Below are 503,839 nucleotides of genomic sequence, written 5' to 3' on the forward strand. Positions count from 1 at the left end.
GTGTTGGTGTCAGTAAGGACATAAAGTCAATTCAGAATGAGGAATATTCCTCCTGCATGACATTGCCCTCACTCTGAATTGGCACACTTTGCTGTGAATGGCATTGTTGCATTAGCCAAATCCAAACTGTTTTTCTCCAGACTACACTCTTCTTCCAAGACTTGCAGCCTAAACACATTGTAGAATAGGGACTTGCCAGGCAGCACTGTGAAGATAATGCTGCACAGATAAATGTCCGATGCAGTTTGAAGTGCAGTTCCAAGCACCTGCCTTTCCTTCACAATTCCATCCTAGGAAAAGCAGCATATGTGCCTCTGTCTCCACAGGACTTATATTGCTCATTGTCGAAATGCAGCTACCTGTGGGAAGAAACACAGCAGCTGTTTGCTATTACACTGCACTGCAGTTTAGAGCAGGAAATGAAAAACACCCTCTCTGGAGCTCGCTCAAGTGGTTCTTGCAGCCCACCAGTGGCTGTTTAAAATGAAAGCTTAGTGTCTGAAGAATCTGAACTTGTGATGAAATTCTTGAAACCGTTTCAGAAACTGCATTCGAGTTCCCTCTCTAGAGAGGAGAAGGTGGCCGCAGCAGCAGCAGCAGCGGTGGCAGCCTGAATGATATTCTGAAGTGTGGAAAAGTTCAGAACCCTTCCATTCTCTGAGCCAAAATCCTAACTCTGAAGTCATCTCGGTGTTGACCACAGGATGTTGGTAGTCTGCCAAAGCAGACGTGTGTATGTGAGACAGAGTGTTCCTTTTACCCTGTTTCCTAAATCAATATTTTGTATTTTAATGGTTAATGTATATCACAGTGTCCTGCTATATTCACAGCTTCTCTGTTAGGAATATAGGAAGCTGCCTTATATTGAGACAAGCTATTGTTCCGTCTAGCTCAGTATTGTCAACAGAGACTGGCAGTGCTACTCCAGAGTTTCAGGCAGGGAATCTTTCCTAGCCCTACCTTGAGATGCTGGAGATTGAACCCAGGACCTTCTGCATGTAAAGCAGATGATCTACCATTGCACTCTCTCTTACATGCACACACCGTTCTGAATGCCAGGCTTGATCATATCTTGGCTTATGGCCTTTTCTGCTAAGACTGTCATCTGTTCTAAAATAATTAGTTTAGACATGAAGCACCTAGAAATTGTCAGACAGCATGATTTGGAGTCTAGTATCTGCTGGGAAAAACAGAAGGGAGTAGAAAAAGAGGAAGGTTAAGCAAGCGATGGATTGATTCCATAAAGGAAGCCACAGACCTGAACTTACAAGATCTGAACAGGGTGTTTCACAACAGATGCTCTTGGAGGTCGTTGATTCATAGGGTCGCCCTAAGTCATGATCGACTTGAAGGCACATAACAACAACAATCTTGCTCACAGACCCTTCCAGAGAAGGCTAGGCCCATCTTCAAATGATGCGATGTTTCTCAGGCCCTCACTGCTACTAGAATCTACAACATCTAATTGGATCCCACCTGTTCCCTTATGCTGCAGAAGCACACCTCTGAAAAGAGAACATCTCATTGGCACCAGTCCCTCACTAACTAGAGCTAGCTTAAGAATAATCACTTGTGCATACATCATTGGTGAAGGAAGATATCATTCTGATTTTTACAGCTGTAAAATATTGGACTCCAAGTCCTGATTTGTACTTCAAGCAATGAACTATCATTATCAGCTCTTCTTCATCATGAACGATGAAGCCTTGCATCTGATCAGAGGAGCAAAACTGCCGTACATTTCAGTGACTGATCAGAGAGCACATCATTGGTGTGCTCAACAGGACAAAAACCGAGGTCATGCATTCAATTTTAGGCAATTACCATCACTTTGACACTGACAGTGAAGGAAACTAGCATATAATAATCAAGCACACAGGCAAGTGATGATGTACTAAGATTTAATGGCACAATGACTTGAGGGCTGGGAAATGGGGAGGTGGCACAATTTGTCATTTGGGTTCATTAGCTCTCACCTGTTGTCACAGAGACAAAGAAAAAAGGTCTACACTATAGTCCTCTTTCCCTGCAAAAGCATGGAGCAAATGCCTGCCTTAATACAACCTATGGTGATGGGAGGGTATGGTAAATGAGCATATCTTCCTACAAGGGATGTAAAAATGTGTTCAGTCTGCCTTTTAAAGTGAACTGATCTAATTTGCCAGTCCTAGACTTTTATGGGCTACCTTTGTTAGGAAGGTTGGGATATAAATTTAATAATAAATAAATGACTTCTGGTCCATATTTATTCAACAATTAATTGGATTACACACTTCTCTGAATTTTGCAATGCAGGTCTGGTTCAAAAATGAGCACAAAATGTATATTTTAGGGGAAACGGTTTGAAAAGCACACACAGAACAACATATTGGTTGCAAGTTTGTTTTGGGGTCTAATTGAAGGTGCTTGTGCTAGTGTTTAAAACCCTAAATGACTCGGGCCCCAAATATCTGAAAGACTGTCTCCTTCCCTACAGACCCTCGTGGGTGTTGAGATCAGCAGAGGAGGCCCTCTTGGTAGTTCCACTGCCCTTAGAATGGCCTGGAAGAGATCATTCTCTCTGACAGCTGCTAGGTTGTGGAAATCCTTCCCCACAACTTCACTGTACAGTTTTTGGTGAATGCTGAAGATGCACCTCTTTTCCCTAGCTTTTGATACCTGATATGTACATTTTTAGGACCCACCCTATTTTTTGTGATGTTTTTTATTTTAAGTTGTTTTTAAGGACACATTTTAAGTTGTTGTAACCCTCCCTGGGAACTGAGGGTGAAGGATGGGTAACAAATTAAAATTATAATTTTTCAGGGGGAAAATACATACAAAATGTGTCTGATGTTTTAAATATAGTGCTGTGCTTACAAGCTGCATACTGCCTTGCAACTTTTACATGGAAGTGTGGTTTATAAATATTTATATAAAATAATTTGGGGCAAGTGCGTAAAATTTCAATGGGTTTTTTTTTAATCCAGAACACCAAAAGGGCTTTTGAGCATATGTGAAAATGACCCAGAACAGAGACAGAATGACCTGCATCCCTGCTAGGTACTCTCTCCAGTCAGTAGCCATGAAATGGTAACATCCTCACATTCTTTCAAATGGATGTAAGGGAAGCAGGAGAAATTCCACAAAGGAAGCCATTGTGCTCGTCATGGGGACAAAGAAAGGCTCTGCAGAGACTGAAGTCATTCAGAGCACATATGTAGAAACAGTCAGAAAAGTACAAGCTTGCCTGTACACTGACCTCAACTTGGTATCACAGATGGCACTGAAGGGGGGAGGAAGTTTATTTGGTCCTCAGCTATGGTGCAGAAGCTACTAGTCAGAATGGAATTAAGGAAGAAGTATGTTCCTACTAACAGCTGACGCCCAGTTTTACTGTTATGTGAGACATTCAATCAACGTTCACCACCTGCTACCCTCCAGATGTTCAGGATGGCATCATTCCTGACCATGGACCTAGTGGGAGTTGCAGTTGAAAACATCTGGAGGATACCAGGCTGGGAAAGCCTGCATTAGATTAACATTCAACATTTATTTCTATGCCCTGTTTTAGCCAGAAGGCCCTCAAAGCAATATATACAGAGTTAGGACACAGGAGCATAAGACACTGACTTCTTCTGAGTACAGATGGTCAGTGATGGTCCAGGGTTTCAGACAAGGGTTTCTCCCAGCCCTACCTGAACCAGGGGCCTTCTGCATACAAGCAGATGTTCTACCTCTGAGCTACATTAAAACAAATATTTGGTTAACATAAAACAATGAAATAGAAAGGTGTGGCTTTTCAAACACAAAACAACATTATTGTTGCCATTTACAAAATGGCAAAATAGTAAACAGCAAGACCTAATCTTGACCATGAGAGCCATTGTGGTGTAGTGGTTAAGGTGTTGGACTATGACCTGGGAAACCAGGGTTCGAATCCCCACGCAGCCATGAAGCTCACTGGGTGACCTTGGGCGAGTCACTGCCTCTCAGCCTCAGAGGAAGGCAATGGTAAAAATCTCTCTGAATACCGCTTACCATGAAAACCCTCTTCATAGGGTTGCCGTAAGGCAATACACAATCTTGACCAGAAAGAAGGATCTCTGCCCACCCCCTAAAAAAAGAGCTGTGCCTCTTGAGTAAATGAATGCCAGAGACTGGGTGCTTCTGTTGAGGATGCCTTGTCCTTGCAGCTGCTGTGGGATGCCTTGTGGCAACAGCCATTACTGAACAAATGCCAAGCATTTGCTGAATCAGCACGTAAGGATCTACTATAGGTGTAATAATCTTGATGATCTCAGTATTTAAAGCTATTTTCTAGCTGTGGATTAAAAGTTTGAAAACAAATGGCCAATTTGGGTTGCAGGCTCAGGTGCTGGCTGGCCTGAAATTAGAGATTATGTAGTGAGTGTAATCACATCACAGCATCATGCTACTAATCAGGTTTGGCTGTGTGAGAATGTCACTGATGCCAAACTAAGCCAATTCAGAGTGAGGACAATCCAATATAGGAAGCACCCCCTTTCCTCTGAACTGATTTTGTTTGCATTCAAGATAATCATCTAGCCAAATCTGTTTGGCTATGTGGGAGGAGGTTGGCAGTGTGATTTCAGAGTCTGGCACAGTTGCTGCCAATCACTCTAGACAATACTGAGCCAGACGAACCAATGGTCTGACTTGGTAAAAGGCAACTTCCTATGTTCCTTTGGTGAGTTCTGTAGAGTTTAGAATTAAGAGCAACGCTCACCCCAAATTTATTATAATAGAGAAATGTGACATGATAGCTGCAAGGAAATTTAGACAAATAAAAAATACGCAAGCTGATTAGAGTGATTGATGACTGGCACATTCTATTTTATTCAGATTTCTCCTTGCAAATCCTTGCTTGTTTCACAGCCAAGCGAAAAGGCTGCCAAGAATTTGTGACAGTTTCTCCCAGGCATCCTTGTTTTCAATATGGAAAAAGAGGACCCTCAAGGCTGGGGGTAGGAGACCTTGGTTTAACCTTATGAGCTGGAGGCAGGGCCTTGATGTCTCCTATCCTTGCTCCAGCTGCCTAATTCCACCTTCCCAATTTACTATTGTCTAAAGTGGGGGATTTTTGCTTGTCCATTGCCAACTTTTCCATCAAAGACTATCCCAAGCATGAATTCCTTCACAAGTCATCTGGCTACAGAAAGCAATTGTCATATTGACCTTGAAGATGATCCAAGGAAGATTTTGTTACTTTTTGAGTTATACAGAACAGCCCACAAAACCACTTAGGTCAAGTCTTATAAGTGAAAAATGATGCAGACTTTCAAGGTACACAGAACTCTTTATTTTAGACATGACCAAGATAACGCTTTCCTTCAGATGCTCTTTTACAGTGTTCACTAATAACACAAATATTTATCAGGGGTGGGGTTTTTTTGTATTGCTATACCGCTCTTTCTACAAAGAACTCAGATGACTACACCTGGGGTTATCCCATTTTATCCATGCTACAAACATGTATGGATACAGTATGTTGATAAGATGGTATGTTCACACATTCCATTCATCCAGTGTACAATCTATAGACCTGTGTTCATAATAGTTGAGCTACACAAAACAAGTGCACACTCTTTCACATAAATACTTGAACATATGGATTTAGCTCATACTTATGTTCAGTATAATGTGTGAACAAGCCTTCTAATTAGTTCTCAGATATGAACTGACCTGATCTGCACCACTGGGACTAGTAATTATTCACTGGTCTCACATTTCCCAAACGTTCTGATGAAATTCTCAGCTCAAATCATTAAAAAAGCAGTTAAAATGCATATTTCTGAAATGCATATTTTGAGGGAAAATACACTGAAAAATATGTATTTAAATGTGGGGTTTTGTCAGATTTTTTTTTTTAAATGGCAGTGTGGAAAAATGATGGAACAAACGTATTGGTAGATGCAAGTGAAAGTTGTTCAGACTAGAAACAGAATGATTTGTCCATCCCTAACACAAAGCCACTTGTGGCCCTCCAGATGTTTTGGACTCTTACTCCCATCAGCCCCAGCCAGCATGGCCAATGTTCAGGGACAATGGGCACTGTTGTCCAGACATCATCTGGAGGACTAAAGGTTCCCTATCCTTGCCCAGTGCAGCATTTAGCTGCAGTAATCATATATTCATCCCATTCATCTCTGCCTCTGTTTTGCTCCCAGTTCATCTCCGTGTTGTTTTTGAGAATGTAAGCCCCTTGGATCAGGGACCTTTGCACCCATTCTTCGTAAATGTACATGGATAATGACATTTATATGGATGGCACCATATAAATAAACAAGCGAGCAAACAACTACATAATATATTTGTGTCACAGTAAATATGTTAGCTGCTACGGCAGGACACTCTGGGGCCCAAGAATGAAGTGATTTGGGACACTGGAAGCCACCGTGCGCCTTTTCTGCAAGCAGTCAGTGTTACCAGAAAGAACAGGGAACTGTACATGAGACTTGAAGGGCGTGCGCGCAAGACATCAGCTCATCATTGGTCTCTTTCTGAGAATGCCATTTTGTTCACCTTCTGCCACGCTGGCTCAGTTTACTTGTAAAAATATTTCTTGTCTGCAACATCTGTGCTAAGAACTGGAGGGTCTTTATTAAGACTGTGAACTGTGAAGCTCCAATAACAAGAGAGCATGTCTGGCTCAGTGGCCCAGAACAAAGGTTACAATGGATGTAAAAAGGGAAGAGCTGGGAGAGGGAAAGGAAAGTTCTGAATTAACCTGGGAAGATGCTGTGCTCTGACAGAAGGAAGCGGCTACTGTCAGCCTTTGCGGCAGTCACAGGAGAACAAAGGCAGATTGGAGGCATTGCACAGGGAAGAGAAGAAGGTTTCTGCTGAAGTAAGAACCGGGATGGGGAGTTCTATTCATAGTGCAAAGGATGCCTACAAAAGGGAGTGACTTTGCATGGCGACCAGTGGAAGCTGGTGGCTCCAATGTCAATGGGACAGTGAATCTGCTCTGGGCTTTAGTCCAAAGTTCCAAGGAGCTGTCCAAGGTGCTGAAAGCCCAGAGCTAGCTGAAATTTATTGCACAACTATCTATTGTGCAACAAAGTTACCAGCAACCTGCTCTTGCGCAACAACATTCGCTGATGGAAAACATTTTGTCAGTGGAACAAGTATACCACTAAACGACTTTAACTTAGTGCTACATTGAATGCAACCCTAAATCTTTAACAGTTCTCTAGAAAATGCCACTACCTGATTACAAACAGGAGCTGGGTTGAATGGAGCATATTATGCCCATTTGTTTCTAGGCTGTGTTTAAAATGCTGGTTCTTTAAGCCCTGAATGGTCTGGCATCAGTATGTCTTAAGGACCACGTCCCGCCTGCATGCTTAGATCAACACTGGAGATCCTGATTCATGCCCACACTCCCCCCCCCAAACAACTGAAGTGGATATGAATGTAGCTTGCCCTGCAGCACTGAGGCTTTCCAAAATTCATTCTCCTATGGAGCCACCATTTCCATTATTCATGGAACTATTGAATGATGTAATTTTCTTTGCATTTGGTCATCCTAGACTCAGCAACAGCCATTTCTGGTATTTTCTCCAGCTCTACTTACTCACTACCTTGAATGCTTGGGTAAGTTAATTTAGGTAAGTTCATAAAAGAACCAGCTCCTGTTTATTTCTCTCCTATAATTTGGAACTCTGACCCACAGGTCACATTTTGTGGCATTGTTTGCCATCTTTTTCTCAGGTCCACTTTTAGGTGGTTTTGGAATCCTGAACTGTGTATCACATCTTGGGGCATTTTTCAGCATGCTTTTCTGAATTGCCCTTTTTTGGGGGGGGGGGTGGAACCCTGACCCACGAGTCACCTTTTGGAGCATTTTTCAGCAGCTTTTTCTGAGGTGTCCAGTTAGGGTGTTTTTGGAATCCTGACCCACAGGTCACATTTTGTGGCATTTTGTGGAACTTCTTTCTGAGGTGAATGCAGATCATGCTTTGGGGCCTATTTTGCCATCTTTTTCTGAGGTGCAATTTTTGGTGTTTTTGGAACCCTGACACACAGGTCATGTTTTGAGGCACTTATCAGCAACTTCTTCTGAGATGTGTGTGTGTGTGTGTGTGTGTGTGTGTCAGTCACACTTTGGGTCATGTTTTGTGCCATTTTTGGCCTCTTTGGGTGGCAAGATAGTTACATCTGTTTCGGGACTGGGTTAGCCGGGCCACTGTCATCCATGCACTGATATTCTCCAGGCTGGATTACTGCAATGCATTCTACATGGGTCTGCCCTTGAGGTTGGTCCAGAAGCTGAAGTTGCACCAAAAGGCAATGGCTCACTGGGAGGTTATATTACCAATATGTTACCCCACTGCTGAAATAATTGCACAGGCTGCTAATTAGCTACCAGAGTGGTTTAACAGTCAGCCCTTCTTCCCAGATAATTCTGGGTGACTGTAGCTCTATGAGGGGAATAGGGTGTCTCCAAACAACTCTCTGCAACCTTCACAAGCTGCACTTCCCAGGATTCTTTGGGGGAAGCCATGACTGTTTAAAGTAGAATAAAAATCTGATGTGGATGTTGCCTGAGATTCCACAAATGTGGTCCTGCATTCCACAAATGGTGGTTTGTCACAAAAGTCAAAAGAAGAGGCGGAAAAACCTGTCTCTTTTTTGCGACTTTCACTAATATTTTCATAGATCTCTGTTAACAGTAGCAGGCTTTACACAAAACTGTTACTAGCTGCAACAAAACTGTCTTATTAAGAGTTTCAGTGGCTCCTCGCCTGCAATATGATGCGTTACAAATACTGTCACTCTTCAGCACAATGCCTAGCACCTATATTAGGCTTTTAAAAAATACCGGTGTTTTAAAACAAAAACACCGTTTTCAAATACTGTGTGCAGATGACACGTTGGAAATGAGATTTGCCTCCTACCGTGGAGGACTTCAGAGGCTGGGGATTCTGTGAATTCTGGTAGGGACTTTATTTGAAAAGGAATGAAAGCTCTTGTGAAGAAAGAACGATCCTATTCCTAGGATAGGATGGAATGGAATGGGACAGAAAAGGATGTGAGCTGGGAGACAGGCAAAGGATCGTACACAGCTAAGCTGTAGTCTTGCAGCAGAATTTAAGAAGGCCAGGTGGTCATGGTTTTAGGTAGCAGTGATACTGAAGCCATCTGAATGAGGTGCATTGCAGAGCGTTCTCAATCTCTGCATTCTCCCCTGAATCATTAAAGAAAATACTGCCTTATTATTCTTCCCTTCCCTTCCCCATGGCAGAAACGAAATGGGATGTTTAGGTTGATTGGTCTCCCACAGGGACTGCAGCAGTCTGAGGTTATGAATCAACTATCATTTCTGTTCACCAACAAAGATAAATTTCTGCACAGTGTTATGGTAGCGTTAGCCGTTGGCAGAGGACGAGTGCCTGGCTATTTGCTCTGTTTCCCTGTTTCTAACAGTGCAACGCTATGCTAGTATGCTCAGAAATAAGTCCAAGTAGATTCAGTGGAACTTATTTCCTAGCAGCCAGTGAGTTTAGGATTGCAGTCTTAATTGTACTTGCATCTCTAGCTCCATACATATAAATGAAGTGGTTAAATGAAGTGGTGGTCATAGAGCAGACACATTGAAATAAGTGAACCTGTTAGCCATGTATTTTAACTTCACTGGGTCTGCTCTGAGTAGGACTAGCATTGAATACCACCCAAAGAAAACATTTATTATAAAAATGTACGGTCCTGCAGTACTTAAATTTTTAAAACAAACAAAAAAAGTGAACACTGGCAACCAAGAGGCCTTCTGTATCTTTAAAAGTTGTGCAGAGGGAAGGGAGAACTCCACTTTGTGGTTTTTCCCATTACAGAGTTGCAAGAACACCTGCACTTGGCTGACTTTCTCTTCTCCTAAAGATACAGGATCAGTGTCAGGCCATGAACCTGGCAACCCTAGTTGGCAGTGTAGGTTTCTTAGATGTTAAGAGCACTATGTATTTTACAGGGCTGAAACCTTAGCAGGTTTTGCTTCCCAACACAAAAGCAAAGAGGCTGAAGAGATTTTCATCATGTAGTTGGCTGAAAGCCACTGGAACAGGGAAGTTTATCCTTCAGAGTGGTCCTTTTTCTTTATGTGAAAGGGATTATGCCTCTTGTAATTTGGTGCTCTTTTAAAGTGGCCATGGCACTATAAATAATGCTTTAAGAGAGAGGAACGATTTAGGTGCCGAACACAAGGGCAATTTCAGAGAGCTTGGAAAGCACCTGAATTTTCGCAGAATTGCTTAACCCTGACCCTTTTTCGTGTGTCATGGCTACTAAAGTAGATGATTAATATTAGGAATATGATATCTTGGAAGAATGCCAGTGGAAGGAAAGGACTAAGTATTTGAATTAATTCTACCAGCCATCTCACTTTGGCACGTATTTCATTTGATTGCATATTAAGAAGATAGCTATGTCTGTTATTGGGCAAGAAAGGGACTTTATTTTAATAATAAAATTACATCCCATTTAGAAACGATGTCATTTGGAAAAATATGACACTTCCTGCACCTAAATATAATTTGAAAGTGGTTTTAATACTGTTGGTGAAACCTCTGCCTTGACATACATTATTTATACATAAAATGAAGAAGGCTATAGCTGAAATCCCATGCACACTTACCTGGGAGCAAATTTCATTCAACTCCATGGGAGTTACATTTGTTTATACATATATAGAATCAGACTGTTCTGTGAATATACGAAAAGCCACAGCTCCAAGACTTGCCCAAGGTCCCAAGTCTGATCAGGCATCAGATGCTTAAGAACTCAAAATAATTGGGCAAGATCAGACCAAATGTCTGGCTAGTCTAGCATTTTGCATCCCACAGCAGCCAATCAGATGCCTCTGAGAAGCCCACAAGCAGGGTTTGAAGGCAATAACCCTCTCCCACTGTTAACCTGCAACTAACTGGCATACTACTCCACATTGCCATCATTACTAATAGCCATTAATAGCCTTAACCTCCATGAAGGCCCTCCTCCGGGTCCCGACTCATAGGGAGGCCCGGAGGGTGCTGACAAGATCTAGGGCCTTCTCAGTGGTGGCCCCCGAATTATGGAATAGTCTCTCCGAGGAGGTGCGCTTGGCGCCGACACTACCATCTTTTCGGCGCCAAGTTAAGACCTTTCTCTTCTCTGAGGCATTTTAATGTAATTTAATTTAATTTTAAATTGTTGTAATCTGATTTTATATTGTACAGTTTTTATATACTTGTTCTATTAGATTGTGTAATTTTATTGTATTTTTGATGTTCACCGCCCAGAGAGCTATCGCTAGTCGGGCGGTATATAAATTTAATAAATAAATAAATAAATAATTTGTCTAATCCCCCTTTTAAAGCCCTCAATGCTGACAATGGCCCCTTCTTGTGCAGTGAATCAATTATGTGCAGTGAGAAATAATATTTTGTTTGCCCCAAGACTATTGCCAATCAGTTTTATTCCATGATGCAGCGTCCTAGGATTATGAGAAAAGAACTCTCTCTCAAACTTCTTAACACAATGCATATTTTCCCCAATATAAAATGATTGATGTGTGAGGGATTACTAAAGCATGAGAAAATGACAAGTTAATCGTACATTTATAATGGGCTACTCTGGATCTTTTTCATGATCAACACACATGATGTGGCGGTGCTTTGTTTTTTGCAACAATATGAATTGCCAGTAAAGGAACCTGCTAGAATCATGTTGACATAACAGGCCAAATCAACACAAGGGGTTTGTTACAAAGGGAGCAGTTGCTGTGACAGGTGACCAGATTCCTGTGGTCTCCCATTCCTGTCCGATGTGCTTTAAACTTGGGATTCCTTCATTGAGCAGGGGATTCTGCTGTTTGATATGACAGAGGTTGGCACATCCCATGATAGTTGGAGGACTTTAGAAGAGGACGCATACTAGGTATGTGACCACTGCCATAAGTTTTAAAAACTGTGATCCCTGCAAGTTCAAATTTCTAAGTCTCTCATTACTTTTTCCCTGAATAAAGGTTAAAGCATTCCAGAGTGTAAATACTCTTTAATGACGTAATTATAAAATTGGTATTACACAATGAGGCAATATGTTCTAAGAAGAAATATTGATGAAGCAACTCTGAAGACAGAGATTGCACTTGATTGAACTTCCACATCCCATACGTTCAGAGTTAGGTTCGTTGTGAAATGAGGGCACATTAGAGATGTGGTGGATGGCTTGTTGGTGCAAGTTACCATAAACTGGGCCTAATGAAGAGACTAAGCAACCAACATTTGAGTATTAGGGCAACTATGAGAGAACTAGAAAAGGTCCTCAAATGCAAAGACATATCACTGACACCAAAGTCAGGATCATTCAGACCATGGTATTCCCAATCTCTATGTATGGATGTGAAAGTTGGACAGTGAAAAAAGTGGATAAGAGAAAAATAAACTCATTTGAAATGTGGTGTTGGAGGAGAGCTTTGTGCATACCATGGACTGCGAAAAAGACAAATAATTGGATGTTAGCACAAATTGAACCAGAACTCTCACTAGACATTAAAATGATGAAACTGAGGTTATCATACTTTGGTCACATAATGAGAACACTAGAAAAGACAATAATGCTGGGAAAAACAGAAGGGAGTAGAAAAAGAGGAAGGCCAAACAAGACATGGGTTGATTCCATAAAGAAAGCCACAGAACTGAACTTCCGAGATCTGAACAGGGTGATTCATGACAGATGCTACTGGAGGTCGCTGATTCAATCGACTTGAAGGCACGTAACAACACCAATGTACTTGCAGTTCAATTTTGTACAACACTTGGGAAACTGGAGGGATATGGCTCCCCCATTGGTCAAATGGGACCACTCTTGCCCCACATGCTGTTGGATAAAGCACACAAATATTTTCCAGCTTGCTGCTGGGAGGGGATATCATGTAATCATTGGAGCCAATCATGTCAGGGCCTTTTTAAGGCCCAGCACGCCTGAAGTCAACTTCTTTCTTCTGACTGAACAGCCCATCCACTCTCCCTTGTAGCATTATGGGATTAGCTGGCTGCCTTTCTGAGGCCCGATTAGGATATTTTGGGGGTCCAGTGACTGACCTACTCCATACTGCTGTTGATTTGGACTGGGAGAGTATCGTTTGGCTAATTTGCTCTAGTATCAAAATCTAGGGACAGGTAGGGGGGACAAGCAGGTAAGTTACCATAGCCCTGGTGAGCATTTACAGATGAGAGGCACTTGAGAAACCATCCTCACATTGCTGCCTGCCTTGGGAATTATGTGTTGACAAGTGTTCTTGAGCCCTTGAACCATAATTCTGCTGAACACTGATCAGTGGGGTCTGCTCACCTTCATGATGAATTGGCACTGATAGGCAAGCATCAGATGCAATACTGTTGCAGGGGCTTCAGCTACATTCTGTGTGTAGATGGTTACGTATTATTATCCGGAGCTCAGAACTTTGTACGTAGATTCCACATTCAACCTCTGGCATTTCCAGCTGAAATACCTTAGGATGCAGTGGAGGCTGGTCCATTAGAGCAAATGGGTCACTGGCCCACTAACCACAGTCTGCTGTCAGGCAACTCCCACCTGCCTCCCTTCTTTCTTTCAACCAGACCAGGGGGTGGCACTACCAGCCAGCTTCCTTCTCCTCAGTCTGCGTTGCCCCTTGTAGAATTCAGCAGGGAGCAAGATGGAGTTACAATTAGAATTAGTTGCCTCTGCCTGCCATTGGCTCGAGCTGCACCTATACTTAGTCTCCCTGTCTTTCGTTCTGCCAGTCCCAATGGTCACTAGCCTCCACTGTTAGGATGGTCTCCGCCTGCTCTGACAATATAAAGCAGCTTTGTTTACCAGTTAGTGGGGATTCAACACTTTTTAGAACACCTGTGCATTTTATATTGTGATTCTAGGTATGGTATTTCTGAAGATGTGTTGCATACTGAATTGTTTTTTTCCTTCAGCTAAGTGGACCTGATTTTGCTGATGAGCAGCTGCTTCCGCTTCTCTTCCCTTTCACCCATCCCTGTCCTTTCTTCGTTCTGCCTAGCCACTGGGATCTCAGAGGAGCCCCTATGATGAGGGGCCAGAGACAACAATTCAGTCATTATTTTGTCCTTTAGCATGAGACTGAGAGAGGAAAAGAGACAGTGGCAAGTGAGCTCAGTATCATATTTGACTTCCAAAGCATTGCTGGGCCACCATTGCTATCTGACAGTTGGTCCCAATGTTACTAAATCTCAGGTTTGACTTGGAATGTTAATCATATAATCATCTCCAGCCCCATACCTCTCAAAGCTCCTCCACAAAGCTGAAAGGCTGTCAGTTCAACTGCCTAGTTACTTGCATGTCAGTAACAAGAGACTTGATGTCCTTCAGTATCCATCAACTGTTTCCACAGGCTCTTGTCTCTCCTGGTAGTGGTTTTGTGTTTTGGCTTGAGGTATTACTAAGATGGAAGAGGCAATAAATTACCCTTATTACCTTAATCATCACAAGATTGCTGAATAAGCTTCACTCCATCATACAGAAATCACATCCCAGCAGCTGCTACAGCTCTTTAAGATTAGCTGCTGTTTCCAAGCAGCAAGGATATGAGTCAATCAATATAAAAGGCATTACGATTGCACAGAGTATCATGTGCAACAGACTCTTGCATATAGTTTGGGCTCTGATTGTATCTCTGGAGAGTTTACACATCTGATGTGAATTAATACAGTAATAGGATCCTTGGAGGCATTTTCATTGCAAATTGCAAATGCAAATCAGTGTGATAGGACAGATTTTTCTTGTACTTCCTCCTGAAATACATTTCTCGTACAATTTTCTCACTCCTTATTTTGTTACAGGTCTTGGAATTGTGCTCAAATGAATAGCGCTGTGGAAATGAAAACAGTTGTGCTGAGTGCCTAACAACAGAAATTGGCCAATATGGTGCCCAAGGGATCAAATGCAATAGGAATTTTTACTAGTAAAAGCAGCTCATCCAAAGAAACATCATCTTGGCCAGTCTCTTCAATATATGGAAACAAACTTGCAATTACAGAGGCTGCAGTTTTCAACCTGACTGGCAGCTTTTACATGTTATATTAACAATTCATTTTTGGTGCATTATGCTCACCACAGGATACCTCTGTTAGTTAGCAATTAAACTTGTTATTAGTGGTAGCAGCACAGCTCGGTTGACCATGGCCCACTTTCACCTTAAATATATTGCTTTGTTCAGTAATATGGCAGAAAGTCTTGCAAAGGACTCCTTCCTGGGACAATAATATTTTTTGCAAAAAAGGTAGTACCAGCCATTGAAGTCTCAGATATTCATTTCAAATGATTCTCATTTGAAATATCTTTTTCATATTTGCTGCTATCATCAGAGAATATCAATAAGGAGCACCATTTTACCACCAGAAAGATCCTTTGAATATTTTAATGCCTTGTGTACAAATTATATGAAACAATACATTTATTCTGATGGGGAGTGGATAGACTGAATTGATCTCCGTGATGCAACAGGGCCAGGTGAATTGCCAAACTTTGCAACCCATAATGTTTTTATCCTTGCTTGGAAATATCCCATTCTTCCTAAGGGCTCTTGTCTAATCCAGCAAGGCAGTTCTTCATTCCTTCAAGAACATGTGTGAGGCATCATCAAGCTTTGCCCTAATATAGTGATATGCACTGGATCCATGACCTGTTTTCAGAAATGCAATCTCAGTGACTAACAATGCTGTCTTCTACTTGGGTTTTATCAACAGTGAATGCTGAGATATTAACATCATGAGGCAGTTCAGTGCTGAAGAACATTATTTGGGACTTTTTCATCCTTGGCAGTACCATCTCTAATGACAACTCTTGGATCAAGAGACATCAAAGAAACATAAAAGGAAAGCCAGGCTTTTGAAATACTTTGCCACTCCATCAATGTGTACTCCATCAATATACTATCCAACTGTCAACAGAATTGATCATCACTTTTACATGGGTGTGATGGGCAGATGACGGCAGGCACATCAAGCAACTTGAAAGATTTCACATGTACTATCTTGTAGATCTCCTGGATAGTGTCAGATTCTGCAGCTGTTGAGAATGAAAACAGATCTTCAAGGCATTGATCATTAAAGACCAATTTTAATGTGTGTTTGTGTGTGTTTGAAATGACCTGCACAATGTAAGACTTCCTGGCTACTGTTTCCTCACAGGGCTTCTCCTTCTAGGTGGCTGTCCCCATTTGTTACTTGTTTGGCCACCAAGCCTGTTTGGGGCTGTCAAAGTAATTTGACTACTATTACAGTCTATACATGTATTATAGCACCAGAAGTATACTATGTACTGCACAAAACTCAGAAGCGACTGTACCTATCCAGAGGGCTTGTAGTGGACCTTGACATTATCCTTGTCCCTGCAAATGAATGATTGGATAGAGAGATTTGCTCTACCTTTGGAAGAAGAAACCAATTGCTGTCTCAATGCTGGACAAGTAAGCAAGGAAGTTCAGGGCTGATTGAGATCTAGAGAACAGCAACTTGTTCTGGACCAAGAGGTCTGGTAAGCAGAGTCTTGCCAGAGTTGTAATGGCTTGTATTAACAATCTTATTTCCCAGACAATTTCTGGTTCCCAGATGAAGAATTAACCATCAGACACCTTTCCCAGCCAGACAGCATGGTACCTTTTGTTGTTATTGTTAAAACCTTAATTCTGGAAAATTCTAGAATTTGTGGGAATGGTGACTTTCTTAAAGTGGCAGATCTCAAAGCTGCTAGATGGGCACGTCTGAGTCTCTGATTGGGCCTGTAAAAATAATTGTTTAGGGGAGTGAAGGGGGGGACTCTGGGAGCTAGCTATGAGAACTTGCTATGTGGCTGCTGCACAACTGGGATCAAATTTCTGCTCTTCAGTGTTATTTATAACCTTTATCTTCCAAGCCCTCCCCTCTCAATCTGGACTCAGACTTGTGTGGGTACTGACAAAAAATCTTTCCCATTGGGTTGTCAGGGTAGTTTTCATTCATTAATTCAAGTGCCATAAATTGTCTGAAAATATGAACAAGTGCCTCTCCATACTAATCACAAATGCCTCATTGCAATTCAATATATTTGAAATAAAACACAGACTAGTTTTAATGTGCTCAATGACTGCATTATATTGTTACATTTTAAACTTGTACCACCAGGCTTGACAGTTTAAAAAGAATATAATCTGATTATTTTTTAAAAAAATTAGCCATTACAGAAGGCATTCCCCCTGCCCATTTCAAACAAATAAATTTGATACTTCAGAGTAAAAAGCAAAAACCCACCCCACCCTCCATAAAAACCCAAAGAACTTCATAGCACAGAGGTACTTCAAAGTGATGTTTCTTCCAGAGGTATTAAACAGCTACACAAAAAAGTTCAAAGCAAAAACAGTTTAAAAACAACAAAAGGGTCACTTGATGACCAAATTCTGAAATCACACACACACACAAAGTTTTAATTTGCAAGTAGGGAATGTTGGTATCATACAGAAAAAAATTAAAACATTTTGGTGCATAACAATTGCAATGTACTTTTGATATCTAACATATTTAATGCTATCATACAACTCAGAATTATGTTGCTAACCTGCATTGAAATAAGGGGGATCCAAGACAATTTTGCATTCAATTGCAACTTATATATCTGATAGGTGGCTGGAGCTGGAATTAAGACAATCAGGTCAGAGAGAATTGTATTTTATGGTATCTTTGAAAAAGCAGTAGTGGAAATTTTCTTTCCTTATATAGAGTGTTTATTTAGACCTGGAGAACATCAGGTATCTCAGAAGACTATCAATGCTTTCAGACATCCATGCAATGTTTAAGCAGCCCTCTTCAAAATGAGACAAGAAAGGGAGGAGAGTTACATGGAGCTCCCCAGCACATTTTGCCTTTGCCTTCTACAGTGGTGGATAACCCACTATGCTTTCTTGCTTGAAAGTGAGGTTAAGTCCACAACTTCTGGGAACAACAGGAAACAGACCTGGGGAACATCTTGTAAATGCTTCTGATAGTACACTCTTATAGCGTCATACGCCACACCCGCACCACACATTAAAGCACTATTACACTGCTTTAACAATCATGGCTTTCCCCAAAGAATCCTGGGAATTTAGTTTGTGAATGGTGCTGAAAGTTGTTAGGAGATCCCTATTCCCCTCACAGAGCTACAGTTCTCAGAATTGTTTAACAACCAATCCCTGTTCCCGGGAAACTCTGGGAACTGAAGCTGTATCAGGGGAATAGGGGTCTTCTAACTACTTTCAGCCCACTTGACAAGCTAAAGATCCCAGGATTCTTGGAGGGAAGCCATTATTGTTAGAGTGGTATAATAGTGCTTTAAAAGTATGGTGCGGAAGTGGCCATAGTCTTTATGGGCACATTTGAAAGCAGTAGAACACACAGCAGTAGTGTGATTAACACCTGTCTGTATAAACAACTGATGCATATATACTATATAAAGTACACATTTCCAAGACCACATGTCTCAGCACACTTCCGTACAATCACTGAGGCATTCATGCCATGAAGTGCTATTATAAATGGTAGTAGTAGTTAGTGTATGTACAGAAAAATCTGGAATAAGATAGTGATTTTCTCTATATGCTGCTACGTGTCTAGGTACCAGCGCTACAAGGGAAAGGAGGATAAGAGTGGGAGATACAGTTGTAAAGTTTTGTTTTTACTTTTACAAGTGCCAGTAGTATGTTATAAGAGTGACTATTTCATGCTATATATTTATTTGAATCTATATACTTTTTCTTTTTTTAAAGAAAGTAAGGACAGTTTCTTTTGTTAAATAGCTAATTCTTGACAAGTGTTGACATACTATACATTTCAGCTACACAAAGGTGCTTGGATCAAACTACAAATTAGGCAGGTTCTTGCTTAAGGCATGGAAATCAGTGTCGTGGGTACCTTTTCTCTCTCTCTAATGAATGCCACAAAGGGATAGCATTTCTGCTGTTATTGATTTCAACTCGCCAGAATTATGTGGATATTAATATAACATTTTATTTAAAGTACAAGTTTGTAAAAAAAATCCCTCACTGCACCCATTAGAACTTTTACATGCATACTATTACATGATCACCAAATCCCCCCCCCTATTTTTTAACTAGGAGAACTGAAACAAGGCCTTTAGAGTTAGGGAAACAAACCTATTGAGTTCTAACAGCCAAGCTGTAACAGCTATGGCTATGAATACATGCAAATGGGTTGATTGGTATGTTTTTTTCACTAATCTGCAAGACCATGCTAACACTTTTAACAGCACTTTATTAGGGCAAAGGTATTAATATGGTCTGCCACAGGTTTAATCTGAACATGTTCACATGAGCCTAGAAGACTATGGGCCTTCCTGCATGTCTCACCCTAAAGTTAGTTATGGTTTTACCCTTCTGCCCTATCTGTTCCTTCTCATAGCATCAAGCATGGAATAGAAGAGAGGCAAGAGCTGCCCAATGCGAGAATGGTGGGATAATTGACTCGAGAATGAGCTTTACCTTAACAGAAGGTAAGCTAACTGGTCCATTAGGGCAAATGGGGCAGTGCCCCACCAACCTCAGTCTGCTGTCAGCCAGCCCCCACCTAAACAATTTCCTACTTGCAACATGTTCAGGAGGTTGCACTACCTGTAGGTTTTCTTCTTCTTAGTCTCAGTGTTGCCCTTGTAGAACTTTGCAGGAAAGATGGGGACAAAACTAGAATTAATTTGACTCTGCCTGCCAGTGGCTCTACCTCCACCTGTTGCTTTTTTGCCTTCTACGCCAGTCCCAATGCGCTCCAGCCATAACTGCTTAATAGTGTGTTATTACCTGCAATTACCTTATTTGTTCTTCAAAAGGGCACCTACACATTTCTACTAAAGCTCAGATTCTTGGGAACCAATGATCAAACTCAAATCAAATTTAAGCACCTGATACATTGGAGAGTCATGATTGAATCTCCTATCTCTTAAAAACAGCCATGGATGAGAACCCAAAATGGATCAGGACCACAGTCCCTGAGCTGCTCTTTATCCCATTAGGACAAACGTGTGTACCCATACGTTAACTAATGGACAAATCACAGAATGCCAATATCTAGTCTAGTGTGGCCTATGTTTTCACAGAGCTAGATTTTGTGGTGGGAGGAGGAAGGAATCTGTATCTACACTGCGTTCTGAGGTAGTACATACACATATATGCACATGTAAAGGCTAAACATTTAATTATGTAACATTTATGCATATTTGTCATAAGTTGGTAAATAGTGGTCAGTAGAACAAGAAAGCGTCACTCACCATGGCTTACATTAAAAAACAAAAACTAAACACACACACACACACAGGTTTGAGAACATGCAGTTTAATGTGTCTTTTTTAGAAATTCTTCATAGTGGTTTTATTTTCAAATAAGTAGCTTTGCCTAAAAGGGCTTTTATTTTTGGCAAGGGTTTGTTCCAACCTGGTACACTGATTAAAGGATGTAAATATTTAAGATGACACTCCTCAGTATGGAAAAGACAGTTCAATGATGACAGGAGGAACTGTACATCCTTTTGCTTTTTGAGAAATGTAAACAGCAAAGCACTCAGAACACCGGGTTGGATCCAGAGTTGTGATCAGCAGAGTTCCACTTGTGCTGGGCTAAGGTTGCAAAACAGCAGTGTTAGCAGATTCCTTGCTTCCTCTGCATCTTCCTTTGAAGCTGCTTCCGAGGATTGGAGGACCCACCAGAATAGCATGGGAGGTGTCGCATGGGGCTGCAGAGGGAATCGCCAAAAACTGTTGCCCGCTCCCTTCCCAGTGAGAATCCTCTGCTGGATCCTGGTTCCATCCGCAAACTGAAGATGCCTTTCCATTCACAGAAGGGCAAATTAGGAACCAATCCAATTCATTTAGTTTTTAAATTGTATGTATTAATAGATGCTAATATTCAGCTACATTTGAACTACATTTCCTGTTAAAATATATGAGCGCTAAATTTCTAAGTTGTATTTCAGTGGTTGCAAAAAAGCTCCAGTGATTTACTTTCCATGAATAACATGAGGCCTATCCACCAAGCCCCAACTCCCTGTGCTTACAAGGGGGGGGGGTTGGTAGAAGGCTTCCTATGAATATATATTTGGATATATATTTCTTCAGTAATTTCTCCCCTTAATATTAGAAAATAAGGCAAATGCTTTTCAGAAAAAGGTGCTATGACCTCCAGACTATGCTTTTAATAGGTCACCAGGTAAACATGTAACAAGAGTGGGAATCATGCCAATCCCAAAAGCAAGTTTTTTTGTTTTTAAATCTGCATTTTCAAACAGAAGAAAAAGCTATCAAAAGACTCAGTGACCAAACATAAAATTCAGAAAATATTATTTTGACCTTTTCAATACAACGATCCTGTATTTACAACATACCCATTTTTTTTAAAAAAAGATACATGTCCATTAAATTACATAAAATGTTCCAAATGTGGAAAAAAATGATTGGGCTGGTAAAACCGAAGCATCAGAACATATTTTTGAACTTGCTCTTTGTCAGAATTTGGTTCTTTAAAATCTCCAGTTGCCAATTACTAGGCTGCTCAAAAGCATAATGTCGAAAATGAAAACTGCTACAGTCATAATAATGAATGTTGCTGTAAAAAAAATTACTGTAATATGCTAAGAAAGTTAAATTCCCGGATGCTCTAATAATCACTTAAAATTGTGGCTTTTAAATTCTAGCAAATTACTTATGACATCTCTCAGTTTCAATACATTGTTGCAAAATACTATACATTAGAAAATATACACTTTGCCCATCCAAATGGCTTACCATTTCAGCTTTATGTATTAATCACATTTTGACTAATTATGTGAGGCAGAAAATGTAGAGTAGACTGGTAATTTAAAAAGCTACTTTTCACCTTATGCCTACTAATAAATTTTTAGAGTGGAAGGTAACAGCAAAATGTTTGTTCTTCTAGTAAAACCATCTGTTTGTTAGAAAGATCTCTAGCAGGGATAGGGAACCTGTGGCTCTCCAGATGTTGTTGGGACTTCCATCAGTCCCAGCCAGCATGGGCAATGGTCAGGGATTATGGGAGTTGCAGTCCAGCAACCTCTGGAGGACCACAGATTCTCCATCCTTGATCTGTAGTAATATGTCAAGCATATAGCTTGGTGGATTGGCATCATATTCCTATACTAAACAAATGAAACAAGTCTTAAACCTTGCTCTTTGAAATCAATGTGGTTTTTTCCCAACTTTTCTACAAGGCCTTTTCTTTACATGAATTCAAACTTGTAAATAGCCAAGACTCAGAAATATGGGCCTTAAATAGCTGCAGGATGTAGACTCTGAACTCAAATGCTGCTGCTGCCTATCTAATCAGGTTGGTTCTATTCTTTTGGACCCACAGGTAGTGCACAGAAAATAGAACACAGCATGAACAGAAAGGGATTGATAATTCCATTATAATACAAGCTACTCTCTGGTTAAATACAATAATTTGTAGATAACTCCTTTTTAAAAAAAGCAGTATACACCACTGCTTACTGAAAACACAGTAGGAATACTGTGGCTGGGACATTTTAAATAGAATAAATGCAGAAGATTACATCCCTTCTATATATAACACTGAATTTAGACAACCTCACAAATAAAAAAGACATTGAATTAGAAAGAATGTATCATTGCAAGAATGTCAGATGAGGAAGATCTAGTCTGAGATCCTTGTTTGGCTTCAAAGTTCACTGGGCAATTCTGAGCAAGGCACCCTTTCTGTTGACCCTACCACATGGGGCTGTCCCATTGAGTACTGTCCTTCACCCCTTGGAGTAAGAATGGGATACAATGTAATTAATAATACTCTCTCTCTCAGGCTGGGAAAATGTGGGTTGCCTGTGATATGATTTCATTGAGAGACACAGAAATACTATTAATTGAAAATGACAATGAAAACAACTTTTCTTAAAAAAGGCTGCCATGAGGATTATGACCCTTGCTGCATATCATAGTCCAGGCTGACTTTCTTCCTGACATGCCTCCCTCCTATAGAATCTTTTGGTGCAGAGCATTCAACAGTCTCCACCAGCTACTTAGTGCCTCACTAACATGGCTCCTATAAACTCACTGGTGGGATGAATTTTTGTAAGGTATTTTGCACATCAAAGTGTCTCTCTCGAACTGCTGGCAGTAAAGAAAGGGTGTTTGATCCCAAGAAGCACCCAAGTGCATTAGTAAATATGTAGCATACTCAGCTGAAGGCTTTTGGGCTAATAAGTAAGTGATATGGGTCAAAATGCCCCAAAGGAGATTGTGTCTCCCTCTTCCCCCTCCTACTATTTTAGCTCACTGACTGGGTCATCTCATCTCGACCATGGACTTTTATGTATTTTGAGAATCTAATTCTAATTTTCTTCATATTCGTAGATTATGTCTCTGAAAACTTAAACAAAGGCAAAGGAATTTTAGAACCATCAAAATAGATAAGAAATTTTCCTGAAAATATCTGTATACAGTTTATATAATGCATAATTAGAAAATACATCTTTAAATATAGTTAAAAACAAGTTCTGCAAATGATATTGTTTAACTTTGGTACAATCCTATGTTCTCATTCTTTAAAACTTTTTTTAACTAGTGATAAGCTATATATCTTTCTAACACTGAGGCTGTAGATTTGTGATAAAGTTTAACTGCAACCAAAATAGCTGAATCCATCATGCTTAAAACTTGAGAGATAAGATTCTAAAGAAATTGATGGGGGCTATACAGTGCTTTCTCAGGCTTACAAAAAAGGGTCTCTTATGATGTATGCCACATCAACTGATATATGAATTCATTAATATGCAAATTTAACTTTTTCCTTTCATGTCAAAATAACAACTACAAATGGTCTCCTCTCCTTTTTCATTGACCTGATCTTTTGATGCTGCTCATTTTAAAAGCAAATGTATATATTATCCATCTTCATTCATAGACACCATTCCCCCCACTTGGGCACAATCTACTGTGCACCCTCCCTGAAATTAATGGGAACTGCATAAAAACACAGTAGACTCTGGCTCTAGTTGCCAGCTTAACACCTCCAAGTAATACTAAAGAAGAAGAGACAGAACCTTATGTTTTAGCACGGCTTACAGTTCTTGAGAATTGCATTAGTAATAAGTTGATTATTTTTCTTTTTGCACAATAGCTTTTGTAAAAATATGTATTTATTCTTCTGGTTGTTATTCTCTGGAATTCATTTAAAGTTCATTTCTCTTCAATGTTGTTCTTCCCACATTTAGCTCTTTTTCACCACATCTCCATTTAAAGTAAATAAAACACTTTTCCAGTTCTTTGGCATTGGGAGGGGTTCATACTGCTGTGATACTTCCATTGTGGCGGGAACGTGACCTTTCCAAATTTACTCGTCTGTTGTCTGGAATACAAAGGGAGAAGGAAACAACGGTATAAGATTTTAAAACATGGATATTGCAGTGTCAAGAGGTTTTCAAGCAGTCCTGAACATAATTTCAAAGGAATATATAAATAAATTACTAGGTGGATAGATCAGAGAAATTTCAGAGAACAGCTGCCAGGCGGAGTTCAAGAGTTCTGCAATCAGCAATAAATTACTTTCGTGATCGGAGACTCTGGGGTGATAAAAGCACTGGAAGAATTCTACAGCACTCTTCCATTGGAAATAGCAGGTAACAACCAAAAATTCTGGGGAAAGTGTTACTATATAAAGACGCCTGTGCCCAGTTGCTGTGAGAAGGAGAAACTAACGTCATTCTTTCACTGTGTGGGAAATTCACCAGCATCATTCATACAGTGGAAACGGATGAGGTACAGACTCTCTCTCTCTCTCTCTCCAATATGGCAAAGAGATAAAATCTTCAATTTAGTATAAGTAAACCAACTACTTCCTACACATTCCCTGGAATGTGTTGCTGGATGAGAAACTTCAGGAAAGACTATTACTGCATAACAATTATTGCAATGAATAATCATGGTGTAGGAAGAAGCTCAACGCCTTCAAAACACAATTTTAAGTCAGGCAGGCTATGGCTGAAAATATATAAACAAATATCCTGTTTCCTCAAATGTGTTTAGCAACTTCCCTGACCAATAAAATGCAAGTGGCAGGGATAAAATTCTTGCTTGAGAGAGACATGGAAATGATTAACTTAAATCACATGGTAAACACGAGCTCTCTGGAGAGTAATAAAAGAGACACATTGAGAGAAAAGTTAAATACTTCTTGGTGCAATAGGTGGATAAAAACTAACAGACTGATAGTTTTCTCATTTACTTCTGTTTAAGCAACAAGAAAAAAATAATGTGAGGATTCATGGATAATTTCCTCCCAGCCAATGTCTCTCTTTCTCCCCCTTTAGGAAGTTTGTTTTTAATAATTCTCTATCCAATCACACACACCAAAATGCACAAGCTTCCAATCCTAGGCGAAATGTCTTTCATGAAGCACACAAGCTTGGACAGAAGAGTTCACTAATTTCTACTGTATCAGAGTCCAATTTGCATAACATGTTTTGATTGATCTCTTACAAAGACTGTGGAAATCAGACACTGCAAACCCTTTGCAATAATCTGGTCATGTAAATTCTGGTGCCAGTCCTAAAAGTGCAGCATTTCCACCATGCAGGAATGAAATAATCTCACATCAAATAACAGGCCCTAAAACAGTGAACTGATTGTTGCGTAGAGAAGGTCTAGAAAAGGGACGAGTAACCCTGGACTATACAATCTCAGTTAAAAGAGTGAAAATTTCAGGAGTTTACATAATGTCTGGTACAAATAGCTAGAAGCATCCTCTTTGGGATTCTGTCGTTCACAGAATGCAAAACCAGACTACCGAATTTTTAATTAACACCTAGAATCCTGCGGTGTTGTTAAAATGATTATTTGGTGTTGCATTTAGAATGTTTGTTGTTGGAGCAAAGGGAGAACGACCAAGGAGAGATTCTTAGCTATGATCCTGTAATTTCTAATCAGAAGAGCTATTTCAGCTCTCAAAGGGGTGAACAATGCTGCCCTGGGCTCCTGCTGGGAGGAAGGGTGGGATATAAATCAAATTATAAATAAATAAATAAAATAAACAAAAACTTTTGCAGGATTTGGAGTGAGATCTTTTTTAGAAATGAAACTAACAGAACAATACATACATTAACATCAAACAAAGCTTTCATCTTCAAAATAAGGAAGTATGACAGGTTGAGAAAGTGAATAGTATCTATTGCTTGGGTTGCTAATTCTTCTGCCATATATACTTATACAACAGTAAAGGGAAAAAAACTGATTTTCCAGAGGGAGATCTTATTTATTTTATTTATACTGCTATACTGCCCTTCATATAAAACTCAGGATGGGTAGCAATAATATTATAATAATGAACAATGTAATGGAAATGGACTGCCTTCAAGTTGATTCCGACTTATGGCGACCCTATGAATATGGTTTTCACAGTAAGCGCTATTCAGAGGTATATAATACAATAAACGAAATAAACATCTAATAAAACCAACAGTGAGAAGAAATAATCAGCATATGGCCCAATCATACTCATTACAGTGACTAACTATTAATAAATGCCCAGGTAAACATGCGGATTTTAGCGTGTCACCAAAATGTCAATGAAGTTGGTGCCAGGCACACCCTTTGAGAGAAGGTATTCTAAAGTCAGGGTGTCACTATGGACAAGTGGTATTCTTTCAGATACCCAAGCCCCAAGTTGTTTAGGGCTTTGTAGGTCAACACAAGTACCTTTAATTTCAGCAACTAATATTGCTCTTTCAGGATCAATGTTATGGGATAACAACAACAACAAAATTATTTTTGTTATGTGCCTCTTGCCTGGCAAGTTGGATTCCATAGATTTAAAAATACAAAGCATACATAAAACCGTACAGAGATTTAAAAATAAAAAACCATACAAAAAACCATACATAAACAAATCCATATAATTCATAAAATCCTTAAAAACATCAGTACAATGGCATAAAAGGTAGAAATTTAACCAAGTGCTTGCATAAAAAGATGGGTCTTCAGCGGCTGTCTAAAAACAGAGAGGATCTTACCTCACAGGGAAGGGCATTCCATTGTCTAAGGGCCACAACAGAGAAGGCTCTGTTGTATTTGCCAATTGGGCTTCACATATAGTAGGCACTCATGACAGTCCTTCTTCCCTGGCTCTTGTAAGATGGACATGACTGAGGGGAAGGCGGGCAGATACATATCTAGGTCTCAAACCTTTAATGTTTTGACCTTTCAAGGTCAAAACCAGCACCTTGAATTGTATTCGGAAGCAAACTGGGAGCCAATGTAGCTCTTTTAGCACAGGTGTATCTGTTAGCACAGGGATCCCCAAGAGCTCTTCTGTCAGTATCTTGGCAGTTGCATTTTGCACCCATTATAATGTATAGATCATTTTCTAAAGCAGCCCTACAAAAAGCACATTTCAATAATCCAAACAAGATGTTATCAGAGCATGGGTTACTGTGGCTAGGAAGCTTAGAGAGAAAACTGTTAAGAAGCCAAAAACCCCTGAATGTTTTGCTTTAAAATAGGGCTGTGAAACCTTTGGTCCTGTAGATATTTCTGAAGTAAAACTCCCATCAGCCCCATCAAGCATGGGCAATGGCCAGGGATTATGGAATTGTAATTCAGCAACATCTGGAGGACCAAAGGTTTTCCACATCTGGTTTAAATCCTTCGGGATCTTATACAGTGTTCAGTGTGAATGAACTTAGTAAGCTTGAGTTCAAGTGTTCAGTTCAATTTGAAACCTTAACACAGTGGGAAATTATCAAATTGTAGTTTGACTCTTATTGTAATGAACAAGCTGGCATGGTAAGAGGAACTGATTACTCAATAACCTGGGACATATGAAACTGATTCAACCATTTATTCTTAGAGACAGGAACCTGCCCACTCTATGAATGTTTCCCCAATACTTCTTTCAATGAAAATTAATAGTATAAGAACATCCTGAACTGTGCATAAACAGCAATATTTAAATATTCATGATGCAATGAGACAAATTAAATGCCTCCTGTACTTTGACTGGTAAGTTTCTGAATTAATTCTCTTCTGTTTAAGTATGTATAAGCCCTAGCCAAGAATCAGCTTGTTTTTAAATGATTTAGCACAGGGTTTTCCCCAGCCATCGGTGTGCTACAGAAGAAAAGTCCCTCCCCTTTTCGCCCACAGAATACTCTACTCCTGATAAACATGGATCTTTCCATCAGGACACATAGCTAGGCTATACGTGGCCAATCACAGCTCCACTGAGCTGCTGCTCTGCTACAATATCCAATAAATATTTTAGGGGAAAAAGGATAGCCCCCAAATGGTAGGAGGCTAGAGAGAAAGAGGATATTATGTGTGGAACAAATATGCAGTCCCATATGTAGCTTCTTTCCACCTTCGAACAACGTTTTGGAGGGTGCTAGACAGGCAAATGTCTCCAGGGCACTGAAATACTCTTGAAATTTCCGCTGATTTATGTTGTCTTGAGGCTAGAGACCCTTGGAGTACAGCAAACACTCGCTGTCAGTGCAACTGAGTGCAAGTTGCTTCGAACAGACTTATCTGGCATATCCAAGGTTTTTCTGTTGCAGGCAGTATTTGTCTAAAGTGGCTAAGCAGGGAATTTGAAGCAGAAACCAAGGAGGTATACACACAAATAGTGACATTTGCTATTCCTACAAACAATAGTCCCGTAGAAGAAATGGTTTAACAGCAGCAATTAAGAGTCAAGAAGATATTCTCTTAAAACTATGAAATTATAAATAGATACTTCTATAATAAATGTATGTGAAATGCAGGAAAAAGGATGTGTGAAGAACTGGACATTAATTACTCAATTCTGAAACAGAAATATAATTAAAGAATACTTTGAAAGCAACACATCCACGCAACTAACACAAAATTTAAACAACTATATCAGAGTGGTAATTAAGATCTTATGACAAAACCTACTCATATGCTAAGCAACAAATCTATGGAACAACCCGCTGGTGATCCTAAAGCTGTAAGCTTTAAATGGCTTACTCTTGAGTGCCTGCCGTCACACTAAAGTAGCAGCTGAAGTTGCATTATGGGCTGAGAAATGAAACTAAAACTTTGAGAACATCTTGCCTCAGGATGACAGCCCAATAAAAGTGCTTCTCTTTGCAGAGAAGCAAACAAGGTGAGTGCTTGCATGGGGGAAGATATTCTAACAATGAAGCCTACTGTGATAATATAAAAGAACCTAAATGCCTACAGAACTTCCTAAGTTCTGCCTGTTTCATGGCAGATAGAGGTGGTGGCTCCAGCTTTTCAAGGCACTTGGGCAAGAGGCCCCCAGTGGACTTCATCCTTCTCTTCGCAGCTACCATTCACTCCCCCTTTCATTGTCACCCAGTCTCCACACTCATCCCTCTCTTGCTTGCGCTCTGCCTCTGGGTCACTGACATAAGGAAGGTGTGTGGGTGACTGTTGCAAGGAGGGGGACCAGCAGGGCCAGAAGGTTCTGATGGTCAGCAGGGGGGCCCCAGCTGAAGCCTAAGCCTCAGCAGATGCTTGATGATGCTAATCCCTGAAGCCAGCACTGAGACTGTGTTGGGTTACTAGTATAAACATTTACATGCACAACCACAAGTTCTCACTGAAGGTTCTTTGCAAAGAGGCGGAGGCAACAGAAGCTCTCAGGACCTTCCACATACATACCCTATGTTTATTGTTTTTTAAAAATTCTATCCCATCTATCTCTTCCGAGAGACTCAAGGTGGCTAACAAACACTAATATACACAAAATACTACCAAACATAATCCTTAAAACCATCCAATGTACACTCAAATTAATAAATTAACAACACCTTTAACTAATAATTCTGCCTTTGTTTACCTACATGCCAAGGCTTTGCGTGAATAGGGAGCCCCGCAGTGACATTTCTTGTCTAACTAATGTTTGACTGGTGGTGTCACCTAGATGTGAAACATTTCTTCAAAGATAACGTATCCCATTATTTTAAAATGTATTAATACAGTGCATGTTTGATGAGAGTATGTTTTAGAAACAGCTTCTTTGAAAAAAGAAAACTTTCAGGCAAATATACAGACAGATGTGGTGACTGTGTGAGCCACTTCTGCAATTCTGCATGAGTTTAAAAACATTTCTTTCCCCTATAAAATTGAAGCGTTTTTTAAGTCAGAAAAAGAAAAGAATGAAACACAGCAAACAAAATGCAGTCGTTTATTTTAATTGCAAAACCCACTTAGAGCTGATTTCGATATTCTAATAAAGTGTGCCAAGATACAAATGCAATGAATATATTACATCCAATATGTAAATAAAATGTCCTGTCTTCTCAAGCTTTGTCAGGGATATCTGCTGTTCTTGTAACAGCTAAAAGGCATCAATACCCCTGGGTGTTTTTAGCTTAATTTTATATCAAAGTTTTGGTTATATGTGTATTTGATATGTTGTATTCATCTGATTTTGTACGCCGCCTAGAGTGGCCACTCATGCGGCCAGATAGGCGGCCTAGAAATAAAATTTTATTATTATTATTATTATTATCTCAACTGATGCATGTGAGGGAAGATTTGCTGAGTCCCTAACTGCTTCTCTATGAAAGATACCACTCCTAGCATTGTCATTCTTGGGTGCATTATGTGGCTGGAACTTTTCAATCTACAGAGCTCGGGTTGACTTCAAATTCCCACCTAGCAGTGATTTTAAAACAATCTTCGCTCTGTGTTTTGCTTTCGTGACTTCTATAATGCTTCCATATTTCATTCTACAGCCTTAAAAATTAAGGGAATTTCTTGAGAGTCCTAATCACATTTGTATTTCCTGTGTCTGCATATCAAATGCATAGTTGCATTGGCCAAAGCTTGCAATCTGATTTTAAAACAGCTTAAAAAACTTTCTATATTGCATTAACATCATTTGGAAATGATGCACTGGAGATGAAAAGGTATTCTTAGCATCAACTTGTGAAAATACCCTTAAGAGCAATTTTAGGCAGCTTGGGAGAAATAAAAGCATCCAGGAGAAGAGGGAAGTGTAATGGGCCAGCCCAGATATTGGCTTAAAATATGCACAGAATGTGTTGAAATCATTTACATTTGCTTATATTGCTTAGCTTATAACTTTGTAATGCATAAATTGCAGAGACGAAAAATGTTCTTCTTTGAAAAATGGGCTTCTGGATGGCCTCCTTTCTAAACAAAGCAATGTTTTACTATGAAGCAGAGTACAAAGTGATAAGGAAGTCTAGGCAGTCAGCCAACACTCCGGCTCTATCAACAAGGAAGTTTCTTATATGGTGAAGTTAAGCAAACTAGTTGAGGATAGAAGTCCCACCAGTAGCATCTGGTTAATGACCTGATGAAGAGCATGAAGAAGTTGCATGAAGAGGCGCAATGAGGAGGCATAATAAACAGGCAGCAGCAGATAAGGCCATGGGAACAAGCACTTTCCCTTGATGAGAAAGTGTGTAAAAGGCCAGGTTTTATAGCACTCATGACCCTCCACTCTGCTGGAGTGGAAGTTGAAGAGACCAAGAGAACCATCCATCTTCTCCATCTATTACATCTGGTGGGTGACATATCATGACATGTATTTCCATGTACTTTGTAACTAAGATAATAATGCTGGGAAAAACAGAAGGGAGTAGAAAAAGAGGAAGGCCAAACAAGAGATGGATTGATTCCATCAAGGAAGCCACAGACCTGAACTTACAAGATCTGAACAGGGTGGTTCATGACAGATGCTATTGGAGGTTACTGATTCATAGGGTCGCCATAAGTCGTGGTTGACTTGAAGGCACATAACAACAACAAACCTATTTTAACTAAGATGTGCCTTCAAAGTCTTATATTTTCATGTTAAATGGATATCCAGCAACTTCTTTCTTGCTGATTAGTATTCCAGTTTTTCTGTTTCTGCAATGATGGCTAAGGCCACCTAGAATGCATTTTATTAGTTGCAGTGTGCAAGATATGAATATCTAACACATATTATAAAGATTATTCTGCTGTCTGAAGTTTGACTCCCAAACAGAAAATTTCTGGTACCTCCCAAGACTCAAGCAATCTTGAGTGGGGTCTCCTCTATCCTTCGCCTGCGTTTCATGACTCCTGTTGATAACCTGTGAGCTTAGGTGAACTAACGTTTGACATACAAGGACTCTGTGTATACACGAAAGGAGAAAGCAAAAACTCTTGACCCTATTCATGAGAAGGGGGGCGGCCTTGTCAGCATTGGAAGGAATGGGGAATTTGCTACTGTGAGAGAGGAACAAGTTGGCAGCAATTCCCTTCACATCAAGTTACCTAGGCCAATTTTTACACAGCACACAAGGACAAGAACCAACTGTCTTTTCTTGACAAACAAGATCTGAGGGCTTATCCAAACGGAGTGGGATAATCCACAGTTTCCATATTCGGTTTGTCATCTGATAGTCCTCACTTTGCCTTTTAGTTCACTCTTTCCCAATTAAAAAAAACACTTTTTTGCACCCACACCCGCAGTGGTAAGACCCCTACATTCTTTTCGCTTTTTCCAAGCTCCACCTCTAAAACCTTGGTCAGCAAAAAAATTACGTATGCTCCTCTCCCCCTTTGCAACGAAGCACAATATGGCTGTAAAGGAGTTCTTGCCTCAGAAGGAAAGGCTGCTGGTTGGTTTCACGCCTGCCTTGTTTGTATTTGCGATATTATGTTTAAATGAATGTATGCTTTTCTGCCTTTACTGATACTTAAGGAAATACACACGCTGGCAATTGCACTTATTTCTCCAAAAAAGCAAGAAACGTGTCACCCCCCCTCCTTCTCCCTTTCCTTTCCACGAGAATGAAATTGACAAAGCTTTCCGGAGCAGGCTCGAAACCGACCAGCAGCCTTTTTCTTGTTTGTATTTGCGATATTACACTTAAACGAATGTATGCTTTTCTGCCTTTATTGATATTTAAGGAGATACACACGCTGGCAATTGCACTTATTTCTCCAAAAAAGCAAGAAACGTGTCACCCCCCCTCCTCCCTTTCCTTCCCATGGAGAATGAAATTGACAAAGCTTTCCGGAGCAGGCGTGAAACCAACCAGCAGCCGTTTTCTTGTTTGTATTTGCGATATTACACTTAAACAAATGTATGCTTTTCTGATTTGAAGCAAAAACCCCAGCAAGTAGAATGAAATTGACAAAGCTTTCCAGAGGCAGGCTGAAACCGACCACCCCCACTTTCTTGCTTGCTGTGCATTGCAGATCTCACCCAGAGCGGCCGCCCAGTTTGCAGGCTGGCAAAAAAAAAAAATGCATCTGCGCAGTAGTTGCAGACACCCCCCAACACCCCACCATTGCAATGATTGGTTCAATTTTCCCGGGCTTATTCTCGCACATGCACAAAAGTGCAGATACATGATTGGCTGGAATGAGGAGAAGGGGCATGGGGAAATGCCCAAGAACCGCCCATCAGCTGTAAAGTCCGTAGTATTGCATCCTAACTCCTGAAGGTACAGCGGATGATTCCCAATTTTAAACAGCAAATTGCATTTTTGCCAGCATTGCAAGGAGCGGATTTAACCCGCGAAAATACGTAACAGCGCGAGACGTCATTTGGACGACCGAAAAATAATGAACACACATAGCGGGCGTGTCACACATTTTGCAGTTGTCTGGATGAGCCCTGAGAGTGCTGTAAGTTCAGACACAGAAAAATGCCAAACTGGATGAAGACAAAAATTTTCTTAGAAACGAAAGAAACAGTCCAAATGAACATTCTTCTGCATGAATGGGAGCTGCAAAACTGCATGACGTTTCCTTGCATGGGTACCATTCATTTCAATGGAGCTCAAACAGGAGAATTTCCAGATGGGATCATGTTCCAAATGGTTTATTGTGACATGAGCTTTTGCGAACAATGGTCAATGATTTCATGGAGTTGATTGGAGTAGCAGACCAAAAAGCTGGTGAATATTCACATGGGTTAAGTTCCGCTGCAGGATTAACTGAGACAGTGTTCTTCAACCTTGGGTCCCCAGATGTTGTTGGACTACAACTCTCATCAACCCCAGCCAGCTTACCCAATAGACAAGGATGATGGGAGCTGGAGTCCAACAACATCTCTCCCCGTTCCCTGTCCTACATCTACACAATGGAATTTCTAAGAAAACTGTCTGCATCACTTTCCAGAGTTAGAAGCAAAGGACATTTCTCAAGGAGCAGCTACTGAACAGACAAAAAGGGGGGGAAAGCCTTGCCATCAAGAATATAGCTGTTGGGACCCACTTTGCTTACCTCTGATCTAGAAGGGAGAACAGAAGATTCTACAGATATATAATCTTTATTTTTATATATGGAACACCATCCCCCTACATGGGGGGGTAATGTGAGCTGAACGTAATAGCAAAAGTGGCTTATGGTCTCATATTTTCTAAAAGCATTCATAGAATTAAATGTCCAGGGAGCATTGCTTTAATTTTATTTTCTCCAGAACTCTGGCAGAGAAATCATTTCAAATGCTGTCATGACAGAATATCTAAACTTAAAGTTAAACTGGCAGAGTTAATGTGAATATCTAAAAAAAGAAACTGGTGCCTCTTTAATAATTAAAAAAAGCTGTTGCTGAAGCTTCATCTTATTGGAATAATGTTTGTTGAAATAGCAAAGAAGATGGGGAGAAAACACCCATGTAAAGGGATTCATGTGGTCTGTACCTTTGGGAGACAATGAAAGCATTTGCATCAAATATTTATTTATTCCTTCATTTAAAACTTTGCTCACTGGAAAAGCCTAATGAGATACACATCTAGTTTTTATGACAGACCCAGGGGACAATATTCATACAATTCCAGGGAAATTTAGTACAATATAAGCAATACAAAACCTAAACATGGCAGATAAGAGAGAATAGAGACAAGTGCATTTCATTTTCTGCTTAAAGGCTTTATTAAGGGATTAAAACAGCTTAAAACCCAGAGAAGTAAATGCAAAAATGCAACAGCATAAGGCAGCGTAAGGTGCAGTGGCACCTCTTGACTTTTGAACAGAAGTGAAAAAAAATATTCAAATAGAAGCAATGCCTGCTGATTTTGGTGTGCATATTTCTACTGATTTGGCTGCCAGGCTTAAGCTACTTCTACACTGTGTTCTTGTTCCTGAAGAACTACTAGCTTGGTGACATTTGCAGTAAGATGAGCTAGTGCCATGGAGCAGCCATGGAGTCAGCCTTCCTTGTTAGGTGGGGCAGACACATTTCTAGGTTGGGCATGAGGGAGGCACATAGCGTCAGCCAATCCCCCCCCACTGGTGAAGAGGATGTGAGGGCCAGGCCAGAGAAAGGCACTGACCTTCCCCATCACTCCTCCTCCATCCAGAGAGTGTGTTAATTTACATGAATGAAGTTTAATCTGCTAAATTGTCTCACCCTTTTTTGAGAGATCCCCAGGAATACCAGACTCAAAAACCTGACTTAGCCTATGGCTACAGTCCCTTTCACCTGTAGCCTGTCCCTGTGTTCTGATTCTTCATGAACGGAACTACTTTGGTAAAAACAATGAGCTCCTGAGCTTGGCTTTGATGATTTTATTATTTATTTTATTTTATTCAGTTTCTATACCGCCCACAGCCAACGGCTCTCTGGGTGGTGAACAACATGAATATAAAATACAATATGATAAAACCACGTAATAACTACCGCACACATAACAGAAATACCCAAAAACTAAAACATATTACACAATTAATTTAGTATACCAGAGTGTTATAAATATACTAAAATATATTAAAATGTATTAAAATGCCTGTGAAAAGAGGTAAGTTTTAACCTGGCGCCGAAAAGAAAGCAATGTTGGCACCAGGCGTACCTCATCAGGGAGACTATTCCATAGTTCGGGGGCCACCACTGAGAAGGCCCTAGATCTTGTCGTCATCCTCCGAGCCTCTCTATGAGTCGGTACCCGGAGGAGAGCCTTCGATGATGCATTAGATATCTCAGTTTTACATTCCATCTGAAAAATAAACTTGTCCACAATAAAATTTAGGGAAGGGCAGAGGGTTTGTTTGTTAACTCCTCCTTGAGAGTCCCACCTTCTAGTCTTGTTCCTGGCTTTTAGATTTTCCTTCCAGTTGGGCCAATCAAGGGGAAAACCTTTTAACTGGCTGCCATATAAAGAACAAACTAAGCAATTGGAAATGAATTGTGGAAAGCAATTGGAATTTTTTACTTGTTGCTGGGTTGATTTTTCTATCCAGAAACCCTGAAAAAGGCCACATATTGCGAAAATCAGAAATTGGGCCTGAATTACAGCCTAGGTGTCCAGCCAGCCAGCTGTAGTGTACACAACGACATTCCAATTCTTTTAGGGCTGTTTTCATCCTTTGCCATCAAGGATCAAGAAAAAGAAGAAAAACTAGCCACTATGATTGTGATTATAGTGAGTGCTTGAAAAGAGAAAAGGGTAGCCATTTTTTCAGATCACTTTGTTAGCTCTTTATTTCACCCTTTAGCAATAAGCACCCAATCCTGCTCTACTCATTATAACAACTGCAGAGTAAACCAACTCTTACTTCTTACTGCAGGCAAACAAAAATGCTTCTTTTTGGTAAGGAGCACAACTAAAAATGAAAAACAGAGCAAAGGAAAGTCCAAGGGATGGAATCTAACTCTAGCCCATAATACAAAGTACTAATATTTAACTCTTCAGGGGTCACATTACTATACAGGCTGGGTTTTTTCCTTCAGGATCACTTAAGTGGTCATGATTGTGATCATGAAAAATCTACCCTCCGTTAGGGAAAGTCATGGGTGAGCAGAATTTTGGGGGCTCTTCTAGATGAGCTTTTGTTGTGCACTCTCCTTGCCTTATTCTCTGAATTTTTCAGAGTCCTATTTTTAAATTGCTCTATTCTTAAAAAAAACCTGTCATGCTTTAAATGGAGGTTGTCATTGTTATGTCACAAATTAAAAAGACAATCTTCCCCCAAACTGCTAGGGGTGCTATGCCCCCATGTGCCCCCCCATGGTTACAGGCATGCCATGGAGGTTCACGACATACAAAGCCCCGCTCCCGCAGGCATTAGAGAGACCGACATAATGGGAGTCCGGATGCTATGAATCTTCAGAAGAGTAAAGTGTCTCTTGGGAAAACTTGGTAAATTAATTTGCTCAAGCCAAGCATTTGATAGATAGTTGGGGTTTAAAGCATTTTTTTCATCATGCATTAGTCTGGCTTGGGACCCATGGAATTGTCTTCCCCATGTTGTGCTGCTTTGGCTTACTTTCTTGGCTGTATCTGGAGGCATTTACTTAGTAGACAATTGTGCACACCCAATCTCTGCTTGTGACAGTCAGTTATCTGTTCTCTAAAAACTAGCATGGAGGAGAAAGAGCAAGAATGGCAGGAATAAATGGAAAAATATTGAACCAAATGTCCGTTCTTAATCTATGATGCAATAACATTCCAATTCATTATAAGAAAAGGACAGTTTCATATTTCACTGGTAAGCTCTTTACTGTTGCATAGCGGCTGGCCAATGGAGATAATTCAGAATTATTTTAAACAATGGTTTACCTAGCACTTTTAATGTGCAGTGCATTTTACAATATTTCCTTTAGCTTTCTTGCTTATCTATGTGGGATGATGAATAAAGGAAATGATGTCATGTACTCAGCCTTGTGAGATCAGCTACTTTTATTTCCATTGGTCAACGAAGTTACCCTTCTTCCAAGGCAACCTATCTAGTCTGGCTAAGCAGGAATTTTAATGCTAGTTTATCCTTCATCTTGTACAATATTGTGATATTAGCTCTTAGTCTCCTATTAACTATTAATTCTAAAACCTTCTCTGTCTCAGACAACCATTGGCAAGCAAATATAATACCCAGTGTCATTTTAGATAAAACAATGCATTATTAGAAAGAATAAAAAATGACTGTGTAAAGAAAAGATTAGTTTTTCCACACTCAAAACACTGGGTTTTTTTTGCAACTGATGATTTCTTCTGTAAATTGTAAGCTGCTGCTGACAGGTAAAGTGGTTTGCATCAGAGGTAGCTCACGACAGCAGAATACATGTTGAGACTTGAAATGACAATAATATTCAGGAAACATAGTAAAAGAGCACAGATTATTAGAAAGCATCCAGTTTGATCCATAGGAAATTGTTCAATTTTTGTGGAAAATTTAGCAGCAGGGTATCATGCCCTGGGCCCAGGGTACACCCATGAATGGTATAGATAAGATTTCAAGGCTGACCATGGTTAGTTATAAAAGGGATATTAAATAGTGAAAATTGGCTGAGTAAGTCTAGTGATGGTTCAGAAGAAGATAAGGCAGGAAGCAGGAACTTGAATAGTCTTGTGATACAAAAAGGGTTAGCCTTAGGGAGGATAGTGATCAGTTATCCTTCTCAACTGCTGACACTTCAAGGAGTGGAACAGACTGACTGTAAGGGTGGTGGAATATTAAGAAAGGTTGCTTAGGAGTTTTGTCAATTCTTCTTCAGGAGAGATTTTAAAGAAAATATTAGAGAGCAGCCAAATTATCTCTTAAAATCACTTGTAGCCCTTAAATTACAGATAAGCAAGTAGGATTTGGTGTGTGCATTACAACTGAGGGTTGGCCAAAGAAGCACCACCAGCAAGATTCACAGAAATGGACCAGAGCAGGTTAGAGCTTTTGGGTCAAGTCTGCTTCTTTGGTCTGATCCAAGACTGGGGAACCCGTGGCCCTCCAGCTGTTGTTGAACTCCAACTCCCATCAGCCTTATCCAGCTTGCCCAATGGCCAGGGATGATGGGAGCTGGATTGCAGCAACATCTAAAGGGTCACACTTGCCCTAGCTCATGGTCTGAATGAAGCGACAGAGCTTCCTCCTGCTTCCCGCCACCTTTTTCTTACTCTGCCTTATCCCTCCCTTGTTCTGTGCCTCATTCTGAAGTTGTTCTGACAACAAATCCAGTACTAAACATATGACTGAATATTTTTTTCCTGACAGAAATGCTTTATACAGAGCTCCTGCTTCTAGCCAAGGATTTGCCTGTTTAGGTCATAACTTGACGAGATCATGATTTTGTGTGTGCACCATCATGTACAAGCATTTGCTATCACACAAGTGCTGCATCTGAAGAGAAATCAGCCTAACCTGGCAAACTGTGGGTGGAATTATTTATCAACTGCCTTCAGTTTAGTTGGAGATAAGATCATGTTGCTACCTGGAAATGCTGGTGATGTTCATTCCAAGAGGATCAGGTTTGGGGTTTGTTTGTCCCATATAGCAAATATGGATTTCAAAACCCCCAGAGACGGGCTTCACAACTGTGTAGCAAGTTGTTGATAGCTACTGAGATTACTATGGATCCAAGACAGTTAAATGATTCATTACAATAAAGTATGTATTCCATCACTGCTTTCCCTTTACTGTTTCACAATTCAATGTTGCAAAAGGTGAAAGTCTGAAAAGAAAATTGCTGCTACATCTGTTTTTTCATCAAGTTTCCTTTCTCTTTTTCAAAACTCCTCCTTTCATTTTAGGTTTAAAAGCATTGGGTGTGTATGTGTGTGCGGGGAGGTTGACAGACAGACTGTGAAAAAGGCGGCAGCTTGCTTTGAGCTCTTGGTTGAGTCTTTAGACCATGGGTAAATCGAGATCAGAAAGTATTCCAAGACAAGTAATCCATACTCCATTCCTTAGGAGTAGCAACCACTTTTTTCATTATCTCTTCTGAACTTGCAGATCAATACAACAGACCCCAGAATTGTATCTTGCTGATTTATTAAATTTCTAACAGTCTGTGAGACTGAAAAGAGATTTTTGAATGCATTCACCTTGTGGCATCAAAAACAGGCATTCTTTCTTTTGCCTAATTAGACTTTTAAACCCCAACTATTTTTAAAAAGTACAACAGTTTGAACAAGGCTTCCTAAAAATGCACAGCAAAATAAATCTGAATGTGACCTTTTAGAACTGACTTAAGGTGACATTTATTGGGATTAGTTTCCTTTGTAACTAGAACTCAGAAAAAGATCAAGTGACACAGTCTCCCAGCATTCAGTTTGGGTGATAATCTATGGGGTGCTGCATTCTGTAAGGTCAAGCGTAGGGAAGTTTTACTTGTGGTTTGCTGAAGCAGGCTCAAAAGTTACATGCAAGAGTTTTAAAATATGGTTAGATGCAAAAGGTTTTACTCTGTCCTGCTAGTGAGTTTTAGCTTTTGTAACCTAATTCAGGAATGTTGCAACTTCCATCAGCCCCAGCAAGCATGGCCAAGGACCAGGGATGATAACATCTGAAGGGCAAAAGATTCCCCACACCTGCATTGGTTTAGTTAGTTAAAAAATTTTCATCCCACCTTTCTACACTGGAGTGTAGTTAAGGCACATCACAATAAAAACAACTACAAATAATAAAATACTAAATCATAAATTACAATCCAACAATAAAACCAGCAGTTAAAACATCCAAGAGGCTGCATTAGGTGAACACACACTGGAATAAACAGCAGGCAAAAACAATAATATAAATAATAAAAACAATAATAATAATATTACAAAAAGCAGGCAGTGAGGGGGTCAAGCATACCTCCATAGGAAACCCGCTCCATGATCTGGACACCACAGCAGACATGAGTGCCCTCTCTCTCTCATGCCCACTCTGTGTAGCTCAGATGGTAAAGGAACATGAAGGGTATATATGTGCGCATATTTGTCTCAGCAATGGAACATAGTTCCCAGGGAAGCTCGTAGGGAAGCAGGTGTTCCATATACTCCTATCCCTAGGCCATTCAGCCCTTTTTGAGCCTAGAAAGAACTAAACCTGGAAAGAAACTAGTAAACACTGAAGTTGAAGAGAACCCAATCTTTCTGGATTTTCTTCAAGGGCAGCGCCACAGACAGCGCATTACAGCAACTCAACCAGAGGTAAAAGACTGAAAAAAAGTTATACAATTCACCAACCTTACAGAATGCTAAACACTCTTGAGTCAACATGCTTAGGTGCCTACACTTATAAGATTCTGACACATTGCAGTAGGTGTTCAAGGGTCCATTCATGCACTGAAGAAAGACTATTAGATGGCATGCTAACCCAAGGATGAGCAGCTCAGCATTGTTGGATCTATTTTGTTGTTTTTACTAGCATCCCAAGATCTACCAATCAGAGCCAAGTGCAAAATATATACTCAGAAGGTAAAAAGGATTCTAGGGTTATGTCTTGCAGTCTGGCAGGAGTCCCAGGACATCTATCTTTGGGAAAATAAGCATTAGTCTGTCTAACTATATCTTGATGGGCATCAAGGAAATACTAGGATTCTACTCTTAACTTACATAGCAGAAATCCCCAGTTGTTGTGCTAGATTGCTTGGTAAAATTCTTATGAAATGTTCAGAATATAAAAAGGAACACTCTTCTGCCATTGAAATCAAAAGCAATAAGGAGGATTCTACCTTCAAGTTCTCACTGTACACCTAATTCCATACATCTTTATGCACTGTGATTCAGCATCCTCCCACTGTCCTTTCAGCTCCAACATGCAAAGAAAAAAAACCCTAAGCTCCTTACTCACAATGCTAAATCCAGAAAGAGTGAGGATTTGCAAGCTCTAATGCCTGAACCAATGCATGCTTACTTTGAAGTAAGTCCTATTGTGTTTTATGGGAACTATGGAAGTGAACATACGCTGTTGGCTTACCTTTAGATTATTCTATACTTTAAAGTAGGAAAGAAAAGTGACATAATATACATCACAATCAATTTTATTTACAAGATTTTCCCTTTAAAAGTCAAGATCCTATCCAGATTTATTATTATTATTATTATTATTATTATTATTATTGAGATTTTTGGTGATCTATTTAATACTCCAAATGTAACTTTGCTTACCTCAGAAACACCACTATCTGGGACAAATGCTTTTGAAATGACTGAACGCTCTTCCATTTCCATTTCCATTTCAGTAGCCTATGATAAGCCTTATTTTGAAACACTACCACATGCCTGCCTCAAGGGTTACAAGACAAATCAATCTCCTTCCTCCAAGGGTAATTGGCCTTTAAAATCACACAGGAAAATAGGCCTCTTTGCAACACAAGCAGAGCCATATACAGCCATTTTCTTTCTTGTTTTGATTTTCAACTCCCAGATGAGAATGTAACAAAGGAGATGGGACAGAAAGGACGATGAAAAAGCTGCTGCATCAAACACACATTTTGGAATAAGGAGTGTAGCGAGAATAACTTGAAGTTAGAATTCAATCACGTCATCTTTATTACATTTCATTTCAACAGTACAATAACATTTCATTTTATATGCTGGTTATTACAAAAGAATTTCACTGAACATAATAGGACAATGATACAGCTATGTCGAAACTTGCAGAATTTAAGAACAACCAGCTATAATCAGGGGATGTGGTCCCCTCCACCCCACTTTGTAATAAGAGAGGCTCAGAGGTTGATTGACACCTAATATCCAAAGCAGAAAATATCATGTGGTCTAAAGGTTATTCCCACCTATTTCCATGGTTGGGAGGCTGTATTTTGCCAAGATTAGGGATGGGTAAAATGTGGATGGTGTTGGACTCCCAACTCCCATCATCCTTGACCATTGGTCATGTTGGCTGGGGTTGATGGGACTTGAAGTCCAAAACATCTGGAGGGAAAGCCTATGCAAGCATAAGCATCTCATTTTTTAAATGTTCAATATATAGTATGTTCCTAGTTTTCTTTGAGGGAGAGGATGAAGAGTTTAAATACGTTGCTCCTTGTAGCTGAACATCTGGATAACCCACAGTTGTGTGTTACCTCCTGCTTTCTAATCTAATGTAATGCATGAAAATGTTTTCCTAATGTTTGCATATCTATGAATGAAGATTGAATATTCCATTAAAATACAACAAACTTCCACAAGTAAAAGTTGGGAAAAAACCCATACAAAGCTGTTTTGAAAAACAAAACAGGATCATATCCCTTTGGTGCACAGTATTAAAACTGTTCCACTAAACCTTTAATGTGCATTTGCTCTATGGGACTGTGTATACAGGTGTAGAGCAATTATTAGATTTGATATCTGAATGAATTCAGGTTCCCATTACAGCTTCAATGCTTCAATGCTCCCATTATTTCCTGCTAGTACTCCCAGACCTGATCAACTTAATTATACAGACTAGTGAAATATTTAGGACATGAATTTCTGATTTGTTTAAAACCAAATGGGACAACTGAAAGTGTTCTGAAAGGGGTGGGAATGGAAGGACCCAACAGAAAAGAAAAACAATGGCTTCTGTAATGTATCACAGAGACAGGTCATGTCTATGATAACATTGTTATGGTTTCTGTATTATGTGCATTGAAATCCCTTTTCTGTTTAGACAGAAATATGCTCCCTGTCAAGTCTCACTAAGATTGTTCAACCAGAGTGGTAGTCCAGTGTGATTCCAATTTGGTGATAAGAGAGTTCAAAGTACACCTCCCCCCTTCCTCCCCAGCATGACTACCACACAATGCTGTTGAACAGCAAACATACATTGGATGGAGACCAAGGTCTCTAGACTCACCATTCTAGTGGCCTCTGTAGACAATTAGAAATGGTGCTAATATCTATGGTAGCATTGGTTTTAATCTGATACCAAACATGCAAGATAAAAGCACAGAAAGGGTTGGAGGGAGGAAATCTGCTTTTGAAGCATCACCTCCAATTTCTCAGGCACCAAACACACACACTATCTTCAAAAAGGGCAAAAAGGAGGAACCTGGGAACTACCGACCAGGCAGCCTGACATCAATTCCTGGGAAAATTCTGGAGCAGAAGATACAGCAGTTAATCTGTAAACACCTTGAAAATAATGCAGTGATGACTAGAAGCCAACACGGATTTATCAAGAACAAATCCTGCCAGACTAATCTTGCCACAATTTTTGATTGAGTATCCTCCCTGTTAGATTGTGGGAATGCTGTAGACATAATATATCTTGACTTAAGCAAAACTTTTCACACAATGTCTCCTGATATTCTGATTCGCAAACTAGCTAGATGTTGGATGGAACAATCATTAAGTGGATCCATAGCTGACTACAGAAGAGTGCTTATCAATAGTTCCTTTTTAAACATGGGGAAGGTAACAAGTGGCATACCACAGGGCTCAGTCCTGGGCCCAGTGCTCTTCAACATTTTTATTAATGACTTGGATGAGCAGGTGTAGGGAATGCTTATCAAATTTGCAGATGATACAAAATTGGGAGGAATAGCTAATACCCTGGAGAACAGAAACAAAATTCAAAGTGATCTTGATAGGCTGGAGCACTGGATTGAAAACAACAGAATGAAATTTAACAGGGATAAATGCAAAATTCTACACCTGGGAAAAAGAAACCAAATGCACAGTTATACAGTACTTGGCTCAGCAATACTATATGCAAGAAGGATCTTGGAATTGCTGTTGATCACAAGCTGAATATGAGCCAAGAGTGTGATATAACTGCAAAAAAGGCAAATGCTAGCTTAGGCTACATTAATAGAAGTATAGTGTTTAAATCATGTGAAGTGCCCCTCTATTAGACCTCATCTTGAGTATTGCGTCCACCACACTTTAAAAAGGATGAAGACAAACTGGAACGAGTTCAGAGGAGGGCAACAAGAATGATCAGGGATCTGGAAGCAAAGTCCTAGTAGGAGAGGCTGGGCATGTTTAGCCTTGGGAAGAGAAATGATAGCAAACATCAGGAAAAACTTCCTAACTGTTAGAGCAGTACGACAATGGAACCAATTACCCCAGGAGGTGGTGGGCTCTCCAACACTGGAGGCGTTCAAGAGGCAGCTGGACAGCCACATGTTGGGTATGCTTTAAGTTGGATTCCTGCATTAAGCAGGAGGTTGAATTCAATGGTTTTATACGCCCTTCCAACTCTACTATTCTGTGATTCTATTACACACACACACACTTTACTGGAGCAGCCTGGATGGAAACACTTTTGGCAGAATTCGATGCATTGCTCACGGCAATTATCCCTAAAAGTTTTCCACTTCTTAACATGTCAAATATTTTAAAGAGTGCAAAAAGCATTCATAGCTTAAACAAATCTCACATGTTGTCAATTAAAAATACATATAAAAATGTGAAGTACAAGGATTACGCCTTGCCCAGTTGTCATGTAAAGCAATACACCTTTTAGTACCCATGCTATGAAAAAATGACAGCACAGTCTACAAGTGTAGCAGAATGAGGTGATAGAATAGACTGTACTACTGCAGACAGAGGTGGGGACACCACTATTAAATTTTCCCCATGTAATAAACTCCCTACAAACACACAAACACACACACCAGCACAGCAGGAATAAAGGTTATCTCCCAGCCCTGTGCCAACTGTGCTGATTTTCTATTTGCAGGAGAGCATTTAAAGATGGTAACATCCATCTGTGTTGAAGTTCTATCACCTCATTTCTCTATCACCTCATTCTGCTGTTTGTGTCGTTCAGGCCTATTATTTATCAATGGAAAGGAAACATGTAAGTCAACAATTAGTTTATGACAAAGCTGTTGACACATACTTTTATTTTTTTAAAAGCACCTTTTGATATTTATCTTATATTAGAAGCATTTCTAATCCACTTAATACTTAAAAATCTCTAAGCGGTATACAAAAATATAACATAAAAACAATAAAAGAGTATAATAAAAACAGAGATACAACATAAAAACTAGTAAAACAGTATTATCAAAGCAGATAAAAGCTTATATTGCCCTACTAACCTCCAGATTTTATCTGTAGTATCTGCAGTTCCTAACTGTTATTATTTTTAGTTTGCATTAGCCATAAAAAAGAGTTTTACTTCAAAGCAACAAGAGTGGATAGAGAGACAGGAATGTATTTTAAATCTTAAGTGAACAAGCTGCCATCATGTTAGCATCATCTCATCCGGACACATTTGTTCCTAAAAGAAGACGTCTGACATCAGAGTGGCCCCTTTCCCTCTTCTCTCTTTTCTCTAATGATATGTAACGGCTGCTGAGCCTGCAATAAATGTATTTATGTCCAGTTAGATTGCCATCTTTTTATAGCCCAATCTGATATACTCTCTCTCTGTTTTAAAAGTTAGTCACAGGAGACCAGCACCAGCTCGTGCTTGAAGGCATTTCCTGACATCAGCTTTCACGTCGCACTTCAGCTGAAAGTACTGGATTTGACAAAACACAGAAAGCCATGAGAGAAGGCTCTTCACCTCCTATCCAAAAGTGCCTGACAGGAGTCAATACTGATTCCTTCACAGGGCCTGCAATAATAATAAAAAGCTGCTAGATGAAAGTCCAAGGGAAAGCTTTCTAGCTATTCTTTACAATATTTTATTACAGGTGGGTGAAGAAATGCGTTTGCCTCAGCAGGACGGCTCTTCTTCCCACCCACCCCACTCCCGGTTCAAACTCAATCACTTTCAGCAGCTGGCAGTTTAAATACCAGGAGTTAGTCGCCCATGAACAGCAATGAATTCAAAGTTCAAGGTGGTGGTAGTAGGGGAGAGGATAGCTCTTTTCTAGTAAGAGCAGTTTTTTAAAAAAAATATATCTATAATGGGAGCCGGATTGCACTCTTCTGAGTTTTTCTACCACCATTTCACAGAAACTGACTACCGTGCTTTTCTTTCCACTTGACAATTACTGGCAGTCCTTGTCAAAAGCAAATAACTCCCCCCAGCAATATCCTTGCGATAGCATCCCTTTTGTAATTTTAATGCCCCCCGGGGGGGGGATAGTGGTAACTCTGCAATAGCCTGTAGGTTTACATATGAAATGAAATATTTTAAATAATACAACAAAGAGGGCCTATCCACAATTATTATTTTTAGAATAAAATATCAACATTTTTTATTCATGCCTAGGCTAACATTTGCAATTCAGCAGTTTGCAATATTTAAATGGAATTGAATATGCTATGAGAAAACTGAAGACTGCATTTTTCTTATGTGAGTGGCTGCTGCGAGGAACAATCAGTAGTGCCTGCCCATTGCCTTCATCATCTAACATTAAAGAGGAGATCCTGTCTGAGACTCGCTAGATAGTCTTATCGCTTACCTGTGGCTCCCCCTATGTCTATGTACTGGGCAAGGATAAATATTGTACGCATCTTCAGCTATCAATTATTTGTGACAAAAGCCTGTGCAAGCTCCAAAATGAGAAGCTGTTCCTTGTTTTAAAGGACTGGACAAAGAGTAATTTGGAAGATGAAACAAACATTTCAAGTCATGATAGGAATGAACACAGCCACTGCATGTTGCTAGCTGTCTCTTTTGGTGGAACATGGATTACTCTTATTAGCTCAGTGCCAATTCAGAATAGCCTTTCTGCACGTGCACAAAGGCCACCATCATCACCACTAAGTTTCATAAGTGGCCTTAAGTGCTGGGAAATGGTACATGCCACATTTCTTGACATCTATGCTGCTACCTCAAATGGACTGAGGGAGAGAGTGAAGCTGAAACATGCAATAGCAAACAATGATAAGGCACCACTTCCTAGCCCTAAAAATCATCTAATAATCATCTAGTCATTTTAGTATGGGTTCTATGGGGATAATTTAATAACATAAGAAGAGCCAGCTGAATCAGGACAATGGCCCAACCAGTCCAGCATCCTGTTCACACAGCAGCCAACCAGAGCTTCGTAAGAAGTCGCAAGTGCAAGAGCATTCTTCCCTCCTGTGGCTTCCAAAAACTGGTATTTGGAAGCATGCTGCCTCTAATGATTGAGGCACAGCATAGCCATCATGGCTAGTAACCACTGATAGTCTTATCCTCCATGAATTTGTCTACGCCTCTTTTAAAGCCATCCAAGTTGGTGGCTATCACTGCCTCTTGGGTACTCCCAAAAGTCAAATACGGCCTCCACGGTTTGACCACTCTGATTTAGAAAGTTATCTGAAAGAACCTGCTGCAGGTTTTCCTAGGAAGCTAAGCAGTATCAGGCCTACATAGAAGATTGGCATACATAGGATTTCCGGGACTCAGAACTGCTTGGATGAATAGCAGGATAAACATATAATGAATGAGTTAGTTCCATTTTAGCTACAATTTAATTTTCTTTGTAACATAATGAAATCTTCTATTTCTTTTATTGTATCTTATTGTGGGATGTTTTAAGATTGTTGTTACCCACCAGGGTTTATATGAAGGGTGGGATATAAATATGAATAAATACATAGTGAAAGACAACAAGCAGTAGCCCTTGACGTTGGCTGAAATCACTGGCTTAGAATCTTCTTTATGTCATCCGATTTGAGAAAGATAATAGCAACATAGAAATAATTGCAATATGACACCCAAACAGATCAGTGATTACTAGTCTTAAAACCATTCTTAATTTTCTTGCCAGTGCATACAAAAATAGATTAGTTCCAAATGACTCACTGTAAGCTTCTGGATGAATTATATGCATTGCAGTAATTTTCTCTACACCTATTTTCATAGGAGTGCAACAGCTTCTGATGAGTAACACTTGAATGCATCCTATTTCCATTATACTTTGTAATAGGTTTCTGTGGGGTCAGCAGCACATGTTCTCAGAACTTTCATTGTTTATATATATTGACAAACAACACACATACACAGAGTACTGTTCTACCAAAAGGTATGGGGTGAATTTATGGGTCCCACAAACAAATTCCTAAAAGAAAGTAATGAGACTTCAATTTTGGTAAGAAATCGGTGCTTGCTATTTCCAGCAAGCGTCACTGAAGGTGTCTTTATTGCCATCATCACAATTCAATCTATGGTTAAATGAAAACAAGCACACATCACCTCCTCTTCCTATATTTGAATATGGGGATGATTGGTACTACAAGAAAAGGCCTCCACCCTTACCACTGTACCCTGGGGCTTTCCATATTAAAGCATCAAAAAACTGTTAAGCGCTCCTCCAAGTGCCTAGGCAAGAGACATAAAGCTGAGTGGAAGCTTCAAATCCCTTGATGCCAGAACTTCCAGGTTTCTGACACTCTTACAAAATGTATTGCCACTAATGGAAGGAGCTCTAGAGCAGTCAGTGCCAGGGTTAACTTTGCTGCTGTCTTTGTCAGTGTCAGATTCTTTTGGTTGTTGCATTTTGATATTCCATGAAGTCCTTTACAACATTCCCTTTTCTACCTACACAGTTCTGAATTTCAGTTTCATTTGATATCCAATATAATTTTAGTCAAAACATAGATGAGTGTGTTAAATTAGACCTCTCTTTCACACACCCGTAATATATTTATTCTACTTTTGACTCTGAATGAACTGTTAATGTCAACAGGTACAGAGAGCACGCATTCAGATATAAAGTGCACTAACAGAGTTTAAGTACTTTCTAAGTAAGTTCTTAATGTTTATCTCTTCACTGAAATGTCACGACTGGCCCCTCTGCTGCTAAATTACTTGCTCCCCATGCAGCTGGCCATAATTTCTGAGTTTCTTGTATCTAGAGATTCTTCTGTCACTTTTTCATATATTACAAATTTAGCATAACCAAACAATAAAGCATTTTCCAGACTAGATCATTTTAGGCTCCAAATGGAACTTGCACATGTGAATACTCCTCTACATTGGGAGCTCCCTGCATATAGAAAGCTAGCTCAGTCAGGAAGAAGGCTTCAGACTAGCCTTCTCTCCAATATACTGTCCTCCTAGGTGCAAAAGAGGGATGCCTTTTAGTGAGGAACACTTTAAACTGCAACTCCCACCTGAGGTGGTACAGTCCATAGAAATCTCTTGATTCTCTTCATTGTACACAACAGGCGCTGAACAGCCTAGTGAATGGTTAAGTCTTTCTATATGATTCATACTCTCAGAACTGAATTAAATGTCACTTTAGTAGTGTGAGTAGCAGTCATCTGGTTTTTTTAAACAAACAAACAAACAAATACCAGGTGTGTGGGAAGATTTTTGTTGGGATCACAGAGGTTTAGTCCTTCTCTACCTGGCCACAACACCGATGACAGAGCTTTTCTTCCCTGCAATGCTGTAAAATACTTCCAATGACATCATTTGTCACTCAAGCATAGGTTTGAAATTAATGTTGCAGTCTCGTATCAGCATTTGTTACCCTCCAGTGGCATTGCATATGGCCCAGCCATGTACTAACCAGCTGAAGGAGGAAAGTAGCAGAACCATGCATAGCTGCCACCAGGACCTTTAAAAACAAATCACATCTTCTGTGTGAGAAAATCACAAGTGAGAATGAGGAAATTTGGGGGAAGATCCAGGGAAAGACACAGGAGAGCTTGATGATGAGGCATGGGCATTTTTGGAAGCAGGACACTTGGTATCCAGGACCTTAGTACAAAGATAAATATGGGTGGCAGGACAAGTTCTGGGGAGTAAGGAAAAGAGATTGAGAGGATTGATGTGAGGAGCCAACACCCTCTCAATGGGCAGAACAGCCACAACGGAGCATCTGCTTGGGAATTGCCGTGGGCAGCCCAGAGATGCAGACTGCAGTACTATGACCAATGCCTGGGTTAACTCTTAATTCTTCCTTTTTTCAATTATATTCGTTGGAAACATTGATATATTTTGCTACTTCTTGCTTTAATGTCTGCTTGTTTCTTTTAAAATAAAGTAGCTTCCTTTCCCTCTTTGGCACATTTCAATTATTTTTGTGGTTGTTTATCATGATCCCCCCTAAACAAATCATTTAGCAGCATTCACATTTTCTCCCTTAGCTTTTAATAAGAAAAAAAATACAAAAGATATTTAATTGTATAGTTTGTTGATAGCCTACCTTTTGGCAGAATAATGAGTAGCAATTTTAAATTATCTTAAATAGAGTTTGGTTGAAACTTTCAGTAATAATGTTGGTTCCTTTTGCATTTCTTTTCCCATTGAAATTCAAGTGTCTGTTTTATCAAAATGCTGTATCGAAATTCAGTAATAATAAAAAAAGGATATTTGAAAAATACTGTAATATGCAATCTGATATACAACTCTCATGTAAAGGACATGAACTAAATCTCAGGTATTTTCTCAAATACATGTCACTGAGATTTTTTTTAACTATGACACTGATTGCAAATAATAGTTGCAGGACTTAGGAAGGGGAGAAAAGTATATGTTAATATTTTTAAAATATGCAGTAAATATGTCTCTCTAAAGACATCTATATATGCATGTGTTATCTAAAGATGTGAAGGCCTGGGAAAATAACAGCAACAACATTTTCCCAGGTTTTCTTTTGTTTTGAGAAGACTTTTCTTTCTTTCAAAAAATTGAAAATGTTTGGATTATGTTTTCTTGAGAACTATGAATGTTTAAGACAGGGTGTTCATAAATTCTGCGAGTCACTGGAGTGCTTGTTTTTCTTTTTTCTTTTGCAAGGCTGATGTAAATAATGGTGTTTCATGTCTACTTTTTCAAGGCAGTCCCATTATTGCTTATTTGCGATCAGATGGGAGGCAAACCTGTTGTTTTTCTTAAAAAATACAATAAAGTAAAATAAAATAAATATTTAAGAGAAGAACCACCATGGACATAGCCAGATGCTTCTTTAATTCTTTTGCAAGGTTTTTTTTCATCTTTAATGTTATTCTCAGGCTTCGTGCCATGAACAGACTTGGTGCAGATAATTACTTTCATTTGGAAGTTTGTGTGTGTGTGTGGTATGCAGATAGAGAAGTGGGTAGGGTGACATGGCTATTTATATTTGTCAGTAAAGCAGAAGACATTTGTTTTAGAAGAGCCAGTGAGAGAAAGCTCATAAAGACTATTTTAATATCCGCATTACTGAGTTATGAGAGGACTATAGGAATGGCACGGAGTATTGCTAAAAGAAAGATAGCTAATTATTTCTTTCCTTCTTCTCTCCCTCCTCCTCTCCTACCCTCTTCCTCCTTTATGTAAGGCTGCAATCCAATACATGTCTACTCAGAAGTCAGCTCCATTGGGTTCAACTAGAACTTACTTCCAGGTAAGTGTGGACTAGACTGTAGCCTTAGCTGTCTAGATTACTCACATTCACAATTTTAAAAAACCCCAAGTTTAACAATAAAACAATACCCACCCTGAATACACACAAACAGGGAGAGAGAAATAGCAATAAATATGAATATCATAATTCCTCAAAAGCCTGGGAGAAGAGGTACGTCTTAACCTGGGACTTAAAGGGTGGTAATATCAGTGCCTGGTGGGGCTCATTGGGGAGAGTGTTCCATAGATTGGGGAGGGGCACAACCAAAAAGGACCTCTCCCTTGTCACCACCCTCTGAACCTTATTCAGAACTTGACCTGGAGAACAGCCTCAGATGAACGAAGCGTATGTTCAAGTCAGACAGGCAATCCATGATATTAGATATTGGGGAACAATGCTTTGTAGGTTAAAACCAGCACTTTGAATTAATTAAAATCTCCCTCCAGTCTGTTTCCCTAATGAAAATAGTCACCTTCACAAAGCTGCTATTTGCCTTGTTAAGCTGAACTTATAGGTACTAAAAACCAATAACATGCTGAAAAATGGAAATGGACTGCCTTCAAGTCGATTCTGACTCATGGCGACCCTATGAATAGTGTTTTCATGGTAAGCGGTATTCAGAGGTGGTTTACCATTGCCTCCCTCTGAGGCTGAGAGGCAGTGACTGGCCCAAGGTCACCCAGTGAGCTTCATGGCTGTGTGGGGATTCAAACCCTGGTCTCCCAGGTCGTAGTCTGGCTCTAATAGCATGCTATTCATTCAGAAATTTTGATTTGATTCTAATGTAGTGATAATTATACCTTGATTCATCTGATGAAAGGACTGTTGCTCACAAAATCTTACCCCACAATTCACTGGTCTTTATTGTGTCAGAAGACTCTATTGTTCTTACTCATACCATATGGTGCTAGTACTCATATCTTGATAAAAATACTGTGGGTGCCAGCACAAAATGGTTGACATCAGCAGCAAAAAACAAGGTCACAGTACTCCGTACTGGTGAATACCATAAAAAAAAAACCAACTGCTCATTATTATTATATTATTATTTGATTGGATTTGTTTCTATGCAATAAACAACTCCAACAACAAAGAAAGCAAATAAACAAATAAACAAACAAAGCAGAAAAACAGATTGGAGACTAGAGAACCAGTCCTCCTCCTTTCAGCAATACTGTCCTGTCCTGTCCTGATTTGAATTGGCAGAGGTGGCAGGTGTGATAGCTACTTTTTACAAATGTAAAAATACACTTACTACACATTTCAGAGTTCTGCAATTTTGTCTACTGTGGCTCTTGGAGAGCCACTTCCAATGTTACAAAGTGGCTTGCTCTCATGGTAACAATTCCTACATATAACTGCCTTGTTTGTGCCACCACCTCCCTTTTCCCTTTAGCTCTTGGTCAGGGAGCAGAGCAGAGCTTTGAGCCAGACATTTGCTTGGGCGAGTGACCAGCTAGTTCCCTCTCTACTTTGTTGGCCGGGGTGGATTGGTTTCCTTGTACTTCCCCTTAGCTGTAAGAAGGCAGCCTAATATCAAGCAGCGCAGCAGGTGGGAAGAACACAATCCCTTGGGTTCATTAAAAAAAACCCAAAACCCTTCATCCACACCCCAAACCCAAATCAAAAGATGTATTTTTATATATAATAATAATATTCAAGAAGCAAAGGAAAAGCAGAATGGTACTTTAACAAAATAAACAAATATTAAGGACCTTGCTATGGAAGATTGTTGCAGAGAGTCCTGATACTCATGCCAGTAGGGGTCACCCAATTATTATTTTATTGGTATTTTTAATGTTTATTATATGTAGACCACTTAGAGGTTTTGAAGATTAACAGAGCAATCCAAATGCCAGGGAGCAAGTTGGCCAGGAAGCGCCATCTCCCACGAACAGGCCTCCCAGGGAGTAAGTGCTTCCTGTAGGCTTCCATGGTAATGTTTTTACTGCACTGGCCTTTGAGCTCCAAATGCGAGGAAGGTCTCGCACAAGTCCCCCCTGCAGCACTGCCCCCACCATACCCCTGGAATGCCCCATTTTTGTGGCTTCCACCAGGCTGGCCATCGCAGGCAGACCCCCGGCAACAGACAGTGCAGCCAGGGGGCTGCGACATCTAATTCCCCCCAGCCTGATGGAAAGGTAACTTAGATTGCACCCTGAATCGTACATAAATCCTGTTAAGTAAATAAAACACATTTATTGGATATCTTGGATAGTTAAAGGTGGTGACAAAGAAATATAGGGGCCATATTCCATTGTTATCCTGTTTATCCCGTTGGCCTTGAGTGAATCTACCTATTGCATTCAATGGACTGAATTGTTTGTAGCCAAGAAGGTGATCTTGACACTTTTGCAATCCAGGAGACGAGCCTGGAATGGTGTTCAACATAAAAGGAGATTGCAGGGCTGTTTCAAGTACACTGGACATATATATATATATATATATATATAAAATTGGCAGAATGTAAGCGATGGGAGGTTGTTGTTCTTAAAGCCTGTACCCTGGCTGGGAGGGCCTGTAACACATTTGGTTCCTCCACTTTTATTGCAATGTGTACACAAGTGGTTGTTTAAAGATACTTCCCACTTTTTTGCCACACAATAATATATTTGGTGGTTTGTGATCATATAACAAAGATTTGTTGCCCCAATATTGGCCCCACAAAATAAGAAATAAATTTTAGTGTTTCTTATAATTATTTATTTGACTTATGTTCAGAAGAAATCTGTAAGCGGTTTACATATTTCACCCCAGCCCCCCTGAAATAGTACAAATTCCATCTTCAATACTAAACAGTAGTACTGTTGCTACTACTAATACTAATAATTAGACCTAATCAGGTGAAAGAGCACTTAATGCTTTGAATATTAGAAAATTCTTGCTTTGAGAGGCAGAATGGAATTTTTTCCGTTAGTCAGAGCTATATTGCTTTGTAAAGAAATGCAGCTGAATGTATCTGTGTATGGCACAATTCTGTCCTTTATTATTTCAAGTATTTATATACCATTTTTCATTAGAAAAGTTTTCAAAGTGGTTTACAAAGCACTTACACTGTTGTCAACATGTCATATTCTAAAAAAATTACTTGCATTGATTGCAGGAGCTTTCAATCATTTAGAGTAGGCAGCAAAGAACAACACAAAAGGAAGAGCACAGCATGTCAGGAGGCTATATGCTATTGTAATGATCTAAGGTGTAAACTTTGTACGATTAAAAAAAATCAACACATTAAGTGTGTAGCTGCTGAGGACTGAAAAGACAAGCACAAGGTAAATGGCAGGAGATACATTCATCGCAAGAAGTATAACTCTAAAGATAGACTGTATAGCAAGATGCTTGCATATGAAGTGTAGATCTTTTAGATAAAGATATGAGCGTTATATAAAGAGTGATTCAAATGGTGACTATGTAGGAGCGATTTTAAAGAGTCTTAATGGGAAGATGTTAATGCAAATATATTCTTAATCAGGCCAGAATTGTGCTTGATTGGTTTGTTGCTACTCAGAATTGTAGTGCATCTTTTAGCATCTAATTTCAATCTACACTTGCAAGGAACCCTAGCCATTAGGAACTCCCTTTAAGTAAGGCAAAATAAAGTAATCAGACAATGATTTGTCCACAATATTTGCAATGCTAATTCTAGGGCAAGATGCAGTAAACTTCAGACAAGGGAAACACAATAATAAACACTGCCAAAAGAAAGAGTTGTGATTGGCTTAGTATTGAAGAACAAAAACCTCACTTACATTTTGTTAGAATTAATTAACTGTTGTTCGACCCTATCCAGAACTTCATTAAGCAACAAAAAGTGACAGAAGAATAATTGCAGGGCCTTTGCATTTCACCACATATACCATATTGTGAATTAACTTTGAAATGGAGGTGGCAAGACAAATCAAATGTGGTATGAACCAAATGAAGTGTAACTTGACTTGAGAAAATTGTCCTCAGATACCATTGGGAGAATACTGGGAGAATATACTATATTTAGTGAATCATCCAATGAACATACAGGCTGATGAAAACATTAACTGGTATAAAGGCTGGTTCATACCAATCAACCTTTTGTTCTTCAAGGGATAAGTTGTACTAGAAGGAATTCTTGGAATTACCAGCAGAAATGGAAGTTGCCTGTTTGAGAAACTCTGTGTTGAAGTTCCATGACAAAATAGTTTTGTCTGCTCAAGTAATGCTTTGAACCCTTGTAAACACAACATTATTATTAGTCACAATGCAGTGGCAAATATCAGCTGAGGAGGAGTGGTCCCTTGGAAGTGGCAACATCTTATTTAACACAAAGCTCATACAACAGATGAGCTTTCAATGCCTCGACCGTTTTTGGCCTGATAAATGCTTACTCCAGAATGAGAGATTAAGCACAATTTTCTCCAGTTTTTTTCTAAAGAAAGCAATTAAGATGAACTTTATATCAGAATAATTATGTAAACCTAGAGTAAAAACAGCTCTCTGTAGTACATGGCTTGAGATCAACTGCATTTAAAGCTCCCCCCCCCGGAATTCATTAGTGTAATTGAAATGTTGCTGACTCAGGTATCAGGATGATTCATTATTATGGCGAAAGGTGAATTTGAACATGCAGCTTGACAGTTGGCCATGTAGACTTATCAGAGGAACGTTAGAAGTGGGAAAAAATACTGTAGTTTTACACTGTAAAACAGGTACCAATGAATGCATTAAGAACATGGTGGATGGGGAAGGGGTCTTAATTTTCTTATTCAACAAATGCATCATTTGTTGCATCAGGTATCATATACAATAGAAAACACAGAACTAGTCTTATGAGTTTTGAATGAAGGCCAGGGTTTGTGGAAGAAATTATGCTGCTGGAGGCAGAAGCTGCCTGCACACTGATCTCCTCCTCCTCCTTACTGATCCTTGTTCTCTTGTAGCATACTGTAACATTTGAGCATACTGAGGCTGTCCAGGAATTCATGCCTGATAATACTTCACTCTGGCTATGAATCCTAGGGAACACAGAATACTTCCAAAGCAAATATTGGGAGTGGGGTGGCCCTACAGAGTGTCTGCCCCACTGCTGCATTACCAGAGTAGAAGGCAATCCTACTTAAAGTTTAATGTCGGTAAACTACTACTTTTGTTACTGTTAAACTTGCCACAGAAAACTGGCAGCACACAAGCATTATCTGGGACTACCTCTCCTGCTATGCCTTGCTCTGAGGAAGAATTAAGGTCTCTTTGTGACTAATGGGCAGGCTGGCTCTGATGAAGGCAAATTATTTTACATCCTAGATGTAATTTAAGCCTTCTAAATAATCCATATTATACAATCATACCAAGATTATATTGTCTCTTATTGGGATCAATTATGCCCTGAGCTGTTGGAAGAAGTTATATATTAGTTATAGTTAGTTATATATTAGTTTTATAACACATTACATGAAGAAAATCACTCATGGAATGACATTTATTTAAAATAGTGTAGGCAACTGAAGAAACACAAGTGCAGTGATAACATATGTGGACATAAGAGATTAAGATGGATATACTGTATATGATGAGACTGGCCACCTTCACTGAACCAGTATAAGTAAACACAAATGTAAATGTCATGGTGGTGGTGGGAAACTAGATATTGTTAAATAATTGTCCCAGGCTATGGTCTGAAGGCACATGAGGCTCAGGTCTGGTCAGTGCTTGGATGGGAGACCACCTGGGAACCATATGTAAGCTGCCTTGGGTTTCTAGCATGGAAAGAAAGGTGGGGTATAAATGAAATAAATAAATAAATAAATAAGAATACCTCAGGTTCCCAGCTTTTCCACAATATGCCACTAGTTGACAACAAAATATCAACTTATTTATACAATCTGAAGAGAAACCAGAGTATATAATATCAACTTATTATGAAAAATATAAAACATTTGATGGGTAAGATGTTACAAAAGGTATCAACAAATTCAAATAAGACAAAAAATATTTCAACAAATATAGGATAAATTCAGTATTACAAAGAAATAATATAGACTTAGGCCTTATCCACACCATGAATTTGAAGCACATTTAACACACATGGCTTCCACCAAAGAATTATGGGAGCTGTAGTTTACCCTCACAGAGCTAAAATTCCAGCACCCTTAAACTGCAGCTCCCATGGTTCTTGTGGGGAAGCCATGTGCTTTAAATGTACAAAATCAAAGTGAACAGACCCACTGCCCCCCCTCAAGCTAACCAGTGCTAATCTTGTTGCACTGAAGGGGTCACAGCAGTGTAGCTCAGTGGTTCTCAAATCTGTTGCATGATCAACCACTTGAAAATTACTGAGGGTCTTAGTGGATGACTTAATGATTTTTTTTAACTGATTGTAGCAATTGTAATGCACTGTGCTAGAAACTATGTGTTTTTTAATTATAATTTTACAAACATACTGTGGACCACATGAATAAAGCTCATGGGCCACTAATGGTCCATGCTCCACAGTTTGGGAACTCCTTGACTAGCTTATATACATTTCAGAGAGGATGAGTTCTTTTCATTAGGCTGGATAGTTCAAAGGAGGATGACAGCAGCAAAAGTGAAGTCCTGGAGTGGGCAATGATGGTAAATATTTCCCCCAGTCTCCCAGATGTTCTGGGTACTACTGCTAGTCTTACTGCCTTAGGAATACAAATATCAGATAGGAACATTTAGCCAGAAAAAAAAATCCTATGCCACCTTTAAACTGTTTCTTCTATAGCATAATTTGTCCTTGCTTGTGTCATAATCACTTCATTTCAACAGAACATAATTGCTAAAGTTTTAGAACACTTGTACATGCCTAAAAAAATGTCCCTGTCTTCACAGGAGTGTGCCACTTTTGTGTGAGGTTTGCTAGATATTTCACATATCATGGAAATTTACTGCTCTTGGGAGACATGCACCTTTCAAAAATGGCTAGTAATCTAGAAACACAGCATTTGCTCTTAGCTGGTATTATTTTTTCTTAAGCATGTTTTTTGGGACTTGGCTCAATAGCAGAAAAATGTTATTTTGTACTGTTGCCACGGTAGAAAGTGCTGCCAAAGCCAGAGAGCTTCCAAACTCCAATGTGATGGCACGGAAATTCCTTCTCTGATGGCACAGCTCATACTGAAGTAGCCATGGACACAAAACCCTATGGTTTTAGGTAATTTCAACACATGTAGAATATTTATAATCAATTGGAAAGAAGCCATAACACATTGTTAGCAATGAAGGAAAAATAAATTATGGGAGCATTTTTTTCCCCTGAGGGGCTGAAAACCATCCTTACTAAGCAGTACTATCATTCATTATTATTCATGGAATTTCATGTTGTGTGCTTAGAAAATGAGTGGAAATGGTCTGAAAACATGGTCACATGAGTAGAATCATCATCTATCAGCTCCTTATATTGACTTGAGGAAAATAGTAATCCTGAACTCTTCAGATGTGTTTCTCTCAACTTTCAGCTTTACTTTGTGATAGTTCATTGACAGCTGAAGATGGTAAATGGGGGGAAGACAAAAATGTTTATTATGGGGAAAATGAGAGAAATAGTTTATAATAAAGAAAAGTGTGATGAACTGCAACTGGTCAACAAGCTCTACTGAATGTGGAATAAGGGAAGCTCTACATTTCACTGACACATTTAGCGTTTCTGCTGGAAGATCTTCTGATGAGTGGAGCTTGTATTAGTCACCTAGAGTCCTGTGGACCAGAAAGGCAATCCTTTTCTGTCCTGTAAGATAAGTCATGTTGAAGCCAAACCAAATTTTAAATTATAAATTTTAAAGGCTGTCTTTTTAAATGTGCATGTTTTGTATCAGGAGATACAATTCAACGGGATTGTAGTTTGCCAAGCTTGTTACACATTTAGTAAGTTAGGTATGTTTTTTTAAAAAAAATAATGTATGCATTCACAGATGTTCTTTCTATTCATATATGTCCTTCCTTTAATGCTTTTAATGCTTCCAGTTAAACTTCCACATATAAACTCTGTCTTTTTTTTTTATAAACTGCCTTTACATTTCTACAGTATTATACCTTTTGTCTTTAATGTCTTCAAGGTGTTCAGTGTAATATGAATCAGCTGTGAATGGTGCAAGTGAGATATGAATGTTTAGCATAGAAAACAATACTCTGCTACCAGAAAAGAAGCAACAGAAAATGCTAGCTTCTTCACAAAGAATGGTATTCTGACACTGCAAAAACAAACAAAAAAGGTTTGGTATTCCAGCACTGCAATATATCTATATCTATATCTATATCTATATATATCTATATCTATATCTATATGCCTTCCCTGCTCAGATGGTGGATGTTAACCCTGTTCTGGATGGGGTTACACTCCCCCTGAAGGAACAGGTACGTAGTTTGGGGGTTCTTCTCGACTCTTCCCTGTCTCTCGAGGCCCAAGTGGCCTCGGTGGCACGGAATGCATTTTACCATCTTCGTCTGGTAGCCCAACTACGCCCCTATCTGGACAGGGACGACCTCGCCTCCGTTGTTCACGCTCTGGTAACTTCAAGATTGGATTACTGTAATGCGCTCTACGTAGGGCTGTCCCTGAAGACAATTCGGAAGCTTCAGCTGGTGCAGAACGCAGCTGCCAGACTACTGACGAGGACCAGTCGGTCTTCGCATATAACACCTGTCTTGGCGCGCCTGCACTGGCTTCCTATTTGCTTCCGGGCGAGATTCAAGGTGCTGGTTCTTACCTATAAAGCCTTACACGGCGTGGGACCTCAATACCTTGTGGAACGCCTCTCTCGATACGAACCTACCCGTTCACTTCGTTTAGAATCTAAGGCCCTCCTCCGGGTACCAACCCATCGGGAAGCCCGGAGGGTGGTTACTAGATCTAGGGCCTTTTCTGTGGTGGCCCCTGAGTTGTGGAACAGCCTCCCGGAAGAGGTACGCCTGGCGCCTACACTTTTATCTTTTAGGCGCCAGGTAAAGACCTTTTTATGCTCCCAGGCATTTTAATTTTCTTAACCATTTTAATCTTTTAATCCGTATTTTTAATTTTTGTCGTATTGTGTTTTTGTAGTGTTTTTTGTTGTTTGTTTGTATATGTTTTTATGATTTTTATTATGATATATTGTATTTTATCTTGTTTGTTCACCGCCCTGAGAGCTATTCTGCTAAGGGCGGTATATAAATTGAAATAATAAATAAATAAATAAATAAATAAATAAATCTATATCTATCTATATCTATATCTATCTATCTATCTATATATGCAAAAGACACACAACAAAGTCTGTGATGCCTCATTTCCTTGGAACTACGAGGAGCAACACTCATCCAGGGCCATATAAGTTGACCTCAGTTCATAAAAACACCCCAAGATCAGCATACAACCAATCCACTGGTGTTTCAGGACTAATGTCTCTCTGACCATGTGCTGACAGCCTGTGGTCAAAACAACAAAGAGCATGAAAGAATGATGCTTGAGCAACTGAACCTGATAACTGGGACAGAAAAAGAGTATTAAAGCCTGGGCAGGGGATAGCATCATTTTGATAAAACTGGGGCAAGAATTTTGCATCTACCTGGAGCAGTATGATGTGGCTGTTGTTGAAGCCCTACTCCTTCCTCCTCCTCAGCATTTTGAACTCCTAGACTAGCCATATTGCAGTCAGAGCCCCTATCCCTGATAACTGTACCACTTCAGAGCGATAGTTAATGTGTGTATTGGAGAGCTCTCTGATTTTCTAAATTGTATTCAATCAAAGTGGTATTCTTACCAGTATTTTGAGGTTGGGCTTTATGTATAACAAGGTAAGGTGAGGTGGGACACATGGGCAGCAGGAAGGGCCCCAAATGGGTACTTGGGGGTTGGGGTGGAGGTAAGGATTCCATAAACAGGATATATTCCACTTTCTGATAGGGCTTTAAAGGTATCACTGCATTTTACTGAGAAGGCTTTTCTCCCCAGTCAGAAGAATTCCAGTCAAAACTTTGCAGGATTTTATTCATGCAAAAATCACCCCAGCCCAGTCAGTCTATATTTCAAAGGAAAGTACTGGAAAAAATATTCAAGGAAAGGACAGGCCTCAAGATTACAGATGATTATTATGAAGATTTTCTAAAATTCCATGTAGGGCAAACAGTCAAAAATACACAAAGCAATAATTTTAGGGTTTTTCTTGATGCTGCTCTACAGCTAAAATGTTACTCCTGTCAGCCTCCTTGATAAAACAATAAACGTGCAGTTCACCATCTGTAAAGTTGGACCTAAAGAGGGTAACAAATTCAGCAAGCGTTTTCAAGTCTGGGCCATGAAAGGCTTGGTTATCGGATGCCAGAACTCATCCTCTGCACAGAACATCAGGAGGAATACTAACCAGTTGCACACTAGCAATGGGCAGGCAGCTCAGCCTATTGCACAGAAGTGCAACACCCCTTGACCTGAACTTTTGTTTGTATTCTGGTTTGCCTTAGTATCATATGACAGCAAGCACAGAAAAGAACAGAAAATATCTCAACTGATCACACATAGGTTAGAAAAGTATGGAGAGAGTAAAGCATTCTGGAAATATTTCCTGTTTCCATCACAAAACATGGTAAGTGAAATGTAACAAAACAAAATGAATAAAAATAAGTAGCTACTGAAAAAAGCTGTAGAACTCTAAAGACATATGTCTTTAGAGTCAATACTGTTAGATAAGTGAGTCCTCAGCAAAACAATGTGGGGATGGGGAGAGTTGTCTTAATATTGTTGCATGAATCTCAATCTTCAAGCAGCAAGAGACTTCCAGGGGCTGCACTTACGCAGGGTTTGGTTTCCTTAGAATGAAGGTCAATGGAGACTGTGGTGTCTTATAGGATATATGGTTTTATTTACACATATATACAACCTGAGCATAAGATGGAGAGGTTCTCAGCATTAATAGTCCAATAGATCTTGCTTCTCCATCAGGCTCATAGGGAGGCATCCCAAAACCATGGCACAGAGATTAGGCCTCTCTGTATATCTTCTTAGTTCCCAGCTTCTACCCAGACTAACTCTAACACACACACAAAACCTACTTCCTTTTTTGTGTTTGTGGGGGAGGAGAATCACTCTCCTGTAAGAGTTCCAATAGCAACAGGATCTCTCTGTGCACATCTCTTTGGATATGCAGACTGGCCACTCACAGACTGACTTGTCCAAACTATTAGCTTATGCAAAGGAAACTAGGCTGACCAGTGGAGTAGTTTTTTTCCACTGCAGATTCCAACTTCCAGATACATGATTATTGTTTGGAAGGAGACTCACAGACATCATCCCTCTCAACCCCCAATCCTATAACACTATTTAAGTACTAGCAGTCTTGTAACCAGCATTGCTCAGGAATTTCTAGAAACCAAAAAATAAGTGCAGTTTTGAAATCAGTAGTTATAATCAGTGCAGTTTTGAAAGGTTCAGTCTGCCATCTTGATTCAAAATTGTGCCCAACTGTATCCAAACATAGACAAAAGCCTGCTCTATGATTTCAGGAACCATCATGCAAAATTTGGTTGCAATATCTTAAGAGATGTCCAAAAGCATAGCAAATAGACAAGAGGCATTCCAAATATATAGTAGATACAAATGAACATCACTCATAAAAATCAGTATGTGCAGAACAAAATTTGCTTTGATTTTAGTACATCTGCAATGTACACACAGGATAAAAAAAGAAGTATCTTCATTTAAATATGAAGAGCTGGAAATGGGTTCAGTTTCAAGGCAGAAGAGAAATAAATGTTTGGAAAGAACAAAAATGCATGCAATGAATGTATTTTTCAATCTTGGTTATAATTAAACTGAAAATCCCATGTGCAATTTAACTCTGAGATGCTGTTCAAATATTTGAACTCCCTCCCTCCTTACTTTTAAATTCACTTGGAAGGCCAGATTATTAATTCCTCATGACAGAAAATCAAGATTTAATGAAGAGTTGATAGCCCTTAGGAATAACAAAGTAAGTGTAAATGATAGCTGAGACAAAATAAAGTGGTCTTAACATATATAGTTAAGAAACAACATTATACAGAATAATAAATGAGTAGTGAATGTTAGTTTAGGCATTCTCCCTTGGGAGAAGTTACTTTTTACAGTTTGAAAATGTTGATTAAATGCAATACAAAAACTGCATATTTCAATGTGAACAGTACAAAAAGGTTTATACAAATGGAAGATTTTATATTATCTGTTGAAATACCACCACCCTTTGGCAAAAGGGAAAATGAAAGTTTCAGCAATATTAAAATATGATCAACAATTTTAATTCACAGATTTATGCCCAGATTTGTACTAGTAAACAAGATCTTTAAACATGGCATATCAGTTAGTTGACTGTAGAACACTACAAACTATAATTATAGGTATGTTTTGCTGGTATTCTAAACACTTATATCAGGGCCAATCCAAATTTGGGAGTTCATTTTGATCATTTGATCTCCATCGAGCTGGAAATAAAATAGGAGCAAGAGGAAGAAGTGGCTCCTATTCCTTCCTCTTCTCCCCTTCTTATTGGTCACAGCAAAAAAACTAGAGATGGTATGGGAAATGGAGGTGCAAAAACCTATGCATTGATTCCCCCCCCTTCAGTCTTGTCTTTGTTAGCTGAAATATTTTACAAGAATCTGAATATAATCTACTTCTGTTTTAGCAGCTTGAACCATTACATAGTCTAGTTTAGTTGACCATCTAGTTCAGTTAACCAGAGAACAAGGAGATGTCTGTCTAAACAGATTAGTTCTGAGGCAGATAATACCTGTATCAGCAATACAAGGAGAGTATGGTAAGGTGTTGGATAAACTCTTGCTTACATTGTCTATTGGATCTTTGTAGCCCCACTTTCGGCCTGCATGAGTTCAGTTCAGGTTGTGTAGGCCACATGCACTCAAATTATCCCTGAAATTGTCCTCATGCACAAGGTATGCCTCAGAATTTCTCTATACATTGCAGACTGATCCTACTTCTGAGTAGCTGCAGTGTAGATAAATTGCTTTCCCATTTCCTGTTCTCTCACACACAATTTTTTTGCATCTAAATCCTTACACCAGTTTTATTTAATAAAATTATACAATTAAATATTTATGGCATTAGCTGACAATGCACTTCCTGAGAAACTGGATAGAATATAGAACAGCCAAAAAGAACCTTTATTCTTTGTAAATTACAAAATGTAGGGAAATTACCTTTCTAAAAGTATTAATCAAGAATCACAATTGTAAAAGTGAAATCCTAGGCTGTTTTGAAGTCTACTAGAATCTGATTACTGTGGGTTTTATTCTCAAATATGATGCCGGTATTGTGACAGAAAATCATGCTATTTATATAGAACACTTCTGCCTTTTCTATTTTCTAGAAGCTTGCTCTTAAAATTAAATTCTCTCGTATTTTGTATATACTGTTTTGGCTGCACTCCTACTAATAATAGCTTACGGATGTAGGACTTTGTTGCTTCTCCCAATATTTTACTAGATAAGCTTCTAAGACCTGTTTTAATACGGAAAGACATCTCAATTCAAGCAATTACAATATGAAGTAGAAAGTCAGATAGAAGGAGCAGAGAAAATTCAACGACCTGATGGACTACTTTTATAATAAAGCAGAAGAGTGTATGAAGTAGCAAGACTTGAAAAAGTAATGCTTTAAAATGTTTCAAGTCACCAAAAGCAGCCATTAAATATGTATTTTCAGTTAAATATGTATTTGTACATATTCACATATTCACTTTGAATACATAGAATTTCCATATTCAGTACATCTGGTGTTGATTTTGGTTAGGATTTCTAGTGTTGTAGCTCAGTGATTTCAAGGGTTACAGGTTGAATTGCTCACTGCCACTGAAAACTCAATATAGGTATGTAAATTAAAAATAAGTAAGAATTATGCTGTCTTCAGTACTGAAATTTTCTTTTAAAAAAAGCAGTCTGCCCCAAAGCCATCAAGTATCCCCACCAGCATCACATCACATCCAAAGAACCAATCCATACACCAGGTTCTACTGATGAATTCATACAGTCTAGGCCATAGTATGCCAAAACCAGCGAGCAGAATTAATAAAGCACATCACAGTATTGTTCTGTAGAGCAGATATTTGTCAGATGAGCAATACCAGATTGTTTTCCATAATCATGCCGTATTACAGATAAACTGGTTGATACATAATTTACTCATGAAGGGTCACCTACATTCTGGCATTTCAACTAGTCATGTATTCCTTCTATCTTTTCCTTGCCATGTGCGAACTATACAATTTTTATAACTTCTGCAAGAATGTTTTGCTTGAACGTGTGCTCCATGCAGCATAAGGCAATTATTTTATCTGGAGACCTCTCCCCAAGGATGCCTGAGATATTGGAATGCACATTCTCTTAGCAGTTGTCTACTGCCAATCTCTTTCACACAGGATATACTGTATTGTGAAATAATTCTCTTATCAGTTTCTGTTCAGGAAAAAAATACTACTGTGTTCTGAGTATGAACTAGTTTAGACAAGTTTTAATTCTGAATTCAGCTGCCTATTTAAAAGGTGATTCATTGGTTGTTGGCTTTGGGGGGGGCGGGGGGCTCTAGAAATATTGCTCTCCAGTAATGAGCAAGGTCACTGAAATACCACCACTGGCATACAATTTACAATTGTTTGTTTATGCAGAGAACTCTACTAGTTCAATAATCAAGGACTTCTCCGTTTCTATTGACACCATCACATTTATCCAACATTTCTAACCTGTTGTCTAGAACAGGGTTATATAAATGGCATGTGGACCCTAAGTATGCAAAGACATATAAAAGACACTTTGTCACCTGTTGGAATTCACTAAGGCAGACATACTCAAGAGAGTATGTGCACATACGCATGTTTGGATTAAAAGTGGGTCCCAGGTCTGAAAAGGGTGAAGACTACTGATATGAATATCAACATGACAAGTTCATTCCTAGAAAGGCTTACAATTCACATTAAGCTGACAAGATATGGGTGGGAGAGATAGGTCAGAGGTTAATTGGCAATGGGAACAGAATCAATGGGGAAGAGAAGAGTTGGCTGATAACTCAAGAAACAGGTATAGTGAGCATGTTCATTTTATTTATTGAACAAAATATACAGACTGCTTAATAAAAAAAATTCCTAACATAAAATAGCAACAGAAATACCAAAGAAAATAGCAAACTTTAAAAACAAGAAGACATAATAAAATGAAGCATGCTTAGAATTGCTTGTCACAAGCCCCAACAAAAAATAACTTCTGTATTAGGGAACAACACTGCATTAAGGAAATAGAAACAGTGTGTTATTGTTTATTAATAGCTGCAAAAAGTTAATGTTTTCTGTACAGCTGAAAAAGGAAAAGGCTATGGTTTGGAAATGTTAGCCACTCCATTTAAACCTCATTCTAGAGAACTGTAAATGGAAATTTCATTTCAATGGATGAATAATCTCTGTGGGTGAGAAAAAGAAATTCCTTACTGCCTCGCTACCTGGAGGAATAAATCTGTGCTAGAGCAGTTAATTTACACAAGGTTAAACATGTGTTAGTACTTGGAACTGACAAGAATTGCCAGATTTAAAATCCTATGGGCATTAACATTTCTTTTCTTTTCTACTGGTGTTTTTGCTTTTACTTTCCCACTAACATCTTGAAATCTCAAAATAGTAAATCTCACTGAGGTCAATGGGAACATAAAGGCTCCTAGATGACTTCAGGATTGCAAAATCAATCTATACTAATCTGCTTAAGTTATACCACACACACACTTGTCCAGATGCCTGGGCAGAATAGCCCCAACCCAGAAATAAACAAGTGCATTATTTATTAAGGTTTCAATGATTTAGCATTAAGTAGAAGGCTGTGGTTTGGAAATTGGAGCTGCACTTCCACCACAGCAGAAAATTAAGGTGCTGCCATTCTACTCATTAAAGCAGATATTCGAAGCATGCACATACTGTAGGGCAAGGTTTGTGTGTTATGTGCCTTCAAGTTGATTACGACTTATGGCGACCCTATGAATCAGCAACCTCCAATAGTATTTGTTATAAACCACCCTGCTCAGTAGGGCAAGGAATATCCCCTTTTCTTCTCTGTGCACAATTTTCAGAATAGAACAGAGCAAAGAGTTCCATGTACACCTGTTAATATGCACTGAAGCTGCTGGATCAATATAAACCCAGAAACCCTTTTTTCTGCTAATGGGGGAGGGAGTGGTATATAACCTCCATTTTGTCACTGAAATAACTAGAATATCATATCTTTATGATACGGGGTACATTTACACGTGCCATCTGTGGGAGCCTGGATGAACTCAGAGATTAAATTCATTGTGTGTCTTTATGCTCCTTTCTCAAAGTTGTTGTTCCTGGGGCCTGAGTAATCAGGATTACTGGTTGTTAGCATAAATGATTCCTTTTTCAAGATACACTAATCATGAAAGTTGACAAGAACCGATAATCACTTTTGCCCTACCTTCACATAATGCTTATATAAGCGGACACAAACTCAGATCTTCCAAGGGGCAAGCAGCATAGGTAAGCTAATATTTTTGAATTAAAGTTATTCAGATGAATGTAACTGGGAGTCTAAAGCAATATCTCCAGAAACCAAATTACCTAACTTAATATTAATTGTGGTCCCTGCCAAAATTGTAAAGAAACTTATTGGGCTACAGCTCAGTAAGATACACACTCTTGCAAATGTCCAATATCATAGCAAAATTGCACAAATGTCAAAACTCATTCATATTTAATAAAAATTAAAATCATGGAATCCATTACCCCTCTGACAGCTGTGACAAAGTCTTAGCCTTGGGTACCATTTATTTTCTACATTTATAAGCTATGCATGCATGCATATGTAAAACCACATTTCATATTCTGCCAAATATGATCTAACAGGGCAAAAACCTGATTTTATGTATATATCAATAGTCAGAGATGCTGAGCTGGCTTTTCTAGCCTCAGAATATAGCCAGCTGCATTTCATGTTTCCACTGGCAAATTATATTTGACATTTAATTTAAAAACTAAGTTACACTAATCTAAAGCTCTAGTACAACAACAGTGATAAAGCAGCAAAGCTGTTTGTGGGAGCAAAATGTGTGTGTGTTTTCTTTCATTCGAGATCATCTTAGGTACAAGTAATTGAAAATGCAATTTAGGATTCATTACTTTGGATGGTTAAGTACAACAATTCAATTCATTTATTTCGGTCCAAGACCAGCACATTTAAAATAGCAGAATTATATACATTTACAGAACAGCTACTGTTCCAAATGATAAAGAAATAAAATATAACAATTTCACCTCTAAAAATGTATTAGATACATAACAGCCAAAAAACAATGCAAATTATGGTATGCATTTGACGAAAAACCATACATGTACTCAATTTGCATCTTAGTCTTTATGTCTGCCTTCATATCCTATGTTTCCCAAAATGAAACATTTACCCACAAATTGTGTATTTTATACATGCAACTTCTACCAATACAAAATATATAAAAACTTAATTTTTATATTGTTTTAAGCAGTGCATTGGTTTGTTCTTTACAGTATATGTGCAATTTTTCTAAAGGTTTCCCTTTATACACAAGTGAAGAAAAAGTTCTAAATCACTATTAACAGTTGCTTAGTTCTGCTCTGATTTTCTTGCTTCACCTGCCACTTTGCAGAAATGTGGGAAAGGAAGATGATAGTTCTGATTAGATGATGATTAGAACAAGAGCAGAAAATCTTCCAAGCTTCCAAAGCTCTTTTTACTGCATAAGTAAATGCAGTAATAGTCATCTATTAGAATTGATAATAGTCAATTCTCCACTTAACAGCCAATTGACATGATATTATTTAACAAGTAAAATTAATATGAAAGTTGATTTCCTCCATTGTTTTTGGCATGCAGAACCAAATCTTGTGAATTTCTATGCTTGGTCAACTCCCTTTTCTATAACAAGACAGCATTAAAAACATTTTTTTTTAACAAAACAACTTTAAAAATGGTTTAAAACATTATTTAAAAAAACATATTAAACAATTCTGACACAGACGCAGACTGGGATAGGTCTCAACTTAAAAGGCTTGTTGAAAGTTTATAACCAATCTATAAGCTCTAAGAATTTCCTTTTGGGGTTAGCATCTGACAAAGCCAAGCACACATCAGGAAGTTTGGACTGTTTTGTGGGAGCAAGTACTTTGTTCAGAGTACTCCTACTACTGCTCATCCTCTATTGCTCCCACTGGGGATAAATTGCCTCCTTAACAGCCAATACCAGTGACTTCAAGGTAGTATGAATGTCTCAATGACCCAATTTGCTTGCTTTTCATATGACCTCCCAATTCCTTGAAGACCTGGATTTAGTTTTTTTTCTAGTCACAATTTAGGATTCATTCAAGTTTTTTTCTCTTAAACTGGGAAGGCTTGTCATGCTAAAAGACATAGCTATGTCAGCGTTTTGCTAGTCTAATTTGCTAACCAATGGACAATTACTTTACCTACTCAATAACTGAATACAACTGTGTGTTTCTACCCCTTCATGCTGCATAATTAAAAGAAATGTTGCTTGCTTTATAGACATCAGATTATGGATGAAAAACAGAGAACTATCTTAAAGGTACATGACTTTAGCAGAAAGTCAGTGGAATTGGGAAAGATTTTTTCATTTTCATTTTAGAAAAAGGAGAACAAACAGGATGTGAAATACACACCCTAAGGCAGTGGTTCCCAACCTTTATGAGCACGGGATATAAATTCATGACCCCCTACCCCCAGGGAGGCAGGCTGGCTGTCAGGAAGGAAGGGGGAAAGCAGCCTTGCTTCTTTTTGCTTCCAAAAAGTCCTCTCCTCTCATTCTAAGTAGAGGCAGTGCAAGGAGACGGGAATCAATGATAGTAATCCCCTCTTCTTCCTGGTAGCTCCACCCTCAGCCTCCTTTGGCATTTGCCATGTATTTTATAGGCAGATGCCTGCCCTTAGTGCGCCTGAAAGACACTCTGGTGCTTCAGCAAAAGGCCTCCCCTCTTGTTTGGAGCAAGGGGGAGGTGTCATCTGCAGCGCCAGTGGGAAGCATACAGTGTCGAGGGAGTGAAGACTTCTTTAAAAAATAATAATAAATAATTCATTTATTTACTGTTCACGGCCCCCTCTGGATTACTTCCCGGCCCCCAGGTTGGGAACCACTGCCCTAAGGCTACAAAAACACAGTTTCAATGGGGAAACAATGTAGAAGATGTTCAGTCAGAAAAAAAATATATTGCAGATTAATGTTCAGAGCATTGTATAATATCTCAAGCAGTGTATTTGCACATGCTTTAAAGTATTATTTTAACAGCATTTTGGCACCCATTTGGCACTTTTGCTTGCTTAACTATGCATAGTTACATCGCTTCTACAGAATGATCCACATAGCCTTTAAAACAAAGGGACCTGTAAACTTCAGACCTAATTTTAACAAAGCTGTATCTTGGAAACAATTTAAAAAGTTCATAGTTCTGAAATAGTTATGAAAAACACTCATTTGGTATGTGAAGCTATGAAAACACGACTTAGTGTAAAGCCCACAATACTTTACAAAGTAAACATAATTACTAAGATCAATAGTTTATATTCCAAGATTTACTCTCCACAAAAGGAAATAATATTTTGTTATATAAGTCAAACTTTGGATTACAAACAACAAAATGTCAAATGTTGGCATTTATGTGAAAATCCTGATACACAGGATAGGTTAAAATGAATGCTGGGAAGTCTAGGACAGATGTCAGCTCAGTACTAGAGCATCTGCTTTGCATGCAGGAGCCCCCTGGTTCCATCCCCGGCATCTCCAGGTATGGGTGGAAATGTCCCTAGCCAGAAATCCTGGAGAGCTGCTGCCAGTCAGTGTAGACCAATCGTCTTCAACCTTGTGCCCACAGATGTCATTGGACTAAAACTCCCATCATCCCTGATCATTGGCTAAGCTAGTTGGAGGTGGGGAAGAGGTCAAGAGATTTATGCTGGGGATGTTCAAACTGGAACGTCATAGAATCATAGAATAGTAGAGTTGGGAGGGGCCTATAAGGCCATCAAGTCCAACTCCCTGCTCAATGCAGGAATCCAAATCAAAGCATTCCTGACAGATGGCTGTCCACCTGCCTCTTGAAGGCCTCCAGTGCAGGAGAGCCCACCATCTCCCTAGGTCATTGGTTCCATTGTCGTACTGTTTTAACAGTTAGGAAGTTTTTCCTGATGTTCAGTTGAAATCTTACTTCCTGTAACTTAAGCCTATTATTCTGAGTCTTGTACTCTGGGATGATCAAGAAAAGATCCTGTCCTCCCTGTGTGTGACAACCTTTCAAGTACTTGAAGAATGCTATCGTATTTCCCTTAGTCTTCTCTACTCAAGACTAAACATGCCCAGTTATTTCAGTCTCTCCTCTCCTCATAGGGCTTTGTTTCCAGTCCCCTGATCATCTTTGTTGCCCTCCTCTAAACCCGTTCCAGTTTTTCTGCATCGTTCTTAAAGTGTGATGTACAGAACTGGATGCAGTACTCAAGATGAAGCCTAACTGTTGCTGAATAGAAGGCAAAATGGAAATTTATCTTACTGTGAATTTCTGTTTACTGGGGATGATGAATGACATTCCTGATAGGGATGACACCTCCTACTGATAGGATCAGGCAGGGTCCACTAAAGCCTTTTGCCTCCTCTCTGGGGGAAGGAGTCATCCTTCTCATCAGACTGACTGGAAGAGCAAACAACTCTTGAACCTTACACTGACATTCCAACTTCAACTCTGTTGATTACTACCTAACTTATCAGAAAGTGTGCAGAACAGAAAAAGAGAAACCAAGAGAGAACACAGAAGCACAGCAAACAAGGGCTTAACCACACCAAAGTAGGACAGCCACTCCCAAAACCCAGAGTGACTGGACAACCAGCCAGATGGGCGACTAATAAATCTAATAAATAAATGGAGCACACACATGAGGAAAGGACAGAAAAATGTCTAACCATATGTATGGCAGTGGCAGAAGCCATAAACCATATCCCTCAGGTTGCCAGCAGAGGACGGTGAGGTGGGTGGAATGTCATCCGTCATTCCCAGTAAACAGAAATTCACGGTAAAACAAATTTCTGTTTTTACCTGAGGATGATGAAGTTCAGAGTATCTGATTGGTTTTCTCATTGAGATTCTATCATTTCAAATGAAAAATCATTACCAAAATTATTTCTTTGTGCACAGGCCCAAATAGTTAAGACTCAAATCAAATGAAGCTTTGCTTGAACCAACTATTTTCCCCACAATCCTATTCAGCGCTGGTTTGAAAGTAAAAGAAGCTGCCTTTTCTCATTTTCCTGATTTTATGTATGTCCATGCATAGACAGACTGCTTAATGCCAAAATAGGCTTTAAAGCAGTTTACAAGTGTAAAAACCAATTACATAAGCATTAAAATATAAACATCAATAATTAAAATATACAATAAAACAATCCTATTTAAAAAGCATAGTAATTAAAACAGGAGACGCAAGTCAAAGGGACTAAGGGAATACCTACATAAGGATACAACAGAGCAGTCTCCAAGACCTCTGCCCTTCTCCTCACTGCCTTACAGCCTTCTGAAGGGCTTTCCTATCAAAGGCTACAGCTGATAACAAAAATACACCCAATACAGTGAAGGGGGAAGCCCAAATTGCTGCTCTAGAAATTTCCAGCACTCAAGATGAGGCTTATCCAAATACTCAAGATGAGGCCAAACCAGTGCTGAAAACAGGGGGACTAGTACTTCATGTAATTTGGAAACTATGCTTCTGTTAATGCAACCTAAATTGCATTTGCCTTTTTTGCAGCCACATCACATGGTTGGCTCATTTTCATCTTGTGATCTACAACAATTCCAAGATCCTTCTCACATGTAGTATTGCTAAGCCAAGTATACCCCATCTTATAACCTTGCATCTGGCTTCTTTTTCCTAGGTGTAGAACTCTGCACTTATCGCTGTTAAAATTTCATTCTGTTCTTTTCAACCCAACCCTTCAGCCTATCAAGATCACTTTGAATTTCATTTCTGTCCTCCAGGGTCAGAGGTATTAGGAAAGGATCAGAGGTATTAGGAAAGTAAAGAGCATAGATTTGTTCTGTTTTGGGGAAAAACTTCCACCCAGTCTCTTACAAAGACATTTTATGCAAATAGCACACCTGGTAGGTTTCCGCCGAGAATTGAAGACCTGGCTGTTTAGGCTGGCCTACGGGACTTTTGGGTAATCTAGTTTTATTCTGTAAAGATGAGGGTGGGTTTAGATTAAGTAGAGTTTGATGTTGTATTTGTATTTATTGGTATATTTTAATTTTCTGTACATCGCCTAGAGTGGCCGTTAAATTCGGCCAGATAGGCGGCTTAGAAATAAAATTTTATTATTATTATCATCATCATCATCATCATCATCATCATCATCATCATCATCATCATCATCATCATCATCATCATCATCATATGTTATTTAAAGGAAAATAGGGGGGAAATCCCCAGATCAAAGACAGAAGGATTTTTTGGATCCTTGATCTCAGTCCGTTAAAACAACAAGCAACAAGGCAAGAATTATTTTCTACAATATTGTTATGAGCATGGGGGGGGGGCTGGAATGGATGATTTCTGTGGGTCACCTTTCCAGCCTCTGATTTGGAATCCTATGCCTGGGAGGCTGGCTCTGCTAGCCAGATGAATCTCCTTTGTTAATTAAATAGAGTGGCTAGGTAGTTAATGGTCCTATTTAGTTGCCCTGGCAAGCAACTGGTGAAAGGGGCTAGGAAGATCCTTTTTGTCATTTTAAACTCTACTGGAGGAGAGTCTCCCCCCCCCACTCCTGGGCGGGGAGAAGTGTGTTTGGAACTGGAAGTGGGTGTACTGGAGAACTATGGCTGCAGGCATGCAGAGAGCCTGACTCCCTGCATTGTGGCGATAGGATGCCCCTGCACCTAGATGGAAAAGCTGGATATTAGACTGCTGATGCCTTGAACCCCTCCATCCTAAGCTCAGGTTGGAATGTGTGTACATAAATAAACCATATTTCATAAAGACACCGCAGTCTCCGCTGGCCTTCTTCCCAAAGGAAACCAAACCCTGGATGGGCGCAGGGACCCCCTGAAATCTCACCGCTCGGAGATTGGGGGAGGCGCGCAACACTGGTGTTAGAAGTGGGATTGAGTTTCCTAGAAGAAGCCTTGGGAGCAAGGTGTGCCTGAGTCAAGATGGAGGGGAGAACAGCATTTCTCCTGGAACAGATGAAATTGATGTTCCAGCTGGACCAGCAGCAAAGGCAGAAAGAACGCCAGGAGGACCAGCAGCAAAGGCAACAGGAGCGGCAGGAGCATTGGAAACGAATGGGAGAGATATATGAAAGCATCTTTGGAGAGAAAAAGGTGAGGAGGTGAGAGCCCTGCCTGATCAGCCACTACAAGGGGTTGAGGGTGACCCAGAAGTCCAGCTGCAGAGCACCCAGATGGAGGTGGCTAAAGAGATCCAGAAAGTGGATGGGCAGCTGGAGGGAGTGGGCTATAAGGAGATGCAGTCAGTAGTGGAGGAAGAAGAAGTTTTGATTGTCCAGGAGCCTGCCAGGGGGGAAAACAGCAGAGAGCTGGAAGTGAAGCCCCAAGATTTGAAGGACAGGCTGGAAAAAGAAGAGGAAGATGCCTTCGAAGAAAGTAAAATAGAGGCTGGAGAAGAGATGCTGCTGATAGATTTCTCTGCTCCCTGTGTGCCAGCTGTGGAAGAGAAAGTGCAGGAGGAAGAAAAAGCTTCAGACAAAGGTGTACTAGAGGCTGGAGAGGAGCTGCCAACGCCTGGAGAAATGGCTGTGAAAGAAAAGGTGCAGCAGGAGAAACCTGAGAAGGGAGTTCAAGTCCAAGAGAAGCTCCCAGCGCCTGGAGAGATGGGTGAGATAAAATCCCCAAGTGACTTTGTCCCTTGGGTGCCCCATAATGGTCTTGTGGGGTGGGATGCAGCTCCTATGATGGGTGCAGTCCTTGGGCGAATTCCAGCAGTGAGAGGCACCCAGTACCCAGTGAGTTTGGAGGGTAAGAGACACTGGGAGGGTTTCCTGCCTCTGTTTGGGCCCATGTTTCATACTGGAGATTGTGAGGGAGGACAGAGAAGATTTCTTTCTGCCAGCCTGGGTGGACTAGGCCAGCTAATCTTTAAGAAGATCCCCCCGGATAAAGACTTGTGGCAGAACTTTGATTTGGCGTTTGGGGCAGGAGACCAAGTGGACTGGCTTGAAGACTTTTCCCAGAGCAGAGAGTGGCAAGAACATGGCTACAGCCTGCCATGTGCTGGGGAGAAAACAAATCTGTTCCTGGAAAGGAGTCCCAACCCCCTGCAGGCAGCAGCAGGGATCAGCTTGGACTGGGAACACCATGAAGCCCCAAGACAAAGGGCCATGTTGGCAACCGCATGGCTTCGGGGTGGGGGTTGTGCTTATGGGACTGTGTAATGCTGTTGATTTGTGCCTTTCTGCATGCTGGTGGGGATATGAGCTGTTTAATGGGTTTTTTTTTTAGGAATCATGCTGATAGGTGTTTTTTTTTGTAATAAGATTTTAATGTTTAGGATTTGTTATTCTGTGACTTGGATTGTGGGTGTATGTACAACTGTTTGGGGGAGCAAGGAGTAAATGTACATGTGGTTGAGGGCATGCTTAAACATGTCAGGAACTCAGACAACTGCCAAGTTATGAGGACTGGGTAAGCTGTTGGATGCAGAACTGTGACAGGGAGCTCCAAGAAAGAACAGGAAGCCCAAAGAGAGAGTAATTAATTGAAAAAGGTGCTGTAAGGGAATGGACTGTTTTTGTACTTGTATAGAAATGAGACTGTAATATGACTATGCTTTTAATGATGTATATTGCAATGTCTTGCTAACCTGTATCTGTTATTTCTTGTAGGAAAAGTTGTTATTCTGTGGTTTGTTTGCAGGTCTGGGACAGACCTCTTTCAGAGAAGGGTGTAGTGTTATGAGCATGGGGGGGCTGGAATGGATGATTTCTGTGGGTCACCTTTCCAGCCTCTGATTTGGAATCCTATGCCTGGGAGGCTGGCTCTGCTAGCCAGATGAATCTCCTTTGTTAATCAAATAGAGTGGCTAGGTAGTTAATGGTCCTATTTAGTTGCCCCGGCAACTGGTGAAAGGGGCTAGGAAGATCCTTTTTGTCATTTTAAACTCTACTGTAGGAGAGTCTCCCCCCCACTCCTGGGCGGGGAGAAGTGTGTTTGGAACTGGAAGTGGGTGTACTGGAGAACTAGGGCTGCAGGCATGCAGAGAGGCTGGCTCCCTGCATCGTGGCGATAGGATGCCCCTGCACCTAGATGGAAAAGCTGGATATTAGACTGCTGATGCCTTGAACCCCTCCATCCTAAGCTCAGGTAGGAATGTGTGTACATAAATAAACCATATTTCATAAAGACACCGCAGTCTCCGCTGGCCTTCTTCCCAAAGGAAACCAAACCCTGGATGGGCGCAGGGACCCCCTGAAATCTCACCGCTCGGAGATTGGGGGAGGCGCGCAACAATATGTTTGAAATCAATCATAATCTTCCAATAAACTTTATGAAAACCCTGATCTTTCTTTTATTACCTTTTTTTTGATGGGGGAACATGACACTAAAAAAAAGGAAAAGAAACCGTGCATTCTAAACTTCACTGAACAAAGTTTTATTTATTTGCTACATTTATAGCCTAACTTTTCTCTAAGGAGCTCAAGGCACGACACATGGTTCTCCCCTCTCTATTTTACCTTCACAATAACCCTGTGAGGGATATTAGGTTGTGAAATAGGGACTAGCCCAATGTGCACTGAGGTTTGTCACCAAGGTTGCATTTGAACCCTGGCTTCCCCAGTCCTGGCTCCAACACTCTATCCACTATCCCGCACTGGCTCTATTTCCAATCCAATACATAGGAGCGAATGATTAGGCTACTACATTTTTTTTGTTCTGAGAAATGTCTGGCCAGTTTTCTAAGCTATTTATATTTAAAAGTGTACACTATAATTCTCATATTCCCCAGTGTGTATTTTTTAAAGCTCCTTGTATAAAGTTAGCATTGCAAGCACTCTGGAGTGAAATTACTAGGATCACTCATGCCTTTCAGTATGGATCATTCTGAAATAGATACAGTGAAAAAAGGGGTGTTCTCCCCCACTCTCTCTGAGTGTGGAGTAATTTATTTACACTGGAGTAAAAGCACCAATTTTATTTCAAAACGCTATTCATTTTCTGTTTTCAACAGCTGAAGATTTAACATAGTTTGATAAAACAGTTAAGCTCATAAAGTTTTAAAGGTTTATATCTACCAATATTTGATGGCTTGCTCACTTGGCAAACACAGCTTATTATACAAAATATATTTTTGTAGAGGTTTTCCCACATTGGTGACTTACAGCAAAGTGAAAGAAAAGCCTGGGCTATAGATATTGCAGCAGGGAACTTTGAGATGTTATCATTTAGAGAATATTGGGGATCATGATGGAGCCAACATGATTAGCTTTCCATCTCTGGAGATTTATGTTCAAATCTACCGGATGTTTCAAGAAAAAAGTCTAGCTATACGGTCACATAAATTTACTGCTAGGTGAACGACTACCTCATCATAACAAATACACTCCTTTGGATTGTGATGTTTATACTATGAAGTGCTGTGGACAGTTCTGAAATTTTCTATGGAACTTACTTACCCTGGACTAAGTGCTTTACCTTTCATGCGCTCCTCACTATAACACTGTGAGGTATGAAGTTGCAAATTAGTGATTTGCCCAAATGGACTTACTGAGTTCCCTGGTTGAAAGAGGACTTGAGCCAGGGTCCCTTCCATCCAATTTCAACACCCCTAACTGTCCCAGAATGTGTGGTGACAGATGCTCTTTCAAAATAAGGAAAATAATCAATGCAAAATAACATTGATCTTTCCTTTCCAAAAGACTATTGTAAAATTACCACTGTTTTGTTCTAATTTTGGTTTTAAATTACACCATTTATCAATACACTTTGGTCCAGTTTCTTTGAGAAAACATCCATATGCCAGGAATAACAACTGAAAAGATTTTCTTCCACAAGAACCCTAACTTCTTGGTGGAGACAAAGTATAGGATTTTTTTTTTTTTTAAAGTATGTGTGTATGCTTGGGGGGGGGATACTGTGGCAGCCGGATCTTATGACACTGTATTTCATAACATGCTGCTAGTGTGTAGTTACATTTTTCAATGATTTTAAATTAGGCCTAGAAACCTCATATCTGTCATAAACAAAATGCCTTGAATTTAGGGGAATTCTGTTTCATGTGCAGAATTCCAGAATACACACAGAAGGATGTATACTTTAGAATGAAGAGAGCAAGTACAATCTTAAGAAAATCAATGATACAATCCTATACTTATGGCCAGGGTTATGGTCTGAAGAAACATTATCCTGTTGAATTTGCTGTATTTTATTGGATTTTGTTTTTGAGTTAAACTTTATAAGTCCCCTTGGAGGCTTTATGGCTGAAAAGTGACTAATTTCAGCAGCAATATCTCTGCAACATTTTAAAATCAAAAGATCAAAAACCCAAATATATCTTTTGTCTACCTAAACGTGAGAATGAGCAATTCCCACCCACTCAAGAGGGTCACTCTTCCTCAAGCAACCACCTCATGCAGCAGATTCTTATAAAGGCCCCCCCAGGACAGAGCACCCCTGATGGTTCCAAATACAGTATGAGCCTGCATTGGATGGCAGACTCCCTGGGAATTCCTGTGCATGCCGCCTTGTGTTCTACTGAGCAAAGGTAGGATACAAATAAAACCTTATGTAGTTTTGCCTGTTTATTCCTTTGCCAATTCCAGAGATGCCTGCCTACTTCTGATACAAAAGTATTAAACTAAAAGAATACAGCTAAATTCAGGGATCTGGAAAATCATTACTTGGTCTTGCAATCTTGTGGTAACATGGTTACCATGGGTTTACATTGTGGTTTGTTGCCAGAAAAGAAACCACCGTTACGTCAGCCAGTCTGGGTTGAGAAATTAACCATAGCTTATCTTTGTGTGGACTAGGCCACTATTATAGCATTATTATAATATTATAGCATTATTATAATAGCATTATTATAATAACACAGAAATGTTTCAGAAACCAAACAACATCACAGAATTCCTAAGTCAAACATTGCGGCCTATTGCCGAAATAAAACACAAACACCATTCATTGGGTTAAATCATGGGCCACTTTATTAAACGGAATCAATTAGAATAATGAACCTGCAGAGGGGAAATCAAGTGCGGGAGCATTCTGATGATCCAGGCAAAGCCTGCTTGCAGCCATAGGGCGACCAAACCTTGCCTGAGCCCGGGGCTGCCCTGTGCCAGACCCCAGCTCAGGCCACACCCTGAAGATGTGTAGGGGGTCCAACCCGCATCACCGCCCCCCGGAGCCGTGAAACTCCGAGCGGATGAGGCACGTTGGCCCCAAAGGCGGCCCGTGTTCTGCCCCCCGGGCCGTATAGCCCTGAGCTGCAGGCCCCCGGACCGCCAATCGCCCCCAAAGGTGCCTAAAGGTGTCACCTAGCTGCCCTTTCCCTTTAAACCTTTTCCCGCACTTCTTTGCCACAAGTGACCGTTGACATATTGAAGCTAAAAACAGACCAATCAGCCTATTAACCCCAAAGGCACCCGTGCTAACCCTTGACCCGTCCCCCCAAACACAGTGTGGAGTAGGCAAAAGAAACCTGCCAGCAAAGCGAGGCAGGCAGGCCAAAAATTCCTAGTCGGCCCCGTAGCGACCAAATGAATCACACTGCAGCAGAGGGAGGGTCGGGCGGGCGCCGCCAAAATTCAAAGGAGGGCGGGAGGCTGGTGGAGTGGCCTTAAATGGCCTTCAGCCGCCCCGCCTCCTTTCTGCGTGTTGCGCCGGCGCGCCACGTACACACACACACACACACACTCCTGATGGCGGCCTGTGCTTTGGCAGCGGCCGCAAGCTCGCCCCTTTGCCTGGCAGTACCAGGCACGGAACGGGATTGCGGCCTATTGCCGAAATAAAACACAAACACCATTCATTGGGTTAAATCATGGGCCACTTTATTAAACGGAATCAATTAGAATAATGAACCTGCAGAGGGGAAATCAAGTGCGGGAGCATTCTGATGATCCAGGCAAAGCCTGCTTGCAGCCATAGGGCGACCAAACCTTGCCTGAGCCCGGGGCTGCCCTGTGCCAGACCCCAGCTCAAGCCACACCCTGAAGATGTATAGGGGGTCCAACCCGCATCACCGCCCCCGGAGCCATGAAACTCCGAGCGGATGAGGCACGTTGGCCCCAAAGGCGGCCCGTGTTCTGCCCCCCGGGCCGTATAGCCCTGAGCTGCAGGCCCCCGGACCGCCAATCGCCCCTAAAGGTGTCACCTAGCTGCCCTTTCCCTTTAAACCTTTTCCCGCACTTCTTTGCCACAAAAGGGGGACAAGCCTCTGCTTAGTCTCCCTTTACCCCACACCCGATAAGAATCTTATGCAGACCCCTCTGCAGGTCCATCAGGAGGATGGCATTGTTGCCTCCCGAACTGCATGTCAAGCATGTCTGCCACTGAGGGCCTTGCCCTCCATGTCTGACCACAGCAGATGACCCAAGGCTACCGAGGCCTCAACTGCATGTCCTCACATGCCTGCCACTGAGGGCCTTGCCCTCCATGTCTGACCACAGCAGACGACCCAAGGCTACCGAGGCCTCAACTGCATGTCCTCACATGCCTGCCACTGAGGGCCTTGCCCTCCCTGTCTCACCACAGCAGACGACCAGAGGCTATTGTGGCCTCAACTGCATGTCCTCACCTGTGTTGCCCTTCAGTAACCAAGGTAATTCCCACCCAGGGGAATGACCCCTCCATGTCTGACCACAGCAGACGACCAGAGGCTATCGTGGCCTCAATTGCATGTCCTCACATGCCTGCCACTGAGGGCCTTGCCCTCCATGTCTGACCACGGCAGACGACCAGAGGCTATCGTGGCCTCAACTGCATGTCCTCACATGCCTGCCCCTGAGGGCCTTGCCCTTGAGTAACCAAGGTCATTTCCATCCCGGGGAATGACCACCACTTGCGGGACCTTCCGCACTGAACCCTGCTGGAACAACATGGATAGGAGACCATCCCCAGCGCATACTCTGTCGACCCAGCCACCAAACTGTGGCCCACCATCAGAGGCCTGGCTGTGAACCAATGTGCGTTTGCAGCCCCACGGCCAGCCTAGAAGATCATGCCATGGCTGCAGAGTAGGCTGTGAAACTGCTCCATCCCCGTCCAGCAACCTGCCAAAACAGAAACAATCTTGAACAATTAGGTCCTGGACCTTCAGACTCACCCCAGGGGTGAATGTACTCCAGGTAGGCAATTCACCTGCCGGGTATGCAGCCCTAATTCCATAGGAGCATGTCCCCCCAAAACCCCCATGCGTCTGCTCCTAGGCTCTGTGACGCTAGGCCGAAACTTTATGAGGGAAGATCCCTCCCCCTGATTATCAGGCAATCGGGCCTGTAGCTACAGGCCAAAAACCAAAACCAAAACAAAAACACCATGACGCCCTCACGGGACAAGTGTCCAGTCCTGGGGCAGGATAAAATAATGGTGTGCCTCTTGCGCCCCTGGTCTGCCTGGAAACAAACCTTGGACAGCCGGATGGTGTGAGGGCCGCTGCCTGCAACAGCTGGTCACAGGGCACCTCCCTGACCAACAATCCCTGGCGGGTCAGGTGAACATGGACACTTTGTATAGCCCCTGCCGGCCTGTAACTCCCAGAAATCCTCTCCTGCTCTCTGATAGCTGGTGAGCATGCTGGGGCAAAGATAGGCATATGGCCATCTCTGACTCCCCTCCCCCATCTCCCAGTGTGTGGTATGGGACTAGCAGTTCTCACTCCCCCAGAGTCGGTCCCTCCTCTAACTGAAACACCATGGGCACACTGCAGGAAAAGGGGGGGCACACCATTATTTTATTTATTTATTTATTATATTATTTACGTTGGTACGTAAGGCAGCCAAAACAAAACAAAGACAAACCCTGAAGCTGTGGTAAGAAACCTGCACCCAAAGTCCACCCTACCCATGAACCGTAAATCATGAAAATAGTGCCCTACTACTTCAGAGCCCCCTCGTCTCCTGACTCTCCCTTCCAAGAAGGAGCTGAAGTGCTCCATACAAGAATACAGCAGCCCATAGGTAATGCTCTGCTGCATAGTCGACCAAAAAGGAAAAAACTCAAGAGCCGGCAATGCAGGCACATTATCTGCCACACTTGCCCATAACGCACCTCTGCCACAGGCGCGCACCACATTGAATGCAGTGTAGTGCATTGTGCATAGACTATCTGGTATGAAACCACTACTGACTTACCCCACTTGTAGGGATGATGGGAAGGGGCCAATAACCCTGCCCAAGTGTATGTACCTAAGGCTGATTTAAAATTGCCGGCCATAAGGGCAAGCCGGGGGCCACAGTATAGGATCCAGAAAGCCACCTAATAAAGAAAAACCGCATCATAAAATGAGTCTCCCCAGAAACCGGCCAGTCTGCCAGCTGGGAAGGGGCACTTTCCTTGAGCAGCCTCTGCTATACTTCTGGCGTGTTTAATTGCGGGTTCATATCCAGCAGTTGTTAGATGGAGTTGAGCAATGTCATCTTCTAATGTCTGCAGATCAACTGACTCTTAAAAGCACAGGACTAGTGGCCTGTAAAACAAGGGTGGCCACCTTATCTACAGTTTGTAAACTAGCTAAAGAGAAGATGCAAGCAAACGTGCAGCCTGTACATGATTACTGCAAAGAATTCCCTTATGTTTAGATAATTTACTCAGAGAAATATGACGTGGACCAATTCTATGCACATTTACTTATGAGAAAATCCCACCGAGTGTATTGTTACTTCTTCCCATGGAAGGGCGTCCATGATTGCGCCCATACAGCAGAATCCCAATTATGTTTACTCAGAATATCGCAGGGTTTTGAAGAACGTATTTGGGGAGGAGAAGCTTGACAGTGAAAAGAGGGGATGAGCTCCCGGTGCATTTGCGGAAGTGAGGTAGTTTTGGAGGTGAAGTTGCAGCACTAATTGGGATCCCTACTGGCTCCTGCAGCCTCCTTTCTGCCTGTGGCTGCCACCTGCCCTCCTCAAAAAGCCTCTGCTCTTTGTCATTACATTGCATAGCTCCAATCCAAATGGCCTCCAACTGATGGCCACATGTTTCTCCCTAAATGCTCTGGGATGAAACGTCACCCACAGCGTTCACTGCTTGCGGCTGCCATTTTAATGGTGCATGCCATAGAGGCCACCATTATATGATATCTCAGAATATTGCTACGTTATGACAGAGCATCTCCAAACTTTCCTGGTTTGCAAAGACAGTGTGGAAGTGGAATGGCCTTTTCAGTACATCCCTTAATAAAAGCATCCCCACAGATGGCTGTCCAGCTGCCAGATAGCCCAGCACCTCTCTAGGTACTTGGTAAATGAATAGAAACAGTTGGTTTAAACTAAAAATACACTTCAGTATCAAGAAGAGGAGTCTACTCCTATTTCACCTTCTGTAGTGGGCAAGGGACCCCCAATAGAAGTGTCTCCTGCATTGGCTATGTTCCACTCCTCCACAGCTGGGGGTGGGCATCTACCCTCCGCCCTGGGGGCCCTGCCCTCCCCTTTTGGCCCACTTTGCCCCTTTTGGGTGGCATCCTGAAATTGAGCGTGTAGCCAGGTCTATTCCCTTCTGCTAAAGCCCCCCCCGGCCTATGCCCTGTTGCAGAAGCCAGGGGAGTGCCTCATCCAGAAAGGAGAGGTGGTAAGCGTGAGGGAGCACTAGAGGGGCCCTGGCACCTTCACAGCCTGGCCGGACTGTGCCCTCTTCTCACCCTGCACCCCCCAGTCACCAACCAATTGGCTCCCCCGTACAGCCCCAGACAATCCAGGCCTCCTGGGCCACCAAGTGACCTAATGGGGGGGGTGACGGGGCTTATCTGGGTGTACCTAATGGGGGGTGTGACGGGGCTTATCTGGGTGCACCTAATGGGGGGTGTGACGGGGCTTATCTGGGTGCAGGATAATAAAGGTGGGAATGCTTCTTTATCAAAAACAATGCATTTAAACATAGAGGAGAGTGTCATATACAGCTGTGTTGCAATTGCACATTTGCTCTGTTGTGGTCTAGCTCCTACTTTTAAAAAGCATATTCCAAAATCTGTGCTCAGCTTCTGTTTGAGAGCAAAGGTTATGACAGCCAGGAAAATGTCTTGCACAGAGGAGGCAGATAACGTTACTGTTCTCCTTTATCATGAATGGGGGTGGGCGTCTACCCTCCACCCTGGGGGCCCTTCCCTTCCCTTTCGGCCCTCCTTGCCCTTTTTGGGTGGCATCCTGAGCTGGAGCTTAGCCAGGTCAATCCCTTTCAACTAAAGACCCCCCACGGCCTATGCTCCATTGCCAAAGCAAGAGGGAGGGAGTGCCTCCCCAGAAATAAGGAGTGGTCAAATTGGGGGTCCCTAAAGGGGGACCAGCACCCTCACAGCCCAGCCAGACAGTGCCCTCTCCTAACCCCACACACCCCGGCCACCTACAGATAGGTCCCCTTATCCAGCCCCAGCGATCCAGGCCGCCTGGGCCAACAAGTGCCTACTTGGGGGGGGTGATGGGGCTGGAACCCAATTCCTTTACTATGGGGTGAGTAAGGGGCAATAACCTTCCCACCCTCCCACAGGGATCCCCCTGTAGCTATCCTACAAAGAAAGCAGCCACAGGGCCGCATTGCCTGAGGAGCGCCGCTGCCGCTAGGCCTTGCCGCCGCTGTGGTCAGTCGCTCTGCTGATGCCTCCTGCCGCTGCTGGAGGGACTCCCATGGCCGAGGGCTCCCTGCTGCCAAACTGCTGAGCCAGGGGCCTCGCCGCCGTACCGCACTGCCCCGAGAATGAGCCCTAGGAAGCCACGTGCACTGGCGAGCGAGCCGCTGCCACCGCCACCAGGGCCTGGCCGCGTAGGCTTCGATGCCGCCGCCAAGCTCCGCTATGCCCAGCCTCGCTGCCGCTGCCTCCCTGTCTCCCGAGGGGGCGTGGGGGGAGGCGATTGCCGCCGAGCACCTGGCCTGGCCTCAGAAAAGCCTCCGGAGGCCCACGTGCGAAGGCAAAGGAGCCGCACCGCGCCGCTGAAGCTGAAGCTCTGTCGCCGCCAAAATTCAAAGGAGGGCGGGAGGCTGGTGGAGTGGCCTTAAATGGCCTTCAGCCGCCCCGCCTCCTTTCTGCGTGTTACGCCGGTGCGCCGGCGCACCGCGTACACACACACACACACTCCTGATGGCGGCCTGTGCTTCAGCAGCGGCCTCAAGCTTGCCCCTTTGCCTGGCAGTACCAGGCACGGAACGGGATTTTTAATAAAAGGCAGGGAATCAGAGTGTAACTTTTTTTCTACTTTATCTTCTTCAAACAGTGGTGAATTCAGGGAAGCCTACCTCAACAAACAATTTAATTTGGGAGGGAGGAGAGACTTTGGGCTGTTTCCCATATACATTGAATAACACGATTGTCTACAACTAATGACTTTAAGCTGAATGTGTGAACGTATTTCACCAAGAGTCAGTAAAGTAATGAACTTGCTTGTATGAAACAGTGGACAGAATGTCCTTTAATGACCTGCTTATTTACAAATATAAAACGTTTGGGTACATTATAGTTTATATATCTTGAATTACTGTCATAATCAGAAGGTAGAAAATTCCAGAGATATGAATCAAGGTTATTGAAATATTTTGTTGTATCAAAGCTCTTATCTAATAAGTAATGAGAAGCACTGTTCTCATTGAAGAAATAAATGAGATTAATACTTTTATGTGCAACAATATGAAGTTGCTTAGATGAGGTGGACTTGAGGGAAATGTTGAGTTCAGACTTGAATGATCCCATAGAGGAAGAGTTCCAGAATAGCTGGGAAGCCTCCAAGAAGCCCCAAGTGCCCCCATGGTCTGGATTCAATGCATTGATGGTGTAGTCAAGACAGCACTGTTGACTAACATTAAAGATTGTGAGGGAGGAGTAACCCTGTAGAAAGATGCACCTTGGGGAAGTGTACCTTATCTTTCTGGTAGCTAGCAACACTATCGGAAAGAGTCTATGTACTGAGTATCTTCTAATATGGGGGGAGGATATAAAAACTAAATAATCTTTCTTAGAAACTCTAACAGGGGTCCTTAAAATTCCTTTGTACCATTGGGTTGTTTTGTGTTCACAATAGGGATGGGGGAAACATTCAGTTTGGATTACATTTTAATGTGAACCTAAAGGGCATTTCCCAAAAAGAACATGTAAACTGAAACACAGCGTTCCCTCAAAATTCACATTTCTTTACATTTTGTGATGCATTCTCCAGTCAAAAATGTGTAGAAAAACATGTATACATTAAGGGAAAGTGTGCATTAAAATGTACACATTGACAGAATTAACACATAAAGAAATGCACTATATTACGGGGAATTGCTTGCAAAAATGTGGATCTTGGGAGAAATGTGCACTAAAAAGGCCGATGGATTTTTGTGAGGGCTACTGCAGAAATGCAGTAAACTTAAGAATGGGGTAATGAGAACCTGAGAGAAAAATCAAAGTTGACAGATTCTTCTATCACAATGCCTAATCTCTCCTTATTATCAGAATAAAAAGGGTAGGCTTAAACGTGGCAGTATTTACATCTGAACTAGTCCAGCATATTCATAGACTTGCATTAGCTTAGTTGAAGGCCTTCCATTTACTCCACCTCAATCTTTGCAGGACAATTCCAGCTACCTAAGACACCTAAGATTAAGAAACAGAGGAGAAAGACAAAGGAAGCCCAGCAGAGTAAGATCACATTTCTCCAGCCAGAAAATAAGTACCTTTCCTTTCTGAAGACAAACATGTTCTGATTAAAATTTGTGTTGTGACAGCCCACATCTTTTATCTGCTTTTGTTTCATTCTCTGAATGGATGACAGGACAAACGGTTGAGCTAGTCATTGTGGTTAAGAGGTCAGTACCTATTTTAATCTATTTTCCCCTCATCTGACACTTTAGCTTTCTAAGGTATTCATATCGGGGGGGGGGGGCTATGGATGAATACCACCCTCTGGTCACAAATAGACACAAGCTTCATTATCAAATATTGCTCCATGTAAATAAACTGAACAGGTGCTCACATAATCCTGTGCATATGTACCGCCTTTCAAATGCAACTATTGTTTTATATTTTTCCTCTTAACTTCTCAGCCATTAATTCTATTTTGAACAGCTTTTTAAAAAAAGTTAAAAGCCTTTCATAAAAGGGGAACCATTTTTGTCCTTTTATAAAGAATAGCAAAAAAAAGGTACTCCTGTGGACTGGGTCTGTTAAAAATCAGATTATTTCCACAGCATTCTTCCATTATTCACCTGCCAGTAAAATATGTACTCTCATTGTCTCTGTCTGAATGCCTGTTTTTAACTGACTGAGGATATATGGTCAGTTTTGTATCTTATTACTGAGTTCTTAAGGATTTCTCTCTTTCTCCCCCCCCCCAGCATGTTTTTCTGCTCTCAGAATTGGGCCACATGCCTCTAAGGAGAAAGTAGTGCATTGTTTCATTCCCACCTTTTCTTCTTTTTTGGCATCTCTGAGGCCTGCTATGCCCAGAAGTGCTTCCACTCAAGCTGGACCATCAAATCAATTATCACAGCAGTCTGCTTTCTAAATATGAATGGCAATGAATGACAACAAGCAAATCAAACTTTCAGCTTTGATTTGTCATTGGTAATGCATTTTTTTGTTCTTGTTTTTGTTTTATAGATGTTTCTCAGAGTGTGGTAATTTGGCCAAACTCTTTCCCCTGCTGTTTTGCAGCTGCACATTGTAGATGCTGAGATTAAAAAAAAAAAAGAAGTTTCACCTTTCCAGAGCCAAAGTCACAACAGAAAAGTGATAAGGAGAACCATTATAGCTATGCAGGCATGTCCTGCTGACCTCCTCTCTGGATTTGGCCGCTGAGAAAACACTTCAGTACAGCAACACTACTCACTGGATCTACTTAGCATTCTTTACTCCTACGGTATTTGAGAAATCAATTGTTTTCCACTAGATGTATTACAGAACAAGCTCTCAATTAAATGAATTATTTTCCCCTTAAAAACCACATTAACACCCAAGTTGCTTCAGGTTGTGAACAGTTCTTTGGATAAATTTGCCTCTTATGTGCAAAACATGAACTGTTTGGGCTGATTAACTGCTTATGAAAGCAGACTTTAATGTGGCTTTTATCTCCAAAAGTGGTTTAAAATGCTGCTACCAATTGTGTAAGTAAACTTTATTCCATCTTTGATGAGAAATGAGATTAACAACATTTTCTAAACAAAAGAGAAAAATACATCTTCATTAAATATCTTTATTATGCGTATTGGGTATTGCAATATTTATTTTAATTAAAGTGGTTAATCAGTTGCCCTGGAAAAAAAAGTTAATTAAAATCTTAATCCATCTGGAAAGCACAATTTTGGAGCCCAGTATTCTACATTACCTCCTCTTCTTCTCCTGTTAGGTGGGACACAAAAAGTCCTGGTTACAGTATTTGGAAAAATATGTTGGAAGGCTTCAGCTAGTCTCTGATTGCCAAGTATAAATTTGGATCATGACCGAGACACTAAATTTCTTGATAAATAAATGATTATGCCTTGGAACAGTTAGATATAAAAAGATAAAGTGAAGCTTGATTCGAAACCCAGACAACAGTCAATGTAAGCATTTCCAGACCATTTGAAAACAAAAACAATCAGAACATCCAACTGAGCATACTGAACTTCAGAAGAGATAAATAAAGTACATTTAAGAAGGTCAAGTCCTATCATGAAACCTGAAGTTAATTCCAAATGATTTAACATAAGATAGAGTTGAATAAAATGGATACCCCTGTTGAATAAAACAGATATGAAAGGCTACAAATAAGTCCCAGGGCAGTTTGGTGGAACAAAAGAGTAAATGAGATGATAAAAGGCAAGGAGACTATCTTTAAAAAGCGGACATTTGGCTCAAATTAAGAAAAAAAAGAACACCTCTGGCAAACTATATATAAAGCTACACAAAGGAAAGCTAGAGCAAAAAGAAATTTGAGGACCAAATTGTAGACACGGGGCACATTTAGAAAAAGCCTTTAGAAGTGCCTAAGAGCTTGCCATATTAGGATTTTTCAATTTTTTCCCCATTTGGACTGCATATCTGAATGTCTTATCACAAATTACTTTTATAGCTGCCTACCGTTTCAAATGAGGTTTGCCATGAGGTCAGGGGATCTGTGGTTCAAGGGACACAAACCTAAAGCCTCCTTAGGTGTACAGAACTAGTTGCATGGTTATTTATATTCAGGACAGCAATCCTTTTCCAGAAGTGAGGCAAGTGGTGACTGAGTACACAGGACCATTTCAGTAGCGGCACCCTGGTTTCAGAATTTTCTGTCACCACTTTTCTGTCTGACATAAGCTTTTGCTCCGAAAGCAGAATAAATTATTAATTTTAGGTGGGTATTTTAGTAATACTTATATGATAACTATATGAAGAGAAATGTCCCACTCATTCTATGTTTCTCCCTAGCTGACACAAGCACTTCAAGGGATATGCAAGGAATAGTGTTGCATGGGCAGAGTCTGGATGATTTGCAGAAATACCTTGAGGAAAACAAATTTCACAATCCAGCAACATAAATGGAAGCTGCGACCAATTCAGCAAGTCTGAGATACACATTCAGAAAGCTCTGGAGTTAATTCATTTCATCAAATTCTATTTCATGATCAGCACTGAAATACTGTATAGAATCCAGTGACCATGCAAGGAAAGGTTGTACTGCCTGTTCTACTGAAATAATTCTAGCTCTACAACTAATAATTTCTTTCTATGGCCATGACTCAGAATACAAATTCTCAAGGATCTTTTTATGGTCTTCCTGTACATGTGAGTTGTAATATTCCTGAGCCTTAAAGCAGAGGCTGCTGCATTACTGGCAAGCACAGTGAACACATACCTATACACTGCCAAATATTTAATGATGACAATGAAACATATTGTTTGTTATTTTTTAGCAGTACACTTTCTACAACAGTACTAGCCCTTCCTATAGTAGGCAGTGTCACTCATTGTTACACTGGCAAATACTTGTTTGGCCAAAACTACCTTGGCTTTCCAGCACATCATATTCAAGAATATTTGGTGCATATAGTTACTGGCTCAGTAATGGCTTCAAGTAGAGTGCATATTGGTGCTTGCCATGCAGAGTCCCTGTCTGCTGAAATCTGTGCTGCATACACAGTGCTGTGTAACACTCTGGTTAAGGGAACACACCCCTTCTTCCCTCCTCGTTCGTAGTTTCTGCTTCATTTCTTTGTTCAGCATAAACTATAATTTGTCATGATATCTGAACATCTGTTCTCTAAACAAGAACTGAAAACCCATTTTAAACCACAATCACAGAGGAGGGAGAAGTCCACTGGTTATCTGATACACTAAACTCTGGGCAGCTGTGATTCGTGCCACAGCACTTCCTTACTACTAGCCAACGCACTCTCTCCAGCGTAGCATCATGGGCTGATGCATCCAATGCAAACACTTATTTTCTGAGAAAGCATTTGAAAAAAATGGACCAAATGTTTATCAAGTCTTATTTAAAGGACAAAGCCATAACTCAGTTGCAGAACATAAATCTAAGTTGGTTTTAGTCTTAAACCAGAAGCATCTGTATTCTAGGTAATCTTTACTTTTAGGCTAATTTATTAAATGCACCTAATACAGAGAGATAAATAAATCTACCATTACACTGAAATTTCCTATTTATTTTCTGTATTTTATTTATACATTTAAAAAAAAAAATACCCAGGCTGACAAATTGATGATACTACTACTTTATGTTTACCTTGACTAGTTATTAATGCCGTTTCTTACTGAAAATACCCATGAAGCTTGGAAGAAGAACAAACCCTACTGTGTGCCTTATCTCCTTCCAAAGACAGGTATCCCTTCAGTGAAGCTACTTCTTCAGTCACCTCAGTGACTGAAGAGCTGAAATCTTGGGTTTCAATTCCTAACAATCAATCAGCTGGCACTAACTTTAAAATGGCTTTTTCTTAAACAAATGATTGATTTCAACTCACGCCTTCACAAGCACAGAACAACATCATACATTTCGAAGCCGCTTGTTCCTTTCCTCTGGAACAATGTAATATCCACAGAAGGCTTGGATTAAAACAAAATCAAAAGGAGCTGTACTCAGGTAAAAAACAAACAAAAGTTCTCTCTTACAAAAACAGTTTTTTAGATCGTCCTTCATGTTACATTCTCCTATAAAAACACAATATGCTACACAGCAAAACTTATTTGTCACAAAAGCAAAGCTACATTTACATATTCTTGAGTATTCTGCCAGAAGAAGCATAACTGCATTAATTAAATTGCAGCCCTGTGGCAGCCCTGCATGTGACTATAATGGGGAAATTTCCCCTAAACACTGCTGAAATAACTGCCCTCCCCACAATGGGTGTGCTTCCTCCCTGCCCCCAGAATTTGGTGCTACCCAAGGTCAATTATGCTTCTGCTATTGCTTCCTTGTGTCATCTGGATATAGTGATTTTGTTGACCTTTTTGCCTGCTGATGGGCCACTGAAAGCCACAAATAGGGATTTGGCCTTTCTGTATCCAGCTGTTCTATCCAGATAGAAACAGAATGATCTGGGAACATCTAATTCATGCCAATTCTGTTCCTAAGGATGAATCAGATTTGGGCAAGAGGCAATGCTACCTCCTGCAGCCTACGGAAAACAGTATTTACTTGTGGTGTGAAAGATGGATCTCGCCAGATAACCATTTTGTGAGAATTTAAAACACGTAACTGAAGGCTAGAGGAGTGAGCTTCCAAGCCTGAGACCCTTCTAACAGACACACTAGCTACCAAAAACATGGTTTTAAGGATAACCAAGATTGGGGAACATATGACTATAGGTTTGAATGTGACCCCACAAGGCCCATTAATTTTAGGGTGTTTTTAAATTGTTTTTAATGCCATATTTTAAAATTGTTATAACTTTTCCTGAGACCTTTGGGTGAAGGGCAAGTAATAAATGATGACGACAACGACGACGACAACAACTACAACAACAGACCAAATTGAAATTCCACATGGAAAATGTGTGTGTGATCAGACGGTTTAGCTGCACTACTTGAAGGAAATCATTGGGATGGATGCAGAAGGATATGGAACCTTTTCCTTTGCACCCCAGAATGCTGCTGGAGAAACCCTAGGTAATCTTAAATGTTTTCCCCTTTGTTGAACACCATCAAAGGGTTCCATGTGGTCCCATACAATCTGTTGGTCAAAGCTTTATGAGACAACAGTAGCCTGTGAAACCCCATTCCTGATTGGCCCATCTGGACCAGCAGGTCCTTTCATTTTCCAGGCTGTGGAACAGAAGAGGTCTGGTCTTGGATATAGGACTGATTCCTACTTGACCAAGTCTTTTGTATTCACAGTTTCCAGGGGTCACAGAGTTTGGCAACCACAACAGTCTTGGCCAATGTTTGTGTGTGTGCGCATATGTGTGTATAAAAGGATCACCTCTGCCCCCATTATTTGAATTTTCTTTAGAGTTTGAGACAGCAGTGGGATGGGGGGGATGTATAGCAAGCCCCTTGGCTGCATTTCCACCAATGTGTTTCTACCCTGTGCTGGAAATCTTGACAAGAACCTTGGGGCTTCGATCTTGACTATGTTGCAAACAGGTCCTTGACTGGCAGACCAAACTGCCATGTTATTTTCTGGAATGCTTGTGGATTGTGTTTCCACTCCAGTTCATTGACAATAATCCCGGTTTGGCAGCTCCTGTCCCCATAGTTATTCTGCCCTATGAAGACTGAACTGGTGGCTGATACCCTGGGAGCCACCACTCCCACTTCAAAACTCTGGCAAAGGGCTACTTCCACTCTGTTGTTTGTTGTTATTGTACCAGTATAAGAAGTTTTGTTATAGCAAGTGGTTCTTCAGAACTCTAGTTTGATAGCAACTCCTATTTTAATCTCCACAGCTTCTATTGCTGCTCCTGCTGCTCTTTGTGGTAACCAGGTCTCCAGCTACTCCAACAATATTTTTTATTGTAGTTGCTTCCAAAATGTTACTACACAGTTGCAGTAATAATTAACACTATGAGAATGTAGTAGGCTCTGTCAGAAACGTGAAATTCTCATGTAAGAAAGAGGGCCTGTAAGTCTCCACACTGACATGCACAAAGAGCAGCTCCAAGCTCCCTCTAGTCCCTTGGTCCTCAACATCATACAGTGGCAGACATCCATCTAACTCTTGGCAATAAGAAGGTAGAGTGATAGCTCCTGGTATGTACACTCCTATGGATAAACTGAGTCACAGGAACATGCTAATGTGAGACAGAATAGGTCACCATGGTCGGGGCTGGTAACATGTGTATATACATAAAACAAAATGGCAATGAACAGAGCATCTAGAAGGACAAGCAAGTAAACTAAAATCTAGTAATGATATACTGGGGAAAGTATGGTCAGCATTTTACTGCATGTGGAAGCAACTGTAGCAAGGGGCCTAGGGGGACACGGGGAAAAAGTTCTTGTCAACTAAGATTAAGGCCAAACATTTTCAAATTGTACCTGTATGCTTAAATAACCACTAAAACATTTATCTATTGACGTATGGGCTGAAAACGATATGCTTGTACAGATTTTTTGCTAGTGGGTTTGACCTACTCTGAGCAGCTCTCTCCCCCAACATATTTCTTCCTTTTGCAGGCTGTGATTTTGCCTTTTCTGATTTACCATTCATAGTGATGAAGATGGTGATAATGATGATAATGATGATGATCACCAAAATTTATTACCTGCCCTTCATTCAAAGCTCCCAGGGCAGGTTACAACAGTTTTACCACCATGACCACCCCTCTTGTAGTAGTAGTAATTAGCAACAACAACTACAACAACAACAATAGAAAACTAGTGTGATTGTAGCAAAAGAAAGACTCTAAGCTGGTTAAAATGGAACCCTCTTTCACCTATGTTAGTTGGTTGCAGCAAACCCAAAAAGTCTTATGGCACTTTAAAGACTAGCACATTTACTATGAGACAAACTTTCATGGGCTAGGTGAAATCCATGAAAGCTTATGACATAATACTTATGTTAGTGTCACAAAGTTTGTTGTTTTTGGTACTGAGGTATTACTTAATGGTTAAGGTTGCTAGGAGCAAGGGTGGAAGGAATTTGCACCCCAGATGTGAAGAAATGTATGATTCTACAACATGCTCCTGATTGCTTGAACATGGTTAAGCAACTGACAGTGCCTCATGAGCACTGGCTCTGTATTTCTATGTGGATATAATCTCGGTTCTGGTGAAACAAACCATGGTAGGAGGGAAAGCTTCTCCTCCCAGCTGCATGGGAAGCCGGGAATGAGACCAAAAGCCTGAGGCTTGTTGCACCCAATTCCATTGGCTTAAATTATGGTTCTCCAGAGGCTCCCATGGGGCATTCCTTCACTTTGAGATGGATAGGAAGGGCCCAAAAATTATTTCCAAGGAAAAGGGCCACCCTGGCATCCCAGACCGGTCCTGCTTAATGGATAGGGGGATCTAACTTTTTTTTTTAAAGGTAAGCATGTGTTTTCAGCTTCTTTCTCGTATATCCAAGACAGAAAAAATAATATTTTTTCTTCATAGCATCCTGTAGTGTGAGATCTGCAGAGTCCACAAAATCATGCACACAAAAGTTGTTCAATTAACCTCACTCTACTTGTCAGGCATTTCATGTTTCAAGCTACTCAAGCAAAATAAGGCTGTCCCAAGTGAATATGTCTTTATTTCCTATGATATACATGTCCCTGAGTATTAGGAAGCATTTTTATTCAACAGTCAATAAATATTCATTGTAACTGCACTCTGCTCTAACAGGAGGCTTAGATCATATATTCCATTATACATAAGTTTATTTTACTTCCAGGGCAGAGTATGAACATTTTGGAATGAACATTTTGGTCATTGCCGTATTCAAGATGCTTATTGTAATGGATGACACTTGAAAATAAAGCAGACTTATGCTTAACGAAACAGGCTGATTTAAATCACAGTATTTTCAAGTCATCCAAGGAGAAATGAAAGTATCTTCAGGATATTTGACAAATTAAAAAAAACTTGGCTGTGATTTATGTTTCTTATATGATAACCTGATTTCCTAAGAGACAAAAACAATGTGGCTGGTTTCATGGGAATCCTTGGAAGTAATAATTTTATTGCCTATAAAAGTTGACAGTAGTATAACACAGTCAAATGACTTACACTAAAAGCCTATTAAACACAAGCTTTGGAATCAAAATTCCACACTAATAATAGTTGATTTATGCTTGAATTACCAGTCATGCAATTCCAATTTACAGATAATCCACAATTCCTCCAAAATTAAACTACCTGAGAACAAAACAGCGGTGATGATAGAGAATTCAGGGTACACCACAATTTTGGTCAATTTCTCGCCTGCTCATCTATTTGCTTGAGTTGACTGACTGTGCTTACAGGCTGACCTAATGAACCTTTCAGCCCCCAATTCTTCATATATCCGCCCAATTAACCCAAGTTCTACTCTGTGCATTGTCTCTCAAGCCCCCAGTAATATGACTGCAATGTCTCAAAATCTACTGTAAACATTTGATGTCCAATCCCCTCCAGGGATGCTGTCGAATTAATTTTTGCCACTGCATTCTTTTGGAAGCATTTCAAATAACACATCTTTACTTAAATATGCAACAAGTTTTGCATATCTTGGCATTAATTATTTCAGTTTGTACATATTTCTAAAAATTCAGTTAAGGTGACAGGTGAAAAAGGTGGTTTATTATTTACTAAATGAATCTTATTACAAGCAGACAAGGCCAAATGCGCTGTTTTACATATCTAATGTGCAGTAGTTTCATTTTCTATGAAATCACTGTCTGTTGCTGCTATGTGCACTTAAATAATGCAAGATTTCAATTAAGATATAGAAGGTAGTCTTTATATATGATATAAAGCTGTCTTATGCTTAATTACACAATTTAATCCAATACTGTGACCTTAGCCAAAGGTCCTTGACATCACCTACAACTTGTTCCTTTTAACTGGAGATGCCAGAAACTGACCCATGTACTCTTACCATTAAATTATGGTCCTCCCCAATGATACAGTTTAAATAAAAATGTGCACATGTATGTTTGTACATGACAACAGAATACTGAGAGACGAAACAGAAGAATATAAATGAGATGGCTACCCTATCCTCTTAAGAACTCAAGGTGAGTACTCTTTATGTTTACCTCGTAAGCAAACAGCGTGCAGAGGCACGTTACCAAATTCTTCCAAGCTACACAGGAAGTGGATTGGACTGTGAAAGATCAACCCAAACTGTGTTTGCATTTTGACAAATTTGTAGGGCAGTTAGATATCTCAATATATTTTTATTGTGTAGACAGCTGGATCTTCTTATTCTTTCTTTCTAAATCCAATTCTTACTGTTTAGAATTTCAATTTCAGAAGGCTTTAATGATCTGTGTCATTTTCCTGGACCTTATCTTTCCTGAAATGTTTGCACAATATGAGTGGCAAATGTCACCATGTTAGGAGGCAAATTACAAATATATACTGACCACAACAATATACAACATTCTGTATTAATGTTGTGTTATTCAGCTTATTTTTCACAGTTCATACCATGCAAGCCCAGAAAAGATCAGCAAGGAAATATTATTCATGAAAGAATTTCCAATATGTTCCTATGGGAGAGCTAATAGTAGACTCTTAACACTGGCTTCATATTTCTCACAATAATTCCCAGTTCTCAATAATACTTTGAAAAGCACTGGCCCGATTTGCATGTAACATTAAACATCACTAAAAATATGCTATCACTTAAAACAAACAACAAGCATGTTGGTGCATGTTGCTCTAAAGTGCCCTTTTCGTTCCTTCCATCCTCATCCCTTTAGCCCAACTGGGAGGAAACAAACAATAAAAGTAGCTCAGTATTACATGCAATTTGTTTCTCTCCAAACAATAATTGGAAACCAATGTTTGTTCTTTGTTTACCTCTCATGTGAAAAACAAACCACAGCACTGGTTCACACATAACATTAAGCCAGCCCTGGGGTTTGTTTCCCTCTGGCTGGCTAAGGAATGAGCAGGTGAAGAGTTAAGAACATAGGAAGAGCCATCAGGCCAATGGCCCATCTAGCTAACTATCCTTTTCTCACAGTGACCAACCAGATGCCTATGGGAAGCACACAAGCAGAAACTGAGTATTAACAATCTCCCCACCTGCGATTCCCAGAAACTACATACTACCCCCAACAGTAGGCACTGTGTGCAATGGAATACAAGGAAGAACAACAAAGACTTGGAAACAACACCCTTCCTTATGAACCATAGCAGTCTTTCCCACCAGCTGGGGAGAAATATGAATAAGGGGACATGGCAGAAATTAAACTATGGAATTTGCTAACATAATCTGTGGTGATGGTCACCAATTTCGATGTTTTTGAAAGGGGATTAGACAAGTGTAACTATGTTTATTGATTACACTGGAACACAACATTAGCTTTGTTAACTGTCTGTACCATTAGACATGGGGGCATATAAAGCTTTAGCAAGAATTATACAGCCACCCTTCTGGCTGTATAGTAAAGCAGAACAGGGACAGTGTGGTCCACGTGGTCTATCAACACTCTGAATTTTAGAGAGAGGTGACCCGTATTCAAGTGTCAGTTCACTTACTGGATTATGTCTCTCACGTCACAGTCTCTCATCCTAACATACTTTGCATGGTGGTTGTGTGGATTATTATTATTATTATTATTATTGTATAAAAAACTCTTGTGTGCTGAAAAATGCTATAGAAAGCATTAATAAAATAAACTAAAAAGTATATTATGTTCTTGAAGACCTGAAGTTCAAAATAACTCTCTAAAGAGTATACAATATGTTGATGTCAATGGATTAACTTTTTGTAGGACAAAGATGTGATTTGTGGCTTCCTAGAATGTACTGAAATAATGAAGGTTAAAAGATAGTGACACGTACACATATTTTCAAAACAAGATGTTCAATGAGTACATTAGAGAATTTATTAGCTTTAGGGAGAAAGTAATACCACAGGCAATGAAGAAGCAACCCGATAAGCTTGTTAGATGGGTATAGGAGAACATTAATAGGATTATGAGTTTTGTTTAGCTTGTCCATAATTCAGAAATCTCCATAACTAAAAGTATCTTCACAAAAGTCTATGTTTAATATTGATACTGAATGACTAATTAGCTCTTTCTTCAAACATTGCACAACACATAGCTAATCCCTGCAATTAGCATACTTAGAACTAACTTATCCACAAATATTGAAAAAATATTGGGGGGAGTATAGGAACCTTAAAAATACTGAGACACTGAAAAAACAATGAAATGCCAAGATTGGTTCCTTGTTTCTTTAATAGAACACATGGCCTTAGAGCATTAGTGTCTTTATACATGTCCCTTTATTCAACCCGCAAGCACTTGAATGTTTCTGCTTCCCATGTTTCTGTTTAGAGGAACAACTTCTGGAAACAGGTGTCAAAAACCTTCCATTGATTTCTCTTCTTCAGTATCCCTTCCAGTTTTGCGGTTTTTTTCACTAAGGAGCTGGCTCTACATTTTAGTGTAAAATTATTATTATTATTATTATTGAATTTATTAATCGCCCATCTGGCTGGTTTACCAGCCACTCTGGGCAACGTACAGAATAAAAACAATACATCAAACATTAAAATTTAAAATATAACAGTAAAAGCCTAGGCCATGCCAAAAGCCTTCCTGAAGAGCCATGTCTTCAGGGTCCGGCAGAAGCTCATCAAAGAAGGGACATGACAGAGATCATTGGGGAGAGAATTCCAAAGGGTGGGGGCCACTATTGAAAACGCCCTCTCTCTGGTCCTCACCAGTCTGGCCATTCTAACCGATGGGACCGAGAGAAGGTCTTCTGAGGCTGATCTTGTTGAGCGGCATCCCTGACGATGCTGGAGGCGCTCCTTCAGATAGATTGGTCCAAAACCGTATAGAGTTTTAAAGGTCAGAGCCAACACCTTGAATTGGGTTCGGTAAGCAACCGGTAACCAGTGCAACTCCTTCAATACAGGAGTGATGTGATCTTGTTGGCGGCTACCTTTAATCAGACTAGCCGCCGCATTCTGTACCAGCTGCAACTTCCCGACCATTTTCAAGGGTAACCCCACGTAGAGCGCATTACAGTAGTCTAGGCGAGAGGTGACCAGGGCATGTACTACCGGTGGGAGCAGATGATTTGGAAGGTAGGGGCGCAGCCGCCGTATCAGATGGAGTTGATACAGCGCCGTCCGGCTCACAGCCGAGATTTGAGGCTCCATGGACAGCTGGGAGTCAAGAATGACCCCCAGGCTGTGGACCTGGTCTTTCAGGGGCAATCGTACCCCATTAAGCACAAGGTCCACATTCCCCAAACTTCCCTTGTCACCCACAAACAGTACCTCGGTCTTGTCCGGGTTCAGCTTCAGCCTATTCCTTCCCATCCAGCCACTCACCACCTCCAGACATTTGGACATGGTTTCAACAGCCAACCTTGGTGAGGATTTAAATGAGAGATAGAGCTGTGTGTCATCCGCATATTGATGACATTGCAGCCCAAATCTCCTGATGATTGCCCCCAGCGGCTTTATATAGATGTTAAACAGCATCGGGGAGAGGATGGAACCCTGTGGCACCCCACAAGTGAGAGGCCAAGGATCCGAAACCTCCTCCTCCAATGCTACTCTTTGGTACCTACCGGAGAGGAAGGAATGGAACCACTGCCATACAGTGCCCCCCATACCCAACCTCATCAGGCGGTGATATTTGATAAAATGTTTTATCAAATAATTTACTCAGCAGCAGGATTTACGACTGCATTTATTTTTTCTATGATACTATGATATGTAAGACCTAGTAACAATTTAGCATATAATCTTTCAGACTTTAGTCATACACAAATATTACAGTCCTTTTTATTTCTATAATATGCTCATTGGTTTGGTAAAAACCTGCACAAGACTTCTAATTTCTTCTGTGAGTCAGTTGAACTTGGAAGTTCTTTCCTACATCACAATTTATGCCAAGTTATCAAATTATCTACTGGTCCCAGTCCTATTCGTGTTCTTTCTCCTCCAGCTTCTTAGAAATTAAAATATTTGCTACTTAACATTCTTTTTTATCTGTATGATAGTTTTTATCTATAGCTAAAGACAATCCTTAGGATTCTATCCAACACATACTCTTGTACATGAAAGGTGTCTTCTGCTCACAGAAGATATATTTTATGTTCTGCATTTAAGCACAACATGATAAAAAAATGAAATACAAATATTATATTCTGTTTGTTCAGTATCTTGTGCACATGGTAGCATGATTAATACAGTAAATATTATAGTATCTCATGTACTCTTGCACAAACTCCTGTTCAATCATTTGCAAAACTAATCTTCAAGTTTATGAACAAGGTGGCTTAAAAACAAGACACTTAAAATAGGAACTAACCAGTATGTGTATGTTCACAGATATTTTTGGCCACAGCAACACAAAAGTTTGTTTCTTTCAAAAGAGCATCTGTCTTCAAAAGTTAAACAAAAATCCACAGCATCATTTGTTTTGACGCTATGCATTTCTACTTTGGTGAACACTAATCATTAAGACAAATCATACTGCCATGGACATGGCATTCATCTTTACTAGTTTCTGTACCTTAAGCTGAAATGTCAAATGCAGACCAGTTTTTCTGAATCAGTCTGCATGAAAATGTGAGAAAAATGCATTGTATTCTCTCTGAAACTAAAATTCTGTGTTTCAGTGTATCTATACATCAATTTACAAAGTAGATGCTCTCTATGGACACTGGATGGGAGGGGAAGGTAGGGCAAGGTGTCTCCAAAGGAAGATAACTTCCTATTCTTTTAGAAAAAAATGGGGAGGAGTTGGAAATGACCTAGCATGAGCCCCCTGTTCCAAGGCCCTCAAACACATACTCAAGCATTCTCTGCTTGTGAACTAATCATTGAGGGTTTTGGTGGGCCCCCAAGAAGAAGCAGTACCAGTGGTGCAATGTCTGTTGTATATATAGCCATCAGTTGTGTATCAAGTATGAAGGAACACAGACATCCCTTTGCTGCCAAAGAGATGGGGGGGATATAGGATTTGGAGTCAGACATCAAACAATGCTGTAACCCCTCAACTAAACTCCTGATAAATGAAATGACAGTTCTTCCTCCTGCAATTGTAAATATTGTAAAATACTGGTTCTCAAACATGGCAGAATTAGTTCTTGATAAGAATACACATAATCATTCAGATAGGTAGCAGTTGAAGGAGATGCCTTACCTATGTTTACTTTGAGATACCGAGGCCTACAGAAAGCCAGCCACATGATTTCATTGCTGCACACAGGATTTGGCTTTAGGCATGTATCACTGTAAATGCTTGAAATGCTATTGGCCATGGCACACAGCAAGTCTGCATGTCTCCATTTACACAGGGTGGGTCATCACATATGATAAACTACAGACATGTAACATGTTAGTTCCTATTGAAAACTGTGTTCCATATAGAAATTATATAAGCCATAAATTTAAACTTATGGCTCCGATCCTTCCCTGCAGGGGTGGTGGACAGATTAAGATGGTCTGTCCCCAGAGACTAATGGAATCCACTGGATTTCTGAATGCCCTGGGGGAGTTCCCAGTAGATAGGGAACAGTGAGGTGCGTCGGGCTCTTGACACGGTTGCCCCCAAGCACCCTCTCTGGCACTATGGAGCCCGGTTTGCGCCTTGGTACACCAAGCTAAGAGCAATGAAACAGGGTGGAAGATGGCTAGAGTGCAAGTGGTGAAAGACGTGCTATGAGGCTGACTGTGTGGCAGTGAAGGTGGCAAAGAAGGCCCACTTCTCTGCCTCCATTGCATCCTATTATTAGACTGGAATGGGTCAAGATAATCTGTTTCATCCAAGAGTACACTAGGGCCCCACTCATATGGCGGGTTACGTTCCAGACCCACCCTGAAAAGCGAAACCCGCCGAAAAGTGGAACTCCTTCAAAAAAATGGTGCCCGACACCTGAAAAATACCATAAAAGCGAAACAAGCGCCGTATGAGTGGGGCTTTACTCTAATTTGCTGCACCTACCCTGTGGAATTCCCTACCCTTAAATATTAGACAGGCGCCATCTCTGTTATCTTTTTGGCGCCTATTGGAGACCTTCCCCTTTCAAGAAGCCTTTTAAGTTGAGACCTTATCCCAGTCTGCATCTGAATTTCTTTTTAATATGTTTGTAAACCTTTTTTTAAAATGTTTTTAACCTTTTCCCTTTTTTTAGATATCTTCAAAGCTTTTTTAAAAATGTTTTTAAAGATGTTTTGTTTTAATATATTTTAAAGTCTGTTTTAAAGTGTTTGTAGTGCTTTTGTTTGCCGCCCTGGGCTCCTGCTGGGAGGAAGGGCAAGATATAAATGAATAAATAAATAATGTGAAAAATAGATCCTAATGTATATCTACATAGATACACAGACATATTAATCATACACACACAATCCCAACTCTTAGTGTAAAAGGACTGAAGAACAATGTCAAGAGGTAGCTCCAAGCACAATCCTCCTAATGGCACACACAGAAAAACTGACAATGGAAAAAGTTGTTCCCTTTAAAACTGGAAATTACTACTATTGCTGCTGCTACACATTAACTAAATGTTCTTGGAGTGTAGAGCAGAAAGCTTCAAGTCATCCAGGCAAAACAGTTTCTTACAGTAGGTCAGAAGGTAGATATTGTTAGGAATGTGCTTATTTACAGGAGCGGCTCACATGGAGGGGCAGAGCCACAGGAATAGCCTCCGGGCTGTAGTATCACCACTGCCCACTGGGAGGAGGACGCTTGGTGTTACATTGTTTATTTTGTATTCTGCAACTCTCAGCTTATGAAAAAGAACAACCTTCCCTTTCATTCAGTGTCACTGTTTCCCCCTCCCCCATGAAGCAAGATAATAGATCAATGAATGTCAAATATTTTTGATGATCTGCTGTTTCATAAATGAGGAGAAAACACAACAGAAATGCTTGCTGAAGAATACAAATGATCTCTACTAGTTTTTATTCAATGAAGCCTTGATTTAGAAATTAGAAATCTCTGATTGTGAACAGATCATCGAGGGTAACAGTGAATATCAGAATATTGTGATTGTCAATATTCACGCGAGAATGCTGCCAATCCCAGGTGAATTTTGTGAAGACTTGAAAATAGATATCTGTAGGTGGGGCCCGCAACAAAACATTGCAGTGCAAAGGGGCCAGAGACTATCTTGCTGGCTAGTTTGGAAATACCTGTTTCCACCAGGGCTTGAGTCCTGGAGCCTCACAGCTGGCGGGCACTCCCCCCGGAGGAAGAAGAGGCAATAGAAATGGCAGCAAGCCACACCAGGGAAGCAATAACCTTTTACCTCCTCCGTGGTCAACACAATTTCAGTTTTCTGACACTTTCATAGAGCAGGGAGGGTGGCTTACGGGTTTCCCTTGGTGAATTCTGACTTTTATACTGTGTTTATGTATATGGATATTGTTTATGTATTTTGCTTTGTAAATTAATTTGATATGTTTTATATTGTACCTTGCGTATTCTATTATAAACCACTTTGAGATCCTTTAGATCAGCCTTTCCTAACCAGTGTGCCTCCAGATGTTGTTGGACCACAACTCCCAGCAGCCTCAGCCAGCATTGCCAATGGTCAGGAAAAATGGGAGTTGTGGTCCAACAACATCTGGAGGCACACTGGTTGGGAAAGGCTGCTTTAGATAGTAAACGGTCTATACACGGAAATAATAATAAATAATAAAATGTGGGGTATTTTCAATTTAGCATGCTGACTATAGTATACAGCTACTCTCATGGCTGTATAATACTTATCACTACTTGGAAAAGAAATCCAGTTGTTTTAAAGTATTAATATCTGCAATACTATGCAGCCAAAGAAAGAACTTAGAACAAACGGTCTCACCTGAAAGGTGGTTTTCCAGGTATCATGCCTGCTAGGAAGCGCTAGAACCCACATGATGGCTTGGGGAAAAGACTTTCTTGTGATGACCAATGAACTCACAGGATTTTAGGATAAATAGTCTAGAATCTGTCTTTAAAGAAAACCACATGCATCATTCCCAGATAGCAACAAGATAGCTTGTTGTTATATGTTTCAAGAAAGCAAATGCAAACCTAAAACATTAATTTCATATTGGTGCTCCTCACAGAGCTGAGATAGATGCAGACAGCAATCTTTCAGCTTCTGAACACTATTTGTCAACAGTAATGAATGCTTACATCCAAACAATATGAAAATCACTACGAAAATAACATTAGCACTGCAATCAAGCTTCATTTACTAGAAATTCACTTCTAAAATGGTTTATATCTTAAAGGAAAAGATAAGTCTTTTAAAAATACCGTTTTTGGTTTAGTTATCTGGTACTTCAGTTTATAAGAGAAAGATCCTAGAAGAGTCATTTTGTGGGTTATGTGCGTTGGGAGGCGGGAAGAAAGTCAGGTTATAAACAAAACAATGGCTGCTTAAAGCTCCTGAAGCAACAACAGACTCATCTAAATCTATCTCTAATTATATAATTATGTATTTAAACAACAACAATGACATCGAGATGTCCTTCTTTATTCTTGTTTGGCAATCAAGGAGGTCACACATGAAATGCCACAAAAGCAATCCATAGTAACAATCGACAGATACAGTAAATCTCATTCAGTGAAGCCATGTAGGTCCAGGCAGGAATCAAAACCAACAGGTTTATAAAGCCCCCACTGGACTGGGAGGCTTCATTCAGATAAATGAGTCACAAGCGGTGAGGTTAGCTAATGAAAAAGGGTCGGATTTCATTTATGTGTCCAGATTCTTACACTGATCCAAGGATTTTTGAAGCAGTAAAAACAGCATGCAGTTTTGGCAACTCCACATTTGTGCCAACTCCATGTTTTATGGGAAGGCTTGGGCAAAATGCTCTTCCTCTGTTGGTCCATCAATTCACTGCTGCACCATTCACCTACCATTTTCCAGTGGATGAATATAAGAAGATCCCCACTGGATAAGAACAAAGACCCATTTAGTCCAGCATTCTGTTCCCACAACGGCTAAGCCCATATGCAGAACATGAGTGCAACAGCCCTCTCATACTCATGATCCTCTGCAACTGGCATTCAGATACTGAAGGTAGTACACAGCTATTATGACTAATAGCCATTAACAATCTCATTCTTCATGAATTTGTCTAACCACCTTTTAAAGCCATTCAAATTGCTGGCCATCACTATGTTTTGTGGTAACAAATTCAATCATAACACTGTGGTAGCAATAGCTATGTATTGTGTGAAGAAGTACTTCCTTTTGTCTGTCCTGAATCTTCCAAAATTCAGCTTCGCTGGGTTGCCCCAGGTTCTAATATTATTCGTAATTTGTTGGTAATTATTTTCTGTATTATATGATGTAATAATTTTATGATGCTTTAATGCTTTTAATGTACACCACTATAATTTTTTTAATGAGATGGCAATTTAGAAATACTCAAATAAATGATGGGAGAGGGAAAAGAACCTCTCTCTAGCCACTTTTTCCACACCATGCATAAATTTATTCTTCTCTAGCATGTCTCCCTTTACTTGCCTTTTTTTCTTAAAGAAAAAAAAAGTACTCTAAATGAAAAGCCTTTCCTCATAGGGGAGTTGCTTCAGTCCACTGGTCAGTTTGGTTGCCCTTTTCTGTACCTTTTCCAGCTCTACAATATCCTTTTTGAGGTGTGCACCACAGAATTGTATAATGACATGATACTGCCACTTTTATTTTCAATCCCTTTCCTAATGATCCCTAACATGGACTTTGCCTTTTCCTGCAGCTGCCATCGGGTCAACATTTTCATCAATCAAGCTATCCACCACGATGCCAAAAATCTCTTTTTTTTCTGGCCACTTACTGCCAATTCAGAGTCCATCAGTGTATATGTGAAGTTCGATTTTATTTATTTATTGCCCTTTTCTACTGACCCTGCTTGCAGTCAGAGTAAGGAACAGCAGCAGGACCAGGAGGATGCCTCCGCCTGAAGCATAGTCTTCTGAAGCAGTGTTTCCCAACCTGAAGGCTGTGCAAGTGGGTCACAGACTTGGTAAGTAAATTCAAAATAATGTTTGCTTTAATCCTTAACTGATATCATGAACACCTCTTACACCTTTGCTTTGTTGGCATATTATAATGCTGTGTCACCAAATATCAGAAAAGCTCGACTCTTGTATTTCAACACTTGGGATCTGCTTTCTGGTGCTGGCTGCAGATCTACTTGGATGCCTCAAGTAATGGTTACAAAATAGGCGAACTTGCAGTGAAATGCACGAAGCTGATGGCTGCTGAAGACCTAGGGTCCAAAATTCATATAACAATAAACTGATGGGTCACCATATTAAATAAATTTTGACTTATGGGTCAAAAAATTTGGGAACCACTGCTCTGAAGCTAATGATGTTGACTCTTGACAGCAGCCCTACTTGGTTATGATAAATTACAGGCCTCTGAACCAAACACAGCTGCATATGTTTTTGATTTTAAGGTACATCAGGATTTGCTCCTTTTTTTCTTTCTACGTTGCAGGACACAAAACTGGACTGCCATGTTTGATATCAAATCATCAAAGCGTTGCTAACAGTAAGAAAGATCTATTTAGTCTTGAATTTTCAACACACAATGAGAATGACTGAATGTATAGGAATGTTTAGTACTCTGAAGGATGTACTGTTTCTCACTTCTGTTGTCCCTCAGAATTGATCAACATATGGCATAACATAAAGGTTTCCCTGGTATCACAAAATCATCATGTTAACATTAGTATTTATGTTCCTAATAAAAGATGGTTGGCCTTGGGCTTTTTGCTAGAATTCCAACTTTGAAATTCCAAAATGATTTGTAGGTCATGGGGTATCTCTTAAGAGTGGGAAAAATGTGTAACACGAAAACTCATTTCACAATGTTCAAACAGCCCCTCATGATTAAAAAAAAATGCTTCTAGCTGATAAATGTCATACCAGCAACCAAATGCACACATGTATATCAAGTTTGATTAGACTAATAAACCTGTATTTTAAGAAATCTTTGCTATTATTGTTTTTATGTATCTTGGCTAAGTGGTAGTTTCATGCTCTCTGTGAACGATACATTGTTTGAAAGCTATTTTATGAATGAGAAGTACTGTATCGTATTTTCATTTTATATGAAACTCTCTGTACGGCAAACCAATAAAACACTGCATTTCAGGAGAGGGAAATTGACCTAAAAAGCTTTTCAGGATTAGATGCTGGGCATTGATTCTGAGCAGAAGCACAAAAAACCCATCAAGGAAAGCAAAAGTTGAGCCAAATCAATAAAAATAAGCATGCAAATAACTATCTGTCATGTCCAACACTGCAGTGAGACCTCTTAAATTTTGCTAGAGGACTCATTCCAGAAACAGAAGTTCTTGGAAGTTTCACAAACCAGGAGATGGAAGCAATATTTTTGCAAACTATTTATTGTGTTACTCATAAGCATGTTTCTCAAATAATATAGAGAAGAAAACTGACAGTATGGTTTTGTGATCCACCCAACTTGATTTCCCCAGCTATACTGGAAGTGGCATACAGCCATCACGATTAGGAGCCAACCCAAGGAAGTCATTTTGAATTAAAGATGGATGTTGATGAAAAGGCTGTAAGCTTATGGAAATTACAGCCGTCACTCAATTAAACCAACCGTGGTCAATTAATGGTATGAGATTTGTCAATTTATTTATTATTTATTTATTTAATTTAATTTATATACCGCCCTAAGCCCAAGGGCTTTCTGGGCAGTGTACATACAATAAAGCAATCAAAATATATAAATACAATAATACAATATAGCAATACATACATCAATAAAATAATGCAATTCTCAAAATTAAATAAATAACATTATTAAAAGAAAAGGAAAAAAACATTTAAATGAGTCATGATCAGATAACTTCATACAGCCAGGTTTTTTATACTAGATATGCTCTGCTCCGGAGGTAAGACAGTCTCAATTTGAAAGGACACAAATTGGCTCTTCAGCTTTTTCAGGACCTGATCTTCGTGACTCCCAAAAACGCCGTCCTCCATCCTAGCTTTTAAAAATGTTTTCTTTCTTCACAAATTTTCATTTTGTGTTCATCTACTGACTAACACAACAGTCCCTATCAGTAGTTGCTCTCACCACCTGTGAAGTCCCATGCCCTTGCCAATCATCTTGTCTGGAGGAAACAGTCTCCCTCGTGCTCTAATGGTCTTCAGTATCATTAACCAGGCATTGAAGTAAACAATTAATTTTACTGTATTTGCATAAGCACAAAACCAATAGTTCTGAAGAAAAATAACATGCTTTCTGGATCAGAGTACTCAAAAGTAAATTCTTTGGCTCTCAAGGAAATATTAAGAAATGTCTGCTCAGAAGTGTCCAGTGTGATTTTAATAGGTATTTGCATCTAGAAAGTGTATGTGTGGGGTAAAGCAAATTGCAGTTGAGGGGGATGCTCATTAACAAGATCAGATCAGGCCTGGAAAAGGAAAACCTTTTCCTCTCCTGCTGCATTCCTGAGGAAAACCCCTCATTTGACGTTGGCATTTGCTTGAGGAAATCCCCACCACTACCACTGGTGGCAAGCTGACTCCTCTAAGAGGTGAACTGAGAACCAACATTGGCACAGGCAAGTGAGAGAACTCTCAGATTCCATGTCTGAATCTAACAACCCATTACCTTGTGGGAGGGAGGGAAATGGCAGAGGCAGTTTGCAAAATGTGTGTGCAGGGGTGGAGATGGGAGAGGAAGAAGGAAATAGGAAAAATCTAATTTAAAATGGAGAACTAGAAGGTCCTTAATAAAAAAAAACAGGTTTGATTAAACATTGCAGCCTAATGGTGATGTCTAATTTCTGGATACAAAGAATAGTGTGTGAGAGCCAACTTGGCTGACCTTACATTTAGAGAGAAAGGATTTGGAAGGATTATAAACTGTGAATCTGCTATAGCTCATAATTAATCAATTCATGACACTATTCCAACAGTGATGATGTCCAAGGATAATGATGAATTCTACTAAAATTAAATAGACTGAATAAGCTGACTAAACAATCAAGAATAGCATGGAGACACCAACAGTGAGCTGAAAAGCAGGAAATTGGTATTATAAGCTTAGAGCAAAGAGAGCTTGTGTTTGCAGCAGAACCTCATTCTTAGTTGCAACCTGGAGAAAAAGAGTCAGAAAGTACAGAAGGATCTCAATGACAAGTTCAGAGAAGTAAGGCCATAACAAAACAGTGGGATTTAGAATGCTGATTGACATTGTTACAAGGGCTGACACACGGAAGTCATCTACACATATAATAAACATATATCTACAAAACTGTCCACACTACCATGCAAAAAGAGGAGTACAGGACAATCATGGATGACTGATACACATACTGTTTTGTCAATATATTTGATGTTAGATCCAATGGCTTGAAGCCACCAAAAGAACATCTGAACTAAGGAAAGAGTTGGAATTCTCTAGGAGGGAAAATATTTTAAAAATTTCTCCTTTAAACAGAAAAACAAGATGAATGCTAGAATATAACAAAACAACAAAAAACAAAAAACAAAGAGGACTTAACTGTAAATGTTAAAATAGTTTAAAAAACTGTCAACTAATTTCAAGTTTATACATATACATCAGATGAATATATGAATCAGACAGCATTGATCCCAAACTGGAACCCTAAGGCTGTCATCATCTGAACATGTGAAGCTGCCTTACATGGAATCAGACCATTTCTTCATCTAGCTACTAGTACTGTATGCCCTGACTGGCAGAGGACTGGGTGATAAATCTTGCTGAAGACGTTGATAGCACCTAACAGCTAAACCCATTTAAAATTTTACACTTGCTTGCAGCTGTTACAGAGTTGCTTGGCTTTATTCTTCTCTCTCTATTGCACTTTGCCTGATTACTTACCTACTATCATCACAAATTGTAGCATTTCACTTTTTTAAAAACCTCATATGTGAGGAAGAGGGTAACAGTCTTCATGTTGTCAATCCTCTTTATAATTTGGTAAATGTTCTGCAGCCTCCTGCTGTGTATTTTTAATGTACTCCTGAATTTCATTCAGTTCCTTCAGCAATTTCCTTCTCTTTCCTAGCTGGCTTTTCTGAATTTCTCTCTCTCTCTCTCTCTCTCTCTCTCTCTGTGTGTGTGTGTGTGCACGTGCATGTGTGCGCAGTGGAGTTAGGCAAGGAAGCATCTCTCAAGAATAAGAGGTTAGATTAATTTTCACATCTCCATAATTTTAAAATGCAAGTTTGAGACTACAATGTTTCTAAATGTGCAAAGGACACATTTCCATCAAGTATGGCTTCACAAACATCTGAACACCGCCATCCCTATGCCCCATTTATGCTAGTTTTGAAAACTGGGCATAAAAGATTCATTGGCTCCCAACATACAGACATCTCTATAAAGAGATAATATTTGATAAGCAAATATGCTATCTAATATACACAGACATTTGTACAAGCTGCCTCTGTAACCCATAGGAATCAAACAGAGCATTCCCACTTTGTTCAATGAGGCCTACTCTTGAGTAAGTGTGCAGTGTGGCAGTTAGGAAGACTGAAAATTTACTATAGAAGCCACCAGCTAGCTAGCTAGCTTCATTTCAGTAAAGACTCTGTTTTTGTTGTTTCTACACAAAGTAAAACTGTATCGTTTTCCCCTTCCAGATATTCATCATGTAAATGAAGTTCAAAGTACCTTAGGAATCCTATAGAATTCTGTCACTAGTCACAGTTTTCTTTGCAAAGCATAAATAAGAAAACAAACTACATTCAAAGTATGAGATTGGAAATAACTTTTTCTGGTTTAAGTATTTTGGGGAAATGGTTTCTAGCATATCAGTCCCAATGAAAAACCATTTTGGGGAACTGATAATACAAAATAAATATAGAGAGCAGCAGAACTAAAATTATTAATAAAAACAAGTACATTGGAAGATAAATTAGTTCACATAATCATTTCCTAACTTAAGGAGAGTTTGCCAAAAAAGCTTCCTTGTTTCTAATTAAAGTGCATTATGCTCTAGGGTACTTGATATTGACAATATAGCTGATAGCAGCTTACATAATAATTAGCATATGTACCATAATAAGTATTTAAAAGAAAACAATCCCTCTGTTCCATCACTATTTACAGCAATTGAACACAGAGATTTTCTTACTTTTAAGGTTAACAGGAACACAGTCTCTAAAGTCAATGGTTGTTGAAACATGTAAACAGATGAAGCAATGGTAGCGATTCAACTTATGGACATAGCTACATAAGTGAACTGTAAATCTGTTTGGAATTGTTTGGCATCATTACCAGACTTTTCTTTGTAGGCTCCCACAATATGTGTTTTTCTTGTTCATCCTGTGCATGAAGCTATGGGGAAGACCATCTGGGGAATTAGAATTTGATATTCTTAAGTATGATGAGCACATCCAACTTACTCTCCTTTTTCTGTCTAATTCAGAAGTGACCAGCTAGATGAAGATGAAATATCTGAAGATAAATCCTGACAACTGACATGTTAGCATGGCATGGATAAATTAAGCCAGGTTACTGCTATCCAGGTAGAGTCACAGGCTAGGGTGATCAAAAACTTCGTGCCATGGATGTGACTTACATTTCTAGTGGAGGTGATGGAACAAGGAGCACTCCCAAACTATCTACCCACTGGAGCATGACAAATATAATCTTTTAGAGGAAACATAACTTCTCAATAATTACAATGGAGTCAATAATTAGCACTGAAGGCCGGTGATTCTTTAAAGCAATGCCATTTTTAGATTGTTCTCCATTACCTCATAGGCAAAATAAATATATTGCTTACAACCAACTCACTGAGATATATCACTTATTTATTTATTAGATTTATATCCCGCCCTTTCTCCCAGCAGAAACCCTATTTAGTTATTGTACGTGTACTGCCTTCAAGTCGATTCCGACTTATGGCAACCCTATGAATAGGGTTTTCATGAGGCTGAGAGGCAGTGACTGGCCCAAGGTCACCCAGTGCGCTTCATGGCTGTGTGGGGATTTGAACCCTGGTCTCCCAGGTTGTAGTCCGGCACCTTAACCACTATGCCACACTGGCTCTCTTTAGTTATTACTTGTATTAGAACTATTACAAAATAAACTGCATGAGAAGTAAAGGTAATTTATTGAATACAGGGGTCTAGGTTGCCTTGGGAAGCTTATGGATTTCTCTGACTAAATCAATTACTAAATAACAAACATTTTTGAATGCGATTTTAAATTACATGCATCAAATGGGCTCTACCACGTGAAAGCATATGTCATAATAAACTTGTCAGTGGTAAATAACTGTTTTCTGTTAACTGATCAAGAAGCATGATTAATCCAAGTGTGTATTCATCATACTCTGCCTCTCTATAAATAAATAATTTAATATAATATTGATTGGTTTTCAGCAGACCACAGATTTAACTTTTTTAGACATTAAGAATAAAACTTATTTACAATAAGGTGATCAGAACATTAAATAGGAGAGGTTTAGTAATTATTCTGAAGTGCAACACAGCTATCAGAAATATGAATTTAGGGCAAGAACTTGGTTTCTTTTAGCCACAAAACTGGGGCAGAATCTATTATGGTTTTAAAAGCATCCCCACATAAGCCCCAGTTCAGAACCCGGCTGTAAGCACATCATGAAAAAGTCCTGTACACACCTGATTACAAGGCCAAGGATATCTCTGTGTGCAAAACACCAGAATTATCAATTGGAAAGGCTTTACTAGCTGGAAGATCTGCACAAGCACTTGAATGCCTGCAGATTTCTGAATTTAACTGCTAATCTGAAAATGATCTAGTGGCCCAATCCTATGAATGTTTACTCTGAAGACCTGATGAGTTCAACAGAACTTACTAAGTGTGTATACGATGATGATTGCAGTTTAAGGATATCAGAATTGACCAATGTCCTATTGTTTCCATTTTCATGAATGAAAGCGGAAAAAAGGTACATACAGTAGGGCCCCGCTTATACGGCAGGTTAGGGACCAGACCCCGCCATAAACCAAAAATCGGTGAAAAGCCGAACATCAATCAGCTGTAGTGCGGGGAGCTCCAGCTGACAGCGCTTGGCCCCTGAAGCTCCCCACGCAACAGCTGGTCGATGTTCTGCTTTTCCGTGCATCGCCCTCCACCTGCTGGCTCGCCCTCCTTATGGTGGGGGAGTAGTGCCAAGCAGATGGAAAAAGCAGCCACCAAACCAAATCCAGCTGGGGGGGAGTGGCAACAGACAACCACCCCCGCAGTAGTGAGCCACGGAGGGAGGAGCCACTGCCACGCACCCAGCGGGGGAAGATCAGAAGCAATGCAGCATAAAGCGGGTGGGAGACAGAGTCACTGCTGCGGGCTTCCAACTCACCGCTTCAACCAGCTAAGGATGGGGGGGGAACCACTGCTAAAGCAAAGGCGGCTGTAGCAGCCTCCTCCAACCCCAAAAACGAGGGGGGCATGCAGGGAAACAGCCTCCACTACTCCCAGAGGCAGCAGTAGCAGCCTCCGCTGTCCCCAAAAATGAGGAGGGCAGGCAGGGAAACAGCCTTCGCTACTCCCTCCCTCTGTTCCTTCCCCATGGTCAGTTTTACCTCTCCTAAGCATGATTACATAGGAGTAAATCCCATTGAACTCAATAAGCATGCAAATGACCAGACCTGGCTTTCCCCTCCTTCCCCTTCCTCTCCCTTCCTCCTCCCCTCCCCTCTTCCTCATGATTGCATGGGAGTAAATCCCACTGAACTCAATAAACATGCAAATGATCAAACCTGTCCTTCTACTCCCCTCACCCTCCTCCCTGCTTGCATCCCCCTCCTCCCCCCCATCCGCTGTGGTCAGTTTCACCTATCCTAAGCATGATTGCAGGGGAGTAAATCCCAATGAACTCAGTAAGCATGCAAATGATCAACCCATTCTCAGCAAGCTTGCATAGGATCCCATTTCTTACCTCCTGGATTAAAAAGCAGATAAATTCACCAATAGGCAAAAAACTTTGTCGTTTAAGAACGTACCTATAGCCCACTTTAAAAAGCAGGGAAATTGGGCAGCTATAGTGAAATTGGGAAATTGGGCAGCTATAGTGAATGCACCAGGGGAGTAGGAGACCTGACCTCCTTTCTGAGATATTGGACTGCCCTACAAATTTATCAAAATGTAAACACAATTTGGGTTGGTCTTTCACAGTCCAATCCACTTCCTGTGTAGCTTGGAAGTATTTGGTAACATGTGCCTCTGAGCATATGGTGAATGGTGGCAACACCTGAAATCTGCCCAAATAACAGAAACAAGGCATGTGGTGTGCTGATCTTGTTTTAGCAGGGAGGAAGCAACATTATTAAGACAGCTGACATAGTTTAGATGGTCACTTTAAATATGTCTGATTTACTTTGCAATTTCAGTGAAGTATAGGAAATCATTTTATTTTGCTTCTATTTCTGTGAATATGTGAAGTACAGCAACACTTTGCAAAATTTACACTAAAAATTTTACACCAAAAAAAGTCCAAAAGTAATTATGGAATAATGGCACTGACCATTCTGCAGAATAGTCTCCAGTGGACATCAGGAGTGTCTCAGTTTGCACAAGATAAAACAGTGCGAGGTGAAATATATTCTAGGTGTGCTCTATGTTTTTAATTGACCATACCCTTCTTGCCTTACATAAAGTGGTTTAAACATAGCTGCCTGAAAACATCCATCTTGGGCAGGCTAAGTTTGTTTTTTCCAACAGCTAGAGTCATTCCTTAAGGAGCAACATATTGTAATCAGTCTGATTGTACATCAAACTGCATTTTCAGATTCAACTGTTAATGCACCCAAAATAAAAATAGAACATAACCTCCAATTTGAAACACAAAAGGCTGTCTTCATCATCATATAACACTGACCAATAAAAAGGATTTGAAATTAATAAAAATAAATTTGACACAGGTTTCTAGGATGAATAATGAGAGAAATAAAATTTTCTAGATTAGATTCTCTGTAGAAACAATAGTAACAGGAATGAAACAAAATAAGAACACCAACAAACATACCAAAACATGATTCTCCATCTTGCATCTTGGAGATGGCAGGTATTGCCACCACTCACCATATGCTCAGAGGCACATGTTACCAAATTCTTCCAAGCTACAATTCTTCCAAGCTTCCAATCCAAGTGGATTGGACTCTGAAAGACCAACCCAAATTGTGTTTGCATTTTGACAAATTTGTAGGGCAGTCCAATATCTCAGAAGGGAGGTCAGGTCTCCTGCTCCCCTGGTGCATTCAGTATAGCCGCCCAATTTCCTTGCTTTTTAAAGTTTGATAGAAACACCTGTGGGCTTTAGGTGTGTTCTTAAACCACAAGGTTTTTTGCCTATTCGTGAATATGTAGCTCAAAGCTGTAACTTCTCTGCAGTAGGGAAGAAAAAAATGATTGCATATAACACTGCAGCTGCAATATTTCTGAACTAGGACACTCCTAAAAGGGCACTAGCTATTAAAGTTTCTAGAAATCTAATTCTATGGAAAAAGATTCAACAGCTTAGTGCAAAGGAAAATAAAAAAAAAGAATAGTTAGCAATGTAAAAAAAAAACCCCAGCTTAAACTAACATTAGAGGGAATGTATTTCAGAATTGGTCTTGTTTTATAATCTCATAGCCTGAGGCTAGGATAAGAGGTCATGGATAATTGGTGAAAGAGTGATGGATGCCGTTCAAAATGTGTCCTTTTAAAAAGTTTCAGCTATGACAGGACATTGTCAGAAATGTTTAAGCGAACAGGCATTCCACTATCATTGAATCATTAAATACTTGTCTTTGAAGGAAGGAAAGCTACATAAAATCCAGATTCTATATTTAAATTAGTAATTCATTCAACAATATTTACATTAGTAGAAGAGAGAGAAAATGTTACCACTTTAAAGATTTCAGTGCCAGTGTGATTAATTTAAAACAAATTTAGTGTAGATGTGCAGTGGCTGAAAGAGTAAATGTTTGGTTCACATGCAATTTATTGATTTACAACAGTCAAAGTATCAATGAATATTTACAGAATCATAGAATCACAGAATAGTAGAGTTGGAAGGGGCTTATGAGGCCACTGAGTCCAACCCCCTGCTCAATGCAGGAATCCAACTTAAAACATACCCGACAAGTGGCTGTCCAACTGCCTCTTGAATGCCTCCAATGTTGAAGAGCTCACCACTTCCCTAGCTAATTGGTTCCACTGTTGTACTGTTCTAACAGTTAGGAAGTGTTTCCTGATGTTTAGCTGAAATCTAGCTTCCTGTAACTTGAGCCCATTATTCCACGTCCTCCACTCTGGGATGATTGAGAAGCAATCCTGACCCTTGTGTGGACAACCTTTCAATACTTGAAGAGTGCTATCCTATCTCCCCTCAGTCTTCTCTTCTCAAGGCTAAACATGCCCAGTTATTTCCGTCTCTCCTCATAGGGTTTTATTTCCAGTCCCCTAATCATTCTCTTTTTGCTCCTCTAAATTCCAGTTTGTCTGCATCGTTCCTAAAGTGTGATGTCTAGAACTGGATGCAGTTTTTTAAGCTGCTTTGTTATGAAGATTAAAAGGTTCAGTTTTATTTTAGCCATATGCTGTGATTTTATAACATGTTAGTTCAACGTTAGTGAATAGATATGTGTCATTGTGAATCACTGGAACATTTTTAAATGTTTTTTTAAATGATTTATATTGCATGTGGTCTTTATTTTTTTAAAAAAATGTTATGCCTATGTTTATGACCAATGTGTTGTCTCCACACACTAATTTTTGTTTGTTTGAATGTTTTTAGCTCCTGAGGAATATATTCTGAAACACGTTGAGCAACATAATGAATCTATAACTAGTACCAGAGCTTGTCTCTCCTCTTTTTGACCTTCATTTGGTGTTTTTTTCCCTTTTTGTTCCTGCTCCTTAAGCTTTCTTGGAAACCACACTGGCTTCCTAAACTGTATTCTACCTTTTTTCCTTGTTGGAATTGTTCGCAATTGTGTCTTTAGAATTTCCTTTTTTAGAAACTCCCACCCATCTTGGGCTCCGTTCCTCATTAAAGTGGCTTGCCATAGGATCTTACTTATCATTGTTCTAAGTTTATTAAAATTGGCTTTCCTGAAGTCTACAGTCCGTGTATGGCTACTCTCAGCTTTTGCTTTCATTAAAATCAAGAAGAGTATAACATTTATTTTAATCCGGATGCTCTCGATGGAATTACCAAGCTCATCCTCCTATATTTCTGTGCAGGGATATATATTTTTAACATATACCATGACTCTGCTTCCCTTTCTTATTTCTTCTGTTCTTTTCAAACAAGTTACATCCTTCAATTGCTGTATTCCACTCATGAAGTCATCCTACCAAGTTGCAGTTATATCTATCAATTTGTATTTACCATCCCATATTAAGAGTTAGAGAGCCAGTGTGGTGTAATGGTTAAGGCAGCCTTTCCCAACCAGTGTGCCTCCAGATGTTGTTGGACCACAACTCCCATCAGCCTCAGCCAATGGCTGAGGCTGATGGAAGTTGTGGTCCAACAACATCTGGAGGCACACCGGTTGGGAAAGGCTGGGTTAACGTGTTGGACTGCGACCTGGGAGACCAGGGTTTGAATCCCCACACAGCTATGAAGCTCACTGGATGACCTTGGGCCAGTCACTCCCTCTCAGCCTCAGAGAAGACAATGGTAAACCACTTCTGAATACTGCTTACCATGAAAACCCTATTGATAGGATCACCATAAGTCGGAATCGACTTGAAGGCAGTCCATTTCCATTTCATTAAGGGTTAAAGTTCATCATGTTTGTTTGCTGTATTCTGAGCATTAGTACATAGACATCATAGACCATGTAATTTATGGTCTGGCTTCCTTCCAACATTTTTATGAAGACTGTCATTGGATCCCATTAGAGCTGTCCTTTCAGTTCTTGTTACTGTGCATAAGCCTTCATCAATAGTTACCCCCAAGTTTACGTCTCCCTTCCCCTTTTAGTTTAACGCCCTCCTCATGAAGTTCTCCATGCTGTGACCAAACACAGTCTTCCCAGTCCTTGTGAGTTGCAACCCATCACTTGCCAGCAGTCCATCTTCCAGGAGGTCTAGTCAGTGATCCCAGAATCCAAGTCTCTCGCGTTGGTGCCACCTTTGTAGCCAGTCATTCACCTGGAGTATTTTTCTTTCCCTTTCTACTCCTCTTCTAAGTACTGGAAGGGTGGGTGGAAAAAAAAACTATCTGGGCCCCAAAGCCCTTGAGTTTCCTTCACAGAGCTTCCAAATCTGATATGATTTCTTTGTATCTCTGCTTGGCAGTGTCATTTGTTCCCACATGGTTGAGGGGGAAAAAAAGAGACAGCACACCTGATGAGTCCATGGGCCTTCTTGGCATGCTTGAGTTTCAGTCCCACACCGTAGGGAGTCTCCCACTCCTCCTCTTCTCTTCTTCTTGTTGTAGGGCATGGATTCGTTGCCCCAGCATGCCTGAGCTTCAGCCTCCCGCTCACTGTCCCACAGGGGTCTCCTGTAATTCTTCCTCTGCAGACTGTCCTCCAGTCTCATCCTCAAGTACCTGAAAGAGGTCCCATAGTTCCACCAGTGATGAGTGTCTTCTACCTCTTCTGCTCCTAATTGTCACTTTTTCCACAGAATTTCCTCCACGTTGTTGTTCCTCTTCTCAACACTGTCCTCTTCTGCTTCAACTTGCTTTTGTTCTTCCACCTGTACTCCTCTTTGCTGCTGTTGTTCCAGCATTCTGTCTAAGAACTCTTCATTTTCTCTTATACCTTTGAGTGTAGTCACTTGCTACTCAGGCCTCACTTTTTCTTCCAACAGTGCATGTGTATGCCATGTTGCTCTCAGGGAAGAAAACAGACATTGCACACATCTTGGAGAACACCACCATTGGAGTGTCCCTTCCATCCATAGTCTCTATTACCTTACGTTTCTATCTTCTACTTGTATTGGAATGGCCTGTGCTTTGTCCTGTCCTCCTTGAAGGTTAACAGGAGAGTTCCACTGGTATATAATGCACACCACTGGACATTTTTGGTTAAAGACCTCTCCTGCCAAACTCTGCTGCCAAACTCCTAGGGTGCATTTTTCATTTTTACAGAATGCAAAGGCAGAAATTTTGTGCAACAATATTTAATTATATTTCATTCAATCAAAATATTTTTTCCAAGGAAAACATGCATCTTTACAGAAAAAATAATTTGATGGTTATACATTATTTAGTGACATATAAATGAACACCAGAAATACAGGTTTTGCATTAAATCTTTGTTGCCACAGGTTTGGTGCCAAGGGAGAACAGTAGGATTGAATATAGGCTACCATACTAATCTCATTCTCCTTGAGGATGATTACCTAAGTTTCCTGGGGTCAGCCAGGAAAGCTCTTATGCTTTCTCCTAGTTTTGTATAAGAAATGGTATGAACTCATAGGGGACAGGTGAGCAAGTGTTAGAGGGAGCTTGGTCTCCTGGATTGCATCTGATTTCACTGCATTTTATTAATTCTATATATATGCAATATGAGGAAGCTGTATGTCTTAACAACCTCTACTAGGAGACAAGACTGAGCTCTTGGGTAGGGCAGGCTACACAGCATCACATAAAATATGACATATAATAATAATAATAATAATAATAAAATTTTATTTTTAGGCCGCCTATCTGGCTGAATAAACAGCCACTATAGGTGGCGTACATAATTAAAATTTAAAATACACATATAAATACAATCATAACATATTCAATTTACCCACATCTGTACACTATAGAATTAAAATTAACTAGTGATTCTGTATGCCTGCTGAAACAGCCATGTTTTTAGTCCTTGGCGGAAGCCTACCAAGGAGGGGACATGGCGTAGGTCATATGGCAGAGAGTTCCAGAGGGTGGGGGCCACAACCGAGAATGCCCTCTCTCTGGTCCGCACCAGTCTAGCTGTTCTGGTGGGACCGAGAGAAGGTCTTGAGAGGCTGATCTCGTCAGGCGGCATACTTGGTGATGCTGGAGGTGCTCCTTTAGATACACTGGACCGAAACCGTGTAGGGTTTTAAAGGTTAACACCAACACCTTGAATTGGGCTCGGTAAACAACTGGTAGCCAGTGCAGATCTTCAAGCACTGGGGTGATGTGATCCCGCCGGCGGCTATTCTTAATCAATCGTGCCGCCGCATTCTGTACCAGCTGTAATTTCCGGACCGTCTTCAAGGGTAGCCCAACGTAGAGCACATTACAGTAGTCTAAGCGAGAGGAGACCAGGGCATGCACTACCCGCGGGAGCAGATGAACCGGAAGATAGGGTCGCAGCCTCTGTATCAGATGTAATTGATACCAAGCTGCCCGGCTCACTGCTGATACCTGAGCCTCCATGGACAGCTGGGAGTCAAGAATGACCCCGAGGCTGCGAACCTGGTCCTTCAGGGGCAAACTAACCCCATTCAGCACCAGGTCAATATCTCCTAATCTTCTCTTGTCTCCCACCAGCAGTACCTCGGTCTTGTCAGGGTTCAGTTTCAGCCTGTTACCTCCCATCCATTCACTTACGGACTCCAGGCACTTGGAAATAGTCTCCACAGCCAACTCTGGTGAGGACTTAAATGAGAGATAGAGCTGAGTGTCATCCGCATATTGGTGGCACTGCAGCCCAAATCTCCTGATGATAGCCCCCAGCGGCTTTACATAGATGTTAAATAGCATGGGAGAGAGGATAGAGCCCTGTGGCACACCACAATTAAGAGGCCAAGGGTCTGAAACCTCCTTCCCCAATGCTACTCGTTGGTGCCTATCAGAGAGATAGGATCGGAACCACTTTAGCACAGTGCCCCCAATTCCCATTCTCTCCAGGCGATCCAAAAGGATACCGTGGTCGACGGTATCAAAAGCCGCAGAGAGATCCAGGAGGACGAGGAATGAATATTCACCCCTATCCCACACCCTCCTCAAATCATCCACTAGAACGACCAAGGCTGTTTCAGTTCCATATCCAGTCCTGAAGCCCGATTGGAATGGATCTAAATAATCTGCTTCCTCCAAGTGTGTCTGTAGCTGTTTGGCCACCACATGTTCGATCACCTTGCCCAAAAATGGTAAATTGGAGACTGGGCGGAAGTTATTCAAATCTTGGGGATCCAAGGAGGGCTTTTTTAAGATGGGCTTTATTACCGCCTCCTTGAGGGCAGATGGCAGTGCCCCCTCTTCCAAGGAGGCATTTACCACCGCCTTGATCCCTTCGCTCAGTCTCTCTTTACAACTCACAATGAGCCATGTGGGGCAAGCATCAAACAAACAGGTGGTCGGTCTCACAGTAGAGAGCACCTTGTCCACTTCCTCAGAGGGAAGAGGCTGAAACCGATCCCACCGGACCGGATCGCAACTGACCGTCTCTGGCCTGCTTCCTGTATCCACGGCGTACGGAATCGAACTCTTCAGACGATTGATTTTATCGGCAAAATGTTTCGCAAATGCGTCACAGGAGGCTTTAGAGTGCTCCAAGGGTTCCTGCGCAACTGGACCGACCAGGCTTCGGACCACCTGGAACAACCTCCTGGGACAACATTCTGCAGATGCAATAGAGGCAGCAAAGAAACCCCTCTTTGCTGCCTTTGTTGCCACTTGGTAGGCCGCTATTGCTGCTCTAACCCATGTCCGATCGTCTTCTGAGCGAGATTTCCGCCACCGGCGTTCTAGTCGTCTCACCTCCTGCCTCAAACCCCGCAACCATGGTGTATACCATGGCGCGGTTTGAGCTCTATTCAGGGGGAGAGGACGTTTTGGGGCCACCCGGTCTATTGCCCCGGAGATCTCCCTGTTCCACTCTGTCACCAGGGTTTCGACCGGGCAGTCTTCAGTCAGCTCCAAATCTCCCAGCGCACTCAGGAATCCTATTGGTTCCATCAGGCGTCTGGGGCGGACCATCCTAATAGGTCCCTGTCCCCTGCGGAGGGTGTGCGGCAATAGGAGGTCCATTTTTACCAAATAGTGATCTGACCATGACACGAGGTCTGAAGAAATAATCCCCATTCTCAGAGCACTTCCCTCCCCTCCCGAGACAAATACAAGGTCGAGAGCATGATCGGCTACATGGGTGTGCCCAAAATGACTAAGGTGCAGTTCCCAGGAAGTCATGGTTTCCATGAAATCCCGAGGGGCTCCAATGAGAGCCGCCTCGGCATGCAGGTTGAAATCCCCCAAAACCAAAAGGTTGGGGGAAAGAACCCACACAGCCGAGACGACCTCCAGCACCTTGGTCAGGGAGTCAGCTGTGCAGCGGGGTGGGCGGTACACAAGGAGAATCCCTAAACTGCCCTTAGGGCCCAACCTCCAGTACATGCAGTCAACAAACTTGGTCTCGTGGAGAGGGGGTCTGGCAAAAATCAAGGACTTCCGATAAATAACTGCCACTCCCCCTCCCCGCCTACCAATCCTCGGCTGCTGCGGGTACTGGAAACCGGCTGGACACATGGCCTCAAGCACAGGAGCTGAGGCCTCATCCAGCCAGGTTTCTGTAATGCACATCAGGTCTGCGTTCTCATCCATGATCATGTCATGGATGAGAGATGTTTTCTGTACCACAGACCTGGCATTACACAGCAGCAGTCGAAGATTGGTTGGGGCTGCACCTCCCCCAGTTATCTTCTGGTGGTGAGCAGGCCCGGAACATGGAATGGATATTAAACATCTATTCCTCGTTCCCCGAAACTGGCCTGGCCTGCCCCTCACACCTATCCGGCATTTGCCGCCTAGCCTCTTAATGTTACTTCTTTATAGGTACCTGTACCACAGACACCTGCATTCTGACATAAGCCTTTAAAATGCACAAAGTAATAAGTGACATTTACAATACATTATTGTAGGATCAATACTATAACCTTCTACCTGACTTTACTCTACAGGGCTATCAGGAGGATTGGTGGAGACCATTTGTGAAAATACCAGATGACATAAACTGATTAGATAATAAAGAAACTAAAGAAAACATATTACCTTGTCTCAGCAAAGAGAATCCTCTTTTATACCTAGAAGCATTCTGTCTTACCTATGTATCTATCAGAAAACATTTTTGCTAATACTATTTCCATAAATGGAGGTACCCTGGATGCAATTTCATCTCCCAGCCACATATTACTCATGATAATCTTCTATAACAATAAAATGTCTTGACGGTTTACAATGTTGTAAGGTTGCATAAGGAGCCTGTTCATTTGTCCCCCTTGAGGATCACATTTAAAATTCCTTTCAGTTTCATATGAACATGAGTTGAAATAGGAAGGAAGCAGATGTAATGGTCTTCTCCACTCCTACATCATCCAATGAAGGCTAATACACCAGGATGAAACAAGGGCTCTTCTGGGATGGGGAAGTATTTCACTACTACTCTTAGAATTTTCTAGAATTACAATTCAATCTATTGTTTTCTTCACTTGGTAAATTATACCCCACTATCCCTATGTCACACACAGTGGCTGAATTCAGATGTAGGACTAAAACATGTTTTTCTTTGCAAAGAGTGTGTGTGTGTGTTTGTATAAGTAAGTAAATTCTATTTAGTCGTATGTGAACCCACAGTAATGAGCCATGGGCTCACCCACACCACTCTTTCCCATCCTCATACACCACATTTAGAAACATCTGATCCTGCTTTTCAGGAAACAAACCCACTCCTATATCTGTGCTTCCAGCCAGGCGAGTCTTTTAAACTAATTCCTTCTTTACCTTCAAATACTTTCTTCCTCTTTCCAAGAAGTTTGTGCAGTTTGTGAGTCTCCTGCCCCACCACCCGGCTTCAGTATGAAGATTGTATTTAAGACAGGAAATGTGAAAAACAACAACAACAAATGAGAGTGTGCTGTGCAGGCCTAGGGTACTTCTTGGCAGGACCGGTTTTGAAACAGTAGTCGTTTGACTTAAATGCAGGATATACATCTTTAAAAATAGATAGACTGCTGCAACAAGAAAACAAATAAACTAAAGCAAACAATAATAAAAAATTCACAACTCCCAGAGTCTAAGGATTTCAGCTGAGTTAATTTAATTATACTGATGGTATTCAATGATGTTCTACACACTGTGGAGTGTTGATTTATTTTTATTTAATGCTGCATCAAGCACTCTGGGAACCCCTTGTGCTTTCTTTTTTGTCCTCTACAAGGATCTGTAGATACAGATACAGTATTAAAAGTTGTGATTGCATATACATGTCCTGCTGAGTTTTCACACCTGAGTTGGAAAACACTTTCAATGAAACTCATAAAAACTTCCTCCAAACAGACTTCCATCCCTCCCTCCAAACACTAGATACATCCTATATCCACAACAACAACAACAACAACAACAACAACAATAAATGTCCTACCCTGAGTTCTTGGCATTCGTTTCCTGCGATCCCTGAATGCTGCCCCAGATTGCAGTGCCTCAAGTAGATTATCCATCACTCCTGTCTCGTTGCCCTCTGTGAACAGCAGAGGAAGTAAAATTAATCTCTTTGCAATTAAGGCTATAACAAAGGGAAAAATATGGAAAGCAAAAATAGGGTCACATTTACATAGAACTACTAAATTAAAGGCTTATATTTTATTGTAATGAAAGCTGTCAGTTTCACATTATACCATTGACTAGTTTGCTTATAAAGTTCTATTAAGCAAAATTGATGCCAGCCTCACTCGCTGTTCTTCTGACTTTAAGACCTTGTCTCGTGTATTATTGATGACATGCTCCATATGCAAATAAACAGGTGCTGATCAGCAACTGCTGTTACATTCCTAAGATCCTTATGAAAGATCCCTAAAGCAAGCCTGTTTTGCAGAATCAATGCATATGAAGCAATTTGATAGCACAGACTCATCAACACCAGGTTAACTTCCCATATGTTTTAATAAGTAACAAACATATCACTGCCATTCAATACAGACAAGAAGCTCTTCCATACGTGACCTTCTTCATTCACTTTAATAGTAGGGAAAAAAGTATTGCCACCTCGGTTGAAGTTTATGGGAAATTAGGGGTTTAATTTCTACCCATCTCAGGTACGAAGATCACACTTTACACATCTATTCTCTCTCCCCCAGCCCCATATTAATTATTTAGTCAGACACTATTAGACTAAAACTTGCTTATTCAGACAGAGAATTTGCAAGGAAAGAACCACTGAAAGAAAACATGACATAATAGAAATCCAGAGGCAGAAACTAATCCACCATTTAAAGCAGTGAGGACTTGGGTCTTAAAATCTCTTGCATCCCTAGTGCAGTAAGGGAAGCTGGTTAAAATGATTTAATTATTTGTATATTATTCATTTGCACGCTTAACGCTTAATATTTCAATTTGTTCTGTTAATAAGGGCTTGCAGCAGCATGTAATAATGCAATACAGGGCATAAATGGCTATACGTTAGTAGAAGACCAATGAACCATACTGTTTATTTGGTTCCTATCCACATTACAGGCTCAGCTGAAAAAGCTAACTGCATTCCCTGGAAATATGTAAGAAGAGGTTGAGATTATTATTTTGCCCATACCTGTGTATTGTCTGTAATCAAAACTACAATGTAATTTACATCATTTTTATACAACTTAGATTATTGCTATGTTCAACATTATTGCTACGAGAGTAATGCTATATAAAAGTATCATTATACATAAATTACCCAAACCTGCTTCACAGATTTTAATGTGCATTAAACATAAATACCTGCATGCAGAATTGTGGCCAATAGACACATATTTACATAAACTCTAGAATTCAATAAATGGTTAAACATAATACATAACTAGGTATTTCCTGTTGTCATGATACACTACAATGTTAACCTGTTTGAGCCAAAATAATGTAACATTCTTCATATCATAAAGTCCCATCTTGAAACTGACAGCTGACCTTCACCTTCAGAAAAGCACTTGGTATAGCTTTCATGGGGAAAATGAGCCATTTCAGAAAGCAGGCACAACTGTATGTCTGAATACTCCCTCTACCCTGAAACACAACACTAATTCCTCCCAGTACATAGAAAACTAAGGCCACAATCCAACTTGTATTTATATTGGACTGAGGGGAGTTGAAAGTGGTGGACCCCTGGCTGAGCCGGCAGGATCCAGGCTCTGCCGCACTCTGCTACAAGAAGCCCCTCATGTTAGCTGAGCTGTGATGGAGCTGGAACCCTACCAGCTCAGCTGGGGGTCTGCCGAGGTACCACAGCCTGGAGGAAGGGGTTCTGGGTCCCGATCCTGGCCAAAGTTACACCAAGACAAAGGTCGGTTTAAGAAAATAATTATAAAGGAAGTTAATGGTGAGAGCTTATTCGCCGGTAGGGGTTATTCATGAGAGCCGGCTTTTTCTTTTCCGCTCATGCATGCAGCTGCCAGCTGAGCTGACGTTCTGCCAGCCCAGCAGCTCCCAAATAGCAAATGGATGACATGGATCTTCCCACTGGCTCCTCCTCTGTCAGTACACCTTCCATTGGCTTCCCCTAAGTTGGACTGCTATGTAAGATATCACCGAGGAGGCTATGCTACAGCCCTCCTACTTGACATACTAGCTTTGTATGGAAAGGGAGTTTATGACATTAGAATGCTTACAAACAGGTGATCTCACATTTGTCTTTTCAAATTATAGTTCTAGGAGGACTCTAGCACATGATTTTTCTGAAGGTATAGAAATCACTTAGCTTCAAAACAGCAGAAAATGACCTTAGACTGGTGCTCAGAGATTCTTAACCAGATAATGATTATGGACTCTTTCTTGTAAACACTAATAAAAGCCTGACTCTGGATTAAAGAAATGTTTTTCGTTTTCTTGTTCATATTAAACTAAAGGTAACATAGGACAAGCTTGTTGTATTCCATGAAAAGAAAATGCAGGTATTTGGATAACTCCAAATTACGAAGCTCCGCTCGCCGCGCAGCTGACGAGCGGGGCATGATTGCAGGTGGGGGTGAAGACGCTGTCCCCATCTGTTAATGGGGCAACGTCGCACGTCGCGCCTGTGATGTCAGCGCGACATGCAGTGTAAGGGGCGGGGTCTATAGGACTATTTGAGTCCAGCCGCCCCTTCCACCTTCCTCTTCTGCTGCTCGACGGCTTCGGCGCGGTGTGGCTCCTTTGCCGGCGCACGTGTGCCTCCGGAGGCTTTCTGAGGCCAGGCTGACTGTGTGGCGGCGAGCCCCCCCCCAGCCTCATCGGGAGACAGGGAGGCAGCGGCGGCGAGGTGGCGCATAGCGAGGCTTGGTGGCTGGCACCAAGGCCTACGGGGCGAGGCTTCTGGCCTTGGGAGGCCCTGCGGCGGCAGCGGCAGTGCAGTCACTACGAGGCAGCAGCGCAGGATCGGAGCCAGCAGCGGGGAGGACCAGGCGAGACGGCCTTTGGCCGGCAATTTTTAAATTTAAATTTTAATTAACGCGGGGGTAGGTGGTGCATGACCCCAACCATCAACCCTTGCCGCGTGCAGGTCAATTAGGCTCCCCCCCTGGATAATTGGGTGCCGGGAGGGGGTATAGAATAAGCAGGCGGGCCCCTTCACAACGTTTTGAAATCACGTCATTTGTAAGCGGTGCCCCAATCTCCCTCTCTAGACAGGGTTGGGCCAGGGAGACCCAAATCAACTAGATATGCCACCCAAGAAAGGACAAAGGGGGGCCAAAAGGGAAAGGAAAGGCCCCCAAAGCGGGGGGGAGATGCCCACCCCCAGCGGCGGTGGGGGCAAGGAGCGGGGAGGGGCCACCATGGGCGGCCATTAGAGAGTGGCAGAGGCGCCATCCAGGGCGACAGAGTGGGTATAACAGGAGCCCTGCTGGATCAGGCCAGAGGCCTACCTAGTCCAGGGCTCTGTTCTCAAAATGGCCAACCAAATGCCCTGTATGGGAAGCTCGCAAGCAGGTCGTGAGCCATGGGCGTCCCCAACGGAGAGGCCAAGGGGGCACTTGTTCCTTCCTGAGTGAATAATGCTCCCAGCTTTCATTTAAAAAATAAAAATAAAAATAAAAATAGTACGTTTCTAGCATTTGTAGAACCTGAGACAAAACGTACAAGGGAAAACAAGTGAACAGGCAGAGGTTGATCTCTGGCAGCAGCATAGGGCCTAGTCCTCAGCATGTGCTGTCTGGGGTTATACTCTTTTCCCCTGCCTCCTTTCTCTCTAGATGCCCCTTTGTTCCAAGTTCTCTTTGCCATGCCAATTAGAGGGGGGGGCAGAAGCAAGATCAGTTGCCACCTCCTCCTCCTCATTTGCATTGTCTTCCGTGGCAGTTCAGTGCTCCTCATCCTTGCTGTTACACAGCCAGGCCTAGAGCAAGAGGGCAGGCGTGGCACTGGAGGCAGTGGCTACTGCTCCTTGCAACACTACTCACTTTCTGAGGCGCGAGAGCAGCAATTGCCCTGTGCCACCGGACTTCTGAGAAGGAGGTGTTGCTGTGCATGGCACAAAGTTGGGGGGAGGCATAGCAGACAACCACCCACCCACGCAATAGGGCTTGTAACTCCAAGGAGCTGCTGCTCCCAAGTAGTGTCTGTGAGTTTACCTGAGGCAGTGAGATCTTAGCAGCTGCCTTACAGTGCCAATCCCTGGGAAAAAGGGTTGATGCTAGCACCATAGAATCATAGAGTGGGAAGGGGCCTTATAGGCCATCGAGTCCAACCCCCTGCTCACAGCAGGAAATACACAGCTAGAGCATCTCCCGCAGATAGCTGTCCAGCCTCTGCTTGAAGACATCCAGCAAAGGGGATCCCGCCACCTCTCTAGGCAGTCGGTTCCATTGCCGAACTGCCTTTACTGTCATGAAGTTCCTTCTACTGTCCAATCTGAATCTACGCTCCTGCAACTTAAAACCATTAGACCTAGCCCTACCCTCTGGGGCAGCAGAGAACAAATCTGTACCCTCCTCTATGTGACAACCCTTCAGGTACTTAAAGAGTGCAATCATGTCACCCCTCAGCCTTCTCTTCATCCTCATTGCCCTCTTCTGAACCCGCTCTAACTTGTCTATATCTTTCTTAAAATGAGGCTCCCAGAACTGAACGCAGTGTCCCAGATGAGGCCTGACTAATGCAGAATATAGTGGGACTATTGCTTCCCTCGACCTGGAAGCTATAGCTCTGTTTGTGCAGCCCAAAATCGCGTTTGCCCTTTTTGCTGCAGCATCACACTGCTGGGTCATGTTCAACGGATATGTGCAACAGGGAGATAGGAGGCAAGAGGCCTTCAAAAGGGTAAGAAGGAGCCACCGGCTGCTTAGGGACAGGTGTCCCTTCCCCAGTTAGACTATGAACTAGGTTAGCAGGCTACCCGGTTTAAGGGGAGGTTTGTTATGTTATGGTTTGCCTTTTGTTTCCCAGTCTCATACCCCAACTCCTGGCTGGCCTTCATGGCCTCCAACTCACGGCTGGCCCTCATGGCCTACAATCTTCACCCCGTTTAGTCATGGCAATAACAGCTGTGGTCAGAATGTACAGAAGTACACTTGGTCACGCCAGTCTTATTCAAAGGGGCAGGCAGTGAGGGGTCCACACTAGTTAGTCTAGGATCAGTGAGCTGCACGCATGGAGTGCTTCAGAGCCTTCCGTGAGGGGGCAGTCAGGAGACAAATGGGCTCCTAAGCAGTGGGGCACTATCTGTCTGAGTGGATGTTCATAGGTATGGCAGCTTGTGGGAGGCATGTTAGCACCTGAGGTTTCAGCTTATAGTATGAAGGATCCTGCCCCGGTGTTCACATTTCTGTAACAAGATTGACTCTTGCCCAGGGCTGAAAGCTGCACAGGGGCAAGCTTGAACCGTCCCAGATGAGATCCTGGATTGGGACCATGAAGTGTTTCCTTTCGGCCCTCTTGATGTTAGGGGTCTTTTAATGGGGTTATTATGCTATGATGGGGCTTGAACACCCATACTACGAATTCAGGGTTATGGCTGCCTTATGCACCGACCTGGCCGTGTGGTTCCCTTTCCTGCGGTTGCAAGCCTGGATTCAGGAAGGGGTTTTAACTATGAATGTTACCTTTCATTAACTCTTTTCTGGGGTTGGAAGGCGACTTTTGGACAGAAGAGCTCATGGCCTGGGGTCGGGTCTCATAACTCTCTTATAATTAGGAACACTAGAATTCATGGCCCTTGCCTGTCCCGTTGTTCTGGGAGAAGTTTATGCAGGGAGTCAGAGAAGGCCATAAGCCTATCTATTGCCCTAGCATGATCACCAGCTATCAGAATGCAGAATAGGGCAGCAGGGGCAGTGTGAAGGGGGGCTAATCCTGTGAGCTGCGCGCTGGAATTCCCTTGGATTCAATGGGTTACATTGCCCCCAGCATGCTCGCCAGCTTCCAGAAACAGGTATTCAGGAATTCTGGGCCGGCAAGGGCTATATGCCAGAGTGGCCTTTCCGGTGACTCACCTGCTGATATTCCTGATAGATGGCACGGCATGAGAAGGGGCATGGCAGTGGGAACACTTAGAGGTAAGCTTTCTTAGCCAGGCTGGCGGTTTTTCCCTATCCCCATCGACCCTTCTCGCTGGACATTTTATGGGTGTAGTGGACCAGTGGGAAACGGTCTGTTCCTTCAGTGAAGACCCAAGCTATTCCAGGCAGTGGCTCATACACTGTTTTGAGGCTTCCAGGAGAAAAGAGGTGGCGGCTGGCTCTACGTGAGACCTCTCTCGACATGCCCTCCAGTTTTGATGTTTCCAGGGAGGGGGGGTTATGCTTGCTCAGCGTGGAAGGTCTAGAACGGACCAGAGGTGTACCTCTGCCGAAGGATATTTATTCACCCAGGCTAATCTGGACCCCCTAGCTATAGGCCATATATGCCTGTCTGGGTCAACAATACCAGTTTTGGCGTTAACAAAACAAGCATTGCAGGGGCTGGGGTATGACCCCTTCCAGTCTGGAACCTATGCAATTAAAATGGGAGCTGCTTCTATGGCAGCATGTTTTTGGTTTTCTCCCGGCACTGGTACAGGATGTGGGACTTTGGATCTCTGATGCATATAATGGCTATATTCCCCCCTTTTAGAGGGCAGGGGGATGCGGCAGCCTCACGAACGAGCATTGTAAGGGCTGGGGTACGACACCTTACAGTTGGAACCTATTCATCTCGAATTGGGGCTGCTTTTACGGCAGCAGGTTTTAGTTTCCCACAGGCACTGGTACAGGGCGTGGGACTTTGGTCCTCTGATGCGTACAAGGGCTATATTCCCCACTTTTAGAGGGCAAGGGAATGTAGCGGCCTCACAATCTTCATTGTTTTGACAGGTTGCTGGACAGGGATGGAGCAGATGCACATCATAATATGCGGCCACAGCATGGTCTTCCGGGCACCCTGGAGGGCAGCGAATTCGAGCATGGGCTCGCAGTTGGGCCTCAGTAGAGGGGCTGTTGTGCAGTGGCTGGACCGGCAAGGAATGCATGGGGAGTGGCTTCTACCCGCTCTGTTCCAGCAAGGTGTGGTGCAGATATTTCTGCAGGCAATGGTCATCCACCTCGGTGGTAATGACCGCGGCGTGAAGCAGGGCAAGGCCCTCAGCATACAGGCATGTAAGGACATGCAAGTGATAAGGCAGCATTGGCCTTTGGTGCGTCTGATGTGGTCAGACATGGCGCGGCATATGGGATCCAGCTGGAATTGATCATGCATGGAAGAAGGTCAACCGGCAAATTCGGTGGGCTCTTCTTGGGCAGGGGGGGTTGGCCATTCCGCATCCCCGCATTCAGCACTGGAAGGGTGAACTGTACAGGGCCGATGGCGTTCACCTGTCTCATGCAGGTAACGACTTATTTTGGGCGACCTGCAGGGGTGTCTGCGAGAGATGTTTCTCGGCAGTGGGGTAAAGGGGGACTAAATAGAGATTTGTCCCCCTTTTGTGGCAGGAAGGTGCGGGAAGGGAAATAGGTAAGGACAGCTAGGTGGCCCCCTTAGGCACCTTTGGAGGTGATTGGCAGTTCCAGAGGCCTGTCTCTCAGGGCTTTACGGCTCTAGGGCAGGATATGGGCTGCTTCTGGGGCCAACTTATCCTCATCTACCCAGGGGTTATACGGCCCTGGGTGGGGATGATGTGGGAAGGCCCCCCTACTCACCTGCAGGGTGTGGCTGGGGTAAAGGGTAAGCAGATGGGCTTGCCCTTGCCCCAGCAGGGGCTGGTCGCCCGAGAGCTGTATGGCAAGCTACTTGCTTATAGACAGTTCCCGCACCTAGGTTTCCCTCTGCAGGTCACTTTAAATTGGGTTTTGTTCTATAATGTAAATAAAGTGGCCCTTGTTCAACCCAAGCTGACGTCTCTGTGTTTTATTTCACCCCTCAACTGCAATTGAAGAGTTGCTCAATCACAGGTAGTAAAAAAAGATCTGTCCATGTGGACTCAAAAATGTTCTGGACTGGTAAAATGCTGGTAATAAAAATGAATTCTCTGCTAATAAATTCATTTTTATTTTTGGATATCCCACTACTGAGAACTTCTCTAGTCTTAAAATCATGGTAAAATTTTGGTTTGTACAGGAAGGTATCGTTCTTCTTTTAACAGATATTGTGAATCTTGTGAATTTTGGATGTTTTGTATATGATCAAATTGACTAATTTTGTTAGGGTCAGAGAAGAAAGACAGGGTGATGATAGTTATTTAAAAATTAAATATTTCATTATGTTTTGCATAACACAGAGGGCCCCTTCATTACAGTCCCCATTACAGTCTTCCCAGGGAGGCTCACCTCACTGTTTACCGAAGCCTTTTTTACATAACAGGTATTCTGGGCCATGGGGTTTTAAACCTGTTTTTAACTCGGGGAAATGTATTTATGCAGTTTTTTAAGAATGGTTTTATGTTACAGGGCAGCATACAAACAATATAAATATATAAATAAAGTAAGTCTAGGGACAGCTCTATGTATGACCATATGATGCTTTAGGTGGAAGTTTGGTTATGCACATTGTTTTCTCCCCTTCAATTTTCTCTTGGATGCAAAATATGTAAAGCAATATGAAGAGACATTATTTGGATTTTTTAAATAATTTTAAAAAACCCTTCTAGAGTGTTAACTGTGTGCACATAGATTACCATTTACCAAGTGGTAACTTACTATAGGGGTGCATGCAATCAGTTAGAAAGCTGACATTTTCATCATCCTGTCAAATGTTGACAATAATTTTAAGAGTATTTCTTCACCTCACCTGAAACCTACAGAAACCCAATATGGCACTGGGCAGGACAATACAGTTGACTACCTTACACACTCAGTTTGGTAAATCACCATTTGGTAAATGGCTGTTTGTATTTGTCCAGTGTCAAAACATTTCTGAAGGGCTATTACCGCCCTTTTACTAATGCTATGAGCTTCTGCTTCAGCACAATGACTTTACAACAGAGAGGCATAACATTCTGATAATCTGTCCTCAGAATCTGTTGCTGCAATTTATATTCTTTCCTCACAAATGCTAGGAATGAAATAATGTTGAATTACTCTGTTCTATCTTTAAAAAAAAACATGAAAATGTAATATTCATTTAAGTGTAATTTTCATACAAACAGCCAGTTCTCTGCAAAGTGATTTTCTATCTAATGCCTCAAATGTCTTTTGGTAAAATTTAGAAGCAAAAGAGGAAAAATGGACTAAGGGCTATTTGATAGAAGCATTTTGATAAACTAGTTGTGCCACCACAAAGAGTCACACTCTACTGCCTTGACACCTTGTTGCTAAATGTTATTCTCTTAAAGTGGCATTTCCTAGTCTACAGGTATGCAATTTAACCATTTCAAAGATATGCAACTTCGCACACAATCAGAGTTTATAGAAATTTGGGCACGAACAAAACAAGCTGTTAATAGTGGAGTTCAGGCATAGCACTCATGAGGCACACTAGGTTTCCAAACCTACATGGATAACTGTACAGATCTGACATTTAATCTGTCTCAGGGGTAGTACAAAGGGATTAAACCAGCTTTGCTTTTTATAACTATAATTTATTGAAACAGTCAGCCCTTAGCCCCTTACATTATACAGCAGGTGTTTCTGAAGTATGTGTAAGAGCTGGGAATCAAACATTTTCAGCATAATAATTTAATAATAATAATTTAATTTGTGGGTCGCCTATCTGGCCAATGGCCACTCTAGGCGACGTACAATTTAACAATACATTACATCATAATAAAATACATCATAAAATACAATATAACAATAAAACAATAAAACAGTTCCAGTACAGAGTAGTAGGCTATTCGTCATAAAAATTTAACCCTCCCCGTAAGTCCCAAAGGCCTGTCTGAAGAGCCAGGTCTTCAAAGCTTGGCGGAATACATTCAGGGAAGGGGCATGTCGAAGGTCATACGGGAGGGAGTTCCAGAGAGTGGGGGCCGCCACTGAAAATGCCCTCTCTCTTGTCCCCGCCAACCTAGCTGTTTTAGTTGGCAGGATTGAGAGAAGGTCCTGTGTGGCTGATCTTGTTGGGCGGCATGGTTGGTGGCGCTGGAGGCGCTCCATCAGATAAACTGGGCCGAGACCGTATAGGGATTTAAAGGTTAATACCAACACCTTGAATTGGGCCCGGAAAATAACTGGGAGCCAGTGTAGGTCGAACAACACTGGGGTGATGTGTTCCCGGCGGCGACAGTTTGTAAGTAGTCGAGCCGCAGCATTTTGTATAAGTTGTAATTTCCAGACCGTTTTCAAGGGTAACCCCACGTACAGCGCATTACAGTAATCCAACCGAGAGGTGACCAGGGCATGTACCACCAGTGGGAGCTGATGAGCAGGAAGGTAGGGCTGCAGTCTACGAATGAGGTGTAATTGATACCAAGCTGCCCGGCTCACTGCCGAAATCTGAGCCTCCATGGACAGCTTGGAATCAAGAACAACCCCAAGGCTGCGGACCTGGTCATTCAGGGGCAATTTCACCCTGTCGAACACCAGGTCAACATCTCCCAGCCTTCCCTTGTCTCCCACGAGTAGCACCTCAGTCTTATCAGGATTCAACTTCAGCCTGTTCCTTCCCATCCATCCACTCACGGATTCCAGGCACTTGGACATGGTCTCCACAGCAGACTCTGGTGAAGATTTAAACGAGAGATAGAGCTGAGTGTCATCCGCATATTGGTGACACTGCAGCCCAAATCTCCTGATGATTGTCCCCAGCGGCTTCATATAGATATTAAATAGCATGGGAGAGAGGACAGAGCCCTGTGGCACACCACAATTGAGAGGCCAAGGGTCTGAAACCTCCTCCCCCAATGCTACCTGTTGATGCCTGTCGGAAAGAAAGGAATGGAACCACCGTAGTACAGTGCCTCCTATTCCCGATTCCTCCAGGCGATGTAAAAGGATACTGTGGTCGACAGTATCAAAAGCCGCTGAGAGATCGAGGAGGACAAGAAAGGTGAATTCTCCCTTATCTAATGCCCTCCTCATATCATCAACTAGAGCGACCAATGCTGTTTCAGTTCCATGTCCAGTCCTGAAACCCGATTGGTATGGATCCAAATAATCCGTTTCATCCAAGTGTGTCGACAACTGATTAGCCACCACTCGCTCAATGATCTTGCCCAGGAATGGTAGGTTCGAAATTGGGCGAAAGTTATTCAAAACTTGGGGATCCAAGGAGGACTTCTTTAAGATGGGCTTTACAATTGCCTCCTTGAGTGCTAATGGCATTACACCCTCCTCCAAGGATGCATTGACCACCGCCTTAATCCCCTCGCCCAATTTCTCTTTGCAGCTCACAAGGAGCCACGATGGGCAAGGATCAGTTAGACAGGTGGTAGGCTTCACAGTCGAGAGCACCTTGTCCACATCCTCAGAAGGAAGAGGTCAAAACCTATCCAATTTGACCGGATTGCAACTGGCCAACTCTGTTTCATTTACTGTGTCCACGGCATACGGAATTGAGCTCCGTAAATGTTCGATTTTGTCAGCAAAGTGCTTTGCTAATTTGTCATAGGAGGCCTTAGACTGTTCCAAGGGTTCCTGAGCAACTGGACCGACCAGGCTTCGGACCACTTGGAACAACCTCCTGGGACAGCACTCTGCGGACGCAATAGAGGCAGCAAAGAACCTCTTCTTTTCTGCCTTTATTGCCACTTGGTAGGCAGTTACTGCTGCTCTAACCTGTGTCCGGACATCTTCGGAACGGGATTTCTGCCACCGGCGTTCTAGTCGTCTCACCTCCTGTCTCAGATTTCGCAACCGTGGAGTATACCAAGGTGCTAACTGAGTTCTGTTCAGGGGGAGAGGACGTTTCGGCGCCACGCGGTCCAGAGCCCTGGTGATCCCCTCATTCCACTCCATCACCAGGGTATCGACCGTGCGGCCTTCAGCAGGTTCCAATTCCCCAAGCGCAGTCAGGAATCCTTCTGGATCCATTAGGCGTCTGGGGCGGACCATTCTAATAGGTCCTTTTCCCCTACGGAGGGTGTGTGGTATCGAGAAGTCTATATTTACCAGATAGTGGTCTGACCATGACACAGGGGTGGAAGAAGCCACCCCCAACTTCAGAACACTTCCCTCCCCTCCCAGGACAAATATAAGGTCAAGAGCATGACCGGCTACATGGGTGGGCCCAATATTACTAAGGTGCAGTTCCCAGGAAGCATAGTTCAGAGATTGCTAAATTAACCTAGCTAAACGTCTCAGAAGGATCGAGGTTAAAGGCTGAAAGGAAACTGAGGATAACTATGTGAGTTAAGCGTATTTTCAACAATAATTCTAAACTGATCCTACACACTTAGGAAAACTTTTTCATGAATGGAAAAATTCAGCCCTTAGTTTTCAATTCTTAACGCAGTAGAGCTAAGAGATTGAGAACACTTTACCACTAATACTTTGAAATTCTTCTAATTTCCTTACCTGAAATTCAGAGAAAATATCAGCTTTTGCTGCTCAAGTACTACCACCTGGATTACCAACACTCACACCCCTGTTCCTTTTTCTATCGCCAGAAACATGTACTCCAGATTAGCAAAGATTCCATGAAATAATAGGTAAACAGTGTGGTACAGATGATGGTGGTGAAAGTGTTTTCAGGCCAGTTAGAAGGTTTTGAGGTGTACTCTGTATGTGTGAGGGTGAGAAACGCACCATATTTCATTTTTACTCCAAAATAATCCTGAGCAAATGTAGCCACTGACCTAGCCCTTACATTTCAGTTCTCAAGGCACTTTACTTATTTATTAGACTTATATCCCACCATTCCTCATAGTAGAAGCCCAGTGAGGCAAACAAAAGCACTAAAAACATTGTAAAATATTATAAAAAAAGACTTTAAAATAAATTACAACAAAACACCCTTAAAAACATTTTCCAGCAAAACACCTTTAAGAACATTTTTAAAAAAAGCTTTAAAAACATCTTTAAAAACAATTCCAACATAGACACAGACTGGGATAAGGTCTCTACTTAAAAGGCTTGTTGAAAGAGAAAAGTCTTCAGTAGGCGCCAAAAAGATAACAGAGATGACACCTGTCTAATATTTAAGGGGAGGGAATTCCAAGGGGTAGGTGCCACTACACTAAAAGTCTGCATCCTATGTTGTGCGGAACGGACCTCCTGATAAGATGGTATCTGCAGGAGGCCTTCACCTCACATTTCTGATAAATATCACCACAAAAGTTTCAGAAAAGCATCTGTGCTTAATGCAAAGACATTTTGATTCCCTTTACAATTAAGGCTGTAAGTATTATGATTGCTATTCAACAGAGTGATAAATGCAAAGGCTTCTTAATTCAGTAACTCAGTCAAAAAGCAGCAGTAACCACTACAGACAAACTATATAAAAATATTATTTTACAAGTTACCAACCTTTCACTGGAATTCAAAATTGTTAAGTCTCTGACTACCCAGAATGCTAAGTCTTTTCTGGCCTAGATGTATTCCAAGGCTCACTGACTTAAATAACCTCTTGTCAAAATGTCAGTGTTAGCAACAGACCCATTGTTCAACAGTGGGGACGTACATGACCTCTATAGGAAACTTTTAATAGGCTATCTTGTACTTAGGGAAAATGCGCCATCACACTTTTGCTACATGTAAGGTATACTAACAATATTTTCATAATTCAGAGAGGAGCAGTGTATACATTTGAATTCTATAATGTCAACAGCCAATGTAACATAGTGCAACATTTATAAACCAACAACTATAGCCTTTTAGTAATTGTAAAACATCTTCAGACAATGCCCATCTTTAATTCCAGTTTGCAACATGGGAGACATGGATAGGTCAATGCTTTCTTCAAATAAGCAATGGGCTATATATGTACTGATCCAGCGGACAAGAAACCCTCGCACACAATTATGTAATGCTACATTACAACTGTACCCAGAATCTGTTCAATATTTTAAAATATATATTCCTACATTTTGATTTTGTGTGCAAAAATGTGCCAAGTAAGCAATGTGACATTTTTGGATATAAAAATCAGACTCAACTAACCTATTCAGGAAATGATTTGTATTGTTTTTCTCCATGCATCAACAGTTATAAAATCCCAAACTGTCTTCTGCCCATTATAGATCTTTTGCTATACCTTACCTGTTTCTATTTCTTTCGCAAGATGATGATTACAGCAGATTGGCACTGAATAAAATGGCATCACTACCCAACAGCTGCTAGCCCAGGGCTGCATTTAATCTGACACCTGGTAAATACTTCTGAAAAATCCCCAAAATGACTTTAAATTACACTGAAAAATCAACACTTTTTAGAAAATGGTAATCTGTCCTATGTTTTGCTCATATACTCATCTTAACAACTTTACAAAGTTAGGAATAGACATGCCTGAGCAAGTATTGGGGTTTTACCTCCCTCCCCCTTTTTGTGTGCACGTCAGTATCAGAAGGGTTAAAGTGATTTGAAGCTTTTTGGATTTGTCATCTCTCCTATCATGCAGTCTCTGCATAGTCAAATACTCCACCCCTCCATACCTCAGAGAAAAAGCTTCATCTACAAGGTATCATCTTTAGGGCATTATGAAATCATTTGGTTACACACTATCTTTCCATAATTTTTGTGTACCATTTCTTGGTTAGAGTCTCAACATCATAGTTAAAATGGATGGCAGCTATTGGAAGCTATATTTAAGCCATCATAGTTTAAATAGATTGCAGCAATAGGTAGTCACACAGTAGCTACAGAATTATGTACTTCATGGCACTTGCAACCATTTGGGAAGAAGGTCATCTGCAGCCTACAGCTATGTACTACTAAAACCTTGTTAGCTGCTCAGAAATCAGGTACAATAGAGAGATGGTAACAAAGGGCTCAACTGTGTGTGGATGTAGGCAAGACGCTACCACCTGCCTATCATATTATAAACCAAGGAGAGTGGCTGAATAACTATAACCAGCATGGATTTTTCGCATTCTGAAATGTTAAATTGACAATATCCCTCATGCCATTCTGCTGTTTCCCATAAATTCATTTCAAAACAAAATCTTACTTAATTTATAATCCTGAACTCAGAAACACTTGCTTAACAACCTTCTCAGTTTTCAAAGCAATACACAAAAATCAAAAGTTCAAAGTATAAAACAAGACAAAAAAATCCAGATCCCTATTGGACTTTTTTCTGTCAGTGGTCTCATAATTTGTTGAAATTAATTCATGTTCACAGAGTACCAGTAATCCTATAACTAATCTTGCCCTATACTGTGACCTTCATCTTCTGCAGTTTAAAAGTAAAAAAAAAATATGCATGGCTGATTTTTAATCAATTTAAGAAATGTAACATTGGAGTCTATTATAGCACAGGCATGCTCAGTATGAACCAACTGTCAGTGTTCCAAAAAGCAGACTAACAGCTGTTTGGCCTGGCTAATCAGGGGACCACACCCACACAAGATATTTATTTCACTTTAACCAGTCACGGCTTCCCCCAAAAAATCCTGGGAAGTGTAGTTTGTGAAGGGTACTGAGAGCCGTTAGAGCTCCAGTGGTCAAAGTGCTTAAACAGATGGCCCCTCTTCCCAGAGAATGCTGGGGATTGTAGTTCTGTGAGGGGAATAGGGTATCTCCTAACAACTCTCTGCACCCTTCACAAACTACACTTCCCAGGATTCTTTGGGGGAAGCCATGGCTGTTTGACATGGAATAAATGTCTGGCATGGGTGTGGTCAACAATGTTGTGTCCATGCTATATTGTTCTATCCCATTAGTCTATCTTGAAAGACATAGATTATGAGCCAGTTAATGTGTAAGCATGCAGGTAATTGGAACCATAGCAATTCTGTAAAGAAGGAGTGATATTGTGTCACCATACATATAATTTGCAGCTCATCATACGATGAGGAATTATTTGGGATGCTTCACACATACATGTATGCTTATCATTTGATGAACATGTCTAATTGTGTATCTGGAGAGATAGCTAGTGTGGGGTAGTGGTTAGACTGCTGGACTAGGACCTGAGAAGCCACGGTTTGTTTGTTTATTAATTATTTGATTTATATCCCACCCTTCCTCTCAGCAGGAGCCCACTCAGCCATAAGCTTGCTGGGTGACCTTGGGACAGTCATAGTCCCTCTCTCAACCTAGCCTATGTCACAGAGTTGTTCTGAGGATAGGGGGTAAGAGCCATGTATGCCACCTTGAGGTCCTTGGAGAAAAGGTGGGATATAATGCAATAATAAATTAATAAATGTGAATAAAAATGTGACAACCAACACTATTTTTCTTTCGCCTGAGTTAATTTGTGCATTCAGCTACCAATCATCAAGGCAAGCTATGAAGTGCAGATATATTAAGTGAATCTAGCCATCTTAAAATCAGTCTATCATAAAAGGCTTAGGTAAATGATGAAGTCAAGGTTAAGTGCATGGTTAAACAAATGTTCATGTTGTGAATACTGTGTCTTCTAACTTCCAATGCTGAAGTAATTGTATGAATCATTTGTATGTATCTGATCTTCCCAGGAGGATCCCTCCGCCTGTGCAGCCTCTGAGACGGGCTCCCGTCTTGGATGAAACTTTTTCAGTTTTAAATCCAGTCAGAAGGGTCTTTTTTGACTGGGGATAATTTCTTCCGGATAAGGAAGAAACGTGAGATTTCCCACACAGCTTTGTTGTGATTGTTGGAGACTGGAATTCGTCAGAATTGTCTGTGAAAGAAAGTCTTCCAGCAGCTTGGACGGCAAACATTCTCCTGTCTACGCTTATTACTTTCTTATCTATACAGCTAAAGAGATTTGTCAAAGAACCAGCAATTAAGAAAACCTGGGTGAGTCAAAACTTTCCTTCTCTTTTACTCACGGAACTAAGGGGGAAGAAAATAAAAATAGCCTATCTTTTTTTTATTGCAAAAAGCTGACATGGAAAATAGCATTATAAAGATTACAACGGATGAGGGGTTTCTGATTGGAAGAGAAAAGAAAAATCTTTTTGATTTATAAGACTTTTGTGTAATATATGTCTGGAACTATTTTTTCTGATCTACTTTTTTTTTTGACGAATCTGCTCATTCTTTCTGCTACTAGTTATTTGGACGCTGTGAACTAAAGCTGTTTGTGCACTTCTGGGCATATAAGAGATAAGGGCTGTCTAGAGTGTGACGCCAGTTGGTTTGAAAGATTAACTCCTTTGTAACTGGATAAAGAAATAAACTGCTCTTTGCTTGGGACATTGAAAATTGAAGGAGTTTTGTTCCTTTGGCTTTAAGAATGACAATTAAGAAGATCATGGATGTACAAGAATGGACTTTATCTTTAGACATGTTTCAGAAAATAATGAATGGGATTAAGTCAATAAAACAAGAACTGAGAAATAATAGTCAAGCATGGAGAATTGAATTTGACGAAATGAGACAGGAGCTGAAAGAAATTCAGGATTCTATGAGAAAGGAGAATAAAGATAGATCTGGAAAACCAAAAAAGGATGAAAGAGAAATTAAAGGCAAGGTTCAAACTATGGAGATTCGGAATTGATGGCAAGAAAATATCTGTGATAAAGGAAATTCCTATCAGACTCTTATTATATGACTATGACAGCAAGATTATTGGGTGCGTAAAGATGGAACCAATATGGATAATGGAAGAAGTGCGATTTGAAATTACTGGACTTAGTAGACTTGATGAGTTGGATTAATTGACATGTTTATCTAGAAAAAAAATTGATGGACATGTATCTCAAGGATTGGAAACTTCTCTTTGACTTTTTGTGGAAGAATAAAATGATATGATGTTAATGAGATTTGAAACCAATTAAGATAACCGCGGGAGGAAGGTGATTTTATAATCTATTAAGAGACAGGCTTGTTATATATTATAGATTTATAGCTGAACTACAACAAATCGGAAGTCAATATTTTTATATATTTTTTTCTTTTTTTATTGTATTAGTTATTGATTTGTGTTTTTTCTTTTTGTATTGTTTTGGTTTTGAAAATTTGAATAAAAATTAATTGGAAAAAAAAAGAATCAGTTGTATGTATCTGTAAACTGAAGGCAACGCTGACTTACAAATTTAGCAGCAACTGGAGTCTCTTTGCACAGGACTGTTAAACCGGTATGAAAGCATTGTACTAATTGTGTGAAGTACAATGAAGCTATTAACAATAATGTAATTGTGAATATTAACAGATATGAGCTTATTAAGTGACTTATGATTCAGCTATTGAGATGCTAATGTGTTTCCAAAAGTAAAATACCTTGACATCTCAGATAGCCGACAGCTCCCTCCCCCCGCCCCCTGGTAATGAACTCCACTCCATTATCTTCATCTGTGTTAAGGGAATGTTAATATACCTTTCAAAACAATTAATTCAATACTAATTGTGACTGAGGCAGCTCATTCTTCCATTTATCCTTGCACTGCTAATTAACAGGTGATTTTAATTGGCATGGTAATCAGATATAATGAAGACAAAAACATTTTTGATTAAATAACATTTGCATCAAAATTGTTGCTATAGAATTTGCTTTTCTTAGAAGGCTCTGTGGTCTTTACTTTTTTTATCCCAGCCACGTGCATTATATATGCGTCTCAGACATTTGTCGCTATAGTACATATTCAGATCAAATGCATATTTAAATTATAGGATGGCTGTTATATTAATAGTGCTCAAAATTCTTGCCATAATTCAAAGTGGAAATAAAATAAAAAATAAAAAATTCTATAACCTGTAGATGGTCCATATCTAGATTGTCTCAAGACCACACACTTATTTCAGGTTTAGGACTATGATCCTGTCCCCCACACCCCAATGAATAATCTTGCTCTATTACGTACCAGGAGGATAACTTTATATAGTCCACCTACAAGCTTAGTGCAAAAAACAACACAAAACAAACAACAACAACAAAATGACCAAAAACAGTTTCTGCTGCTTGCAGTTGGTGCTTTCTTTAGTTAAATTAAGGTAGAAGGACTAGTCAGGATTTGTGTCTACTGGAAGACGAGTCTCAAATTGGCCACTTACAGGAAAACAACAACAAAAATCAGCCCTACACTTTTGGTATTATAGTGGCATATCAAAGTCTCCCTTTCACTGGAATGCTCAACAGAGAGCATAAAAAAAAGGCCCTCAGGACTGGGAAAGACAAAGTAAGCAAGAGGTGATGCTTTGCTGAAGGTAACATATGAACAAAAGCTAGGGCATAGTGTGAGCACATGAGCATGTGCTCACTTTTTAAGAAGTCTTGAGTCAAACAACACACTACTAATAACTTGGGCTATATTCAATCATGAATCTAGGATATTGCCTTGCTATAAAATAGAAAAGGATACTTCAATGTGCGGTGCTTTTATTTTAAGACTCATCTAATTGGTTCAAGTCTTGAGTAGTCTTGTTGTGTCAATTCACCCTAATTATAAGGCTTGTTCTAATATACAACTAATACACTTTAGCTTTTTACATAAGATTTGTTGGGAGAGAAATGCTGTTATTTTGCTAGGACTGATTCCTGTCAGATTTGCTCACTGGGTAGAAAAGACAAGTCACAGTCACACACTGAGCATTTTTATGTGTTTTATGATTGGGATGGATTAAGCTCTGCCTCACAACAGAACTGAAATGATCACAAAAGGGAGAACAGCAACCTGCAGGGTGAAGTAACCTCTCGTTCAATCTAATTCATATTTGTGTCATCTTCCTTCTCAGTTTCAGGAACCCAAAGGGATGGAGAATAAAGCTCACATTTCAACAGTCTTTTCAAACTCTGCAAAGCACAGATATTAAGGGCCTATTGATTCTTCCTCTCCCTTCCTCCTTGTGCCCTCTCATAGAATGCCTGTGTACACAATATAGTGCCATTTCAGCTAACCAGCAAGCTCAACGTATGGTTTTCTTTATCATATCCAATTGTCTGCACTGAGGCTCACAGCTGAACCAGATTTTGCAGCTCATGAAAAAGCACTGTTAAGAGAACATCCATTTATAATGGGGAGCCTCCAAGCTGCAGAAGATGTTAACTGCTGCAGACTCACTATTATAGAGATGTTCGCAGAATAAAAAATTAAAACACCGCACTGATTTTTAAAGCAAGTAAATCCATTTAAAAAAAATAGTACCAAAGGAAAACAAGTCAATAACTCAACACAAAGAGCCTTGGAAAAGATCTCAAGCAACAAATGGCAGAAGCAACATAAAAGATGCCTGGACATGCTACCTCTGTTTTTCCACCTTTAATATAACAATTAAGTATTTTTTTACTGCCGAGAGTGGTCTTTACTTGACCAAATAATGTCTTTAGCTACACCGCTATTGCACATGCCGTCTTACCTTTATTCATGTCAATCAGTTGCTGCTTCTTCTGCTTCCGCTCCAGTTTCTCACGTTCTGCTTTCTCCTTTGCCAGTATGGCTCTCTTAGTCTTCTCCTCCATCTCTCTCCTCTTGTTATTTTCCTTTAGTGCCTCCTGCATTAGGAATGTGAAACACAGGAGTCTCCCATTACTTATGCACAGCAAATTCAGGACACCTTGTTTGGGTACAGACCTGACTTGTATTTTAGCTTTAGGAGGGAAAAAAATTGTATCACCAGGTGAACAACAATTTTCTAAGAAACAATAAAAACAACAAACAAACAAACAAACAAACAAAAGCAAATCTTCTATGCCTTTCACTCTGATACATTTTTGACATGCAAACCTTTTGAGAACAGCAATTCCAGGTAGCGGAAAGGAAATTTCTATGTTACAAAATTATTCATGGATGACACCTTGAGCAAGTGAACAAGTCCCCTATGAAGTATAGATAAACTTCAAAGTGAAGTTATGAAATACACTGTGCCAACTCAGCCAATAGAAACCTGGTATTAATCTACTATGGCATGTCTACAAAAGAAACAAAACAACATGTAGGTGTTCATGAACACCTTGGAAAATGTACAACCTCTGAATCCTTACAGTGATTTTAACATTGTTGGAACTTGGAAATATCTTTCTAACGCAATTTTCTTTCTTGGGAAGCTCTTACATTTGATGAAGGTTTAAATCATGAGAAATGTTTCTTGCCTTTTCAAATGAGCTATTATCATCAATCCAAAATGTTCCTAACAACTTCACAACACAAACAGTAATTTTAAATCACAAGACAGCTAATAACCTTTATATATACCCCTCCCATATCCTTTGGAATCTAGCGGGCAATTCTGAGCAGCTGCCTTCTCAACTCTTTCAAAGATTTGTGCGAGTTTTTCTTCAAAACTATTATCTCTCGGCTCCTGGAATTAAGCATTTTTAAAGACACAAAAATGGAAATTAAGTAGTCCTATGGTCTGGATCATGCCAAATGGCCAATTTCCCCTCTTACACTGTAATTTCTGAACTTACTCCTGGAATCTCAGCAAACCACAGTTTGCTGTTACATTCAAAGAGGGACAAAAAAATGCTTAAAACATAGTTTGTCTCATTTGAACGTACCATATAACTGGCCAAATAATGTAAGTTAAGAAAGTGTGGCACAACAGGAAAGAAGGAAAAGGAAAGAGTGTGCATATGAAGCTGAGGTCTGACACTGCTCATGCACATAATATAGTATGTCTGAGCCACCTGCATGATTTATTTAGATCACACTAAGTCATGTTAAAGGGAGAGACAGGGCCAGCAGCAGAACATAACAGCTAGGATTCCGACAGGAAGCTATCTAATTCATTTAAACACTTTTTATTCCACCAAATCAGTCAACAAAAGTTATTACAACAGCAAACAATTCATTGAAACAAATATAAATACGTCACAACAATTAAAGCATAAAAACCAAACTGCAAATCAAAGCAACCATCTCAACTATGTAACAACTGAAACAGCCCAATGAAAAGAAAAGGGCTTGCTGCCTTACAGATGGGCCTCTCTATGTTGAGAGTTGCATAGGGAGGGTGCCATCCAGTGGAGGCCTCTCACTAAGGGCAGGTGGGGTACTGCCCACCCTAAAGCCCCAAATTTATAGCCCAGGCTCTTCTCTGTTCCTTTCATTCATTTTCAGTACATTACCTATAGACCAGTGTCCTTTCTCTGTTCCTTACATTCATATTCAACACAGTACCTCACATTTAGAGTCACTCTGGACTTGTCCATCTTTTGTTCTGGCCAATCACAGTCATTGCTATGGTCCTACTCCTATGTCCAGGGGTAATAATAATAATAAATTCTAGTAGAATTGGCTTAGGCAGAGCCAGGGGGCCCTCATGATTTTATTTCCCATAAAATAAGCTCTAACCAATCAGAAAGAGTCCTTCACAAATGCATTGGAAGTTCCATAGCATTAAGACAGGACTAATGAGGACCAATGTTCAGAGACATGCATTTCAATCTGAGCCAATCAGATGCATGTATTTGCAAACTGAGTTAATTCCCCCTCCTTTTGCAAGTACCATCTGAAAGCAGCAGCAACCACAATCTTTTTTCCTTTTCTGTGACTAACCAGCATACCAGTCTTTGAAATCAGCAACATATCACTATGAGTTCATTGTTCAAGGTTATATATAACTCTCTCTCTCTCTCTCTCTCACGCACACACACACACACACACATACACACACTTCATTCAGAGGAGTAGTAGTGAATGATCCCAAAAGCATGTTTAGCTGGCATCAGGTGGAAGCTTGTTTCTACATAGGTCAGACTGGGCTCTATTTGCTGTAGAGGGAAGAGACAGGAAAGGAGGGAAACAGCTCCTAAAAATGTTTGGCTGGCATTGTAATTGGTGCCCTGGGCTCCTACTGGGAGGAATTTATTGATTAAAAATAAAAATAATGGGGTGGGGAATCTGAATCTGGTTTCTTTATGGGCCAGATTGGATCTTTTTTGTACTCCTTGGATAGATGTCAAGACTCACCAATGATCTTACCAATGTTCTTACCAATATGATTTTTTGCATATAATAACTACTCACCTCAACAATGTGATTTCACTGCTGCTTTTTAAACAACCTTTCCTTGCCTTTCATGAATGCTTCATGTCTTTGCAAATGTCCATCTCCCCAAACAGCTGTAGGGTACTGTTATGTAGGAACAGTCACCCTGAATCAGAATGTTATTTTTAAAAAAAATTCAAGACAAGCTAGCCACGTCCACTCATTTATCAAAGGGGTTTTTGGTTGTCTAATCCACCACAGCTCAGAAAGTGTCTATGCTGGTGCTGTGCCTGATTTGTCTATAGCCAAGCTGACACACTACAGGAACAGAAAAACTAGAAAAATAGTCCACAACATGACACAGTCTATAAAATAGGAAGTAAGTCAATTAAACAAAATAAGCAATTTAACAACTCAGATAAAACAAAGCCTGCCAAACATATGATAAATCATTGGCATCACCTGCCTCTATATTCATCTATCAAAAGACAGACAACAGTAAATATAAATATTACAATACTTTGGGTCAATCTGTTATGAAAAATCAAGATTTTCTCTTTTCCTGCAGCATTAATTTTGACGGAATATGAATTAAGCCCTCCCTTGATGAAGTGGCTATGGGAACAAAGTAACGGGGTGAAGACTAATATTAGGATTCAGAATGTGCATATAAAACCAATAAAAATGCTAAGCTTTCACTTACAAAAATAAAACAAAAAAATAAAACACCAATTACTTCTTTATCTGCCTATTTCACCCAAATTATTTTTTCTCTCTAAGGGTAAAAGGCAATGAAGATAAATGCTTTTATTAATATGAATGTTTATTCTTTAACATAGCTGGGACCAAGTGCTTTCTCCAAAATGGGGTACATTTTCTACAACACAGCAGACTCTCTGACCGAGGTGCTTGAGGTGGTCTCGGGTGTACGAGTGCTCTCCCCCAACCTGCTGGTTCTGGGGGACTTCAACGTGCACGCCGAGACCGTCCTCACTGGAGACCCTCGGGATTTCATGGAAACCATGACTTCCTGGGAACTGCACCTTAGTAATATAGGGTCCACCCATGTAGCCGGTCATGCTCTTGACCTTGTGTTTGTCTCAGGAGGGGAGGGAAGTGCTCTGAGAATGGGGGCTGTTTCTTCTAACCCCGTGTCATGGTCAGATCACTACCTGGTAAATATGGACCTCTCAATGCCACACTCCCTCCGCAGGGAACAAGGACCTATTAAGATGGTCCGCCCCAGACGCCTGATGGATCCAAAAGGATTCCTGAATGCGCAGGGAGATTTGGAGCCGGCTGAAGGCCACCCGGTCGAAACCCTGGTGACAGAGTGGAATAGGGAGATCACTAGGGCAATAGACCGGGTGACTCCGAAACGTCCTCTCCCCCTGAATAGAGCTCAGATAGCACCCTGGTATACACCACGCCTCCGGGGTCTGAGACAGGAGGTGAGACGACTAGAGCGCCGGTGGCGGAACTCTTGCTCTGAAGATGATTGGACACTGGTTAGAGCAGCAATAGCCGCCTATCAGGTGGCAACAAAGGCAACAAAGAAGGAATTCTTTGCTGCCTCTATTGCGTCCGCAGAGTGCTGTCCCAGGAGGTTGTTCCAAGTGGTCCGGAATCTGGTCGGTCCAGTTGTTCAGGAACCCATGGAGCAGTCTAAAGCCTCCTGTGACACGTTTGCTAAACACTTTGCCGATAAAATCGAGCACCTGAAGAGCTTGATTCCGTACTCCATGGATACAGGAAGTGAGCCAGAGCCGGCCAGTTGCATTCCGGTCCGGTGGGATTGGTTTCAGTCTCTTCCCTCTGAGGAAGTGGACAAGGTGCTCTCTACTGTGAAGCCAACCACCTGTCTACTGGATCCTTGCCCCTCGTGGCTCATTATGAGCTGCAAAGAGAGACTGGGTGAAGGGATCAAGGCTATAGTAAATGCATCCTTGGAAGAGGGTGCACTACCATTAGCCCTCAAGGAGGCAGTTATAAAGCCCATCTTAAAAAAGTCCTCTTTGGATCCCCAAGAGTTAAATAACTTCCGCCCAGTCTCTAATTTACCATTTCTGGGCAAGGCGATTGAGCGAGTGGTGGCCAAACAGTTACAGACACACTTGGAGGAAACAGATTATCTGGATCCATTCCAATTGGGCTTCAAGACTGGACATGGAACTGAAACAGCCTTGGTCGTTCTGGTGGATGATATGAGGAGGGCGCTGGATAGGGGAGAATTCACCTTCCTCGTCCTCCTGGATCTCTCAGCGGCTTTTGATACCGTTGACCATGGTATCCTTTTAGAACGCCTGGAGGGATTAGGAATAGGGGGCACTGTTTTACGGTGGCTCCGTTCCTATCTCTCAGACAGGCATCAACGGGTGGCATTGGGGGAGGAGGTTTCAGACCCTTGGCCTCTCAATTGTGGAGTGCCACAGGGTTCTATCCTCTCCCCCATGTTATTCAACATCTATGTAAAGCCGCTGGGGGCCATCGTCAGGAGATTTGGGCTGCGGTGCCACCAATATGTGGATGACACCCAGCTCTATCTCTCGTTTAAGTCCTCACCAGAGTTGGCTGTGGATACCATCTCCAAGTGCCTGGAATCCGTAAGTGGATGGATGGGAAGGAATAGGCTGAAACTAAATCCCGACAAGACCGAGGTGTTGCTTGTGGGAGACAGAGGCAGGCTGGGGGATATAGACCTGGTGTTCAATGGGGTAAGATTGCCCCTAAAAGACCAGGTCCGCAGCCTTGGGGTCATTCTTGACTCCCAGCTGTCCATGGAGGCTCAGGTCTCAGCAGTGAGCCGGGCAGCTTGGTATCAATTACATCTGATTAGGAGGTTGCAACCCTACCTGCCTGCCCATCTGCTCCCGGGGGTAATACAGGCCCTGGTCTTCTCTCGCTTAGACTACTGTAATGCACTCTATGTGGGGTTACCCTTGAAAACGGTCCGGAAATTGCAACTGATACAGAATGCGGCGGCACGTTTGATTAAGAACAGCCGCCGCCGTGATCATATCACTCCGGTGTTGATAGATCTACACTGGCTACCAGTTGTTTACCGGGCCCAATTCAAGGTGTTGGTATTGACCTTTAAAGCCCTATACGGTTTTGGCCCAGTTTATCTGAAGGAGCGCCTCCGGCATCACCAATTATGCTGCCTGACGAGATCAGCCGCGCAAGACCTTCTCTCGGTCCCACCAGTTAGGACAGTGAGGCTGGTGCGGACCAGAGAGAGGGCATTTTCGACTGTGGCCCCCACCCTCTGGAATTCCCTTCCTTTCGATCTTCGCCATGCCCCTTCCCTGATAGGTTTCCGCCGGGCCTTCAAAACCTGGCTGTTCAGGCAGGCCTACGGGACCTCTGGGGTGGTTTAGTTTTAATACTGATATTATTAATTATTATTGATTCTTGTGGTTTTATTGTATTTATTGATGAAATTGTACGTCGCCTAGAGTGGCCGTTGATTCGGCCAGATAGGCTACTCAGAAATAAAATTTATTATTATTATTATTATTATTATTATTATTATTACCAATTGAAATTAAATGTATAGTGAATGCATTTATCGCAGAAAAAAGAAAAGAAAAAACAAACACCATGAATAAAATTATATTCTTCTATTATCTTTGGGAAATACAGCTAATATGAAAGCTTCATAACCAGAGACTACTGTTCAAAGTCCTTCACATGTTTTACACAGGTGTTTGTACTGAGATGTCTTGAATGGGCAAGGCATTTCTTTTATATAAATGGGAAAATTGAAATCACCCACACTGAAGTCTGAAATGGCAGCAACTTGCAGCCTGTGTCTGTCCCAAGTGACTTCTTCTATTGCAAAGTCTTCTGGTAGAATTTTAACTTTCTAGTCAGGTTGCTAGAAATAAAATGTATAAATACAGCATGGGAGGGTGGGATAACAATAATAATAAAAACAACAACTTTAGAGCAGATGCTAGGAACCCTTTTTTCATGCAAGAAAAACTAATAATAAATGAACAGAACGGCTAAGTAGGCAAGGTTGCTGAGGTTACAACACTGACTCATTTAGAAAACAATTATATGTAATTGGGTAGAGATGAAAAAAGATTAAGTGCACCAAAAAGAAGCTGGGGAAAGCATTTGATGTCCAAAAGAGGCAACTCTCTTAATGTGCTATTATAATATTCTCTGCTTGCTAAATCAAACAATTCTTTAAAAAGAATCCCTAATGATTAAAAAGAAAAGAAAGACAGTGACAGAGGCGGAAGTGACAACAAAAGTAAGCTTTTTTATGTTAAAAGCTATCTAAGATCTCATGTGAGTTTAGCTGAAGAAAGAAGTTTCTGTTCAATGAAAAATGGGTTAGTTCAGGTAAGTTATCTGCTACATGAACTATCTAGATCCGTTTCAATCCGGTTTCAGGCCCGGTTTTGGCACCGAAACAGCCTTGGTCGCCCTGTATGATGACCTGTGTCGGGAGAGGGACAGGGGGAGTGTGACTCTGTTGATTCTCCTTGATCTCTCAGCGGCGTTTGATACCATCGACCATGGTATCCTCTGAGGAGACTCGCGGAGTTGGGTGTCGGGGGCACTGCTTGGCAGTGGTTCCGCTCCTACTTCGCGGATCGTCACCAGAAGGTAGTGCTTGGGGAACATCACTCGACACCATGGACTCTCCACTGCGGAGTCCCTCAGGGGTCGGTTTTGTCCCCCATGCTTTTCAACATCTACATGCAGCCGCTGGGTGCAGTCATCAGGAGTTTTGGAGTGCGTTGCCATCAGTATGCTGATGACACGCAGCTCTATTTCTCCTTTTCATTTCTTCAGGTGAGTCTGTTGATGTGCTGAACCGTTGCCTGACCGCGATAATGGACTGGATGAGAGCTAATAAACTGAGACTCAATCCAGACAAGACCGAGACATTGTTGGTGAGTGCCTTCCCTGCTCAGATGGTGGATGTTAACCCTGTTCTGGATGGGGTTACACTCCCCCTGAAGGAACAGGTATGTAGTTTGGGGGTTCTTCTCTACTCTTCCCTGTCTCTCGAGGCCCAAGTGGTCTCGGTGGCACGGAATGAGTTTTACCATCTTCGTCTGGTAGCCCAACTACGCCCCTATCTGGGCAGGGACGACCTCGCCTCCGTTGTTCACGCTCTGGTAACTTCAAGATTGGATTACTGTAATGCGCTCTACGTAGGGCTGCCCTTGAAGACAATTCGGAAGCTTCAGCTGGTGCAGAACGCAGCTGCCAGACTACTGACGAGGACCAGTCGGTCTTCGCATATAACACCTGTCTTGGCGCGTCTGCACTGGCTTCCTATTTGCTTCCGGGCGAGATTCAAGGTGCTGGTTCTTACCTATAAAGCCTTATATGGCGTGGGACCTCAATACCTTGTGGAACGCCTCTCTCGATACGAACCTACCCGTTCACTTCGTTCAGAATCTAAGGCCCTCCTCCGGGTACCAACCCATCGGGAAGCCCGGAGGGTGGTTACTAGATCTAGGGCCTTTTCTGTGGTGGTCCCTGAGTTGTGGAACAGCCTCCCCGAAGAGGTACGCCTGGCGCCTACACTTCCATCTTTTCGGCGCCAGGTAAAGACCTTTTTATGCTCCCAGGCATTTTAATTTTCTTAACCATTTTAATCTTTTAATCCGTATTTTTAAATTTTTGTCGTATTGTGTTTTTGTAGTGTTTTTTTGTTGTTTGTTTGTATATGTTTTTATGATTTTTATTATGATATATTGTATTTTATCTTGTTTGTTCACCACCCTGAGAGCTATTCTGCTAAGGGCGGTATATAAATTGAAATAATAAATAAATAAATATGAAGAACCTGTAAAAGTAAACAGCAAGAAATAAAAAGCAATGCCCCTCCTTGTCTGTTCAGATTCACATAGATATACCTATCATATTCAGCAGAATTGGCTTTGCTGCTTAGCTTCCCTAAGAAAAAATAAATAAAGGGTTTGTCACATACTCTTGAGTTGAAAAAGAGATTTTTGCACACCAACAGTTGTGAAGAAAAATATCCAAAGTAAATTATTCAAAATAAGAAGAAAACAACTGTACAAATCTCTTTGGATATCAAAAACACAAGTCGGTTACAAGCAGAAGCCCACTGATCATGAAGTGTGGGTGTGGTCCCAAAGAAAAAAAAATGTTTCCTGTATTTCCTATCACTGCTCATTAGTGTAATCAAATCTTCATTAACAGAAAGTTAATGTTTAATGTATGCAAGGCCAAGGTTATAATTTCTAACCTGCTGTTCACCTAGTTCTGTTGGAGGATAAAAACCTTTTATTTCTCTCCTTATGCATCTGAATATCCTAATACTCCCTTGGAGTTAATGATAGATTCACATCATTTCTTTGATTATAAGAAAGACAAACTAAAAAAGAAAACACAGTCAGACTGGCATACAAAGCAGCAGGTGAGTGGCATGCTTCCCAGTTAGTGGGTAGGGGAGAGAGAGAGGGAGAGAGACTGCCTCTGCTTGCACTCAACTTTTTGGCTTGAATGGAAGCATCACATCTGACATGGAACTTCAGAGAAATGTCAAAAAGTATTATGATTCCTGGCACACTCAAGCTATTGCAATAAATTCACTAGGGAAATTCAGTAGGGAAATGAGACTGCCGCTACAGAAACAGTGATATGGCAGACCAACTCAGCAAAAAGTCTTCAATCTGTAATGAGCTGAATATAGACTTTAATATAATCTGGCAATACTGGATCCTCAACTTGCAGGTCCTCTTGGATCCAACACTGTCATTGTAGTCATAAGTAGCGTTAGTGGCAGGCAGTACCTTCTACCAGCTTGCAACTCTATCTGGACAGAGAGACTAGCTTCAGTTGTCCATGCTTTGGTAACTTCCTAGTTAGACTACAGAAATGCATTGGCTGTGGGATAGCCTTTGAGGACAGTTTGGAAACTACAACTAGTTCAGAATGTGGCAGCTGGATTGTTAACTAGAACAAGACAGCATGAACATACAACATTGGTACTGGAACCACTGCAACTGGCTGCCAATTTGTCTTCACTTCCAATTCAAAATGCTGTTTTTGACATTTACAGATTTATACAGCTTGGCACCACCATACCTAAAGGGCCACCTTTCCTCATATGTACCTGCCTGAGCCCTGAGAACATCTTAGGCCCTTTTCTGTGAGCTACCTCCAAGGGAGTTCCAGAGAGTGGCAATGAGAGAATGGCCCTTCTCTGTGATAGCCCCCAATTTATGGAATGCTCTCTACATGGAGATCAACCAGACATCAAGTTTGTTATGTTTTGGTGCCAGGAAAAAAAATTTTTTTTCTCCTGACATTTGGGCAGCATCAGTGATATGGCTGTACAGTTAAATCAGTTTTTTTAACAATGTGATTTTATTATTGTATTTTATTTTAATTGTAAATTACTTCTGGATTTTCTTTAGTGTAAATATAATATAAATTTAATATACCTAAATATAATTTAATATACCTAAATCTCTGACTTGCACAATGCTTCTGCAAGTTATACATCAGAATAATAGCCCAAATGATTGACTGAAAGACAGAATATTGAAGAAACTTGCCTTTAAATGTTATAATCTGAAAAGTGTGTTGAGATTATATCTAATGTTGTGTAACACAAAATTATATAATCAGTAAAATGTATGTAGCCTCCCCATAAGTGATAAGAGTGGTGAATTGGGTTGAGAACTTGGGCTCCTATAAAGTAATGACTTCACTTTCCATTAGATACAACATTTGATGAGGAAAAAATAAAATTTATGTTATTCGAAGCTCTTGAAGAAATGGAAACTTTCAGGTAGTTTAGTTATAAACTGCAGTTATTATTTATTTAAAAGAAAAATGAAATAGAGAAAAAAATATTTTCTGAGCAAGATAGCTCACACACAGGCATCATGCCAGGTCAATAGGTTGCAAAATGAAAGGATTAGAATTCCATGTTTTTAGTTTTCTTTATAAAACCTAGCCCAGAGACAAGTAAAGATCAAAAGTAAAGGCTATCATCCTCTGTGGTAACTTCATTGCAGATTCTAAAGACATAGTTGTAACTGCACTCGTGAATTATATAGAAAGACCTCCACGTTTCAAACCCTTTGCAAGGGACAAATTTTCTACAATGTTGTACACTGTTACATAAAGGTCTTACTAGCCATTGCTAGAATTATTTATAAAATCATATCCATTATACGAACTAAAACTACTGAGAAGAAAAAGCAGCAGCAGCAGCAGCAGCAGCAGCGCAATGCTGATGCAAGTTTATTAGTGGATGATCAAAGCATAAGTTCAGTATGCAGGATACCAACTCTTTTCATAAGAAATGTCTGCAGCACGTGCAATGACTATTTTATTTATTTATGCTTTTATTTACTGCTTTTATTTGTTTTTATATTGCCTTTAAAGGCAAAGGCCCCCTCAAGGCAGTTTACAAATAATCCCCCTCCCCCCAAAAAAGTTTAACAAACATGTAACAGAAGCAGCAGCATAAACATTCAATTTCATTATAAATCAACCATAAAAAACAATGAAAAATGCAGTTTATAAAATGTAGACCAGCATTATTATTTCAATTAAAAGTTGACTGAAACATTGAGGTTTTAAGGCCCATTTAAAAGTAGCTAGGGGAAGCACTAGGTGTACCCCCAAAGGAAGCACATTCTCTAAAGATAGGGCCATGAGCAGAAAAGGCTCCCCATCTCTTGTGCTGACCAATTTGGTGAATGTTTGTGGTGGACTCTTGAGAAGGGACCCTACAGCAGATCCTAGGGTTCAGGCAGGTTCATCTACATGCAGGCAGGTCTTCAAATAACTTGATCCCACGCTGCTCAGGGCTTTAAAGGTTATCACCAACACATTAATTGGACCTAGAAGCACATACTGGCAGCTAGGATAGCTGGTGGAGTGGCTGCACTCTGCACCACCTGAACTCATCACCGGTTGGGTGGATTATGCACCAGCTCAAGCTTCCAAACAGTCTTTAAATGCAGCCCCACAAAAAATATGTTGTAGGGTCTAGTTTGGAAAGAACTGATCTAAAACTAAATTTATTTCAGACAAGGAGAATTCTTATCCACCCATTTATTTCAGTGGAAACATGAACAGGGCACATGACAAGCGTCTCTGCTGCATTGGTCTTATACTGCTTCCAGTCATTCTGGAGATTTACCAAGTCTACAGATTTACCCTAACCCTACATGTCTTTCTGCCCCTTTCCTTTCCTTTCCTGAATACATTTAAAACAATGACAGCTATAGCATTTCATAAATAGGAGATGATGAGCTAAGTGGATCCCAGTTTAATATATTCCATTTAGTTTTGTTATATTTTCCAAACAACCTCCCTCCTTGTCTTGGTTTGCCATGCCCAATCTTTGCTTTGGGTGATGGGGATCCTTAGTTCTATAATGTGCACTTATTTAAGCCCCTTCATGCAAAGCCACAACTGCAGCCCACTGGTTTCTTGACGTCCAGGCAGTAACCTTAAAATCCCCCCAATACATCTCCCCTGCTTCCCCCTCCCAACAAAAATCCACTGCTTTTAATTGTGGTTAGGTATGAAATCCAATGCCACCTTCATTGCTTTAAGGGGGGGGAGCCCTGATTTCTTTGCTATGCTAATAGAGGACTCATGCTGTGCTTGAGCCCCACATAGCCCTCATAATTTATCTACTTTTGTTTGAAGAGATGGTTCTTGCCTTCTTTCTGAATCTTTTGTTGATAATTGTCATTGGACAAATTACAACTTGGACAAGCCTCACTAGCAAGGGATTTGGGGAACTTAAAAAATACATTGGATTGTGGGTTCTGGGTGACCTTGGGCCAGTCACTGCCTCTCAGGCTAACCTTCCTCACAGGGTTGTTGTGGGGATTAAATTAGGAGGGGGACAACCATGTATGGCACTTTCAGCTCCTTGGAGGAAAGGTGAGATATACATGCAATAATAAATAAATAAACAAACAAACAAACAAACGAATGAATGTTCAGATCTTGTAAGTTCAGGTCTGTGGCTTCCTTTATGGAATCAATCCATCTTTTGTTTGGCCTTCCTCTTTTTCTACTCCCTTCTGTTCTTCCCAGCATTATTATCTTTTCTAATGAATCAAAGTTCAACTTGAAAATGTCATAAGCATGAAATATTTTGGAGGGGGAAGAGAGGAAGTAGCTGCATGGAATCACAATGCAGGATAGTGTAGGCATAAACACAGACGCACAGGTTGATGGGTGAACATCTGTGCTATATTGCTTTGCCTTATATCTCTCTTTCAATGTTTGCTCAGTAAATGTACCCTTACTTATTAAAGGCTTTGTGTGGGAAGCTAAGAATGGTGATCCTCAGTTTCACAAAACCAATAAATATCCGGAGATACTTGCAACAAAGGTAAACAGACACATGCACTCCAGACAGATATTAGCACCATTTTCGAACCACTTGAGAATTAATTAGCATTTTGGAAAGACATGTTTTAGAAAGGGCCTCCCTCTGTGCCCCTTTGTCTATTTCAAAAACTATCCTCTTGCCCTTCCTAAAGTTGCCTAAACTCAATTTTGTCTAATCTTCCACTGGCATCTGATTTGCACCTACCACACTGTTTCCATCACATAGACCTGTGGTTTTCAGACTGTCCACAGTAGGAGTGGGGACCCCCTTATAGGCAAAGGTCCTCAGTCTTTTCTGGGGCCACATGCCACTGGTGGGTGGAACCAGATGCAAACGTGTATTGAGCAAACAGTATGATTCTTATATTTGCACAGTAGACTACTACAGTCCAGCCACACAAAAGTTTGGGGATTCTACACTTACTATATATATATGCAGACATCCTTTTCCACCCAAGCAAGCAAAAGGCATTATCATAGTTCAAAGACACATTTCAGCCAAGCAAAATTACTTGAGGGGGGCAAACCAAGGCTTGTAAGGGATGTGACTTCTGGAAGGGGATGTGGTCCGGGGAGAGTTCCAAGAGCTCTCTGAGAGAGCCTTGGGGGACTACATTTGGCCCCTGTGCTTGAGGTTCCCCACACCCGGCCTACAGAGAACATAGGACCAGAGGAAACTGCCTTATACATTTGGTACATTTAGCTCAGTATTATCTATGCTGACTGGCAGAAACAGACCATGATTTCAGACAGGGGCCTCTCACAGCCCTCCCTGGAGACACCTGAATCTTGGACCTTCTGTGCTATGGCCTTTCCCAAGAAGAGAAAGACTTCTTTAGCATTGACTTATCTGTGCCTGCCACAGAACTGGGCATTGTAGAGGATTTTGGAGCATGCTATATGATACTGAGATTTTATATGAACAGGCAGCCCAACATGTTGGCTGTAAGGCACACTGCTTTTTCATATGAGCAGGCAGCCAAAATGGTTAGTTTCACCATCATCCTGGATTTACCAGAGTGAACCCTACATCTCTCAGTACTGCCCCATGGCTTGTCATTATAAAGGAAGATCAAGCTGTCTTTCACAAAAGGTTGTCTGCCATTATTGGTTGCTTTATTGGATCCCTTATAGGATTCTAAGCAACCCCATGACTTCCAAGAACACAGTTTGAAGACCACAAAATAGACTTTCCTCCTCCTGTCTCCTTCCTATCTAAGGTCTGTCATCCCTCTTGGAGGAGCAATGTAAATTCCATATTGTAACATAATGCCTACCATAGTACCTCACTGATTATCCATAATACCTTTTATTGGGGGGGATCACAATTCAAAAGTTGGACACAAGCTTTGTGTGCAGAATGTTCTATGTTCAATCATTGGCATCTCCAGTTAAAAGGATCAGGTAGCAGGGCTGGAAAGGAACCTCTGCCTAGCACCATGGAGAGTCATTGCCAATCAGAATAAACAATATTGGTCTACACAGAAAATAGTCTGACCTGGTATAACACACCTTCCTGTGCTTCTGCTAGAGTGAATGGTGACATCTGTGTTCTTTCACTGGTACAGTCTTAAGTTTATAAATATTTTGAAGCTTCTCTGTCAGGTATAGGTGATCAAAGCAACCATTACATTAATTGTATTTTTACATGACATGGTTGGATTTTGGATACTCTGTTCATAGGGTTTTCATGGTAAGAGATATTCAGCTTTGACCATTCCGCCTTGTCTTGGTCTAGACTCCTGACAGCATTGCTCTCAGCTTCTTCAACACTTTCAAACCCCCTCATCACCTGATCTCTATGTATGGATGTGAAAGTTGCACAGTGAAAAAAGCGGATAAGAGAAAAATCACCTCATATGAAATGTGGTGTTGGAGGAGAGCTTTGTGCATACCATGGACTGTGAAAAAGACAAGAAATTGGGTGTTAGAACAAATTAAACCAGAACTACCATTGAAACTAAAATGATGAAACTGAAGTTATTACACTTTGGACACATAATGAGAAGACATGATTCACTAGAAAAGACAATAATGCTGGGGAAAGGGGGTAGAAAAGAGGAAGGCCAAACAAGAGATGGATTGATTCCATAAAGGACGCCACAGACCTGACTTTGTTTTTTGTTTGCTTTCCAATCTGCGGCTGCTGCTACGGTGTGCTTCTCCGTCACTGCCGCCGTTGCGGCTTTGCCCATAGAGACTGCTGCTGCTCTGTGCCTGGCCTGCTGTCGCCTTGTGGCCGCCGCGGCTTTGTTTCTCGCCGCAGCTCACGCTTCTGTGGGCCTTTACCATCATCTGACTGTTCAGGTGGGAAGAAGAGAGATCTTGCAGCTGGCATCTGCGTGCACAGTATGCGGGCCTAGGTTTTGGCATGTTGGCTGAATTTGAATGGTGTGGTTGTATAGTGAGTGTGTGTTGTGTGTGAGTATGTTTGTATATATGGTTGTTTGTATTTTTGTATTATAGTTTACAATGTGCCTGGGGAAGAGATCTTTCTATCAAGTGGGGAGACTAGAGGGGGCCCCAATTGCCGTAGTGACAGGCAGAGGGAGGTATGGTGTTATGAGGGGGACATGCCAGGTAAGGGGAACGCGGCCCAGACATGTAGTGGCTGTGCCTTGTTCCGGTCCCTCTCATATCCACAGGGTTGTTGGTTGTCCTCTCAGCCAACCCTCAGATCTCCAGTTGCTGCTTCTTAATGCCAGATCGGTACAAAATAAAACCTCCCACATCCATGATTTGATTATGGATGAGGCAGCCGATCTGGCATGCATAACCGAGACCTGGGTAAGCGAGCAGGGTGGAGTTAGTCTCTCCCAGCTCTGCCCACCGGGGTATTTGGTTCAGCATCATGGGAGATCTGAGGGTCGGGGAGGTGGGGTTGCTGTGGTCTATAAGAGTTCCATCTCACTCACCAAGAACCATGTCCATGCAGTTACGGGTCTGGAGTGTTTGCACCTTGTGTTGGGCCAGCGGGACAGACTGGGAATTCTTTTGGTGTACCGCCCACCTTGCTGCCCAATGGCTTCCCTAACTGAGCTGACGGAAGTGGTCTCGGAGGTATTGTTGAGATGCCCCAGACTATTAGTACTGGGTGATGTCAACATCCATGCCGAGGCTTCTTTGTCTGGGGCGGCTCAGGACTTCATGGACGCCATGACAACCATGGGGCTGCCTCAACGTGTTAGTGGCCCAACACATACATCGGGGCATACTCTCGATCTTGTTTTTACTACTGGACATGGGGATAGTAATCTGGATGTGGGGAGTCTTACATCTCTCCCTTTGTCATGGTCAGATCACTGCTTGCTGAAGTTTAGACTTTCAGTGGCCTTTTCCCTCTGCAAGGGTGGGGGACCTATTAAAATGGTCCGCCCCCGGAGACTAATGAATCCTGATGCTTTTCAAAGGGCTCTGGGGGATTTTCCGGCTGATAGGACTGGCGCTCCTGTCGAAGCCCTGGCTAATCTGTGGAATGCAGAGATGACCCGGGCAGTGGACACGATCGCTCCTGCGCGCCCTCTCCTTTGTAGAGCTCATACAGCTCCTTGGTATACTCCGGAGCTAAGAGCGATGAAGCAAGACAGGAGACGGCTTGAGCGGAGTTGGAGACGAACTCCTGACGAATGCAATTATGCGCTGGTTTGTGCTTCTACCAAGCGGTATGTAGGTGCAGTGAGGGCGGCGAAGAAACAACATTTCGCCGCCACTATTAAGTCATCTCTCTCCTGCCCAGCGGAGCTTTTTAGAGTTGTCCGAGGGCTACTCCACCCTGGCCCACAGGACATGGGAGATACATCGGTAGCCCACTGTAATGAGTTTGCTAAGCACTTCCAGCATAAGATCTTATGCATTCGTCGGGACCTAGATTCCCATTTTATGACAGTTAGTCCTAATGAGGTGTCTGGAACACAGTCTAGTCATGTTTTGTTGGATGAGTTTCAGTCGGTTCAGTTCGAGGACGTGGACAAGGTGCTTGGACAGGTACGTGCAACCACTTCGGTACTTGATCCTTGCCCCTCTTGGCTTATAAAAACTAGCAAGGATGGAACAGCTGGCTGGGCCAAGGAAGTGATAAATGCCTCTTTATGAGAGGGAGTGGTCCCTGGCTGTCTGAAAGAAGCGGCGGTGAGACCACTCCTGAAAAAACCTTCCTTGGACCCAGAGGACTTTAACAACTATAGACCAGTGGCAAATGTTCCATTCTTGGGCAAGGTCTTGGAACGAGTGGTTGCTGACCAGCTCCAGGCGCTATTGGATGAAACCGATTATCTAGATCCATTTCAGTCGGGTTTCAGACCTGGTTTTGGCACTGAGACGGCCTTGGTCGCCCTGTGTGATGACCTATATCAGGAGAGAGACAGAGCGAGTGTACCTCTGTTGATTCTCCTTGATCTCTCAGCGGCTTTTGATACCATCGACCATGGTATCCTTCTGGAGAGACTTGCGGAGTTGGGTGTTGGAGGCACTGCTTGGCAGTGGTTCCGCTCCTACTTGGCGGGCCGTCTCCAGAAGATAATACTTGGGGAACATTGCTCGACCCCGTGGGTTCTCCAATATGGGGTCCCGCAGGGTTCGGTCTTGTCTCCCATGCTCTTTAATATCTATATGAAGCCGTTGGGTGCAGTCATCCGGAGTTTTGAAGTGCGTTGTCATCAGTACGCTGATGACACGCAGCTCTACTTCTCCTTTTCATCTTCTTCAGGTGAGGTGGTCGATGTGCTGAACCGTTGTCTGGACGCGACAATGGACTGGATGAGAACTAACAAACTGAGACTCAATCCGGATAAGACTGAGATGCTGCTGGTGGATGGTTTCTCTGGTCAGATGGTGGATACATACCCTGTCCTGGACGGGGTTACACTCCCCCTAAAGGATCAGGTTCGTAGTTTGGGAGTCGTTTTAGACTCTTCCCTATCACTCGAGGCCCATGTAGCCTCGGTGGCACGGAATGCGTTTTACCAACTTTGGTTGGTAGTCCAGCTACGTCCCTATCTGAGTAAGGAGGACCTTACATCAGTGGTTCATGCTCTGGTAACCTCACGTTTGGACTACTGCAATGCGCTCTACGTAGGGCTACCTCTGAAGACGGTTCGGAAGCTACAGCTAGTGCAAAATACGGTGGCCAGACTGCTAACAAGAACTAAGCGGTCTGAGCATATAACACCTGTTCTGGCTCGCCTGCACTGGCTTCCAATATGCTACCGGGCCAGATTCAAAGTGTTGGTATTAACCTATAAAGCCTTATACGGCACGGGACCACGATACCTGCAGGAACGCCTCTCCCGTTATGAACCGGCTCGTACACTACGGTCTACTACGAAGGCCCTCCTCCGGGTCCCGACCCATAGGGAGGCCCGGAGGGTAGTAACAAGATCTAGGGCCTTCTCAGTGGTGGCCCCCGAATTGTGGAATAGTCTCCCCGAGGAAGTACGCCTGGCGCCGACACTATTATCTTTTTGGTGCCAGGTTAAAACCTTTCTCTTCTCTGAGGCATTTTAATCTAAGTTATTTATGTAAATGTTGTAATTGGTATTTTAGATGATGTACTTTTATATTTGTTATATTGATCTTGTAATTTTATTATTGTATATGTTTCTATGTTTGCCGCCCAGAGAGCTGTTTGCTAGTCGGGCGGGATATAAGCTGAATAAAATAAATAAATAAATAAATACAAGATCTGAACAGGGTGGTTCACAACAGATGCTGTTGGAGATCGCTGATTCATAGGGTCGCCATAAGTCGTAGTCGACTTGAAGGCACATAACAACAACATGGCATGGCAGACAGAAGATGAACTCATTCTCATTCAAGGCATATGAGATGGACAAGACTATGCAAAGAACAATGACATGAAACTTGCAGAAAGAGAATGAGGACAAAAGCAATTGGTTCCCCATAGAAGACAGAAGGCTTTAGGAATAAGAATGAGATCAGGCAGGAAATGCTAAAATAGAATGAAGAAGGATAGACAAATCTATATCCATTTATTAATTAAAGAAAATGTGCAACCCTTCTACAATTACACTCCTAAATGCGGATAAGCCATTGACTAATATTATGAGACCGTGAATTACAACACCAACAATCATAATCAATTGACTCTGAGTTAAAATGCATTAACAGTTTACCATTACATTCTTCTGTACTACAAAAAACCAAACTTCATCTTGCAAAGTAGCCCTAAAGCAAATCCTCCGTATGTTGATTGACTCACAATCAATGTCTGTTGTTGACATAAAACAGCAGCTTACGTTTTTGAACATCTTTCACAGAAGCCCATCTGTCTGCATTGTCAATTGATAAACCAGCTATTTCTGTTTGAATATTTATTTTGCATTTAACTTTAGGATGCACGATTTCTTTTTTTGCTTGTATATCATAGTTTAATGAAAGACAGAATGAAAATCCTTGTCTACAAAAGCAATGGTGCAATGGGCAACTATCCTAACAAACATGATAGAGAGGGATGGGTGGAAAGTAATAGTGAGTCAAGACAGGTGATAAAGGACTATCCAAACTGAAAGGCCTGCCAGAGTGAGACTTAGCATGACCATAGCTACAGGTTGAAGACAGGAACTGATATTTCCTTCAGTCCTTGCCTCGGCCACTGAATGTAGGTCTGCCAGGCCAAAAGGCAGGGATAGCCCATCGTTATTATCCTTCTCTCTCACATTTCCAAGGTTAAAAGCCTCATTCTACAGAGTAATGCAATTCAAAACTTGTACCCAACATTGTACTCCACCACCCTTTCTGTGTACAATTTATTCAGCATTTCAGTAAGACCAAGAGTACACTTCCTAAGGCCTTTATTTGATTTAATAAATATATATTTCCCACTCTCCAAAAATTGTTTGAGGCAGCTTATTTAAGTATGATCAAAGGGTCTGTGTGTTCTATATGTATAGTTGGCTTTTTGTGAATTGTTACCAGGGTTGGATTATAACCATGGTCCAGATTTATGTATAAACATACTTCTCAAATACTCACACCTAAACCCTATCCACCACAACTTTGGCTGCATTTTTAAAAAATGTGCTATGGTATAATGTGTGTGATGCTCATAACTTGTCAATAGGTAGAGATATGGAGCTGTTTGGAAAATCACAACAGTGCAACCTTCATTCAGTCTTTATGGCACTGATGTGGACATATCTACAGCTCTGTGGGCCTAAATGCATTCATTGTGCACAAACTAGCTAACATGGGAGAAGCCTGAAGACAGGTATCATGTAAAAAGGACCTTCAGGAAATGAGTAGTAATCTCGTGTTCCATTATTTCACAGGTGGAGGGTAGGGTTTGATTAAGCTCCCAGCATTTTTCTTAATGAATATTAACACAACATATGAATTCTTGGTATCAAAAATAACAAAAACAAAATGCTGGTCAGGAACCCCTCAGATGTATTTGATTATATGCAGCAATACATATTTCATCATTATTAGTGGAATGATGTCCATTAACAAGACAAAAGTCATGCAGTTCCTAAAACATTAAACCAGGCTGTGGTGAGGAAGTCTATATAGGAGGCATAATTATCCATTCAATGCTGATTTCAGATATGAGAAAATAATTCAAAGAGAACATTACAAAGCAGCAAGATGAAGAAACACAAGAAAACAAACAAGTCAGGTTCACAGAAGAAATGCCCTTTTCCAAAATAGCAAGTCTCTCTGTCCTGAAGGAAGGAAACCATTTTGATGAGAATCAATACCTGAAGAAGCTCACAAAGCTCACTGGGAAAGGTCAGAGCCTGTACTATCCACAGAACCTTCTTTATAACTTTCTTTCGTCTTGATGCTTACTGATAATGACTTATTTATAGAGAACATTTTGCTGGAAAATCACACGTGAATAGGAACTGCAAACCCCAAAGGGATTTTTCTTGTTTTCAAGTTGCTGATAATGCTTTGATCAGAAGAAAAGAAGTTAGTTTTCTCCTTCTAACATTGATTGTCTGGGATTTTTTTTCTTTTTTAAAAAAATCGTACAAAATGTCTCATACATCATAATAACATTAGAAACCTCAAACATGTCATTGGGAAACAAATCTTTAAAATACATTGTATTATTTGTCAGGGGGGGCATGGGTAGCAAGTTATTTTTAAATTCCCTTTGAAGGTTAATCTATCTATTTAGGCAACTCTTTGTATCAGCCTTGGAAGTTTATTTCATTAAAACTAATATTTAAACCAAGATACAGTTACAGAAACTATTAAATTTGTTTAATGCTAGCATTGTACATATTGATTTCACACATCTATAATGAAAAGTCTATTATTATTTATTTATAAAAGTATTCCTGTACAACCATATCATGAAATATCAGGGCAGTGTACAACAATTAAAAACAAAACAATTACAAACAAAACACATAATCATTAAAGTGACTGGCTAATTATTGTTAGTAAGAGTGTGTGTGACTGTGCGCCTGAGTGTAAAGAACGCAGAGACCAGGTAACATACCAAACTTTTGGTAAAGTAATTTTGGGTTATAGTTGGGCCAAGAGATAGCGAAGGTATCCTGATATGATGTAAGAGACTGATGCAAAGACCACTCATTAAAGGCTGAGCAGTAATTTGAAGCCAGCCAGCCAGTATTAACTTCACAATGTTAATCCCTGCGGTGAAAGAACGTCATGAATATCAATATCAGTAGTATTTGTTGTGTTCTAACCTTGTATTTGGTACATTGTGTGGCACTCAAGAGAAATACTATTTATTCGTTGAATTATAAATTAAGTAAATAATATATAAATCATCCACTGACTTCAAGGTGAAGTACTACAGTCTGCACATAAAAAGATACAAAGTCAGAATAATTATTTCAAATGTTCCTTGCAAGCTGGAAGATATGAGGCTGCATTCCAATGAAAAAAATACAATTTTTGGAGCCTCCCAACAGCATACAACTATACTTTTAATTAGAACACTAATCTTCTGATCCAAAGTCTGGTGGTAACAGTGCCACACCAGCAATCACTGGGAGAAGCAGGAAAGGGCATTAATCATTACCATATTGAAGTAGTTTTAACACATAACTAATCTACCACTTTTGCCATGAAATTCTGCCTCATACTGTTGGGACTTGTGGATCCAACAATATTTGAAGGTTACCCATCCCTGACCTAAAGCATCACTATAGCCAGAGTTTTGTCACAAATCTGTATATGGCTGGAAAGGGGGACTGCATTGTTCTTTCAGTCTGGCTCACCACAGCTGTCTGTGCAATCTAGCCCCTATGATGAGTGATTAAGAACAGAAGAACAAGTCACAGTTGTGGCTTGCATATGTAAAGGAAAGAGTGCCATGTGAGATGACTGATACCTATTTGTTCCTTTAGGACAATTCATTTGTCCCAGAATGAACTGACAAAGGCAGTTTTCTAATATGGTAATGGAGAAATCAGTTATAAATATATTGTGGCAAAGCAGTAAAGAAGCATTAACCCTAGACTACAGATCCTCCGTGGCACAGAGTGGTAAGCAGCGGTAACGCAGCCAAAAGCTCTGCTCACGGCCGGAGTTCGATTCCAACAGACGGAGGAAGTTGAATCTCCGGTAAAAGGGGTTGAGGTCCACTCAGCTTTCCATCCATCCGTGGTCGGTAAAAAGAGTACCCGGCATATGCTGGGGGGTAAAGAAAGGCCGGGGAAGGAACTGGCAATCCCACCTCATATATACGGTCTGTCTAGTAAATGTTGCAAGACGTCACCCTAAGAGTCGGAAACGACTCGCACTACAAGTGCGGGGACACCTTTACTTTACAGATACACACTACCTGAATACAAGCAACCAAACCTCTTTTTTAAACAAATGTGTTATGTACATGGATCATGTATTTTTGAGTACCTCTAACTTTTAATAACTTGATTTCAATTTATTTCTACATTTATGTATAAAAATAAAGGCACCAAAAGCAAAATAAACTTTGCTTTGTGGATGATGCTTGTTCACTGTGAATGTGTTAACAGTGATTTTCCATTACAACAGATTTGTAAAAAATACCTTAGAAAAATGTTTTATTTTTACCTATATTTTTAAACTGTTAAGAATTTACAATAAAATAATATTGCACATGGTGAAGTTACACTTTGAGAACTGTTTACACCTTTTGTGCACACAAACTGCAGATAGTTAATCAATAGATTAAGGCTTGCTGCTGGCAACATGGATCAACATGCTACAAAGTGCATGGCAAATGGTTGAGCATTATTGATAATTCTAGGCAATTTGAATACTCCCTGAAGGCAAACATCATATTCCGGGCCATATGTTTTTTCCAACCATCCCTCATGATGCAGTTAATTACAGCAACCCACAGGCAGCCACTGGGAAAGACATGAGCAAGAACCCAATTTAAGAAGACAGAAATTGAGAGAATGGTGGTGGGGAATCTCTGTCTCAAAGTTATTTCTATATTTATCTATTCATTTTATTTATTAGATTTATATCCCACCAGTCGTCCCAGTAGGAGCCCAGGGTGGCTATATACGTGTATGAGACAGCAATGAAAAACAAACAAACCACATGACAGATGTGGAAAAGTATCTAAAATGATAATTTTTTAAAAAAACAGCAGCAACCCACACACAATAGGTTGTATCCTAAGAATTGTAAGCAGAGTTCTACTTATGGAAAGGTGCTTTCTTGCTTCTCCCTTCCCACCACCTGGCAACACCTCTCCTGAAATAGCTACTCCTGAGGATGGGGGTAAATCTATTTCCACCCTGTGTCACTTTCACATCTTTTCATTCCTATGTTTGCTCTGTGTCATTTCAGCATTAATCTGCAAATATGTTTGAAATATTTTATGAGAATTTTTGAAATAAACATTTCTAAATGTATTTTCTCTCAAAATATGACTTCTATAATGCACTTTGATACTTTCTGATCTGAGAACTGGACTCAAGGGACAAATACCCCTCCCTGCAACAGAAGATATGGTAGAAAATATGACACCTTGTGAACTTGATAAACCTCTGTACACAAAAAACACTATATAAATTAACAAAAATCAGCATTTAAGGTCAAAAGAAAAGGATTTAAGCATTTAAGCTCAAAAGTTAGAATACCAGTAAGTAAGCTGAACTAGTAGTATTCATGACAACATTAAATCTAGTTTAGTGGCCTGTCTTCATTAATGGCCTATCTTAGATCCTATACAAAAGGTAAGAGAGAACATCCTAAAAAAGCAGCACAATGATTATAAAAAATAAGTATATTACAACAAAAACAAAAACAAGGTATGGGAGGTGGGGAGATACTAGTTCATCTATATTCACCAATAATAATAATAATATGTGTTTTTATCTAATGATTCAGTTGTCTGTTGACTGTAATAAAATTTGATATGATTTGATACTCACCAAGAACAGAGTTCGGAATGCACTTATATCACCAAAGAATTCCTCAGCGCTCACAGCTTTGGGATTGAAAGAGAAGTATTCCCCCAAATTCTCGTACAACTTGGTCATGTTATTGTGCATGTTAGATAACTTTTCATACTGCTCTCTAGCACTCTTAGCAAAGCTGTAGATTTAAAAGTTAAGGAAATTCAAATCAAATGAGTAGCAAAGCAATCTAAAAAGTCAGATTCGTTTAACACTTTAAATGGATTCCTCCTAACTAGTGCTTTTGTTAATTAATGACTTTATATAGAAACCATGCTTCACACATTCTCATATGCTTCAAGCAAATTTCCCCAAGCGACAGAGTCCTGAAGATAGGGATTGTTGTGTTTCACAACTGGCTGACACAATTTCACTTCCTACAGAACTGCTGGTTGTTGAAGCGTGGCATTCCTTGTCTTGTGTTCCTTGAGGCTGATCTTGACCAAAGTGTGAAAGAGTAGAACACTGTACCTGTGAAGCACAGAAAAACAGAACACTACTTACACCAATATATTTTTCCCATGAGATCAGCAGCAAGTCTCATTGGTTTATCATGACATTTGAAAAGGATTTTTATTTAGAACACAGGAAGAAAGCAACATACAAGCTGTGGCTAACACCACCACCACCTTGAATAGATTCTTCAGTTGCTATGCTATTATATGTATTACTATACTATTACTATAGTAGTGGATACACACTGCTACCTCTTTTGTCCCCTTTTGTCTTAGCTCTCACAAGATATTAAGGACAATGCATCTGGAGCAGAAAAGCCATCAAGGAAGTTCTGATGGTTCCAACATTACATTTATCTACTCACACTTTCATATCAGGTGTAGGGAAGCAGCAAGAATATAGCTGCAAGAAGTGTTGTTGTTTTTAATCATCCAAATGGTCAGATACAAATATCACATATATTTAAAAAAAGGAGCTGTTTTCCTCTAATTCTGCAATGTTGTAGCTCTGACTATTTTGGGACTGTTTCAAGTGCAGGTAGAAAGCCCTAACATTTAAGGCAAAGCAATGACATTTGTACTTAAAATGTTATAAAACAGGCCTAATCCTACTAGCAAAGGTAATTTAGCAGAATAAGCCATTTACAAAATCTAAGCAGTTGGGATGTTAGCAACAGCAATCATTGTTTAACACAGGACCTTCTTCAGTGCTGTTGGCTGAATATTACTGTGCCTTCCATGTAATGAACTAAAATTAAACAATTAACACATCATTGTTCCAAATGCCACTATTCTGTTAGCGAGTACACTGCACCTTTTTTATTAGGAACTGAAGAGGATTAGAAATCAACCCAAGATATACTTGACCTTCACAACAGTTTCAGTTACAAATTGCATAATTGTCATCTGAAGAGGGAGGAAGCAATCTCATATAGAAGTTAAACTTTTAGAACAATGTGAAGGCAAATAAAGGCTAACATTTTATTACAGAAATAATTAAGGAATATTGTTCCCATTCTTCTGCTTCAAATTAAACAAATGTTCCATTTATTTATTTATTTTTAAAAAGCTGAACAAAAAAGGAGCTTTATATTCCTTAATCCATAGCAGGGTGAATGACTGTGTTAAAGTGGTGGCTTTAACCTTAAAGAAGTTGCTATTCATAAGTGACACACAACTGGTACACTCACTAGTGGCACATTTCCCAAGGCATCTCTGTATTTCTGCTAGAGAACACAGCAAAGATTTAAGAGTCAGACAAGCTGATGCATCTTGGTATCTTTAAACATGATATTCAGATAAACTATATTATTGTTGTTGTTGATGATATAACAAAAATCATCAATTAAATTAATATCCCACCCTTCCTCCCAGAATGATCTCTCTCTCTCTCTCTCTCTCTCTCTCTCTCTCTCTCTCTCACACACACACACACACACACACACACACACACACACACACACACACACAGAGAGCTTGGAAAAGTTACTTTTTTGAACTACAACTCCCATCAGCCCAATCCAGTGGCCATGCTGGCTGGGGCTGATGGGAGTTGTAGTTCAAAAAAGTAACTTTTCCAAGCTCTGCACACACAGAGAGAGAGAAAGCGAATGCATGTATTTGTACTAAGTTTTATCTCAAACTTCGGACATGATTTACCAAAATTTTAGCTACTGCTGTAAACCTTTTTAAGAATAATTATCTGCTGTGAACTGAGTGATCAACTATACAGTATCCAGCATTACATTCCACGTAGCTTTTGTGTTAACTACTGTCTAATAAAAATGGAAATAGCTCTTAAAATTAGTGTATGAGGTATGGGACAAACATTTATTTTAGTGGTACTTTAACCTGAAGAATTATAGACAAATCATTTTTTAAAGAAGGGGAGTCACTTTTAAATTTAAAACTACAATTTAAAAAAAAAGAAGGGAGGTAAGATGAACAGCAAATTACTGGGATCCTAAGAACCATGTTCCAAGAGAGCAAGATTTCTCTTTCCTCAAAATAGCATCTCATTGTCCCCACTCCCATCATGATACACAGTAACATTCTTCTGAAACTCAGGAGAGCTTCCAATGCAGTATATGATGCAATGTTAGGGTATTGGATGTAGATGAGAGAGATCCGGATTAAAATCTCTGCTCACCCACAAAGCTTTCCTTGGGCTCGCACTACTTCTCTTAGCTTAACCTACCTCATAGGATGTTTGTTAGGATGAAGGAGGGAACCATACAAGCTACTGTCTCTCTAGAAGAAAAGTTGGAAAAATAATAAAAACCTACTTGTTCTCAGCTGTACACTATATAATGATGTTGTCTTTGCTGACTGCTAAGATGCAGGGAAGTGTGCCTGCTGCCTTAGTCTTTTACCTATGGGTGAACTGCAGACAGGGATTTCACTTGCTCAATCAATCAATCAATCTTTATTGATACAGTCATAGACCAAAAGACATTTATAAATAAAACTACATACATTTATAATAAAAGGTTACAAAGTTGCAGTCATGTTAAAACAGTAAAACAATAAAACAACAAGGAAAACAGTTACAGTTGGGTGGCGGAAGCTTCTGAAGGGACAGATGCCTTCCGAATTGATTGAGCCGCGAAAATATATTTAGCAACTGACAAGATAGTATCCTTATTAGCTGCTGACAAGAGATGTAAAAGTAAACAGTTAAGCGGTTTGTAGGGGTATTTATTTATGATGGGGGTTATGAATTTGGAGCGAATATCGTCATATAGGGCGCACTCAAAGATGACATGAAAGAGAGTTTCTACGGCGCTGACACCACAAAGGCATAATCGGTTTGCATACGGGATACGTTTAAATCTCCCTTCAAGTAAGGCAGAGATAAGACAGTTAAATCTAGCCTTTGTAAAGGCTAGACGATATTTGGGGATCGTAAGAGTTTCCAGATAAGGGGCACTGAGCATAGGCACAAAGCTCAGACCAAAGTGAATAGGAGAACAGGTCGAGGTGGCTGCAGTTATGGAGCGTTGGAAGTCCATATCGTTAATACGAGTCCGGATAGAATGTTTAACTGTCTCTGGAGCGAGGGACATCAGATGTTCAATTGAGAGGCCAATACTTGCAAGGTAATTTGTAAACGTACGGGCCCATTTCGAGGTAAAAGAGTCTTCCCAGAGTAAAGGGAGATAGCCAGTAGATTTCTCATAAGACATTTTAAACCAGAAATTTAGGGCGGCCAACCACGCTTGAGACTCAAGTGAGACTAGACCAGATTCTAACCTAAGGACCGCCGCAGGAACGCACCTGGGAACGCCAAAAATTTGTCTGAGAAACAAGGAGAGAACTGCCTCCGCAGAAGGGTTGAAGGCGCCAATCCATAAAGGTACCCCGTAGAGAGGTTGAGAAATAGTTTTGGATCTAAAAACCTTTAGGGCTGCCGGAATGTATTGTCCTCCTTTAATGAAGAAGAACCTTCGAATACCACTGGCTGAGTTGCGAGCAGTAGAAATAGCCCCACGGATATGGGGAGTCCAGGACAGAGAGGAATGAAAAAGTATACCAAGGTATTTGAAATGAGAAACCTGTTCTATTTTATGGGTATTAATTGTCCATGCGTGAGCAGGAGAGTGCTTGGCAAAAGCTAAGATCTTAGTTTTGGAAAAGTTTATAGATAGTTTGTTATCATGACAGAAACTCATAAAAGCTTTAGTTAGGCGTTTGAGTCCTACTTTAGAAACAGAAAGGAGAACAGCGTCATCTGCATACAATAACAAGGAACAATGCAGGTTTGCTAACTTAGGGGGGTGGAAGTCCGGGGATTGACAATAAAGGGACAGATCATTCATGAAAAAATTAAATAAAAGTGGGGCTAGTATGCAGCCTTGTCTAACTCCTTTTGTTGTAGTAATGGGGTTTGTGAGATGACCTTCACGACTACATCTAACACGAAAGGATGTGTGGTGGTGCAGACGGCTAATTAAGAAGAGGAGTCTCTTGTCGATCGTAGATTTTGCGAGTTTCGCCCATAGTATCTCCCTAGGGATGGAATCAAAAGCCGATTTCAAGTCGACAAAGGCAACAAACAGGCCGATACCCCAGCGGTTCTTGTATTTTTCAGCTAAGTGATTTAAAATCACACAGTGTTCTATCCCAGACCTACCTTTCCGGAAAGCTGCCTGCTCCCTCCCAAGGATATTATCCTCCTCCAACCAAGATGAGAGTCTCTCTTTTAAGTAGCAGGCATATAGTTTGCCAATAATGGAAAGGAGGCTAATTGGGCGGTAATTTGCTGGGTCCTCTTTGTTCCCTTTTTTAAATATAGGGATAACTATGGATTCAAGCCAAGACTCAGGGAAGCATCCAGAATTATTGATCAGAGTAAAGAAATTTGCTAGAAGAGGGGCCCACCAAGCTTGGTGCGCCTTCAACATTTCAGAAAGTATATTATCAGGTCCAGGAGCTTTGCCGGATTTCAAGCTAGCAATCAAATCAATAATTTCTTTTTGGGTTACAGGTGGCCAAGTGGGAAGATTTGTTAAATTATCAATAAAGGAAACAGCATTTACAGTCTCGTTGTTTGCAGAAAAATATTTCTCCCAGAGGTATGGGGAAATGTGATTGATTGATCACTTGCTCACTTTTCCATCTAAAGCTAAATACATACTAAAACAAAAACATACTGTACAGTTTAAGCAAATATTATATAAATATCACTAATGTTATTGATAAAATGTTCAATACATGTGCAAATGAGCAACTAAATCCATTTGCCTTTTCCTACTATTTCCCCCCCGACACTGACAGGAAAGTTTGGATAAAGCAGAGGCAATAGGCTGAGATTCATCTGCTACCTGTATCCTCTCCTACCCTTCAAGAGCCTATGCCCCTAGGAAACATAGACAAGAAAACCACATAAAGCATGGCTAGGTATTCAGTCATCAGTGTTTCCATGACATCATCAGATAATAAGCCAATTACACCTCTCTACTTACAGCTATTTACATCATTCAAGCCCCATAACAATGACATCATTCTAATTTTGCTAATCAAAAGGCTGACTTTCAAACTACAGGATATAATCACATCTGCTAAAAGAAGATATGAGTCCAGTGCAGCAGGGCATATAATGACACCTCATCCACCTGCCAGTTGTTTGATTACACCTGCCACACTCACTACATGATAAGCACCAGTCAATATATGGCGAAGTGGGGGAGAATGAATCAGAGACAAGCTTCTTGTGGCTGTTATGGGGGCTGTTGTTGCTGCCGTTTTTTATGGTACTATATATTTAATTGTGTTTTAATAATGATGTAAGCATAATAATAATAATAATAATAATAATAATAATAATAATAATAATAATAATAATAATAATAATAATAATAATAATAATGGAGAGCCCTGCATGGAGGATGGGGGAGGGAATGATTGCCGTGCATACCTAATATGGCTAACAAAGGTCACAAATGAAAACATGCACAAGGATGAGTTTCTGTTGTATGTGTGTAAACTGTAAACTATTGTAGATGGAAAAGTGGTACACACATTTTTTAAAAATGGAAAAAAATATCCTTGGGAGGTTGTGTCCTCCACTCACACTTCTAATTACAATATTGCCTTCCCTATATTATGGAATATTGGAAGTTTCAATTCTTTAGGATGTGATGGGGGGGAGAGTCTTGTAGAGAATGATTTTTGACCTCAGATACGTGTACCTATATAAAAAAGGGATTCTTCTCATTACCAAAGAGCTTTGATTGTTTCCTATTTGTATAAAGTTGAACTGGTTTAACTGAATTGGTATTCTTAATAAATACAGAAGTTAGGAAGTTGGTGCAAGTTATCGTGGTTCTTTCAGAGAACAGTTCACATAACTAATTTAAAGGGAACATGTGAAGGAATTTTGAACTTTTATCCTTCACACAATATACCTTCTGAAGTTATATGGAAGCTGCTGTTTTCTGAAGGTTTTTTTAGGGCACAGTACACACTGATCCCAAAACGAATTAAACAAGACTTTGGAGGAGCTGTAAGATAGCATGGTACTATTATTAAACAAAGGGCGTGTCACTTTGCAACATGTGTATCTGACTTTGTGTAAACCACAACTTGTAAATCTACAGAAGCTCTGCAAACTTCCAACAAGTTTGTTTTTGTAGCTGAAAGAAACAAGGAGGGAAAGAGAAAACTCAGTGAAAAGAGCAGCTGGACTCCATCCTTCCTTCTGCTTGGAGAAGGCAACACAATGCTTCTGTCAACTGTGTTTTGTTAATTTCCTTCATTTTCACTCCATATTTGACAGTAAACAACACCACACAACTGACTGTTTATTAACTATTGCATAAGGAAGGGGATGGAAGAGGTTTGCACCTTTATGCAGAACTGCTTTCCAATGAAAGAACCCAAAGTAATCACAGAGCACAAAGAACCATTTGCGACTTATAAATATAAAACAAACAATAAACTGCAGCAGCTGAGGAAAAGAACAGCATGAGTAAATGTTTCTCTTTAAGCAAATGTGGGTTGGTATTATAACAGCAACAAAATGAAATACAAACAAAAGATGACCATTGACACACACTACATTATGATGAAGTGACTTCGACTATCTTGCTCTCTCATTAACAAAAATAAGCAAATCTTCAGCAGGAAGGGGAGGCGGACACACATGAAACCCAAACAGTTCAGTATTCACTTATCTTGTGCCTTGCAGAAATTGCAACACACATATATGGCATGTTCAAATGCTTGACATGCTTCACAGAGACTATCTTACCCTTCTTATAATGATGTAATGATTTGGAACCCATTCATTCCAGATTCCAAAGCCTAATCATCACCACCACTTCTTACCAACAATTCATTTCAACAAATTGTTAATTCATGCAATTGTACATGCTGACTGGTCCCCAGCTGTGTACCCTTGGCACAGTTGTAATTTGAGGTGTTTGTCGCAAGCACAGATTACAATCTGGAATGCTGGCAGAGCACTTTGAAATAAATTGGCAAGCTTTGCCAAACTGTGATCCTAATAGCCCAATTGTTTATTATTGTTTACTTGGAAGAAAGCACTGCCTATCTGAAGTAAGTTTTTCCCAAGTAAGTGTTAAGCACATCATGCTGAAATGGGCCATGCTCGTACACTCACATGTAGAGCTGGACGGGCCACAGCAGCAATACAAAGAGTAGCAAATAAAATGATTGGATAAAATATTCTTGCATGAACTTTAGTCACTTTTTAAAATAGCCTTTGAGGAAATTAGCAATCATTCTTGGAAGAGTTTTGTGTCATCTCTGATGAAATGAATATATATATAATAGTTTTAGTCTGCACTCACATCTCACACAGTCCTGATTGAGATTGGGCCCCTCACAGCTGCTATTGGTGGTGAAATATAACATACAGTTCACTCTTATCTATGAATGTGACTTTCTGTCTCCAGGTGGGGGAGGGAAGAATTATTTGCCAAAGCTAGTCTAAAACCAGATATCTGAAACATTAACATAACAAAAGGGGGTACCATCATTTCATAATATATATTTTCCTTGATTGCCCTGATCTAATTTTTTTTTTAACATTCCTCAAAGAAGCTTCTAATTTTCAACTTCTGTTTTTGGCCCAAATCTATTGTGAGACCATCTATATTCAAAACAACGTGTGGAATTAATCCAGGATACAAATTAATTCAAAGGGAGGAAAAAACCACTTTGAGCTTGGAAATGATGTGGACAAAAGTGGCTGAAGTCTCTCCCTGAATTGCAACATGTATTTAAATGCTTTCTGATGCAGCACCCAAGATGCATGCCTGCTCAATGGGCATCTGCTAAAAGTGTACATGTACTGCATTCAAGTCAATTCTGACTTATCGTGATCCTATGAACAGGGTTTTCATGAGGCTGAGAGGCAGCGACTGGCACAAGGCCACCCAGTGAGCTTCATGGCTATGTGGGGATTCGAACCCTGGTCTCCCAGGTCATAGTCCAACACCTTAACTACTACACCACACAGGCATCTGAATATTAATGCACAGGCAACTCCAGAAAGTGGATTCATAGTAATAGTAAAGGAAGTGCATGACTCACCAGACAGCTTGATAAAGAGCCCCCCTGCTAACTTCTCTAATTTTAACAAAATTAAAGTTACTGAATAAAAGGCTGCTGTTGGGCAATTTAGGAGTGGCCATAATAGGGGGGAAATATCAGTATCATTGGCTTTTGACAAGCACACTGCATACCACCTTCCCAAATAAATAGAAAACCTTCCCTAATTATGTTAGAAACATATGTCAAAGCTTTAGCTGTACCTTCATTTATACAATGCAATCTTACTAAGTTGTCATAGACTTCAAAATATGTTAGCTATGGAAGACATCTGGCAAGATGAAAATGGGTCAGGACCACAAAGAGATATTAGAAGCTGCTTAAGAGTTCAAGACCACTAACCTTTGTGTCAGGAGAACTGGGGGAGACTTGGGGCAAGCTAATAAAGGCTTCAAAATAAGTCTGAACCAATTCTATTATTCTTTCAAGATACAAATATAATTCCTCTCCACCTACTCAGCCTATTAGTATCCCTTTGCCTAGCCAAAAAAATTGGCCTCTCAGCTAAGTTTCCATGAACAAGTGCCAGATTCTGCACTGTCCATGTGATTCTCCAAGAGATTTCCAGAGATCTTCCCTAGTTCCGTTTTCCGTCTATTCCCCAGTCTGCCTATTTTCCCAAACCTGCCTAAAACTCTTCCTAGATCTGCTACAATACACCTATTGAGATAATCTTCAGAAGCCCTCCTGATGCCCCAACACCTCTAGAAATATGCTTAGCTGGGACCAGGGAGAAGGCCTTTTTGGTGCCTGTGCCTAGGCTTTGTAACTCCCTTTGAATGGAAGCTCATCTTTCCTCCTCTTTAATGGACTCTCATATGTTGGTGAAGCTCTTCATGTTAAGGATGGTATTTGGGTTGCTAATGCTTTACTGGATGGATTTTAACCATCTCTGTATTCTGAATAGTTTTTATTGCTACCACGTTCTATTATTTTCTGCAGCTGTTTTAGGGTTAGGTTTTAAGGGAGATTTTAAACTGTTAATTTCTGTGAACTGTAAAATCTGACAGATGTTAAGCTGTTAATTTATGGTTTTATCTTGGCTGTCAGCCACTTTGACTTCTTCTGAACAAAGGAGATATTATATATATGATTGCTCTCCTCTGGCAAGTTCCCTTTCCTATGGCGAGCAAAACAAAACAACCCCCCCAAACATATCCCTACTTATACCACAATTTAAAAACAGGTTAGTGCTTAAAAGTATGTATATTGTTCAACTGGATGTGTAAAGTCGCACTAAAAGGGGGCTATTTCTATACACTCATATCAAGTTTTCCACCCATCATGCACAAAGAAGCAACAATGTCCTAATATCCATTTGGGAACCCGTTTCATAGTAAGAATTTTATTGGTACAATTGACTTTGCCCCCAGGCTAATAAAGCAAACTCTTTTTTTAACCTAATGTTAGACTTCAAGCCTACGAAGATTTGTATTATTAGATTACTTTCAAAGCAATTGACTTTAACTTTGGAAGCAACTATCCTCACATGTGCTTCAGTAGGCTGTGACACCTAAGTCTCCATGCCAAGCAAAGGGAATAACAAGGTAATTAACTAGTAAATTCATGGCAAACACTCTGATAGTAGAACTTGATGTCAAATTTAGTGCCATGCTAAACTGGATAGCTGCCAACTGGTCCAGTGAAGCCGGGGGGAGGGGCAGGGATGTTCATTTCCTTTCCAGTATGGAAGCATTATTGAACATAGGGAAGGGGGGGAAATTATTGCAATAAATGTCACGACTGATTAGAATAATTTGACCCACTCTGCTGCACAATAATTTGTTTATGAACAATGCCAGTTTTCAATACAACTAGAGATCTACTATCAAAGAAGAAACCAGTTTTTCTAAAGTTCAAGGACTTAAAGTACATGAAACATCACAGAAATAAATAAATAGGAGACCTGATGGTGATTCAGACATTGTCTCTGACACCCAAACATAGAAACTATTCCCACAACAAAGTTAACATATTGTGAGGATTATATGAAGGGACACTGAAAAGTTGTCAGATCATTAAGGTTTGATCTTTCCTAGCCTTGCTGGGAAGTCTGGTTCACACAATTAGTAGTAAATGCAAATGAGTACAGTCACAATTCAGTGAAGCAGAACCAGAAGGTCAGTTATTACCATGAACATTCCCTGTGCCCTGACAGAAATATGGTTTCTACAGTCTGGAGTGGGCAGCTAAAATGACTGTGGTGTTTTGGGTGTCTGGGTTTTAAAGGCTAACATTAGGAGTGCCCTAGCTATGAGTTAACCAGGGTCCGAGTCAGAAGCAACAATCAGTGTACATGCAAACATGCACAATGATAACTTTCTTTGTGCCAAAACAATGGCTGAATTATCCTTTAAAATAAAGATACTCTGGAATTTTGTAACTGTCATGCTATTACTATAAATGATAGACAGTTGCATTACCAATAATGTTTTTGAAGTGTAAAAACATTTCAGAGCAACATTTGAAACAAGGTTAGATTTTTTTTGGCATTCATCCGACTTTTTTTTTTAACCTGTTTACAATGGATAGTGCCGCATTATCAATATTCAAGTTATAGGTAAATCCACTTAGGCTGCATTCAGACATGGTGTTTACTGTTTTGAGTTTTACTGATTATAATGGTAGCGCTTCTATCCCAATTTCTAACATTATTTTCACACAGCTGTACCTGTTGCAGTATGGAACTGTGGCTTTTTGACCACTATACCACCATGTCACACTACATTTCATTCACACCAGGTGGCATGGTGTGACACAATGGATTTCATTGGACACGTCGCTACTCTCCCACTTTTTCCACACATACACACTTGTTTCCCCATGATTCACCTATGAAAACAGCAAAAAAGGACTTCTTGCCAGTATACCAAACCATATTTTGTCACTTTACTCCTGTGATTTTCTGAGTTAATGGGGCAGCAAACACTTTTTTTCCCCTGGAAGCAACTAATATGGCAATGAGCACTAAACTTCCACTATATTCTGCTAGATTTGTAGAAGTGGCTTTTACATCATGTGAATGATCAAAGTTACCAGTTAAGGAAAAGGCGGGGAAATGGAATAAAGTGCTATCTGAATCCAGCCTTAGTCTGGTGTATCTTACTACTTATTGCTTTCCATAGTGATGCGACTTAAAATGACATAGAGTAATTGCTTTTGTATGTGCCAAGTACAAATGCATGAAGCTTTGTGTTCAGACAAATTACTCAGCCATATGCCTAATTCACACATCACACGAAACCAAACTATGGTTTAGAGCAAACTTGTGTTTTAGAGGGGTCCAACAGTGATTTCACTGTGGGCGAGATTTATGAGTGTAGACTTCAGATGATGTGTTACAATACTGTTATTCATGTTCAGATCAGCTCTCACAAACACTTAAGAAAACCGGCTGTGGTGGATGACACCAATTATACTACTTTCCCTGTTAGAAAGCATTTATCTGAAATCTAATAATTCTGTACACGTGATCATGAAGATTTTACAAGAGCAGCAAGCTAAGCTTGGTGATACAGAAACAGCCAATTATTTCATGATCACATTGCATTGGTATAAATCAGTCATGAAGACAGATAATATTCCAGTTTTTCTGTATGAGAGCATAATCAAGAAACCTGAAGTTTGTTTGAAATGAAATGAACAACTCAGTCCCATCCTGCCAATGTACTAAGGTCCAGCCTCCATCTCCCATCCCCCCCAATTTATGGGAAGATGGACAGAGAGAGTTACAAAGTGGTATGTTAACCAATATCATGTGTCTTCACACTCCTTTGCTTATGCTAAGCACTCGAACAGCACAAAAACATTCTACATGGAAAACACAGCAGTGTTAACTTACCATTCTTAAACACATGATCTGCTGACATTTACGTGCGTAGTAAAGCAATTTGAATTGCTACTATTACTGCTGACCCAAAGCAGCACAGCAGATTCATAAACGGCAACAATCTGGGAGATAAAACCATTTTTTAAAAAACAAAAACTTGCCAGTTTGGAAAAAGTGTGTGTGTGCGTGCATGCACACACATACACACGTGTAGATGAATGATGTAGAGGAGGAAAAAATGAGCTGGTATATTTAGCAGGCAGAATGGTAGATCTTTCACTGTGGTAGATGAAGTATTATTCCAGATAAATCATGACAACATACAGTCTTTTATTTCTGCCAGAAATTTGCACTACCATCTGTATTACGGCACTCTTTTGATCAATTATTCTTGAATCCAAAAATCTTTGGTTTAAGACAGCAGTTAAGGTGTTTACAATGTCATTAATGCATCCAAAATCATGGAAATAGTTAAGACTTCTGCTTTAACCACTTCCGGGAAGGGTGACTTCGCTTGTGCCTGCTCTTGAGACGGGCTCCCGCCTCAGAAGAAGCTTATTCAGATATAAATCAGTCAGAACATTTTTTTTTTTTTTGACTGATGAAATTTCTCCCGGGCAGGGAGAAACATAGAGATCAACCTCAAAAGCCTGTTTTTGTTGGGAGGACTGGATTTCATTAATTTATGAGAAAAGGTCCAGCCAGCAATGCCGGACGGACTTCCGAACAAGCTCTATCTGATTAATGCGATACGTTTATCTTTTCTTCAAAGAGAAAACGGACTAACAGGCAAGCATTTTTTTTTTTTACTTGGTTTAAATTGTTGCAGCAAAAAGAGATTTGTCAAATGAATCAGCTTTAAAGAACTTCTGGGTGAGCTATAACTCTTCTCTGTTATTCACGAAATTAACAGCTTATCTCTGTTTCTATTGCAAAAAGCTGTCCTGGAAGTGCATTCTAAAGATATAAACAGAAGAGGGATTTCTATTCCGAGGAGAAAAAAATAAAAAATATGAACTTTGGAACATTATATTGTCTGGGACTATTCTCTTTTTGGTCTATTTTATTTTGACGAATCTGCTTCTTCACGACGCCACTAACTGTTTTGATGCTGGGAACTAAATTTGTTTTGTATTCTTGAACATAGAGAGATAAGGCAGGCTGCTCTGTTTATACTGTGATGTCATCAAGCTTGGAATATTAACCCAATTGTTGCTGAAATAAGAAGTGGTTCTTCTTTATTTTTGTTTTGTTTTTGTGGTTTTAAAAATGGCAATCAAGAAAGTGGCTGAGAATCTGGAAGTAATTATGTTTCAGAAAATAATGGATGAGATTGAGATAACGAAACAAACCCTGCGACAGGGCAGTAAGGAGCTGAAAATTGAACTGAGCAAAATGACGCAGGAGCTTAAAGAAATAGGGGATCCTGTGAGAGAGGAGAATGAGATCAGAGATGAGAAAAGAAAAAATAAAGGGAAGATACAAGCCCTGGAGACTGGAACAAATGTGGAATTGGAAAAAGATCTGGAGTTTATGGATATTAGAAATAAAATCTACTGTTTGGAATTTAACGTTATCTCTGAAGAAATTAATGAAGATATTAGAGATAAAGTTATCAATGGCTTGGATAATTTTCTGGACTGGAATGATGTGATGGAGCTTGATATAGAGAAAATCTATGGAATTAACTGCAGCCATGTGACAATGGAAAAACTCTCAAGAGATGAGCCAGTGCATTTTGTAAAAAAGAAGAACAGAGATATGACTTTACAACAATATTTCAGCAACTTATTCAGAATCGATGGCAAGAAAATATTTGGGATAGAGGAAATTCCCATCAGACTCTTATTATATGACTATGGCTATGACAGCAAGATTATTATGGAATACTGATAATGGAAGATTGGACACTGAAATTACTGGACTTAACAGGACTATTGAAGATGGAAGATGGAATTAATATGGATAATGGAATAATGGCTATTGAAATTATTGGACTTAACAGATTTGATGAGATGGATTAATTGATATGTTTATTTGGACTATGGTTATGACAATAAGATTATTATTATTATTAACGAGATGGATTAATCGACATGTTTATTTGGAGAAAATTGATAGATATATTTCTTAAAGAATTGAAATCTCTCTTTGACTTTTTGTGGAAAGAATAAAGTAATGTCTATGAGATTTGATGATTAATTAAGATAACTACTGGAGGAAAGTGATTTTATAATATAATTTAAGAGACAGGATTGTTATATATTGTAGACCTATAACTGATCTGCGACAAATGGGAAGTCAACATTTTATTTTTTTGTTTAATCATTTTTGTTTTGTTTTGTTTTTTGTCTTTGAATGTTTTATGATTTTGTTTTATTTGTTTTATGAAAATTTGAATAAAAATTATTGTAAAAAAAAAAAGACTTCTGCTTTAACCTTGGTGCTATACATTCTACAATCTCACATATTGTGTTCAATTATAATTTAATCTTCAAGCAGCAACATTTTTATTTACTTTCTCAGTGCCTATCACCTTCCTCTGCAGGTTGAATGTAGCACTTATATTTCCACTTCTGAACTGCACTATTTGAAGTAGAAGTCCAGATGCTCTCCTTGCAGATTTGTCTGATAGCTTAACAAAAATTAAACTGTACATCAGGAATAGGGAACCTCCACATGCTGTTGGCCTCCACCTGCCATAAGAACCAGCCACCATGACCAATAGTCAGGAATGATGGAAGTTGGGAGTCCCAACAACATTTGAAGGGTCACACATCCCTCATCCCTGATTTACAGCATCAAAATAATTATAGTAAAGCTTTAAGACTGTTGCAGGCCATTATGCTCACTGCCTAATCAAACTGTATAATTTACTAAGAGTACAAAGATGTACTCTAGCCACCATTCAGATAATTCCTTTAAATGTTCCCAAGGACCTGGGTGAACCCCAAAATAATTGTGGTGGTGGGTTCTACCTTGAAATGCAGCGATCACATCAGTTGACTGAAAAAATATTTTTTTGCAGCTTAATCCTCCAAAGAAGACTCTCACGCACAGAAGGGTCAATATGATGGTTGAACTCCAGTGGTACATATATCTGGTCAAAAAATGCAGATTGTATGTCATCAATTCCATGATAAATGGCAGATTGAAAGCAACGTCTGACATTACAAATACCCCATGCTATCTGCTGGCATACTGGGGAATGTGGAGGAAACTCTAGCAAAAATATGAGTCATATTAAAAGTGGTGAGGCCACAGAGTGCTCACACAATCACTTTCTCATGGTATTTTTTTACTTGGAGATTAAAGTTATATTGGAAATGGAATAATCAATCATATTATTATACAGAGAACAGTGCTTGGTCTCTTGGAAAACCTCCAAACATACTTCTTTTCAGTGTCCTTAGTATTCATCCCACTACTTCTGGAATAATATAAAATAAAAATCTCAGTTGGATAAACATGTTTATCATGGTGTCTTGCAGAAGCAGATTTCTGTGTAAGGCAGAAGAAAGGGTAATAAAAGACACCAGGGTGTATGGAAGGAAATCTGTGTAATCTGTCCATTATCCATGTTCTCTCTTTTCCTCTTCTCATATATGGTTGAACATGATTTTGAATATTACAATATGAGATGACAGAGTATTGGACAGATTATGCATACTTAATGACACCCAATGTAACAGAGGAAAAGACTGAAAAAAGAAGCCTGAAGAGTTTAAACACGTACAGTTAAACAGTGAATTACATCTCCAATATTTGAAGTTTCAAAGTAAGAACTGTATGAAACACTTTAATTTAAGAGGCTGGTGACCTTTTGGATATTACTACCAAGATATGAAAGAATAAAGATCAGTCCTGAAAATGTGGGTTTTATTTATTTTAGAAATAATTTTTCATCTCTGGAAGCTATTTGCTGATTCTGTTGTTTGATGAAGTATAATATGGTAATGCATAATAATTCAAAGAAAAAGAAAAATACAATTTAAGCACTTGTGTTTTGCAGAGTTTCTGCTATAAACGCTGTTGCCCAGTCTTGACAAGGAAACATTTTGTTTGATTCTTCCTTCAACGTTTTTAAAAAATAATAGCATATAAAACACATACACAAAGCACACACACACATCCTAGACTTATGAAAACATATTTATTTATGTATTTATTTATTGCATTTGTATACCGCCCCATAGCTGAAGCTCTCTGGGCGGTTTACAACAACATATTTCTAATGCTGCAGATAATAAACCTTTTGCAAAAAGCTGCAGACTAAAAATAACATTACAGTTTTTTGTTGAATTTATACAAGTTTGGGTTAAAATGTCATGTAGCATTCTGATCTGTAATCAAAACTTTGTGTCAGTCCTTAACAAAGATGACCAACAAGACACTCCATGCCCAGATGACCTACCTGATCTCCCCAGAGTCAATCAAGAACTTGGTGCCACACTCCTAAGAGACTTCACCTTACAGGAAGTAGAGGCAAGATTCTGCCAAGCCTAAAACACAGCCCCAGCTAAAGACAGAATCCGATACAGCCTGCTAAAATGACACAACCTGGGTTGCCTGGCCCTAGCCTATGATACAATCAGAGTAAGTTGGTTTGTGTGTCAGATTAAGGGCCAATTTACATGACCACTCTGTGCAGGTAGCTGCTGTTTTTTTCCTTCTGTCCCTGCATATTCTCATAAGTTAATAGGACATACAAATAATTCAGCGTAACTATCAACTGTAATTTTGAATGCCACGACTCAACTCACACTGGGAAGAACTTGCAGTTGCATTTAATGTTCACAGAGTCAAGGTTCAGATCACCCCATATATACCACAGTTGTCTGAACTGGTTATCAGCAACTAGCAGAACAAAATTTGTGTCAAAGAACACAGAAAAAGCACAGTATCAGTGTACCCCACCTTCCTCTGATGACTATTCTGTTAGTCATAGTGGATCTGAAAATAACCGTAACAGTAGTAATATTAAAAGTCTATTATGAGTTGAAACAAAAAAAAATACTTTCTCACAACTTTCATTGGGGGAAATAGTATCTAAAAGTAGTCATTCCTTTTTGTGGGAATTGCTTTATTTTATTTTAATTACAGAAAATGTTTTATTTGCACTTTTGGACTCAATAAAGCCATTAAATGAAAAAAAAATGATAATCTAAGAAGAAACTATGCCTACTCTTAGAAAAAAAATCAATTAAGAAGTGCACACTACTGTATAAAGATGTAAAATATCCCACTTAGAACAGGAATGATAAAATGAAAACATTTTATCATTAATTAATTTTACACCTTTTAACTTGCAAAGAAAAAACCCACTGTATCTGCAACAATGGTCATAACTGCTGAAATTAGTGAAAGGTCTCTAGTTCCTTCACAAATATTACTAGTTGCTAAGCCCCAAAACAATCTGACCTAACTCAAGGACAAAGATTAAGGGAACGTACAGTACTTTGGAGAATTGTAGGAAGACATTCTTCTCTTCCTCCTACTGTGGATACATTCAGAAAAGCATCAGGACGCATACCTACTTGGCTTCCTGGGTCAAACAAAGCAACCCTTTTTTTGTGTCCTGTTCTGAATAGCTAGAAAGAGCACAGACTCAGATGTTTGATAATTCTGGGGATACCATATTAAAATTATCATTAAAGCTGCAATGTTTAGTTAATTAATTAGATGAATCAATTAAACATTTTGAGTAACAAAAAGGTGCCCTGGTTAACTAAGTACATTTTTTAAAAAAACAACATTTAATATAGGTACTTATAAAATTTATTAATGACTAACACCATCTTAAAGATGCATTTACTCTGCCATATGACAGAAGGAGAAATGTCTTTTCTAAGATAACAAGTGCATGTGTCAACAGCAGACATCTTCTAAACAAGGGGAGGGGAAAATCCTTTTTAACACTATTGTTTTCCCCATGTGCAACTTTAAATCATTAACTGATTACTCAAAGTTTTATTTAATCACAGAAAAGCCCTTGTTATGCTTCTGAACTTTCCAACCTCCTCCTCCTCCCAGTCCAATTCATTCATAACAGTTTTAATTTACAATATATCTCATGTTTTAGCCTTGCAGTTTTCCTAAATGGTAGTGTCTTGCCCAAGGCCTCCTGTGAGCTTCATGGGCTGGCCATGGATCTGAACCTGAACTTCCCACAGTCAAATCTAACCACTACATTGTTGTTGTTTTTACAGTTTTTGCAAAAATCTTATTCTGTGACATATGGATAACTAAATTTTAAAAATGTGGAGGGAAGACAGTCTGGTGAAAAGATCCCAGAGGATTTGCTCCACCAGTCTGCCCTTTCTCTTCTGCCCCAAGCAGGTTACTTACTATATTTCTGCAATTACTTACTTTTCAAGCCTTACACACTGGTCCTTCTAACGTAAAAAAAAGATAACAAAACCATGTCTCCAATAAAAGAATGCAACAAACCTCTGACAGAACCTTATCCTGTAAGAGTCTAATAATTAATAGAAATATGCTAACTTTTAATGTTATAGATAAGTGAAACTGTTCTCTAGAACCCAGGGATTCTTTGGAAACTAATGTGTGTGTGTGTGTTCTTACTGAGGCTGTGTATGCACCAGACATTTAAAGCACATGACTCCCCCCCCAAAAAAAATTAAATCCTGGGAACTGTAGTTTGTTAAGGATACTGTAGCTCTGTGATGAGTAAACTACAGTTCCTAGGATTCAGGGGGGGATGTGCTTTAAATGTATGGGATGTACGCAGCGTCAGAGTCAGTAATGGGAGACAAGCTTCCCTGAAAGATAACTTGCCCACCACTATGAGTGTTCAATGCAATCTAGAGCTGCAGAGGAATGGTGCATGTGTGCTATGGATGTGGTCTTTAACAGGCTTGAGAAATGTTACATTATCTGAGAATGCTCTCTAGATTGCACTCTAACATGCAGCAGTCTTGTGGCAAAGGCTTCCATAAAAGTTGAAAGTTTTAAAAAAGCAATTACGTATCATTGGAAATAGATGCATTAGAATAGTTGCACTTCATTGCTCAGATTTCCCCACCATTTCCCCCAGGGAACATGCCATCAGGTGGGCTGCAGCACCACCTAGAATCCAAAGTCTGGAATACACAGGTGTCAAGATTTGAGTTGCTCCTTCCGGTCCTCACTCATTGATTCCTGCCTTCATCCGAGATGGTTCTTTACAGCCTTAGCTAATGATCTTGCTAATCTTATTTGGTAGTTCTTTGGTGTGAGACTTACTATATTGTGTTATTTGTGGTGTGACAGAGAGTTGTGCAGAGTGCATGGCAGTGAGTGTCTTCGTGGGAGTGTGTGTGTGATTTTTTCAGGAGGGGGTTCTCCCTATCTACAGTGGGGCTCCGTTTGGGGTTTCCCCTTCCTTCCTTCCCTTCTCTTCCACAGGATTTGTGGCTGCAGCCTTGACAGTTTATTGCCTCCCTTCTTTTCCGTGGGGCTCGGGCAATCACCTTTAGATCTCCCACCCTGTCACCTTCCCCTGCTAGAGCTTGTGGCTGCAGCTCTTGACACTTCCCCAGCCCCTTCAGTCTTCCTAATTTTCACCTGGAGCTTGTGGCTGTGGCTCCAAGGCCCCTGTTGAAGCAGCGGCAGCAGCTCCCTCCATCGACTGCTTCTTCGCCAGAGCTTGCAGCTGTGTTCCAGGGCCCTTGACAAGGAGGCAGCAGCTGTCTCTGTGGCTGCTGTTTTACTGGGAACTCACAGGTGCAGTTCAGGGAGCTCATGGGACCTTTGCCGAAGCAGCAGCGGATGCTTCTGCTGTTCCCTTTTTGCTTGCAGCTGTGGCTTCAGCCTCTGAAAAAGGCAGCAGTGGTTGCTCATGGCAGTAGCCTGCGGCTGAGGATTTCTGGAACTTGAGAGCTCTCCCGCCACTTCAATTATCCCGCTTTGCCTCTTCCTGCCATTTTTCGCCTTGGGCACCATTTTGGTCTCAACTTTTTTGCTTCATTCTTTTCTGTGCACCATTTTGTTTTCATTGTTTTTCTTGCTCTTTTTCTCTACACTAATTAATTTTTGCGGCTGGCTATCTGTGTTACTGTTCCACTGCTTTTATGTTCCTTGTTTCCCTTCCTTCTTTCTCGGACAGAAGGCAGGGAAAGTTAATTAGACATAAGGGTGGGGAAGAGACTGAGACACTAACAGCAGAATCTCATCTGCAGTACGAGCTGCACTGCTCCTCTGTAGTGTGTGCGCTTGGGCTCCTGTTTCACCGCACCCATCTTCCATTGTGTGTGTGTGTGTGTGTGTGATATTCTGGTTACCACACCTCTCTACCATGTGCAGGTAAACCACTGCAGGTCCGGCTGTAAGTGCAGATTCCCTGGCCCAGATTTCTGAGTCAGAATTGCAGAGCATATCTGACATCAGAAGGTCTCACCACAAGAATGTTACCAGTTTGGAATCCAAGGTGCCTTCGAAGTGTAAAGCCTCAAAACACCATTCTACGTCTGTTGCCAAATCTAGGCATTCCTCCACACAGCTGGCAGCCAGGCAGGCATGGTATGTGATCACACCATCCTCTCAGGAGGGTTCTTCTTCAGCTGTCATTGTCACTGAGGTGCACCCACATTCGGGAGCTGTTACTGGTACAGAGAGACTGGAGATGCTGTTTCATTCTCCATCAGTGTGCTTGGATGAGGACTTTGATGGTTTTCTAGCACCTGAGATTCCAGCTTGATAGCCATCCATGTCTCATCTGCAGGATCGCCAACCTCCCACTATTCCTTCTACATTGGCTTAGCCCACTCCTGATGCCAGCGCGCAGCCCCCACTACTACCATATCTTTGTCTGTTTCCCAGTTGGATTCATCATTGCCAGCACCTTTTCAACAGGAGTCTCGCAAGATTCCAATGCCTTGCAATATCACGGCACACTCTACTAGGCCTGTGGCCACCACTAACATTCATCTCATGGCCATTTTCAGGGCTGTGGTATGGTGTACCCTGGATTCCTTTATCAGGCACTATAGGATAGACTGTTATGCCTCTGCTGACACTTCCTTCAGGAGGTGCATTTTGCAACAAGTGTTATTTCATGCTTAGGCAGCTGGGCTGGTCCCTCCCTACTGGGACTGCTTTGGTGCATCCCATCTGATGGCATGCTACCTGGTGAAAATGGACCGTTGGTCTCACCTGAAAGGTGATTTTCCCAAGTATTATGCCATCAGAACCTTTCCTGTTGAGGGGCTGCCTATATGTTTCCATGGGTTTTCACTTTTCCTTGCATATCAGTGTTCATATGTATATTTAGTGTTAAGGCTCTTTCTTTCTGGTTGGACTTATAATGTTTCAAGTGAGTCAAGAACCTACTGTATGTTTGTCTGACTGTTGCTGCTCCTTTGTGTGTGCAGTTGCCTTCTTTTCCTGTTTTATCAGTTCTTCACACAACTGCTGTCCAGATGTCTTTGGCCTTATCTGGAATGAACTGGAGTGAGGATCGGAAGGAGCAGCTCAAGTCTCGACTCATGTGCATTCCTGCCTTTGGATACTAAGAGGCTCTACAGCCCACCTGATGGCATGATACCTGGGAAAACTATTTTTCAGGTGAAACCAACAATCAATTTTATTTACACATATGTGTATGTCTGTGTGCATGTATGTTGGAATATACATAATGGAGATCTTTCTACAACTCAGTCTTGATAAAACACTTGATAAAAGAACTTCGTATTGAACAGAAAAGCAAATTAGTAGTTGTGAAATAATTTAACCTGGATTTTTTCGCTTTAAATCTCTTCTCATTATAGGTATATATAAAGTCTCTTCTCTCTACAGAATGAAACAGACATTAAATAAAAAGGTAAAGGTGTCCCCACACTTATAGTGCGAGTCGTTTCCGACACTTAGGGTGACGTTTTGCGACGTTTACAAGGCAGACCGTATATATGGGGTGGGATTGCCAGTTCCTTCCCCTGGCCTCTCTTTACCCCCCAGCGTATGCCGGGTACTCATTTTACCGACCACGGATGGATGGAAGGCTGAGTGGACCTTGACCCCTTTTACCGGAGATTCAACTTCCTCCTTCCATTGGAATCGAACTCCGGCCGTGAGCAGAGCTCCGGCTGCGTTACCACCGCTTACCACTCTGCGCTACGGAGGATCATAGACATTAAATAAAAAAGTTTATTGGGGGGGTTAGCTATCTGCCCCGCTTTCACTGTTGCACCAAAACAGCAATAGTTAATTCCATCTGAATTCCCATACCTATTTGTTGAGCCTCTTAAATAGCTTTATAACTTCTCTTATTTAAATCCCTTTCATCACCCCCATTTGAAAAAGAGTAGTTCTGTAGTGAAATAACAACAACAACAAAAAGATACTAACCCTTGCTGATATATCACTTCCCCATGTGGTATATCAGCATATTATTTAAAATAATAATGCAAAACCTGTAAAGAATGGGGTATGATATTTCTGTAGAATTCTGCTAAAGCATACATAATACTTTTTACAGTATGAATTCATTTAAGCCATTTTATTACTTAAAAAAAGGACAAGTAGGGGAAGAAACAATTTAGTCCAATGAATGTGGGCAGACTTCCATGTAACTTTTTACAGCTCTTAGAAATCCAGTTTAATTTACTATACTATTAGTTCTTGTTAAAAATACTTTCAAGTAGAAGAAAGGACAAAATATAAAGTAAGAATACAATCATTTTTTGTTAATTTGGAAAATTCAAAATTCAAACCAAGATGCTTAAATAATTTCAGATGCCACTTCACACTTGTAAATTGGTATGTGATTTTTCATCATCTCCCATTTAAGTTTTCCTTCATTAACTTTATGTGTTTGGTAATATTTGCTCTGGTGTTTGCTCAGGCAATTTTTAGATTCAAAACTTCACATTTTATTATTTCCTGTCCATGTTTCAACTCTCCTTGGGCTTCCTGTTATTACTCTATCCACCCTACTGTTTACATTATCTACACATTTATTATCTGTAAATTTAATTAAAGTTCGCTCTAACTTTTCCTACAGATCTTATATAAAGGTCTTAAATAAAGTTGGTCCCAACCCCACTAAACACCTCGGGTAATAATATATTGCTATTCATTACCTTTCTTTCCCCCCCATGTCCCCCAATTTCCATCTGTAAGAAAATGCAGAAGAAAAATGAACTAAAGACCCCACTTATTTTGATCAACTACATTAACAAATGCCACATGGTGATCATAACAACATCGCAGTTTTTACTCACAGTTAGCTAGAAGGTCATAGTGGCTGCAGAAGAGGCCTGCACAAATTGAGACCATAAACCCAAATATGTAGTTGATAATCGACCTGTTTTTGCAGTCACAACAGGCAGACCAAAAAGAGGTTTCTTTGAGTTCCTGATGGGTTTTCATCTGCTGGAGAGGTGTATTTGGCTCAAGGGATCACAAGTTTCATTAGCCTGCAAGTTAGGACCAAAACACTTAAATAAATCATGCAAGTAAGAGGGCAAGAGAACTTAAATGACGATGTGAAAGGGAGGCAAGAAATATTGACCAACTGGGTCAGGTGATCACAACTTTTAGCATAAGGGAAGGGGGGACTCTGCCCACTCACGTATGGTATGACTTTTTATCTCTTTGGATGAAAGACAATTTAGAAATGTTAATAAGTATATAATGTAATCTATGCAAAAGGAAATTAAGTGAATGCTAAATCACATCATTTTAATATAGTCACATTCAAAACTACCAAAACAACTTCCAGTAACAGTGCATTACTAGAAATCTGAAATGGGTTCCCCAGTACGACGAACTTCTTCAGATTAGCTTATGTTATACTTAGGTTTAAGGTGACAGAAATCTGCTTTAATGTGCTTATGAAAATGATTGGGGGGATGAACAAGTGCTTCAAAGTCCTCATATTTGAACAATTATTTCAAATTAGTGCACTTTAAGATGCAACATCCTACTCAAGAAGAGTGAAAACTATTTTTTTCTCAGAATAGCTTTTCTGATAGTTAAATTATGGATGAAATTCTTCAAAGTACAAAATGAATGCTTATGGAAGAGAATGAAACTTAGAATTTATTAAAATAATGACAAAGGAAACATGGTGCTCCTTTTTCTACAGTTCCCTTCCTTCTTAATGAGAATACAGCAATACTTAAAGCAGGTGCACACACACATTAGGTCATCATAGAGATTTAGTGATCCACAAACAGTGTTTGCTTTAAAATATTTCTAGCACTAGATAAACAACTTAATAAAGACACAATTACTTCCATTTATTAATGCTGTGCAAGGTAGGCAGTAAATCAAATGGCAAAGATATACAGAGAAATGTACAGTACGTGTGTAGCATGGACCAAATTTCTCATTACCCTCCCGCCTTCTCAAATGACAAAGTTCTTCCCTTCTCTTCTCTGTAGGATGCAGTTTTTGTATGAAATACATCCTATTCTTAACATGACTTAAGGACTTAGTTATACATATGAAATGCCAGCAATGCAACTACACAGAGATTCAGCAGTAAGATGCTCTCAGAATTTCCTCTTTAGAAATGTGGTTCTGCACATTTATGTACTTCCACATGACAAATGCCAGAGAGAGCTAGACTTTGAAACAGAACAGATTCTGATTTTAAACCTACAACCATATTCTAACGCTATTTTAATATTTAGTTGCAAATAAGATTGACGTAAAAAAGCTGCCAAGAACTTATGATCTGGAATATTAATTACAACGGTGTTGTTAAGTCATTGGACACCACTGGCTAACAAGCTGCTGCTGCTGCTGCTGCTGCTGCTGCTGCTACTACTACTACTACTACTACTACTACTACTACTGCATTCCCTAGGATTTCCTTTCTTTGGAATTGGGATGTATATCTAACACTTCCAGTCTGTGGGCCATTGTTTTGCTTTCCATATTTGTTGACAATTTTTTGTCAAAATTTGGGTTCATGTAAACCAAGTTTAACAACAGTATATCTGTGCTCTGCTCTCATAACCCTGATTCCTGTATTATAATTCTCAACCAGAATTTTGGGGAAGAGCTATAGCCCAGTTGGAAAACATTTTCTTTGCATAAGGAAGGTCCCAGCTTCAATCCTGACCATTTTCAGGTAATGATAGGAAAAGCCCCCATCTGAAACCCTGGAGAGCCATTGTTAGTGTGTGTGGATAATAATGAGCTTGGTTGGATCAATGGTCTGGCTCAGTATAAAGAAGTGTCCTATGTTAACTTGATACCATTGATCTAGCTGTAGTTCAAACACCTCAGAACTATCACCATAAATAACACACATTGATCCAACTACTTATCTAATTAACTACCATACACTCCTGATCATTTCAAATTTGCATATCTGTCTGTAATCAATGTAAATAATGCAACTATATCCACTCTCTTAACCTTGATATATTTTGGGCCAAGATACCTGAAAGGAAGCTCAGATAAGAAATTCATTTCAACTTACTCATAGTTCTGCTTTTATAGAGACTACATGAGTGCTTTTAAAGAAGACAGTGCCATAGTTGCTACTGTGCTCAAAGTGCTTTGAGGTACCCTGTGCCAAGAAAACAATGTCTGAAGAATGAGATGCAGAATAAGGATAGGCTGGATCAAGTGGAGCACAGGCATAGATAACAACATAAGAGGAGCCTGCTGGATCAGGCCAATGGTCCATCTAGTCTAGCATCTGTTCTCACAGATGAGATGAGACTTATGCAAAATAATGAGATTCTACAATTTAGTGTGACTTTCTAAGTTCCCTTATTTAAAACAACCTGTGTTGGAGCATGGGGGAGGGATTAGGGCTTGACATTTATTAGACTAATCTCTGCTATAGGCAAACATAAAGCAGCTCACTAGACCAGACTATGGTGTTCATAATCCAAGCAAAATCCTAGAGCAGGTGTAAACAATATAGTGCTCTCTAAATGTTGCCGGACTAAACTCCCATTAATTTGGACGATTAGCCATGTTGGCTAGGGTGGATGGTAATTGGAGACCAAAAACATCTGGAGGGCCCCACATTGGCTACCCCTGCTCTAGAGGCAAGTGTGATCTTCATCAGGGACAGGAATGCTTCAGTATATCAGGGTCTACTTTCTTTAACTAGAACCCGGAGGCCCACCAACCACAGTCAAGGGAAAATAGTGCAAATTCTTAGAACTAAGTACAAAATTATTATTTTCTACAAAAACCTCCTTTACCTGGGAACTCTATTAGGTCTGTGACCTGATCAAAGAAATCTCAGTTAACTGCATGAGTTTTAATTGATTAAATTGATTTAATTGATTAAATCTATGTGTGTAGAAAAAAGTTCTGTAGAGGGGGAGAACTTTGTTTTTAGAGGATGCATGAGTCTTGCACCCAACATAATCATAGAAGAGGCATTTCAGTAGGAGATACGAGGACACCTATTTTAGACTAGTAGCAATTGCCTCTAGTTTTTATAAGTACTGTTAAAAATAAAAATAAAAATAAACTGTTGCACAACTAACTGGGTTGTTATTATTTTTAGTTGTTCAAAATGTTTTTAACAAATGCCATCAACTATGCATTATTGCAGAGTGTTTGTATGCAAATATGCACATATTATGTATACACAGATATACACTTTACTCTGAAAGAACTATAAGAAAAACTGCACCCAAAATTACAACACAGCCAGAAAAAGCTTTATAAAATTAAAGGTTTCGTAGTCATTTAATAAAATGTAGGACAAGTATGTACAGAATTCCTATGACTCACTAAAAGTGTAGTTGATAAAAAGGCACAGCTCAGATGTGGGAGGAAATATTCCCTACTGGATGATATACTTAATCAAAGCTGACAAATCTTGTGTCTCTTAATTTAACTACACAATTATACTGTTTCCAGTTGCACTAGGGGATGAAGGCAAAGAAACAAGGGGCAATAAGCTCTTCAAGAATCTAATGTCAGATACAATCTCTACACAATAGCGTTAAATCCTACCAAAATGGATATTTAATTTCACTGTAGTGAAACTGTGAAGGATGCAGCTATACTTGATTTTGCCATAACGCTCGCACTGAAATTTATTCAGAAAACCATTTCTTCTCCCCCTATTTTTGTTTTTGTTGGGGGGAGAGTATTGTAAAGAAGAAAACTACAACCTAAGAATACAATTAGAATAAATACAAAGAAAAACCAAACAAACTAGGAACCATGGAATTCATCTGACCACTTCAGGAGAAAGTAAAAAAATCCAATGAAGGCCAGGATCACAAAACATTATAGGATAAAGTATACTGAAATTTAAAAAAAAAATCCATGCCAGTCAGGAGGAAGGAAACCATTAAGAGAGCCAAATAGATTTGGTAATGGCTGGGGGTTTATCATGCAATCCACATGTAAATGTATAGTCAATAAAAGTCCACCAAATGGACATAAACACTTCTGGTTTTGCTTTATTTTATAACAAATTTAAAATTTAAAATACAGCTGTGTTCCAGATGTTACTGTACCAAGCAGTTAAACCCGGTAAATAATTCCAAAATTGTTAACAGTACTATTATTGTTCAAGGTAGAACCCATCCCTTATTCCTACTTTCTCATACATGTATTGGCTAGTATCCCTTAAATTTTATATTACCTTGCTCTTAAAAGAACAATCTTACTTATTTCAGCAACTGTTTGCTTATGTTCAAATATTCAGGGTAGGATGCAAACAGCCATTTTAAATGTGCCGATCGGCTTGAACATACCCAGTAGAATTTCCCACTTACTTCCAATGAACACCAGAATCCTTCACTGCTATAGAAATTACTTTGGAAAGACTCGATTTTAAAACCAGTTTGCTATGTAGCATAAGCAAGAAACCCAACAACAAACTCCTATGAGACAATTATATACAGGACTATTTCCAATGGTAGAGAGCCAGTGTGGTGTAGTGGTTAAGGTGCTGGACTATGACCTGGGAGACAAGGGTTCGAATCCCCACACAGCCATGAAGCTCCCTGGGTGACCTTGGGCCAGTCACTGCCTCTCAGCCTCAGAGGGAGGCAATGGTAACCCCCCTCTGAATACCGCTTACCATGAAAATCCTATTCATAGGCACCATAAGTCAGAAACGATTTGAAGGCAGTCCATTTCCATTTCCAATGGTTGTGTGAACAGAGGGCAGCACATGCAGCTAATATTTATTTTCACCTTCCCCTGCCACTCCCCCCAAAAGACATCTTTTATAGAGGGGCCCAGCTGAAAATTGCAGCCTGTCTTCATATGGAGCTGTAGTGGAAGAGGAAAATTGACTCAAATTGGGCAGAGGATCCTTGTGCCAGCAGAGCTCCAGCAGTGCAAAGTTCTTTTTGATTTCCAATGATTCTTCCCTTCCTCCCAAAACAGTCCCATATAACCCAGCCCACAACGTTCAGTTCCACCCCCACCGGAAAGGCTTTGGGAGGGGATAGTGGGAGCTGCGGGGTTGAGAGCAAGAGAAAGATTGGTTGCACAAGCGGCTTTCTGCTTATACAAGCATTGGATGCAACTTATTATCTTCATCTCAGTTGAACATGCCAGTGCTTTACATCTTTCTTGTTTAGCCTCATTGTCCTTCTGCTTACATTTTTCCCCTAGTGAACCAAATTACAATAACCATAGGAGAGTAAAATGTAAAGTTTTATCCAGTTTTTCCCCCAATTAAGCTTCACAATTAAAGCGGGGGAAATTACATAAAATTACACAGCTGGATGAGTTAATAAACTGATGGTCATATTAATATTTGTCACAACACTGTCTCCCCCAGCCAAATATCCCAGTTCACCCAACCAAAAAAATATAATGGTGACAATGATTTACAGTGCAAGAAAACCAGCATTTTGAAGGTCTTTCCCCCCTCATTATTATTGAGTGAAAGAAAACAAAAAGAAACAAACATGGCTCAACTGGAATTCTGCACATGTCCTAAAACCATGTGTATAATTTGGTGTTGCTCTGAGTAAAGAAAATATCATTGTGAAGGACAGGGAAAGACCCTATTATGTGAGTCAGTGATAATCCTGGAAATGCCAGTCATAATCAGGAAGTTGCATCTTGCCTCAAGTTAATTCCAGAATCAAATACCGCATCTAATTCAAGCAACACTCCCAGTTCAGCCAGCAATCTCCCATTCGGAATAGATATCAATCTGCAAGCATACCTCAACCTAATTAAATAAAATATCCTTCTACATTTCCTAAGAAATCCATTTGGTTGGGGTCCTTAACTCTCCTTGTGTGTAGCAGCATGCCCTATACAGCGGAGTTTGCTCGCTTGCTTTTGTTAACAGAGCTAGGGATCCAACTAGGTCGTTTAGGGGCCAAAACATTTACTTGGGCTGCTGAATTACTGCTTCACATGTCCATCTTCACATGCCCCCCTTTATTATAATGTACACTGTACTCATTTTAAATGTGATATTTTTCTAAACTGCTATTTGATGAAGGGTGGGCTATAAAGGAAAATAATTAATTTATAATATAGTTCCAACATCCTACAGCAGAACTAGGGGGAAATCTTCTCAAACACACAATATATCATGCTATTTTTCAAGTCCTCTACATGCTTGGCTGCTCCAAATTAGTTCAGGGTGGCAAAGCGGGGGGACAAAAGACTGGAGAACTAATTTTATACAGCAGGAATAGTATGACAAATGTTTCTAGAAAATTATGCAATATCCTTTTTTCTGAAATATTATTTTTTTCTCGTTTTTTTTAAAAAAAATCATCTGCTTTGAGTTGAGAGCAAAACATAAATCTTCCTTCCAAGGGGCACGTCAGAGAGCTTCCTTATGCTGATTGACTGGTAGGAAAGGCTTTATTCCAGGAAGAGGACTCAGTGTATCAGATCAGCAGTGCATCATTAACACACTGACAAGGAGTACTGACAGAATGTTAATGACATTAACACCCCATCAGCTATCAACACCTGGGATTTCCTCAAAGCTCATTATGGAGAAATAATTCACTTAAAGTATGTTGAGATGCCATTTCTGCACAGCACATTTCCCGTTGCAGTCACGTTTAAACAAGAGGAGGATTACATTGCTGCATTATTACCAACATCAACATCTGAACATATTCTAAACTACAGCTTTCCCAGAAGTGAGTGAAAGAAATAAAAGACCCAAGATAATATTCTTCACTAAAATCTCAAAGTCAATAAGGAAAGGGCTTGATGTTTTATTTTGTTTGTTTGTTTGTAGAGGTATTTCTTAACACCTAAAAGGGTGAAGATGGGGGAAGTACCATAATGGAATACTTCAAAATCTATCACAAATACATTAATAATATATGATTTATAATGAGTTGGACACACATATCTCCCATTCCATCGGAGGGAGACTCTTATTGGAAGGGAATATTTGCTTTAAAATATGTTAATTAAAAAGTCCACCTCAGATTGAAAAGAAATGTTGCAAAATGCATCTGCTTACTCGAGTTCTTATGTTTTGATCTAGACAACTATTATTTAATTGTTACCCTTATATACCACCCTTCCTCCAAAAGGAGCCCAGGATGGCATTTTAGACTCTCCCAAATGCCTGAGCATACCAAATGGAGATTATTGTATTTTATTTACTTTCCCCCTTCAACTTGGCCATGCCTGGCTGGACATTGCTTTTGAATCTTTCCTGACTTTGCAAATTGGTTTGCATGTGACACAAGGAACCATAATTTGAGAAACAAAAAGTAGGTTGTTACAGCCTACTAGCCATATGTCAATTGACTGTACCCTGACTCTACAACAAGACGGAGAAATTCACGTTCAAACCACTGATGCATGCAACTTAGTGTGAAGGCATGTGATGTAGGAAGCTTGCTGAAGCAGAGGAAGTCTGGGTTTGATCAGTATCTGGGAGACTGCCTAGGAATCATGACCACTTTGAACTCCATGGGGAAGAAAAGCAAGGTATAAGTGTAATAAATAAATAAAACTAATAGTTTCATGATTCTTTGGCTTAGGAGTTTATTTTTGTCATCTCAGAGGACAGCTGCTCTATTTGATGTTGATGCAGAAACCGTAAATATGTTGACCACTTTTTAAAAAAAAGACCCTGAAAAATTTATAGCAAAATTGCTTATTTACACTACTAAGGTTATGATGCTCTTTACCAGGGTGAGCACTGGGCATCTTACACTTAATTATTAACAAGTGGGGACTTGCAGCAAAAAGTTAGAATGTATCTCCATATCTGACATGAGGACTCCTGTTCAGAGCTACAGGCTTCTTGCAAGAGGAGCCTAGTAGTGGTGTTTGGGGCTTGCAGAGGACACAATCCCCCTCCCCCCAAAAAAACTCAGTCACCATGTGCCTTCTCTTTCAAGGGGATTGCAACACTGTCTAGAACAGGCAGATCCCCCAATTTCTAGGTAAGAGAACCACCCACCAAGAGTCCATCCATCTTGTCAGGATTCAGATTTAGTTTATCTGCCCTCATCCAACCCGTTACCTCCTCAAGGCACAAGTTCAACACCAATACTTCATATGGATCAGATATACTATATGCTATAGAGAGATAGAACTGGTTGTCATCTGCACATTGATGACACTGAGCCCCAAAGCCCCTGATGACTGCACCCAACAGTTGTTTACAGATGTAAATAGCATTGGGAACAAGATAAAATCCGGCAGGACACCGCAGCACATCTGCCATGGGTCCAGACAGAAGTCAGCCAATGCTACTGTCTGGAAATTGCACTGTAGGTAGGAGCAGAATCATTGTATCACTGTGGCCCCAATACATAGAACCGTTCCAGGATACCATGGCTGACGGTATCAAAATCAAGGAGAATCAACAGGGTACCACACACCCTGCATCTCTCCCTCACAATACCCGTCATTGGTCAGAGCAACTAAAACCATCTCAGTGCCAAAACAGGACCTGAAGCCAGATTGAAATAGGTCACGATAATCTAATTCATCCAATTATGTCTACAGTTGTAGAGTCACAGCTCTCTCAAGTACCTTACCCAAAAAGAGACATGAGTAACAATGATTTTTAAATTCCCACGGTCCAGGGAGGACATCCTTTTGTCACATGACATAAATAGCTAATGTGAATGTACCCATATATACACTGCATGTGGGTTTTGTATTTATATAGGTTAAATAAAACACACTGTAAACTATATATACAGTGTTAGAACCTTAGTTTTTCTACTTGTTTTCCCCACTGTGTATGTAGGATATTTTTTAAAATATCAATCTAACTCTTAGTTTTGATTGACCTTTAGATTCCTACATGTAAGGCAAAGCCAGATTTCTGCTGCCCTTTTGGATTATCTAAAAATATGTTGTCCACTTAAAAAAAATACAGCGGCAGTTTTGAATTCACATTAATTTCAGCTGTTTTTCTTTTCCCATCAGATATTAATGTTCTTATCCAAAAGTATATTATCTCATCAATTAATGGACTGAGAGAACAGTTCAAGTTAGCACAAAAAAACTAAATGTTACAATTTTATTTAAGAGTTCTGTCTTCCTGTACAAACGTGTAGCATTCATGACTCAAGTTTTATTGTGGGTAATTACAAAATTATGCAGTAATCACACACACAAAAAATGACTCCCTTAGTGTAAATAAGTTACAATACCATCTCTCTTCAACTAATAGAATAATGGGGGGGGAGTCATCTATAATGACTTTACTGGTGGATCACAGTTTGTACTCCAATATATAAAAAGTATGTGTCCAACAAGTTCTTGTTAATTTAATCACTATACTATATAGGTATTTAAAGATCAGCTATTAGGCTGTGAAACTCTATACCAAGTTCCTTTATAACATTCTGCTTTTTACTTTAAGAGAAACATAGAATCAAAAGCCCCCACAGTTAAATATAGCTCCCTATCCCATGTGGACAAACAGTCACACTTCGGTGACAATAATGAAGAATAATCAAACGTCTGTAACTTTCTGATATAGAATGTAGAGTTTTCATTTTAAAATGCCTTAATTACCTGCAGAAAAAGAGAAACAATATAAGGAGTCAAAGCCAAGTTCATGAGGGTCTGAAATTGCTTTTATTTTCCTAAATTATCAAAGCTAGGTTTCTCAGTGTTGAATGGTTCCAGCCTGATTTTAGCAGAAGCCTTATTAAAGGAAGAGTTTGCTCAAGCAGAAAAGCAGGAAGAAATTGCCAAGATCCTGGTGGCAAACCTAATTGAGCTTCCATTCAGAGAACAGAAGCATACCTATACAGTCCATCTCAGGTACAGTTGTGGAGTTAAAGAGGAAAATTGTGAGGCGACCCACATGTCAACAAAGAACCACTGAAGTGAAACCTGAGAACCATTTTCTTTTTCCTTCTATTCCCTAACTTAAAACAAGAATCAAAAAAATAATGCAGTGGTATCTACTGGCTATATTTCTGCATAACTCCAGGTAACAATGGATAATAAGCCAGTTTCACAGGAATGTCTGAGGCCTGTTACTAAAGGTCTGCTTCCTGTGTTGTGAGGAATGGACCTCCTGATAAAATGGTATCTGCAGAGCACAGTGATTGACTGGGTATATAAGGGATAAGATGATATTTCAGGTATCCTGGTCCCAAGCTGTATAGGGCTTTGTACATCAAAACCAGAACCTTGACCTTGGGCCAATAATTAATGGTCAGCCAGTGCAATGCTTTCACTGCATTTTGCACCAGCTGCAGCCTCCGGACTTCCTCTACGTACCCTGCCCATCCAAAGAGACCATCAAAAGAGAATGTGAAGGGAAATCCAATGTTTAGACACAAAAATCTACTCTTTAATAACAATTTTTGGTGCCTTTGCTCCCTCTAAGATTAAATTGCATTTCAATACCCATAAGGATTTAATCTGTTCTACACGAACAGAAGGTGTGAACTATGCACTTGACAGTCTAGCATTTTTTGGGGGGGGGGAAAGATCCCCAGGAATAAGACAATTATCTTTTTCTCCTCTGTCCCCCTCTTTATACTTTCGAACTGACTGAGGCATGGTCTGAAGATACATGAGGACACCACCTTACTAAAGCAAAACTTTATATTACTATATCAGTGCATCCCAGAGCAAATCCTGCAAAAAGCAGGGTTGGGTCTGGGTCTTCGATGAAAACTAAAAGTGTATTTTTAAGCCAGTGTTGGTGCAGTGGTGCGAGTATCAGATTGGGACCTGGAAGACCAGGGAGCAAATCCCCCTTGGCCATGGAGCTCACTAGGTGACCTTGGGCCAGTCACTGTCTATCAGCCTAACCTATCTCACAGGGTTGTTGTTAGGATAAAATCGGTAGGGGGAGAATCACGTTTGCATGCCACCTTGAGCTCCTTGGAGACAGGTGGGATAGAAATGTAGTAAAACAACTGTGCTGCTATGTGACCTCCTCAACAGACGGCTGCTTGCTCCTAACAATCTGGTAAATTGATTTGTGGAAGACCTATGTGCAGGACCAGTAGAAAAAAAGAAACATCCCTTACAATATTTCTTTAGCATCCTTTGTAGAAAGACATTACCTAGAAAGTAGGGCTTTTTTGGGGTGGGGGAGCAGTTGGGTAAGAGAGCAAAACTTTACATTACTGTATGTATATCACTGCTCAAGTGGCAGCACAGCATGTGTGGCCTACACTTTCTAAAACATAATTAATACTAGTCGCAACACATACCATCATAAACTAAGCAGTTATAAATTGGCAAAAGTAGCAGATATACAAAGCTAATTTCAGGTATTTCTTCAGTATATACAGAAACTGTAACACAACACAACACAACACAAATACCATTCATCAATGGTAGCAAGCATCAAACTCAATTATGCATTAAAATTCAGTACCACACAATATAGTTTCCAACTAGCTCAATGAATTTAACATGTTGCTTGTAATGTCTGATCTCTTCGCTAGATTTATCTATGTTGTGAAACTGCCAGATTGGTTGCGGTGTTATAGTATGATAAAAGATTACAGACAACTATAAAACCAAGCCAACAACAACTGTTATTGCTGCCTATACTTGACATCTGCTTTAGAAAGGCTGTGGAAAAGTTCAATGAAGTCAGTTTTTTATTAACTGGATTTCCCAGTTCTTAATTACACCTGAACATCGGTCAAATCATGATATTAAAGACACTGCAACACTGTTGAAATAGTAGGAATTACTTACCTTATTTCTTTCATAGCATAGTTTCAACACTGGAAAGATGACACAAATTCAAGCAGGTGGTTCTATCTTGGACCACAATGAAGTAACCAAAACAAGTTGTTACTTTCAGTGCTGTTAGCCACAGACTTCTGCTACGCAGGGTTGTTTCTCCACAAGTGCATGGTTGAAATATTGCAAATTTGATAAGTATGCAGAGTATACAACAAATAAAGAGCAACACAGATGAATGCATATGACTGTCTCAAATGAATTGCATTAAAAACTTGCTTTCAACACCACCAATTCACACATGATCATGAGAAACAAACACCTCACATAAACAGATCATACATAGTACCTTCCCTTTATCAGAGAAGGATCAACTAACAGAAGACTGATATAGGCTCTGTTTAGGCCTACATGAATAAGCCTCAGATTTGTACACTACCTCATTGCTCTCCTCTCTTCTGTTGTGCCATGCCTCTATCAGATGAGTCCTCAGAGGAGGAGGAAGAGGAGTGGAGTGCCACAGCAGAGCCAGGGAAGGGACAAGCATAATCTCCAAAGATGCAGCTCCAGACCACGTGCCTCTGGAAAATGGTCAGGCCACAGCGGAGCCCCTCGGTCAGACTCAGGGAGTGAACAGGAGGCTCCTCTGCCTCCTGCTGAGCAAAGACATCAGCAAGTAACAGAGCAACACAGGCATTCAGGCGTTAAAGCTGCAAGCTCCTGGGAGTCAGAGGGCTGACTGTAATCACCTGAATCAGGGAATGGAGTTTAAAAGGCAGTGAGAGGCCTTTTGCCCTCCACTGGAAGCAATGTTGGACATCAGCATCGGATCTTCGCCAGTCGTGCCCATGACCTTAACCCTTTGAATCTTTGAAGCCTGGACTGTATTACTAGACTATTTGATTCTTGGCTTGCCTACTGACCTTGCTTTCTGAAACTGAACAGGTATTTGGTGCTCGGAACAAAACTCCAGATCTTCCCTCACTTCCTCTCATTATTCACAGGCCTTAGCAGATTTACAACCCCGCTCCTGCCTGGCCAGCTGCTGGCTAATTGTTTTACGACACCCCTATCACCACTGTGCAGCCAGCAAAAACTGACATATTGACTGACATATGCGTATAGGACCCCCTTTGTAAGCTAAAAAAAATTAGTGACTCCCCCATGATAATTTTAATTTTAGTTGAAAAAATGGTGTGTGACAAAATCATATCTCCAAATATCCTTTTCAATTAAAAGCTCCCTGCAGACAGGGAGGTGTTGCTTTCTTTACTTGATGCAAAGATCCAATCAAATTGGTATCCCCTCCCCCCACCCACATATAGTCCTGTCTCCCAACACCATTGGCTTACATTGTTGGACTAAGAACTGGGTTCAAATCCCCACCCAGCCATGAAGCCCACTGGGTGACCTTGGACCAAACAGTCTCTCAGCCTCACCTATCTCAGAGTCTGTGTAAGGATAAAATGGAAAAGGGGGGAACCGCGTGCACTACCTTGAGCAACTTGGAGGAAAGGTGGAATATACATGCAATAATAATTAAATAAAAATAAGTAAATACACTTCTGCTGCCCTATCAGGATCCCAGCCTCAGCCAACCTGCTGAGCTTTTTTCCTTTTTAAAAAATAATAATCAAGAATCAGCAATGTGTTGGTGATGGGGATGCTAGATTGTGCACTGTAGGCAACAAGGTGCATAGATTAAGGAGAGGAGTTAGGGCTTTTAGGCCTTGGGATGATCGTCAGAACTGATGACTCGGTCAGAGTGCACTTGGTGAATGAAAGCGGAGCAGAAGATAGATCAATGCGCGCACACACACATACCTGCAAGTCCTGTGCTTCCTCACTTCTTGGCTCTGTCTGGGCTGAAGGCAAGATCTGGGCAACCTCACAAATAAGAATTATTTTTAAAAGGAGATGGCAGTGAAGCAGGAGCCAGTAAAGGCACGCAGGCTGGCTCCCAGGGAGGAAGGGGGAAAACAGCCTTTCCTTGCAGCCTTGCTTCTTTTTGCTTCACGAAAAGCCCTCTCCTCTCGTTCTGACCAAGGGCATCAGCAGCAGTGACAGTATGAGGAGACAAGAGGTGGTGATAGTAATTCCTTCTTCTTCCTGGTAGCTCTACTCTCAGCCTCCTTCGGCATCTGCCATGTTTTTTATAGGCAGGGACCTGCCTTCAACGCACCTGAAAGACACTCTGCCGCTTCAGCAAAAGTCCTCTCCTCTTGTTTGGAGCAAGGGGGAGGTATTGTCTGCAGCGGCAGTGGGGAACAGACAGTATCCAGAGAGGGAAGACTTTTAAAAAATAAATAATTCATTTCTTTATTGTTTGCAGCCCCCCAGATTACTTTGCGCCCCCCAGGTTGGGAACCTCAATTTATTTTACTATTTATGCATTAGACTTATATGCCAACCATACTAGCCTTCTGGGCAGTTTAAAAAATCAATCCATATTTTGTTCACTTTAGACATAACAACAAACTCTGCTTTCCTTTGAAAGTGGTAGTGCAGGAGGTAACATCCTCATTTGAATGCAACAATAAACTACGGCCTTGGGCTTGTATGCTTCTCTCCTCCCTGCTCTCCTCTCTTTTGCTTCAGTCTTTAACTAATCAAAATGTATCTTTATGTGTGAACCTGGACAAACTGTGACTATTCTTAACTATAATCTAGGGCAGAGGTGGGAAATCTGTGGCCCTCCAGATGTTGCTAGATTGCATCTCCCATCATCCCTGACCATTGCCTAAGCTCAGCTCATGGGACTTGGAGTTAGAAACAAGTCAACTTTAAAACCATTTTCTTTTTAATTGGCTTGTTTTCTAGTCTAGGGGGTAGCTAATGTGGTGCCCTTCAAATGTTGTTAGACTCCATCTCTCATCAGTCTCAGCAAACATAGCCAATAATCAGGGTGAGGAGGGTTGTAGTTTAACAACATCTGCAAGGCACCACATTAGCTACTCCTGCTCTACAGTTAAGATCAACTACAGCTTTGGCGTAACATTTAACAATAAATTGTAGTTCAATAAAACAGAACTGAAAGCTTCCAATGTGCTCCCCATGAGAGGAGAGGAGTACATCAGCCTGAGGCACATACATGTAACACTATGGTCTAGTATGAGGTCTGAAGCAGGCCAATGTGAGCATGCAGTGGGAAGAGGCAGCATGTGAAACTGAGGTTTGTTCATGTTAAGACCATGCCATAGTTTGTCATTATGTCTGAACCGTGGACCAGTTATCTCCCATCTATACAATTGGGAAGATTTTCCCCCAGTACTAGCTGGCTTATTTCTGAAAAAAAGAAGGAAAAAATGGTTGCTTACATATAACTGCTGTTCTTTGGAAGAAATGGACAAATGATTATTATGGGATAAATTACTACAATGTGCATGTATGACATGGAAAACGAATGGTCTGTAGTGTTTAGACGATGAAAGACATGTAACTACGCCTTGTTTTGCCATTTGCTAGAAAGGTTGTGGTAAAGTTCTCCTCACCACCAAAGTAGACATTATAGATGACAAGCTTCTCACATGGCTGCATGAGGGAGCTATAACTCAGCAACAGAGCACATATTTGGATTTAAGAAGATCTGTGGTTCAATTTCTGGCATGTCCAGTTAAATAATTTCTGCCTAAAGCCCTACAGAGCCACTAGTCAAAACAGAAAATATTGGATCAATTATCAGACTTAGTATACAAACATTTCATGTGTGTTGCCAAAATTATCACCAGATACATATCTATAATTCAGACCCACATATGAGTGTTAGTACTTGGCTCACCATTATGAGATTACCCTGAATATATGGGGAAAGAGCTTCCCTCGATTTCTTTGTAACCACCAACTTCACTAGCATTCATATCAGTTTCTATGAGGCAAGGCAGAGTATGGGGGGAAAAAACCTTCAGCTCTTCAGTTTAGCTCCCACCCCCTTTTCCCCAAGTAGCAACATTATAAAATAATAGCTAAAATGTGTATAGTTCACTTTAAGGCCAGTTCTGAACAATATGGTTTTCTCACTCAGTTTCCAGACATTTCAGATATTACTGATGTCATTTGATTACAAACCCTTAATCACACAAAAAACAGGGCAATATATTCATTTATGTTGTAGTTGTCTTATATTAAAAAGTTTTTTTTCCCCGGGCAAAACCTGTTCATAAAAATATGGATATAATGCAACTTGCATATTTCACTAGCAAGCAAAACAATTGTGTTATTAATTTAGAAAGGATATGATCATCTTCTCAACAAATCTATCATGTGGATCTTCTATTTTAGGGAACTTCTTAATATCATTTTCCAAACGTTGTATTTGATGTTCCATGGAGTCCAGGTTGCTTTTAAGACTTTGAGCTGAAACTGAGGGAAAATATGATAACTGAGAAACCAAAACCAGGTGCAAGAAAGAAAAGCAGTGTCGGAAATAATATCCATGAAAGCAGTGAGTATAATTCCATTAAAACATGTTCTCATTTTTCTGAATTACTGCTTATAAAAGTTCTACTCTTCATGAAATAAGTGAGAATATATAATAAACCAAATCATGTTTAATGTGAGAATGTCACCATTTTATACTGCCATTAGTTTAAATTAATTCATTTCTATTCAAATTTATTGATATTTCATCCCTTTAATCTACTTTGTAGTTTGAACAGCAAGTAAGATCCAAAAGAGATTCTATCTTAGAAATGCACATAGTTGGTTATATAAATGATTTAGAGAGAGCTGTAGAAGAGATCATTTCTTCTTCTTGCTCTGCAATATCATGATCTGTTTAAGCCGTGTATACCTATTGGAACTTCTTTTCTTCACAAATGTCATGCTTTAAAAAACAAACAAACAAACATTGAGCTACTGATACTTAAAGTGCAGGAAAGCAAAAACCCATGTAAACCATAGAGAACCCTTTTTAGTACAACAGTATATGCGTTAACGTTATGCAATGTTACTTAAAAACATATTTGAATATCTTTACACTTCCCATTTTCCTTCAACTACTATAGGACAGCTTGTTAGTTCTTTTTATGGGGGCAGGGGTAAAGAAAAAGTACTAACATACACTTTTTTTTAATTTGCACATCCCTCTTCACACTTTACAAACAATGCTGCCTGTTCTAGATGGGCTAAAACAGCAGATTAGCAGCCTTGGGATTCTTCTAGATCTGTCACTGGACCTCAGGTGATCTGTGGCATGGAGTGCCTTTCATCAACAGATGTTTGTGCACCAGTTTTGGCCGCTTCTAGCCATGATAATCTAGTATCTTCTATTGTGATGTGTTATATATGCACCTACTTTTGAAGACTGCTTGGTTCTTAGTTCAGGATATGGCCTCTAGGCTACTAACTGGAACCAGGTTTGATAACCACATCTTGCCAGCACCTAAAGAACTGTCAGATTCCTCTGTAGCCAATATGGAAACAGAGTTGGCTTGTGAAGGAAAAACAGAGCACTCTTCTCCTTTTCCAGCCTGTTCTGCTTCTAGCCTGCAAAGTGTTTTTCCAGCCTGTTTTTTACTCATAAGACAGGATGAGTATTTATTCATTCATTTAAGAAACTTTGGGTAGCTTAGTAATAAGACTGGTCTAAAGACTTGAGTGGCTGGACTGTGTAATCTCAAATGGATTCTATGCTCTACTCTGCATATATGGAGAAAGGTCTTCGATGTGGCAAGTGCTTGCTGATATCATTGACACTTAGTTTCATCAAGATATTTTACCAACCCAACAAACATAAGGAGCTGATTGTGATGTCCTCTGTGAATCAAAACCTATTTCTTAAAATCCTGGACATGTTGGGAGAGGCAGAGAGACAGACATGCTTTCATTTCATAACAACAATATGACTCAAGGCATCATAGTTGCACAGAAAATATTTAACATGATTGCACCTTGTAATCTGCGCAGTATTTCTCAAAACACAGGACATAAATACCTATGTTGCTCAAACTGTCAATATGAATAAGAAAGTGGCTGGAACTATAAAGAAAAACAAGGGGCAGAGAGTAGAGAAGTCAGAAGTGAGAAGATGAGAACATAACAGTTGTGATCAAAGACAAAAGGACTTAAATAGTTTCTGCTCCAGAAAATAAATAATGTCTAAGCTAGGAACAGGGAAATGAACATGAAATACACTTACATCACCACCACCATTATTAATTTATATTATATTATCAGTGGAGATTTAGAGTGTAAAAGTGTACAGGTCTCTTCCTGAAAAATATTATGATCTAAAATTCAACACCCGGGGGGTGGGGGAAGTAATGGGAGGGAATCGGAGGCAGATTAAACCGGGAAGCAATATGTGATTGTTTCAGTTACACTATACGTGAATGAGATTGTTTTAGTTACACTTTCTAAGAGTATGAGTGTGTGCCCATATACTCACACATATATACAAATGGATATACAGTAATAATAATAACAATCTGATTTCACGGCTAGCATTCTAGCATACTGGCAGGAACTATGAGGGCGATCAGAGCAAACAGAAACAAAGAAATATTTGCTTGTCATCAAATGTCTTCTTGGAGCTCCTGCCTTGTTATTTACCTTAAAAACCTATCCTTCACATAGGGAAAGCGAACTGTGTTCTCCTCGGCCCAACTTTCGCCCTAATAATGATTTATTTCAAATTAGACAGATTATTGTTAAAGTGAACAACTTCTATATCCTAGAGGATTGAATCTTGCATGCTGAGTATTAACAAAGGCAGATGGCAAAGGACAAAGACTGAATAGGATGCTGGCAAAGAAGTAATTGTGCTATTGACAAAGCTTTCTACAATCACAATCGTAATCAGTAAGAACTTCTGTTATTAAATTGCCCATTTTGTATGACCAATATGGTCCAAACATACACAAGGAGCATCTGGTGTTTATTCTAAAAACAAGTCACAACACATCCCAAACTTCCATCTACCACACAAAATGACCCTACAAAAAATATACAATCAGCATTGTCCAAAAAAAGTCCACTTGTCAATTTTATGCAAGCCTTGATTAATCTTGTTGCCAAGTGTATGAAAGTAGCTCTGTGTCATTGCAGGATAATACACAGAGTCTATATATCTATCTATATATCTATATCTATATCTATATCTATATCTATATCTATATCTATATCTATAGATAGATAGATAGATAGATAGATAGATAGATAGATAGATAGATAGATAGATAGATAGATAGATAGATAGATAGATAGATAGATAGATAGATAGATAGATAGATAGATAGATAGATAGATAGATATCTCCTAACTTCAAATATAAATATGAGCAAGCAAACACACATACAGTTACCTGGGAAAGACATTTGGGTATCACTGTAGAAGCTCACTGAAAAGTTCAGTTAATTAAACTACTGTAGTGAGAAAGTCAAATTCAGTACCAGGAATTATTTAAGAAAAGTATTGAAAATATCAGTGTCTTTATCAATAGTAACTATACATGATTTGATTTACAATATTTTGTGCAGTTACAGTCAAAACAATATTTACATGAAAAAAGGTTATTTGGTTTATTTTATTCTTCGGTTTTGGTTTATTCTTCAAGACTAGATCATTTTGTTTTTTTTGGCATCCTGTTTCAAAAAGGGTATTGTAGAGTTTGGAAATGTCCAGAAAAGGGCTATGAAAATTATCATGGAGTATTATTTGGCATCTTAGTTAAGACGATTAAGCCTTTTTAGTTTAGAAAATGACACTTGGAGGAGTAGATATGATAGGGTTTATCATGTAATATGAACCACATGGAGAGACTAGACAGAGATAAATTATTATCTCTTATTTACACACCACATATAGGCACTCTGGGGCTTTCAATATATTTTATTGCAATCAGGAATAAATGTGTTTCCCCAAAAAAAGACACAGGAGTTCCCCTAGCACACAAACTTATTGTAGCAATGTCTTGTCTTATGGAATTATTAGCACAGTATGTTGCAAAAGGTTGAAGAAGGGGAGAAATATTGTTTGTTTGGGCAATTCTTAGTTCACTCTTCATTAAAATAATCACAGAATGAGGTACAATATAAACACCAAAAACCAATCCCCCCCCCAAAAAAAACCCTTAAAAACCATAATCACACACAACATATAAGCAAATCCAGCAAGGGCAGGCTGCCCAATTCCACAATCAATTTAGCCAAAAGCCTAGGTGAATAAAAATGTGTTTAACTGGTGATGAAAAGTTGCTAATGTCAGCACCAGTCAAATCAATGATAGGAGGGCATTCCACGAACAAGGTGTCAATATTGGCAACACCCTCATCCAAGTTGCTGCATAATGAACACTCAGCAAAGGTGGCAGCATTAAGAAGGCATCCCCACCTGGTAATTACATTTGGACAAGCACACATGGGAGCAGGCAATCCATCAACTATCTAGATCTAAAGCCATGTAAGGCTTTACATGTCAAAACAGGCACTTTAAACCTGTGTTTGGAACCAATTGGCAGCCAGCGCACATCTTTTAGAACCAGTATATGTTCATAGAAGGCTGCCACAGTCAACAAGTTAAATTTAGGCATACCTTCAGACTACATTCCAGATCCTTAAAGAGGTGTGCAACCCCACTGAGAACAGGTAACAGGTCTAGTTACCTGTTAGGAGTCACCTATCCACAATGCTTCTTTCTGCCTTATCAGAATCCAATCTCCAATTATTGGCTGTCATCCAGCCCACCATTGCATCCAGATGCTGGTTAAGGAGTAGCACAGCATATTGATGACAATTCACTCCATATCTTGTGTTGACTATTCTCTAATGGCTTCATATTAATTTTAAATAATATGAATTAAATAGTATTGGGGACAGAATGGAGCCCTGTGGCACTCCATAGCATTCTGTAACTGGCAGGGTGCTGACCCAGTGCTGTTCTCTGGAAATGGCTCTGAAAGTAGAAGTGGAACCACTGTAAAATGACCCCAAACCAGAGTCATTCCAGGACAATCCCATGGTCAATTTTATTAAAAATTGCAGAGATGAAGGAGAATCAACAAGGTTGCATTCCCCTGTCCCTCACTTGATAAAGGTCAATCATCAGGGCAATCAATTCTGTTTCTTCAGTCCCATAGCCAAACCTGACCCCAGAGTGAAATGGATCTAGATAATCAGCTTAATCCAAGAGCAACTGGAGCTAATAAACTACTATAATTTCAACAACTTGCCTCTAAATGAGGCATTAGTGACCAGGCTGTTCTTGTTGTAATCCTCTGAGTGCAATGTGGGCTTCTTTAGGAACAGACACATCAATGCTTTCTTAAGGGCATCAAGCACCTGCCGTTCCCATAGTGATGTGTCAACCACACACTGAACTCATGTAGTCAGTTGCATCTGGCTTGTTAGGAAAGAGGAAGTAGATAGGAAGGGCAAGAGTCAAGAGGGCACGTGGTGGATCACACACATCCAATTGCCTTGTCCATGTTCTTAGTCTCACAAGCTCCCAGATTCAAAGTTAAGTCTGATGCATGAGCATTAGTTTTGATACCTACAGAGGAGGGATTTGTAGTATCTCCCAGGAACACATTTAAGCTTGTTGAGTACAAGCTGGATTTACAAGTATGTGCCAACTGTGCGTACACACATACAGAGTGCAAATTGCTTTAATGGTCATGAATGCCAGGACACACCCCAATAATGATGAAAGACAGGTTAGAATTCCTGTCACAATGTAATTTTCTCTTTATCAAGCCATATAAATACAAATAATTCATAACTACCTTTTAAATAGATTGTTTCAGATGCAATTAATCCGTGTGAGTGTCTGGAATCTGGGAAAGGTCATAAGCTTCATTTCTGTGTCTAGACAAGTAATTTATTAGACACTCATGCATTCTGGCTGCACAAATAGCCTACAGAGGGAAAGAGGAGGCAGGATAGAAAACATTGTCCTCCCCTGGATTATCTGTGTTGCCATTTCATCCTGTACAAGCACTCTAGTCTTGGGTACTTCCTGAAAGGTTGTTAAGGTCAATGCTAAGTATTTAAGAAAACAATGAAATGTATTTCTGTGGCTGAACTTGGAATCCCCGTGGGGATACATAAATACAGCTGCAATGATTTCTATCAATACTAGTGCTCCAAAGTGGGGAGTACAGAGCTTGGAAAAGTTACTTTTTTGAACTACAACTCCCATCAGCCCCAGACAGCATGGCCACTGGATTGGGCTGATGGGAGTTGTAGTTCAAAAAAGTAACTTTTCCAAGCTCTGGCTGAGTATAAAGAAAGTCTGCTTTTGCTAATAAAGATGGCTCTGTGGCAAGGAATTGTGGGGGAAACATCTTGCATGAACTAGGGCCTCTAGTAGGCCATGAGACTGTCAGTTCTCACAGGTGAATCCAGTTAATTAAGCAGGCAGTAAGAACACCTGCTTATCAGCTTGAGGCTGGTACCTCAAGGCCACAGGGCTGGGAAGCTTTGAGAAACTGCACAGCCATTAGGTGTGAAAGCTCTAGTCAAGAAAATTTCACCATCAGGAAGCCCTCTGACTGGCTAATTAATTCCTGGCTGTTGCTGGAGTTTTTCTCATAAACAGTAGAGTCGAGAGTTTAGCCTTTGTTCTCTGCTGTTGGGGATCCATCCTCCTAATGCTATCCAGGTCATACATCTCGGGGGGACATGTGAAACCATGAAGTTATTCTTCCTGTCTTCCTATGGTTTGTGAATAAAGCATAAGTTAAACAGATTTGTTATTTTTGTCCTGTGATTTGAGTATTTTGTATTTTACCTAACCTTCTGGGTGTTTGGTTTAAGGAATTATTTTGCTGCTGTTTTTGCACTTATAGTTTTTATTTTTAAATAAAAGATACATATTATTTATCAGTGTGTACTCACTGCAAGGGAATTTTGGCTTTTAATCCAGCATCTTGGCCATTTAGCCACACAATACCATATAATCGGGTCTTTTTGCCTTAGTTCCAGGACAAGGACTGCAGGTTGGCTCGTCTCATGGAATCCTTGGCAAGTGTATTGTTCTGGCACTTTGGGTTTTCTCTTGGGCCAGAATGGAAGACCAGGTTAAGGGGTGGTGGCAACCTACCTACCTTACAGGGTTGGTGTTTGGCTTAACTCAGCCCTGGCAATGGAGGCACGGGTTGTGGCTGGCCAGGATCAATTGCCCAGGAATAGAGGGATTGATCTGGCAGTTCTTTACAGACAGAAGATGACTGTCAAGGACTGTTTGTATTACATGCAGCCATAATGGTTAATGATGTTAAACTTCTTATTTTTGTTGCAAATATAAATACACCAACAATCCAGAACGGAACACAACTCAGTTTACAGTTTAAGCTAGTAAGTCATTTTAAAGTAAACATCAGGCCAGAGTTGGACAGCATAGCAGTAAGTCCTGTATTCATGTGCTCCTGTCTCATCCTTTCCCCCTGGTTATGCAACCCTGATTTGCAAGGAAAAAAGGTTCCTCAACAGGAAAAGAAAGACAATAGGAAAAATATAATGAATTTGCACATCCACACATTTTAGTGTTGGCTGATCTGTGCACTTCTACATCTCAAATCAAGTAGTCTAACTACAATAATAATTGCTTTTGTAACTTATTTAACACATTTCAAAATTAAATGTTTTAATACATAATTAGCATCTCATATAATAATAATAATAAACTTTAATTTATAGGTCGCCTATCTGGCCAATGGCCACTCTAGGCGGCTTACAGTAAAATATGATACAATACAATAAATAAGATATAGTCAATACATTACATACAAGGTCAGTATAATAAATTATCAGCATTTCAATACAAGGCTAATTTACCCTAGAAGTCTCAGAGGTTGTAAAGGCCTGGTTAAAGAGCCAAGTCTTCAGGCCCCGGCGAAATATTTCTAGGGAAGGGGCATGTCGAAGATCTATTGGGAGGGAGTTCCAGATCGAGGGGGCCGCCACAGAGAAATCTCTCTCCTGAGTCTTCACCAACCTAGCCACTTTAGTTGGCGGGACTGAAAGCAGGTCCTGTGTGGCAGATCTCGTAGGGCGGCACAATTTATGATGGTGGAGGCGCTCCGTCAGATATACTGGGCCCAAACCGTATAGGGCTTTAAAGGTTAATACCAACACCTTGAATTGAGCCCGGAAAATAACTGGAAGCCAGTGGAGATTGTAAAGCATTGGAGTAATATGATCGTATCGGCGGCTATTCGTGAGTAAACGAGCCGCCGTATTTTGTACCAGCTGTAGTTTCCGGACTGTTTTCAAGGGTAGCCCCACGTAGAGCGCATTGCAGTAGTCTAAACGAGAGGTGACCAGAGCGTGCACTACAAGTGGGAGCTGGTGAACAGGAAGATAGGGTTGCAGCCTTCGAATGAGGCGCAGTTGACCCCAAGCTGCTCGGCACACCGATGAAACTTGGGCCTCCATAGACAGCTCAGAATCAAGAATCACCCCAAGACTGCGGACCTGATTTTTCAGGGGCAATTGTACCCCATTAAATATCAGGTCGATGTCTCCCAATCTTCCCTTGTCTCCCACGAGCAGTACTTCACTTTTATCAGGATTCAGCTTTAGCCTGTTTCTTCCCATCCATCCACTCACAGATTCCAGGCACTTGGACATGGTTTCCACAGCCGACTCTGGTGAGGACTTAAATGAGAGGTAGAGCTGAGTATCATCCGCATATTGGTGACACTGCAGCCCAAACCTCCTGATGATGGTTCCCAGCGGTTTTACATAAATGTTAAATAGCATGGGAGAAAGGATAGAACCCTGTGGCACACCGCAATTGAGGGACCAAGGGTCTGAAACCTCATCTCCCAATGCTACTTGCTGTTGTCTACCGGAGAGAAAGGAATGGAACCAGTGTAATACTGTGCCTCCTATTCCTAATCCCTCCAGACGATCCAGCAAGATACCGTGGTCAACGGTATCGAAAGCCGCTGAGAGATCCAAGAGGACAAGAAATGTGAGTTCTCCCCTATCTAATGCCCTCCTCATATCATCCACCAGAGCGACCAAGGCTGTTTCTGTTCCATGTCCAGTCCTGAAGCCTGATTGGTATGGATCTAGATAATCCCTTTCATCCAAATGCGCTGACAACTGATTGGCCACCACTCGCTCAATGACCTTGCCCAGAAATGGTAAATTTGAAATTGGGCGAAAGTTGTTTAAATCTTGGGGATCCAAGGAGGACTTTTTCAGAATTGGTCTTATAACTGCCTCCTTGAGGGCTAATGGCAATACACCCTCATTCAAGGATGCATTTACCACCGCCTTGATCCCATCGCCCAATTTCTCTTTACAGCTCATCAAGAGCCATGACGGGCAAGGATCAAAGAGACAGGTGGTAGGTTTCATAGTTGACAGTACCTTGTCCACATCCTCAGAAGGAAGAGGCCGAAACCGATCCCATTGGATCACATTATGACTGGTCAACTCCGGTCCACTATCTGCATTCACGGTATGCGGAATCGAGCTTCTTAGATGCTCAATTTTATCAGCAAAGTGTTTTGCTAAATTGTCACAGGAGGCTTTTGAACATTCCAAGGGTTCTTGAGCAACTGGACCGACCAGGCTTCGGACCACTTGGAATAGCCTCCTGGGACAACACTCTGCTGATGCAATAGAGGCAGCAAAGTAGTCCTTCTTTGTTGCCTTTATTGCCACATGATAGGCAGTTACTGCTGCTCTAACTTGTGTCCGGGCATCTTCGGAGCGGGACTTACGCCACCGGCGCTCTAGTCATCTCACCTCCTGTCTCAGAACACGCAACCGTGGTGTGTACCAAGGTGCCGTTTGAGATCTTTCCAGGGGGAGAGGACGTTTCGGAGCCACTAGGTCTAATGTCCTGGTGATCTTTGTATTCCATTCCGTCACCAGGGTTTCAACCGAGTGACCTTCAGCAGGATCTAATTCCCCAAGCACATTTAGGAATCCTTCTGGATCCATCAGACGCCTGGGGCGGACCATTCTAATAGGTCCTGCGCCTTTGCAGAGGGTGTGTGGCAACGAGAAGTCTACATTTACCAGATGGTGGTCTGACCATGACACAGGGGTAGAAGTCATAGTCCCTAACTTCAGAGCACTTTCCTCCTCCCCCAGTACAAATACAAGGTCGAGAGCATGACCGGCTACATGGGTGGGCTCAGTATTACTAAGGTGCAGTTCCCAGGAAGTCATGGTTTCCAGGAAATCCCGAGGGGCTCCCTTGAGAGTGGTCTTGGCATGCATGTTGAAGTCCCCCATCACTAATAGTTCTGGGGTCATCATACGTACACCCGAGACCACCTCTAGCACCTCGGCCAGGGACTCTGCCGTGCAGCGAGGCGGGCGGTACACAAGCAGGATCCCTAAACTGCCCTTCGGGCCCAGCCTCCAGTACATGCAATCAACAAACTTGGTCCCCTGGAGAGGAGGTCTGGCAAAGACTAAAGACTCTCGATAGATGACAGCCCCTCCCCCTCCCCACCTTCCTTCCCTCGGCTGCTGTGCATAGCGGAAACCTGGCGGGCACATTGCCTCTAAAATAGGTGCTGAGGCTTCGTCTAACCAGGTCTCCGTTATACATGCCAGGTCTGCGGATTCATCCAAGATCATATCATGGATGCAAGATGTTTTCTGCACCACAGACCTGGCATTACACAGCAGCAAACGAAGGTTGGTTAGAATCCTGCCTTTCCCAGTTATCTTCTGGTTTTGGGCAGACCTGGAGCAAGGGATAGGTATTATGCATCTTTCCCTTGTTCCTCTATTCTGACCAGGTCTGCCTCCAGCACCACTCCATTGTCTGCCACCCAATGTTTGTATACATTGGCCCCCATCCCTTTTAGTCACATCCCCCCGCGGTTTACACATGCCCCTATCCCTAAACGCCGGGGAGTTGGAATAACTCTAGATCCAGGGACCTATTTCATACAGTTTCACAACAACCCTCCTATCTTACAATTTTAACTAATGCCAATTTATCTCTTTATTTAATCAGTATAATGACTATAATATTTGTTAAAATATATGATGGGGATTAAACATTAATTACCTGTACTTGTATCAATAAACAATAAATATCCAGATACAGGATTCCATCCATCTAGTTCCTAACCTTAGTAGGTATAACAATAATGGCGATAATAACAATAGCAGCTATCTCTCATCCATCTAGATCTATACATCCATTCATTCAGTTTCCTTTCACTCATTCAATCATTCATCAAAATTCATTCATAACACAATTTACAGTGATTAAAACAGCTGTAGAATCTTCTTCAGCCAGATCTTCAAAGTCGCCTAGTTCTTATTAGGCTTAGTGCGAGCAACTGTAGACCATCAGTCAATTTACTCTGGAGATATTAATACCCAAAGAGATGTTCATGTCCAAAGAAGCCACGGCCGCAGCGATGACTCGTAGTGATGACCCGCGGTGATCTTCAACAATGGAATCAGTCCAACTCAGCGAGAGCAATGCCGACAATAATCGCCAGCATCAGCACTAACACCAGAGAACAATGGGCCCGCAGCCAAACAAGCAGGTCTACGAAGATTGCCAGCGACAACTGCCACACTTTAGCAGCCGCCAGATGGCAGTAGTAGCTGACCGCAGCAGCGACCGACAGCAGCCCAGGGACCATGGCCCCGTACCAGGCAAGGCCGCGGCATCCGGCCACACAGTAACGACAGCGGCAGCCCAGCCCGACCAGCAACAGCCAGACGAGGCCCAGAGCGGCCCAGAAGGGACGCCGCACTAGCGGCGCCAGCAGCAACAGCGGCAACCCGAAGTCAACAACGGCCCGGGTGGCACAGCACACCACGCCCGGCCCAGCGGCAGCGGCAGCACCCAGATGCCGCCCCGACCAGGGCGACACAATGCAGCACAACGCAGCACACAACCCAGCAGCAGCGACAGCAACCCAAGCAGCGCCCGAATCCGCGGCGCCAAGGCTGCCATGGGAGCCCGGGCCCGGTAGCAGCGGCAGCGACCCAGGAGGCCGCAACAACCAGCACCCAAGTCCGAGGCACCGAAGGCCGCAAGGAAAACGCACCCGGTCCAGACAGCGACAGCGACAGCAGCCCAACATCCAGCCCAACGCAAGCGACGCCACAGGTAATGTGAAAGGTGGGAGTTGATAAATGATGGCAATGGATGATGGTGGATGATGAAATAAAATATCTATTTTTATTTTTACAAACTTCCAGCAACAGACTCACAAATATTTGAACTAATTATGAACTTTTAAAATGATACATGCACTTTTTTCCTGAAGAAACATATAGCAATTAAACCATGAAACTGATTTTCAAGGAACACCATTGCTCAAACTGTTAAAAATGTACTGGACAGCACCCTGAAGTGTAGACTCTAGGGAACTGGTTAGCAGAAGAACCCACCAGTGAATCTAATTGGTGTTTATCTTGATAGGGGATTTAAGTCCAAGAACACAACTTTCAATCCAAACAATTTAGGACTGTGACAACTGGATACATTTCACACATTCTTACCAGCTAAAATCTTATTATGCGATTTTCACAACAGAGAAACAATGGTTAAGATCTCAATTTTTCATAACTATTGATTATACTATGTTTGAATACTATGCTAGAAGAAAAAAGTGAACTAAGACTGGATATTGTTTGTTATTGTAATTTCATTACTATTGAATTTAGGTTGTGGTTTTTTTGGAAGAATATTGTGTATGTGTGTGTGCTTGAATTTAGGTTGTGGTTGGTGAGTGTGTTTGTGTGTAAATGAACTCTTAAAATGCTCTAACATTTTTATAATATTTCTTTAGTGAGGCACTGTGAGAGGATATTAACAATAACGAGGCAAAATGCAAGGATCATTGACATTTTCACACACACACAATCAAGTAGGAGGCACATTAATAGTTGTCACCTGCTATCCAAGCAATGGTACAGTTACCCTTCCCCAGCAGAAAAAAAGATAATTTGCTTCCAACCATAGAAATAATAAATGAAAATAATAAATAACCCTCTATGTTAAATTTGGATGTCTTACTAAATTGGAAGGCACAAACAGAATGTTCCCTTGTCCTTTCAGTCAGCAGTTAGCAGTTGAAATATTGAACTGGGACCAGGGAGATCCAGATTCAAAATGGGGTTGTCAACTCTGGCTGAAGAAATTTCTACTGATTTTTTAAAAACTGACACCAAATTTCTACAAGTTGCTTTACACCTCTAAATGCTGCTTAGAATTCATAGATCTAATTTCACTCCTTCAAATCACCTTTAAACAGTACACTTGGGGGAGAATAGCAGGTATATTGTAGTATTCTTCCTCCCTGCAGATATGCAGCTGATATGACACCTCCATACTGAAATATTTGAAATTAAATGTGATGTTTTTACCTTAAAGATTGGTTAGCTTGCCCTCAGCTTCCTTTTTTTCACACTTCAGTTTGTGTGTGCAGTTCAGCCTTTACAACACTATCACTGAGCCCGTTTCTGTCCTTGCTCCACAGCTGTGACATTAAACTGAAACTCTCTCTCAGCACACATTAGCCACACTAGCTTAGCATATTCCCCTTGTATGGGGAATTATCAGGAAAACAGATTTATTGGAGGAATGAATGAATCCCCAAAGTTTGGAGACTGAATAAATGCCTAGCTCCTCCTCTCTGTCCCACCACTTTTTTTAGTCTTGTAACTCCATCCACATTTACCTGGGATTGGCTTCCATGGTTTTTCCTTCTCTTTACTAACACCCCCTCTCTGTATCTCCTGCACCTTGCTGCTCAGACGTCCTCACTTCCATGTGACTTTACCAGGCTTGCTTCTCCACTGACCTGGCCTATAGCTGGGGCAATCAACAATCCCCTGGAGCTGTGGCCTTTTATTAAGGGCTCAACTAACTAGTGATTTGTGTAGGAACATCTTGCATATGCATCTAACTAGCACTCGGTGTGAGAAAGTGCAGGGGTGGCTTGTCAAATCTATAGGTCTGGCCTCAGGAAATTCCTGGAAGTAGAGGTCAATTCCTAGAAAGTCCAGGACAAACCAACAACCTTCTCAGCCATAAAGCTCACTGGGTAACCTTAGGCCAGTCACTAGGCTTAGCCTAACCAATTTTACATAGGAAAGCAGGGAAGAACCATGTTCTAAGCTCCTTGCAGAAAGGGCAGAACATACATTTAATACATTAATGGATGAATGAAATAATCTCTGAAAGTTATTTGAACTCCTCACTGATGACTAGCTTTTCAAAGATGTGGGCAAAATACTTCCTGTGGTTGATTACAGCCCCTTCCCCATTAGATATGGCTACAAAAATCAATGGTGAACTGTACTCATGTGGTGAATGTCCTGTTCACCATGTAGAATTACATCTGTAAATAATTTGATATTTTTATTATTATATCAGGCAATAAAAATCCAAAATTATAAATGGTTTGACTGATGTAAAAAGGTTATTTTTTTCTAATTGTTTTATTGTGAATGAGATAATTCTACCTAAGTAATGTAAATGAAAAAGTTAAAATTTTAAAAAGATAAATATTTGACACGATTTTCATGCCAGCAGATGTTCTAAGGAATGATTCCATGTGTTTGTGAAGCACTTGCCATTATTTTGAACACTGGGCAAATGTAAGGATTCTTATGAACACTCATTATTCCTCCTGCACCTGCCTCCCCACAATTTGAATTTGATGAAAAATTAACAAAAGATAAAAATATTGCTCCTAGTCAAAATCCCAACTACACTCTGATGTACACATGGAATTTATGCTCATTCACTTCCATGGAGAGTGACTACAGTGACAGAGATAGACAAATCATCTACAAAAGCAGCAGGTGGGCCAGCCTTGTGAGTGGTGAGTTTTACAAGTGTGCATGCAAGCCTTGCTATTTAAATATATAACTGAATTTAGATGCATGCCCATGAAAAAGCTGGGTTATGAAGCTCCAGTAATCAACTCTCCCCCTCCCCAAATGTGGTTAGGTAGACTACTAGATAGTGAACTGACTGAATAAGCTTGAAGCATGGGATGCATCTAGATATACATAGTTTAAATGGTGAGCCCACTTTCGAAAAACACTCAATGTTTGTCATAGTACCAAATCTTCAAGAAAATATTTTCTTCCAGTTTTAGCTGATTTGGTGTGCACAGCACAGATAGGCTGACCATGTTGTCAGGAAACCTCATCCACTACCACCCCTTCTCTGGGCATATTTTCAACAGTGGAAAAAAAAAAAGAGTGGTGGTGATGGTCTTGATTTAAAGTGTCAAACACATAAGCAGACAGAGATGCAAGGTGCTTGGGGAAATTCCTCCTTCAAAATACGTGCACGCACACGCACACACTAAACAGCCAGTTTGAAGCAGGCAGATAGGCATGGAGGGAGAATGAGTAGATCCACTTTCACTTCTGTATTTCTATCAGAAGAGAAGCAAAAACCGAAGTGTGCCTTGCAGCTGAAAAACCTGTACATACTCCTGTTTCTAAACAGTTTGTATGCACACCAGGAGTGCATACCTTTCAACTCCCAATGGGTTTGCCTTTATAATGGAAGTTTCAAGTTTAGGTATTGTGCAGAATCAATAAAGAGGACACCATTGTTAGAAACAATGCTGATTTGATCCCTGAAGTATGATCAAATTACCTACTGTGCTAGTGTTGCATTAAACACAGTATCTTTTTAGCCTTTACTTTCGTTTCAGTTACAGAACCTGAGATGAAAAAAATAACCATCATATATGAAGTGTTCTGCCTTGCCTTACAGTATTTACTAACTACTTTATCTTGTGTTAATGTATTTCAGATTTCTCTCCTTTGCTCCCTCTCCCTCTCATGCAATTAATCAGAAACACTATTCCTAAAAGTCTAGGATATCTGCTGAAATAAAACATTTTTTGTTACATGGATCACTATCTAGCTCAATCATTACAATGAAAAAATCATTAAAACAGGTTAGCACTCCTTACTATACAGTCGTATCTAAGTTCTTAAGGATTTTATTTAGACAAACACAGTCAAACAATAAAAAGGTGTAAGATAAAAAGAGTACACCTTTAGGGCAGACACACACAAAATGCTGATCTTGACTCTTGTATTGTTAGTCTTTCCATTCTTTGAGTTTATCTTTGTAGAACAATCTCATTTCATCAAAGATAGAGAGAATTGTGCACCCAGTTTTATACTGCCCTGTCCATTTACTTTGCTAGGACAGAACAAAATTTTAAGATAAGAGTGTTTCATAACCAGTCTAGCCCAGGGAGACTTCCGGACTCATCAGAATTTAATGAGGCATTCAATCTAAGAAATAAATTAACTGACATTGTAAGATCATGTTTAATGAAGCGGGTATGTGCAAAAGGTCTATTCTACAATAGCAGTATAACCTACAGAGAATAAAGCAGAAGACTTATCAATCGTTTGGGATATAATGGCTCTCTGTGGAACAAAGACCGGTGAACCTTAGAAGTTCATGGCTAAGGCCATGAGCAGCAATGTAGTGGCGAATTTAAAAGTGCAGGGTCCCTTCATAATAGTCATACCACGCCCCTCACAGCCATGTCCCCTTCTAAGTTTATGCAACCTTCTAAGATTATTTTATTGAATTTGTATCGCGCTCTTATCCTGAAGAAGCCCAGGGTTGCAATATGATAAATTGTATTTTATTCAATAAAAAAAAGCTTTCAGTTTCTGTGATTGATAAGTGAGTTGTTTGGACACCAGGAATTCTGTGGTCCTAAACAGCTGCTGTTTTCCCCTCCCCTGCACTTAGCTAGTGGCTTATGTCTCCTTGTAATCTCCATTTGAGATCAGGCACACCTTAGAAGTTGTTTTCTGCAGATTCTACTACACAGTAAGTGTGGGTGGATGTTAAAAAATCCCATGGTATGCAAGTCTACACAGAGAAGCAAGTCTCTTTGTATTTAATGGGGCTCACTCCCAAGTAAGTGTGTATAGGATTATAACCTAGACTTTCTTGTGAGGAAGGGGCAGAGAAGGGTTCATGGTGAAAGGCCCCTTGTCTACATCAACCTGGGAGTAAGCACACTTGAATGCAATTGGGACTTATGCATGTGTCTAAACACACAGTAATCATGACAGATTAGTTGAAGCCTGGAGGTGGACTAAGAGGGGCAGGGGGTAGAGAAAGAAACATGTCCCTTCCTTTATAAAGCTGCATCATTTTGATTAAAGGAAGCAAAATTTGATGCCTATGATGCAAGCACTAAGGCTGCAATCCAATACATGTCTACTCAGAAACAGAGTTCAATGTATTGGACTGCAGCCTAAGTCCCCCTTTGCAGCCATTTTATACCTACTTATATATCTTCACAACAAGCTTGTGAGGTAGGTTGGGCCCATGGGCATCAAATTTATTTATTTATTACATTTATACCCCGCCTTTCTTTTCATGACAGAAATCCAAGGCAGCTGACATATGGTTCCCAGGCGGTCTCCCATCCAGGCACTGAACAGACCTGACCCTGCTTAGCTTCAGCAGCGAGCTGGCCTTGTGCCTTCAGACCAGAGCCTAAATGAACTTCATGGCTGAGTGGGGATTTCAAATCCTTTTCGCTCAAAAATAAAAAAGAAAGAAAAATGCTGTAGTTATTAAGTATTAATAGATAACCACAACAAATGAATCAGTGCTCAATTTTAAACGATTTAAATCTTGAATTTATCCCGGCATCAGCATCTGAATTGCTATAAACCTTAAATCGTTTTCAACCCCCTCCATCTGAAATACAATACCTGATTGTGCACTGAATGTAGCACTATCAACCTAAGATCAGCAGGTGAAAGACCTACAGTAACATAACTCCACTTCCCCACGGCTATATGGATCTGTGCGCACACACACACTTCCCTTTGCTGACTGTTTAAAAGGCAGATGGTAACAGTGAGGCAGCTGAAAGGTGGAAGTATGGCTATATAGTGACCCAGGGCAGCAGGCCAAGGAAGTAAAGAAACGTTGGTATTTCCAGTATCAATGGTAATGGTGTCATTTTTCAGTAGTTGTCCGTCAACTCCTGGATTATTTCTTATTCCATTCTTTAGTACAAGTGTTCTTAGGCTAGGGGTGAAAGATCACTGAGTAAACTTCATGGCTGAACAGGAATTTGCATCTGGTTTCCCTGGTGCCAGACAGCACTGTGTTCACTACTCACTATATGTCATTTTGGCATATGAGTGGCATATAAATTACAGTATAGAGAATCACAATTTTTATGCTAAAATTTCTGGGAGGATGAGTCTTATTCCTTTGCTGAGTCTGTACACTCCAAGATATTTCTGCAATAAGGATTACAACAGTTTTAAACTCCCTCTCTCTCTCTGTATTTGCATATGTGCTATTATTTTAACTCTTTTTATATAGGTAACTATTTTACATATGTTATTATATTGTAAATCATTTCAGGATGCCTCATGGGAGTGATTTATTTTCAGCAACAAAGCTACATTCCCAAACCAGGGACCAGATTAGAAAGCCAAGTCTGTTGCAAAATGTAGTATTTCCACAGAAACAATCTTCTTACATCTAATCATCAAGATGTATGTATTAATGAGACAGCTGAATAAGTTTTTGCATTACTCTAAGCCTGATAGATAAAGCAATAATGTCCAACGACGAGTTTGCCTAGTCAAGACGCCCCCTGTGGCTGGGCTACAGCATGCAAAGCCACACATTCAAAAGCTTTCTTTGCATTTTCATAAGTATAATCCTATAAATCTTCTCTATTTTTTTGCATACTGTTGAAGTTTAAACAACCATAAAACAGAAGTGACTTAAGTATAATGTGAGTTTATATTAATACTATTGCTAATATTTTAACATGCAAAGTCATTTTAATAATTTAAAATAGCAGACAGCTTGGATGAAAGGCAAAGGGGGGGAGAGAGAGAGAGGGAGGACAGGCAAGAAAAGGAAAGGATAAAAAAGAATCCAGTAACAAACTAGACTACTATGCAAATGTTCCAACTCCTTGGAAGGGCCTAACCATGTTAGGTGAGTCATTTCCTAGCCACATCAAGAAGGGAGATCAAACAGTACTTGGAATTTTAAAATTAGTAAGAAAAGGGACAAAAAGCAGGACAGTGCTTATCATCTGTTGTTGTTTTTAAAAAAACTTAATCAGCTTCTTATTTATACATCTCACTTTTCATACTTTGGAAATATAGGATGAGATCAACCCAACTTCCCATTCACTCATACTTTGGAAAGGAGAGCAAAAATACCTTCAGTTTCTTCCATCCATTACTCCAGACAACCTTAAGAAGATGCTGCCACTTAAAGGGGGGATTATATAAGTCCCCACATGTGAGAGCAGTAGCTACTTGTGCCAGTCTGGGTTCAAAGACTGATAATCATTTAAAGAAGAGATGAAACACGTAACAAATATTTTATTCTTATATTACTTAATTACATAAGCAATTTTGTAATTCAAATCTAAAATATGTTGAATACATCAATAACCTGAGTAAACTAAGATATATATAAAGATGAGGGAGAGTGTGCAAAAAAAATTGTAAGATGGCCCAATATATCCGCCCATCCATCTGGAAGCCATGCCAATATCAAAAGCAAAGATTTAAAAAGTAAATCCAACTTCCTTTTTTGTCATCTGCTTTCGAAATCAAAGTACTTGCTTTCTTGTGTGAAGAATCAATTCATTATTCAGTACTGAAACTATGTCTTAGTAAAGCTATGTCACATAAGGGACACTTTAAGTCTATTGTGCCTGATGTACCTAATTTCTTTGTATTAATATGCTCATCCCAACTGTTATAGGCACAGCACACTAATGATCTACTGGCAAGGGAGAATGATGGGAACCACTTGGAAGCATAAAGGTAGATGTTGAATTTAAGGTTGAACAACAATTTTCAGATGCTATATTTGACAGAATGGTCACAGATGCAGGCATTAAATTTAACACAGCAGAAGGCACAATCACTTAAATTCCCTAAACTGTGCCATTTTGATGAAGATCCGTGTCAGTTATTTAGAAAATATTGTGAGTTTCCATTAGCAATCACAATGAAACAGTACAATTTGTACAATATTGCATACAACATTTTAAACAGCGCATTTTAATGTTTTTATTTACAACTGAGCTTTGTCACCCAGAGTTCTCTCTGTTTGGAACGTTGAGTAATTTCTCAACCATAGTATATAAATTGTTGTGCATGGCAAGTCTTTGGTGCTTTGAAGTTAAAAACAAATACAATCACAAAACCAGGATGTCAGTATCACAAAGCACAACTGTGAAAGCCCATTCTGTTTGCACACTGTTGATTGCAAAAAATTGGCATCTGCAAAACATTGGATCTTCAGTAAGATGTGAAAAGTGCCATGGTTAGCTAATCTAAGTATGAAAGCTCCAACTCTTCTTAAATTAATTCCATCTATCTTATTTATTTGTTTATTTATTTATTTATTATTTCATTTGTATCCCGCCCTTCCTCCCAGCAGGAGCCCAGGGTGGCAAACAAAGTGCTAAAAACACTTTAAAACATCATAAAAACAGATCTTAAAATACATTAAAACAAAACAGCATTAAAAACATTTTAAAAAACTTTTTAAAAGGGTTAAAACATTATTAAAAACATATTAAGCAATTCTAATACAGACACAGACTGGGATAGGTCTCAACCTAAAAGACTTGTTGAAAGAGGAAAGTCTTCAAAAGGCACCAAAAAGATAGCAGAGATGGTGCCTGCCTAATATTTAAAGGGAGGGAATTCCACAGGGTAGGTGTTGCCACACTAAAGGTCCATTTCCTATATTGTGCAGAACGAACCTCCTGATAAGATGGTATCTGCAGGAGGCCCTCATCTGCAGAGTGCGGTGATCGACTGGGTATATAAGGGGTAAGACGGTCTTTCAGGTATCCTGGTCCCGAGCTGTATAGGGCTTTGTACACCAAAACTAGAACCTTGAACTTGGCCCGGTAGCAAATGGGCAGCCAGTCCATCTTCCAACATTAGTTCCCTCTTCCATATCTGAACTCGCAGCAGACACTGTAAGCACCCCCCCCCAAAGCTTTTGGGTAATCAAGCTGCCTAGAAATATGTTGTTAAAAACTGAAATCTCCTATAGGGACTCTCCCCAACAACATTTTATATTATTTTCCTCCTCCGGCTGGACACTGACAATGGAAGTTATTTCTCTTTGGGAGAAAGCAGATTCAGAAGAAACATATGATACCTGGAAGGGTTAACAAACGCATATCCACCCTGGTGATTCTCAACTACAAATACACAATACTTGCATTCTTCTTACTTTAGCAAATGTCCCTTTGTGTACTTAAATACTTTGAACCTTCCAAGAGACTCCAGATAGCACAGGCACTAGGCAGAGAAAACATCCCTAAATTAAAGTCTACTTAAACATTTTTCCCAAACAAGGAGCAATAATTCAAGAATTTTACCTAGACCCAATCCTTTCTACTAGCAAGCATCATAGTGACCAATAACCTATATTATATATCCAATATCATAAAATTACCTTTATTTCTCAGAACCCTGGAGGGGGGTTGATTTTGAGGGTTCCACATTACCATAAAATTATCCTTTGTTGTTTTTACCTTACACTTTAGTTCTTAAATAATGTATCAATTCCCACATTTCTTCCATCCACTCACTTATTGTTGGTATAGCTTGTAATCACAACTTTCATCACTGATGTTATCATGTGTGAGATTCATCCTTTATAACCCTGTTTCACTGAGCTTTCTCATATGGTCCACATATCTAATGGAATTTCATAATCTATTACTTTAGTTATAATTTCTTATAGGGAGAGGGGGAGAGAGGGGGGGAGGAAGAAAGGGAGAGAGACAGAGACAGACAGACAGACAGACAGAGAGCATTTGTATGTTAGCAGCTGATGAAGGCGGAAGCTGAAACGTTTTAATACAATAAAAACCTCTGTTTTGTTAATTACAATTACGTTCATATATATACACACACACACATACACACACACACACACATAGTTGGGGTAATATGGAAATGGCAGCCAGCTATTGAAGTAAATGGAAATGTTGAGTTCAAGGACAAAATCATCTAATCTGACAATTATAGCCTTTATGGCTGAGACAAGCATAATATTCCTAACTGTTTGGGACAAAATTCTGAACTGCCTTTCCAGAAACTCCTGAGACCACTTTACCACAGAATAAAACCTCCAGGTGTGCATATTTTCGAGATAGGGTATGTATATGGAAACAATTGAGATAGGAGGGGCAAGAAAAAAGAGCAAAAATAAAGATAATAAATGACTTCAGTAAAGCAACACAGTGCACAAGTTAAACTTTCTAAAAATATAAGGCCTTCCCACTCAGACAAGACACTTCTAATTTAGATTAATAAAGTGTGAGAGACAGAATAATAATTAAAAAAACAGGCTGACAACTTAATTTAACTGCATACTGAAGGCAATAGTGGGCTGCAAAGGCACTGCACCATGTAGAACACATGCACAGGCAGGGGAGAAAAAGAAAATTAAAATTGACAGTGCTCATGCGTGTTTAAAAAACAGCATATTGTTCATTAGTGAGAATAAAGAACTTGCACTGGAAATATTGTTATTTTGTAATTGAAGTATAATCATGAGAACTCTAATACAAGGAGTGTGCAGAGCTAGGGACTCAAACTAGGGAACTCCAGCAACAGGACTCGCCCACCTTACTTTCACCTGCATCACTGTGGCAGCTTGCCATAGGAACAAATGTTGCCGTGCTCTTTGTTTCATTGCAGCAGAACCCCAGGCAAGACTAGAGTTGCTCTTACCAGTTCAGTAGAGGTCATCTGACAAGAAGCAAAGTGAGGTCCACCTGGGCCAGTGTTCTGCAGACTGTGCCCTGGCTACTTAGTACAAACTTGTTTTTTTTCAAGCACACCAAGCTTTTGGATTCCTAATTTTACTGGACTGCTTGGTTGCCTGTCTAATACTCAACTCACTCCAATCCCTATGTAAAGCAACTGGAACAGTGGCTATAACTAAATGAATGCACCTATGACAGAAACAGAGGGACAAAGATAATGTTCTATATTACTTAGGACGTGCCAACGCAGACACTGTCACAGCAAAACATTTCCCTACAATCATTTTCCAGTTTCTCAGTTTCCCCATATCTAAAGTGCAATTGTTCCTGCTTGTTAGCTGTCTTTCAATAGGCTAGGTTTCTGCATTCACCCACATGAGCAAAATGAAAATATTAGGCTTCTACTTCATTAGTGCCTTTCATGCTCTTTTTAGCTTTCATATAGAAAGAGAGAAAAGAGCTAAATGTTGACACTCTCTAGAGGTTTATAGGCTGTGACAATTTGGTTTTCTTCCAAGGAAGCCTCAAAACACAGCAAGTACCAAATGTATTTTTGCCCTCAAACACACCCAATCTGAAGGTTTTTGGAAATAACTGAATTATATTTTAATATTTTAATATTTATAGTTTAATATTTTAAGTCAAGTATCAGGTATAAATCCCTAGGGAAAATGAAAATTCAGAACATTCTAAGTTTCTATAGCAGTTAATGGTACTTCCATAATGCACATGGATATAGAATGTTGCTCTCATTCTGGAATAAAGACCATGGTATATACTCTAAGGCAGGGGTTCTCATATTTTCAACCCCACAGGACCCACTTGAAACGGCTAAAAATTTCTGAGTCCCACCAATTAGAAAATGGTGATGCAGAGACAGAATCATTCATAAAATGGTGGCAGATAGAGGCAGAGTTCAGCATAATCAGCTGACAACTACTAACATCTTTATAAGGATATTTAATGCAATTTTGGAAATTTCTAAACTCTTTGCCACAGTATTATCCTTGAAGCAAGGAGTTCCACAGCTCAGTTTTCCTAGAGCAAAGTACAGGCATTGGCTCAGGAGGTATTGTAACTCAGGATCCACATTTTAGGCAGAATTTGATGATCCAGAGGCTCTTAGTGGAGAAGGCTTCTTTTATTTTTTTTCTCCTTCCCACTGCCACATGCCTCTCAAAAACACTTTACTCATACCCTCTAATTTCTTCTCCCATTATCTTCTCACATTCAACTTGTACTTTATTCTCACCATCAAATATGTCCATTCCTTTCATCCATCCTCCTTGCTCCTTTTACATTCACTTTGCCTTCCTGTAACAGCTTTCCTCTTTCCCCTTCCTTTCCAGTCCTAGTTTATTGATTTATTATTAATAACAAATATTAACCTTTTACCTCATTTTCTAACATCTCTTCTGATCCTTTCCCCTTAGACGAGGGAGACCTTCCTACCACCCCCAACTATTCTGTCTCCTAATCAGCTTTACTAAGCATGCAAGGAGTTGCTGGTGCTGGCATTGGTCCAACCAAAAGGCTATGGCATGGCTTGCGGGCAGGATAGGCAATGAGCAGGCTGTGGCACTGAGGCCTATCTGAAAGTGGCTAAAGGCCCACCTTTTTTTTTTTTTAAATACTACTCTAAGTGATATAGAGTTGGTGGAGAACTTTACAGCCTTATGGTACATCAGCAACAATATATCTTTTGATAAATGTTCAGGATTAAACAGACTCTAGGCAAGGAAGTAGCAGAGGTGATTTGCCCACTGCTCACCCTGTGACTTCCTATCATGCTGCCCTCCTCTGGACTACAGGGCAAATGATAGCCCAACTGTACATTATGTGGTGGCATACAGAACAAGTAGAAGAAGAAGAAAATATTTCAATTACTGTCAGCCATTCTGAGACCAGAGTCCAGATGGTTTGATCAGAGTCTCTAATGGTGGTAAATGGAAATGGACTGCCTTCAAGTCGATCCTGACTTATGGCAACCCTATGAATAAAGTTTTCATGGTTAGCGGTATTCAGAGGTGGTTTACCATTGCCTTCCTCTTCAATGGTGGTAGAGACCATGAAAGAAATAATCTCTCTATGCTCAAGGTCAACCCTGCAGGGGTATGCTTCCTGAAGTGACCTCTCTCAGCAGGAAGTTAAACAACACAGGACAGTACAATTCTAGACTGCCTTTTATTTATATCATCACTTTTCCTGTTTTCATGAAATTATTAATGATCTTTCTAGGCTTCACATGACTTCCCTCTCCTCCCCCCACAACCCTCCAACTCTCTGGAGCAGTTTTTTGGGGGCACAAGGGGGCTGCAATGTGGAGGAATGGAAGGGAAAGTCCCATTTGTGAGCAGAAGACAGTTATATAAGTGGTCTGATACTCTTGCATATCATCCAATGACACCTATATGCTGCCCCATAAAGTTCTGTGGGTGGGTTACAATAAACATAAAAATGATATAAATACAAAATAAACCATAAAAGCCAAAGTATAGCAAGAAAACAAATTCACCATGCTCTTACAAATAAAATCAACATGAAATTATGTTCATACATTTCTAATTATCAGACCTTTGGAATCTTAGTGCAACGTTTTCAAACTCAGCTTTGTTGTTGTAGTTATTCAAAATTTAGAAGTAAAACTGAACATAGGAATAGTAGCTCTTTGCTGTCTGAAGTCAAACAATTTCTTCAGATTCCCTAAGAGCTGAGCTTCTACTGGGCAAGTTTCCATTTCTTTTCCTAGTTTTGCTGTCCAAGCAACATATAATTTTAATGGATACACAACCCTTTTTAATGATAGCTGTGAAACAAAATAGCAGCATTTGCATTTCACAGTAATCTATAATATTCAGCTTGAAAGTTCTGCTGCAAAAGAATGCAGTGCTCATGGAAATATCTCTTGAGCAGCTCAGTTCCATTTTCTACAAATGTGCTTTCAAAATCAGTCTGAGATAAAGCAAGTATCACTCTATTTTGTACAATAGCATTGCCTGTATTTAATAAACAGTAATGTATTATTAATCTGTGCTACATACAACATCCTTATCACAATGGAACAAACCAAGCCTCACATTTTGCAGAAGACACATGATCTATAACTGTCACATGACTATTTTATGAATTTGCAATGGGGATGTCACAAATATATAGCCTTATTTAATCTTATTGTATCATAATTTTGATACTGCAGTTATTGATTTTATTTGGATAGAGTGTAAGTTGCCTTGGAGGCACTCATATTGAGAGGCAGACTATACATTGTGTAAAATAAACATATCCCAGTTGGGGGGCTCGTGGTGTAGTCACAACTGTCCAAAAGTACAGTGTGCATGTTAACTAGGAGATTCTTTAAGCCTAGTAGCATTCTTCCAAAATTGTATAGTCCCCAGGCTGACCTACATATTCAAACAAGCATGTGGTACAGTGCTGCTGGGGGCATCTATGCAGACTCACATTGGGGAAGGGGTGGCATTCCTGCCAATGAAAAGGTACTATTTAAGATAGAAGGGCTCTTGTCTAGCTTTATCCCTGATGAGCTGCATTTCAATGTTTGTTTACATGGTTAAAAATGCAAACCCATGTTCCCTTACACATAGTAGTGCATCATTTGTCAGCATATGGGACACTTGGGAGGGTTATGGCACTTTATGAACTTGGAGAGCCACCAACAACACAAGTAAACAGAGATTCTTAAGAGAAGGCATTAAAAATCCCAGCTTAGGAACAATTCAGCTGTTTTATACCAAGACCACCTGTCCATCTAGCTTGGTGTTGTCAGCACTGACTAGCAACCATTATCTGGGATTTCTGGCAGATGTCTTTCTCAACCCTACCTGGGGACTGAACCTGGGACCTTCTGCATGCAACACATGTGATCTACCACTGAGCTACAACCCCTCTCCAATAATTTCTAATAACTTCTTCTAAGGAGGGTACACTGTTACGTTGTGCAACTGTTCAATATGAGTTTTGGCCTGAAAGTATCCAGCTGAAATCTCTCCTCAACTATGTACACATTTGATTTCTCTCTGTGCCATACCTCATTATCTGTCACCTGAAGGCAATAATACTGACCAATCTTATGGTTTTTACTGAAATGATGTATCTGAATTGAGCTGAAACATTTGTAGAGAAATTCTGTTTATTATTAGCCACCACACTACAGACTACAGACACAAACAGATACATCTGTAAATTTAATTCCTGCATTTTGCATCTTCCCCATCCCTACAAAGTAGGGGAGAGAGGAAAGAGACCCCTGTAAAATATTCAACTGTTATTGGTAAATTCATGACCTGGTTCTCATTTGATGAGAAGAACTATCACTTACTGGATGATCATGTGAAGTTGCTATAGGGGATCAGCTGGTTTCTTATCATGGCAAGAATTGAGACAATAAAGCTTTATCCACTTGAACTGATCCTGTGAATTGGCCCTGCACTGCTCAGAAAATATAACAGAATGATGCTAACTTATTCCATTCATATATACAGTGATAAACAAGTTTACTGTAAATCAGATATAGACTACATGGGGGACTGCTACAGAACCTTATTGGTGTGACATATGACAGCACTGAGTATTCCATATACTGAAGAATGATGCACAAATGAAAGCCAAGAACTCTGTCACATAATTTAGATTGCATTAATGTAAATCACACTCTCTCCAAAATAACCTACCTTTAAGATACCTGACTTCCAGTCAAATATTATTTTCAGTTCAGCTGGAATTAATCTTCTCATCCCTGTCAAATGCTTAAAATGAACTTTCCAGAGCAAACCTCAAGCTCCTGGATGCCCTAATGATAATCAGAGGCTATTGCATCCAATTCATTACACTTGCGGAAAGTACAATACACACCACTAAATTCAAATGCTGTAGCATTTTAATCCCAGGATGTTAATTAGTTGCTACTTTGGGCAGTGCTGTAAACAACGTCACCAGATTGTCAGTCCCCTCATATTAACAGCATTGCATATGAAAACTGAAAACCAAAATTTTGTTGCTTGTGAGAAGAGAGTGTACAGTTATTTGAAACAATGTATCAGGGCAATTGAAGTAATTTTAATAACTATTAATACATAACGGGATTTCAGCAGGTAGCTTTCACATGAAATTAAATACAAGAAAGTATTTAATTATTAAATTATTTAAAACAAATCGAATGTGTTCTATCTGAACGAATATTCACTGAGTAATGTCTCAGAATACTAATCTACCTAGCTTAAAATTAATGGAGCTCTTAATGCAGGGATAGCCAACATGATGTCCTCCATATATTGTGGACTACACTGCCATCAGCCCCAATCAGCAAGACCAATGGTTAAAGATGATGGGAGTTGTAGTCCAAAACATCTGGAGGACACCACATTGGCTACCCTGTCATATTGATTCCGTTCCAAACCACTCAAGTGCAAAACTTTCAGACATTTTTCAACAATTATATATTTTAAACCACTGACACTACCAAAGGCACCCCACCCCACAGAATGTACACCCCACTCAATTTGTACCTTGCTAGATATTACAAGGAAGCATATCAATATCTTATCATAATATTTTATTTTTGTATGATTCTCACGCAGCCACAAAGCTACTTTGGTGACCATGGGCCTGTCAGCATCTTAGTGATGTTTAACCTAACTCACAGGGCTATTGTGAGGATAAAAAAGGGATGAACAGTATTGACCTCTCTGAAAAAAAGGCAGGATAAAAGTGTGCCAACTAAAATAAACTAGTTGTGCAAAGTAAAATTAAACTGAGACTCACAATCATTAAAAAAAAATGTCCTACAAGCAACACATTCAAGTAGTGATAACTGTTTCAACTCAGAGAAAAAATAGAAAGATAAAAAAACAAATGGGTATCCTGGCTACTTATTTTCTACATCAAGGCTAGCTAAGCCTTTCTGGCCAGAGGGCGGCATTTACTTTAAGGGCCACATGCTAGCTGCAGTAGGCATGACCAATGTGAAAGAAAGCATAACAAACACATGTAAGAGAACATCTTGTTTTCTTGTTAGTTAAGCTGCTATAAATATATATTTTATATCTGACCTTCATCTGTAATGATATTTGCATTTATATTTGTAATGTTTTATTTGATTATTTCATTTAGGTTGTAAACCATTTGGAGGGTTTTTTATATATGTATGTTTCAATATAAAACGATTTAAATAATAAATAAATAAATAACAAATTGACAGAATACCTAAGCACCACAGAAAACAGAGTGCTCAATACAAAAATAAAATTAAATTAAAAAACACTGATGATGATGACAACGACGACGACAATAAAATTGGGGGAGGGCCAGAAAAATCTTTTATGGAGGACTGAATATGGCCTGAGTTAGTGACCCCTCTTCTTTTTAGTGCAAAACAACCAGACTGCTGGTGAGATGATGACCACATACACTACATCATTTTTTGTGTTCCCTCCAAAGTATAAAATATTTCCCCAGAAAATTGCTGTGAGTTCGATGTGTTCAGTTTTACATTAAAATTGATAATCTTGGAAAATAGGTATATAGATGCAGGAGAATGATTGAATATTAGTTCTTAGTTTTACTCATGAAGTAAAAAAAGCTACTCTGCCAAGTACAAGTTTAATCTATGCCAATGTCTTGCTACAATATAAAGCAGGGCTTCTCCACACACCTTATTTACTTTCTTATCACAGCTTGCATAGCACACTAATGCAGCTCTCACCCTATCTTCTGCAAAAGGCAGGAGGTGACAAGAAGAGACATTAGCATAAGTAGTACAAAACCAATTTATTAACACCCGAGCATTCAAGTATTTCTGTGCTGGAAGAATAAAAGGGAGCACCAAACATAAATAAAGGGTGAGCTGGTAAGTAGTGCGCACATTATGTGACAAGTAAAGTGAGTTCTTTTAAAGTCTTTAAGCAAACTGGGGTTCACACTTATCAAATAATGCAGTGCAATGATTTGGAGTGGAATGGACAGACTTGCTTTACCTTAGGCTACTTTCAGAAAACTTATTTTTGTTAGAAAGAAAATAGTGTTGTACACGCACAGGAAAAGGCATTCCTATATCACCAGATAAAAATTTAAAAAATATGTTATCTCTTTTTGTTGTTGTTGTTGCAAACCATTATATATTATTTATGCATTTTTTTCTGTTTCTAATGCATCTCTTTTTCATAATTTAAATCCAATGAATACTAAATAGGGGGAAAGTGTACATTAATACACCACAGATGTTATGTGGGAAATCTACATTACATTCAGGTAAATGGCAAACTGATGAAATTCATAATCCTGGATTGTACCCCTTACTTTTAGATTTGCACAGCCCTGAGAAAACAAAGTTACAATAGGTGCACATTTATTTAATAATTTATTGATTATAATTTTATATTGCTCCTTCAGTAATATTCCCAGGGAAGTTTATAGAAAGAATAAAACAATTAAAATATTGGACACAGTGAGCGAGCCAGAGGTGACCAGTGGTGCTCTGGTGGTGTGGGATCGGTTCCAGCTTCTTCCATCTGATGACGTGGACAAGGTGCTTTCAACCTTAAAGCCAACCACTTGCTTACTTGATCCTTGCCCATCGTGGCTTATTATGAGCTGCAAAGATAGACTGGGTGAGGGGATCAAGATGGTGGTAAATACATCTCTCGAAGAGAGAGTAATGCCATCATCGCTCAAGGAGGCAGTAATAAAACCAATCTTAAAGAAGCCCTCCTTGGATCCCCAAGATCTGAACAACTTTCACCCAGTCTCAAATTTGCCATTCTTAGGCAAGGCGATTGAGCGGGTGGTGGCAAAGCAGTTGCAAGCGCACTTGGAGGAAGCGGATTATCTGGATCCATTTCAATCGGGCTTCAGGCCTGGACATGGGACTGAAACAGCCTTGGTCGCCTTGGTAGATGATATGAGGAGGGCGTGGGATAGGGGCAAATGCACCTTCCTTGTCCTCCTTGATCTCTCAGCGGCTTTCAATACCGTTGACCACGTTATCCTCCTGGACCGCCTGAAGAGGTTAGGCATGGGGGGCACTGTATTGCAGTGGTTCCATTCCTTCCTCTCTGGTAGGTACCAAAGAGTGGCATTGGAGGATGAGGTCTCGGATCCTTGGCCTCTCACTTGTGGGGTGCCACAGGGTTCCATCCTCTCCCCAATGCTGTTCAACATCTATATAAAGCAGCTGGGGGCAATCATCAGGAGATTTGGGCTGCAATGTCATCAGTATGCGGATGACACGCAGCTCTATCTCTCATTTAAATCTTCACCGAGGTTGGCTGTAGAAACCCTGTCCAAGTGCCTGGAGTTGGTGAGTGGCTGGATGGGAAGGAATAAGCTGAAGCTGAACCCTGACAAAACCGAGGTACTGTTTGTGGGAGACAAGGGAAGGCTGGGGGATGTGGACCTGGTGCTCAATGGGGTACGTTTGCCCCTGAAAGACCAGGTCCGCAGCCTGGGGGTCATTCTTGACTCCCAGCTGTCCATGGAGGCTCAAGTCTCGGCTGTGAGCCGGGCGGCGCTGTATCAACTCCATCTGATACGGAGGCTGCACCCCTACCTTCCCAACCATCTGCTCCCACCGGTAGTACATGCCCTGGTCACCTCTCGCCTAGACTACTGTAATGCACTCTACGTGGGGTTACCCTTGAAAACGGTCCGGAAGCTGCAACTGGTACAGAATGCAGCGGCTCGTCTGATTAAAGGCAGCCGCCGGCAAGATCACATCACTCCAGTGCTGAAGGAGTTGCACTGGCTACCGGTTCTTTACCGGGCCCAATTCAAGGTGTTGGTTTTGACCTTTAAAACCCTATACGGTTTTAGCCCAGTCTATCTGAAGGAGCGCCTCCAGCATCGTCAGGGATGCCGCTCAACAAGATCAGCCTCTGAAGTCCTTCTCTTGATCCCACCGGTTAAAACAGCTAGACTGGTGAGGACTAGAGAGAGGGCTTTTTCAATAGTGGCCCCCACCCTGTGGAACTCTCTCCCAAATGATCTCCGCCATGCCCCTTCTATGATAAGCTTCCGCCGGGCCTTGAAGACCTGGCTCTTCAGGCAGGCTTTTGGGGTGGGTTAGGTTTCTTACTGTTATGGTTTTAAATTTTAATGTTTTAATGTATTGTTTTATCTTGTACGTCGCCCAGAGTGGCTGGACAACCAGCCAGTTGGGCGACTAATAAATTAAATTAAATAAATAATAATAATAAAGACCCGATAAAATAAAAAGGCTGCAAAATAGTACATGTACATAAAACAGCCAACAGGATTAAAACAGCATCTTAAAAGGGAAGCTCGGAGGATGGCAATAAGGGAAAGGGCCTTCTCAGTGGTGGCCCCCAAATTATGGAATGATTTCCTTGACGAGGTGTGCCTGGCGCCAACACTGTTATCTTTTCAGTGCCAGGTCAAGACTTTCCTCTTCTCCCAGGCATTTTAGCATGTGTTTTTAAATTGTTTTTAAATTTTTTAAAATTGTGTTTTTAAATTGTTTTTATGTTTTAAAATTTGTATATTTGTTTTTAATGTTTTTAATTGCTGTAAACCGCCCAGAGAGCTTCGGCTATGGGGTGGTATATAAATGCAATAAATAAATAAATAAATAAATAAATAAATAAATAAATAAATAAATAAATAAATAAATAAATAAATAAATAAATAAATAAATAAAAAGCTTGAGAAAATAAGAAGGTGTTTGCCTGGAACCAAAAGCACAATAAGGTAGGTACTAGGCAAACTTCTTTGTGAAGAACTTTCTACAATTGGTGCACCACCATCATGAAGATCCTTTCTCTGGTAGCCAATGGCATTACCTCTAATGACAGGGTCAATCATAAGGGGCTTTAAAAGACAAAAATCAGCACTTTGACATCAGCCCAGAAACATATTGGGAGCCAGCACAGTTGGCATCTCATAGGAGTAATATAATCATAACACCCAATTTGAGTTAATAATATAGCTGCTGTATTGTGCACTAATTGAAGCTTACAAACATTCTTCAAAGTCAGCCCCATGTATAGTGTGCTACTTACAGTAGTGTAACATGGATCTATGTGTGTGTATGTGTTAATACAATATAAGAATTAAATTTAGCAAACTGTACATGGGGGTTATCCCATTTTATCTACTTGCTCTAAAATGTTTCTGGTTGACTTGTAGTCTCAAGGTTATGAAATAGTGTTGAGCAATGAGAAAATAAAATAAATTGTGGAAGTTGATCTTACTATGCAATAGACTTACGTTTAAGATCCTAGTAGTATAATACCCCTCCTATGTTCATGGAGATTTAAAAATATAACAAGATACAAATGGACAGAGAGAATGCCTTAGAGGCAATTTTATTTCAGCTGTTTTTACCTGACATCCTCAGAAGTGCTTATCGCTGCTATCCAGATCCAGGCAGGATTAAGCCAATTCAACTCAAATGGATGTGTGCAGTAGATAGATTTTGAAAAACATGCCAAGTGGCTTTTTAAAACCTACATTTAATAGACTGTGTAGGAACGAAAAGTCCATATAACTAATAGTTGCTGGTAGTGAGAGACTCAAGAACGGTAAAATCATAAAAAATGAAATGTAAACCATCAAACCAAAAAGAAAAGAAAAAGCATTTACACTATCACTAAACAAAAAGTAGAAATACAAGAAAATAATAAAATAAGCTAGTTTAAATGTACCTTGTTTGATTTTAATAAACAAATAAATATATACCCAGGCAGAAACCATGTTAGTCTGTTATAGCAAAAAAGAGAGAGAGAATTGTCACAGATATCTTTGTTGTAATTCCATTTTACCACATAAGCTATCTTTCAAGATAAGTAGGCTCAAACGTTTACTTCATTTTGCATGCAAATTAAAAAAAACACACACATAAAACAGTACTGTCGGTGAGAATCTACCTAAACTGTGGAACATTCTTCTCCTGGAAGTCACCCGAATCCCTCGGATTCTTTGACTTTACACAGGAATTGCATTAAACCACAATATACTCTAATCATAGTTTTGAACTTCTAAAGGCAAACCTTGATTTGAAGACCTGCTTGCCCGTTCCCTTTTTCCATTGGCCTTTAGTAACAGAGATACAGACAGAAAGAAAGCAAAGCAAAGCAAGGGCAAGGTAGGGGGCAATTGTTCCTTAGAAGAGAGGGATTAGGGGAGAAAGTACAAGGTTGCATGGTTCAACAACTGGCAGTGTCACATCTACACAAGTCCAATGTAACTCAAATTTGAAGTTAAATGCATAGTAGCTATAATTCAAAATGTTTTCTGTTCTCGTAATATGATTTATATTTGGAGCTGCCATCTTGCCAGGAAATTAAAATGAAACACACCAAGTGTTTATGTGAAATCTATATTGCTCTGTGGTCTACTGTTTGTACAACAAGTCAAATTGTGCAGTGAACTAGAAAAATGAGCACAACTTAAATGGAATCCCATTCTAACAGCAAGCACTGTAATCAATTTTGCAGCACAAAATAGAGGAGCAAAACAAAGTGAAGCTTACTCACAAATTCATAGTACAGGGATGTGAAAAAATGTATCACTTTTTTTAAAAAAAAGATAAAACTGGCAAAATGAAGTGTTATCTTAATCTGAACAGTTATCAATGTACTTGTATCAAGTTTTATGGATCGGTCTTCCTTAAGGCAACCAATAGCCTTTTATATCTCCCAAAATTCATTCCTACCACTGAGCTGTGATACAAGGACACAATTACCTTACCATTGGCCTCCACCAGTGAACCATTAAAGTTGCTGTCACATTGTCAGCATAAAACCCCCACTGTTGAGGGATCATTAGTCAGGCTGTGGATCTGAAGGAAAATGAAGCATTCTACAGAAGTAAGATAATGTAATACAAACGCATAGATTAGGAAAAGGGTACAAAATAATATCCAAGAGTTTAGATATCCCAGTGAGCACAGTTGGATCAATAATCAGGAAGTGGAAGCTGCATCACACTACCCAGGCACTGTCAAGAAAAGGCTGTCCCTCAAAACTCAGCACTTGAACAAGAAGGAGACTTGTGAGAGAAGCCACAGAGAGGCCAACCATCACTTTGAAGGAGCTACAGAGTTCAACGGCTGAGAATGGAGTAATGGTGCACCAGTCAACCATATCAAGAGCTCTGCATAACACTGGCCTGTATGGGAGGGTGGCAAGAAAGAAGCTGATACTCAAAAAGTATCTTCTGAAAGCACATCTGGAGTTTGCCAGAAAGCATGAGACTGCCCCAGTTGCGATGTGGGAAAAGGTTTTGTGGTCAGATGAGACCAAGACAGAGCTTTGTGGCCAAAACTCAAAGCGCTATGTATGGCACAAACCTAATACTGCCCGTGCCTCAGGACACACCATCCCTACAGTGAAGTATGGTGGTGGAAGCATCATGCTGTGGGGATGCTTCTCATCAGCAGGGACTGGGCATCTTGTTAAAAGTGAAGGAAGAATGAATGGAACAAAATATAGGGAAATACTGCAAGAGAACCTGCTTCAGTCCACTAAAAAAACTGAAGCTTGGGAGGAAATTCACTTTTCAGAAGGACAATGATCCCAAGCACAAGGCCAAAGCAACATTGGAGTGGCTCAAGAACAAAAAGGTGAATTTCCTACAGTGACCCAGAATCTGTGACACTCTTTGAAAATTGTACTCCCACAAGCAAGCAACCTGAATGACCTCGAGCAAATCTGCCAAGAAGAATGGGCCAAAGTCCCTCCAACACTGGGTGCAAAGATGGTACATACCTACCCCAAAGGACTTAAAGCTGTTATTGCTATTGGCTCTACAAAATATTAATGTGTGGGGGTTGAATACTTATGCAAGCAACATGTTTCAGTTTGTTATGTTTCTTACAAACATTTCCCAACATAAAACCAATGTCACATTACAATAATTAATTTTGAGTTTCAGTGTTTCAAAATAAAATAACATACAGAACAAAATTCCAATGTACCATTTGGTAATTCAGTAATATGAAAGCAATGGTCAGGGGTTTGATTACTTTTTCAAGGCACTGCATACACACACACACACCAGTTGCAAAGCATTTTAACATCGAGGGTCACAGCCTGTTGGACTTTTCCATTACAGCGATAGAGATGCCAGCAGATGCAGCAGCATTGACCAAAAGGGAGAACTTTTGGATTTACTCTCTGGACACATTGGCACCAGATGGCCTGAACCTGGAGGACAGTACCACCACTACTTAGCTTCTGCAAATGAAGCCCCTCTGAGCATTCCATCCTCAAAGCTCTATAACTGCCACCTTGGTAACAGCATTTGTATGTTAGCAGCTGATGAAGGCGGAAGCTAAAACGTTTTGTTAATAAAAACCTCTGTTTGGTTAATCACAATTACGTTCATATGAACGTAATTGTGATTAACCAAACAGAGGTTTTTATTATATATATATAATCACTATGAACTCCTCCTGTCCCTGAACCATTTCCATTTCAGCTAATCAAATGAGAAACTACTACTTAATTTTAAGAATGGGTTTGCATGACAAAGTCATGAGCTGTTCCAGGCAGGGAGGAATGATTGAGCAATCTGCAGTACCTGCTCATGGCTTACTGTGACATGCAAACTGGTTCAGTATAAACAACTATGTGTTCCACAAGGTTAGAGAATTTTATAAAAAGAAAATGTATTATAGCCTAGCTCCCAACAAGTCTCAGTATGTGAAGATATACCTATGCAACAATTATTACATTTCAAAAAGAGCTAGGTTATTAACAGATTTTCAACATCTAAAATGTTTAAAATTTTATTTGTAATGCCTTAATAGATACATATTTTTTTAAAGGTTAAAGAAACAACTATTGCCTGCTACAAAACCTTCTGCATGAATTAATTTCACCACCTGACTCCTTGGGAAAGGGGATTTTGATGTTGTTGTTCGTAGCCTCATAAAGGTACTAATGACACTTTCATGGAATAAATGTGGAAAGGCGGTTGGGGGTGCAAGCACGTTTTGTACTGGCTTGTTTTGCTTTTATTATTATCATTGCCTTGTTTTGCCTTTTTAAAAGATGGCTAGGAATGGATTTGTTCACTGAATTAGGAAAAATAATGAGAGGCCGAATGCCATCTGATTAGAAAGCCCGTTACAAAGAATTTTATTTAAAACTGTCAGTGTAAAACTAAAGAGGGCAATATTGTTCCACAACAGTTTAATTAGCACTTCAGATTTTGTTTAGTTACCTCCCCTCCCCCAGCTTAAATGTGAAAGGACTGTTTCTTCCTCTCAATGCAAATCTTAAAAAGACAAGAGGAAAAATAGAGCACTTGAGTTCAAAAAGCCCTAGTTTAATAGTGGCACCACATTTATGCTTTTTAATTAAGGTGTTACAACATCCAGCCACTCACAGTATGTGGAAGGCCTGTAATAAGCATTACAGCTAAAAGGCAAAACCACAAAATTAAAGGATTACTGCTACTGACCTGGATATTTCCTGCCAGTTGTGGCTGCGTATTTAATACAACTATCTGAACAAAAATCAGCTGTAACCCTTTTATGAAAAGGATTCAAGAGTAGATAAAACTACAGCACTATCCCACGTTATGGGGGCCCTTAATTAAGTATTCAAGCTCCAACTTCTGCCAGATACCCCTCCATATAATTCTTCCCATTGCTCAACATAAGCCACACCTCCTGGTTAACTATACTAAAAGGGAGAACTAAGTCTATGTTATCATTAGTTATGTTTCTGCTGCCTCTTTACAAAAGAAAATGGCCAAAAACCTTCAGCCATAACCTTTTGTTCTTTCTATGCTTGTAAGTGGAGAGATTCGGAAATGGAAATATCTCCTAATGGCTGGTTCATGTGGGAAAAAAAAATCTCCCAGGGATGCAGTATCAACTGATGATAGTTTATTCCTTTTACAAATCAAATTCCACTTGACCAGTGAAATCTCTCCACTAGTCCATCTCCAGACTGTGACAAAATAGCTTCCACGGGGGCCACATCTTGTCCTGGTCTGGAACCTATCCTCCTGCCAAAGACTTAATTGCACAAGGGATTTTCCAGAAATTTGTTCATTGCTTTCACATCTCAATGTTGGACTCTCAAAAGGCAAAGAGACCAACTAGGCTGAAGCATTTTTTTTCTTTTCTACTGATATTCTACCCCTCTGCAGTCCTCCAGGTACATCTGAGTTGGACACAACCCTTTCCTGCCAATTCTGCACCTGGAGTTTAAGCATGTGCCCATCAGGGTTGTTTTGGATCCTGGCATCCAAGTATAAGTTAAATGTTAAAACAGTAAGGCTGTTCCACCAGACTCATGCACATAAGACTCTAAAACAGCTGGAACCCACTGGTTGTTATAAGAGGCTCTCATTAACAGGAGGGAGTATCTGACCAAACCAAAAGCATGTGAGGTGGGGGAGGTAGGCAGCTAGAAAGCAAAGCTGAGCTAGAGACCAGCCAGGCATATAGCCACAAACAGCCAGGATGGAAAGATTCAGAATTCAGGGAGGGAAGGAATTAGCCTTCCCAGAAGCCTTCTAAAACTGTATAAAGCAGGAAGGACATAGTAGGAGACACCTCAACTTTTGTAATACAAACATATGGTAGAGGTGGGTAGAGAAGTCAGTCAATCAAACTATTTCCTCCTCAAACATTCAGATGTGGCGGGGATAGAAAACAGAGGAATTTCTTCCCACACACATGTACAGTGTTTAATTAGAATAGTCATATTCACTAGATGGTCAAGAAGTAGCTGTCTTCCCATATTGCTTCTTTTTTTAAAAAAAACACTATTATTAACAATTTATTAATCACCTTCTACACAATCACCTCAAAGCAATGTACAATAAAAACAGCACCACGCAGAAAAACCTCAGTTAAAATAGCAGATATATTTTAAAAAAGAACAAAAAAACCCCACAAACTCAACACCCATGGCAGAGACCCATTCGTCCAGATGGGAAAGCCCATCAGAAGAAAAACAGTTATTTCTGGAAAATGCAGATAATGGGTGCCTGTAGTATCTCAACACGACTGTTACTCCACAAAACAGGGACAGCAACACTGAAAGCCCTGCTTTGAGTTAGTGTGGAGTGGGCTCCTAATAACTTTGCCTTATCTTTCTTATCTGGAGACAGTGGTCTTATCTCTCATCACTATTTCTAGTTTAAGATCCATCTCCTGAACCCAAGCAGGGAATAGGGTAATTTGAAAGGGGTTGGGAAAGGGGAGAGTCTGCAGGGGAAGAATAGCTGCAAGGAGAGTGATATTTCATCCAGACATATCTTGTTTAACCCATGCCCAGTCTTTCACTTATCAAGAACCAGCCAGCTAATCTTATCAGCTACAATCAGTGACCCTGCAAAGACTCTTCTTCAAGCAAAAACCTTTAGTTCAATTAAACTTTGCCTCAACATTTTTTTAAATGCCAGAATTAGTTTTTAAAAATGGGGAAAAATTAGAATTGCCAGATTTTCACTCCGGTTTTCACCTGAAGACTTTGGATTTTGGGGTCCTCTCCGGGTCTCCAGGTGAGTCACCCCAATCTCTGGATTCTCAGCTTTCATTTAAAAAATCCATAAGTTTCTACACAGTCTGGTTCAAGAAATATACACCAAAACATCAGCTGCTACCCCTGCTTCTGTTAATTGAGCTTGTAGCTGGCTGCTCTAACCCTGCTCTTTCAACTTTGTACCCAGTAAGTGAAGTCAGAGTTGTTATTGACAAGGAATTTGTTGAAGTCCAAGCAATAGCTAGAACCCATTTGCAAGGCCAGAAAACTTGTCTTTTCCTGCTTGTCTGAAAATCTCATAAACTGAGTAAGTTTACAGCTTTCAGCAGTAGTAAAAGTCCCTTTCTCTATGTGTGTAGGCGATGTAGAACAAAAAATCACAGCAGGATCTTGGTAGGCAATTGTTTACTGTAAACAATTTCAGTTATGACTATAATAAAAGTATACAATGCAGGGTTTTAAAAATTACTTTAAATAGTGTATTATATATTTTATCTTTCAAATAATTTTTGAACAGAAATGTAAAAGAAGTATACATGCATCTTATGATATCATTACAATGTGTTATACTTTTTCTAATTATGAGGAGTCAAACAAGTTTACATTTTCCTGTGCTGTTGAAGAGGGACTTTTATTTGTCTAATTCATAGCCTGTTTTGAAAACTTGCAAAGCTACGAAGCTTTAATCCTCTACTGGCTTTTCTAGGAGTAAAGCTGTAATGCTAATCCCACATACCAGGAGTAAACCCCACTGAATTCAGCAGGACTTACTTTTGAGTAGATATGGTTAGGATTGTGCTGTAAATCAATGGGACGCTTGCGTGAACATAGTAAAGGATTGTGTTTGTGTTGTAAATCTTTATCTGCCCTCTTTACAGGTTGTGTAAATAATAAGCATCTCTGACACTCATGTTTCTATAAATATTTATTCATACTATGTCCATATAAGTGTCTGATTTCACACTATGGTTGTGGATTATTATTTCCTCTACATTTTAAGTGTGCCCTCCTTCCTTGGAGTTGTCATGGTCCCCACTCTGTTGTTTTCACCCTGAGAGACAGATTAGGCTGAGAGATGGTGAGCAGCCCATGGTCACCCAGTAAACTTTGTAGCTGATTTCCATGGGGGGGGGAATTAAAACAATTTATATGCAGGCAAAGTTTATAAAGTAGATGCACACAATACATTTAAAGCACATTCAACTTGCATTTTAAGCCCATGACTTCCCCCAAAGAATCCTGGGAAGTGTGGTTTCCCCAACAGTTATAGTTCCCACCACCCTTAATAAACTACAGTTCTCATGATTCTGTGGTGGGATTCATGTGGTTCAAATGTGTGCTGAATGTGTTTTAAATGAGTTGTGTGGATCTACCCTAGGTATGCTGTGCATTCATTAATGAATTGAAAAGAACAATTTTAAAAGATACTTTTTTAAACAGGGGAAAGACTGTAGCTCAGTGGTAAAGCACGAGCTTTGCATGCAAAGTTCAAAATTCAATCTCTGGAAAAGACTATTGCCTGGAATCCTGGAGAGTCAATGCTAGTCCATCTCATCAGTACTGAGCTAGATGGTACCAAATGACCTGAGTTGGTATAATGTAGATCCCTTTGTTCCTAAAAGAGGGAAGAGAGCCAAGGGCCACAGTGACTCCAACATTTATTTATGTATTTTATTTACAACATTTATATACCACTTTTTTTGTAAAAAAAACCTCAAAGTGGCATAAAGACAATAGATAAAGACAATAACAATAACATTATTGGCAAAAACAGTTAAAGACAGGTATTTAAAAACATTCAAAATATTAAAACCAATAATGAGTTAAAAACAGATAACAAACATAATAGCTTCTATGTACCTGGGTAGGCTTTCCCAAACGAGAATGTTTTTAGCAGGTGCCAAAAATAGTACAATGAAGGCTGCTGCCTAATGTCAGTAGGCAGGAAGTTCCAAAGCGTAGGTACTGCCACACTAAAGGACTGGTTTCTTATAAGAGCAGAACAAGTACTATGTGGCACCTGTAACATGGAAAGCACACCTTGAACTTGGCCTGATAGCAAATCAGCAACTAGTGCAGAGTTCAGGGCAGAGGTATTATGTGCTGATAAGGTCTCATTCAATTGTGCCACAATATCCTGCAGTCTATAGGTCAGGTTGTGCTGCATGGGGATTTCTGTAACCTTGACTTACTGGATGCCAGGATTCTTTTGGTTTTTGGTTAGGAATGCTGACTAGTTGTGAGATGTTGAGTTTTCTGTCTTACTCAAAGGAATCTTATTGTGGTTGGTATGGTATTGCATTTAGGAAATCTTCACTGTCTTTTTGTTTTTGTTTTTCTATTTGCATTTCATTTACCTCTGACCTTACTCCCTTACATCCATAGCAGCAACAACAGTGGTTCCATGTGGTCAGCTCAACCCCCTTAAACCCACTGATGATGCACCTTGTTATTTGCCTAATGGTTTGTTTCTTCCCCAACAGTGGTAAAAGAGAATTCACAACTGGTGAGTGTGGCTTCAATTGCTGTTGCTCCCAAGCTACTGCCTGTGAAGGTTGACCAATCCATGTGTGTCTTCTCTCTGTCAATTATTACTCACTGGATTGGGTTGGCTGTCAAAGTGAGTTTATAGCAGCCCACAAGGAAGGCAGAAAAGAGTAGAGATTCTTCTTAACTCTTACTCATTTCTCAAACCTCTCTCTGCACTGCAGTTAAGAATCAAGTCTGTAAATAGTTTGGAGCAGCCATGGTAAAAGGCAGGCAGGCCATTCCACGCAGGGGGTTGCCAACCCTGCTTTGATATCAATATCTTTGCAGAGGATCCCTAGTCAAGCTTTACCAACACCACAATCCTAACCATATCTACTCAGAAGTAAGTCCTGTTGAGTTCTATGGGGCTTAGTCCCTTAGTAAAGTGTGTTTAGAATTGCAGTCTTCAGGGCATCCATCTAACACTAAGCTACAACACTAGGCTCCCTTCTTCTTTCAATGGTGTTCTGGTGACTGGCCTGCCTGAGGGCACTTAAGCCCTTCTTGCCAGAAGTAAGTAGGCTAGATTAAATGTTCCTTATCCAGGCTCCCTAAACCGGTGAGAAGGAACAGCTTCATTTCACTTCAGCTGGACCTGGGAACACCTTCATCTAGCTAAGATTTCTATCTTAATTTCCAACGAGAGTTTTTTTTTAACTTTTTAATTTTTACAGAAAAAGAAAGATCTAAGAACATAAGATCATAAGAACATAAGAAGAGCCTGCTGGATCAGGCCAGTGGCCCATCTAGTCCAGCATCCTGTTCTCACAGTGGTCAACCAGGTGCCTGGGGGAAGCCGGCAAATCTCAGTCTACACTGACTCCAGAAAAATAGACAGCAATCACAACAATAAAAGAAGAAATTTCACGGACATACTGCTTATGGGTAATGGAGTATACTATATCCTTTTACACTTATTGCTGTCGATAATCTAAGTCCCTTTCTATTCCTCCCATATAGTAACAAAAAATTAAACAACTAAACTAATTAACTGACTAAATGAACCCTGCAAAGGAAGCCATACAGGTAAGTATTTAAAGAGGTATTAAAGCTGTCAAATGCTATGTATCCAGTGATTTGCTATATGTTGGGAGCTAGACCATCATGTTGCTGAAACTGCTGAGTGGGACATAACATTATCAAATACCATTCATTTCTTAACATGCATCGGCACCAAGCAAAGATTGATACTATAATACTGTAAAGGTGATCAAACATTTCATATCCGTACATATTGTGCTGGAGGGAGCATAATATTAGCATCATCATTAACAAAACAAATGAAACTATACCATTCTCCTATAAAACAGTCAGTTTTTACTTACCCCCTCAATACTTTTAATTTAGCAGTGATTTTTTTCCGCCACAGCCAGTTTCCAGATTTTTAATGCCAATAATCAACTGTGGATCCAAAAAGGTTCCTCCAGAACCTGGCTAGGGTTAATCGAGCAGATTTCTTGTTTGTTTGTTTGAGTGGTATACTCTAAGCAATTGTGTTTGATGCTTAATGTATCATGCTTAATGACATCACTAGGGCCCACCCAGAGCTTGGAAAAGTTACTTTTTTGAACTACAACTCCCATCAGCCCCAGCCAGCATGGCCACTGGATTGGGCTGATGGGAGTTGTGGTTCAAAAAAGTAACTTTTCCAAGCTCTGGGTCCACCCCCATTGCATCATTAGGGTCCATAGCTGTGAAATCACTAGGGCTCACCCCTGAAATCTCAGGGTTTGGGATGCTTCCAACCTGGCAACTCTAGAAAAAATGTATTTTTAATCATTTAAATGTTTTGTTACTTATTTTTCTTCCTACTTCGTCAATCATTTTTACTCTTTCGAGGATTTCCATAGCAATGTCAACAAAAAAATTGAGAAACAGAACTCCAATTAAGAAATCAGACACATTCGCTCGTTCTTATGATTTCTTTATATGTGCTGCCTGCACATTCATAGCAACAAAATTAAACTTAATTAGCATTAAAGTATTCTGAACAGAGCATTCTTTGAAGTCAGCTAATACCCTAATACTGTATATCAAAAGTTTATATTGAACAAATAAACTTGGAGTTCCTTGCTGACACTTATATGCTGAGGAACTCTGAAATGTCCACTCATGTTTTCTCTGTGGATGTCACTGAATGTCACTTACATAACAATGCACCATTGATTACAGTTCCTTTACTGAATATTTCTTAAGATATTAATTAGTTTTGCCCTTATTTTCTTGCCTCTGCATTTAAATACATGATGACTCAACAATTGCAACAGTTAATTGTTACTCAACAATTTAAGCCATTTTGGGGGGGGGGGAGATTTCCTAAATGTTTTTAATTCAATGCCCTGGCTCCATAGCAGAAAATATAAAGGGGAGGGAGACATACAATTACCAAATATAGCCCACTCAGAGATGCAATAAACTTATAAAAAGCCAAACCCTGCCACATTCTTTTTGCCCATTTATAAAATCAAAATATTAAACATTTTATTTCTGCAGCAATGGCTATCACCACCACACAGCCTCACACTACATTATTTTAATAATGCTGGACTATTATTCACTTCCATTAACAAGACAAAAAGGATAGGACTATTATTATTCCCTCCCAAAGGGGTAGGCATATTATTCTATTGCAGCTAAAACAAACTTGCTGCACCTTACAGACTAACATACTTATTATGACATCTGCTTTCTTGGAAAAGAGTTCACTTCACTGAATGCATGAAATGTTATTCTCAGTTGGCAGGCATGTACATAGGCTGTGTACACACCATACATTTAAAGAACATCCTCTTCCCAAATAATCGTGGGAACTGTAGTTTACCCCTCAGTGAGCTATAATTCCCAACACCCTTAACAAAATAAAGTTCCCAGGATTATTGGGGGAGACGGGGAATGTGTTTTAAAAGTATGATGTATACACAGCCATAGTCCGGGAGAGACTGTAAACAGTGGAATAATATGGCAATTAAATGTAAACAAGAACACACTGTTATTAACAGCTTTGGAAAATTGTTGAAGAAGCAAGATACAAATTATTTGTTTTATTCTGGAGCATTTCTACACTATTTCAGGATGGTTCACAATAAAATACAACATCACAAAAAAAGGAGCTAAAAGCACTTAAAGCCAGGTAGACAGGCAGACAGACATTTTTAACAAACCAAAACCATCTTCTATGTACTATTTCTCAAACCTTAACTGATGAAAATATTATGAATAATGTAAATACATGAAAGCACACATCAGGATGCCTGCACATAAATGTATCATCATTTATTTACAATGTCCCCCAAAACCGTTGTTAGTTAACATGTGCTGTCCAATAAGCAATCCATACATGAGAAAGACAAAAACAGACTGTTGGTCTCACCTGAAAGGTGGTTTTCCCGGGTACCCTCCCATCAAGTGGGCTGTAGCACTGCCTGGTGTCTGAAGGCAGGAATGCAGAAGTGTCAAGACCTGGGCTGCTCCTTCCAGTCCTCCTCAGTTCATTCCAGATGAGGCCAAAGGAAGACCTCTTGACAGAAGTCACATACAGAGCATACGAAACAATGAAAGAAACAGACCACTGCATGAACAAAGGAGCAGCCATAGCCAGGAAAATATATATAACAAGGTATGGACTCAGGAAAATATTATGCATTCAAACTAACAAGGAAAGCTTTAGCACTAAGAACATATAAGAAAGTTAATAAGCAAAACTAATAAAACAAACAAGAACACACAGGCAGCCCCTATCAGGAAGGGTCATGATGGCATGATATCTGGGAAAACCACCTTTCAGATGAGACCAACAGTCCATTTTCCCCAGGTACTAAGCCATCAAGTGGGATGTATCAAAGCAGCCCTGGTAGAGGGGTCCACACCGCTGCCTAAACATGAGCTACTACTTGTTGCAGGACACACCTCCCAAATGAGGCATCACCAGAGACATAATGGTCTACCTTATAATGTTGAATGAACGCGTCTGAGGTCAACCATACCGCAGCTTTGCAAATGTCTGTGAGAGGGACATTCATTGCAAATGCCCTCAGTTCTAACCAGTTCATGCTGTGGCCTCTCTCCAACACAGATCAAGTGCCTTGAGTGAAGCGACAGTTGCAGTGTGGCACCCAGCTGAGAGAACTGTCATCTGTTGTGATCAAAGTCCTGTCTGGCTCTCAGAATGGTGACCCCTTCTAGAGATTCTGAGTTGATGACCACCACCGGAAGGAAGACAACAGTGAGGGGGAAAGATGAAGTTCACAGTATGTGGAACTGGCAATAACCAACTGAAAAGGTAATAAGGCCCATTGGAGCAGTTAAGCGGGATGACAAGCCCAAGGAACAATATGAATGGTTGACGCAAACACGCCCAGAGCTTTTGCAAGCAACATGACACCAGCCACTTTGCTGCACATCAGAAGGCATGCCATGTCTTTGATTGCTGCAATCTGTTCCGGAGATAGGAAGACTGTGGCTCAAGTTGTGTCCAGAATTGCTCCCAAGTGCTGAAGCTGCTGAGTAGGGAAGATGAAGATATTACTCTTTTTGACATTGACCAAAACCCATGGTGGTCTCTCAGGGTTGTGAGAGTAAGATGCATATGAGTCATGCCTTGTTCACGGAGTCTGCCTGGACCAGAAGGTCATCCAGATATGGGTAGATGCGAACATCCTGGAGGCAGAGATGGACAACCAAGGTAACCATCACCTTTGTTAACACTCTCAGGGCTGATGAGAGACCGAAAGGCAGGACCTGGTGTTGGCTGAACACAAACCTCAGAAATTGTCTGTAGGCCAGACAATAGGAACATGGATATATGCCTCTGTCAAATCAAAAGATGCCAGAAAGTTCCCTCCTATACCACCTATATGATTGAGGCTAGAAACTCCATTTTGAAGTGACGGTATCTCACAAGCCTGTTTATGAATTTGAGGTCTAGAATGGCTCTACCGGAGAGATCTCTCTTGGGAACTGCAAACAGCATTGAATAACCACCACGTGGCATTTGGCAGGTGGAACTGGTCCTTTAACTGCTATGTCCAGAAGATGTTGTATGGCTTCCTCCATCACCATACATATCTCTGGAGAGTAGGACACATGGGAGGGCAGGAACCTGTTTGGGGGAGGCTGCAAAAACTCTTATCACATAACCATAGGCTATCAGATCCCTTACCCAAGAGTCCATAGTTATGTGTTGCCAACTCTGGGCGAAGTGGAATAATCTGCCTCCAACCGGAATGGAAGAAGAGGGACCTGCCCTGCCCTGTTGCTGTGAATGGCCATGGAAGCACTGCTTGGACCAGGACCCCTTGGAAGGCCAAAAGTCATAGCCACTTCTTTCAGAATACATTCCTCAAAATGGCTGAAAGGAACAGTATGGAGCAAACCTTCTAAATGGTCTCCAATCCTCTTTTTTTATTTGTGGCTAAAACAGGCTTCTGTTTATCTTTAGGATCCACCAAGACAGATTTGAGAGCCTCCTCTCCAAAGAGCATGGTGCCTGTATATGGAGCAGTAGAATGACTGACTCAGGCCATGGTATCAGCATCCAAATGAAGGAGCCAGAACATCCTCCTTGCCACCACCCCTATAGAGATAGCACGAGCTGCAAGCAGTGTTGCATCGGCTACAAAAGCTGCTGACTTGTGAAGCTTCAACAGGGTTCTTCTTAGTTTGACGGGATCCGGACTGAGATTGTCTAAGAGCTTATTGAACCAGATCATGGAAGTGCTGGTGAATATGGACGCAGCACAAGAGGTTCTGATGGAATAGGCCATTGCATTGTGGTTTTTCCAGAGTGCAAAATCAAATCTCCATTCAGACAAGTCCTTAAGTTAGGAGTCCCCTTCTATCAGAAGGAGAGATTTGGTTACTAAACTGGAAATTGGTTCATCAACTGCCCGGATCTGCAAACAATTCATGAAGTCCAAGGAACAATATTTATTAGCCAAGGCGGAGACTCTTCTAGCATGTAGAGGCCAAGCCCATTCTTCCTTTGCCAACTTGTCTAGAGGGTCGGGAATGGGAAGTGAGTAGATCACAGACTTGGGGGTCCTCAGCACCTTGGTGCTCTTAACTGGAGGAAGTGTGGGTTCAGATGGAGCTGACTGAAGGCCCAGGTTGTCCAGTATCCTGCGAAATAGCGACAAGAAATCAGCTGACTCAAAGAGGTAGTGAGAAGAATCCTCTTCCACTTCAGACTCACCACTCCATTCATCAACCTTGCATTCTGGCAATATGGGTGCATCAACTGGGTCCGTCTCATTTCCTCGAGCTCTGCCTCTGGAGATGTCAAATAGATTTGGAGACAGCACCCAAGTTCCCTCTGAATGATGGTGAACAACAGAGGAAACAGTAGAGGTTCTGGTGTGAGTTGTCAGAGGCGGTTGAACATGGGAAAGTGGAGAAGGTTGGATGAGTGGCTGTGCTGGGGGTTATGCTTGCAGAAAGGAGCCCAGGAATACATCCTTCAGCTGAGAAACATACTCAGGAGTCTACTGCAGACCTAGCAAGGGAATTTGTGCAGGAGGCAGAGTGCCAAGTTTTGGAGGTGCAGACACCAAGGGCACCTGTTGTGGGGGTGATGCAACTGCCATGTCTAACAGATGAACCAGAGCAGAAACTCACCCCAATATGCCAGTATTAGAGGCCTGAACCCTGGGCTCAAAAACAGGCTGACTGGAAGTAGGAGGCAGGAGCAACTGTCGAGCTGGCAAAGCAGGTGCTGGTTGCTGTTCAGGAAAACCATCAAAGTCTTCATCCGATGACACAGATGGAGAGTGAAAAAGCACTGCTCTTGACCTGTAACAGGTACTTCTGAGCATGACCCATCCTCAGCACTGATGACAGTAGTGAATGACACTTCCAGAGAGCTAGGAACAGTCACATACCATGCCTGCCTAGCAGCAAGCTGAGTGGAAGCATGCTTGGTCTTAGTGGTAGCTTTGGAGTGCTGTTTAGAGATTTTGTGCTTTGACGGCTTGGATCTCAGGCTTGAACAAGATTTGTGTAGAGGCCATGTAGTCATGCCTTGCTGTTCCCCAACAGAGAGTTGGTCAAGGGAATCCACCATTGTAACTGAGCCCAAAATGGTATAAACACACATGGTAGAGGGGTGGGGTAACTGAAGTATAACACATGCACTGTAGGAGGGGTGTGGTGATTCTGGAGCAAAGGCACACATACACAGTAGAGGGGAGCAGTGCAGCCCCAACTATAGGAGAGAGTCCACTAATAATAACCTTCTTGTTTCATTCTCTCTGTGTGTATACACCCACAAATAATATATGTATATACTATATATACTATATAGTATACTCAGTGTGGTGTGTGTGTGTGTGTGTGTGTGTGTGTGTATAACATTACTCCCAGCCTTCTATGCAAAGAAGAAGGGGAAGGAGAAAAACACAGGAAAACAGGTAACAGTGAAGAAGATCAGAGGTACAGAAGACCTAACCAAAATTTAAAGGGGGGAAAAAGCAGGAAAAATTTATCCAAACAAAATGGCAACTGTGGAAAAAAGGATGGGAAGCATGACAGTGGAAAAGTCGTAAAGGCCTCTGAAAGGACTACCACCCCTCAGCAGCAGCAGCAGCAGCCGGGAGCCACAAGCTCCAAGCAAAGTTAGTTACCCCTGAGGCGAGACTGTTTAATATTGCTACTGCTGCCTCAGCAACTGTGCTGCTAGCTGCCTCTAGCTCTGAGGCCTGTCTCGCTGCTGCAAACTCTGGGAAGAGGATGGGGCACCTGTTGACATTGCGGTGAAGACCCAAAGTCACAGCCACAAGCTCTGGGCAACAAAACAACTCTCTGGGACAGACGGGGCCCAGAGTTGCAGCCGCAAGCTAGAAGCCTCCACAGTCTAGAACTGAAGCCCGGAACTGAAGCCGCAAGCTCCGGGTAAGAAGCAAGACAAGCTACAGGACAACAGCCACAAGCAAGGGAGAGCCAGCCGCTGTTTGTAATCAGCTTGCTAGCTGCAGTCTGCAATAGCAAGCCCAAAGTGGAAGGGGGGAGGGAAAAGGGGGAAAGCCTCCAGTGGGGCTGCCGCCGCAACCCAACTGTTAGGAAGGAAGAAAGGGAACCTCCCCAGGGAAGTCCCACTAAAATGGGGAAAATCAATACAGAAACCACCACTAGCAAAATAACACAAACACACCCTTCCACACAACCACTACATCTCACACGAACAGAGACTCACTAGCACACATTGACAGAGATTAGCAGAGCTAAGGCTGCAACAAAATGCCCACAGACGAAGGCAGAAATGAACTGAGGACGACCAGAAGGAGAAGCCCGGGTCTTGACTCTTCTGCATTCCTGCCTTCGGACATTAGGTAGCACTACAGCCCACTTGATGGCATGCTGCCTGGGGGAAAAGGAGATATATGTTGATGTCATTGACATCTCCCATAAGGAATAATTTTAGTATTTCCATGGATAGATCTACAGATAACAGTCACATTAAGGCTGAATAGGCATTATTGTGTTAGTTTTACTGATTATAATGGTAGCACTTCTCTCCCGATTTCTAACATTCCTTTCACACTCGAGTACTTGTTGCATTATGGAACTGTGGCTTTTTGACCAATATACAGCCATGTTGTACTAAATTTAATTAACACTAGTGGGCATGGTGTGTCACAGCAATAAACATCAGTGGACATGTCACTATTCTCCCACCCTTTCTGTGCATGTGCATGTTTGTTCCTCCATGATTTACCTATGAAAACAGAAGAACTGTATGCTGGTATACAGCCCCAAATTTCATCATTTTACTCCTGCAATTTTCTAGGTCATGGGGTTGCAAATAGATTTTTTTCTGGAAGCAATTAACATGGAAATGAGTGCTAAATTTCCACTATATTCTACCAGACTTCCAGAAATGACTTTTATGTCATATGAAAGATCAAATACAATGTGGAAATTAGTAGGTAAGGAAACGTAGGGAAAAAGGAATAGATAGCCATCTGAATGCAGCCCAAATAATCCACTATTGAGTAAGGGGCACAACCATTACACCCATCTAAACTAATGTATACTCTGCCACACTTTATGTCTGTGTTTATTGCTAATATGACCAATCTAATTAATATCTTCTGAAGAAATGCAATATGTTATCTGCTGCCAAAACTATACCAACAAAGAGGTAGTATCAAACTAAAACAAGAATTAACAGCACAAGCAGAATCAAACAAATTACCAGATGACACCCTAATGGTAAACTATACTATCACAAGTAGTACAACAAAATATGACAGTATGTCCTCATTCTCCAATTGTGGGGAACCTTTGGTCCTCCATATGTTGCTGAAGTACATTGGCCATTGGCCATGCTTGCTTAGGGGCTGATGGGAGTTGTAATTCAGCAACATCTGGAGGGTCAAAGGTTCCCCACACCTGATTTAACAGAACTGCTCCTAATTCAGGGTTCCAGCTAACGGTTAGTTCACTATTAGTTCACTATTAGAGGGTGTGGTATATCCACACTGCTCCGTGATCACGGCTGGCAACACTTCTGTGGTTTGGGGACAATATGCTAAGTCTGAGGAGTGTATCTACTGTCACAGCAAGCTGTAGCATTATTAGTTTTCCACGCAAAGAAATCCACTCTCAGTATCTTTTTTCCCACTTTTCTTTTTTCTCTAAACCTTCATAGCATTTTCCAGAAAGGGCTGAAATAATTATGTGTCTGTTTATTTTTCACTTGAGTAAGCTTGTAGGTACGCACTACAAGGTTTTGCTATGAAAGGTTTTGCTATGAATTAAGAACAGATTATTGAAGATTCTGGGACATATATTATTTGCTATCTCAATCCTCCTGACCTTTCCGTATTCAAATCTGATTTTCATTCTGCTCGTACAGGACAGTTTAGCTCTTAAGTGTCATCTGAAATATAAGAACTTTTTTGTCCTTTTGTTCTGATTGCCCATGTGATTTTTATATCCTTTTAAAAAGCATATGCAGAATAAAATATTTTGTAATTTATAATGCCCAAGATTTTTTTTAAAAAATATTTTCCTGCAGATATACACAGTTAATTTTGTATAAAAGCCCTGAGATCATCTTCAAAGGCTCTCTTCCAGATACTTCCCCCAACTACAATACTGCAAGTGACTGAGGAAAGAATATTTTTTGTTGGAGGTGCCCTATTTGTGGAAAGCTCTCACCAGGAAAGCTTACTCGGTGTCCTCATCTTTTCAGCATAAAGCAGATGTCAAGGCTTTTTAAAAAAACATTTTAAAACTGAACCAATTAATCTGATGTAGATTTGTTACTTTTTAATTTGTGTATTTTGTCTTTTATATTGCTGACTGCTTTACTGACATGTTTAGCATAAGCTGTCTTGGAAAACTATATTTGAAATGAGGAGAATGTAGAAATTTCTAAATAAATAAAATATAAATGTGACAATACCTTAGGGGATTTATTAATATTATAATATAATAAAAACCATAGGTATTAAGTTAGTATATTACATCCTAGTCTTTTTATAGTATGCAATATAATATGCTTAGCAATCTTATGTGTCTGCATTTCCATGTGACTCCTTCCTTCTGAAGAAAATGATATTTGACTTCTGCCATAGAATGATGTGATTAGCTACAACACAAAAATATCGTAAGAAATAGTTAATGTTTCCTTCTTCTCAAACATGCAAGACAAGGGAATGCCCCACATGATCAAACTTCTGAAAAAAATAGTGTATAGAGGACCTTAAGATTTGAGTTTTGTTATAAAAGTACAGAATAATTATGCTGCTTATCAGTTAATGCTGTTTATAGAAAACTTAATCTTTTATCTTATAAAAAGGAACAAATTTAACTGAAACAAAACCCATTTTAGATTTATGCAAAAAATTAGGATTAATAGGGATTTAAGATCCATTCATAAATCTTTCCCCCTCCTACTGATGCAATGGTTTTAATTAAATTTCACCAACCCTTTTGGTTTAATCCCTTGAGCTGACCTCTCACACACTAGAGGTTTTAAATCAAACTGCATAAAATCCTCAAAGCTGCAACTTAAAGTGTTAGCCACAGGAGAAAACCAATAAAGGATTTATCAAACATGTCTAGTAAACCAGTAAGGCTTTGCAAAAGAGAATTTTTTATAAGTTAAAAAAAGAGAAGAACCTCCAAAATTACTACGTAGACTAATAAGTTAACAAGGATGTATCAAAGCCATGTTTAGCATTAATCTGATCACCTAGCCCTTACGTTGTTTCCGATCTTTCTCTTCTTTTTAATATATAGAGAAACTCATATTCGGCAAATTATCACTATGCAAAATACATCATTTTTGTCAAAGTCTAGTAAAATTATCATTGTGAATTCTGGGATATGCAGCTATTACTCAGTTTGCTCTGATACAAATCACTATAGTCTGGATCTAAAGAACTGTGAGTGGAAGGAATATAATGACTAGGACTGTTCTGCACACTGGGACCACGGAAATGTGTGTGGTCCTGGAGAGGAGTTTACAACCACTTTACTCCTCTCCGGTCTTTTTTTTTTTTTACTCCCATGTTGTGCTGAACTAGCCAAGGTTTGGCTTAGTGTGTCGTCCAAACATGGGCTTATGGTTCTCTCCTTGCGAACCAATTACACAGTTGCCCAGTGTACATCAGAACCCCTACACGTGAGCACCCACTTATATGTAGTGATTCTTCTTCAGATACTCATGCATCAGAGGCAAGGCTAGGTGAGGCATGCAACAATGTAATAATGTGTTAATAAAACAGCAGGAGGGCAGGTGCAGTGGCACAGCCTTACAGCTCATGTGATATCCCTTTACGAAAGTTAGATTACAAGGGGGCTACTATAAATTAATATGTATGGTCCAAATAGTTATCAAAATAGCAAAAGGGTTTCAATGCCTTCACTCTGCTTCTTTATTTAAATACTTGAACATCCATTTTCAAAACGTATATATACAGATTTGTGTGGCAGTGTGGGCATGTCTTGTGTGTGTGATGTTTTTGTGAACAGCTCTGATTTAAATAGTTTTGTGATAGGGAAAAACATTACTGTGAGCATTATAATTGTACATAAGGATAATAAAACAAGGTTGCCAGGTAGTTAATGAGCTAAACATTTTAATGACACTGATGTTACAAGATGCCTCATCTGAAGTTCACAGTACTGTGTTATTACTGTAATGAACTTCAGAGCAAAACATTTTTTCTCCTTTTCCTTAGATCAATAAACATCTAGAAGGAGAAAAAATGTATCTGAGGATTATTAATGTTTACAGGTTACATAATCCTAAAATCTAAAATGAAATGTTCCAAGCACGTTCCACACCTAAGTAGATACAAATTACTCCTAGTGCCTTATCTCTCCATATACCTTTGCTTGCGCTTTCCACATGTTCAAGTTCATCTGGGAATTTTATGATGTTGCGATAACTCTCTTCACAAATTTCAGCCAGAAAATGCAACAGTGTTGTTTTTTGATCAGAGGATTTAGTATCTCTAATCTGTAAAAGGAAAGAAATAAGGAGTGAGATGCATTATTTCTTAGCAATACATTTTCCTATTATTTGTATAGGTACATTTTTTATCATTTTCAACAGTCTAACATCTGCTTCCAGATATAAATAAAATGAATTTCAAGATATATCTGGACACAAAATGTGGTTTTACAAGGTTTTTATACTTAGGTTAAGTTATAGGATCTAGACTACTTTTCAGCAGATGATGGAAGGAAGGGGACATCGTTTTGCTAATTCTCCCTTTGCCCTCTCTCGAGCAGCCCCCTGAAAAGCGTAAACACGCCTCCACCACCATCATACTCCTGCCACCATCTTAGGTAATGGCAGGCATGTGTGCTGACGTGGCAACGCAAGAGGTTGCACAACGAGATTATTTAAGCATGCACGCAGGGGGGGGCAGGAGCCTGCTGCGGTCTGATGCTGGCCTTCGTGTCCTCCCTTACTTGCCTCTTTTTCTACACTAAAATAGACTTCCTCATAGGGGAGTTGCTAAACCCCTCTGGTCATTTTAGTTTTTCTTTTGTTCACCTTTTCCGGCTCTACAACATACATTAAAGTGGTCTGAAAGAGAATAATGACAATGTCATTATGCAGGTTAGAACCTTTTGCTAAATTAGATTTTTTTTCTTTATCAGAGAATCTACATATAAGATAAAGTTATAATTATCATCTTTGCTGTTAAGAGTTGTTCTGGTGGTATTCTTCTCATCTCAGAAGATGCAGCAAATGTCTCTAAGAAGCTTCCTAATAGCAGAATAGACTTACCCTGAGAATAGTGACACCAAAAAGAAGGTGTAAACACATTTGGTCTCTGCAACTAGATGCAAACTTGGTGGCCTGTCTCTCAGGGGCAGAGAGAGAGAGACAGAGAGACAGACAGAGAGTGCGTGCACACACACACATGCTATTATGTACCTCAAAGTAAAAAAATGTACCTAGTCACTTTCAAAACTACCAACAAGATGTGCTAATCTCTCAAATGGTAATGCATTTTTGCTTTCACTCAAACATTGCTCCTTTCTATATATCTGTATAAATATTAACTATTCAGTGAATCAACAATCAAGAATGCTTCAGTGCATATATCAAAACTAGTGCTCCTGCTTGCCAGCCTCGATACAGTACATGAATTCTAATGGCAGTCTCCTTTATTTAAGCAAAATCAAGTTCTGTGCTCTCTGCCAAGGATTGTTTACAAATCACCGCTTTCTTCAATAACACCACATGTTGCAATATAACATCCGGAAAGATAATGCATTTTTAAGGATTTGCAATCAACATAAAGACATTAGTTTTGTAGCTAGCACAAGACAGGTTTAATACATGCTTTCCTGGATGCACTTCTACATCTGCCACTAAACAATGCCCTTCCCTAGTGCTCCAAAAAAGGAAAAGTCTAAGGCCAGCTTTGTACAAATAGCCAGCATTGTGGTGGTTGATTTCAAAGCAACCTTTGTGGCAAGAAAGATCATGGAATTGTTGTTGATCACAAGCTGAATATGAGCCAACAATGTGACGTGGCTGCAAAAAGGCAAATGTTATTTTAAGCTAAATTAACAGAGTACAGTTTCCAAATTGCATGAAGTGCTAGTTCTCCTCTATTTGGCACTGGTTAACCTTCACCATGAGTACTGCATCCAGGTCTGCACAGCACACTTTAAGAAGGATGCAGACAAATTGGAATGGGTTCAGGAGAGGGCAACAAGCATGATCAGAGGACTGGAAACAAAGCCCTATGTGGAGAGACTGAAAAAACTGAGCATGTTTATCCTTGGGAAGAGAAGACTGAGTACAGGAGTCTGATGGTCAGCAGTGGGTGCAGATTGATAATGTTGCTCTGCACCCTCTGCTGTTACAGCGGACCCCATATGTTCGGAAAGATCTTCATCTCACTCTCTGGAATGAAAGTACCACACTTTAAGCTGCCTTCCAAGTACTGGTGTAGAAGAAAAGGAAGTCTTCTTCCTGGCTTTTCCCTTTTATACTATTCTGGTGAATGTGGTTTATGGGAATGGTAGATGGGCTGAGCTTTTTCTGGGAGTCAGACTGGGCCATTCAGATAGACCCACATGATTGGAAGAATATGTGGACCAAATTTCCATATTGATCCATCTCAAATTCCAAAAGAGAACAGGCATTTAGAGTCATACAAAACTGGCACCTCAACACCTCTCCGCCTGTCTCGTATCTGCCCTACCCTCTCCCCCTTTTTCTGGAGAGGATGCTCTGTCCAAGGTTCATTTCAACCTATGTGGTGGACATGTGGAAGTTTCTGGTGTTGGGTCTGTGGTATTTAGGAAAATATGCAGCACCACAGGCAAAAATCTTGTCCCGTCTCCAGAGTTAGTGTTATTGAACAGTTTTCAGAGACACAATTGGGATGTGCTCATCAAACCTTTTATTGGTTTTATGCTGGTTGCAGCAAAAATGATTATAGCTACGTTTTGGAGAAATATGGAGCAAGCTTCTTTAACATTATGGTATAAAAAATTGTGGCATTTTGCTTTACTGGAAAAATTAACAGCAGTCATTAGCGTGGCCAAAGGGAAGAAATAAGTGGGCTCATTCATGGCGGACAGGTTTTGCTTTATTACATATATAAATGACAGAGATAATAGTGGTTTACCAACATCATACAAAAATGTCTGGCTGACTGCTTGAGCCCTAACATACTTTTATCCTTTCCTTGGATTGTGGGTCCCTTCTTTGTATTTTCACTGGAACTCATCTTCACCGGGTATATTGATGCTTTTAGAAGGGGAGGAGTGGACTGTTGTTACTTAATATCTTGTAAAATTTCATAAATATTTAATAGAAGACTGAGGGGAGATAGAACTATTCAAAAGGTTGTCACACAGAGGAGGATCAGGATCTATTCTTGATAATCCCAGAGTGCAGGACACGGAATTATTGGAAGCCAGATCTCGACTGAACATCAGGAAAAAAGTCCTAGCTGTTAGAGTGGTATGACAATGGAACCAATTGCCTAGGGAGGTGGTGGGCTCTCCAACACTTGAGGCATTCAAGAGGCAGCTGGACAGCCACCTGTTGGGTATGCTATAGGTTGAATTCTTGCACTGAGCAGGGGGTTGGACTCAACGGCTTTATAGGCCTCTTCCAGCTCTACTATTCCACAATTCTAGACCTTCACTTAAGCACTGCTACAGATCACCACTGTAATGAACTAACAAGAAAGAATAAATGGTAAGTCTCTGTGTATCGCCAAGCATACTGTGTCTGGAACTACATCTTCATTCTAGTTCTTTGACTTTTATGTTAAGTACTCAGACACAATAGCAACCTGTAGGTGTGATTTGTATCCTACAGATATTTCTTGCAGCCATATATTAGTAGCACAATTTTAGTTTCATTTGACATTTTGACTCAGTCATTTAAAAAAAAATCTCAGTGATTATGAACTGTGACTTTTTAATTGGTCTCATTACAAAATGTATTTGATGAATAATATTGTGAGTACACACCATAACTGCAGACTACCATGGAAACAATTTAGCTCACTTTCAAAAAACTAAAATAAAACTTTAGTTTCCTGTAATGTCAGAAATGGGAAATTATGTTATTTCAAACATGTTACGATATAAAAACCCCATAGCTCCATATTCTGACTTGTTTGGAAGCAATTAAACCATAGTTTCCCAGTTCAGACATAATGGAAAATGGCAGTTAACTGAGGCTTCCTGATATGTTTCTTCACTTGTACAAAGGGAGGAGCAAAGAAACGAGGTTTGTTCATGACTCAGTAAGCTGAGATATGACATCAAAACATGGTCATAAAATTAGGTCCATAGACTTTCTTTATGGTGAAATCTGTGAGCTTATGTAGTCATCTGGAGAAACAAGATGAGAATTTATCATTAACCAAGACTTCTTGATTTATATCCTGGCTTGTGAGAAAGGATGAGCAAGGTAGGTACAAGTGGGAGCACAAAGCTTGTTCATATCTCATCTTATTGTACCTCAGTTTAATAAGATGATATATCAACAAGCCTTGTGCACACACTTGCACCTGCTGCAACTGTCTAAAATGCAGGCTGTGGGTTTACAGTATAGGCAAATAAAGAAGCAGCTCAAATACAGACTAAGATCCACATATAGGCAGGCTGTGAATTATTTATACATTATTAAGTATATATCTTCTCTTTCAACTTTTACATTCCCCAAGGAAGATTACAATGTTAATATTAAAAACAAAATCGCACTTTGCTAAAATACAACCTACAACAAAACCTAAAATATGTGAATAAAATTACTTCCTACAATGAAATGTCAAGTGTCTCCCTGTTTAAAACATTGATTTACCACTAGACAGCATCTTTACTTTTCAAAGGAAGCCCTGTTTGATGTGAGGCATCTTTCTCTCTCCCACTCACTCTTGAACTACTGTTACAATAGGATTAAATTTCCCAGATTTTTATTTTACTTGAAGTTGGCAAAAACCTTTGGACAGAATGCTATGTGTTCACAAGAATGTTTATTTGGTAGGGGAAAAAAAAAGAGCTTGGAAAAGTTACTTTTTCAAGCTCTGGAAAAAACTAGTAACCAAACATAGGAAATTGCTGTGAATTCCTTCCGTGAAACTAATACTAAATCTCTTTTTTTAAAAATAAATAAATTGTTCTTGTATTCCAAGGAGCCAGTTTATATATGTAAAAACAGTTGTGCCAGTCACCTGGCAGACCACAGTGTATGACTAGTGACTGTGTTAGTGACTCACAAGCTGTGCATGCCTCTTCTTATACGTTTACCCCACTTTTAAGACAAAAAAAATGCCCAACACAGATTATACAGCCTTCAAAGAACAGGGTTCCAAGGGCAAGCGTGGAAATGGCCTGAAGAATAGACCAGCAAAGAGGGTAGGGGAAATTTCACAAAGGTGCAGTTAAAAAGGAAGTTCCAGAATAAGGCTCTAATACCAATTAGTCATTCTGAGACAGAGTATAAGATCTGTGATGTAATTTTTACTGAAGAAGCCATAATGGACTTTAAATACATGAAGAATTATATTACGTTTTCAGTCTGGTATATAAACATTAAATCTGACCATAAAAGGGATGCTTATTTGTTAAAATTAGCTTTTTTCCCTGTTAGACATGCATTTACTCAGTTTAATTTCGAACTATGACCACAGAAAACCAGAATGGTAACTTTTTTTTTAATAGGCCAACAAATGGCTATCTTTAATGAAGGTGGGCCTGAATTTACACATCAACTTCATAAGCTCATTGAAAAAATCTGGATGAGGGAGGAGATCCCGAAAGACTTTAGGGATGTCATAATTATTACCCTTTTTAAGAAGGGTGATAGAACAGATTGTGGGAACTATTGAGGTATCTCTCTTCTTGCTACCACAGGTAAAATTCTTGCAAGGATCCTCGCAAATCACCTCCTACCTATCTCAGAAGATGTCCTCCCCAAATCCCAGAATGGTTTCCGCCCTTCCAAGGGGACAGTGGACATGATCTTCACTTCATGACAGCTTCAAGAAAAATGCTGGGAGCAGAATCAACCTTTATATATGGCATTTATTAATCTGAGTAAGGCCTTTGATACTGTGAATCGAACCGCTCTCTGGACCATCCTTCTGAAAACTGGATGCCCTGATAAATTTGTGAATATTTTACAACACCTTCATGACAACATGACAGTGACAATTTTGGGTAACAATGGCTTTCAGAGCGATCCATTCAGAGTCGGATCAGGCGTAAAACAGGGATGCGTCATTGCTCCAACCTTATTTGCTATCTTCATTGCTATGATTCTACACCTTATTGAGGGGAAACTTATATATTGAACAAATGGAAAACTTTTGAATCTCACTAGGCTGAAAGCAAAAAGTAAGGTAATGTCAACCTCTGTCGTAGAACTTCAATATGCCGATGATAGTGTGGTCTCTGCACATTCAGAGAAAGATCTTCAAACTATCCTAAATGTTTTTGCAGAAGCATATGGAAAGCTTGGGCTCTCACTTAATATCAAAAAAACCAAAGTGCTTCATCAACAGGTGCAAACTAGACCCTCTGTAACACCATCAATCCAGCTTAGTGGTGCGACGCTGGAGAACACTGACCACTTTTCCTATCTTGGCAGCCATCTCTCTGTAAAAGCTGACATCGATGCTAAAATTCAACATCGTCTGAGCTCTGTGAGTGCCTCATTCTCCCAAATGAAGCACAGAGTGTTTGAGGATCGGGATATTTGCAGGGAGACCAAAATGCTTATTCACAAAGCCATTGTACTACCGACCTTACTGTACGCCTATGAAAAATGGACCATATATAAACACCACTCCCTACTTCTTGAAAGATTCCACCAACACTGCCTCTGGAAAATTCTGCAAATTACTTGGGAAGACAGATGGACTAATGTTAGCGTTTTGGAAGAAGCAAAGACTACCAGTGGTGAAGCAATGATCATCAACATCAACTTCACTGGACTGGCCATGTTGTTCAAGTGCCTGATCACCATTTTTCAAAGCAGCTACTTTACTCCCAACTTAAGGATGGAAAACAGAATATTGGTGGAGAGCAAAAGAGATTTAAAGATGTTCTTAAAGCAAATCTGAAAAAAATGTAACATGACCATTGAGAACTGGGAAGCTTTGGCCCATGAGTGTCCCAATTGGAGATTATCAAAAGTGCTATGGACTTTGAAGAAGCACGAGTACAGGGTGAAATGGTCAAACAAGCTAAGTGGAAGGCACGTCAAGCAAATCCTCATCGCGACTGTCTTCCATCTGGAAACCTATGTTCTCACTGTGGGAGTCTGTGTGGATCTAGAATTGGCCTCCACAGTTAGTTATCTTGGAAGACAATCTTACTGGTCCACGAGTGATCGCCAATGAAAATGAATGATTCATTTCAGAATTTTCTAGGAGGTCAATGAAATAAGATCATTGCTGGTTGAAGTACATAAGCTTATTACCAACTGGGTAGCTTTATATACTGCCTTGTTATATTCAAGAATCACAGACACAGAGAGAGAGAGAGTCAGAGAGAGAGAGAAGTGTGTGTAACATTTGAAAGCAAAACTAATTATCTATGCTCCAAATTTAACAGTATGCTGTTTGGGGGGGCAGGGGGGTTAATCTATTAGCCAAGTTAACCCATGCTTTCTTCATCTGAGTGGTTTTCAGAATCCATTAAAAACATATCGGAGCACATGAAGCTTCTGCAATGATTTCCACAATCCATTAAATATATTTTGGAGCATATGTAGTTTCTTTGGGATCCTGACTCACATTACACTACTCACATAAGTAGGCTAACTGTGTATGTGTGTGTGTGTGTGGGGGGAATACCAGGTAACAGCATGTGAACTTCCTTTCAAATATTGTTGCCAAGCTAATATCTGCCAACAAATACCCCTGTATAAATAAGCATTCAGAAATCAAAGGAAAGCAATATTTAACGGTCTTATCTGTAACATAAATCCACTTCAACCTGCATTTCAAATGGCTCAATAATAACAATAACAATAACAATAACAACAACAACAACAACAACAACAAAACAATAATAACAAAACAATAATAATAATAATAATAATAATAATAATAATAATAATAATAATAATAATAATAATAATAATAATAATAATAATAATAATGCATTTTTGTATAATTAAGACTTACCTTGCAAAGAAAGCTAATGTTAAAGCCTAATGATTGGGCATTTCTTGATCCTGAATTCATGTAGTTTCCAATCAGTAGGACAAGTTCCAACAGCCTGCTAAAGCTTTCACTCTTCTTCAGTTCCTCACAGGCTATCGTTACTGCCATGATGCCAGGCTTGATATTGTTTATGTGCTCTTCAAATGTAAGCTTGAAAAGGATGCCATTGAGGCGAGGCCGTAACATTTTCACTGAGCTCATCTGCAAGGTAAGGAAGAGGAGCGTGTGCAAAAACACTTTTCATGGAAAACATCAGAATGGGAATATATATATATATATATATATATATATATATATATATATATATATATATATATATATATATATATATATATATATATGCCACCTGCATTCAATTTGCCACGGTAGAAGTACACCTTTCTTTGCCACTTAATCGCATAATATTTTTACCATTCAAGTGAGTAACATGGCTCAAGAATACCATGTATACATAAACTGTAGGAGGAAAGGCAGTGTTGAACCAATGTTTGGAGGCAGTGATGGACTGGATGTGGGCCAATAAATTACAGTGGAATCTTGAAAAGTCAGAGGTGTTATGTGTCCGGAGTTCTCATACCCAGGCGGTGGGAAGATAGGGTTGTTCTTTCCTTGAAGGAGCAGGTCTGCAGCCTGGGAGTACTACTTGATCCAACACTGTCTACAGTCCAACACTGCAAGTTCAGGTGGTCTCAGTGGCTAGGAATGCCTTTTTTCACAATGCGCTCTATGCAGGGCTGCCCTTGAAGATGACTCGGAAACTTCAACTAGTCCAAAATGCAGCAGTCAGATTACTGGCTGTGATTCCCTTTAGAACTCACAGAACCCGCTTTAAAACAGTTGCATTGGTTGCCAGCTAGCTTCCATGCCCAGTTCAAGGTGCTCATATTAGTGTTTAAAGCCTTAAATGACTTAGGTCTCAAATATCTGAAAGATGGCCTCCTTCCCTATAGAGGCCTTCTCGAGTGTTGAGATCAGCAGAGGGGGTCCTTTTGGTACTTCTACCACCTTCAGAAGTTCAGGTGGTGGTGGCCTGGAAGAGGTCATTCTCTGTGGCAGCCCCTAAACTATGGAACTCCCTCTCCACTGAGGTACGTCTGGCAATTCCATTGTACAACTTTTGGCAAATACTGAAGACGCACCTCTTTGCCCTGGTCTTCGACAGCTGAGATATATATTTTTAGGACTCACCCTTTTTTCTGTAATGTTGTTTGGGTTGTTTTTAACTGTATTTTATCATATGTTTTTAAATTGTTGTAATCCGCCCTGGAACCTTTGGGTGAAGGGCGGGTAATAGATGATGATGATGATTTCCCCCCTCCTTTTAGGAAACTTAAACATCTTAAACATCTTATTTTGCCATTTTTACTCATCCCTACAATTCTCAGCAATGAGTTATTAAACAGTGCGCAAAACATTCTTCCAAATATTTGACCCCTAATCTCTGCCTCTCCTTTACCTTTTCCCCTTTTCTTTTGTGTTCTTTCCCTCTTATTTATGCTTTTGCCTATTGACTGGATCTGTTCCTTTTAATATCATTGCAGTAGAATGCCTAGTTGCTGACATATTTAATTGTTGTTGTCACTGTTGCTCACAATGTAATAGCCCACTCCAACCACATTTACTCTCTCTCTTGTTCTTGCAAGCAAAGGAGATAAAAGGAAGAAAAAGTTAAGAAAGCACTCAAGGTGATGTCTATCATCATCCCCAAGTATCTTTATTTCTTTTTTCCTAGTATCTCGTCCACACACTGCATGACTCTTGCACTCTTCTCCCCATTCCTACTATTCAAAAAGGCTGTGGTAAAGAAAGGAAAGGGGAGGGGGAACTCTGACAGGCAACTCATAGGCAAAGTTGCAACTTGTTTCCAAATCCTGCTTCAATAATTATTTCATTTGCTGCTGTAGACACCGTACATAGAAAAACTGAGAGCAAGAGAGACATTGGTTCAGTTTACACATAACACTAAGCCAAAACACAGCTTAGCACAAATGCATGAGTATGCAGGTGCCCAGGAAGGAAACCACAATTATTTTCCTCTTCCTCCAACTGTGCCATGGTTTGGCTTAGCACGTTGTCTGAATCTAGGCTCATGGCTTGTCTCCTTCAAACAAACCATGAGCTGTAATGCTAATTACTGTGTTCGATGCCCTTTCATTTTTAATTTGAAATGAATATCTTCTAAAGATATACCATTTGGATGATGAAGATGAAGATCATCATCATCATCTTAAGGCAGAACTAGATCAAATAAAATTCCTATGATCAGTCACGGAAGAAATATTATTTGGGTAATACTAATTTAACCAAAGCCTTTTTGCCTTTGGTAATAGGAGAGAGAAAAGGATGTTGAACTCCATTTTATATTATTTAAGCCAAATCCAAAGCCACCCATTAATTGGTAGGAATGTAATAGTTATTGGGTATATACAAATAATGTCATAGGCAGACAAAATCATTAAAAGTGTTGAGTCTCACAACAGCATTACAGCCAGACTAAGGCACATAAGCACCTAAAAACATAAATCTATTAGAAACTCCATAGGGAAATAAGGCACTTGTAACAGCTATCAAAAGCTGTCAATGTACCCTCCCCCTTTTAATATAGCACAGGATCAACTAAAAATAATGAAATTCCCTAGGTAGCATTTTGATGGACAGAGACCTCATAATACAAATAAAGGCTTGCATAATGTGCAATTGTGGTCAGTGTCCCAGAGCACTTCAGGTAATGAAATAATGTAAGTCATCTGAAATGCAGCAAAGGATCACACCTGACAACTGTCACTGGTTTCAATCAAATAGTTTTGCTACCGTGTTCTACTCTGCCATTGAAACAATCAGACTTCTCCCTCCCCTGGACAGATGGTGGGTTCAGACAACCATTCTCTCTCTCTCTCACACACACACACACAAATATTTCCATTTTCAGCCAACATGAAGTGAGAATCAAGGGGAATTTGATGGTCTAAAGCAGAGGTGGGCAGAAGGTTGATTGGGATCTGCTACTGGATCATTCCTAATAGATCACAAAGGATTTCCCACTCCTAACTGTTTAATGATAGGAACAACTTCCCTCTAAAAAAAATAAGGCTGTTATAATGAAGAGAGCATTGGGGAGGGGAGAGATAATGAACCAGCAACCAGGAGTTTTATGTGAAAGGACTGTAAGCTCATGATGAGGGCCTGGTTCACACATCATGGTAAGAAAGAGTATCGCTTATTATGACTGAGAAAGTACTGACACCCAGACAGGAGTTCATGGCAGCGTGAAATGGCAGCTACCCCAAAATTTTGCTTAGTATGTTGTCCAGACAAGAGATAATGCTTAAGGTTTCTCCTCCTCTATCATGGCCATGTAACCATAGGACAAGGCTGTTAAGAGTGGACAGAACTTAATCCCAGTTCCTGGTTTGGAAGACACACTAAGCCAAATCTTGTCTTAGCTACCAAATACTGACTAAATAAAATAAAGACAGAGAGAGAGAGAGGAGCAAAGCTACTAAGTGTGGCTAAAGTCAAAGAAGAGACATTTGGTTTTACCATGAAATTGGACTTCTCTGCACATGTCAAAAGATGATATCAGGTGGGGTAGCTATCTCCACCTACCTGTTGAAGGCAAAATTTTGGGCAGGTCCATTCCTGGTCTGTACCTGTTCCTGCCTCAGTTCCTAGTGCTTATAATGGCAGCCCAGCCCCCCTAGGGAGCGACCCTGATATCATCTTTTGACATGCACAGCGAAGACCAATTTCACGGTAAGACCAAATGTCTCTTCTCCTGTGCATGTAAAAGATGATATCAGGTGGGACATACCAAAGCTGACCCATGTAGGGTGGGAAATTTGCTGGGCTGCAGCTACTATTGGTCTGAGAGGACATGCTGTAGCACTCTCCTCCCAAAGGTTGCCTCAACTGATGCATAGGCGTCTATTTTGCAATGCTTAATGAAGGTATTGGGCATGGCCCATATCGCTGCCCTACAAATCTCTATTAGAGGGGCGTTGTGAGAAAAGGCAGCTGATGTGGCCGCCGCTCTTGTGGAGTGAGCCACTATCCCTGCTGGCTGGGCTAGTCTTAGAGAGGCATATGCCAAAGAAATGCGTGCCTTGATCCACCTGGCTAGTGTAGAAGTGGACACCTTATTCTCCAGAGATGCTGGGTGAAAGGAAACAAACAAATCATCTGTTTTCCAAATCGCCTTTGTCTTGGAAATATAAACTTTAAGGGCTTTCCTCACATCCAAAGAGTGCCAGGCCTTCTCTGAAGGATGGACAGGATTATGACAGATTACTTTGGGATGAAAGGAAGGGACTGTGCGTAGGACTACTCTATCCTTATGAAACACAAAAAAAAATTATGGGCAGATACGGCATTCAGCTCAGACACTCTATGGGCTGAAGTAATGACCACAAGAAACAAAACCTTAAAGGATAGCAGATGGAGAGAAACTTGACTCAAATGTTCAAAAAGGATATTATAGAGTTGGAAAAGGTTCAGAAGAGGGCAACCAGAATGATCAAGGGGATGGAGCGACTCCCTTACGAGGAAAGGTTGCAGCATTTGGGGCTTTTTAGTTTAGAGAAAAGGCGGGTCAGAGGAGACATGATAGAAGTGTATAAAATTATGCATGGCATTGAGAAAGTGGATAGAGAAAAGTTCTTCTCCCTCTCTCATAATACTAGAACTCGTGGACATTCAAAGAAGCTGAATGTTGGAAGATTCAGGACAGACAAAAGGAAGTACTTCTTTACTCAGCGCATAGTTAAACTATGGAATTTGCTCCCACAAGATGCAGTAATGGCCACCAGCTTGGATGGCTTTAAAAGAAGATTAGACAAATTCATGGAGGACAGGACTATCAATGGCTACTAGCCATGATGGCTGTGCTCTGCCACCCTAGTCAGAGGCAGCATGCTTCTGAAAACCAGTTGCCGGAAGCCTCAGGAGGGGAGAGTGTTCTTGCACTCGGGTCCTGCTTGCGGGCTTCCCCCAGGCACCTGGTTGGCCACTGTGAGAACAGGATGCTGGACTAGATGGGCCACTGGCCTGATCCAGCAGGCTCTTCTTATGTTCTTGTGTTCTTAAATGGAGGACTTTGAAGGGCTGTTAACACTTTGTGCAGATCCCATGTCAGGTAGCGATGAACAGTAGGAGGTGCTGATATTGTTGCTCCCGAGAAAACATTTGATGAAAGGATGAGATCCGAGTGGATTGTCCAGAGATCTGGAGAGTATTGACGATAAGGCTGAAACCTGGCATCTCAGGGTGTTAGGTCTGAGACCCAATGATAAGCCATCTTGCAGGAAAGATAAAATCTCATTGATCCCCACTTACTGAGGAAAAATTCCTTTTTTTCTGTGACTAGGATAAGAAGGCCTTCCATATGCCTTTGCATATTCTGATTGTGGATGGGCGTCTAGAAGCCATAATGGTTTCCAGCACTTGTGGGGAAATGTCTTTCTTTAAGAGTCGCTTCTGTTCAAATTCCATACATGAAGCGCCAACCACTCCGGGTCTGGATGAAGAAGCTGCCCTTGAGAGAGCAGGTCCTCCTTTGCTGGAATTTTCCATGGGGGTTCCACTGACAGTTCGAGGAGATCCAGAAACCAGGGTCTCCTTGGCCATCAGGGAGCATCTAGGCCAGCCTTGTCCAACCTTTGGGTTCCCAGATGTTGCTAGACTGCAACTCCCATCAGCCCCAGCCAGCATGGCCAATGGTCAGGAATTATGGGAACTGTAGTCCAGCAACATCTGTGGCCCAAAGGTTGGACAAGGCTGATCTAGGCCATCAGGGAGCACCTAGTAGAACTGCTGTCCTCTCCGCATGAAGTTTTTGGATCACCCTGGGAACAACTGGTAGTGGAGGGAAGGCGTACTGCCTGCCTGGAGGCCACTGGGATGTTAAGGCATCTATCCCCTCCACATCTGGTGTCACATACCTGGAGAAGAATCTCCTTACCTGCCAATTGTGACTGGTGGCAAACAGGTCCACTTGAATTCGGCCGAAACGTGCCACTATCTGATGAAAGACCCCCTGGGAGAAGCATCCACTCTCCCTGATTCAGTTTCTCCTGACTGAGCCAGTCTGCTTGGCTGTTGTCCTCCCCCTTGAGATATTCTGCTGCTATAGAGTCCACATTCTTGTCCGCCCACTGGAAAAGGAGAGATGCTTCCTTCTGGAGAAGGTGGGAACATGTGCCCCCTTGACGGTTTAAATAAGGTTTGGCCTATACGTTCTCTGTTCTGATGAGCACCACTTCTAACCGTCTGCCCTCCACAAAGTGTCTGAGGGCCAGACGGATTGCTCAAAGTTCGAGAAGATTGATCAGCAGTATGGATTCCTGTGACGACCATGTGCCCTGAATCATCTGACCATCACAGATGGCTCCCCACCCTGACAGGCTGGCATCTGACATGATCAGAGTCCGAGGGGGATCCTGGAATGGAATGCCTCTTAACAGTGGGTTCGTGAGTCCACCAGACCAGCGACTGCCAAACCCATGGCAACAGAGCTACTTTGCGATGGTGTCTGGATGCTATGTCACTTTGGAAGGGTAGGAGTGCCCACTAAAGTGTGCGGGAATGATGACATGACCACAGTGTAGTTTGGAATATGGAGACCATCAATCCTAGAAGCACTGGTAATTCCATTAGGTCTGCTGAGCTGGAGGACAGGATCACCGCTTGTTGAAGTTCAGGCTTACAGCGACCCTCTCCCTCCGCAAGGGTGGGGGACCTATTAAGTTAGTCCGACCTCGGAGACTAATGGATCCTCAGGGTTTCCAAAGGGCTCTGGGGGATTTTCCGGCTGATAAGACTGGCGCTCCTGTCGAAGCCCTGGTCGAACTGTGGAACACGGAAATGACCCGGGCCGTGGACACGATCGCTCCTGCGCGCCCTCTCCCATGTCGAGCTCATGCAGCGCCGTGGTATACCCCGGAGCTCAGAGCAATGAAACAAGAGAGGAGGCGGCTTGAGTGCAGATGGAGGCGTACTCCTGACGGATGCAATCACGCCTTGGTAAGTGCCTCTATGAAATTGTATACAGAAGTGGTGAGGGCAGCGAAAAAGCGATATTTCGCTGCCACCATTAAATAATCTCTCAACCGTCCAGTGGAGCTCTTTAGAATTGTCCGAGGGCTTTTACATTCCAGCCCTCAGGATATTATAGAACCATCGGTAACCTGCTGTAATGAGTTCGCTGGGCACTTCCAAGATAAAATCTTATGCATCCGTCGGGACTTAGACTCCAATATTATAGCAGTTGAACCTAATGAGGTATCCGGAGGATGGTCTTGTCCTCATTTATTGGATGAGTTTCAGTTGGTACAGCTTGAGGAAGTTGACAAGGTACTCGGACTGGTGCGTGCAACCACTTCTGCTCTAGATCCTTGCCCTTCTTGGCTAGTGAAAGCTGCCAGGGTTGAAACAGCCGGATGGGCCAGGGAAGTGATAAATGCCTCCTTGAGAGAGGGAGTGGTCCCTAGTCGCTTAAAAGAGGCGGTAGTAAGACCACTCCTGAAGAAACCTTCCTTGGACCCAGATAATTTGAACAACTACAGACCAATAGCGAACGTCCCATTCTTGGGCAAGGTCTTGGAACAGGTGGTTGCCAGCCAGCTCCAGGTGCTCTTGGATGAAACCGATTATCTTGATCCATTTCAATCCGGTTTTAGGCCTGGTTTCGGCACTGAAACGGCCTTGGTCGCCCTGTATGATGACCTATGCCGGGAGAGAGACAGGGGGAGTGTAACTCTGTTGATTCTCCTGGATCTCTCAGCGGCTTTTGATACCATCGACCATGGTATCCTTCTGGGGAGACTCACGGAGTTGAGAGTTGGAGGTACTGCTTGGAAGTGGCTCCGCTCCTACTTGGTGGACCGTCTCCAGAAGGTAGGGCTTGGGAAGCATGGATCGATACCCTGGACTCTCCATTGTGGAGTCCCGCAGGGATCGGTTCTGTCCCCCATGCTTTTTAACATCTACATGAAGCCGCTGGGTGCGATCATCAGGAGTTTTGGAGTGCGTTGTCACCAGTACGCTGATGACACGCAACTCTACTTCTCCTTTTCATCTTCCTCAGGTGAGGCTGTTAATGTGCTGAACCATTGCCTGGCCGCAATAATGGACTGGATGAGAGCTAATAAACTGAGGCTCAATCCTGACAAGACTGAGATGCTGTTGGTGGGTGCCTTCTCGGCCCAGACGGTGGATGTTCAACCTGTTCTGGATGGGGTTACACTCCCCTTGAAGGAACAGGTTCGTAGCTTGGGGGTTCTTTTCGATCCATTCCTGTCTCTTGAGGCTCAGGTAGCCTCGGTGGCACGGAATGCATTCTACCACCTTTGGTTGGTAGCCCAGCTACGTCCCTATCTGGACAGTGACGAACTCGCCTCAGTTGTGCATGCTCTGGTAACCTCTAGATTGGACTACTGCAATGCGCTCTACGTGGGGCTGCCTTTGAAAACAGTCCAGAAACTACAGCTAGTGCAAAACGCAGCAGCCAGACTGTTGACAAGGACCAGATGGTCCGCACATATAACACCTGTTCGGGCGCATTTACACTGGCTACCTATCTGTTTCCAGGCTAAATTCAAAGTGCTAGTTTTGACTTATAAAGCCTTACACGGTGCAGGACCACAATACCTAGCAGAACGCCTCTCTCGATATGAACCTACCTGTTCACTACGGTCAACATCAGAGGCCCTCCTCCGAGCTCCGACTCAGAGAGAGGCTCAGAGGGTTGTAACGAGATCTAGGGCCTTTTCAGTGTGTTAGCGGTGGACTTTCAGAACCAGGTAGAACGTAATAGGCAGACGTACACAGGAGCGTTGTAAAGAAGAACTTTATTTGTATCACACAAATAAGCTCTATAAACAGACAGAGACACTTACGCAGCACAAACACCTTCAGCAACAAACTCCGCATAGACTTTTCTCCTCAAACCCCCATGCTTGCTGCAACCTCTAACACAGTTTTATGGCCCTCTAGCAATTAGAGACAAATTCCTGCAGCTGTGTGATTGCTGCAACCTGAGCCTTGTTTCAGCTCACTCATGACTCTTTAACCCTTTATTCCCCTGCATCCTTGGGGATCAAAACTACATTTCTCACTGCATGTCAGTAGATGGTAACAATCCCCCACCTTTTGATTCCTATAGAATGCAGTCCTTGTATTATACATACTTTTGCATCAGGCAATGTACAGTATGATACATACATGTGTTACATATGATACATTTCAATCATATTTTTATTTCATTCCCAGAGCAGCTATGATCTTCCTATGCTTTTCTTCGGGCAAAGGCTTTGTGAGTACATCTGCTAACATGTTATCGGTATCACAATACTTTAACGTAATCAACCCTTGTTTAATACAGTCTCGTATGTGATGGAATCTAGTACTTATGTGTTTTGTACGTTTCGTGTGACTCTCTGCCTGTGCCAAGTGAATACAGGCTTGATTGTCTTCAAAAAGCACATAAGGTTTGGAAACAGATACGGACACATCTTTAAACAATAGTTCGTACCAAAGAAGTTATGTACATGCACTGGAAAGACTAATATATTCAGCCTCTGTACTCAAGATAGCTACCATGGTTTGCTTTATGCTGTGCCCCTCTATGAGTGCCCCATTGTATAGTATGGCCGAACCTGATATAGATTTTCGGGTTGTGCAGTCAGCTCCATGGTCTGCATCAGCGTAGCAAACGAGACCGCCCTCCTGTGGGGCCGAAAGTAACAGCTGTTTACTGGCTGTACCTTGTAGGTACCTTAACACCCTTTTTAACCCATTCCAGTCATGTAAAGTGGGGTGTTCTACAGCCCTGCTTAGGATATGTACAGCAGTACATATATCTGGCCTGGTTACCTTCGCAATATATAATAGCTTTCCAATAATACATCTGTATTGTCGTGGGTTTGCATATGCATTATCGCTATGCTCGCTTTGGAAACCCACGGCCATTGGAGTTTTAACTGGGTTACATTATTTCATACCATGATCACTCAACAGCTGTTGTATTTTCTGTTCCTGATGCATTGAGATACTACCATCTTCATGCAGACATATTTCCGTTCCCAAGTAGTGAGCTACAGGACCTAGCTTCTTAATGTCTACATGGCTGGCTAACTGTTCAGAAAAAACATGATCTTGTGTTATGGTGTCACACACATGTAATATATCATCCACAAACACAAGACAGTAAGCCGTTTTTCCTTGCTGTTTATGCATATAAAGACATGGGTCTGCTGTACCTCTTTCGAATCCCATAGATTCTAAAACGATATGCAGTTTTTCGTACCAACATCTAGCACTCTGCTTCAGTCCATATATTGATCTGTGTAATTTACATACACGCTTTGTTTGGTCATCAAAACCTTGGGGCTGTTCCATATATATGTTTTCTGTCAAGTCACCGTACAAAAATGCAGTATTTACATCATAGTGAAACACTTTCATATTGCCCATGGCAGCTATTTTTAATATAAGTCGGATAGTTTCATGGCGTATGACTGGTGCAAACACGGCATCATAGTCCTCTCCTATATGTTGGTGAAATCCTTTTGCTACCAGTCTTGCCCTATATCGCTGTACTTTCACCTGCACTGTCACATTTAATTTTATAAATCCACCTACATCCGATTGCTCTCTTGTCAGGTGGAAGCATTTCAAGTGTCCATGTTTTATTCTTACTCATAGCGTCCATTTCCTCCCTCATGGCTGTGAGCCACTTTCCTTTTTCAGTGTCTGGCAGATTTAAGATGTCGTTATATGTAGTTGGTTCTACTTGTTCACTTCTGACCATCTGTACCTGAAATCTATCCGGCGGTTTACCAAGATTACTTCTTTGTGACCTACGGAGTTGTATTGGCTCTGCTTTTGGATGTACCTGCAATACTTCGTCCTCTCCACCCCGGCTAATGGTGGGCTGACTTTCCCTTTCAGAATCTGGGGACGTTGGAGGGTCACTATGCTTGGAAATAGGGCTTTTAACAGCATTCCATTCCTTACTGATTTGTATACTTCTGCTGATTATTACACGCTGTAGCGAAGGAAGCCAGACACGATAGGCTGATGGTATTCCTGCATATCCAAGAAAATGCCCTCTTTCTGCTCTTTGAGCTAACTTCCCAGTTCTACACGTTTTCGGTACATGCGCCCAACATTTTGCACCAAAAGCTTTGAGGTGTGTGTTTTTCGGCTTTCTCCCATATAGCATTTCGTATGGTGTTGTATCCACAGCTATCAAGTATAACCTATTGAGTACATGGTTCGCATACATTGCTGCTTCTCCCCAAAAATCCGATGCTAAATTACTGCCAGACAGCATGGTGCGCATCATATTTTGCAGGCTTTTGTTACAGCGTTCCGCTGTCCTGTTCTGAGACAGCGACCAAGGGGCCGTGAGAGAATGTCTAATCCCTCTCTCCTTAAGGAATCTCTGCAAAGAGCTGGAGAGAAATTCCCCTCCCCTATCAGAATGCAGCTGTGCCACCTTAACAGAGTGTTTTGCTTCCACCCATTTAACAAAGTGACGAATATGCTTAGCTGCTTCTGCTTTAGTTTTGAGCAAGTAAACAAAACTATATCTTGTGAAGTGATCCACCAGTACTAAATAATATCTGGCACCTCCCTTGGATTTACGGAATGGACCCGCTAAATCCATGCTTAGCAGTTCAAACACCCTGCTCGCTTTGCAGTCGCTGCTTCTCTTTACCGGTGCAGCTTCTGCCTTTGTCTCTTTACACACAGAACATTCCACAAATTCTTTGCAACATTTAAACTTAATATCAACACTGTGTTTTGGCATTAACTGTAGTGTTGAGAAACTAGCATGCCCCAGCTTCCTGTGGTAATCGTGAATACACCCATCGTGGGTGGGTTTATTTAACACAGCATTAACAGCAGCTATTGGATTTTGGTCTATAACATACAGAGCATTTTGTAAATGTCCTTTTGCTTGCACTTCTCCCTTTTTGCTTATAGTGCAAGTCCCTTTTGAAAATGTTACATCCTAGTTCATACTGTTGAGTTTAGACACAGACACTATATTCATGTCCATTTGTGGAACATATAACACATTTGACAGAGTTGTTTTTAAACATTTTACATAAACAGTGCCCCTCCCCATTACCTCACGTTTCGATCCATCAGCCAAAATGACTTGCTCACGTGTAGAAGAGAGCACTTTAAATTGTTCCTTTTTATTTGCGAGAAAATGAGTAGATCCAGAGTCGACCACCCAAACAGGGGAGTTCTCTCTGATGTCTTTACTCGTGTCACTTTTAACTACTTGTACAGACAAAAAGTCTATTCCTTTCTCTGGTTTTCTTGTCATATCACAGTATTTACGAAGATGTTTCGTGGAACCACATCTGAAGCATTTCTTTACACTCGTGTAGTCTTTAACGACGTCTTTCCTTTTACTTGGACCAGCGGCGGCTTGAGTTGCGCTGCTTTCACGTCGTCTCTCCGCCTCCTGGAGTAACTTTTCGGTAACATACAGCATGTTCAGTTCTTCATCAGGTAAAGCCTCGAGCGCTGAGATTGCCGCGTCATAAGAGGCATCTAAAGATGATAATAACACGTAAACCTGTTGCTGGTCAGAATAATACACATCTCTGTCCTGCAACTGTGCAAACAGGCTACGTACAGTCTGAATATGGTCGTGCATGCTTATGCCTTCCTTTAAGCGGGTTTGAAACAGCCTTCTTGCGAGTAACGCTTTGCTGCCAGCCGTAGTACGTACATGCACGTTCCGAAGTGCCTCCCATACATCTTTTGCTGTCTCTTTGTCTCTCACATACAGCAATTGAGAGTCTTGCACTCCCAGGATTATTGTGGCTTTTGCCCTCTGGTCCTGGTGTTGCCATTCCTCTGTGGAGTCGTCTGGAGCGTCTGCCTCAACGACATGCCATACATCTTCTCACATGAGCAGCATTTGCATTTTAATGCACCAACTCACATAGTTAGTTTCGCTGAGACGCTCTAGAGGCAGTCCAGATGCGTAAGACATCGCCCTCCTAGCCTCTCTCTCCGGGAGCTCGATGGTGCTTCCTTCCTTGCCTGCATATGCTCCTTTTTCCAGTTTGTCTGCTTACTGGTTCTGTTGGGTCCGGCTGTAATCTGGGCCCATAACCCTATGTTAGCGGTGGACTTTCAGAACCAGGTAGAACGTAATAGGCAGACGTACACAGGAGCGTTGTAAAGAAGAACTTTATTTGTATCACACAAATAAGCTCTATAAACAGACAGAGACACTTATGCAGCACAAACACCTTCAGCAACAAACTCCGCATAGACTTTTCTCCTCAAACCCCCACGCTTGCTGCAACCTCTAACACAGTTTTATGGCCCTCTAGCAATTAGAGACAAATTCCTGCAGCTGTGTGATTGCTGCAACCTGAGCCTTGTTTCAGCTCACTCATGACTCTTTAACCCTTTATTCCCCTGCATCCTTGGGGATCAAAACTACATTTCTCACTGCATGTCAGTAGATGGTAACACAGTAGTGGCCCCCGAACTATGGAATAGTCTACCCGACGAGGTGTGCCTGGTGCCTACACTTCTATCTTTTCGGCTCCAGGTTAAAACCTTTTTATTCTCCCAGGCATTTTAACATATTTTACTGTTGTTAATATATACCAGGCTGTTAAATGCTTAAAATGTAAGTTTTTAGTGTTTTTATTGTCATTTTATTGTATTTTTGCATTGTATTTACTTTATGCTGTACACCGCCCTGAGAGCCTCTGGCTTTGGGCGGTATAAAAATCAAATACAATAAATAAATATTCAACACTGCTCTGCATATCTTGTTGATTCTTTCTTGGGACAACCTTAAGAGCTCCTTGTGCAAGTCTATAGTCGCTCTCAGATGTATTATACATCTTGGATTTGTTGATCAGGAAGCCATAGTCCTTTAGACTGGCCAAGGTGACATGGAGGTCCTCCCAGGCCTTGTGCAATGATGGGCATCGGATCAAAAAGTCATCCGAGTAAGGGAACTGAGGCAGGAACAGGCACAGACCAGGAACGGACTTGCAAAAAAACTTCAACAGTGCTCTTTTGCCTTCAACCGCTAGGTGGAGCTAGCTACTCCACCTGATATCATCTTTTACATGCACAGGAGAAGCTATTAGAGGCAAGAAGACTTCCTTCAAAAGGAAATCTTGTCCAAATGAAAATAATAAAAAGGAGCACAAACTCTGAAAAATATATGCAAGAAGATAATAAGGAATGCTAAAAAAAGATTAATTAATTAAATAGATTTATATCCTGTCCTTCCTCCCAGAAGGAGCACAATGCTAAGAACATAAAAACCAACAACAAAAGTTGTTTAAATATATTCAAAGCAGGAGACCATCTAGGGAGGCGATTGGACCCTTGGATGATATGAGCGTCAAAGGTGTGCTAAAGCAGGACAAGGAGATTGGAGAGAAGCTAAATCAATTTTTTGCATCTTGTCTTCACAGTAGAGAATATAAGGCAGATCCCTGAACCTGAACTAACATTTGCAGGAAGGGAGCCTGAGGAACTAAGGCAAACAGCAGTGATGAGAGATTAAGTTCTAGGCTTAATAGACAAAATAGAAACAGATAAATTGATGGATCTGGATGGCATTCACCTAAAGAACTCAAAGGTGAAATTGCTGATCTTCTAACAAAAATATGTGACTTGTCCCTCAAATCCGCCTCCATACCTAAGGACTGGAAAGTGGCCAATGTCACACCAATCTTTAAAAAGGGATTGGGGGGGGATTCTGGAAATTGCAGGCCAGTTAGCTTAACATCTGTCCCAAGAAAACTGGTGGAAAGTATTATTAAAGATAAATTAACCAAACACATAGAAAAATAAGCCTTGCTAAAGCAGAGCCAGCATGGCTTCTGCAAGGGAAAATCCTGTCTCACTTACCTATTAGAATTATCTGAAAGTATCAACAAGCATAGAGATAGAAGTGATCCAGTGGACATAGTTCACTTAGGCTTTCAAAAAGCTTTTGACAAGTTACCTCAACCGAGACTCCTGAGTAAGTTTAGCAGTCATGAAATAAGAGAAGAGGTCATCATGTGGATCAGGAATGGGTTAAAAAGCAGGAAGCAGAGTGTAGGAATAAATGGACAGTTCTCCCAGTGGACAGATGTCAAAAATTGAGTTACCCCCAAGGATAAGTATCGCCTGATTCAGAATGCCTGTGCTTCTTAACTAGTTCATAAACAGCCTAAAGTTGGGGGTGAACATTAAGGTGGCCAAGTTTGCTGATAATACTAAATTGTACAGGGCTGTTAAATAAAAAGGGATTGCGAAGAGCTCCAAACTGAATGAATGGGTGGTAACATGGCAAATGAAATTCAATGTAAACAAGTGGAAAGTTATGCATATTCTAGCAAAAAATCTTAATCTTACATATGTGCTCACAGGGTTTGAACTGGCAGTGACTGACTGGGAACGAGACCTTGGGATTGTAGTAGATAGCTCAATGAAGATGTCGACCCAGTGTGTGACAGCTATGAAAAAGGTAAATTCCATACTAGGAATCATTAGGAAAGGTATTAAAAATAAAACTGTCAGTTTCATAATACTGTTATACAAATCTATGGTGCGGCCACATTTGAAACGATGTGTACTATTGTTGGGTGAGATTCAATCTCAATCTCACTGTGCCTCCTTCTTTTCTCACCCAACACTGTTCTGGTCACCTCACCTAAAAAAGGATGCTAGAGAGCTGGAAAAAGTGATCAAGAGGATAGAGTGTTTCCCTGTGAGGAAAGGTTGCAGCATTTGGGGCTTTTTTAGTTTAGAGAAAAGATGTGACATGATAAAAATATATAAAATTATGCATGGCATGGAATAAGTGGATAAAGAAAAGTTTTCTCTCTCTCATAACACTAGAAATGAAGCCAAATGCTGGAATATTCAGGACAGACAAAAGAAAGTACTTCTTCACACAGTGCATAGTTAAACTATGGAATTCACTCCCTCAAGAGGCAGTGATGTTCACCAGCATGGATGGCTTTACAAGAGAATTAGCCTTATCCTCCATTAATTTGTCTATCAATGGCCACTAGCCATAATGGCTGTGTTCTGCCTCCATAGTCAGAGGTGGTATGATTCCAAATACCAGTTGCTGGAAACCACAGGAGGGGATCGTGCTCTTGCACTCAGGTCCTGCTTATGGATTTTCAGTGGGCAACTGGTTGACCACTGTGAGAACAGGATGCTGTACTAGATGGGCCACTGGCCTGATCCAGCTGGCTGTTCTTGTGTTCTCATCTCCTCCCTGGGAGCCAGCACATTTGCTCTAAGCCACAGCAATCACTGAAAGCAAATTCCTGGTGTAAGATACACTCAGAAGTGTCCTGTTCCTTAATTCTAAGGGTATATCCATTCCCTTTCTAAACCACGGTTTTGCATGTGGCTCTAAGTGGTGGACCTTGGGATTCTTTGGGGAAGGGACAGGTGTTGCAAACTTAGTCTGCCCTCCCCTGGTCTATAGGAATTCAGTATATCTGTATAACAGAGCTCACAGCCAGGTTAAGAAAATCTTGTCTAAGATTTGTCCTACTTCAACAAAGATTATGTATATTTCAAAAACTTGCTTCCAGCATTTTAAACACAATTCTCTTCTCACTTCCTGTTGTTCTGCAACAACAAGAGAGCAAAAAAGAGGAGGCTGAACCAAAAACTTCAGAATAGAGCAGGTATATTAATATTCAGTTACAATTTAAGAGAGGTTTTTGTGTATATGATGTAAAATTATACACTTGTAGATAATGTTGTTTTTTGTCAGTTTCCCTGACGAAGAGCAGCAAAATGCATCAGGAATTGTTTATTAAATAATTACTACACCTTATGGGCTTTGCCTACTGCATTTTTTTTTCACCAGCAAGGGAGCCACAAAACTAATCTTAGGCTTTAACAGTTTTATCATTTGAAGAGAACTGCAACACTCTGAGCTGCTTCCTTTTCTCGGCATGGATTGGCATAGTATTAGCATTTGTGCTTTATTCATTTATAGAAATGATTGTTTAGTTTTTAAGGACAAATCTAAAGACAAGTTTCTGTCTTCACACCAGTATAATGCATTTATGACAACTGCTGGCACAATGAACAAGCTAAATAAAATGCTAAATAATAATGATAACTAATCATCCAAATATGATTACAGGACCTGACTGGAAAGCAGTATCATAAACTATGATGATATGTCACTAACCTATACATATCTCACACTGAATCATCAGAAACAGTATTGCTTCAAGAAAAACAGGTGAGGGGGGTTGTTGTTTTTCTGAGACTTACAACAGCAAACTTTGGCAGCAAAGACTGGTAACTCCCCTTTGCTATTCATCATTAAATTTCATCTCACTCACATTAGATGTGAAACTTCATTTGATCCTAAGATATAACTCCAAAATCTGTACTTAATTTGAATATATAATTCATCTTAATGTTTCATCTAAATGAAAATGTGATGCTCTAATTTTCATGCACAAATAAGAATATTAAGCTAATTAGTCTGTTATAATAAGTAACCTAATTACAAAGTGTGACTCTTCTAAATGAATTTTAAACAATTAATTCTGACCTTTATTAGGTTTGATGGGTATATTGATTATCCAATTAAAATACTTTATTAATAATTAACTTACCTAATTTGTATATGCAAATAGGTATACATATTTTGAAAAGAAAAACATTAAATATAAGGCAATCTTCCAATCATCCTCTTCTTACTTAACCTGTTCTTAACAGCAGTATCCAGATTAACAAGAGGCCTTTTAGCAAGGCTATAATCTATAACTGCCACCCGAATAGGGGAAATCTCTATAAACTATCAGGTTAAACAGGTTTTTAATGGGACCTTAGTGCTTCAATGTCAAAAATATGTGTATAGAACTGAATTCTGCCTCTTAGAGGTCTGTCCAACAAACAGGATAGAAAAGAGAACATCTATGTGTATACCTAATCCATATGTATTACATGGTATCACCTGTTTTGATACACATGTATGCTTTGGGCAGCTGTACTTGGCAAAGAGTTCCTAGCCATATCAGTATAATATACAAATGTGATTTTTCACAGTAGGCTGCACAGTCTCAATTACTCCCTCTGAAGTAGTATTCTTTTTAGAACAAGTTATTGGAGGTTTAATACCCACATGTGTATAACATGAAGTTTGCCCCTAACACTATTGGACTCTGTTGCTCAAAACAAAAATAGTAGAAAAACAACTCCTTAAAACCACCATAACTCTTCCTTAAAGAGACAATGAGATGCTATGCAAATAGCATTAAACATTACATTACATATGAGTTTTCTATTTAAAGTTCAGTGGGGATAGTTGTGGAAGGCTTAGCTACTATGAATACATTTTAAAAGTCCGGGTATAAGCAAGCAAACATGCATCTACAGCAGACAGAAAAGGGTGGAAATAGCTTTTGATGGAAGCTTCACAGTCTCCTGAAAAGAAGCATTAGAATGTAGTTTTATACAAAGCAAACAGATTATATTGTAATACAAAGACAGAGAAAGAGTCAGAATGCATGCTAAAAATGAAAAGGACAGCCTCAGGCAAAACATAAAGTTCACAATCACTTTACACTGAAGTCGGAGTTCAGTGATCTATAGCAAGAAAAAAAATTATTCAGTCCTGCAGAATTACTTCTGATATGTGTAAGGATAATGGATAGTAATGATTTCAGGTTGTCTGAAGTATGGGTTTTCAAATATATACAATTACACACACACACACACACAGATGGGAAACACTCACACACCTACTTCAAAATTTAGTTTACATCTTCAAGGACCTGAAGATGGCTTGAACACGGCAAAATACTCACCTAGAAGTAACTATTATTTTCACAGAAGTGGTCTATTTGGAGAACTATAGTATTAAACTGCTTAACATACAATTTTAGACAGCCAGCAATCTTATCCAATCATGTGGTTTGTGCTACAAGGTCATAAAGAATGAAGTACTAAATGTTTGAGAAATTTACACAGGGGCAATTAACAGCAGTAGTGGTGGAAGAACAACAAAGCAATCCTAATGCCAAAATACAATTTAAATAACATCCTAGAAGAACATAAAGATCAAATAAGGAACAGAGTTGAGGCTTTAAACTTAGTTGATAGATTACCAGAAGATCTATAAATTGAAGTCAGAGACATTATCAGGGAAGAATGCAAAAAGGCAATACCACTAGTTAAAAAGAGAGAAAGACCTCAATGGATGACTGAAGACACTCTTAAAATGGTTAAAGAGAGAAGGAAAGCAAAAGCAAAAAGAGATATAAACATGGTCAGAACTCTAGAGGCAATAATACAGTGACTAGTACTTAGGTACAAAGAGAACTATTACAATAGTTATTGTATAGAAATAGAAGAGGACAACAAAAAAGGACAAGAGCCCTATTCCAAAAGATTAGAGAAATGAAAGGGAAATTTAAACCAAGAGTAGGGAGGTTGAATAATCAACAGGGAAACACACTGACTGACCACGAAGAAATAAAAGGAAGATGGAAGCAATGGACTGAAGAACTCTATAAAAGAGATGCAAGGATGGCAGATTTATTCACAGAGGAACTGTATGATTAAGAACCAGAAATTTTAGAATGTGAGGTGAAAGCTACTCTTAAAATACTTGGAAGAGACAAATCACCAGGAACAGATGGCATAAAAATACAGTTGCTACAAGTTACTGAAACTGAATCTGCCCAAATTTTGACAAAAAATTGTCAGCAAATATGGAAAATAAAACAATGGCCCACAGACTGGAAGTGTTCAATATATATCCCAATTCAAAAGAAAGGGGATCCCGAGGAATCCAGTAATTATTGAACTATTCCCTTAATATCCCATGCAAGTAAAGTAATGCTCAAGATTCTACAAAGGCTCTTACCATATATCCGGCAAGAAACGGCAGATGTCCAACTGGATTTAGAAAAGGAAGAAGTACCAGAGATCATATCATAAACAGAGATTGGATAATGGAACGAACCAAGGAATTTCGGAAGAAAATCACACTGTGCTTTATAGATTACAGCAAAGCCTTTGATTGTGTAGACCATGAAAAACTATTGAATGCTTTAAAAGAAATGGGGGTGCCACAGCATCCGATTGTCCTGATGAGCAACCTATACTCTGGACAAGAGGCTACTGTAAGGATAGAATATGGAGACCGATTGGTTTCCCATAGGAAAGGGTGTGAGACCCGTGTATTTTATCACCCTATTTGTTTAATCTATATGCAGAACATATCATACAGAAAGTGGGATTGGACCAAGATGAAGGAGGTGTGAAAATTGCAGGGAGAAATATCAATAATTTAAGATATGCAGACAATACCATACTACTAGCAGAAACCAATAATGATTTTAAACAAATGCTGTTGGAAGTTAAAGAGGAAAGCACAAACGCAGGACTACAGCTGAACATCAAGAAGACTAAAGTAATGACAACAGAAGATTTATGTAACTTTAAAGTTCGCAATGAGGACACTAAACTTGTCAAGTATTATCAATACCTTGGCACAGTCATTAACCAAAATGAAGACAATAGTCAAGAAATTAGAAGAAGGCTAGAACTGGGGAGGGCAGCTATGGGAGAACTAGAAAAAGTTATCAAATGCAAAGACATATCACTGAACATTAACGTCAGGATCATTCAGACCCATGGTATTTCCGATTTCTATATATGGATGTGAAAATTGGACAGTGAAGACAGTGGATAAAAGAAATATCAACTCATTTGAAATGTGGTGTTAGAGGAGAGCTTTGCGGATACCATGGACCACGAAAAAGACAAATAATTGGGTGTCAGAACAAATTAAGCCAGAACTATCATTAGAAGCTAAAATGATGAAAGTGAGGTTATCATACTTTGGACGCATAATGGGAAGACACATTTCACTAGAAAAGACAATAATACTGGGAAAAACAGAAGAGAGTAGAAAAAGAAGACGACCAAACAAGAGATGGATTGATTCCATAAAGGAAGCCACAGACCTGAACTTACAAGATCTGAACAGGGGGGTTTATGCTGTTGGAGGTCGCTGATTCATAGGGTCGCCATAAGTCGTAATCAACGTGAAAGATCATAACAACTCAAGTGGTGAAACACCTTGGGAAACCAAAGGGACCTAATAGAAGCTTAAATGACAACTACGCTAAAATACTGTAACCATGTTCCTAGAAAAAGATATTCACATGACTTGAATATAGTCCTATAGGAAGAGAAAATGTCTACCCAGGAAAACAGGTTTTGCACACGGCAGTAGAAACAAAACCACAAAGGCTGCACTCAAATCACATTACTGCATACAAAACTGTTAATAAAGAGAAGCAGCCCAAGTTGACGGAGTGATATTAGTTGTTGTTGTTGCATTATAGCTTTATTTACTTGTTTTTACTGTTGATCACAGCTTTAAAATGGGCAGTATTTTGACCATAATTAATTCACAGCTAACATCAGTAGTTAGAGAAATGTTCTATATGAAGATAGTCAAATCACTTTTTTAAAAAACTTCCTCACACATATCATAGCTGCCCTTTTGGGGAGGAGAGCAACCATTCACTGGGTTAGAATATTTCATCCTGACAACAAACATTTCAGGGAGGTTTAACTGTGACAGAGTGACAGCCCAAGGCCACTCTTTGAATTTCAGGGCTGAGCTAGAATTAAAATTGACCTTCACACAGGCAAACCCAATAGTTTAGTTACTCTTTTACACTGGTTCTTGCTCTGTTACACTGGTTGTTGCCTTGGCATAATTTCAGGGACATTTCACTTTTCAAGTGTCAAATGTCTATATCATATTATGTTTACGGGCTTCCCATAGGCATCTGTTTGGCCACCGTGATAACAGGATGCTGGATCAGATGGGCTTTTGGTGTGTCCATAGGGACATATCCATACGCTAAAATTTAAACAGATTCCAGACAAGTCGAGGCTGCTTTGGATTGAAGCTCCAGCATCCAGAAACTGGATAGACAGCCTGTTCTAGATCAGGTTGCACTCCCATTGAAAGAATAGATGTATAGCTTAGGGATATGCCTTGATCCATCTTTATCACTTGAAGCTCAGGTGGCTTCAGTGGCAAGGAGTGCTGTCTTCAAGCTCCATCTGATTTGCCAGTTTACATCCATTCCTGGACAGAAAAATCTTGGCCACAGTAACTCATGCCCTGGTAACTTCCAGATTGGGACTGCCCTTGAAGATGGTTCAAGCAGCTGGAAGTACTGCAGAACGAAGTTGGCAGAATTTTAACAGTACACTTTATTGGACCCATGTAACACTGGCCCTATGGAATTGAACTGGTTGCAGATATGGTTCTGAGTCCAATTCAAGGTGCCGATGTTAACCTATAAAGTCCTAAACAGTTTGGGATCCAACTATCTGAAGGAACAGCTCCTTTCATGCCAAACTGTCCATACATTAAAATTGGCAGCTTTTATTTTTGTATATTGATTTTTTTGTGTGTAATTTATATGTAGGATTGTATTGTATTGTATTGCATTTGGTTCTAATGATGTATGTACCCTGTCCTGGGATTTTTAAGAGAAGGGTGGGTTTCTAAATCTTATAAATAAATAAATGTCATGTGGTTATTCCACTGTGCAGCAGACCCTAAATGTAGAAGTGATTACACAAGGAGCAAAATAACAATTTGTGCCAATGCATGACTTGCAAAGAAGTCATCTAGCCAATATGTTACATTTGGCTAGGAGGCAAAAAAAGAGTAGGCCATTTGCTGCTTCAAGGAACTTTTAGTACTAACCAGATGCTCAATAAGCTATTCTATTACTTTAGACATTGGTGAACACAATATTGCTTCTGACGGCATTTTAGGAAGCTGATGCAACTAGTAAGACATGTGTTTGTTGCTGCTGTTAATTAGCATACTATTGCTTATATATGTACTTTATTCAGGATAAATTAACTAACACAGCATTGCAAAAGTTGGTGTGAAGGTTAAAAAGTGTTTAAGAACATAAGAACATAAGAAGAGCCTGCTGGATCAGGCCAGTGGCCCATCTAGTCCAGCATCCTGTTCTCACAGTGGCCAACCAGGTGCCTGGGGGAAGCCCGCAAGCAGGACCCGAGTGCAAGAACACTCTCCCCTCCTGAGGCTTCCGGCAACTGGTTTTCAGAAGCATGCTGCCTCTGACTAGGGTGGCAGAGCACAGCCATCATGGCTAGTAGCCATTGATAGCCCTGTCCTCCATGAATTTGTCTAATCTTCTTTTAAAGCCGTCCAAGCTGGTGGCCATTACTGCATCTTGTGGGAGCAAATTCCATAGTTTAACTATGCGCTGAGTAAAGAAGTACTTCCTTTTGTCTGTCCTGAATCTTCCAACATTCAGCTTCTTTGAATGTCCACGAGTTCTAGTATTATGAGAGAGGGAGAAGAACTTTTCTCTATCCACTTTCTCAATGCCATGCATAATTTTATACACTTCTATCATGTCTCCTCTGACCCGCCTTTTCTCTAAACTAAAAAGCCCCAAATGCTGCAACCTTTCCTCGTAAGGGAGTCGCTCCATCCCCTTGATCATTCTGGTTGCCCTCTTCTGAACCTTTTCCAACTCTATAATATCCTTTTTGAGATGAGGCGACCAGAACTGTACACAGTATTCCAAATGCGGCCGCACCATAGATTTATACAATGGCATTATGATATCGGCTGTTTTATTTTCAATACCTTTCCTAATTACTGCTAGCATGGAATTTGCCTTTTTCACAGCTGCCGCACACTGGGTCGACATTTTCATCGTGCTGTCCACTACAACCCCGAGGTCTCTCTCCTGGTCGGTCACCGCCAGTTCAGACCCCATGAGCGTATATGTGAAATTAAGATTTTTTGCTCCAATATGCATAATTTTACACTTGTTTATATTGAATTGCATTTGCCATTTTTCTGCCCATTCACTCAGTTTAGAGAGGTCTTTTTGGAGCTCTTCGCAATCCCTTTTTGTTTTAACAACCCTGAACAATTTAGTGTCGTCAGCAAGCTTGGCCACTTCACTGCTCACTCCTAATTCTAGGTCATTAATGAACAAGTTGAAAAGTACAGGTCCCAATACCGATCCTTGAGGGACTCCACTTTCTACAGCCCTCCATTGGGAGAACTGTCCATTTATTCCTACTCTCTGCTTTCTGCTTCTTAACCAATTCCTTATCCACAAGACGACCTCTCCTCTTATTCCATGACTGCTAAGCTTCCTCAGAAGCCTTTGGTGAGGTACCTTGTCAAACGCTTTTTGAAAGTCTAAGTACACTATGTCCACTGGATCACCTCTATCTATATGCTTGTTGACACTCTCAAAGAATTCTAATAGGTTACTGAGACAGGACTTTCCCTTGCAGAAGCCATGCTGGCTCTGCTTCAGCAAGGCTTGTTCTTCTATGTGCTTAGTTAATCTAGCTTTAATAATACTTTCTACCAGTTTTCCAGGGACAGAAGTTAAGCTAACTGGCCTGTAATTTCCGGGATCCCCTCTGGATCCCTTTTTGAAGATTGGCGTTACATTTGCCACTTTCCAGTCCTCAGGCACGGAGGAGGACCCGAGGGACAAGTTACATATTTTAGTTAGCAGATCAGCAATTTCACCTTTGAGTTCTTTGAGAACTCTCGGGTGGATGCCATCCGGGCCCGGTGATTTGTCAGTTTTTATATTGTCCATTAAGCTTAGAACTTCCTCTCTCGTTACCACTATTTGTCTCAGTTCCTCAGAATCCCTTCCTGCAAATGTTAGTTCAGGTTCAGGGATCTGCCCTATATCTTCCACTGTGAAGACAGATGCAAAGAATTCATTTAGCTTCTCTGCAATCTCCTTATCGTTCTTTAGTACACCTTTGACTCCCTTATCATCCAAGGGTCCAATTGTCTCCCTAGATGGTCTCCTGCTTTGAATGTATTTATAGAATTTTTTGTTGTTGGTTTTTATGTTCTTAGCAATGTGCTCCTCAAATTCTTTTTTAGCATCCCTTATTGTCTTCTTGCATTTCTTTTGCCAGAGTTTGTGTTCTTTTTTATTTTCTTCATTTGGACAAGACTTCCATTTTTTGAAGGAAGACTTTTTGCCTCTAAGAGCTTCCTTGACTTTGCTCGTTAACCATGCTGGAATCTTCTTGGCCCTGGCGGTACCTTTTCTGATCTGCAGAGATCCTTCTCTGAATGTTCTTACCATCAGAAGCTGAAAGGGTGGCAACCAGTGAAATGTGATTTTGGCTGCAGAGCTCCATTTACAGAACTGTCTCCACAGAAAGGGCCGCCTAGCACCAAGCCTCATGAATTTCCAGCCGAGACAAAGTGCTTTCCCCACATATTATGATCTTCAGCTCTACTTTTATATCCACTCTGTTTAATAATTATTTTTATTGTTGTATTAATCCTGTTTTTATTGTTAACCACCTTGATAGCCATGCTTTGTTTGCTTGCTTATTTTAAAGCCACCTTCATACCTTAACCATCACTACCACAAATACTTAATAGGGTAGACATCTTTCAATATTTTCTAATAAATAAATAAATAAATAAAGTCTTTATCTCTCTGGAGTGTCATATGATGCACCTATATTGACTTAAGATCATACAAATTTGGAGGGAAATTGCATACATTTTATTATGATAAGCAAATAGAAAATAGGAGGAATATGTTCCAAAATATCTGTTTTACAGCATACAACCATTAACCAAAAATAAGTAAAATAATTTGGGAAAACAACAACAATACCCTCTCAGACATCTCTAGCAAACTTCCCAGCATGCACAATGGATAGCACTTACAGGCTGAATTTATGAAACAACTTACCACAACTCCAAACTGTTCTGGCTCGCAGAGATCATTGTATTCATTCTTTAACTCAGCTAAGGCACTGAGCTCCTTCTGTTCAGGGAGGTTCTTTACCAAATTCTAGTAAAAGGAACAGAAATAAGGGTTACGATATTGAAGACTTTAAAAAAAGAAGAAAATACATATAAAATCTTACTCTACCATACTAGAATAGCTAAATTTACAATGGTTCTAAAATCAAATCTTTTTTCCCAGATTCCTAAAGTAGAAAATGTATCATAATTTTAAAGGATTGTTTTCACATGAATGTTGCAATTGTGTTCTGCATAAAAAAAGAATTTGGCTAAATGCAATAACTATCTGATCCATAGATATATAAGCCTCTGCCTAAAATTGTTAGAAAAGCTTAATAAATTGTTTTTTACATCAGCCTTTGCAGCCAGCAGCCTTTTTACAGCACAGGCATGCTTCTGCTGAGCCTTGGGTAAAGAGGCATGCACAACCAGGGCCAAGGTATTAATTAAATGGTGTGTATTACCACTTTTTTTTTGCTTTTGCTTAGATATGGACCTATATTTCCTCCAAGAAAAAGGAAAATTTTGCTTAAAATAACCATGAGTCATTTACAAAACACAGAATACAAGATGGCATTCCCAAACCTGCATAAATCCCTTTAGGGTTTAGACATAAGCTATAGTGTCTTCAGTTTTAACACCACTGGTGGCATGGCATGAAAAGAATGGCAGGAGATTGAAGCGCCGCCCCGTAAAAAATCCGAAGACAAAAGGAAGCCGCAGCTGCAGGCTCCCGATCGTCAGGGCACGAAAAAGAAGCGGTGGACCGGGGGAGGAAACTGCAGCCGCAGTTGCCGCGTCCGCCGCTGAGGGAGAGAGACCGCAGCCGCGGTCTCTCTAAAACGTTGTTAGGCTTTGTCCTGGGAAGAAAACACACCCAGGCAAGGAGAACGTTCCCGGGGAGCTCCCCAGCAGACACACAAACAGCGGGAAAAGACAGGACAGAGGGAAGGGAAAAAGGTAAAATAGACACACAAGAAGTCCACCCTCTGTCACACAAAACCAAAAAACTTATCTAGTCACTAGCTATAGATCTTGCACGGACGAAGGCAAGAATGAACTGGGGAGTGGGAGGGGCCTGACGTCCCTAGTCTTCACTTCAGAAACATTCTTGCCTTCGGACAATAGGTGGAGTCATTACCCGCTTGATGGCATACCTCCTATGGAAAAGAATGCTTTTCCACAACAGGATTGGAGGGGAAAGTCAGTGAATACCACATAAAAAAATTATTTTAAAAAATAGCATCCAAAATACTAACATGTATCTTGAGTTTCTCCCCATACTTTGGTAACCTCTATACACAGCAATTGCATTTTTGAACACGCTCATGTGGCAAACAGTGTGATACAAGGAAACAGAGAACATCTGTCAATATGGAATAGGCACAGAGTTGCAACCAGACATGCTCTTCAGGGCATGTTCATTGTGTATGTGCAGCTGCATGTTCCACTTGGAATGTTACAATGAACACACTGAAAACAGGTTTGCCTCATAAAACACAAAATTGAGACATTTAAAAATAGTGTAGGGCTATATTGTTTTATAATAGACAAGTTCCGAGTCATTTTCACGTTTACCTTTCTCTTTGGTAGTGAGGGAAGGAGCACTTTGACCAGAGCTGCTGGGCAATTAACTGCATTAATTTGAGCAAGAGCACCTAAAATGGACCATTGGTCTCACCTGAAAGGTGATTTTCATATGAGGATGGCCATTACTGTGGGTTAGCTCCACCTATTGTGCGAAGGCAAGAATGTTTTTGAAGCCAAGACTAGGGGCGTCAAGCCCCTCCCACTCTCCAGTTCATTTGCAGCGAGTCTATAGAGAAAAATCTAAAAACACAAGAACAGGGCCAACAGGCCTGCCAGCAGGAAAATAGCATGCATAATAACATGACTCTAACATAGCGATATAACAGAACTAGTAGTCTTGACTTCACTAGTAACTTTAAATGCAATAGCGTAACAGTAATATATAACATCTTAATAAAATATCTATACATCCTCCAACTGGGAGGGTCGTGATGGCCGTCCTCATATGAAAATCACCTTTCAGGTGAGACCAATGGTCCATTTTCCATATGAGGCCGGCCATCACTGTGGGATGTACCAAAGCAGCCCATAAGAGGGAGGGACCACCCACATACTAATCATCATTAAGAACCTGTTGCAACACTCGTCTGCCGAAAGAGGCATCGGCAGAGGCATAACGATCTATTTTATAATGCCTGATAAACGAGTGTAGAGTAGACCAAACAGCAGCTCTGCAAATATCAGCAACAGGAGCGTTGGTAGCAAAGGCAGCCGTAGTGGCCGCTGACCTAGTTGAATGAGCTGTTATCCTAGGTGGAACTGGGAGTTTAAGGGACTCATATGCTAAGGTAATACATGCCCTTAACCAGCGAGATAAGGTAGAATTGGCTACTTTACGCCCCACAGACCTTGGATGAAAGGATACAAACAGAGACTCCTTTCGTCGAATCTCTTCGGTCCTAGACAGGTAGGTCTTGAGAGCCCTCCGAACATCCAACGAATGCCAAACCTTCTCTAGAGGATGAGCAGGGTTCGGGCAAAATGAAGAGAGTACAATGTCCTGATTGCAATGGAAAACTGAATTGACCTTAGGATGGAAGGAAGGATCAGTTTTCAGCACAGCAGAGTCCTTGTGAAAGACACAGAGATGGCGGGCAGAAGACAATGAGCCCAGTTCCGAAACTCGTCTGGTAGAAGTGATGGCGACCAGGAACAAGACCTTGAAGGACAGTAGATGTAAAGGCACAGTCCTGAGGGGTTCAAACGGAGGGCGTTGTAAAGCTTGTAGGACCTTGGACAGACTCCATGAGGGAAAACGGTGAACTACGGCCGGTGAACGTAAAGCAGTGCCTCTGAGGAAGCGTTTAATGAACGGATGTGAGGAAATAGGGGCACCAGTGGAGGACACTGAGAGAATGGACGACAGAGTGGACGCATGTCGACGTAGAGTGTTGGGTCTGAGTCCCATCATAAAGCCGCTATGGAGATATTGCAGCACCTGATGCATAGTGGCCTGGGATGGATCGCAGTGGTGAGACTGGCACCACTTGGAGAAAGCCACCCAAGTATGTTGATTAATACGGGTGGTAGATGGTCGTCTCGAGGCTAAGATAATATCAATAACAGCGTCAGACAGGCCAGCCGACCTCAAATGTCCCCGTTCAAATGCCACGCTGTTAGCTTGAGCCAAGTGGGGTCCTGATGCCATACTGGACCCTGAAATAGAAGATCTGGCCTGACTGGAAGTGTCCAGGGATCCATCACCGACATTGCAAGAAGATCCGAGAACCACGGCCGACGTGGCCAATATGATGCTATCAGAACCAACTGTGCCCTCTCGCTCCGTGAATTCCGCAAGGATTTGGCTAACAGCGGTATGGGAGGGAAGGCGTACAAAAGACCGTCTGGCCACGGTATTGACAGAGCATCCACTGTTTCCGCTGTTGTGTCCAGGTATCTGGCAAAGTACCTGGGAAGCTGGTAATTGCAACTGGAAGCAAACAGGTCGATCGAGAAGACGCTGAACCGACGCTGGAGACGCTGGAATATGGTCGGATGAAGTTTCCATTCTCCCAGAATGATCTGTTGTCTGCTGAGCCAGTCCACTGTTACATTCCAAATCCCTCTGAGATGCTCTGCTTTCAGGGATTGTAGATGTTGTTCTGCCCAGACGAAGATGAGGGAAGCTAGGTCCTGCAGAGGACGGAACCTGGTGCCCCCCTGTCTATTCAAATGTGATTTTACACACGTGTTGTCCGTTCAAATGAGGACATGGTCCAAAGGGAACAGAGACTGAAAATGAAGTAGAGCTAGGTGGACCGTCTTGAGCTCCAGACAAATGATGTTCTGAGTCTGCTCTGCTGTGGACCAGACTCCCTGAACGTATTGGGAGTTGCAGTGTGCTCCCCAGCTGATGAGACTGGCATCCGTGGTGACAACAGTCCTGCGAGGTTCTCTGAATGGAGTGCCTCTGGAAAGATGTTGGACCCTCGTCCACCAGCGGAATGAAAGGCGCAGTGTGGGGCTCAGAGGAACTGTGTGATGATTGGAGTTGGCAATGTCCTGTTGAAAAGGCAACAAAGCCCACTGAAGGTGGCGAGAGTGGACTCGAGCCCATGGCACAATATGGATAGTAGAGATAAACATTCCGAGCGTCCTGGCTAGAAGCATGACGTGTGCGGTTGTTTGTTGCATCAAAGACCTCGCGATGTTTATGATGGCAGTTATGCGATCTGGAGACAGAAACACCATCGCCTGCAGGGTGTCCAACATTGCCCCTAGATGTAGTAGGCATTGGGTCGGTTGAAGATGGCTTTTGTCGAAGTTGACAAGCCAGCCGTAGGCCTGCGAAACATTGAGGGTGAACGTTAAATGACGATGAGCCAGCTCCTCAGAGCTTGCCCGTATTAAAATATCATCCAGATATGGGTAGAGATGGACCCCTTGAATCCGGAGATAAGCCACTAAGGTGAGAAGCACTTTTGTAAATACTCGCGGAGCAGAGGAGAGTCCGAACGGCATCGCTCTATATTGAAAATGCTGGGGGCCAAAGGCAAACCGAAGGAACTTTCTGTGGGCTATGCAAATGGGCACATGGAGATACGCTTCCTTTAGGTCGATAGAGACCAGGAAGTCTCCTTCTTGCAGGCTTTCAGTAATGGAGTGGAGGGATTCCATTTTGAATCTGCAGTATGTTACAAAACGGTTGACGAACTTGAGGTCCAGTACCGCCCTCCATGACAAATCTCGTTTGGGCACAGCAAATAGGAGGGAGTACACCCCTTCCGACCTCTCTGTTGTAGGGACTGGCTCTGTCGCTGCTATGTCCAAGAGGTGATGTATAGCTGTCTGCATGATGCTGTGCCTGGCCAGCGCCCTGTGGCAAGGGGATGGATGGAATTTGTCTGGTGGAGTTGCCCAAAACTCTATTGCATAGCCAGAACTAAAAAGGTCCCTGATCCAGGCGACCTTAGTCAGACGCAGCCACTGGTCTCCAAACATAAGTAGTCTGCCACCAACCGGAAGTGCGTTAATACTGTTTGCGCTGGTGAGACCCTCCCCTATATGAGGACGATGAAGTGCCTCTGAGCCCTTGATACTGACCTCTGCCCTGGAAACATCGGTTCCAGGTTCCCCTGAAGGAATTGGAGTCATAGGATCGGAAGTTGCGGCCTCGTCCTCCTGGCCGCGTTCCTCGAAAGGGCTGGTTAGTGCGGAAGGGGGGAAATCGCCTGAAAGGCCTATGATCGATGTTCTAGACAGTGGCCAAAACCAGTTTGTGAGAGTTTTTGGGATCAACCAGCACTGCCTTTAGAGCTTCCTCGCCAAAGAGCAAAGATCCAGAGTAAGGAGCTCTAGAAAGATTCACTCTGGCTGTAGAGTCAGCTTGCCAGTGGTGAAGCCAGAGGGTCCGTCGAGCGACTATCTGAGCTGTCATGGCTCGTGCCCCTAGTTGAGTGGCATCTAAGGTGGCATCAGCCACAAACGCCGCTGTCTTGTGCAACTTAATCAATGATCTTCTGAGAGAAACAGGATCAGGGGTAGGGTCCTCTAGCATATCATCCAGCCACATCATTGCTGCCCTGGAGAAGATGGAAGCTGATGCGGAGGCTCGCATGGAGAAAGCAGTGGCCTCATGATTTTTGCGGAGGGTGAAGTCCAATCTGCGCTCAGTAGCATCCTTTAGTTGGGATTCTCCTTCCCTAGGCAAAAGAGATCGCGAAACTAGGCTAGCGATCGGCTAGTCTATGCCGGGAACGGCCAGCTTGGTGGTAAAGTCAGGAGCTAGGGAGTAGAGTTTGTCGGCCAGGTTCTTGAAGCGGCGAGTTTGGAATGGATGAGACCATTCCTCGGTGGCCAGTTTGGCAATGGGATCCGGCACCAGGATGTAATGCTCAGTTGGTGCAGGGGATTTGAGAACTCTGGCTGCTTTAATAGCTGGAGCGGTAGTTGGTGGGGGCGCAGCTTGGAGACCAAGGGTGTTAACTACCCTGCGAGCTAGAGGTTGATAATCTGAGGTATTAAACAAGCGATACGATGTATCCTCCTCATGTTCCGAATAGTCACTCCATTCGTCTCCTTCAGCATGATCAGCAAAGGTTGACTCCTCCCCATACGAAGCGTCATCAATACATCTGCCTCTAGCTACGTCAAAAGGATTTGGGGAGCAGGAAGGAGATGCCTCATGGCATACATGTTGGTCCATAGTGCAGTGAGGTATGGTGGGAACTTGTGGTGGTGACTGCATTTGAGTGAAAAATGACAGCATGCCCTGAAGTTGTGAAAGAAAATCAGGAGACAGCTGCAGCCCAGTTGAAGCAGATGGTTGTGCCTGAGTAGGTGGCTCAGTGGGCTGAGTCGGAGGATAAGCCCTGGGCGGCAACACGGGAGGAGGCTGGCTAAGTGTTGGCTGAGTAGGAAAGCCAGCAAATTCCTCCTCGTCAGAAGAGGCAGCGGGGGAATGAAATATATCCGTTAGCTGCGTCTGGACTGCCGTGGTGGGGTTCGGAACAGAAGCATAGCGTGGACGCTTGGTTTGCTGTGGCTGGAGAGATGTTTAGTCTTAGCCAGTGCTTTGACATGTTTAGTCTTAGCTGCCTTAGATGGTTGCGGCTTGGCTGTCTGAGACATGTCTGGTTGTTCCGCCATCTTATATTCACTATGGGTGCAGTACACGGCCACAGCGGGGGCAGGATGTAGAGACCCGAACAGGCACAGCACATGACCACAGAGGGGGTAGAATGTACTGGGAGATGGCTAAGTACACGGCCACAGAGGGGGCAGAATGTACTGTGCTGGCAGTCAAGTACACGGCCACAGAGGGGGCAGAATGTATGGTTCAACAGGTGCAGCGTATCACAGTCTCAGCACACGGTCACAGGTGAGGCAGAAGGTATAGTGTAGGCAGTCAGGTACACGGCCACAGAGGGGGCAGAATGTACAGTTCAACAGTCACAGGTGAGGCAGGAGGTATAGCGTAGGCAGTCAGGTACACGGCCACAGAGGGGGCAGAATGTACAGTTCAACTTGTGCAGATTATCACAGTCTCAGCACACGGCCACAGGTGGGGCAGAATGTACAGTTCAATTGTGTACAATATCAATAGTCTCAGCACACAGCCGCAGCAGTGTATAGGTCAAGCAGTTTAGAGCACAGTCACAGCCTAGACAGCCACAGAAGCAGATTGCAGACAGCGTAGATCACAGTCACCGCCTTGAGATACAGCCACAGAGGCTGTAGAGATCAAATAGTAGCAAGGAGCAGCAGCAGTGGCCACGTGGTAAAAGAACCCTTGTATGTTTACAGGTTCCTAACTGCCCCACATTTACAGGTAACCCTGGCAGCCCTCTATTTATTAGTACATGAGAGGGAAAGAGGACAAACAAAATGGCGCCCGGGGCAGGCGCAGGAAAATACAATAAAAAATGGCGGACAATGGCGAAGGGGCAATGGCGGACTGAGGTAGAGCAGCTTGTGCTGCAGCCGCGGGGCCGATAAGCGAAGTCGCGGCGCAGAACACAAAGAGGGAATGGCTAGGAAAGAGAACAAAAAAGCCGCAGTCGCTAAAGCAGAGCGGGAAGCAGCCGCAGCCGCCGTCTGCAGGGACCGTTGCGGCGTGAAAATGCTAAAGCAAGGCTCAAGAAGACAAAAGCCGCAAAAAAGAGAAAGAGCCGCAGCCGCAGGCTCTCAAGGAGATACTCCAAAAAAGGTACTGCCGTGAGGCGAGGAGCCGCGGCAGAACCCGGGACGGGAACGACTCAAACGGCCAGGTACTGGAGGGAGTAACGCCGGGAGCTGCAGCCGCAAGCTCCCGCTGGGAATAGAGAGAACACAGCCGCGGTCTCTCTGACGGCCGTTGGGCGAAAGGCTGGGAAATCAACGGCCCGGGCGAGGGAGAACCCCCCCAAGGGAATTCCCCAGGAATGAAAAACAACGTTAGATACAAGACAGAGGGAAGGGAAACACTCAGTAAACACACAAGTAACAATACCTCCACACCCTGTCAGACAAATACAGCAACAAAAAACACAGAAACTTAGCTAAAGCTACACTATAGAATATCAGACTTGTTCATACGAAGGCAAGAATGAACTGGAGAGTGGGAGGGGCTTGACGCCCCTAGTCTTGACTTCAAAAACATTCTTGCCTTCGCACGATAGGTGGAGCTAACCCGCAGTGATGGCCGGCCTCATATGGAAAATAGAATATCACCTTGGTTCCAACTGGATGTAAATGCCTCCCACCTCTGCCTTATCCCACCAGTCCTCTTTCCTTGTCATACAAAGATTAAAAGAGTCCCCCTTTGTTTCTTTTCCTTGAGTTTGCAATCCTGAGAGAAAGGTCTGTGACTCATTTGCATTTATTAGGGGTGCATATTGGCTCTGTGCACATCTCAAAGCAACAAGGCAAATCAGGGTGATTCAGAGCAGACACTCATGTTCCTGCTGTTAATCAAGGCCTGTTGAGGCGGATCAAGGAGTCCCCCACCTTCCAAGTAGTTCTGTTGCCTTTGTTTATTCAAAAAATTAAAGCTCCCAACTCCCAACTCCCTCTTCCTTTTCTGAGAAATTAAGCCAGGCTGACTGCGGAAAGACACAAGAGGGGAGGAGGGAGAGTATGAACAAGTGGGGAAACATTTCTTTGGATGAACAGATCAAGTTTTTCATCACAATGAATTATTTCCCTAGTGCAGGAATTCCCCAACTGTGATCCGCGGACCACCAGTGGTCCAGAAGCTTCATTCAGGTGGTCCATAAGCTAAATTCAGATGGTCCACGGAGTGTCTGTAAAGAACACTTATAATTTGAATTCTGTGGCAAATAGTAAATTGTAACGTAATAAAAATACAATTAGAAACCATACAGCATTCAGCACAGCACATTACAATAGCTTAATCAGGAAAATAATAATTAAGTGGTCTGCCAAGACTCTCAGAGGTTTTCAAGTGATCCCTGAGGGAAAAAAAGTTTAGGAATCACTGCCTTAATGCATTCCAATCAGTGATTTTGGGAAGGGATGCTGACAGAGTTGTTTTTCACATGGGTTGCCATTTAAAAACATTTTTAAAAGAAAATAAATAGTTTTGCTCATTTTGGGGTACGTATTAAAATATTATTGTAAAAATTGGCATTGACCCCATGAAATAGAAGTATCTAACTGTACTTCAAGATGTATTTTTGAGTTATACTAAATACTTTGTTGGGTGACAATAATTCAATTTGCCATCACCTGCTAAAGTGTGGCACTACCACTTACTGGAACAAGAGACTCCTTCATCTCAAATTGCAAGGGGAGGAGAGTAATCGCCATATCACAGCTAACCATCATTACCTAATATTTCACCAAACACAACCCAGCTTCAGTTTTTTCACCTCTGTTCAGTTACGGGAATCAGTTATGGGATCCATATACTTAAAGAACTTCTGACACTGATTGGAAGTAAGTGAGGTTCATTTATGTGTTATGTTGCAAAATAGTTTCAGAAAGTTTCACTCTGTTTCCTACGGAAATGGCCAGATGGAAATGGCATTAGATTACAGACTAGTTTCTAAAATTCTACAGAGGGCAAACAAAGGCTAGAACTCTTGGATTAACAAGCACCCTTCATTATGATGAAGGTATGACAGTTGTCCCCAGGTCTATTTTGAATACACTCCATACATGCACCCATTATTAGCTCAACACATTCATAGCATAACAGAGAGTACAGTACAATATTTTGCATAAACTCACATTTCAAGTGGCACCTTACTGATCCAGTTTTAGACAGGAAAGTCAAAAGAAAGTGTTTGTGACAGCACTGAAGCACACAATGGATTCAATCTTTCATGCCTCATGGCTCTAATTTTATGGCATGTCAGCACTGTGATGTTAAAAAACTGTCTGTTAAACAGAACTGAGACATTTAGATACTTTCCATATTTCTGCAATTATTCAACAGTATTCCACTAACTTTATTTTCTTTAAATGTTAATTGCACACTTAAAGGTTAGTTAAGTGAAGATACTGAAGCATAGTGCCCTTTCTTGCATACAAAAACATAACCTTTCTTTCTTGTCTCAAAACATCTCATTAAGTCACTCAAGCCTTGGTCACACATTCCATTACTAACCCCATCATAATGTACACAGAATGGATACTTATCAAATTCAAGCATATATTTCACAAAATTATTAACAATATGCTCCAAATTCGTATACCTATGACTCTTTATATTTGCTGGTATACCAGATATAGTGTGCAATCTCTCTCTCTCTCTCTCTCTCTCTCTCTCTCTCTCTCTCTCTGTGTTATATATATGAATTGATAGACTGAGGTGTGCCTTGCATGCAGACTTATTGCACTTTTCAGTGTTCAAAAACTTTTGTATAACACTGCACATGAAGTTAGTCGAGCAGAGACTCCTATGTTTTATGCTTTTTTGGGGGGGGAAGGGTGTAAGGTTAACTCCTCAGCCACATCTTCAGGTAATGCGCATATTCCAGAACATTTTGTTCTATGGCCCCATTGCAGAAACTAGATATCAAGGATTCTAGCCCAGTTTTATGTCAACAAGCTACTTATTTGACTGAAACCCATCATCTCCAAACTGAGGAGGCTTGGTCTATAAGCAAGTTTCCCACTCAGTAAGAACAACTAGGCTTCACTTACTACAGTGGGAACAATTTTTTGGTAAGCATGCATAGAACTGCAGAGGTTTGCACAGGATTTTGCCCTAAATTAGACTATGTTAATTCCTGATAAAATAAAGCAAGTCTAAAGGCTATGTTAATTCACTTCAGATATTTTTAGCTAAATATTTCTGGAGTGTGTAAAGCACATACATGCTTTAAACTTCTGTTTTGACTTTACACTGCAAAATATCCAGATTGTTCATTACAATTTATTATACAGTTCCTTATAAAGCTCATTTTTATTATATTTAATATGCACAGAGCAAGAAACTCGCCAGAAGAAAAAGTTTGCCATTTAAATGAAACTGAATTTTCTCCTAATATTGAGAGCAAGCTTTTTTTATTTAAATATTTCTAAGTCACCTTTTTGGATCAAATTCTTCCAGCTTTATACCCATGATAGCTTTCAATAACAGACATGCAGAATAAAATAAAAAAAAATACATAAAGTGAGTTTTCCTAGATAGGGAGCTGCAAATGTGGTAGGTATGGGAATTCTTTGGCCCTCCAGACGTAGTTGAACCACAACTCTCGTCATCCCTGGACATTGGTCATGAGTACTGGGGCTGATGGGAGTTGTAGTTCAGCAACACCTGCAGGGCCAAAGGTTCCCCACACCTGAGTTATGGGATGAAGCCACTGAAAAGGGCTCCTCTTGAATTCCAACCAAGAACACCAGAATTTACAAGAATGGGAGAAGGATCTCTCTGGAAGACTTCAAGAGATAAGCAGGTACACCTGGGGAAAAGGCAGTCTTTCCAGTTACCCAGTCTTAAGCTACTTAGATATTTATAACCAACACTTTGAATTTGGTCTAGAAATGAATCAGCAGCCAGTGAAACTGCCATAACATTGCAGTAATGTGTTCCCTGTAACATGCTGTTGTCAACAGTCTGCTGCAAAATTCTGAACCGACAGAAATTTCCAAACACTCCAAGGCAAGCCCATGTAAAGCACATTTTGGTAACTCAGATAAGATGTAACTAAGGCATATATTACCATGGCCTCAGCTGTATGAAGACATTAGTGGCCACCACCACCAAAGTTTGGTCCAGGAAGACCTATAATTTACAAGTCTAGATTTGCAATGCAAGTCAAATCTATTCCAAATCTATTCCAACTCTAGCCCTCAATCTGCTTCCCTACTGACTCGGAATACCTTTGTCCTACCTTGATAAAGGTATGACTTCTTCATCATCATCTAGTCCGCTATTGACACCAAGTATCAAATCAGAACTCCTTGAGATGGGTGTCATATATGCTTCATGTACAGTTTCATGTAGATGTTGAATAGCAGAAGAGGGAGGGTGGAAGCCCATGAAACACCATGAACCAGCAGCCAAGACATTGAACAGGAAGCCCCAGCACCTTGGAAATGTCCCTCCAGAAGGACCAGAACCACCATAAAATGGTGTATCCCACAAGATCCTTTATAAGAACATAAAAAGACCCCTCCTGGATCAAGCCAAAAGCCCATCTAATTCAGCATCTTGTCCTCACAGCAGCCAACAAGACTGGGAAGCCTGCAAGCAGGACATGAGCATAATAGCACTCTTCCCATTTGTGATTCCCAGCAACTGGTATTCAGAGGGATACTGACTCTGACACTGGAGAAAGTCCATAGCAGTTATGGCTAGTCATTATTGACAGCCTCATCCTCATCCTAGAAGGAATTTACCATTCACTTATTCAGTTGGCTAGTCCTCCTCAGACAGCTTTTATAAGCCAGAAAGGGCAAGGGTCACACTCATGTACACACACAGTAGGCATCACCTTCCCAAGAATTATGATACTAGGTACTATAAAAACATTTATTTTATTATCTTATTTATGACTGCTAGTTTATGTTTCTCAAATTGCTAAAGCATTTCAGTGTTTTATGCTTTAAAAGAGATTGTTGGAAACGTAAGCATGAAAACAAGAACACTTTACTCTGGAAGTTTTTATCTCCTAAATAGGTGTCAGTGTACTGCCATTTCAAATATGGGGTCCTTAAGCACATCCATAGACACAAAATCATCTGTTGCTTTCTCTCTACCCAACAAAAATTCAGTGCCATATTTGTAGTGAAGCTTTAGACCTTTCTACCAAAAAATATTGAATGATATTCTATAACTATTATAAGCAGTACAGCAAGCTCTAGATCAAAGGTGGGGAACCTATGCCCTTCAATGTTGCTGGAGTCAAACTCCCAATCATGTCTGATTATTGCCTATGCTGGCTGAAACTACTGAGAGTTGGAATCCAACAACATCTGGAGGGCTACAGATTCTATGCCTCTGATCTATATCAAACAAACAATGTGAATTAATAATTGAGATGAACAAATGAAAACAAAGTAGCTCAAGAGAACATATCTAGGTCAATGATAGTGTTAATTTAAGACATTTAGTTTACATACAGCCCAGTTTCAAATCAGTTTCCCTATAGTGGGTATGTTGGGGTAGCCAATGTGGTGTCCCCTCCTGTCAAAATGAGTTTGATGAAGGCTATACCTATTTTCTTCTATTTATTATTATCCATACAGATACCACTGTGGGAATACTAGTTGGACTCTCACTAGTCTCAGCCAACATCGCCAGTAGCGAGGAATGACGGGAATTATAGTTCAAGCCACTATATTGGCAACCCCAGGGATATGTGATATCATTTACTCCATACCACACTAAGTATCTCCTGTGGCAAATAGGTCTTCGTTCTGAAGAGTGAAATTTTGATTTTAAAAGATATCACGTTAACATACCTGAATCAGTGGTTCACTCAGTTTTTCTTCATCTACTTCTAAAATAATAGATTTTATTTCCTCATACGACATGCGGAAGGATCCCAGGAAAATAGCTGAAATGAAACACTACAATTTCAGAATATATTACCAAATGGAAATGGCTTGAGATTTTGTGTTATTACATTTAAACTGTCATTGGAATAATATGAATTAAACAAAGAATACTCATTTCAATCTAAGATTTCACCTCTCACTTTATGTAAGGAATATTGTTATTGTTGTTATTTATCTGTTTTTCACCCTAAGGTCTCAGGGCAGGTTACAACAGTTTAAAGTACATCCTTAAAAACAATTGTCAATACTATAGAAACTTAGACATACTTTAGCATTGTAAATGGACCATTGGTCTCACCTGAAGGGTGATTTTCCTATGAGTACGGACATCACAGCGGGTGTTAGCTCCACCTATCGTGCGAAGGCAAGAATGTCTTTGAAGTCAAGACTAGGGGCGTCAGGCCCCTCCCACTCTCCAGTTCATTTGCAGCGAGTCTAAGGAGAAATATCTAAAGATACAAGAACAAGGCCAACCGGCCTGGCAGCAGGAAAATAACACAATAGTACCATGTATAGTAACATGACTGCAACATAGCGGTATAACAGAACTAGAAGTCTTGACTTAACTCTTAAATTTAAATATAATAGCGTAACAGTAATATATAACACATTACAAAATATATAGTCATCCTCCAACTGGGAGGGTCGTGATGTCCGTACTCATAGGAAAATCACCCTTCCGGTGAGACCAATGGTCCATTTTCCCTATGAGTCCGGCCATCACAGCGGGATGTACCACAGCAGCCCATACAGGGAGGGACCACCACGTGTTAATCCTTATTAAGAACCTGTTGTAACACTCATCTGCCGAAAGAAGCGTCAGCAGAGGCATAACGATCAATTTTATAATGCCTTATAAACGAGTGTGGGGTAGACCAGACTGCAGCCCTACAAATATCGGCAACAGGAGCATTAGTGGCAAAAGCAGCCGAAGTGGCAGCTGACCTGGTAGAATGAGCCGTTATACTAGCTGGAACTGACAGCTTCAGGGACTCATATGCTAAAGTAATGCATGCCCTTAACCAACGAGATAAGGTAGAATTAGATACTTTATGCCCCATAGACCTTGGATGAAAGGATACAAACAGAGACTCCGTTCTTCGAATCTCTTGGGTCCTAGACAGGTATGTCTTGAGACCCCTCCGAACATCCAACGAATGCCAAGCCTTCTCGAGCGGATGGGTAGGATTCGGGCAAAAGGAAGGTAAAACAATGTCCTGGTTGCAATGAAAAACTGAATCGACCTTGGGATGGAAGGAAGGATCAGTCTTCAGTACAACAGAGTCCTTATGGAAGACGCAGAGGTGTCGAGCAGAAGACAATGCGCCTAACTCCGAAACGCGTCTGGCAGATGTGATTGCGATCAGAAACAAGACCTTGAAGGACAGCATACGTAGGGGCACAGACCTGATGGGTTCAAACGGAGGGCGTTGCAAACCCTGCAGAACTGAAGGGAACCGATGGACAACATGGGGAGAGCGTAGGGCGACTCCCCTCAAAAAGCGTTTGATGAACGGATGTGAGGAAATATGATCTCCAGGAAAGGACACTGAGAGAATGGACGACAGAGTGGACGCATGTCGACGTAGAGTGTTGGGTCGAAGTCCCATCATAAAGCCGCTATGAAGAAATTGCAGCACCTGATGCACAGTGGCTTGGGATGGATCATGGTGGTGGGACTGACACCACTTGGAGAAAGCCACCCAGGTATGTTGATAAATACGAGTGGTAGATGGTCTTCTCGAGGCCAAAATAATATCAATCACTGCGTCAGACAGTCCAGCTGACCTCAAATGTCCCCGTTCAAACGCCACGCTGTTAGATTGAGCCAAGTAGGGTCCTGATGCAGTACTGGACCCTGGGATAGAAGGTCTGGCCTGACTGGAAGTGTCCAAGGATCCATCATTGACATTACCAGAAGATCTGAAAACCACGGTCGGCGTGGCCAAAATGGTGCTATCAGAACCAGCTGTGCCCTCTCGGTTCGCGCCTTCCTCAAGGTTTTGGCTAACAATGGTATGGGAGGAAAGGCGTACAATAGACCGTCTGGCCACTGTGTTGTCAGAGCATCCACTGCTTCTGCTGTTGAGTCCAGGTATCGGGCAAAGTACCTGGGAAGCTGGCAATTGCGACTGGAAGCAAACAGGTCGACTGAGAGGGCGCCGAACCGACATTGGAGACGATGGAAAATGGCTGGATGAAGTTTCCATTCTCCCGGAAATACCTGTTGTCTGCTGAGCCAGTCTGCTGTCACATTCCAAATCCCTCTGAGATGTTCTGCTTTCAGGGATTGTAGATGTTGTTCTGCCCAGACAAAAATGAGGGAGGCTAAGTCCTGCAGGGGACGAGACCTGGTGCCCCCTTGTCTGTTCAAATGTGATTTTACACACGTGTTGTCTGTTCGAATGAGCACATGGTCCAAAGGGAACAGAGACTGAAAATGACGTAGAGCTAAGTGGACAGCCTTTAGCTCCAGCCAGTTGATGCTTTGAGTTTGCTCCGCGGTGGACCAAACCCCCTGAACGTACTGGGAGTTGCAGTGGGCTCTCCAACCGATGAGGCTGGCATCTGTGGTTACAATGGTTCTGCGGGGTTCTCTGAACGACGTGCCCTTGGAGAGGTGTTGAACCTTGGTCCACCAGCGGAAGGAGAGGCGCAGTGCGGGGCTCAAACGAACTTTGCGATGGTTGGTGCTGGCAATGTCCTGTTGAAACGACAACAGAGTCCATTGAAGGTGTTGAGTGTGTGCTCGAGCCCATGGCACAATGTGGATGGTAGAAATGAACATCCCGAGCGTTCTGGCAAGAAGCATGACGTCTGCGGATGTTTGTTGCATCAGGGACCTTGCGATGTTTGTGATGGCAGTGATGCGATCTGGAGCCAAGAAGACCATTGCCTGCAGGGTGTCCAACATTGCCCCTAGATGTAGTAGGCGTTGGGTTGGTTGGAGATGGCTTTTGTCGAAGTTGACAAGCCAGCTGTAGGCCTGCAAAACATTGAGGGTGATCATTAAGTGATGATGAGCCAGCTCCTCAGACTTGGCCCGTATTAACAGATCATCCAGATATAGGTAGATATGAACCCCTTGGGTCCGGAGGTAAGCCACTAGGATGAGTAGCACCTTGGTAAACACTCTTGGAGCAGAGGAGAGGCTGAATGGCATCGCTCTATATCGAAAGTGCTGGTGGCCAAAAGCAAACCGAAGAAACTTCCTGTGAGCTATACAAATGGGCACATGGAGATACGCTTCCTTAAGGTCAATAGAAGCCAGGAAGTCTCCTTCATGCAGACTCTCCGTAATGGAATGGAGTGATTCCATTTTGAACCTGCGATATGTTACAAAACGGTTGACAAACTTGAGGTCCAATACCGCCCTCCATGATAAATCTCGTTTAGGCACAGCAAATAGGAGGGAGTACACCCCTTCCGACCTCTCAGTTGTGGGAACTGGCTCTATTGCCGCTATGTCCAAGAGGTGGTGGACAGCTGTCTGCATGATGTTGTGCCTGGCTGGTGCCCTTGGGCAAGGGGACGGATGGAATCTGTCTGATGGGGTTGCCCAGAACTCTATGGCATAGCCATAACTGAAAAGGTCCCTGATCCAGGAGACCGTAGTAAGGCGCAGCCATCGAACTCCAAAATTAAGTAATCTGCCACCTATGGGGAGGGCGTTAAGACTACTTGCGTAGGCGAGGGCCTCCCTTATATGAGGACGAAGAGTTGCCCCTGTGCCCTTGGTACTGACCTCTGCCCTGGAAGCGTCGGTTCCAGGAGCCCCTGAATGCGTTGGGATCATAGGATCTGAAGTCGCGGCCTCGTCCTCCTGGCCGCGTTCCTCGAAAGGGCTGGTTAGAACGGAAGGAAGGAAATCGCCTGAAGGGCCTGTGGTCGCTGTTCTTGACTGTGGCCAGAACCGGTTTGTGGGCGTCTTTTGGATCAACCAGCACTGCCTTTAGAGCTTCCTCGCCGAAGAGTAGAGATCCGGAGTAAGGAGCCCTGGACAGATTCAATCTGGCCGCTGAATCAGCTTGCCAGTGGCGAAGCCAGAGGTTGCGACGAGCGACTATTTGCGCCGTCATGGCTCGTGCCCCTAATTGAGTGGCATCCAAAGTAGCATCGGCCACAAAAGCTGCTGTCTTACGCAATTTCAATAGTGCTCTTCTGAGGGCGACAGGATCAGGGTTAGCATCCTCTAGAAGGTCATCCAGCCACATCATAGATGCTCTGGAGAAGATGGAGGCTGAAGCGGAGGCACGCATGGCTAGGGCAGTGGGCTCGTGATTCTTGCGGAGGGCGAAATCTATTCGTCGCTCAGTAGTGTCTTTTAGGTGGGATTCCCCTTCCCTGGGCAAAAGAGATCGTGAAACGAGGCGAGCGATTGGTTCATCTATGCCAGGGACATCTAACTTGGTGGCAAAGTCTGGGGCTAGGGCGTAAAGTCTGTCAGCCAGGTTCTTGAAGCGTCGAGCTTTGAGTGGATGGGCCCATTCTTCAGAGGCTAATTTGGCAATTGGGTCCGGCACCGGGATGTAGTGTTCAGTAGGTGCAGGGGATTTGAGGACCTTGGCCCCTTTGATAGCTGGGGCGGACGAAGTTGAAGGCGCTGTCTGGAGACCAAGAGTATTAACTACCCTGCGTGCCAGGGGCTGATAGTCTGAGGCATTAAACAAGCGATATGATGTATCCTCCTCATGATCTGAATAGTCGCTCCAGTCATCTCCTTCAACGTGGTCATTGAAGACTGACTCCTCCGCATATGAGGCTTCGTCAATACATCTGCCTCTGGCTAAATCAAAGGGGTTAGGTGAACAGGAAGGGTGAGTTTCATGACACGCACGATGTTCCATGTTGAGTTGAGGTATGGCAGGAACTTGTGGTAGTGACTGCATTTGGGTAAAAAATGCCAGCATGGCTTGAAGTTGGGAGAGGAAATCAGGAGACAGCTGCAGCCCGGATATGGCAGATGTATGTGCCTGAGGAGCTATTGGAACAGATGTTTGGGGCGGTAAATCGGAGGAAGGTTCGTTAGTCGAATACTGAGCGGGAAAGCCAACAAATTCTTCCTCGTCAGAGGAAGCAGCAGGGGAATGGAGAATATCGCTTATGTGTGCCTGAGGCGCTGTGGTGGTGGTTGGCACAGAGACGTAACGTGGGCGCTTTGGTTTGCTATGGCTGGAAAGGTGTTTTGTCTTAGCCAGGGCTTTGGCGTGTCTGGTCTTAGTCGTGTTAGAATGTTGTGGCTTGGCTGTTTGTGGCATGCCTGGCTGATCTGGCACCATATGGGTTGATTGCGGCATGCCTGGCTGTTCTGCCATCTTATATTAACTTGGGTACAGTACACTGCCACGGAGGGGGCAGAATGTAAAGACCCGAACTGGCTCAGCGTACAACCACGGAGGGGGTAGAATACACTGGCAGATGGCGGAGTGCACTGCCACAGAGGGGGCAGGATGCACTAAGGTATTAGCGTTAATATGTTATAGGCTGTATTTAGACTTAGCACACTCAGATTAGTGCTGTAGGCTGGGTTTCAGGCGTGGTACACGGCCCCAGAGGGGGCAGGATATACCAATATAAATCAGATTTAGTACAAGTCAGCCACTAAGATTAAAGCTCCAGCCTTGATAATACAATCCAGCCACTAGGATTAAAGCTCCAGCCTTGATAATACAATCCAGCCACTAGGATTAAAGCTTCAGCCTTGATAATACAATCCAGCCACTAGGATTGGAGCTCCAGCCTTGATAATATAATCCAGCCACTAGGATTACAGCCACAGTAAATTTGTGTGCAAATCAGCCCCGTGTAAGTCTGTTTGCAGCACCACAGTAAATTCGTGTGCAAGTGAGCCCTGTGTAAGTCTGTTTGCAGCACGTATACAACACACATACGGATAGATAGCCTGCAGGGAAGGTATCCGATGGTTAATAAAGGGTAACAAAAAAGGCGGGAATTTTGAATTTAAAAAATGGCGCCCGGAAAAAAGGGCGGGAAAAAACGATCAAAAAAGGCGGAGAGAGAAGGAGCAATGGCGGCCGTCTGGGGACGAAGTGGGGGGAAGGGCTGCCCAGCACAGACTAGCAGGGGGAGCCGCGGGGCCGATAACTGCACTAGCGGCTCCAAAAAAACCCCAAAAAGAAAGTGCAGATAGAAGCCTGTGAGGGATAAGGCAGCAGGAGGCAAGCCGCTGCCGGCGCGGGGAGCAGGGCTAGCCGCAGCAAAACTAACGTGCCAAGAAAAGCCTGTGAGGGCTGAGGCAGCAGGAGGCAAGCCGCTGTCGCCGGCGGGAACAGGGCTCTCCGCGGCGAAATAGAGGAGCGGAGAGAAAGCCGGATCGCCAGGCTCCAGGGAGGCAGAACCCTGGTAGATTAAAAAAGGTTGGAGGGAGCCGCAGCCGCAGGCTCCCGCCTCGGAGAAAACGGCAGCCGCGGTCTCTTCAAGGGCTCCACAGAGCGCGACTTGAAAAAAGCAGAACCGCTACGGGAGAGAAAAGGCTGCGATCTCCCGAAGCTCAAAACGGCCAAGAAACACAGAACACCGCAGCCGCGGTCTCTGTGGGGGTCGCCAGACAAGCAGGAGAGAGAACGAAAATAAAATGTTAAAGCCAAATCAGGGAGAACCGCAGCCGCGGTCTTTGAGGGAAAAACCCTCTAACAAGCAACAGAGGTAAGTGAAAGTAGGGAAAGAAGGACTGGGAAGACACACAAGCGACGCTGGGTTCGCACCCAGTCAAAACAAATAAACAAATACAAAAACAACTTAGCTAAATGCTACGCTATAGTATCTCAATCTTGTTCATACGAAGGCAAGAATGAACTGGAGAGTGGGAGGGGCCTGACGCCCCTAGTCTTGACTTCAAAGACATTCTTGCCTTCGCACGATAGGTGGAGCTAACACCCGCTGTGATGGCCGGACTCATAGGGAAAATAGCATGCTAAATCCAAGCATAATCTGATATGCTACCATGTATGAAACAACTGACATATTTATTTATTTATTGGGGGGGAACCATTTTTTTAAAAAGGCACTTAGATTCTAAACAATACAATGCCTGTGAGGAATGCAGATGAAATAGTTATGAGCTATGATTTCCACCATACCTTTTTTTTACATTCCACGGAAGCTTTATTCACATTTCAAAATCCTTTTCATACACAGAACTATTTCAGAAAATGTAGTAACAACAATAGACTGGATTATAGGCCTTTATAATCATTAATCTATTACTCAGACCCAGCAAAATAATTTGATGTGAAAAACAATTTGGACATATTTTTATTTGCCTATCACATTTCATGAAAAGCATAATGACCTCTGCTGGGTCAAAGCAAGGTTCCAGTAACTCATTTCCCACAGTGGCCAGACAGGTTCTTCTAGGAAGCCCACAAACAGGTCATGAAAGCAAGCTTCCCGGACTTCCGGGAAGGGTGACTTAGCCTGTGCCTGCTTTTGAGACGGGCTCCTGCCTCAAAAGAAGCTTATTCAGATATATCAGTCAGATTTTTTTTTTTTTGACTGATTAAACTTCTCCCGGGTAGGGAGAAACGAAGAGATTAACCTCAAAGCCTATTTTTGTTGGGACGACCAGATCTCATTAATTTATGGGACGAGGTCCAGCCGACGAAGGTGGGACGGATTTTCAACAACAAGCTCTATCTGATAAAGCGAACGTTCATCTTATCTTCTAAGAGAGAACGCACTAACAGGCAAGCACCCTTCTTTCTATATTTTTCTTTTACTTGACTTAAATTGTTGCTGTTTAAAAGAGATTTGCCAGATTGATCGGTTTTTGACATCTCACTGGGGAGCCATAACTTCTCTCTGCTACTCACTAATTAATAGCTTATCTCTGTTTTTGTTGCAAAAAGCTGTCCTGGATTTGCATTCTAAAGATATACACAGAAGAGGGATTTCTATTCCAGATTTTTATTTTGAAGAATATTATATTGTCTGAGACTACTCTCTTTTTGGTCTATTTTATTTTGACGAATCTGTTTCCTGACGACCGCCATTAATTGTTTCGATCCTGGGAACTGCATTTTGTTTACTTAAGCATGGAGAGATAAGGCTGTCTGCTCTGTTTATACTGTGATGTCACCAAGTTTGGAGTATTAACCCAATTGTTGCTGAAATAAGAAGTGGTTTTCCTATATTTTTCTTTTAAAATGGCAATTAAGAAAGTGGCTGAGAATCTGGAAATAACTATGTTTCAGAAAATAATGGATGAGATTGAGATAACGAAACAAAACCTGCGACAGGGTTGTAAGGAGCTGAAAATTGAATTGAGTAAAATGAAGCAGGAGATTAAAGATATAGGGGTCCCTGTGAGAGAGGTGACCCTGGAGATTGGAACAAACGTGGAACAGGAAAAAGATTTGGAGTCTATGGACTTTAGAAACAAAATCTATTGTTTGGAGACACAGGAGATTAAAGACATAGGGGTCCTTGTGAGAGAGGAGACCCTGGAGACTGGAACAGGGGTCCCTGTGAGAGAGGAGACCCTGGAGACTGGAACAGGGGTCCCTGTGAGAGAGGAGATCCCGGAGATTGGAACAAACGTGGAACAGGAACAAGATTTGGAGTCTATGGACTTTAGAAATAAAATCTATTGTTTGGAACTCAATGTTATCTCTGAAGAAATTAATGAAGATTCTAGAGATAAAGTTATCAATGGCATGGATAATCTTCTGGACTGGAATGATGTGATGGAGCCCAATATTGAGAAAATCTATGGAATTAACTGCAGCCATGTGACAATGGAAAAACTTTCAAGAGATGACCCAGTGTATTTTGAAAAAAAGAACAGAGATATGATTTTACAGCAGTATTTCAGCAACCTATTCAGAATGGATGGCAAGAAAATATTTGGGATAGAGGTAATTCCCATCAGACTCTTACTATATGACTATGGCTTTGACAGCAAGATTATTATGGAATACTGATAATGGAAGATTGGATACTGAAATTACTGGACTTAACAAGACTACTGAAGATGGAAGATGGAAAATGGAACTAATAGGGATAATAGAACAATGGCTACTGAAATTATTGAACCTAACAGATTCTGATGTGATGGATTAATTGAAATGTTTATTTTGACTATGGTTATGACAATAAGATTATCATAATTAGTAATGAGATGGATTAATCGATATGCTTATCTGGGAAAAAAAATTGATAGATATATTTCTTAAAGAATTGAAACCTCTCTTTGACTTTTTGTGGAAAGAATAAAGTAATGTTTATGAGATTTGATGATTAAGTAAGATAACTACTGGAGGAAAGTGATTTTATAATATGACTTAAGAGACAGGATTGTTATATATTATAGACTTATAACTGATTTGATCTTTGACAAATGGGAAGTCAATATTTTACTCTTTATTTTTTATTTTTGTTTTTTTTTTCTTTTTTTCTTTTTGTTTAACTATTTTTGATTTTGTTTTTTGTCTTTGAATGTTTTATGATTTCGTCTTGTATGTTTTATGAAAATCTGAATAAAAATTATTGAAAAAAAAAAAATGAAAGCAAGCTTCCCCCCCCCCAAGACGCAAGTACAAGGGATAATGATGTACCAGGCCTGAAGCAAGGAGGGGATCCAGACTCTGAGCTTTCGTTTTTTAAAAATGTCTTTAGCCCTCCTAGAAAGATATAAAGCAAAAAGATATAAAGCAAGCTTCTCAGTGATTTCCGTGAGTTGAACAAGTGTGACAGCTCCTGTCTTTCCTTGTTTTTTAGCCAATGAGTGACAACAGAGTTGTGACTGAGTTGCTTGGGCACCAGGCAATAGGAATCCCTAGGGTCCTTAAGAGCTGGTGTTTGCACTTTTCCTTCCTGTTTATGTCTCATTTTCTAGTCCTTGCAATTTCCATAGTTCTGATGGCCTCATGTCCCCTTCATCTCCTGATGTCTAGCCTTTCTTCCTAGCAACCAGGATGCATCTTTCCTGTGCTGAGTTTGTCAAGATCAGGTACTACCTAGGAATTATTTTCTGCAAATGTTGGATGTTATAAGAAACTCCCTTCCCTCCCCCCCCCAAAAAGCAAAGTGTGAAAACTTTGCAAAAATACTTAGCTGTGTCCCCTGCTGTACAGGAGCTAAGATCCAGGTACTCAAACTTACACTATACATGTATACTCAGAAGTAAATCTCTGTGTATTTAGTTGGATCATGTAAGGTAAAATAGGCACAGGATTGCATCCTAGGATTTCTTGTAAAGAAGGGTTTGTGGTGAAAGTTATCAGCCCACTGTGCACACCAACCTGAGAGTAAGCTCGACTGCGCACAAGTGAGATTTATGCATCTAAGAACTGGAACTGTACTCATTTGCAAGAAAAACATGGCCCTTTATATTGCAAAGATACTTGGATTAAAAGACACAAAATGTTATGCTGATAAAACAAGACCCCTATCTTCACAACAGCCATGAAAAGATAGGTTGGGCTGAGAGTTGGTGACTGGCCCAAGTCAGTAAGTGAACAAAAACAATGATGTTTTTAAGTAAGTTTAAAATATTAAACTGCACATGCTCAGAGTATATGTAGTTGTTATCAAAGATGGTAAACATTTTTGTTTGTATTTTACTTTGAGTAGGGGAGATGCCTTTTTCCTGGCTTTGTGTGTGTTTATTACTAGTGCCTCATAATCTCTTTAGACCTGTGTATATTACATTTGTACAGCTGAACATGCTCATTTTCATTGATTTATTTTATTTTATAAATACATTATTCAGTTGTCCAAATGTTTTGTTGCTGTTGTTTTAATTCTAAAATGTCAAGAACGTAGCAGTGGAATGGTGGGGCAGAGATAAATGTTTATTGTGTGTTTCACAACTAAGTGTTGATATCCAGGATCTTGGATGTATGTAAGGGAAATGCTGTTGGTGTAGGGAGGGTAAAGTTGATTGTAGCAACATGATGAGGAAAAGGAGTGATTAATTGCATTCTCACCCATAGGGGGTTCTTGGGGTCAAGTTGCTGCCACCACTATAAACACTTAGATATATTCATGTCAAAGTTTCAAATACTTTTTGCGCCAAAAAAGGGGAAAAAAGAACAAGTGGCTGTCTGACCTGTTTTATACCATGATTGTAGTTATTATGATATTAATTACCACAACAAATTATTTTAGAACCCACTGCTTGCTTTTTTCAATAATTTAAATCTTGAATTAACCCAAGTGTGAGCATCTGAGGTGATTTTTTTTCCCAACATCGTTGCCACAAAATAAGCCTGAGATGGGATTACACCAACAAGCCTAGGGGTGGAGTCTCCAAAGCTGAGTGCATGCAGTGAAGGTAGTCTTCTTCAATTGCTTGCCAAAGCTGGCTAGTTGATCAATTTGCCTTTCCATGTTGCCTTACCTTTGTGTGTTCCTGATTGCAACAGGCGGCTTATCACATACTCTGCCCTGACCAGTTCTCCTCTGGAAGTCTTTTGTGGATTCTATCTGTCATAGATTCTTTCCTGGAGTTTCCATCTCCACCCTCATTTGAAATGTTAATCCTGTTGCTGAGCAGAAGTTCCTCTGCTCTACTCATAGCATCAATTCATGTCTTGCTGGGTTCACAAGCCTTGGCATGTAACTTAACATGTAGCTCTTGTCTGAAAGAGATTTGGCCATCCTTTCTTCATATGAGGCAGATGTCCCTGTTGAAAGGCAGAATCCAGCTTTCTGGAAGCTTGAGATTTTCCGTTAGATGGGAGTTTCAGGCCATGGAGAAAAAATCTCTGTCTTCTTGCTGCTTTGTTCTGAACTTTGTTCTGATTGACCTGAAGACACCAAAGGGGATTGTTCCTTTGGGGTTCTTACAAGAGCGAGGGGCATCTTCTCGTGATGTCATCCTGGTCTCAACCATCATCACCATCAGCCTTAGTGTCACCACTGTCCTGTGTGGGATCTGCCAGTGGTGTCAGTGTAAATTGGAGTGCCACACCGAGGCGGAGCAACCGCCAGAGAGTGAGGGGAAACGCGCAGCCAGGGGGGGGGCGGGCGCCCACGAGCCCCACAGCAGGAGCTGGGGCCCCAGCAACTGCACCTCCAGTGGCAGCAAGAGCCCCGCTGCCGCCAGCACCACCAGCAGCACCGTCACCACCAGCAGGCCACCGAGACCCTTCCCCACGCAGCATACCCCCTCCTCACGCCAGTCCCGCAGCGGCCTGGGCTCGGCCTCAGGCACGCAGGCAAGGCCAGTGGCGGCGAAGGTGGCCGCACCAGCTCAGAGGAGGCAGCAGCAGTAGCAGCAGGAATTTCATCTCCTCTGAGAACTTTGAGGCTGCTCTGGGCATTCATCTTTATAAAGCAGGCAGACTTCTGCAAGGTTTGCCATCTCTTTCATAGAGGCAATGAAGGAAACCGCCGCAACATACTGGGAATTATGACCATCTACAATCCGTCTTTCAACTGGAAGAGTTTTCTACAGAATGCAGGGGTGGCAGCAAAAGATAAACATGAGAAGTTCTCAGTGCCTCCATTTTCGACACCGGACAGAGCAGGTTTCACAAATTATACTACTATTGGGATTGATCGTGCTCCTAAGTGGTAAAGTGCAAGCTCCTTTTCTGCTGGTCTTCCCTGGTGGAGAAATGATTGTCGTCCCACAGAAAACAATTCAGGCATCCAGGACTTTAGTGCAGCTGTGGCTGGGAGTAGTGTGTCAGTTCAAAAACAAAATGTAGACATAAATACAGGAGTGTAATGTGTACTTTTCTTCTAATGTAAACATTTTTAAATGACTCCGTTAATGCCAATGCAAATAAAATTCATAATTATTATATTTATATTACAGGGGATAGGACTATGACTGAGACAGTGTGGCTAGCCTTGCAAAGTAGTCCAATGTCTATAACACCTATTTTGCCAAAGTGAGGGAGGAGGTAGTTTGTTACAACCTTGAATGTATTGCAAATTGTATTATTTTTATTGTTTTATCGATTTATTACTAATGTTCTATTGATTTATTATTGATGTTTTATTGGTGTATCTTTATATTGGTGCTCTTTTGCAAGCCGCCTTGAGGGCCTTTTGGCCGAAAAGGCAGGGTAGAAATATTAAAATCAAATCAAATCAAATCAAAAGGGCTGCTATAAATCTTAAATCTCTTTTGACCAGCTTTATTTGAAATACCACACCTGGTCTTGCAGTGAGTATAGTATCAGGGCTGGTTCTAAAGGGCGTCCAAGTGGAGCCCCTCAGCCGCCCCTCCACTCCCCTTCTGTGATCTGCGGCCCCCCATGCCCCCCCACCTGTCTGCTGTCTTTTACCAATGCCCTTAACGAAGATGGTGGCCGCGGTTTCCCTAAGGTACTGAAGCCCCTGCCGCCATCTTAGTTGATGGCAGAGATGTGTGCGTGTAGCACGCACGTGTGCCATCAACAAAGATGGCGGCGGAGGCATCATCCCCTTAGGGAAACCACGGCAGCCATCTTCGTTAAGGGCAATGGTAAAAGACAGCAGACAGGTAGGTGGGGGGCAGAAGGGCGCATGCGTGCATGTGTGCACACATGCATGCGTGCACACACACACACGTGCGCACACACACACACACACCGGGGTCCAGGGCAAGCTGATACTCAAGGGCCCCGGCATTCCTGGAACCGGCCCTATACAGGATAACCAGCCAAACATAAATTAATGAAAGCCCTAGAGTAATAATAAGTGATTTACAACTCATGACATTCGCTTCATGCAATATGCAATGTTGTCTTCTTTTGCAAGCAGAGAAAAGGCCCAATGAACATAGTGTGTACAAGGCTCAGAAAATCCTGTTGATGCTCCTATAAGAAAGCAATAGTTCTCTCTATGCAATTAATTTTCAGAGGCATATGGTCTCTTAATCCAGAGGCTACATTTATCATTGCAAATAGCAAATGTAGCTACACAGAGCCTTCAAGTTCAGAGGCAGTATACTGCTAGATGTTTACATGAGAATAAATGGGGAGGGGGACTGAATGTTTAAACTTTAATCAAAAGAGCACAGATTGTGCAACTACTTTTTACAGATGGGAGCAGCATGTTGTATGCTATTCCCTTTTTGGAACTGGAAGGCTTTTTGGCTAAAGTTCAAGGTAAAAATACTTTAAATAAATAAAAATAACAATTCCCTAACCTAGGGCTCCTCTGCAAAGCTACAGTTTCAACATATTTATTTATAAAAATATAATCTTCCCAGCCACTATTCCAACAACTTGCTGCTCATCATTCATTGTTAAAAGCTTTGGCAAGCATTGAGAGGCATAGGTTTACAGAAGTGTTCTCTATCATGTTTTCAAGTTTGACATAACCATGAATCATGTCTCTCACTCATCCTGTTATGGAATTAGAATTCTTTTGGACATAATTTCATCTACTGCCAACATCCAGAGTCACAATCTCCATAAGATAACATTAGCTCTTGTTTTAAATTTCATGGAATCCAAGGAGCCACAGCCAATAAAGACAATGCCTGTCCAGTAAGGCGGTTTCCACATTAAGACATTTCTTTCTATCAAATGATTGACAACATATTTTTTTTTAAAAAAAAACTTTAAGGTTTGGGCTCAGACCATAAAAAAACATATTACATACACAAATTCTGAGCAGTCTTCCCATCCAATATCCGTAGCTCTTTAACTCTCTTCTTAGGCAAAACCAACTTCTTTTCTTCGGTGTCCTCGACCGCCTTTTTAACTGCTAAACAAAAGGGACATTTATCAGTATGTATAGATTTAACAGAAACAATGTTTCCACATCCAGAATTGTTTAAGCCTTTAAAATGGTTGCAGAGCTGTGCTTTTTTAATGAGTTTAAGAATTTCCATCATTAAATAACAGAGCTCAGGCAATCCTGTTGGTAACACATGTGCAGTGGCATTTTAACTTTACTGTGGAATCAAAAATGATGTTCTTGCTAAATAAAGACCATAGTTGGTTAATGAACTGCTTCAGAACAAATTTTCCATCTACCTTCCTTTCCCATCTACTTCAGCCATTTTCAGCTCATCTCTGAGAGAGTAAATTGGTTACTAGAATTTCTACCTTCAGCACATCACAGCCTCCTACTGGTTGCAACCACACAATACTGATCTCTATGTTATTTATTTCTATGAACACACATGAATTTGAACATAGCGAAGAGAAAAGAAGGGGGGGAAGGTTCAGGTGTTGGGAAAGTCAGAGTTAAATGCTTAACAAAACAAATGAAAAAGAGGATCTAAATTAAACCTGTTGGTAAGCAACCAAGATTTTGTTTTCATTTAATACAGTGATCTATTTTGTGAGCAATAACGTATTTGTTTATCAAAGCTGGGGAGGAAAAGCTGATGCAACATGCTGTAAGAGATTGTTTTCCATTGTACACTTAATGTTATGTACTACATGTGCAGCTGAGAGATGGATCTATTGTTACATTGCCCACACCTGTAAACTAATGTATTCCCCTGAAATGATAATTTTATTATGACACCTGCTTGGTGCCCACACAAGAAACAATGACATTAGCCAAAGTGAGCCAGAAATTTAAAGGAAATTAAATGCAGCCAATTGTTCTGGTGACAAGGAAAACCCACATGAAGGCTGTAATGGTTCAGAGACTTAATTAAGTAAAACTTCACTGTTAGCTCATCCCAAAATCTGGAAACAGAAAATTAACAGCTGCACAATACCTAATGTACTCTCATACCTGATCATTAACTCAATTACTGAACACCATTAAACATTACCTTTGCATGATTTAACCATTCTAATGTTAAGACAAAGCAAAATATTGTCACCAACCGTGACCAGATATAGCAAAAGGCAGGGGTTCTTAAACTGTTAATCAGAATAAGGAATTTCAAAAAGTTAACTTCTCACCCCTGCACCACAAGCTGTTCCTGCCAGAATTGATTGTTTTACATAGCAGTTTGAACATCAAGGGGCTCTAATTCTAGCTTCAGTTGTCAGATACTTATAGAATAGCAGCTTACATTTATAATTACTAAGATTTCTTCAGAATTAACTAACTGAACTAAGATTTACAATGCCCCATGCCAATACCAGCCTTTAATTGTCAAACAAACCTGTGACAAGAAACTGGATTGAGATCAATTATGCCCATGAAAATATATAAGATGTGTTAATTAGGTTGCTGTTACTCAGTGAGGAGAGATTTCCTTCCACATGCAGTCAATTCCAGATGTAGATTCTGTGATGCGGTGCTTCCCTGTTGGTGCTTCCCTGTTGATTGCCATATGTTTTGGCAGAAGTGTTGTCTGCATGGACTAACACAAGGCTACTGAAATCTTCATCCACAAATATAACTAGTTTCATTATTCAAGCTAGCTGATATTTTTCACTTTCTTCTTCTGGAACTATGTACTGCCATCAACTCCAGACAACAGCCTGCTATCCCCAACCAAAGAGACTGGCATTCTCTAGCCTAGGCCCGGCTGTGTCTGTCATTATTGTTTTATTGCTTATCTGCTCTGTTTTACTTGATGTTGTATTTGAAGTTCCTATATGTCTTGTTGTATCCCATTTGATATCATGTTCTGATGAAGGGTGGCTTAGAATTTATTTATTTTTTAAGTTATGAGGTAAGGAATATATCCTTCAGAGGCATCTCCTGACAGAATCTACCGGGCGCCATAAAACACTTTCCTTAGCACATAATGTTTATAGATCAACCTCTCTACTTTCACTAGTGAGGGAACACTAGTGAGGGTGGTATAATTTTACATCAGGGGTGGGGAGCCACTTTTGGCCAGAGGGCTAGTTCCACAAGTGGTCAACCCTTCTCAGACCACATTTACAGTCCATCACCTGATGTCATATAGCACAAAGTGCAGGAAAGGTACAGTTATGGCTACAAAGGATCAATCGGGAGTGTGAAGCTGTGAACTTAGCTTTGGTGTCGTTTGAATTTGGCACCTTACCCCATCATGCTGCTTTTGGAAAGGATCAAATGGACCATTGGTCTCACCTGAAGGGTGATTTTCCTATGAGTACGGCCATCACAGCAGGGTAATTGCTCCACCTATCGTGTGAAGGCAAGAATGTTTTTGAAGTCAAGACTAGGGGCGTCAGGCCCCTCCCACTCTCCAGTTCATTCGCAGCGAGTCTAAGGAGAAATATCTAAAAATACAAGAACAAGGCCAACAGGCCTGCCAGAAGGAAAATAACACAATAGTAACATGCATAATAACATGACTCCAACATAGCGATATAAAAGAACTAGAAGTCTTGACTTCACTCTAAGTTTAAATATAATAGCGTAACAGCAATATACAACACATTAGAAAATATCTAGTCATCCTCCGACTGGGAGGGTCGTGATGGCCGTACTCATAGGAAAATCACCCTTCAGGTGAAACCAATGGTCCATTTTCCCTATGAGTCCGGCCATCACAGCGGGATGTACCAAAGCAGCCCATAATAGGGAGGGACCACCCATATGCTAATCCTCATTAAGGACCTGTTGCAACACTCGTCTGCCAAAAGAGGTGTCAGCAGAGGCATAGCGATCAATTTTATAATGCCTTATAAACGAGTGTGGGGTAGACCAAACTGCAGCCCTGCAAATATCAGCAACAGGAGCGGTGGAAGCAAAGGCAGCCGTAGTGGCCGCTGATCTAGTTGAATTAGCTGTTATGCTAGCTGGTACTAGAAGCTTAAGGGATTCGTAAGCTAAAGCAATACAAGCCCGCAACCAGCGGGATAAAGTGGAATTAGCTACTTTTTGCCCCATAAACCTTGGATTAAAGGATACAAACAAAGACTCGGTCCTTCTGATATCCTGAGTCCTGGACAGGTAGGTCTTGAGAGCTCTCCGGACATCCAACAAATGCCAAGCCTTCTCGAGAGAATGGTTAGGCTTCGGGCAAAAGGAAGGCAAAATCTTTTGTACACCGCCCAGAGAGCTATTCGCTATGGGCGGTTTAAAAATGAAATGAAATAAATAAATAAATAAAATAAATAAATAAAACTATGTCCTGGTTGCAATGGAAAACTGAATCAACCTTGGGACGGAAGGAAGGATCAGTCTTCAGTACAACAGAGTCCTTATGGAAGACGCAGAGATGGCGAGCAGAAGACAATGCGCCCAACTCCGAAACTCATCTGGCAGATGTGATTGCGATCAGGAACAAGACCTTGAAGGACAGCATACATAGAGGCACAGTCCTGATGGGTTCAAAAGGCGGGCATTGCAGAGCCTGCAGAGCCTTGGGCAAACTGCATGAAGGAAACCGATGGACGACAGCCAGAGATCGTAGGGCGACTCCCCTCAGAAAGCGTTTGATAAACGGATGTGAGGAAATAGTCGCACCAGAAGAGGAAACTGATAGAATAGACGACAGAGTAGAGGCATGTCGACGTAAAGTGTTGGGTCTAAGTCCCATCAGAAAGCCGCTATGAAGATATTGCAGCACCTGTTGCATGGTGGCCTGGGATGGATCATGGTGGTGGGACTGACACCACTTGGAGAAAGCCACCCAAGTATGTTGATAAATTCGAGTGGTAGATGGTCTTCTCGAGGCCAAGATAATATCAATGACAGCGTCAGACAGGCCAGCCGAACTCAAATGTCCCCGTTCAAACGCCACGCTGTTAAGTTGAGCCAAGTGGGGTCCTGGTGCCATACTGGACCCTGTGATAGAAGGTCTGGCCTGACTGGGATTGTCCAGGGATCCATTACTGACATTGCGAGAAGGTCCAAGAACCATGGTCGGCGTGGCCAAAATGGTGCTATCAGTACCAGCTGTGCCCTCTCACTTCGCACCTTCCTCAAAGTTTTGGCTAACATTGGTATTGGAGGGAAGGCGTACAAAAGACCTTCTGGCCACGGTGTTGATAGCGCATCCACTGCTTCCGCTGTTGAGTCCAGGTATCGTGCAAAGTACCTGGGAAGCTGGCAATTGCGACTGGAAGCAAACAGGTCGATTGAGAGTGCGCCGAACCGGCATTGAAGACGATGGAAAGTACACCGCCCAGAGAGCCTTTTTGGCTTAGGGCGGTATATAAATCAAATTAAATTAAATAAAAATAAATAAAAGTGGCTGGATGAAGTTTCCATTCTCCTGGAAAAACCTGTTGTCTGCTGAGCCAGTCTGCTGTCACATTCCAAATCCCTCTCAGATGTTCTGCTTTCAGGGATTGTAGGTGTTGTTCTGCCCAGACAAAGATGAGGGAGGCTAAGTCCTGTAGAGGACGAGACCTGGTGCCCCCGTCTGTTCAAATATGATTTTACATACGTGTTGTCTGTTTGAATAAGAACATGGTCCAAAGGGAACAGAGACTGAAAATGCAGTAGTGCTAAATGGACAGCCTTTAGCTCCAGCCAGTTGATGCTTTGAGTCTGCTCTGCGATGGACCAAACCCCTTGAATGTACTGGGAGTTGCAATGGGCTCCCCAGCCGATGAGACTGGCATCTGTGGTAACAGCAGTTCTGCGGGGTTCTCTGAACGGCGTGCCCTTGGAAAGGTGTTGGGCCCTCGTCCACCAGCGGAAGGAGAGGCGCAGTGTGGGGCTCAAGTGAACTTTGCGATGGTTGGAGCTGGCAATGTCCTGTTCAAAAGGCAACAAAGTCCACTGAAGGGGACGAGTGTGGGCTCGAGCCCATGGTACAATATGGATGATAGAGGTGAACATTCCGAGCGCCCTGGCTAGAAGCATGACATCTGCGGATGATTGTTGCATCAGGGACCTTGCAATATTTGTGATGACCGTGATGCGATCTGGAGCCAAAAATACCATTGCCTGCAGGGTGTCCAACATCGCCCCTAGATGTAGTAGGCATTGGGTTGGTTGAAGATGGCTTTTGTCGAAGTTGACAAGCCAGCCGTAGGCCTGCAAGACATTGAGGGTGATCATTAAATGATGATGAGCCAGCTCTTCAGACTTTGCCCGTATTAGCACATCATCCAGATATGGGTAGAGATTAACCCCTTGAATCCGGAGTTAAGCCACTAGAATGAGTAGCACTTTGGTAAATACTCTTGGAGCAGAGGAGAGGCCGAACGGCATCGCTCTGTATTAAAAGAAACTTTCTGTGGGCTATGCAAATGGGCACATGGAGATACGCTTCCTTAAGGTCGATAGAAGCCAGGAAGTCTCCTTCATGCAGACTCTCTGTAATGGAGCAGAGAGATTCCATTTTGAACCTGCGATATGTTACAAAATGGTTGACGAACTTGAGGTCCAATACCGTCCTCCATGACAATCTCGTTTAGGCACAGCAAATAGGAGGGAGTACACCCCTTCCGACCTCTCAGTTGTGGGGACTGGCTCTATTGCCGCTATGTCCAAGAGGCGGTGTATAGCTGACTGCATGATGCTGTGCCTGGCTGGTGTCCTTGGACAAGGTGACGGATGGAATCTGTCTGGTGGGGTCACTCAGAACTCTATTGTATAGCCGTAACAGAAGAGCTCCCTGATCCAGGAGACCGTAGTGAGGCGCAGCCACTGGTCTCCAAACATTAGTAATCTGCCGCCAACAGGAGGTGCGTTAATACTCCTTGCGTTGGCGAGGCCCTCCCCTATATGAGGACGATGAGGTACCCCTGCGCGCTTGGTACTGACCTCTGCCCTGGAAACGCCGGTTCCAGGATCCCCTGAAGTAATTGGGGTCATAAGATCTGGGGTCATAAGATCTGAAGTCGCAGCCTCGTCCTCCTGGCCGCGTTCCTCGAAAGGGCTGGTTAGTGCGGAAGGGAGGAGGTCGCCTGAAAGGCCTGTGGTCGATGTTCTTGACAGTGGCCAAAACTGGTTTGTGGGCATCTTTCGGATCAACCAGCACTGCTTTTAGGGCTGCCTCGCCGAAGAGTAGAGATCCGGAGTAAGGAGCCCTAGACAGATTCATTCTGGCTGCAGAGTCAGCTTGCCAGTGGCGAAGCCAGAGGGTCCGTCGAGCAACTATCTGAGCCGTCATGGCTCGTGCCCCCAGTTGAGTGGCATCCAGAGTGGCATCAGCCACAAACGCCGCTGTCTTACGCAATTTTATCAATGACCTTCTGAGAGAGACAGGATCCGGATTAGAGTCCTCTAGAAGATCGTCCAGCCACATCATAGCTGCTCTGGAGAAAACCGAGGCTGATGCGGAGGCACGCATGGAGAAAGCAGTGGCCTCATGATTTTTGCAGAGGGCGAAGTCTAGTCATCGCTCAGTAGCGTCCTTTAGTTGGGATTCTCCTTCCCTGGGCAAAAGAGATCGTGAAACTAGGCTAGCGATCGGTTCGTCTATGCCAGGGACAGCTAGCTTGGTGGCAAAGTCCGGAGCTAGGGCATAAAGTTTGTCAGCCAGGTTCTTGAGGCGGCGAGTTTGGAATGGATGAGACCATTCTTCAGAGGCTAGTTTTGCAATGGGATCCGGCACCGGGAGGTAGTGCTCAGCAGGTGCAGGGGATCTGAGGACCTTGGCTCCTTTGATAGCTGGAGTGGTAGATGTTGAAGGCGCAGCTTGGAGACCAAGGGTGTTAACTACCCTGCGTGCCAGGGGCTGATAATCTGATGGATTAAACAGGCGATATGATGTATCCTCCTCATGATCCGAATAGTCACTCCAGTCATCTCCTTCAACGTGGTCAGTGAAGGTTGACTCCTCCCCATACGAGGCTTCGTCAATACATCTGCCTCTGGCTACATCAAAGGGGTTTGGGGAACAGGAAGGCTGTGCTTCATGACACGCACATTGGTCCATAGAGCATTGAGGTATGGCAGGGACTTTTGGTGGTGACTGCATTTGGGTGAAGAACGACAGCATGCCTTGAAGTTGGGAAAGGAAATCATGGGACAGCTGCAGTCCCGTTGGAGCAGATGTTTGTGCCTGAGTAGCTGTTGGGGCAGATGTTTGTGTCTGAGTAGCTGGATCCATGGGTTGAGCCGGAGGCTGGTTAAGCGAAAGCTGAGTAGGAAAGCCAGCAAAGTCCTCCTCGTCAGAGGAAGCAGCAGGTGAATGAAAGATATCTGTTATGTATTCCTGAGCTGCTGTGGTGGGGGTTGGCACAGGAGCATAGTGTGGACGCTTTGGTTTACTGTGGCTGGAAAGATGTTTGGTCTTAGCCAGTGCTTTAGCACGCTTAGTCTTAGTTGCCTTGGAAGGTTGTGGCTTGGCTGTTTGAGACATGCCTGGCTGTTCTGCCATATTATCTTCACTTTGGGTGCAGTACACGGCCACAGGGGGGCAGGATGTAGGGACCCGAACAAGCACAGTGTACGACCACAGAGGAGGTAGGATACACTGGCAGATGGCTAAGTGCACGGCCACAGAGGGGGCAGGATGCACTGTGGTATCAGCGTTAGTATTGTAGGCTGGATTTCAGGCTTGGTACATGGCCACAGAGGGGGCAGGATGTACAGTATAAACTTCAGGCTAGGTACACGGCCACAGAGGGGGCAGGATGTACAGTATAAACTTCAGGCTAGGTACACGGCCACAGAGGGGGCAGGATGTACAGTATAAACTTCAGGCTAGGTACACGGCCACAGAGGGGGCAGGATGTACAGTATAAACTTCAGGCTAGGTACACGGCCACAGAGGGGGCAGGATGTACAGTATAAACTTCAGGCTAGGTACAGCTTGTGCACAATATCACAGTCCCAGCGCACGAGTTTCAAAGGACTAGAGCTCAGTCACAGCGAGAATGAATCAGCCACAGAAGTACAGGAGCTAGCTGTCAGCTATTTGTCAGAGGCAGCAGCGATAGTCGTGTGATAGAGGAGTCCAAGTAGAGCTAAGGAACCCTATCTAACACAGACGTACAAGAGGCCCTTGCCAGCTAAGTCCCCTTTGTTTAGTATGGGATAGACTGAACAAAAAGGAGGGAAAAAAGAGAAAAAAGATGGCGTCCGACAGAGGAGCGGATGAAAATAACGGTCAAAATGGCGAATTACGAAGGGGGAGGCAAAGGCACTGAGCAACCCAGCGGACTATAAAAATGTCGGGCGCTGCCTCAGTAACGGGTTGTAGCCACAGACCCGATATAAACAATGCCGCTCTAAGTCAGTGACGAGCCTCAGGGAGTAAAAGACTAGGCGCTGAGGCGGTAATGGAGATCAGCCGGAGCCGCCGGCTGCAAACGCTGCCGCGGTAAATTACCAAGGCCGGGAACAGATCTGGGGAGGAGAAACGGCCAAAAATAAAAAGGGGAAAGAACTCAAGCGGCTAGGAGGCAGCCGATATCAGTAGCAGCCGCGGCAAAATTAAGGGGTCGGGAGACGGAGTCAAAGGCGGTGCCGAACGACGAGAGTCGCCGCAGCCGCAAGCTCCTGGAGGGGGAAGTAAGGAGGCAGCGACAGCCGGCTCCTATGAGAGTCAAACAACGGGGCAGATCGGGAGCTGCAGCCGCAAGCTCCCGCCTGAAAAGCTAGAGAACCACAGCCGCGGTCTCTGCTGAACTGAGAGACTCAAAAGAAACAGGGAAAAAAGGGACCGGGAAGGGAAGATCCCCCCCAACAATTCTCCAGGAGACACAAACGAATTAAAGACAAGACAGAGGGGAGGGAGAGAATGGAATTACATATAACAACCTCCACACACTGTCAGACAAACACACAAGTAGACAAGAAACTTAGCTAAGCTACGCTATCTGCAAATATAGAACTTGTTCGTATGAAGGCAAGAATGAACTGGAGAGTGGGAGGGGCCTGACGCCCCTAGTCTTGACTTCAAAAACATTCTTGCCTTCGCACGATAGGTGGAGCTATTACCCTGCTGTGATAGCCGGACTCATAGGGAAAATACACTTGGCAGCAGACACTAAATTTAAACAGTGCCAAATTCAAGCTGCAGCTGTAAATGAGTGTTCCTTTGGAGCCATGGCTTGAATTCACTGATGTTTTATGTCAGCTGATGCACAGATAGATGTGGCTTGGCTGAAAAGGCATCATGAGCCAAATGGGGAGGTTTGGTAGGCCTAATTACACCTACAGGCTGGTGGTACTCCTTCACTGTTTTACAGTATATATTTATGAAGCTAAACCTCCAGATGTGGTAGATGAAACATCAGTGGTAACAGTAAACTACACTCAGGAAATGGATATGAACTGCTATTAGCAACTGCTTGGCTAACATGGACGAACACCTCCAAAATCCCTGTGCTAGACAGGGAGATTTGACCGCCCCCCCAAAGAAATCTGCCATAATTTAATACAAGATGGTGTACCCAAGCATCATGCAGCTTGGTATTCTCTGGATGCCAGCCCAGGTTATCATGAGCTAAGTCTATCACACTGTAAACTGCTAAATACTTATTTATCTAACATTGTCACTAATAAAGTCTTCTGCAGGGTTACACAACAGGTGCAAACAAACAGTATCTATTCCCATAAACAAATCTTATGCCAATATTCCAGCCAGGAACAAGTTTTCAAATCTAATTGGCTGATAAGGCTTGTTTTACCTAATAGCATATGCTCTTAGGAAACAAAGGAACATCTGTACTGACAGTTTTGGTAATCTTAATGCATGTTTTGTATATTATTAATTAGGACAGAACCAAAATGGGAGGATGAATTTTGTGAAAATATTTTCCTTGTGAGATGACACACCTACCCACCCAGTACATTTTCAGGAAACCCACTCTATGGTGAACCCTTTTTTGTAGTCCCAGTATTGCAGCACATTGATTTATCAAATACTTCCTCCTAGTAACACTGATGCCATTACTGAGGGCATATTAAGTTTATTTTATTTATTTAGATATTTCTATATCACCCTTCACCATTCAGTCACAGGGTGAATAACACATATTTCTAAAACCAATTTAAAAAGCAATATAAAATATACTCAAGATAAACTAAAGTAACAGAAGACACCATAAGATCACAAAAGGCACCATGCACTAACCTCTATAAATTATACCTTCTTGCCTCCAAAAGCCTGGTGAACTAAACACCTTCACTTGTCATAATGTTGAAGCAAAACACATCACAGCTGGGAGATTTTTCCAAAGTATTGGAGGTGCCAGTGAAAAGGCCCTACTAATTCGAGTGAGGGAAATGTCATATTCAAAAAGCCCTGCCTTCACTCTAAATCAACTTTATTTCCCTATGTGGCCTCATCACACAACCAAACCTCACTATTATCAAGAAGTAATGACTTTCAAATAACTGTGTCACTAAAGCTGCAGTCAACTGATGCTCCAAACAGTAATGAACTGGTACAAAAAACTAAGCTGGGTGGAGTATTTCAGAAAACAATTTGGTCTTCTCCAAAAACCCCTTTTCATGTTGAATGTATTCACATTAGCACTTTTATTAATTGGGCAAAATCATAAACTCTTACGTAGGGAGATGGTGGGATCTCCTACACTGGACAGCCACCTGTCGGGGATGCTTTAAGTTCGATTCCTGCATTGAGCAGGGGGTTGGACTTAGTGGCCTTATAGGTCCTTCCAATTCCACTATTCTATGATTCTGTGGAGATGTGGAAACTTAACTTATTCTGGGGAAACAGTAGAAAATGCCTCTAACTTTCCCCTAATATAATTTAGCTTAGCATTAGGGGGCAAAACAGGAGGTAATATATAACAGGGAAACCTTCTTGTTCAGCACTAAAACCCTGATCATAATAACTAATAACATTATGTTCGGACATCATCATACTTATTTCCTGTCATTTGGAAATTCCTCCTGAAAAGTGTGGTGGGAAGCTGAAATCAATCTAATAGCTTTATAATTGCATAAGCATTCATGCTTGGGGGGCAAGGTAGAGTTGTTAACTGGCTGATTTCAAGTTTAAGAGACTTTACTATATGTTGTTAATTGTTTGTCCTGAACTCCCAGATACAGAATTAGCTAGAAATAAAAATACATTCATACATAATCCAGGACCAGAGAGATATTTCTCTTAGGGTTTATGATCCCCATACGGAAAGAACGATGTAAATAGGAGTGTGTATCCTGGAAAAGAGACTGTTATGCTTTACTACTTGTGAACCCTCCATTGTGGAGAGCCTATTTCAACTTCAAGAGGTATGCAAAGTCAGCATGTAGTGTATGTGGGACACTGCACTCAACTTTGACTGATGAGATCACAGTTCTACTGAAGAAAAGAAGCCAAAGTATTTAACAAGAGGTGAGCACTGCATCATTTAAATTTCCCCATGATGATTATTATATGTGAAACTTGTTCTGATAAAGTTATAAAGCACAGGATTTAATAAATGGGCATGTTACCTTCTGAGCACGTCTCAATCATAACATTTTATCCACACTTAATTAAAATGTGGCAAAACACGGAAGCATTCTAAAGCATTTGCAGTATGCAGAGAAAATGAACAGAAAATAGATAGCTTTCTACTTCTTTCATTTTCCTAGTCAGATTTATGGTTGGCTATTAAAAATAACAGAGTAGAAGAGTCTTTGTTAACAACTGTTAGCCTTTAAACATTATTCAAGCTGAGGTTAAATGATCTCCCCCCTCCTCTATTGGGTTGCCAGGAAACAACATCATTAATTCTCTTCAACGATCATTCTTTTTTCAAGGTGATATACAATTATGTCTAACAGTATTATTCTTATGATGACATTGCCCCCCCTTCCCCAACAGTATAAAAGTGATGTTTTAAATTGTACAATTTCAGTATGTATTAACGCAAACCATGTGGATTCAATAGCTAAAGTTTGATTTTATAGAAGAAAAAGTTTTACAAAATCATTGTAACTTCCCCCCCCCCTCGTCCCCTCCCCAGGTACCTGTTTTGTACAAGTGACTACTTAGCTTTGGACACAATAAGAGTAGTGGTGTATTCTGCACTGCAACCAAATCCCCAAGGACAAATTGTTCGTGACAGTCAGAATTGCTCCTGGGTCATATCAGAATGGAATTCTGCTTTTGCTTACAGTGCAGTTCTGACTCTTTTCAGGTAACTCATAGGAAAGAGAATAAAGCTTTTGTTCCTAAGGGAAAAGGAGGTGTTCTCTGTGAAGTGATACAATGAAAGAGGAGCCAAACACACACACTTTATAGCACAAGAGCCATCTTTCCTGGCTGTTTAATAACATGTTTAGAGAAGGCAATATATAAATAATACCTGTCATTCCACGTTACTTTCCTCCAGGTGCTTTGTTTCTCCTGGGTAAAAGATGTCTTCCCAAAATTCAATACCAACAAATTATCTCTAAAATCTAGCATCACCGAATATTTTGATGAAGCTGAGTTTCTAAACCTACATGACACTAAAAAAGTGCTAGTTTAAATGCAATTCATAACTTGAAAAATGATGAAGCAGAAAGCACTGTTCACACTTCAGCTGAAATCTTGAGAAGGGCAAAGGGGTAAGATCTGAGAAGAAATGGAAGACTTAAAGAGAAGGAAAAATGTGTACTGTGTCCACTGAAGCATGGCAATTAGCCTGAGCAAATTAACTGATGAGAGTGTGGCTGGTTCAGAAACATTTGTTGCTTATTATGCTTGGTTCCTTCAACTCTCCTTAGCTAAACTAGTAGTTAGTGATGAACAAGAATAACCACAAGTCGGTTCAGATGGCATGCTAAGCCAAACCCTGGCTTCGCTTAGTACACTGCTGTGGCAGTAAAAAGGGGTAAGAGGGGTAAGAAGGCTTTCAGAGCTCACTAAAACACTTCTAACCTCCTAAAGACTCCCCAAGCTTGCCTCGGGGCTTGCAAGTTGAAAGACTTTTCCCATTATTGATTTGGACTCAAAAGGAAGATATTTCTCGGTGCTGCAGCAGCATATCCAAAGTTATTCCCTATGTTACCAGGATCAGTAAGTGAAAGCCTACACTAAAGAGAAATAGAAAAATCAGATAGCTAATCTACCAAGAATTACTACCAAGAGTCACAGCGTTGTTAATTTTTTTAAAACTGCAAGAAACAAGAAGTACAAACATTCTAGCAACTTCACAGAAATTCTTTAATGTTGCAAGCAGGTTGTTTTCAGAGAAAGTTATGCTAGCATATGATCAGCTGGGTTTTATGGTGGCAGATATCCACTATGATCTTCAACATGCATTTACCATGGGGGGGGAGGAGAGAGAGAGAGAGAATGAGAGAGAGAATCAGATGCTGTTGATGACATTATCTTTATTTCCCAGCCTACTGAAGACAACACAATACAGCATGAAACTAGTATAACATTTCATCACAGATCTTTAAAACATCTGCTAGCCACACCCATTTTTTTGCCAATTAAGTCAACAGCTGCGTGATCTAACTGCGTACACACAATGCCACCTGGAAGCGATGCAAATTGCACATTTATCAGCTCCTGCAGTGAAAATAAAGCGTCTCTGCTGCATTTCAATCCTCCCTGTAATCATAAAAGCCAACTATCCTGACAATGTGGTTTTTTGTGGGTTTTGTTTATTTTTTAAGGACATCTTAACTTCTCTCTCAAGTACTCTATATAAGCGGGATTGCTTAAATATCCTTCTGGGGTCTCTTCCCTGACAGGTTGTTTTTGCTGGGCAGTAGCAAATCCTATAAGTGCTACCCTCAATTCATCTACCCCTTTACCCTCGTGAGGTAAATTGAATGTTATGCACTTCTCCACCAGCTCCTCTCTTTTCATTTTTATGTATTCAGCCATGGTGTTTGAGTTCACTCACTCTTTGCCACACACTCTTTGCCAGTCACTCTCACAAGAAATCTTGTTTTGTTATTTCTGTTTGCCACACCACTGTTCTGGATTCTCTAGTATTCGTATCTGGATTCTCTGTTGTTCGTATCCCACCGCTACTGACACCACATGTGATGCGTCCTTCCCTGGCTCTCCCTGTCAGGTTCCTACCTGTGCGTGGTTACTGCCTGTCTCTAGGCACCACCAGGGACTCCACCAGTCCGGACCGCACTCTCTTATGGTTTACCTATCCGCTCTAGCACAGATCTCAACAGATCCCCCTGCTAGGCAACCACCAGTAACGTCCCAATACTAGTATTCCCAGAGACTCTGAATACTGGTATTGTTATTCTCTTCACCGCTGCCACCATTTGTTACAGTTCCCCTTCAGCCTTGGTCATTACCTTACCCTCCCTTCTGGTCTGTGAAACTCCAGCCAAGGATCAGGCCTTTGGTAAACCAAATTAAGTATTTATTAAAGATAACAAAGCTAACAAGATTAACAAGATTTCTTCTTAAGGCACATAAGCATATGGGTTTACACAATACTAATCCGAACTCCACCTCCCTCCTGGTAAACAACTCTCTAAACCCCACCAAGCAATCCACTCTTTCTCTTCTCCCCCCCAGATTCCACTCTCACTCTTCCTTTTATACATTCACCCATTTTAAACACTCAGCCAATCATCTCGCATTCTACTGCCCATTCACTCCCCCTCTTTCACTCCACTTACCATGTATCTTCTAAAACAACAACACTTACCATACATACATTAATATAGGAACATCACAGACTGCCTTTGAAGATGCTTCAGAATCTGCAAGTATTGCAAAATGCAGCTGTCATGATGCTAACTGGTACATATGACACAAAACTTGAGAGATCTGCACTGGTTGCCTATCTGTTTCTCAGCTAAATTCAAGGTGTTGATATTTAAAGGTCTAAATAATGTGGAGCTCTAAACAATGTGAAGGAACCCCTCCCGCTACACCTGCCTTTCCATGTATTAAGCTCAATAGGGGAGGTCCTTTCTTGTGGTCCCATCACCACATAAAGAACTTGATACAGTCTTCATAGTATTGGTCTCCATCTTTGGAATGATCTCCCCTCTAAGATGTATCTGGCACTAATATTGTTACCCTTCAATAGTGGTTAAGACACATCTCTTTGCCCAGGACTTTGGAAAGGGCTTAGTGTGCCCGTTATTTATTTTTTCTGTTGCTGCTTATTTGTACTTGGATATGTTTAGCTGGTTAATTTCCATATTTCTTCTTCTTTTATTGTTGTATTATGTGTGGTCCACTCTGGGACCTTTTGGTGAAGAGTGGGATTATATAAACTGAATTTACAAAGAATTAGAAGAAGCTAGGTCTTTAATTGCAAATTATTTTTATAGGAACAAATTACTATGCATTCTTATCCAATGTAAGCACGGATTACCACATGGAAAACTCATGTATACAGCTTTATATTACCGCAGAAAACTGTATCACTGACTCAAGATCCATAAATCACTCCATGCTTACAAAAGTCACTGTACAAATTGTTTAAAAATTAAAACAAAAGAGAGAGGAGTAAGGATCAACTATAACTATTTTAAAAGAGAATGCCCCTTTGAGTGCTAAATGTCACTACCTTTCTGAAAGGAAGTATAGAATATTTAAGAAAAAGAAAGGACTTTTTCCTCTAAGGTAGATGTTGTTAAGGTTTCTTGCTCTGAAACAGTAGCCACTTGAAAAACTCCTAGCAACTAAAGGAAAGTTTTGCCTTCCCTATTCTGCAATGTCCTCCTCCAAATGGAGCACTTTGTTTTTCATTGTTTCCCCTGTGGAATGTGGGCCTGAATTTGACAATCACAGTTCTAGGTTCTTCCAAGCCAACACTAAAGTTAACACAATCACTTCAGCCCTAGTGTCACAACACTGTCTTGGGATCATAACTATAGCTTCATAACAAATAGTGGAGCATATCTCATAAGCTTCACAAAGATTGGCAGTGTCAGCAATTTCCTATTTAAGTTCTTCAAAGTATGTTAAACCCCGATTAAAGCTAATAAATATCAACATTGGAGATAAGGTCTTTGCTCAGGGGTTGCTGACCAGATCCGGGCACTCAGAGAAGAGTGATTTTCTAATCCATTTCAATTGGGATGCAGGCCAGGTTTTGGAACAGAAACGGTCTTGGTCAGCCTATGTGAGGAGAGAGGCAGGGGGAATGAAACCCTGTTGATTCTTCTCAGTAGCTTTCAATACCATCAACAGTAATATTCTTCGGGGGTGACCCAGGGGACTGAGTTCCTACTTGGATGGTCAGCTCTAGACAGTGCTGCTTGGGAGATATTGTTCAGTCCTATGGATTCACCAATACTGGAGGCTTGTCCTCCTAATTTCACATATATGTTCATAAGGTCTGAACTGGCAATGACCAGGAATGAGACTTTAGGGTTGTAGTAGATAGCTTGATGAAGATGCCGACCCAGTGTGTGGGTACAGTTCTGATTGCCTCATCTCAAAAAAGGATCTTGCAGAGCTAGAAAATGTTCAGAAAAGGGCAACTAAAATGATCAAGGTGATGGAACAACTCCCCTATGAGGAAACGTTACAGCATCTGGGGCTTTTTTTAGAGAAAAGACAAGTAAGAGGATACATGACAGAGGTGTATAAAATAATGCATGGGATAGAGAACGTGTGTAGAGAAATGGTTTTTTCCTCTCTCTCTTTCTCATAACACTAGAAATGAAGCTGTATGCTTGAATATTCAAGGACAGGCAAAAGAAAGTACTTCTTCACACAGCACATAGTTAATCTATGGAATTCACCCCTGCAAGAGGCAGTGATGGCCACCAACTTGGATGGATTTAAAAGAGGATTAGACAGATTCCTGGAGGAAAAAGCTATCAATGGTTACTAGCCATGCTCTGCCTCCGTAGTCAGAAGCAGTATGCTTTCAAATACCAGTTGATGGAAACTACAAGAGTGGAGAGTGTTCTTTGCACTCAGATCCTGCTTGTGGGTTTCCCATAGGCAACTTGTTGGCCCTGTGATAACAGGATGCTGGATTAGATGGGTCATTGGCCTGATCCAGCAGCCTATTCCTATGTTCTTATGCTATGTTCTCCATGCTATTTAACAACTACATGAAAGCACTGAGTGAGGTCATTTGAGTTTCAGAGTGTGTTGTCATCAGTATGCTGATAACACGCAGTTCTATTTCTCCTTTTCACATTCTGCAGGTGAGGCTGTGAATGTGTTAAACTGGTGCCTGTTCATAATAATGAACTTGAAGATGACAAATAAACTGTAGCTTAATCCAGGCAAGACTGAGATCCTGGAAGTAGATGGTATGAGTGACGTTCAATCTCTGCTAGAATGACAATCCCTCTGAAAAAGCAGGTCCATAATTTGGGAGTCACTTGAGATGCAGGTGACCTTGGAGGTGCAGACTGCCTTCCACCAGCTTCAGCAGGAAACCCAGCTATGACCTTATTTAGATAGGGCTAATTTGTCTGCAGTAAGCTATGCTCTGTAAACTCAAGATTAAATTTCTGCAATGTGCATTATGCAAACACAATCTGAGTTGGTCTTTCACAGTCCAATCCACTTCCAGTGTAGCTTGGAATAATTTGGTAACATGTGCCTCTGAGCATATGGTGAGTGGTGGCAAAACCTCCAATCGGCCCAAATAACAGAAAGAAGACGTGCTGTGCTGATGTTGTTTTAGCAGGGAGGAAGCAACAATATTAAAATAGTTGATATCGTTCAGATACTCACTTTAAATATGTTTGATTTACTTTGCAATTTAAGTGAAGTTTCCTATCGTAAATCATTCTCTTTTGCTTCTGTTTTGTTTGTTTCTGGAAGAGGAAGGGGAGGGTGGAGGGGAGGGGATGGGGAGAGGAATGGAGGGGTGAAGGGGGAGGGAAAGGGCAAGGGGGAGGGGGAGGGAAAGGGCAAGAGGGAGAGTATAGGAGGGAGGAGGAGGGGAGGACAGGTTTGATCATTTGCATGCTTTTTGAGTTCAGTGGGATTTACTCCTGTGCAATCATGCTTAGGATAGTTGAAACTCTTATGAGAACAATGACATAAAAAAGTCCAAAAGGGGTCTGGTTTCTCTCTCTCTCTCTTTTTACACTTTGAACTCTCGATTCTCTCTGTCTGTTTTGGGTTTGGCCATGAAAATTTAGAGGGTTGTTAAGCAAGCGTTTCTGAGTTCAGGACTATAAGTTTTGTAAGGTTTTGTTTTGAAATTAGCTTATGGGAAGGATCAGAATGGCATGGGAGCTATTTTCAATTTAACATTGTGGAATGTGAAAAATCCATGCTGACTATAGTATACAGCCACTCTTGTGGCTGTATAATTTCAAAAGCTTAGCTAGTTTCAAGACTTTTTAAAAAAATACATTTTGTCACCAACCTATATAGGGATGCAATGCAGATACTAGAATTTGAAATGTCTTTTTCCCATTCATGTCAGAAATGGACAACTGCAAAACAGCAAGGAATTTGGATGAAAATATGTATGTTTTAAGAAACCTATGGCTTGTAAACCAGGAAACTGGAGCTCCTGGAAGGAGGGTAATCTGGCATTTCCTGTCTAATAACAATATCTAGTGCAAAAAACTGTCCAAGTTCAATATTCTGTCCTGATGAGAAAGCTTCACAACTGATGTGCAAAACTATTTATTTATTTATTTAGACCTGCTGCACATATATTTCTACTTTCACAGTGTTTCAGCTAATAAGAGCATTACAGGTCAAGTCTCTATCAGGAGTTCATGTTCCCAGTGTCTTTCACAAACGGGGATGAAATAAGTATTTATTCTTCATCTTTTTTATGCTTAGTAGGTAACAAATTTACACCAGTTTGACAGAGACTAAATATGATGGTTGTTGTACTCATTAGCAAATTGCCACTTTATTTAAAAAACATGCAATGGTGATATGCAGTTGCTGTTTTAATGCAGGCAAAGTGACTCAGTGCTGGCTCCTTCGAATTTTACTTGTCATTTTTACAAGGAATTAGTCTTAAACCTCCTTAGGATCACCCTTGATAAATGTGTGTTAACCCAAAATGTGTTTATCTACAATAAGTTATCTTCATTACTTTTCTAACCCTGCATTTTATTTTGGTTTGGCATCTCGAAGATTCTCCCCTCTCCCTGGCCTGTGTGTACTTTGTGGTGTTTCCCCCACTGTTCTTTACACATACATCAGGCAATACAAGTAGCAATAAACCACTAAATTCTTCATCAAGCTTCCTGTTCTTCACTAATGATGATCAAAGCCAGTTTTAGTTTAATGACTGAAAAAAACATCTGACAACTACATACAAAAGATTAGTATATGTATGATGTACATCCTATGAATAATTTCTTGGGTGTTTAATCATTTGTTGCATAGACTGAAGTATTTCTATAAGACACAAATGCCGTATTATCTCACATTGTCTAATCAACACACTTTTAGATGCTGGAAGCTGTCTGCCAACTGTCTTATTCAGCTTTGCTGTCAGTTTTCACCAATAATTCAAAAATCAGTATTCTGAAAGTGAACTCTCTATAATATGCATGCAGAATAGGAACATAAAGTTAGGCTGATTAGATATATGATTTTCCAGAAGTTTCTAGTACTGCCTATGACAGAAAGCAATTACAAAAAGCATCACACACATATGAAAATGTATACATATAAATGTATACATTTATGTATACATAAATGTATACATATACAATGTACACATATACAAAAATAAATGTATTAAGAAAAATAAATGTAAAGCTATCTCCTTCCCCAAGATGGTCAGCTTTCAGTAATATCTCATTATTAATTCGAATCCTAAAACCTTTTATTTGCTTATCTAAATGATATTTGACTATTTTTGCACATACTATTGTTGAAAAAAGAAGCCTCATCTTTACTAAAAGATTTCAATTGTTCAATAACGGATTAATTCTTAGCAATACACTTGAAGAAACCCAAATTACTCCTAGGCAAAGATGACTGCATTTTACTCAACTGTGATTCTGCACTGAATGTTTATATTTATATTCATTCATATTCCACATGTAATTTATTGTATCTCAAAACAAAAATAAAAATGCATAACTAATAACAATGTTCTTATCATGTAATAATAAAGGACCAGCCCTATAGAAATGTTAAATAGTTCATTATTTCAGATCTACAGAACTGCATACCAGAGCCACCAAGGCTGACTGACTGTGCTGATTCACACATAATGCTGAACCATGGTTTAAGTACTATAGGCACAAGTTAGATCAACTCTCAGTGAAGGTTCAGCATCACGCGTACAGACACCCCACACGTTTTCCTTCTCGCAGAGAGATGGGAGTCTGCTACCATTTGGTTTCACTTTCAAAGAATCCTATGTTAGCAAGACTCCTCTGTAGACATAGGTTTCACATTCACACGTTCTAGAAGTCTTGTGAATTAGGATCTTTAGACATTGGCAATAGTGTGTCTTGACAGATTTACCCAGTACCTTACACTCACACAGATCTTAAACATGGGGATATTTATTGAGCATATATACACAGAATCAAAATATACACGTTTAACACTTCAATGGGGAATAACTCAGTAACAGTACATATCTACTGACATCAATGGCAATAGCTCAGTAACAATATGTGTGTGGGAATTAGCTAAATAAACCTAATCATAAAGAAATTAACACACACACAAGAAGGAGCAAGAAGACAACTGAGGAAGGCACACTAGACTGCCCTATTCTCTCTCTCTCTCTCTGGATTTACTTTGCAGACTAGGTCTCAGTCATGTGCAGCTGGGCAGAGGGGACCAGAATATGGCTTCTGAAATACAGTCACACACGCAGTCAGACAGACAGAGGGAGCAGATGTGGAGGCTACAATTTGTAGGGAAAGGACCTCCAGAAGACAGGACAGATAGCAAAATATACCTTTCCCAGCCCTGGTGGGCAACCTGGAAGTCGAACACAATGAAACTCCTGGATCAGCCAGCAAAACAGCAAAGGCAGCAGGCAGGCCCTGAAATGGCTTCTTGGATCTCTGCTTTGCAAAGGTCCAGAGCAAAGCAGGAAAAGTAGTAGAGCCTGAAAAGAGCTTTTGAAGTAGCGTCAGCAAGCAGGTACCTCTGTTTCAGCAGGCAGGGGTCCAGAGATAGTGAAGGAAAAGGAGGGAAGAGTCAGACCCTTCACTGGGCTCTGGGTGGCTAAGCGATTCAGCAGGTGATTTCAGATAGAGTTATATTCAGCAGTGTGGGTGACCAATACCCAGAGCAGCAATTCAGCAGGTGATTTCATAGTGGAACTGGGCAACCAGCAACCAGAACAGAAAATGGCTCTTGGAGTCCAGTTTTTATGCCTTTCTGGACAAAAGAGAATGCAGAATTGATTGGACCAGGCAGGTGTCCTTCCTTACTTTCCATACCAATTATGAGTCGTATGGTCAGGGTAACGGGCTTTTCTTTTGTGAAGACAGGTGGTGGCATTCACCTTTTAGCTAGCTTGATAACATTTGAACATTGGGCTCCTCTCCTGAGGGCTAAACTTTTAAACTTAAACTTTTAAACTTAAACGTAAACTTAAACTAAATTGCATTTGGGATCGCACTGATTGGATTGCTAAAGGCCATGTCCTGTGCATATGAGTGGCATATGAGTGGCACATGAGTGGTTGAAATAACAGACTTAACTCTTTCAGCTACCTTTTCCATCAGGTTTCAAGCAGCCTCTTTGCAAAATGAACCAAACTGAAGCCATGTTAAAAATCATATAGGCCATGTTGGGGTGGAGTGTCTCTCAGGTTTATATCTCGTAGCCAGCCTGCCAACACTTGAATTAGAGACTACTCTTTAAAACAGATGGGGGAGGGCCTTTGACCCTCCAGATGTTGCTGAACTACAACTCCCATCACCTCTGGCCATTGACCATGCTTGCTGGGGCTGATGGGAGTTGTCGTTCAGCAACATCTGGAGGGCCAAAGCTTTTAAACAGTCTCTGGTTAGTTAAATAAGCCATCATCATAATCCCAATGAAGGAATTTCTTAATTCTGAAATGCACTAGACAAAATAATTTTAGCACCATTTAGCAACATAATTTCTGTTTTTTTCTCTGTATGCAGTGCCATCCTCATTTTGATTTTGCTTAGAAACGGATCTGTTTGTTTACAAACACAAAAACGTATTTAATTTGTACGCAACAAGAACCTGGGATTCTCTGAAAGTCCAACTAAATGCTAGCAAAGTCCTTCTATCTATGCAGAGAGAAAAGGGGCATGTGCAACACTAAGGCTTATTCTAGCTTATGCAGGTAGTGCTAAATCTGGGTTCCCAAACATGGTACCCATGAGATGAGGAATGACCATAGCTGTCGAGTCCCAGCTCTCTCAGGAGGATCAAGGATGGCGGCTAGATGAGCATCAGTGCCAGCTGCTAGAGCAAGGGGAAGGATCAGAGAGTGTTGAGATTTTCAAGGACGAGGCGGGAGGGGGATTGTTTGACACTGTGCCAGTTCCCACGGACAGTTCTCCTGCCGAAGACCAGATGCCCCCATAGAGCCATTGGGGGATGTATTGGTGCGCATGCCAACTCCACCCCCTGAGCTCCCCCCTTGGCACATCAAGCACTTCCCTACCTCTTGAAGCCAAGGCGGCACCTATTGAAGGCTGTATTGCCAGATGAGCCAGCAGAGGCACGCCCCCTTTCACCCCGCGCCAGACGCCAGGAGAAGTGCTTCAGAAGGAGGTTCTTCGAAGGAGCCAGCGATTACGGGTGAAGACCTTTCCTACTTAAGCCTGCTCCCCCCTGACCAGGGTGCTGACTCAACTTCCTTCACACGCTGCAGAGGTAGCCTAGTTAGGGACTGCACTGAGCTAGCGTAGGGTGCCTATGAAATGTATTGCCTTTGATGTTACTTTAATAAAACAGGAATTGATTCCACCCTCGTCTCGTGAGTCTCGCTCTGGGCAGGACAATAGCTCAGTGGTATAGCATCTGTCTTGCATGCACAAGGTCCCAAGTTCAATCCCCAGCATCTCCAGGTAGGGCTGGGAGAGCCTTCTGCCTGAAACCCTGGAGAGCTGCTGCCAGTCAATGTAGATGATAATGAGCTAGGTGGACCAAGAGTCTGACTCAGGATAAGGTGGCTTCCTATGTTTCTATGGGTGCCACAGGGGCCACAAACTCTTACCAAAGCACCTGTCAGGCTCTGTATTCCCATCTGCGCTAGTTTCTAAGTACAAGGTTGAGGAAGCAGACCCAGTTTCTTGCAAGCTGCCCACATTGCCTACTGAGGCCCCCTATTGCAATGATTGAGCACAGACTACAGCAGTGTTCTCACTGGATGCCAGCAGACACCAAGGAAGTGAGAAGAGAAAGAGACAAAAGGAGAGGTAGCTATCCCTGTGGTGAAAAGGAAAGGTAAATAAGGAGTAGGAGGAGCAAAAAACAAAGCAGCCACGTGGGGAGAGATTTTTTTTGGGGGGGGAGGGACAGAACAGCCATGAGGAGATATGCAGGACATACAATGGAGCAGCCATGTAAGGGAGAGATGCACTGGAACAGAGCAGCCATTAAAAATAGTTGCAATATTTTAATTGGTCTTAAGAAAGGCCTTGCACTGCTGTGGCTCTTGGACACCTCCCCCCCAATGGAAAAAAGCAGTTACAATAATCAGGGTGGCTTCTTAGAAGTGAAGAGAGGGGAAATTGAAGGGAGGGGGGAAATGGCCTAAATAATGTCAGAGTTATATAAATTGTGATTAACAAAACAGGTTTTTATTTGTCTAGCAAAATGTTTCCGCTTCCACCTTCATCTGCTGCTAACATACAAATGCTGTTACCAAGGTGGCAGTTACAGAGCTTTGAGGATGGAATGCTCAGAGGGACTTCATTTGCAGAAGCTAAGTGATGTTTGTACTGTCCTCCAGGTTAAGGCCATGTGGTGCCAATGTATCCAGGGAGTATCTTCAGAAGTTCTCCCTCTTAGTCAATCCATAGCTGTTATAGATAAGTCCAACAGGCTGTGGCCTTCAGTGTTAAAATGTTTTGCAACTTGCACGCGTGCACACACACACACACGTATATATGTATGTGGTGTTTTTTTTTAATTTGGACCATCACTAGCACAACTTTCCCTACAACATTTAAGTTTCCTGAAATCCTAACCTGAAAGCTGAAGTACTATTTTAAAATTATCTAACACAGTCCAAGTTATGAATTTCTCTTTGTTAAACTCATGCAAAAATCATTTCCTATAATATAGGAGGCCCATAGATCAAGACTACTTATACGAATGTATTCATATTTCATGTTAATTAGTCCCTGTACACGTAATCTCTTTCCCTAGTGTGTCCAGTACATGTGTCTCTGTCCTCGATTGCTCATTAAATTTGCCACAGTTCATTTGAGCACTGTATCACTGTGACTGAATTAGACGTTTTAGAATCCAAAGCCTCTTGCTAACTTCCTCCTGTGTATTTCTTACAAAATCTTTACAAGTAAAGCTCTGGTTGTTCTGTAGAAATAATGTATACTGTAGTCAATATGTTCTCTAATGTATAAACAAGGTTATCGCAAAGGTAGACTAGTGTCTTTAGTGCCTCAATTGTGCATGCAGGTTGTATGCCCTAGATCTGACAAGTTCTGAGAAGTAGCAATCCTTATACTGTTTAATGGGGACCTTGGAGACCAACAATGTTGAGAAAAATATAGTGCTCACTGTTATACTGAGGAGTCTCTTCAGTGACTGTAAATCCCAAACTCACTCATTCCCCCTCACCTATGCCATTACTTAATTTTAACATGGAGAATATTAAACAAAGTAGCTAAGATAACATTCCCACCTAGGCTGGATCACTTGAAATTAATTCTTCACAAGGATCAGAAGGTAGTTAGGATGAATAAAAGTGAGCAGAGAAGTCTCAAGTGCACTGGATGAATTCATTTAATACCCATATTTTTCTTCAAGTCCCTTTTGTCTTCTCTCGTGTTAGACCAGACCAGTCCTAGAGGGCCAGCTTTTCCTTCAAAGATAGCTCCTGGTATTCTGAAGATAAGATACTCTTAATTCCTCAATTCTAACAGCAGTCATGATCCATACATGCAATGTACAGTATGTAAGTGACTACACTCAAACAAGGTATTCACTCTCATTCTCTCTATTTTGGCTCAGCAAAAAGTCCCTCCCTCATCACACACCAAAGAGCAAACCATCCTTTACGTATTTTCTTAGTGATATAACTGCCACATGGCTTTCAGTCATGTGGTTTCTTCCAATTGCATATTAACAGAACATGCCAAGTGACCAGGCATCACTTATATGTTCTGTAATCATGATGTTGGAAGCAACCACATAAATGAAAGCCTGTACAAAGTCCCTGACATGGAAGCAACAGGAAAGACAGCAGCAACCATGCTAATATGTAAAGTATGTGCACCCAACAGTTATGCTAAAATATTGGCCCAGTTTGGACATAACACAAAGCCATAGTTTAGCATGATGTGCATGAGCCTACTGAATGTTCCTTCCTCCTCTCTCGGGCAAGCACCAGAAGGAGATCCGATGTTTCTGAAGTTTTACAAACCACAGTTTGCCATTACATGTAAATAGGAAACTGCAGTCAGATTAAATTAGATTAAATTATTGGAAATATTCAGGATCAGAAATAATGGTTTGATTGGCTTGTTCCAAAAACCGATAGTATAAACTATGGCCGTAACAACAAACTACATTTAGCCTAAACATCATCATCATCATCATCATCATCATCATCATCATCATCATCATCATCATCATCATCATTATTATTATTATTATTATTATTATTATTATTATTAACATTTGTATACCGCCCCATAGCCGAAGCTCTCTGGGCGGTTTACTACAATTAAAAACATTAAAAACAAATATACAAATTTAAAAACACTTTTTTAAACATGGAGGCAGAGGCTTCAGATTTCTTCCTCTGGCATGCAGCAGGAAGAGGAAACGCAGCACTTAAGCCCAAGGTTCAAGCATATTTTTTTCATGTAGCACTAAACTGTGGTTTAATGTTACATTCAAACTGGATCAATATGTCTACCCCTTACTTCTGGAACCCAGTTCTGACATAGTCTCTTTTCCATGTGTTTCATTCAAACTGTGAACAGTCCTCCCCCGCTCTGGGTTCTCCGTATAAAACAAGCTAATCACCGTTTTAAACTCACAAAATTTAGCAAAAGCTATTGAACACTACACTAAGTGACAAAGCTTGATGCTCCATAGCAGAAACATGGTTGTATAGTTTTCTGGAACCCCTCTTCCATTAAAGCAATCAAAACAAATACCTTGAAAACCTTTCTTGAAAAACTCTCAGATGAGACTTGACCAATCTGGTTGGCATCCTGTGCCACTGCTTCAAGTAATACACTCAACTGAAAAATTAGCCTTGAAAAAGAAATGTTGTCTTGCCAATTTTAAAATATATAATTTCAAATGTAAAGTGCATTTCCATGCCCTTGATCTCCTACTAAGAGAGAATAAATCTAAATTCCCATTGTGGCCATTTTACTTTGAAAACAGGTTCCTGTATAATTGTCTGTTGAACAAAAGATGAACTAGAGAAAGTTCAATGTTTACAAGCTCAATGTTGCTGGAAGCATTGGTTTGGTCTGGCGTCACTGGAATGCTGCTTCTTATGGAGTCCTTTTGTATAGGGATGAATGAAATAGCTACTGATGCTGTCTCAACAACAAAAAAAGACTCACATACCCTACAACAGAAGCAGGTGCTATCGAAGGGCTAGTGTTTGCACAGTGGCTTCTCAAACAAAAAGTTTACACAAAAGATAGAACATACAGGCAATTCCTGGGAGGCCCACACAGTGAAGCTCTTAAACAATAGCCCAGCTGCAGCAAAGCCACATTTAGCATAGTTAAGGTCAATTTGCAAGCCATGTTCTTCTGTATCAACATTAGTTATGAAAGCTCAATGAGAATGAGGATTCAAAATCTGGGGTGAATTTTGTTATAAAGAAAGTGTTTATTAAATTATTTGCTGAAAGTGTTTGTTAAATTATTTGCTGTTGGTATTTTAAGTTTTAACATAATTAAAAGGATGAAAATGACTAAGGCTGTAATCCTACACACCCTTGCTTTACAGCAAATCCTGATGTAATCAGTGGAACTCATTTCCAAGTAAGCACGTATCAGATAAGGCTACAAGAACAAGAGAAAGTATATTTCATAATTACAAAGTTGTAAATCACTAAAGAAACACCTGCATAGAATTCTAACCATCTTTAAATTTACTCAGTATCAGCACAACTGTTTTTTGACTGACAAAACAATTGCACTTCACTTTTTAAAGAGGTAACATAACAATTACAATATCCGTTTACAAAAAATAAAATGGAAAAAAATGCATTATTTCTTTAAACAGTCTCAGATGGGATCAATAGCTCATCTTCATTGATCATCTTTTATTTTCTTTCTTTTTCAAAACTTTATGAAAGTTATCCTATTTATCTTCCGGGCTAGTTTGTCAAGGAAACAATCTGAAATTTATTTAAAATATTAAGTATCATCCCAAGTTTTAAAACATTTTGTTTAACTGAGCACAGCAAGCCACAACTAACTGTACCAATGAATTCCTACTGATTAATGAACAGCACAGTCCTAGAGTCACATATGTGTGCAATTTGACACTCTTTTGGCTGCCAATCTAGATATTTGTCTTGTTCATATACTGAGATACCTCTGTGTTGTTTCAGTCCCCTATTCCCCAGTTAAAAATTAGTGTTTCACTCTTGAAACAGTCATCCATTATCTGCATGGCATTCACATACATAATGTGGTATGAGGAGTGATTTCTTTTTTAAAAAAAGGCTAGGCTGGAGATATTCAACATGAGCTAACCAGAAGATCAAGAGAGCCACCTACAGTTTGAAACCCAGAAGGAGGGCTATTTATTATTTTATTCCAATTAATCACCTTTAGAGATTTTTAATTCCCAAACCAGTACCTGGATCACAGCAAGCACACATCACCCTTGTGATTAACATCCATTTGCAAGTTCAGAGCCAGCTTTGTTCATAGTTGTGGCTTTCTCTTAAATCAGAGGAAGTTCCACATGCAGAAGAAAAGGGGTCCAATATTTCCTTTACAATATATAAATAAAGAATAAAACCCAAGACACTTTTATCTCCCACAACACTCCACCTGTGGAAAGTTTTACCTGTTGATGTTCATGCATGCAACCAAGAACTACAGAAATGCATTATACTAATTTTAAGCCAAATGTTTACATATAGAAATTTCTGGGTGCAAGTGAACAAAATGATACAAGTCTCTCTCATCTGAGGAGACATCTGCTTGTTGCCAAGTATCTGATAATTTTGCATTCAACACTTTAACTGTTTTAAGGACAATAATAATTGTTGGGCACAAAACAGGTAAACTTCAGAGTGGCTTTCAAAGAAAAGGGCAAAACAAGATAATAGTTATACCATGCCATATCTATTTCCATTAGTCACCATTTCTAAGAAAGGACACTGCAAGGATGTAGCCCAATTCACATAAATAGTAGTAGTTTACGTTTGATGTCATGGTTCTAAATAGTAAGAATAAGAATGCATGATAGCAACATCTCAAATTTATGATAAAGAGATAATTTTATATTGCATTCCATTTAAAAATTAAAAAAATATATAACACAACTTCTGTGAAATGATAAAAAATGCAACCAAACTCTGTGAACAGTGTTGTTCCTTTAAAAAGTGGCAGTGGAACTTTGTCTATATAAACTGTCACAGCTATTAGAGGCTATTATGCACCAATTACTACCTTTACTGATCTACAGTACACACAAGTAATTTCTTAAGAGTGCTACTATCATAAAATTCAAGAGCCAAAAATTAACACAATCCTTTAGGGAGAAGGTTTTGTTTTATAAAGCTTCATTATTGGACTGCGAGTATAACAGTAAAAAGCCGAGAGTGCAGATAAAAGTAGAGAATTCTAGTATGCTAAAAGAACATTGGTGATACCCAAATACAAAGAACTAGATCCTGGGTGACTGTTTTACATTATGCGTATTGGCTTCTGATATTCTCATTTTGGATAGTCTATCTACAGATGTCTAGCTGCCAAGAAACCAAACTGCATATGGTACCTGCACCACATAGTCAAGAACACAGACACTTACCTGGTTAACCAGAGTGGCATTTGAACATTATAAAATGTGTCATGTGTACATAGTATACTAAATATACAATATAAAGTATACATACATCGTAGCCTACAATATTCAGTATACTAATCTTACGGTGTCACCATTTGTGTAAGCTGCTTCATATTCACATTCAGGCCAGTTGTGGTCACTGTCCACTTCTAGCTGAAGAACACTACTAACAAATTCAGTTTAATTAATAATGCAACCAAATACAGGTTGTAGCCAGATAAAAACACAAATGAACATTAATTGTACATAAGCATGAAAATACAACATACAACAGTAAAACATACACAAGAAACAGAATCGTAAGTCCCAAGACTGGCATCATATACTTGTCTAAGGCTGCAATCCAGTACATATCTACTCAGAAGTAAGCTCCATTGTGTTCAATGAGACTTACTCCTAGGTAAGTTGATCAGCCTTCCTGTTAATTTAGCTATATTAAACATTACAAACCTGTCAAAATTGGACAGCAAATACTTGATCTTATCCATATCACTGAGGGTAGGAACCATCACTAAATGTTTTGCTAAATATTTTGGCCTAGGCGTAACACTCAAAGACAAACAAACAAATATATATTAGCTAAACCAGCAGGCAGGTGGCTTTAATAATATATAGTGAACTATAAACACACAATTCTAGCCAGCTGGGAAGCCATATATAAGACATGACTTTTTATTTAATCAAACTAATGACATAAAGTTGCCAAGAATGTTAGCTAAAAGTTTTATTTTTCAACTTGTTTAAGTATGGAGTATTTTTTCACCTAAACTTTATCTTTTAGGCCAACCAAACTGCTAGACTTTTTTTTAAGTAACACCGTCAGCTAGCATTGAGACATAGTTAATTTGTATCAACATATTTTTGACAAAAATCGCCTAAGAGAATTATTGACCTTCAAAGAAGAGGTGAAATACATCAAGCACTCTTGACACACCACAACACCAGAGTGTGACATTTCACAAGGTCATTACTTAAAAGTATAAAGAATATAGTAGCCTGTAAAATCATGTTATTTTCATTAAATCCTGCACAATTAAAATTAATAAGGTCAAATGTAATTCAGGTCCCCATAACCTCTTACCCCCTCAAGAATTATTTGAGCTGTATTCAAGTACAGTGCTTTATCAGTAAAATAGTTGTTTTTAAGTATATCATCTCTACAACACTAGGCAGTAAAACCCCAAACTTATTCCCCATGGACCACTTGAAAATTGCTGAGGGTCTTTGTCGACCACTTAATGATTTTTCTGCCTGTTGTGGTAATTGCAATGCACTATGCTATAGATACTGTATGATTTTTTAATTGTGTTTTTACAAGCATATTGTGGACCACCTGAATTAAGCTCATGCACCACTGCTGGTCCACAGACCACAGTTTGGGACCCCTTTATTAAAATATTCACAGTGCAATCCTATACATGTCTACTCAGAAATAGGTTCCATTATGTGCTTCTTTCCCCCACCAAAAACAGAAACATATAAAGAAATAGGACCTTTCTTTTAATTTGTGAAGCAGCATAGAACAGTGGGTGCAATGCTGTTGTTCACATCACAAGTATTATTCTAAGATTAACAGACCCAGAGAATTTAAACTACAGCACTCATACAACTCTACTCCCTTTTACCAACTAAAAAACACAATAGTCAGTGGAAGAAAAGTGTCTGAGAATCTCAACCTGCTTTGTGAATTAACAAGCTAGACAGACTTTTCCATAGTCTTGTGACTTGGCCAATCTCAATTATTAAGAACTATGCATCAGATAGCAATTACTGAAAGACTGGTAAGTTAAACAGAAACCACTTAACAGTCAACTTGGTTTGTCTTACTGTCAGCAAAACATATTGCACATTATATCCATTCCTGTTAATTATAAAGTTGGTTTCAGTCAATCATATATTCAAAATCCAAAGACGATAAGACCAGAAGTGTTTTCCCCCTTGGTCATTTACATTTTTCCAGAAAAGAACATTATTAAATCATCTGCTGACATTAAATGGCCATTCCCCCTTTCGAAGTCACTACCATTATGATAACATATCAGTGCTAAGCAACTGTACATATGATGCTACAGCCTTCCTACCAGAGAAAGCATGTTCTAGGAAATGAAATATGTTCTCTTTAACCGATTGGTGATTGATGAGAATTTTGATTCAGTTCACATTTCAAGCCAATTCTATCAAATTTGCAATTTCCAAAACAATATGAGAACTGAAACATAGCCATCTTTCAAAATTTAAACTTATTCAAATTTTGTGATTCAGTTCGCCAACTAAACAATGTTTACAAACATGTATATATTATGGGAATGTGTGCATAAAAATGAATATATGAGTGAACATAACATGCAAAAATGCATTATAAGATGAGACACAGCTTACAAAAATGTGTACATTAGTCAAAACTCCTGACAAAATTGTGTTTATTAGGAAAAATTCGCACTAAAATGCTGGAGAATTTTCATGAGGATTTTTTTCAAAAAAATTGCAAACTGCTGAAGAAATGTGGAAAACCGAATTTAAGATTGGAAAAATGAGAAACGGAGAGAACTGAAATTGACAGATCTTCCCATCCCTACCTCAAATATAAATTACACATTAAAGGTTTGTCGAAATGCATCACGTTACTCTTCCGTTCTCTTGCTCACAAACCAGTTCCTTTCCCCCATATTACTTTCCACTTAACTTTTCCATGGGGTCCAATTCCATAGTGTTGATATTTTAACACAGTTTTCTTTGTAGACAGTGGGTGTCGGTAGACAGTGGGTGTCGACAAACAGTGGGTAGCCACTGGAAAAGTTTAGCCCTTTTTGAATATAAAAGTCCAAATGTCTTCTGGTATCTTCCCCTGTATGTCTCTACCCTATTTTTTCACATAACTGTGCTTCCTCTGTAGCAGTATAATTCTGAGGGCCATTTAGCTTCATATTGCAAACTCAAACTTCAGAACAGATAATTGCTGGTTTTATTTATAAACTCCACATTTAAGTTGCAAGAGTAACCAACATGGTTTTATCCTGATGCTGTTGGACTCCAACTTCCATCAGTCCCAGCCAGCATGCCTAACGGTCAGAGATAATGGAAGTGATAGTCCCACAAGATCTGAAGAACACCACAATGGCTACCAGCGTCATGAAGTTCCAGAGTACAGTAACTATCAATATCACGTAAAGTTTGGCCTGCTGTTAAATCTGCCTCCCCCTCTCAAAAAAAACTTTATTTCTGATAGGTCCTCTACTGTGAAGCCATAATGCTAAACCTTTTTTGTGTTCCACATTGACTCCAAAGTTTCCCATTTATATATATATATATATAAACACGTAATTGTGATTAGACAGTTTAGAAAGCAACAAATAGAACTTCACTCAAGCTTGCTCTGGATCCCTATAGTCACCAGTGTTTGTGGTTCTCCAAGCCTGTCCCTATACACACAAAAATCAATTTGATATAATCTGTTAGCTTTATTTTTTTTAAAAAAAGTTCTACTGATTACACTCATAGGTACCTCACTTATAACCATATTGTAATGTCAAAAGTGGGGTTGTGCCACCCCAAGCTGTTCCCTCATTATCCAGTTTTAACTGGAGGGTTGACCATAGGTCAGTGCAGCCCTTTGCCTAGGAAAGGTTTAAACCCCTGGTTTAAAGGAATTGGAAAATTTAGTGGTTCCAATTCATGTGACAGAAAGTATATGATGACAGACTAAATAAGTTTACATCCAACTTATAATAAAATTAACATGAATATAGAAAAATACAGTTTTCGGGGATTAAAAAATGTCATTTGTTTTTATTCATATTCTGCTTTTTGGTGCAAAGATCCCCAAAATGATGAACAGGGTATCAATATAATGGATTGTTGGTCTCACCTGAAAGGTGGTTTTCCCAGGTATCATACCATCAAATGGGTTATAGTGCCTTCTGGTAGACCCACGGCTGCATGCTCTGAGACATTTGCAGCGACAGCAGGTGAAGTAGCAGGAAACGGAGCCACAACCGTGAGCTCCAAGAGACATGTGGGAAGGAGGACGGCCGCAGAAAGGAGCATTCAGAGCTGCAACTATGAGGTGTGAACTGCATGTGGTGGAAGAAGCAGCTAGGAGGGAACAGGCTAGAGCCACTAGCCATGAGCCAAGGAAGGGAAGAGCTGGCGAGTCAGGACAGAGCTCATGCTCAGGCCAAGCTGCAAACGCCATAGAGTGGGCAATGTCAAGGAGGGAGGACGACAGGCATCCAAGAGCGAGTGGTGGCCAAAGGAGACAGAGGAACACCACAAGCTCTGAGGGGTAAGGAAACAGAGCCACAACCATGAGTGGCAGCAAGGAGAAGCTGGTTGACAGGCACCTGACTGGACAAGAGGCCTGGGTGAGGGACAAAGGAAGGCCACCCAAATGGGCCCAAGAAAGAAGGCCACAGTAGCAAGTATCCAAACAGGGAAGCTGGCAGGACCTATAACACAAACCGGGGGGGGGGGGTTTGCTTGTTTTTTGCTAAACAGAAAGGTCAAAAGGACAGAGGACTGGCAAACTAAAGTAGAGACACAACAGAAAACAGAAAACAGACTCACACTATAACAAGCTGAGAAAGAGCTAATGCTAAGAGATCCAACCGCAAACAAAGGCAGGAATGGACTCGGGTGAGGACTGGAAGGAGCAGCTCAAGTCCTAACTCCTATGCATTCCCATCTTCAACCACTAGGAAACACTATAACCCACCTGATGGCATGCTACCTGGGGAAAAAGACACAATAGAAGTACAATAAATACAATGTGAACCATCAAAATAATAAAAAAGCAAAATCACACAATACCTGATAGCTACCTACCTACACAGTAAACCAGCCACAACATGATGGTGATTAATTAAGCTAGGAATGACTCACTCAACACAATCACTTCAACTTTCAACTCTATAACCACTACCCCACATTCACATTTGCCCCACCCCACCAGAGTTCTCTGATGATCCAATTCACCCCACAATATGTCACAGAAAATTTAAAAATAAAAAATAAAACCTAAAATATCAACCATTAATCATACTGGATATGTGTTTGTGACCTGCATTCACACTTTCATCACAGACACAGCTCCCCAGCAGTAGACCTACCACTTATGTATATCTCCCCTGGCTGCTTCAGTCACTCACCCAAGCACAAGCCCATCCACAACCCATTGTCCAGAGGAACAAATATCATCGCACCCAAACATAGCTCCTCCAACATGCTACTTTTATCTGGGTGCAACAGAAAAGGGCTGGAGAGACTAAGGTTATTATCCATCTCCCAATCAGCAATAGTATTTTCTTGTGGCATGCCACCCACACAAAGTTCTTTAAATAGTTTGCCTAAATCAAAATAAGTGTGTCCACATGTTTAAATAGGCTTTGTGGCTTTGTTTCTTTATAACCAACTTCTCTCTCCACCATCAAAACATGCCAACTTACTACTGAAACTGAAGGGACTTTCAAAAGCTGTGTTGTGATAGGCATGGGGTCTGCTGTTCAAAACAGAGATATCAGTATCCCACTAGCCTTACTTAAGTCTTTGGGCGTGCTTAAAACATTTCCTCAGATCTCGGTCTTTTTTTTTGTTTATTTCCTGAGTAATTTACCATTTTTCTCTTGTGATTTCACATTTTAAACAAAGTATATCAAATGAGGAAATCCCTTCATGCTTCTACCACTGCTCATGTTTCTATGATTTCAAGTGTTGTTTATGTAACTGACAAGTATTTTCATGGCTTGCCAATCAAAATATATTAAGATCAGTTCCACATAAAAGTAAACAACCTGAGTCACCTCTGTGCATGCATACTTGAGAAGGCTTTTTCTGACAACAAATGCACACAGCAGATGTCTGCAAAAGTTCTATCTGGTGGGGTGAGAAAATATATTTATTTTATATGTATATTTATTTTGCAAGCACAAACATATTTATTTTGCAAGCACATTTGTAGCAAGAAACAGTTGATAAGTCTGAAATGAAAATTAACAAATGGATTAAAAATAAGTCACCACCTAAAGTTATGTTCTCATTATGCTAACTCTAGAAAAAAAGGTCCAAGAATTTGCCACTTTTCACTGAATGAAAAGCCTGAACAGAAAGCTGAAATGCAGTTTGCTTTACACGCATACCCAGCTGACAGCAAAGATTTAAAAAATAATAAAAGAATTAAAAGCAATCAGAGCAGTCAAAAGAATTAAGATTAAGTCAGAGCTGTGACTGTTAAGTGAGTTGTTTGAATACAAGGCAATAGGAATTCCTAAGGTCCTGAAGAGTGTCTGTTTTCTTCAGTCTTAATTTCTAGTAGTCTCTTTTTTCCTAGCGACTAGGATGCATCTTTCATGTGGTGAGTTTGTCTGACACCAGGTACTCCCTAGATATTATTTTCTGCAAATACTACTACACAATAAGCGCAGGTGTATATTAAAAAAAACCCTCCCCTAATGGCAAATGCAAAATGTTAAAACTTTGCAAAGAGACTTACATATGACTCCTGCTGTGCAGGAGCTGATGTCCAGAGACTCATTAAGAATTCACTTAATGCAACTTAATAATGCAATGGTATACACATCTACTTCTACTTCAGAAGTAACTATCTTTATGTCTAATAGGGCTCACTCCCAGGTAAGTGGGCACAGGATGGCAGTGTAGGCTTTGATTTAGGATTGCATTTGGGAAATGGGGTTCTTGTGCCTTTAATAGCTGTATCTCCACAATCACGACCAGCAAGACCTAATTGTTTTCCCATGGCAAATATAAAAGGGGGGGGAAAGCTGCAATGATTGTGTTATGCCATGCCTGCTGTGGCAGCCATTTTGTGTCATGCCACACCCCTATGGCAGCCATTTTGTGACTGGTGCCCTCAGCACTCTCTCAAAATTTGAAATGTGCCCCCAGTCCAAAAGGTTTGGGAACTCCTGCCATATAGACAAAAGTATGCTATCACACATTAGTAAATTTCTCTCACCCCTCACCCCTTCCTTTCACATACACCATTTTGTTGTTGCTGTTGTTTTTAATCAGAAGACTAAAGAGGGTTTTTTTTAAAAAAACTAAAACATAATTCAAATGCTTCTGGAGCTCCCACAACTGTATGTTTCTACTTCCCCCATCATTCTGCTGAAAGGTGACACAGAGAGATGAGAACTAATTTAACGTATTTGCCAGTCAATATCTTCTTGATAATCTGGCATTCATCTGGATTATATGTTAAATGCAGCTTCATAAAGAAAATTGCAGAAGTTTATATTCCCCCTTGAAAACTTACAGTATGTACACAAAGAAAATCTATCAGTGCATTTGCCTGAACTAGTTTTCAGACTTTTCAAGAGGCAACAGTACAACTAATGGTACCTATCAATCATCATCTTTGCTTCACGAAACTACAAACACACCTTCAGAACCACCAATTCCATGGCAGCTAGAGCTAGTTCCCAAACATGCTGACAGCCTTAGGGGTGAAAGTCAAGGTTTTTGCCATTTATTTAGTTCCCCTTTTCTATTCACCAGGCTATAAATGTGCCTTTTACAATTGTAGAGTTTGCACCTTCAAATAAGTCAGCTGAAAGCAACATAAAACTGGGTCTGACATGGTAACAGAACTACTGAATTCTTTTAGGAGACACATAGCCCTTGAAGACATAGTCAGTCACGCAGTAGCATGGACACAGGTTTAGGAATTATCATGGACGTTAACCCTCATACATAGACTTCAACTCCATAATAGTATATAATACCAAAATTATTAAGTCTGTGGTTAAGTAATGTTTTGTTTTTAGTAACTATTTTGCAACTTTTGTTTTGCAGTAGTTAATGAATGAACATTTAAAAGTCAGTAAATATTGTTAAACTAGTAACATGCCCAAATTAAGAATGGTTGACAACAAGGTTACAGACGTAGTAAAGGCAGATGTGAACACACAGGATAATCCTTTTAGGTTTCCCGGCAATAACATATCACAGCTTGAACTCTGACAGACATCTGCAGCACATCTGCTGTAATCAACACTGTGACGCTAATAATTTTGGCAGCATTTTTAGTGTTGCAGATTGTTTTTTACCATTCATTGCAATTCCATTACTTAATTGAGTTTTCTTTGTGTCCATCAGTTTATTAGACTTGTTAGTTCTCAACTTGTCACTCCCTTAACTATTACCAACCATAAATCTCACTCCTCTGAAATATTTAATCTAGGTTAACTCTCATTTAATCCTTCATAATAAAGCTACCAAATTAGACCTTGAGGATTTGGTGATGTCTCCATTTACATTTTCAACAGGGATAAGTAGAAGACAATTTGGATATAACAGGAGAAGAGTGAGAGAGAAGAACTAGGCAAGAAGAAAAAACTAAGGCTAAATCAGAGTTTGATATATTACTATTGCATTCAGTAGATATCTCTTCACTGAATTTGACTAGAGAAGCAATGCTGTAACAAATCTGACAACACTTGACAGTTATTTGCCTTCACCATGTAGATGAAATGGACCATTGGTCTCACCTGAAGGGTGATTTTTATGAGGACGGCCATTACTGCGGGTTGTAGTTCCACCTATTGTGCGAAGGCAAGAATGTTTTTGAAGTCAAGACTAGGGGCGTCAAGCCCCTCCCACTCTCCAGTTCATTCACAGCGAGTCTATAGAGAAAAAACTAAAAATACAAGGACAGGGCCAACAGGCCTGCCAGCAGGAAAATAACATGCCTAATAACATGACTCTAACATAGCGATATAACAGAACTAGTAGTCTTGACTTCACTAGTAACTTTAAATACAATAGCGTAACAGTAATATATAACATCTTAGTAAAATATCTATACATCCTCCAACTGCGAGGGTCGTGATGGCCGTCCTCATATGAAAATCACCCTTCAGGTGAGACCAATGGTCCATTTTCCATATGAGGCCGGCCATCACTGTGGGATGTACCAAAGCAGCCCATAAGAGGGAGGGACCACCCACATGCTAATCATCATTAAGAACCTGTTGCAACACTCGTCTGCCAAAAGAGGCATCGGCAGAGGCATAACGAGCTATTTTATAATGCCTGATAAACGAGTAGACCAAACAGCAGCCCTGCAGATATCAGCAACAGGAGCGTTGGTAGCAAAAGCAGCCTTAGTGGCCGCTGACCTAGTTGAATGAGTCGTTATACTAGCTGGAACTGGAAGTTTAAGAGACTCATATGCTAAGGTAATACATGCCCTTAGCCAGCGAGATAAGGTAGAATTGGCTACTTTATGCCCCATAGACCTTGGATGAAAGGATACAAACAGAGACTCCGTTCGTCGAATCTCTTGGGTCCTAGACAGGTAGGTCTTGAGAGCCCTCCGAATATCCAACGAATGCCAAACCTTCTCTAGAGGATGAACAGGAGTCGGGCAAAATGAAGGGAGTACAATGTCCTGATTGCAATGGAAAACTGAATTGACCTTAGGATGGAAGGAAGGATCAGTTTTCAACACAACAGAGTCCTTGTGAAAGACACAGAGATGGCGGGCAGAAGACAATGCGCCCAGTTCCGAAACTTGTCTGGCAGAAGTGATGGCGACCAGGAACAAGACCTTGAGGGACAGTAGACGTAAAGGCACAGTCCTAATGGGTTCAAACGGAGGGCGTTGTAAAGCTTGTAGGACCTTGGACAGACTCCATGAAGGAAAACGATGGACTACAGCCGGCGAACGTAAAGCAGTGCCTCTGAGGAAACATGTAATGAACGGATGTGAGGAAATAGGGGCACCAGTGGAGGAGACTGAAAGAATGGATGAAAGAGTGGACGCATGTCGACGTAGAGTGTTGGGTCTGAGTCCCATCATAAAACCGCTATGGAGATATTGCAGCACCTGATGCATGGTGGCCTGGGATGGATCACAGTGGTGAGACTGGCACCACTTAGAGAAAGCCACCCAAGTATGTTAATAAATACGGGTGGTAGATGGTCGTCTCGAGGCTAAGATAATATCAATAACAGCGTCAGACAGACCAGCCGACCTCAAATGTCCCCGTTCAAATGCCACGCTGTTAGATTGAGCCAAGTGGGGTCCTGATACCATACTGGACCCTGGGATAGAAGATCTGGCCTGACTGGAAGTGTCCAGGGATCTGTCACCGACATTGCAAGAAGATCCAAGAACCGCGGTCGGCGTGGCCAATATGGTGCTATCAGAACCAACTGTGCCCTCTCGCTCCGCGCCTTCCGCAGTGTTTTGGCTAACAGCGGTATGGGAGGGAAGGCGTACAAAAGACCGTCTGGCCACGGTATGGACAGAGCACCCACTGCTTCCGCTGCTGTGTCCAGGTATCTGGCAAAGTACCTTGGAAGCTGGTAATTGCAACTGGAAGCAAACAGGTCGATCGAGAAGACGCCGAACCGACGCTGGAGACGCTGGAATATGGTCGGATGAAGTTTCCATTCTCCCGGAATGAGCTGTTGTCTGCTGAGCCAGTCTGCTGTCACATTCCAAATCCCTCTGAGATGCTCTGCTTTTAGGCATTGTAGATGTTGTTCTGCCCAGACGAAGATGAGGGAAGCTAGGTCCTGCAGAGGACGGGACCTGGTGCCCCCGTCTGTTCAAATGTGATTTTACACACGTGTTGTCCGTTCGAATGAGGACATGGTCCAAAGGGAACAGAGACTGAAAATGAAGTAGAGCTAAGTGGACCGCCTTGAGCTCCAGACAAATGATGTTCTGAGTCTGCTCTGCTGTGGACCAAACTCCCTGAACGTACTGGGAGTTGCAGTGTGCTCCCCAGCCGATGAGACTGGCATCCGTGGTGACAACAGTCCTGCGAGTTTCTCTGAATGGAGTGCCTCTGGAAAGATGTTGGACCCTCGTCCACCACCGGAATGAAAGGCGCAGTGTGGGGCTCAGACGAACTGTGCGATTATTGGAGTTGGCAATGTCCTGTTGAAAAGGCAACAAAGCCCACTGAAGGTGGCGAGAGTAGGCTCGAGCCCATGGCACAATGTGGATGGTAGAGATGAACATTCCGAGCGCCCTGGCTAGAAGCATGACGTCTGCGGTTGTTTGTTGCATCAAAGACCTCGCGATGTTTGTGATGGCAGTTATGCGATCTGGAGACAGAAACACCATCGCCTGCAGGGTGTCCAACATTGCCCCTAGATGTAGTAGGCATTGGGTCGGTTGAAGATGGCTTTTGTTGAAGTTGACAAGCCAGCCGTAGGCCTCTGCCCTGGAAACGTCGGTTCCAGGTTCCCCTGAAAGAATTGGAGTCATAGGATCGGAAGTCGCGGCCTCGTCCTCCTGGCCACGTTCCTCGAAAGGGCTGGTTAGTGCGGAAAGAGGGAAATCGCCTGAAAGGTCTATGATCGATGTTCTAGACATTGGCCAAAAACGGTTTGTGAGCGTCTTTGGGATCAACCAGCACTGCCTTTAGAGCTTCCTCGCTGAAGAGCAAAGATCCAGCGTAAGGAGCTCTAGAAAGATTCACTCTGGCTGTAGAGTCAGCTTGCCAGTGGTGAAGCCAGAGGGTCCGTCAAGCGACTATCTGAGCCGTCATGGCTCGTGCCCTCAGTTGAGTGGCATCCAAAGTGGCATCAGCCACAAACGCCGCTGTCTTGCGCAACTTAATCAATTATCATCTGAGAGAAACAGGATCAGGGGTAGGGTCCTCTAGCATATCATCCAGCCACATCATTGCTGCCCTGGAGAAGACGGAAGCTGATGTGGAGGCTCACATGGAGAAGGCAGTGGCCTCATGATTTTTGTGGAGAGCGAAGTCTAATCTTCGCTCAGTAGCATCCTTTAGTTGGGATTCTCCTTCCCTAGGCAAAAGAGATCGCGAAACTAGGCTAGCGATCGGCTCGTCTATGCCGGGAACGGCCAGCTTGGAGGCAAATTCAGGAGCCAGGGAGTAAAGCTTGTCAGCCAGGTTTTTGAAGCGGCGAGTTTGGAATGGGTGAGACCATTCTTCGGTGGCCAGTTTAGCGATGGGATCCGGCACTGGGATGTAATGCTCAGTAGGTGCAGGGGATGTGAGAACCCTGGCCCCTTTAATAGCTGGAGCGGCAGCTGTTGGGAGCGCAGCTTGGAGACCAAGGGTGTTAACTACCCTGCAAGCTAGAGGTTGATAGTCTTAGTTGCCTTAGATGGTTGTGGCTTGGCTGTCTGAGACATGTTTGGCTGTTCCGCCATCTTATATTCACTATGGGTGCAGTACACGGCCACAGCGGGGACAGAATGTAGAGACCCGAACAGGCGCAGTACACAACCACAGAGGGGGTAGAATGCACTGGCAGATGGCTAAGTACACGGCTACAGAGGGGGCAGAATGTACGATGGTAACAGCGTCTATATAATGCAGACTAGAGTTCAGGCTTGGTACACGGCCACAGAGGGGGCAGAATGTACGAGGTAACAGAATGTACAGTATAGACCGCCCTGGAACACGGCCACGGGGGGGCAGAATGTACAGTTCAAATAAGTTGTGTTTTGTACAGGGGCTGGGACACGGCCACGAGTGGGGCAGAATGTCCAGTTCAAACAGCTTGTGCAGTATCAGCCGCCTAGTACATGGCCACGAGTGGGGCAGAATGTACAGTTCAAATAGTTTGGTGCACAGCCACAGCCTTGATAGAGCAGTCACAGAAGTACATTAATCCGAAGGTTGCCACAGCCAACAGCAGGAGACGTGTGGTAGAGGAATCCGTTGAACTATGGAATCCTATCTGCAACACACATGTAAGGAGCCCTTGCCAGCTAAACCCCCCTTGGTTAGTACGGAATAGACTGAACAGAAAGGGCGGGAAAATAGGACAAACAAAATGGCGCCTGCAATATGAGCGGGAAGAATATCAATCAAAATGGCGATATGACAAGGGAGTAATGGCGAATAGCTGAGGAACCCAGCTACTACTGAGACAAAGTTGTGAAGCACGGCTCAAACGTCCAGTAGAGGGGCTCCGTCAAGGACGTAGGGAGGCTGGTGAAAAAACAATGAATCTGCTGATGCAATGGAGTTAAGGCACTAGCCGCAGCCGCATGACATACGTATTGGTCCATAGTGTGTTGAGGTATGGCGCCTTGTGGAGGTGACTGCATTTGAGTGAAAAATGACAGCGTGCCCTGAAGTTGTGAAAGAAACTCATGAAACAGCTGCAGCCCCGTTGAAGCAGATGGTTGTGCCTGAGTAGGTGGCTCAATGGGCTGTGACGTAGGATAGGCCCTGGGCGGCAATATGGGAGGAGGCTGGTTAAGTGTTGGCTGAGTAGGAAAGCCAGCAAAGCCCTCCTCATCGGAAGAAGCAGCAGGAGAATGAAATATATCCGTTAGCTGTTTCTGGACTGCTGTGGTGGGGGTTGGAACAGAAGCATAGCAAGGACGCTTGGATTTGCTATGGCTGGAAAGATGTTTAGTCTTAGCCAGTGCTTTGGCATGCTTAGTCCTTGGCTGTCTGAGACATGTTTGGCTGTTCCGCCATCTTATATTGACTATGGGTGCAGTACACGGCCACAGCGGGGGCAGAATGTAGAGACCCGAACAGGCGCAGTACACGACCACAGAGGGGATAGAATGCACTGGCAGATGGCTAAGTACACGGCTACAGAGGGGGCAGAATGTACGATGGTAACAGCGTCAATATAATGCAGACTAGACTTCAGGCCAAGTACACGGCCACAGAGGGGGCAGAATGTACGATGGTAACAGCGTCAATATAATGCAGACTAGACTTCAGGCTTGGTACACGGCCACAGAGGGGGCAGAATGTACGATGGTAACAGCGTCAATATAACGCAGACTAGACTTCAGGCTAAGTACACAGCCACAGAGGGGGCAGAATGTACGATGGTAACAGCGTCAATATAATGCAGTCTAGACTTCAGGCTTGGTACACGGCCACAGAGGGGGCAGAATGTACGATGGTAACAGCGTCAATATAATGCAGACTAGACTGCAGGTTTGGTACACGGCCACAGAGGGGGTAGAATGTACAGTACAGAGCGCCCTAGTACACAGTGGAGGGGCAGAATGTACAGTTCAAAGAAGTTGTTGTTTGTACAGGAGCAACTGGTTGTGCAGAGCAAACAGCAGCGGAGGTACGTTCAGTAGCTGCAGAGGGCTAATGTTGCAAGAGGCAGTAGTATAAGACAGTGAGAGAGGAACTCTTGTAGAGCTAACTAGTCCTATCTGAAAACTCACATACAAGACAGCCTTCTCAAGGTAAGAAACCCCCTTTGTTTAGTTCAGGAGAGACGAAAACAAAAAGGGCGGGAAAAAACGGGACAATCAAGATGGCGTCCGTAAAGGGAGCGGGAAAAGAACACTTAAAATGGCGGAGGAAGCGGAGTAATGGCGGGCGCTGAGGTGCGACAACGAACTGACCGAAAGGCTGTCTAGCGCTGTCTCGAGAGCGTGCGATAGCCGTGTGAGGAAGGCACAATCACAGCTCGTAATAGTTAGCACCGTAGCAGATAAGGGAGTCGGTAGTGGAAGCAGCCGCCGCCGCCGACTACAGAGACTTTCGCGGCGAGACTTAAAGCCACAAGTCTGGGAAGCAGTTCAACGAATAAAAATCTCCATGGTGAGAGCCGCAGCCGCAGGCTCCAGGAGTGAATTTTAAAGGCACATACGCGAGGCAAACCGCCGCGGCAGAGCTCGGGACGGCAGCGAAAAACAAACGACCTCCTAGGAGAAGTGAGGCAGGGAGCTGCAGCCGCAAGCTCCCGCTAAGGCTGGAGAGAACTGCAACCGCGGTCTCTCTAAGATCTAAGGCTAAATAAGCCGGGGAAAGAAAATGGCCCCGGCCAGGGAGAACCCCCCCCGAAGGGAATTCCCCAGGAATTTCAAACAAACAGTGTTAAAGACAAGACAGAGGGAAGGGAAGCACTTGGATACACACAAACGACAATACCCTCACGCCCTGTCATACAAAGACAAACGAACACAAAAGACTTAGCTAAATGCTACGCTATAGAAATCTCAATCTTGTTCGTACGAAGGCAAGAATGAACTGGAGAGTGGGAGGGGCTTGACGCCCCTAGTCTTGACTTCAAAAACATTCTTGCCTTCGCACGATAGGTGGAGCTACAACCCGCAGTGATGGCCGGCCTCATATGGAAAATCCATGTCTAGCATACCCCAAGAGCACAATTACCATGCTGTTGTGCAATTTACACAAAAAATATGTCTTGTGTCCAAAGGCTAGAACAAGCAAATTTGAAACCCTTGTACTCCATATCTTATGATACTCAATAAAACCTTATTTAAACCTATTTCTGGTTTCTGTTTATCATCCAGGAATCTGAATCTACACAAGGAGAGACAGAAAGGCCTCTAACACGAAATCGGGAAATAAAAGTTCCAAGTATTTTAATTGTCTTGCAACTGTAAAATTTCATAATATCCTGCAATGATTTGGGCCTTGAGAATGATACACATAATTTATTCCTCACCCTTATATGCATCAAAACTCTGCCACTGCCCTTGTCCCCTCCACCTTATTCTATAAAACATTTCTGGCCCATGACCTTTGCTCTTCAAGCACTACTACCCTCAGCAGTGAGAAGATCTATTGCTCCCGTAACTAACGCTGCCTTTTCTTCCTTGCTGTCCTTTATGCTAGGTCTCCCTTCCATGACAACTATATGATGCATGTTTTGTCACTTCAAAATGCCTCCTCAAAATTCACCACTTCTGTTTGACCTTTTGTTTAACCTTTCAGGCAACAATACCTAGGGAAATTAAGCCTAACTACATTTATCTGAACTTACCCATATTCTCACCTCCATCCTCTTCACTATTCCCTGTTATCTCCCCCCCCTTCAAAATTAGATGGTATGATCCTTGGGGGCAACAATTATTGCCAAGGATTTTTTTTTTACTCTTTGCTTCCACTACTCTTTAAAACACCATGCACACTGGTGGTGTAACAACATTAACAGCTGGAAATTACATATCCATTACTTATAATTTAAGGAAAAATAACTAATTACCCTTCATGTGTGTAGCAAAAGTGAGAGCCAGCTTTGCAAACAAATCTGGATTTTCAAGTTTTTCTTCTTTAGCTTTTATCCAAAAACAATTTTCTGATATTTCCTGTGGTTCAACCTGAAACAAAATAAAATGTGTTAGGTGCTTAGTGAATGAGCAATTATCAATTAAATATAATACATGTCAATGGCAGATTATTAGAGCTGCACACACACTAAAATCAAACTCGGGGCATTTTCAAAATCAAGATTCTGAAGAAAGAAGTTGGAGTGTAGGCTTCAGGAGGTTTTCTTCACAAAAATAGTACAACAGGCTTCAAAAGAATATGGCATCTTCTGATACTTTCGTGAACGTGCAAAAAATGATCAAAGGCCTTTCCTCTCAAGAGTCCTCAGAATGGGGACTGAACTCATCCAGAAGCAGGAGCATCTAACCTGTAAATGTTGCTGGACTATAACCTTTATCATCCCTGACCACTAGCAATGCTGGCTAGGAGTGATGGGGATTGTAATCCAATAACATATAGAGACACACTGAATAGACCAAGGGCTTTTGTTACTATTTGCTTTCTTGTCTGCTCTTCAGAACCTACCTCATTATATTGGAGCTGGTATGTATATTGTTCAATAATTTCATATGTAGACAAAATGAAGGTCTATTCAGACGCATTTCTTTGGTCAAGTTGAATAATACATAGTGTTTATACATCCGAATTTTGAGTCTGACAGAATGTTAAGTGTACTGTATTATGATACGCATTCCTAATGTATGTGAACTTCAGAAAGTATTACCTTCAGAAGTTTCTGGCCTGACCTTAAAGTGCCTTGCAAATGTAATCAGAGCCTGCCCAATGGTCTCATATTACTGAATTATAAATGGTACATTGTAATTTTGTTCTGTATGATATTTTATTTTAAAACACTGAGACTCAAAATCAATTATTGTAAGATGACATTAGTTTTATGTTGGGAAATGTTTGTAAGAAACAAAAAAACCTGAAACGTTGCTTGCATAAGTATTTGATCCCCACACACTAATATTTGGTAGAGCCACCTTTTGCTGCAATAACAGCTTTAAGTCTTTTGGGGTAAATATGTACCAGCTTTGCACACAGTGCCAGAGGGATTTTGTTGTTGTTGTAGTAGTAGTAGCATTTATTACGGTCACAAACTAGAGGAGGGATTTTGGGCCATTCTTCTTGGCAGATTCACTCCAGGTCCTTCAGGCTGGTTCGACGTCACTTGTGGAGCGCAATTTTAAAGAGTGCCACAGATTCTCAGTGGGATTGAGATAAGGACTTTGACTGGGCCACTGCAGGATATTCACCTTTTTGTTCTTGAGCCACTCCGATGTTGCTTTGGCCTTTGCTTAGGATCATTGTCCTGCTGAAAAGTGAATTTCCACCCAAGCTTCAGTTTTTTAGTGGACTGAAGCAGGTTCTCTGGCAGTATTTCCCTGTATTTTGCTCCATCCATTCTTCCTTCAAGACCCAGTGTGCTGTAGTGGTTCAGGTGTTGGATTATGACCTGGGAGACCAGGGTTCAAATCCCCACACAGCCATGAAACTCACTGGGTGACCTTGGGGCAGTCACTGCCTCTCAGCCTCAAAGAAAGGCAATGGTAAACCCCCTCTGAATACCACTTACCATGAAAAGCCTATTCATAGGGTTGCCATAAATTGGAATTGACTTGAGGGCAGTCCATTTCCATTTTTCATTCTTCCTTCACTTTTAACAAGATGCCCAGTCCCTGCTGATGAGAAGCATCCCCACAGCATGATGATTCCACCACCACACTTCACTGTAGGGATGGTGTGTCTTGAGGCATGGGAAGTGTTAGGCTTGTGCCACACATAGAGCTTTGAGTTTTGACCAAAAAGCTCTATCTTGGTCTCATCTGACCAAAAAACATTTTCCCACATCGCAGCTGGGGCACTCTCATGCTTTCTGGCAAACTCTAGACGTGCTTTCAGATAGTACTTTTTGAGTAACAGCTTCTTTCTTGCCACCCTCCCATACAGGCCAGCATTATGCAGAGCTCTTGATATGATTGACTGGTGCACCATTACTCCACTCCCAGCCACTGAACTCTGTAGCATCTTCAAAGTGATGGTTGGTCTCTCTATGGCTTCTCTCACAAGTCTCCTTGTTCAAGCTCTGAGTTTAGAAGGACAGCTTTTTCTTGGCTGTGCCTGGGTGGTGTGATGCAGCTTCCACTTCCTGATTATGGATCCAACTGTGCTCACTGGGATATCCAAACACTTGGATATTATTTTGTACCTTTTTCCAAATCTATGCATTTGTATTACATTATCTCTCACTTCTGTAGAATGCTCTTTGGTCTTCATTTTCCTTCAGATTCACAGCCTGACCAATGATCCTTCAACAGTGGGGTTTTTATCCTGACGATGTGACAGCAACTTTAATGGTGCACAGGTGGAGGCCAATGGTAAGGTAACTGTGTCCTCGATAGGGCAATTTCTTTCATCTGTGTAAACTGGGAGCTTCCATGCACAGGGATCGAATACTTAGGCAAGCAACATGTTTCAGATTTAATGTTTCTTACAAAGGTTTCCCAACATAAAACCAATGTCACTTAACAATAATTGATTTTCAGTTACAGTGTTTCAAAATTAAATATCATACAGAACAAAATTACAATGTACCATTCCTAATTCAGTAATATGAGATCATTGGTCAGGGGTCTGATTACTTTTGCAAGGCACTGTATATAAAATCATGCACATAAATATCAGCTTCCTCTTGTTCAGCTACTACACTAGAATGAATAGCAATAAACATATTTACTAATACAACCTGTATCTGTGAAGTAAAGCTCAGAACAGTAAACATACTTATACAAAGCATATAAGAACATGTGCTTAGTAATACCCAAGGAGGAAAATGTCTACATATTATTTTATTTTTTCCACAGGGGCAGGGAGGAGTTTTAAAGAGATCAAAATCACTGAATTTATTAAAATCAAAATTACAGCCCCCTTTCAAATAGACCACTACAGACAGCCCAAGTCAGGCTGAAACAGTTAATTGTTTTCCTTTAATACAGGTACAATGATAACTGTTTATGATGAGATTTGTTTGTGGTAACTTTGTAAAGAGCTGTTATTTGAATGTATTCAGACAGAAAAGGATTAAGGCATGTTTCCACAAGCACACACATCACTTTCTATGGTTGTTGCAACTCCAAGTAAGAGTGTCCCAAATTCTTTCAGACTATCCTATCCCTGAAATGATTTTGAAGGATAACATATTGACACTATATAGAAGAATTATGAGCCTCAAGCTTAGTAGATTCTAAAATCTGCATACTCAAAACAAAATTCCTGTTATTTTTTCCTTTTAAGATCAGAAAAATTGTGAAAATGTTTGTGATGTCACATTTTATATACCTTTGCCCAGTTTATTCTCTTCATAGACACTTCAGGGTTGTATTTTTTCTTGGGCTTCATTCCAAAAGGCAGTGCTGGTGCAGCTTGTAGAGAAGGAAAGCCACCAAAAGGGGGTGGTGGTGGTGGACCTCCAAACATAGGTGGAGGTGGTATAGACCCTCCAGGCAAAGGAGGAGGTGGAGGAGGTGGAATACCACCAGGTAATGGTGGTGGAGGTGGAGGAGAAACAGCAGCAGCAGCAGAGACTGCACCACCTGGAAGAGGAGGAGGTGGTGGTGGTGGTGGCGGCACCCCTGGAGGAGGTAAGCTACATGAAGATGCAGGAGCCTGCAAAACAAGTATGTTTTAGATCTGAGGATTTAAAAAGGGTAACGGAGAGAATGGTGACCACACAAGAGACATCAAAGGTACCTAGTTAATTCTCATTTAAATGACAACCTGCACATTCTGAGAACCTGCATATTTTGGATGTTTTCCAGGTCACTGAAGTAAGCAAGGCCATTTAACTATGTTCTATGACACAATACTGAAAGATTTCACAGAGACGAAATTCATAACGAAAAAGAATGTGGTCTTACACAAAGTGGGGAGGGAATCATTTTAAAATCAGTATGAGTCATTTAACAGGAATGGGTTATATTTTTGGCACTACATTAGATTGAGAAGCAGCAAGTGTCATATGTAACTTTTTAAAGAGTTTCTTCACATTATAATAGATCAAGAGAATTAATGAAGTGACATTTGAAAACAAGAAAAAAGGTCCATTAACAAAATACATTCCAGGGGTTTAAGGTATTTTTATCTGTGTGGTATTCATAGAACTGTTAAAAAGGAAGCCAACTAGCTGAAACCGAATTATCATCTTAAGGTTCCCATATTTAAATATTCACTACCTCAGAAAATCCATCTTCAAAATGATATAAACTGTAGAGGCTGAGAAATTAGGAAGCAGATCTGATTTTAGGCTGTGATTCTTAAAAAGGTTCACTTCTACTGACAAGGTAACGCTAGAGAAGTTCATTATTTGTACTAATATAAGCTTTCAACATCACCATTTGAGGTCTTGGGCAGAACATCAAATAATGTGGTACCACCAGCATAAAAAGCCATAAATTGGCCATTTATTCTTGAACTTTCTCTGTATAGAATAAACTCCACTGGAGCAAGTGCAGTTTCACAAGCAGACTACCAAATGGCTTAACTTTTAAACCTTTACTTTTAAACTGTTCCTTTAAATAAAAAAAAGAACACTAGAGACAGTCTGCCCCATGGTTTCCCCGCTCATCTTTAAACAGAGAACCAAAATCTGCTCATAGCATGCCCTCTATATCCTTTACAATGCTTAGTTCCCTATTGTCATTAAATGTTAACAGCAACAAAAAGAAAATTCTCCTTCTTAGGAATTTTCAGTAAGCTTTTGAATGCATTAATATAACCATCAAAATTTCTCCATGCTACCAACTATGGTCAAAGTGCCAAAAAGAAGTTCTGTTCTCTAATTTTTTTTGGTGCAACTGAATCAAGTATGAGTTTTCATTTATACTTTACATTATATGCCTTAACATTCATTTCCAGTTAAATTGCACTAAGCTTTCTAACCAACAAGCACATTAAAATAATAAAACATCCGCACAAAACCAAAATGTACGTAATACAGTGTTGTCCGTTGCTTTCTGAAAATCTTCCCCCCAAAAAGTGGTGTTTCATTTTTATTCGGATGCCATGCTGCCAATATCATCCACTGTTGGTGTTTTAGTGCCACAGATGTGACTATTCCTTACAGAGAAATTGTAAAGGGCCATAAACCCCACAAAAGTCATTAAACATCCAATAAAAAAATTGTAAATCATTTCTCTTTTCAGCCAAACTGATTCAAGAGTCCTGTGAGAACCTATAGTGCATGCACACCCCTATTTGTTTCAATGGGAGGAAGACATGTGCATGTGCCAGTATGGAGTAGAGGTTAGGGTATTCAAGGTGGGCAAGGGTAGTTCAAATCCCCACTCAGCTCACTGGGTGACCTTGGGTCAGTTACTCATTCCCTCTCAGCCTAACCTATCTCACAAGGGTGTTGTAAGAATAAAACAGGGGGAAGCACATATATGACACCTTGACCTCATTAGTGAAATGACTGGATAAATCTAATAACATATGCTCTCACAAACACACACACGCACCATGAATGGGACAGTTTTTGTAGGGAGCCAAAGATACCTGGGCAATTCCATGCCTGCTGGTTTTAATTGCTGATTTTTACTATAATTCTTACCTTGCCTCTCCAAGATTCCTTACACATCCTCTACCCTGGACATAAAAAGGTGGAGGTGAACAGCCCACAACATCTTTTGAAATGACCTATCAGTAAGGCTCTAGCTCAGTAAGGCCAATAGAAGGAACCAGACACCCTGTCTAGCTTGAAACACTGATGCAATATTTCTCCTACCATCTTCTTTAACACTGTTAGCAATTTTCCCTTAATTCCAATAAAATTAATTTCCTACTTCCTCCAAAGTAGAACTCATTTTGAAAGGCTGTTAAATCCATCTTGTTACATCACCTGGGTTCGTAGCTGCTGGATTTCAGTTTCAAGTTCTTTGATTTTCTCTTCTCTTTTCTGAAGCTCCGTTTGTGCCTCCTGTCGAGCTGTGAACTCTTCATCAAACTGCAATGATCGTCAACATAGAAACACCCATCCATCTTTGTCCAAACATAATACTGTAACTTTCACATGGGTGCTATATAGATTGAGTGAAATAACAGACACTAGTTTGGCTTCCTAGACTAGTTTAAAAAAAAAATTCCAATTTTCCTTGGCTCAAACCATTCACATCAATAACTAGTTAAAGTCATTTTTCTTCACATTCCTGTCAATTTGCAGGTACATAAGCCTCAATAGGCATTTTCATTAGAATCTGCAGCATTTTAACGACATACTTCAGATGTTAAAACTCATATTCTGCCTGTAAACACCCTAACATTAGAGCTTAGCTTAGTCCACTTTCCTCTGAAACATTTTAGTCATCATCCAAAAAACTGAATGCTCAGGGGGGCCCTATTACCTGCTACAGAATGTTAAAACTTTATAAGCACACAGGAAACAGCCCCTTTTCACAGTCAGATATGGAAAAGTTTTTGTTCTAAATTTACTTTCTCCCAATCTGGTACTGTAATCTTCTGTATATATTAGTGCAACTATTTGTAGTTAAATAAGAAATAACTGACAGATACTCTTCCACAGCCTTTGGGGTTTTGTTTGTATCTATCTTTGAACAGTAGGCAACTTTCTGGATAATCTGTTTGGCAAGAAGGATGGGAATGCCTATGAACCAGAGTGTGTGCATGTGTGCGTGTGTGTGTGACATACACAAACACCTTCTATTTTCCTTTTAGACTTAACACTTTTCAAATGTGCTATGTGCTATATGGTGTGAAGGCACATGAGGCCAGCAGTCTGCTGAAGCTAAGCAGGGTCAGGTCTGGTCAGTGCCTGGATGAGAGACTGCCTGGGAACTATATGTAAGTGGTCTTGGGTTTCTATCATGAAAAGAAAGGCGGGATATAGATGTAATTAATAAAATAAATAAATGTCCCATCTCTGAAAATCTCAACCTGAACTAGTTTTGCAGATATCCTATATGGAAATGTATAGTTAAAAAAAAATATCATCACAAAGTGTATTTGCATAACAGATTACTTTGGATTTTTATGCTAGCAGAACAACCTACTTTACAATGGAAAGAAAATAACTTAAGTAGACAAGTCTGGCAATGTTCCTTTGTAAAAATCATTTGTTCAAGTTCTGTGGCTTTCATAGGTGATGTACTATCACTCAGATTTACCAAATCTGCTCAATTATAAGAGCCACCAGCATGTAATAATGTTTTCAATGAAAGTAGCAAATCCAGGACGAAAAAGTGAGGATTTAAAACACAAGGACAATAATCAAATCTGATAAATTTATATTAGTAAACATATTGAATGCACTGAATCTTATAGTAGTGTTAACCCTTGTCAGTGTGTTCTTTTCTCTAGTATGGCTGATGTCTCAAGTGTATAGACAGACAGTTCACTCAAGATAAAGATGAATTAACAGAGAAGTCTGCTGCCAGAAATGGAGATAGCTATAGAAAGATTGTGAGTTTATGGAAAAATATCCTATAGCATGATAAATTACCACTACAAAATTTGCCATTGTGCATGAACCTATCTCAAATTATATGTAACTTTCTAGCAGTCAAATGTATTGATCAAAAAAGCGCAGTATCACTAAAAGATTTGTAGGAAGACCTTCTACAGAAGAGAGTTTCCTGTAGGGGCTTAAACTGGTAGACCTAGCAAAACTTTCACCATTCCCCCCCCCCAAAAAAAACCCTATAGAATATTAAGCTAGTGAAATCAGAATGGAGTGAATAATGTTTAACATTGCTATCTTTGTGGAAATGTTTGAAGTGTGATAATCTCAAATATTTAAATGACTAAGTTCATTTCTGATATATGAGAACGTAACAGAGTGAAATAACCTTTTTTTAGAATCAGTGTTTATATGCCATAAAACCTTTTTTCTATTCTTAAAAAAGTCTCCAAAGGAAAACTACTGTTGTCCTTGTCCATTTGACCTCCCTAAGGGTATATGAGGCATGATTCCATATAGCTAACAGAAAACACAAGTAGTTAGACATAGCTCCCCAGCATCTAGCTGCCTTATGTAAGGCAGCCAATAGGAAGCAAGTTAAAGCTTGCTTATATTAAAGGATATAAATTTAAGGAAGGAAGGAAGGAAGGAAGGAAGAAGGAAAGAAGGAAAGAAGGAAAGAAAGAAGGAAAGAAAGAAGGAAAGAAAGAAAGAAAGAAAGAAAGAAAGAAAGAAAGAAAGAAAGAAAGAAAGAAAGAAAGAAAGAAAGAAAGAAAGAAAGAACCCATCCATAGTCCCTGGCCCTTCAGTATATGGATAGCTTCAGTTTGAATAAGAATTCTGCCCCCCACCTTTGACCCATACTGGTCAAGAGAACTAGTTTTTTCACCTGCTTTGTCAGAGGCAATCAAACTGTGATGTGGGTCAGGTGCCTAGCCAGTTCCATTACTTTTTGGTCACAGCCAGCAAGGTCAGTGTAGGTTAAATGAAATAAAGAACAGACTGATTTCCCAAGGCTATTTTGTCCAGAGGAACATATTTGACCAAAAGTGGGATGAGACAAACAGGGGTATATACCACTGGGACATGCACAATATGATAGTACCCATACCAGAGTGTGAAGTTTAGATGAATAGCTCAGGTTAGCCACTCAGATGCTGTTAATTTGTTAAGCTGTGGCCCAGCTTGTGTGCATATGATGCCCATGCACAATTGCATTTCTACACTAAGTCTTGAAATAAGTGTGCGTTTGTGGGAGAGAGGGAGGGAGAGAGGGAGAGAGAGGGAGGGAGAGAGGGAGAGAGAGGGAGGGAGAGAGAGGGGGAGAGAGGGGGAGAGAGGGGGAGAGAGGGGGAGAGAGGGGGGGAGAGGGGGGGAGGGGGGGGAGAGAGGGGGGGAGAGGGGGGGAGGGGGGGGAGAGAGGGGGGGGAGAGGGGGAGAGAGGGGGAGAGAGGGGGGGAGAGGGGGGGGAGAGGGGGGGGAGAGGGGGGGAGAGGGGGGGGAGAGGGGGGGAGAGGGGGGGAGAGGGGGGGAGAGGGGGAGAGGGGGAGAGGGGGAGAGGGGGAGAGGGGGAGAGGGGGAGAGGGGGAGGGGGAGGGGGAGGGGGAGAGGGAGAGGGAGAGGGAGAGGGAGAGGGAGAGGGAGAGGGAGAGGGAGAGGGAGAGGGAGAGGGAGAGGGAGAGGGAGAGGGAGAGAGAGAGAGAGAGAGAGAGAGAGAGAACATGCCAGCTACTGAGTTTCTATTTATCAGATTTCTTACCCACCCTTCACCATAAGGTCCCAGGGCAGATTACAACAATATTAAATACAATACAATATTAAAATAAGTTAAAACAATTTACATTCAAATGAGCAGAATGTGAATGTAAGTTGATGATGGGATGTTGAATTGACAGGAACAAAATCTTTTCAGTGCTATGTGTTTTCCTAGTGCCTACCTTTTTGGAAAATTCTGCAGCTTTTTGCTCACTTTCTTCTACTTTTGTTTTGTCCACACAGTTATCTAAAAGGATTCAAACCATAAGGACCAACATAATCTCCATTTCAAAAAGCAAATACGTACAAAAGGCAAATACATACACAGTAAAAACTGCTTCTAAGTAGCAACAAATATTTGAATGAATCTTTATTTTTACCCCACCCTTTTTCCAAAACTGGAACTCAGGGCGGCTTACAAATAAAAACTACTCATAGGTAAAAAACATACAAAAATATACAATTAAAATACAATTAAACTATTTAATTAAAATATTTTCAAAAGTTCAACATTTCTAGGTTCTGCAAAGTTACAAAAATCCAACTTTGTAATTCCAAATTCAACTCTATAGCAATTTGATGCTATCTAGACTAAAGTAGTTATTGGCCAGTTACATAATCGCTTTCTATATAAATAAAAATGTAACCCCATGAATCCAGTTTGCAGCCCAAAAGACAGATGGTGCTGCAAACTATACTGCAACAGTGGAGGAGGCAACTGGAAGCAGCTCAGGAAAGCCATGGAAGAACATTCCTGAAAGGCTGATATAAAAGGGAATGGGTGAAGGGGGGGATTAGCCAGCTCTAAAGTAGAGTGGGGAAAGCAGGGAGAGTCCTTAGCCACCTAAAAAGCAGGAGGAAAATCAGGGGGTCAGTAGCCAGCTCTAATGGTCAGGAGGGAGTGGGGGGGCTTAGCCAACTATAAACAGCAGGTGGGAAACCAGCAGGGGTTACCCAGCTCTAAAGTGGAAGGGGAAAGTGGAGGGGGAAAGTGGAGGGGGAAAGTGGAGGGGGAAAGTGGAGGGGGAAGTGGAGGGGGAAGTGGGGGGGAAGTGGGGGGGGAAGTGGGGGGGAAGTGGGGGGGAAGTGGGGGGGGGAAGTGGGGGGGGAAGTGGGGGGGGAAGTGGGGGGGGGAAGTGGGGGGGAAGTGGGGGGGGAAGTGGGGGGGAAGTGGGGGGGGAAGTGGGGGGGGAAGTGGGGGGGGAAGTGGGGGGGAAGTGGGGGGGGAAGTGGGGGGGAAGTGGGGGGGGAAGTGGGGGGGGAGTGGGGGGGGAGTGGGGGGGGAAGTGGGGGGGAAGTGGGGGGGGAAGTGGGGGGGGAGTGGGGGGGGAGTGGGGGGGGGAAGTGGGGGGGGAGTGGGGGGGGAGTGGGGGGGGAAAGTGGGGGGGCTCAGCCAGCTCTAAACTGGAGAGGGAAAGTAGGGAGGCTTAGCCAGTTCTATAGGGGAGAAAAGTGGGAGGAGGCTTAGCCAAGTCTAAACCCCACACACTAACTCCACAAGCTGCTCCACGAGCTAGAGGGAGCCCCCAGCTGACAAAGTGTCAAGCCCCAGCTGACAAAGCGTCAAGGCGAGTTAAGCAGCAGAGTGAGAAGAGGGTAAGTAGCACCCATTTATTTCATTATTTAATTGAATTAAAACAGCTCAGAGGAATAAGTAATAAGGGCAGCCTAGGGTCACTCTGAGCTAGGAGCCAAATCCTGAAAGAACCTACATCTTAGGAGATAGATCCTAGGGGTAGGAAGCCTATAGAAAGCTAGTTTTCAACACCAACCTAGCAGGAAAGCTTCAGGGGACACTGTAAACAAGGCCAAATTCCAGTTGGAGAGAAGGGGAAAAAGGAAACTCCACCAATACATACAGGGAGGGAGTCAGCTCACTCTTGGCTAAAAAGGGCAGCTTTAGCCTTCCTTAAACACAACCACAAGCTCTGTTTCCCTAGGTTAAAGAAAGGTCAGACTGTTCTAGGTGGGAAAACCGAAAACAAAAAAGACTCGCCTGGAACCCACAGCCCCTTGCTTAGATTAAAAGCAGTCAAACGCTAGTCTAGTTTGTCCAGGCCAGAGTGCAAGGCACCACTTAAAACTACAGGGGAACTTGCACTGATAAAAGTGGTTGTTGTCAGCAAATAAAATAAAAATAGAGTAAAAGCTAGTTAACCTTTCTTAGTACCACTAGTCAAAGTCCTTAAACAGTCTCCCCCCCGGCTAAGGAAGGAAGGAAGGAAGGAAGGAACCCTGAGATAATCCTAAGGAGTTAAGCCCCAGCTGATAGTTGAGCCATCAGCCTCAATTAAAACATCATTGGCTGGCAGCAGTAGCTGGAAGGGACCAGCCACACATATAAATTCAGAACACCCTAGTGAGGGAGCCTGCTCCACAAGCTAGAGGGAGGCCCCAGCTGACAAAGCGTCAAGGCCCCAGCTGACAATATAAAAACTGACAAATCAGCTGTGGCCGTTTCTGAACCAGGATAGCCTGACCACTGTTGTCCACGCACTGGTAACCTCTAGGCTCAATTACTGTAATGTGCTCTATGTTGGGCTGCCCTTGAGGTTGGTCCAGAACCTGTAGCTGGTGCAGAATGTGGCAGCGAGACTACTCACTGGGGCAGGGTATTGCCAACATGTCACCCCACTGTTGAAAGAATTGCACTGGCTGCCCATTTGCTACCGGGCCAAGTTCAAGGTTCTAGTCTTGGTGTACAAAGCCCTATACAACTTGTGACCAGGATACCTGAAAGACCATCTTATCCCTTATATACCCAGTTGATCACTGCGGTCTGCAGGTGAGGGCCTCCTGCAGATACCATCTTATCAGGATTTCTGTCCCGCATAACACAACATAGCAAACGGACCTTTAGTGTGGCAGCACCTACCCTGTGGAATTCCCTCCCCTTAAATATTAGACAGACACCCTCTCTGTTATCTTTCGGTGCCTATTGAAGACTTTCCTCTTTCAACAAGCCTTTTAAGTTGAGACCTTATCCCAGTCTGCGTCTGTGTTGGAATTGCTTTTTAATATGTTTTTAAGCCTTTTTTTTAAAAAAAGAAAAAACATTTAAACCTCTTTTTTAATGTCTTGAAAGCTTTTTAAAAATGTTTTAAGATGTTTTGTTTTTATGTATTTTAATGTCTGTTTTTATGATGTTTTAAAGAGTTTTTTGTGTTTTTGTTTGCCGCCCTGAGCTTCTGCTGGGAGGAAGGGTGGGAAATAAACAAACAAACAAACAAACAAATTGCAAGCTTAAGCATGGTACCATAGATACTACCAAAGCTGAATGCATTTTACTTGCTACATCAATTTCTGATTTCACCTAACCAAGAACATGTTCCTCACTGGATCAACAGAATTTCAGTAGTTTTACTAACATACGGACCTTTTAGACACATTGATTTCAATGAGAGACTTATTTAACTCTCTACCAATGGGGTAAGCTAAAATGACTTAACTTTGGCTGCAACACAGAGATACTACACAAATGGTGATCTTATGAGAAAATACTTCAAAACAATAATTATCAAAATATTGACACATGTAATATTATGATACCTACATACCTACAAGGTGAGTGAAATCTACATCCAACCTTCCTCTACATTTGAAGTCAGGATCCATACCACTACAGTGCAATACTATCTGTGAAACACATTCTTCTATTATCTTGTAATACTGAGGGCTGGTGGCAAAAAATAAAATAAAATGGAATGGTTTTAATAATTAAGGCACTCTGTAAAAATAGAGATGAAACATTTCAATCGGCCTAATAATCGATGAAAGGCAGTCGATTTTCATCCATATGACAACTGAATTGCTGTTTTGTTTTTAGGGGCATAATGTAGCAAATCTGCCACACTCAGATACAGAGGATTCCTCTAGATGAAATGTGCTGCTTACCACTTCTCTCTTCAGCACAAGCCCACAGAGTATACAAGAGGCTATTACTGGGAACGAGAAATAAGTGTGTTCTTCTCATATCTCCATTCAGCCACTCTTGTCTTTGCTCCAAAGCTTTACTGCCAAGAGGGAGGACTGGATGGCAATGCGGAAGGAGTAAGCAGAAATCCTAATACCCTGAGCTGTACTGACCCTAAGGAATCCTCTGTGTATGGGTGCTGCAGGTTCCATGGAAATACATAATTTACCTAGGGCTCAAAATTATACGTAAACAAAGGTTTTCCACATCTTTTAAGAGTATGCTCCTCATCACCTCTTCCAAAAGAGCTTCACTTTTGCTTAATAAATAACATGTCCTCCTATGTGCAATTAAAGGGCTTAAATTAAATGTGTTACCTTGCCACATGAACACCAGTTTTTAAGCTAAACCCCCAGACTTCTGGCTTATAAGTCATAACAATCACTGCTGGCTTACTAGTCAAAATAATTACTACAGACTTACCGGACATAATAATCATTCCTGATAAGTAGAAAATGTTGTAAAATGGATAGGAAATAGTTTTCAGATGCTGTTTCTCTCAACATGTTGTACAACAGGTGGTAGACCTCATTCACATCAGTACAAGGATTGTCAAGGAAATTCCAAAACAGGAATATACACATATAGAGTAACTCTGCATTTTTGAGGGCTAGGGCCTAAAGAGCCCTATGGTTGCAAGGGAGCAAGCAAGCCCTTGAGTAAACCCAAAGTATCTCTTTGGATCCGAAATTAACTATTCAAATATATGGATATTCTTAATATTTACCATTGCGGAATTTTGATTTTCTTGTACTCACAAACATAAAGTGCATATAGTCACCATTCACGGAAGTAAATTTAACAATATCTGTGGCTCCAACACCTCCACAAGCAGCCAGAAATCTCTCTTCAAAATCAAGGAAGTTCTTGTGTTCCCGTTATATGGTGAACACAAACACAAAACTGACCACCAAAGGAAATTAAGCAGTTTTATTAGCAAGGAGATAATCATAGTTCTCTGAATTTTGAACTGCAGCTTTGGATTATTTAATGATGACACTCATTACTTACCAACAAGAAGATAGTGGGCTGATATAATGCTAAAACATAGTTTAGCATTGCAACAACAAGCCTAGCCACGGTAACATTATCATCCATATGAAAAACAAAAATAATTCAACATAATCACCAAGGCACATAATTGTAATCTTAAAAAGACCCCAACACATAGGAAAAAAATCTGTATTATATCAGTCTTGCGATGGAGAAGTGCCCACTAGCTACCTTAGTGATGTGATGACACAAAATGCTAAGTTGCCCAGGAAATTAAACGGTGTGCAGTCCATCCTCTGTGAGGACAGGAAAGATTTTAGTTTGGCTACCATTAAACTCCATGCATAGGTAGGCTTGGAACTGAAGGCAAGTCTCAGGATATAAGAACAGGCAGACCAGGGAGAAGGCATGAAGAATGCAAAGTAGGTAACAGAATGATAGGAAAGCATATGGCCTGAGGAAAAGTGCACAGAGAAGGAAGAAAAAGGTTTTTGAGGCAAGAAAGGACTAAAGCAGTAGTCTTGGGGAAGGTCCAGACCCTAACAAGGGAATTCCATCAGTTGTGGCTGCAACTGTAATGCCAGCATTGTGACTGGAGAATCCTTAGAGAGCAACTGAGCCAAGAGCAATACTGAACATACTGAATTTCATGTACTGATCTGAACTAGCTAGCCAGTTCTCTGGCATTTAGTCTTCCATATATTTTATCTCCAGAGATTTAAGAAATTGTCTTCAATAGATACTATCCATAGTCCACTGAAGGACAGCGGTCTGCTTTAAAAAAGCTTCATTTTCTGAAAGTCAAGGAGAAAGTTCCAATAAACATTAAATGTGTACATGACTGATTGATCATCAGTGCCAACTGGTTTATTGCTCAGTTTGAAATAAAATGCCAAGATGCTTTTTATTCTCAACATCCTCATGCGCACTTCAAATAATTAGACTATAGCACCTAGCACTATTGTTGAAAGCTGTCTTCTACAAACTCATTTCAAAGAAAAATGGTGCCATTTTTAAAAAGGATATTCCATTTCCACTCTGATGTCACTGAGGCGGTGAGACAATTCAATGAAGTCTTCTTCTTTGTTTTCATCAAACACTTTCAACTGAATATCAAGTTCTTCATTTTCCTTCTCTTTTAGATCCTATTATTCCATGAAATAAATTGAATAGTTTATCATAAAACGTATTTAAATGGCTTCCTTCCATCTCTTCTATACATACAGTATGACCAAGCAAAATCACACAGTTGAAGGTCACATGTTGAGTTTACAGCCGCCATATGTTCTTCTAATCCTCTGGATATTTATAACTAAAATATTTTTTGTCACAGTATAATAATGAGTTCCAGTTTTGGAAAAATGGCAGGGTATAAATAAAGATAATAATAATAATAATAATAATAATAATAATAATAATAATAATAATAATAATAATAATAATAATAATAAAATACATACAGGCTAGAAATATCAATGGCTGATACTTGTACATGATACACCATAGACAAGGTGACAGTGAGACAAAAATTATTACCTTGTTATTTAACTCTTATTCTATAAGCATACAAAAATCAAAACCTCTCTAGACCAAATAGAAACTTGTTCTAGTACAACAGTTGAAAAATACCTTGAAGGAGTCACATAGTTATGAAACAAATTGTTCATAACATTTACGCTATTTGAAAAAAGCACATTGATATATTCAAGCACAACAGTCCCAAGTATGGCGTGTTGAGAATTCTTCTTAAACTTCTGCTACTACTATTGTGAATACCTATTCCAAGTAGTGTGCTCATTAGGGAACTGGTTTTGTCCATGGATCCTCCATGAACAGTCATAAAATAAAATACCATGTGAAAGTGTTACTTTCAGTTGCATAATCATAATACACTGCATATTTATTTCATAGTCATCTTGAAATATTAATACACGTCTGCATTAACCTTGAAGTCTGAATCTAAACAACTGTCATTCAACTGAGGTTACAGTGGTGCATGTGTGTCGAGAATACAGAGCTCTTTCCATGAGCTTTTAACAAATTGCCAGATCATATTTAGAATGTGTTAATGGTATTTAAATGTTTGAACTCCAAGAGTGGTCTGTCTATAACAAATTCATTTCTCAAGACTGCATATGTTGAATGTCTGTGTTTGGATGGCATTCACTGTTGGAAACTTATTTCATTTCCAGTTATGGGTCCTACATGGTGAAACATACACCTAAAGAGAGCATATATTCAATCATATCCCATTGCCTTGCATAAACACAGAACTAACATGAATTAAATTCCTTCTCCACCCATAGGCATATGAAAGAGTAGCAATTATATCTAACATTATTTAACACCTTGACTGAGTATAGAAAAGAATGGTTGAAAAGTAACTACTATGTTCTGAGCAGCTTTGACAATGTAATGCAGCAATATTCCTCCTTCATTTAAATGCTAACTGTGAATAATTACTGGCAGTTAATAATTTGAACTTGGTTTAGTAGTTGATTTTAACCAACTTTTGTTTATGATTACAGAACACCTCCAGCAAATTACAATGTATGTATCATTAAAACATACATCTGGTGAACTTTAAACCTCACAGTATGATTATTATACAATCTGGCTCTTGCACAGTACTTCTGTAATTAGTTAAACCATTTTCACCTAACTGCCACTTAGGATTTAAACATTAGAGTAACGATTATTTTGTAACACATTAAAAATGCATGCATCACAGTTGTTTTTTAAAAAATGAAAAAAAAAAGAAAAAAAATCCAAACTTCTATAGCATGCCACACTAGAGATTGTTGGGATTAATATATCACCTTGAAGTTCTTTTACTATGATCCCTTTTATCTCGTAGCTTTCAAAAGACATTCGATAATCACAAGTGAGGACATTCAAAGACGATAATAGAAGTAGGATGACCAGGTGTGGCGCCTACAACAAAAATGTCAGCAGTGCGGAGCCCACAGTTAGCCACATAGACAACAACTCACTGTATTGAGGAATGATGACTATCCAATTCTCATAGCAAGAGTAAAATAGACAGAGGCCTGTAAGTCATTGAACCATGCAACAATTAAAAAAAAACTTTTCTTATCTCCTTTTCAAGTAATAGGAAAAGTGTATAAATTTATTTGCAAGGAAAGTCAAACTTTTCCCATGCATTATATTATGCCTAAGTCATCAAACCTCTGGCAGACAAAATGAAAACATGCAAATACTAGCATAAACAAAAAGTAGTATATAATCATTTTATAGAAAGAAATTAATGTGATGCTTTTACAGCATAAGTTATCCACAAGGAAGCCCACTGGACCTTGGTCTGCAATAGATTACAGAGGGGCTGAAATCATTATCAGAAATGCTAACTCCTCTTTCTAGATTTCTAGCCATCCGCAGTCTACTTAACTCTGCAATAGTCCTGTTGGCAAATAAAGCTTAGTTGAAAGTTATACTGAAGTTAACCTCAGAGAAAAGGTTGCAATCATTATCCAACACCCAGAACTGAACAAAGAATCATTCCTCCATTTCAGCTCCTATATAACCCAGAATGCTATTTCAATGAAGCAGAGAGCTTTATCTTAAGAAGAATTAAGTTTGGAAACTACACCTAAATATATGAATAACAAACTTAATTTAAAAGCCTAGTTATACTCATTTGAAGGCTGTACATAACAGGCTTTGAATTTGTGGAATAAAATATTTAATTAATGTGAACATCTGTCAGTCATGATGTTCTGCTATAACTCTGTCTGTGCAAGTTGTTCTCAACAACCACTCCGTAATTGATCAGACCTACTAACACCTCGCTTTATTAAATAAGTAAGTGACTGATTATCTGCACTAACCTATCACCTTCCCTTTACACATCTATATTCCTTCATTAAAATGTGGATCCTTAACTGAACATTAAAATTTAAAATTTAAATTATGCCAAAGGTTAGGACAAACTTTTGACTACTGATTGGATTTTATATAACCCTCAAAAGCTATGAAACTAGAAACCAACAGAAAATAGATTTCCCTTGTATCCCTTATCAGAACTAGAATATAACGTGATCTATCATCCCCTGTCCTGTTTGCTATGGAAAACAATATATCCTTTTACTTGTCAATGATAGTTTTGTTGGAAAAACAACAGGTATTTGTTTGTTTTTTTGTAAACATTTCATTTCTATATTACACCTATAAAACAACTATTTTAAGATTTCAGTAATAAATCTGTTATTTTTCTAGACTAGCTTTCTCATATATGGCTGTGTTAATCAGGGGAGAGGGTAACTTTAAGTTTTAATTGTCACAAGGGGGTTGGAAATGGGCCCCTTCCAACTCTACTGTTCTATTATTTTGTTCTCAGTTCTAATTTGTTATAACTATACTAATTTTAAAGTTTTTGTAAACATTTTGATATCTTCTACAGAGGCCCAACTTCCTGAGGAAACATGGTGGATCCTCCTTTTGAATGGTGCATGCAAAATTAAAAATTGAGACTACAGGCAGACAAAGAGAGGAAAAGACAGTTTTCAGAGATAAACAATGGACCATTTTCATGTCACACAGTGCTATGATATAATATAGTTTAGTAAACAGACCATCCACATCATTTATTCAAACATCATTATTCAAACAAGTAGAACTACAGATAAATGCAAAGACTTGAGGAAAATGTGTTTGCTCCATCATATCATATTTTATATTGTTTGTAAACTTCAGGGGAGGAATTCCCACCATTACATAGCCAAAATGGCAGCACATGTGCAAGTAGAAGGTATCAGCCAGCCTAGGGAATCCAAATGTTTCAAGAAGTATAGAAAATCTTTAAGAGGGATGACTGTGGAGGTCGACGGAGGGGGGAGACTCGAAAAAACACCCCAATGAGAACTAAGCATGCTCAGTGGGCATAGAATGGTGACTGATTATTAGGGGAAAACAGAAAACCAGAGGGGAGGAGGAACAGAATGGAGTGTCCTAGGAGAGGGCATGGATGGTTGGCTGGAACCCTGGACAAGAACACTCTATACTGCCACATTTTGTTGCAAGTCCTTGTGTATTAAAACTGGGAATAGAGGGGGGGGGGAGATGGAGACATTTCACACCCAGGAGATATCACTTGTAGTCTTGAACCTACAAGTTTTGCAAAGACATGGTAGCATAATTTATATTGAATTTTGAAGACATAACAGTAAGTTTTCTGTCTCTTCCTAAAAAAGAGGACATGGGGAGAAATGTTTCTTCTCCTTTATCCAGACTCGATAACTATCACCTTAGGCAGAAATGGTCTAATTTGGTGAGATGAACTATAAGTGCCTACCAGAGGCATACAGGCCAGTGAGGAAAATCTTATATCCTCCTTTCATAACCTTCCTGACCAGTAACAATGTAAAATTATAAATAAATTAGATCAGTTACAGTTTGAGCCAAATACAGAAAGCTCAATCAACAAAATATAGGGGGAATAGTTGTAAACCAATTTTCTCATTAAAGTGATTTCATATAAATTGTACAGTTAAAAAAGAAAGTACAGTAAGTACTAGAACAGCTAGGTGTTTAGATGTAGAGTTGCTTGCAGAATGTGATCTCTTGCAAGCCTCAGATAGGGGGAATGAATCCCAGACTACTGCTGAGACAGAGATTAGTTATCACTCTGTTAGAAACAGAATACTAGGACAACACTATCCACTGAGGAATGGTTGGCTTGTAAATACCTGGAATCACATGAACTGGATAGCTCACCCCCAAGCCACTACAAACGTCAGATGTTGATGGGTATAGGCACATGGGATCTGCCCAGGCATATAATGGTAGTGTTTTGTTTTGCATTGTTTTTTATTTACTGCAGGTCTCCTAGATCAGACAGACTAACAGCAAATGAAGTATTCTGTCCCAGAATATGGCAGGATAGGCAAACAAGGTAATTGACTGTGAATTCACCTACTATATGCAATCATTTGATTTGCTGTGAAACTTGGCTCATAGATGTTAATATTATTCAACTGCAAGGTTTAAACTATTGGCTTTCCAGCTTTTAAAATATGTAAGTATGGACACAGAAGTGGACGTTTGGTTGTCCTCCTTTCTATAGATACACAATTAGATACAAAAGATCTAAAATTAACAAATATATTCAGATGGTATTAGTAAATGTTTCTAAAATTAATCCAATTATCTGTTTAAATATATACACGCCTCCTAAATTTATAAATCATTTGTAAGAGTTTCAAGTCTGGTGGGATTTGGAACAAGTTTTACAATATATCAAGGAAATATTTCCAAGAGTAGAGGTTCTGTCGTGTGGGGATTTTAATGCCCAAATTGGTGGATATAATGGACAAACGAGTTAAGATTGCTTTACATTAGGACAATGCTAACTTTCCAGATAGATCTTCATGGGATAGGTTCATCAATAAAAATGGGCAAATACTTTATTGCATAGAAGCACTAGTTGCAATGCTTAAATGATGGGCCACTGGATAAGGCAAAAGCCCATTATACCTACTTATCACAGAATGGGGGTAGTATGGTAGATTATATATTTTTTGTCATACTTTCGGTACTCTTTTTAGGTGCCAGGTTAAGACCTGGCTATACTCCCAGGCATTTTAATGTTCAATGTGTTTCATTTAATTTTTTTTTTTCGTTTAACTTGTTGCTGATTTTATTGTAATTTTATTGTAATATTGTATTTTAATCTTGTTTTGTTCCCCGCCCAGAGAGCTATTCGCTATGGGCGGTTTAAAAATGAAATAAATAAATAAATAAATAAATAAATAAAAATAATATAAAATCAAAAGTTAAATCCTTCTATTTAGAGGACCAGGCAGATAGTGATTATCTTTCATTGGCGGCAGAGGTAGATTGTATAAACAGCAGTAAACAGCCCACTGCCCTACATTCTATACAGAGTAACTGTATTGGGTAAAGATGTATTAGATGGACATTATTTGTGACAGATGAAATAAGGTAAATTCTGGGGAACCTAAGGAATCTAAGAAGTGAATTCAAAAATAAGGCAGGTAACTCTCAGTTTATACAAGACCCGGTTAGAAAACCTAAGGCCCTTTTTGATAAAACTTTGGCACCAGAAGATGGAATCTTATATACAATCTTGGTTTGATGCAGAGAGCAGAAGAAGTAAACAGCCTTGGTAAAAGCAAGTAGATCTTTAAGGACAGATAAATCTGATTATCAAATCAGGAGGTTTTTTAGCACAGCAAAGTGCATATAAGAACCTCCTAAGAGGGAAAAAGGAGAGTTCTAATAAATTTTGGATAGCTCTGAGGCAAGCTATCATTAATAAGAACAAAAGTGTTTCTGAGATCTTACAGCATGGAGACTTAAGCAAATGACATCAGCAGTGGAGGACCAAATCCAAATCCCTCTTTTATTCAATCTCTACAGTAAGAGGAGTCAAACAACGTTGCATTTTGGCACCAATTTTATTCAAATTTTACATAAATGGTATAACTTAGGATCTCACCTTCTCTTCCTCCCCCCCCCCACAGCTGGGAAACAAAAGGTTCCAGTACTGCTCTATGCAGATGATATGGTCCTTATTTCATTAATTCAAACAGCTAGGAGAAGATTACTTACTAAATTTGGAATTTACTAAGCAAGAAGGTCTATCTATTAATTACAGTAGGACTAAAGTGGTGGTGTTCACCAAAAGGCATGAACAACATCAATGGGCTCTGGATGGACATAATATTGCACAATGCCATTCTTAAAATATTTAGGGCTTCAAATATTTAGGGCTTAGTTTCTCTGAAAATACCTCATGGTATAACCATTTTAAGGCAATTACATCTTCAGCTGCCCATTCACTGGGGCCTGTAAAGACGCTTTATTATACCAAGGGCCATCATATATTAGAACCAATGTTAAAAGTTTTTGTTACCAAGATTGTGTCCCATTTTTATATGGTGCAGAAATTTGTGGCAGCCGTTGCAGGGATGAACTCAAAATAAGTTTATGGGCATGCTTTTGGCAGTACATCAGGTGCATTACTAAGGACTGAAGTAGGTCTCCCTTCTCTAAAAGCATGTATCCATAAATCTATTATATTGTATTGGAAAAGGCTGACACTGATGTAAGATCAACACTAAGCAAAATTATGTTGTTTAGATTTACAGAACAGAAAAAGCTGGGTTAAGGGATGTAGTTGTCCAGGGTCTCAGGGGTCTCAGTCCCCTTACTTTTTTGGGAGCAGGATCGCAGCCAGGTCCTTATATCTCCAGCATCCTACGAGTCAATCTCATGAAAACTGGCTAGAGCTGGTGGGTGTTAGCCACTGAGAAGTGTCTTCTCAATAGCAAACACACTCTCCCATTTCATGCCGATTAGCTCCTAGGAACATCTGCTATTGTGGGAGAAGGCATGAAGGAAGGACTGAGGAGCGTGCAGATGAAAATGGAAAGTAAGCAAGCAAGGGACATGGAATGACTATCCTGAAGTGACCCTGCACTTCTGAATTTGCCCCCACAGTACTGGCTGGGTAAAATTTTGTAGATGCCTGGTGCTGAGTTATTTTATTCCCTTGGCAATGACATCACAGGATATATATGATTTTAAGATCAGCGATACAGTTTTTGCAAAGATGCCAAAAGAGACTTTGAATACATGAAGAACTGCAAATCTGCCATTTGGTATACCAAAATTAAATCAGAACATAAAAGGGCAACTTATTTGCCGGAACCAACCTTTCTTCCTGTTAGGCACGCTTTCAAAAAACTTAAGACTTTAAATGATGCCTACTGAATATCTGGCTGACCGATTTTCTAATAGGCTAGTAAAAGAAGGTTTTTGTGGATGTGGATCAGGCCAAATTGAAGATGTGCATTATATTTTATATTCCCTTTATATAATTAACCAAGGGCTTTGTTTCCTCTCAGACCTCCTTAAAAGGTCAATCAGAGGATTTTAAAATTAGATCAAAGCTGATGTAGATAAATTCATCAGCTATAGGGGAGCTTTATTTGCTTTAGCTGCAATAAAAATAAAAGCAGCCTTTTTGAATCATAGTAGTGACAAATACTAACGGGAGCTTTTAAATTAACTAAATTGTTTTATATTTTGTTTGTATTTTCAGGGTCTTATCCTTGTTTTATTAGATCTTTTTTGTTTTTTGTTTTGTGTGCGTGCGTGTTACTCACACATTGTTTCTTGTGTTTATATTGTAATGGCCATTGGCTATAAAAATGAAACTCGAACCGATACTGATAATTTATGTAACTACTGGTTTAATATCTTTCTTTCATTATTAGAAGGTTGAATGGCCACAAAAATCCTCTACATAAGCTCCGTTTACAGAAACTATGGCATGATAACCTCACAATATTATTTTGTTCTCTTGTTTGAGTTTAGCCTATGGTCTATATAAACAATCCTTATAGAAGTTCATACTAGTTAAATTGAATTAATGTATTTCCTACTTCGACAGCGAGATAATTCACCAGAGGTCTAAGGTCATAATATTTTAAAACATCAAGTTTTCTAGGAAAAATGGGTGATAAAGTTTCAGATCTCCCCACTGAACCATATCATAGTTACTGCATTTGTTTGATCAAATGACAGATATTCAGTGTTGTGGGAGAATGTTGTGAAAAATTACAGCCACATGTTAAAATGTAAAAAGCTAATGCTGTAAGGAGCACTTACCCAAGTTCTGTTTTTATACAGCTTAGGGGTGCTCCTGAATAACCCATCTAATACCAATAGAAAATTGCATTTTCAACAACCTGTTTGTTTTTTAAGTTAAGTTTTTTAAGTTAAACAAGAGTCCAAATTCAGCATTCTTTGGTAGACATTGAGCCATTAATTAGACATAAATGTTGTTCAGCTGTATAATGGGGCTTTTAGAAAAAATGAACATAACTTAAAGTAAATCTTGATTTTATATCAATGGAGATGATGGAACAAATTAAGCACAACAGCCAGCTATGAAAATATCTAACATGGTTTTTCTAGTGAGACTGATATCCACAGAGCTACTTTAGTAATACCAAAGGCCAGCCCTATTTTTGGCTCCCATTTTCCTTGACTAATATCACAAACTGCTTTGGAAGCTACTTTGAATTCCAAAATCTGTTTTGTTGCATGTGGCATGAGTGCATACTCTGATATTTTTTCAATCCTGGCCTGAGAATCATAATTCTTCCAGCTTGCTTAGAGGAGCAGTAATTTGATCACTGTTTATAATCAAAATGTGCAGAGCATATTATTCTGTTCTTGAGATACTTAGATTGACTAATGAAAAAAGTCTTCTATTGTCATGGTGAAAAAGTTGCTTCTTCTATTGGCATGGACATGAAACACAGAAATTTGAGATGGGAATATTTATTATAAATTCCTAGATGTTTTTAGAGCTTACATCAGTAAGAGCATGCTCAGAAGTTCACACAAACATACTGAATACTACTACTATCAATTATGGGACATGATTTAGGGATATTTTTCACCTGTGCAACTAATAAGCTACAGTCAAATTAGCTTGTAGTCCCGCATTATTACAACAAGCCATGCCTTGTTCTGTTATTTTTTTTTATTTCCCTTTTGTTACAGGTTTCAAGAAATGTTTCTCCTTCGCAGCTTGTTTATAATTCAGAATCACAATCAACCATTGTTATTGGTAATTATGATGGTTTTCTACCAACTTAATTCTTTACAGTGTGCCAACAGATTTGTGGAGTGAATTAGCTAGTTATTAAAAGTTCTGAGGATATTCAAGACCCACTCCAAGAACCAGCACTCTGGGTTGCATCCAGCACTGTCTGTGCACAAGCAAAACGGACTTCCACTCATGCAGTGGAATTTCACCTTCCTCTTTTCCTCGCTACAAGAGCCATCAAAATCTTCACAGGGTTGGGTCACAAATGCCACCAGTCACCACCTCCCACCACAGATCCTTAACTCACTGGCCGTAATGCCTTTGTAGGAGTAAAGAATTCAGTGTGGAAATCATTCACTCTGTTCATCAGTGTTCTGTTTGTTCCTCATACAAACATACTTTATTTATCAGGTTCTTTTAAGAGATCTAGCAGGCATCCTTCTTGATGTCTCCTCGTAAAAATTTCTGAGAGGTTTTGTTTTGTTTTGAAATGTAAAAGGCTTCAAAGGCTAACTAGGAGGAGGAAAATGTGCCAATGATACATAAAATATGATTTTATTGTGTAAGTAAGGAAGATGTCTTTTTTTCTTGTAATTAACAGCAGATACTAGATGAATGTTTATTAATACCTATAGTAATGGCAAATTTATTATAAGTAATTGATAATTATTACAAAATGATTTGATATCATTATCTTGCTTGTCTTTTCTTGTAGGTCATTTGAAGATGGGAAGTTGATCCTTAAATACTGTAATTCCAGACAGCAAAGTCTATGATGAAGAAGTGGATTTAAAACCTAAACCCACATATCAATTTTACTTATCCAATATACACTAAAAAAAAATCCCTAGATGAATGGGATAATTAACCATGCTTTCACATTTCACAATGATTAAAAATTATAAGGAACCATTAAAGTCATACTCAACTGCAGCACGCAAAATTCATGTAAGATTTATAATCATAAGGCAAGCAATCATGGTATTCAGTACATTAGTACTGCTTTTGCAAATAACTTACTGGCAATATTTTCTTTAGCCCACAGCGCAGGAATTCGTTTCTCAAGTGTATCCTAAAATCAAGATCTTCAGGAGAAGTGACAAGGGCATTTATGAACTGCATGCAGGCTGCCTGTAATTAGAAATTATGGTAAAAGCAACTTATTAGAATCAGCCTTCCCAATGCACACAAGCAATAAACATCACAGAAAAAAACTGCCTTAAAAAGGAAATGTACATTCTAGCTAAAAACCTGTAAAACTATATTACCAATCATTCATCCCACTTAGTCTGACCTCCATAAAGTATATGTCAAATACTGTGCATTATAATGAAATGATGTTGTTTGAACTAGACAGCACATTGTCGATGCCGTGCTAATCATCAAGAGATATTATTAGATAGTAACAAGTTTAGCAAAAAGATTAATAGCAAACAATATTTTGAAAAAGTTACTAAACAATAACTTTCTAACAGGGAGGGAAGAATAAACTTCAAACAAACATATATCCTTCCAGTGTCATTATACACCATTTAATTTTTAGCGACACTGCAAGTTATACATGAAATTGGTACAGAGACATTTCTGAAGAGTATAACTTCTCTATACTACTAGCTATTGAAGTCGTTCAGTACCATGTATGTGTATAACACTGTCTTTGTACTTGCGTGAATGATCCTTGTTATGTTACATGACATGACTGAACAAGCCAAAGTACATGTCCAATCGAAAATTAATAGAGAGAAAAGGTGCCATCTGTTGTGATTGTTTTGGCCAATAGAAATTCTGGCTTAATTGCTGCTAAAATTAACATTTCAGTCAGAAACGAGTTAATGAATCTTACAATCATACCATCAGTCAAGGATCAGAGATGTCATAAAAATTGCAAAAGCCTTTAAAGTACATTCACGGTGACACCAGTATAATTGAATGCATCACATGGGCAGCATATGTAATATTATCAGTATTTAGGTCAATCTCATCCTTTGCATTCTGCAATTAAAGTTATATATTCTTTACGGGGGGTGCTTTTTTATCTAGCTATTACCCCTTGCCTTATAAGATAAGGCACTGGACACCATGCAGAAAAGTCAAAGGGAAGATGCTTGAATAAATTGTTAGTGGTCCTCTTAAAAGAGGAAAAGATATATTTGTTTTATTTATTTATTAGATTTATATCCCGCCCTTCCTCCCTATATGTTTATTAGAATATAAGATACAGGAACTTTACAATAAAGTTTTGCTGCTCTAACAATAAGGATACTAAGCAGCAGTTTCGATAAGAATTCTACCCTTGCAAGAAGTTGCACTGGCCTAACCGTAGTGTTCTTGTCTGTGAACTGCCTTGGGTTTTTAAGTTAAAGTGCAGGAAATATTCTCAACTGTCCTCTATTAGGACTAAAAATGGATATAGCACAACTCTGTGGCTGTCCAAAAATGCTAAATTAAGAACTTTGTTTGAAGGAGGGAGGATAACTAACCAGGATCAGTGCCAGGCATGCCAGGGCCCTTGGGCACCAGCCTGCCCTGGGCCCCGGCACACACATGCACACACGCTCCACCTACCTACCTTTCCCTTGGTGAATGCTGCCCACACTGTATGTGCATGCCTGCCATCAACCAAGATGGCGGCCGAGGCTTCCGTAAGAGGCTGGTGCTTCCACCACCATCTTGGTTGATGGCACACGTGCATGCTATATGCGCATATCCTTGCCATCAACCAAGATGGTGGCAGGGGCATCAGACCCTTAGGAAAACCTTGGGCACCATCTTCATTGATGTCAGGTTTGCACCCACAGTGCAACCAGCATTTATGTCAAGAGAAAGGGAGGTGGGGTATGCAGGCAGGTGTTGCGGGCCTGCACAGCAGTAGGGGGTTACCTGGGAGCTCCCACTTGCAATCCACGGCAGGGTCAGGAGCCAACGCTGCCACGGATCACGAAAGGGAACACTACCCACTCACCCTAAGGAGGGACCCTCCAGGGGCCTCTTGGGACCCAGGGACCCTCAGCCAAGGCCCAACCTGACCACCTTCTGGCACCGGCCCTGTAACTAACAAGGACATGCAACAAACATCAGACTAACCAGGTGTCTAGGCTGGTACTGGAATCATACACAATCTTCCCATGACATTTTTATGCATAACTGTTATTTATCTGGACATTTTATATTATCTAGAACCCAGTAATAAAAATAACTTTGCTCTACATTCTTCAGTGTCTACAGAAAATAAACTTGGCAATTACATTGTTCATAACATACCCTGCATTCATCAAAGAGAAAGGGATGCTATTGCAGCAGAACCTTGACCTTTTATGGAACACAATATTTCCTTTTGGTTCTTTCTACCACTCAAAGTTTTTATACTGTCATGCCAAGATTACAAAAATCATTCTTGTCTTATGGCCTTAAACTTACAGGGCAGAAGTTGTGAACTCAATCATTATCTCATTCACAAGTTGGCATTCCAGGACTTGATTTGATCTATTTTTTGATACAGAACTATTATACAATATGGGAGGAAAAACTCTCATACAGTAGATTGAGTAACTAGCCATTCAAGTATTTTCATAGGTAAAATACAATAACCTGTACGATGGACATACAAATGGAAATAATAATAATAATAATAAAATACCCTGCTGTAATGTGTATCAGTAGATGCAACTTAAGAGGCAAGGGCTCCAATGCACACAACGTGAGGGCATGGGCACCATACACACATTTGTACACAAACAGAGCTCTGGAATACAGGAGGATTCGATGGCAATTCACAACATGGAAATATAGTCCATGTAAAAGAAGCATATATACTGCTGTGTGTGGCATGAACAAAGGAAGCTGCCTTATACCAAGTCAGACCACTGGTCCATCTAGCTCAGTACTGTCCACTCTGACTGGCAGCAGCTGCCCAGGGTTTCAGGCAGGGGACATTCCCCGTTCTAGCTAGAAATGCAGAGAATTAGATCAGGGGCTTTCTGCATGCAAAGCAGATGCTCTACTATTGAGCGACAGCCTTTTCCACGAGCAGCAGATCCAGCCTTTTGTGATTGGGGACTAGCTCACTGGTTGGCTTCTGCCCAGAAGAACCTGGTCTGGGACAGAACTAACAACAAAGAGGAAGAATGAAGGCATGACAATGTATATTGTTGTGTGTGGAGAACGTGCAAGTATTTATCTTGCCATGCTGGGAAGTCAGTGAGACTATTTTCATAGAGAAAAAAATGTCATTTTCACAAATAGAGAAATTAGAACCACTGGGCACTGTGTTCCAAGTATTTTCTCTAACTTCTTTCCACTGAAGGAAAGGAGATGGAGAAAATGTTCCTAATGTGTTTGTGTCATTTCAAATGCCTAAACAAAGATATGAAACTCTCAAATAAAGAAAGCTGGAGCAAATATATTTGAGGGTCAGTCCATTCCCCCTCCATAAAAAAAAAACCCATAGCCAAATCTTTGGCAGCCACTTGTTACATAATTATTTGTCATACATCGTTTATTAAAACACAAAATAGTCTAATCTAAAAGTTGTAAACTGAGGAATCCCACCTGTAATTGCAAGGATTCATGATTCTCAAGCCCCTCCACAATGTTTGAGAACCGTTCTCCATTATTTCTCTCAGCTGCAATTGTTATGGCTCCTAAAATTTTGTCAAGGCTGCAACAGAAATTTGTGGTTTAATGATATGCATTATAAAGTACGGATGTGCTTTATCATTTAGAATCTAACATTACTCATAAACACACATCTTCTTCTTGAAAGCACTTTTGTCTCTTTCAAAGGACATTTCTTCAAATACACACACACACACACACACAGAGAGAGAGAGAGAACCGCTACCAAGAAAGGATTTAAAAGAACAGGAAATAAATCCATGCTCTATCTTCCCATTTTTAAATAAAATTAAGACACTATGGTTTGGATCCTAAGGTAAGTTAAGTGGAAGAAGGTCACAGAAAGATCCAGAGGTGCCCTCCTGAACAATATGGGATAATGTGTAGGAGACTGCTAGGGAAGGGGGAATTGCTCAAACCCAAGTACAGGTTCTCCAGAGACACTTTTTCATGGGACACAGGTGGAAGACAGGGATAGTTTCCTTCCATGAACTGCCTTAACTTATCTTACGATCAAAGCTTCTAAAGTTATCCTTCTCACATTGATATTTTGTGTGTGAGAGGCAGACAGGCCAATTTTAGAAAGTACTCTAACATAAGGAGTTCTGGCTGCTGTCTCTGCCTCACACACACACACACACACACACACACACACACACACACACACACTCTATTAGGAGTGCCTCAAGCCACAATTGTGCCTCAAGCCACAATTCACAGGAAAATAGGAAAGGAGAATAGGTTAAGAAGAGCAGTCTTAGATCAGACCAAAGGTTTGTCTATTCCAGCATCCAATTTCCCATAGTGGCTACCCAGATGCCCCCAGGAAGCCCAGAAGCAAGTCATGAGAGTCACAGTCCTCTCCAGCGGTTATTCCCCAGCACACTGCCTCTGATCTTAGAGGTAGCAAATATCTATCATGACTAGTAGAGACTCTCCTCCATGCAAAGAGGGATTATAATGATGCCAGCAAAGGACCCTTGAAGTCTCTTTGGCAGTAAAATGGAAAGGGAAAATAGTTATGGCTGGACATATGGAAAATTATTGATACAAAATGGACCATTGGTCTCACCTGAAGGGTGATTTTCATATGAGGACGGCCATCACTGCGGGTATTAGCTCCACCTATCATGCGAAGGCAAGAATGTTTTGGTTTTTTTTGAAGTCAAGACTAGGGGCGTCAGGCCCCTCCCACTCTCCAGTTCATTCGCAGCGAGTCTATAGAGAAAAATCTAAAAATACAAGAACAGGGCCAACAGGCCTGCCAGCAGGAAAATAACATGCATAATAACATGACTCTAACGATATAACAGAACTAGCAGTCTTGACTTCACTAGTAACTTTAAATGCAATAGCTTAACAGTAATATATAACGGTTTAGTAAAATATCTATTCATCCTCCAACTGGGAGGGTCGTGATAGCCGTCCTCATATGAAAATCACCCTTCAGGTGAGACCAATGGTCCATTTTCCATATGAGGCCGGCCATCACTGCGGGATGTACCAAAGCAGCCCATAATAGGGAGGGACCACCCACATGCTAATTGTCATTAAGAACCGGTTGCAACACTCGTCTGCCAAAAGAAGCATCGGCAGAGGCATAACGATCTATTTTATAATGCCTTATAAACGAGTGTGGGGTAGACCAAACAGCTGCTCTGCAAATATCAGCAACAGGGGCGTTGGTATCAAAGGCAGCAGAAGTAGCCGCTGACCTGGTGGAATGAACTGGAAGCTGAAGAGCTTCATAGGCTAAAGTAATACAGGCTCGCAACCAGCGAGATAATGTAGAATTAGTTACTTTATACCCCATAGACTTTGGATGAAAGGATACAAACAGAGACTCCGTTCGTCGAATCTCCTGGGTCCTAGACAGGTAGGTCTTGAGAGCCCCCCAAACATCCAACGAATGCCAAGCCTTCTCTAGAGGATGAGTAGGGTTCGGGCAAAATGAAGGGAGTACAATGTTCTGATTGCAATGGAAAACTGAATTGACCTTGGGTCGGAAGGAAGGATCAGTTTTCAGCACAACAGAGTCCTTGTGAAAGACACAGAGATGGCGAGCAGAAGACAATGCGCCCAGTTCTGAAACTCGTCTGGCAGAAGTGATGGCGAGCAGGAACAAGACCTTGAAGGACAGTAGACGTAAAGGCACAGTCCTAAGGGGTTCAAACAGAGGGCGCTGTAAAGCTTGTAGGACCTTGGACAGACTCCATGAGGGAAAACGGTGGACTACAGCTGGTGAACGTAAAGCAGTGCCTCTGAGGAAGCGTTTAATGAACGGATGTGAGGAAATAGGGGCACCAGTGGAGGACACTGAAAGAATGGACGACAGAGTGGACGCATGTCGACGTAGAGTGTTGGGTCTGAGTCCCATCATAAAGCCGCTATGGAGAAATTGCAGCACCTGATGCATAGTGGCCTGGGATGGATCGCAGTGGTGAGACTGGCACCACTTGGAGAAAGCCACCCAAGTATGTTGATAAATACGGGTGGTAGATGGTCGTCTCGAGGCTAAGATAATATCAATAACAGCGTCAGACAGGCCAGCCGACCTCAAATGTCCCCGTTCAAAAGCCACGCTATTAGATTGAGCCAAGTGGGGTCCTGATGCCATACTGGACCCTGGGATAGAAGATCTGGCCTGACTGGAAGTGTCCAAGGATCCATCACCGACACTGCAAGGAGATCCGAGAACCACGGCGACGTGGCCAATATGGTGCTATCAGAACCAACTGTGCCCTCTCACTCCGCGCCTTCCGCAAGGTTTTGACTAACAGCGGTATTGGAGGGAAGGCGTACAAAAGATCGTCTGGCCATGGTATGGACAGAGCATCCACTGCTTCCGCTGTTGTGTCCAGGTATCGGGCAAAGTACCTGGGAAGCTGGAAATTGCGACTGGAAGCAAACAGGTCGATTGAAAAGACGCCAAACCGACGCTGGAGACGATGGAAAATGGCCGGATGAAGTTTCCATTCTCCCAGAAAGACCTGTTGTCTGCTGTCACATTCCAAATCCCTCTGAGATGCTCTGCTTTTAGGGATTGTAGATGTTGTTCTGCCCAGACGAAGATGAGGGAAGCTAGGTCCTGCAGAGGATGGGACCTGGTGCCCCCCTGTCTGTTCAAATGTGATTTTACACACGTGTTGTCCATTTGAATGAGGACATGGTCCAAAGGGAACAGAGACTGAAAATGAAGTAGAGCTAAGTGGACCGCCTTGAGCTCCAGCCAATTGATGCTCTGAGTCTGCTCTGCTGTGGACCAAACCCCCTGAACGTACTGGGAGTTGCAGTGTGCTCCCCAGCCAATGAGACTGGCATCTGTAGTTACAACAGTCCTGCGAGGTTCTCTGAACGGAGTGCCCCTGGAAAGATGTTGGACCCTCATCCACCAGCGGAATGAAAGGCGCAGTGCGGGGCTCAGAGGAACTGTGTGATGATTGGAGTTGGCAATGTCCTGTTGAAAGGGCAACAGAGCCCACTGAAGGTGGCAAGAGTGGGCTCGAGCCCATGGCACAATATGGATGGTAGAGATGAACATTCCGAGCGCCCTGGCTAGAAACATGACATCTGCGGTTGTTTGTTGCATCAAAGACCTCGTGATGTTTGTGATGGCAGTTATGCGATCTGGAGACAGAAACACCATCGCCTGCAGGGTGTCCAACATCGCCCCTAGATGTAGTAGGCATTGGGTCGGTTGAAGATGGCTTTTGTTGAAGTTGACAAGCCAGCCGTAGGCCTGCAAGACATTGAGGGTGAGCGTTAAATGACGATGAGCCAGCTCCTCAGAGCTTGCCCGTATTAAAATATCATCCAGATATGGGTAGAGATGGACCCCTTGAATTCGGACATAAGCCACTAAGGTGAGAAGCACTTTGGTAAATACTCTCAGAGCAGAGGAGAGGCCGAACGGCATCGCTCTATATTGAAAGTGCTGGGGGCCAAAAGCAAACCGAAGGAACTTTCTGTGGGCTATGCAAATGGGCACATGGAGATACGCTTCCTTTAGGTCGATAGAAACCAGGAAGTCTCCTTCTTGCAGGCTTTCAGTAATGGAGTGGAGGGATTCCATTTTGAATCTGCGGTATGTTACAAAACGGTTGACGAACTTGAGGTCCAATACCGCCCTCCATGACAAATCTCGTTTGGGCACAGCAAATAGGAGGGAGTACACCCCTTCCAACCTCTCTGTTGTAGGGACTGGCTCTATCGCCGCTATGTCCAAGAGGTGATGTATAGCTGCCTGCATGATGCTGTGCCTGGCTGGCGCCCTGGGACAAGGGGATAGATGGAATTTGTCTGGTGGAGTCGCCCAAAACTCTATTGCATAGCCAGAACTAAAAAGGTCCCTGATCCAGGCAACCTTAGTCAGACGCAGCCACTGGTCTCCAAACAAAAGTAGTCTGCCGCCAACAGGAAGTGCATTAATACGGTTTGTGCTGGTGAGACCCTCCCCTACATGAGGACGATGAGGTACCTCTGAGCCCTTGGTACTGACCTCTGCCCTGGAAACGTCGGTTCCAGGTTCCCCTGAAGGAATTGGAGTCATAGGATCGGAAGTCGCGGCCTCGTCCTCCTGGCCGCGTTCCTCGAAAGGGCTGGTTAGTGCGGAAGGGGGGAAATCGCCTGAAACGCCTATGATCGATGTTCTTGACAGTGGCCAAAACCGGTTTGTGAGCGTCTTTGGGATCAACCAGCACTGCCTTTAGAGCTTCCTCGCCGAAGAGCAAAGATCCGGAGCAAGGTGCCCTGGAGAGATTCTCTCTGGCCATAGAGTCAGCTTGCCAGTGGCGAAGCCAGAGGGTCCGTCGAGCGACTATCTGAGCCGTCATGGCTCGTGCCCCCAGTTGAATGCAATCCAAAGTGGCATCAGCTACAAACGCCGCTGTCTTGCGGAACTTTATCAGTGACCTTCTGAGAGAAACAGGATCAGGGTTAGGGTCCTCTAGAAGATCATCCAGCCACATCATTGCTGCCCTGGAGAAGACGGAAGCTGATGCAGAGGCTCGCATGGAGAAAGCAGTGGCCTCATGATTTTTGTGGAGAGCGAAGTCTAATCTTCGCTCAGTAGCATCCTTTAGTTGGGATTCTCCTTCCCTAGGCAAAAGAGATCGCGAAACTAGGCTAGCGATAGGCTCGTCTATGCCGGGAACGGCCAGCTTGGTGGCAAAGTCAGGAGCTAGAGAGTAAAGTTTGTCAGCCAGGTTCTTGAAGCGGCGAGTTTGAAATGGATGAGACCATTCTTCGGTGGCCAGTTTGGCGATGGGATCCGGCACCGGGATGTAATGCTCAGTAGGTGCAGGGGATTTGAGAACCCTGGCTCCTTTAATAGCTGGAGCGGCAGCTGTTGGGGACGCAGCTTGGAGACCAAGGGTGTTAACTACCCTGCGAGCTAGAGGTTGATAATCTGAGGCATTAAACAAGCGATATGATGCATCCTCCTCATGTTCCGAAGAGTCACTCCATTCGTCTCCTTCAGCATGATCAGCAAAGGGTGACTCCTCCCCATATGAAGTGTCATCAATACATCTGCCTCTAGCTACGTCAAAAGGATTTGGGGAGCAGGAAGGATTTGCCCCATGACCTACATATTGGTCCATAGTGTGTTGACGTATTGCGGGAACTTGTGGTGGTGACTGCATTTGAGTAAAAAATGACAGCATGCCCTGAAGTTGTGAAAGAAACTCATGAGACAGCTGCAGCCCCGTTGAAGCAGATTGTTGTGCCTGAGTAGGTGGCTCAGTGGGCTGTGACGTAGGATAAGCCCTGGGTGGCAATATGGGTGGAGGCTGGTTAAGTGCTGGCTGAGTAGGAAAGCCAGCAAAGTCCTCCTCATCGGAAGAAGCAGTGGGGGAGTGAAATATATCCGTTAGCTGTTCCTGGACTGCTGTGGTGGGGGTTGGAACAGAAGCATAGCGTGGACGCTTGGTTTGCTGTGGCTGGAAAGATGTTTAGTCTTAGCCAGTGCTTTGGCATGCTTAGTCTTAGTTGCCTTAGATGGTTGTGGCTTGGCTGTCTGAGACATGTCTGGCTGTTCCGCCATCTTGTATTCACTATGGGTGCAGTACACGGCCACAGCGGGGGCAGAATGTAGAGACCCGAACAGGCGCAGTACATGACCACAGAGGGGGTAGAATGCACTGGCAGATGGCTAAGTACACGGCCACAGAGGGGGCAGAATGTACGATGGTAACAGCATCGATATAATGCAGACTAGACTTCAGGCTTGGTACACGGCCACAGAGGGGGCAGAATGTACAGTATAGACCGCCCTGGTACATGGCCATGGAGGGGACAGAATGTACAGTTCAAATAAGTTGTGTTTTGTACAGGGGCAACTGGCTGGGCCACAGCCACGAGTGGGGCAGAATGTCCAGTTCAAACAGCTTGTGCAGTATCAGCCGCCTAGTACACGGCCACGAGTGGGGCAGAATGTACAGTTCAAATAGTTTGGTGCACAGCCACAGCCTTGATGGAACAGTCACTGAAGTATATTAATCCGAAGGTTGTGAGAGCCAACAGCAGGAGACGTGTGGTAGAGGGGTCCGTTGAACTATGGAATCCTATCTGCAACACACATGTAAGGAGCCCTTGCCAGCTAAACCCCCCTTGGTTAGTACGGAATAGACTGAACAGAAAGGGCGGGGAAATAGGACAAACAAAATGGCACCCGCAATATGAGTGGGAAGAATATCAATCAAAATGGTGAAAAATGACAAGGGAATAATGGCGAATAGCTGAGGAACCCAGCTACTACTAAGAGCAAGTTGCGAAGCACAGCCTCGAAAATGCTGCGGCTGCGGGGCTAATAAGCAAAATCGCGGCTCAAACATCCAGCAGAGAGGCTCCGTCAAGGACGTAGGGAGGCCGGTGAAAAACAATGAGGCAGCTGAGGTAATAGAGTTAAGGCACTAGCCACAGCCGCCGGCTGCAAAGACTGTTGCGGCAAGGATTAAAACGGCCGCCGAACGGGTCTGTTAAAGGTGAGCAGCCCAAGGAAGAAATCGCCGAGTGGCAAGGCACGAGAGCCGCAGCTGCAGGCTCCTGTGGAGGGGAAGGATGTAATGGACCACCGAGAAAAAACAGCCGCAGTCGGACCGGGAGGCAACCCAAAACGGCCAGGGGCTAAGCAAAGAGAGGCCGCCAAGCGGGCTCCGAAGGGGAACCAGCGCCGTGAACAAAGCCGGGAGCTGCAGCCGCAAGCTCCCACCTGAAAGAAGAGAGAGAGCCGCAGCTGCGGTCTCTTCAAAGGCCGTGAAGCTAAAGGCTTGGGAGGGAAACGATCCAGGTAAAGGAGAGACTCCACCCAAGGATTCCCCGGGAGTAACAGACAAAAACAAGTTAAATACAAGACAAGGGGAAGGGAAAACGTGGAATACACATAAAACAGAACCTCCACACCCTGTCACAAACTCACGAAAAAACACAAAAGAACTTAGCTACGCTATAGAAATCTCAATCTTGTTCGTACGAAGGCAAGAATGAACTGGGGAGTGGGAGGGGCCTGACGCCCCTAGTCTTGACTTCAAAAAAAAAAACATTCTTGCCTTCGCACGATAGGTGGAGCTAATACTGCAGTGATGGCCGGCCTCATATGGAAAACACTGCATTTAAATTGATTAATACAGTGTCTAAATAAGTTATTACTTACACATTTTCTTCTCCAACAATACAAATGGCAGAAAGTATTTTTACTGTTTCAGTCATCATATTCGGTTGCTTTGGATCAATTGCTCTGGCAAGTAAAAGAAGGCTCCGTTCATCTCCTAGGATTCTTTCCAATCCATACTAAAAAATAAATTTGGGAATAGTTCATATCCTAGGGGATTCTCCTCTATACACACACCCCTATCAAATGACGGTGCCCAGAACTTGAAATAAAACATTTTAATTACAAAATGCAATCTCTAAATTACAACTTTTTAAGCCTGCTTTGGAGACAGGCCCTCTCCACTCTGGCAAGTGAATGAGGAGATAATGAGTCTTTCAAGGTTTTATGTTGTTTGTGACAGATTGGCTCACATTCAAGAAGTGAGGAGATAGGACGAGGCAGAGACTGGCTAGGATTCTTCTATCTTATCAGTGTTAATCAACTGGAACAATCAGAGAATCCAGATTAAAATCAAGTCTGGGCAAAATGAGCTTGATTCTTTCTTTTTTGCTTTCTAACTCTTATAGCCACTGAAAGTGTTTCCACCCCCAGTGATGGAATTCCTAGGAGCATAGGAAGCTGCCTTATACTGAATCAGACCATTGGTCCATCTAGCTCAATACTGCCTACACTGACAGGAAGCAGCTCTCCAGGGTTTCAGGCAGGGAGTCTTTCCCAGTCCTACCTGGAGATGCCAGTGACTGAACTTGGAACCTTCTGCATGCAAAGTAGATGCTCTGCCACTGAGCCACGGCCCTTCCTAACTGAGGCTACCAGTTTAAAGTTTGAATCTCCGCCAGCTGAATATTTTTTGTTATATTTCAATGTGTCTGCTTAGTTAAGCCTATGCATCAGAATGCAAGCACTACTGAGTTTAGTGAATCTTACTGCCAGGCATATAGGATTGCAATCATGCCTTTAAAAAGTTTAGTCATGAAGGCCACAAACTCTTCTTTTTTTCCCCTTCAAAGGACTCCTCCTTGAAAAAAAACTTTTTCCCAACAGGAACAAGAGGAGAAAGACTTCTTCTCCTTTGTTACCCCCTCCCCTCAGTGACAGCAGCAGTAGCAGTGGGAGAACAAAGGGGAGAGAGAATTTCACTCCTTCATTACTCCCAAACACACCAGTGGCAGCAGCGGCGGCAGCAGTGGGATGAAGGGGAAGAAGACTTTCCTTCATTTCCTGCCAGCAGCAATGGCTGCAGGCACAGGGGGTGGAAACTAAGGGGGAAAAGTCGTAGACCTTCTCCTTTCACCAGGCCCCAACAGCCTCACACAAATATATAGGTAGGGAAAGGGAGGGGGAAGGAGGAGGGGAGAAAGAAAGACTCACTTGTGACCATATAAATTGAATCCATTTAAAGTAAAATCCAGAGGGAATTGAAATCATTACCTTATTATTCATAAATGCTTTGAGGCACTGTATAAGCTTATGCTGATTCTTCTTGTCAATATTTTCTTGCCTTTAAAAAGAAAAAAATACCAATGTTGAGGCACTGAATTAACAGCTACCTTTTTTCTACCCATTCCTTCCCTCATAACTTATGTACTTACTGTCTCTTGTCCAGAAGCTTTTCAAGAGCATCCAACAGAAGCCCAAGCCCTTCATGTCCAAAATTGTTAACCCAGCTGTAGAAAAATAAAATGCAAAATAAAATGCAACATTGGCTATTTTGCGTAATCATAATAACCAAAGTTAACCATGACAACCCAACAATTTGTTACAAGGAGAGGGCTCCAATACACATAGATGAGGTTGGCATACATGTTGAATATCTACACAAACATGCAAATATAATTAATAGGGAAGGCAGAATATGCAATATACTTCCATGCCACACTAGTGCACACCATGAACTCTGGCTCGGAAACAATGTTAAATGTTGATCCTATAATTCAAGAACTGCAACATATTTAATTTCAAATATATTTTACTTGAACATGTGTATACCGTATCTTCTCCAATAGTTCTTGGATACTGCCTACAGAGATTAACCTTCAACATCTAGCTCACCAAAGTGTTCTTCACCAGCCAAATATGACCAATATTGGGTTTATTACTTTAAGACAAGGACATTGGCCATTATTTATTAACCTACTTGCTGTATGACACCCCAAGGCTTAAATTTCTCCAGCCTATTCTTTTAACCCTCTCAGACAGATCTCTTATGGAGCAAATCTGCATACTCCTAGCTGGCTTGGATCCGTATATCCGTATATACACAAGTAGCCAAATTCGCCTTAGCAGCGGCTAAAATTAGAGCGAGATCCCAAAACCAATCACCTTAACTTGCTTATATCAAATCTGTAAATGGTCCTAGAATGAACATTTAAATTATTCAATCTTAATTATTATCATTTGTTTTTTTAATTCTTCAAATGCATTTTAGATACTTATATCATACCCTTTGTTGATGTATGTTTTATCTTTTTGTCAAGTGTAATTATGTTATATGTATTGTGGTGGCCAATGGCTATGAACAATAAACCTTACTTACTACTTTAAGACAAGAGAATCCAAATTTACTAGGATATTCTGGAGCAGGAGGGTAAAAATTTTTTCCCTGTGTTATGTTTCACATAACATCATACTCTCAGTAAGAAAACCATTCTTACTGTCTCAACAACAACAAAAACATGTGCAGCACAGAGATTAACAGTTGGTTTACATGAAATGTTTCTTCTTCCAAACATGGAGCATGCATGTATGGGGGGAAATACACACACAAATAAGTGAAAGTCATGTCCATAATTATTGATTTAGCTTAAAGTAACATGCTAACTAACCCATGGGAGGAAATAAGGAAAGATCAAATACAGTTAAATGGTATTGATGTCTTAAACCAGAATTCTATTGTACAAACCAATGCTGAATTATAAAAATTTGAAGGGAACACAAAATTACTAGTAGAGTCATAGGGTCACCCATCTATCTCTGCCTTTGACCTACACATCCCTCAGATGACAATCATGCAATCCTTAGACTGAGACAACAGCAAGCAATTGAACTGCAAAAATGTGTCACAAAATCAAGCACTTTTAATATACTAGTTATTCACAGTTTACTATATCATAGATGGAACACTGGCCAGCTGTAGTCTGCAACCCACCCACATCCTGCAAACACATATACCACACACAAACACCACCGACCAGGAAGCTGAGATATTAGCGCTGAAGAAGAAGCGCGAACAACAGAATGCTGGTAATCAGTGACGATGCAGTTGAGGAAGTGCAAAAACTTGGCTGAAGGGAAAATAGCACAGGACCTACAAGCAGGAAAAGTTGTGTGTTGGTGGTAGGAGAGCCGAAGAAACAGTCTGTGCTTTGGTCAGCAACTAGACTTATTGGCAAGTCACTTTGAAGACAAGGTGCAAGTTGATAAGTCAAGATTCCCTCCCTATTCCCAAAAATAAAACGTCAGCAAATCTGATTGCCACAGACATTAGCCCTCCACATACCTTGGTTACTTCTGGAATGCAGCTGATACTCTTCTCAGGGAGCTAAATTTGACCCTTGGGCATCCAGTTATTAAAGTTTGTTGTACCTACACTCCTTAATGGAGTAGTTTGCCAGTGAATACACAGGTAAGCTTTTCTTCTTCTTCTACATCAGTGGTTCCCATTTTTCCCCCCACAGATCACTTCAAAACTGCTGATTGTCTTGGTGGACCATTTAATGATTTTTCTGCCTATTGTAGCAATTGTAGTGTGCTGTGATAGATGCTGTATGGTTTCTAGTTGTATTTGTATTTCTTCTTTTACTTCTTAAATACTGTATTTTATTGCATTACAAGCTGAATTCCACAGAATTCCTATAGAATTCAGATTGTAATAAAAGAAGCAATACAAATACAATCACAACTCGCTATGACTATTTAATGTGATGGATGTAGCATCTCCTGTCTTCAACCACAAATCCACAGACATTCTGCAGACCACCTCCATGAAGATCACAGAGAATTGTTGGTCCATGGACCCTAGCTTGGGAACTCCTGTTCTATACGATTTCTGAGCTACACTTAACTAGATGGATAATCAGTAAACCTTATCAGATAATTTTCTACATCTCAGATCAACTCCTGGCACCACTTTTTTTTAATGACTGCATCTGCCAGATTCTTCAGTGACTTTCAGACTATTCTTCAAGTTAATTGTTGTGTAGGTATTATTGCCCAAGTGGTACCTAAGTAACTATGAAATATCCAAGGCAGCTTTCAAAATATTTTTGCCACTGCTAGTACAGAAATGTGAAATACATGTTATAAAGACTAAGGATGTGTGAAAACATCAGTTACCTCACCACAGAGGTCCATTAGAGTTTTACAACATTCGAAGTTTGCACTTCCCACACAAATGGTGTAAAACAAGCACACTTTTGTGTGGGATTTCAAGCGTGCCCAAGGCAACTGGTCTCAAAAAGAAATCTAATGTTAGCATGTTGTCTCTCCATATGCAGAATGACTCTGCCCTTGTGGAAAAAGAGAGGTGGAATCGAATGCTCATGTGCTCTTACGGTGTTCTTTTTATGACCAGAAGAGACTACAACTAATCTTGCCACTTTTAGCACCATACGTTCTAAAATCTGAATCTACTCAATTAAATTACTTATTAGGAGATTATAATGCCGAGACAACATTAGCAGTAGCAAAATTTACCTCAGCAGCCATATCAGAAAGAAGATCCAAAAATAACACTCCCTACTAATTTTAAAAAGGAATCAAGATAACCCCAGAACATTTATTACAGACAATCATTTAGTGGTCTCCTTTGACCTAAGGTTAAGTCTAATCGATTATATAATATGTTGTCAAATATTAAAGGGGGGATGTTTTTATACTGAATGATGGAATTTGTAAATCAAGATTTTATATTTTTCTATTAATTGTAAAATGCTCTTGGATATGCTGGTCATGTGACCGTAATAAACTTCATTCACATTCATTCATGTTGTCTCTAACATTGTTTGTGCAATGCCAGAGGCTAGGGTTCAGGGTTATGCATGATATGCAACAGAATGCATTTCTCTAATGGTGTTCCATTCTCAGCAGTAGCCTTATAGTACAATCCAACTCACTGAACATCAGATAAAAGGAGTAACAGTTCAAAGCTACATGGAACAATAAAGAATGGTAGGATAATGGCAAGGTGTAGTCCATCTTGTTCCAAGAATAAAACCATAAATAAAAATTGTATTGTCAACTGAAAAAGTCTGACATATTAAAACCAAAGTTATTCAATATTAAATACATTTAGTATAAAGCAAACCGATAAAAGTTTATCTTTTAATTTTTTTGTAAAGATTATTAATCTTTAAAATGTTTATGGTCATGCCAACCTCAAAGCCCTTTTCACAGGGTAACCGGGGGGTGTTGAGAGAGAAACAAATCTTTGCGGCAAGGAGGTTAGATGTATACAAATTCATTTATATGACCCTCAGAGGTTTCAGAATGTAAGCTATTAAATTCATTGAGGCAAAGATCTAGACTTTTTTCTTATGTTAATAAGTAAAGGACAAAGTACACAGAGGGCATTATACACACAATGATACACTCATCTCATAGCTTGTTTTGGGCTTCACACTTCTTGTTGTCTAAAACATATTTGCTGAAGCAAATCTAGTCTTCTGAATATATTTAAATCCCTTAGCAACACACACACACACCTACCTACCTCTTGACTCCCTGCCTGGGTTCTTTCAATCCTCCTACCAGGACAACAGACACACAAATATAAGTGGTCAAAGAAAAACCAAGGGGATACCTATAGTACTATCCAACTGAAATGCTGATGATTTTTTGGGGAATTGCAGACTTCATGTATCTAAAAGACTGAGTTTCTGAACTCAAATAAATGTGCAGAGTATTAAACACACCACACATTCAATAATATTCCATTAATGCTTCAAACATGCAGGAATCCCATTTATCGACCAAGCCCTACAGCAAGCTTGCATTTTTACTGCAGCAGTTCCTCTCCTTTCTTGCTAAAAAGCCAAAGACTTTGGATAGCCATATAAGCAACATCGAGGAACAGCTACTATTATATGCACAATTACCAGCATATTTCAGCTGCTGACATAGGGTGTGCTTTCTGTTCATGTTGTTTGTTCTGTATTTTATTTTTGGTGATGTGAATACAACACTCAGTCACTAGATGGCTCTCCAGAGCCATCTAGGTTCAAGATTGCTGCTTGAAGTACTTCAGAATAAACATCCTGAAGAGACGCAAGAGCTCATCAGAATCCAGGAGACTATGGTCTAAAATAAATGACAAGATATCTAGGAAGGGTTGAAAGGGACTTAATAGCACTGGAAATGAAAACTCATACAAACCTCCCCAGGTTTTAATGTTTTCTGAAGAGCCCTGATTTTGATATCAGTGGGGAAATCAAATCTGTAACCACACAGAGACAGGGTCTTTTCTGTAGTGGTGCTACAAGTGTGCAACACTTGTCCCAGAAGGTCAGCAACAAGTGGAAGCTTTTGTGTTTGCCAACATTTAACTGTAAAGCTGTTGATGCTGGCTGTTTTTGGGGGGGATATCATTTGTCTCTTTATTAAGCCTTTAGATTGTTCTCTTATATATATATCTATGTATTCATCTTGGGAATTCACACAATGTTGCTGATTGTGTGTTATTTTTATGATTAAGTCTGTATTGGGTGATTTTTAGCTTTGAAAGGCAGAGTAGACTTTTTTTTAAAAAATTGGGCATAAACTTTAGGGTACACACATTTCTTTCACTAGAGCTCAAAACCACAGACTTCAGATAAGCTGGTCCAATGGAAGTTAGGTTCTACCCTATCTCATGCTCCCAGAGCTACATGGAAACAGTTAAGTATTAAAATGTCTTCTTTTGATTGAAGATTATGAGCAGATTTTTATTTTAGAGTTCATCAGGCTCTGGACAAATTTTTATGTCCTTGGGTTACCAACCACAACTGCAGGTGGAAGTGTGCAGAATGAAGTGGAACCTTATTGTATATACTGTAATTCAGTCCTAATACTACTACATTTTGAAGGAAGGTTAATCACATCTTATCAATCTCTGTATCACAGTAGTCAAATTACTTAACTTGCACTACTTGAAAGGAGTGAACGTCACAAACTGAAACTTTGATGGAAGACCTCGTAGATTTAGCCAACAAGGAGGGTTTGGCATTAAACTAACAGCATGATGGTTGTACATCAAATTGTCTCACTTCCCTTCCGTTTTCTTTATTTTCTCCATTATGTGATTTGATTGATAATTTGTTTGAGGTTGAATGAGGGGGTGGAGCAACAGATGAAGGAGGGAGGATATCACTGATATTTTATTGTGTATGTTCTTATTAAAAATCTCCTGACGACAGTTTAAAGAAAAATATACATAAGGCTCAAAGGAAATGAGAGGCAAAACTTTTAAAAGTATTTGTGCCATGCTGTTCTGCTCACAGAGCAGCCAGAGCAGCTCACAGAAAAATGGAATGGAATTAAAGCAACAATGAAATGGAAATGGACTGCCTTCAAGTTGATCCCGACTTATGGCGACCCTATGAATAAGGTGTTCATGGTAAGCAGTATTCAGAGGAGGTTTACCATTGCCTCCCTCTGAGGCTAGTCCTCCCTAGCTGGCTAGGGCCTGCTCAGCTTGCCACAGCTGCACAAGCCAGTCCCTTCCTTGTCAGCAACTGCCAGCTAGGGGGCAATTGTGCTCCTTGGGACTATGCAGCTTGCCCACGGCTGCACAGATGGCAGAGCACATAATCCCTGAGCCACTCACTGTGGGGTGATCTTTAGCTGGCCCTTGATATCCAGGAGACACAAGCGGGGATTTGAACTCACAGACTCTGGACTCCCAGCCAGGCTGTCCTCCCCACTGCGCTATACCAGCTGTAGGAAAGCAACAATACACACCACTACAAAGACACAAACCTGAGACAGCAGACACTCAAAAAAGGATGAGGAATTATCCACCTTCCTCCTAAGATTTTACCTTCAGAAATATTCAAAGAGAGAATACCAGCCTCGACCACAGCAGAATATAATGTCAGGCTTAGGCATGGAGTTTTTGAGAATATGAATGTATTTGCAATGATACTTCTCTGATAGAATCCAACACAGAATTCAGCTGGATGTTAAAAGGAGATTTGAAAGTCATCTGAACAAAGACAGTAGCTGAAACTGTAGCAGCAACTGAGATTACAAAGAAACAGATAAGCCCAAGCACCACCATTTAACTAAAGATTCAAAAGGTGAGAACAAAAAGGGAAAATGTGGCAAAAGAATAGATAACACTTATTCATGAGATGAATGCACGCACAATTAATAGGGAAAACATGGGCAACAATAAAACAGTGCTGGGGTTTGCAGCCTTTCTCTCAACAACTCAGACTGCCTGAATCTCTCAAAGCAGGTCTCAAAGGACGGAGTTCACCTTCTTGTCTTCGCACTGGAACTGACACATCAAGGTCATGTTTACATGTTAACTTTCCTTTTCTCAGCAGGAGAAAAGGGCTCCCAGAAATGTGCTGCATTTAATACACTTTGTGTAAGTAGTAAATGTGTTTTGCAATGAACAAGGAGTACATTTTCCTACAGGCATCATCCAGGGATTAATGGCAAGCAATAAAACGTCAGACCATAATTTCCTGAATGGGATGCAAATGCAGTGGTGTAAAAAGCAAAAATAAACTGGTGGTTCTTGTCAACAGGACTTGAACAATACTGGTGAGCAAGGAAGAGAACAGATGTCAATGTCACCTAGGCTTACAAATATATTTCTGATAGATTAAGATGCACAGCTCTGTTTTCATCTCCTCTACCCTCTGCTCTCCCCTCTAGGACGCACACCTTAATGCAGTGATGGGGTTTGAGAGTGTCAAAGAAGCTGAGAGCAATGCCGTCAGGAGTCTAGACCAAGAGGCTAGACTCCTAGCAGGGACAGGAGGAATGGTCAAAGCTCAGACACCAGACTAAGATGCATCCAGACTCAGAGGAAGGCAATGGTAAATCACCTCTGAATACCTCTTACCACGAAAACCCTATGAATAGACTATCCAAAATGCAACACGAGATAGTGCTGGAAGATGAGACCCCCAGGTCAGAAGGCACTCACCGAGCTACTGGGGAAGAACAAAGGACAAGTACGAGTAGCGCTGTGACTAATGCCAGAACTGGGTCAAAGCCAAAAGGTAGCCCAGAGGCTGATACGCACAGTTGCGAAAGGAGAGTCCCGAGTTGTACAACGTACACAATAGGAACATGGAATGTGAGAAGCATGAACCAGGGAAAGTTAGAAATTGTCAAGCAAGAAATGGAATGCATCAACATTACAATACTTGGTGTGAGTGAATTAAAATGGACAGGAATGGGACATTTTCAATCATACAACTACAAAATATTTTATGCATGAAATGAGAAATTAAGAAGAAACGGGTTTGCTCTAATAGTGAGAAGTGATGTAGCAAAAGCAATTAGAAGCTATAACACAAGGTTTGAGTGAATGAGATTTAACAGGAAACCTAACAACATAACCATCATCCGAGTCTATGCTCCAACACCAAACACAGAACAAGAGGAATTGGAGAGATATCATGCAGAAGTCCAGGAAGAAATTGATCACACACCCAACCAGATGTGCTGATAATCATGGGTGACTGGAACACAAAAGTAGGGAACACAGAAGAACTAGAAATTGTGGGGAAATGGGGCTTAGGAGATAGAAATGAAGCAGGAGAAAGACTTATTGAATTCTGTGAAGAAAAAATTTGTTTCTTGCAAACACATTTTTTCAGCAACTAAAAACAAACTAAAAATCATGTTGTTGTTGTTGTTATGTGCCTTCAAGTCAACTATGACTTATGGCAACCCTATGAATCAGCGATCTCCAACAGTATCTGTCATGAACCACCCTGTTCAGATCTTGTAGGTTCAGGTCTGTGGCTTCCTTTATGGAATCAACCCATCTCTTGTTTGGCCTTCCTCTTTTTCTACTCCTTTTTTTTTTTTGCCAGCATTATGGTCTTTTCTAATGAATCATGTCTTCTCATTATGTGTCCAAAGTATGATAACCTCAGTTTCATCATTTTAGCATCTAGTGATAGTTCTGGTTTAATATGTTCTAGCATCCAATTATTTCTCTTTTTCGCAGTCCATCGTATCCGCAACGCTCTCCTCCAACACCACATTTCAAATGAGTGGATGTTTCTCTTATCTGCTTTTTTCACTGTCCAACTTTCACATCCATACATAGAGATCAGGAATACCATGGTCTGAACGATCCTGACTTTAGTGTTCAGTGATACATCTTTGCATTTGAGGACCTTTTCCAGTTCTCTCACAGTTGCCCTCCCTAGTCCTAACCTTCTAATGATTTCTTGACTATTGTCTCCATTTTGGTTAATGACTGAGCCAAAGTATTGATATTCCTTAACAAGTTCAATGTCCTCATTGTCAACTGTAAAGTTACATAAATATTCTGTTGTCATTACTATAGTCTTTTTGACATTCAGCTGTAGCCTGCCTTTGTGCTTTCCTCTTTAACTTTCATCAGCATTCGTTTCAAACCATTACTGGTTTCTGCTAGTAGTATGGTATCATCTGCATATCTTAAATTATTGATATTTCTCCCTCCAATTTTCACACCTTCTTCATCTTGGTCCAATCCCGCTTTCCGTATAATATGTTCTGTGTATAGATTAAATAAATAGGGTGATAAAATACACCCCATCTCACACCCTTTCTGATGGGGAACCAATCGGTCTCTCCATATTCCCTCCTTACAGTAGCCTCTTGTCCGGAGTATAGGCTGTGCATCAGGACAATCAGATGCTGTGGCACCCCCATTTATTTTAAAGCATTCCATAGTTTTTCATGATCTACATAGTCAAAGGTTTTGCTGTAATCTATAAAACAGTGTGATTTTCTTCTGAAACTCCTATTCCATTATCCAACATATTTATTTATTTATTTAAAATATTTCTATCCCACCCTTCTACCCTCTAATCACTCAAGGCGGCTTACGAAAATAAAATCAAACATGTACATAATAAAATTGTAAACAATAAAATCACACAACATTAAAATACATAAAATACAATTAAAATGCATAAAATACATCTGTCTGTCTGTCTATATACATACATACATACATACAGGGAGTGGTACTAAAGGGGACTAAAAGGGTAAAATTTAACGCAGAAGGCATAAAATCAGTGTCAGGCTCTACCTTCAGTCCCTCCCGAAGGATCTCCAGAACAAGATTGTTTTCTTAAGTCTCCGGAAAACCATCAGGGAGGGAGCAGAGCTGACTTCTTGGGGTAGGGTGTTCCAAAGCTTTGTTTGCAATATGATCTTTGGTGCCTCTTCCCTTTCTGAATCCAGCTTGGACATCTGGCATTTCTCGCTCCATATATGGTAAGAGCCTTTGTTGTAGAATCTTGAGCATTCCTTTACTTACATGGGATATTAAGGCAACAGATAGATAATTACTGCATTCCCTAGGATCCCCTTTCTTTGGAATTGGGATGTATATGGAACGCTTCCAGTCTGTGGGCCATTGTTTAGTTTTCCATATTTCTTGACAGATTTTTGTCAAAATTTGGACAGATTCAGTTTCAGTAGCTTGTAGCAACTCTATTGGCATGCCATCTGTTCCTGGTGATTTGTTTCTTCCAAGTATTTTAAGAGCAGCTTTCACCTTACATTCTAAAATTTCTGGTTCTTCATCATACGGTTCCTCCGTGAATGAATCTGTCATCCTGGCATCTCTTTTACAGAGTTTTTCAGTAGATTGCTTCCATCTTCCTTTTATTTCAGCTCGGTCAGTCAGTGTGTTTCCCTGTTGATTATTCAACATCCCTACTCTTGGCTTAAATTTCCCTTTCATTTCTCTAATCTTTTAGAATTGGACTCTTGTTCTTTTTGTTCTCCTCCTCTATTTCTATACAGTAACTATTGTAATAGTTCTCTTTCTCCCTATGTACTAGACACTGTATTGTTGCATTTAGGGTTCTGACCGTATTTCTATCGCCTTTTGCTTTCCTTCTCTCTTTAACCATTTTAAGAGTTTCTTCAGTCATCCATTGAGGTCTGTCTCTCTTTTTAACTAGAGGTATTGTCTTTTTGCATTCTTCCCTGATAATGTCTCTGACTTCACTCCATAGTTCTTCTGGTTCTCTGTCAACTAAGTTTAAACCCTCAAACCTGTTCCTTATTTGATTTTTATATTCTTCTGGGATGTTACTTAAATTTTATTTTGGAATTATGATTGCTTTGTTGTTGTTCTTCTTTAGCTTTACTCTAATTTTTGATACGACCAGTTCATGATCTGTACCACAATCTGTTCCTGGTCTGGTTTTCGCAGAAAGTATGGAACTTCTCCATCTTCTGCTACCAATTTATAATCAATTTGATTCCTATATTGACCATTTGGTGATGTCCACATGTACAGTCATCTTTTCGGTTGCTCAAAAAATGTGTTCACAAGAAACAAATTATTGGCCCCACAGAATTCATTAAGTCTTTCTCCTGCTTCACTTCTCTCTCCTAAGCCCCATTTCCTCACAATTCCTAGTTCTTCTCTGTTTCCTGCTTTTGCATTCCAGTCCCCTATGATTATCAGCACATCTTGTTTGCGTGTGTGATCAATTTCTGTTGATGGGTGCGGTATTTGCGTTGTAAGCGCTGTTACATTAGAGTATACGTGGTCAAGAAATTCCAAGAACACGACATAGTGTTAAGAGTCCATTTACTCAGGACATTAAGGCTTTAAGCAGTTTCGTTTTCACACATAGCAAGAGCTCACACAGAAAGCTGCTGCTCCTTCAAGAACAAAAAACCCCACAGAAAAAACACAGAGAAACTGGCTGCTCTCACTCCAGCCCTATCTCCCATTGCCTAGGAACCAGCTGACCTTGGCAGCCTGCAAGTTCCTACAAAGACATAACAAAAATAAAACTCTTCCTTGCTCCAAGCTTTCAGACTTGATGAAAAACAACCAGAGGTAGTATAGCCTAATGGTCAACAGCCCCCACCTTTTCATCAAGGCTGCTTCTATAACATTTGCAACTATAACATTTCCAGTTCAGCAATACAGTTCTACAATACATACAGTAATACAGTTCAATTCATTGCATCATACATTACAGTTTCCAATTTAATCAAACTTTGGTTGTACACAGGTCAGATATAACGTTTCTGCATCCATCTCCACGACTTGGTGCATACCTGGGCTGCTGACTAAACCCACAGTAAATCTGTCAGGAGGTTTCCCAATGTTAGCTCTCTCAGAGCGCCTTAAAAGAACTGGAGCTTCAGCTCCTGCTGCACCCCCTGAACTTGTTCCTGGCATGGCTTGCTCAGGATATGTCATCTCGTCAGCCTTACGTTTCTTTGTTTTACATTTGCCCCATATCAGTTCATTTAATGCCTCCTTCAGTGGAATATCTGTTCCTTCCACTTTCACCCCTTGTGTAGGTGTAGGTCCTGGTGTAGGTGTTGTGTCATCTGATCCACTGAGAATAACTGTTTGCTTTTGATCCCAAGGCTTGTCTGAGCCTTTAATGCTTCTGCTCAGAACAACCCGCTGCGTTTGTGGGATCCATACTCTGTAATATGCATTCTGGAAACCCAGCACAAATCCTTCCTGTGCTCTGGGGTTTAGTTTGCCACGTCTTTTCCCCTGTGGAAACTCCCCCCCCCGGTCTGATCGTATCGCCTTCACAGTGACATTATGCTCCATTTGAATTTTCTTGAGGAACAGACGCAACTTCTGCTCTGCTTCATCTTTCCTTTTCAGCAAATAAATATGAATGAACCTAGAGAAATCGTCGACCACTACCATAAAGTACCTCGCACCTCCTCGTGAACTGTTTATTGGCCCTGATAAATCAAGATGAATGAGCTGGTAGGGAGCGGTTGTCGAGCTTTCAGCCTCTCTGTTTATTGATGCAATAGTCATTTTAGCTTTATGGCAGGCATCACAATCAATTAACTGACCACAATCCGTCAGTCTCATGTTTTCACTCAGACTCGGGGTTTTCTTAGTTGTTTCGTAGTTTGCATGCCCCAGCCTCCTGTGCCAATCATGCACACAGCCTTTATGTGTCTGCGCCTCAGCACCAAACGCAACACACCCTGCTTGAGTGCTTTTTATTACAAACTGTAAATCCTTCAGGCTCCCTTGCATGCATATTTCACCCCCTCTTTTCACAAAACATTTGTCTCTGTCAAACACCACTGAAAACCCAATGCTGGTCAATTTACAAACAGACAGAATACTATTTGACAATTCAGGGACATACAATACATCAGAAATTATGCCAATCTTACTCAGTTTCAACGTCCCTCGCGCCTTGACAGTTTGTCTCGATCCATCAGCCAGTAAAACAGAGTCCTGCACCTCTCTTGCCGTGTGAAATAAATGTAAGTCCTTTACGAGGGTATGGGACGCTCCACTATCAATAATCCAGTCTGTATCCATAAACTGAGGCTTTTCTGCGCTGACAAAGTTCACACTGCCCTGCTTCCAGCCTCCGTCTCTGCTTCTTTGCTTGACTGCACAGTCTCTTTGAATATGTCCATGCGCTCCGCAAAAATAACAAGTTTTCAGCCGTTGCTGCTCCTGGTAGTTTGCCTGCTTGCTTTTGACAGCTTCCTTCGGTTCGGCCTTTTTCGCCTCCTGTCTCCGCTGCCACTCCTGGGTCAATTTTTCCTCAATAAAACCCACATTCAGGCCCCCATCTGGCATTGCTTCCATTGCCATCACAAAATTATTCCAGCTTCCATCAAGTGACGCCAGGATAATATACGTTTTCTGAAGGATACTGTGTTCCATGCCTCGGTCTTCTAATTCAGCAAATAGGCGCCTAAATTCAGTAAGATGCTCACTCATGGTGCACTCATCCGTGAAACGCATCTGGTACAGCTTCCTTGCCAGACACAGCTTGGATCCCGCTGTCTGTTGCACATGAAGAGCCTGCAACACGTCCCACATACGTTTGGCTGTGGGTTCATCTCTTACGTGCAGCAGTTGAGAGTCGGATAGAGCCAAGGTAATAAAAGCCTGCGCCTTCTCATCTCTGCACGTCCAGGCCGCTGTTGGTGGTACCGGTGGGGTCCCTTCAATCACAGCAAATAAATCCTCTTCTATCAGGAAAGCCCGCATTCTCATCTTCCAGCTGGCATAATTATTCTCCGCAAGTCGCTCCATCGGCATGCTTCCAGACATGTTTACAGCCATGTTCGCTCACCTCTGTCTGGCACAATCAATCACGCTGCTCTCTGGAACTCAGTCTGCAGCTCAGACCACTTACTCACTTCTCTGTAACGTGCGCTGGATCTGGGCCCATAACCCTGTTGATGGGTGCGGTATTTGCGTTGTAAGCGCTGTTACATTAGAGTATAAGTGGTCAAGAAATTCCAAGAACACGACATAGTATTAAGAGTCCATTTACTCAGGACATTAAGGCTTTAAGCAGTTTCGTTTTCACACATAGCAAGAGCTCACACAGAAAGCTGCTGCTCCTTCAAGAACAAAACCCCCCACAGAAAAAACACAGAGAAACTGGCTGCTCTCACTCCAGCCCTATCTCCCGTTGCCTAGGAACCAGTTGACCTTGGCAGCCTGCAAGTTCCTACAAAGACATAACAAAAATAAAACTCTTCCTTGCTCCAAGCTTTCAGACTTGATGAAAAACAACCAGAGGTAGTATAGCCTAAGGGTCAACAATTTCTCCCTGTACTTCTGCATAAAATCCCTCCTTCTTCTGTGTTTGCTGTTGGAGCATAGACTTAGATGATGGTTATGTTAATAGGTTTCTTATTAAATCTCATCGATATAACTCGCTCAGACCTTGCGTTGTAGCTTCTAATTGCTTTTGCTACATCACTTCTCACTATTAAAGCAATGCCATGTCTTCTTAATTTCTCATTCCCTGCATAAAATATTTTGTAGTTGCCTGACTGAAAATGTCCCATTCCTGTCCATTTTAATTCACTCACACCAAGTATTGTAATGTTGACACATTCCATTTCTTGCTTGACAATTTCTAACTTTCCCTGGTTCATGCTTCTCACATTGTTCCTATTGTGTGCATCATACAACTCGGGACTCTCCTTTCACGTCTGTGCACATCAGCCTCTGGGCTTCTTTTTGGCTTTGACCCAGCTGCATCATTAGTCAGCGCTACTCGCTACTCGTACTTGTCCTTTGTTCTTCCCCAGTAGCTCGGTGAGTACCTTCTGACCTGGGGGTCTCATCTTCCAGCACTATCTCATGTTGCATTTTGGATACTCTGTTCATAGGGTTTTTGTGGTAAGAGATATTCAGAGGTGGTTTACCATTGCCTTCCTCTGAGTTTGGATGCATCTTAGCCTGGTGTCTCAGCTTTGACCATTCCTCCTTGGGTGCCCCTGCTAGGAGTCTAGCCTTTTGGTGTAGACCCCTGACGGCATTGCTCTCGGCTTCTTCAACACACCTTCTGCTCAGTGTCTGTTTGCTGAACAAATGACACTTCTGACAGCTTTACATAAAGAACGTAGACATTTTTCATCCATCTAAATTTTCCATATTTGTGCACACTAGCTTATTTTGCAAAATGTTATTCTGCTGCTAGTGTCACATTCACACAATTCATTCAAAGCACACTTATACTACTTTAACCATCAAGGCTTCACCTAAAGAATCCTGGGAACTGTAGTTTATTAAGAGTGCTGATAATTGTAGCTCTGTGAGGGATCTCCTAACAGCTCTCAGCACCCTTAAACTACAGTTCCCAAGATTCTTTGGGGAAGCCATGACTGTTTAAAGTGGAATAATAGTGGAATAAATGTATGGTGTGGATGTGCTCTAGGTTTCAGGAATCAAACAGTGAGTCTCAAACTGGAGAGTTGGCAGTGCAGGATTCACTGTGTGCCACTATTCAGTTCTGGACAAAATTTGGATGCAGGGGAGGTGGGGAAGGAACTACAGCAAGACTAACCACAGCTGTCATGGAAGCTGCCTTCCTTTGATAAACCAACTCCTTGTTAAACTCCAACTCCTTGCTATTCCAAACAGTAAATAACACTGCTCTTTCAGAAGTCTTAATCTCTTGAGTCTCAATCTCATAGAAACGAAGATACTATCTTCAAGAATTTGTTTCAAAACACTGAGAATATGTATTGAAGGACAAATCTACCTGAAAGAACTATGCAGACGCTATTGGGACAAATTGCCATACCTCTACCATCAGCCTCTGTAAAAATGCCACTTTTATTCCATAATGCCCCAGACACAAAAAAGAGGCACTTCCGTTCACAGGCACACATGATCACCCATTACCTTTACTTACATCCCATCACTTTTCAGGGAGATGAAAGGGCCTGCAGCAGGAAGTAGACAAGTAAGCTCCAGTATGTTCACAAGACAGCACATGGTATTCTTTGGATCCAAGCCTGTTTGCTATTCTGTGTGTCACAAGGTACTTATCACACATTTTTAAGCACATCATCATTACTAAGAGTATTATAATCCATTTTGTATTTTAAATAAGAAGGATGATTCTCAGAATGCTGATGTGCATCTGCATTTCCCAACAATCCTTTGGACATGCAAAATATGCACAGCTGTATCCAAATTCATATTCCTAATTTTATTACTTTGACAAAGTTGCTCCTGTAAAACCTGGTAGCAAAGCATAACTGATTAATACTAATAAGCCATGAGAAAATGAATGTAGTATTTATTATAATAGTGGTGAAAGACTATAATAATGACAAATATAACAGGATGCCAGGAAACTTGCTGTCTTGGTGAACAAATGAAGACAGTTATATGTGATTTCTCACCTTAATTAACCCACACTGTTTATATCCTTGCACTGAAATATGTTACATTCACATGATTCTTCTGCATGAATGTTCAATATGAAAGCTCAGGCACATCAGCACTTCTATCCACCACAATCAGGTATGTTACAAAGTAGCTCACACTTCATGCTATTTTCCCCATCTCATTAAACAATGGATGATTCCTGTCATCAGATCTATCAATGGTGATAGGTTATGCTGGTTCTAGTTGCCAGCAAGCACAAGGTCCCTTATGCTGTTTGTTAATGAATAGATTTAAGAAGACAGAGACTGAGGAACTGGAAAGGCCAAGCAACTCTTCAGCAACACACTGTTATATAAAAGTCTAAAGGACAAGCAAACTAGGCTCTGTACCCTCTCCTTGCCTACCAGTGGCTGACCTCCTGTTAAAGTCTCTATTAAGACAGGACACCTTTTAATGACAGAGTATCTACCAACATTCCTTGCACAACAGCTGGTACGAAGGTGACAGTCAAGTCCACTTGAATGTATTCAGGTAAAGAGAGGAGAACATTTGAAAGCACCAGAGCATAGTTAACAAATAAGCCATATAGTTATGTATATAGAACGGTTCATAGCTTATCCACCAACAAATGTCATTTTTTCTGTCTCATTTACCAGAGACAAATAACCAGATTTATTATCAGACAACATCCTTGTATCCTTAAAAAATATTTTCAATGAAAGTAGATATTTACATAAGTCACAAGAATATCTGCTATTCAAGATTATTTTTATTTATTTATTTTAACCACCAGTTTTAGGAACATTTTTAACCAGTTTTGGGGATCAATACAGAAGCAGCATTTTTAAAATCATCATCATCTTACATTTATATCCTGCCTTTCTTCCATCACACTACACAAGAATCCAGACTTGGGTTTCTTCTATATGAAGTCACTATTAAGTTTTCAAAGAACTACTACTTTCTAAAAGGCTAAGTAAACAATGTTCTAGGAGAAAAAACAAAAACATACTCCTAGCTCAAGACATTTTGCTTGGGATCTGGTAAATTCTGTATCTTTTAACGTATATGACTTTGCAAATCACTACTTGCAATTTCCTTGGATAATAATTTCCATTACCTACCTGACTGGATTGCTTGTTAGAGACACTCTCAGGGACTCTAAGCAGTTGAGAAGTTTTTCCTCTGAGATACCAGACCGTAGTTCATGGACATATTCTTGAGATGACAGAGTACACTCATGTTTACTATTTTTCAGGCCTCCCTTAATAGGGGAAGAAAAGGAATGTGTTATATATGAAAATGTACCAGAATACAAGGAGTTACATACATACATACATACATAACATACTTACATACATACATACATACAGAGAAAAGTGTGGCTTGTCATTCTTTACCAGAGTCAAAACTAACAGCAGCTAACACTTTTCAATATCCCTTGTTGTCAACAAAAATAAACTAAAATCAATACATTTTAGCAACAGATATATGTGCATCTAAAATAATAATCCTAAATGCATTCTGGTTTAAGATAAAATAATCCTTACTGGCTGTTAAAGCAAATGCAAGAAAACATATTGATCTTATATCTATATTTGTATTATTATTTGAACAGTTATTGAAGGGATATAAAAGGGATATGAAAAGCAGTTCTGTGTATCAACAAACATAGCTGGTTATTGTATCTGCTAATACAATAATCCTTTTACCTTGTGTTACAATAATAGTTCAATTTGGGAATAGCCTTAGTTACTGAAAAGTGCATACATATGAATTTTTCAGTAGGTATGTACTAATTTGTATGTATTAATTTGTAGATAATTAATATACAAATTTCCATGTTAGCGTTTTACACTTCATACCCACTTGTTAAGCCTTCCTCTCTTATATGGTAACTACAGCCTAGTTGAATATTCACTAAAAATGAATGTCACAATTCAGACCTCGGTAAGGCAATAAAGATGGGTTTAAGTTGATCAAGATGTCACGGCTGCCCAAATGAATATCAACTTATTCTGTAACACACATCAATTTTGCTTCAATTTTAGGATAAGTAGAGGTGTGTATATTATGAGCAATACTAATGAGGCTTGGGATATGTTGCTTCTTTTTTATCCAGCTATAAAGTATCAGCAATGCAAAGTGAGAATCAGTGCAAAGCTAGAATGTGCACAGTACTCTTCAACATTTGCATTAATGACTTAGATGAGGAGGTGCAAGGCATGCTTATCAAATTGCAGATGATACAAAATTGGGAAGGATAGCTAATACCCTGGAGAACAGAAACAAAATTCAAAGTGATCTGGATAGGCTGGGGCATTGGGCTGAAAACAACAGAATGAAATTTAACAGGAATAAGTGCAAAGCTACACCTAGGAAAAAGAAACCAAATGCACAGTTATAAGATGCGGGATACATGGCTCAGCAGTACGACATGCACAAAGGATCTTAGAATTGTTATTGATCACAAGCTGATTATAAGCCAACAGTGTGATGTGGCTGTAAAAAAGGCAAATGCTATTTTAGGCTGCATTAACAGAAGTATAGTTTCCAAATCACATGAAGTACTCGTTTCTCTCTATTTGGCACTGGCTAGGCTTCATCTGTTCTGTTCTGTTCACCGCACTTTAAGAAGGATAAAAACAAACTGGAGCAGGTTCAGAGGAGGACAACGAGGATGATCAGGGGACTAGAAACAAAGCCCTGTGAGGAGAGACTGAAAGAACTGGACAGGTTTAGCCTTGAAAAAAAAAAGACTGAGGGGAGATATGATAGAACTCTTCAATTACTTGAAAGGTTGCACACAGAGGAGGGCCAGAATCTCTTCTCGATCATCCCACATATTGGCTGAACATCAGAAAAAACTTCCTAACTGTTAGAGCGGCACAACAATGAAACCAATTACATGGTTCTCCAACTACATGGGCTCTCCAACACTGGAGGTTTTCAAATAGGCAGCTGGACAGCCACCTGTTGGGTATGATTTAAGTTGGATTCCAGAACTGAGCAGGGGGTTGGACTTAATGGCCTTTTAGGCCCCTTCCAATTCTACTGTTTTATGATTCTATGAATGTCTGTGAATTTAACGTCTCTTCATCAACCACTTTTTTAAGACTTTGACTGCACGTATATTTTCAAATGAGTGAACAACAGTAATAGATTTCAATATCAGAATGTGCTATTTCTTGATATAGTTCATAAAGTAAAGGGCAGAGGGTGAAAGAGCAGTGTTGTAAAAGTGGGGTGTATCAATGAAGCAATCAAAAGACTGATGACTGCTAAATTATTACAGCCCACTCTCACATGCACACATCTGCTCTTTCCCCTTCTGTTCTTTACATTGTGAGCTGTAGCAAAGGGTGAGCATTCTGTATGTATCAAATGCAGTCTGCTTTTCTACTGAAATGATAGCACACTAAAAGATCTGAAAGGCAAAGACATGATAATAAAGGATTATATGAAGAGCCTCTCCCTTAAATACTCCCCAAAACCCTTTCCACCAGCATCCAGAACAGTAAACCTGAAATTCATCTTCAATGCAAACATCTCAAAAGCAGTATTGGGCTTATACTGAAATTTAGCCTCTAGCATTCAAGTACCGCTGTAAATGTGTGTCTTTTTATAGTTCTTCTATAACTGCCATTTTTATCCCCATTATATGATGTGTGTGTAGCAAAATTCCTGTTTCTCTCCACTATCACTTTGCACTGCTGAAGTAATAATTTCAGCATCATCTTGGAAAGTAGTTTAAGACTGAAGGTCAATATGAAAGTGGCTCACAAAATGGTTTTTAAAAAAAGAAAGATTTGAAGCACACTAAGGGAGACATCCAGTCTTCCACAACTTAGACTAAACAAGTATAAAAAAGAAATAAAGACCCAAAAAAAGCAAGAAGGGTTTCACAAAAATGGAAAATAACAGACAAGTAATTTAAAATGCTACAGCAAACATTGCTGAACAACTTTTTAAACTAATAAAGAGGCACTTCTGGAATCAGCATAAGAAATTTAAGACCAAGAGCCAAAAACTGAGATATTGTACTTGTTCAGTCTTAGGGATTACAAATACCAAAAGACTGAGACAGTCATTATATACCATATGGGCCTGTCATATGGAACTCATTACTTTTAGATCAAATCAAGGTAAATCCTGCTCTCCAATACAAAGAAATCTCCAAGAGTGGCTATAAAACTTACCTAATCTAAGACACTGGTCATCACCACATAATGTAGTGGTAATTCCACAACCTTATTCCAAGATGTGGAAAGAGGTACGCAGACAACAATGATTCCAGTCACTATGAGATATTAATTTACCCCTGAACTTTTCAAATTTAAAAAGCTAGCATTGTAGATAAGTGGGACACAATTCAGTATCACCAACCATAATTGAATAGTGTGCCTGCTCCAACAACTGATGAGGGTAACTGCCCTATGCTTGTGCAAGGTACAGTACATTTGCATATTGCAAAATTAGATCAAATCTGGATTTGATTCTGGCTTGTTTGAAGCAACAACATTTTTGAGTTCAGACACAACAGTGAGTGGAAATTTGTTTAAAAGGAAAAGGAAACACACAAACCCAATGCTTATACAGGCTTGTTAGTACAACACAAAATTATAATTTACAATTATGTCCAAATGCCCTGATGTCTAATTTTTATCATGTTAAACTAAACAAGTATAAAAAAAGAAATAAAGACCCAAAAAAAGCAAGAAGGGTTTCACAAAAATGGAAAATAACAGACAAGTAATTTAAAATGCTACAGCAAACATTGCTGAACAACTTTTTAAACTTTTTAAACCCCTCCCTCCCATCCTTGCAGTCTGTGCTGGTATATTCAGGTAGGCAAAGCTGGGTTAGATCAACTCCCCCCAGAACACCCACCCAGGTCTCGTAATACACACCAAATCAGCACCTTCATCCAAGATCAAATCACAGATGAGTGTGGTCATCTTGTGTACCAATCTCGTATTAAACAACAGCACACACCAGTGGACACAGCAAATGAGCAACCAGGAACCTGTCCATGGGAGGGCTGGGAGCGAGGAACAAGCGTGGATAGCCTTGCCCTCATTTTCCATGGTAGCTCATCACCTCCCCATGACTATACCTCCCTCTACACATAATCACTGCAAATGGGAGCGGCATCACCCATTCCCTCCTTTCCAAGGCTCCTCCTAAACACAATATGGACACAACAAGAGCCCACCAACAAAACCTACTAGAATCAGTTATTCCAGTACGCCTCTGACAGAATTGGAAACCAGACCCACCCAATAACTTTCACACAGGGCACTACTCCCCCCCCATGTTTTTATACTGTTTTTGTACAGTACAGACCTGCCCTAAATGATTCCCTTAACTTGTAGCTGGTTTTGTCACATGACCGATATCAGCTTAAGTTGTTCTGCCACAATTTCATTTTCATGACCTGTACCCATTAGGTAATCAATAAAGCTTGATTACAACCTTGAGCATTCTGCAGTGAAAATTGGCTTCTCCACTCTGTTTGGATTACTGTTAATTGCTTTCTCCTCTGGCAAAACAAGACATATCTCTATAATTTACTTTGTTTTGTTTGGTACTACACTGGTCACTTAAACCCATGAGGCTTTTAACTTTTCAGTCCATTATGGATCACCAACTTCCTCTAAATGGTGGTTTTCAATACAGCAGCTATTTATGGTAATGGATTTTTAATGCCCATGTGTTTATAATGCATTGCATATGCATGATTACATTAGTAAACTGAAAAAGGTATCAAGTTCAGATGATGTTTTATTTCAAGCTAACACAGCTCACGAGACTCAGCACAGGAGGTAGTATGAGACTATAACAGATGAGCAGAATCTGAAGGAACAGAACCCACAGCTCTAACAACTCTATACAGATATACGGCAACCTTAGTAGAACTGGCTCCATCCCTATTAAGAGATTGAGAAAGAAGTACTGCACTATCTTAGATGTTCTAATTTCTGCTTAGCAAAGAATAATTATCACTATTATTAATCAAGTCATTGCTGGACCCTATACATTTACATATGGCAGTCAGGTTAGAAGTGGATGCACAGAATAGAGCAGCCAGAGTGAAGCCATGATGAATTAAGATGAAGGGACAATTTCATGCTCTATCATTTCTGGCTGAAGGCTGCTTGCAATTTTGTGGACATTGCATTTTCTACTACCAGAAAAGGGCCTCTGATAAGTAGTTGGTACAAAGCTGCTAGATAGCCAAAACAATATCTAAGAGAATGAATAACCCATGTGTGTTGAGCTGACACTATGCAAAAAGACACTGCTTGGAAAATCACTGATGCGAGAGTCTCAGGTGCTCATTTTATTCCTCTCCCAGACAGATTATGTAATTCGTGGTCTACATAGTATTGAAAGGCATGTTCATTTATTGGATAATTCCAGCCTCCTGATCCAAGTTTGCTGGGTGATATAAAGGAATGTATTTACATTAGAGGAAAGCTTTTTCTGGGGGGCGGGGATTGCCTTTCGATTACTTTTTTTTTCTTGATGCTATCTGCTCAGCTTTTCTTTTGAATGATTTGCCAAACTGAAGGCTTCATGCCCACCCACTCATAAGTAACTATGTCTTTCTTTAATCTAATATTCTAGGAATTTTAGAGTAATAATAAACAAGTAGTGGGCTGGAGAGTTAGGAGGAAGATACATATGATTTATGTTAGTTCTTGTTAGTTCATACTTTTATTGTTTTAATTAATTAGCTTATGCAGAAATATATATTACATCACTTTAAATTATTTTCTAAGCTACTTTAACTTGCTGTAATGTTAAATCTTTCTCTTGGTTTTGTTTTTCTTTCAGTCTATAACTAGGATTGCCAGGTCTCTGTTTTCGCCTGCAGACTCTAGACTTTTGGGGTCCTTTCTGGGTCTCTGGGTGAGTCACCACAATCTCTGAACTCTCAGCTTTTATTTTAAAAAGAAAGTTTCTAGCTTGTCTGGTTCAAAAGATATACACCACTCCGCAACTTCTGTTAAATGAGTTCATAGCTGGCTGCTCTAATCCCTGCCCTTTCAGGTTTGTAGCCAATGTGAAGTCAAGGTTGTGATTGACAAGGGATTTGTTGACCTCCAGGCAATAGCTAGAACCCATTGCAACTCCAGAAAAATGTTTTTTCCTGCTTGTCTGAAAATTTCATAAACTGAGTAAGTTTATAGCATTCAGCAGTAGCAAAAGTCTTTTTTTCTGTGTGTGCAGGGGATCTAAATGCCATTACAATGTGTTACGCTTTTCTAAGAAAAAAATATCAATTTGTTTATCATTGGTATTTAACTCTTGCCAAACTGGTTAGAATTTACACTGATGCTGGTGACTTTTGTTGGAGATATAAAAGCAGAAATGTGAAAATAAAACATATTTTTGGTCCTGTATTAAAACTAAGAATTTTGGACAGATACAATTGCTGAGATAGAAACTATTATCAGTTACACCTTACCTCTAGATCTGGGGGAGAGGAGGGGGAGGGTGACCCCTGTGGGAGGAAGGGAACAGGATATGGCAACCCCTGTGCGGGAGAAGGAACCTTTGGTGATGGTAGGCGGGGTTGATGAGTGAAGCAAGCAGGGGTGGCATCCCCTAGTACTTAAAAAAAGTTAAACTATCATGCTAACCTTGCCATTTGTTTTGTCCTATTTTACACATTTGGAATACCTAAAAAAAACCTGGAAAGGCTATTGGACCAGAGATAAGAAAACTAAAGAAAGGAGTGTGCATGCTATAGATAACAATAATCCTACAACACATCTTCAGTTCTCCTAAAAATCTCCAGCTTTGAAGAAGACTCATTACCTCATCCACCAGCAACATAGCATAGAGTCCTTAAAGCAGTGTTGCAGAACCTGTTGGATGATGATGATTACTATTAAATGTATTACCCGCTCTTCACCAGAAAGTCCCAGGGCATGTCACAATATTAAAATACAGTATTAAAAACAATTTAAAATAAGTTACCATGACTCCCATTGTTCCTGACAATTGGCAATGCTGATTGGGGCTGCTCAGAACTGAAGACCAACAATGAATGGCTACAAATGGGGTGCTGCTGTGAGAGATTTGGATTCTGGGACCGCGGGCTATGCTTCCAGGAAGGTGGACTGCTGGCAACTGATGGGTTGCACCTTACAAGGACTGTGTTTGGCCACAGCATGGAGAAGTTCATCAGGAGGGCTTTAAACTGAATCCTAAAGGGCAGGGAGACGTAAACTTGGTGGTAAGACTGATGACGGCTTGTGCACAGTAACGGGAACAGATAGATCAGCTCTAATAGGGCCCAGTAACAGTCCTCAGAAAAATGTAGCGAATAAGTCAAGCCATAAATCACATGGTCTTCAATGTCTGTACACTAATGCGCAGAGCATGGGAAACAAGCAGGACAAACTTGAACTCTTAATACAAGAGGATAATTACGACTTGATCGGTATAACTGAAGCTTGGTGGGATGACTCCCATGACTGGAACACAACAATTGAAGGATATAACTTGTTCAAAAAGAACAGAAGAAATAAAAAGGGAGGTGGAGTCGCACTATATGTTAGAAATATGTATCCCTGCACAGAAATACAGGAAGATAAGCTTGGTAGCTCCACCAAGAGTATCTGGATTAAAATTAATGAGGCAAGTAATAAAAGCAATGTGGTGCTTGGAGTCTACTACCGACCATCCAATCAAGGAGAAGATGAGAATGTAACTTTTGAAAAGCAAACTGCCAATGTTTCGAGGAGCCATTATGTAGCAGTAATGGGGGACTTCAATTATCCCTATATCTGTTGGGAGACAAATTCTGCCAAACACGGCCCCTCCAAGAAATTTCTGACTTGTGTTGGACATAACTTTCTCCTACAGAAAGTGGAGGAAACAACCAGAGAATCAGCTATCCTGGACTTGATTCTAACCAACAGAGATGATTTGGTGGAAGAAGCAGCAGTTACGTGAACTCTGGGGGGAAGTGTCCACACCATACTTGAATTCTTGATTTTAACAGAAGCAAAAGCTGAGAGTAGCCATATGCACACCCTGGACTTCAGGAAATCTGATTTTAATAAGCTCAGAACAATTCTAAGTATGGTTCCAAGGCAAGCGCCCTAATGAGAAAAGGAGTCCAAAATGGGTGAGAGTTTCTAAAAAAGGAAATTCTAAAAGTGCAATGGCAATCAATTCCAACAAGGAAAAAAGGGAAAAAACAGCAGAAGAAGCCAATGTGGCTTCACAAAAAGTTTAGAGATGACCTGAAAACAAAAAAGGACACATACAGGAAGTGGAAAGAGTGCCAGGCCACAAAGGAAGAGTACAAGCAGGTACACGGAATTCTGAAATTGGTCCATTTTGAGCCTAACACAGAGTGGCTATCTTATGAGAGTAGGTATTTTCACAATGCTACGTGTGCTTCTCATATTAAGTAAGCAACACCGTATCTGCTCCTGTATCGTCACATCTTGCACTGTCTGGTGGCGTTTTCAAACAGACTATGGAGGATGAGAGTTACTGTTGTTGCGAGTAACCATGTCACCTGCCCCTCCACATTATCTCCCCGTTACAAACATGCATTTAGAGAATAATTCAAGATACTACTCCACAAGAGTAGCAACCATGACATTGTTAATATAAAGGCCTTAGCACCAGAGAAATCTGTGCTTTGGTAAATGAAATGTACTCTTTAAAACATTATATAATCACTACAACTCTGCAATATATCCCGTTTCCCTGGAAACAGTCCTGAAATATTCAGTATATGCTTACATGGAATCTTTTCTGTATCTGGTGATTTCTTGAATGTGTTTGGGATTTCATCATTGCAAGTATTCAGGATCTAAACCTTTTGGCAACATTATCAAGAATTGCTGAAAGAGGATTTCATTTCAGAGCTAGAATTTCTCCCTACAATGAATTTAAGCAATCTTGTAAAATATGTAAATGAATAGAAAGGGGAGGTCGCAAGGCAGCCTCTAAAAACCAACCATGCCACCCTGGGCTCCTGCTGGGAGAAAAGGCAGATATAAATCAAATAATAAATAAAATATTTACATGCATGATTCTATGAAAGAAGGGATCAGGAAAATAGCATCCATAAGCAAATACTGTACCCCAGACTGTTATCAACCTCCCAGTTATTATGGCTACAGTTCTATTTTAAGTATGAAGTGATAATTCAAGCACATCTTCTATTTTAATTCTTTCAAAACTTATATTTTTGAGAGATGGCTTTCAAAATCCATTTTCAAAGCCTTTCACCTGAATATTTCAATTCCTAGCCACAGTTCATAGGGTTAATTCTTAACAGGATTACTGTCTCCCAATTTTCTTTTTGCTTGCAATAATGCTATCAGCATTACTCTGTTCATCTTCTTTTGCTATAGACATGTTAATCTGAAGTGCTAAAGCCTGGGTCCTGTTTCTTTAACACAGTATTCAGTGATGTGGAGTATGAAAGGTGATTCAACAGCCATTTTTTTTTAGTTACTTATCTATAATGAACTGTAGAAGTGGATAGACAGATACTCATTTTATACAGCAAGAAGAATATTTACATAAATGTGCAACAATTTACCTTTTGAGCATATTACAGTATATAAGTTATTCATTTTAGGAGACTGGTACCATGCAAATGAAAAAACAAAGCAACTACATTTGAAGTTTACTCAAGACTATTCCATTGAAATATCTTTGTTACAATTAAAATGTATAACTTGTAATACAAGTTATTGCTTCAGTCTTCATTTGCGGCATGTCGCTATACTCCATCTAAAATTTATTCCGAAGGCGTCACAGCTGCCGATCAAGGTATAAAAATATCCAGGACTAGGTATTATGTTGGACTAATACTTTCCAGGAAAGATTGTACATCTAGTCCACCCTATGAGCTTGTGGGTTATTGCAATTCCACAGGGCTTAAAAGCTAAAGTACCAAGACTAGACTGATGTAAGAAAATAAAAAATCCTCTGTATTCTGCAGTAAACTGTAGTTATTGGCTTACTTACCATAAACACATCAAGCTGAGCTGGTTTGCTCCTCCCTGATAGCACACAGGAGTAACAAACCATGATCCTTGACTTTGAATTATGGCCAGATGAGGTACTGAAGTTTGCTTCATTCCAAACACACCACAATCCCCAGTTCAGAAATAACACTAAGCCAAGGACCATGGTTTGTTTCTCCTATTCTTTAGCAGGAAAGAGTAAAGCAGATCCTGTTGGCGTGTTCACAGTGCATTCCCAATAAACAATTAACTATGGTTTACCATAATGAGCAAAATAAGTCACTGTGGAGTGAAATTATACCCCTATACCTCCCTCACTGAACTTTTTTTAATGTTATGTCTACCTTCTAAATAACCTGCTGGAACCAGTTGCTGAAAACAACAGGAAAGGAGTGTGTTGTTGTGCTAAGTTCCTGCTTCTGGGACTCCCATAGGCATCTGGTTGGCCACTGTGAGAACAGGATGCTGGACTAGATGAACCATTGGCCTGATCCAGCAGGGTTTTATGTTCTTATGCTATGAAAAGAACCCAATCCCAGCTAATGAAGGACAACTGGTGAAGATGGTGTCACATTTCTCTCTCTCCTGCTTGTTGGACAGCTGGTTCCAAATCGTCACAATACATGGTTTATTCTAGCATGTGCCACATTAAAGCAAAATGAATGCATACAATCCAAGGAACAGAGGGGGGGGATGGAAAAGGCAAAACAGCATTTTTATCATCACACAAAGTGACTTAACATCATAAATTTACCTATATGGGATATACCCACACAAAAAAAAGTAGTATTACATATAATAGCACTAACATACAGGCATACCCTGCTTTAACGTTCGCAATGGGACCAGACAGTATACTTTAAGTGAAAATCTACTTTAAGTGAAGCAATTGTCTTCCCTTGTACTGCACGCAATCACCACTAGATGGCAGCGGCGTCATACCAATAAAATGTACGTTATTGCGAAGCACGCAAATGTTAAGCGGGGTATGGGGACGTATGGAGCATGTACGTTATAGCGAGGCAACGTTAAGTGAAGCAACGTTAAGCGGGGTATGCCTGTATAAGGCCATACTCAGCTTAGAACCAGGTTACTTGAGAGACCGTCTTGTCCCTTATATACACAGTAGGTAACTGCGGACAAGACCTTCTTTTTAAAGTTGCAAAGATATCAAAAGCCTGCTCCACAGAATCTCATGAAAAGGGCTTTCACGGTAGCTACTCCATTCTGTCTAATAGCATTCCTGTTGAGATATGACGGGCATCTACTACCTGCACTTTTCAGAAACAATTGAAGACATTTTTGTCCTGACAAACTTTCCCAGATGGATGAATAGGTCTTTACCATGGGTGTCTTCTTTGTATTGTTTAAAATTATCTGTTGTTCTTTTCTGGGTTTTTAACTTTTTTGAGCTGTTGTTATTGAAATTTTGCACATCACCTTGACATATATGTTTGGAAGGCAATTCAATAATAAAAATAATGAGTTAGGCAAGAGCCATGGAACACATCTAGCCAATCTCAAAGTCAAATTAATGTGAATGTTAATTATGACATGACATAACATTTTATATGTCTGAACATATAAGAAACTGTTAGGACTCCTTCCAGATAACAGCTACAGTAGTTCTGCTAAAATGGGCTCTGGTTTCAAGATAGGCTTCAGCCTCCCTCCACTAACAGCAGATCAACTGAGTAAACACCCTGCCTTCTCAGGTGGATGTTTGTATGCATTTTTAACCAAAATCCACCCTAAGCAAGCAAACAAATCACGGGAAGAAGTGGCAACAAACAATAACCATAGACAGCCAATGCAAATGTATTGCATTTATATACAGCCTTTCTGTTAAGGCACTCAAAGTGGTTTGCAATTTTAATACAGTACTGAAACAAATTATATAAAATGTAGAGATGGTCAGGCGTTGTGGTGGGACAGTCCAGCCAAAGCAGATCCTGATGTCGTCTTTGACTGCCTCCCATGCTCTCTTCTTTCTTCCCACAGGGCAATTGTGACATAGTGTCACGAAAGATTTGTTTTCTAAACCTGTTAAGCAGCAATGTGAGCTGGATTATCCAGATCAGGGTAGGAAACAGGATCCAGCCAACAGGCCAGATCTTGAGTTCCCCCCACAGCCACTTTGATAAGTGGTCCAACTTCAAAAGGAAAGAATTGGGAGCACACTTGTGCTTCCAATTCTTTCTTTTCTTTCTTTACAACCCAGCACAACTTCAAGTTATCGATGAAAAGGGAAACTGTTCCTTTACAGTCTAGTTTGAACTCAAGGCAGGCTGCAAAGAAAGAGAACCAATCTTAGCAGGAGTTGCAGTCAGTACCAAACAGCACTGATGGTAATCCCCACTTTTAGTAGGTCATGGCTGCACTCAGAGGCTCCCAAGCAGGAACCACATGCATGCTGCCTTAGTTCTATGATGGAAGACAGGTAGTATATACATATAAGAAAATAAATTAAAGCAGCAAAAGATGTGCATTTTTCCCTCTCTGTTGTAAGAAGCAAGAAAGCCATGTTTCACAAGCTACGTAAAAAAAAACTGGTTACCAAGCCCAACAGATATTGAATGCTATATGCATGCCCACACCAAACCCAGCTCAAATATCACAATGAAAGGCAATTCACTGTTTAATAATGGTCAGTTCCATTCTCATACTTGTCATACTGAAGTTGCACTCAAGGCTTTGTTTGAATTCAAAAAAGGCATAAGATTTGTTTTGGGAAGTCTGGAATAAAAATTTGCATTTTGAACTTGCATGCCAAAATTATACTGTACGTATCAGATTATGAAGAGACATGCAAGAGGCCAATATAAAGCACAGTAATTGCAAACAACCGGCACATTTTGCCTAGTATTATACAGTGCATCTTGCAAGTTGTGAGACTACAGTGGTACTCACCGGAACTTTATTTCCAATAATCTGCATGCAGTGATCAACGGAGAGCAGTAATAAGAGATAAATAAAAAAAAGGCAAAATTAGTAAGCCCAAGCATTTCACACAACTAGCCAAGTGCTTAGTAGTTAGTAACTGTTAATGATATTTAATGTTATGCCATAGAAAATATTCACAGTCATTTCAACAAGCTGAAAAAAACCAGAAGTTTTAAATTATATAAATCCATAACATTTTAATATGAAGGAATGGGCATATTTGACTCGGAATATGTTATATATTAGTGCATGCATACACAAGAACAAAAAAACTTCATTTATTAGGCATACATTTAATAGCTACAGTCAACCATAGGCACACTATTTTGAGGAGTTTAGCATACTGCAAGGGGAAAAAAACTTAATTTCCAGTAGTATTTTCATTACATTAAAAAAAAAATTGTATTAAAGAGGTGCTTGTAACTTCAATATTTGAATTCAAATGGCCCTGCACTTGAAGTAAATAAACTCATTTGAATGTATCAGTGCTTAAGTGGACACAAGAGTCACACTCCCTCCATCATGCAATCCAATGTACACCTCCTCTTAAACTAGGAATTTGTTTTTAGAACTGTCAGGGCAGGGGTTATTCCCCCACATCTCTCTTTACATTGGTGTCCAAAGACATGGCACAGGAGAAAAATATGCAACCTTGAACTGGGACAAAGAAAAATGATTGTAAAAAAAATAGCAATAGGTAACTAGCAATTACTATTTACTTAATACACAATCTAGTCCCATTTTGCATCCGGCTCTTATGACACATGCAGATGCTTGTTCTACGGCAGCTACAACAGCACATTGGGTTAAGTGGGACATAGCTGGTAATAGCTTCTGGATAATAGTAGAGCAGCCTTGTGCTATGGGCTTAAGCACTCCCAACAGCTAGTCAAAAAGAAAGCTCAGACCCTTATTCACCATCTCCTTAACCTCCAAAAGTCCTTTACACAGTACAGTAGTGCCACTGACTTCTGCTACTTCGGTGCAGAGCACTCCCTTTCCACCAACACTGGGAGCTTAATGTTGTACTTTCTGCCAGCTGCCTCAACAGAACACAAAAATCACATTCCTGAGCTTTTGACTAATATTTGTGCTTTGCAGGAGGCAGCTGTTACATCTTGAAGCCTTGATATGAACCAGCAATTAGATCCCACCCTATTTTTTAAAATTCTTCATAAAAAGAGACCATGGCCAGGTAAGGGAAGCAATATAGAAGACAGTACATCTACACCAACACCCAGTTCTCAAATACCAAGGCGCCACTCAATTGTTTTAATCAATTTTAATACTGCATTATTCTATTGTAACAAACCATGGCACCTTATCGTAAAGGATGGGTAAAAATATCCTATTAAATTAATTTTTTTTCTTCTTTTGCTCTACCCCAAATCAAGTCAGCAATCCAGGAACATTGGGAACCAAGTACTGGCATGGTCATCCAATTCACATATTTGCTGTGATTGCAGCAACAAGGCTGCTCCATTTGGGAGTTGTCAAATTTATTAATTAGAGCTCTGATGTCACATAACACAGACAGAGAAGATAATGGATTAATTTGAATACTATTTTTATAAATGAATGCAGACTGTCAGAAAAACACATCAGTCAGTTACAGAGGAAAAACAACATGCTACATATAAGGCTGGCTCCAGGCTTGGGGGGGTCTCGCAAAATGTCTCCTGGTGGGCCCCTCCTACATTGCCCCCCCACTCAACAGGCTTACCAACAGACAATAATCTGTGCCAAGCAGCTGGGTGGCCCAAGGGGAGCTGTAGGAGTGGTGTTAGGAGGTGACTAGAGAGGGGGAGGGTCAAGCCCCAGTTCTTTTACAATAGGGTGTTGATCTCCTGTACCTTTCCCTCATGTTTTGAGATATTTTGTTTTCTACTTTGCTTATATGACAGCTGGGTGCAATGCAAACTTTAGTGCTGCTGAGACCCCACCCACCCACCATCTTTTCTTTCCTAAAAGCATCTATACTTATAAATAGCATATGCAAACTTGTGTCATCGGCTCATGCTCCAGGTACAGAGCAACACCCTGGAGGGCTGCCATTTTAATTTACACAACATCCCAGTATGACACAATATAAAAAGCATTGGGAATCATTAAAATTGTGAGCAGTTCACCAATCTAGCCACCCAGCATGGGGGCGGGGGAGAATTCAGCATCAGAAAGGGCCTTACTGTAGCACTGGAGTGTCAGCATCTGTCCAAGGATCCCAGGTGCCAGGCAAGAAAATAATTTTGAACGTCTTGAGAATAAGCAAAAGTGCTCTAAATTTATTTCAGGATTTCTCACTACTATTGGTTTCCAGAAAGTGTACTTTTCAATTTTAGCCATCAAAAATTTCTGGGAATGTATGTTGGATAAAGTAACTATTAACCAAAATAGTTATCCTTCGTAGGGTTTGTCTTGGATTATCCCAACATCACTGGATTGTTTTTCTCCTATCAAGCCCATTGTGGAAATTTATGACAAGATACTACACCTCATTGCCTCATGTTCATTTGTTTTTCAAGACGCAGATTGTGGACAACTTTACAGCTGAGATTTTGCTAGAATCATCACCAACTCTAGCAATAGCTTTGTTGGTCTAAATTTGGCTGGCAGTATTTTATTTAACACACAACTTCACAGACTCAATTTTCTTCTTTGAAATATGTCCAAAATACTAACACTGCTCTTGTGTACTGTTAAAAATCAGTGTGCCATTTCTTTTTTATATCTAAGCTGATGTTGAAGTTTTTGCACAACGCAATGCACCTCAAGAAACAATTGTAGTTACTCTTTCCCGCTCACTCACAAGAGGGAATGTACAGATAATGTACAGTTTTCTTCCACCTTCCCTTTCCCTCATCTGAAGAACTGCTCCAAAGCAAATTATTACACTGGCACTTCATGCACATGGGCCGTTGGCTAATTTTTAGAAACATGGCCAAAGCAAAAAAAAATAAAAAATATATAATCATTAATGCTTAAAGTTGGTGCATCAGTTGAGTTTACTAATACAGAACAGAAAGCTATGCCTCTGAAAAAACATGCCTTTATCCCTCAGTGTTCAACATGAATGGTACATGATCAAGGATATTTACCACATTTTTACCCTGACCTGCCTCCAAAGTAAATGGTTTAACCTGATTTATCCTTTAAAAAATCCATAAGGTAGGTTATGTTCACTTACCAAAGGCTACCTAGTGAATTTCATGGAAAAAGGAGGATTTAAACCAACCATCCCCAGTCCAGGTCTATTCACTATCAAACACTGGTTTATACAAACTTAAGCCTGCTTCATTAGTTCCCAGGTTCATCATCATGGAACCAAGACATAGGGCTGCACTGAGTAACCCCATCCTCAACACCCACACAAACAGCCCAAGTGTCTGCAAAGGAATAATTATGCATGTAAAGGCTTTCTCCGGATCTGGAACCCCAACCTTTCAGCGTTCCAGGAAAGCTCCCCTCCCTACAGGTGTTCATGCTGTCCTGGGAAGAGCATGCAACATCAAGACAGGGCCACTCAGCACAATTCTATTCCTTGCTCTCATGTTTATGAATTTGGAAGCTAATACCACCAAATTAGAACTTTACTACTATGTAAATATAAACTTGATTGGCTAAGGGCACAATCCACCAGGCTGAGGGGAGTTAGATGAGGCGAACTCCTGGCTGAGCTGGCAGGTTCCCAATAACACTGGGCTCTGCCAGAAGAAGCCCCCCATCCTGGCTGAGCTGCAGCACCACCAGGACCCTGCTTGTGCTGCCAGGGGTCCACCACGGATAGCCAGCCCGGTGGATGGAGAGCCAGCAGAAGCTGGCAGGAGCCCTGAAAACAGGGCATTCTGTGCGAGTGGCAGGGCAGAAGCCATGGGGAGGGGACTTACACAAGATCCAATTCCCCCTTGGAGGACTCTCCCAAGAATTCGGCCAGCAAAAAGGCTGGCAGAGTAAAATAATTACAATGACGGTCTACAGGGAGTGCTTGCTCCCCACCAGGACTATTTGTGACAGTCGGCTCTTGCCATCCGGCTCCTGCATGCAGCTCCTGATGGAGCATGCATTCAACAGCAAGTGAAAGCTGTGGTGCTTCTTGCCGGCTCTTCTGCCACTGCCCCCCCCCGCCAGGTACCCGTAAATTGGACTGTGCTGTCCGTGGATTATCATAGCAAAGTAGCATATTAATGCAAGTTAATAGGAACACAGCTAGAGCCATGATTTTAATGATAATGTTTCATTTCAAACAACTGAGTGAATTGCAAAGCATACATCAGATTTTTACTAACATATTGCCTGAAATTCCTCCACCACACAAATATATTCCAGAAATGATAGTAAAACCCTTACATTATTCTTACCAATAATACTTTTAAAGCTTGATAAAGTCCAAGCAAAGCATTGTCAGTCTATTATTCTAGATTTTGTTTTAATTAAGTCTGAACTGCACAATTGCATTACACTGAGCAAGATGCGATACCCTCAACTTTGAATTTTTAAGAGATATTCATGAAGTCTGTGTCCAATTACAAACAAAATCTGTATTTTCACTCATGACACTGAGACCAAGTAAAACATGTTAATGCAAATAAACAAAGTCATGTGAACTTTAAGTCTGATTGTGTGTTTACTGTTACACTGTTTGCCTATTCTCAACTTTGGAGTTCCCTCCATTCTGCTCCACATATATAAACAAATTGGGCAAACACAAATATAATCTCATTTACTACTTCATTTTAATACATGATTATTCATGTACTGTTATCTGCATTTTGCACTCTGATTTAGTTATGTAGAATGATTATATTTCTCGCCTTAGGTATTTTACAAAAATAGTACTGAATATGCAAGCTTGTGTTTCCCAAAAGCACAAACAATAACTTGGAATGTCAAAGTAGAACCTTGTGCATTAGGCTAGTAGCAAATTTCACTTATCAACTGAAAATATATTTCTGCCCTTGGATATCCAGGGAAATTAGAAAACATGCAGCGAGTACTTTGGGTAGAGCTACAATGTGTGACTTAAGTTGACATTCAGCAGCAGCTTGTAAAGGAATGCCGTAAGAGCCAAAGGAACAAACGAATTAGAGGATAACTTCAGGTGCTTCTCTGCAATTACTACGCGTTGCAAATGTTTTTATCAAAAGAAAGTGATGAAAACCTAAAATCCTGAACCCTTTTGCTCAGAACCAATCTCACAAAGTAGTTCACTCACTTCTAATTAACAAATTTAAGTGTAGAGATGTCTGTTCATATATGTTCAAGAGATTTTTAAAGGACACTTTGAAACTGATATATTGAAAGTAACAAATCTATTTCATTTCCTGTTAAAAGGACAGTAAACAGGTAGATAGGAGTGAAGAATCACCACCATGTCTTCCCATTTGGTCCATGAGGTTATTTCAGCAAAGCCACACCAACCTGCCATACACCCAACATCATATATGACATCAGGTACAGGGCAGGCAAAGACCTGGCTCAGCTGTGCAAAGGCCTTTGCAAGGCTTGACAATCAGCTGGTTGTTGGGTCTTGCTAACCCAATAGAATCTTGCAGAGCACTCTGCAAGAAGTGACAATCAGAAGATTGTCAGATCTTGCAGAGCGCTTTGAAAGGTGCTTTGTGGGCAATCCATTTGCTCACACACTTTGATTTGAGACCATGCAGGCAAAAAAGAATCATCTGACGGCATTGTGACATCAGGTGATTAACAGCTGAGCAGCCCCACCCACCTGTCAAACTTGGCCCACGGAGGTGGGTGAGGTAATGATATGGCCCTACTCCCAAACTAGACAATGCCCAGTGGGGAAAAATACTTTTTCACTTGTCTTTTAATGAAAAAAAATTAGCACCACCTAAAACTGTTTTAGGAGTTCTCCTTATGCTTGTTAAAAGCCAATCTGCACTGAAACACATGGTGTTCTTATGAAACTGACACACTTGAAATGTACTGCTTGGAACATGTGTCAATTCAAAAGCCTAGAAGAACAGGTCGCCTAACAAGCTGTATATATTGTCCCACACCCCTGAAAAACAGTGGATTATTTCACAGGAACATAGACTTCAATCTAGAATTCAACACTTGACGACCACACTTATGTCACTTTAGTGACCTAAGCAAGTAACTACATCTTCAGATGTTTATTGTTTGCCACTGTCTTTATTTAGATTCACCTGTGAGGTTAGGAAATGGGCAAAAGGCATTTTTATGGTATTAAAATTTTATGTTATTAAATAATTTAGTGAAGCTGTCCTAACAGGCAGTATGTAGGGCTTCCCACTGAATGAGTGGAACTGAAAACCATACGCTATGCATAGAGGAGAATGTTGTTCTTTGATCTCAATCTTTATTGCCTAAGGTACTGAAACTAGAACAGTCAGTAGCCAAGCTGGTCTGAGACTAGTTTACACCTTGTTCTAAAACTAACTAATAGCATCTCCCATGTTTGTTCTATTTACTGTGCAAGAGATACCGTGAAAAGCCCTGATGATTATTTTGGAGCAGTGGATTTAAGAAACTTAATGGTTTACAGTAAAGACAGAATCATGTTTCAGATTACTGAGCAGTTGTGAAATATATAATACATTCTAATTAAGGCTTTTATCTGTCATTGAAGGCATTTTAAAGGATTTATGAAGAAAGCTTTGTAAGCACTCTAGGAAAGATAAATGGAAGCAGAAATCAGAAAATTTGAGTTGAAAACTGCAGGTGATGTTAAGAGTATTAGTCTGACCTATCTTTGGGGGTAGGAGGCTTCCTACTTACAGATTTGGCAGTTGCAGAAATGTACTGGACAACCATCTCACGCTTTGTGGTCAAGTCCTTATTCCGTAAAGGAGCTTTCCGTTCTTCATTCAGGTTCATGTCTTCCTGTAAGTAAATAGGCATACCATTGCCAGATTGGATTATTATTTATTTATTTAAAATATTCCTATCCCGCCCTTCTACCCTGTAATAGGGCACTCAGGGCGGCTTACAAAAATAAAATCAAACACGTACATAATAAAATTGTAAGCAATAAAATCACAAAAATATTAAAATAAATTAAAATACATAAAATACAATACACACACACACACACACACACATATAGGGAGTGGTACTAAAGGGGACTATAAGAGTAAAATTTAACATAGAAGGCATAAAATCATAGTCAGGCTCTACCTTCAGTCCCTCACAAAGGCTCTCCGGACCAAAATCATTTTCAGAAGTCTCTGGAAAACCATCAGGGAGCAGAGCAGACTTCTTGGGGTAGGGTGTTCCAAAGCTTGGGGGCCACAGCTGAAAAAGCTCTCTCCCACGTGCCTGTCAGTCTAACGTCTTTCACTCCAGGCACGCAGAGGAGACCAGAGGCAGATGATCTTAAATCCCAGGCAGGTACATATGGGCGTAAGCGGTCCCTCAGGTACATTGGTCCAAGGCCGTTTAGGGCTTTAAAGGTCAGAACCAGCACTTTGTACTGGGCCCGGGAGCAAATTGGGAGCCAGTGGAGTTGATAAAGCACAGGGGTGATATGCTCCCTGCGCCACGCTCCAGTTAACATTCTGGCTGCTGCATTATTATTTCATAGTTTTCAGAATCTTTGTGAGTACAGATGCTAAGAGTTGCTCTATGATTAAGAAGAGAGCAGGGATGACTGGTTTACTCTAGACAAGCTATTTTACATCATTATCCTAAGCTACAAGTTTATACTAGTAGCTTTAATGCACACCTCAAACTAGCTTTATTTACACCTGGGAGGAACAGAAGCACACATGTGAATACACACACATGCCCAAAGCTGAGCAATAGAATTAGCATGCCTGCAAGTAAGAAAGACAATGCACAATGTTGTATGTTTTGCAAGGAATTAATAGGCAACTGGTTTGATTCTGAACAACATTTTAGTGGGCCACCAAGAAGTTTTAGATCAGAGTTTTATGGCTTTGCTTCTAACACATACTTGACATTATTGAAAAATGCAGTACATCTTCACGGCAATTAATGCCAAATCTTTAGGCTATGTGTTTACACAACAAACTATCCCAACTGTTTTATTCCACTTCTACATGGATTATGCTTTAATAATTTCCAGGAATGACACACTAGAAATGTATTTATACATGATGTATCAGTTCCATACAGTTATGATTACTATATTACTATGTGCCAATCATTCTTCTGCAAATTTTCTTCTAATCAGATCCCTGTAGTGGACCACCATATTTAAAGCACATGAGTTTAGAAGGCAGTTGAAGGCTATGTGTGAGAGATGCATAAAAGTAATTTGCTATTAGGGCACACATCCCAACCCCATGGCTCTTGAGAGACTTTAAAAATGTTTTGGAAGCTCCATGGTATAATTACCTACTAAGTGTTGCCCACATTGAGAGGGCTCTGTTTTTTGGAAGTTTTGCTAAGAAAGATTATTCCTTTGTGATGATCAACAGTCTCCACTGTTTTGAAATCCACTGTAAGATATATATTCTGCTTCATCGTTCAGCTGAAATTCAAATTTTAAGACCTGCTTAAACTAGGATACCAACTATATATTAGTCTGTGTATCATACTTAAAACAACCCATCCCAAAGAGCATATTGCATCATCACCTAAAAGTCAGAACCTGCATTAGTACATAATCAAACCATCATTGTTCCTTGATATTTTGAAAGGGAGGTATTTGCATTTGCTTTCATGTTTACTCCAATTATTCAGCTTTGCAGTATGCAAGCAGAAAATGTATGAAGTGGAACATAGAAGTGAAAAGAAATATATCCCAAATGATTTGCAGAAGAAAGTTTGCACTTCAGTTAAGGAGAAAGAGACCTGTTATTTGTAGAAAACATCAAGGTAAATAGTACAATTAATTGCTTAAGCACTTAACTGGAGATTAAAGAATGGGATTTTCCTTACAACATAGCCAGTTAACAGGAAAAGTGATGTGACATAGCTCCTCACTCTAGAGCTATTGGCCCAGTTTGCATATCACATTAAAGCCATCGTTAAAATAAACGATGGTGTAAAGTGAATGAGAAGCATGTTGGTGCACACTGCTGAAATCATGGCTGTTTCACTCCTCTCCTGCGGCACCATGGAAGAAACAAGCTCAAGTCTGGTCATTACATGCAAACCCAAATATATGGTTGGTTTCTCCCCCACCTCAAAAGCACAAAAGCGGTAAGCAAAAGTTATCACTTATTACCGAAATGTGACTTCCAGTCTTCCATCCAAGATACTCAAGTTAAGATGTATGCCAGAGCATTCAGACACTATTCTATCCCCTTCACTATTTAATTACTGTCTGGTCTTTGAGCTAGGATTAACTGTTTTGCTCAGAAGCTCAATAACTGATAGATACAACAACTGACAACACAGAAGTCTAACTTTATATTTTGTTCACAATGCATGCTTGTTGAGCAAAAAGCTTACCATCATTTTTTCAAACAGATCCATAACTTCTTTTTCGGATAAATTCATTGAACGTTCATCAAAGAGTGGTTGAGCCACTGGCAATTCATTTATAGTTGCCTGCGAGTCAATTGGGTGCTGAATTAGAAGTTTTTCCTTTTTCACACCTGATTTCCTAAAACTGGTTATCCTGTCACGCTGCAGAAAGAACAAAAATATCTTCTGTTAGGGTTAGCATATAAGAGAAAAACATTTACTTCCACTTTGCATGCTAACTCACAAATAATCATGCCAAAGATAATTAAGCCATATCATTACAATTCTAAGACGGTATTCTTGGAGAGCTTTGTTTTTTCCTAACCATGGGGTGTGTTCCACGAAAAAAATGCAATTTTTGCAAAGAAGTATAACAGATTTCATCTTTTTAAATCAGATGCAGCTTTAGGCCAAATAAATCTGATGTGTAGTATTACTTGCCTAGTATAAGGTCGGTATGCAGTCTTAAGTTCAGAGTCTCAAAATTCTGCACAAAGATGGCTTAAATTGGCTAAGAACTTAGGTTAAGAAAAATGGAGTTCTAAATTTGCATGAGTTATACAAATGAAAGTGTTATACAAATGAAAAAAATATGCTCATTTCACACAAAATTGTTTTCCTAACTAGTAGTGAGGAAAATCTGAATTCCTGACAGGGATTTCAGCAGACATTGCCTTCCCTCCTTGAAGCCTTTTTTTCCCCCTCAGCCTTTTAATGCTAGAAACCACTATGTGAGGATGCTCTATTTTGTAACAAACTAAATTCCATGCTTCTGCAGTATATTCATAGAATCACAATGTACACCCAGCCCTGCCTATATTGATATTCAATTCAGGCAAAAAAAACCAAACATTACGGTTTAAGAACATACCTATAGCCCACATATATTTCTATCAAACTTTAAAAAGCAGGGACATTGGGCAACTATAAGTGAATGCACCAGGGGAGCAGGATATTGGACTGCCCTACAAATTTGTCAAAATGCAAACACAATTTAGGTTTGTCTTTCACAGTCCAATCCACTTGCTGTTTAGCTTGGAAGAATTTGGTAACGTGAGTGGTGGCAACACCTGCAATCTGCCCAAATAACAGAAACAAGACATGTGCTATGCTGATCTTGTTTTAGCAGGAAGCAACAATATTAAGACAGTGGATATAGTTCAGACAGTCACTTTAAATATGTTTGATTTACTTTGCAATTTCAGTGAAGTTTCCTATAGTAAATCATTTTCTTTTGCTTCTGTTTCTGTGAATATGTGAAGCACAGCAACACTAAAAAAAAACCCTCCAAAAACAACTGTGGAATAATGGCACTGACTATTCTGCAGAATAGTTTCCAGTGGACATGAGGAACATCTCAGTTTGCACAAGATAAAATGGTGGAAGATGATATATATTCTAGCAAAATTCTAGATGTGCCCTATGTTTTTAATTGAGCATGCCCACCTTTCCTTAAGTGGAGTGGTTTAAGCATAGCAGGCTGAAAACATGCATCTTGGGCAGGCCAAGTTTGTTTTTTCCAAGAGCTATTGCTTAAGTAGTAACTTATTGTAATCAGTCTAATTTTACATCAAACTGCAGTTTCAGATTCAATTATTAATGCACCCAAAACAGAAATAGAGCATAACCTCCAGTTCGAAACAGAAAAGGCTGTCTTCACTATCATATGACACTGACCAATAAAAAGGCTTTGAAATTAATAAAAATAAATTTGACACAGATTTCTAGGATGACTAATGAGAGAAATATAATTTTCTAGGTTAGATTTTCTGTAGAAACAGTAGTAACACAGGAAATAAGCCCTACATAGGAAGTGGATTGGACTGTGAAAGACAACACTAAATTGTGTTTGCATTTTGACAAATTTGTAGGGCAGTCCAATATCTCAGAGAGGAGGTCAGGTCTCCTGCTCCCCTGGTGCATTCAATATAGCCATCCAATTTCCCTGCTTTTTAAACTTTGATAGAGATATCTGTTGGCTAGAGATAAGTTCCTAGACTGCAAGGGTATTTTTTTAGTGAATTTCTCTGCTTTTTAATCCAGGAGGTAAGAAATGGGATCCTGTGCAAGTTTGCTGAGAATGGATTGATCATCTGCATGCTTATTGAGTTCAGTGGGATTAACTCCCCCCTGCAATCATGCTAAGGATAGGTGAAACTGACCACAGGGCATGGAGAGGGAGGGCGAAGGAAGGGCAGGGGTAGGGGAGGAAGGGCAGCAGGGTAGAGGGGGATAGGATCAGGCAGGAGGGAGAAGGGGAGGAGGGTCGGTTTGATCATTTGCATTTTTATTGAGTTCAGTGGGATTTACTCCCGTGCAATCATAATTAGGATAGGTAAAACTAACCATGGGGGGAAGGGAAGGCTAGAGTGGGCAGGGGAGGTGGAAGAAGAAGGGAGGAGAAGAAGAAGGGAGAAGGAAGGGAGATGAGGGGGAAGTAGGGGAAAGGCAGGTCTGATCATTTGCATGCTTACTGAGTTCAGTGGGATTTACTCCTGTGCAATCATGGCTAGGATAGGTAAAACTGACCATGGAGAAGGGGGGAAGGGAGAGTAGAGGAAAGGAGGAAGGGGGAGGGGGCAGAAGGAGGGAGGGGAGGGCAGAAGGAGGATCATTTGCATGCCTATTGAGTTCAATGGGATTTACTCCTGTGCAATCATGCTTGAAAATGAAATGGATTGCCTTCAAGTCGAATGTGACTTATGACGACCCTATGAATAGGGTTTTCATGATAAGTGGTATTCAGAGGTGGCTTACCATTGCCTTCCTCTGAGACTGAGAGGCAGTGACTGGTCCATCATGGTTAGAATAGTTAAAACTGACCATGGGGAGTAGGAGGGGGAAGGGAGAGGAGAGGGAAGGAGGAAGGGAAGGGACAGGGAAGCAGAAGAAGGGGGAAGGAGGGGACTGGAAGGGGAGGGTGGAGAGGCAAAGGAAGGGGATGGAAAGGGGCAAAAGGTAACTAATTGGAGGGTGGAGGAGGGGAGGTTTGATAATTTGCATGCTTATCAAGTTCAATGGGTTTTACTGACCATGGGGGAGTAAAACTGACCGGGGGGGAGGGGGAAGGAGGGGATAGGGAAGGTGGAGGGATAGGAAGTAGGAGGAGGGGAAGACAGGTTTGATTGTTTTGCATGCTTTTTGAGTTCAAGGATTTACTCCTGTGCAATCATGCTTAGGATAGGTGAAACTGACCTAGGAGAAGGGCACGGAGAGGAGGAGGACGGTAGGAAGGGAAGAAGGATGGGAAGAGACTGGGTGGGTGGCCACTGGGCAGAGGGGAAGCAGCTTTCCTTTCCAAAAGGAAAACAATGTTAACAGTATCATTCTTTTTCAGGGTTCCCCCCACCTTTTACAGCAGGCACATGTAGCCTTCCACCCAAGTTTAAACCAAAGCTGTCCCTGGCTACATCCACACCAGCCCTTTATTTCACTTTAGAGTCATGGCTTCTCCCAAAGAATCCTGGGAAGTGTAGTTAGTGAAGTGTGCTGAGAGTTGCTAGGAGATTCCACGTTCCCCTCACAGAGCTTCAATCAGAGTGGCTGACGGTTAAACCACTTTGGCCACTGGAGCTCTGTCAGTAGAACAGGAGACTCCTCTCAGCCCCCTTCACAAACTACACTTCCCATGATTCTTTGGGGGAAGCCATGACTGTCTCAAGTGAAATCAAAGTCTGGCCTGGGTGTGACCCCCTGATTAGGCAAGCCAAGCAGCTATGAGTCTGACCTTTAGAACACTGTCAGTTGTTTCTTACTGAGCATGCCCAACATTATCGAGTTAAAGCCAAAATTTCTTAAATTAATTAAAAATCAACCATGCATTTTTTTTAGCTTTAAAACTGCAGAAGATGAAGGTCAGAGTATGGGGCAAGGTCAGTAATAGGATTACAGGTACTCTGTGAACATGGCTGATTTTTAATAAATTTCAACGGATTATGAGAACTCTGACAGAAACAAGTCCAAAAGGAGTCTGTTTTTTTCCTCTCTTTTTACACTTTGAACTCTAGATTCTCTCTGACTGTTTTGTGTATCGCCATGAAAATTTAGAAGGTTGTTAAGCAAGTGTTTCTGAGTTCAGGACTATACATTTTGTAAGGTTTTGTTTTGAAATGAGCTTATGGAGGGCTATGGGAGGATATTTTGAATGTAACATTGTGGAATGCAAAAAATCCATGCTGGGTATACAGCCACTCTTGCTGCTGTATAATGTATTCAGAGGCTATAGGCAACACCCAGCTCTCCCCTAACTGCAATCCAGAGGATGCTTAAATATTTTCAAAATGGCATAACCATGGTTTATTTAATTATGCTAATGAGAGGCTTGGATTAAGACATCTTAAAAGTCACTCTAGATTTAATTACAGACTCTTATTTAGTATGCATCATACAAACAAGTTAGCTGTTACACTGCTTCCAGACAGAACTTTTATAAGCTTAATAGGCATTAGATGAAGGTAACATCAAGCAGCACAGTATTGCAGGTAAAATGGTTTAGTCAATTTCTTCTCCATTTCAGCAGCGCATGCGTGCTTGCATATTAGTAGGGGGGTAGTCACTACTTCCTCTTCTCCTTATAATATCCTGTATAACAAAGGGCATGGTGAAAAAATAATGCTGGGTGGTCTTACAGGGCCAAAGTTTTACTTAAAATGAATTAATTGGATGCAGCTTAGTTAAAATGAGGTATGGGTAATATTGGAGCTCTATAGGAAATCCTTGCCACCCTGTATGCCACACATGCCAAATGTATTGCAGTACTGGTAAACTTCTTCAAAAGGGACAAGAATTTGTAGTATCCATTAAGTTGAATACTTAATACATTTTATTAAAAGATGCTCTATAGCACAGGTAGTTAACCTGTGTCAAATGTGCCATAAGTGGTACAGACAACACAGAGTAGTAGCACACTTTGACAGGAGCTACAGGCAGGGCTGTGGAGTCGGAGTCGTGGAGTCGGAAGCAATTTTGGGTGGAGTCGGAAGCAATTTTGGGTGGAGTCGGAAGAAATGTACCGACTCCGGCTTCAAAATAAATTTTGATTGACAAATTTTTTAAAATATAAATTAAAAATGTCAAAGAAGCTTCCCATGAAGTCAGCTGTAGTTGAGCATTTCACCATAACTCAAGATGGAAAACATTTTGTGTGTCAGTGTATGACACACGACCCAGATGAAGGCAAACGCTGTGATGCCAAGATCAGCACATATTCAGGCAGCGATAAAAATGCTCCTATGAGAGCTTCCCATTTAAAAAGACTTTTACAGCCCTTTCCAGGGCTGTGGAGTCAGAAGCAATTTTAGGTGGAGTCGGACAGTAGAAAAATAGAGGAGTCGAAGGTTTGGCATACCGAATCCACAGCCCTGGCTACAGGACTCACGTATCATCAGAGTCAAGACTACAAGCCTGCCTCTACCTGACCTTAGTAGATTAAAAACTGACGGCAGGAACTACACCAAGGTATGGAGAGCTAATATTATCTCAAACTCTAGTCTTGACTTGTAATGCAGTTACCCAAAAAGATTGGCTATCACTGCTCTGGAGTGTTACAGGGCCCAACAAGTCATATTAGTAGTGAGAAAGGAAAGCTCTTCCTGAAATCACATCTACACATGCAAGTCTTTGAAAGAGTCGAAAGGGTCAAAGTTCTCAAAGACAGAAATTGTTATTTTAAGCCAAGTAGTAAAGAAACAGCTTTTCAAACAAGAAGAGTGAACCTGTAGCCCTCCAGATATCACTGGACTACAACTCCCATAATCCCTATACACTGTCCACAGTGGCAGGAGTTGATGGGAATTAGAGTCCAATATCTGAAGGGTCACAGCTTCCCCATTCTTGTCTTACATTCACTTAGAGGTCATCTGGTGGAGCACTTCACGCTTTCCATGTTTTACTGATCCCAATTACTCTCATGCAGTACGAGCAGCATGCACTAGACATAAATACAAACCCAGCACATGAGAATCTTACCACATCATCTGCCAAAGTTTTTATCTGAAGATTCTAGTCAAATCAAGAAAACAAGAAAAAGTGTTACCCAACACGCTTTCTAAATTGATATAAACATCCCAAAGCTTCTTTTCATATGTTTCAAAGTGTTTTATTTTCTCACAAAATGGGATACCTGCCAAATCAGGTTTCAAGCATTTAATACCACCTCTACAGAGTTTTCTTTTCAACTGCATGTAACTAGTATATCTTTTCAACCATTTAATTTTCCAGTTATCACCATTGGCAAAAAAGAGAAAAGGAACTTGGGTATTGGCCAAGAAATTAAAAAAAGGAACTAATACAAGCATTACATTTGGTTATTTCATTCTGTCATTATGACACATAGCAAAATATTTATACATAATACAGGAACAGCTTTTGACTAAACAAATAATCTGTTTAGGCATCATTGTGGTCCACACCTTTTTGATTACCAAACAATGCTGTGCTCCAAAAGCATAAATGAAAGTACATTTTGAGTTACTATGATTACAGGCAAGCTTCTAGCAAGTTCTTGTTAGAAGTTTGGCTAAGGAACTTTCTTGATGGTTGACAATCAGATACAAGATGATATGAAGGGTATTATGAAAGTTAGCCTAGATCTCATCACAAGCCTTTTCTTTCCTTGTAGAACTTTATTCTGTATTTAGAAGAATGGCCCAGCTGACACTGAAGTCTTCTGGATTGCCATTTGCCTTAAGAGAAAGTCAGCCATGACCAGTTAACATACTTTACGTAGTAGACCACATATCAAATAAAGTCCTTCAAAATAAGATGCAGCACTATCTGTACAAATCTCTCTCCAATGATTTCTCACACAAATAAAATTACTCAAGGCAACTGTTGCTAACTGACTGTCCCCTTAAGTTGCTATCAGGAACATTTACTCTGGAAACTCATTCTGGGCAGTATATCCTAGGTTTATTAGGAGGTACTTCGGCTCACCTAGTTTTTTGCTTTATTTACTTTGGCTAGCGCACTCTCTCACACACACACACAAATATATGGAGTATATCGCAACTGACACATTTTCGTGTTATATTCTTCTCTTCTTCCACATTACAGACACTGCATTCAGAATTCAATCTTTTTAAAAGTACACAGAGATCAGTGCTACTTTTTCATATAATAGTTCTGCCTCAGCAAAGCAAAGCTTTTTAATTTCGAACCTATGCTGTAGGTCCCAAGTGTTCTCACCAGTGGCACGTTTCACTGAATTCTGCTAGTTAATTCCAAGTAAATTGTTTCAAGGATCAGTCTGTTCATCTTAACCAGCCTTTCCCAACCAGTGTGCCTCCAGATGTTTTTGGACCACAACTCCCATCTTCCTGACCATTGGCAATGCTGGCTGAGACTGATGGGAGTTGTGGTCCAACAACATCTGGAGACACACTGGTTGAGAAAAGATGATAACAGGTTCAAGTATGTGTCATACACTGATTTAAAGTGTAGGTACTGTGATAGTTCACTTTTAAATCCACAACAAACAAGGGTAAAAGCTATTGTAACTTGTGTTTTCTTGCTTTAACTATGATCAATTAACTCGTCCAGTGTAAAACAAGTCTTTAGTGTTCAATCAGTGTTTCCCATGTGACAGCATAGATAAGTAAAACTGTAACCAGTTAATTATTGCAGTTAATGTCCCTGAAGTATAACTTTTACTGAAGTTTAGCTCCATTAACAGTCTGAATGCTAATCTTGCTCTAATAGCAGAACTGAGATGAAGAACAATGGACTGAAATTCACTTTTATTTGACAGACTGAGTTCCAGAGTCATGTTGCCACTTTTCATAGCTATTCAGAGCTGAAGATTTTATATGCTGAAATAGGACAGGAATAGTGTGCTTATTGAAATCTAGCACTCATGTGTCTAATGAGTACAGTCTTAAGAACTGGAATGGTAATGTAAAAGGCAACTGCAATATTTCAGTTTTTGGGGGGCAACTATGAACAGCCACCAAAAAAAGCCACCCCTGTCCCCCACTCCAATTTTTAATGCTCTGGTAGAAGGAGAGGAGGAAAACAATACATGAGAGTTTCCACTGATCTTCCAAGCCTTCATTTGCTATTTAAAAGAATATGCTTTGCTAAATTATACATTTGATGGTGTCCGTGCAGTAAGTAGCTTGCAACCATTATACAGACAAATCTACTTAAAAATAATAATAAAGGAACACAATCAGTAACCCCAGCTTAGATACAAGGGTTTCATAATAAAATATTTAATCTGTTAAATTTAATGGCAGGAAGCTTTACCACATGGAATTAACTTCAACTAACCACTAGGAGTCTCTACAGAACTAGCAACAGCAATACAGTACATACTATGGAGAAAGCCACAACAGGAGGCAGAAAAACCAGGGCAGCATTTCAGAGCAAACCACACCCATTACTTCTAAAGAAGAGAGGAAACCCCACGAGGACAAGAATGTGGGAGAACACAACAGTACACAAAGCACCAAGAGATTATACTTTACTTAACCACTATCTATGTAACTGGCAGGACAACAAATGGCCTAATTTAACCTTCTAGTTGCAATATAGGTTTGTAACTAGCTTAAAATGATGCTTGTGGTTTTACTAGGTCTATGCCAAGGAATGTTCAGTCTGAATCAAATTACTGCCTCTGGGTTAGATGTTTTTTTCACAAAGAAGGTAGGAACTTATTTCAAGGGTACCTAAACTCAATCTTGCTAGATATTTAAAGTAGTATATAAGAACCAATCGTTTAAAATTGCTAGAAAAAAAGAATTATCCTCCTAACCTCTTAAAATAAACTGGGGTCGACAGACTGATTTCTAGGCACCGCCATAAGTGAGTTCTCCAGTCATTTTTCCCTGTATTCCAAACAACAAAAAGGTGAAATTAGAGGGAACCACCCTGCCAACTCATTGTTTCTGAATGTTTCCAAAACCTATTATATAACTGACCCTCACCACCACCCCAAGTCTCTGTAAGTGGGAAAGGAATAGGTGTTGGTATCAGTCACAAACAATTCATGCTCTTCCAAAGTTTGCAGCCCTTGAAGATTATCACTTTTAGAAAATATTCCGATTGATTATCATGTTTCTGATCATGGCTGGCTCAAGACATTTTGGTGCCTGAGGCAAAAGTATTATGCTCCCCACTACTACCAAACCAAGAAATTGACCTGACTGGCCGGCGCATTTTATTTCAACACTAGTAGTGGGACAACATTCTCCACCATACCTGAGGCAACATGCTAGCTCAGAAGGATCCAGCAGAAGACCTCTGGAGAAACAGGTGGAACAGTAGGGAGACCGTTACTGCTCCTTGGCATCTTCTCCCTGAAACAGCTGCCTTACTCTGCCTAGTAGTAGGGCCATCCCTGTTCCCGATTTTGATCACCCAAACATTATACTACCTACAGAACTCACATGCAATGCTTTCATCTAACACGAATGTTCTTGTAGCAATGTTGGTTCCCAATTTGTTTCCTTATTTAAAAATACTTGTATTTTATTTACTTGTAGATTTGTATGTTTTTGGGGTGCTTGATTTGACAGAAAGGTAATTAAGAATTGATTTTTAAAAAAATATTTACTCTGCATATAAGCAATTCAATTTTTCCAAGCCCACCCTCAGTATTAACAGCAGATTCACATGAAGATAATATCACATGCAAATGCTACCAACAATAATTATCAATGGAAGCTCATGGCCAGGAAATAGCTGGAACGTTTTGAAGTTTGTGAATCAAAGACACCACAAGAATGTGGAAGATACACCTTATCTTTCATTCCCATATCCCAAACTATTGGGAGGGGGTGGGTGTAAGTTGTGTGAATATGTTCCTAACAAAAGCTTTCAGTGGGTAACAGAGAGCAAGAGCCGTGGACTGAATGCACTAGGTGATGGGCAGGTGTCTCTGAGGATGCGGTATGTGATAGCAGACCTGCTGCTGTCTATGCTGCTTGTCTCTACCTATGTTCCACTGTGTATAAATCATCCAAGTGGTGCTGCCCATGAAACTGTTCATAACTCAGAAAATGGACAAGGTATAACAATAAGACAGTTGTCTGAATATACACTAAGTCCTTTGTTGGAGTAGCATTCACAAATAGCACATTCTAAAATTCACAACATTTTCAATATGCCAGAAGTAACTGTACTTCTGGGTAGTTTAAGTAGTGAACAGATGTTTTAAAAGCATTCCATGGTGCCCATCTACAGCATAGGACTTAAAGATGTCCCCTGCCAGCAGATATATGCTAGAACTCAAAGAGCCTCAGAAGAAACAAACAGCAGTGGCAGCAGAATCAGTCCATGGTGATACAAACATAGCATCCGCTAGGTTTCCAAGGCCAATCTACAGGTTCACAAAAAGTACATGCCCTCTTCCTGGGACTGTAGAAATAGTATCTGGTGGTTGTTGCGCTGTGTGGTGGCAGAAATAGGAGAGAAGTCTCTTAAGTGGTTCTTAAAAAATGTATTGGAGGGACAATCACATTGCAAATGTATCATCTAATTTAGGTCTAAAGTGAAGTATGTATAACTGCAATTGCATATTCTTCCCTAGTTCAATTCTCTCTCCTTTCTTTGTTATCTCCCTTTGTGTATTTAAATGCATATAGAAGTGGACCTTTGGACATCAATAGAGTAAAAGATGCGCTAAAGAAGAAACAGAAGATTTCAGGGAAGCGGAATTGATTCTCTGTGAAAGTAGTACATCAGATCCCTGTACCTAAAATAATATTCTCAGGAAGGGAGTCTGAGGAATAGTGGTGATATCTAGGTTGTCTTGCTGAAACCAGCATGGTTTCTGCAAGGGTAGGTCCTATTTAACTAACCTTTCAGAGTGCTAGTAAGTATATGAATAAGGATGACCCACAGATATTGTATACTTACTTTCAAAAGGCTTTCAATAAAATCCCTCACCAAAGACTCCTGAGTAAGCTTAGGACCTATGGGACAAGAGGAGAGGTCCTCTGTGGATCAGTAACTGGTTAAGAAACAGGAAGCAGAGAATAGGAATAAACTGACACTTCTCCCAATGGAGGTACATAGAAACTGGAGTCCCCCGAGGATCAGTATTGGAACTTGTCCTTTTTATCTTATTCATAAATAATGGAGTTAGGGGTGAGCAGTGAAGTGGCCAACTTTGCTGTTCATAAATACTAAATTGAGCAGGGTGACTAAGAGATTGCAATGCTCTCCAAAAAGGTTTTCTCCAAACTGAGTGAATTGGCATTAAAAAGGCAAATGTAATTCAGTGTTAGCAAGTGTAAAGCAATGCACATATACATTTATGGGGTATGACTGACCAGAAAAGAGATCCTGGACTTGTGGTGGATAAGTCAATATAACATCAACATAGTGTGCAGCAGACATGAAAAAAGCAAATTACATGACAGGAAAAGCTGGCAACACTTAATGGCTGTTCGTTTGCCTATTAAGTTTGTTTTCAACCCATATAGACAAAAGTTATCACCTGACATCACAGTGATGTCAGGTGATTGACAGGTGAGCAGTGACATCCATCTGTCAAATTTGGCCCACAAGTAAGGGAAAGTAAGGATCCAGTTGGCTGGATCCATTTCCCCACTCCAGCCCTAAAAAGGTGGAAGAGAGAAGAGAGTGCACTGAATAGGCTTTTAAGAGGCCTAATTCTTTCCACTGCTACTGTGATTTTCAGATTTGATATGCCAAAGCAGGTAAGTGAAGCTTTTCATGGCATGGAGCTATTCCCTGATGACCTTCCTGTTCATTGCTGTGGATCCCTACTAAAGAGAAAGCTAAAAACTTCTGAAACCCAATTTCAGGAGTTATCATCATTTAAGGCTTCAATCCTATATATACTTAACTTGAAGTCTCACTGAATTCAGTGACATGCATTTTTGTGTGTAGATGTATATGATTGCACTATTAGTTTAGGAACTGTGGACCCTGATATACTCTGAATGTACTTGCCGCCTATGTTTCTTTCTAAACTTGGTGTGGTTTATAGTGGCAGGGGGAGAGGGAGAAGGGGAGGGGGGAAGAGAGAATCACCAAATCTACACAAAGAGCCACTTGACACAAATTCCTCTCCATAATGAAAAAGCTGCAAATTCCCCACCATTTCAATCTCTCTGCAATTTTCAAGCTGGCAGAGAACAAATAAATGTCTGACATATAGACACTGTTTGGCTTTTACCCAAAAATATTATGGGCAAATGTTAAAAAACAAGCCCTTTTGCTATGCTTCCCTACACAGGTAGTTATGACTTGCTTTAAAGTGCACTTATAAGGGACAGGTGGCTTTATATTCACTGCTGTCCATTTGGCACATCTCTCAAGTACTAATTTAACGTAAACCAGAGTAAATAAGGGTCTCATATTGGTTCTCAGACTACTCAGATGCTCTGCCATTTTACTGTTATTTTGAAACACTTAAATTTTGCACACCAGAGTCTATGACAACCCAAGTATTGTCCCATCTTACATTACACAGTTTTTATACAATACTGAAACTAAATAGCAGCCTTCATTTAAAGTGCCAACGTTTCAGTAATGATGATGTTATGTATACTACCCATGCTTCAACACACAGTTCCAGATTACAGCTGACATTTTGATTAGCCTGCAAAGCAACCAGAGTAAACAACCATTCCAATGGCAACTTGAACTTATTTATATTGGTTGCTGCTGTTCCAGTATGCTTTCTAGCTAATGTCAGATAAAACAAGCTGAACCAACAATGATATATGGAAGAATTTGGTTACAATCTGTGACCATATCCAAGCCCTCTCTCATGAATCCAGTATTGACAGTACAGTAATAAGTGATATATTTATATGATACTGAATGAACACTACACAAAACTCACTGTTTTCTTATACTACATCTTGGAGAATGGTATTTTAAAGCCTTGCTCAATGATTTAGTTAACCACTGGTTACAGGAGGGCTGAAAGAAACAGGGATCCAAAGCAAGTGGAGTGGACACCTGCAATCTATCCTGAAGGGCTCTCCTCTATATTATTATTTTCAGATTTCTGCCTTCAGATGAATACAATGGGCCAGTTATTGTATACACTGTGATTTAGCTTTATTCTGAAATGTATACCAAAACATAGTTCCTGTTTAAAATATAGATACATGTCATTTGTTTGCATCTTAAGACATTCAGCAATTTTAAAACAGTCCCAAGAAAAACTAATGTACTAAATATAGTGGGCATATACATATGCTTACTCCAATTAATCCATTACAGCTTACTCCAAGTAGATCTGGGCAGGATTTCACCAAACTGGGTAAATTGTCATTAAAATGTAAAATGCAAACCTATATAAATGTAAAGTGATGCACACTGGGGCAAAAAAATCTGAACTTTACAGGGTCTAAATGGGTGGTGACTGGCCAGAAAAGGAACCCTGGGGTCAGACTGGATAGTTTTATGAAAATGTTGGTCGAGTGAGCAAAAACTACAAAAGTATCATTAAAAATGACTTGAAAATAAAATTTCCAATATCATAGTGCCTTTATACAAATCTATGATACAACCATACATACATTCATTCATTCATTTTTAAGAACCACTTCAACCTATATCCCATTTCCAGTATACGTCCCAGAGTCTGTTATATTGTGGGAATGGCATCTTTGGAGGAAAACTGCAGCTTTAGGGAAGAATTTTTGGTGGTAACACAGCACAGGGATGAAAGAATTAAACTTTTCTCCTGTTCCTGTTCCAAAACACAACAACAACCAGCTACTATTTCTATTTAAAAAAAAACTCAGGAGATACAATCACATGGAAAATGTATATTCTGAAATATCTCAGGAGGGTAGGGTGGGGAGACTGTCCGCCAAAGGGCCACATCCCCTTCTGAGCAGCCTTCCAAGAGCCACATGCCAGTTGTGGTCAAGACAGAGGCAAAGGTGGGTGGAATAATGAATACAAATTTTACCTTTGTATAAAAACCATATCTTTGTATATGGTTTGTGCTTCTACCAAGCGGTATGTAGGTGCGGTGAGGGCGGCGAAGAAACAACATTTCGCCGCCACTATTAAGTCATCTGTCTCCCGCCCAGCAGAGCTTTTTAGAGTTGTCCGAGGGCTACTCCACCCTGGCCCACAGGACATGGTACATACATCGGTAGCCCGCTGTAATGAGTTTGCTAAGCACTTCCAGCATAAGATCTTATGCATTCGTCGGGACCTAGATTCCCATTTTATGACAGTTAGTCCTAATGAGGTGTCTGGAACACAGTCTAGTCATGTTTTGTTGGATGAGTTTCAGTCGGTTCAGTTCGAGGACATGGACAAGGTGCTTGGACAGGTACGTGCAACCACTTTGGTACTTGATCCTTGCCCCTCTTGGCTTATAAAAACTAGCAAGGATGGAACAGCTGGCTGGGCCAAGGAAGTGATAAATGCCTCTTTACGAGAGGGAGTGGTCCCTGGCTGTCTGAAAGAAGCGGCGGTGAGACCACTCCTGAAAAAACCTTCCTTGGACCCAGAGGACTTTAACAACTATAGACCAGTGGCAAATGTTCCATTCTTGGGCAAGGTCTTGGAACGAGTGGTTGCTGACCAGCTCCAGGCGCTATTGGATGAAACCGATTATCTAGATCCATTTCAGTCGGGTTTCAGACCTGGTTTTGGCACTGAGACGGCCTTGGTCGCCCTGTGTGATGACCTATATCGGGAGAGAGACAGAGGGAGTGTAACTCTGTTGATTCTCCTTGATCTCTCAGCGGCTTTTGATACCATCGACCATGGTATCCTTCTGGAGAGACTTGCGGAGTTGGGTGTTGGAGGCACTGCTTAGCAGTGGTTCCGCTCCTACTTGGCGGGCCGTCTCCAGAAGATAATACTTGGGGAACATTGCTCGACCCCGTGGGTTCTCCAATATGGGGTCCCGCAGGGTTCGGTCTTGTCTCCCATGCTCTTTAATATCTATATGAAGCCGTTGGGTGCAGTCATCCGGAGTTCTGGAGTGCGTTGTCATCAGTACGCTGATGACACGCAGCTCTACTTCTCCTTTTCATCTTCTTCAGGTGAGGCGGTCGATGTGCTGAACCGTTGTCTGGACGCGACAATGGACTGGATGAGAACTAACAAACTGAGACTCAATCCGGATAAGACTGAGATGCTGCTGGTGGATGGTTTCTCTGGTCAGATGGTGGATACATACCCTGTCCTGGACGGGGTTACACTCCCCCTAAAGGATCAGGTTCGTAGTTTGGGAGCCGTTTTAGACTCTTCCCTATCACTCGAGGCCCATGTAGCCTCGGTGGCACGGAATGTGTTTTACCAACTTCGGTTGGTAGCCCAGCTACGTCCCTATCTGAGTAAGGAGGACCTTACATCAGTGGTTCATGCTCTGGTAACCTCACGTTTGGACTACTGCAACGCACTCTACGTAGGGCTACCTCTGAAGACGGTTCGGAAGCTACAGCTAGTGCAAAATACGGCGGCCAGACTGCTAACAAGAACTAAGCGGTCTGAGCATATAACACCTGTTCTGGCTCGCCTGCACTGGCTTCCAATATGCTACCGGGCCAGATTCAAAGTGTTGGTATTAACCTATAAAGCCTTATACGGCGCGGGACCACGATACTTGCAGGAACACCTCTCCCGTTATGAACCGGCTCGTACACTACGGTCTACTACGAAGGCCCTCCTCCGGGTCCCGACCCATAGGGAGGTCCGGAGGGTAGTAACAAGATCTAGGGCCTTCTCAGTGGTGGCCCCCGAATTGTGGAATAGTCTCCCCGAGGAGGTACGCCTGGCGCCGACACTATTATCTTTTCGGCACCAGGTTAAAACCTTTCTCTTCTCTGAGGCATTTTAATCTAAGTTATTTATGTAAATGTTGTAATTGGTATTTTAGATGATGTACTTTTATATTTGTTATATTGATCTTGTAATTTTATTATTGTATATGTTTCTATGTTTGCCGCCCAGAGAGCTGTTTGCTAGTTGGGCGGGATATAAGCTGAATAAAATAAATAAAAATAAAATAAAATAGGGCTAGTTTCTATACACACACACACTTCTTTATCCTCCATGCAGGCAAGCATCATTAACAGAGTTTAAGGACACTTTCCAGCCAGGCATAAACATTTGGACTGTGAAGCAAGGCCAATGAGGTTTGTGGTCTGGAAGGAGTTCCAAGGATCAGATAGGTCAGGAGCCAAATGGCACCTTTCAATCCCCTCTGTCTAGTTCCCTGTCCCTGTAGTAGGGTATGGAGATTGGGAGATTGTCTCGAAGGCTTCACAGAAAAGGCAGGTTTTGAAAAGACATTTGAAGTAATAAGAAAAGTTGTAGAGGCATTCTAGGACATACTTTCAGGCAAAAGGGGCAACAAGGAAAAAAAGGAAGGGGTTGTTTGAGGGAGCTGGCATTTGGCAAGATTCCCAAAAGAGTAGATGTTTGAACTCATTTCAATCTGCATACTATCTACAATATACTGTTATAATCACGTTTGATCAATTTAACCTAGCCCACAGTAGGTTAAGACAAAGCAAGCTATTACAGCACAGTACAGTTACAGACATGAACTACCCTGAGAATTGTTGTAGAATGGCAATATAAGCATTTCACCCAAAAAGCTAACTACTTGCCAATGCTCACTCTAACATTATCTTGACTTCTAGTAAAGTTACTCAACAACTATGAGGTGACCTTTTAACAGTTACTCTCAAACATAACAAAGGCCCACAATAAATTTACAGACCATGGGGATAAAGAACTGTGGTATGTAAGAGAGGAGTAGGTTATCAATTATTCACAGTGAGACAGATAAGGAATCCACCACTACCCCTGCCAATTTCCTTGCAGATCCCCAAATTCCCATTACTAATTACTGCTTTGGGCCTTCCCTTCACTACCAAGGGGATGGGGAGGATTGGGGCTCTGTGGTCACTTCAGAGACAAAGGAACTGAGCTGCCATCTACCCCAAGGTGACTGGGGGGGAGGGTTTGGAGCATCTGGGAGGGAAAAACAAAAGCAGGAAATTTGTGAGTTGCTACCAGTAAGTTATAACTCTGGGGACTGAAACTGCTAGTTAACAGATGACAATGAAGTGGGTCCAGAATTTACAAAGTTAAATTTGGCAGGTTTTCAACCCTGTAAATTATGTGCAAGGCAGTTGCCAGGACAACTTCTTCATTTACAAGGCCAAAAATAAATTGAACAAACTTTGTCTCCAGATATATATTCCTTCGCATTATGTTTTGAATATAATCTAACCTCAACTGAATTTCACACTTATATCTTAAGGAAATCAAATGTCTGACATTTCAGGTTTGAAAAGCTGTTCAAATTTAGAACTTGGTCAAAAGATCAATTCTAAATTTCAACACTTTTTTTTAAAAAAAAAACATGAACCAGAGACTGCTCTGCATACCCTCCACATGCTTGCTAATTTCAGAACTGCTCTGGGGTGAGATTTTAACAGTGACATGACAGACTAGGGTCAGGCAAATTTCATCCTAGATGATCAACTCTTGATAGCTACTACCAACCTACCAACATAAAACATACAAGACTACGTAATTATCAATGGAAGAATTCATCATTAAATAGACTGACATAACTGGGGAAATTGCTCTATCAATTCATTTACATAAGTCTCGAACACTATTAGCGCTTTCCAGGAAATAACTGTTAAAATATTGTTAATGCTGTAAAGTGGCCTTGTGGCTAGCTTAGATGGAGTTGAAAAGATAGAACTGTTGTATCTAAACTTTTTTTCCACATAATATACTGTAAAATAGCAAACAACTAAAATATGAAGGGTAGTACAATGTGCAAGGCCACAATAATTCCTCCTAGGCAGGTTTAATAGTAACAGCTACATAAGCAATACAGAAGAAGCATAACTGTAGATATGATTAAGTCTGTTTCACTATGCTTAGGTGTGCAGAATCTTTTAACAATTACAAATTTGAGTATGAAAGTAGTGAGAGGTGCCTCTACATCACAGGCAGTAATGTAAATAGTGTGACATTCATCCATTGGAAGTGCAAAGTTATCTCTTCTGGCCTTAAAGGGCCAATATAAAGACAAAGGACATAATGGCCATTCACAATAATAGAATATGTTTCCCTCAACAGGGCTTTAAATGATAATAATGATAGCTAAAACAATTAATATTCCTAACAAAATGTTGTTCTGTGGCACCTGGGAAAAGAGGAAAAATTATGCAAACCAGGACATAATGCAAAGGATGAATTGTACCCCAACTGAAATCTTACTTCCAAAACTGGCTTAGATGAAACCTGGATATAAACAGCTTTGTACCATTTTTTTCTGATGTAAATGGCTTTGCTCACATTTGAAAATCAAATCATAGTGTTAAAAACAAATCTATAGAAGATTTCCTGTTACAATTGTTGACCTACAGGTGGTTACTGTTAGTGGTAGTCAATTGCAGGAAGAGGCAGCTGTACATGCTGGTAATATACCACATCCAGAAAATCAAGGTGTTACTCACAAAATGAAAATCTAGATTGGATCCCATAGATCCCAGGCCTTGCATATTATTCTATTTCCATAGTGCCACCATACATACACTGTTGGGTTTATTCTGAGCTTAGTGCCAAAATATGGAGTTGCTGAGCACAACAGATATTGGTTAAACATGGCATACCATTGTCAAGGCCAGGTAAGGGTGCCTTGCAACCTTCTATCAACCTCATCCCTAAATGCTTGGGTTCAAGGGTCAGCATAGATGACATTCCAGTCCAATACTGCTCATGCACATCTCTCAGGCCAGCCACACTTAGAAATGTCATCTCTGAACAGCTCCATTTCTGAGCACAATCCTATGAAGAATTATGCGTGCCTCTGCGTAAGATTATGCTACAAGTCTTAATCAAGGCTGAGAGAAGCTGATTTACTATTCCTTTTCCTGCTGAAAGCAGAAAATGGTCAAGAGTTCTTGCCACATTTCTTGGGGGTTTTTTTCCCTAAAGGTTGCTTTATATATCTCATTTAGTAGACAGCTATTGAATCCCTAGCACAAAATCCATGAAAATTGCATAATTTAACATCGGTGTTGATGTGCACAATAAACACAACTTGGAACATGTGGATGCTGTACCAGGTGGAAAAAACCCATAAACCAAATTTATACTATATCTTAATGAACTTTGTAAATAATGTCTTGTGTTTAAACCCAGGTATCCTCCATTAAAAGGAACTCAGGTAGCAGGTTTGAAAACATCCATAAATAAATGCTCTCTGAATAGACTATCCAGTGCCATATGAATAATATTGGTTCAGTGTAAAATAGCTTTACATATTATCCCAAAACAACTACTACAAGGCATCATCCAACAAGTTACCAAGCAGATACCTTGCCAGCTCTGTATCACCAACTGCAACCCACAGTCACTCCCACTTTGCAGTTCTCCACAGAGTAGAGCATCTAAAAGCCAGCGAGCACTTATGATTTCAAGTGGAATCCCTGCTTGTACTTCACACTACCTCAAAACAAGGCTGCCACTCCCCATACCCCCGCAAGGTATATACAGTTCTGCAACCAGCAAAAACGTGTATGGCTATTTCAGGTCTGGAGATGCAAAGAGGGGAACGTGTGCAACTATTAAACATTTGTCAGAAGGCTGTTCAAGATCCAGAACACGGCAAGCCAAAAAACAAGGAAGGGGGGGGAGGAGACAGCCTTTTGGATATAGTTTTTTTTTTCAAAGCAGAGCTACAATGGCTTAACAGCCACATATTAATCAGGGAAGCAATAGGTGAAGCATTTTCCATCACTGCATCTCTGGGGGAAGGGTACTCTATCAATTGAGTGTCTACTAGCAACCCTATTCTGAAGCCTGGCCACCTCACTGTTATGAAGGCAGGTGTGGGGAACCTCATGTTGCAAAACGACAACTCCCATCAGCACCAGCAAGCATGGTCAAACGCCAGAGATTATGGGAGTTACAGTTCAGCAACATCTGGAGAGCCAAAGGTTCCCCATGCCTAGCCTAGGGTAACTGACATTTTTACTGGTCACATTCTGTGTATTTACCAGTAGTCTGCCATATAGAAATCTAGCAAATGAGGCTTTTCCTAGAATGGAGTGATAGGAAGAACTTCATCAACTTAATTTCCAGAGGAAGAGCCACAAAGTAGTTTAATCTGACAAAACAAGTTCTTGCCACAAGAAAATTTGTCAATTTCAAAGAGTGCTACACCACCAGATGTTTACTTTGCTGTCTAATTTGTGTGTATTACTGGGCTGCTGTTCCAAGTCACAGGAACTGGGCCAGTAAAAAGTTGCCAGCCCTACCCATGTTATTTTTTAAAAAAAAGTGAGAAACTCTTCCCCTTTCTGCCAAACACCACCAATAACTGCCCCTTAACAGCTGTCTAGCCTGCAGCAATGAGCAAATGAGATTGTCCATCTCCGTATCATGAAAAGCATCACCTCTTGCTTTCTACAGCTCAAACCTCTGTAGAAAGTCACAAGAATAGGGCCAGTCACACCAAAGTTTCTGTGGAAAGATACAGCCAGAGCGACTTAGAGCCAGGGTAGCACAGTAATTAGAGTGTTGTTTTAGGACCAGGGAGATCCAAGTTCAAACCTCTACCAAGCCAGTCACAGCTATCCTTCAGCCTAACCTACTTTGCAGGTTTGTTGTATGTCATACTGAGCTCTAAGTAACAATTTAAAAAAATTGGAAACTCAACCCCCAGTGAAAAGAACAAGAGAAGAGCTAGTACAAACAGTTGGCCCTTCCTTCCTTTCTCTCACACACAGGGATCTTAAGGAAGCCTATTCAAGGCACTCTTCCCTTCGCCTCAAAGACTATCAACTTTATAACAAACTCCAGCACCTGTGCCTTTAGTAGCCACTTGATCCACACAAACAAAGACCAGTCCATCTCCATGCCAGGAAAAGCTTCACCCGCCAACTGCTGCTGCATCACTTCAGAACCTATGTAAACGGCACCCAAGCAGGACCAGTTGGCAACTCAGGCCTATGGAGAAGGGCACAGGAGCAGGGCCTGTCAAGACACAGGGGCAACCCAAGCCTGTGCAGAAAGACACAGGGGCAGGGCAATGAAAAAAGAAGGCAACCCCATTCCACAAGCAAACCTATACAATGCATTCTCTACCCTTCACTCCCCCCACAGATTGTCAAGTTTTGAACCAACCCCACTAACCACCCCTTGAACAGCCGCAACAAACTGTGCTGAACCACTGTCCGGCTGCACTGACTGGATGAGGGCTAATAAACTGAGGCTCAATCCAGACAAGACTGAGATACTGCTAGTGGGTGGTGCTTCTGACCAGATGGTGGATGTCCAACCTGTCCTGGATGGGGTTGCACTCCCCCTGAAGGAGCAGGTTCATAGCTTGGGGGTTCTCTTAGAACCATCTCTGTCACTTGCGGCTCAGGTAGCCTCAGTGGCACGGAGTGCCTTCTACCAACTCAGGTTGGTGGTCCAGCTACGCCCCTATCTGGACAAGCATAACCTGGCTTCAGTTGTCCATGCTCTGGTAATCTCCAAGTTAGATTACTGCAATGTGCTCTACGTGGGGCTGCCTTTGAAGATGGTTCGGAAACTGCAGCGTCTGCAAAATGCAGCAGCCAGATTGGTAACAGGGACCAGACCAGCCTTTCCCAACTAGTGGGCCACCAGATGTTGTTGGACAACTCCCATCAGCCTCAGCCAGCATTGCCAATGGTCAGGAAAGATGGGAATTGTGGTCCAACGACATCTGGTGGCCCACTAGTTGGGAAACGCTGGACCAGACGGTTCAAAAATATAAAACCGATTCTGGCCCGCCTGCATTGGCTGCCTGTATGTTTCCAAGCCCAATTCAAGGTCCTGGTTTTAACCTATAAAGCCTTACACAGCTTGGGACCACAGCACCTGATGGAACGCCTCTCCTGACACGAACCCACCCGCACACTATGCTCAACATCCAAGGCCCTCCTCCGGGTGCCTACTCTGAGGGAAGCTGGGAGGATGGCATCAAGGGAGAGGGCTTTCTCAGTGGTGGCCCCCAAATTATGGAATGATCTCCCTGACGAGGTGTGCTGTTATCTTTTCAGCACCAGGTCAAGACTTTCCTCTTCTCCCAAGCATTTGTTAACAGCATTTGAATCACACATTTTTTACTTGCCTATTGGTTTTTATGGGTCTTACTTTGGTATGGTTTTAAATTTGTATACTTGTTTTTAATGTTTTAGTTGTTGTAAACCTCCCGGACAGCTTTGGCTATGAGGTGGTATATGAATGCAATGAATACATAAAAAATTATATAAACAAACAAACAAGCCAGAGTGTGTGAGAGTGGTGCTGTTTCTCTGCAGCTTGGTAGTCTGCATACTCACCATGACTTCCCCTCAAAGCACCTTGGGAATTGTAGTTTGTTATGGGTGCTGGGAATTATAGCTCTGTGATTGGTAAACCACAGTTCCAAGGATTCTTGCGGGGTGTGGGTGAGAGAAGAGGGGGGAATCATGTGCTTCAAATGTATGCTACGTAAGTAGCCCTAATTCAGTTTTACAGGATGGTGCTGGGGTTGGGACTGTTCCTTGTTGTGGTTTGGCTGCTATTATTATGTGTTGCTTGTGCGGGAATGTTCCTGTAGTTGTGCAACTGTTCTTGTAGCTTTGCAGTAGGTCGCCTAGAGGCTCTCGCATGAGGCGATCGACAAATGTAATAGCGATAACAATAATACCACCCTAGGAAGCTCCATAATATATCTCTCGTCTCCCACCCCTTTCCTTAAAGCGGTAAGAGAAGGCCAGGTCGGGGGTGTTTCGATATGTCCCCTCAGCCGGCCAGCCCACCCTACCCCTACCCCTACCCCTAACCCCACGACAGTCATCTCAAGTTCCTCCTCACTCACCAATTTAGGCTTATTCTTATTCTCATCCTCAGCGACGCGCCCGCTGCCGCCGCCTGCGACACCGCCCCGCTTAGGGTTCATCTTGCCTGGCGGTTCCTCTCCGCCAACGCCGGCTCCCTGGTTCTCCATGCCGCCCCTCTCTCTCTCTCTCTCTCTCTCTCTTTCTCTCTCTCTCTCTCTCTCTTTCTGTCACTCACTCTCCTCCCGGCAACTCCTTTGGCCTCAGGGCCCCATGGCGGTTTAAGGCGGCGCCCGCCCCGCCTTACAAAGTCTCTTTCCTTTAGGTCTCCGCCTCGATCTTCTTACTCGCGGCTCCTGTCAGGGGACTCGGCGCGCACTCGCGCCTGCCCGCTTTCTGCGCGTGCGCCCTACCCCAGCGCCCGCCCCGAGGTAGAAGACGACAGACGGAGCACGGAGGGGAGGGGGAAGGAGACTCTTTTTCTCTCTTTCTTTCACGCAACAGGGAAACGGTAAAGGGGAAAAGTGGGCGTCATTTGGCTCTAGTACGCCTGCGCATGCTGGCGCGTTCCTTGGCACCCTGAAGCCTCGATGGAGTGCCTCTGCTCTCACTCCAGAGTGAAAAAGAACAAGAGATACAGGACCCGGAAGCGGCTGAAGGTGGGCGGCGAAAGGAAAAGCCTGGCGGAAGTGAGTGCTTGGATGGAAGGAAGAGACAGATGTGTGACAGGGGAGATGAGTCACTAGAAAGGAGTGGATTAAAGAGGAAAAGAAGTGGGAGGGGGGAGGGAACAAGGAAGCGGGGGGAGGGAATGGCATCCGTCAAGCCTAGGGATGCAGCCTTTGTGGCTAGCCCGGGGGTCACTGTGAAACTTGAGGGGGGGAAATATGCATGCAACTTATCTTCAGATCTCTCCTAGCTCTAGAACAGCGTTCCTGTTCTTCTCAGTACAGGCAGGAGTTCAACAGGTCAAGCTTATCAAGACAGAAACAGGTCAGCCTTCCAGGATACTCCACTATTGTCCTGAACATTACTATCTTGATGATGATGATGATGATATCTCCCAGCATAAGACATTTTAAAGGAGATTCCAGAAACGGCTGAATTAGAATTTATCGAGGAGTTTTGAGTTTGGGCATAAGTAGAGAGACAATGGTTTGCTGTCCTACTACTGGTGTTAATTATCATAGCAGTCCTAAAATGATTACCTTTATGTTGAGTTACTGCTGTTGTGAATGATCACTGTGCTTCTTTTGCATGCACTTAAACTTTCATGGAATTGTCACTTTTTTACCCCTCTTACACCTATATGTGTGTGCATGTGTGTACATATGAGGATAAAACTTTGTGCATCTCACAAAATGGATTCTAGTCTGAAAAAATTTGCCATAGTAAATCTGTTAATCTTTGTGGTTTGTGCTGCAGGTACAGCTACACTACAGGATTTCCTTCATCACCACCCATGATAGGGAAACCTGAACTAGTTGAATTACTGCATAAATTACTTTAATAAAAAGGAAGGGATAAAGAATATAAGGTCTCTGATGTGGTAGCAAGTAACTTACCTTTAGTGATCATGTTAGAATTTGAATCTTGGATCTCTCATATGCCAACACAGCATTTTGTTTCCTACATCACACTTGACCATTGGAGTGTAAAGACATTCTGCCCCCACCACAGACACAGTCTTCAAACAATCCTCAGAAGTTATTGTCACTGATATCCCATAGTATGGTTGTCTGAAGGCACATGAGGCTACTGTCCTTGGGTTGATAAAAGCAAAGCAGCATATAAATGTAATAAATAAACAAATGGGTTAGCAAAAGAGATCCCTGTGATTTACAAAAAAAGCAACTGTTATTGTAGATACTCAGTGGTTCCTGTTGGAAGTCACACACCCTGTTTTGCAATGTCTCTACTAATTCTAGATAGGTGGGGTCTGGTAGTGGTTACTTACTCATCATGAGAAGAATGCATTATTCTGCATTGTGTTTGCACACTTTACAAAGCTCAGCCGGGCACTGAAAATATGACTTGCACATGGAAAGGAATGGTGAAGAAAACAACAGGCCTACATGAAAGGCAAAACACTTCTTTTGATATTTACTTCAACATCCTTCCCATAAATCACTGTGATTGCAGTGTCCTGGTAAAATAATTCACTGTGATTAAAACCTGGACCTGTTCATAAACATGAAAGACATCTACCCATCCACTTCTCTACCCCTTCCCCATTGAGGCTCAGGGTGTTTCCCTAGTCAGCTTGTTTTCACTTTTTTTTAATGCAGCAGTCACTTTAAAAATATACATGTCAGGGCACCACAATTCACAGAGCAACTCATGACTTCAGGAAGTTCCTGATCTAGCTCAAGACACCTTGGGCTCATCCAGACGACTGCAAAATGTGTGACACACCCGCTTTGTGTGTTCATTATTTTTTGGTTGTCCAAATGACGTCTCGCGCTGTTACGCATTTTCGCGGATTAAAGCCGCTCCTTGCAATACCGGCAAAAATGCGTTTGCTGTTTAAAATCGGGAATCATCCGCTGTGCCTTCAGGAGTTAGGATGCAATACTGCGGACTTAACAGCTGATGGGCGGTTCTTGGGCGTTTCCCCTTGCCCCTTCTCTTCATTCCAGCCAATCACATATCTGCACTTTTGTGCATGTGCGAGAATAAGCCCGGGAAAATTGAACCAATCATCGCAATGGTGGGGTGTTGGGGGTGGTCTGCAACTACTACACAGATGCATTTTATTTTTGGCCAGCCTGCAAACTGGGTGGCCACTCCAGGTGAGATCTGTAATGCACAGCAAGCGAGGAAGGGGTGGTGGTCGGTTTCAGCCTGCCTCAGAAAGCTTTGTCAATTTCATTCTACTTGCTGGGGTTTTTGCTTCAAATCAGAAAAGCATACATTCCTTTAAGTGTAATATGGCAAATACAAACAAGAAAAGGGCTTCTGGTCAGTTTCAAGCCTGCTCCAGAAAGCTTTGTTAATTTCTTTCTCAGTGGGAAGGAAAGGGAGAGGGGGGTGACACATTTCTTGCTTTTTTGGAGAAATACGTGCAATTGCCAGCATGTGTATCTCCTTAAATATCAATAAAGGCAGAAAACCATACATTCATTTAAGCATAATATCGCAAATACAAACAAAGCAGGCATGAAAACGACCAGCAGCCTTTCCTTCTGAGGCGAGAACTCCTTTACAGCCATATTGTGCTTCCTTGCAAAGGGGGAGAGGAGCATATGTAATTTTTTTGCTGACCAATTGGTTGATAGGGGGAGGTTTTAGAGGCTGAGCTTGGAAAAAGCAAAAAGAATGTAGGGGTTTTACCGCTGCGAGTGCGGGTGCAAAAAAGTGCTTCTTTTAATAGGGAAAGAGCGAACTAAAAGGCAAAGTGAGGACTATCAGATGACAAACCGAATATAGAAACCATGGATTATCCCGCTCTGTTTGGATAAGCCCCTTGTGAATGACACAATCCAACTTGGACATGTGAGAACCTCACTCAAACCACTTATATTTGCTGAGGAATTTGGGAATCACACATAGCTGATGCATGCCCCTAATATATGCCCCACCCATATCTAAATCATTGAGTGGTAAAAGTATAGCTTTATTATCAAAAGGGCACACAGGTAAGCCAAACTCTCTTCCTGTCCCTCCATTCCTAGAGTAGCCTGATGAAAAAGACAGGGCTCTTGTATATTTAATACTTGTGTAGAAGAGATAATTTCAGCAGTTGTAGACTTAGCTACAAGCTACTTCTGCTGAAATTCCCATTTCTGCACAACTATCCAAAGTGCAGGAGTCTTGTCCTCTTTTTCATCTGGCCATCCAAACTTTACCTCCCTGTAGCATATTGCAAAATGGAGAACCTATATGTCGGTGGACTACAACTCCCAACATCCTTAGCCATTGGCTATGCTGGCTGGAACTGATGAGGGCTGGCGATCAACAGCAGCTGGAAGGTCACAGATTCCCCCATCTGTACTGTATTCCATCACCCCGTGCACTTTTCATCTAGCTCATTTCTTACATTGGAGCTGCACAGAGGGAGAAAAGGAGTTCAAGCAATCAAACGGGAGAAAATGGGGAGTAAAAAGACTCCATTCCCCTCACTGCCCCTTGTGATGGAAAGACAATTACAAGGAGAGAGCACTTTACATGTGAATGGGGCAAACATGAATAAAAACTTGGTTCTTGTTATGTCCAGATTGACCTTTAAGTACTTTAATCAGAGAATTTATACAGTCAAGTATGAAGTACAAAAAGATTTCTTCTGTGCCTCAAAAAATGTTATTACCATGGCTGCCCATGGATATGATAGCTTGCTAACTTTAACAGCACTGGCAGAATACCAGTCTTGTTACAACAATCATAAAACTGTAGTACTTAACATTCATTTTTATTAACTATGCACTGCATAAAATAAAGTTTTTAGTGTTCCACAGTCAATTACAGAGATAGCAACTAATTCTGTTGATTAACAGAGTTTCCTCGAGCTTTTGCCAGGGGCAACAAACAAGCATGAGTTTTTCCATCCATGGCTTTGCACAACTAACAGTTAGGATTACTTCAAGTTTCTCTGATTTGAACTTAAAGTTCAAAGCTGTACCTCATTAAAGTCAGATCCTCAGTGTCATGTTCCCTGTGTCCAGATCCCAATGCCACCCTGAGGAGTATTTGTATTTAGACAACTCACAGGTCATTCCACTCAGCAGGGGGAAGCCCTCATCCACACTGTTTCTGCCATCATCAAACTCTTTGGTTGTAGCTTCTCCTACTCAACAACTATTGCAACAATATGCAACTGCAGAATCAGTTTTGGACCCTTTAAGGATTGCAGACAGGTGTTCTACAAAGTGGAGCCATTGAAAGGGAAGGCCTTGTTAGCCTTCTTAAGCCTTCCAATGACTTTGATCTTTGGCCGAGACAATACTTTCCTTAGCTTAACCAGCAGGGTCTACTGGGAATTGTCCAAGGTCTTGATTGGCCCAGAAGAGGTTCTGACAATTGTCACTGCTTCCTCTGTGAGTTCCAAACCCCAGCACAGGTATGGGAAACCTTTGGCCCTCCAGATGTTGCTGAACCATAACTCCTACCAGTCCAAGCAAGCGTGACCAATGACCAGGGATGATGGGAGTTGTAGTTCAGCAACATCTGGAGTACCACAGGTTCCCTACACCTGCCCTAGCAGAACAGGATACTCACCAAGTGTGGAAGCATTTTGTTACCATTGATGAATACTGTGCACATGATGAATTTTATACATGAGTATGAATTTCATATAGGAAGTTGTATATATTTGCTGTGTCTGTTGCCTTGTATATTTTTACCACACACAAAAATGGCAGCAAACTGTCTTTTGTCATGCATATGTTCATTTTGTTTATTTAACTACTACACTCACATATTACCATTTAATAACAATGACTTACATGTATGAGACTGAAAAAGTAATAACTGAATGAGGGAATTTCCAGTCAAGTTAGTTCTCTCCAGTTCCACATCAGTTTGCAATTAAAAAAAAAAAACAGCCCTCAGGAAAATTCACCAGCATTTTACTGCAAATTTCTCCTAATATATGTATTGTTGTATGCACTTTTCCCTAATGTGCATGTTTTTCCAAGCAATTTTCCCTAATTGTGCATTTTTGTATGTGATCTTCATGAATATATGCATTTTTATGCACACTTTACCCTAGTATATGCATTTTTGTACACATTACTTGGCTGGGGAACTGCATTGCAAAACTGAGAGCAGTACAAATTTCAAAGGATGGCTGTGTTTCTGTTTGCTTAATGTTTCTGGCAATGGGAATTTCACCTTTTAAATGCGAATTGAACCTAATTTGTCCCCCATCCCTACTGTTAGGTAAAGAAGGTACATAATGGCTTGGTGGAACAGTCATTGCAAGAAACAGTTCAAGGAAGTAAGAAGTCAAATGGTAGTTTGTTCCAGTCAAGCTGATGTAGGGGGCCTTGCTGTCTCACCGCTTTCTCTGATGTACCCAGGTGCAATGGTGTCTGATGGAGACAATTGTGGAATGAAAAGTGGCAAACAGCAGTCACTCTTAGGCAGACTGATGGGAAGGCACTTGCTGCCTCACCTCCCTCTAAGTGAGAATGTTATACATTCAGGGCACACACGTTTTTCTTCAGATGTCACCTTGTATAGGAAATTAATCTTATGTGACGTGCATTGGTTTCTAGTCCATTTTGGAGATCATAGTTTAGTGTGGTCAGTTACTTTCCCTAATCTGATCGATAGGGAGAAGCCCCAGCAGATGAAATAGCTCAAATAATCTGTTAGTGTTGGATTCTCATTTCTTGATTGTGCAACAGACCACCGATTTTTCCCCATCCCTACAACTCTTGCCGTTCAAAGTGACTACCTGCTCTATACTCCACATATTTTCCCAAGGCCCAGATTTGTCCATCTCATTTTAGGAAATAAACAGTTCCTTATTCAAGACTATTGACAGCTCATGAAATAGTCATTCTTATCCAAATGGTAGATGCGTTCTACTTCCATTGTTGGACAATGTGTATCAGTTGCTGGGAATCACAAGTGGAGAGAGTGCTGTTTTGCTAAATATGATAGGGGACTGCTTGATTTGGTTTAACATTTGCATTCCACTTTTCCAACAATGTTGAGCTCAAAGTGGCTTTGGAGCCACCTGTAGCCATCTGGCTGCCAACTGTGAGAACAAGATGCTGGATTAGTTGGGTCTATGGTGTGATCCAGCCTGATGCTTCTTATATTCTCATGAAGCTCCATACTAGATGCTACGTAGCTGGATCCCAGTTGCATGGACTCCCAGTTTTTAGGAAGGCATTGTGAAAAAAATGCACACTGGAAATGCAGCAGTAAAAAAGAGTATTAAATTGGGTACAGATTTGCATAAAATGTGCATATTCTAATTTAGAAGTATAGGTGCCAATTTATAATTACTATAATGTGAACAAAAATAAAATAATATCATCTGATCTATCTGCTGCCCAGGTACTAACTGTTGATACATAATGTAAAAGTTCCTTCTTACCCTTCTTTATCTTAAAAACAGACTAGGACCAGGCAGCCTTTCAAATAGGGGCCTTCTTCAAATAGAGGACTGTTCTCTGGCAGCCCTTCAAATAGAGTTTTCCAACAGTTTTCCAAAGCCTTCAAAGACCGATGGGTCATAAGACCTACCATGAGGTGATTGTTGCTTCATTCCTTATTGCATATCCCGGATGCCTTAGAAGAAAGTTTCCTAAGACCAACAGAAATTGCTCTCTGTGGAGAGGCTTTTAGAAGCCTTAGGGGTAAATGCATGCAGCCTTTTAAAGATGCTAATTTCCTGTTTGATGAAGCAGAACATCAACGCATGGACAGTATAATTTCTGTTGATATGGAAACAAAAAGGCTAAATCCAAGGTTAGAAGCAGTGTTCATTGCACACAATGAGGAAATCACTAAGTGCTAATTGCTTCCAGTGATTTAACCATAATTTGCAAGCGTAATTGCTGTTCTGATTGTTGTCTCTTGAGGGATTTTCCCTGGTGTATCTTAGGGCATAAACTGTGTAGGACTTGATAAAGAGCAAATAAGACTGCAATCCTGTGCCCACTTCCCCAATAATAAGTCCCACTGAACTCAATGGGATTTACTTCTGAGTAGCATAGGATTGCTCTATTAATTCATAGTGTACTCAGAGGGATATGAAGGAGCCTGCGAGGACACTGGAGAAACTGCTAGATTTTGCATCTGTTGTAGCTACCCAAGGCCAGATGTCAGCCTACTCAGTTTGATTTATGGAAACTCCTGAATGCTGCTGAAAGCTGAATTTCTAAAAATGTACTCTTTAGGGTATTTGCTCAGACATAAGGCACAAATCAGAAGTGAGATCAGTGGGACTTACTCCCTAGTAAGTGTGCTTAAGAATGTATTGCATAGGGAGAGCCACAAGGTATAGTGGTCAGAGCATCAGACTAGGGCTGGGGAGACCTGGGTTCATATCCCTACTTTTAAGCATGAAATTCACTGGGTGACCTTGGATCAGTCACATATCTCAGCCTAACTGGGTGTGGGGCAGAGAAAGACAGAACCATGTATTTTATTTATTTATTTATTTATCATTTGATTTATATCCCGCCCTTCCTACCAGCAGGAGCCCAGGGCGGCAAACAAAAGCACTAAAAACACTTTAACCATCATAAAAACAGACTTTAAACTACATTAAAACAAAACATCTTTAAAAACATTTTTTTAAAGCTTTCAAGACTTTTTTTAAAAAAGGTTAAAAACATTGGGGTTTTTTTAAAAAAAAAAGTTTTAAAAACATATTAAAAAGCAATTCCAACACAGAAGCAGACTGGGATAAGGTCTCAACTTAAAAGGCTTGTTGAAAGAGGAAGGCCTTCAGTAGGCACTGAAACAATAACAGAGATGGCACCTGTCTAATATTTAAGGGGAGGGAATTCCACAGGGTAGGTGCCACCACACTAAAGGTCCGCTTCCTATGTTGTGCAGAACAGACCTCCTGATAAGATGAAGCGCAGTGAATGACTAGGTATATAAGGGATAACATGGTTTTTCAGGTATCCTGGTCCCAAGCTATATAGGGCTTTGTACACCAAAACTAGAACCTTGAACTTGGCCCAGTAGCAAATGGGCAGCCAGTGCAATCCTTTCAGCAGCGGGGTGACATGTTGGCAATACCCTGCCCCAGTGAGCAGTCTCACTGCCGCATTTTGCACCAGCTGCAACTTCTGAACCAACCTCAAGGGCAGCCCCACATAGAGCGCATTACAGTAATCCAGCCTGGAGGTTACCAGTGCATAGACATCAGTGGTCAGGCTATCCTGGTCCAGAAACGGCTGCAGCTGTCTTACCAGCCGAAGCTGGTAAAAGGCACTCCTAACCACTGAGGTCACCTAGGCCTCTAGCGACAAAGATGGATCCAGGAGCACCCCCAGACCACAAACCTGCTCTTTCAGAGGGAGTACGACCCCATCCAAAGCAGGCAACTGACCAATAATCTGAACTCAGGAACTACCAACCCACAGGAACCACCAACCCACTCAGGAACCACCAACCCACAGCAACCCTCCATCTTGCTAGGATTCAGACTCAGTTTATTGGCCCTCATCCAGCCCACCACCGAGTCCAGGCAGCGGTCAAGGGCTTGCACAGCCAGTCCCGATTCAGATGTTACGGAGAAATAGAGCTGGGTATAGTCAGCATACTGCTGACACCTCGTCCCAAAGCTCCTGATGACCGCTCCCAAAGGCTTTATATAGATGTTAAACAGCATGTGGGACAAAATGGTACCCTGCAGCACCCCACAGCACAACTGCCAGGGGACCAAAAGACAGTCACCCAATGCTATTCTCTGAGAACGACCTTGGAGATAGGATAAGAACCACTGTAAAACAGTGCCTCCAATACCCATCTCACCAAGTTGGCCCAGATTTTTAGATTGATATCCTACTCTTCCTCCCAGCAGGAGCCCAGGGCGGCGAACAAAAGGACTAAAAACACTTTAAAACATCATAAAAATAGCCTTTAAAATATATTAAAACATCCTTAAAAACATTTTTTTAAAGCTTTAAAAACATATTTAAAAAAGTTTCAAAAACATTAAAACAAAACATCTTTAAAAATGTCTTAAAAAGCAATTCCAATACAAATGCAGACTGGGATAAGGTCTCTACTTAAAAGGCTTGTTAAAAGTGGAAGGTCTTCAGTAGGCGCCAAAAAGATAACAGAGGTAGCGCCTGTCTAATAGTTAAGGGGAGGGAATTCCAAAGGGTAGGTACCACAGAGGTCCTCGGCAAAATGGCATGTAATAAATAAAGTGCACTAATACACAACACAGCTCTGCTTGCTTGAACCATGGCCTTGGACCAGCTCTGGATAGAGCTTTGGCTATTCCCCATGTTGGTGTTGCTGCTGGCAAGTCCCCTGTTTACTCAGGAGCCTAGTGAGAACAGGACAGTAGATAAGGCAAATGTTATTGCAGCAAGCAAAATAAGAGCACGTGGGAGATCATTATGAATATTAAGTACACGTCTGGCTCATACCAGTCATAAAATAGCAAGTAGGTGGTACTGTATGTTTTGAAATAGGTATAGGCAAATAAATAATCTCATGATTGCAAGAAACCACTATTGCTGAAGGTGGTTTCATAACTAGTTTCATCATTGTAGGTTAGCTTCTGACTTTAACTTATCTCAAATGGTAGTGTTAAGTGGTGAAGGAAAAGTCCAAATGTCTAGACTCTAGCGGCTTGGATCAGGGAGGACTTAAAGAATGATCTTGGAGGCAGTATGTCTCTCAATACCAGTTGCTGGGAACTAGCAGTGTGAAGAGTGCTGTCGTGCTTTTAGGCTTCCCATTGGCATCTGTGAGAACAGGGTGCTGGGATCAGTGGGATGTTGGCCTGATCCAGCAAGCCTCTTCTTATGTTTTTATCTGTGCAGCATATTACAGGCATCCAATATCATGGCACTGGGTGTTGATTCTTGAACAGTGCCATGCATACCCCCACTCACATGGCAAACTGCTTCTGAATCACAATGAGGTTTTAAGGGAGGACCAAGGTTTATTTACTAAAGACAGTGCTGTATTAAAAGGGTTGTCAGAGGACTGTCATCTCTTGGAAGGAATCCCATTTGAATGGCTGCCCAGAACCAATCTATTTCTAAATATATGCACATTTTAGGCAAATGCATATTTTCATTTGTCCTCTCTTTTTTATGCATTTCCTTTCTTTCCTTGAAAAAAAAAGATCAGATGCAGGTCATGGGGAATACCTTTCCTTCCAACACTGTCGAACTGCTGGGCAGGATCATAGCTCAGTGATACAGCACATGTTTTGCATGCAGAGTGTCCCAGGTTCAATCCCTTGCACTCCTACTTAAAAAGGATCTTTGGTTCAAGGGAAACGGAAACATGGCTGCCCGAGACCTTGGAGAGCTGCTGCCAGTCAGACCAGATAATACTAAGCTAGATGGTCAAGTAATCTATGCCAATGTAAAGCAGCTTCCTATGTTCTTAGGAAGTGGGCCAAACTATATTTTATGTTGTTTGTTCTTCCTAAAATGTGTGCTTAAATGACCACTTTTATCTTGGAGTAAAAGCAGCTGCAGGCACTCAAGTCTAGAATGTGCTTCTGCTCCTAAGTGAGGACCCATGCCAGTCTGGGTCTTTCAATTTCAAATATGTTTTTTAATGGTTTCCGTTTTTAAATTAATTTGTTGCAGATTTCATTGCCATACAGTGAATTGTAGTGTTGTTGTGATATATAGGTCGTTGAAGGTTGCTTTGTGAGCCACACAGGGAATGTTTATTATCGGTTGGCTATACAAATATAGCAAATAAATAAAATTCCGGTTCCATTTAGAAACTTGCCTTCCCACTGCTAATTGCCTCTGGGAATACAGCCGAAGGGAGCAAGTGTTGGACTTCCTTAGCAGGAAACTGGCATAGGGCCCTTATTTGAGTTGGGAGTATGTTCAGGATGGGGCGGGGGGCATGGCTGCTTTTCTTCCAGCTAAAAGTGGCCATGTTAAATACACTTTTTAGACATATATAAAAATGAGTAAGTATCGTGTAGTTGGGCCTGACAGGAAAATTGTGATCAGGCATAAGGAAGCCTACTTTTGAAAGAAGAAAAAGTTAAAAATTACACTGGGCATGTAGTTTCCCCTTGGGCATGCTTAAGGGTTCAGTTCTGTACCCATTTACCTGTGAGCAGGGATGAGGGAGAAATTCAGTTCTGTTTGCATTTTTAACGTAAATCGACCTAATCTGCAGTTTTCAAAACAATATGCAAACCAAAACACAGCAGTTCTCGGACCAAAACAAAACATGTATATTAAGGGAAAGTATGAATAAAGATAATGTATTAAAACAGCATATAAAAATGCCTTATATTAAGAAAATTGATGACAAATATTTGTATTAGAAATACGTACTAAAGTGGTGATGAATTTTCATGAGAACTTTTTTTAAAAACAAACTGATGCAGAAATGTTAGACTGAACTTAAAATGGGGGGGGAGAGAAACCACTGACAGATTTGCCAATCCCTACCTATAAATAAGAGAGCCAGTGTGGTGTAATGGTTAAGGTGCTGGACTATGACCTGGCAGACCAGGGTTCGAATCCCCACACAGTCATGAAGCTCACTGGGTGACCTTGGGCCAGTCACTGCCTCTCAGTCTCAGAGGAAGGCAATGGTAAACTACCTCTGAATACCGCTTACCATAAAAACCCTATTCATAGGGTCGCCATAAGTTGGAAACGACTTGAAGGCAGTGCATTTCCATTTTCACCCATAAATAAGCCTCACTGAAAACAGTTGGGCTTACTTCTGAGTAAGCATGTAAACTACTCTTTGGGTCTTATCCATGGTACTTAGGAATTTGAAAAATCTGCATCTTGCACCTACGGACATAAAATATTTTTCCATCCTTGGACTTCAAAGAGATTGGATGATGTGTACATACAACGAAAAGGGCTATGGACCCTGGAACCTGTAAATCTTCATTTTCCACATTTCTCTTTGCTCACTTCTGTTCTGACATAGTAAATGGGGACGGGCCATAGGTCCGTGGCAGACCATCTACTTTGTAGGCAGAAGGTCCTGGATTCAATCTCCAGGTAGGGCTTGGAAGTGTCTCCCACCAAAACCCCTGGAGAGCTGCTGCCAGTCAGTGCAGGTAATACTGAGCTAGATTGGCATTGAAACAAATGCTGATGAAAGTTAAAGAGGAAAGCGCAAAAGCAGGACTGCAGCTGAATGTCAAGAAGACTAAAGTAATAACAACAGAAGAGTTACATATCTTTAAAGTTGACAACGAGGACATTGAACTTGTCAAGGATTATCAATACCATGGCATAGTCATTAACCAAAATGGAGACAATAGTCAAGAAATCAGAAGAAGCCTAGGATTGGGGAGGGCAGCTGTGAGAGAACTAGAAAAGGCCCTCAAATGCAAAGATGTATCACTGAACACCAAAGTCAGGATCATTCAGGCCATGGTATTTCTGATCTCTATGTATGGATGTGAAAGTTGGACAGTGAAAAAAGCAGATAAGAGAAAAATCAACTCATTTGAAATGTGGTGTTGGAGGAGAGCTTTGCGGATACCATGGACTGCAAAAAAGACAAATAATTGGGTGTTAGAACAAATTAAACCAGAACTATCACTAGAAGCTAAAGTGATGAAACTGAGGTTATCATACTTTGGACACATAATGAGAAGACATGATTCATTAGAAAAGATAATAATGCTGGGAAAAACAGAAAAGAGTAGAAAAAGAGGAAGGCCAAACAAGAGATGGATTGATTCCATAAAGGAAGCCACAGACCTGAACTTACCAGATCTGAACAGCGTGGTTCATGACAGATGCTCTTGGAGGTCACTGATTCATAGGGTCACCATAAGTTGTAATCGACTTGAAGGCACATAACAACAAAGATTGGCAAGCAGTCTGACTTGATATAAGGCAGCTTCCTATGTTCCAATGGCTCTGAATTGTCTGCATTTCAGACTTCATGATAGAAATCTGAGTAAACTTCTCTGTGGAGGATCTGGATTTCACTGTTCTGCTGTAAGTGACATTTTGGGAGCCACAACAATGGGAACAGGAGCACAGCCTGGAAGTTTCCACTTCTGAACACATATGTGCAACCAAAATGTTTAAGGACTTCCAGTTCTGCCTGTTCTCAATCACCTTTTAAAAACAACAGCAGGGATACAACATACGGTCTGCTTATGCACATGGGGGTGTCATATCTGCAGCAAGAGGGATCACATTGATACACCAAAGACACCAACACATTCCCAATACAGAATTGGGAAGAGCCATGCGCCAAAGAGAAGGTAGTCTAGAAGAAAAGGAGTTCTCCTGAACAAACCTGTTTCAGGCTTCCTTCCTTCCTTCCTTCCTTCGTATTTATTTCAGGCAAAAAAAAAATGCTACACTGTGATTTCCAGTCAATAACTGGAAGTGTGGCGAAATCTGCTATGCAGATTGATAACCCTCTGAATATCAAGACACACTCTCAGTGTCAGTGCTGCAGTTACATTATTTAGACTCTGGACTAGAGATGGAAAGATACTCTCCCACTTCTCTTCACCAGAAAAACTATGGAGCAAACCTTTTATTACACCTTGGTTAGCATTTGGTAAACTCAGAGGAAGGCCATGGGTAAATCACCTCTGAATACCAAAAAATATTGATAGTATTTCGCATGTGGGGAGGGGGAAAATTTGGCTCAGCGCCACACTGCCAGGGAAGCAGGCTTTGAAAAATCCCTTTATCCCATGCTCTTTTCCTCTAATATTGATAACAACTCATTCTGACACTTATGCTACAGGCGAGCAAAAGGACTGTATTACATCAGTAATTGACTGAACAGCATATTTATCTTATCATTCACTCTGTTTTGATAACACACTTCCAGCAAGGAGCTCAGATCATTGTACACAGTTCTTTCCCCCCCCCCTCATCTTTACAATAATCCTAGGAGGTAGGTTAAGGGAACATATAGGTCCTGTCTGCACAATATTTTTAAAGCACTATTATACAGCTTTAAACAGTTGTGGCTTCCTCCAAAGAATCCTGGCAACTGAAGTTGGTTAAGGGTGAGAAAGCTGTTAGGAGACCCCCTATTCCGCTCACAGAGATAAAATTCTCAGAGTTTCCTGGGAAGAGGGATTGATTGTTAAACCACTCTGGGAACTGTAGTTCTGTGAGCAGAATAGGGTGTCTCCTAACAACTCTCAGCCCCCTTAACAAACTACAGTTCCCAGGATTATTTGAGAGGGGAGAGCCATGATGGTTTAAAGTGGTATAGTACTGTTTTAAATATATAGTGAGATGGGATTTATGGCCTAAGGTCACCCCATGAACTCCATAGCTCAGTTAGGATTTGAACCTGAGTCACCCTGTCAGTCTGACACTCTAATAAAACACACACATCCACAGGCAGGGCTATATATACAAAGTTAACAGTGCTGTGAAACAGCTGGCAAAGTATTCCTGTTCTCAATTAAATTACTTTTGTTTGGGGGGTGGATATTCTAGTTTATTTAGCTGCATATGGATTAGTTTAAACTTTAGAGTCCAAACAACTTTACCATTTTGTGCAAACACATAATGTTTAACAGCATACCTACAGCTGCTTCTAATAATTAAACTAAGAATCAAACTAGCACATATATATAGTCGGCCAAGCTACTTCTTACTGACATTTTGAGAAAGGAACCAAGCAATCCTGTCAGCTTCCTAGTCACACCACTTTCAAAATTAAGCTATCGGGGGGAAACTGTTGACATAGCAGTAATGAAATAAAAAAAATTAAAGTGTCAACGACTAAACATTTTAATGCAGTGTTTTGAGCAGCAACAATGCAATGCTTTTTATTTTGGGGTTATTAGCCATTAAGCATTTTATATCACACAAGAGGCATCTAAGATATTGCTGAGAAAAGTGGTACTAGGGAATAACTTCAGGGAAGAATGGGATAGGAGAGGAACCAGAAAAATGTAAGTGGATTGTTGTTGTTGTTGATGATGATGATGATGATGATGATGAATAAACAAACTCAAAGCACATACATTATCCCACTAAGGCCCCATCTGCACTATACATTTGAAGCACCATTATTCCACTTTAAACAGCCAAGGCTTTCCCCAAAGAATCCTGGGAACGGTAGTTCATAAATGATGCTGAGAGTTGTTAGGAGACCCCTATTCCCCTCACAGAGCTACAATTCCCAGAGTTCACTGGGAAGAGCAATTGATTTTTAAACCACTCTGGGAATTTTAGTTCTGTGAAGGGAACAGGGGTCTCCTAACAACTCTCAGCAGGCACAGCAATAATCAAGGAAAATACTATCCTCCTTTCCATCCTAGCCAGTGATGGCTTCAGTGCTCTGATCAGTCTCACTGCTCCCCAGCTGGGAGTTAGGACTGTTCCATCAGCAATCAGTTAGAAATGTAGGCAGAAGGAATAAATCAGTGACCACAAGGGAAGACAGAGTGAGGGAACAACAAGCAGGAAGTGGCTCAACATAACAGCTAAGAGAAAGGAAGGGGAAGAGAGGTGTCAGCTATTTACATGTGACTCCACATACATTTAAAGAACATATCTTCCCCCAACAAATCCCAGGAACTGAAGTATACCCCTCAAAGATAAAGAGAGAGAGAGCAAGAAGGACACGGGCTGCACCTCAAAAACAACTTGGAAAAGATGGAAAAGGTTCAGAAGAGAACAATCAAAATAATCATGGAGCTGGAACAACTCTTCTATGTGGAAAGGTTGCAACATTTGGGGCTTTTTAATTTAGAAAAGATGGTAAGAAATAGGACACAGCTATGTGAGAAGAAAGGGTTAAATTACCCCCCTCCACTGCTTACTCTAATCCCATCATCAGGAACAGGAGAGCCTTGGTGAATCAAATTAAAAGTCCCATCAAGTGCAGCATCCTGTTCTCACAGCAGCCAGACAGGACATAAGTGCAATAGCACTCTTCTTCTTCTTCTTCTTCAATAATAATAATAATAATAATCCCAACACCATTTACAATACTGCCTCTGATCCTGGAGGTAGTATATAGGGACTCTCCAGACAAGTTTATTGAGCATTCATCTTGTTTGGCTTACATATCTTTCTGTAAGTCACTTGTTCATCCCACACTTTTAAATGCATTTCCCCATCACTTTCCAAACTACAAAAAATCATTTTTCTATATCTCAATAATATACCAAAAAGCGCATTTGTTGTGCTAGGGCAACAAAGCCCTTTAATCCACTTTAAATGCACAAACTTAAAAGTTCTGGTATGTGATTGAAACACTTCAGCAAAATACTGACTGTCCCAAAGCCATCATGACTGGTAGGTACTAGTAGCCTTATTCTCCCTGAATTTGTCTTATCCCCCTTTAAAGCTATCCAAGTTCATAGCCATTACTACATCCTGTGATAGTAACATCCATAGTTTAATCATGTGTTATGTGAAATATCAATCCCAAACTGATGCATTTTGTAAAAATAAACAAAAATATATCAGAGACAAAGATGCATTTAACCATCACATGTACTTTAGCCCTGTAGGGAAGCTTCTTGTTTTCTTATTTCCTGGAATAAATCTGAAACTGTGTCTGGAGAAAGTAGCATCCTCCATGAAATAGATTTTTGTCATTATGCGTCTTCAAATCTCCATTTCACTGTCCTCTGCTGGGCTGCTTACATTTGGTGAGGACTAGGAGTAGGATCCATTGGCCAGTGCCAGCTCGAAAGCATTTTGTCAACCTAACAGGCCAGTATCGATTTTTCTTTGTTCTTTGTCCACTAGCCGCTGCTTTTACTTATCTGTTTTTTGCTTGCAAAAAAATATTGATATTAATATTGATATTTTAAAAGGAAATATCCATAAATGAAAGGAAATATGAGAGATAGAGATAGATTTTTTTTCAAAAAATAATTTTTGAAAATAGCTGCAGAAAATAACTACATAAAAATCTGATTGGTAACAATAGAGAATAAGCGAATTAGTGGAAAATGAACTGGGAAGAATTCTAACACATACCGGAGGCAATTTATAGCCATCATAACTAGTACCCATGACTAGTACCCATGACTAATGAATATGTAGAAATCATACAAAACACCAAGGATAGCTTCATGGTGTGAATGTGTCTTTGGTAAGACCTGACCTTTAAAACAATTTGTTTACATTTCCCTCCTGCCCCCTTTATTTCTGTGTGCTTTAAAAAATCAGAACAGTCTTGCCCAAACTAACTTACTAATAAACTTAAAAAAAAAATTAAAAGGACACTTTAAAGTGCAAATCATCCACATAAAATCCTATGAATCCTATTGATTTCATAGGAAGCTGTCTTATATTAAGTCATACTATTGTTCCATCTAGCTCAGTGTTGTCAGACTGTAGCTTTCCAAGGTTTCAGACAGGATTCTCTCCCATTTCTACCTGGAGATGCCAGGGATTGAGCCTGGGACCTTCTGCAGATGCTCTACCACTGAGCCACAGCCCTTCTCCAACAGACTATGTCCTTTTCCTAGTTAGAAAACATGCTAAAATCCTCCATTCTTTGTATAAGAGTTGCAGTAGCTCTGTTATTTCTACACTAGGTTAATTCCTGCTGGATGTTCTGCTGTGATATTTGCAGGGGTACAACTTTTAGAACAATTATATGGAGGCTCACTTAGTTTATGGAAATACCATCCAATGTGTTGGTCAGCTTTGCTGCTTGCTTGGCACAGGAGGAATGCAAATCTAAAGCCCTTTGATATTTTCCACATGATGGGTTTTGAAAGGCCTTTATGATCATCTAAATAAATGATAAATCCATCCACATTTCTTAGCTCCTGAAATAGTTGTATATTTCATATTCATCAGATTTCTGCATTTTCAGTGAATTAGTCCTCAATTAATGGCTGTAGAAGAGAAAAATGTGAACCCCAAATGCTAATAGCTAGTTTCAATGTCATTTAAAAAAAAGAAAAGGAAGAAAATATACAGTTCTGTTTCCTAACCCGATAAGGTATTTTATGCTTCAAATGATTTCATTTTCTTATTCAAACAATATCAAATTAATTAACCACTGAAACAGAAATATCATTGGTCTGAACACCCCTTCCTCCGTATCCATTGTATCCAGATTTGTAGAACCAATGTGTACGTGATATAGAAACTTGAGATGGTATTGTTTTAAGCATGATAATTGGATATACAAAATGACCTTCTCTTAAGATTTTTGAATTCTATGTAAATAGTTTTACTTACCTTTAAAGACTGGTGGATACTAGCTACTGGACACATCACACATCTGCTTAGGTGACTGGTAGAGAGAAGCAGTTTGGCTAGTGGAGGAGAAGTATGTCTGAAGCATGCAACTAGGTTGGTACCAAGAAGTCTTGGTAGCATTCCAAGTGCATATTGTTGATTTGTAGGAACTGGTGCCATTTTGCTATGCACAACTGTACTTTGGGGTTTCTGCCAGTGTGGTGCAGTGCTTAGAGAACCTGGAAGACCAGTGTTGAAATCCACACCTTGGGCCAGTCACTGTCAGATATCTCCTTCTTTAGGTCCCTAGGATCCTCAGAACCCTAGGTGGCCTCTTAGTTTCAGAGACTGCCTGATGAGACCCTTACTGCTAGGGCTTAGAAATAACTTTTTCATCACAGGTGTCCTGTCTTTCAACCAAACAAGCAGACTCAGGCCTCGAAGGCTGTGTTTCTTAATTAGCTTATTCTACATGTTAGTACAGGAATGCAGCATCAGGCATTCTATGCATGATTCAGGATACAGAACACTAACATACTAAGCATATCTTTGAACCAGGCTAGACATCTCTCCTGATACAAACTAGGCAAATGAAAACAACAGCAAGCTGCATCTCTCAGGATACAAACTAAGTAAGTGGAGGCAACAGAAGACTGCTGTTGCAGCAATCTAATTTCATCCACCCATTCTAAATATCAGAGAGGTGTGCACATACTTGTCTGAGCATTTTCTGGTACTTTCTTGTTTTTGCTGTAAGGCAAGGGCTTTTCCTAGAAGCAGAGTATTTTCTGAAGCTGTCTCTTTTCTGATCTCTGTGTCCTTGGTGGAAGTGTAAACTCAGGCTCTGACTGCTTTCACTTTCTGGAAAACTTCAGATTGTTCATTACATGTTATCTGTTCAACAGCTAGGTGTGGGCTGGGTACCAGTGGGAATTCCTTTCTTCCTGTCATAAAAATAACTCATCAGACTCAGACCTGCCAGAGATTTCTGGAAACATTTATTATTGTTATTGTTACATTTATGTCTCACCCTTCCTCCCAGTAGGAACCCATGTTGTCCCCAGCTTCCTCCATGACATGTGTAATGCACTTTTCCTCCTCCCAATCTTCCCAAAGGTTCTCCTTGGGGCCCATGGCAACAGGACTCTTCTTCTATTTTTATTTCCAAGGTGTAGGACTTTCCTCCTCATACCTATGTCCATAGGGTAGCAGTTGCCTTCACCTACCCACACTAATCTACAATATTCCATTAGTGTCTCACCATTGGGGGCTATCCCCAGAATTAATCTCTTTTATTTTGGCTCTGATTGCAGCCCTACCTTCCTCATCTTTTTCCTTTTCCCTCTTCCAGCATCTACTCTCTTCTACTCAAACATTTCCCCGGATCTCTCTCCCAACACACCAACACCTTGCCTTTTATGCAGCTACTCTGGGTGTCTATTTAATGCTCTACAGCTGTTGCCCCTCTCCTGGCTCGCTTGTGTTGTCATTTGAGTGAGCTGGGAAAAGAATTTTGTGGGATGCAGCTGAAGCCGCAGCTCCTGTGTCCTCCTGACATTAATGGGGTTGTTGTGATAATAAAATGTGTAGAAGCATAACCATGTACATTGCCTTGAGCTCCTTGGAGGAAATGTGGGATATAGAAATTATAATAAAACAAACTGTAAATAAAACATTTCAGTAATATCATATGACTCCAGTACTCTTTCTTCACAAGGAAGCATACCTATAAACTTATTTTATCCTAGATTGCAAGGCTCAGGGCAGGATCTGTGTTATTAATTTGCAACTGTTTTATAAGCAAATAAGTAATAAAATAAAAGCCTGCCCCTGGAATGTCTTACAGCTCAGGGAAGTGGGGAGAACCAACCACCTGCTGACGCTGACACTGGTCTTCAGAGGCTGTATGTTGCCTCTCATTTGCAAGACATACAATGTAGCAGGATTTTATTTATTTATTACATTGGTATCCCACCTTTCCTCCAAGGAGCTCGAGATGGTGTACATGGTTACCCTCCTCCCTATTTTATCCTTACAACAACCCTGTGAGGTAGGTAAGGCTGAGAGACTGTGAGTGCTCCAAAATCACCCAGTAAACTCCATGCCTGAATGGGGATTTAAACCTTGGTATCCCAGGTCCCAGTCCAACACTCTAACCACTGTACCAGGCTGGTTCCTTCATCTCCTTCAGCTTCCACCTCAAAGGGGCTGACCTCAAGGTTTCTGGATGCAGCATTTATTTTTTTTATTCAATTTATTAGTCGCTCATCTGGCTGGAAACCCAGCCACTCTGAGCGACGTACAAAATAAAGGCATATAAACATCAGACATAAAAGTATATAAACATCAAAAAAGAAGCAATAAAACTAAACAACAAAGTAGAAGCTATCCCCCAACCCACACAGCCCAACCCAAAGATCAGAAAGTCCTCCTAAAGAAGCTCACTTTTGAAGGCTGGAGGGTGGGGCAAGGCAGGTGGAAGCAGCCTCCCCTGATGGCAACAGAGTCTCTCTCCCCTCATAGTCCTTCTCTTGAGGCAGCTCCCTTTTGAAGGCTGGATTCGGTTTGGTCAGGCCTTGAAAGGTCTAGACAATGAAGGTAATAAAAACTGATCTGTATGAACTGTACTGGTGCACTCCTGCACACAATGTCAGAAGAATGACAGTCGATACAGAGTGTGCCACACTTTATTTGTGGGAGCGGTTATTCTATTAGACAATTTTCACTGTCTTGACAAATATTGTTGTACAGAAATGGTATACACCTTGACAATTAATCCAATAACAGACCTACCTGGGAGCACAGATGCTGAGAGCTGATGCTTCATTTATTTACTCCTTTCTAGTTCTGCACATCAAATAACCAAGCTAATCAAGTTATCGCTGGTGTCTTGCAATGGAGCAAAGAATGATTAATATCATTTTGTAGGAAGCTGCTTTGGAACGCTTGATGGAAAAAGCAAAAGGAAAAAAAAGGGGAGGTGACATCAGATGAGGTGATGTTTTCAATGGGCTATTCCAAGCATAAGCCATTATTGTTGGCAGAAAGCAGATAAAAACATGTTGTTGGCATAAGTGATTGGTGGTACTCACTGACTTGCTTGGAGTGTTTAAATTAAAGTTACTGTGTGTACCCTTGGTGCTCGAATACTTAACAGCACCAGCTTGATAACAGTGGGTTTGCAGGGAGGGGCGGCAGACCACTGACAAAAATGAAAAGAGAGAACTTTCAAACCATAAAAATAATATCTCATCAGCCACCACCACCAGCTGAAATGTATGTATTTTTTATCTGTATTTGCATACTGTACATTTATGACTTTAATTGCTTAAATCATTTCCCGGGTGTTACTGTTCTCCCCCAGACATACTTTTTTTACCATATGGATATGCAAATGTCGAACCCTGTACATGAAAAAAGCAATCCCAGAGCATAGTGCAGCCAATTGCATTTTAAGTAGCCCATAACTGTTATCTCAAGCCTCCTCTTATATAAGCTTTATATTCCAGCAGAAATTCAAATTTCACACTAGATCAGCTTCTTGCGTGGTATTTTCCTGTTGATGTTAAACCATTTTCAATCATGGAACTGTGAGTTTTCTACCATTACCACCACCACCTCACCCCATATGGCTGTGTCTTACAGGGTTATGGAAGAATCTTTAAATTCCAGCCCAGAGTTTAGATGGGATGAACTAAAGTATCAGGCTTCCATCTGACTTAGATATAAAGTAACACTTTTAAAATAGTCCTTTGGGGGAGAGGAAAAAAAGTTGAGAAGTAACCATGGCTTTGGAACATGCATTTTGTAAGCAATTCATGAGCCAAGAAAACATACGGCAGTGCAGATAACTAGAAATTTCAAGCAGCCATTCTTTTATTTTTTCTCATATAGAACCACTGTGTGCCTTTCTCTTTTAATTACCCCATACTTTAAAAGCACTGCGTTCTTTAAACTTCCCATCCTCAGAAGCAGGCTATGAGTAATGGAGGATGTTCCCAGATTGGCTTCCAGTCACCCTCTCTTAAGCTATCCTGTGAAAGGAACCGATCCTACCATTAGGTAAAGTGAAATGCAGAAGTGGCTTGCTTGGGGAGGAGGGTGGAGTGGAGCCACTACACTAGCTTCTCAGAGGGTTGGTCTGTTGATTACCCGAGGGGGAGGGATGACGCAACATGTGTGTGTATGGGTCAGCATGGTGCAAATGTACCAGCAGTTGGGATGGGCGAGAAATTCAATTCAGTTTGCATTTCAAGCCACATCTATGAAACCTGCACTTTCCAAAACAATACGAGAACTGAAACACAGCCATCCTTCAAAATTTGCTCTTATTCGTAAATTCAGTTCTCCACATTTCTGCAGCAATTTGTGATTTTTAAATCCTCATAAAATTCTTCAGCATTTTAGTGAGAATTTCTCCTATTAAACACATGCTTATATGCAGTTTTGAATAAGGTACACATTTCTGCAAGCCTTCTCCTAATATAATACATTTTGTATGATATTTTCACTAACATATTAATGTTTATGCATATTTTCCCCTAATATATACATTTTTGTAAACATTGCTCAGTTGGAGAACTGCATTACAACATTCAGATAAGTGTGAACTTCCAATGATGGCTGTGTTTTGGTTCTTCTTTTGGAATGTGTGAATTTGATAAATTTGGTTTCAAATGTGAACTGAATCAAATTTCTTCCCCATCTCTAGGGGTGGCCCCATCTTATCCTTCACCTCAGGCAACAAAATATCTTGGACTGGGAACTAGCATAGTTAGTTATCTGAGACAGGGCTCAGACTCCACTTCAGGCCTAGCTGGCAAGAGAGATGCTTAACCACTGGCCATTTTGTAACAAACAAAACGCCCTAGCCCCTTTTGGGGGTTCTAGTAGCTTGGATCCGCTCCCAATACTCACCCAATAGAGTCTCAGAAACGAACGAAACAAGATGGAGGATGGAGTATATTTATTTCTAACACGTGCACGTGGAGAAGGGCCAAGCCAGTTCTGGCAAAACTCTGCAGTGCTGGCCTTTTTATAAGCTTTGTTTTACTAATTATGCATGCATCAATATCATAATAACTACATCATAACTACATCATTAGTCCATACCCATTTCCTCTTGGTAACCATATTAGGAGATTGTTTTTCACACTTGTTATCTTGTTATGTTCATTTTAGCCTTGTATTTCTGCAACATAGTTTGACACTTTTCTACAGTACAGCTGTACGTTTGCAACAACTACTGATTTTCCCAGCTATAGCTATTTTGCAAACACAGCTTTAAACAAACAATGATAATGCATGTCAGCAAATTAGCATTTCTCTTTACACACACACAAGTGAATTGACTTGTCAGCAGATTAACACACAAGCAAGTTAACTGTCAAAGGGATGCTATAATTCCCAACAGGCCCAGCACTTTTTACTTTAAGCAGCAAATAAGCAAAATACATCTTTAGTTTAAACATATAAAGTCCAGTGTCACAATTTGATAGGCAGGCAGCAAGAAATCTCTGGATTGGCCTGCTCAGGTATAAATAGTGGGAGCCTGTCCTTTCTCTCCTTGCCTTGTCAACAAAGCAGAGATGACAAACTCCTAACTTATCTCAGACCAGGCCCTGGTTTGTCCCCAATACATTTGATTAGTTTCCCATAGTATGGTAGGGCATTAGAGTGGCCAGATGAAAAAGAAGACAAAGTTCCTGTACCTTTAATAATTGTGTAGAAGAGGGAATTTCAGCAATGTCAATTGTGTGACATTTTACACAATTATTAGAGGGAGTTCCTTGCTGCTGCACATTTGGGCCCTGTCTGTACTATACATTTAAAGCAGTTATCATGGCTTCCCCACCAAAAATCCTGGGACCTGTAGTTTGTTAAGGGTGCTGGAAGTTATTAGGAGACCGCTATACCCCTCACAGAGCTGCAATTCTCAGTGTGGTTTAACAATCCCTCTTCCCATGGAACTCTGGGAATTGTAGCTCTGGGAGGGGAGTAAGGGGTCTGCAACATTAACAGACTACAGCTCTCAGAATTCTTCACGGGAAGCCAGGGCTGTTTAAAGTGGTATCATAGTGCTTCAAATGTATAGAATGCAATACAGCAAGCCCCCATGGAAGTGATGGAACTTGATGACATTCCGTTGCTCTTAGGGGGAATTGTACAGGGGGAGGGGAACACATGTGCTAGCAACTCCAGGCTGTGGGTGGCAGGGTTCTCTGTTTTTCACAGTTAAAAGGAAATACATGTCTTTTAGAACACTGTCCTTCCAACCTTGGGTCTCCAGATGTTGAAGGACTACAATGACCATCATCTCTGACCATTGACCCTGCTGTCTAGGGATGATAGGAGTTGTAGTCTAACAACGTATGGGGACCCAAGGTTGAAGAACAGTGTTTGGGAGGAATAGAAGTAGTGCTGCAGACCTCCTCATAGATACTTCCCTCCTCCCTTGTGTTTCTGACTCTGCATGGATTTTTAAGGATTTTTCTCCTTTACAATATGCACAGAAGCAGGTCAGGATGGCCTTAGTTGTGTCTCCATGTAAAACTGGGATGGTCCAGACTTGAATGGGTCCATCAGTCCATAAGTCTGACTCAGTACAAGTCAGCTTCCTAAGTTCTTAAGTTCCATTGACCTCAACAGGGCTTGCTTCTGAGTAGACATTTAAAGGGTTGCACTGAACATTTAGCCTCCGCACTGTCTTGCACAATAGCTTTGATTACTTAAAAGTTCATTCTGCTCAAGTCCCTGAAACTTTTGGCAAGCTCTGACTGGCTCGTAAAGCTTCTTCCTCTTATTCTTTTGCTGGTGCAGCTGAGCGGATGGTCTGGCAACTTGCCCTTTGAACCATGCAGTGCTTGTTTCCTGGCGGATGTTCAACTGTGCCATTCACAACTCTGAGTTTACATTACTTCACAGAACACATTTTCATTGTCGGACACTGTAACATGCTTTATAATTGAAGTGGGCCAAAGAGCAAAGTTGTAAATCTTACCAGGTTGCCTTTTTACTGTAGGGCAATGTTAAAGGAAGGCTTCCATACCTTTTAAAAATTCTCCATTTCTGTTGTTCTTAATCATGCCACAGCTGCATCTTAAAAACCCAGAGGGAAAACCAGTGTGGGTTCAACTAGATAGCTTTATGAAATTTTAATGCATTCGGTTGGGAACAATATTGATTGCATGGACTTATTCTAATGAAGCAATATCGGAATGTGTTTGCTGGATAGAAAATAAATCCCACAAGATTTTGTTTTAAATTATTTTAAAAAAATCTATAACAGGTAGGGATAGAAGGAACTGTAAGCATTGGTTCTCTCAGCTTTTTGGTTTTCCATTCTCAAATTCGGTTTCCCACATTTCTACACAATTTGCACTTTTAAAAAATCCTCATGAAAATTCATTAGCATTTTTATATGCAGTTTTGACTAATGTACACATTTTTGCAAGCGGTTTTCCCTGATAAAATGCATTTTTGTATGTTAGTTGAATACATTCATTTTTATTCACAATTTCCCCTCGTATTTGCATTTTATAAGCATTGTTTGGCTGGAGACTGCACCATAGAATTTGTAGAAGTGTGAACTCCTTTAAATGCAAACTGAATCAAATTTCTTCCACATCCTTAAGATCAGGGATGGGGAACCTGTGGCCCTCCAGAAGTCACTGGACTACACTTTCCATCATTACTGACTATTGGCCATGCTGACTGAGGCTGACGGTAGTTGGAGTCCAGCAACATCTAGAGGACCACAGGTTCACCTCCCCCACTCTATTCGAAGAGTTCTCTGAGCCAAGGCAAGTAAAAAGAAAGGAGAGAAGAAGGGAGGGAGAGGCCTTTGAAGTTGTCCATCAGCAGTTAGCACTTGACAGTAGATTAAGCAGGCACACAGTTCACCTGGTCACAGCCCTCCACATTATAGTGAATTCCTGTCTGCTATAGTTAGAATGAGGCAGGTGAGACTAGAGGGCTCATTGGTGGATGATTGAGAGAAAGCTTGGACAGGACCCTTTATGGGTAACTGCAGTGTCGTTCCATGTAGTTAAGTGGTTAGAACAGTGTTTCCATCCTCCCACCCACCCCATGGACCACTTGAAAATTACTGATGGTCTTGGTAGACCACATAATTATTTTTCTGCCTTTTGTAGCAATTGCAATGTACTGTCCCAAGTGCTGTATGATTTTTAATTGCATTTTGATTGCTTCTTTTATTTCTTATATTTCATTGTTATCCCAGCATGGTGAGAGAGAAAGGAGATGTTGCTCAAGAGAAAAGGGAATGGCTTCCACCTTTCCATGCAGAAAGTCCCAGGTCAAATCTCAAGGCTGCTCCAATTAAGTAGCAAAAATCTAGTATCTTGAGACCCAGGAGGCCCAAATCCCCACTTGGTGCTGAAGCATACCAGATCACCTTGCAGTAGTCGCTAACGTTATGCCTTATCTTACAGATGTTGCAAGGATAAAATTGCTGCAAGAAAAGCCACATATGCCCCTCTGAGCTCCTTAGATGAAGGGCATGATAAAGATATAATACATAAATAAAATGACCAGAAGTTATAGCTGTCAGTCACCTGGAGACTTCTGGCTACATGAAGACTTGCTCATGGTCTCATCTGTGAACCAGCCCTTCATGTGGGGGGAAAAGCATGGATTTCTGCTGTTCATAAAGAATGAAGGAATCCCATGGATTAGCTGAATGATTAGTCAGTCTGTGGATCAACAACCCAAAACCAACAAATGCTCTTGTGTTACCTCAAAGACTAACATATGTATTATTGTATAAGGCAGCTTTTGTGGACTAGAACCTGCTCACCAAATGTGTGAAGTGCTATCTTTAATTGGTAGCAAAAGGGCAGTAGCAGAGAAGGAGGGACAGTGTTGCTTACTTGGCTTCCCAGTGCGGAGGTCACTGCTGGTAATGCAGGGAGGCAGTGGGGAGGTCTGTGTGGGGCAAAATCAGCAGCAGCATGTTTTATAGGCAGATGCCTGCCCTCAGCATGCTTGAAAGATGCTCTGGCGGTTCAGCAAAAGTCCTCCCCTCTTGTTTGGAGCAAGGGGGAGGTGTTCTCTGCAGCGGCAGTGGGGAGCAGGGATGTCCATGGAGTGAAGACTTTAAAAAAAGAATTAATAAATAATTCATTTCTTTACTCTCTGTGGTCCCCTCTGGATTACTTCGTGCCCCCCCTAGGGATCACAGCCCCCAGGTTGGGAACCACTGAGCTAGAGTACAGCATTATCTTATTTTTGTTCTACAATAGTATTGGCAAAGGGACCAACAATAACAATTTTCCTTTGGAATGCAGGTATATCTGCACTGAACTGAAGGTTACCTCCCCAGATGTTAGCAATTAGGTATTTAATCCAGGAAAGGTTCCAGGTATTGGGGGGAGGGCTAGACAATGTTAACTCTGATGGGTGGACAATGTTAACCTCTGTTGGTGACGGCCCTTGGGCTTACCTGGCCCTGGCAGGAGGCAGCATCATTCTAAGAAACATTACAAGCAGCATCATGCAGTTGAACCTAGATGTGTTTAATGATGCAACACCGGCATTACTGTGGGAAATTACTATGTCTGGAACCTAGGAAGCTTCCGTACAGTGTGTCAGATCAATGGTCCTTCTAGCTCCGTATTGTGTACACTGACATGGAGCTGTCCTGCCCGAAATCGAGGAAACCATGCTCAGACTCGGCTATAGCTGTTCCCTTTTATTAAAGTAATAGATACAGCCAAAGCAGTTCACCTCATTAACCCAACTGTTCTTTCTAGGAACTTTGCAGTGCTCTAATTCTGACTAAGCATGACCTCACGACTCTAAGTCATTGACTCAGCAACTGGGTCCCCCCCCCCGAGTCCCCTTAAGTAGGCTTGGATCTCACGTGCAAACAAAGACTCCTCCCCAACTCAGTCTGTTGAACTTCCCGCCTCAAACACCTCAGAGTGCGGGGTGAAGGTGGTTTGATCTCAGCTTCCCCCTCTGACAAAGGAGGACTGTTAGATGTCAAGATGGGAGCTGGGGTGCCCTGAGAGTCCATCCCACTGTCTGGCCCCTCCCCAGGTTCCCAGTCCAAGTCCTCATTCTCTATTTCACCCTCATCTATCTGCCCTCTCCCTGCTTGGCTCACGACAGGAGCAGCTCTCCAGGGCTTCAGGCAGGAGTCTTTGCAATTCCTCCCTGGAGACACCGGGAATTGAACCTTGGACCTTCAGCATACAAAGCAGATGTTCTACCATAAAAGTGCATCTCTTTCCCAAATGTCAGTTAGATTCAGTCACCCAGTGCTGTTTAGAGGGCAGGGTTGGAATTGTGTTGCAATTATGGACACACGGCAGGCTGAGCCTAAGGACATGAAGTGTCGACACCAAATTGCTTTTGATAGTCTGTGGAATATGATTTGCAAAGGCTGGAACTGCAGTTTTCCTTCTTTTCTGCTTCCTTCTCCTTCAACAGCTGTGAGCTAGAGGAGTGTTTCCTGAGAGAGCAGTGGGTAGGGTAACATTAAAGCTAATAATGATTTGTGGATTCTTCTTATGATGTCTGTTCCCAGAGCTTGGTGCAAGCACAAGACACAGCAGAAACAGGAAGCAAAACTGACATAAAACCTTGCACAAGTCATTAACATTGGACAAAGAGACAACTTGGAAGAACATGGCAATTTGCGTCATGTATGAAACAGATTAGTGCTAATACCATGAACAGCTGGATGTCAGGATGCTCAATAATGAGGAAAGCCATTTTAATTTGATTTTAGTCTTAGTTTTTAATTGAACTTATTAGCTCTGTATAAAAAAGAAAAGAAAGCTCACAGCTGCTGAGAAAAACAAAGGAAGCAATAGGGCTTTCCTCCTAGAATTAATTAACTTGTGCTCTCAAATCCAAGAAGTTTCAACACTGTGAGAGGGGGCTCCATAGGTGAAGGCAAATTAGTCTGCATATTATGCAGCTGCTCATAGACAGTGACAAACATCAGCAGGACAGCAACAGAGGAGTCTTGTACCAACTAGGGATGGAAGGATCTGTCCATTTTGGTTCTCTCTCCATCATTTTCCCAATCTTAAATTCTCTTCTCCACACTTCTGCAGCAGTTTGCGAATTTTGCCAAATACATGTGATTTTCAAAGGATGGCTGTGTTTCGGTTCTCATGTTGTTTCAGAAAGTGAGAATTGTATCGATTCGGCTTTAAATGCAAACTGAATTGAATTTCTCCCCCATCCCTAGTGCTAACAATAGAGAGCCATGTAAGACTGCTTGGATGCGGAGCTGCATATGCCGGGAGGTGGGCATAGAATAATTCACCATTTGCATGGGGTTGCACAACTTGTTTCCACAAGGCTTTCAGTGTCATCTTACAAATCAGATGGTGTCTGCCAAGCCTTTGCAAGAGGTAGCCTCAAGGGAGAGCCTGTCATGCCTAGCCCTGATCTTGTGCCAGATACTGAGTCCGCAGAGGATGAACAAGAGACCTTGAGGAGCAGACAATGCTCTCTGAATCTAATGCCGAGGATCCCCTTGTGGGGACCTCTGGGTTGATACCTGAGGAAGAACCTCTGGAAATGTCAGAAGAGGAGGTGGGACCACCTGCCCCCCAGTCCTTGAGAGTGTCAGTATAGTATGTGTCTACAGCAGCCTTTCCCAACCAGTGTGCCTCCAGATGTTGTTGGACCACAATTCCCATCTTTCCTGACCATTGGCAATGCTGGCTGAGGCTGATGGGAGTTGTGGTTCAACAACATCTGGAGGCACACTGGTTGGGAAAGGCTGGTCTACAGACCCAGGGTCAATGGTCACTTACTTGTGAATAAGGGGTCTGCTCATGAGGAAATAATCCCTGATACTCTTCACTGCCAATATCTGTGGTTAGGGTGTGTTTTAGGAGGCCAGAGTATATACAGCCTCCATTATTGAACCTTTTAGTTGCTGGACACAACATAGTTTTCAGTTCTTTATAGCCTTGGGCCTGCCTCCAGTTATGCTCCTTGCTTAGTTGTACCTTGTGGAATACTCTGTGATATTGACCTTGGGCTGTTTCTTGGCCTTGCTTCTGGATCATGTTTTGACCTATACAGATTTCCTGTGTTTGACCTTGGTTTGTTTGGACTGTGCTGTACTGGTAAAGTTGGACTGTGCTGCACGAGTAAGTACTTTTGGTGAGGAGCTGATATTTCTGGGACTGAGACATTAGCCCCTGAGGGAACTCCCTACAGCATGATAGAGCCTGGGACTGTGATGGGGTGGAAAGAGGAGAGAGAACTGGCTTTCAATTCTAAAATAGGAAAGGCTCAAGTTCTGAGGTGCAGAGCAGCCGTCCCCAACCTAGTGCCATCCAGATGTTTTGGATTATAATTCCCATGGTCTGCTGGCTGGGGCTCATGGGAGCTGTAGTTCAAAAACTCTGGAGGCTATCGAGTTGGTAGAACAGCCATCTCTCAGAAATGCTTTGATTTGGATTACTGCATTGAGCAGGGGGTTGGACTTGATGGCCTTATAGGCCCCTTCCAACTCTACTATTCTATGATTCTATGAAGGCTGGCACAGAAGTATCATTCAAGACACAAGATGCTCAGATGGAAAAGCAGGCCCTGAGGGAGGCAGTTTTGCCTCTGAATAACTGTTGCTGGGAATCACAAGTGGGGAGAGTGTTCTTGCACTGAGGTTCTATTTGTGGGCTACCTGCATGCATTTGGTTGGTCATGTAAGAGCAGAATGCTGGACTAGATGTGACCTATGCCTGATCCAGCATTTCATATGTACTTATAAGGCTATGGCTTTATAGGGCTGAGTGGACAGGGACTATCTCTTGGGGTCAGCTCATTGAGTGGTCAGGCAGGCTGGGACTACAGTCTAAATAAGGGAGGGGAACGTGTGTGTCCTCCCAGCTGTTCCTAAGCTACAGATCCTGTCATCCCTGACCATTGGCCATGATGGCTTGGTCTGATGGGAGTTGAACCCAGCATCGTCCGGAGCTCCACAGATTCCCTATCCCTTGCCTAGATGGCATCGTCATACCCACAGAGTTTAATCATTCAGGCCAGTGGAAATAGCACTGGTGGTAGAGGATGTAAAGCTTTGGTTCCTGACCACTGATAGCACGAACTCGAGACCAATGTCGGGTTTTTACAGGTGTCCAAGTCCCCTGACGTGCACTTACAGTGTTTCTTTGTTTAAGATCTGTATTTGCTTTTTAATATTGCAGAGGAAGTAACCACAGCAAGCACATTAACTTAGGGCAGGGCCCACTTAGGGCAACACAAGGTAAGAGCCACTTGGCATGCCGGAGACAGTATATAAGTTTGGACTTGTACATTCTTTCATTTTTCAAATATGAAGCTTGGACTTGAAGTAGATAGTAGCTGGCAGGAAATATTGTTGACTAGGCAGAAGCAGAGGCTTTGGGTATTTTTCTATCTC

General features: G+C 41.0%; 1 protein-coding gene across 6 annotated transcripts; it reads right to left on the reverse strand.

Moving 5' to 3' along the window:
• Positions 1-17,120: 17,120 nt before the first annotated feature.
• DIAPH2 (diaphanous related formin 2) lies at positions 17,121-472,259 on the reverse strand. 6 transcript variants are annotated; one of them, XM_061598175.1, is made up of 28 exons: positions 471,658-472,258; positions 454,803-454,835; positions 448,821-448,997; positions 446,178-446,282; positions 439,386-439,406; positions 426,588-426,727; positions 409,220-409,294; positions 409,059-409,128; positions 407,667-407,803; positions 399,950-400,058; positions 396,422-396,532; positions 385,825-385,943; positions 384,229-384,345; positions 383,390-383,508; positions 380,015-380,079; positions 376,503-376,607; positions 373,946-374,272; positions 370,539-370,653; positions 325,400-325,501; positions 310,739-310,833; positions 297,237-297,338; positions 271,381-271,620; positions 263,585-263,714; positions 209,736-209,861; positions 170,046-170,209; positions 145,736-145,871; positions 125,425-125,520; positions 17,121-24,382 (listed from the first exon to the last, which is right to left on the reverse strand). In XM_061598175.1, the coding sequence occupies exons 1-28, from the start codon at positions 471,784-471,786 to the stop codon at positions 24,318-24,320; spliced, it is 3,330 nt and encodes a 1,109-aa protein (XP_061454159.1). In that variant the 5' UTR covers positions 471,787-472,258; the 3' UTR covers positions 17,121-24,317. The 6 variants fall into 6 exon arrangements, with proteins under 6 accessions (XP_061454159.1, XP_061454158.1, XP_061454162.1 ...); XM_061598174.1 differs by having other exon boundaries at positions 325,400-325,504; positions 471,658-472,257; XM_061598178.1 differs by lacking the exon at positions 439,386-439,406 and having other exon boundaries at positions 471,658-472,259.
• Between the last annotated feature and the right edge of the window lie 31,580 nt (positions 472,260-503,839).

Source organism: Rhineura floridana, chromosome 16, assembly GCF_030035675.1.
Source record: "Rhineura floridana isolate rRhiFlo1 chromosome 16, rRhiFlo1.hap2, whole genome shotgun sequence".
In the NCBI taxonomy this organism is placed as follows: Eukaryota; Metazoa; Chordata; class Lepidosauria; order Squamata; family Rhineuridae; genus Rhineura; species Rhineura floridana.

Coding starts and splice junctions, on each gene's coding strand:
- DIAPH2 (XM_061598174.1), bottom strand. CDS start 471,786: ATGGAGAACCAGGGAGCCGGCGTTGGCGGAGAGGAACCGCCAGGCAAG. Junction 310,834..325,399: donor GAAGACTGCTCAGAATTTGT/GTATGTAATATG, acceptor GTTTCATTTCAG/CTATTTTCCTGGGATCCTTC. Junction 145,872..170,045: donor CATTCCGAACTCTGTTCTTG/GTGAGTATCAAA, acceptor TTCCTAATGCAG/GAGGCACTAAAGGAAAATAA.